Here is a 576,716-nt window from a genome sequence, read left to right on the forward strand (position 1 = left end):
ACTTGTAATTTTTTTATTAATAAAATAGAAAAATAATGCAAGCACTCATTGCAACACAACTCAGGCTGTTTACCGACGCTTTCTTGATTGTTAAGTATATAAAATAATTACACAAGCGCAAATCACCTAATAAACCCGAGCGGTTACCGCTTGCTTTCTTAATTAATAATTATTATTAGAATAACGCAAGTGCTAATCATTACACAATCTAAAGTGCTTACTGGTTGCTTTCTTAATTAATAAAATATAAAAAATAAAAACGCAAACACCAATCCCCAAAGAACCCAGGGGAGTTACCAATACGCAGAAAGATTACTTTAATAATTTTATAAGAATTCAAAAAGAATTCTTTTTTCCCAAAAGTAATCAAGAAGAATACTTATTAACTACTTAAGTAATCGCGAATGTCCACTGTATAAAATTCTTGAAGAATTCTTTTTGTTTAATGAAAAGAAACTTTATCAGGCTAAAAAAAATTTTTTTTTTTTGCAGTGATAAGATTACTTTCAATATTCTATAAGAAACGCATTAAATTTTATTTTTTTCCAAAAGACGTAAAAAAAAATTTTTTTTACTGATTTAAATAGCTGCGAAAAACTAAACTTTTTAGGTCCAGTTTGTTAATTATACCACTTTGTTCTTCTACAAATTGTTTAAAAATTCTGTTATTATTAAAAGCCTTCTACTAACGATTTGGTTGCTTTTTCATTGATTAAAATAAATAAAATAAATACACAAGTGCCAATCGCCAAACAACCCGAAGTGATTGTAGGTCATTTTCTTACTTAATCAAATAAATAAAACAACGCAAACACCAAATACCACATAACACAGGGTGCTTACTAGTGGCTGTCTTGATTTATAATATAAATAAAATATCGCAAGCGCCAATCATCATACAACCCTTGATGCCTACTGGTCACTTTCTAATTACTAAAATTAATGTAATAAAATTGCAATGGCAAATAATAACATAACCTTGTTTGCGAACTGCTTCGTTTTCTAATTGAAAACTCATAAAATTTATGCAAGCACCAATCACTACATCACAAGCAAGCAGAAGAAGAGCAGAAAGAGAAGAAGCAAGTGCAAGATAAAAATAATATTAGGTTAACAACATGGAACATAGCAGGGTTGAACAAGGTAAGGGAAGTATGCAAATTTTTGAAAGATTTTGATGTTATATATTATGCTGCAGGAAACATGGTTAGAGAAAAGCAGGGAAAAATTTGTAATAAGTTAACTAGACAGTAATAACAAGTGGTTCTGCAAGGCAGCAATCAGAGAAAACAGTACGAGGAGGGCAAAGGAAGGAGTTACGGTAGGAGTAAAAAGTGATATCGAAGGAACAGAGTTTGAAGAATGGGAATTTAGGGTTATGCTAAAAGGGATCCTGGTCAATAAAAATATATTAAATTTAATAATTGTGTATAACAAATCAGGGATCAAGTATGTAATAGAATGTTTAGAAAATATCCTTGAAAATTTTGCGCTTAAAGATGAAAACATTGTAATAGTAGGAGATTTTAACGCGAAAATAGGGGATCTACAGAGTACAAAGATAAATGATTGTAGAGAAATAAGAATGTCTGAGGATGAAACTGTAAGTAGCGAAGGTAAAAAGTTGATAAATTTATGTGATAAATATAGTCTGATAGTAAAAAATGGAGCTGCGAAAGGGGACTGGGAGAGAAAAACGACATATAGGAGATGAAAGTGACTTCGTACTAGATCTAGTTCTTGAGTTTGATAGAGGTAAAGAAAGTGATACATGAAAATTGGAAGTAGAACCCAGAATTGAATCAGATCACCTCCCAGTAGTATTTGAAATAGGGAGCGAAATAAAGAAAAATGGGGGGGGGGAGAAAAGAGAAGAATGGAACAAGAAATAATTAAATTAGAGTGGGATAAAAAAAAGCAAGACAGTACACGCTTAGTAAGTACCGCTGACAAAGCCGTCTGTCGGAAGCAAGTTTCAATATCTAGGTGGTACAAGTTGATAGGGTACAGCTTAACCATGTAAAAAGTGTAGTTTCGTGATGATGAGGTACTTCGAGGCTTATGAACTTTTGTAACGATGAAATGAGGTATTCAATAAGTAGAAGCAATAGTATTTTAAAACAAACGCTGAACAAGCAGCAGAAATCAATGGCTGAGCAAGCCTATTCAGGTCCGTGAGAGCGAGAGAGAGAGTAAAGAGGGTCAGTTCTGCTCGTCCCTCTCACCGTCTCACTTGCTCTCATGGGCTTTAACAGACCCTGCTCGGCCGTAGATTTCAGCTTTGTAAAGCAATGAATACTTCATTTCATTGATACGAATGCTTATGTGCCATCAAGTACCTAATAATCACGAAAAACTTGAAAATAAAACTGCACGTTTTTTATGGTTATGCTGTGTGACGTGGTAGCTGAAGCTATCACCTCACTATATACCTATATTTTTGGGCGAGTCATTGGCGGCTACCGAGTCCAATGATACAGTATATATTTTACATATGTATCGTTTTACAACACATTCTTAATATGTGTTCTCGGTGCCACGGACTACGAGCCAGAGGAGAGAGAAGGACCGAAGACCAGAGAAGGGATTGAAAGTGTGTGTGGTATGATTGGGTGAGCATGTGTGCAAGGTAGAGAAGGAGAGAGAGGCGAGGGCTCGCGACACGTCAGAGAGGTGTGAGCACCGAGGGGCCGCGTCAATTCCTTAGTTTTGGAAACCTCCAAAAATTTACCGGTTTTTAGGCGTGTTGGAGATTTTTCGTATAGACGGGAGGGGCGCGCGCATCTGTCGAAGTGCACTGCCATAACGAGTCAGTACTGCGAGAGCCATCAGAGAGAGCAGAGTCAAGCAGCCACGAGAGAGAGAGAAAATAGAATAGCGACGAGTATCCGCGAGACAACAACGCGAGAATCTTTAGAGCAGAGTAGACAAAACAGAAGTATTGGTGAGAGATAGGGAAGTGATAGGGCAGAGGAAGAGATCGACGAGAGTGGGGTCAAGATCGGGTGTAACGAGAGAGCAGCTGAGGCTAGGGAAAAGGAGTATTTTCGAGAGACCATCGGGCAAGAACAACGGAGGTCGCCCGAGGCCGAGAGCACGGCCGAGCCGTCACGACGAGTGAGACGAGTTCCAGGTAGTCGTACCCTGCAAGGATAACCAGGAGGTAAGTGTGCTGTAAATAGTGCACCGGGTGGTACACGGGATAGTGTTGGGACGATCCGAGCGGGCGCGGGTGAGTGTGTGTAGGCGTAAAAAGGGGGTGTAGTCGTGGGTAGTGGTGGTGTCAGGGTGTAGGGCACTAGAGAAAGGTCGAGAGATAAGAGGTGTGAGTGGGATTGTGTGCGAGCGTGTGCGTGTGAGGGAGAGATTTAGGTACGGGTCACCGCCAACCGGACAAAGGTTAAGGCCGGCGGAAGACGACCAGGAGTCGCTCAACCCAGGACATCTACCTCGAGGACATTGGAACTATATATATATTTTTATACAGAGAGAGAGAGAGAGAGAGTGAGAGGTGGGACTTGTACAGAGTAGAAAAGGGAGAATAAATAGCGCATGCGCTGTGAAAGTGAAACCAGGGAGTTATTGTTTTTTGTGTATTTGGTGCCCCAAAGTCCCCTTCTAGTTTCCTTTTCAGGAGTGTTCGGCGTTCCCGAGCCGAGCACTGGCGGCAGACCTCCCGGAGGAGAGGAATCCAGTGGAGAGGGACGAGAAGGAGTAAGTAAGCGAGTTTTGTGAGGGAATTTGGGACGGCGGTTTTTCCGGCCGAAAAATTCTTGTCACAGCTGTACCCTATCAACTTATACCACCTAGCTATTATAATTTTTACTCGTGAGATGGCATTAGCGCTCCGCGCCAGAGATACTTACTGAGCTTATAAGGAAGCAATAATCACAAGAGCAGGGAGGATAACAGGGGAGGGGAAAATCATACAAGATCGGTGGGACTTCTTAACTAAAAATATATGGAAAGCAGCCGATGAGTTAGGTATGAAGAAGGTTAGAGTAAAGAGAGCAGGGCAAGAAAATTACTGGGGAAAGAGTTTAAGGAACAAAAAAAGATAGTATGAAAGGCATTTAAAAAATGGCTTAAGACTAGGGTAGGAAGTGATAAAGAAGTATACAACAGGGAAAAGGAAAAGGCTTAGGAAACTAAAAAAAAAATAATGTAATAAAATGAAATATAAAAAAAAATAAAACAAGAAACGAAAAAAAAATAAATAAAACAAGAAATAAAGAAAAAAATAAAACAAGAAATTAAAAAAAAAAAAACAAATGAAAAAATTATAAAGGAAATTAAAACAACAAACCAGGGGTTATTAATGGGTCATGGGTCATGGGACCCACGGTAAGAACGAAGTTCTTTAAACATGAGATGAGTATAAACACAATTTCTCTGGTAACAAGGGGGTCGCCAGACCCACAGGAAGAACGAAGCTCTGTAAACGTTAGTACTGCATTCATGTTGTTTACTAAAACAAAAACTTGAAGAACGAATAAAATAAAAAAAAAAACAATAGTTAAGTACTCACGATGGTTGAACTTCGTGAGCACTGTATTTATGCACGACGTTCTCACGAAGTTCAACCATCGTGAGTACTAAACTATTGTTTTTTTTTTATTTTATTCGTTTTTCAAGTTTTTGTTTTGGTAAACAACATGAACGCAGTACAAACGTTTACAGAGCTTCGTTCTTACCGTGGGTCCCATGACCTATTAATACCCCCTGGTTTGTTGTTTTAATTTCTTTTATAATTTTTTTTTTGCTTTTTTTTTTTTTAATTTTTTGTTTTATTTTTTTCTTTATTTCTTGTTTTATTTTATTTTTTTCGTTTCTTGTTTTATTTTTTTTTATATTTCATTTTATTACATTTTTTTCATTTTTTTGTATTTCCTTTATTTAATTTTTTTTTTATTTTCATATTTAATTTTTTTTTTTCATTCCCTTTTTTTATTTTATTTTTTTTTATTCCATTGTATTTATTCAGGTCTTTTGAAATTTTGTTTCGTTTTATTTTCATATTTCATTTCATTAATTTGAAAAAAAAAATTTTTTTTTTCACTTATTTTTTAGCGATTTTATAGCTCATTAATACAATTTTTGTTTCATTTTTATATAATTATTCACTGACATTGTGCCATTATTTGTTTATCAAATTTAAAATAAGTGCCCTTAAAAAGAATTAAAATAATATGAAACTCGAAACATATTTACATAATTATCTTACATAATGCATTTATGATTGATTTAATGAATTACTTTATTTATGTAATTATGTGATATTGTAATATAATTTGTTACTGCCAACCACCACAAAACTCGAAAGTTAACTAGTTTTTATCCTTATTAATAAAATAAATAATGTATAAGCGCAAGCGCCAATTACCATACAACCTGGGGCATTTATAAATCACTATCTCAAATAATCAAATAAATAAAATAACGCAAGTACCGATCACCACACAACTCAGGGTACTCGCTAGTCTTTTTTTTAAGAAAAAAAACCAAATGAAATAACGCAAACACCAATTACCACACATCACAGGATAATCACTGGTCACCCTTTTAAATATTAAAATAAATAGAATAAATGTGCAAGCGCCATTTACCACACAACGCAGGTCGCTTACTGCTCGCTTTCTTAATTAATAAAATAAATAAAGTAAAAACGCAAGCACCCGCCACCACACATATTCCATGGTGCTTACTGAAACTTTATTCATTAAAAAAACAAGCAAAATAACGCCAGCACAAATCATCACACATTCTAGTTAGCTTACTGCTTCGTTTTTTAAATATGAAAATAAATTAATCACGTTAACATTAATCACCTTACAACTCAGGTGGCTATCGGGTCGCTTTCCTTATCAATAGAATAAATAAAGCAACGCAAGCACTCATTGGCACACAACATAGGTTGCTTACTGGTCGCTTTCTTAATTAATACAATAAAAGAAATAACGCAAGCGCCTACTATCACACAGTCCGTGGCGTTTACTCGTCGATTATTAATTCAAGGAATAAATAAAATAACGCAATCACCAATCACCATACCAATCAGGTCTCTCACAGGTTGCTTTGTTAATGAATAAGATGAATCAAATAATAACACAAGCACAAATCTCTAAGCAATTCAGGGGTTTTACAGATCTTTTTCGTAATAAAGAAAGTATATAAAATAACGCAACCCTGATCACCACACAACCTAGTACGCTTACGGGTCGCTTTCCTAATTAATGAAATTTATGAAATAATGCAAGCGCCAACCACCACACAACCCAGGGCAGTTACTGGACACTTTCTTGATTAATAAAAAAGAGAAAATAATACAAGCGCAAATCACCACACATCTTGGGACGCTAACTGCTTCAGTTATTATTGGTTAATTAATTATTAATCAAAAAAGCAAACAGCCTGGGTTAGGTTGCAATTGGTTGCTGCGTAATTATATTTATTTATTCAGCGAAAAAGTAACCAGTCAGTGCACTAGTTTTTTTTGTGATCGGATCTTAAGTTATTTTATTTATTTTGTTATTTGAGAAAGCGTTCTATAAGCGCCCTGGGTTAAATAGTGATTGGTGCTTGGGTCTTTCTTTCTCAAAGTCTTTTTACGTAGATAACTGTATTACCAGCATGAGATCAGAAATGGAATTGAATAATTTAATGGAAACCGCGGTAGAAGTGTTAGCTTTGGCGAATTTCGATTTACGAGGGTGGGAGTACACGTGTGACGCAGCCGAAAAAGAGACGTTATTGGTCCTCGGGCTTACGTATGATAAAGAGACCGATACGTTGTCGATTAATCCTGCACTCGTAAGTAAATAAGTTGATGAAAAAATCACTAAACTTACAATTTTATCGGTGGCTCATAAAATCTAAGATCCAATTAGTTTTACAGCTCCAGTAACTTTGATGCCTAAATTATTATTAAAAAACCTTTGGGAAAAAAAGTTGATTAGGACTCTGTGATGGAGGAAACCCAAGGAAAATTTTTACGCTGGAAAGAAGAACTTGAGTGTTTAAAGCAGATTGACATTCCTCGAAAGTTTAGCACGGATCATTTTTTCTTGCACACCTTTTGTGACGCTAATAAAGTAGCTTATGCAACTGTGAGTTTCTGACGTGTTGAAAAAGATAATGATGTTCACTTGGTTTTCCTTACTGCAAAGTCACAAATCGCTCCTAAAAAAATGACCATACCTCGGCTTGAATTAAATGGTGCTTGGATTGGAGTTTGACAGGCTAAAGAAATCGTCGATAGTTTAGGCTACGAGGATATTTCTAATTATTATTGGTCAGACTCAACGACGGTCTTGGCTTGGTTACAACGCGATATACAATGGAATATTTTTGTGTGGAATAGAGTTCGTCAAATCAGGCAGATCTCGAATATAGATTCTTGGAGACATGTGCCGGAAAAGCTGAATCCAGCTGATTTGCCTTAACGCGGTTGTCTGGTATGACAGTTGTTGCTTTCGTGATGGTGGGAAGGGCCCAACTGGGTGCGTCTTTAAAAGAGTGACTGGCCTTGCGAAACAGTAGGAATAAATGAGGAGGAGGTAAATGGTCAAATGCTAAAGACAGCTCCGATCTCTCTACTTGTTGTCGAAAAAACACAAAAATATGATATCGTGGAAAGGTTTTCTTCTTTTAACAAGCTGATTTGATTTTTGCTATAACGATAAAATTTAAAAATTTCAAGCCCGGTAAATCAATCGGAGAAAAGAGATTAACTCTAAAAGAAATAAGTGTGGCCGAGACTAAATTTTTAAAATTCTTGCAAAGTCAAATGTTCTAAGGAGAGAAAAAAGACAGACTTTCACACTTTGTTACTTTTATTGATAACAATGGTTTGATTCGGTTAAAGACAAAAATCGTCGAGCGTGACGACAGTTTTTTTTTTTGTATCCTATTATGTTAGCTCGTAAACACAAGGCAGTAAATTTGATTATTAGAGAGGCGCACAAGAATATGTGTCATGCAGGCGTACAAATGGTAAAATGTCACTTGCGCGAAAAACATTGGATTTTGTCTACTCGTAATGCGGTTACTGCTATTGTCAATGATTGTACGGTTTGCAAAAGATATATTGCGAAGCCTATGCAGGCACATCCTGCGCCTCTGCCTGTTCATCGTCTTGTAACATCGGTGTATCCACATTAATTTTTTTTTCCCCCTGCTTACTTCAAAACTTTCCGTGCCGATTTTAGAGCACTAAACGCAGGGGCCAACGTGCATCTGAAAAGAGGTGAATCACCTACAAGATTGCTCGTAGCTAAGGTACTACGCCCATGCATGACTCACATACATGTACGCTGGCTCATGTTGACCGGAAAAGAAATCAAATGAAATACTTTTCGAAGCGTAAAATAATAAAACAATTTTAAAGTTACTAACACATACAAAAGGTTAACGGGGAACAGCTGCGCTGAGGTTTAATATTAGATATTAGTACATATAGATTGAGTTTAAAAGACGCGATGTTAAAAACTAAGATAACTTAAAGTTAAGACCCTTAGGGTAAGTGAGAATATTGGCAGATGCTAGAATTATGACATATGGCTAATACAACCTGTAAACGCTACACCATTAGCCAGGAACAATATTACATAAATCTACGAAAGCAATCTTATTGACTTTCAAAGAATTATCCAATTTTTACCATTCATGTTCGCAGGCTCAGGGTTTACTGTACAACCCTTTTGTATCGCATTAACAATTTCATAAACATACTGCAATAGCCTAAATTGTAATTTTGTTAAAAACTGTTACTGTTTCAAATGTAAAGGAAAACGGGAAAGTCATGGCACTTCCCCCTTTTCCTGACACAGAGATGTCGAGAGAGAGTCCGCACTCTTGCCCCCAACATGGGTAACGGAATTTCTGATTCCCCAGGGCACCCTGAGCCGATTTCCTCTCCTACGACAAGCAGAGAAAACCATAGTTGACCAAATGCTACTAACATTTTGAAATACATTTACAACTAACAATGAATGGAAATTATCGGTAAATCTAAGTAAGTTAACAATATAATAGTTCGCGACGAGCACCCCACTACTGTTTCTATAGATGTACGTGTTTTAATCACAGAAACCGCTGTTGTTAATTAATCATTCATGATTATTTATTAGTCCGATCAATGCTCACGTGTACAGGTGTAACTAGCAGAAAATCTAGCAATGATTATAGTTATTAATATCCAAAATTAACTACTACTAAGACTATTATTAATACCACGAGGTACTGAACATCTATTCAATCAAACCTAAATATTAAGCGATTTTTGCCGCTCTTTTTGCATTGGGCTCGATTGAATAGGTGAACAATGTTTACTATTCGTTAATAATGATAATACCACATCGTAACGTTAATATTAAGTTATGATAAAATCTTGTAACTTTTTGATGTAAAAGAGAAAGGAAGGGCATGAGTAAGTGAATCACCTTCCCTTCTCTTGACGCATAAAGGAGAACAAGCCGAATGTGGGATGTGCCAATTTCTGAGTGGCTAAGCTAGAGCAGTTCTAGCCAATCAGATTTTCGGCTATTGTCTTTTCTTCAAAATTTTTCCGCGGCAAGTTTTCCTGCATTTTTCGAGCCAGCGTGTGACCGAGGTCCGCTTCTCGCAATAAAAAGCAGTTCGGCACACGACTTTCGACGATACCCTTCCAAGTAGACTAAGTAGTGAGAGTCCGACTCTGCTACAACCTAGTCTACTACGAAGTGAGGACACAGTCGAATTTCGTTTGTCACCCTCAAACGATCAACTGATAACCAGAGTCCGCCTCTACTGCCACTTAATCTTCTTCAAGCGCGGTTTCCGTTCTACGCTGGTTCACCGCCTGTACCGAGTTTTCCTTTTCAAATAAAAGTAAGTGGAAAGTTATCGAATTTCTAAAGTTTCTTTCTTCCTACTAAGTTGTTTTGCGCGAACACCATTACTCGCCATATTATTGGTACCCTTGGATCACCGGGAAATATTAAGTTGTTTTGCGCGAACACCATTACTCGCCATAGTATTGGTACCTGTAGATCACCGGGAATATTAATTTAGCCACGCGCATACCATTGCTCTCCGCAGTAGTAATACTATCAGAATAACAAGGACCGATCGGATTAAAGCAAATACTCACCACGATATTAGTGAGTCAAAGTCAGATCGCGAGTTAACCTATCTCTTCCCCACGTCAAACCGAGAAACGATACCCTTACTCATGACGGTGCTGACAGTTTTTAGATCGCAAACGGGATACCCTTCGACACGCCGCTCCTGGTAAAATCGACCAACCTTAAGCGAGCCACGAGCAAGTTCATCGGAATATTGCACAGCAGTTGGTCCCAGACACGTGAAATCAGTCGTAGCCCCTTTGCGAGTACCGCGTCGTTAAGTTGAACTACCCCTTCTAGCCCCGCGTCCCACCTACACGCCCAGTGCGAGTCCCGAGTTATTAAGAGAAAGCTTAGACTCAAATCATACGTCGCGCCAAAGTAACAATATCAAAGATGCAGCGGTTTTCGAAGTGATTGGAGTCGATTTTGCTGGCCCGCTTTATCAATGAGGACAGCAAAAAGCATGGATTTGCCTGTATACTTGTGCCATTTATCGTGCGATTCATTTGAAATCAGTGATGTCATCATCTACACAGGTTTTCTTCGATAGTATCACACGTTTTATTGGTCGTCATGGAAGACTTACGATCGTTTACAACGACAACGGCACTAACTTTGTAGGAGCTGATAATGCTTTTAAATCTATAATCTGGAATGTTGTTGCAAATTATAGTCAAGCTAAGCAAATCGAATAACGATTTAACCCACCAAGAGCCCCATGGTGGGGAGGTTGGTGGGAGCGTTTGATTGGGGTTATGACATCAGTGCTTCATAAGGTCTTAGGCAAAACATGCGTAAATTATAAAGAAATGTGTACTGTAATATGTGACTGTGAATTGTTGTTGAACTCATACCCTTGAACGTATGGGTGCAGTCCCATGGTACGAAATAGAGCTCCGCAATAGACTGTGTGCAATAAAAACAGCCAATCAGAGCTATTGCGGACGTTCGAGCTATTGCAGACGATCGAGCTGTTGCAGGTTGCGAACGTTCTTATATTTTAGCATGGAACTGTCAGAAAGCTTTGAGGTAATGTAAAGTATTTCTTTACTAAGAGAACGAGAACAAACCGAAAAAATAAACAAATCTAAAATAAAATGAGTGGAGCTCCTAACAACATTGCAGCAATATGTAAAAGCGTAAGTTGTATTCTTTTTGCCTTAAATTTTGATAACTTATTTTTCGTGTCGTTCACTTAAGTTTTCAGTGTAGTATTATAAATGCAAGTATTGTAATTGGATAATTCCCAAAGAAAATGTCAGACATTTCACACTGAGCTCCAAAACATACCAACAAAAACAAACAATCACCGTTGATCAGCTGGTTGTGTTATTCTATTTCGGAGAGACAAAGTTCGCTATGGTTACATGTGCAGGAACGACCGATGCGTAACTCATTTATGCCCGTGAGTGCGAGTGAGAAAAAGATACTTCGAACCTCTCACTCACTCTCACGAGCCTACATGGGTTACGCATCGGTCTTTCCTGCACATGGGACCATAGCTAACTTTGCCTCTCCGAAATAGAAACGTCCGCAATAGCCCTGATTGGCTGTTTCTATTGCGGAGCTCTACTGCGTACCATGAGACTGGACCCTATGTGTCTGAGGACCCCGAAGACCTTAAACCTCTGATCCCTGCTATGTTTTTACATGATTTGCGACAAAGTAAAGTACACCTTATCTTTATTTTTCATGTAAAGTCGATCTCGGCTCACGATATCAACGTAAACAAGAAATAATGGGATATTTGCGTAAACGTTCCTGTAAATAATAGCTTGCATTTTTAATTGTAAAAAATAATAATTCAACGTAGTGTCTATTCGCACCAAAACGTACCGTATATCCACGTAATTACGTGGATATAGTGTATACGCATGTGCAGTGGGCAACTCTACTGTCCGGTACTTGTAAGGTCCAAGTTTATTTTTTTTTCCGAGCGAGCGAGGCGCATGCGTGTATGAGATAAAAATAATCATAGTGGTAAAAATACAATTATAAACAATAATAATAATAATAATAATAATAAAATAAACTAATAATAATCGTAACAATAAAAATAATAAATATTTATATCAAAAATAATTAATTGATAAAATTAAGTGGCTATCAGGCTGTACTTAAGACGCACTTAAGTAACAATTGTGCAGCGGTACATCGGCCGCATTCGGGTGGCACGTAAACAGCTGTACTTGGGAGGCAGAACGTTGACAGCACTTGGATGGTTCTTGGTTAATCAGGGGCACTTGAGCGGCACTTTATTGGCACTTTGGTGGCATTAAGGTCCTATTTAAGCAGCGGCACTAGGGCGGTACTTGAGCAGTACTTCAACGGCACTTGGGTGGTACTTTGGCAGAATTTCGGCAGCTGTAATTTAGCAGTACCTGGACGGTACTCAAGCGGTACTTCGGCGGCACTTAAGCGGGATTTTGCGGCATTTTAACAGCGGCACTGGGGTGGTACTTGACCGGCACTTCAACGGTACTTGGGCAGTTCGTAGGCAGAAATAAGGCAGTGGTACTTTAGCAGCACTAGGGTGGTACATAAGAGGTACTTTGTAGGCACTTGGGCGGTACTTAGGTGGTACTTGGGCGGTACTCAGCGGCTTTCAAACAGTGTCACTTGAGCAATAGTTAAATGGTACTTTGGTTGCACTTGAGTCTTATTTGGGCAGCATTTAAGCACTTGCACTTGGGCGGCACTTTGGCTGTACTTTGGCTGCACGTAGGCAGTACTTGGGTGTAGTGGGGCTTGAGCGGTATTTACCCAGCTCAAAATTTGTCATAAGTTCTTACTTAAGTTCTTATGTAGTTTCTTATGTAATTTTTTACATATGTTCTTAAGTAAGTTCTTATATAAGGTCTTTTAAGGTGGCTCCAGTGTCCTCAACGTTAAAATTATAAATAACCCAACCTAGGTTAATAAAATTGAATTATATTCTTTGAACTCTCATCTTTCTATTCGTATAAAAAAAAATGAAGGTTGACGATGAAAGTTGTAAGAAATCATGCTTACAAAATCGTAGTTTTAAGACGGGTTAGATAGGCAATGCAAGCTCACGCGATATACAACCTACTGCTGCACTTATATAAATAACCCGTAAGGTGTAAAAAGCATACTATCTTGTATATATTATTACGCAGTTTTCGATGACATGAGAAAAGTGTCTTGTTATCGAACAAAATCTTTAAATAATCGGAGACTAAGTATACAGTTGCGAGTGCAAGTCAGCTCTCAGCTGTCTGCATACATATATATAGGTATAACTACTCTTGAACTTAGGAGCGTACCGTAACAGTTCATCAATTAGGGCACCATAAAACTTTTTTGTTTTTTTATATTGACTCACTAAAGTAATAGATAAAATGTAGAATATGGCTAACAACAGTCTCTACGATAATTTTATACCATATTTTAAAGAAAATAATGATTAATTTTAGTCTCCCCATTTTGATACGGCACTAGGCGCTGGAGCCACCTTAATAGAACTTATGTCAGAACTCGTACAAGATCTTACATTTGCTTATCAACCAAGAACTTACATAAGATCTTATGTACTTTCTTATGTAAGTTCTTATTTAAGTTCTTATAATAATTAGTGTATCAGTCGTTTAAACGTATTTAAATACTATATACATACATACATGGTGAGTTTTAAAATTTTTCCTGCATAAAAGCTATTAGAGTAGCTAATATAAATTAGTAAATACCAAAAAAGCTTCTCGTACCTCCACTAAGGGGATTTGAACCTGGTCCGGAGAATTTCTAGACCAGTGTCGTACCCACTAGGCCAGAGTAGATTTAATACATGGGAAAGAATAGACGTTCTCATAAGGTACTTCTAAACTAATGTTTATTTTTTTATCTTGTGGATAACATTTACCACGTTTGTTACCTCATTGGTTAATAAACATTTTATAAATATACATATAACATTGTTTTGAGTTTGATAATGCGTTTCTCGACAATAAATCTAGTAATTAATTTTTTTACTAGTTTTCGTTCACGGATTTTATTTGAACTATACTTATACTTTTTATTCTAAGGAAAAAATAATATGTTTTTAAAAGTGCAATAAATTTAACGTAATTGCTACTACAAAGTTGAGGATTAACTTTTTATCTTTAATACTTCAATGTCAGTATCGAAAACCAGCAGCAAAAATAATTTCCCTTATTTACATATTACCCAAAAAATTATAAAATTCCTAAAATGTAAGTTTATACATGACATAAAGTTTAAAAAAAAGTATTTTATTTAAATAAAAAGTGCAAAAATTTTTCTTAACTAGTATCAAAAATTGTAAAAAGCAATAGTTTGAAACCTAAATAACATCGATGTTAGTATCAGATGTACCTTATGAGGACGTCAATTCTGTCCCATGTACCGAAAATACTCCCGCCAACTGGGTAAGACGCTCGACTGGAGATTCTCCAGACCAGGTTCAGATACCTCTACAGGAGGTAAGAGACTCTTTTTTTTGTATTTACTAATTTATATTAGCTATTTTAACAGCTTTTATGCAGAAAAAGTTTTAAAAATTACCATGTATGTATCTAGATAGTATTTAAATACGTTTAAACGAGATAAACTCTTATGAGAACTTAAATAAGAACTTACATAAGAAATTCCCTCCTGACAAATCTTACCTGAGATCTCATCTGACATCTCATGTGATTTCTCACCTGAGATCTCAGGTGAGATCTCATGCCAAATTCTCATCTGAGATCTCAGGTGAGATTTTGGAAAAAAAATAAATAAAAAAATTTTGTGCAACAATTATAATTTATACATCAGTAGAATAATTACCTGAAATATAAACAGTTATGGGAAAAAAAAAAAAAAAATTTGACTATTATGGGACACGTACTCGAGCCTCCAGTTTAGCAGGCAAGCATCTTACCGCATGGCCAGAGAGGATGAGCTACCAGATCGACAATTTACGTCTGTATAAAGTGTATAAGTACCATGTGTTATTGTTTTTCTTATTCACAACTGAATCATACAATTATTAATAGATATAATTTTTCCCAATCTTAATTCTGATAGTTAACCAACTAGATAATATTCAGGAACATTATTTTCCTTACAAACAATATTTTTCTCTCTTAAAGTTACTCTTCAGGGAGCTTTATATCCAAGTAAGGCATAAGTTTTTAATAATAATTATAAATGTTCATTTAAATGTAATAATAAAGAAAAACTACAATGTCAAACAGGGGGATTTGATGTGTTGTGAATAAATGATTTTTAAAAAATCCAAATTGCTTGCGTGTATATTATTTTATTTTAAAAAAACACTTATAAAAGTTGGAAATGCATAAAGCTATTCATGTTATTCCAACTTTTCAAAGCTTAATTATTATACTCCGTAAGTTATTACAGATAAAGTTATCACTGGAAATTTGTTGATACAGTTCATGTTTAGTGAGTTAAATGTAATTGTTTTCCGAAAACGCAAAAAACGAAAGAAAACCTACAGTTTGGTATAAAAAATAGTACCTAACTCATTACTCATGTATTGTATCATAAAATTTACATTAATTACTCTGTATATGAAATTCTTTAAGAAATATAATTAGTTTGAAAAGTTGGAATAACATGAATAGCTTTAAGGATTTCTAACTTTAATAAGTGTTTTTTCAAAATGAGATAATATACTTGCAAGTAATTTTGATTTTTTAAAAATAATTTATTCACAACACATCAAATCCCCCTGTTTTATATTGTAGTTTTTCTTTATTATTTAAATACATTTAAATAAACATTTATAATAATTATTAAAAATGTATGCCTTACTTGGATATAAAACCCCCTTAAGAGTAACTTTAAGAGAGAAAATATTTTTTGTGAAGAAAATAATGTTCCTGAATATTATCTAGTTGGTTAACTATCAGAATTAAGATTGGGAAAAATTATATCTAATAATAATTGTATGATTTAGTTGTGAATAAGAAAAACAATAACATATGGTACTTACACTTTATATAGACGTAAATTGTTCGACTGGTATCTCATCCTCTCTGGCCAAGCGGTAATATGCTTGCCAGATAAACTGCCGGATAAACCGGCTCGAATTCGTGTCCGATATAAGCCGAATTTTTTTTTTTTTTTTCTATAACTGTTGATATTTTAGGTAATCATTCTATTGATGTATACATTATAATCGTTGCACAAAACTTTTTTATTTCTTTTTCTTTCAGAAATATCACCTGGGATCTCAGGTGAGATTCGTCAGGAGGGGTACATAAGATTTTATGTAAGTTCTTGGTTGATTAGCAAATGTAAGATCGTGTACAAGTTCTGACGTGAGATCTATTTAAAGAGCTTATATAAGAACTTACATACGAACATATGTAAGAAATTACATAAGAAATTACATAAGAACTTGCGTAAGAACTTATGACAAATTTTTAGCTGGGTATAGACACAACTTGCGCGGCACTTGAGCAGCGGTGCTTTGGCGGCACTTGGGTGATACTATATATAGCGTATAAACACTCTAATTTTGTTTGAAATAAAGTTATTTATAGAGATTCTGGAGTTCGCTATGCATACATCCAAGTACGACTGGCTGCTACGAAAAGTAGGTTTAAAGGGGGAGAAAAAGTTAAAATGGAAAGGGATTGATTTTTGTTGAATTCACTAAACAATGTAGCCCCCTCCAGAATTTATTTGGGAATCACCAAATTCGGTGTGCTTAGCGTTGAGATCGCCTCTGCTAGTAAAAATAAATTATTCAGATCCAGTAGGTTTCTTTGTTCGAAGAGGTGATTCAATTCTTCTAAGAACCATATGCTGTTATGACCATGGGTGTAAGCACTAATAATAATTAAATTGTGATGCGCGTTAAGTGGGATTTTAATAGCGTGTGTTTCTAGAGATTTTGCATGGTCAAGGTTGGTGAAGTAAATCGTACGAAATTTAATGGATTTTCTACTGACTATAGGGCACCAGTCCCACCACCTTGGGTAGAATTAGATCTATCACACCTTACATGATCGTAATCCTTGAACGACAACTGATGCTTATTGTTTAATTTAGTTTCGCTCACTAATAAAATGTACGGCTTATGTATATTTAAAAAATTTACATCCTCGTTTCTTTTAGGATTGGTTACGAGAGAATTCACATTAACGGCTATAATATTTAAGCATCGGGAAGCCATTGCAAATTAGTGCATAAAATAAAATTTTAAGTGCGCAAAAAGTCATGTATAATGTAAGTACTTTTAGTTGTCAACCTACATCGGTACAACAAAGCGCTGCAATTACCATATCCCCTTTCATCTTTTTTTTTCTCCGCCAAGAGAGAGAGACGGAGCGGTGTTAGAAAAAGACAGAGACCCTCCGGCTCTCTCCTCACTTCCGAGATGTTTGCTACAAGGTCTCCACTTGGATGCGCGGTCTATCTGTATAAGTCTATGGTTTTTGCAAACCACCGCTAAATGCAAAAAATGGTACTTTGGCAAAACGGTCTGAAAAAAGTTGTTTACAACGTTAGGTGCAATTTTTTTGCGGGACCATATTCTTTAATACTTACTCTACAAGTTACCAAAGTATCAAATTTTTGCAGTGTGAAAGTTAGTTATTCGATCGTTCCCGAATTTTCGTTATTTCTAAGAACGCTTATGGTTTGAATGTACTTGGTCGAGAACACCAGAGTCGAGATCCAGAGTTATGCACCGATGGCTGCGGTGGCTCATTATTACCTCTCACGCGCCGTGCCGCCGTGCGCAAAAAATACTCATGCGGTTTATCATTTCTCAAGCTACTCAGTAAAAAATTTATAGCTATATTTACCTATAAATAATAGCTAGATTATAGCTAGAATTATCTATGAAACAGCTATAAATATAGCTATAAATTATACCAGTACATCTTACTTGAATTTGTTTACATAAAGCTCGTCTAAAATCAGAATTTTAAAGGTTAATCAAAATGCTCATGCTATCATTCGTATGATAACATCAAAACTGAGGGCGCCAAGTATTTTTGAATAAGTGAAAAAAACCCAAAATCTTAAACAATATTTTAAGTTTCTTATAAACTGTTCAAAAATATGCCCCCAGTTTTGATGTTATCGTACGGATGATAGCATAAGGTATATTTTTACTAACCATTAAAAAATCTCACTTCAAACCAATTTTTATGTAAATAAATTAAAGCAAAATTTACAGCTGTCATTTGTAGCTATATTTATAGCTGTTTTATAGGTTATTATTATAGCTATAATATGGCTATAATTAATAGGTGTGATTATAGCTATAAATTTTTGACTGACCCTCCTGACAAACCCACCTGAGATCTCATGCCAAATTCTCATCTGAGATCTCAGGTGTGATTTTGGAAAGAAAAATAAATAAAAAAATTTTGTGCAACAATTATAATTTATACATCAGTAGAATGATTACCTAAAATATAAACAGTTATAGGAAAAAAAAAAAAATAATAATTTGACTATTATGGGACACGTACTCGGGCCTCCAGTTTCACAGGCAAGCATTTTGCCGCTTGGCCAGAGTGAATGAGATACCAGTCCGACAATTTACGTGTATATAAAGTGTAAGTACCATGTGTTATTGTTTTCCTTATTTAAAACTGAATCATACAGTTACTAATAGATGTAATTTTTCCCAATCTTAATTCTGATAGTTAACCAACTAGATATTCAGGAACATTATTTTTTTCACAAAAAATATTTTCTCTCTTAAAGTTACTCTTAAGGGGGTTTTATATCCAAGTAAGGCATACATTTTTAATAATTATTATTAATCCTTAAAGAATTTCATATAGAGTTATTACTGTAAATTTTATGATACAATACATGTGTATTATAATGAGTTAGGTTCCATTGTTTATACCAAACTGTAGGTTTTCACTTCTTTATTGGGTTTTCGGAAAACAATTACATTTAACTCACTAAACATGAATTGTATCAACAAATTTCCAGTGATGACTTTATCTGTAATTATTCACGGAGTATAGTAAGCTTCGAAAAGTTGGAATAACATGAATAGCTTTAAATATTTCCAACTTTTATAAGTGTTTTTTTTAAATAAAATAATGTACATGCAAGTAATTTGAATTTTTTTAAATAATTTATTCACAACACATTGAGTCCCCCTGCTTTTCATTGTAGTTTTTCTTTATAATTACATTTAAATAAACATTCATAATTCTTATTAAAAACTTATGCCCTACTTGAATATAAAGCTTCCTTAAGAGTAACTTTAAGAGAGAAAATATTTTTTGTGAAGAAAATAATGTTCCTGAATATTATCTAGTTGGTTAACTATCAGAATTAAGATTGGGAAAAATTATATCTAATAATAATTGTATGATTTAGTTGTGAATGAGAAAAACAATAACACATAGTACTTACACTTTATATAGACGTAAATTGTCAATATGGTATCCCATCCTCTCTGGCCAAGCGGTAAGATGCTTGCCTGTGAAACTGGGGGCTCAAGTTCGTGTCTCATATAAGCCAAATTTTTTTTTTTCCTATAACTGTTGATATTTTAGGTAATCATTTTATTGATGTAATTATAATTGTTGCAAATTGTTTTCTTTCCAAAATCTCACCTGAGATCTCAGATGAGAATTTGGCATGAGATCTCAGGTGAGATTTGTCAGGAGGGGAGTATTTCCACACTAAGCAAAAAAATTCCATACTTTGGTAAGTTGGGGAGTAAAAAGTAAAGAATACGATCCTGCAAAAAAATTGCATCTAACGTTGTAAACACCTTTTTTTAGGCCGTTTTGCCAAAGTACCTTTGTTTGCATTTAGCTGCGGTTTAATAAAACTATCGATCCAATCTTTGGTGTGATTGTTGAAGACTGCTATAAAGCTAAAACTCTGCCGAATTTCAGCTCTTAATGTAGGTAATGCAAAAGAGAGTTATTGATTTTTGAATATTGGCTCAAAAAACGAGATTTTTTGCATTTTGCGAGGAAACCCCTGGACCAATTGGTATCGACTAGAGCTTATTTTGTTCGTCTCTTTGTCCCGCATACTTTTATATTTTTTTAAATAATTTTATGGCTCATTGTTTGTTTCTAACGCTATAAACCATGTTTTTCCTATTTTGTCATAATTGTGGAAAAAATGGAAAATATTTTTTGTTTGATTTTATTACAGTCGATTGGCAATGTTTGCAAGATAATTTACAACATGTTTATTTCGAGCTAGTCTGAATTTCTATTTCCGAAAACTTAATTTGATCCGACTAGAGGACGCGAATAAAGATTAACAATGTTACGCTAAATGACTAAGCATGGAGAAATAAAAATGTGTCATAATCATTTAAATGTTTGATAAATTTTTGATATACTTAAAAATTTGCATGCTTTAAATATAATACCTGAATAATAACTGTACGAAAGTATGAAGTACGATGCGCGTATTTAATTTTTTTTTTTCAATATATGTTTTGTCTAGCTGGGAAATGGTGCGGGGGGTACAGCGCTAAAGTAGAAGGAGACACAACATCGAACGTGGGTATCTGTCTCTCTCGCACATTTCTATCTTTGGCAATGTGCAAGAGAGACAGATACCCACGTTCGATGTTAGGTCTCATTTTACTTGTGCTTCAGCACTGAGCATAAGAACGAGAAGTTCCTGCCGCTTCGCCTCCGCTGTTTGCTTCGTGGATTGATTGACTATTTCTCTATTTCCTTGACATAGTGAGTAGGAGGTGTGCCAAATTTTTGCCCCGTTGTCTGAGTCTGCAGCTTAGACACTAGGTCAGAAATGAGGCAGATACACCAGGCTGTTCTGGACCAGGTCTTTTCTACGGGAGATTTTCCGGGATTTTTCTGATCCACATGACAATTGACAATTGGGGTTGCGTTGGTGACTTCTAATGTTCTAATAATAAGTTTTATCGAGCCATCATTTACAAGTAAAAGTCGATTCTAGTCGACTTCAAGTGACGTCATCTAAAAAGTCAATTCCTTCTCTAAGGTCAATTCATTTAAGAGAGAGATCGACCTTCGACTAAAGTGACTTTAGTAAAGTCAGAGGTCAGAGGGCATGTTCCATTGCGCACGTTCGTTTGGTTCGTTCGTTTTGCTCGTAGAGTTCGCTTATATCTACTGAGTTAAGACATTTTGTATTCATTGGCTTGGGTCATCTACTTCTGGAAATAATAATAGTTGCCAACTGTCACAAAGGTTCTAAATTATTGTCTTTTATATAATATGTAAGCTTATTTTAAAATAGACACCACGTCTAACGAGCATAAGAAACGACTAAACAGCACAAACTGTACGAGCGAAACGAACGAATGAACGAAGAAAATCGAACGTGCCCAGCCCAGAGTTGACTTTTCTAACCCTCAAACCAAAAGGCTTGTTCGGAAGCCGAAATCCGACGATCCTGCGTGACCCAAGGCTGCCAGCGCTAACACAAGTTTGACTTAAGAATGAGCGTTCTTTGGGTAAACGCGGGCGATCCCCGTTGAGAATCAGCTGATCATCTGAGGGTCCTGATTGGGGTTTCTCCTCCTACAGTCCTACACCAACAAGAATGTGATCTAAAGGCTAAGACAATGGCTTAGCCAGGCAAGCCTCACGCGTTGCCTAGATTAATTATTAAATGTTATTTTTAAATCTCTCTATTTTTCTAACCCTGTCTTTTAAAGGTTAACTGGGATGCCAATATTGGCCCCACATAATCCCTCATCACACTGCGCCATCTACCTCTATGTATTTGCCCTAGTTGGACCTACATAGGTAACTAGGTAACCAATGTAGGCATAACTTTATAACATATAGCCCTCTTAAGCTTACTGACACGGTGTAAGACAAGACAGGTATTACGAAGTACGAAGTACCATCTAGTTAGAGCAATAATGCGTAATTATAGCATCTTTCTCATTTTTTATCTTTTTAAAGAATTTTTTAAAGAATGATTTAGTGTTTCGAATCAGCCAGTATGTTTCGGCTGGCAAAAATTGTGTTATGAACGTTAGGTGTAACCTTTCTGTTAATTATAGTTTGATTCGGTTAACAAGCAAAAAAATTTTTTTTTCATCGGCCCATATCTCGGTTCTCGATGAATGGGAAGCGTTAGTTTAATAGGACGAAAGGTTAGAAATCCCTTCTACTGCAATGTTACTAAGTGTCATCCGGTTATTTTTCTAATGCTATAATTATGCATCGTTGCTCTAACTAACCTCTATGCTTTGTGCGGTCTGTTGCAATTTTGTAGCAGTACCAAAGTTGACTACTCGGAACCTCGGAAGATCGGTGTCAAAAAGGCAGTGGCACTAGTCTAGTGGTCAGTGGCACACGCAAAAAGTGCACCAAAGTGTAAATACGAACTCTAACATGTCTTACAATATTGTTCACGACAAGTTGTATTACTTATTACGTCACTGGCTTTATTGTTCAAAAACTACGAAAGAAATTTAAAAAATGCACCACATGTCAAACTTCTTTAAATAGTGATCCCGGAAACTGTGTTAAACCAGAAGCATTATTAATAAACTTAAAAAATAGGGGAGGACTCATCCATGCAAATACTCTTTTTTACAAACTTTTTGATAAAATAGAAAAATATTTTACAGAAGCCATAAATAATCAGCTTGTCAATGTTTACAAATATGTTGGTGAAAATCTTTTGCGCAATTATAAGTTTCAGTTGCCTTGTAAATCTATTTATTATTACACTAGCATGAGAGTGAGACAGTTCGTTAACATACAAAATAAGGATGTCTTTAAAGAAAATAGAAAGAAAAAAAAATTATCGAAATTGGTTTCAACCTAATTTTTAATTCATTCATTTATTGCTCCCATTGTATCTTATTCTACGTAAAAGTAGTAGATTGTAAAATTTGTAAATAAATAGAGTTGCGATTATATCATATAGTTTTTATATCTACACATTGTGTCTTTCTTACTTATACGCCATCTGATGAGTGATCGGTACTGCTACAAAACTGCAACCAGTTGGAGGTGGTGGTGGTACTTCGTACTATATACCACCTGTCTTTTCATACACCGTGACCTTGGGTGTAATCCGCAATCACCGCCAGCAGTTACATATGTGTAAGACGTGACAACGTTGCGTGGTTGGGGGCGCTACTGTCGATTTACTTGTGATGTGATCCGCAATCCCGCCAGCAGTAAAGCAGATGACGTCAGTCTACTTGCTCTTTTTCGTGACATTTTCTGATTGTAAACAAAGTATATTGTGCTAGACGTAAACAAACACGCAGACCAAAAAAAACAGTTTCAAGTGCCAAAAAGAAAAATGAAAATAACAGCCTTACTGCTATCGGGATTGCGCGGGATCACAGCAAAAATGTCACGAAAAAGAGTAAGTAGACCGACGATGTCTGCTTTACTGCTGGACTGCTGGCGGGATTGCGGATCACATCACCAGCAAATCGACAGTAGCGCCCCCAACCACGCAACGTTGTCACGTCTTACATATGTAACTGCTGGCGGCGATGGCGGATTACACCCAAGGGTGTATTCCGCAAATGCTGCCAGCAGTTAAGTTACGTAGGTCGTGGTAACGCCGCATAGTCGGGCGGCGCTAGCGTCAACCTGTACTAACTGTCGGTGGGTTCCGCATGTCAACAATTTCCGAAATATCAGATGGCATGGGAGTGATGGGAGCGAAAACATAGTAAAAAATATCAAAGTTTGTTGCAGCGTTGGGATAGGTGGATTCAATATCGGAACTTTTTCCCTAGATCGTATATGTAGCTATACGATCTAGGGAGAATGTTCCGTCGAGCAGACAGCACAGCAGTAAAGGGGCACAGACACGCGGAAACTAAAAATTGTAATATTAATAACACAAGTGCCTATCTCCTAATGATCCGAGGCGCTAACTGGCCTCTCTATTAAATAATAAAGTATTAATTATTAACACAATCGCCTATCACCCGATGACCCGGGGTGCTTACTGGCTACTCTATTAAACAATAAAATATTAAGTATTAACAAAAACTCCTATCACCTAGTGACCCGGGGCGCTAACTGGCTACACTATTATATGATAAAATATTAATTATTAACACAAGTGCCTATCACCCGATGACCTAGGGCGCTCACTGGTCGCTTTATTAAACGATATATATTATTGATTAATAACACAAGTGCCTGTCACCCAATGATCCAGGGTGCTTACTTGCCACTGTATAAATTAATAAAAGGTTAATTAATAACCCAAGGGCCTATCACCAAATGACCCGGGGCGCTTACTGGTTGCTTTATTGAACAATATATATTATTAATTTATAATATGTATCGTTTAATAAAGTGACCAGTAAGTACCCCGGGTCATCGGGTGATAGGCGCTTGTGCAATTAAATTATGATATATATCGTTAAATAAAGCGACCAGTAAGCACCCTGGGTCATCGGGTGATAGGCGCTTGTGTTATTGAATAATACTTCATTATTTCATAAAGCGACCAGTAAGCGCCCCGGGAGATCGGGTGATAGGCGCTTGTGTTAATAATTAATACTTTATCATTAAATAGAGAGGCCAGTAAGTGCCCCAGGTTACTAGGTGATAGGCGTTTGCGTTGATAATTAATATTTTATTATTTAATAGAGTGGCCAGTAAGCGCCCCAGGTCATTGGGTGATAGGCGCTTGTGTTATTAGAAATTATTTATTTAACAGAGTGGCCAGTTAACGCCCCGGGTCATTGGGTGATAGGCACTTGTGTTATTAATATTACAATTTTTAATTTCCGCGTGTCTTTGGCAATGCCTCTTCACTGCTGTGTTGTCTGCTCGACGCAACATTCTCCCTAGATCGTATAGCTATATATACAATTTAGGGAAAAAGTTCCGATATTGAATCCACCTATCCCAACGCTGGTTTGTTGACATGCGGAACCCACCAACAGTTAGTACAGGTTGAAGCTAGCGCCGCCCGACCATGCGGCGTTACCACGACCTACGTAACTTAACTGCTGGCAGCATTTGCGGAATACACCCCAAATGTATTTTTTGCACCATGGGGTCGCCCATAGTCGCCGAATTTTGGCTTATGAACACACCTTATGAACGAAGCATGAAATTGCCCTAGGCTAGGGTGTATTCCGCAAATGCTGCCAGCAGTTAAGTTACGTAGGTCGTGGTAACGCCGCATGGTCGGGCGGCGCTAGCGTCAACCTGTACTAACTGTCGGTGGGTTCCGCATGTCAACAAACTCCGAAATATATCAGACGGCATAGGAGTGAAAACAGTAAAAAATATTGAAGTTTGTTGACATGCGGAACCCACCGACAGTTAGTACAGGTTGACGCTAGCGCCGCCTGACCATGCGGCGTTACCACGACCTACGTAACTTAACTGCTGGCAGCATTTGCGGAATACACCCCTAACGTCAGTAGTTTGCAACTGTTGTTTGGATAATTTGTTCAAGTAAATAAAGTAACAGACGATAGAGACATGCAAGTTCAGTGCACTGTAATTGTAACTAAATAATGTTTATTTGTGCTACAGTATAGCCTTTGAACCTCTTCTATAACACAGAACCATAAAAAACATTTCTTTATAAATAGTTAAAATGTTTAAAACAATTTCCTTGTTTGTTGACGTTGCTTGTACCATGAAAATTTTTGTTTTTTGTTGTATTAGTGACATAAAAAGACTGCTGTACTAGTTGCCTGAGTGATACATTATACATTGAATTAATAATGGTTTTTAAGCTTAAGTAAATTGTGCATTAGTGAGTGTTGACATGAAGCAGAATATTATTTTACAGTATGGAAACAAAATCAAGCTCTCAGAACTTTTGTAGTAAAAATGATATGAATTATTCCCATTATTCTAGTATGGTACATAGAAAAAAAGTTGTTAAGCATGCTCTTCGTCAACAAGTAAGAAGAAGGAGAAAAAATACAACATTAGCCTCAGGAAATCATCGTCTTCCATCCAAAGCTGTTCATCCACTACAACCACCAATTAATAATCTTCCGTTCAGTGTATTTCATGGTCAACAAAATCATATTGGTAACAACAAAAATCATATCTCTACGAAATTGATCTTCTGCATTTAATTATTTACTTTTTTATTTATGGACTTGCTTTGTACTTCTAAGCAGATTCTTCAAATCTTGCATTACTAAACTCGTTCTATTGTTAAAGAGTATATGCACTCCAAATTCCATCACCATAGACTGGTACTTTTTATTCTGCATTAACCAAAAGTGGTAAAAATGCCCCTTCTAAGGGTTATTATTTTATAAATTATCAAGATTTAGATATCCTTCTAAGAGGTTAAAAATATTTATTGTAGGAGTGTCAGTAATAAAAATTGGATGATTAACATCAGTGCACTGGTGAAATAGTGTAATAAGTTTACCTTATATGAAAAAAAATTCCTTTGCATTTCTACTTGTTGCGATTGGACAGTTTACTTCCATGCTTGTAATTGTAGGGTCAGTTTAGGAAAACGAATTAGTTCAAATCTAAAGTGATGGTAGCATAGTGAAATTACTGTTGTTGAGAATTATGTAATGCTGGTTTAATTAGATCAGATTGTAACTTAGGAACTACTATTAGGTTAGGAGCATGATGTAATAAAGAAGCTATATATTATTTCTTTGGTTTTTGAATGTCAGGTAAATAAGATGATAATTATTGTACATTTTGGCATGACATTAACCTAAACCCTACTTGACTTTTACGTAATCATCACTTGATTTCGAGGTGATCATCTCTAGGAGTAAACGGGGGTATTATTGCGGTTTTTTAGTGGTTAGCTGTAAACGTTTGTGTAAGAAATTTGTTCCTCAAATCGTTGTAATTTTTTTTTTTTTTTTATCAATGATAGACTCAAAAACTACTATTCCGCTTTTAGAAATGTATAAACTCATGGATATTGATTTAAAAAGAGGTTTTTAAGTTCAGTTGCCAATGCTGGTATTATTGCGGGCCTGTATATATTATTGTGCACATATTATTTAGGTTAATTTTAATGCGAAATCAACGGGGTACCCGCAATAATACCATCATAGTATAAGAGGTTATGTGTGCACCAGTTATTGTGGATGTGAATTTTTGTCATAGAGGTATAAGAATCGAGGGGAAAAGCGCTATACTAGCTCATTAGCGGCAGCGACAGCATAATTAAGTGTAACGTGGCATCTGTCCTTGTTGCCAAAGCCACGTTACTGGCTACTTCTTCGTCCTGAATCCTACAGTTGATTTGATCTCATGTATAGGACTTGACCAACAATATAACTGCCAGACAAAGATAGATGCCCCGTTACGTAGCGAATTCTGCTGTCGCATATCACGCCCCCTTTTCTCCTCTATTCTTATACCTCTATGATTTTTGTTATGCAAATGTAAAGTTTTTAAGGCTATTAGGGAACTGAAGTTCAATGGATTAGGTACTCTCTAACTTGTTTTAATGATTTCAAGTGTTTACCCACCATAACTCATCAGTTCAATTAAAATATACGCATTATTTGAGAGTACCGCAATAATTAGAGCAACCGCAATTATACCCTCATTGACCCCTAAATATTCAGTTAGATACTATCAAATAATTGATAAGTGGAAATCCTGCAAATATCAGGTGATAAGTAATATGTCAATATCATGTCAATAACAGTTGTGCTCTGTTCAGTAGATGTTAAGCAAGGATGATTAAGCGTTCACATGACGTTTACCTGGTTTTGATGTGATAATTAGATGATAATAACTATAGTTGTATATTAGGTGCTGATCATACGAATATCAGGTGACAATTAGTTGAAAATTATCAGAACATCATAGCAAATTGTTCCTGGTGTCCCAACCGTATTAAATTTGTGCCATCGATAATCGACACCTCTACCAGCAACAGAATTTAGTAAGATAGAGACAAAATTTTAAAGTGGTATCAGACCTCCAGGAAAATAAGAAATGCAGTTTAATCCAAGCTCTTTAGTGTACTGACCCGATAAACATACCCATAGTCTTGTAAACCTAGAGACTTAAATAACATAACGCAATCGATCCTAAATCACTTAGTTAATTAATAAAAAAAAAAAAAAACAATAACATAAGCCCCGTACTTCTGGTCATTGTCTTTAATTACCGTCATTGGTAGTTTATCGACTAAATCAATCACATCACCAAAACATTCTTCATTATCAATATGCACACTGATATAAACATTTTCGCGACTATCCCCATTGCAACTTTTACATATACGTGTACACAGCAGCCCATTTTTTTCACGCATATGCAATTTTGTGCGACAATCACAACGGCATGAGTAAAAAATCTTTTTAAAAAATGAAAAAAAATTCCATTTACTATTTCCAATAAAAACATACTAAAGAATATAATAATGCTGTATAATATAGTAAACACTATAATTCTTGTCTTTTGCCATCCCCAGTACGTAGGCTCTATGTCTTTCCCTAGCCATGCCTGGACTTGCAAGTAAACTCGTTTGGCGTGTTCTTCGAAAGCCTCTGTGGTTGGCGGGAGCGTCGCTAATGAAACTTGTTTTCTGGATGAAGTCGCCAATCTGCAGAAAAGTTTATACCGTAATTCATCACTGTTGCTACCAAGTTTATATGTCTTATCATACAAATACAAAATCTTTTTTTTTGCTTTTTCCAACTGAAGTTGAACAAATGTATCCCTCATTCTGTCTTCACTTACTTCGAATTCTGTTTGCATTGTTTCTTCGACAAAATCCTCAAACGTTTTATAGAAAATGTTGTTGATTTCAGATAAAATTGAATGTTTTTTGAATAGAGTTAGCATTTTTTTTTCCTTGTTGCAAATCTCACTATTGGTATCAGAACCACTTAATGCATGAGCAAAAAGCACGTAAGATTTGAGATGGGTATTATCTCTGACGGAATACAATACATTACCCCTCGATCCCAAAAAAACTTTGTGTAAGTATGCATTTGTGGTCGTTGGTGTTGAAGTAATTAAAAGAACTAATAAAACTGCATAGTTTTTCACAACCGATACAGGTATTGGTCTGGCAATCGCCGAATCACGTCTCGTATGTACGCTCAGTACCCCAGCGTCTTCTACTGCATACAACAGAATACAAACCTTTGTTTGAATACTGTTCTCATTCAAAAATTCAGCTAAATGAGCAACAAAATTATATTAATTCATAATGTTTGACAGATATTTCTGCTGGCTCATAAATCTCAATTCAATTATTTCTATTGCAGCAGATATTTTCTCTTTACGGCAATGTCTGAAAAGTAAGTTAAGACTTATAATAAATATTACCTATATGACAGAGCGTGGATATGAAAAATAATTACCTTTCATATCATAAAGTATTACATATGGACTAAAAATGAGTGTGTGAGCGTATGTAGGGATTGTCGATACTATTTGGTGTATTGATACTGCACCGATAATTTGTGCTAAGTATCGATTCTTTTCACGATACTTTTCAGTATCAAAACGTGTTGATTTTACGATACTTGATACTTAACTTACAAAGTATCAAGAGGTTATTCCATAATTCGTGCGCGCGCGGGGCGCACAGTCAATTAACATTATGGAGCGTTCCAAAAGCAAAAGTTCTCCGCGCGCGCAGTGGGCTAGTTAAAGGAGATTTTTATAGAAAAAACATGAAAATACCTCCTAATTTCTCACGCACCTCATGAATTATAACCTTAATATACACATCTAAGCAAGTCATTTCCATCTTTCCACTTTTAACAAAAGTCAGTATAAATTGAATCATGTATGAAAGCGAAGAAATTAATTTTGAACTCAAAGATGAAAAAGAATTAAGATTTTATGCGACCATATCGCCAAAGCCGTTGAAACAGGCTCTTAACAGTAAACGAACTATCATTAATAAGAGTTTAAAATAGAAGACTGTGTATACGTTAACGTATGGATCTAAACTACAACGCTTACTTGTCAAAGAAAGCTAAGAAAATTTATGGAGGAGAACCTTCAAAGAGCTGAAAGAAAAAAGAAGTGAAACAAGGGCCAGTTGTTGCAACTTCAACAGAATTTTAGAGTTCTCTGATGAGGACGAGGGTATTGAAAACGAAAGACTTTGAGAATTCATTACTTAATTAGGCAAAACGCGGTTTAAGCACTGATTCAAGACAAAATATATCAAAGCAACCATTACCTCTAATGGATGTTAATAATAGAACTTCCAAATTAACAAAATCATTCAGAAGATGATAATTGTAATTCTGTGAAAAATCAAAATCAAACTACAAAAAATGAGTTATCTGTTCATAAAAAATTTATGAAGTCTCCTTCGTCAGTTACAAAATTAAATGTTATGACTACAGATACCGTGATCTGGACGAAACCAATGATTTTGTTGTTGCTGCACACTTATAAAAAGAACAAATCAGAATTTTCTACATCTAACACTGAATCCTGAGAAAAATTTGCTAAAGCCATAGAAATCTACAACTATTTTTTGTCAGCCGAACAGTATCGAAAAAAATTTGATAGTCTAAAAGAAAAATACAAGAAAATAAAAGATAGTAATAATAGTTCTGGAAACGGTAAAATAAATTTTAATTTTTTTGAGGTACTGTATGTATTACATTATAGTTACTATTACTGATTACATTCTTTTTGAATTCCATGTTTAAAAATTTATATTAATTTAGGAATTCGACAATATGTTTTCTTCAGAGGTATGGGTAATTCCTAAATCTACTATGTCATCCGATAAACACTCGAGTGATTAAGATATTGGTAGCAAGATTACTCTAAAAGGGAAAAAACGTAAAGCTACATTAAACAACCTGTTTAGTCATTTTGTTGAAGAAAAAAAAGGGTAAAAATTTTAAGACTATCGGGATAGAACAGTGTTAAGAAATATATGATAAAGTGACAAATTTGTTAGAAAATTAATTCAAAATAGACTTGAATGAAAACTACAATACTCTTTTGTATAATGTTATGTATTTGTATAAGCTAAAATTTTTCAGTATTTAATGTTTTAGTCAATACACTATAGTGTCGAACGCGTGAACACATGTAATTTATTTAAATTAAGTTTATTGGATAAGCTTTTTAATTGTTATAATACTCAAATGTTATGTAAAAAGATTTAACGTCGTGTGTTACATTTATCAAATGTATGAAAATATTCAGATATTAATAGTGTTGTTTCAAAATAACAATACACCAGTAATACTTGGTTTTGTTTCATTATTATTATTTTGTATAAGTAGGAGTAATTTATTACAGAGAAAGAAATAAATCTATAAGCATATTTTACATTTGGTTTTATACGAATAATTGTATGTATAAGAAGAACTAATTTTGCATTATTCAAAACTACAACTCATCTATAATAGAGTCGCGTTTTGTTTTGCCAGCAATCCGTGATTCTTGAAAAATCGTGTTATTTTGTACAACTTTAATGATATTGCGTCTTAAATCACCCATTTCGTCCAAATCGTTTTATATCATGCAAATATTGTGTAGTACACAACATGATAGTACACGACTAATAAAAACAGGAATTAAGTTAATACTTAGTTCCTATTCAGTTTAAGAGAAATTTTTCTCCATCTATTATTTAAAAGTCCTACTGATCTTTCAACTAACATTCTTGCAGAAGAATGTTGAAAATTATATAGTTTTTGTGCATGTGTCAAATGTCAATTACTTTTAAATGCAACAAGTAAGTGTTTTTGGATAGGATGATGAGCTAAATCACCAATTAAATGACTATTCTCTCGAAAGAACTGATCATTATTACATATATCCTGTACCCTAGACAATTTACACGCCCTTGCATCCTGTACACTGTCCACTTGACCAGTGTATGCATTAATGATTTTCATATTCTGATTACAAACTGTTCGTACTTGAACTAAAGCTTTTTTTTCTATTTATGTAATGACCTGCATCAAAATACAGAAAAATGCTGATATGACTGCCGTCAATCGCACCAACAGTTCCAGGAAAACCGTACAAGTTGGAAAAAGCTTCACAATTTTCTTCAGTATTAGTTGACCAACATATAAATTCATTTTGTACCAAACACAACACATATGCTACTCTTCGAACACATCTGAATACAGTTCCCACGGTCATTTGAAATCGACTACGTATTTCTCTGAAATAAATATGATTTTTTTAAGTATAATTCTTTTAATTTATTTATTCTGCAGTAGACTGAGTCAAAATATTACCTGTATGAATCATTATTGGCAAAAAACCATGAAGTTACCAATAATTGCAGCTTTGAATCCTTTGTTTTCCTTCCAATTTTATTTGGTCTTAAAACAACGCAGCAATTTTATTAAGTCAAAAACCAAAAGTATTTTTATTAATTCGTAAGTTTTTTCAAAACTCTTCATCGGGCAAGAGATCTGCAATAATTCTAAAATCGATTAAAATTTCACGTTAGAGAGGCACTTGATTTTCATTACTTTTTTTTTTGTTTTTTTGTTTTTGCATATTTCAAGAATCATGTCATCCTTACTTTTATTATCACTAACTGGCATTTTGAATAAGAGTCGAAAATTTATTAGAGTCAATCTGATAATTTTGTTAAGCTCCATTGCTTATTACTACTTATTACCAATAAATTTTCTCAGCCTTCAAGAATTAACATCACTTTAATGCAATGTTCAGAGAATTTTCATGTTTTTTTAAATAAAATATCGCCTTAAACTAGTGCACCGCACACATAGCGAACTTTTGCTTTTGAAACGTTACATAATGCTAAGTTGACCATGCCCCTCGTGCGCGTGCGTTATGGAATATCCTCTGAAGAGGAAATAGAATTTATCGGTAAAATGTTAAGCGTGAAGCATACATTGTTTAGAAAATAAAAAACGTTGGTCGAAACACATGCTTCCCATCAAGATGTTTCATCCATCATACATATAAGAAATAACTATAGTCATTATTTGTCGTACTAATATTTTGTAAATTAATTCATTATCTCAAGAGTTATAGTCATGTTATTAATATAATATCAGCTTTTGCAGGCATATGATAATTTTATATTTACCACCGCTTTAAAGATGAATAGTGCTAACCTAAGAGTGCCTGTACGTAGGAGACCTGTACTTGCAGGTTCAATTCATATCGCCATAAACCCGTACGAGTGCGAGAGAGAGAATATATATTCTTGCACCTCTCTCGCACTCGCACGGGCTTATAGTGATTTGAATTGAACCTGCAAGTAGTGCAAGTGCAAGTCTTCTATGTATGCATAGACACCCTAATGATATGTATCCTGTTTACTGTTTGTACTAATAAAATTCTTAATATAGAGTTCTGATAAAGCAATTTTTTTTAAAAATATGCTCATACTACTTTTCTTGTATTCTTTCCAGAAAATGACTAGTTTAAAATTTTATAAAATATATCCTTAGTTTCGTATCTTAGTAATCAGTGGTAACAAAAATTATTTGAGCCTTTACAAAACGTAAACAGTGATGAAAAATTTATTCTTTTAATGAAAAAAATTTAATCACTACTATAAAAACAAAGTTAGGAATAAAATGTTTACAACAGCAGTTATAAATTCTGATCAAAGCAATTTGTGAAACGCGTTGTAAGGAAATAACAAATTCGTTTCATTTTTTCTGCTTTCTTTAGTAGAAGCATGCACGAATTTAACTTAAGTACAGAATCATCATTTTTAGTAACTTAAAAGTATGCGTAAAAAGTAACAGCGTAAAAACCCACTTGAAAACATAAAATATTAATAGTATAAATAAACGTTTTTGTTGTGTTAAGTGAGATTTGTGAAAGCGTAAATTTTGTGCTGTGTTCTCTGCATTGTACACATTTACACTTAAAGGTTATCAGCTATACGGATCTGATAATTAAACATAAAAAAAAAACATTTTACAAAGCAGGATTTTGTATGTGCATATTGCAGGTGCATATTTCTTTTCAAGGTAACTATTCTGGTTTTGTGTTTGATGTGGACTTTGATTAAAAAAAAAGTTTTCGTTGACTGTAACTTTATCCTATGAATCGAATTCTTTTAATACATTGATGCAACGCGTATCCTTGGTAACAAAAACCAACTGTAATTAAGATGTGATCATTATCACTGAATTTATACCAGCATCATTTAAAAAAAGTTTAGATGTATTCTGGATACATTCAGTCTCCATTCCAAACAAATATTTTGATTTGGTGTAGTATAACATATGGTAAGACACAAATCGTTACAAATAATTTAGTTATTTTTTTTTAAATTATGATGAATTTGCTGAGAGAATCTTGCTTTGGGTTAGCATAAATTATTTGTACACCTTATTTAGTTACTCTATATAATATTGTGTTTCTAAAGCTTAGCCACTGGCTAATCCATTATATTTAACAAATCGGAGGAATTGTTTCCATTTAATGTAACAAAACATCAAATATCAATCATGAGATGCAAAATAGTACCTTAAATAATAAAATATATGAAAATTTGTTGCCCAACTGTTTGCATGCTATAAATGTATTTCAGCATTCCTTAATTTTTTAGAACCATAACACACACTGATTCACATTCGACTGATTCATATGCAACAATAAAAATCATACGCCGCACCTTACTCACCTTGCTATGAGCAGCAAGGCATGGCATGCGTACTGTTTAATATGTCGTCCTACTATCAGACTATAATTAACTGAGTCCTTCTTCAACCCCAACGATGTGGGATCGGTAATTGTCGCTCGACACAGTGCTCAAGGCGTAAGATGTATTACAAGGAGAAAGCGTACCGTGTCCACGTAGCTTTTGCCGCACTGGTGAATTAGACAAGACGGGTACTGGGAGATCCGATGGGCAATTGTGCACTCAGGTGTAGAAGTCTTAGGTGATTCTCCGGCATAGGCAATCGTTGTTGCTGCTGCTGAAAGGCGTGATTTTGCTTTTCACAAACGTCATCCTACAAAGTCGTCCAGCACAACACGTTTGCATGGTACACAGACAAGTGTGAAAATGTATATCTTGCTGGCTCATATGTGTTCGCTGCCCTTGTACCCTCACTACGTATACATATATGTTGGTGCGTGAAAATATCTGCTATTATGCACGGCCGAGTTTTGACTGTACTCTCATAATGAGAGTAAACTCGGCCGCTACATAGGGGTAGCATAACGTAGGGCGACAGAGCATCATACTGCCTCTCCTTTTGTCTGTTGAATCATATATTATAACTGTGATGTTGCTTTCCTACGTCACAAATTCCCCGTCACAAACCTTAGCTCTACCGTGGGTAGTAGTACGCCCTGGAGAGTGAGCGTCTGGTTATAACTAAATGACTTATCAGAACAGATGCGTAAGGTGGTGTTGTGTATCTGTTTGCGGTTCATATAGTACATCGTTTTCTTCTTCAGGAACTCAGAAATACTGATCAGCCTAAATTAGTAGCCTTGTTCGCATACGAAACAGTGGATTGTCACAGTATTGTGTGAGGTGTTGGTTCATTGCCTTATGGTTGGAAAGCATGGTGCACTCGCACGCGCTTGTTCTGACAATAACAACATAACAATAGATCTTGGCAAAATGCATTATTAATTATGTTTCGATGAGAGCACGTCTTGTATTGTCGTTGGAAAGTTGTGAAAGCTGCCAAATGATAACAAATGCAAAATAATAATTTTACTGTAATAGAAATGCAAAAAAATACAAGAAGTTTAAGGTATGACAAAGAAAGAGTGCAGTAATTTCCTTTCCAGTAGAAGCAATGTTACTTGCTAGTCAAAAACCAGGCGTGGGTCTCGTGACCCCGGGCAGAAGTAAAACTTCAAACTTGTATGTTATTAAACTCAGTATTTAGAGAAAATGAGGGTTCACCTAAATTTAATAGGTCTTTAAGAATCAAATATTTAAATGGTGAAAATTTGAATAGTATAATATAAATAATATAACATATATATTCTATGCGCGCATGTGCTTAAATACTTAATATTATTTAAATTTTAACAATCTAAATATCTGATTCTTAAATACCTATTATATATATTGTGTGTATACTACAGTGTATATATATACATATCTATATATATGTATATATATAGAGCGCGCGATGGCTTTGTTGGCTAGGTCGTGGATTGGCATATGGGAGACCGTGGTTCGAATCCCGGCCAGTGCGACTTTTCGGGCAAGTACCTCTGTGATTTTTCACATGGGATTTTTCACCACGCAATACTCCTCGAGGAGGGTTTAGGCGACCTTCTCGCAGCAAAATTGCCTATTGACGACGGCTAATTGACGATGATGACGACGATGACGAATTTACAGAGATAACGTTCCTTTTCACAGCTTTTCTCGCCGTTAGTAATTCATAAAGTACTTTTTTCACTTATACATGTGATTACTTCAACGTTCTAGAATACGCTGACCAACGTACTTTGCATGACCTATATTTATAGCAAAATGTGAAAACTTTAGCTATACAAACCAATGTTTATAACTATATCTTTATCGATGAAAACACATGTCAGAGTTCATATTATCTTTATACACGTGCTTCGTATTTAGCTTGTCTTGACAAAATAAAACTTAAAGATTAATATTATCTCTTACAAGGTGTTTTAGTACTTTTGCGTATGACTGTCAAATATAGAAGCAGTCCACATTTTTATATCTCCCCGTGCAGTAGATAGCTTTCATATCATCCTGTTTTTCACCAGATATGTCATCAAAAATCATAAAAGAGTTAAGTAATGCATTATCTGGAGATGCTACTGCTTTATGCTTACTAAATGCTTATTGTACGTCGTCTATGGGCTCTAATAGCTCTTCCAAAAACTTTTACTTTGGCTAATTAAGTGACTTTGAGTACAAATACATCTTTTCAAACCTTAGTCTGTTAGGATCTATAACTAGTGTTACTAGACTGTTTGTTTTACCACAGTTAAGTGGACCTCATAATACGACTTGTATACTATTTAGGAGTAGTTCACCGTGCTGGTTCAAACGTTTTACCTGTATCAAAACAGCGTCAAAGTTTGGAATTTGCAATATTACCGTTTACTTTTGAGTTTTGTGTCTGAACAGCACTAATGCTACTAAAATACTATATATTATCTCTAATGACTGTAACATAAATTTAAAATAAGATGTTTATAATATTTGTCGTACCTGTAAAATTTTATTTTAGTCTGTACGCTTCTAGAAATTTGTACATGTTTGTAGAATGTCTTGTTTACGTGTAAGATAGTTAAACTGAAAAACCAGGTCTTTGTACTACGCAATTTTTATATGTTTTTATGTGCGTACCGATCTATAAATTCTATGTTGACACCTTTGTCAAGTTTGACTGATTGAGAAGGGGTTAGCTCACCAATCGACAAAACGTCCCTTGTACAAGAAACCCAGTGTTCATTATTTTATTTGCCCCAGTGGATCAACAAAATCAATAGTTATATTCACTATCATGTTAGGCACAACTAAGTTTGTTACAAAATCTGCATCATTGTTTGTCAAAAAAGTTGACATATGTAAAAAATCACAATTTCTTTACAAACTGCATTGCTCTGCTGTATTGCAATCCTTTTTCCAATACTATAGGCGTGATGTATAATAATAATATATGTAAATAATGTACTTCGTTTGTAACCTACATCATGTAGATGACCCATTGACTTTTTCGACGGTCTCACTATGTACGGTTTTCACATATGATTTTCTTTGTTCAAAAACATTTACAGATTTACACAGTCTTGAAAGAGCTCATAATAGATATGCTGAGTGCATTTGAATTTATAGTAGTGTATATTCATTTTTTCTAATTTACATTTCGTAATATAAATAAGCACTCAGTAATTAAATTTAATGCATGCACTATATCTAAAAATCCTAATGTGTCAATTCACAAACTCACTTATTTTAATATATGCCTTTTTAATAGTGCTTGAAGAATCTGCTGTTACAATGAAAGAAGTATTGGCTAGTTTACCAGGTTTTACTATTAAGTCGAACCGAAGACGTTCTAGTAAAAAGTTGTCTGTAGCAGCACAACTAGAAGCTGGCCTAGTTGATTTAGAATCTCCTGCAAGTATTTTAACTAATACAAGTCTTAGATCACTTCTCAATAGACACACGTTTCAAGGATTACCACCTCTTTATCAAAGAAAACTTGCTCAACTTCTACCAGTGGTAGATCGACAGGTAAGAACTTGGAATTTTTGATTTTAATCTTTATCCTGATCAAATTATAATTAAAAGAAAAAGATTTTTTTCCTGTAGTTTTAAATTAATGCTTATCCTTTTTAGTTAGCATTTGATTTAATTTAAGTGATAATTTGGAACTTTCTTTTCATGTACAAGTGCAGGTTTGTTCATTTGTAATTAAGTATTTGAATTTAAAATAATGCATAGCAGAAGTTTAAAACATTTGATACTTTGTTTTGATACTCGCAAGTTGAATCGGCAAAGGTAAATTCGCAGTCCAGCAATGTATGGTTTTTTTCATTCAAACCTCACCCTTAACGATCAAGAAAATAACATAGGGGAGACAGGCATTATGGGTTACCAATAGATTGACATCACTTGGAAATTAAAAATATAATTGTAAATAAAATCAACTAAAGTACTAAACGAGTTCTTTAACAACCGAGGAACAAAGTTCACTCACTTATAAAATAATTAGCTGAAGGCTTTAATCACGAAAAAACATAAAAGTCTGGTGTCTCAAAAAATTTAATGAATTAAAAACGTTAGTAATTACGTGATTACTGAAATTGAAGGTATTTTTAAAAAAATATACGATTAGAGTGACGTTTGTGCTCGTATAACCTCAAAAAAAATTTTGGTGCAAAACATGACATTGCATTATCAATAGAAAATAAAAATTGCCCCCTTGGTTTGTAAACAAATTCATCCTTGTCTCCCTGCTTGTTGAAACTACAAATCTGTCGTCTCTAAGTTTTATAAGGAACGATGAGCTTTTAAGCAACATTTCTAATTTTCTCGTCATTCATTACCAAATTAATTGCATTTTGCAAGTCTTCCGCAGACCACGATTGTCTTTTAGTCTTTTTAATAAATGTCCTAACCATAATATAGTAACTACAACAAATCATGTTTAAACTTAAAATAAACTTAAATCTAAGTTAGAATAAACGAGGTATTCTACTTTGACTACATGTCGTATCGTAGTCTTCATCAGTCGTCTGCTTTGCTTTTGACATCGACCCACACAGCTCCGTGAGACGGACCCACACGGCCTCATACGTCTTTTTTATTTACATCGGTTACTAATAGTTGATAGGGGCAAAAATAATTTGTTTAAGGCATTAAATTAAAATACACTAGTTCATCTATCGATATCAGTACTTATAAGTCACCGAATAATAACGTTTACTACTTTTCTCGCTCAATAAATTTGGTTAAATTTCTTTGTTTTTGTGATTTAAATTTCAATTGACAATAACAAATTTCTTATTTGATTACCTATGTGACTTTTATTGTCATGCATTATGATTGGTTAAAACGTAAAGAAAAAAAAAATTTAAGACTATAGTTAGTAAGTTTTACAAATATAGCCAAGACCCATATTCCCCAGTGACCCATACAGTCCCGGTCTCTCCTATATAATGGAATTAATTTTGATAAGACTGTCGGATCTTGATTATATCTTTCTCAATAATTTAAAAATCTTACCACCTTAACACAATTGTATCAAGCTTAATTTTGGAAGTCCAATTCCTCTGAAAATAACAAGAATTTTTTGTTAATGAAAGCGTATAAGTGATCGAAAGTATTTAAATTACAAAAAATGATGTTTAGTAGATGTCATATACATATGTTGTTTGAAGAAAAATTTACTATCAAGCTCTTCAGAATTGCTGACTAAGTAAAGTAAAATTTTACATGTGTACAATAGCTGATTAGTAATTAAGAAGATAAATAATTTACTCTCCGGAAAACATTGTGAATTACTTTTTATTATTTTTCCACTTCTGATTATCTAATCATCTAGTGTTCTTATTATTTATACTTTTCATTATCACTCTTATCACAATCGTTTAACAGTTTTAATTTATCGATGTCACATGCTGCAATATCATATTTGATACATTTATAAACAATTTTTATGTATAACTCAAGTTTAAAAATTTTTTAATATTAAGATAAAAAGTTCCAAGAATTTTCATGGTTATAAAACGATACAATGCAAAAATTTGTATTCCAAACACTTTTAAACCTATACCCATTCGTTAAAACAATCCTCGTTGTTTTCAGAGGACTTGGATTTCTGACATTGAGCTTTCTTACATTTAGCTTGATAAGGTTATGTCAAGTAAGTGAAATTTTTAAAATTAAAGAGAAAGTAATCATTGAGATTTTTCAGTCTTTAAAATTAGTTCCACATTTGTGAAACATACTATATATATATATATATATATATATATATATATATATATATATATATATATATACACATAAACAAGTGGGGCTAACGCCCCCCCTGTGCGCTCTGCGCGCCAACCCTCCACGAACAGATTAAGTAAACAAAAAAGAATTTTATGTTTGGATAAAGTACACATGGGCCAGAAAGAGATGGCCAATGTAAAAGTTCAATCAAGTTAAACAAGTTACGGTACTTTAGAGACATATAGTGAGTAAGGAAAAAAAAGAGACAGTGGGGGGCTTACGATCAGTGACTAGAAAAATCCTAAAAACGAGGTATGACTTGGGTAATAAATTACATATAATTTTTAACATTTCAGATGGTAAAATATTTTATAAATAAGTATTTTTTGGGGGGGAGGTGGAGGGGGTGCTGAGGAGGAGCGGGGGGGGGCTGAGACTCACTTTCGTCAATACAACTATATAATATAGGGAGGTATATGTTAGTGTAGATCCGTCCTCTATGTGCTCAGCGTGCCAACTCTCTCCAACATCATAACGACTTATTTATTTAGTTCTTACTTTACCACAACTTATTTTCAAGTTACTTATAACGAAAAATTTACAATTTAGTAAAATGATTATTTTATTTCCAGTAACACTTTTGATTTAACTTTATTTATGTAAAACTTAAATAATGATGATAATTTTTTTGTTGAAGTTAATTTTAAATGTCTGTTCTACGTAATGAAAAACTTTTTAAGCTTCTAAGATATTGATCAACCCATGTTTTAATTATTTTTTTATTTTATACTACAATATTATTATTTATTAAGTCATGTTGTCTATGACTTCTATCGATGACTAAGCATATTATTAACTATGATTACAAAAGGAGCTCATTTCCTGGGTTTTAATATAATTCTTCTATTGATTATATTTACATCATTTATTTAGTTAAATATACCTAAATTCTTGTGATAACCTTTTAACTTATACACATTTTTTTAAACAATAAAAATAATCTAAATTATTTAAATTATTTTAATTTAGAGATTATTGTTGATAGTAATAAAAATTATTATTAATTTCTATGACTTAAGGCATCATTGTTTATTAACTAATTTAGAGTTAGTTATATATTATTCAGCATTTTTTATTTATTAAAAGGCAAAATTAAAAAAAAAATTTTTTTCCTCTGATTCTCACAACTATAGCTTTGACAGGTATTGTTTCTCTTTTACTACCCAAAGAAAAGACAAGCTAAAAAGCTTTTACACTGCCTTTGGATTTAAGTTCTGTTAAAAATACGTTATTAAAATTTTAATCAGAAAAAAAAAAATATTATTATTTAAGACGAAGCTTTTATAATATCTAAAAAAAAGCATAAGAAATCTTAGACAGAATTTAAGTGACTTACGTGATAGCAATAAACTTTTTTAAAATGTAATGATAATTTTAGGAAGAGAATTTTGTCAAATTATTCCGGTAGTAAACAATTTGAACGAAATTTCTATTTTTTTTTAGTATTTTTAGTATTTTAAATTTCTATTTCTAAATTTTTAGTATTGCTTTTGATTACAAACTTTTGTTCTATTAATAAGAAATTTTTATCTTTGCTGTTAATGTTGAAGATTTAATCTTTTATAATACCAGAAAAATAGAAGCACAGTAGGTATGTTGAAAAATTTTAAAAGATGTTGACGATTCTTGGATTTATAATGTTGTATTACCCTTCCACAATGAATAAACATATTGTTAAAACGACAAAATTTTAAATAACATGAAAAAATAAGTCACAGTTTATCACAGCGCTAACTACTTAACTCATAATGAAGTAATTAAAACTCATAATAATATTTACAACAACTTTCCAATAAATCTCAAAATAATATTAGAGAAGGCTTTCCGCCACATAAACTACATTTGAAAATTAACTGTATTGTCACTTTCACAAGAAACTTAGGTATTGATTAAGGTCTTTGCAATGGTACACGTTTAAAAATAACTAAATTATTTAAGTAAAACATGAAAGCAGAAATTATTTCTGGTGCAAAAGGAGAAAACAAGGTTTTTGTTTCACAAATTACATGAAGCACAGGCAACTCATTATCATTACCTTCAATTTTGTATAGAAAACAATTTTCATTAAACTGAACTTTCTGTATGATTATTAATAAATCTCATAGTCAAAACTTTGATTTTGTAGGATTTCATTAAAAAAAAAACGCTGACTTTCTCATGATTTTGCTTCTTAACGTTAACTTTCTCACGTTGCACTATCTAGATGTATGAATAAGTCTATTGGAAATAAATCAGAAACAGAAAATATTGAATAAAAAGAATATTTCTAAACCACTTAATTTACAACAGAAATTCAACATAATATTTTTAATTTTTTTGTAAAATGATGATTATCTTTATTTTGCGTATTTCTTGAATTCTATGTCAAACATCTCTCTTCATCGTAGTTTTTCAAACTCCTCACTATGAATATCAAAATATTATTGTTGACATTATTCATATTTGAATTATAAGTGCTACGTTTAAGTTTTTATATTTAGACATGCTTTTTTTAGTATGTATAAAAATGATATCTAAAAAAATCACTTTAATCAAATTTTTATTGAATAAAAAAAAATCAATGATAATTTTATTATTCACAAATTATGCTACCAATTTTAAATGTTGTCCTTTACTTTTTATAAATGATTTCTTGTTAAATATTACAAACTTGTGTTAAAAAATAAAATACTCAACGTGCTTCAGCAGAACCTTGTAGGTGGTGTGAAAATGCAAAAATATGTTACAAAATAAACATTCCTTTGTTTTTTAGTAAGAATAAGATTATAAGACGTAGAATTATCATTAGAATTATCAAACTCAGGATTGACGAACACTTAAATAACATGATTCTCCTAATTACTGTTGAAATTTTTAATTTAAAATTTTATTTTAAAACATAATTGAGAAGCAAATGCAAGGTATGTTCACATATACTGCAATATTAGACCGAAAAAAGGAGTCAATTGGAGGGGTGTTATAAAAAAATGCCAACCGTACGTATTAATAATGGACCTAAAATGCAATAGCTGAACTACTGCAAGTTTTATTTTTATTCACAGGAATGGCTGTGAATTCCAGTTGCTCCAGAGGCTGTAGTAAAGAGTTTTTTAATAATTATTGTTCACAATGGAGGTACAGAGAAAAGTCACTCAACGCTCTCATGAAAACTTGGTGCCATGTGATGCTAATAGCACAGTTAATAATAAAAATGAAGTTCAGACTTGCTCAAAGTTAACAAGTGCGCAGCTCATCATATTCCAAACATATAGTACAGTTGTGGTAGATGGTCTTTACAATTATTCAAATGAAGTAAATTATGAAGGTTAAGAAATTTCATGAAGCTGTAGATGTGACCTGGTCACCTCCAGTCCAGCAGCCCACCAACTTTCCAATTTTGCTGGCTGCAGTAACAGTTGCTCAGCAGTTGGATATCAGTTTTAGTATTGTAATGCCAGTTTGGATTTGTATTCTCTCAACCTGGAGCAGCCAGGCTATATGATATGTACATCAAGATTAGTGTGCCAAGTGATCTAAGGTTTTGTCCTTTTTTTAATTCATGTGCACCTAAAATATTCGTAGTGTTAAGAAATTTATTACCATCAAGATTTTACAAAACAATTTGGGGAGCTGGTGGAACGAATCCAGCTGGCATTATTGTGAGTTGCTATGATTGTGGAAAAATAATGATTCACTTTGCTGACAAGATGTTTGAGAACGACAGCAACTGTTTGATTAGCAGTCCCGACAAACACAAAGGTCCTGTGAGAGCACTGGACTTTAATCCATTTCAGTCTCATTTTCTAGCTACTGGTGCGACAGATAGTGACATTTATACTTTGTATATTAATAGGACAAATGAGCCTATGTCTCCTAGTTCCAAAAAAATTTACCACCAGAGGATGTACTAGATAAATCATGGAATACACGAGGTACGTTACTTGGCAACATTTTTTTTTTACACATTAATAATTGACAGAGCATTTTGTTGTTTACAGTGCAACACATTCTTGCTTCAATATTTTCACAGCGTTGTGTCATTTGAAGAAGAATTAAGCCATGGTAATACTCACCGATGCCAATTCAAGAGCCTCTATAAGCATTATTATCAGGAATTTTAACACAATAATTCTTCATCATGATTAAAAATCAGTACACTGACATCCTGATATGTAGTCACACAGCTGTCTCTTGATTCAGAAAAGGATTAAACTCTAATTATTGAACTGTGGGATTTGAGATTTACAACTACACCGTAAAAATATTCCAAAACCATCGAAGGAAAGTAATATCAATTGCCTGGAATCCTTATAATTCTGATCTTCTCAGTTATGCAAAAGACAATAGAATTCTCTCTTGGAATCCTAATTTCGATATTCAAGTACGTAGCAGTTAAATTTTTCTCGCAACTCTGTTTTTTATTGTGTGATGCTTATTTTTTATTACAAATCTTATTTTAGGGTGGTGATATTGTTGGCTAATTGGCTCAAACAAATCATGGAAACTTAAATGTGTCTTAGTGTCCTAGATGAGCTTGCTTGGTTGTGAGTACTACTTCATATGGCCAGGCAATAGTATACTCTCTGTAAGGTGGAGCTGACCATGGATCTGCTGAAACGTTGAATAAAATGTTGATTTATTTCATGGCATGGACCCATTCCTACAAGTCTCACCGATGATGCAAACAGAAGTATATTATGAAAATAATGCTGTAGAGTCCCCAGTCTCTGGTTTAATGGTAGCTAACTATGCGAATAATACCATAGTTGAAGTTATACCTTTTATTCAACTAACAATGAGAGTTGGAAACAAAAATAAATTAGTACCCGAACCAAATAATATACCAATTAAGTCAGACTATACAGCTGAAATTGATAATCAAACTGCTCAATTCCAACCTCTTCAATATCTGTAATTAAAACGCTTCCAACTAGTGTTCTCGTAATTAATGTAGCTCCACAAGCTTCCAAAGTAATATTTTATAGCTTGCTATACATGCCAATATATTTTAAGTTCCAGCATTCAATACAGTTATTGCGCCAAAATTGTTAAATTACTTGAAAAAAGTAAACATTTGCAATTGACAAAATTGTTGAAAGAGATGCTACTTTTAAAAATTCAAGTATTAGTTACATTTCAACATTTTTACAAATTAAAGCTAATTTTCTTTAGAAATAACAAACACTTTATTACACCTGGATCTGTCCTTACTCTTTTTTTCCATTATCCTTTTTTCACGATACTCTTTATTGGATTAAATTTTTCTTTGAGCTCATCAATAGAGAAAACATTAATCATACACAACGTTAAATATCGAAAGAAAATTGCAAAATCAACACCTACAGAAATGATGTAAAGACAAAGACAAGATTATTTAAAGAGTAAATAAAAAATAGAGAGGTAAATATAGAGATGAATAAGAGGGTAAGTCGAGTGATTAAATTGTATATTCGTTTATTTACCATGAATCAGTTATTAATCAATTTTTTTTTTTTTTTTTTTTTTTTTTTTTTTTTTTTTCTATTTAACGATTTTAATTTAGTAAACGATTTTTTTTTTTCGTCACATTTTTCACACTAAATCTTTCTCTCTTAAAATTGCACCTGATAATGAATATGCAAAAGTTGGACTCAACAATAGCTTAATAAAAAATCAGGTAACTGTTAAATAAATATTATGTATACACCGGGTAAGATTTGTTCAAGATTTACATAAATATATTAATCTAAAATTACAAGAAAATTCTAAATAATAATTAAATTAATTACTGGGAAAGAAAGCGCCGGTTAAAAAATCCTTGCTATTTCGGAGATTTTAACAGTAAGTAGAATAATTCTTATGTAAGCAAGCGGTGGTGATAACTAGCCCAGTCATTTATTAATTCACTTAATGAATAAATTATTCCTTCGGCGAGCACGTGACGGCAATAAGTAGCTCTACCATTTATTAATTTACTTAATAAATATATTATTTCATTGGCAAGCAAGCGGTACCAACAATAAGTTTGGCGATTTATTAGTTTATTTGATAGATAAACTTTTTCTTTGACAAGTAAGCGACAACAACAAGTAGCTCAGCTTTTTGATGGATTACTGAGTTAATAAATTTATTCCTTGGTGTTTAGTTATATTTAATAATTTCATCATTAATTTCATCATTTGATCATTAATTTCAGCTGTATAGTCTGACTTAATTGATAAGTTTTTGTTGTTGTTTTGGTTGATTTGATTGCAGGAAAAGTAAATCACAACTTTATGACTGGAAACTTGTGGGAATTACTCATTTGTCAGCAATCCCATGTTAAAGTCCTGCTTGATTTATATACAAATTTAGGAGAGACAAAAAACTATACAAAAAGAGAATTAAAAAACAAGCACTGCAACTCACCAAATACTGTTGGGCTTATAACTGAAATATGCAGTTTACTTGTCAGATCTGCTCTTAGCAGCTACTTGTCAAACTGCTAGCACTAACAGTATAGTATCTTTGCTTACTTCATCGTTTGACTTGGTGAGAAAGGCCAGACTTGTCAGCTTGATCGCGATGTAGGAAAAAGGTCCAGACTTCTTCGATATCAGCACCGGCACAGGACAGGTCTGGGCACTAATGCAACGATCAGCTGATAAAATGCAATCACCGTGTGTCGACGGCCAAGTTATACCCGAGAGACGCGGCGACACTCATGCAATGCGCAATTTGAGAACTGTTGTCGTAGCAGACGACGCTACGGTACTGTCGGCAGCGAATACAGGCTCTGAAGTTAGCTTCGGGAAAAAGTAGGTCCCCCACTTTTCTTGTTCTGGTGTGAGAGTGGTGGGGGGCCCACTTTTTCGCCATGTTGAAATTTTCAGTGCCATCGCTGTACTCTGTATCTACTAATCATGTGCCGTGAGAGGTGAGTTTTTGGCGCGAACTTACAAAGGCTCTAGATACTGTACGTCACACGTCCAAGGCCATGCAGTTATCGTCCTCGATGGCCATACTGATTTGTGTCTGCGAGTATATTTGTGTTATGTTGTCTGTGAATTGTAAGTTATTTGTGTATACATAATTGTTTTTGTTTGCGCTGCTCTCTTGTCATTATTTTCGTATAATTATATTCTTTGTATAGTTATTATTTATTTAATTATTCTTTTTATTTATTTTTTATTTTTCTACCTCTTTTTTTTCTAAATCTGTACACATCTTATGTATAAGCCTTTTTATTACATCGTCGATCTCAATGATCATCACAGATTGGTTGTTAACTGAGCGTGTTGTCTTCTGCCTTCTGATCCTACCCACTCGCCCAGTAGCACTTGTACCCGTCGTGCGTTAACCATGGCCCTCTGGGTTGACAAGTCTTGTAGTACCAAGTTGGTGTTTTCTTGGTTCCTCTCCCGTCCGCCTGTAATCATTCTCAAACCTTGAAGTATTATTGGACCCCCCCATTTTAAAAATCCAAAAGATCCGGCTGCCACTCGTAGTGCTATTTCCGCTGCCATCAATGCGTATTCCTTCCAATTTGAGAATTCCTCCTTTGTTTGTACTAACTTGTGTGCCCGTTGGAGTATATCCACTAGCTTTGTACCTGTTTTTATCTTATCGTCAAGTCCATGCTCCTGGTTATCGAGTTCCCGTAGCCCGTCTCTTTTTATCACTGCTTCTATTAATTCCAATAACATACCTCTCTCAGTCCCTTTCACCTTTTGTATTGTATCCTTCAAGTTTAGATTTGCGCTGTCAAGCTTTATTATGCGATTTTCACCTTTCTTTTGTCCTGAATCCAGTCTTGTATCCGATGCTTGAGCTATACAGTCTCTTGCTAAGTTGACTACCCCAGAATCCACCACCTTAAGTGTCTTGTGTTCGATGTGTTCACACTGTATGTGGACTTTGTCCTTTCTCTTGGTGGTGAAGGCATGTTGTATTTTAGCATGGAGACGTTTCCAAAATGTGCATTAAACTTGGCGAATATTATCGGACATTCTACTGGTTTCTTCACTGCAATCCCCAATATAACACGTATTTCACAAGTATGCCACTAAATCCGTAGTATTTAGGCCTTTTTGTTCCACTGGCAATGATGATATTCTAAGAAGGTCCAAATTTTCTTTCGTAACCAGTGGTATCCGTATGTAATATACTATTCTGCCGTTAAATGCCATGGTCGTTATTTCTGAGATTTCTCCAATTTCTTCTTCTGTGGTTATATTTTCCTTTACTGGGAACTTTAGATCTGGTCTCGGCTGCTCTGCCAAAATTTTTGCTTCCAAAATCGCTTTCAATGCCGCATCTGGTATATGTGTCGTCCCCTGACTTGCCAAGTATATTATGTCCACCGTTGTTCCAAATTTTGTTATTAGTTTCTTGGCTAAGTGTTCAAATTCGCCCACCATTTTTGTAACTCTGTCATAATTGCTGAAGTATTCTGCAAACATTTGTAAACCTATCTCCGTTATTCTCTTAGCTCTATCTTTAAACATTTTTATATCTTGAAGGTATCGCTCATGGTTTCCATATGTTATGACTCTAATTTGTTCCGTCAAGTACTTAGTTGTTTCCATTGTGTTAGTCGGGATCGCCTCTATTAGTATTTGTATTTTCTTTTTTTTCGCGTCAGTCACATCCCACTAGAGCGCTTGCACCGTCTTGATTTGATCACCGATCTTTTGGCCTACTACTGTTCTACATACCTCTTTTACCCTATCCAAGGCTCTTAGGAGTTTTTCTGTTGTGTACTTGACTTGTTCTATACATTCATATTCCTTTTTCACCATCACCCTGCATTTTCATTTTGCGTCTTTAAACGAATTTACCTCCTCGACAACGTCATTCCAATCTACATACCATATCATTTTCCGAGTTGATGCGACTGCTTAGTCTGGGCCCAAGCTCTCCACCAAAATTCGAGGGTTTCTTTCAATTTTCTCTATCCTCCAGGTTGCTGTGTCACCGGCGTGGTTCTAGCCCTGAAACTGTATTTTGATTTGTATTCTTTTCATTTGTTTATACAGTTGAATGGCTGCTGATCTTGTAAGTCGTCCGAAGGCCACGCTTACGAGAGAAGTATTTTGGTCTTGTTGCCTCTGACATCTCGTTTTTTATTTGCTTCTTACTCTTATGTGATTTGTTTTTGTTACTCTGCTTTGTTCCTTAAGTTTCCTATTATCTAACAATTGAGTTTTTATAACGCATGCTTTCTTGATTTTATCCACGTGTGTAATTCGTGTTTCATCGCCACGTTTCAGTTTAATATTGTGGTTTTTGTAATTTATTCATACGATTTCATAAGGCCCTTCATAGTTTCTCATATTTCTTTCTTAAGGCTCTTTAAGAACATAGACCGTTTCCCTTTCTATGAAAAATCTTCTGTTCAATTTTTTGTTGTAATAATATTTGGACCTGTACTTCGCCTGAACTTGATTCATGGCTGCTATTGTCCTTAGCCGCGTCATTGTTTTTATTACGTCCTCTACATATTCATCATACGTTTGTTCATTCATTGTTTTCTTGAAGCTAGATGGGATTCTGGCTGGGTAGCCCATCAATACTTCTTGAGGCACTATGCCTATTGTTGAGTGTTTTGTAAAATTGTAAGCGCACATGCACATGCCCAAATGATCGTCCCAAAAGTCATCTTCATTTACGTATGCTTTTAAATATTCCGTTAACGTATGATGCATTCGTTTTATTGCGCCGTTACTCTGTGGATAGAAGGCTGTTGTTCCCATTTTGTCTATTTTAAATACTCTTGCGAACTCTTCCAACAGTTTGTTTTGGAAATGAGCACCTCTGTCTGACAGCATTTTTTCTGGGGTGCCAAAGTATGCAATTACTCTGTTTAAAAGTGCTTTTGCTATTTCTAAAGCCGTCGCTCTTTTTACTGGTACAAGAATTATATATATTTCGTGAGCCAGTCCTGAATTGACAATATGTGACTATTGCCATGTGCTGATGGTTTGTTTATCGGGCCATAAAAATCAATTGATATTTTTTTAAATGGCCTACCTGGTGTATCTGTTACAACTAGAGCCTGTTTTGTTTTTACTCTAATAAGTTTCTTAGATTGTCATGATTCACAACCTAACACGAACTGACGTACGTCCGGTTGCATATTTCACCAATAATAATCTTTTGCAATTTTGTTGTAAGTCTAGTTCATACCTCTGTGGCCTTCTACCGATGACTCATGATATTCTTCGAGTACATTAAATTTTTGCTCCACTGGTGGTACTACTAAATTGTTCAAGTACAATACCACCGATGTTTTTGTGTTTTCGAAGGTGTTTTTAAACTACTCTGCGAAATAGTTTCACTCTGATACGCTTAGTATTGCTAGATCTCGTATAATACCTACTGACGTCAACTTGTTAAACAAAATGAGCTGTTTAAAAGACGATTTGCATTTCTTACTATCAGATTATTATCCCGCACTGTCGAAGTGCTCTTTTACGTATAATTGCATTGCTGATACTTTTCTTGCTCTTGATAGAAAGGCCTCTCCAACCCTCCTATTTTCTTTATTCTTGGCTGTTGGATTTATATAACCTCTTTCGTGAAGCGCGTCTATGGCTTCTGTGTATGTTTTCTGTTATTGTACAGAAGGCTAAGTTGTCAATGTATCTAAATGGGTGTTCGTTAATTTTCTTAAGCCTTTGGAATGGTGGTATATCATTATCGTCCTCTGTCTTACAGGGTGGTTTTTGTACTGGTAGTCGTGTCTGGCAAGCTCTGTACCTATCTAAACCTGGTATACTTATATTGATTTTGCTATCATCCGTGCTTTTGGCATTATCATCTGCCACCATGTTCTCATTAAGTAACTCTATTCCATTTTTACTATCGCTAATTTCTTTTCGTGGCTTTCATTGTTTACGTCGTCATCCGATATTTTTGGTGTTTCTTGTTCCGCTATTGGGCTTGGCTCATCCGGTGGTTCCGGTGGATGTGGTGGCGGATCGCGCTTCTTTGGTATTCGTTTTTCTTTTGATTCAAAATCTGACTTATCATTCGTCTCGTGATCTGTTTTGTTGTCTTCCTTTATTTTCTTATTAACTCTACCCTTGATTTTCTGTCTCGTGTATGGGAACTTGTTTTCTTTCCTTTTCCTTAATGTTGCTCGGCTCGCTCCTCTTACTATCTTACGGTCTTCATCACTTGAATTTTTGTATAATTTATCTATCGATTCATAGTGTTCTTGTCCTTTTTCGCAGAGCGCCTGATAGTGCTTCGGCACATACCGCATGTGCTCGTATTCATCTCTTTTTATTTCCGTGTAGTGATGACACATTAGAGGTCCATCTCCATTTACGTAGTGCACACATATGTTCCTTTAGAACTGCTGAGAAAAGACAAAAATGCTTTTTCCATCTCAAAACTTATAATTCTTCCTCAAAATTTTCTTAGTGTTTTTCGGGTCGACGCAGTTTTTAATATGTTCAGAATGCAGTAAGATTTTTCTTAACTTTTTTGCTGTCAAGTCTAGATTGAACAGTACAATAAGACTATGAAACAGGCAATTACCATCGCCTTTTACATCTACTCAATCTCACTCTTTCCATGGCTCTGCACAATTTCCGTCTGATCCAAGTGTTTGCTCATTAAGTGCATTGTTTGGAATTAATTGGTTCTTTTTGCTTGATTCTTCATCATTCAAATTACCGAATGCCCCAGACGTCTCGCCATGATTTAAGCATAGCTTTTCTCCCTGATTATCCCACGAAAGATTTGCTCCTTCGCTGCTGGTTTTGCCCTTACTTTTCTCTTCCTCACTTTTATCTTCCGTACTTACCGTTCCCTCTTTTTCTTTGTTTTGATCACCCTATTTACTTAAATCACTGCTGCTATCTTCTACCTCCCATACATCTATTCTGACTCCTGGTTTTTCCTCTACCTCTCTTTTTCTGATATTGACTAAAACTTTTTTTCGGAGTCTATCTGCCTTTTTTTGTAACATGCTGGTAAGGTTGTTAATCTCTTTTGGATCCTTTTCTGCAAAATAATTAGACTCTTTCTGCCTTTCTTGTCGTGGATTTTCTGATCGTGTTTCTTTCCCGGACATTCGATTCTCCGAAGTACTACGACTTTTTAAGCTTTTCTCCATACTGTCGTCTCTCTCTTTCCCATGCTCTGATCCGTTCGAGCATATTTCAATTTCCTCCGAATCATTGTGTTTAACTTCTGGTCTTTTTTCCCAATTCACTATTACATTTTCTTCAGTCTGTGTGTTTTTTACAGGAGTAACAGGAAAATTCTGTCTAATTCTGTTCAGAGTGTCGAGCTGCCTTTGTTTTTTCTTCCCTTGCTTTTGCCTTGTTTTGTGGTCTATGATGACATAAGGTGTGCTCGTTTTTTGTACCCCTTTTGAGCAGCCCTTCTCTTTCTTCATGTGCTCCAATTTATTTTTTAGTAGCCCATGGGATAAGATTTTTTCTTCAATTTGATGTTTCTCCTTAGCTTCTTCCTTTGAACACAATTCTACTTCAGTCTTTTTCCTTTCGGGTTTTTTATGTGATAAATCTGAATCTGATTTCAATCCTACCTTCTTTAGCTAACCGTCGATCCGTTTTTTTGATTTTGCCCTAATTTTGAACATACGCGCTGGTGAGCCGTCACTTACTACACCCTCTTCCTTCTCTTGTTCATCTGCCATTTGATACAATTCTATTCGCGGTAGTTCTGGGTTCTTTTCGCCCTCTTTTACGACTGAGTTTCTTGAAAGAGCATCTGGTGCGTTGTTTATGATACCTGGGCGATAAATTATATCAAAATCGTAACCACGCAACTCTGCTTTTAATCTGTTGAACCGAATGTCGGGTTTTTTGGACGTGTTAAAATGTTTCAACGGCTCGTGATCCGTAACTACCGTGAACTTCCTGCCATACAGATAAGGTCTAAACTGTTCCTTTGCAAAAACTACTGCTAGCAACTCCTTATCATACGTTGGATATCTAAGTTCACTACCCTTGAGGCACCGTGACGCATATTCACATGGTCTATCCTTACCTATCTCTCCCTGACTAAGGATTGCTCCAATGGCATAATCCGACGCATCTGTTGTAACAATGAACGGTTTACTTAAGTCTGGTGCTGTTAATACAGGTTCCGAACATAGCGCATCCACTAGTTTTTTAAAGGCCTCCCCCTCTTTTTCGCCCCATTTAAACTCCGTATTCTTCTTTGTCATTGTAGAGAGTGGTCGCGCTATCTTTGCATAATCTTTTATGAATTTTCTGTAATATCCCGTGAATCCAAGAAACTGCTTAGTTTTCCTTGTATTTGTCGGTCTTGGATATTTTTTTGCGGTTTCGATCTTCTTCGGGTCTGTCTTTATTTTACCATTTCCAACCACGTGACCAAGGACTTTTGCCTTTTTTCTCCAAAAATTGACATTTTCTGGCTCTATGGTCATGTTTACTTTTGACAGTCTTTCTATCAATTTTTTGAAGCGTTTTTCATGTTCTTCGAGAGTTGCTGCGAACACCATGATGTCATCCATGTATACTTTAATTTCTTGCCCTTGTAGATCGGCTAGAGCTAACGTTATCGCCCTCAGGAATGTATTTGGTGACTCTAAGCACCCCATTGGCATACGTTTATATTGATAGTGCCCGTCGGGTTCCGAGAATGCAGTTTTATGCGCGTCCTCTTCTCAAATTTTAATCTGGTGGAATCCACTCTTCAAATTAACTACTGTGATGTACTTAGTAGCCGCTAAGTGCTCCAATATGTCGCTTTGAAAGAATAGTGGGTAACAGCTTCCAACAGTTATTTCGTTCAGCTGTTTGAAATCTGTGACCAGTCGCCACCTTTTCTCGCCGTTTTGTCCTGGCGGTTTAGGCACTATCCATATATTTGAGTTATATGGGGACGTTGACGGTTCTATAGTATCTAAATCTATCAATTTTTGAATTTCTCTCCTGATGTTTTCCTTCACCGCGGGCGGGTATCTATATCTTCTGACCACTACTGGCTTATTTGTTGTAGTCTCTATTTTGTGTTTAATTAAATGAGTTGTTTTTAACGGTTCTCCGTCCAACCCAAACACAAACGGATTCATCGATATTAATTATCTTACGCGCTGTAACTCTTCTTCGTTACAGCCCTCAGTGTCGATCAGTGTCATAATTTCTTCAATTCTTTTTTTAACACTTCTTATATCACAGTCTTTTTACGCGTACGTGTCGATTTCTTTATCTCCACATACGCCTTTGTATCTCAATCTGTATTTTTTTTCTATTTCTTTTTCTTTCAATTTGACTTTCTCGAGCAAGCCCACAAATGCAGTCTCTTCTTCTCTGGTGCCGTCCCCCACGTTACCAGTTATTTCTATTTTCTTCACTTCTTCGCACTCTATCAGATCCACTTCCGGTACTGTAATTCTCCTTTTTTTGTTTGAAAAATTCACGCATTCCGCATATATTTTACCTTTATTATTAGTGCCGTAAAAGTCTCCAAAATGCACATGTTCTCCCACATCTTGAAGTAGCACGAATCCAACTTGAATCTTTCCGAATTCTTTTTTGACTTTTGCATATATAACCTGCCTGGATCTCGCTGCTATCTCGAAATATTCTGCCATCTTCAGTGGGGTTTCTACACCACCTAGGCTAAGTGTATTTGTTTTTGCGCTCACCTCGCCATTGTATTTTTTAAACATATCCCATCTGAGGATTCCGTCTACTTTGATCGGAAAATCCTGTGGGACTACATAAAAAGTGCACTTCATACTGTGGATCATTGAGTACACCGTGCCTTTTGTTTTACGTTCTCCATGAGTTACTCCAATTATTTTGACTTTTACATTTTTATCCAATAGCGAATTTTCTTTTATATAATCTTCTATTAGTATCAAGATCTCAGCACCCGTGTCAGCATAGAAATCTGATCTTTTATTTCGGAAATCCTCACCTCCAGCGTTACTGTTGGCGGTCTGCTGCATAATTAATTAACACCATCGTGACTTCTTTCTTTCCCTGTTTTTCCATCGATATACTTTTATCTTTTAGATTTTTTTTTACATCTGGCTTGATTTGTTGACGAGTATTAATTTTGTTTTTGTTCATCTCCTTTCCCCACACCTTCGACTGCATAGGTTTTTCTTCTTTTTCTCTAATTTTTCCATCATTTACTTTTAGTCCTTTACAAAATGTAGCTACTTTTTCCCGATGCTTGATGTTGGGGGAGTACTCCAAGCATTGTTCTAAAAATTCGCCTTCTGTTAACTAGAGGTATCACCCTATCTGGGTTCAGCCTCCCTCGCGTCCTGTGTCCCGTTTGTATGTCTAGGTTCATAATGCTCGTTATTTCTCCAGCCATAATTATTTCGGCTATCATCCCTACCATTGTCTCTTAGGCCGTAATTTCTGCCATTCGGCTCATCATATCTATTATTACTATTGTTATTACTGTTATTATTTTCGCGATGAACATACCTTTTTCCGAAATCTCTCCCATATCTGCCGTAGTTGTATTTATTCTTTGCCTGAGCCATATTATTATGCCTGTAGTCTCCGGGTCTTCTTTCACTATCATTATACGATCTTACACCTCTTCTTTCTTCACCCCTATTCTGGTACCTTGTATAGTACGGTGCTCTGGTCTTCTCACCACCACCTTTCTTCACTAGCAGCCCCTTTTCTATGTCGTGCCACAATGAACGACACTCTTCTGCTTCGTGCCCAATTTGGCCGCAATAGTTACACTTACTTATTTCGCTTTCCCTTTTGTGAAATTCTTTTTCCCATCTCTTATATTTATTGCTGTCTACTCAAGGAGACTTCATAGCCATCATATCTTTGACTTTCAATGACTATGTAACGGCCTATTTTAGCGTTATGGGCCGATGCATTGAAACTTCGTGGTTGTACGGGGGATTAAGGCCTAATATATATTGGGTCGCTACCTCTTTTTAAACATTTTTCTTAAATTCCTGCCTTAACATTTCAGAACTTTTAAGGTTTGCTTTTTGAAGTCCCATGGACCTGTTGAACAACTTTTGCATGCGATCTGAGCATTCTTCCACAGATTCCTTATCCCTTTGCCGTTCCGACCTAATTTTGCCATAACTGTCTCTGTGCTACTGATGGCCCCGTACCTTTCTGTAACCTCCACGAGAAATTCTTCCATGGACTCAAACTGTGTGATTCTATCGTTTAAATGTGCTGCCGCTCGACTTTTTAGCCTGCTGGGCAGCGTTGCCGAAAAATATAGGACGTCTCTGTCGTCTACCTGTCGGCTTATTGCCCTTACTACCCATGTGAATGCTGTTAGATTTATTGGGTCCCCTGTAAATATTGGTATTGTGGGGATTATTGTACTCAATTCCTTAATTGAGTAATTTATATTCCTTTCATACTCCCGGTGATGCGGTGATCTGTGTACAGGTCCACGTGTTGTTTGCTTCCACCTCTCCTGGTTATTTTTTAAGTTTTGGAACTCTCGCATCGGTCTAGCTTTCCTTCAATCTCTGTTGTGAAATTCTTTCTCATTTTCTCCCCCCTTCCTTTTTGATCATCTCCGGAGCAACTCTGTCTCCCTTCTCCAATTGTCAAGCTGATTTCCAGCGGGCCTCCTATCTGCCTCATTTCCTTCCTCTCCACTGTCATCACTACGCAAGGGCTCTATATATGATTCTGAGGCTTCATTTCCTCCAATTATTTGCTTAGTTCCTTTTTTTTTCTTATCTCTTAGCACGACTGTTTTCATGCCCTTAAAGATTTTCCCAGTTAAGTTTTTTATTTTTTTTTTTGTTTGATTTTTCTAATTCTTTGACCACTTTGGGATCGTGGCAAAATTGCAATTATAAGCTGTCATCTGCTACGACCTCCACGTCTGCTAAGCGGTTCACCGCCCCAGCTACAACGTTATCAATTTTTCCCGACTGCATTTTGTTTTTTTTTGCTTGGTTGTTTTTTTTTGTTTGTTTGGTTGTATTTCCTTGTTTTGGGCCTATTTCATAAGACCTATTGCCCAGCAGTAATATTATTTGCCGTTTATATAAATTTTATCTACCTGGACAGTATTGTAAGCAGTACGATCCAAAGCATTTCCGTGCCTGTAAACAAAATGTCCAAAGAAAAATATTGCTACCAGAAGGTGCGTGGTGTAGTGTAGTTTTGTGTTTTAGCTATCCCTTGTCTTATTTCCTGACGGTTCCGGCCTCCTGGATGGCTGCTGTGCGCCCACGCTGGTATTTGACACGTTCTCGTTTCCCACGTGTCTCGCCACATGTGTCTTCTTAACACTGTATGTTTTTTTCTTGTTATTATTTACTGTTTCTTCTTTTGATTTCACTTTTCTTTTCACAATAATTCTTTTTATTTCCACTTACACTGCATTATGGGTGCTACTTGACGACTTAAGAAAACAAAAAGAAAATTTTCCTATCACTTTGTCGTACACAACTCGCCACACGTCGAGCGCAAACAATTAGGGGTTTGCGTTATCTACAACCTCCTGTTATGTGGAAATTGTGGAGCTTGGAGGTGTAAGGGGATTGAATACACATGGACGAAAGTACATGTCTGTTTATCAGTGTAACAAAGCGAGAGCAGTCGCGTGCGTAGTGTTATGTTCGGAAGCCGATCGGAGAGAGAGAGAGAGCGGGAGAGCTGATAACGCTCGGGTCCGCTGCTGAAAGGTGATCATCATACTCTGTATCTACTGCTAATGCGCCGTGACAGGTGAGTCTTGGGCGCGAACTTACGAAGGCTCTAGATACCGTACGTCACAAGAGTGCCTACGAAAATCTATTAATTCATAATTCTACTGAAATGAGACTTTTCTACATAAATTAAAAAATAAATTAACAAATACATGACATTGTCTGTCAAGCCGAAAGTATACCGCAAATTTGTGAAAAGAAAAAAAAAACATATTGATGGATATGCTTGAAAATCTTTTTTTTTCAATAAAGTTAAGATAAAACATAGACACAAGTATTATTAATTTCATTAATAATTTATAACTTTATAGCACTGCACAGTGTGGTCGAAGGCCGCTTTCTGCGGCCAAAACTCCAAAATAAAGGTTTTTAGTTAGTGTTTTTTTGTTATCATGTTGGCTAAAGGAGTTCCCTAAGAGACGAATAATGTTCGGAGCGAGGTCCCTTGCCTCGAATCCCTTCCATAATTTTAGTCTGAACGTGGCCGTTACGGCACGTGTAGCCACGCGTAGGGAAAATCGATTAATTAACGTTTGCATTCAACACGTGTAAAAGTTTTGACTGTCAAGGAAACCTTAAATAAAAAATTGGATTCTACATCTGAAGGTAAGTACAATACTTAAAAAAATCTCTGCTAATTGTTGAAAAGAGATATGCCCAAACTGTGTTTTATTATTATTATTTTTTTTGTTATCTACATAGTCGAGTGAAAGCTTTTTTATCTCTATAGATCCTGCTCTCTAAGTTATTGAAAGTAGTTAATAATATTATTATGTACCAAAAAAAAAAATAAGCTGCCCGATGCCGCCCGTTGAGTTTTTTTGTACATTTATTTACAAAATTGAGCAAGTGAGACTGCGCATATACGCACCTGGAGCTACCTAATATAACTGTGATGTGCGTGTGAACACGTGTGTATGTATAAGCCTTTCTGATTTCTCGTGCGCGCGCCACGCCAGGAACTTACACACACACACACACACACACAGCCTATGTACAGTTGCAATAACATAAAAGATCAGAAGTGCCTCATGTTTGAAACGAATTCATTTTGAATATTTATTGTGACTATTTAATGTAAAAGTTTTATTTGTTTTTTTGTGATCCAGTACTTCAACGGAAGATAAAATAACAAGATTAAAACTGTTCAATATAATAAATAAAGGAATTAAGAAAGACATCAAGGATACATTTAAATGATGATAGAAAATTTCATGTCTCAAACGCATAAATGTCAGTACATATTGTCAAATGACGAGCAAATGAAAATAGCACAATTAATACCCGAGATGAAAAAGAGGCAGAACGATAGTAATCGAAAAGAAGAAAATTTCCAAAGGAAAAATCAAGATTGGCTATCAAAACCAGTAGATTTACACAAACCAGAGAAAGAAAAATCTGTCTACTCCAGGTCGTCCAGGAGTAAGTTTTTCAGAGTCTTCTGATCGTAGAAAACGAAGAAAAACTGAAAATTTACGAGCAACAGTATCGACAGACGAACTTTTGCTGGCTGAAGGTAAAACAGATTTTGCTGTGGTAGTAGATGATGTAACAAAAAGTAGTCCTACGAAAGCTGAAAAATATAGAAAAAGTTTGGAATCTGTGGCTAATACAAATATACCTTTAACAAGTGACTCTGTTTATTGAACTTGGGTTATCACAAAGTAAATACCAACAGTTGCGCAATGCTAATTTGGAAAATAAATCTTACATAATACTTTCATAAAAAAAGCTACAAAATTCAAAATTGCAATGCTACGCAACTTCGGGACTCTCTTTTACTATAGATAAAGATGAAGTAAAAGTACAACCTCTATTAGATCATACATTGGATCGTATTCTTTCAATTCAAATGAAAGTAGTGAAAACCTTATCAGAGGATAAACTAAAAAATTTAACTTTATTTTGTAAATGTAGCTGCGATGGTAGTTTTGGATACTCTGCGTACAAATAAAAGCTTGACAAGAACAGCAATAGCGAAAAGAGTATTTTTTTTACATCTGTAGTTCCACTACAACATTTTCACACTTACACTTTGACAAAAGAAATAACTGTTGTATGGAAAAATCTAAGAACATTCTTAACAAGATATCGTCGGCCTGTTTTAATTAAATGTGCTAAAGAATCAGTAGATTTAACAAAAAAAACAATAAATAACGTTGAGCGGCAAATACGAGAGTTGATTTCATTAACTACTACCATTTCTAAGAAAGAAGTATCTATTAAATATGATTTAAGGTTGACGATGATAGATACTCAAGTTTGTAATTCAATAACTGATACAACATCCGTGATGTGTAGCTATTTATGTAATTGTTCATCTAGTCAATTTAACGATATATATAAAATGTTAGAATAGAAAATTGAAGAAGCTCATTTACAATTTGGCCTGTCAACTTTACATTGATAGATTCGATGCTTTGAGTTTTTATTACATTTATCTTACAAACTTGACATTAGAAAATGGCAAGCTCGAACAAGAAAAGAAAAAGAATCGCGTTAAAAAAAAGGTAATATCCAAGCAGCCTTCGAAAAAGAATTAGGCCTAATTGTTGACATACTAAAAGCCGGTAGTGGAACTTCAAACGACGGAAATACGGCTCGAGGCTTTTTTGAAAACCATCAAAAATCTGCAAAAATAACAGGAATTAATCAAGATATCATACATCGTTTTTATATTATTTTGCAAACTATCGCCTGTGGTCATGGTATACACGAAGAAAATTTCCGCGATTATGCTGTCAAATTAAAAAAAGACATTGTACAAAAATATGGTATTACATGCCCACATTAGTTCTTAAACTTTTGATTCATTGCCCAATAATAATAAAATATTGAGTGATTCCTATTGGTACAATATAAATTTTTTAAAATTTATCGCGTTAATTTCGCAAGAAAATATTATCGTCAAAAGACAATTGAGGATGTCTTCAAACGATTTCTGATTGCATCTAATCCACAATTATCTAGTTGCTGAAAATAACCTTCAAAACCAGTCAAATCTTTATCTAAAGATTGTATTAATTTTCTTCTGAAACAGATATGGATGAAGATAACTGCGACCGATATGAGATAGGCAATGAAAATTTTTCATGTTATATTTAACAAATTATACATATTTCATTATTTCAAATTGAATACTACACTTCTAAAACAAAATTTGTAAATTACTCTTTGATTGCAATAAAAATATATCAATAAATGAGAAACTATCAAATTCGTAATCAGTGACTACAAAAACCTAAAAATTTACATGCAGCTTGATTATGTTGAATAATATCCGCTATTTCACGCGAGGGGGCAGTCAATAGGGGAAGAAGGGGGTGGCTTTTTAAATTTTAAATATCAAATTCGTAATCAGCGACTACGAAAACCTAAAAATTTACATGCATCTTGATTATGTTGAATAATATACGCTATTTCATACGAGGCGGCAGTCAATAGGGGAGGAAGGGGGTGGTTTTTTAAATTTTGAATATCAAATTCGTAATCAGCGACCCCAAAACCGCCGAGTTAGAAATTTTAAATTAATCACTTGATTTTTCGACTTTTTGCTGCACAATCCGGCCTTCGGCCGCACTGTGCGCTGCAGTTCTTGTCACCGCATAAACATCTCGATGTAACTAAATGGAGTCAGTAGGTTTTGGCCGTATCTTATAATGTACCTATTACCTAAGTTTTAGCATCAACAAACAATTTTGTTGTTAACAAAGAATACATTTGAACGTCTCCTAACTTCACCAATTTGTAAGTTAAACATTTGCAATAAAGTGCATTTGACTGTGCTAATTTTTTTATGGATTTAGAAAAAAAAGTTAACTCTACGATTAACAGGAGCCGAGATATGAAAGTCTTACTTTTTTAACTGTAGCGGTTATCCTTATCAATCAACGCACTTGAAACTTCATCAGGTACATTCGTACACTTTTCTCTATGCGGTAATATAAAATTTTTTTATTGGATTATTTGTTAGAACTGTTTTTAATGAAGTACTATGCTTTTCATTAAATTTTCAATATTAACAAAGTTTTTTCTGATACGTTGTACGATGTCGTTAATAAATGTGAATATTAAATGCCACAATCCATGGATACACGTGAATAATTTGTGTTTCACGATACACATCCAAATATTTGAACTACTGCGAACAGTGCTTACCAAAATCTATGTATTCATTATTCTACTAAAGAAAAGCTTTTCTAGATAAATTGAAAAATGAAAAAATGAATGATTTGCGAGTGATAGTAACATAATTTTTGTAACACTAACAAATAATTCATCAAAATAATTTCATATACCGTGTAGAGAAAAGTGTACGAATATATCTGTTTAAGTTTCAAGGGCATAGGTTGGTTAGGATAATCTCTTCAGTTATATAAGTAAAACTCTCGTATCTTGGCTGAAGTTAGTCGTAAGATTAATTTTTAGAACGAAGTTTTTTACTACGGGTTACGATAGTATATATGCTTCTCGTGCATTTTCTGTATATAAGGACGGTTCGAAACGGGGACCAATCAGCCAAAAAGTGTAAGAAAAAAACGTGCACTTTTAGGTAGGAGGATACAGAGTAGCAGTAGTAACACAGAAAGAGGGGGGGAGAGAGCTGAGGGACCAATCAGGCAGAAAGTGCACTCCCGTTTTTGCTGGCCAAAAAAAAAAGAATTTGTAGAAACCAATGTTATTAAAATAAATGGGAGCAATTTTTTGGTCAACATGCATGCGCACATACTTCAGGGGATTGATTTTGGTAAACAATTTTGAGTTTGACCTACACACAACACGTGACTTGGTCGTTCTCGATAATGATCAAGTTTTTGAAGCGAGAACTTTGTGAGTCGCGCGTTGGTTGGGGATCAAAACGGTAGAAACGCACGCACATTCAGACGCACACATGCACATACACACAGACATCTCCCTATATTGTATAGTTATTTGTGTGGGGCATTCCACATGTACCCCCACAGCCCCTCCACATATAAGCTAAAATTCATGTTCACCGTTAATTTGACATTCTCATTTTTTTTCTAAAACCCCTCTTCAGCCCCCCACACCATTTTTCTTTCACCCCCACCGCCCCCCCCCCACACCATTTGTCTTGGTAAAGGTAAAAAAAATTGCCATCTACTTTTTTTCACCACCAAAGTAGCAAATAGATGGACTTTATACATATTATTGATATTTGGAACTTATGTTTAATTATGTATTCATGTTGATCAATAATATATTGTAATATAATTATCATACAATTGTTCTAATTCGTTAATAAGTACAAAGATTTCAGTGCATTAAACTTTTTTGTGTTACTATTATTTTAGAACAATGTAACATTCATCATTTTTTACATCTACATGTATGACATGATACAAATACGTATACAAATCAAAACGTTACATAATTATTAAATAATAATAACTGTGGAAGTATTGCCTAATTTAAAGAAGTCAAGTGAATAACCTATTAAATTCAGCTATATTATAACTACGAAGAGACAGAACTAGAGGCAGAACTCCCAGTTCTCAATTTTAAATTAGGAAAATAACTGACAATATGTATAAATATTATCAATTTATACATTTATTGTATTAATAATAATTGTTCTAAATAATTTTTTTTTTCAACATGAATACTAATCTATTATATTACAATAAATTTTGTTATAAAAATTACAGATTCTTTATTCTGAAAAATTAAAGATTAAATTTTTTTAACAAAGAAGTACCATAAAAAAAGAATACATCATATCGTGTATTATCGTTGGAAAAAGAAATATTCATAAGTATAACAACTTTTTATTAGTTGCCATAAATTTTGTCGATTTATTAAAAATTATTAATCATCTATAAGAATTATCACGTAAAGTTAATTAATTATTTAAAATTTCTTTTCGAAGAATATTTTTTATTTCTATATTTTTTTCTCTTTCTACTTAGATAAATAAATGATTTTCATTTTTGCATCTTGATAAAGCCACATATAATTGACCATGAGTACTTAAGGGTTTTTTTAAATACAAACCTACACTATCGGAACTTTGACCTAAAGATTTGTTTATTGTCATAGCAAATGCCACAATGATTGGAAATTGTTGACCGGTTTCCTGTGTCTAAAGTTATTTTTGGAATGAATACTCAATATCCAATTTTTTCTCCAGTTATTATTTCTCTTTCTATATTGTACTGTAATAATTTCGTGATTCGTAAACGTGTTTCATTACGTAGTCCATCTGATATACTTAAATTTCTAAGTAGCATCACTATTGCACCAATTTTTAAATTTAGTTTATGAGGTGGTAATCCTTCACGAATATTGTTCAACATTTCCACCGGAAAATTTAAGTAAATATATTCTTTATAAGTTGTGCTATCTATGCTATAGTAAGGTGTAATTTTTTTAGTTAATTTTTTAATTACTTTATTATTCAAATGACCGGTGTACTTTTTATGTGATGGTAGTGTATCATTATTTATCGAACAGTTATAGATATTGAAAATATTTGGAAACATACATCATTTGATATCCAATTTTAAGGAATGATAAAAGTTTTTATTTCCCCTTCCCCAATTTCCAATAATAATTTTAAAAATCCTTTATCGTTTGAACGAATATTGATGTCTAGTCTTAAAATTTGGAATGAGTTCCATAAAGGTGAAGATTTAATAGCTTCTTCAATTATAATTTTTCTATTACCGTTTTTTATCACTGAGAGAATCTGATTAAAATCACCACCTAAGATAATTAATTTATCTCCAAAAATTTTTCAGTATTACATAAATCTCTTAACGTTCTATCTACTATTTCCATTTTTTTTTTGGAATCATTAAAGCCTCGTCCCAAATAATTAAATCAATTCTCTTAAATTTTCTTTTATCAGACACAAATTCTAAAAAAGCCCTTTCTATATTACTGAGATTCAAAGGAAGTCTAAAAGTTCTATGACTTGTCATCCCCTTTGGAAGCAAAATTAATGTTATGCCAGTCCACGCCATTGACAAATTTTTTTTTATTTTGAGAAATAAAAAAATGAATTAACATTTTATATAAATAAGTTTTTCCTGATCCTACAGGACCATCTATAAAAAAAAAAATTATTTTTTTGTTCGCAAATAGTATGAAATAGTTTTTTTTGGTCATTATTTGAACTTTTACACATCGAGTTAATTGTTTCTTTACTGAAACGTATTTCTTTATTGATGTCTTTTTTTTTACTTTCCATTTTTTTGGTGTAGATAAATTAAAGCATTTACATGATTTATCTTCCGATTCTAAAATTTGTTCAATATGTAAAAGAGCTATATTATCTTTATTATCAGGCAAATTCTTCGTAAAAAATTTTTTGTATTTATTCCATATTTTATTATCTTGAACGTTTTCTCAAATTAAAAACAAAGCAAGAAATTGTCCTGATTTATATAGAAACATAACAGCAATTGCTTCTTTAAAAATGTCATCTATTTTTCAACCATTGTCTATTAAACCCATTGCGATTTTAGTATCTTCGAATGTTTCAAATGATATTCCTTTATATGTTCTTATATCTTTGAACAATGTCGAACCAGTTACTTTATTTATTATAAGTTAAAAAAAAAATCTTTAACGATTTTTCAGAGATACAATGTTTAATCTACCTATTGCAGTATTTTTTATTTTTCCAAATTTTCAATTTACTGTTAAAAATGCAGTATTCTGGAATGTTCACATAATTAATAGATTTTGCAAAGTCATCATGTTTATTTAATTTGAACCAAGTTGTTAACTGTGTTTCGTAGTTTTCTATGACAGTTTTGATATTATTATCTTCGAATATAAGTTTTTGTTTGTTTTCAAGGTGAACAGCTAAATTTACAACTGTACAACTTCCACCACAAATTGGAAATCCTTGCAATCTCTAAGATGCTTCTATTGGATCTACATATTTAGCATCAACGTAACTATTAATTTTATCAAGTATCCTTCGTCTTGGTATTTTAATTTTTGAATTTTGATGTATGCTCTGTCACTACCTTTATGTATGTAGTCGTTAATACATTTTCTATTTTGAATAGATGCACAGAATTTGACGTTGATATGACATTTATATTTCATCAACAAAAATTTATTGCACGGTACAACCATTGAATTATCTACTAAAATTTCATCTTTTCACCAAAGTTTATCAACATGTTATTCGGAAGTATTATTTTCTTTTTTATACAACGGTGAAATATAATTATTTCGTTTATTGCAGAATTTTAATAAAAGGGTTTTTTGTAGAAAAATGATACTATGAGAAGATTTTATGATATTTTAATGAGTATGTCAATATAAATATAGTATGTTCATAAACATTACAAATATTCATTTTTATACTTGGTAAGAATTACTGAAATAAATTAAATTTTTACATTTGTGGTTTTTTACTATTCCAAAAGAATGCAAAAAATTAATATAAATAAATTTTAAGTAACTCATAGTTTACGAAACTAAACTTTTAACTATTTAACTTTTTAAACTCATCAAAACTTTCAAAACGCTTTGAGACAAGATTATTGTTATAGCATAATCTGTGAGTGGAGGGTGGGCGTGCGGAGCGATACAGAGATAACTTGTTAGTTGTACTCGATTATATAACAAGTCCATTACTACGCAGAATCAGTAAATAAGTTAATATAATGCTGGGGGGGTTGGGGCGCAGAGCGTGCATTGGGGTGGAGCCCCACTATTGTATATATACTGCAGCTTGGTGGTGCTCTAGTTTGATGGTTCGCCTTTGGATTCCAATACATATATAAAGTCAGGATGTAGTGTTATGGATATTCCTATTGCCGTGTCGTAGTGTGATACTCTCTGCAGTGTCCACGTATACAATGTATACGTGCACGTCTGTATGTGTGTGTAACTTGTTTACAGAATTATGGATGCAACGATAAAAGTGTGCATGTATGATGAGTGTGTGTGTGTACTTTATACTTTTACTGTACATGTGTGTACACTCATTAATATTATTACTTTAATAAAGTAACTTAACAAATAATTTTGTTATGTATGGCAGATCGATGCAGATAGCCAGCATTGGTTAAACAGGTTTTTATAATATTGTATAACCTCTAAATATTATAAAATACGCCATATATTTAAAAGGAAGCAAGATAGAGCAAAAACAACAAGTTTAACAGGTTTCCTATAAGTAAACAAGTTAACTTATGTAAAGATATAACCTCAAATTCCAGTATTGTTAATATTTCTCGATAAATTTATGGTGGAAAATTTTTAGAAAAATTATAGCATATTTGTAAAATTATTACAAATGCGTTGGATATATTTCTCGTTTTTTGCCCGGAGTTTTGTATAGATAACTAATGTACAGCGATGACATAAATATACCGCCGTAAACCGCGAAAAAAATACAGATTGAACTCATATATATTAGCGAACCTTGTATTTTACAGTTCACATGTGATTTCTTCATACAATCTTCATTCTTACCAGGAAAATTTTTGAACAGGTACATTATAAGATACGGCCAGTACCTATCGATTCCAGTTGGTTGCATCAAGATATTTATGTGGTGACTAAGGCTGCAGTGAACCAAAGTTCTAAATGAAAATTTGTGCAATAGGCAACCATTTTGTCTTTGGGCAACTGTACTTAGCACATTTTGTTAATAGGACTTATGTCTATGTTATATCCGAACTTCATTCTACATTGAAAAAAAGTATGTTCTCGGCTTGACAAAAAATTTTATGTATTTGTTAACTTATTTTTTAATTTATGTAGAAAGCTCCTCCTTAAAAAAATTATAAATTAATATAGATCATAGTAGGCACTCTGAGTAGTAGTTCAAATATCTGAGTATGAATCGTAAAACACAAATAGTTTAATTGACGTGTATCTATGGATTATTACATTTAATTATTACGCTTATTAATCACAATGTACAACGTTTACGGCAGAGCTTTGATAATGCTAACAATGTAATAAAAAGCATAGCAATCGGTTAAAAACAATAGCAATATAAAGGAAAAGTAAAAGTTATGCGTACAAAATTATAAAATGATGTTTTGTGTAAAGCTAATGGTATAATTTATTTTATCTAGCCAAGCTACCTCAAATCGGTTAGTCATAACTTTCTGTGTGACTAAGGGTACCCCAGGTATCAATATTTTTTAAGCATGCCCGATTTAAAACGCCTGTACTCAGTTCTCGTAGCACCTAATTCCAGCTATTCCTATATTGCCGACAAAATGAATGTTGATTTTAATATTATTTTAGTAACAATATGTGGCACTGAAACAACATGAAATATTTTTCAACCAAAAATTTAACTGTTAAACTATAATCCCTAAAAATTTAAGCCTCTTTAGTTGTGAAATAAAGCGTCAGGAATTTTGTTTAAAAAAATTTATCTCTGCTTCCATTGGTCTTACGGCATTTTTTCTCTTTTTTATATTAAAAAAAACCCTGCAAATTAAACAGCAAAAGTTTTGAAATTTTTTTTTTTATATTTGTTAGGCTATTTCATTTTGCAACTTGGCACTTTTTTGTACTTCGATTTGCAAGACCCTGGTATATAAAAGGTTGTCGTATTTATATTATATCGGTTAAATTCTCATTTCATAACAAAAAATTATATTTGATTTTTAAAAGATTGTTAAACTTATAGATAAAAAATTTTTAGTACATCTATCAATTAAAACCTGGTTTGGCACGTTAAATGTTATATTTAAAGTAAAAAAACATCAAAAATACATCTCTACTTTTTGCATGTATTTGTTTAATATTGATTCAATCTTCTAGGGGCTAAGGTCGTAGTTATGGGGAGGCAAAACCCCCTAAAGTAAGTTTTATTATTTTAAGAATTCTTTTTCCAAGAAAAAGAAGATATAAGAAAAAATGTTTAATGTAATAATTTTTAATAAGCTTTAATTTAAAACTGCTTTGCCCTTTGTAGATAAATTGAATATTAGCAGTTTTTGAGTGACTTTATCGCTGGTATAACAAGCAAAATTTGTGATACTTATGTATCATCAAATTTAAAGGCTCGTATACAGATCGAAGTACTGTCGAGAAAACTGTACTTCTCGAGCAACAAAATCCGAGAGCCTCATCATTCTATTTTTTAGTTCTACAATGAATACAAATACATATTAGTGTATCTATTTGAATAGCTGGAAAGTTTGAATAATCAATGTCAGAGTTTTAATAAAAAGCTGATTTATCACTTGATGATGTATTTACTTGTCGATTTTGACGCTGCTATTTTAATTTCGATAAATATTCTGCGTTAATTTCTTGACCCCTTGAAGTGTATATCTTTGAACGTTTCGAAGTTTTCCTTCCAATTCGCCTATTTGCTGCTTTTAACATTGTTAAAATTTTTTTTGAGATCTAAAGCCTCTTTTTGTTTAACTTCAACGTTCTGAAGCATTAAAGCTATTATTTGTTGTGCTCTTTCCCAACTTCCATTGGTGTGATAACGGAGTCATTAGCATCTAAAGCATATTTTTTTTTACAATGGAGCTTAGTTGGTTTAGAGATCGAAAGGGAAGATTTGTTCGTTTACCCTTGAGATATTCGTTGTCAAGTTTAATGGATTCTCTATGCGTCTATGTTGATATTTAAATTGAAAAGTTTTAATAGATAAAAGAATAGTCACGGCTCACCTTGAATCTACTGTTTTTGGCAGACGACATCTTGAGAGCTTAGTATGAGAATTTCACTTGTCCTATTTCAATTTTTTTAAACATTTTTATGGCTGATAGTTTATTTTATGATAAGAATACATTTCTTATGCAAACTAACATAATTGTTGATGTTTTGCATATTCTATTATAATTAATAATAAAGAATTGATACGGGCTAGTAAAAAAAGTTACAGAGTAACCATGATTCCTTCCTGGGCACTTGGCAGACACTTGTCAGGTACTTTCCCGGCACTTGGCGGATACATAGTGAATACTTCCTGGGCTCTAGGCGGGTAGTTTTTAGGCACTTGGTGGGTACTTCATGGGCAATTGATAAGCACTTGGCAGCTTTCTAGTGGGTACTTGATGGAGACTTCCAAAGTACTTGGCAAGTGTTTTCCAGGCACTTGCGGGTTCTTAGTAGGTACTTCTCGGGCACTTGGCGAATTTCTCTAGAGTACTTGGCTGGCATTGAAAGTACTATTTAGAAACGCAAATGGAAAGACTATAAGTGCTTGTAACAACTAAACGAGCATAACTTCAAGTACCGCATGTTATAAACGTGTGCATGATTAACATGAACATATATTCAAAAAAAGACAAGAAATAATAAATCAGTCAACCAAGACAATCCAGCAAGCCGTTAAGTGCCCAAAAAGTAGACGCCAAGTACTCGGGAAGTACCCAGAAAGTACTGGCTAAGTACCTAGAAAGAGCACGGGAACTACCCGCCAAGTGCCCGGGATGTGCTCGCCAAGTGCCCGGAAAGTACCCGCTCAGTATCTGACAAGTTCTCTCCAAGTGCCCAGGAAGTACCTGCCAAGTGCCTGAAAAGTACCCGCCAAGCATCCACTAAGTACCCACCAAGTTCCCGGGAAGTATCTACCAAGTGCCTGCCAAGTACCCACCGAATACCCAACAATTGCCTGAGAAGTATCCGACAAGTGCCTGGGAAGTACTTGCTAAACATTCACCCAATGCTTGCCAAGTACCAGCCAAGTTCTCTGTTACAGTCCATCACTTAAGCTGTAAAGCATCCTTCAGGTTTAAGGAGGATTTATATCAATGAAATACTAACATGAAAGTAGTTTAATAAATAAGTCAATCAAGGGCTATGCTGTTCATATATTTATTACTATATAGGGGACGACGTTTCGACTACACAAGAGGTAGTTTTTTTCAAGTCCAAATTTGCTTAGAGTAACGTCAAAAAAAAAAGAAGTGTGAGTAGTTGTTTCAACACTTTGGCCCGTCACAACAAACACCCACCACCTACGTAGGAACTTTCCACGATAAGCAAAGACGAGGCATGCAGGGTGGGGGACATGACCCCACCACGGTTAGGTCCCCCTCCCAACTTTCAGCATGAAGAGAGGGCTCCCCCACTTTTGAGTTACTAGAGAGGTTAAAATTTCTCCTTCTCGTTTAGTATGGGTATTCTTTTTATAATAATAATAGATTTTTCCAATATAATGGGTCCAAAATATTTTTTAATTTTTTTCATGGCATCAAAATAAAATGTGATTTATAAGGATTTATTGTGAATTTTAGGTAAGTAACAACAGAGGTACATACGTTTTTTAATTTATTTTAGAATTTAAAGTCTCTACAAGTACAATTGTATGAAATGATGCAATGTGTATATAAAATCGTATACACATTCTTTTGTTAAACACTCGCATTTCGTCGTATCTACAGACACGACTTTTTCATACACATCCTCTAAATCTGAAGCATTCATATCTCTTACAATTTTCTTTACAATATCAGGTCTATAATAATCGATTTGCGCTTCATACATATTACTACCTTTTGCTGAAATATAATCTACAAATTTTTGCACAACAGTAGGCATCAAATCCGACGAATCACTCAATACACGTAAATTATAATCAATACATTTGACAATGAATTCGCTAAAATGATCAAATGTCACCTTTTTTTGAACTAAACTACGATGATATTGCTTCGCGACACTACCACTCACACCTTGTTTTCGTCCTTCTTCAAGCTCAACAGCCTTGTCGTTATAACTTACAGTAAACTTTAGGGACCAGTTGGAGCCATAAATTTTGATGTCCTGCAAGTTGATGACGTTCGTGGTAAAATACTTCTCAATGTCTGTAAACGCCAATTTGAATTCGTTCCAATCCGAAATTTTGAAAGGAATCCCTTTAAAATCTTTGCTTAATAAATGAACTACAGGTTCCCAATCGTTATCAAGTAATTTCTTGTATTCCAGACCAGCTACGACTTTTTTCCAAATGAATTATGCAACTCATAAAGCTTGCAAAAAATCTGCGGAGGTGACTGTTGATACTGCTTTACGCTTGAGAGATCGATTGCTACCGACGCCCCAACCCTCTTTTTTTGGAACTCCATTTTTCTATTTAATTTTATTGATGATATGACGAGCAGGCAGAGACTAACGACTAATCTGACTTTTTTATACTTGTTTTAGCTCGAAAGAGACAGTGTGAAAAACGTTTGGAGGTGGTAAGTCACGTTTCAGCATAAAAAATTGCGTCGACAGCACATTCAGGATAACGTTAATTAAAACAAGTATGATCTTGTATCGCGTGCGGATAAAAAAACGCTGCTTATAAAATTTTTTACAAACTATAAATATTATCTATCACTAGATGTTCAATAATGTGCAGACTGGCAAACTACAAGTATATTCATGGATAAACTTATATCAAAGACACTGCAACTTTTTTGTAAACATTTTACCAGACAACCGCTGCCGTCTGACACCGAGCTTCTCAAACTTTTTTTGCTACACCTCAATGACGTAAAACGTCTGGCAATTTCGTCATTCTTTTTTAAAATGGCTTGGTGCCTGTTAGCTATAAATTGAGTCGTATATTTATTGTTCCTTGGCCCTTATTGGCTCACAGCTCACGTGATATTAAACATCACAGTTTTATGTGATTTGTCTATGAGATGCTTAGAACGATTTTATCATAACAGAGGAAGCTTTAATGTTCCATTTTATATACATTACGCTGACGATATTCTAGTTTATTTTCCCATTGCTTCTATCCAAAAAATCACATTTTACAGGAAAATAGAGAGTTGCCAGCATATTGTTTGTTTGATTTGAGACTTATCATCCAAGACGTACTGGTGAAGAAAATCTTTTAAGATAAACTGGTAAAAAAAATCTTCCAGGATAAACTGGTAGAGAATTTTGAGTCACAACTTACTTTTTCACAAAAATAGCTACAGCTTACACTTTACTATATTATAGTGTTTAATCATCACGTAACAAATTTCATACAGAAAATCTAGGAATCACAAAAAAATGTTATTGGCTAATAGTTACCCAATTAACTTTATTAACAAATACAAATAAAAATGATTACACATTATAAATCATTCCTGGGTGTTAAATTAGGTAGTTAATTTCAATGATAATTAGTTGGTCTTACAGTTTTAAAAAAAAATTATTTCCATAATTAGCAAAGTTTCGAAAGGCAGTAACGAGCAGGTTATTTTGAAATGTATTGATAAAGTCTTGACGTTTATATGACTAGGGAAGAATAGAGTCGATGACGCCTATTGGTGTTTGATTGTAGACTTTTAACAACAATACCTTAATTATTTATCTCTGTAAAATGATTTAATAAGATTTTGCAAAATTTATAATTATAAGCATTAGGTTTGTTTTAAAATCAAAGTCAGAGTATAAAATTGTGGACTGTATTTTTGTTTGATAAACAAGGGGCAGTAAAATGTGTTGACGCTGCAGCTGGATAACTTTGAAGAGACGGACAGGAAGTGAAGAAAAGAAACAAGTACGTGTTACCTTAAATGAACAAGGTGTAAAGAGGTATTAAAAAAAAACAAATACGTTGAACCAGCTCGTGAATATGCGTTACAACAATTTATGGCCAGCAGTACAATGACATGCTAGAACAAATGTTGGGTGTGGACTGGCGCTTGGACCGCGAGCTGCTAATACTACTACATATGTATACTTGGAGCGCTACTATTGGCTGGTACGCAAGCTTGTGGGCGCACGCGATCGGCCTTTAATGACTCCAGAAGATTCTAGTGCGAACCCTTCAAATATTTTGGTCCGAATACAAATGTTGATCTTAAACAAACTCCTCGGGTTGATAGATTGGAGTTAAACGCAGATATATTAATAAAGCACATATGTCATTACAAATTTAAAAAATCGAAAATAAATCTCTGTAAATTTTTTTTTTTTTTTAGGCATAATTGAAATAGTTGAATAAAAATATATTCCAAAAAAAAAAACTTCGTTCTCCTCGGGTTAATAGACAACGACTACGGAGTTGAACATTCATGGAAAATATTGAAACATACGTTTTATAAAGGAGAGTTGAAATTGTGAATTGCATATTCGCTTACAATTCAAATTTTTAATTAAACCAAATTAGCAATAATTCAAACACCGTAGATTAATCTGAAACAGGTTCAATCTTGGATACCTTTCGCAGCAAAATTAGTTTAAGGATGAGTCTAACGAAAACTGTAGTTTGGGTTCTTATCTTTACAACTCGAACAAGCAATTCTGAATCTTAATAAGCCTCAATTACTCGACTTAAGGGCCATTTGTAAGGTAAAGTTTGTTGAGTGGTTATAAGCACGAGATCATCTACGAGTAAAGAGCGTTGTGGTGAAAACCAATTTGAACGAGTTTGCAGAGAAGCGAGGTATTCTGCAGACCATCTCCTCCAAGAGTCCTGAAGGGATTAAGACAGCAATTGTCATCTTTTTAAGGGAGATGGCCTTTCTGATGTGAAATCAGGCTCTAGGATTGCATAAGACGGCCGAAAAGACAAAAATTGGGCTGGCGTAAGAGGATCCAAATCTTGTGGGTCGTCGCTCAAAGGTGCCAAAGGTCTTGAGTTCAAACAAGCCTCAATACGAGCGAGAAGAGTTGAGTACTCGACGAATGTTGAGACTTGGTCCCCTATAACTCTTTTTAAATGGTGTTTTGTTGCCTTCACGGCCGCTTCCCAGAGGCCTTTAAAATGAAGAGCTGATGGAGGGTGGATTTGCCATTGTGTTCCGATAGAAGCCAATCCATTAATCAACGAATCATAATAACCTAACGAACGCTTCAATCTTTTCATCTCTAAGTCGGCCCCAACGAAATTAGTACCCTGATCGCTGTACAAGTCGGTACAGTGGCCACGTCGCAAAACGAACTGATGGAACGCAGCAATGAAGGAGTGAGAAGTATAATCCTCCACAATCTCCAAATAAACGGCCCTAGTTGCCATGCAAATAAAGACTGTAATGTAACCCTTGAGTGTGCCTTTTCCTCGACATTTGGATAATGTCACTGGGAATGGTCCAGTGCAATCGATGCCAGTCCTTTGAAAGTCATAATTGTAATGTAATCTCGTCCAAACAGAATTAAGGGGTGCTTAGAATCTTGTTCTAACAAGGAATTACTTAACCGACCACCTACTCTCAAAAGGTCGTTATCTAACTGAGGGGCCAACTTTCTTAATTGACTGCAGGAAGGCAAAGGCTATTGCCTGGAAGGAGGTTTATTCAAATTCTGTTTAATCACAACTAAGTTGGATGAGAAATGTGCCTGCTGATGTGTATAAACGATAAAGAGAGTGGTCATTTCTAACTCTCGAGAGGTGAGAGTATTAGAGGATGGATTCGAAAACGCGTTAATGTCTATAAATCTTAAACTAGGAACTAGGAAAATGCTTGGATGGACAATCAACGAACCCTTCCCTAGCATTATTTACCACTTTGCCGATTGCATCGGCTCAATCACTTCTACCTTAACCTCTGGATAGCTAGGACTCAATTCATGCAAAACTTTTGGTCCTTGGAACCACAATCGGTGCTCACCCAGTAAGTTTGGTGTTGTACCTCGTGAAGCAATATCGGCAGGGTTATGCTTGCCTGGAATGTGATGCCATATTGCATTGGGCATCAGATCGAGCACCTCTGAGCATCTGTTAGCTATAAAAACAGGCCATCTGGAGGGAGGAGATCTCAACCAATGTAGAACATCGAGCGAATTAGTCCATAAATTGACGGGAACCCCTTCAACCACGGAGCTATTGCTAATAAAATGTTAAGCAATTTTAGCAAGCAGTTGGGTCGCACAAAGTTCCAGTCTTGGAATAGACAACACCTTTAGTGAAGCCACCTTAGTTTTGGCTATCAGAAGGTTAACATGCACTTTATTATCGACGACTATTCTTAAATAGATCACAGCAGCATATGCTGATTTTCAGGCATTGGCAAAACCATGAACTACTTTAGAGCAGCATTCAGGGACATAAAAATTTTAACGAGGAAATCTAATCTTGTTTAAAAGTAGAATGTTGCGTAGCCAGATTTTTCACGGTTCCACGACGGTGTTGGTATCCAAAGCAATTGAAAGAGAATCATTGAAACCTCGATAACAGGTGATAGCCATTCCAATGGATCGAAAAATTTTCCTGCTTGAGCAAGAGGATGTCTCTTAGTCCTATAGGGGGGCTCGGGATCGATCAGGAAATTCAATTTAAACTCATCAACAGTAGGGTTCCAGGATTACCCAAGAACTGAAATGGTTTCTAAATGATCTTGAAAGATCTTAAGTTGGTTTTCTAATAATTCTTCGTGAACATTTTGTAGCAGAATTGGCCGACCATTTTCTGAGGGGTAAACACCCACGGCTAGTTAATTGCAGAAGTTCCTCTGCCTTTTCTAGAGTATCTTCAATCGTAAAGCCCTCTGATGAACAATAATCAACATAAAACTTAGTTTCAAGAACTTTAGGGGCACGCGGATGCCTGATAATATACTCAGCGGCTAATTGCTTCAATACGCGTGTGTTAAGAAAGGGAGAACAAGCTAGTCCATAAGTAACAGTTTCCACCATGTAGGGTTTGATCTCACTGGAAGCACTTTTCTCCATAAAATTGCTTAAAAAATCTGGTCAGCATGATGTACCAAAATCTGCCAGAACATCTTTTTAATGTCAGCAGTGAAAGAAAACTTGTAAAATCGCCACCAAAGAATTAAATCAAACAATTTAGTTAAGAGATTTGGGCTCGTGTAGAGCAACGAATTCAACGAATTTCCGTTGGAACATTTAGCCGAGCCATTGACAACAACACGCAATTTGAAGAAGGAAAGGAAGGGTAAGAGGAAGAAGGAATCACATAATTTGAAAACACCGTGATGTGGAAGAAAATAACAATCAACCTCTGGCACTACAGATTCCTTCATATGCTCCATTACTAGGTACTCTTGCATTAATCGATCATAGGCATCGAAAAACTTGGGGTTATTTACAAATTTCCTTTCCAAGCCTTTAAAAATGGCTAAAGCTGTACGATAGGACTCCAAGTGAAGCTGGTCCGGAAATAGAGTCTTGCTTAAACGGCAACCTGACCATAAATCTTCCCTCTGGAGTCCTGGAATGAGAGTCAACAAAATGTCATTCACATTCGGCATTCTCTTTACTAGGCGGAAGCTGACCATGGGTTTCTCTATTGTCCAAAATTTTTGAAGTTGATCTAAGAGATCGAATTCACAAGAAATTTGCACTACCCTTAAATGAGCTTGGTTGTTGTTGACTGGGTTATTGACTGGCCCCGATAGTAATCACACGATTGCAGAGGAAGAAGCAATTGGATTATTTGGAGGTCCCTTACGAATTTCACCCAAACTAATTTGGACACGGACCGTGGCATCTAGCTATACGTCAATTTTATCAGGGCGATAACATTCTGGGTCAGCCAATTGCAGTCCAGTTAAATACTTTGAATACATTATTTCCTTTTCGATTGGAGATTGGTAAGACGAAACCTTAGGGATCACCAATGCAGATACCTTTTAACTGAAATCCTACTGAAAATGAGGCTGAATAGAGAACTGAATAGAATTTTTAAGTTTTATCGTAGGACAATCACCAAAACCTGTGAGAAAAACATCTGCATTGAATGATTTGAATCGAAATAGATCGCATAAAGATCGAGAAATAAGGGAGCTCTCTGAGCCTTGATCATTTAATGCTCTCACTATAACGCGAGAGCCATTCGGGTGGCAAACATACACGCGAGCGATAGTTAGAGGCACGTTAGGGCTTCTGAAACAGCTAATTACATGGATGGTTTTAACATGGCTACTTAAAACATGCGAGGAGCGAGCACCTTTATTTTTATTGTCACCAGGCTGATTTGAATTAGAACTTGAATCGTTTCTAGGAGTCTCAAACTTATGAAAAAGTGTGTGGTGCTTCTAATGGCAAACAAAGCAAGTGAATTGAGATTTACACAGCCTTTTACGGTGCTGAATTAGGCAGTTTATGCAAAGTTGACGGTCATTTAAGAACTGCTTTCTCTCATTCCAACCCTTGCTCTTAAAATCCTCGCAGTTACCTAAACGATGGGATTGATTGCAAAGGAAGCACTTAATTGACTCAACCAATTTCTCGCTGGTTTAATGAACCGTGGAGGACGTGGCTTTCTTGCCCCTTGTTAACACACGATTCTAAAGAGACTGTTTTCTTTGCTTTCGATTAAAAGCTTCTAACGTGATAATTTGCGGTGAGACAAAATCTCGTAACTGCTTAATAGTGGGAGGAGTAATCGTAATACCCAAGACTCTCTGCCAATCCTTATGGATTTGTATGTTGAACTCACCAACAACTAGACCTATGAAGATGTCTTCGTCACCCTGCTTTCTTCCAAGCGTGATCAATGCTTCAAAAGGGACCGAACCTCTTCTTGGAAATGCGTTTCATTTCAGCACAAGTATTTTCCCTCATATTATTACAATTGAGAATACTGTCAACATAGGAAGAAACTAATCGACGCTGGTTATGATAAAACCTAATTAAGGTGTCCCAAGCTTGAGGATAAGTCTCCTTGGTGAGAGGAACGTTCTTGATGAGGTCCGCTGCCTCACCTGAAACGTGAGTTCGAAAATGCTGAAACTTTATTACACCTGGGACCTTAGCCTTTCGATGGATAACCGCCCCAAGCACATCCCGAAAATTCTCCCAATCCTCGTAACAACCTGAGAATTTAGGAATATTAACTGCAGGAAGGGAGGACGCGTTATGAAGAGCAATAGCAGCTTGAGAGGCAGGAGAAGTCACGATGGAAGAGTTGGGGTCGAGAGAAGATTTAAAGTCATCATATTCACCTGTCACTATATAATAAAGTTCTTCATTTTGATCAAACACAGATTTTTTAAAATAATCATGATTCGAAAGATCTTCCTCAAGGTCCATTATTGACGTGTTATTAGTTTTAACCGAATCAAATGAGTCTAACAGCTGTTAAAACCTAGATTTAGCTTGATCGCGAGTCATCTTTGCCTGACCAAGTTTTTTAAAATTGTTAAAAAAGTTTTCGATCTTATTGCATAAGCCTAGTTGTTAGTTGTAAAGGTGGTCCATAGTGATTTTTAATTGAACCTTATACGAAAAATAATTAGGGAATGCTCCGAGATTGATCTGCACAAATATTATCAATACCTAAAAAAAATATCCAGTGTCTGTAAACTTACATAAAGCAAGTATGGAATACAAATTTAAAATACAAATCTTGTAGAACGCAGTTATCTATACAATTAATGTGGAGTACAACACAAATTACAAAATGATCAAAATTTTGAAATTAAAGAATGACCTTGTGGCAAACGAAACGTAGAAACCTCTCCTTAATTCATCTGGTTGATGATGACAGTCAGGCTTCACAGAACCAGCAACAACTTGACAAGTGGACTGCCAGCTGCAACGCGGCCTTCAACAGAGGTGAGTAGATAAGCTGACAGCAACAGCGGTGTCAGCAGAGGCGAGCAGGATGGTCCGCAACAAAGATCCGCAGCAGCAACAGAAGCAGTGGCGGCGAGCACAGGGCGGCCCGCTCCAGAGGTCTGCAGCAGCAACAGCAACAGTGGCGGTGAGCACGAGGTGGCTCACTCCAGAGGTACGCAGCAGCAACAGCAGTAGTGGTGGCGAGCTCAAGGCGGCCCGCTTACAGGGTCCCGGAGCAACAACAATGGGGCGAGCACAAGATGGCCCGCAACAGAGATCCGCAGGAGCAACAGCAGCAGCAGCATGATTGTGATTACGAAAGGATAGAGAGAGACCGACAACGTGCTGACGCGTCGACAGCGTCTGCACCCACTCGCAACGAAGCCAAAATGGCCGATGAGACGTTGCTTGGCGGCTTTCCGCATCGCTGTTTTCTATCCAAGTTATGTAGCTCGAAGAACTTTGTTTTGAAATCAAAATTGGAGTATAAAATTGTGGACTGTATTTTTGTTTGATAAACAAGGGGTAGCAAAATGTGTTGACGCTGCAGCTGGATAACTTTGAAGAGACGGACAGGAAGTGAAGAAAAGAAACAAGTACGTGTTACCTTGAATGAACAAGGTGTAAAGAGGTATTGAAAAAAAACAAATACGTTGAACCAGCTCGTTAATATGCGTTACAACAATTTATGGCCAGCAGTACAATGACATCCTAGAGCAAATGGTGGGTGTGGACTGGCGCTTGGACCGCGAGCTGCTAATACTTCGCTACATATGTGTACTTGGAGCGCTACTATTGGCTGGTACGCAAGCTCGTGTGTGCATGCGATTGGCCTTTAATGACTTGAGAAAGTTCTAGTGTGAACCCTTCAAATATTTCGGTCTGTATACAAATGTTGATCTTGAACAATTAGGCTCCCCTCATCCGAAGAATAAAATTGTAGCACATTCACCAATGTTTGCGGTAAGTTTATTTTAACAACACAAGTTTAAGAAAGCATTTGTGTCAGTCGGAACAGCTAAGCAATCAGAAATATTTGTAACATGTATGAAGAACTTAACATTACCGGCAAATAAAAGTAGTTTAGAGTTTAAGATAACGCTTCTTAAGTCTGTAAATGTAAATTAAAAATAGAAAGGGACCCAGATAAGATCCCTGAAGGATGCCTAATTTATTAAAATATACTTAACATCTATATACAGACAAAACATGACCAACTACCTGATTGCGATTAAACGAACAAGATTTGAACCAGTCAAGCAAAGCCCTGACTAAGCAAACTTATTTCAGTTTTGCAGTAAGTATTTCTTGACTAATGGAATAAAATGGTTTTTTAAAATGTATATACATTTAGTCAGTCTAGTGAGTGCTATTAAGAACACCAGAAATAGTACTGCAATGTACCATCAGGTTTGTGACAGTCGAGCACCCCCTTCGGAATCAATGCTGCTCATCAACCAATTCACTACCAATTATTTGTGACAGCGTGTCAGTAATAATTATGCCAAAAAATTTAGCTTTAGTACCCTAGATGAAAATCAGTCTATAATTTTTCGTTTTGGATTCATCACCTTTTTCGTGGATGGGTATAACGTGTGACAACTTCCAGCACTGAGGCATATAGCCCGTTAATAATGACCGGTTGCAAAGCAGCAATAGTGGCCGAGTAACAACAGCTGCGCAGCTGTTCATAAATGACGCTGGGCAAAGATACGGGCCCTTATTGCTATCAACTCTTAAATAATTTATCACCTTCTGTATGTCATCAATCGTTAGCAAGATGAAATTGATCCACTCTAACTCTGGGGAGGCAATATTGCATGTAAAAAACCAATTGTTACATCTATTAGTAGAGCGTTCCGTATTCGAGGTTAGCCGTGACTACTAACTCCGAAAATCCCGTACAAAAGTGAATGAAGTGGCTAAAGTTAAAGTTAAAATCTTAACCATTTCACGTGTTCAAAAGAAAAGTGAAAAAATTTAGTGCCATTCTCTTATGTAAAAAAGCATCATGCGGCTGTAACTGGAACTAAAACCTTAGCCGCGGGTCTACCTCGAATAATTAATGGTCGTAGGCAACCTATCACCACTTTTTAGATTTTTGAAATGTTTTCAAAAGCATTTTATGTTCCTATTAATATTACACTGCATTTTATTAATACAATTTTTATAATATTCCTGAAAAAAGTCTTATACTCTCAGCTTAAATAAGCTTTAATTTCCAAAGTCACTCAATAAGCCAGATTGCAACCAGAATTAATGCATTATTTTTTTTGCAATTATAGGACGCTTCAAAACCTTCGAGTACCAAACAGGACATGCTCTGTACCTGACTGACTTCTTCGGCACGTAAAGATCAATAAATTTTTTTAATACTTTGTAATAATTGAACAGGCTAATATCAAAATTATCCTCCCTTATCGTGAAAGTCTACATTCTGCATGCTCTCAATAGTTTCCCTAATATCAGCCAAGCGGAAGTCATAATACTCAGATTCGACATCGATGGGAGGAGTTACACAAGCAGGAACTTTAGAGCAAGCCTGAGCATCGTGTGTATGAGCAGGAACAAATTCATCCATCACGGGAACATTAGATACACAGTTTGCAGATAAATTTGTGATTTGTGTGTAAACAGAAGATCCTATATATAATCCTCTTTTCAATGGATCGGAAGAAGCTGTCTCATTACTAAGAGCATCATGTAGCATCCAACCTTCACATCACACTCGCAAATATAAACATCTTTGCCTGATCAGACAGGAAAAAACACTGAGAACTCATTTATTTAATTTCTTGATAGAGATATGTTTCAGTAATCACAAAACATCAAGTGTAGGGACTATCAACTTAATATTATTCTGGAAAGCTAGCAACTTGATGTGCAGACCATTTGTTTTGGTAATATATAATTTAATGAGTATTTGGTACTTTAAGGACTTCGTAGTTTAAGGAGTCTGATTTTTGGTCTTCTTTATGTCAATTGTTACAAGTGTTGGTGTACCTTTAACCAGCCTAACTCTCTTTCTTTGATTAGCAAACGATTTATTAATTTAGCAACCGCAGTCTTTAATCTTTGAAACATTTCTCTCTGAGTAGGAGTCAGATCTGTAGCAGATAATGTACCAGCACACAGATCCTTCTATCCACCAAGAAAAGAATTTACATCTAATCTAGCTTTCATATGAACCACAATTAGCCTCATTTCACCACTTCAAGGCTTACTAATCCTGTATATTCTGTTTATAATAAATGTTCTCGAAGTGATAAATGTTGAATAATGATAAAAATAAAAAGCACTACATTTTTAACAAAACAACAACAACATAACAATTATTTGAAAGAATGCATTACTTGTCATAGAGTCTAGAGTGGCTTTACCTTGTGTGTATATCCATATGTGTATTTTTGTTCATAATAATCCTTACTATAAACTTTGTGCTCTGGACAAACTTGAAATTTCAGGGTACGTAAGTAACCTGCTCTCTTGATACATATGTAACTTACAGCATTATCTCCGTAACTTTCTCTCACACATCTATATTTAAGGGACTAACTGATGTTCTATAAAAGTCAACTCAATAGAACTTAACACATTTACTTACACAGCGTATTCGAGTCCTCGTGCTTCTGGTGCATTTGAACGATTATCATTTGTAATGAAGTAACTAATCATCTCCTTATCCAAAACTTTAAGATTCCTTGAGTAGACTTAAGAAAAATTGGCTTCTAATTTATAATCCACTTCAAAAATTTTTCCTAGTCATAGACAGTCGTATTATTTAGAATAATAATTGTGTAATGTATGTAGCTATAGAAAATAAGTTGAGCATCTATTATAATTCTTATTTTCACATTCAACGACTAATCAAAAAAAGTAAGCCACTTTCTATACTTAATTTAGACTCCCGATCACTTGTTTAGCAAACAAAAATCCGAAAATATAATAGATTTAAAAAAAAAACACTTTTTGCGTCCTCTTCAACTTAAGAAAACTCTGTTTATGTATTCATAACGTCATGATAGTCTCACCCAATATATGGCATCAGAAAATTTTGAAAAAAAATTATATTACAAATCAGGGATCTAGATTTCAAAAATAATTATAGCCTACATACAACTCCCAAAACTGTCATTAGAAATGGAAGATAAAAAAAAATACCTTATAAAGTTCTAGACAATTAGACAGCAAAGCGTAAGCTCGCAAAAATTTTGAAACAAGATTTTTTGTTGAAAAATTAAAATTAGATTATGTGACACGAAAAAGAGTGGATAAGTCTGACAGTTACATTTATGTCAATTTTTGAAGTTACATTCCAAAATTTTATTAGTAAAGGACCCCAGCTTTATGAACTTTATTTAATAGTTATTGTTACTTGAAAATCTTTAAATATCAGATGATTAGTGCAGCTGTGCAGAGTTCAAATTAACTAAATAATTTAAGTTTAATGTTGAAGGGCTAAAAGTTGGTGTAAAATCGTATCAACGTATTTTTCTAAAGTGTTAGTTATTTTAAATTCGAAAGATACAAAAATGGCTATTTTTATATATAAAAAAACGATTTAAAAATCAATATTGCTGATATCTTGGAGAGTATTGGCATGAAACAAAGATTGTTAGAGTTATAACTTATTTTGAGTTCAAGGAACTAATAAAAAAGTTTTCTATGGTTTAATGAACAATTTCTGGAATTTGTTTTAAAAAATTTCGAATTCCACTAAAAAAAATGCTGTTCAAGAAAATAATTTTTTTGTTTTTATTAAAATAACTGGCTTTATACGTAAATCTTACTTTACAGCTGTATATATAGCTGCCAGTTTTTATCGGGATATAAATATACAAAATACGTCACAAAAAGATGCATCGTATTTTTGGGTTGCGAGTGGTTAAGTACTTAGTTTTTTAATGAAGTATCAAAAATCTTTGTTTTTGAGTTACTTAAAAATTAAAGGACTGCCATGTACATTAACTAAAAATTCTAGTTTTATGCAGCCGCAGTATATGTTTGACAAGACGTCTATGCGTCCCTTAGACCTCGCAGTGTCAAAGAAAAGTATTTCTATCGCGAAGAATTGACTCACCTATGATATGCAAAGCAATGCATTCTAGATTTTGGCACCAAACAAAATTAGCTTCGCCCAGGGATATACAATATTTTCAAAAATTATCTATCAAAAGTTACAAATTTTTATTAGCAAACAAATGTAACGCTTAGACATTAAAGTTTGTTGCAAACTTAACGTCTTCAACAACTAAAATCAACAAAATTTTCTCTAATTTGACAGTGCTTATTATTACCATTCGACCACTTTCTTTTTATTGTGCTATAGACACAAGTCAGGAAACTGTTACATATTTCATACAGAAAAACGTATTTGATTGATCTGCAACGAAACGTGCTCAGTGAATTTTCAATAATTGTATCTACTTCAACAAGAGTTACCTTGTGATAAATTAAACATAAGCTAGTATGAATAAAACTGTGTAAACAGCAAAGGACTTCCCGTAGAAACTGTAAACAATGATAAAATGAAAAATGAAAAAATCAGTATTTCGTAAACATACGTACACTTAAGTTTCTACTTTTAAAAGATGCATATTCAGATGCGAATAAGAAAATGAGTTAAGCTAATTAGAAAATTCCAGACATTGGCAAATACTATGCAAACAATTGTTATATCATACATAAAAATATGTAAAACTCAATTGTTTTTGACATGATACGTTTAAAACACAATTCACTTGGTTCGTGTTAGTATAGTAAAGAAATAGTATTCGAAATATGTTTGCTGTAGGAGCGGTGTTGGTTCAATGGTAAGCATGAAGTTGTAATGCTAGTAACATATAGTAAAATTTTGTCGTACAAATATAACTACCATATTAATGTTGAATATTGCACATCTATTAAAAGTATAAAGTTTATTTTCGATTATATTCATAAAGGAGGTATATAGTAGTTTATAAACTAACTAAAATCGATATAAACGCTAATCAAAATGATGAAGAAATATTTCACGAAATATCAGAGTATCTGGATAGTCGTTATCTAAGCCCTATGGAAGCAGCACAGTGGTTACTACATTTTCCTCTTTCGGAACGAAGTCATTCGGTATTTAACTTACCAGTAAGTATTGCAAATAAACAAAAAATATTATTCGAAGAAAATAACATGTTAAAGCTATAAAAAAGATATTTTTGCAATAAAAATTTGCTTGGTTAATACTCCAAAATACTAAACTACTGTTTTAATTCAGTATCAAAAACTTTGGTGAATTGGAAAATACTCAACGTAATTTAACAATAGGTCAGCTTAACACAGTGTTGCCTAAAGACTCGGAGCTTTTTTTTTTTTTTTTAATAATAATTTTAAATCGCATTAATGGAGCAGAATCTTTTGAAATGTTAAAAACACTTGACGAAATAGTTTATAGTACATTCAAAGATGCTGCTATTGCTTAAGGTTTAGTGGAACACGATTTCCAGATTCCTAACAATTTGAAAGTAAAATGTAACGTTATGATGCCATGCCAATTAAAAAATTTTTTGCTTGGTCTCTTGTTGCAATAATTCATGGGAAAAATTTAAACAATTTTTTATTGAAGTTTTGAAAAAGATAAAAGAAATGCTTGCAGTTGGATGTTTAAGACAAAAATTAGCGGGGCCGGCTTGAAAGAGAATCGTTAATAATAATATCAATTACAATTGGATGTTAAAGATAAAATAATCTTGAAAAAAAAATTCTTCAAGACAAAAATAGCACGTCAAGCCTGTCAAGTACTGTTCACGTACAAAATGTATATCTATATACATTGTTTACATCATGATGACATACTGCAGTGCAGCACAACACAATGATTCATCATGGATTTTTTTCTCGAATATTTCTTTTTTCTTAAAATATATATGTAAAGAAATTTGTCGTACGTTTTGCTTATGTCTGAATACATGACAGTTACTCTATGTTATACCTGACGATAAGCAAACGAACGCGAACCAAATAACCAATACACATAAATAATAAAACGCGCCAACTGAAGTTACACATCAGAGGGCTCTCGTACCACATAGTCGTACCTTGGAATCTTTGTACATATTTATGGAGTGTGAAAATACTGTACCGTTTTATTCTTTCACTGTTGTATTGTGATGTATTTGTAATCGCTGCTGTAGCTGATTACATTGATTATTTTACTTGATGAATTATCACCATTGTTGTCATCCATGCTCAACACAATATTCGTTATGTAGCAAGTGTAACAAGCACGTGCACGAATTGAAAGGTTATACCTATATGAAGCACTATGTACAGTTACACTCAAACCTATTTGTCGAGTGTTGACACTGTTGACTGTCGACTACTGCACTGCACTACACGCGAGCACGTATACACACATACACGTACTTTTGCTCTCTCCCTCTATCTCTATAATCCTGCAGTAAGTTACTTCTGCTGTGCGCTGATATACATATATACGCCGTGCTCCCCAGCATTTACTTGTGTGAGATGTTGTCCCGCATAAGATTTTTTCACATCAAAAAATTACTTAAAGTAAATGTAGTTATTTTGAATGAAGCTTCAATAATTTTAGAAAAGCTTTGAAAATTTTCGTCAAAGCATTAAAAGACTTGAATAATAATTTCGTGTCCTTGGGTGGTAAGTTATTTATATTAGAAAGCGATCTCAGGCGAATACTTCCAAAGGTCAAGAATTAATGTAAAACCTTAATAATATAATAAATAATACTAAAGAATACTCATCATAGTGGAAAAAATTTCAAAAGTGAAAAGTCGCACAAATCAAAAATTTTCTCTTTTGTCGTCAAAGATTGGAAATGAAACAGTTAAATTATTTAGTATTCCTAAAAATGAAAAATTGATAACATTTGTGAAAGAGTTTATGAAGATAAAGGTAGTGTTAATGATGACCTTAACAAGTTAATTTTAACAACTTACAATAAATTGTCTTACATCTTAAAGAACAACAAAATTCTAAGTTCAATTAAAGGAATCGAACTTACGTACTAAAGTACAGATTATGCAAAATATAAAGGTAATAATCCCACAGATGATAATGCAGATATAAATTTTTCGATTAAAACTCTCAATATTTTACATAAAAGGCTTACCACCACATGTTTATAATGTTAGTGAAATTTTTATGTTAATAAGAAACTTAAGTCTATTTGATGGTTTGTGCGATGACACTAGACTTTGCATAGCTAGATTATTCAAAAATAATATTAAAGCAGAAACAATAACTGGAGAAACATCAGGCACTAAATTTTTCATACCTAGAGTCACATTAAATATGGGAAATAATTTATTTCTACCGTTTATATTAAACAAAAAACAATTGCATTCGTTAAAGCTTTTTCTATGACGATTAATAAGTCACTGGACTAAAGTTTTAATAAATTAGTATTTTGTTTAAAAAAATTGTTATTTTCTTACGGTCAACGTTATAAATTGCTCTCAATATTTAAGGATCCTAATAATGTATTTGTACAAAATGATTCCCAATATAAATTAACCATTAAACACGTAGTGTGAGAATAAATTTTTTATGTTTGAGAATTAAAAAATTTCTTTTTCTAGTAAACAGTGACAGACAACTCTTAAACTAATAAAATTGCTTTCTACAAACGATCTAATGGAATATTTTATTTTCTTTTTCTTTTTTTCATTACTTTCTTTAGAGTAGTGATTGCACCAAGTGTAACCATTACTAATCTAACTTATATATGTAATATGTCATTATTTATAAAAATAGTTTTAAAAAATTAATAACACTAACGTTAATTTTGAGAATGATCACAAATGTATAATGTTCATGATGTAGTCACATAAATGAAAATTTTACCATATATTGTTTGGTACTTTTATTACATTGTCATAAACTATGATAAATCTTTAAATTTTAACACCTACCATCAAGGGTATCGGAAGGCGACCAGAGGAAAGGCCACTTGAAATGTGATAGGAGCCTAAAGGTAGCGAAGGATGGGCCTTTATTTTTGCAGGATATTTTTCATTGAGTCAATTCAACGGATAAATTTTGAGTTTTTTTCTTATTTTAAATGGGCGCTTAGGGAAGAATCCAAAACTTTATTTTGCGGGGTGTGGTAGGGAGGTTCAGTTGGAGACTGAATTCGGTCCTACAACCATACATATGCATCTTAAGGGACAAGGAGTATCAGCAGAAAACGTCGCACTATATACATCCTTCTATATTCTATGGTTAAATGTGTGAGGCCACACAACCTCCCACTGCCCCCCCCCCCCAAAAGACACACCACAGCCCCCTACTGTCCCCCACAAATTAAAGGAAAATTCATCTTGTTTCTACGTTATTTTAACCCAATAAATATTAGGTCAAGTCCCCCCACTGCCCCCCACGCAATTTTTCCACTGTTTCTATGCACTTCCATTGTTTGAAGAAAATCTTTTTTATAATTTGACTATATAACATGACCTTAAGTCTTACTTTTTTATTTTTATTAAATTTTTCACACCGCACAGGAGGCACATAGACACGTACTTAATACATAATAACAATATACACAAAAGTACATAATTAATCTAATATCTATTACTATAATAAAAATAATAAAAAAATTTTATTAGTATATTTAAAGTTTTATAAATAACTGCATTATATAGTTTCATGTGTTATACTCGCCATATAACTCCTGACTGCCCCCTACAACCTACAAAAGGATCCTTACCTTCACTCTCCCCCATAATTTAATTTAATTTTATTTCTACGTTTTTTTAACCTTATCAAAAAAACGATTATGATAATAACGATGAATCAAATCAAATAAGAGAAAATGACACTTCAGATTTCTCACAAAAAAACTTTTCACAAGTTATCTATGAAAGTTCTAGCAATCGAATTAACAGTACATCAGACGAATTCTCCTCCTTTATACATGATTCTACGCATAAGACATCGCAATATACTGAATATGTTTCAAGTGAGGCTTATCCTGAGATAGATCTTTCTGGGGTGCAAGGTATTTCTTTTGTTTTGAATAATGACTTTTCTTTACAATCACATTTTATTATTTAAGAGAGTAACGGTAACTTTTGGCTAGTTCGTAGATCCAACACTCAGAAAGGATAGTACTAATTCTGAAATTTTTGATGACCCAACTAGCGATTATTATTATCAAGTAGAAAAAATTCACCTTATAATAGCCACACTATGACAAAAAAAATCAACCAAAAAGTAAGTACTATGACTAGAGTATCCATTGCATATTCTCACTAAAGTATAGCATTAAATTAGCTTTGAAAAAATTATTTTCACGTCAGAATTTCTCTTTTAATTCAGTTAATGACAGTCTCTAAATATTAAATATTTTCTAACTTATAGATAAGATCAATTTGATCTTATATATTTACATAATAAATTTAATAAATAGTTAAGTGTTATATAAGACAAACAAATACATGGACATCTTTAATACCTTCAAGAATAAATGAAGTTTAAATTAATCAATCCAAGAACTCAAATGTTAGACTAATAAGGTGTGATCAGAATTTTCATTTTTATTCTTCATATTACAACCTCTTGTTTTAAAATCTAGTTCTATTAATTTTTTTGGACGTTAAGAATGTATAAAAAGCCAATTTTCGCATATGATTATTCTAAATCACTATTTTTTGGAGACTGAATAAATAAGCTGTAAATCAGCAGGGTAATAAACTAATTTTATCACGGAATAAGTAGATGTGATTAATTTTTTAGATAATTTTACTCGTAGCATAAACCTTTTCAGCTCACCTCAATGAAAAAAAAAGTTTTTGTCCATCTATGATTATACAACAATAAACAGAGTATGATTTTGGTGAGAGTTATTTCAAATCATAGGAAAAATATGTAGAATCGAATAACACCTTATAAGTCTGACGTTAAATTTTTTAGTTTTCACTTTATATTATAAAATAATGATTGCATACAAGCTGACTCCATTTTTTTAGATATTAAAACCGTGCATTAATATCTTTTTTTTTTAAAAAAGCTATTTATTTATTTAATAACGTTACAAAGCTAAAAAAACAAAATTAAGTTAATGATAAAATGAGAAACTTTAATTGTCTCCAAAAATCTCAACAAGACTTTTGCTTACGTGACTTATTACAAAAGTAATTTAATAAACTGCCTGTATCAAAATCGTCTTCTTTCATAAAAAATGGCATAAAAGAGCAGAAAAATTCTTAAAATATTGCTATCCGCTATAGTGTAGCTTCTGTATATTTATCAGTTTCATACCGTATTTACCATACTGAAATTCATTTGTGTGGTATTTTGCGTATCTACTTCGGTAAACTACAATTATAATATCCTCTAATGAGCCTGCATAATGGGGTCAAAAATTGCGTGGTCAAAAAATTTAAACTGGTCTAACATTACAAAAACAGAATGATTCCTATTTTTTTTTATTAAAAAAGCTTGGTGTTAACATATGACTCATAAAAAATATTTTATTTTGTAAAATAATAGCTCTGTCTTTCTACGTAATCATGAGAGTAATAATAACATATTTAATATTAGTTTTGCAAATTATTTAATTGTTTTTGATAATGCAATTTTTGAAGACCTTTCTGAAAGCTACTTACAGCATTTATATTTGTTTTATAATCTTATTGTGACTATCCACCAAGATATTGCTTGATAGTAGGAAGTAAAAAGTAGTTACTGAGTGCTTAACTTATTAATTAATTTAAATACGCTACGGATAAGACTTACGGTAATTTAAATAAATCATTCCTTAAGGATCCCTTAGTTTGGTATTATACTTTGGAAAAAAATGTGCCAGAATCTTATTAGCTGATGAAATTAAGCTTGCTTTTTAACCTAACTAAGTAAAAAACATTTTTCTTTTACTATTTCGTATAAAAAATCTACAAATAAAGAACGTCCAATTCAAACTCCAGTTATATTTATGAACTTGAAATATTACTAAAAATACCATCGAAATACATGTAAAAATTTTTTATTTAATGTAACAACTAATGTCACTATAAACAACGTTATCTAGTAGTCTTTCAGCAAGGTTTAATACAGTTTTTTAATAGTCTTAAAGTTGTCATCTTCAAATAGTGTCATAAGTTGATTTTAATAGTTTTTTTTTGTATTATTTTTAATTCTCAACTCTATATCTTTTCCGTTGAATATTATCGTACAAAGTTTTCTAGCGTGTTACGCATTTTTTAAATTTTTTTATTTTATTTATTTATTAATTTTTTTTTAAATTTGTTATGACATTAACATCTCTAAACTTGATTACTAAAAAATCACTCGTTTGCTTGAATCTCCTGTTGCTACATTGATAACAATAAATTGAATAAAAATCAGCTCTTCAGAAAGTGTTATAAATTGCTAGCACATAACCACTCACATAGTGCTATTTCTGTGTCAGGTCTTTAAACTATTACTTGTTTCTTACACATAAAAACTACGTGAATTTTTTTCACGATTACATTTTTTATACCTTCCAAACTTTTTTCTTGCTTGTACGTGTAATTGTTAAAAAATATGACAATACCTATTTTAGCCACCTCTTAAGTGACACTACAATTTAATGCAAAAAAATCCACTTTTATCGTATAGTAAAAGAACATGTTTCGTCCTGCGTTATAAAAAATCATGCACTAATTTTTTGAAGTACTCATCCTTATGACTAAGCATAGTATAGTTGTTTTATAAGTCATGTATTTTTTTCAGGAATTGTTAAAAATTGTGATAAACAAAATTATGATGAAAGATTTGAATTTCAAGAATCAGTGGATTACTCAGACCATTAACCAGACCTTCATGATTGTGAAAGTGAAGAAGATTCTTCTGATGATGAATATTCACATGACAAAGAAGTTCATGGTAAAAATTCTAAAGTTAATGATACTTCTAAAGTTGTCAATAAAATAAAAAATCACAACATCCCTACTAATGGAACAAGAAAACAAAGCATATTAGCTAACAATAAAAATCAAAGTGACACAAATCAGCATCAATTGAAAAACATCGAAAAAACTTTAAAGAAAGCACGCATGCCAAAAAAAAAATGCAAGTGTCAACAAGAAACTGAAAATAATGCTCAAGAAATTTCACCTGACAAAAGAATTTTAACGGTAGCCTTATCAGATAAAGGTGGCAAATATTACTACAAAAAAAATTGCTGTCTATTTTGTCACGAATTATATGCCAGGGTGGACCACCATCTTGTTAACTCTCACTGTGATACGCCTGAAGTCGAGAAAATTATAGCAGCATCAAGTGATGAAAGCTTGAGGAAAAAAATATTTGCTGATCTAAGGTTACGTGGTAATGATTTTTATAACAAAAGCAAGTATCATAACCTCAGTGGTATTCTTATTACTAGTCGCTGCTTGCGAAAATTATCTAATAAAGCTAAAACACTAGTTGATAAATCTGAGAATACTGAGAATGTTGAGGTAATAAGCGTGTGCAACAATATGACTGATGACTCAACACACGAGCCCTCAACTTCCAATGTTGTGAAAAAATCTTCAGTAAAACAGTCTGGAAACCTAGAATGTGAAGCTAATAAGACTTATAAAAAACAAGACGGTGATATCCCAATGGTAAGATGCTTCATCTGTCCAATTTGGTGTAAGCCGAGCTACATTTGTGCTCACGTCAAGTCAAAGCATCCAGTATATGGGAACAGTCTTGTTAGTGAAAGAAATATCTTAAAAAACTCAAAAAAAGACTGAGGCCAGCAACATTACCGTGCCTCTCAAACTGTTATCAATGATATTTTACCAGAGCTCAACTGGAACAATATCGGTATAACAGCTAGAAATGATTTACTCATAATCCTTTTTGCCAACAAATTTGCAGATAAACATTTGCCTCAAGAGCAAGCTAAATACATTAGAGGCCACATGCGTTCACTAGCTAGAGTTACGACAGAGATTAAAAAATTAAACAACTCAATAAAAGATCTCATGTCAGCATTCGATCCAATTCATTGGCCAACAGTGCTCAATTCTATCCGTACAGTTTGTGTTTATAGTTCTATTACAAGAAACTTTCGAATACCTTACAATGGCAGAACAATTCTAATTTTGTTCCGAAAATGCTTCAAGATTTTATTTAATGAGTTAACTATTACTAAAAATACCAAAGCTAAAGAGAATCTTAAGGATTTTATCTATGTTTTTGACGACGAAATTGAAGCAAAAGTTTCTGCAGTTGCTGTACGATCTCGTAACGAAATGAACAGGCACAAACAAACTGAGAAGCTACCGAATCGCTGCGATATTGCTACTTTGAAAGAGTATTTGGAAGAAAAGAGAGATAAGAGTATTTTGTATTTTAAAACACAAACAAGCCTAAAAGAAGATCAAGAAACATATAAACACTACCTTAATCTTATTGAAACGTCTGGGTTGCTCATAGAAATATTTAATAGACGGAGACCAGGAGAAATCGCAAAGACCTATGTTTTGGATTATACAAACCACAAAATCGTTGATACTAACAGTGATTTTTTTACGGAGCTTGAAGTAGAAGAAAAAAATCAAAGACTAAAGTATTTGCGTAAAACGTTTTTCACAATTCATTACATATAAAATGAATTAAGAGCTTCGATGGCTTAGTGGTTAGCATGCTTGCCTCCTAGCCGAAGATACTCGACGGGTCGTGGGTTCGAATCCCGTCGAAAATTATCGAGATTTTTTCTCGGTCTTTTCCGATGGGAAGAGTATCCAGGATGCCGAAACGCTACTTATTCGAATTTTAAAATGAATAGTGGACTTTTTCTGGTGACGTCTGGATCTCCAGGGGCTTCCTTTGCGAAGGAAAGCCAACACCTGGCCAGCTCATCGGATAGTAACCAAGTCACTGTTGGTTATAAGAAGGTCGGTACAGCGAGTTAGATGGTTTATTGGAAAAATATCTTTCCATTAAACTTAATAATAGCTGAGGTGTGCTTGAGACAATCGCTGCGCCCTGTAAATAGTACCCAGTAGGATAGATGACCGAGTCGTCTGAGGGGAACTTTGCAAGGAGCCCGCACGAAAGACTCGCATACTTGGGGAAAATAGGATGGTAGTAACGACGGAAAAAAACTAGGAAGATATTGGGATATAAGATACGTGAAAAACCTGGAATAAGTATACGTTGAAATCATACAACTACTATAAAATGAATTGAGGCCCTATTTCTTGTTTCAAAAAAATATTTGCATGTACTTTTTAAAAAAAATTAGCTTTTTAAAACGAATTATTTATTATGTTAGAAAAATTCTTTTTAGAATCGAAAATTTGTTCATCTGTGGCCGAAAATTTACAAGAGCAACGCATTTATGGCGTCATTCAAACATATGTAACCCGGAGCACAATCAAATTTGTAAACATTGTGGAAGAAAATTGTCAAAAAAATGCATCAAAAAGGCATTACAAGAAACTTCATAAAAAAGTAATTAACCAATTTTAAGAGCATGTGAATGCTATCAATATAAAAATACCTATGTAAATAAACAAGAAAATAAATAAGAAATAGAACTAATTTACAATAAATAACAACATTTATTGTAAAAACATTTTCAGTACTGTGCTTGATTTTATTTTTTTTTTGTACATTGAATAATCATGTTTCATTTACGTCTATTATGAACCGCTCTTAACTATTTACCACAGACCCACTAAAGCTTTTATGACAACCGTAAGTTTTATGATAAGCCTTTTGCCTCCTACCTCAAAGCCGACATGAAAGATTGTAATTCACTAATATAGGGTAGTCGTGCTAAGCGTGCAATGGGTTGAAGTTCCACTAATATACATATATTAATGGAAACAATACCATTAGATATAATTTAGTAACATCAGCTAACCAAAATTTTTTAACTATTTATTTGAATTATGTTTAGGTATAACGCATCTTAATAATGCACGTTGCATTAAAATATTACAGTAGTCATCTGTTGTAATTTTTAAGCTTTATTGTACTTTTGTGACACGCTGTACACAGGCAACTATATAACATAGAAAGAAAGGTATAAGTGTATGTTTATAGTACATGAGTCTTTACAAACATATGGTTCAAAAGTTAGTATATGTATTGTATATTCTAACTAAAAATAAAAAGTCAATAAGTGTATCTGAATATTAAAAGTCTAACAAAAAAAACTCTCTTTTAAAGAATATACACCAAACGAGCACAATTCTCATGTTCAGAAAAAAGTTACAGTTTCATCAGCACCTACGTGGTCATCTTCTCTGTGGCAGGTATGCTATATCGATAGGATGATCAGCAACGCCCTGTCAAATAATCTGGTTTCTAACGTTGAAGGGCTTCGACCTGCATTGAAATACAGAATTCAAGACTAGCCTCTAGGTAGACTAATTATCGTTGTAGATGGTAAAATTTGCCAGGTTGCTGCATTTAAATTACTTGAAAAATCAAATAAGGAAGATAGTGTTTTTTAGTAGCTTCTATGAGACACATGTATTCAGCTCTCATAAAGAAAACCACCATTGTTTATTATTTTCCAAACAGCAGGGAAAGAAAGCAGCGCTAGACAAATATCCTGAGTATGATATCGTATTCAGAATACTATTACCCCAGCCTGCATTAGCAACGCCTATGACTCCTATGCAGTTGCTTAAGTACATCAGCCACCTACGGAATTTTATTTTTAATTTTTTTTTTTAATTCATTTATTTTTTTATTTTTAATTGAAATAACGTCCAATGGTGGTACTGTCAAATTTTGTATTCATTAAAAAACAAAACGACGTTTCGGCCGTTTGAACAATGTACCGGCCCTTATCAGGTACAAAAATCTATAAGTAATAGAAAAAAAAAATCTCTACAATACAAACTTTGATAAATACAATAAACGCAAATTAGGTAAAGTGTATAATATACTTCTCACTCTTGCGAAGGGGATGTGAAATTGTAATGGAGTCAGAGTTTCAAGTTTCGTTGATTTTATACCCTGCACATACACAATTTACACAGTATACGCACATAATACAATCAAAAAAGAATCGCGAGCAGCTCCTTGTGAGACATACGTAAACATATCATGTTTTTCTAATACCATAAATAAAAGGGGCCCTCAAATCATGTACATCAAGTTAGCCTCCTTTCTTCATTGACTTAACGAGAGACTTGTAACAATTTTTCAATTTTTATGAATCTTGTTATCTATTAATATTATTATTGAAATAATGTATACTTAACATTTTGGAAAACAAGCGCTTTTTGCAATTTTGTTCCGTGTCTAAAATTTTTATTATATCAGAATTAAAGTTGTGTGTTAATTCAATGCTATGTTGTGATAGTACAAATGTATCTTTCTTTTTCTATGCCTCTCTATGACAAGCATTACAATTTAAGGGTTGTTTTCACCCCTTCGAATACTTTTTACGATGGCGCGAACAAACACGTGAAGCGGCGTTGCCACGCCGTGTAAGCCGGTAAGCAGAATATCTACTATGCAATTTCATTCACCAGCAATTGACGTAAACATTTGTCGTAGCATAGCACTACGTCTGCTCGAGCTACTTTGTAGCTGTCGATACTGCCGTTACTGCCGTTTTGTGCATCGTAAAATCGTGAAGATCCGTGATATTTCCGGTACGCAGTCATGCTGTCAGCCCCTATGGCATGAGTTTGTGTGCGCGTGTAAATGTGTTTATTTACCTTGGTCGCGTAATGTGTTCGATAGTGTGCCATCGACCCAGCTCTTTTTTTCCCACTTATAGATGCAGGTACGAGTATGCATGCACCAGCTCTCATAAACTGACATATGCTTGTGGTGTTTACATGGTACAAGATACGCAATGCCGCGTGCTTATAAGTATGCCCTGGTGCCTACAACCTACATCTGGAGCGTTCGGTATTTGAGCTGTAGCAGATAGGGACGTAAAAGCAGCTGACTAGATGCTGTCACCAGTGGCGTACGCGCTTTTCATCACAACAACCGCGAGTATGTAGCTGGCTGAAATTTTTGCACACATACACTCACACATACACTTGTTTCTTGCTCTACTCCAAAACGGTAGATATGCGAGATGAGGTATTGCTGTCTATGAGATCCTAGCAGAAGACGGTGGAAAAGGTTAGATGACTGAAACAGACGTGCGTGACGTTTCTAATTAAGTAGCTTATAAGTGAAAAGTCATTAGAAAATGATATGTGGTTAGGAAAAGTAGTGTGTGAAAAGTTTTTCTGCTTTATTCGAGTCCTTTTAGAGAGGCTGCAGATACTCATATAATAGACTGTCGGAGGACAAAGTCATTGCTGCAGTTACGTCTTTGCCACTGCTGTAACGGTAAGCTTATGTGCTCATCTAAAAGCTTTTGTCAGATACATAATTTAGATATAGTTTATCTTCATAACCAAAAGTGTGTACATAAGAATTTTTTAGCACACGTTATAAGCTCTCTCTCTGTTAAAACTAATTTACCTTATTGCGTTCGTTTAGTTTCTACTGAAATTTGTTTTGTGTAATGTTTAGTCCAGCAAAAATAATTTTTAAATTACTAGGTTTTAAGAATTACTATATTTATTTTTAAATAACTGAAAAGTTAAAGCTAGAGTCACATGTTACGGTGGTGTAATTTTCCTCCGGACCACATAACCCTAACTTTACTTTTTTAGTTTGCTAAAAATTATCGTGGTCTAATTAGTGAAAAATATACTTAGTGATTGTTATTGCATTAAAATTATACTGAATCAATGGTTGATTGAAAAAATTATTATAATTCATACATCGTCACAATTTTACTGTAATAATTTTAGCAAAGACTCAGTAAGATTGTTAACAAATACGATAAGAAAAAGGCAAAATCAAACTTTATGCGAACGACTCATGAGTTAACTTTCCGTTTTTCCTACAATAACTACAACGATTTGTTTACACACCAAGATTACGCCAAGATGGTTCTTTTTTACGGACAATGCAATTGAAATGCAGCCGCAGCTGCTCGTGCATATACTTAGTATTTCCCTAACCGGTGACCTCCACCTCGAAATGTAATCCTGGCAGCAGTTGGGAGAATGTTCCATGACGGAAATTTACTGCCTGCTGCACAGCGTGGTCGTGGTCAAGGTCATTATAATTACATGTGATGACTCTGTTCTCACATTTGACTTAGATTTGTTCTCAGCATAATAAATTTTGCTCGTTATTATCACAAGTTCATTACATCGATAACTTTTACGTAGTCTTGTTAATTATACACAATGTATGTTGACTTATTATACGTTTACAATATCGAAAGTTTAAGTTACATATGAGGCATTCCACATGAAGTCAGTTAGTTAAAAGAAAATTTTTTTCAAAACATTTGCAGATCCATGGTCCTTCGTAATAAAGCTGTAACCATAATTAAGATATTTTGATTCATAACAAAGCTATTAGTGACAGTCACGAATTTGTTTTTCTTTTTCCATAAAAAATCATAACAAGTATTATGATTTTATAGACTTTTTTTAAGTAAAATTGTTGAGTTTAAAAGTTTTTGAGGTTATACTACCCCCTTTAACTTGTATTTCAGGTTTTAGAGTTTCAAAATTTTTTTTTTTAACAGTATGACACGTTTTAAACAAATTAATCTTTTATTCTTTTGATTAGATGCGGTTATCCAAAGTAATGAATTCATGAAATTTCAAATCTACAAATTCACGTTATATTTTATATTTACTTATATTCGCTTTGTGCAGAAATTTGAGACAACGTCACCTGCAGGGAAAAACATATCTAACTATCAAGAATACACAGCCCTTTATGGATAATAATCTTTTACAAGTCTTTATTATAACAATAATGTATCTTTCACAACCAAAATAAATAAAATAAATTTATTTCTTTATTTCAATCAAAAAAAGTAAACTTCTCGTGTGAAATAGATGTATTGTATAAATGAACATAATAAATACTACTTTTCAATATATTAGCTCAAAAGTACTCCACGAAATAAATTGATATTCGAGGAAAACTGCATTACTCACTCACAAAATACAAGTATGTGAGGGGAAAACAAATTTTTTGTATCAATGCACACTTAAATAGGTTTTCTTTTCAGCTTGGAAGTATGCTTATCACTTAAACAAATTACATAAGTTGAGTAAAATTCATTATTGTTGAAATAAACGCTTGTTACAGATCATTGTCCATATAAGGCTTTGTATTCTTGTTAGTGTCGACATATTTTTCCCTGAAGATGGCGCTATTTCAAATAGCTGTACGAAGTGAATTCTAAACTATTAACTCTCACATCAGCTGAAATGGATTACCGTACGAAAAACACATACCAAAATATTTGTTTAATAAATGATTAGGGAGAATTCCATCTAATTGATAAAAATTATGAAATTTCTTAACGTAGCCCAATACTATCGAATGTAAATAATTTATTTTTCTATAACCATCCAACTATTTTAGGATTGATCGAATGTGCTCCAAGAAGAGTAAGGAACGTGCAGAATGAAGAACTGAACCTTCAAATAATTAAGGAGAATCCGAACCGGAGTATCCGTGATACAGAGAGGAAAACTGATCTCTCATACGGTACTATCCAAAAGATTTTGAAGGACAACGATCTTCACGCATACGATTGTAAACGTGTACAGGAACTTCAAGAACATGATCATGCAGCAAGGTGACTTTCTAGATTCGGAGATGAAAATCAAATTTCAATCTTACAAATAATTATACTAGCGATGAAAGCTTTACTCTTGACCGGTAATAGGATAATTCGTGTTAACATTTGGAGTGATATTTTTTTTTACTCATGAATCGCTTTATTGGCTATGCACCTATCATTTGGCCCTACTTGTCATTTTAACACGTATTTTTATGTGAGTGTAAAAAACTTTTGTCGACGGCGGCTGTTTTAACTCCCTACGATTTAACACAGAAAATTAATGATAATGAGGATAGTACCGTAGAAGCGCATAGTGAATAAATAATTTTTGCGTTCTTGTTGGATAGTTTAAAATTCTTCTGACGGTAAAATTTACTTAATCCAGACAAATTACCAAGTGGAACATAAATATCAAACACTCAATCCTTATAGTTACGAAAACTAAATAGTACGACCCACAATTCAGAAACGGACTAAATAATACTTACCACAATTTAGTGATGCTGATAATTAAAAAATGTATCCAGTGCATATTTTAGCGTGAAAGTTTGTTCTCCTTCTTCTTTCTTGCAACTTTGATACATCAATAACTTTCCTTATTCAACTATTAGTCCGCAAAGACGGAAGTCACAATTTTCATATCAGTCGATCTCAGCATTCCTCATCATATTACCTGCTCTTTAACACTGTCTTTGTATATGTTAAAAACTAGGTAATTTTTTTTTCAAAAATATTTTACCATTAATTTATCATATAAAATTTTATAATAATATGTAGAGTTAAATTCTTCCCTGAAATGCAGCGAAGAATTGCTGCTGATGCTGATTTCGTGAAAACAATTCTGTTCACTGATGAGTCGAATTTTGGGCGGGACGGAATGTTTAATGTTCTCAATAACCACCATTGGTCGGATGTTAATCCAAATGTGGTAGTTGCGAACAAGCACCAGCATAGATTCTCTACTAATAAGTGGGTCGGCCTGATTAATGATAAAATGGTAAATTATGTTTTTGTTAATTACGATGTTGGTGTTGATTAGTAAAATACAAAGTTAAAATTTATAGATATTTTTCTCAAGTTAATAATGACAAGACAAAGAATGTGGTATCAACATGACGGCGCTCCAGCTCACGGGTCTAACGTTGTGATCAACTATTTAGATTTAGTTTTTCCCAACAGATGGATTGGTATCGGAGGTACACCGATCACATTTATTTCATACCTTTAAATCTATCCTTTTTTTCCTTACATTACATTACACTTTTCTTGTTAGCGAGTAAAGATATTTCACTTGACTGCTACTATCTGTAAATATACCACCTAATCTAATACTGAGGTGGCTGTTACTACTTATCAAAGTCCTGTTTACATATCCATCCTGCAATCCATCCTTACTATTACCTTAGGTGAAATCCATTGGCCCGCTCTATCGCCAGACCTTAATCCCCTTGACTTTTTTTTGTGGGGGGCTGTAAAAGATCATATTTATGAAAGAGAAATCCAAGACTTAAATCATCTAGAAGAATGCATAGCAGCTGCAATAGAAAATATCACTCCAAAAATGGTTCGTGCCGCACTCGGTAACTTTAAACGCCGGCTGCAGTGTTGCATTGAACATGAAGGGGGCCATTTTGAGCAATTTATGTAAATAATGAATTTTTTAGGATTAAATTTTACAGAACCATGCAATAAAGGTTATTAAAAAGCGTATTCTAACATTTTAATTGACGAAAAAAAAAATGTAAATAAAAGCATTTTGTCGCGAAGTGAGTGTTGTGACTTGTTGATACCTTCATATTTAAACAGTACTTCAAAAGTGTTAGGATGAGTTTATAGCATGACCAATTAAGCCAAAGTTCAAATAATGACTAACTTACGCAGGACTTAAGCCGTACTTAAGCAGTACTTGTGCCATATTCAAGCGGCACTCCAGCAGTACTTGGGTAGACTTAACCGTACTTTAGCGGTACTTGACAGACTAAACCATTATTCACTGGGACTTCCGCAGTACTTTAGTGGTACTTCAGCGTTACTTTATCGTACTTTAGCGGTATTGCTGCGGCACATTGGTGGTACTTCAGTGGTACTTAAATGTTATTTTAGTGGCACTTCAGCAGTACTTTAGCGGTACTTCAGCGGTACCTTAGCTGTAATTGGGCTGACTGAGCCGTACTTTAACGTTACTTTGTCCGTACTCTAGCGGTACCGTAGTGGTACTTTGGCGGTACTTCAGCGGTACTTAAGCGATACTTCAGCGATACTTCAGCAGTACTTCAGCAGTACTGTAGTGGTACTTCAGTGGTACCTTAGCTGTGATTGGGCTGACTGAGCCGTACTTTAACGTTACTTTGTCCGTACTCTAGCGGTACCGTAGTGGTACTTTGGCGGTACTTCAGCGGTACTTAAGCGATACTTCAGCGATACTTTAGCAGTACTTCAGCAGTACTGTAGTGGTACTTCAGTGGTACCTTAGCCGTAATTGGGCTGACTGAGCCGTACTTTAACGTTACTTTGTCCGTACTCTAGCGGTACCGTAGTGGTACTTTGGCGGTACTTCAGCAGTACTTAAGCGATACTTCAGCGATACTTTAGCAGTACTTCAGCAGTACTGTAGTGGTACTTTAGTGGTACCTTAGCCGTAATTGGGCTGACTGAGCCATACTTTAACGGTACTTCAGCGGTACTTTGTCTGTACTCTAGTGGTACCATGGTGGAACTTTAACGGTACTTCAGCAGTACTTTGACAGTACTTCAGTGGCACTTTGTCCTACTCTAGAGGTACTTAAGTGGTACCGCAGTGGTACTTTAGCGGTACCTTACGGTACTTTAGCAGTGCCTTAGCCGTACTTAGGCTGACTTAGTTGTACTTCAACAGTACTTCAGAAAAACTTAAGCGGTACTTTAGTGGTTCTTCGACTGTACTCTATCGATTCTTTGACAATGATTCAGTGGTACTTGGGCTGTACTTTAGTGGTACTTCAGCGGTACTTAAGTAGTAATTCAGTGGTACCGCAGAGGTACTTCAGCGGTACTTATCGGTACCTTAGCCGTACTTGAGCTGACTTAGGCGTACTTTAACAGTACTTCAGCGGTACTATAGAAGTACTTCAGTGGTACTTTAGAAGTACTTCAGCGGTACTTTAGAAGTACTGCAGTGGTACTTTAGGCAAACTTTAGCAGTATCGTAGTGGTACTATAGCGATACTTAAGCGGTACCTAATCGGTACTTCCGCGGTACCTTAGTGGTACTTTCGCGGTATCTTAATGGTACCTTGGCGGTAGTTCAGCGGTACTTTGGTGGTGCTTCAGCGGTACTTTAGCAGTAGTTCAGCGGTACTTTAGGCATACTTTAGCAATATCATAGTGGTACTTCAGTGGTACTTAAGCGGTACTTTAGCGGTACTTTAGTGGTACTTTGGCTGTACTCTATTAGTAATTTGACGATATTTTAGTGGTACTTGGACTGTACCTTAGCAGTACTTTAGCGGTACTTTTGCGATACTTCAGCGGTACCGCTGTAGTACTTTAATGGTACATCAGCCGTAGTTGAGCTGACTTAGCTGTACTTTAACAGTACGTTAGCGGTGCTTTAGCAGTACTTCAGTAATATTCTAGGCAAACTTTAGCGGTATTGTAGTGATATATTATCGTTACTTAAGTGGTACCTAATCGGTACTTTAGCGGTGCTGCAGTGGTACTTTACCGGTACTTTGCAAAACTACGGCTGTACTCTATTAGTATCTCGACGATACTTTGCGGTACATTGGCGGTACTTCAGTGGTACTTTAGCAGGACGTCAGTGGTACTTTAGGCATACTTTCGTGGTACTTTAGTGGTACCTCAGCTGTACTTTAGCGGTATTTCGGATGTACTCTATAGGTACCTTGACGATACTTCAGCGGTACTTTGGCTATACTTTGGTGGTACTTCAGTGGTACTTTAACAGTACTCAGCGATACTTTAGGCATACTTTAGTGGTATCTTAGTTGTAATTCAGCGGTACTTTAGGGATACTTCAGCGGTACTTTGACTGTACTTTATCGTTACATTCACAATACTTCAGTGGTACTTAGGCTGTACTTTAACGTTGTTTTAGTGGTACTTTAGCGGTACCTTAGCCGTACTCGAGCTGTACTTTAGTAGTGCTGTACCGGTACCTTAGCAGAATTTTAGTGGTATCGTAGTGATACTTCGGTGGTACTTCAACGGTACTTAAGAGTTACTTGGGCTGTACTTTCGTGGTACTTTCGTGGTATCTTAGTGGTTCTAAGGTGGTACTTTGGTGGTACTTTAATAGTACTAAGCGGTACTTTAGCAGTACTCCAGCGGTACTTTAGACATACTTTAGTAGTATCGAAGTAGTACTTTAGTGGTACTTTAGCGGTACTTTCGCAGTACTTTAGTGGTACTTCGGCTGTACTTTATCGGCACTTTGACGTTACTTTAGTGGTTATTGAGCTGTACTGTAATGGTACTTTAGCAGCACTTTGGTGGTACTTCAGCGTTACCTTGGCTGTACTATACCAGTACATCAGAGGTACTAAAGCTGTACTTAAGCGGTATCTCAACGGTACTTTTGCTGTACTTTAGTGGTCTCGTAGTGGTACTTTGGTGGTTTTTTTGGTACCTGGGCGGTACCTTAGCCATACTTAAACGGTACGCTAGTGATACTTTAGCGATACTGTAGCGGTATTTTATCAATGATTAGGTTTTACTCTATCAGTACTTGTACGTTACTGTAGCAGTACTTGGGTTGCTCTTTAGCGGTACTGCAGCAGTACCTTAGAGGTATCGTAGTAGTCTATGGCGGTACTTCATCGGTACTTTGGTGGTACTTCCGCAGTACTTGGATGTACTCTAGCAGTACTCCAGAGGTACTTGAGCTGTACTTCGGTGGTATCTCAACGGTACTTTGGCGGTACTTTAGCGGTACTTTACGTTACTTTAGTGGCACCTCAGCCGTACTTTAGCTGACTTAGCTGCACTTAAACGAAACTTCAGCAATACTTTAGCGGTACTTCGGCTGTACTCTATCGGCACTTTGACGATACTCGGGCTGTACTCTAGCGGTTCTTCAGATGTACTTGAGCTGCACTTAAGTAATCTTAATGGTACTTAAGCCATACTTAAGCAGTACCATAGTACTTAGGTGGTATTTCAGCGGTACTTAAGCGATACTTCAGCGGTACTGCAACGGTACTTCAGTGGAACATAGTGGTACCTTAGCCGTACTTTAGCTGACTCTGCCATACTTTAACGGTACGTTAGCAGTGACTTGGCTGTACTCTAGCGGTATTTCAGAGGTACTTGAGCTGCACTTATGTGGTATTTCAACGGTACTTAGGCCTTTCTTTAACGGTCCCATAGTAGTACTTTGGCGGTACTTCAGCGGTACTTTAGCGGTATTTTAATGGTCCTCCATTGATACTTTAGCGGTACGTTAGCCGTACTTTGGCTGTACTCTAGCAATACTCAGGTGGTACTTGGGATGGTTTTCAGCGGTACTTAAGCGGTACTTTGGCCTCACTTTAGCGGTATCGTAGTGATATTTCAGTAGTACTTGGACTGTTCCTAAGCGGTATCGTAGTAGTTCTTTGGTGTTTCTTCAGTGGTAGTTTAGCGATACTTAAAGCCTACTTTAGCGGTATTCAGGATGTACTTTAGTGATATTTAAGCTATACTTAAGCGGAACTTCAGAAGTTCTTGAGGTATTTGGGCGGTACTTTTGGTGGTTTTAAGTTGGTATCCAGCGTTTTTTATCAGTTTGTGAACTGTATTGAAGCACTACTTGATTACCTTAGTACTTCACTACAATTTTAGGGTATTTTAGCTGTGCTTTAGAAATGATATGGAACAATATTAATATTGATACTTTATTAAACAGAACTTTTAGATTAATAGTGAGCAGTATAAGTTTTTTTGTGTTGTACATAGCGTTGTTGTTTTGTTGTATAGTATAGTTGTATAGTTGGTATACATGTTTTTCGAAATTTCAGACTTATGTATTGTATCAAAATATTTTTTTATTTTCAAATATATTTTCATTTTATTTTTGAATTTCTCAATCCATTGCACATTGTTGTCAGAATAAGTATGTATTGATCCAATGGTAGTTGCTCGCTTTCTTGAACCCCATCATTAATATTATCTGCAAATTAATGAGAATTTCTATTAAGTATTTACATTTAACGTATTAAAAACTGATGTATAGGCTTGTAAAATTTTGTTACATAATGTATTAGTACATTAGATACTTAACTTACTACAAATGCTGTCATACACTTCATTTGGGATAGCATCGAAATTTCCTTTCCTAGTCGGCGTCATGGTTTTTAATGCTTCCTCTCCCACTACCAATTTTATGAGACGTCTTGCTAAATCTGCCTTGTCCTTTGCTTTTATTTTTTATTTTTAGAGGGAGGCTTTATTAACAGCAATTTCGTAATCGGCATGTAGAAGCACCTAGAAAATTTAGAGATTAAAATATAAAACATACTCATAATTTTTTCGAATCAAGCACTAAAAATGTAGTGTTGGAGGTATTAGAATTGGGCAAGTCAAAAGTCTGGTTCTCGGTTGTAAAAAAATGAAGCATTTTGGTTGATGGTCTTTTTATCTTGTAAAAGTACACTTGTCAGGTTCAGTGCATATACTATGTAATGCTTTCTCAAAAGTAGCTGTTGGTATTTACTGTTTTAAAAAAAGTTGCAATGGAGAAACGTTAGTGACTAATTTATGTTTACCTTCCTAGTCACTGCTCTGTCATCTGCCTTATGATTGTCCTTATCAGGTAAATCTTTATCTTCAGCTAAAGAATGTAAAGTTATAATGTATCATTAATAATTACTTGATACTAAAAAAAGTAATTTAATTGATTACAATTGAAGGGGACGTAGTGATTAGTATATAATTAAATTAGTTTGCGTCGATTGGTGGTTAGTCGTCATACAACATGAAGTAATAGCAGATGATGAGTAACCTAGATAATGACATGAAATTAAAACTATAACAAAAATCACTATAAACTTTAAAGGTTAGAACAAACATAGATTTACTAACAAATCTTAGAATGTTTGGCATTATGAATAATAGTACCACTGGATAAGACTTCCAGACTCTCTAGAAAACGCTTATCATCTGGGATTTTAGAAAAAAAATTTATGCATATTTTATAAAAATGAATATTGTTGTACATATTCTTTTTTTTTTTTTTTTATCATTATTCATCATCACCCGTAGGCTCAGACATGGCTTTTTTTTACTCAAGAGAACAATGTTTTTCAGCCATCGATGCATCTGAGTTATGACCAGATGTTTACACTTATGTAAGCACCAGAACCCACTCAGTCACACCTATGATCACGTTGGCAAAGCGACAGAGAAACAGTTAAGCGATCCTCGAGAATGAAGAGCATAGGCGAAACGGCGAGATTTGAACGGTCACTCATCCAAGTACTAACTGCGCCAAATGCTGCTTAACCTCGGAGATCGACGGAACTGCAACTCAACCGTTGTGCCACTGCGACCACTATATATATTCTTAACACGAAATAGATTAAAAGAAAGTGTTCGTTCTGATAAATAATTTAATGCATAGAAATTATACAGAGGAAAAACTTACTCGTCGTTTACTTGTTGTTTTGTCATATTAAAATTGGTTTTTTTACTTCGACATTAATTGTTTAAAAAGTTTACTGTTTGATTAAATAAATTTTATTTGCTGGTATAGTAGGTTAAAGGACCATGTGTGCATTTTAATTGTATGTTTTATGTGAAAAAAAATCAAAGAAATCGTAAAAGTTGAGACTAAAGCACGTAAAAAATATACAATTCTTAGGACAAACGTACACTTAACGAACATGATGAGCAAAAACAAATATTCAGACAAATCATGGCGTGAAAGTAAATTTTACTTACCACTCTTCATCAAAATTTTTGCCGAAAACCATTGATTTTCCCGTTTTGCCGAAGTTTCATTCCCATAGTCACGCACATCAGTCGATATAACCACATCATAAGTTGAAGGTGACGTATTTCACAGAACTAACGAAAACATTTTATTTATCTCCAATACCAAGTATAGAAAACCAACAGCAAAAGTTGTGTAGTACAACCAGTAGCAATTGCAAGAAAACAAAATTTTTGTAGCAGTAAATCAACAACTGAAGTTGCATATGACAATGACATAGCGCAATACTTTGGAACGAATTTAAAAGTTGTATCATTCAAATTAAAAAAAAATTTATGAATAAACACAAGGTAATACTATTTTTTTACAAAATATTGAATTTACAGTAAGTAATTAAACGTGCCATTTTGTTTATAAAATGTCATACTTTAAAGTGCATCCATGAATTCAATTTTTTAAACATATTTTTACAGCATCTAATAAATTGTCAACTGTAATAAATAAACAGACATGTCAATAATAAAAAAAAATTTTCAACGTTTGGTCCTACATTCTTTTAATTTAATAATGCTATGTAGGTTACGCTGCACCTCTATTCAGGTACGTATACAATAATGGTTTAAGTGCTTGTCTAAGTATAAATTATATGGGTTATATAAAACCAGTGCATGAAAATTCATTATACCATCATAAACATATCTTTAACATCATGTGCTTGCCACCGTCTTCTGCTAGGATCTCATAGACAGCAAATACCTCATCTCGCATATCTACCGTTTTGGAGTAGAGCAAGAAACAAGTGTATGTGTGAGTGTATGTGTGCATAAATTTCAGCCAGCTACATACTCGCGGTTGTTGTGATGAAAAGCGCGTACGCCACTGGTGACAGCATCTAGTCAGCTGCTTTTACGTCCCTATCTGCTACAGCTCAAATACTACACGCTCTAGATGTAGGTTATAGGCACCAGAGCATACATATAAGCACGCGGCATTGCATATCTTGTACCATGTAAACACCACTAGCATATGTCAGTTTATGAGAGCTGGTGCATGTATACTCGTACCTGCACCTATAAGTGGGAAAAAAAGAGCTGGGTCGATGGCACACTATCGAACACATTACGCGACCAAGGTAAATAAACACATTTACACGCGCACACAAACTCATGCCATAGGGGCTGACAGCATGACTGCGTACCGGAAATATCACGGATCTTCACGATTTTACGATGCACAAAACGGCAGTAACGGCAGTATCGACAGCTACAAAGTAGCTCGAGCAGACGTAGTGCTATGCTACGACAAATGTTTACGTCAATTGCTGGTGAATGAAATTGCATAGTAGATATTCTGCTTACCGGCTTACACGACGTGGCAACGCCGCTTCACGTGTTTGTTCGCGCCATTGTAAAAAGTATTCGAAGGGGTGAAAACAACCCTTAAATTGTAATGCTTGTCATAGAGAGGCATAGAGAAAAAGAAAGATACATCTGTACTATCACAACATAGCATTGAATTAACACACAACTTTAATTTTGATACAAAAAAAATTTTAGACACGGAACAAAATTGCAAAAAGCGCCTGTTTTCCAAAATGTTAAGTATACATTATTTCAACAATAATATTAATAGACAACAAGATTCATAAAAATTGAAAAATCGTTACAAGTCTCTCGTTAAGTCAATGAAGAAAGGAGGCTAACTTGATGTACATGATTTGAGGGCCCCTTTTATTTATGGTAGTAGGAAAACATGATATGTTTACGTATGTCTCACAAGGAACTGCTCGCGATTTCTTTTTGATTGTATTATGTGCGTATACTGTGTAATTTGTGTATGCGCAGGGTATAAAATCAACGAAACTTGAAACTCTGACTCCATTACGATTTTACATCCCCTTCGCAAGAGTGAGAGGTATATTATATACTTTACCTAATTTGCGTTTATTGTATTTATTAAAATGTGTATTGTAAAGATTTTTTTTTCTATTACTTATAGATTTTTGTACCTGATGAGGGCTGGTACATTGTTCAAACGGCCGAAACGTCGTTTCGTTTTTTAATAAATACAAAATCTGACAGTACCACCATTGGACGTTATTTTAGTTATCAACCAACTGTCATTGTACGTCTTTATGATTCTTTATTTCTTAGTTTTGAGTTACCACAGAACTCTTTTATCTTTTTTGTCCAATGTGTCAAGTCAAAGCATACATTGATCTGGCTCAATATGTTTACGACATAGGCTTTGTCAGGCCTTGTGCCAACTGCCAAGTACATGAAAGCACCAATTAATGCTCTGCGTAATTTTTTTCAGTTTTGAGGACTTGTTTAGTTCCAATTTCACCGTAGTCGCTAAGAACGTCCTAACTATCTTTTAGTCCGATTTTCCAAGTATTGATAAAATATCAGTTATTTATTGATTCATTCTCATACACTAAATTTGCTTTACTGTTTGCTTAATGTTAATCCCTAGCTAATAACTAGCAAGTCCTAGGTCTTATATCTCAGTTATTGGCTAGTTCTAAATTAATTTTCGTAATTGTTTTTATATTATGAAGAGCCATGATAACATCGTCAACGTAAACCAACAGGTAAGTACATAAGGATCTGAACTAGTTGGGGTAAGTTGGATTGCTCTGAAAGCTTTATTAAGCTTCTTGTGCTATTGAAAAACTGATTGTTTTAGCCCGTCGATTGACTTTTTAATCTTGCAGACTATCCACCAGTTCTTGAAAAATGGTGGATATACTGAGCCTGACGCACCAACTCATAATTTTTTAGACGACAATTCTGTTGAGCGTTTGGTTCATCAGCTTTAAAGACCTTATACCTACCGTGTTGTGTATTTTATATTAAATTACACACAAATTATTCAAAAATCGTAAACTTTGCAAATTACACACAAAATAGAACTACAATAAATTTTTACACTAAAATTGAATAAAATTGACAAAGAAAAACATGTATAATCATAGAAATATAGTATATGAGATCAAAATTTTGTTTTAATATTTCAAGAATATGTAAAGATTGAATCTGTTGAATAAAAAGAAGGAACAAAAGTATGTTTTTCTATATGTATTGAAGGAAAACTCTAAATAAAGTTGTGGGGCTAAGAAGGTTAAATAGAAAATCTAACCAAATACAAAAAAAAAATTGAAGAGGAAGCTAGAAACAATAAAAAGAAGCTGTGGAGGTATGTAGGGTAAGTTGAGAAGGCACTAAAATAATTAACTTAATTTAAATAATATAGAAATTGGAAGAAAATTACCTTTTTTTTATACAAGTAGAGAAATAATTATGGAATGGTCGTCAGAAAACACCATATAATAAATGTATACGTACATCTTTCTATATTATATAGTTTTTTTTTTTAAATATTATTCTGCTCTACGTCCAGCTCCTTTTTAATAAGGGCACTACTATCGGCACTTGGCACTTGGGAAAAAGGCAAGGAAAGTGATGGGAGGCCTCCCATTACAAGAGAGGGTTAGGAGAAAATTAGGCTATTGTGCTGCGAGGAAGTCGCCTAAATCCTCCTTGAGGAGCATTGTGTGGTGAATAAGTACGTGAGAAAATTCACATAGGTACTTGCCCGAAAAAGTCGCACTGGCCAGGTATCGAACCACGGTCTCCCGCGTGCCAATCCACGACCTCGCCGACTGAGCCACCACGTGCTCCGTTATATTATTTAGTTATTTAGGAGGCGTTGTCCAAACTCCCTTCTCTGGCCTCTCTTTGCCTTTCTGGAAATAATACACAATTTTTTTGGTTTTCCTGTGAAATGACTCGCTTAGATTTTATTCTAGCCCCCCCCCCCTTTGGCCTCCTGTACGTTTTTCTTCTACTTCCTTTGTCCCCCTTAGCATCCCTGAGAATAAGGCAAAATTCATTTTATTTCTCTTTAAAATCAACGCAATAAAATTTTAGACAATGCCTTCCTCTCAGGGCCCCTTGCCCCCTTTCATGTTAATTACATGCATCCTCCTGTACTGTCTTTCTCACAATTTCTACCTACTGCCTTAACCTCAATGTTTTTTCACAACAATTGGTTACAATTTTTTTTATCATGGTAAGTTGCTGAAGTAGGAAAACATTTAGTGACAATGAAACAAAAAACATTTTGTAGTTCACATAGCCAAAATAGTTTTATACACATTGATTGGAAAGATTTGTATTATTTTTATTTATATGTATTTGCTTTCAACTGTACTATTAAAATCCAAAGCGTTCTTACGTTTTTCCTATTAGTATTTTTTTTTTAAACAGTATTGCAATGAAAAAATAAAAGTGTCTACTTTTCTTGAGCTGTTGTAACATACATAAATAACGTGAAACAAATATCTTAAGGATTATAAATTTTGTCGATAAAGATCTCATTAGCTAGTTTGTAATTTTGAGACATGTTAAATAACATTCTTATAAATTCTGAGCAGCTCATACTATTAATAGATTACATTTTTTTCGATTAATCTGTGAAAGTAGCGATGAAACTGCATAATAATAATAATTATATTGATTCTAATGACAGTAGCAAAAATTATGAGCATTATAGTTATTATCATAATAATAATGATAATAATAAAAAAAAACATCGAGAAAATTAGGTTTATAATAACCCCTGGATTGTTTTCGTCAAGTTCTCAATAAATTCAAAGTTTTATTTTTGAAGACATTAAAGATAGATGAGGAAGGTATCATCCAAATAAGAAAAGTAAAAAAAAGCAAGGGTGCGTGAGGTTCAATGGCAAGGAGATGGAGAAGCCTGCTTAAATATAATTGGATTTAAAATCTTAAATATATTTAATGAACGCTGAAATGTAGCTGGTAAAAATCTGATTGCCTTTTGAAATGTTTTTATCAACGTTTTTTGTGTCTGAAAATGACATGTTTTTTTTGTCTACATATTTTATAAAAATATTAAGAAAATAACAATGTTGACTATAATCTTAGTCATTTTATTCTATTACACGATTGTAGATAACATAGGTGAGAAAGTAAATAGTTACTTGTGTTTCGTAATATTTAAATAAATATTTCTTTACTATCTTCATTTTTTGAAAAATTATTGCTGCAACTGTTTTATTTCAAGCCTAAAGACCTAAATGTTTTTGTGTTTATGCATAAAGTGTAAAAAACAGTATTAATCATTAGAGTTATAAAATTATAATGATCAATAGCATACTACTGTTGACTCAAAATTGGCATCTTTTGCATGATTCTTTTAGTACTTTTTAAGTAAGTATAGTATTTTCCAACCTGTATCAGTCAACAACAAGATAGTCTATTTATATTTGTTTGTATAGGGATGGTGACTGACAACTTTGAAACTCAAGAGAGCAGGAGGGAGCCAATACTTCAGCCAATATGAATCAACTTTCAGCTTCAAAATCAAGTCTTTTTTTATATAACGCCACTACCCGATTCGCAAGTTATAACGTGCATATTGACTGATTGTTTTTTTAACAGTTTTCGAAGGGAAGTCCAATACTTGGCCAGCTTATTGTGTAAAGTCACTAGCAGTTTGAGACAATCGTTGCGCCCTGTAAATATTACTCAATAGGATGGATGACCGTGTCGTCTGAGGGTAACTTTGCAAGTGGCCTGCACGAAAGTCTCGCATATTGTGAGAGAAAGGATAATAACTACGAAAAAAAAAAACAAGGAAGGTGGAGATTAGGAATATAGGATACGTAAAAACCCTGTGATAGGTAAACGTGGAATCTCAATACTAATACTGAAATACATATAATACTCAAATAAGTATTCGTGTAATACAGTGTGTGCTACATATTACAAAGATACGAACATTGCTTACCTTTAATTGTTTTAACAAAAAATAAAGCATCGCTCGTGCAAGTTTTATAATTACTTATGTTGTAATATAAACTTTATAAAGTCATCTGTTTGTAAAATAACTAACTTATAAAATACACTTTTCTGACTCCAAGCATTGCATCTATAAATTTTTCTTTTTAAACCACATTTATAAACATTATATTTGTTTATTGAGTTTATCGTAATCTCTTTGATATCATTACTAGTCAAAATTAATTTTATCTCATTAAATAATGATGTGCACCAAGATAATTGATTTTTACGAGTGATTTAGTGCTGACTTTTACACACACTAATATTTTATTTATTTTCTTTTGTTATTTAAAACTAAAATATTCTTTACGTCTTATTAAGTTTGATTAAATGATTGATTGAAGATAGATGATTATTTTTTTAAATTCTTTTTATATTATTGTAATTTGTTTAAGAATTATGTATCTCAATACACCTACAATAAATCATAGACATTTAATTATTGTAAAACATAGTCAATAGTTTTATTCGTAATCCAAAAAATCAATTTACTTGAATTTTTATTAGTAACCGTTAAATATCCACTGTCTTATCATGTGCCATTCTCAATTTTCGTTATCTTTTTCAGACCTCCACACCTAAATGACAACTTCATTTTTCTGGATTCGACTAATAATACCATTTTCACTCATAATAAAGTTCGTGTAGCAGTTTCATTCAACCTGGGTTGGTTTACCAGAGGTACAGGAAGGACCTACGACAATTTGTCTGTCTCAATTCTTCAAAAAAAAGTCTTATCGTACATAACTCTAAATAGAAAATGCAAAACTTGTGATAGTGGCCGTAAAGGAAAGCATCATGATTGCACAGTCAATTTTACATGATCAGCCAAAGCTATGGAGCCATATTCTGCTGTTGAACTTACCACTAACAACAGCATTTAAAAAAATGTAACCTGGATGTTGCATGTTCAATAGCTGACAATGATAGCAGCTCAATTTATGCTGTCAGAAATGCTTGCGATTTCGGGGTAGTTAAACACTCTGATAAAAACCATACAAGTAAGGGCGTTTCGAACGCTCTGTATAAAATAATTGGCAAGCACAAAGAGCTCCAATCAACACACGTCAATTTTTTACACAAGTGCTTCACTTATGCTGTTTCTCAAAACACAGGTAACAGTGCAGAAATTGCTTCTGCAATTAAAAATATTCCAGATCATTGCTTTAACATCCATGATAATTGCGGTTCATGGTGTCAATTTAAAAACAATCTTGATCCTTACACGCATTCTGTGACAGGCAATGATTTTACAAACCAGAACCTGTTTAACGACTTGAAAAACATTTTTTGTTTGCTTGCTAAAAATACAATTATGTTTGCTGCTGAAACGTCAAGTAATGGTAATAAAAGTTTAAAATCCACGATTGTTACTAAAGCCCTGAAAAATAGAGTTTACGGTATGTCTTCAGCAGGAGATGTAAGAGTAACTTGCGCTGTTAGCAAAAAAAATTTAAGAGAAAATTGATGACTTGAGGGTCAGTGCCTAAGCACACGATCAGTAAGAGCTAATTTTGGGAGTACGAATGAAAACTCCAAAAAATCATGTGTTAGTTTGAGCAAAGTTTCGTTGGTCTTAACGCCACCCTCATCAGGCTCACTTTATTAACAAAGAATTCTCAACAACATTTATAAAGTTCTTATAAGTAATCTCTTTTAAATACGTACACACGTTATCTATATTTGCAAGAAACGTACATTTATTGTTTATATGTATATATAGAAATACATACATGTTCGACACTTACGTTATTCGTTTAAGGTGACCAACAGTCTGTAACGATCGTCTTAACGATATAGACGTGAGTATTTATTATTAATATTTATACACAGTGGCCCTACAATGTAATTTACGAAAATTGTTGTGTTTTTTGTTTTTGTTTTCTTTGTTAATAAAGTGAGCCTGATGAGATTGGCATTAAGACCAACGAAACGTTGGTCAAACTAACACCTGATTTTTTGGAGTTTTCATTCCTACTCCCAAAATTAGCTCTTACTGATCGTGTGCTTAGGCACTGACCCTGAAATCGTTATGGAAACAACTGAGAGCAGAACGACATGTTTCAACAAATGACATATTCAAGAGAAAATTACTTGTTAGATGTGTCAAAAAAATTGTTACTTATTCCACGCAAATACACCAAAAAACATTGTATAAAAACTAATAATTTTGCCAAAAAAAGGTACACAAAGTCTTTGACAATTAAATTAAAAAAAAAAAAAACGTTTATTTCTTAAACGAAGGAAAGAAGATTGAAAACACAAAAAAGAGTCGTCAGAAGGTATCTTACTAATATATAAAGCAAAGTCGCTAAAACCGTTGTAATTGCTAACCGCGAAAACTACTGAACCGATTTTGCTGAAATTTTGCACACTAATTCATGATACTTCCTAGATGGTTTTAGTATAGGTTTTATCTTAAAAAATTTAATAACAATAGCAATAAATAAGCTCAAAGTTTTGCAAAAATACGCCAGCTTTTCACTTCAGTTTAGTAAAATCCGCTAGATGGCGTCGACATAAAATCGAGGCTACCTGCAACAGAATTAAATAAGTGTGATTATAATAAGCCGGAGCGTCTCAATTTCCATGCAGTTGTATTCTGGCAGTTCAACGAGCTGTACAGGGCATGCTGATAATAGTCTTGCAGCTGCGTATCCCGGTTACGGATGACACTCTTCTGTAAGGGGAAAGGGACTTAAGTGTCCATTCACCCTGAAACTCGACGAGAGCGATCAAAAAAAAGTTAAATCCAACCAATGACGTCTCTGGCATAATACCAGGAGACATATCTAGCCAGAGCACAATCTACACCAACTCTTCAGAGTTGTGTGGCAGTCCCACTATCCCACCTGGTGCAGTAAGAGAATTTTTGACTACAAATGTAAACCAGGGAAAAACAGCTCTGAGGGGCACGGGCAGCCACCACGGCTACCGTCTTGGTCGTCGCGTCCCCAACGCGCTTACCCATATGTTACTGTCTAACAATGAGCGGTTGGTTATCCGGAGAACGACCCGAAGACAAGATATTCTTTGGTCAGCGGCGTACCTCCCTCCATCATAGTCTCCGTACATCGAGACTCCCAGGGAAAGAATCAAGCAACCCGTAGCCATCTCTTTATCATCAGGGATAATAATAAAGAATAGCCTGGAAGTTTCACCACTGGCGCTTTTTAGGGCCATTATAAGTATTTACGTTCCCTACTTAACCATCAATTTCATCGGTTCTTTTTAGGATCCACCTAAGTGTAAACTACCTTGCCAACAAATACATTTTTACTATCATTTCCGGAAGCGATTCGTCGACTAAAAGACTATATTAACTAAAGATGGGTACTATTAAACAAAGTCAGTCATTCACTGTCAGACGTCACAAGCGGAGTTGTTCGCCGCAAGGCTGGAAAACCCAGTGACCGTCGACCCTATATTACCCTCTCGACTCTAAGCATTTAACCAGGAATCACTGATCCTCTCCAAGGTCTGCGCTGGGAAAACTATAACAGCTATAAAGGAAAAAAAACTTGAGCCAACGAAATAGCCTCCACTGGACAAGTATCACTAACCAATCTCCCCATCTAAGATCACCAAAACAACTGAATCTGCAAATAAAAAAGGTGCTTTAGACACCAACGTCTTCGACGTTATACCGGGAGACGTTGGGAAAGAGCACTACAACTAGCCCCAAAGCTTCGGACTTTGTAATTTTTCTCCCGATCTGTCTGGGTCTTCAACAGTAAGCCAGAGAAGATCACCCTGAGGTATCCAGGCAGTCATAATTGCTGTCAACTGCAGTCAAGAAAGAGTTATCTTAAGAAGCTCACCGCCTCACCGGTCTTTTTTAGGGCAATCGGACGTCAAACAACCTTGCCAACAAATATATTAGAACTTAACAAAGTTGACAAAAAACAGCTTTTAGGGGTCACAAAAATTTTAAGCATACCAAAAGTCGCAAGAGGATGAATTGGAAGAAAAACTTTAAGTGTATCTAATAAATACAATTTTACTTAGGCGTCAAGAAACTGACGTAGAAAATTTATCGAGATTGAAACAGCAGCGTCAAAATCGACAACTAAAGAGTCCATTACGTGAGAGATCAGCTTTTTATTGTACCCTCACAGCAATCTCTGAAATCTTTAAAGATCCTACTTCAGATTTTTTAATGAGTAGAAAATGTATTTGTGTTTTTGTGGCAATAAAAATATAGGGTTTAAGGTCCAGGACTTTGCAGCTCAGGTAATAAAGTTGTGAGATATGAGAAAAAAAATTTTTTTTTAATATACATTTGTTGGGGGTTTAAAATCTTAACAGCTTTAAAAAATAGCCCTTTTCGTGAATTACACTGGAGAAACTGTAAATCAACGGCTTCTTATGGCCACCGATTATCTTATGGCATAAAGAACGCACGGTACTCTTCAGCATGATTATTTTTTTGAATTTTTACACCTTATTATTTGACGAAACAAACTATATGGATTACGAAAAAATATGTTTTTAATAAAAAGATTTTTGTTCTGAGATGTATCAGGAATATGTGTAAAATTTCTAACTAAAAATGTTTCACATTACATGTCAACACACTACGGTGTTTTATTTAGTAAGTCTCGGGCGAAGCCGAGATGGGGGGCTGCTAGTAATGTATAAATCTGATTTAAATTTATTTGCAGAAGAAAATAAACTTAAAATAGCTACAATCAGTGACACTTTTCAACCTATCGTGGTATTTCTTGATTTAGAAACAGCAAGGTTCGGAAAACAAAAAGAAATTCTTTAGATTGGAGCTAAGTATCACACTATGAATTTTCTGTTAACATTACCCCTAGTCAACTAATTGATGAAGGAGCTAGTCAAACAAACAGCTTGAGGCTTTATAATGGAAAATTAAAACTCAATGAAAAACCTGTTGAATCTCTGAGATTGTTTGATGCTATGATCTCATTTCACCACTTATGTTTTTTTAAAAGAAAGTGCATCATAGTAGCCGACAATTATACATTTATACACAGCCAACAATTATAAATTTGATAGATCAAAATTCACATTAGCTGTATAAAAGACTTTGATGGAAAAATTCTTCCAGGCCATGATTTTGGTATTTGTAGATCGTTAACCTTTGATAAAAAAAAAGTAACTCAGAAGACAGGCAAAAGCGAAAAAATACTTGAAACTTTTGAAAAAAACTTGAAACTAGATGCTTGTCAAGCACACGATGCTTTAAAAGATGTAGTTCTATTAGAAAATATTGTACTCAAATTAAAAATAACGGATAAGTTTTTGGAGACCTTTGTAACTTGGGTTGATATTTATAACCAAGAAAATTTCGAAAAGAAGTTGCTTGAGGTTTTGAAATAATTGAGTGCTTTAAATGAGTACACGTCTCTTAGACACGATAAAAAATTATTGTCGCTGGCATTGCCTGCAATGACATTGTGGATATGCATTTAGAAAATAATTTAGAAGAAATAATTAGACTATTAGTTAAAAATAAAACGTACAAAGTACATGTAACAGATAGTATTAAAATCATTAACAAAATCAATAATTATTTTGAACTGTTCGTGCATTTTCTTAGCTGTGACCAAGTATTATTTGATTATTAAGTATTTACTTATTAGTTATAAGCGTAGGATACATATTATTCATGCTACACGCTAAAAATCTGTTGTTACTTCAATGATTAGAAAATTTTATGTTTTTGCAATAAATACTCTTTATAACACCAATATGGCTTAACCTATTGTTTCTATTTTAATAAAGTAATATTTTTGTAAATAAAAACTTGTTGGATACATATCATTATATTACAAACGAAATATAGAATATCATGCCTAATAGTGCGACGTTGTCACATCTTCAGAATGTTATATCGATACTACAGTTTTCTACAATGGATCAAATCAGTTAAATTAGATACTCCGTTAAGAAATCAGTACATCAGCATAAATAGATCAGATGAATTACTGCCACTTTTTCTTCAATACTTTTTTCCAGATTATATCGTGGATTTTCAACAACTTCAAGTAATCTTCTGTTGTTGTCTTAAGGAGCTAAAGTGTTGGCAAGCTCAGCTCACAGAGTACTAAGGAGAAACGCCTTCAAGTAAAAGGATGAGAACATTTAATACAAGAAAATTCTGTACAACACGCAGCACTATGTTTAGATAAATATACACAAATGTACGGTCTATTAAAAACTAGAGGTTCTTTCATCTAGTGCCCTCTAAGCTAAGCTTGCTAACCCGCCAACCCCTATGCAGTGGCTTTCTTTTCGTAAAAATAGAAAATAAAAAGTACAGTTAATTAAGTGTTTTAATATGACTAATGTAACCGAAAAGTAAAGATGTGTTACATTTTACATTGAAATCTTTTAATTTCAAACGTGTATTCTGATATGATGATACAAAATACGTATGATTTTAAGCATTAAGTCATATGATTTAACTTTAAATTTCTACAATTATTGTAAGGGCTTACAATTAAGATATTAGATTTTTAAAGAACTATGTATGTAAGAACTAGCTGTCCCCCCGTCTTGGCTTCGCCTGAGACTCACTAAATAAAGCACCGTAATGTGAAACATTTTTAGTTAAAAATCTTACATCTATTTCTGACACTTTTCAGAACAAAAATTTACTTAATAATAACATATTTGTTGAAAATCCATACAGTTTATTTGGTCAAATAACGAGCTGTAAAAAGTAAAGAAAAATGTAATTATGCTGAAGAGTTTGGTTCATGATGCTTGCCCGTTGGAGACTGTCCCGTTGGCTTAATTTTTTTTTTCTTTATAGCTGCTAGGTGCGCCCAGCGCAAAACTTAGAAAGGATCGCTGATTTTTGGTTGAATGCTTAGAGTCGCAAGGGTTATCTAGGGTCGTCGATCAGTGCGGCTCCCAGCCTTGCGACGAACAACTCCGCTCGTGACGTCTGCCAGTAAATGACTGACTTTGTTCAATAGTGGCTGGCTTTACATAGTCTTTTAGTCGACAAATCGTTTTCGAAATGGTACTATAAATGTTTTTGTTGGCTCGGTAGTTTGACCTTAGGTAGCCTTTAAAAGAACCGATGAGATTGATGGTTAAGTAGGAAACGTAAATACTTAAAATGGCCCTGAAAAAGGTAAGTGGTAAATCTTCCAGCTATTAAGAAGTACACTGGAGGAAAGTACGCCGCGTACCGCTGACCAAAGATTATCTCGTCTTCAAGTCGTTTCCTGGATAACAAACCACTTAATGTTAGTCGGGAAAGTGGGCCTGGATAATACCTTCTCTTTAGGTATGGTTGGGATGACCACTTAGAAGGAGGCCATTATGGCTGCCCGTACTCCTCAGGGCTGTCTTTTCTGGCTTGCATTTGAAATAGAAAATTCCCTGACGGTACCAGGCTGGATGGTTGAATGGCCACAAAACTCTGAAGTGCTAGAGCAGGTTGTGCTCTGGCTAGATATGTCTCCTGGTATTTTGCTCAAGACGTTATTGTTAAGAATATTTTTTTATTGGTAGCACTTCTTAATCCTGGTAGTTTAAGGTGGAATTAGACACACGACTAACCACTCTAATCTTCATGTACTGCCGGTAAACGACTATGCATATGGTGGAGACACTCGAGCCTACTATAACCACGCTCACTTAATTCTATTGAAGGTAGTTTCAATTTTAATTTTACGCCCCCTAGCGGATCCTCCTGAACTAACGTGAAAAGCTAGCGTATTTTGTAAAACTTTGAGCTTATTTATTGCTATTGCTATTAATTTTTTCAAAATCAAAACTATACTAAAACCGTCTAAGAAGAGTCAATAATTAGTATGAAAAATTCCAGCCACATTGATTGAGTAGTTCTCGTGGTTAGTGATTAAAACGGTTTTAGCGGATTTGTTTTATATATTAGTAAGATGTTAGTTAATGTAATTTTAAAGATAAGAACCAAACGTGAGGAGTCTTGTGACCCTTGACAGAAATGAAGCTGCCTCATGTATGTAGCAACGAAATATTGTCTGACATTAATTTTTACATAATACGTGTCCGCGCGTGCGCTTGTGTCTGTGTGTATAAGCGCTGGTGAGGCTTTACCCCCCTCCGCGCTTCGCGTGCTAATCCCCCCAGAATTAATTACGATTTTAAGTATTGGTAAACTTCATAAAAACTTTTCCTTTCTGTATTTTCATTATCTCACTCACTTCTAAGCTAGTATTTTTTTTATGATACTTATAAATTATACAATGCCAAAATTATAAGACAAAATTCATATGATACTGATTGTAACTTATGACATAAAACTTGATCACTGTATATACGATGTTTCTATCTAGTAAAACTTTGAAAATAGTAAATCTAGCCGTACATTTTGAACTTGAGCAAAAATTGATTTGCGAAAGTAAAAGCCCCATAAAAAATACCTTTTAACAAAACAAAGGATGTGTTGTTAAGTTAATATTTTAATGTAAGGAATTGCTGAAGCCCTTATGGTACTAGTACCGTTTAGAATTTTGAAAAAAATCATTTTTTTTTTTTTTACATTTTATGAATCCTTATACCTTCAAAATTCACCTCCTGAAAGGACCCCGCACCAATTAGATATTATTTTGGGTCCTGGTTAAATTAATTGAAGTTAATATATGTTGTAGATTATGATCTTCTGAACAAAAGTTTCCACAGGTGCAACTCCTGAAAATAAATAGTTTTTGAGTAAATAATTATTCAAGTCAATGATTCTGCAAAGGTTAGTTTAACAGCTAACGTAGTACAGCCACTGAACAAAGCTCGTTCGATGAACAGAAAAGTGATCGAAAATGGTTATGTCGAATGCATTTACCATTCTTGACTATCGTTAAGCGCAATATAAAATAGTTCTAGTTCAATCAATAGTAGCGTAGATCATTTACATTATTGTCTTGTACAAGAAATAGATAGCCTTTAGTATGAGAAAGCGCTTATCATAGTTAACCGATGAATAAGTCTTATTATTGTCGTATATTTATAAATAGCAGAGAAGTACTCAATCAAGATCGTTAATATAAATTGTCACAACTATTCTTATACAGATATATATGCTGACCCTCCTTTTTTACATATAAATTCTTGAACGACTCTTAATAATATTACTATAAGCGAAATCTATTTTGTAATTAATTATATCTAAATTGATCATTTACTGATAATGAATATTTTTCTCATTTCATGTCTTAATTATTTTATTTGCGCTATTGCTTACATGTATTCTCAGCTTGGATCTCGACGTTTCCAAAACCTACTACTTATAGATCCCACGTTATCTTGGACCTTTTCTTGTGGCAATGAATACTGACTTCCGTACACGAGATCAAGTTTTTCGAAAACAAATAACCAGTTTTTGCGATACGTAAAAGTACTTAGTTTACACAACTTATCTTTCCAAGAAAAATGAAAACATATTTTTTAAAGAAATTACAGGGACTTTGTTAATATGCATTAGTACTAAAGTTAAAGTAACGTATTGAAAAGTTATTGAAACTTTATACAAATTTCTGAAACCAATGAAACTATTCTCGTTTATTTTCGTTGTTCATAATTAAACTTTATTTTAATAACTGTTTTACTATTGCAAGCAAGTCAAATAATGCATAAAGCTTTATAAGTATGTGACTTTAAGTGTCAGCCCAAAGTGTATGCACGCATCGCCGGATTTGATGTGTGAATTTCGTTGCGATATATGTAACCAAAGATCGACAATGTCCTCAAGTTTTTACGTGTACCCGCAGCTAGGATATACAAACTCAGTGTTCACAGAGCGGGGGCAAAAGGATAAAAAAATTAAAAGGCGTCCCTGAATGAAAACGACTTGAAACTCTGACTTTCATTATTAAAATTTTGCACACCCCCACGGACAGTTTATTACTGCATTTCGACTATGTACGAGTATCTATCTGTACTCGATGCTTTTTCTAAGTCAATCACGACGAAATTATCCGTACTCATGTGTGCATACTTATGAAACCAATGTTTATTATTAACGTGCAAAAAAAAACTCATCTTTCATGTACAATACTCATCTTTATATACCTAACAACATTTGTTAATTAGCAGGGCCGATATACTTGGAGCTGTACCCTTAACCAGACTTGTAACTTTACTTTTATAGACATATTTTGAGCCATATTTTAAGCCATACTATTACCTACATATCATAATATATTTCAAGCCATACATTTTCTTTACTTTTAGCCATTCATTAAGCTATACTTTTAGCCAGACATTGAGCCATACTTTGGGCCATACTTCTAGCCATACGTTTGGCCATACTGTAAGCCATACATTAAGCCATACTTTAAGCCATACTTTTAGCCATACATTTAGCCATACTTTTACCTACCTATTAGGCTATGTTTTTATCCATACATTGAGCCATACTTTTAGCTATACATTAAGCTATACTTAACCCACATATTGTGCCATAGATTAAGCCATACTTTTAGCCATGCGTTTAGCCATACTTTGAGTTATACATTGAGCCATACGCTGAGCCATACTTTTAGCCATACTTGTAGCCATACACAAAGCCATACTTTGAGCCACACTTTTAGCCAAACGTTTAGTCATACTTTGAGCCCTACATTTAGCTATATTTTTACTTACCTATTAGGCTATATTTTAATCCATACATTGAGCCATACTTTTAGCCAGGCATTGTGCCCTACTCTGAGCTACACTTTTAGCCACACAGTGAGCTATTCTTTCAGCCATACTTCAAGCCATACTTTTAGCTATACCGTAAGCCATACTTTGATTCATACATTGAGCCATATACTTTGAGCCTTACATTATCTATACATTGAGCTATACTTTGAGCCATACTTAGGGCGATACTTCTAGCTATACGTTTAGCCATTCTGTAAGCCATACATTAAGCTATATTTTAAGGCAGATATTGTGCCATACATTAAACCATACTTTAAGCCATACTTTTACCTACCTATTATGCCATATTTTAATCCAGACATTATGCCATACTTTAAGCCATACTTTTAGCCATACGTTAGCCATATTTTGAGCCATACATTTAGCCATCCTTTGACTTACCTACTAGGCCTCATTTTAATCCATACATTGAGCCATACTTTTAGCCATACATTAAGATATACTTTTAGCCAGGCATTGTGCCCTACTTTGAGCCTTACTTTTAGCCATACGTTTAGCTATACTTTAAGCCATACATTTAGCCATCCTTTTACTTTCTCTACTAGGCCATATTTTACTCCATACATTGAGCCATACTTTTAGCCATACATTAAGCTATACTTTTAGACAGGCATTGTGCCCTACTCTGAGCTTTACTTTTAGCGACACAGTGAGCTGTTTTTTTAGCCATACTTTAAACCATACTTTTAGCCATACGTTTAGCCATATTTTGAGCCATACATTTAGCCATCCTTTTACTTATCTACTAGGCCATACTTTAATCCATACGTTGAGCAATACTTTTAGCCATACATTAAGCTATACTTTTAGCCAGGCATTGAGCCGTACTTTAAGCCATACTTTCTGCCATACTTTTAGCCATACTTTGAGCCATAGTTTTAGCCAGACATTGTGCCATATTTTAAGCCATACTTTGAGCCGTACTTTAAGCTATACATTAAGCCTTATATTTAGCCATTTTTTGAGCCATACCTCTAGCCATACTTTTATCTATAATTAAAGCCATACTTTGATTTATACACTGAGCCATACTTTGGGCCTTACAGTAATCCATACATTAAGCCATATATTAAGCTATATTTTAAGCCATACATTCAGTTATACTTTAAGCCATACCTTGAGCTATACTTTTAGCCATAATTTTAGTCATACTTTTAGCCATACTTTTAGCCATACTTTTAGCAATACAATTATTTTTGCCAGCTAAGCATGATTATCAAAGATGGGTTGAGATTTGGATGGACAATCATGGACGGAGTAGTTCTTAAATATTGACAAAAACTTTAAACGGTTCTTGACCATCGAGAGTACTTCCGAGTGGTTCTAGACCATCAGATGGGTTGAGATTTGGATGGACAATCATGGACGGAGTAGTTCTTAAATATTGACAAAAACTTTAAACGGTTCTTGACCATCGAGAGTACTTCCGAGTGGTTCTAGACCATCAAGAGTTTCTCTGATTCGATTTTGATCCTCGAAAATACCTAAGGGGAGTTTTCTATTATTAAAAATGCCCTTGAGCAGTCTGCGACCGTTAGGAACACCTTTAAACTGTTTTTAACGGTAGTTGTAGCCTCCAAGCAGATCTCAATCATCTAAAATATCCCCGAGCAGCTCTTGACAGTCAATAGTACCTCTTAGCTGTTAAAAATACCGAACAGTATTCGTACATCATTTGAAAGCATCTGAGTGATTCATATACTTCGAATATATCTCAGAGCGCTTCTCAATTTTCAAAATGACTTCTAAGCGAATCTTGACTATCAAAAATATCTCCGGGCAGCTCTCGACTTTCGATAGTACCTCTTAGCAGCATTCAATCATTAAAAATAACTCCAAGCAGTTTTCATAGGTCATTAAAGCCTCAGAGTAGGGTTCTCGACCAGCTTAAGTACCTTCGAGCGGATTTTGACGATCGAAAATACCTCCAAGCGGTTCTTGACCACTAAAAATATCTCCAAGCAGTTTTCATAGGTCATTGAAGCCTTCAAGTGGTTCTTAGATATCGAAAATACCTCTGGACGGTCTTTGACCATCAAAAATATCTTTGAGTAGATCTTGACCATCAAAAACACCTCCAAGCAGTTCTGTACCGTCAAAGTATGGTTAAAAGTATCGTTCAATGTATGGCTCAAAGTATGGCTAAACGTATGGCTAAAAGTATGGCTCAAAGTATGGCACAATATCTGGCTAAAAGTAAAGCTTAATGTATAGCTAAAAGTATATCTCAATGTATGGATTTAAATATGTCCTAATAGGCAGGTAAAAGTATCGCTAAATGTACAGCTAAAAGTATGGGTAAATGTATGGCTAAAAGTATGGCTCAAAGTATGGCTCAATGTAAAGGCGCAAAAAGACGCATACACGTATAAGCCAGCCTTAAATGCTGAGGTCCAAGAATATGTCAAACCTGTTCTTAGAAGGTTGTCCAATTAAGAATTATTAAACCGATGCCTGGAAAAGAATAACCAAACTAATAACGAATGTTATAATAAGACACTTTGTGCTATATTCCTAAACATACGATTGTTGGGTGTGAAGTTTCTAAATTAGCTGTTAATATATCATTGGCCATTTTTAACGAAGAAAGAATGACTCTCTTGAAAATGATGGAGGTGATGGGATGCATTATTGGAAGTTCCGCCTACCACTGAACGCAGGCGAAAGACAATGAGTGGATCTTGATGGCTGAAAGAGCAAGTACGGTAGCAACGAAGGAAGTACGTTTGGGAAAAAAATTTACTCAACAAGAACGAGTGCAAGGTTTCATAGACTCTGGCGTATTTCTCTATGGAGCAGGAGTCGTGGACTGACCAATTGTAAGGATTAAAATACGGTTATTCTTAAAATTTTTCTTCATAAACTTTAAACGCGTTTTACTCAAAATAGCATTTTTTAAAACGGTTCAGACTTATTCTTCTCAACTACTCAATGGATTTCTTTCATTTTGGATGAATTTGTTTACTTTTGATGTCCTTTACCGTAATCCACTAGAATATTTAAGAAAATTAAAAAAAAAAAAAAAAAAATTATTTGGCAAGTGAAAAAAAGGAAAAAAAACATTGATTTTTTATTTTTTTTGTTTACAAAGCCGCCGTTTTTTTCAATTTTTCTTAAATTTTCTAGTAAATTACGATGTTAACCACCTGTTTCTATAAAATGCTTCTTGAAATTTATGTTTCAGACTTACCATTTTGGAGATTAACCCCAAACTGTGCGAGGCTCTAATTTTCGAGGACTTGACCATGACGTCATATAGCAATAAATGTTCAATGGAAATAAAATTGAAAAAAATTTTTTTTATAACCATAGTGTGTATTTCCTACTGGAAAAATTTTTTACAATATTTTTAAATAAAGGTAACGAGAAAAAAAATGTTAAAAATTGGTCATTTTCTAGCCTTTTAAATGGTACTAGTACTTTATGCGCTGGCAATAAAAAGTATATTCTTCCTAATAAATCTGTAGCCTTGAAAAGTTCTGAAATCCTAAAATAAAAACAGTAGAGTTTTTTTTGCGCATTATACATTTTGTACGACACTCGTGTCATAATACTGTTAAGAACTCATAATTTAACGAAATCGAACTAAATAATGTTGACTTTTGACTAGTACTATACATAAACCTTTTTTTAAATAAATTAAAATTATGCCCTAATCTTTTTATGTACTTTCGAAATAGCAAGGCATTATTGTATTTAATGTGAGGTTTGCATGAAGTACCAATCAAAAGTCAATATTATTTAGTTTGATTTTGTTACCGTTTTTATGTTTGAATTTCAGAACTTTTCGAGGCTACAGATTCATCAGGAAGAATATACTATTTTTTGCCGGCGTATAAAGGCTTCAGCAATTCCTTACATTAAAATATTAACGCAACAACACATCAAATTTACCTATCCTTTTTGTTTTGTTAAAAGGTATTTTTGTGGGGATATTATAACTTTTGAGGAAAATACAATTTTTTTAATGTGTGTATTAAAAAATGATAACATTAGACATCTCTCATACTAGAAAGTACTGGATAGAAACGAGGTCTGTACAATACAGCTACGATGAACTACAATGGTTTCACTAAATTTTTACGTCATGTAACTCATATAAAGATATTTTTAATATATGAATGTCCCCAGAGGTTAATTTGTACAAATAATCCATAAATTTACTGAACAGAAATAATTTTCTAATTAATATCTCTTTTTAAACAAAATATTTTAGTAATTGTATGCATCAAAAATCCCGAATGTCTCATTTATTCAACTAGCTTTTATTCTTATATTTTTTTTATGTATCGATGAAGTCTAAGCTTTCCTAATTACAGTCATTCAATAACTTAGTGATTCTCACAATAAATATTTATTTATTACCCAAATCGCTGAATTAAATGAGACTGAGGCTTACAGCTTGTTATTTAGGGCGCTTTAAAAAATAACATGAGTTTCCTATTATCGATTATTTTGATATCACTACAACTGTGTTGCAAGATTGATTGTAGATAGCTGTTTTATTAAATTATATCTAAATCAGTTTCTCGATTGCATCTTTGACTCATGACACACGTTAAAAAAATTAAAAATAACGTTATGTTTTAATCGTTAAGGAACGGTAGAGTAAAGTGGCAATGTTTCTTTTTAAAATAAAATAGTTTTTTAGTAAGTTTTGTTGATTAACTTGTTACTTAAAAGGATCTTATTATTAAGGTATAAAATTCTAATTTTCCTACCTTGGGCGTTATTGAGAGGCTGGTGTGCCCTTAGTAGAAAAAATAGGATTCGCCACATGAGTGCCATTGCTCCGCGGCTATCTTACGCAAAATAGCCCCAGAGACGATGGCACTTATCTGACGAAAACTACCATTTCTTACCATGGGCCCAAAGAGCAACTGCCGCTTTGTGCCCTCGGGTCACACTTTGTCCTCTTCACTGAGAAGAAATTGGTGGGGATGCTCCTTGGAATATAGAAGAGACGCACCACCATAGCTTTAGTGGCACCTCTTTCCTACCTAGTAGAGCTGCTTTCCCAGTGTAGGCGAGCAGCTGTTCGATAGTGTCAAGGAACAGCTCTCCTTATCTATTAAAAGGAAGTAGCCTCCTCTGTGGCGGCTCTGTTTCTTGGGCTAGTGGCTCAGCGCTCCTGACTGAGAGAAAATAGCCTCCAGTCCAGCAGGAAGGCAGTCCTGCTGTAATCAGAGCAGAGCTACCGCTTTTAGTGACGAGTCATCTCCAGTCGGTAGAGTGGCTCCCCCAATTCCTTCTCAGTGTTGTAATCACCTTGAGCCCACGGGCAGAAAAATTTTTCGCGCCCTCTGGTCCCAAAGTATTTTTCTGCCCCAAGGCCCAAAGTGATTTACCGGGCGCAAAGTGTGCCCCTGGGCACAAAATTACACTTTGCGTCCTCGGTAAGAAAAACATACGTGACTCAGGCATCAACACACAAAAATCGCGTTTGTTGTGCCCTAGTGACGTAATGGACCGTTTCTTTTGATTATTCATTATTTAATATCTATAATTTATATTTATCATAAAAATCAAACTCTTTCTACGTTTAATTCGTCTACGAAAACCGTAAAAATGGTACGAATAATAACTTATTACTGTTATTAAAAAATTGTAAAGTTTATTTGCTAATTGTAAAATTGTAAAATTGTTAAATTGCTAATCATTTATTTATTTATTACAAATCTCTATTTGAATACTAAAATTAAGGTGTTTACGTTTAAAGCGCACAAAATTCAGGGTTAGAACGATAGTTTATTTATGTATTCGAGATATTTAAATTTCGTGCTTATTCAAATTTGCCGCTGTGTTAGTATCCTACCTTAGCAACGCAACGTCTTGCCTGTCTTTGTTTTATGGCTGTGAGAACACACATACAAAGATATACACGACTTTGATTCGCCACATATATTTCATTATTTGTATTTTACTGTGAGAGAGGCATTCACCCCCCCCCTCTCTTCTGAGGCATTGTTGTTCTCTCCTATTATTTGCAAATCTGCATGCCACGGTATATAGGAATCATATCACCAATTGTATACTAGTATGAAATCTTAGTGATTAGGCCACATTAGTGATTAAAAAATACCACAGAGTTACCCGGGAGGAAGTGACGAAGTGGAGTCTCGAACACGAGCCCTCTAGGTGGAAAGCGAGCACTCTACTATCTTAGCCACTGAGAACTCCCAATGCTGCACGCTGTCTATACTATCGTATTATAAGAAATGCCTGTAGCGAATTTTACACTGTTGGTAGATCTGCTTGATTTTACAAACACGCCTTTCCCAATTATACACCGGAAAAATTAGGCTTGCAGCCAACTTCATGGTAAAAAAATTTTCAGGCTGAAACTGAAACTTAAAAAATTTCAATCTTAATTTGAACGTTTTGAGATACACATGCCTCGTTTTCGTTGTCATAACGACTTTCTGACGTAAATTTTTCGGTAAAACTGTTAATTTTTGATACTTTAAAATTGAAGTATGCGTATCTGAAGTAAATAGTCGTTCGGTCACCGAGGTTTCGTCTGCTTACTCAAACTCATCTCGTCGCGCTCCCGCGCGACTTGATTCACAACATATAAAAAAATAGCTATAACTGTTAACCGTTTAGTTTGAATTTAATGAAATCGATGATCTTATAAAATCATTAAATTTAGTTTTTAAATTGAAAAAAATATCATGCAAAATGTATAAATCACCAGAACCAACTTAATTCAGAATTACCAAAAAACAAAGGAAACAAGACAATTTTGAAAGAAGAAACATATTTCTAAGGTCTTCTCGTTAAGCTCAACAGTATTGAAGAAGAAAAAATTTTAATGGAATAGTTGAAATTAAAACAAAATAATATGTTATTAACTGTCCAGAAAGTTCTAGAAAAGCATTTTTGTATAAAACATAAATTTATTATTATTTGTCAATGCAAAAAAAAAATTATTTCTATGGCTTGGACTGTAAAAGCTTCAATTTTATTACTAAAAAAAATGAATAGTTATAATACATTTCGATTGCCATTAGATGTTATTTGCAATAAAATTTTTTTTTTTTATATAAAAAAGTAATGAAACAATAAAATTATTTGATAGTTCTGAGGAATGGTGTTACTTGTCAGTGAAATGTATTCTTTGAGTCTTGGCTTGCGCTCAATAACATGGCATTCAAACAGGCTGTGCAGGTAAGTCGCAAGGTAAGGGAACCATAGAGGGGGGGGGGTGGCTCACGGCCAAGTTTCTCTTTGTATTATTACGTGGTTAGTTGGTGCCCTGGATGTCCTAAGCATGGGTATTCAACTACCTTGAGGCAGACGGGACAGGGTTTTTAGCTGTTTTGGAGTGGCCTAGAGGCTATCACTGCTGTCTTAAGCGGTGGTGAAGCCCTACAGTTAACGTCTGCATAATAATTATCTTTTATTTACTCGACTGTTACTTCAGCTGTCTGGAGCGTTAGAGAAGTTTGTACTTAAAAAAGGGAGAATTAATACAATCAAAATACAAAAATCTCACTACCATTAAAGAGTTAGATGTGGTTCGTACGAATCAGCCAGCAAGTGAGAGCGCCTGGCACTTAATGGCCAGGCACCTGGAGAAACTGTATAGTTTAGTGGAAAAGATACAATTTCCTGCTTATACGAATTCGTAACCTTTATTAGGTGTGCGGTTGGCACCACAGCTAGTAACCTAATTGGCTAAAACTAGACTAGATTAGTGACTCCTAGATTTTCTCTTTTCACTCTTAGCTTATTTTCTTTATGTACATCAGAGCAGAGGTCCATGCATTGAGCCCTGAGGCACACCTGAGTGTCTATTTAAAGGCTAAAAGCGCCTAATCTCTGAAAAGACGATAACCTGAGACTGACCAAGGAGATAGCACTCGAATCGTCCAAAAGCTTATTAGGAGAGGCCATCAGAAAGAAAGAGAGAGAGAGAGAGACAAAAGCCTTACGCGATGGTTTGCACATGGAAGATCTATGCCCTGTGCATAAAAGATTAATTATCAACGTTGCGTATGGCTATTCGCTGTGTGCAAGTGTATTGGTGCCAGAATAGCGTGGAGTTGCTGGACGAGTTGAGGCTCAGTGAGTTTTCAGCTGTAAATAACTCAAGATTACTGACTAATTATGATAGTATAATGATAATAGGCGTAAAAATTATGGTATCTCGATAACTAAGATTATTCCTAAGTATACATAGTGTAGAGTGTAACAGCAAAGAATAATACTAACATCTATGTTAGCAAAGTAAAGACGACACCGAATCTAGTAACATAACTTTTGTTTGTTGTAGTATCGAAGCAGACTAAACTAAGCTGGCCCGTAAAGTGACGTGAGTTTGACGTTAGTGACCGTAAATATGGTCATAATTGGTTCTGTTTCATAAACTCTAACTTAAATATAGAATTATGAATTTCAATTACTTTTAATAAAGAAAACTATGAAGCTTACGTTCACGATAGTCATCGTTATCACTATATCTGACAACAGTGGTTCAAAAACCTAATGATGTATGATCAATAGCTCATTGAATTCTCCAAAATCCAATCTGCAGTTTTCTCATATCATTGGCTCTGCTGTTGTTTTTTTTTATCCTCACTGACGGTTTAAACACAGCAAGAAGTCTGTTAATATTAGGATTAGAACCCCCAGAAATACGTACTTTTTTGGATATCATGTAAAGCTACAAGAGGAGGCTCTAACCAAATGAATTATTTAGTTAAGAAATTATAGTATGAAAAATTTAATTTCAATTTAACAAATATTAACAATTATAAAACAATAAAACAAATATTCAATATGCTAAAAATAAACGTTTATTATAAAAAGATTTTATTATCACTGTTAACCTTAGCAGTTTATAGTATAATTTAAATAGTATTGTCCATCATAAGTTGTATAATTAAAAACATATATTTAAAACTTGAGGAACATTATGCTTATTCGGAAGGTTTGACAGACCTTACGATAAAATTAAGTAATAATTTAATAGCAAAAAATGTTCAACTCCCAAATAGCTACTTGGTAACAGTCAATCAATACCCGAACATTTTCAAAGTTTTTAAAATATGATAGTATGTTCATTACAGAAGTTCTGGAAAAAATAGAAAATGTTAGGTAACTGACTAAAAATTGTTTAATTTTTAAGAACATCATACTACGTACGAATTTTTCAACTTTTTACTACGTGTGTTTTTGAAAAAGATCCCTTAGTTATACCATTTAATATAGGCTTTACTCAGGTCATCAATTGAATTTTGTTGAAGGTTAATTCTTTAAAAATTGTTCGTAAGATTTTTGTCCCATTAATTCTATTTTAATATGATTATTTTCAACTTGGAAACATTTTTAAACTGCTTCCAAAAACTATAACGGAGCCATTGTTCTCTTTCCCGTGCAACAGTAAGCATTGAAATGCGTCTTAAAGGGGAAATATCATAATTTATCAAGAACTGATAACGGCTTGGATCGTTATGCTGTTTGTTTTATGTGGAAATAATTGGAGAGGAGGGCAGTGCCGAAGAGAAAAGGGAACAGAAGAGACGCAGGAACATATGTGCATTATAACCACAATACACGAAGACACTTATGTAATGAAATAGTAAATCTTATATAATTACCGCGCTCATTGTAATGACGCTAAATGTACTGACTTCTGCACCATAAACTGCCGCAGCGTTGAGTGTGCATGTGTGTGTGAACAGATACATTGATGTTAAGCAATGACGCGCGAGACTGCACTAATTGGTAGACCTCACGCATCATTCGAGTCTGAGCCCGTGCTCGGTACAGATCAAAGAAGAGTTAAGCGTTTTCTTAAAGCGAATAAGGTTGAGACGAAAAAAAGCGGGAAGGAGAGAGTAAACAAGAGATTAAGAGGAAGGCTGCCAGTAATTTCTCCAGCCCACCAGCTCCATCCTCGTGTCGCCACCGTACCCGAGGCCACCTTCTGAACAACTCGAGCCAGACCCGCTGCATAAAGATCCCCTCAAGGACAACCACGACTGAGCTGACACTGAGACCACCCGGAGATCAAGCCCAGCAGTGATGACCGACGCTCACGTAACTGTTTCGTGATAAATAAAGTGATCGTTGTAATTCGAGAATTTCGCTTCACCGTGTTATTGTTTGCATGCCATTTTCGGACAGCGGTATTAACAGGTAGAGCCCATCGTTTCTCCCTAGGAGAGCAGCCTGCTTCCCAAGGGCCTTCCCTGGTGGAACCTCCTCTGCGAAGAGAGAGTCGAAGAGCCAAGCAGTGAGCACTGTAATCTAAGGGAATAAGTCTCGCATTTCAGGACCGTGTAGACATCGACGAGTGGAGATAACTTTCTTTAGTCATTGTTTCAAGACTGCCCTGGCCATGACATTTAAGTGTCTCAGGTCACGAAAACGCCACGTCACAAAAGTTTTTATTAATTTGAATGATAGTTTAGATACGATTCAATTACTGACCCCCATTAAAGCCTACGTTAAATTGTAGAATTTAATGAGCTTCTTTTTCGAAATAACGTTTGAAAAAAATATTAAATAAGTACACTCTGCTAAAATGCTCTTAAAAAGTACATAATTTTTTGAGCGTTTGAAATTTTTTATTCTTTGTCAGAACCTCCTTAAAACGTCTTCCTTACTTAATAACTAGACAGCACACTCTCAGCACGTTAATGCATTTTTTATTACCTAGAAAATCTTGAAATAACGAACTTCGATTATATAACAATGGAACCACTAATACAACGCCTGACTTAGCAAACATCCAGACTTTCCTAAGGGACCACACAGATTTTTTTAGTCAAAATTAAAGACTTTTGCCTGTATTAAGTTTATGCTTATCTTTTCTCAACCGTTAGCTATTTTTACTCTATTATTTCAAAGTATAGACCTATAATGCTTGAGAGATTAAAATTTAACTGTTCACCGCAATAGTCAGTGAGCTTATGGCCGCTGTTGAGACCGCTTCTCTCACAGTGAGCATTTATGATTAATTTATGTTAATGTATTTGTACATAGTTATTTGTATCCTGATAATCTGCTGATTTCGATTACTTTTTGTGGCAATTTTTGTCGCAGCATTACTTCCCGGCATAAACACAGTGGTGGCCCACACTTGCCAAAAATCTCTGATTTATTTTAAGAGCAAATTTGAAGAATTTCAAGGAGCCTAATTAACTAGATAAGTTTAAATAAAACGTATCATTAACCAAACCAGTTATTTTTAAATAAAACAATAATTTATGAATTTTACAACTATTTACGCTCAATTTTTATCTATTACAACAGGTTGATTCATAAAGTCTACAAAAGAGAATGAAGTCTTTTATTTTGAAGTGAAAGGTAAGGCCAGTTAAATGTGTTTGATATCTACTGAAAAAAAACATGACTACAAAAATAATGATAAAGTACAGTGGTATCTGGCACAGTATTCAGTTTAATGACAAAAACCGTGATAATATTAAGTGCCTTTTTAAAGATGTATTGTGTTTTTTATGGTACTTATTCAAAAGTATTCAACAAAATCAAAAATTTGAAAAATAGTAAGATTAATAAAAATATTCTAGTTTTTTGCAACATTTAATCTTTCTCACTTAAAATGATTTTACATTGAAAATAACATTTTTATAAAGTAGTGTAAGTTAATCAAAAATTTTAAAAAACGAAATTAAATATTATTTACAAAGTAATGAGATCAACAAAAATCAGTCAAGTTCTTAAAGATTATCCTAAATTTATGTTAGAATTATTGCATTAGTCAAGTCAGGTAAATATTTTATTGTATATACAGAAAAAGACGTGTCAACACTTTGCAAAATTATTAAATCTGTATAACTTGCTGGGCGGAATTTATACTGCTTTTGTCTTACAATTAAAAGTGAATTCAGAAAAAAATGTATGTTTAGAAATTATTTCTACAGCTTTTAAATATTTTTTTACAAAGCATTCATGCTTTAAGTTATGTACAGTACATAATTTTTTTATCCTTACAAAACAAGGTCATAGTTACACACATTACTACTACAGATTTTAAACAAGTTATTTTAAACTTCAACGCTTATAATTAATCGACAACATTAAAATTGTTGCATGTACTAAAGCTGATATCAATTTTGTTGTTTTTTTGTTTATTTGCAAGACTTGAGTTTAAATATTTTAGCTTGTGCAATAAAACATTTTCATAAAAGTCAACGAGATTTTTTACAATTTGTTTTATACATCAAAAACAGTATTAAGCTAGCCCTGAAAGTTATGCAGATGAAATAATTATGCAGAATATAATAAATACAATTAATTAAATAATTATGCAGAATACAAATTAATATGTTCTTTTCTGTAGTAAAATATCTACCTTATTTAAGTTTTGTAACAATTGTTATATAAATTTAGGACAATGTTTACGAATTTGACTATTTTTTGTTCATCTCGTTACTTTGTATATGCTTATTTGTGTTTAGTAAAACCTCTAATTTACTCACATAACTTAATAAAGATTTTCATTTTAACATTAAATCATTTCTGATGAGTAAAATTTTTTGATGAAGCAACAAACATGACTAGTTTTTATTTATTCCTTTTTGTTTATTACTTTCAAAAACTTTTATTTTGTTGAATACTTTTAACTAAGTCATATGAAAGATACTATAATTTTTCAAAACGGTACTTAATATTTTTATAGCTTCTGCTATTTATTTGCTCCATCAAATACCACTGTATGAGGTTATTATTCTTGCAGTTTTGCTTATTTTTTCAGTGGATACCAAACAAACTCGTTTAATATAATTAAACATCTCAACAATAGAAATTTTGCTTTTTTGTTTTATGCGATTTTTCCTGTGATAGACATTAAATTTTTTTCCTCTGATGTTACAAAAAATAAATGTCAAATCGACTGATGAAAATAAAATTTTTTTGTCTCTTTAAGGATCCGTGTTGTGATTATTGTTAACAAATAATGGAAGTTTTGCGACAAGATTTTTTTTGTCTCACTTTATTTAGAAAAGTTCATTACAATTAACATAAGATGATTCTTATGTTAATATTTTACATGGTATTTAAAAAGCAATAAAAAATTTCAGACAAGAGTTGTCTGTCAAATTTTATTTTGAAGTAGACGATTTTTATTCCAACCATCAACATTTCATTAAAATAACATTTTTTGCATAAATTTTGTTGTACCCTTAGGTACTGAATTTTAAAGATTACTCTACTATGTATTAAAGATACATCATTCAGTACAATTATTAAAAGATTAAACGGTTACTTTAGTCGAATCTCATCAACACTGCACTGGATATTTCAAGGCGATTTCTTGCATAAAAAGCTCGGTTTGGTCTGTCATGTGAATTATTTAATAATATTGGAAGTGTACTATTTTTTTTGTTTGCACATAACAAAAACTAATTAGGATAAAGCACATTCAATCAAGTATTTTTATTTGTGCATGGATGGTATGATAGGATATGTAGGTGTAATATGGACACGTTAAAATACTGGATACAAACGAAATACGTGTATCGAGTCAATATTTGTATATAATTTAAGTATAAGATTTCAATAGCTTATAAGAGTAACAATGAATTATTTACGTTAACAATTCGTTAACAGATTTTATCTTTATTTTTATCCTTCGCAAGTTTCATTCTTATAAATTTTTTTTTTTTTTCTAATGGTTTGGTTTTTCTGAAATAAACTAGTCTTCTTGTCAACTTACAATCTGGTTATAAGTATATTCGTATTTCTTAAAAACGGTTTTTTTAGTTTTGCATTTACTCGTTTGATACTTTTTACACAATATGTTAAGTGAACGTTACGTATCTTTAAATTTTACGTTCTAATAATTAACTGAAACTTTCCAAAACCCCATTTTTCAAGTTCTCACGAGAAAACAGTGAATCAATCAAAAAAATTGTAAGAAAGTATTCCTGCCTAAAATGAGCCAAAGTATGAGATAAATGTTTTTTTAACAAAATATGGAGCTTTTAGTTAATTCATTTAAATCATTGCAATGAAATCAACAGTCGTTTGGATTGAAAACTAAAATAATTTGTATTCTACCCACAAAATTATTTTTAAAAACTCGTGAATTTTTTTTTACACTTGTTGCACAGTACTTATCGAAGATATAAAAAATGCACCAGTCCCTTACGAATTAGCCACTATACTTTACAATGGATGCAAAGAAACTGTATTGATTCAAAACAACGATAATTATATTCGAATATTTCAATCATGATTAACTTGTGTTAATTCAACATTCTTAATATGTTCATATTTAACACATTCAATTATTTTTCAGGATGCAGCTGTTTCTGGACTTAATAATGAGTTTTTTGCAAGAGCGTGCCAAGAATGGAGAAAGCGCTTAGCTGAAGGAGAGTTTATGCCAGAAAATCAACAAAAATTGAAAATCGAAGCTGAAAAAGACAAAAACAAATTGGATCCATGGAAGGTAAAACATTTTGAGCCGATTTGGGGAGAAAAACGGGAAATGCATAAATTAAAAATAGGCCTGCACTGTCTTAATAAGGAGCACAGATTTACAATACCACCACGATCAAGTCTAAGATCACAAATTGAATTATCTTTAAATCCAGTATTGGACAATCACCAGTCGTCTCATCCGTCGTTATTGGGTGATAAATATGACCGAGATTCAAATATATTTGCTGAACACAAATCAAGTAAAATGCATTCTAAATTACTGGAAAATGATAGAATCATGCCAAAATATAATGTTAGTGTACGGATATTACATGATGAAGATGGTGATGACGAAAATGAAGACGATGAAGACGAAGATGATGGAGATGATGAAGATGATTATGAAGATGAAGAAGATGAGGAGGAAGAAAATGTAGATGATGAAGATGGAGATGATGAAATTGATTCACATGTTTCCTTAGCTTATCTGAAAGAAGAATCACAGCATTGCAGAGCAATCATTGTTACAAATACTAATAATGAAGACATATTTAGTCGAGAACTATCTTCAGAACTGCCTATAATAGAACAAAAAAAGTATTCAAAAGAAATGGTTTTAGATTTTGTGAACGACAAAAATATAGTTGAAGTTGATTTTAAATTAAAGGAACAGAAGTGCGATAAACGAGGGCGAAACATTGAAAGATGTTCGAAGACATCTCTAAAAGAATTGAAACATTTGACAGCAGATACTTGTAAAAGTATTTCAACGAAAGGTCTTGAAGTCTTTTCGGATAACAATGAAAAAAAAACAGGTTCAATGTCAGAAAAACTTTCTGCTGACCAACAAAATACTAAAACTTATCAGAATGCTGTTTCGAAATTAAAATTTTTCATGAAAGATGAATCATTTAGTGGTAATACCACTATAAGTATTAAAACAACAGAAAATGAGGTAATCAAACGTAGTTATTAATATGAAAAATATTTTTAATTGTTTTCATGGTCTTCTAAAAGAGTTGTATGAGAGAATTATAAACAATTAGGTGTCTCCCACTAAGCAAATTTGCAAAAATTGAACCACTATTATTGATGATTCCAGTGAATATTTATTTTTATCGTACATAGAGTTTTACTACATGTTTCATTGCATACTTTTCTAAACTTCTTGCACGAAAAAAACCACAGAGAAGCATTCTTCAACTTACCTCCAATTTTTTGTGTGCTGAGAAACTTTGCGTAAAAACTTAATATCATCGTTAAAAGTAATCTGAAAAATAACTAGTGAAACAACACTTCTACTAAATGATAGTTTTTCTGTAAATTTTTTTTTTTTATAATATAAAATACTTGTTTTTAACGCTTTGAGTCACTGGACTCAATTGGAATACAAGAAGTTTTACAATGAACGTTACATTTTTTAATTTTCGATTTTTAATATATTGTTCTACTACTAAACTATGTAACTTATTTATGAACACTCTTCATGATCTCTGTACACAGAATGTTGAAGTGTAGGGGTAAGTGTTAGGATATTTTTGTGGTTGCTCCAGTCATTGCGGAACTCTCGAATACTGCCTATTTTCCAATAGAACTCTTAAGGTATAGTGAGTAAACACTTGAAATCATTAAATAAAGTTATAAAGTATTTTATAACAGATTAAAGTATTATATAACAGAACATCCATTGTTCTGTTTATGTTTCTTAAATATACTGCTCAATTTTAAACAGTCATGTAGTGAACAGCCAGCTATAAGTTAAGTAACTAATTCCTGCCAGAAAAATATGAAAAATGTTCACTATATTCTTACCATAGGCACAGAGTGCAAATACCGCTTTGCGCCCTCAGATTACACTTTGCGCCTTTATAATTACTTTAGGCTTATGGCGAACCGTTTCACGTAGCATCTGTTACTGCCATTCAACTCAGTGTCATGTACGAAATACTCATATATATATGAGATCATTATAAAGAGCTCAATTCTAGGCCGTCAGTATTAAGGATAACATTAGTCGAATAACAGCTTGCTGATTCGTACAGCAGGGCTATCTGGGTGAAGAAAGTATCGTTCTCTCTATGTGGGGGACTCGGTACCTCAGATCAGCTGGTAAGTGGCGGATGCCCTTCGAAGTTACAGGTGGGCTGATTGTGTCTTACACACCCCAACATCTATCACCTAAAGACAAATTTTTTTGGCCTGAAAGTAAACGTGTGACACATTAAGAAGTCAACGCCCCATAGATAATAGCATGTATATAGTCATACATAATTTACTTTTGTTTATATAAATGAGCATGCTATCTACAGAAGACTTGAATGAAAAATTGTATCAGTTTAATTAGATTTCACTATTTAGTCTTTAAATGTAAGTAGTGTGGGGTGTATAGGAATCATTCCATCTATTAAGTTCAAGGTGATTATGAAAGATAAGCCAACGATTAATGTTCTAAGTTTTTTTTGCAGGATACAGTATTTGATTTAAAATATCTTGTTTAGCTGGCTATTAATTATGTTCAAAAAAAAGTGAGGTGTACTATTTAGACAAGGCGAAATCAGCAATCGACCAGAAAAATTAATTTATCCGCAAATTTTTGCACTATCTTGTTCAAAATGTGCTACTGTGTGGAAAAGTGAAGTTTGTCAAGCGGAAATATGGTCAGAAATCATTTAAACAATTTTTTTTAAACAAATTATGAAAATTAATTTTTTGAGAAACAATATTTGCTCCTTCTTCTTTGGCCTATTCCAAAAAAAATTATTTATTGGGATGTATATACCTATAATTTTTGTTGAATTCTTACAAAGTTTTATTTATGTACAATTATAGTTTCTTGATCCCGAAGAGACCGTCAGCATGACGGTGAACCATTGGTCATGTGTATTGATGATTACCTAAATAAATAGCCATGCTCCAAAGTATTGAGCTTTAGACCTTATTTTCATTTATAATAACAAAGGAGCAAGTAAAAGGAATGCATTGATATGTATTAATCTTGATAAAAGTTGATGACCGTCATCATTTGCATATAGTCTACATGTTTACATTTTCTCTGTAATCAAATTGTGCATATATTTCTTTAAAATAAAAGCGGTTTGTAGATTCACGGCAAATAACTACGTATCAATTTTTATGAACATTCCAGGTGTGAATAGAATGTTGGAAATTAAATTTGTCCATATAGACGGGGTAAAATCAGCAATCGACCAGGAAAATTGATTCGCCCGCAATTTTTTTGCACCATCTTGTTCAAAATGTGTTACTCTATAGGGAAGTAAAGTTTGTGAAGCGGAAATATGGTCAGAAAATGATTAAACAAATTTTTTTAAACAAACTATTAATAACAATTTTTTCGAGAAACAAAAAACTGCTCCTTGTTGTTTGGCCCATTTTGAACAAATAATCATATAATGATGTTTCTTGCCCTCCATTTTTGTATGAATTATTAATTTTCTTAAGTTGATCTTTTGCGGCCAACTTTAAAAATCAAAAACACACACACCGCATATTTTTTATATATAGCAACGTTTCGTCGACTTGAGTGTCGACTTCTTCAAGCTTTACTAACAAATTCAATAGAAAATCAGTACAAACTAACAAATAATAGTCATAAAGTACAAGCGATATAAATAACTTAATTACAAACACTGAAGGAAAAGATTTAACGTGACGATGTTCGTTCGCACGCAAGTCAAGTCAGCAAAAATTTCCATACTTCGCAAAGTTGTCAATTTATAGTAGAGTACACATATTTACACAGATATATCATGAGGTCAATGTATCAAACTGATAGACATGGTCAGCAACGTATATTTTTGAAAATACTTTTAGAAGTATGACTCAAAGTGTGTAGGTCCTCTTCCTTATTTATATTATTGTCGTCTGACGCTATATAAAGCATTTCATAAATCAGTCACAAATATGGCTCCTTGTCTATTATTCGATGTCGTCCCATTTTAAAGTATGATTATTGGAAGTTTGATGTACAGATACCACAGATTCAGTTTTATAACTGTTTTTGTGTTCTCTTCTGCTCTATTTTAGTGCTCTCTTTGTTTCACCTATGAGTCATTGCACGAAAGTCTTTTTCTTATATATTTGTTGATTAAATGTGTAAGATATTCATTTCCTTGAAACGTGTGTCTTGTAAGCCTGATATTTTTACTATGGAACTAATGATCTGACAGTCTTACGGCCCTCTTTACTAAGTTATGTATGATATTTATTTTTTGTTGTTTTGTATGGGCTGACGTGAAATTTATTTGCAGTAAGTCTATTTGCAGACGGTTCTTTATGGAACCACTTCATTTTAAATCTATTGTTTTGTATAAATAGTGTAACATCTCAAAAATTAATCTGGCTATTAATTTTCATTTAATGAGTAGATTGTAAATGTTTATTATAATTCTTGAACGTTTGGAGAACAGTTTTAGTAGTGTCTTTTGTTATACAGCTATTGAGTCATCTACATAAGTAAATAAAAATAGTAGCTCCATGCCATATTCATTTTTTAGATTTTTCCAACAAAACTCGACACAATCATCGAGCACCAAATTCGCAAAAAGAGGAGAAATTGGAGACCCCATGGGTGTGCCAAATATCTGACGGTACATTTTGTTATTGAAAGTAAAAACTATATTTTTAAATAAGAATTTGGGTACATTAATAATTTCAGTTAAAGGAATTTTTGAGCCCTGAAAAATATAGTGTGCACGTCTCGAGACTCTTAATTACAAGATCGCGTGGAACTTTTGGGAACAGAAACACATCATCTAACGACACCAACATATAATCTACAGAAATTTGTACTGCTTTAATTCTGTTCATCAAATTTGCACTATTGTTTAAATTGTATTTTGATTTTGGTATGCAGTGTTTTAAATTATCATAAAGTATTTTGGAAAGCTGATACGTTGGACTATTAGTTTAAAAGATAATTGGTCCTAATATAGTACCCTCTTTATGTATTTTTGAGAGGCCGTAAGCCTTCGCCAATTGTGTATCTGTTTATGTGATCTGAACATTCTTATATTTGTACTTTAAAAATTCGTTTTCATTTAGATACTGAAATTGTTTATAAACTTCTTTCTGCAATTGTTGTAAAGGATTTCTCTTTATTTGTGCGTATGTGGTGGTATCGCTAAGTAGCTAAGTCATTTTGTCCACAGAATCTTGCCTCTCCATACAAATAGAGGCATTAACTTTATCTCCGCTTAAAATAATCAACTATTGGTTATCTTTTAAAAACTGATTTGTCTGTTTTTATTTTGTTGATTTAAACTTTGTCTTTTTTCTGTATATGAGCCTTGATACGTATAGAAGACGACACTATTGTACCGACAGTTTTTCTGATAGATTCCCTCGCATTTTCAGTTATTTTTGAATTTTGTAAGCCGAATTCTAAATCCTTAAAAACTTTTATAGCATCTTTCTTATCGAGCTTTGACGTCGCTTCATTAAAATCTGGTCCGAGTGACAATATTTCAGACACGTTTAACGGTATCTGTGTTTGTGTTAGGTTACCAATGTTATTTTTTTCTAGAGTTATTTGTCTGTCGAGCCTAGTGTATAGCCTTATAAACTTGCATTTTAATAAATTTTTTAATCTATTTTTTATCTTAAAATACTTTTTATCTACATTCATGAAAAATTCTGTTAGTTGAGATTCATAGATTTTTAAATTCATTACACGTTCTTTGAGGTTTCTAACAGCGTTCTTGATAAACTTATTGTGCAAAACTATGTCTTTAACTTCGAGGTTAAGAACCCGCACACCCATTTATTGAAACATAGTTGAGGCTAGTTTATTGCACAAGTTACTTGCAAAAGTTAAATTATGAAAATTCTTACTTGCATTCTTTATATTTCCTGGAACGATGTCGTGGTGTCGATATCGAAAGAGAAAAAATGCAATGACTGCCCCACAAAATACACAAGTGAAACAAAGAGAGCACTAAAAAAGAGGATAAGAAAACACATAAACAATTATAAAACTAAATATATGGTATCTGTATATCAAACTTCTAATAATCATAATTTTAAATGGGACGACATCATAATAATAGACAAAGAGCCAAATTGTAGGAAACGACTGATTTCTGAAATGCTCCATATAGTGTCAGACGACAACAATATAAATAAGAAAGAGGACCTGTACACTTTGAGTCATACTTGAAAAAGTTTTTTCAAAAATATACGTTGCTGACCATGTCTATCAGTTTGATACATTAACCTCATGATACATCTGTGTAAATATGTGTGCTCTACTATAATTTGACAACTTTGCGAAATGTGAACGCTTTTGCCAACTTGACTTGTGTGAGAACGAACATCGCTACGTTAAATCTTTCCTTTGAGTGTTTGTAATTAAGGTATAATATCGCTTGTACTTCATGTCTATTATTCGTTAGTTTGTACTGAATTTCTATTGAATTTGTTAATAAAGCCTGACGACGTCGACACTCCAGTTGACGAAACGTTGCTGTGTATAAAAATTACGTGGTGTGTGTGTTTCTTATTTTCGAAGTTGGCCCCGAAAGATTAACTTGGAAAAATTATTAATTCAAACTTGAATTATACATAAGTATAACTATGTAAAAATTCAACAAAAAAGAACAATCAATTTATATAAACAACTTTTTTTGAAAAAATTAATTCATCATGCAGGTGACAAGACAGCACGTAGAAAGAACACTGATAGCGCTTAAAGATATAACAACATATTATAGAAATTTACTCAGCCATTATAAAAGTCAGGATAACAAATTAAATTATTTTAAAGTCATACAAATATGGCGCATACATGTAATAAGGAAAAATAAGTTAAGGCTAGAACACAAACTAAATATGTCTTAGAGGGAGCAGCGAACATTGAAAAAGATCCAATAGCAGAAATGTAAAAGAGACATGTAAAAACTGTGTGAAACTAATGTATGGTTAATATAGAATACTTAAATCTTGTTTATTGTGTTACTTAAATGTTTGTTGTTTATTGTGTTAACTTTAATGTTTTACATCTAATAACGTACATATGAGAACTATGATTTAATTTCAATGTTATTTTTAATTAAGAAATTCTTCTAAAAATTGTTGAGTTCTTGTGTACCTAATTATCTATCAATAATATTATTCGTTAATGTCATCAATTTGCGCTTGTACTTATGAGGTTCTTGATCAAAAAGCACTACTCTTTTAAAATTGAGACTCTGCGCACACTGTACGAAATGGTTATACAAGGCCGGCCTTTCGTCCTCGTTTTTAATGTAACAATTGTGCTCACGCAAACGCATGTATAAGTGTCTCTTACTTTGGCCAACGTAACTTAATCCACACCGACATAAAATCTTATAGACAATGCCACTTATGTCTAACTTATTTATTGAGTCTGTCTTCAACCTAATATTGTAAGTCGATGTCCCAGAGCCTGTGTAAACAACACGAATATTTTATTTAGACAATGCCCTGCGAAGAGTCGTCTCCATACTCTGGAAATAGGGAACAATAAGAAACACATCCTGTTCAGAACTGACGAATTGAAGGAACGAGAATCAACATTTGCATCACATTCCTGAAAGTTTAGAAAGCAAGATTCCTGGGAACACTTTTTTCGTCTGTTGAGAAAACTCATTCTAGCTTTTATGTATCTTTTAATAAAAAATAGAGAATAAGCATTATTGGCAAAAATCTGACGAGCTACTGCAATATTTTTTGATCCAAAAGATAGATCTGCAAGTTTTAAAGTTCTGTTGATCGAAGAGAAAACAATAGCGATCTGTTGGCATTTTGAATTATGTGAAAAAAAGTTAAGTCATCCACCTGAGGCTAAGGATTTTTTAAATTAATCTATTACGTTGATAGAATTTGAAAAACGTATAATATCAATATCTAAAAAAAAAGTTAAATTATTTATTTTATATTTAACTGTCAACTTTATAAAGGGGTTGAAACTATTAAAAAGGTCCAGAAAATTTTTTATTTGATCAGTTTTTAACACTACTAAACAATCATTAACATATCTCAAGTACAGTATGGTAGAATCCTGACATCCATTCAAGACTGAACTCTCCAAGAATTCTAAAATGACTTCCGCGAGCCAGGGAGAGCAACAACCACCCAGAGGAGTTCCACAGTATTTCCTGTAAACGTTGCCATCAAAAGAGAAATAGTTAGCTGATGAGAAATTTCACTCCATCTTAAAACTGATGCTTCATTTGCAGTGAGGAACAAGTGGACAAAGGTACTGCTGTCGCTATCAAAACTAGTAAGCATATGGTCCAGGCTGTGCAAAAGACTGCACTTAGTTGATCGCAACAGTCTTACTGGATTATTTATTACTTCGATGTGTACAGATAGAACTCTGCTGATAAATATACTCTGGTCGTAGCCCTAACAGAGAGTATCACAGACGCATTAGACATGCATACCCCACTTTAACCTTTAAAATTGGAGAACACATAAAATCATTAACTTATTGTGATATGCTTCGACTTATTATGAAGAGGGATATAGTGTGTATTGCAGGTTTCGATACTTTAGAATCCGCAACGCTTTAGACATGGCTCGATTGGTGCACTATGCCTAAAGACTTGGGGAGGCCTCAATATGATCCTCCTAATAGTAACACATTTTAGAAGCAGTTGCCCAAAATACCCAGAGCGCAATTCGTTATGCAGTTTTCATCAGTCTAGTAACCATCAGGGCTACAACTTCTAAACTACCGTGGTTAATATTAGAGTCTATAAGATGATCATTGTTCAGCAGTAAAGCTACAGTTCTCTTTCTGTTAGACTTTCTCAGAGCTTTCAATCGCGTTGAGAATGGTATCTTACTTGCAAAACTGAAGATCATTGGCTGCTCAGTTGTTACGCTGACGTATGCTTTGTACCTCGTTGGTCAGACTCTCATTGTTGCAGAAAGTATCAAAAATGCCGGCAGTTTCGATCCGGTGAAAGCCCGGGTAACTGTTTCAGGCCCCATAAATTCTGGTGGAAGGGGGGGGCCACAAACCCGTGTCTCATGGCTAACAGGTTCTGCTTAATGTTCCATGGGCCTTTTTCACAGACAAAGGACGAAGAGGAAACCTGCCGAGCATAGGCACCAACGACACCGAGGACAGCAACGTGTCAGTATTTAGCCACCAGATCCAGGAAGAACTTGCCTTTTTAGAAGAAAATGGTGCTAAGCTCAGAGTAAAGCGACAGCAAGTGACTGATAAAGTCTCATCAGCAACAAAAGATATTACAGAGACGCTAAAAGCAATCAATGATAAGTATGGTAACACAGCAAACGCTTTTGAGAATGGTTTCAAAGTCGCGCTTAAAACCTAACAAAAGGCAGAGGTGCTAAAAAAAGGCTTTCTCTCTGAAGAAGAAGTGTTTGCAAACTCTTATAAGGCGTTATTAAAATCCCTGAAATGGAGGGAACAAAGGCGAGATGATTTTCGACGGCGTGTACAGAAAAAAATCCTGAACATTGCCATAAAGTAAATATAACGAAGTAAAAGAAACAGGAGCCCATCGGACAGCCTTGAGAATCGCCAGCAAATCATGTCTTCGAAGAAAAAGAAAACAGGTGGTGGCAAACAAGACGAGATTTTTCTGAATGAAAAAACAAGCCAGAGAAAAAAAGTGGACGCGACAACAACAGTAGTAGTGAGGAGCGGCGTTGGCTCAGTGGTAAGCGTGCTTGCTACTGATACAACGCTGTTCTAGGGGTCGTGGGTTCGATTCCCGGTGAGTGCAGATTTTTTCAAAAAACTGTTTTCACCGGAAAAAAGTTCCTATGTAACCCCGGCTGTTTCGGGGCGGGTTTTTCCGTGGAATTTTCCTTCAGAGTAATTCCAGGGTTTTTTCCTTGCTCCACAGGTCTTCGGGCCTGGGTGAATGCGAAACAGTGTTAGGGCCTAGTAGCTAGGGATTAGCCGGCCCGATGCCAGGCAGGGATCGCCGGCCTTACCGGCGAGGAGTGGCCCCTGAAACATGGGGCTTCTCCGGGGATGCTAGTTAGCCTGGATCCGATGCTTCGGACCCAGGCTACACAGTGGCGAGTTGACCCGATGCACTTCCCCCCGGTGCAGAGAGTGTCAGCTTAACTGACAAGGTGTTTTACACCGGAGATACTTCCACTGTGCCCATGATATGATTTGTATGGTATCAATTAAAAAGAGAGGATTTAATGGGTGTGGCAATACACCCCCACACATAGGTGGTGAGTGGGTGGCCCCGGCGACTGGGCCAATAGGCTGTCGCGGTAACCCGATATAAAAAAAAAAAAAAAAAAAAAAAAAAAAAAAAAAAAAAAAAAAAAAAAAAAAAAAAACAACAGTAGTAGTGAAAATGGCCGAAGGGCAGACCTTTGCAAAGGTGCCGAAGACGATAAAGGCGAACTTTGATCCTGATAAGGCTAATGTGGCAGTCCAAAGTGTTGTCGCTGTAAAAAAAGGAGACATACTTATTAAGGCCAAAGGTGTAGAGAATGCTATTGCATTCTCACAGCACATTTAAAAGTCGGTAGCCGAACAGGGTATTGTCAAAATGAGCCAGAAAATAGTTACACTAGAGGTCCGAGACCTGGATGCTATTGTAGAGAAAGATGAGGTGAAAGAGACTTTCGCTAAGACTTTTGGACTTATAAGCCAGGAGCCAAAAATAGCTCTCTTAAAACCAAATGCCAGAGGAAACAGGTGTTGATAACGGCGGACGAAACAACTGCCAGACAAGCAGAGAAGAAAGCCATGTTACGAGTCGGCTTTGTAAGCTGCCGAATTTGGAGAAGAATTAAAGTAACAAGATGTTACAAATGCCTGAGATATGTACACGTCTCAGGCAACTGTAAAGAAGAAAATGGATCGCAGCTTTGCTTCCGGTGTGGAAGCTCAAACCATCTGAAAAAAGAGTGTCCAGGCCTAGCATGGTGCTTCCTTTGTTCACTAACGGACAGCAAGTACGAAGCAGGCAGTGGGAGCTGCCTTTTATTTAGAAGAGCTCTAGAAGAGGCCAGAAGGAAGGCCCAAGCAGGACGAAAGAAAAGCAGAGGGGCCTTGAGTTGGAGGGCAGGCTACTGTGGACCAACGCTGCACTAGGTACTTTTACTCATCAGCAAGAGAAAGCATCAAGCTTATAGTAGTTACTGCTAGATCAGCGGCCTACTATGGAGCGCGAGAAAGAGTGCTGGTCCTCAGGAACCCCAAGTCCTTTTCAGGCCTCAAGAGGATCAGCACCTCTAGCAAATGGTGGCGAGTAAGCTAATGAATGCTGTGAGACGCGATGGTCTCTATGTCGGCTCCACCCTGAAGTAATGTTTACGTGGTTTTAGGGTGAAACAAAAGCCACGTGGCATGGGAACAGTTTTAGTGGATATGGGTAGTCTAATAAAAAAAATCTACGGAGTCCCACTCTACCGCCGCACAGTGGGCAAAATCGGGGTTTTTTTTTTTCTAAATCGTAAATCTCCAGAACGGAGAAAAATAGAACGATAAAACTTCATGGAGCTTGTAGCTTATTGAACTAGGAATATATAAAAACTATAGTCAACACTGGCGAGTTATCTCCTAACCTACAAAAGCTGTTGAAATCACGTGAAAAAGAATTTTTTTTCAATTCAAAACGTAAATCTATTAGACAAATAAATATAGAACCATAGAACTTCTCGGAGCTAGTAGCTCTTCTATCAAGGAATACAGAAAAATTACTATAAACATTTGTCAGTGGTTTCCTAACCTATAAAACTGTTGGAATCACGTGAAAAGTTGTTATTTTTTCAATGAAAATCGTAAATCTCTCAAGCACACGAATATAGTACCATAAAACTTTCTGTAGCTAGTAAATCCTGTACATAAAAATACAGAAAAATCACTAGAAATATTTTCTAGAGGTTTACTAACCTATAAAACTGTTGGAATCACGTGGAAAATTGATATTTTTTCAATTAAAATCTCAAATCTCTCAAGCACATGAATATAGTACCATGAAACTTTCTGTAGCTAGTAAATCCTGTACATAGGAATACAGAAAAATTACTAGAAATATTTTCTAGAGGTTTACTAACCTATAAAACTGTTGGAATCACGTGGAAAATTGATATTTTTTCAATTAAAATCTCAAATCTCTCAAGCACATGAATATAGTACCATGAAACTTTCTGTAGCTAGTAAATCCTGTACATAGGAATACAGAAAAATTACTAGAAATATTTTCCAGAGGCTTCCTAACCTATAAAACTGTTGGAATCACGTGAAAAGTTGTTATTTTTGCAATTTAAAACGTAAATCTATTAGACAAATAAATATAGAACCATAAAACTTCTTGGAGCTAGTAGCTCCAGTATTAAGGAATAGAGAAAAATCATTAGAAATATTTTTCAGATATTTCTTAACCTACAAAACTGTTAGGATCCCTTGAAAAATGGCTTATTTTATGAAAAATCGGAGAAATCATGAACAAATGAATCTACAATGGAAATTTTTGGAGCATACTGTTTATATGATAAAAAAAGGAAGATTTGTGACATTTTTTTTTAGCTTTTCCCTAACCAAATATGTTCTCTAGAATGACGAGCAATAAAATATATTTTTTACTTAAAATTGAATATTCTTTAAATTACTTATGGTATGATAATAAAGTCTCTGGGAGCTTGTTGTTTATAAAAATAAACATCTAATAAAATTCTTACATGTACAAAAAATTCGTCATCTAAGATCCAATAACTGCAAGAAACAGAGACAAAGTCTTTCCTTCATTTTAAATTTTGCAACTCTAGAACGTAGAAAACGTTGGATTCAATAAAACTTATAAGAGCTTATAGCATATGTCATTGAAAATATATAAGACTTATACAGATTACTGTAAAGCCATTCCCTTACCTATAGAAACTTTTTGTTGTAAAATATAACCATTTGGTCTTTTCCAAATTGTAATTTTCAAAAAGAATTAAGATACGATGATAAAATCTTTGAAGCATGTCGTAAAAAGAGTTGGAAATTCCGAAAATCAATAGTTAATTTTAATAAATTATTTAATTATTTTCTCAAATTGCTAGATAGCAGTTTTCTTTTATACTCCTTATTTTTAAAATCTTCATTTCAATCGTTATTAATATATGACACCTTTTTACAATCGTATTTCTATGAATTGAGTATTAAATTGCACAGTTTCTTACTTTGTAGAAGTTAAAGAAGTTTAATTTAGCTTTTCTAGCCATTATGTCAGATTATCATGATCAAAGCCAAATCTTAAACTGTAATACTATACTATTTTTGGACTCATAATACTTTTCAGCGTTGCTCAAGTATTACAACTTGGTTTATCTATCAGTTCAAGCTATCAGCCTGTATATCAAGGGAGCCAAAAAAATAACACAATCACCATGTAATAAACACCATTATTTTTTTAGTGTACATCGACAACTAAAAAAAAAAATTAATGTATCTACATAAGTTAAAATTTTAGCATATTAAGTGCGTTTTTAAAATAATACAAGAAACAAATATTAATTTCATGCCCGTTAAGGTAATATAATAAATCATTCTTTAGTAAATGTCTTTAAAACCAAATGATTAAAAGTTACATAAAATAAATACACCGTTCAGGGTTGTTAAAATACCTGAAATTCTGGAACCAGACAATACGGTATTCATTCCTGTATACCTTTCAAACTTATTATTTAAAATGATCTGCAGAAACAATCTCATAAATGCAATAAACGTATTTCTCCATCTATTGTCTATTGAGAATCAAATGTAGTGCATCTCTATTTGTTGAATGATTATTAGTTTACAATTTGAAATTAACAAGTTATTTTGACGCTAGGGTTTTATAATTACTTAAAAGATAATCATATAAAGAATCATGGCCAATAAAAATATTCTATAACATTATAAAAAGAATTTTGGACGATTTTCCCATATTCCTCATTTCAAAAGCTACTAGCTAGGTAAAGTTATATCGTTTTATCAGTATTTGTTTAAGAGATTTACGATTTCGAATAAAACAATGCTAATTTTTTCTCGTGATTCCAACAGTTTTATAGGTTAGGAAACCTCTGAAAAATATTTCTAATGATTTTTCTTTATTCCTTGATACTGGAGCTACTAGCTTCAAGAAGTTTTATGGTTCTTTATATATTTGTCTAATAGATTTACGTTTTAAATTAAAAAATAACAACTTTTCACGTGATTCCAACAGTTTTATAGGTTAGGAGACCTCTGGATAATATTTCTAGTAATTTTTCTGTATTCCTTGATACAGGAGCTACTAGCTCCAAGAAGTTTTATGGATCTATATTTATTTGTCTAATAGATTTACGTTTTGAATTAAAAAAAAATTTTTTTCACGTGATTTCAACAGCTTTCGAAGGTTAGAAAATAACTCGCCAGTGTTGACTATAGTTTTTCTGTATTCCTAGTTTAATAAGCTACAAGCTCCAAAAAGTTTTATCGTTCTATCTTTCTCCGTTCTGGAGATTTACGATTTAGAGAAAAAAAAATCCGATTTTGCCCACTGTGCCCTGTGCGTACGGTGTGCCTCAGTGCATGATACTAATACTACTACTGCTGCTGCTACTTTTTTTTGTGGAGGAGAGGGAAATGCATTGAGGCATACTACAGGGACAGTAGTAGTGTAAGACTCAGTGGATTTTTTTTATTAGACTACCCATACCTACTAAAACTGTTCCCATACCGCATGGCTTTTGTTCCACCCCGAAACCGCGTTAGCATTACTTCAGGGCGAAGCCACCATGGAGACCATCGCGTCTCACAGCATTAATGAGCTTTCTCGCCACCATTTGCTAAAGGTGCCAATTCTCTCAAATCCTGGAAAGGACTTTGGATTCCTGAAGATTGGCACCCGTTTTCTAGTGCTACAATATTTGATACTTTCCTATGCTGCTGCCTAAAGGGCAGCCTCAGCGTCCGCGTGGTGGCTTTCTCCTCTTCCTTCATCGGTGCGAAACATCTCAGAAATGATGTTTTCGGGAGTAGGCGTCACGCCGAGCTTGTCCACCAGTTGCTGGCGATCACGGTGCCATCTCTCGCACACGAAAATTGTATGTCCAAGGGTATCATCCACTGCGGGGCAGTAAGCACATCTGGGGGATGCTTTCATCGCCACGCGATGGAGATAGGCATCGAACTGACCATGCCCAGAGTGGAACTAAGTGAGGTAATAATTCACCTCTTTGTGCCCTCTCTCTACCCATGGTTGCAGGTCCGGGATCAGCCGGGGCGTCCATCTATCCATACTAGCCTTATCCTAATCCTGTTGCCACATCGTCAACGTTCCCTTCCACATTTCGCCATTACTTTCGTCACTGGAGCCCAGGAATTTTCTTCGCTGTTCCAGTGCAAGCAACACGACGGGAATTTTTCGTGCTATCACCATAACAGCAGCAGAGGAAACCGTGTAATAGGCGCAAGTGATCCTTAAAGATCCGATACGCTGCACCAAAGTGAGGCCCTCTCGGACGTCCCGTTTTGCAACTGCCTCCGCCCATACCTCCGTGCCGTACAACCGTATCAAGTTGGAGACCGACGCCAGAAGCCGTCTTCTAGCTTCCCGCGGGTCCCCAACGTTCGGTATTAACCGTGCTAGCGCTCCTGCAACCTTGGCGGCTTTGTTGGCTGCTCTCTTGATGTGCTTTTAGAAGGTGAGCCGTGAGTCGACCCACACCCCCTGGTATTTTCAGACCTCTGGAGGCATTTCAAAGTGCAGAAGTTTATTATAGACTAGGTTCCATAAGTCAGGGCCAAGAGCAAAGCCCTGTGCGATTCCCGACGTCTGGCGCCTCTCTCTTGGTCCATCCTTCGTGTCGTACCGGAGTACACGATCCTGGAGGGAGCTATCCAGTATCTTTCAAGGTAGTCCTGTTCATTCTGGCGCATTAGCGCCCTCATTATGTCGGACCATTTAGCCGATTTAAAGGCGTTTTTAACATCGAGATTCACCAGGACACAAGGACTCCTCGTTTTATGTGAGGGTTTCCATACCTCCTTCATCGTTTCAAGAACCTCAGCCACAGCCATGACCGTTAAGCGTCCCCTTCAAAACCCGTACTGATCGTCCAAGATTCTGACTTTCCCTCTTAAAAGAGTTCGTATCAGCCTCTCCAACATTTTTACGGAATTATTCAGCATGTACAAAGATCGGAGTGACGACGGGACCAAGGAGGTTGGTTAACCCTTGACCAAAAAGATGAGCCTTTGGATCTTCCACCGCTCACTGAACAGTCCGTGGCGGAGAGATGCATTAAACACGTCCAGTAACACGTGTAGTTTTTCCACAGCTGTGACCTTGAGGACTTTAGACGGTACCCTGTCCGGACCGGGGGCCCTGCGGCCCAATGTCTCCGAGACCATTGACCTAAATTCATTGAGTGTAAAAAGAGGCACCTCGCCTACACTTGTGTCCTCCCGCCTCCTTTCAGGATGCTCTGGAAAGAGGCAGGAGACCATCCTCTCTTCAAAAAGGGCTCCATCCGTGCCAACGGGTCCGAGCCGCGCAGTCTTTTTAGCGTGATTCGGTAACCCAGGCCCCTCGTGTCCTCATCTACCTCAGCAATGAGCTCGTGCCAGCTTCGGTTCTGGCCCACCTTGATCTCCCGCATCAGGATACTTTTAACTTCCCTGTATGCGGTAACAAACACCTCCGCGTCTTCGCGATTTCTGTGTTGCTGTGCAAGACGGCGTAGGCGCTGCGCCTCCCCGCGCAGCTTGGCAATTTCTTCAGTCCACCAGTAGCACGAACGCCGGCCCTGCCTGGCGATCCTTTTGGGCATACATGCGTCACACCACTCCTTGACACGCCTCATGGTACCTCCTACAAGAGCCTCGACTTTTGCCGAATTAGTGATCTTGGTTAAATTAGCAGAAGGAGGCGCGTTTGTCATGGCTGTCCACAACAAATCTTGATTGATCTTCGCCACGTTCCACCGGGCTGCATGTCCTCGAAGTACTCCTCGCAAGTTTGCACCATGTTCCTCATTAACCACAAAGCTGACATATTGGTGATTACCAGCCGTGTAGTCCTCCAGAACCTGCCAGTTAAACACCCGTGCCGCCATTTGTAACGACGCTAGTGTTAGGTCGATTATCGTACACTGGTTTCTGGGTCACCTGAACGTTGCTGAACTACCAGAGTTTATGACGATGTGGTCTAGCCTTGCGGCCGTCTCTACTACCGCCCGCCCCCTGGAGTCGGTTCTTGGCTCCCCCCTAGTGATGGCCACGGAGTTAAAGTGGCCGGCCAGGACAATGTCGCCATTTTCCCCGCACACATGAATAACATCCTCGAGTTCGGCAAGCCACCCTCTGAAGACGCCGATTGAAATGTTAGAGGAAATATAGCAGCTCACATAGAATACACTTACACTCCTGATCCACACGAACCCATCCCCGCCTCTGGTATCGGATACAGGCAACTTGTCACTGCGAATCAGGATGGCCGCGCATCCAGTCCTGTCGCAGTATCAGCCCTGACCCGGTAACGTTCGGGATGTCTTATTTACGAAGAGCATGTTTACGCCCTGAACACGGGAGAACTGGTCCAGCAGATCATGCGCAAGCACTGTCCTATCAAGGTTTACTTGCAGGGTCACCGCCATTTCCGCTGAGCCGCTCCTGCAGAAGCCTGTGGCGCTTGACACCCGGCAGTTCCAGCGACGTGTATAGTGTCCGGTTCCGAATTTGGGACCACGCTTTCGCACAGAAAACAGCTCACTTCTTTTTTGGAGCAGCCTCGTGCCGCGTGGCTCTTTCACCACACCTCCAGCACGCCCCGGTCCCGTCAGGTCTACCACACCGCCTCGCAATGTGTCTGAAACCCAGCCACCTGAAGCAGTGCTCAACTGTTTGCCTCAGGCGCATCCTGCAGTTTACCCAACTTAACCTTTTGTGGTTCCTTTTATCAAGAATAGGAGCCGTCGTCGCAGGTTCCTCGACGTAGGCTATGTGGCTCCCTCTGTTGAATCCAGAGGATACTCAGTCATACCAGGGGCCGCTTTCATCGAAGCAGCCCTTTGTTGCCGCCTTGACGTCCTCCTTGGTCACCGTTGGGTCGACATCCCTGATCTCCCAGGTAAGGCTCGGGGAAAGGGTTTTTACACCACCCGCGTCTGCCACAGCTCCCCTTAGTGCCTCGGCGAACACATCGTGGCGCTCAGACGCAGTGTTTCACAGTTCAACGAGGACATCTCCCGTCTTTGTCTTCCTGACAGACCCCACGTCCGCCCCAAGTCTGGCCTTGTTGACCGTCTTCATCAGGGCCTGGACCTCGGCATACTTTTTGCCTTTTGCTGACACAACCAACATCGCCTTGGGCCTGACCCTGCAGCGCTTCTTGTCGGCGACTTTAGGGGGAGGGGGTAGCACCTTACCCCCAAGAGGCCTTACGTCCCCAGCCTTTCCTGTTCTTCTTACCGTTTCTTGGAAATTCGTCCACTCAGCTTGTTTGGCTGTATCATCAGCCGCATTACCCTTTGTATTTGGCTGAGGTCCAGACCCCTTTGCCTTTTTTGAGGCTGTCTCCGGCGTTTGTTTTGGGCTCGGGGTTTCTTCCCCTGAGGATGCCTATAGCAGTCACCGCCAGAACGACGTTGGCCTTTATGGTGCCCGCCGTGTTAGCGTGCTTCACTACAAACGTGCTCAGCCGAAGCCATGTGCGACTCCACTCGCTGGTCAGGTTTCTCCACACCGTTTTGGCCGGAAAATTCCCTCTCGTCACTCACTTCTTTGACTCCTTCCTTGGTTGTGTTGTTTAGTACCATATCTGTAGCATAAAAGCTTTATTTCAAGGTCCCCATTGATCCATCTGGATCCCCCAATCGGTGGAGGCTGCTGTCCGCCCCCAACGCGTGACTAAAGGGCGGTTTTGAACGCAAGCCCACCTCTACTTCTTCGATCATCACGCCCTAACCAAGAAGTGATCCACTCTCTGGAGAGTTTCCGGCAAACATCACGTGGCAGAATGCACTCACCACACTGGAAGAGCCGCGCAGCCAAAGCAAGCCAGCAGCGCCAGGTCAGCAATCCCACCAGCCCGGACAAAGGTCCGTCGAGCCGAAAAAGCGCAAGAGCCGAGCAGAAGCTGGACCACTTCCACACCATCCCAGCCCAACAGTTCCTTGCCAGGCCAGCAAGACCGCAGTAGCAGCATGACTAGCCCACCCCCGCCCCGTGGCCACCCCAGTATTAGCCGATCAACCAGACTTGGTTAAGAATCTGGCCTCCCGTCTTGCAGTCAGCAGGAGCCAAAGACAGCTCAGGTCACTTTGGCACACTCACTGGTCACTAGGCTCAAGACGATCACTGGTCACTAGGCTCAAAGCGGCGCTTAAGCATCTTCAAGAGGCAGAGGTGCTAAGAAAAGGCTGTCTTATTGAAGAAGGTTTGTATACCAACGCTTGGAAGTCGTCATTTGAATCCCTGCAGTGGAGGGAAAAAAGGCGAGATAATTTCCGACGGCATGTACAGAAACGAATCCTGAACACCGCCTTAAAGGAAATAGAACGAAGTAAAAGAAACCGGAGCCCATTCGACAGCCCTGAGAAACGCCAGCAGACTATGTCTTCAAAAAAAAATAATACAGGCAGTGGCAAACAAGAAGAAATTTCACTGAATGACAAAACCAGCCGGAAGAAAAAAGTGGACGTCACAACAACAGTAGTAGTGAAGATGGCTGAAGGACAGACCTTTGCAACGGTTCTGAAGACTATGAAGGCGAACTTTAATCCCGATAAGGCTAAACTGGCAGTCCAGAGTGTTGTCACTACAAAAAAAAGGGACATACTTATTAAGGCCAAAGGTGTAGAGAATGCTACTGCATTCTCACAGCAAATTAAAAAGTCAGTAGCCGGAAAGGGTACTGTCAAAATGAGTGACAGAAAAGTGACATTAGAGGTCCGAGATCTGGATGCCATTGTAGACGAAGATGAGGTCAAAGAGGCTTTCGCTAGGACTTTTGGACATCAGAGCCAGGAGCCGGAAGTTGCTCTCTTAAAGCCAAATGCCAGAGGACAGAGGCTGGCTTTAATAAAGGTGGACAAAGCATCTGCCAGACAAGTAGAAAAGGAAGGCAGGTTACGAGTTGGCTTTGTAAGCTGCCGAATTCGAAGAAGAATTGAAGTAACAAGATGTTACAAATGCCTGGGATTTGGACACGTCTCAGGCAACTGTGAGAACGGAAACAGATCCAAGCTTTGCTTCCGGTGAGGAAGCTCAAACCACCGGAAAAAAGAGTGTCCAGGCCCAGCACGGTGCTTCCTTTGCCTAACAACGGACAACAGGCACGAAGCAGGCAGCGGGAGCTGCCCTTTATTCAGAAGAGCCCTGATAGAGGCCAGGGGTAAGGCCCAAGCAGGATTAAAATAAGGCAAAAAGGCCTTGAGTTGAAAGACAGGCCTATGTGGACCCATGCTGCCCTGGGTACTTTTGACCTATCAGCAAGGGAAAGCATTAAGCTTATAGTGATGCTTGCTAGGTTAGCAGCCTACTACGGAGCGCTAGAAAGGGTGCTGGTCCTCAGAGACCCCGAGTCCTTTTCAGGACTCGAGAGCATCAGCACCTCTAGCAAATGGTGGTGAGGTAGCTCGTTAATGCTGTGAGACGCAATGGTCTTCCTGGTGGCTCTACCCTGAAGTAATGCTAACGCGGTTCCAAGGTGGATCAAAAGCCACGCGGCATGGGGGCGTTTTAGTGGGTATGAATGGTCTTATAAAAAAAATCCACCAAGTCCCACACTACCGCTGTCCCTGCGGTGTGCCTCAATGCATTTCCCCTCCCTCCTTAAAAAAAAAAAAAAAAACTACTTCTACTACTACTACTACTACTTTACTTCTACAATTGCTTCTGCTGATACAAGAGAAGCTTGATTCTATGGAAAGTGATAGTGTGGATCTCAGATTAAAGTGAAACCAAGAAATTTAAGAAGTTTAATCTGCTACAAGAGGGATTTAAAAGACACTTAGAGCCATCAACCAGAAGTTTAAGAATATCAAAATGGTCGACAAAGATGGTCTTAAATTTGCTCTTAGATACCTAAAATCAGTAGCAACTATAAGAGAAGCTGTTCTCATTAATAAAGAGTGGTACAGTAAATTATAAAAGGAGCATTTTCAATTCTGCAACCTTAGGAACACAGAAGAAATAATTACTGTCGGTTCTTTAAAAAAAAAAAAATTGAATCACTGCCCTTTAGAAAATAGATCGTGTCAAGAGAAACTTGTGTTCCTCAGACAGCCCCAAGAATAATTATAAATCTGTCATTTGAAAAAAAAAGAGATCAGATGAAGTTCAACAAGGTCGATGAAGAAGCAAAAACGTTTTACAGTAATAAAAGTGGCCAAAAGTAAAGCACTGATATAACAAAAGTCCTAGTAAAGGTTGGAGAAGGGTTACTATAGTCGATGAAGGCCACTTTTAACCTTGATAAGACAAGAGCTGTTGTGGAGATAGTTGTCACAACCAAAAAAGGAGATTTGCTTTTAAAAGAAGTTATGAATGCAGTTAAATTTTTACAAAGAATGTAAATGTCAGTAGCTGGTTAAGGAAATGTTATTACAGCACTGGAAACGACGTTTGAGGTTTGCGATTTATGTAGTCTTCTGAAAGAAGGAGAAATAAAGGAATTTTTTTTGAAAGTTATTAAAAGCCAAAGTTGAAATTTGAAGACCGTGACTAGATGCTTTTAATGTCCAGGGCACGTTTCGATCTTTTGAGAATGTAGTGGAATGGGTAGATCAAAGCTATGTTTCTGGTGTGGCAGCTGTAATTATTAGAAAAAAGACTGTGAGACTATAGCATATTGTCTTCTCTGTTAGATAGGAAATATGAACCGTGAAGCTGGCAGTAGGAGCTGCTTGACATTTAAACGTTCTCTACATAAGGCTAGATAAAAGGTTTAAGTGGGTCGTAGGTGGAGACGCAAATTTTTTTAGAATTGTAAAACCTAATGCAGACTCCTGCTGTGCTAAGTATATTCATTTATCAGCTTGGAAAAGCATTAAACAAATAGTGGTGCTTGCAAGTAATTTTAACAGCTTTGCTGCTATTTCACTTGAATATTTGTTATATCTTGTTTTCTTCATGCTGGAAACTTCAATATTTTTGTCTCAATGTATTAAGCCAAAAAAAAAATTTTTTAATAGGGTTTGTTTTGTTTTTTATTAAAGGTTACTGTGTTTGAAAGTGTATAATATTACAACAAAATCATTCTCTTTACAATGGAATTATTTTTTTTTTCAGACACCCTTTAGAGAACCACACCGTTGTTGTTCAAGAAATAATCAGAACTTTAACTATGATAGTAATAGTTTGCCTGCAGAAGTGCCCGAAATCCTCGATATTAATAATCAGAGTTTACAAGAGATTGATGGATTAGAGGTATAAATTTTTGCTTTTGTAATTTTTATATGTATAATTACAGTTCAAAAACACGGTTGTAAAATTTTTTTTCGTACAAGTGCAAAAACACAAAAATATTTTGGAATGGTAAAATTTGTGATGTATTAAGGTCAAAGAATAAATACCTTAGTATGGAGCACACGCTTATTGTTAGTCACAATAACAAATATATCCATTTACAAAGTAACAGCAAGACCACCACACCTACTTTGCATACAGTCGTACTAAGAATTCGACGAGACTTGCGCTTGTTTGCTTGTTATTGTGCCGATGCTGGCTTTTGGCCTTACATGGTTCTACTTATACATACTTAAATCCTTTCACCTTAAACAAAATCATTGTTTCAATCGACTGCAGTTATAATTTAATCTAGAGACTGTCTTGTGTTTGCGTTGAGAACGCTTTAGTGGCTTGAAATTGTCCGATTGTTTAATTTTTTTTTAACACGTTCCGTCCGCTGTCTCTAGGTGGTGCTTCGAAATTTACAACGATGTTTTTTCAAATTTTAACTTTTTAGTAATTATATAAGTTGCAACGGAGTCGTCAACAGCCGGTTAAACAAGGATGCTTGCGGTTGACACTTCTATTAAACAAGGCATAAGGGGTAAAAGATCAAGATGATTCACATGTCCTTTTTAAATTAAATTATTAACTGCTTTCAACGTTTAATAAAGTGGACTGCTTGTTTTTAATATCTCAGCTCTCACTCAATAACTATGCCTTACATTCTTCGCCATAACATTATCTTTTTTTTCAAAATTGACATGCTTATTCCCTAAAAATATTTTTTCAAGCCTCTTGTTTACTTGATACAAAATACGCTACATATTTTTGTTATTAAGCGAATCCATTCAAAAATTTCTTTCTGATTTTTAGCTCTACAGGAGATACTCATCTTGTAAGGCGTGAAGTGATAAAAAAAATTTCTAGTGATGGCTTTTTGTTTTTGTTACCTTCCAATAAAAATAACGAAAATTTTTATTACATATTAACTGCGTTCTTTACTATGACATTGCTCGCAGGATCATATGGAGTGACGAAACCACGAGAGTTTCAAACCTGCGTGACTCTATTTATTAAATGCATCGGCAAATAAATGGTCTGTAATTGTCCTACAACTTTTATTTATTGACTTTTATGTATTATTTTATTTTCAAACCCACAAAGACTCGTCATCAATCTTATAACTATTTTTCTATCTTCCTGTAATTACATACATTTCCAAACTATAAAATACTATCGATAGAGTAACGATGAAATTGTGGATCTCTTAAGGTCTCGACAGAATAAAAAAAATCAGGTGAGGGTCTCGGGACCCCTGGCAGAAGTGAAACATCCAACTCAAATGTTATTTAACTCGGTATAACAGAAACTGAGAAACGTAGATTACACCTAATTTCATTAGGTCTTTAAGAATCCGGTATTAAAATAGTAAATTTTTTTATTATTATTACGTATGTGAGCACACGCGTGCATAATGTACATATACTTATATACAATACTTATGTTCCACGTAATTCGCGCATTCTAAGTATTTCCATGTTTGATATGATATATCTATTAATACATGTACGAATTGTTGGGCATGTAATGCAGAACGAAAAGAAAATTCTCACCAAACTCGTAAAAATGATTATTTTGGGTATATCTTGCTTCCTTTTCGAAATATTACTGTTTTTTAAATTTTGAGAAGTTATGTTATGCCAAAAATTTATCAAAGATTTTTAAAATATCCATAATAATTTTTCAAACATGGCATAGACAAAAAAAATTTGTTTACTCGTTCTTTTCAAGATATAGTCGAAAAAGGAAATTACTTAGATTATGTTTGTGCATAATCCAACCTCTCTATATTTGTGCGCCTCAATAATGTGTTTAACCCTTAGGAATCCCGTAAAAATTGTTATTTCAAGCTAATTTTGCTTTCATTTCGAGATATAGCATTTTTTCTTGTTTTAAAAAGTTAGGTTTTCGTACTATACATATTTAATACTTTACGCTTGTTTTTTTTCATACATATAAACATCTATGTAATGTCCAGGACATGCAACATGTATATATGTATACAACATACATACGTATTCTTTGCCTCTAGTATAGGTATGTACAGATCTTTTTCTCTTCCTTTATCTTTTCTTCTTACCTACACCTCAGCTTGAGCAAGCGTATCGGTTTAGTATAATGTGTATGCATGTATGTGTTTGTTGTATTGTATCGTATTATACTTCATTGAGACCTTGTGGCTATGCCATATCTGACCCTCTAGTAATTTTACATCGAACAGATATCATAGAAGTATATAATAAGTCCAACAAATACAGAAAATGTAAAAACTAAATGTAATCGCAAATGTCAAACTAATTTCTATACAAAGTTGAGTAAGGAAGTTAATAATTGACATTAAAAACGGTGAAAGACTTAAAGTATAATTGAAAATAGGCGGGTATAATAGTATAATAATAAAGAAGCAAGTAAGCAATTAGAGATATTTGTAGAGATGTAAGTAATCGAACAGCAGCAAAATTTCAATTGATCATTTATAAACCAGGTATAATTAATACACCTAAGGTGGTAGAGTTTCGAACAGGCAACACATCACACTCTATAATTAACGGACGTAGCACTATTTAAAAAATCAGAGCGCTTACAAACAGACAAGACTTGTGCATTATACGGGTTTATAATTTAGAGCAACTAATGGAAAGCCGATATCATTTAAAAGGTTCCAATGAGTCTTTGTACTGTCAAAAAATACAATTAAACTTAATTATTATTGTCAGCACTACACAAATAAATTTTATAAGCTATACACATATATTACTATAATCGAAATGTAGGAAGGCGATGTATACAAACATAGTTAAATACTGGAGAAACCAAGAGTAAAGGGCACCAGTAGAGGTACATCAATTTTCTAGGATAGATATACATATACTTTTACAGTACAACTTTGAGTTATAAAGAGTAAATCGTGCTAAGGAAGATAAAGTTAACAAGAACGAAAAAAAAAAATTCCTAGTAATGTACAGGAAAAAAACCACAGGATCACTTACGCACGTAACAAAAAACACATACTAAATTTAAAAAATCAAGCAGCCGCAATGCAGAAGTTAATGCTTCGAGCGGTTGAAAAAAAATGTGTGTGCAACAGTTCTGCAATACAAGAACGCCCGAAGGAAGAAAAGTGGCAGAATACGTGTGTATATATAGGTATAGTACTAGCGTGAGGGGAACAGAACGCGTGGTGTACATGCGAGTGATGCGAGAGAGAGAGAGACTGAGTGAGAGGGAGTAAGTAAGAGATAAGATTAAGGAGAGGGCTTGGGCCGCAAAGTGGATGGCTACATTTTTTCGTTACGCATTTCATCTCACGTAGCTATTCACGACCCAACATACGTTTTATTTAAAAATTAGTATAATCTTATTGATGAAAACAATATAACTTTTTTTATAAATTTTTTTTTTTCATTTGTTCAACGTTGTGTTAGTTATGTGCTATTTTAACCTATATAATATTTTAAAACCTTTAAGACATTTTTAACAAATTTTATTTTCGCGCGTGTGCGTGTGCTCGCGCGTGTGTGTGCGTGCTCGCGCGCGTATGTGTGTGTGAAGATCTTCTGAACCTTTTCTTACATTCCATAGAATCAAATGATTTTTCGTTATAACTCTTTATTTCACGTAATTTTCACCTTGTTCTGAGGCTTACATGTTTTAAATATATTCATCTCAAGTACAGCAGTGAATGATTGCAGTGATACATTTGTACTATGATCTAATAGCTCTGGCTGTTAACGATAATTATCTTAAAAATATAAAAAGTTAGCCTTCTCTAAGCCTTCTCATTGTCATGTTACTCCGTGGCCCCTCTCAATATAAAGTGAATCCATATAAGTTTGTAAAATATGGAACCTAGCCATGAGCTCATAATAGAAATTGATATCTTGATAGCTCCGCTCGAGCCACCTTTAATACAGGGTGATACTATTCTAGTTTTTTTGTTATCGAATTCAGCTAAAGTTTCTATTCAATTCTGTTAGTCTTCTATGAATTCTACTTATCTTTTGTTTTATTAAATGTAAAATATAATTGTTTCGTCTCTTCGCTGTGTTAAACGGCTTAAATTTTCTTAATAGTACCTCTTAATCTTTTTCGAAATTTTAAAGCAGAATTGTATTTTTGTTCTCATTACTTAAATAACTATAAGTTTTTTGTTCCATTTTTTAACGTAAAAATTTATTATAATTCTCTTTTCTGTATAACTTGTTAGCAACTTTCCAAATCTTCATCTAGGTATTACTGCGGCACACTGTCTCTTTTCTGAATTGCTAATGAGATTGTGAGTTTAGTTATTAATTGTGTTTAAAAATGTGACATAATTGAATATGACAAAAATAATCGCATAATTAGTCAAAAAACAATGAATGAACTTACGGAATAGTTGTATAAGCAATTTCGGTGCCCTCCAATACATTGAGAAGTAAGGTGATTGGTAATCCGTTAGAGGAAGGGGGGGTTCAAAGAATAATTACACTTAAGGTATTTAAATTCCTTGTTTTAATACAGCGAAGTTTCGCTAACTATTTGTGTCAGCCTCATCAAGCCAAAAGAGATTTTAATATGGTTAGATATGCACAACGATACAATGTATAATATAATTTACATTACGCCCCAGTTATCTCACGTACGCAAGAGTTAATGAGTGTTACGACTCACTTTTCACTAGTCGAACGATGAACTAAGTTATGTAATAAGGCTTTGCGATGCTTATACAGCTGGCGCGAGAAAGGTAGATGTCCGACGGCATTATCCTCGCTCGGAACATTTAAACTTTCGTAATAACTGAAAGTATGATTTATTTAAGTATTGTATGTCTTCCTTCTTGTAGATATTACTATATAGAACATTTCAAAAATAATTCGTTTGCCACAGTTAGCTTTTTTGACAAGCACATTTATGTTATTTCAATTAAACTTATGGTTGCATGTAATTCAGTGTGTATAAACGACAGAATTAAGTTTTTTGTTCATTCTGTGTTCATTTATGCGTATTTTATTTGCTCGCTTTGTCTCACTGGCATAAGACACCAGACAGTTTTTACAATAAAACTTGTAAACAATGTCAGTCTTTTTGAGAAGGTTTATTCTATATATTCCCAAACGGTGGCACCATTGAGCTTATTATGTATAAGAGGGTACATCGTAAGAATGTGAGATTTCATATAATCTATACGCTAGGTAAAAGAAAACGTAAACTTATGTGATTGGAAAGTAATTTTTTTTGTTTAAATTCTAAATCACAATAATTTTACTTTAAAAAAAAAATTTATATATGCCAGAAGAACACAATAAAAATGATAAGTTTTGATTAGTTGTTGAAATAGGCAATATTTTCTGATTAGAAATTAGATCCTACCATGAGCGATGATAATAGTACTAAGCAAAGTTAAAAGATAATTAGTCAATAAAAACCATTCGTTGTGAATATTCTGTAACAATTAAAAGGAATAATAACAATTATACATGAATGAGTAAAATTCCAGGTATTGGCAGTCTTCTTGCTGAAAAAAGAAATAGAAATAAGTTAATTACAGAAAATTTAAGGTCATATACAGGAATGTGAAATCACATTGATGTTATTTTTTATAACGATAGTTTAATGTATGATAAAACTGATTTTTATATGGGTATTCATACTACCGGGTCAATTAATGTAATGTGTAAGTATCTATATACAGCGGCAATAGCGAGCATCTAACTGTCTGACTGTTAGATCGTAAGTCCCTTCGTAGGTCTATTATGAGTACAACGGTATGCAAAGCCAGGCGTAGTCATTTAGCCATAATTCTAGATCTAGATATATTTGCCATTGTAAGTAACCATAAACGTGTGCCTTAAACTACCGTGATTATTTTTTTACCTCAATATATTATATTGGTGACGAGGATTAATAGTATGGTTTGTATGATGGTGATCAGGGGTGGCGAGTGTAATAAGGGTGAGCTTAGCAGAAGATTGTTTCTTGACCTTTTACAAGAATTAAAGAGTATTAAAATAACGCTACATAAAACTTGCCAGTTTTTTTTACTAACTCCATGTTACTTTTTACATTTTCGTTATGTTTGTGTATTTCATTGTGTATGTCAATTTTTTTAAGATCCACATTATTTTATAAAATGTTTTATTGTAGGTTCTTTTGTGTATTTCATTATTTATATTAACTTTCTTAAGATCCACACTATTTTATAAAAGTTTTTGTAGTGGGTTCTTTTATTACTTATTAACACATTCTTATCTATTGTAATTTAACACACGTATGTATAAGAAATTCTACGTTGAATGTACACTTAGGAGTCCCCAGTTGAAAAAAAAGTAAAACTCAGGGCACCCCTACAGGATACGATTTTTTTTTCTTTCTCGTACATCTAGAAATACGAGAATACATAAACGTGCAAAAAGTAGAGAGAGACGAACTTTTTTCAGCTTTTTCGGAAAAATTGCACAAAAGTACCAAAAACTTTGATTAATTAAAAAAAGAGTCATCGCTTTCGCTCATTGTTTTTTTTCTGTAAGAGCTACAAAAAGTCTGCAAGAAGACTTTTAAAATGCTTGAAATAAGCTTTCGTTGAAGTACCGATTCAATTCAAAATGTTAACTCCGTTGGAAAGTACAGGCGATGATAGTTTAGGCTTTGGATTAAAAAAAGTAATTCTGGTCGACTTCTGCAAAAACCACCTTAACTTTTGACCAGATTAACATTTTTGACTTTTTCAGAGCTTAAATAAAATAATTTTTCACTAGATTTTAAGAAAATTTTTGTTTGCTTGGAATTATTCATTGGGTGAAAATTTCTGGCTGATTCAAGTTTGAGTTCCTTGAAAAAAGTATTGGTGTTGGTGATTCATGAATTAATTGAATATCATCCGTATCTTTTGATCTAATCATCATTTTTAACTTTATTGGAGCTTAAATTAAATTGCTTTGAACAACTATTAATTTTAGCTCTGTTTGAGTCTAAAGTATGATTTTATTAAAATTTTTCAGCTTATGTTAGTTGACATATTACACAATTAAAACAGGCTTCTGTCAATTTTTCTAAAACTACTCAATCTCACCGTGAATTTAAATTGTATCAAAATTCTTAATACTAATGTATGAATGTTCTTTGTTTGTTAGTGTATGTTAAAAAATACGCATACCGTTGCAAAGATATTTTATATATGTTCTTAGTCTATGCTACGCTTAAGCCTAAATTTTTAGCTTGACTATTAATATATATTATTTAAGAGGACTGACCGTTAACAAAAAAGAAGGATGGATGAAGCAATTTTAAGTCAAGAGTGTAAATAAAAAATAAGTATGTTAACACAAAGGGTCCGTCGGCTTTTTTGCTCTATTATAGATAACTTTTAGTAAGGCTTCTGCACATCAAATTTTTTATTATTATTATAAAAATTATGATAAAATTAAGATTTATGGTGAGGTTGAGTAGTTACAGAAAAATTGACAGAAGCCTGATTTAATTATGTGATGTGTCAGCTAACATTAGCTGTAAGTTTTGATAAGATCGTTACTTTAAACTCTAACGAAACTAAAATTAGTGCTTGTTTTGAGCTGTTTAATTTAAGCTCCAATAAAGTTAAAAATGATGATTTGATCAAAAGTTATGGATAATTTTCAATTATTTTATGAATCACCAAGATCAATACTTTTTTAAAGGAACTCAAACTTTATAGTCCGGTAGCTGAAGCAATCAATGAGGAACAAATCGGAGATAGCGTCCAAACTTTGCAAATCGCTTTGTATTATGGTCTGTAAACATGGAAAAATAGTTTTGTCCAACCAAACCACGGGCTTCAATTGTTATTAAACAATTAGTAAAAATTTACCATTTTTTTCTTAGTTTTTCTCATATAACTTTTTTTGTGGCTGTCGGATTGCAAAAATAGCTAAAGATATTTTGTTCGTTATTTAATTATCTACCGATCTGTGTAGGTTAGATCATTGGAAGACTTTTTTTCGCGAAGTTATATTGCAAAAAAGTGCAAAAATCGTCGTTATAAATTGTCATTTTGAAACATCCATAACTTTTATAATGTTTGATGAAAATGCTTCAAAATTTGGTATTCGATAGCTCTTATAGATATCTTAAGCCATGCTCAAGGCTTTTCTTGTATTATGAAAAATAACGTAAATAAACTATAATTAATTAAAAAATTTATTTGATTGTCCTGATCGTTAAAATTAAGCTAGACTGAAAATTTAAAATGGATTTTATTCAAAATACAAAGGACTTCAATATTGTAAAAAAAAAATTTTTTTTTTAACTTTTACCCCGATTTTTTACAAAATTTAATTTTGCAACATTAACAAATTAACATTACTCGATCGTTTTTTATTGTGGAGAAGTAGAACTAGTTCCATCTAATAGTGTATATTTTTACACAAATTTACAAAAAAAAATTTTTACGATACGATGTTTTTAACTATAGTTATTAACAATTTAGTGTTTTTTGCAATTGTTTAATTTCTATCGGTTTTTTTGATTTGAAAAAAATATAATAGTATCTACATAGCATCTGTTGTTGTAATATATGACTTACAGATTTTTTAACAAATAATTGACAGTTAGAAAAAATTACTTATTTATACAGTTTTACGTGCGATAACGGCCGGTGTACGGCGGATTGCATGTTTCAGGCGTCGACGCATGTGAACGATAATTTTCTTTTCGAACGTATTTGAGAATCCCTACCTTTCACTTTTACTGCGTACGAATAGAGAACTGCTGTTGACGGTGCTGTACCTTACGATGTATTAGTTTGAAAAGAGGTCAAAAACTGATTCAAGCTATCTATGGAGGTACAACTCAAGAAGAATGCCCTTTAAACGAGTTTCGTTTTAATATTTTCCGAAAAATATCCTGTCACAAAAATTTTAATATATCTTTGTTACCCCCAACTGAAGGGGCAGCCCGTGAGCACTCCTGCATAGTATATTATTAAATAAGGCAATGGTTGCAAACTGATAGCGGAGTGGACGTAGAAAAATGGGGATGGAAAAAATTTGAAAATGGACTGCTTCCGGTTATCACACTGCAGCCACTCATTCGTGAAAAAATATTAAAACAGATTGCGTGTAAATGCAAGAAAGGATGTGGAGGAAAATGTAGCTGCAAAAACAATGGAATCTATTGCTCAGCCGTGTGTAAATACTGTGAAGGTAAAAATTGTGCTAACATGGAAGACAGAATAGTGTCTCTTAGCGAAGATGAAGATGATAACGACATATACAGTACTCAGAACGTAGAGCATGAGCAAATTCAAATCCAGATGAGTGAATTAGTATTAGAAGACGATTCTGATGACATCTTGTTCGCCAAAATAGAAGATGACACCGAGAGTGATAGTGATCACACACCAGTAACAAAAAAACGTAAAATATAAGAAATTGTATTTTATAAAAAATGTATGCAACAAATATCATGTACTACGTATTTTCTTGCATTCACATAATAAATTTTGTATAAAAATGTATGTTTATGTATTTTTAGTTGTTACAAAACAATAATAAAAGTAAAAGATCAAATAACACGATTTTTCGAACTGGTATGGAATCGCCTGAAACATGCAATCCGCCGTACACAGGCCGTTATCGCACGTAAAACTCTATAAATAAGTAATTTTTTCTAATTGTCAATTATTTGTTAAAAAATCTGTAAGTCATATATTACAACAACAGATGCTATGTAGATACTATTATATTTTTTTCAAATCGAAAAAACCGATAGAAATTAAACAATTGCAAAAAACACTAAATTGTTAATAACTATAGTTAAAAACATCGTATCGTAAAAATTTTTTTTTGTAAACTTGTGTAAAAATATACACTATTAGATGGAACTAGTTCTACTTCTTCACAATAAAAAATGATCGAGTAATATTAATTTGTTAATGTTGCAAAATTAGATTTTGTAAAAAATCGGGGTAAAAATTGAAAAAAAAAATTTTTTTTTACAATATTGAAGTCCTTTGCATTCTGAATAAAATCCATTTTAAAGTTTCAGTCTAGCTTAATTTTAACGATCAGGACAATCAAATAAATTTTTTAATTAATTATAGTTTATTTACGTTATTTTTCATAATACAAAAAAGCCTTGAGCATGGCTTAAGATATCTATAAGAGCTATCGAATACCAAATTTTGAAGCATTTTCATCAAACTTTTTTAAAAGTTATGGATGTTTCACAATGACAATTTATAACGACGATTTTTGCACTTTTTTGCAATATAACTTCGCGAAAAAAAGTCTTCCAATGATCTAACCTACACAGATCGGTAGATAATTAAATAACAATCAAAATATCTCAAGCTATTTTTGCAATCCGACAGCCACAAAAAAAGTTATATGAGAAAAACTTAGAAAAAAAATGGTAAATTTTCACTAATTGTTTAATATCAATTGAAGCCCGTGGTTTGGTTGGACAAAACTATTTTTCCATGTTTACAGACCATAATACGAAGCGATCTGCAAAGTTTGGACGCTATCTCTGATTTGTTCCTTATTGGCTATTTTTTGATGCTTTAGCTACCGGACTATTAGTCAGCTACAACTTTTAACCCAATGAATACCTTTAAGCAAACTAAAATTTTCTTAAAAGCTATTAAAAAGTTATTATAGGTGAGCTCTGATAAAGTCAAATATGTTAATATGATTAAAAGTTAATGTGGTTTTTTCAAAAGTCGACCAGAATCTCTTTTTTCAATCCGAAGCCTGAACTTTCATCCCTTGTACTTTCCAACGGAGTTAACATTTTGAATCCAATCAGTGCTTCAACGAAACCTTATATTAAGCACTTTGAAAGTGTGATGTATGCGTGCCCCGCAATAATCGTAAGCCGAAGTGTAAGCGTGTGGGAGTGTCGCTCAAGCGAGCGCCTATGTGCCGCGCTATATCACATAGTCTGCCGAAGAGTGCTAAGCTAGTAGGATTTCTTAACGCGCTGTACTCCTCATAGAGGCATAATGTTTATACATATGTATTGTTATAATAAATTCTACTACTACTCATTTCAAGTGTCTACCGTCTACTCACTTAGTTATCCTGCCCTGCATGATACGAGATACACATATTTCACAGTGGCGACGAGGGAGCCAATTCATACGTGCATGGGTGGTGAGGTGAGATTCTCGTAAATCTTTGGTTTTTCGATCATAAAACCTCAATAAGTGACGACGATGTTGAAAAGAAGAGTAAACAAAGAGTGGTTGCAGTGAAAGTCAGCTGGATATACAAACTATTTAAAGAAGAATTAGTAAAAGAATTAGTAGCACGCGGACTACAAGCCGACGCAGCTACTACGATTGATGAACTGCGTAGACAACTAGTCACAGCAGTTAGAGAAGGCAAACGACCGACGATTGGGGAAGAACAAGGAAGTGAGACGGCTAGCGGTTCAAGTAACGATAACACGAAAGAGAATTGCGATTACCACAAACAGGAAGACGTGACAGACCCAACGAAACTGGCATTCGCGCTAGGCAAAGATGACTGGGAAGTCTTCGTCGAAAGGCTTGAAATACTGTTCACAGCCAAGAAGGTTGAGGAAGCAGACAAACCAGCGGCCTTACTTATGCGACTGAACGAAGACGCATATATGCTACTGAAGAATCTAAGTGCACCAGCAAAGCCAGCGACGAAAGCATACGAAAACTTGAAGAAGCTAATGGTCGAACAGTTGGCCCCTGCCCCATCGGAAGTCATGGAGCGCTGCAATTTTCATCAAGCATGACAAGGTGATCATGAAAGAATGGCCGAGTTCGCAGCAAGACTAAAAAAACTGTTGTTACATTGCAATTATCAAGATTACCTTACAACAGCATTGCGAGACCAATTCGTGTGTGGCATTCGAGATCAAGACACTCGAATAGCCTTGTTTAAAGTAGAGAAGTTGATTTACGACGCGGCCTTTAAAGAAGCCAAGGCACGCGAGAGCGCGGTTAGCAATGCGGCAAAGTCTAGCAAGACGCTCGAAGAAAAAAACAACAACACAGAAGTATATAGCCTAAATGCCTATAAATCAAGCAGAGGAAATTTAAAGACCAATCTCAAATGCTACAGGTGTAGCAAAAGTAATCACACAGCACAGGACTGTAAATTTAAGCAGGCAAAATGTAACTACTGTGGCAAGATTGGACACATCGCAGTAGCGTATAAAAGCAAAACGAAACCAGTCAAGTACATGAAGGACGACAATGTTTCCGAGGCTGCTTCATATCAGCACAAGTACCATAGCCAGTACGAAGATAACAAGGACGGAGCATCAAGCAGCATAGCAGAGACAGCATCAGAACGAGTACACTATTACATGGATTTCTTCGCCATGCGTGAAAAAGGTAGTATAAACAATAAATTCGAACCGACTGCGTGTGAGCGTGCCGATCCCGCGTTCCTTAGTGTAAACATTGATGACAAACTGATCGAAATGGAAATCAATACGGGTGCATACTATACGGTAATTTCCGAAAGTATTAAAAACAAATATTTTCCACAACATGATCTGTTGCCAACAAGCAATGCTCTACGCGGGTATGATGATAAAGTGTTCAAAATAACAGGCGAAATACGCGACGTAAAAGTAATACTATTTAACACCACGCGATATTTACATATTTATGTCATGCCAGGGAAAGGTCCACCGCTCATAGGTAGGCAGTGGCTCATATCTCTTGAGTGTTGGCCGTTGAATAAATTGACAAACAAAATTAGTTCGAATGAGTTGTTGTAAATAGAAGACGAAGTACGAATAAAAGATTACTTAGCAACTAAATATAAGTTACTTTTCGATCAAAGCCCAGGATACTACAATAAAAGCGAGGTAAAAATTTATTTAAAAAAAGATGCAACACCAATCGCACTCAAAACGAGACATGCGCCACATGCATTGAAACCTCTAATTGGAGAGGAGATAACTCGACTAATAGAGTTAGGTCATCTAGAGCGAGTAGAAACAAGCGAATGGGCGACACCGATCGTACCAATGGTAAAAGGGAATGGAAAAATTCGGATTTGCGGCAACTTCAAGCTTACGATGAATCCATACATCGTAATAAATAAATACCCTCTCCATCGAATAGATGACATATTTGCAACCTTGCAAGGAGGCGAATTATTCTTACAATTGGATTTATCGCATGCTTACATGCAATTTAATGTTCACAAAGACTGCCGCCAATATTTAACGATTACAACTCATTAAGGATTATTTCAATGTACTAAAATGGGAGAGGGAGTAGCGTCAGGCCCAGGAATTTTTCAGCAGAAAATAGATAAATGTTTGGTGAACATTCATGGAGTCATAGCGTACTTAGATAATATTTTTGTCACGGGTAGTAACACAGAAGAGCATGTCAACAGACTCGAGCGTGTTTGCGAAAGATTGTTAGATTGCAACTTGCGTTTAAACGTAGCTAAAAGCGAACTTTTGAAAGAACGAATAGAAATCCTAGGGTACATTATTGATAAAAATGGACTACACAAATCAAAGTCAAAAGTAAAATCTATAGTTAAAGCACCGAGGCCTACGTCAATGTAAGAACTCAACTCATTTTTAGGGCTTATCAATTTCTGCCTGAGATTTTTAAAAAATAGGTTATGCAACTTGCAACCGTTTTACGACTGTGCAAATAAAAAATCATTAGAGTGAAATAATGAGTGTGAGAAGGCGTTTAATTGGATAAAAAACGAACTAATATCACCACGCGTTTTAGCACACTATGACCCTACTGAACAATTAATCCTAGCTTGCGATGCGTTGGCATACGGACTTTCAGCTATTTTATCACACCGCTACGAAGACAGTACTGAAAGGCCGATAGCCTACGCATCCAAGAAAATTCCAATTAAAAAAATGAATCGCGCAATTATTGACAAGGAGGCAAGCGCAATTGTGTTTGGTTTCCAACGATTTTATGACTTCGTATACGGTCAAAAAATCATCTTACGCACCGACCATAAGCCGTTGCAATATATATTTGGTCCAAAAAAGGGCATACCCCTAAATGCAGCAAGCAGGTTGCAACGTTGAGCGTACTTATTATCCGGATTTTCATACGAAATTGAATACATTAAGTCATCGGAAAACGGTAATTGTGATGCACTATCGTGGTTACCCATTGAGGACGATACGGACTTATTTGATGACGACTTGACTCCTTTTCACTATAACGAGTGCGGTTTCGAATTGATTGATTGGAAAAGAATACAAACGGAAACGATTCGAGATGAAAAGCTTAAAAGAGTAATGATTTATGTAAAAGACGGATGGCCGAACGTAGCACCGGAATCATTAAAAGACTATTTCAATAAAAGAAATGAACTCTCTCTAGAAAATAATTGCCTGTTTAGGGGCATTAAGATCATAATTCCGGAAAGCGTCCGACGAACCGTCTTATGCAAACTTCACGCCTCTCACATGGGCATCGTGAAAATGAAAACGCTCGCGAGATCCTGGTCAACGCGTAATGGCTTCAAGCTATATTGTTGATAAAAAGAAACGCATATCTGGTGTCATTGAGAAGCAAGTGTCGTCCGTTACGTACCGAGTTAATGTCGCGCCAGGAGTCAGATGTAAGCGGCACCGCAATCAGCTTATCGATGCTTAAATCACGAAGCCCAGACGCTTAAAACGTCTGGCAGCGAGATTATAAAAAGGGGAGAAATTATGATGTGTGCGTGCCCCGCAATGATAGTAAGCCGAAGTGTAAGCGTGTGGGAGTGTCGCTCAAGCGAGCGCCTATGTGCCGCGCTATATCACATAGTCTGCCGAAGAGTGCTAAGCTAGTAGGATGTCTTCACGCGCTGTACTCATCATAGAGGCACAACGTTTATACATATGTATTGTTATAATAAATTCTACTACTACTTATTTTAAGTGTCTACCGTCTACTCGCTTAGTTATCCTGCCTTGCATGATACGAGATACACATATTTTACAGCTTACACAGAAAAAAAGTTATAAACAAAAGCGTTAACCCTTTTTCGAATTAATCAAATTTTTTAGTGTTTTTTGCAAATTTTCTAAAAAAGCTAAAAAAAATTCGTCTCCCTCTACTTTTTGCATATTTATGAATTTTTTTGTGTTTCTGGATGTATGAGGAAGAGACAAAAATTGTATCTCGTGTGTGTGCCTTAAATTTTTAATTTTTCTTTAAACTAGGGACTCCTAAATATGTTAGGCGTAGCGCTGCTTATGTACACGTAAATGACGGTTTAGCTCTAAACACTTCCGATTTTGTGATTATAAGAATACATGAGAAATCTTGTCAGAAAAGACAGGGCTTGTGCAGATCTACAAAGTACTAGAACGGCTTTTTCATTCTATACGTTGATACAAATTTTTTTTCGGATGTATAAACGTATTAGTATTATGTCATATAAATACATGTAGAAAGTTTGAATTTCATACATAGTTTAACAAATAGATTAGATGTTGAAGTTTTTATGACACTATTCTTGGTATAACCGCAAATTCGTGTGATACCTGTGAATTATCAAACTTATTGGCAAATGCAGATGGAGTTATTATTCTCAGAGCACTATTAGTCTATTTATGCCTTTTTATAATAATAAATAACTTTTCAATTAAATTTAGACATGTTGAAAACCACAAGCTTGGGGGAATTTTAAACTATTCGTAGGAACAAAAAAATCTTCACTGGGTGTGGACTGTCGGTTAGCGGGAAATTATTTTCTAAAATCATACGTTGTGACGATATTAAATTCGAGCTGTTCGTTGAGAACAGCTCAATTTCAAGAATAAAGTCTTATCAGAACCTTCAGTGTGTGTAGAGTGCACGACTCCTGGGTAGCTCAAATGGTAGCGCAACTGTCTAGAAAACAGGAGGTTAAGTGTTCGATCGAGACCCAGGAAAAACTTTTTCGTTCTTGCAAATAGTTTGAAATTTTTTAAAGCTTGTAGTCTTTGACTTTTCTAAATTTAATGGGAAAGTTATTTGTCATTATAAAAAGACACACGTGGACTGAGATTGCAGTGAACAGTGCCTTTATCTATATATGCCTATAAATTCAATGATACGTATGTATCACAAACTTCACTTGTAACATTAATGATAACGTTGCACAAAACATCTAATATTTATTATTCACTAGACAGGCAGAAAATTATTTTTTAAAATCATACCTTATTAGAACATAGTTAAACAATAATACTAATAATAAGAACTTAATGGCATCAAGAAATTAACACGCATGAATGATATGAAATAAAGTCGATGTTATTGATTCATTGTTATTCTATTGTGCAATAAATACAGTATAAGTACATATTCCATAACTATATATTATTCATATGTACGAAGTCTATCTATTTGACTCCTGCGTGATGAGAAAAATAGATGAAAATTACTTGATATTAAAATATTTAGTCAATTTAAATAGCATGGTAGGGTATCTCGAAAGTTTATGGGCGGGGCTGTTAAGGGTTTGCATGAAAAATGTTACAAACCATAATAACGAGAGGATTTACTAAAATCTTCTTTATTCTATTTTGAGCCAGTAGCAAAAGGCGATGAAGGAGAATTGCGTTGGCCGAAGGTTATGTAGAATGTCCTACAAATATTACTGAATAATACAAAAAAAAGATATTTTATAGTTAATAGGGGCAACATATACGACAGAGTTTTAGAGAAAGAATCACCGTGTCTCGTAAAGAAATTAAGAATGGTAAAAAACAAAGTTGATGCTTTGAGGGGATAGCAGTATTAAGCGGCAAAGATATTGATTACTTATTTCGCCAACATACACTTAGTTTTTTTTGCTAGGGTCTCATCATTATAAAATTTAATTGAAACATTAGGGAAAGAACGGTACATGCAAACCATGTATGCATAATAGCAGAACTTTCTTTAAACTGATATCTTAATCATACAGCCCTCGTAATGTATAAAAAACGTTCTATTTTAAAAGTTAAGCAATGTACACTAAAATAGAAGTAAAAAATTTTTACAGTTTTTTTACAGTAAAAGCAAAGTTTAAGGTCTAAAAATATAGAAATATTTGCTGACGTATAATGCATGGGTCAATTAAAGGGTTAATAAACATCAAAACTCATGAATACCCAAATAACTTTACGATAACGTTAAAATGTAATCTCGCTTTGTTATATTTTTTTTGTTATTGCCAGATAGATTTTAATTAAGTTAAAGTAAAAATTTATGCAAAATTGTAACATGATTGAAGTACTAATGTTTGTATAAAGAATTATCTTCATCACTCTCATCTATACTTAATTTAATCGGGTTTCTCGGTAAAACTTTTGCGTTAGTACTTAATTTACTTGGTTCTAATTTCACGCTTCTTCACAGGTCGTGGGACTAGCAGATTGTCTAACTACTTACTTGTATATTAAAAGAGAGAGAAAGTCTTGAGCTTATAAGGAATGCACCTTACCCCAAGTTTCAGTCGAAGTTTCTTTGTGTTACATACTATGTGACCGGCACTTGCTGACTTTATTAGTTAAGGCTTAGTGGCTCGCGTCGGTTGTCACTTGACAATTCTGAAAGCTATGAAGTGCATAGTTTGCTGTTTTAGGGGTGACTTTCGTTAGTCGCGACTCTTTAAAAGGACTCCAAAATTATATCATAGAGAAAAAATATAAATTTATAAATAAAAGTCGTCACCTAACAGTTATAACCTTAAAGTCTCGCTCTCCATCTATTTGACCCAATCATAGAGTCTTTGATAGATTTAATTTAAGTTAGAGCTTAAATTTGAAAGAATATTACGATAGTACTAAAAAAAGTCACCACTATATAAATCAAACACTGAATACTTATTTCCCACAAAAGATCTATGGTGGTCATACTAATAAAAAACCTTACTGATATTATTCTTAACACAACTTGATCCTGAAAACTAATTACAATTAGCACGAAAATAAAAAACTTTAAAAATACCCCTAAAGGAATAATCGTAGAAACCTCAACAATTGCAACTAACAAAATTTTAATATAAATTACTAAAACTACAATTTTTTAAAGTGTTAACAGCCAAGAGACAATTATTTTAACTCGCTGGTGGCTCACCCCAATTGTCGTTCAAAGGTTTGCCCTCGAAAACAGAAACAAGCAACTGTGCTGAATACATTGGCACGAATAATGCAAAAAAAGATAAAATTAAAACCATTAACATCAGGACATGTCAAAGATTATGTGTGCCTAATGGTAGAAATAAAAACATCACTTTTATACTCTATAATGGTACTGCAACAAACCTAATTAAAAACAATTATGTAGATAGATACGTTGCAGTAAATTTGTGTTATTTAATAAATTTGTCGACATTAGCACCCCATCTAGTATTAAAAAAGATAACAGTGCACATAAGGATACAAAAAAAAAATTTTCATCAAGTACAGTGAATTATTGAGCTGAATTTTTTGCATAGCAAGATGAGTTACACTATTATATTATCACGATGGTATAGCATTAAATAATGACCTGAAAAATTCCATGCCATTTTTTAAGATACTATAAGGGGTAAAATAATTAGAAAAACAGAAAAAAGGAAGGTCGAACCAAAAGTTTGATAACCAGAACCAAGTAGAGAATCAAAATGTTACCACTAAACACCAACATTTTCTCGATGAATATCGTAATATATCGCAATAATACATTGTTAGCCGTTATGAGTTAATAAATATACTTAAATACAACAAATTTTGTGATATACTATCTAACAAACTGTTTTAAAACGAGTATAATCGAATAGTTTAAACTAAAAGAGGGAATATTTCTCACTTGTCTGCTAACAGTAATAAGAACAGAAATAATAAGTTTGATGAGGATAGTGGTGTACCGAAAAATATATCCAAGTTCGAAAATACAAGAAAAAATAGAATTATCTCTAGTAAAAACAACAGGTGTCTTGTACAAAACAACAAAGTAACCACCCAATCAAGTACACCATTAAAGCTAAAACCCATGAAATAGCGCAAATCAATTCAATTCTTACGAATCTAACCGAGGGTTACCTACCACTTGTGAATAAAGAGGGATAATGATGTTTATGAAGCAAAAGAGATACTTTATAATTAAACTGTTAAGTATAATCTCATAACTGTAATTACTAAGATGGAAGATGTAACCATCGACGTAGATCCAAAAGAAATTTAACTATTGGAGTAGATGATACTCGAGTTGGATCTTGGTACTGAATGTGAATGTAAAAATAAAAATTTCGTAATAAATGTTATGAATTAATGAACCAGAAAAATAGACACACAATTATGATTTAAGAATTAAAGAATGCAAAAGAGTATGTAAATTAATGAGTAAATTTTTTGATGTTTTCCTACGGACAGAAGACCACTTGAGTTGCACGAAACTTATTGCACACAAAATACCGACGGAAAACAATTTTCCAACCAACATTAAGAAACATCATCATCGACCAAAACATGAAAAAGTTTTTGAAGAACATGCAACAAAAATTAAATTATGAAATTATCGAACCATCATCAAAAAGTGATAATCGATTTCCAAGATCTTGATGAACAAATCTTCGGTGGTTTAAAATAACTATGAGTTTTTTATCAAATAGCTACTATTATAACCCTTACTGATCATGTATGGGTATCCAAGGCTTTTACATGTTTGACTTAGCAAGCAGACTTAATAGGCTAGACGGTGAGGAGGTTAAAACATTAAAAAGTGTATTTTTCGGGCACAGGCGAGATTATTGTTGAAATCGCTTCGTTTTAGAGTGCAGTTGAACCCCCTAAGTTTGCGCTAAAATTGTTGGTGTGCTTCATTTTATAATTAACAATTAGTGACAAAAAAAGTGTTTTTTTCTCTATTTCCTTTAATATCTCCGTTCCTCTTAACTTTTAGTGTAGCATATGCAATTAGAAAGTTGTTCCTCATGAAATTTTCTAAAAAATGAGCTTTGATAGAGGTCGCTAAGTGCCATTGGTAACCTGCAAATAGCCTCAAAAGTTCAAAAAACGCCTTTTTTCACTAATTTTTTAATAAAAAATGACTGCTCGTAGACGACTAAAAATTCTCTAAAATGATGTCTGTATTGATCCAAACATGCATAAATTTTTTTAGCGTTATTGGTCAATTACTCTTCGAGTTATTAACGATCAATTTTTTTTAATTTCCTTAATTGCAAATTACACCATTTTTTTCACAAACGGTTTTAACCGATCGGACCAAACCAAAAAAATCATAAAACCTTTCAACTTTAGTATCCCGTTGAAATTTTTGGAAAAAGTTAATTCCAACCGATTTTATCACGATTTCTTTAGAGGTGCTAGTTTTAGACACACGTATAAAACTTTGTAACTTTAATAATAATCAATATTGGTTATTATCGATAACACAGCCGTCAAGCTGGTATTTTTTTATAAATTTAAAAAAAAAAGGTCGCCCTAGCACGCACAGGAGCCGAGATATATTTTTTTTTTATAAAAATTCCCGACGGCGTAATATACATCGCACGGCGTACAGGTTTATAGACGTTGCTGTTCAATACTTTTACTTTCAATAAAAAAATACCCCAGGCATTCATTACATGTAATAGTATAAACAAACAATCGTCAAAGTTGACCGTGCGAAAGCTGAGTGCGCCAGACCGTCTGTGGTGGCGGAGTGGGGGGAGAGACCAGCTGCCACTACTGAACTGCATTCGAGCGCTTCAAATCGTGCGCGCTTGCAAAACCGGCAATATCTCGGCTTCTACATTACTCACAAAAATTCTTTTGTAATGTATTTGTGGTAGCTCGACGAAACGAGTATGAATATCGTGTTTATTTATTTTCAATCATTTAAATAATGCCTCTACTGTACATACTAATGGCAAGCATTTTACGAACCTGAAGTAGGAAGTGAGTTCGCTGGGCAAAATATCATATAAATAATTGTAAGTGAAGTAAAAAAATATTTATTTCATTGCAGTAATACAAAATAAATAAAAAAGTACATAGTATATATATATATATATATATATATATATATATATATATATATACTTCTGGCGCGCTCAGCTTTCGCACGGTCAACTTTGACAATTGTTTGTTTATACTATTACATGGAATGAATGCCTGGGGTACTTTTTTATTGAAAGTAAAAGTATTGAACAGCAACGTCTAAAAAACCTGTACGCCGTGCGACGTATATTACGCCGTCAGGAACTTTAATAAAAAAAAATATATCTCGGCTCCTGTGCGTGCTAGGGCGACCTTTTTTTTTAAATTTATAAAAAAATACCAGCTTTACAGCTGTGTTATCGATAATAACCAATATTGATTATTATTAAAGTTACATAGTTTTATACGTGTGTCTAAAACTAGCACCCCCAAAGAAATCGTAATAAAATCGGTTAGAATTAACTCTTTCCAAAAATTTCAACGGGATACTAAAGTTAAAAGGTTTTATGATTTTTTTGGTTTGGTCCGATCAGTTAAAACCGTTTGTGAAAAAAATGGTGTAATTTGCAATTAAGGAAATTAAAAAAAATTGATCGTTAATAACTCGAAGAGTAATTGACCAATAACGCTAAAAAAATTCATGCATGTTTGGATCAATACAGACATCATTTTAGAAAATTTTCAGTCGTCTACGTGCAGTCATTTTTTATTAAAAAGTTAGTGAAAAAAAGGCGTTTTTTGAACTTTTGAGGCTATTTGCAGGTTACCAATGGCACTTAGCTACCTCTATCAGTGCTCATTTTTTAGCAAATTTCATAAGGAACAACTTTCTAATTGCATATCCTACACTCAAAGTTAAGAGGAACGAAGATATTAAAGGAAATAAAGAAAAAAACACTTTTTTTGTCACTAATTGTTAATTATAAAATGAAGCACACCATCAATTTTGGCGCAAACTTAGGGGGTTCAACTGCACCCTAAAACGAAGCGATTTTAACAATAATCTCGCCTGTGCCCGAAGAATACACTCAAAACTCCCTACCGTCTAGCCTATAAACGAATTATTTTGGTCCAGCGTGATAAATTTAAAATGGAAATTACTATACTACACGAATACTAACAGTATTATCGTATTCCAGAAGATTTGAATGGTTCACAAGCTACTTTTCAACGGTCAATAGATATAATATTAGGATTATTAATAAATGTTGGAATGTTAGTGTGCCTAGGACACATGTATTATATATGACATTAAATGTCATATTAAATATGACATTCCTATGTATGATAAGGATTTGATAGATCACGATCAAATCGTTAGGTTACTCCTTGACAGATAAAGAGCAAGCAATATACATTTTAAGTCAAACAAGATTGAGTGTTTGTAGAAACTAATCATCGTTCTAGAATATATTGTAAGTCAACGAGGAATCAAACCTGACCCACAAAGGCACAGGTTGTTAGGAAATATTCTTGCCAAAAAACCAGCGAAAATGAAGGTATAATAACTCGGGTGAGCAACGTTTTATCGTTAATTTAATGACTTCAAAAATTGTTAAGCCACTTTCGAATCTTTTGATAAAAAACGAAACAAATTAAGTAGATAGACATGCAAACAAAAAGTTTTGAGATACTAAAACGTTACTTATGAAAAGAACCTATACTTCAATTTTCTCAAATTAAGTAAAACATTTATGTTAACGACACAGGCATTTTACTATGCTATTAATTTGAAATAAAGTCAAGAAAAAATAATATAATCACCCTGAAGTTAACTTTCAAATTAGCAATTTCATATGAAATGAATTATTTTAATTAGTACTAACTACGAAACAAACTTATTGTCATAGCTGATCATGAACCCCTAAATCAGATGCACTGCAGAAAGGATCCAGCACAATATTTAATGTGACTTCATAAATCATAAATATAGTTTTAAATTTAAACCTAGAAAGTTCCACACCAGTAAAGATGCATTGTGTAAAAATCAGCACAAAAATCAACATCTAAAACTGCAACAGATTCAAATGTACCAACAACAAACAGAGGCCCTGAATGTCCCCTTCGTTAAACAAGTAAAAAACGACTAAAATTGGATCACAGTGTCATCTTTTAAGGAACTTGGTTGCAAAAACTGTTTCAATCAGAACTATTACTTTGGTTTTATAAAGTATATTAAAGAAAGTTCCTGGTTAAAAATTATAAGAAAGAAGCTTACGAGTTAATTTTTTAGATACTGATACAACTGTGAATAAAGAAACAGCCCCGTCAGCATAATACAACAGTGATACAAACATTAATTTGGCAAACAATAAAAACGAACGGCAGAAGGAACAGCAAAAATCAATTTTGCCATTAGGAAACATTATAGATGTTGATGCAAATTAGAAATCAAGCACATTCTCAAAAAAATGACTTAAGCAAAACCAAATTAGCCTGAGAAAAAAATTTATGTTAACCAGGGTATGACCCGTGAAGGAGCGTGATACGGAAAGGAATAACTGGAACAGACTTCACCATCGACACAAAAGTCTTCAACATACAAGTTGCAGTAACATGTACTTTGTGAAACAAAAATGTATATGAAGACGCATTTTACGATGAAATTAGCATTACAGAAAATAAAAATAAGAAAGTAAGAGATAAAGTTACCTTTCAAAAAGAACAATGCAAATAAGTAAGACCAAATTAATATTTATAAGAAAGAATAAGTAAGACTAAAAAAAAAGCAAACCTTAAAGATAATAGCAAATCTTAGATAGACCGGCCATCTGAAAATAGATTTAATAAACCTTGACTTGGCTCGATTAAAAAGTAAAAGTATATTATAAAAAATGTAATGAACACAATACTATAATAAAAATACCTATGCCATGTTCTATTAAAAAAATGCATAATTTAACAATTCTACGGCACACATCGGCCAATCTTATTATACTTATTCATATGTATGTATGTGTGTGTGTATGTATTAATATAGACTATTACGTGGTTGTTAGACTAAATTCAGTCACTAACACCCATCGTCCCACCTCGAAATTTGACATTGTACCTTTAGCCCCCCCCCCTCAAGCTAAGGAAAAAAACTAAAAATTTCTCCATTAAATTAACCCGATGAAAATCCCCTACAAAAATAAGGACCTCTCTTGCCCCCCACACTCAGGTCTCTCTCACATTTCAAGTGTCCCTCCTCTGACAATCTTCTGATACCCTTTATGGCAGTTGTTACAATCAAGTTGTTGATAATTCATGACAGCATCATAAAAATACCGAAAAATACACAGGGAAATTATCATATCACTTTATTGACATGATACAATTGTGTTAATTTTAAAAATTTATTCTGGTGTTAACAGTTTTTTTAAACATTTTTAAACACTTCGTGTGAAAGATACTCTTAAGAGAGTATTCTAAAAAAGAAAAAGAAGGAAAAATATTCTATTAAATCGTAAATAGAAAACAATTTTATTAGTTTAAGAGTTGTCTGTAACTGGCAACTGGAAAAAATAAATTTTCTAATTTTCAAGAGCTTAAAATTTCTTCCTTTACTATATTTTTAATATTTACTTTATTTATGGAATCATTTTGTATCAATGAATTAAGAGGATCCTTGAGACTTGAGAACAATACATAATGTTGACTGTGAGAAAATAGGAATATTTTATAATAAAATCCTAATTTATTAAAACTCTGGTCCTCTAATTTATTAAATGGCATAGAAGAAACTAGACTGAAAGAAAATTGTTTTCTGTATATAATAAGAATATGAATTCAATGTTAATCATATCTCATCGAAATTGTAATGTTGTATGACTTGTTATTCTTTTCAGTAATATAATTAGAGCTATTCTAGTTAAAGCCATACAGAATGATTTTTCCCTTTATTAACAAAGATAATAAATTAATGTTTGAAACAAAAAATCTATGCCTGTTTGGATTAACTCATTTTTTACTATGAAAAAGTCTCGTTGTAGTTGCGTGATCATCATTATAAGAAAAATCGTATCATGATGACGACGACGATGACGACGACGACGACGATGACGACGACGACGATGACGACGACGACGACGACGATGACGACGACGATGACGACGACGATGACGACGATGACGACAATGACGATGACGATGACGACAATGACGATGACGATGACGATGACGACGCCGATGATGATGATAATGGTTAACTCGACTTTTTTTTATGAACAAGTCTCGTTGTGGTTGCGTGATCATCATTATAAGAAAAATCATATCATGATGACGACGACGATGACGACGACGACGACGATGACGACGACGACGACGACGACGATGACGATGACGACAATGACGATGACGATGACGACGCCGATGATGATGATAATGGTTAACTCGACTTTTTTATATGAACAAGTCTCGTTGTGGTTGCGTGATCATCATTATAAGAAAAATCATATCATGATCACGACGACGACGACGACGACGACGACGATGACGACGATGACGACAATGACGATGACGATGACGACAATGACGATGACGATGACGACGCCGATGATGATGATAATGGTTAACTCGACTTTTTTTTATGAACAAGTCTCGTTGTGGTTGCGTGATCATCATTATAAGAAAAATCATATCATGATGACGACGACGATGACGACGATGACGACAATGACGATGACGATGACGACAATGACGATGACGATGACGATGACGACGCCGATGATGATGATAATGGTTAACTCGACTTTTTTTTATGAACAAATCTCGTTGTAGTTGCGTGATCATCATTATAATAAAAATCAAATCATGATGACGACTACGACGACAATGACGACAATGACGATGACGATGACGACGCCGATGATGATGACAATGTGGATAATAATCATGATGATTACCCTGCAAAGTATTGAAAAAGCAATAAAGTGTGAGCCTAACGTCAGTAAGGATGTCTAGGGTGGCTGTGTCTACCTCGAAGAAACCTGCAGACTCTTAAAGGACTTAAAAGGTTGCTGTCAGAAGGCTATGGAGGAGATGTTAGCTATAAAGACAGCTGGGCCAACCCCTGTCATCAGGCAGCCTCCCAAAAAGAAGAGTAGAGTCGATGGTTCTACTGACGATCGTGGCGCAACAAAGAAAAGCAAGAACGATAACGACGACAACGAACTATAGAAACAAGTCGTAAAAAAAAGCAAGCACTTGCAAACCGCAAGGAGCAAGCGACTACTAGAAAGGAGCTGGTTAGCAGACACTGATTTCAACAAAGAATAAACCAGAAAACGACAAAAAGAAGCGAAGTAAGGTCAAGTGAAGAAACGAGACCATTCTTGTGAAACCAGCAGAAGAAAAATTGTATGTGGAGGTACTGGGAACATTACGCAACGTGGTCAACCCGAGAGACTACGATGCGGAAGTTACTGGAATACGTAGCACAAAGGCTGATTGTATTCTAGTTAAGCTCGCCAAAAGTACAAAAGACAAGGATAAGGTAGTGCAGGCAATTTCACTGGCTATCGGAACAGCAGGAAAGGTACAATTGAGGAAACTTAGAGTGACCCTAGAGGTACTGGACTTACAGGCAGTAGCTAATAAACAGAAAGTTATAGCAGCTGTTCAAAAGGCTGCTAAAACCATAGAGGAGGAACCAGACGAAATCAATGTGGCTATGCTACCGCTAAACCAATAGCAAGAGAGAATGGCGCTGGCTGAAATGGACGAGGCTATGGCCCTGTCACGTTTGCACGTTTGAGAAAGGGGACAATTACAGTAGGACGGTTTAGGGGCTGGGTAAGGTGCGGGATCATTGTCCGACGATGCTACAAATGCCTAGGTCATGGGCACACGAGACACAACTGTAGAGGGCCGCACCGATCAGGGCACTGTTGGAGATGTGGGAAGGTTAAACACAGAGCTAAGAACTGCTAGGCCTTAACCAAAATGTGTTATATGCAGTGAATCTACATATGGAGGACAAGACACCAATCATGTGCCTAGATCTGAAGTGTGCAGGGCCTTTAGACAGGTCCTGGATAGAAGAAAAAGAAGCCAGACATAATGCCCAGAGTTCTTCAAGGTAACATAAACGGGGCAATTGATGTAGATGCCCTCCTGTCATAAATATTATGCTGAAGAATAGTAGATATAGTGCTCATGAGCGAGCATCATAGAAACTATAAACCACCTAAGTGGATCAACAACGTGGCTAATATGTGGGCTATCTTGGTTCCCAGAACAGACAAAATTCGATAAGATGCAAGTGGATTGGAAAGACACTTTGCCTGGTTAAGAAGTAGAGGCAAAACTTATGTTGGGTGCTACTTCTCACTAAACACAAGTATCGAGTAATACAGAAGAAGAATAGACTATCTCAAAAATACCATCAGAGATAGCATGGAAAGCTACCTTATAGTCGCTGGAAATTTCAATGCAACAGCAGTAGAACAGAATGGAGAACGCCTACAACGAATTCTAAATTCTGGGCAGTCCTAGATATGGTGACAAGGCTAGGACTAGTCGTTGTAAACGACGGAAGGACCATGACTTTCCGAAGGACGGGATTTGGTCAGTCAATATCAGACATCATACTTGCTTCGGAGAGCCGTACGCCACGAATGAAGGAATGGCTGAAGATGAGGACAAAAATAGTACCAATCACCAATACATCGTCTTCGAAATCACTGATACAATAGACAAAAGATATTTTGCACGCAAAACAGGATGTAATGTTAAGAAGTCGGATACAGAACAACTAGCGGAAAAAGTAGAGAATGGCCTCGCTGCTATTCAAAGCAATGAACCAAACCTGAACACAGTAGGTGTACAGAAACTCACCGAAGCAACCATGCAATTCTTAAAAACCGCCGAGGCTTCTATGCCCAAAAAAAAAAGAACGGCAAACGCTAAACTTACTGGTAGAACGTAAAAATTGCCAAATTGAGGCGCCAATCTCTCAAACACAGGCACCTCTATGGAAGGCCAAAAGCAGACCAGAGGCCATACAAACGTACGCGGAATACCAGCTTATAAGAAAGAACATGCGAGCTGCTATCAAGAAGCAGTGCTGGCAGTTTCTGTGCCAGAAAGTAAATAATGACTCCCAGGGCAGAGCATACCACACAGCAGTCAAATGGGAAAACTAGGAAAACTGGCGCCAACTGCAAATAAAAATGTGAATACCATGAGACTTATCGTTAATACGCTATTCCCAACGCATCCAGAACTTGAGAATCAAGTACACTTGGAGCTCATAGAAGATGTACGTCTATTTACCCAGAAAGAACTGAAGCTGGCAACAGGATTACTAAGAAACGGGCAGAGGCCGCCCAAGTCATAGATATATGGGATGGCTCTAGATACATATCTAGGCATAGATATATATATATATATATATATATATATATATGCATTTATCTTGTTGAGTTATTCGTATTTTTAAAAAAATATGTAATCAATTTAAAATGAGTAAAAAATACAATATGTATTATTAATTACTCTAAACCTACTTAGTGTATGAATATACATATTAACTATGCAACAACATGCATATAATGACCTTAATTGTCGATAGTTTTTCACGTATTTTAATTGAATCAATCAGCAGCTATGTGAAGATAAAATTAACTTATCATAATTGTAAATTATTAAAAAAATATTTTATGATATTTATCTCAAATACAAATAGATAATTAAAATAATTTTACATTTTTTGTGGCAATTCAAATGTTGCTTGTCTTTCAGCATTTTTTAATATAAATTCTCTTAGTAATGGATTTAGATCTATGTTTCGTGCTCTTGATTTGTGTACACATAATATAACTAGATAAGTCAAACGATTATATACACGAAGCGCTCAATGCTTCATAACCCAACTGATCAAGTACCTGCACTGATAAATAATTATTAAATAAATGAAAACCAAGTGCTCAATGCTTTGTAACCCAACTGATCGAGTGCCTGCACTGATAAATAATTATTAAATGAATAAATCCTAAGCGTTCAATGCTTCATAACCCAACTGATCGAGTACCTGCACTGATAAATAATTATTAAATAAATAAATCCCAAGAGCTCAATGATTTGTAACCCAACTGACTTGCACTATAAAATTATTTATTATTAAATTGATAAATCCCAAGCGCTCAATGCTTTGTAACCCAACGAATCAAGTGCCTGCACTATCAAATAATTTACTTTCACATAAATGCATTTCAAGCGCTTAATGCTTTGTAACCCGATTGATCAAAACTTTGAAAGCCAGGGATTTATTTAATCCATTATTATTCAATAGTTCAGGCACTCGATCTGACTAGTTTTATAGCATTGAGTGCTTGGGATTTATCTATTTAATAATAAATTATTTTATAGCGCAGGTACTCGATCAGTTAGGTAACAAAGCATTAAGCACTTGGGATTTATCTATTTAATAATAAATTATTTTATAGTGCAGGTACTCGATTAGTTGGGTTACAAATCATTGAGCTCTTGGGATTTATTTATTTATCAAGTGTTTAACAGTGCAGGCACTCGACCAGTTGTGTTACAAAGCATTGAGCGCTTGGGATTTATATGTACGATGCAAATTGAACGCACCCTTTGATTCGCTTTTTTTTTTTTATTTTATGCATAAAGTTTTAAACTAAAGCAAAATTTGAGCATGACTATCTGTCTTTTTTTGTCATTTTGCTCGCGAGCAATCAAACATTTTTGTGACATTTATGTCGGAAACTGAGCGCAGCCCCCCCAGTTTGAAAGTTGGGGGGGCTTGAGCCCTCCCTGCCCCCCCCCACCTGGGTGGCCCCTGGAAACGGGAAAGCCCATGTATCAGATGGTATACGGCAGAAGTCATCAAGATAGTAGTGGCAAAACACCCACAACTACTCTTAAATCAATACAATGCATGCTTGCAAAAGGGGTTGTTCCCAACTTCCTGAATCAATGCACGGCTGGTACTGATTGATAAAGGCAATTAACAGGCAGTTCGGATTCAAAAAAGCAAGGTCTACTATAGGAGTAGGAGAGGAAGTAGTGAAAACTGTCTACAGCACCACAGGCATATGCAATGGAGCGGGACCCCTCGACTTTCTGTTGATCCTGGACGTAAAGAACAATTTCAACTCAGTAAGTTGGAAGGACATGCTTTACACTCTAAAACACACATTTAGAATACCAGACTATCTCTTGAGAGTATTAAGAGATTATCTTAGGGAGCGCTTCTTGACCTATATAACAAACAAGAAAGAAGGCGAAACAAAAAAGAAAATCACTGCAGGGGCATTCCAGGAAATCATACTTGGACCTGATCTCTAAAACGTGTCACATGACAGACTATTCTGCCAGGAAATGCCAGAGGAGATGTTCTTGGTTCAGTATGCAGACAATGCTGCTCCAGCGATCGTTACGCGGATAGTAGTTCCATGTATGGAAAACCCTACAGGTTTGAAGTTGCAACAAAAAAAAAACAAAGATAGTAGTATTGACGAGAAAAGAGATAGGGACCATCCTATCGCTCAAGGTACAAAGAGAAGAAAAAATGACAAAGGATGCCGTAACATATCTAAGAGTGACGTTGAACAGAAAGCTCACGTTCTGGAATCATCTTAGAAAAGTGGTGGACAAACTGGTGACAAGGAAAGCGGCGTTAAGCCGAGTCATGTCAAACGTTAAGGGCCCAAAACCTGCAAAACGTAGGCTCCTAATGTCTACTACCCAGTCTATTATTCTTTACGGGGCTCAGATATAAAGGCTAGGAAAGGACCTGGTAACGCTGGCAACTAAGATTGCAAGAAGACACTAGTGGTAAATGGACGGCAAGCCTGACGAAAATATCAAGAAAAGAGTGGAGTGAAAACATGCATAATAATAACAACAATGATGATAATGATAATAATAATAATGATAAGGATAATAATGATGATGGTAGTAATGATAATGATAATTACGATTGTGTGAATAAAGACAATGATAAAAAAACTAACGATAGTAATAAGATTGATAATTATAATAATAATAGGAATAATAATGATAATATTAACAATAATAGTAACGATAATGATAGTACTGTTTCTAATAGTTATGGCTCTGATGGTAATAATAATGATAATAATGATAATAATAGTAATGCTTAGGATAGTTATGGTTATAATAATAACAGTAATGATAGTTATAATAATAGTGATCATAATAACAATAATAGTGATAATAATAATAAAGATATTAATAAGAATGAAAATAATAGTAATAATAATGAGAGTAATGATTATGATATAAATGATAGTAATAGTAAAGATAATAATTATAATGATAATGATAATAGTCATAATAATAACGGTCATAATAATATTAAAAATAATGATAATGATAATAATTATTTTGATAGTAATAACAATAATGATAATGATGCTGGGGCTGAGGTAGTTAGCCTATCGAGTGCGTGCTTTCCGGGTGGAAGATAAAGGCAGGCTTTCCGCGGATGTATGATTCCGAGGAGCTATGGCAGTTGGAGCTTGTACCCATGGGTGGCTGGAATGGATTGAAGTAATTCCCATTGACCAAAACGCTGAGAAGAACACTTCGTATAAAAATTCAGAGTTGTTTCCCGAAGAAACCTACAATGGACGACGCTAATGAAAACTTAGTACCCAAGGGGAAACCTCTCCGAGGGAATCTGCAGCCAGCTCCGACTTGGTGAAAGTCCGGTAGACTAGTGTTGGCCTCACGGATTCTAGGGAAAGCCACAAAGGTGTCCAGAACAAAAGTGAGAAAACAACCTTTGATTAAAAACACTCACATAAGGGCCTCTTATTCCTGCTCAGCTATGAACAAGACAGGCTGTTCAGCACTGGAAGCGGAGCGAGTGACGTCAGTGCTGCCAGCTTCTTCAGCAATGACACTGAGATGGATCTTGGATATACCAGGAATTGAAGATCAGAATTTACTATGAAGCAGACAAAGGAGGACACCATATTCACAAAACTCGAGAAAATAATCATAGATATGGTAGAAGCAGCCACAACGATGTACGCAAAAACAGCAATGCCGATTAAAGAAGGTATGGAAGTGGCGTTGAACCTCTTGCATAAGTTTAAGGATAGCCGTCAACGGACTAGAAAAAAGACAAAAAATTTTCGAAATCTAGTTTTGTAAATATAATCGATGAAAGTTAGAGATGATAACAGAGGCTCTTATGTAAATACTGTAAAATTTAGTCTTCATTACAAAATAATTTTCGAACGTGGCTTGCCATTTATACGAGACTTGGCATGTGTGTAGGGAAAGTTATAACGAATACAGAGAAAAAAATAATTATTACTGAATGGTTGTTACGTAAAACAACTTCTATGAACACAGAATTATGTTCTGCGTTCACATTCAGTAAATGTAGCAATGTCTTAACTCTCAAGCGCAGCAAATATGCGTCAATTGGCTGACTAAGCTTGGAGGTTAACGTAGCAATTGCTTCTGCTGGCTAAGTGCGATGTTGTCATGTTACCTTTACGTGTTCTCTGTCTTACTTGCATGAATCACTCTTTTTCTCTCTAGCCATAAGAACCACCTTAAAGTTAAAGGAGGACAGGGCAGAGGGGCCCTGGTGAACAGTATACCTAAGACCGTTAAAAGCAGATGAAAAAAGGGTAACCTTCGAAATCTGGGATATGGATCCGATTATCAAGAAGGTTGACGTTGAACTCGCATTGAGTAGTATCTCTGGTCTCTCACTACAGAAGAGAACAGTGACATTGCCAGGAGCGAATAAAAGAGGGCACAAGGTAGCTTTGGTAAATACCAGAGACACTGATGCCACATACATAGAAGAAGCGAAGAGGCTCTTAATAAGCTTCACAAGGTGCCAAATGAGCAGATGGGTTAAAGTCCTCAGATGCTAACGGTGTCTGGTGTTCGGGCACATAGCTCAGAACTGCAACAAGGAAGACTGGTCGAAGCTATGCTTTTGATGTGGCAGCTGCAATCACCGTAATGAAGATGCAAGGAGGCCTGATGTTTCGCTTGTGGAACAAAAAGAACCAAACACTATGCAGGTAGTGTCAGCTGATGAGCACTTAAAAATACACTAGAAGAGGCCAAGTGTAAGGTGTCTTTATGGTACAGATAGAGTTTTAGAGGACGGAAACTAGATGACTTTTGCTGACCCTAGCTGCGCTGACTTACCGAAGCCATCAGCAAGAGGAATCAACGGAAATTAATGTTCTCACAAAACAGCAGACGACCAGGTGGAATAAAGACAAGACACTATAGCGACGGTGATAACACCCCGATGAAAGGCTACGACAATGGTCAACACTCAGTGACCTTGGCTCGAATTATTAACGTGATAGTGAATTCCTAGTTGGGCGCCCCAGGAGATAGGACTTGCCAGTTTAGTGAGTATTTAGTCAATATCGCAAAGAACATTGTAGCGAGAAATAAACATTTTCAGACTAACTGCGAGTCCCACACAGGGAAAGGCTTATTACCCCCTTCTATTGCGTATCAAGGCATTTGCACAACCTTTATTAAGAAAAAAATAATAATAATAATAATTAACCTACAATTACATAAAAACAATTTTTTCCTATTTAGAAGGGATCAAAAAAAAGGATGAGAAACGATAGAGAAAAAATGTAAAAGAGCTTAGATCGGAGGTAGAGACAGGCTCAACTGAAATGAAATGTGTAATGAAAGGAGGCTCCCTCGTGCAGAAATGCTAACCCACGTCGTAGGTCACAAATTTTCTCGCAAACTCAAGTATAGTTTGCGTCACTGACGCAAGAGAACATAGGCTAACTTGTGGAAATACAATAACTTGATTAATTTTAAATAGAATATCTCGAAATTTTTCAGGGTAACACTCAATTTGCTAGGCGTCATTCAAAAGAGGAAATTTTTTTCTACAAAACGTGTGTGCTCTTATTACGAGAACTGTTGATTTATTCGAGTTTTTAAGTTGTTTTCATGACGTGTGCGAGCTCCACCATAAGAATACATGTTAAAAAGTGATACATTCAATTATTATCTCGAAATTTTGCATGGTGAGTGATATAAATAATTGTATCATTGGATTCAATAGATTTTCAACAATTAAATTCATCTGGTCTTGGTTCGGGAACTGTTATGATCAAGCCTCCTTAACAATTAGAAGAAAAAAAATTTTTCCTTAATTATAAAGGAGGGCTAGCAAAAGGACTATGATGGCTAGGTAGCTACTTGATATAGGAAGATGTATACTAGTGGGGATCCAGCTCCCTGTAAACTCTGCGTGCCAACCCTTACTTATGCATTGTATAAGTGTTATCTTTTTTCAATCAATTTGGCATTTTTGTTTCACGAGACCTTAAAAAATCGTCTTATTAGGTAATGAGTAGATGAAAAAATACGTTCAATTTAATACTACCAGATTGAGAAGATTACGACATTTTTTTTTAATACTTACAATAAATTTTTGTGAGGGGGGGCTAGGGAAAAGTTATGGGGCTGATTTCGGAAAGATATGAAGAATAGACTGCTAATTACGAATAAAGGCGGTAAAGCTCACGTTGAAAGAGTTGTCTACTCTTGTCTTACTTTTGGGAGATATTTAGTGCTAGGGATCTGCTGCTTTGTATTTCTAGTGTTTTCTTTGGCTGATAGACATTTTCATCATTTGTTTGTGAAGTAAGCACATCATAAAGTTTTTGACCATGGTTTACGTACTGTTCGTGTGTCAAACTATTAAACAAAACAGCAACGTAAATGTCGCTTTGTAATATGTTGTACATGAGAATGTATTATTGTAAAATATATCTGTTTATGTATGTAGCACAATGTATTTTCTGGCTTCATTAAATGTATTTTATGTTGTAGGATAAATACGTATTTATAAAATTTCTTAATGTACTTTGTTTGGTTTTTTTAAATCCTACTTGTAGTTAAAGTTCAACTTTTGCATTTTTAAACGGTACTTGCAGGAAATTTTTCGGTTGTAGTGGTGTCAATACTTACAATTCTAGCGGGATTTAATTGATTTTAGTAAAGAGACAAAAATAACAATAATTCCCGTATAATTATGTTATCAATGTTTGTAGTCATAAAAGAAGTGATAGAAACAAATTTTTCTATGGGCTGCCGCCATTTTGATCCTCATAAGGCAAGACTTACCGTAAAAAGAGGTTTAAGAAACTTGTATAACTTAAATCATACATTGATGGTGCTAAATGAGTGGAAGAGTTTGATATATATTGCGCTTTATATTTTAGATTAGCAAAGTGGAACATATTCTGATTACTTCTTTTAGGATCACTCATTAATGTTGACTGATAGTGCGCTTACATTAGTGGAACCAAGCAAAAATTAATAAGATGTAATGCTAGCATCTTCTAACTAAGAAATTTACTGCAGGTATTGTTTTTAAATGCTATTATATCTTTTAGTAGACATAAAATGAAAAGAACGAACTTTTAATCTGTGCAAACTATAAGGTTTTTTAACTCCTATGAGATTAATTTTTTTTTTACCACCTTTGGGCTGAGAAATCCACATGGCAGCGTTTGCGAAGTTCACTCTGTGCATGTCTCTCTAATACTTTTCTAAAGAACGGGAGAGGACTTACAGCCTTTTAGTGCCCTCAAATCCACCGGCACACGCTTAATTCTTCTTGACCCCCCCCCCTTTCTACACACACATCCCATTACACCATTTTTGTAAAATCTCACTGACACTCTTTTTACTTTAGTGGAGCCTGACACCTACTTATATATACATGTATACATATTATTTTGTTAACTAACTACAATGAGATAGACTCTGAAAATAAACTAACTTTATAAATACATGTATAAATATAAGTCATTATAATTTGCTGGTTACACATGTATAAATAACATTGTAAGTGTGTGCAAGTAACGTTATTGTTATTCTGACGTATATTTTTTTTTACCGTGATACCCTACCCCCCTTAACGGACCTGATAAATTTTTAAATATTTGATTTTTTATACATATTTTTATATATTTTCGCACTTTGCTCAAGGCTCAAAAAGATAGACTTCATGCATTGAGAAGTTTGAAATTCATCCATTTATATAATTAGGAGTAGGATGATAAATTGATTTATATTAATTTTATTTTAATTGACATACAAGTATAAGGTTTTTACTGCGCTAAAGCTTTTTTAGTGATATTAGTCATAATTAATGCAAGAATTTTTTGTTTTTTTTTTGTTTTTGTATGGTGTGATACTAAAACATACATAAATTCGAATAATACTTGATTATACAATTATGAAAACCATAGAATAACTGCCTCACTAGGAGGCCTATTGTTGAGTCAACTTATTAAACCAGCGAAGTTATTATATTGATATTTATTGTGTTGTTAGATGTTTACGTGATTACAATAAAGCTTTGTAATTATTATATTTTAAGTGAAATATAATAAAATAAAAATAGTCTTGTCTATTAAAGGTTAAAAAATTTATAATGCGTGTATGATGCTTGAAGCAGTTGGTTTATTAAAAAACTGTTTCCTGATACCTTTTGGAATTTCGTTAATGGGAAAGAATTTGGAAAAAATAAGTCAGAACAAAAAGTAAGCTAAGTCAAAATAAGGAAGAAAACTGAGGAGTCTTACTCTGTTTTGTGGGTGGGCATCGGAGGCCAACGGGGATTTGTGGGGCATTGCAGTGGATTGTGGCTAGTGAGGGGGAAAGAGGGCAGTGTTGCATCGTAGCAACGTTCGCGTAAAATAGTTAAAGTGTAAAAAAATATGGTTTCAATCTTGAAACTTCTAAAAAATTTTGATTTATATGTGTACCCTAAGAAATTACCAGATAAGTATTCTAAGGATACAATTTTAAGGGAGCCATCTAATTTTATTCATCGGATGGTGAGGCTACTATTTTTTTCTCTAGATTATTGAGGCTTGATTACTGGTTAAATTTATAATCACTTAACGGAAAATAGACCACTTACCATGTTTTAATATCACGAATGCAGACTGCCTTACAGATCAGATAACGAGAATTTCAGTCCATTTTGTTGTAGAGGAATATCAAATCAACAATTTTTCTTAATCTTTATTTAGTAATTAAAGACACCTGGTTCAATTATTTAAGATACAATCGAAAAAAGTTTTGAGAATGATTTTTATTGAGACTTATTAAATGCAATCACTCATAGAACATCTAGTATTTCTAAAAATTTTCAAACAAACAGAAAAAATTTGAATTTCTTTATACTGTTATCTAAATACATTGGAAGTTGAGGATATATGTAGAAGCACTATCAGGATGCGATAGCTGTGATGAGAAATCTGGTAGACCAAAATTATTCATGATAGAAACATTTTATCATAAAATAAAAATTAAAGTAAATTTTATCTAAATTTCCAAAAAAACATGACACTAAATAATGTTCCATTTGCAACAGTTAGTTTGTTTCATTGTATATTTATATCAATTTTAGATGATATAAAAATTATATTTTTGGTTTAGTGTTAGAATATGGTCATACTATTGAATTTTAGAAAAGTGGTCTACCTTATGCACACATTTCAATAACTTTTCATACTGTTAAAAAACTATTATGCCCAAACAAATTGATAAACATATTTCTGCTGAACTTTCTTCGGGCAATGTGGAACTGACAAAATTTTAATAAAGTTATTGAACACATGCCTCACAGTTCTCATACAGTACACAGTCTCCGTATGGTTTAGTTTAATTAAAAGTGTACAAAGCATTTCTTAAACCCCTTAACAAACTTACTACATTTAAAGCTACAATTTAAATAAATGGTTACCTGCAATACGAAATAAAATAATATATCTGATGCACATATTTACTAAACTTAGACATAAGATAAAATTTTAGTAGATAATTAAATGGTTGTACCTTATAATATATTTTTAATTCATTAAGTATAAATGTAATATTAACGTTTAATGTTGTGCATCAGTCTGGAGCATAAAATATACTTATGATTACATTCATAGGGGTAGTGACATAAAAGAATAAAAGAATTTTTTCAAAATTAACAAGGAAAACTAAAACCTCTCACAGCAAAGACAACGCAACTTATAAAAACATTGATAAGTCAGACAGTAATATTTCTATAAATTTACCAATAGGTATGTTAAAAAGTATCCCTAAAGATTTACTACTCTATGAACTTAGTTTAAAAAGAAAGTGCAATAGTCATGCCAATTCTAAATTGGAGCATATCAGGTGGATTGTGTGATGGTCCTTGGTTAGGAATTACTAAATCATTGAAATAAAACGTAGAATGAGAAATAATAACTAGACAAATAATTAGATTTACAGTTTTTTTCTTAAAAATAACTTTAAACACTTGAAACCCCTCTTCACTACCTTTTTTTCTACATCGTAAGCAGTTCTTAATACTTCCGGTTATTAGCTGTGACCATCCATAAATTTCAAAGTAAAAGTTGATGATATTGCTTTATATTTAAGAAAACCGTTATTTTCTTCTGGCCAATTATACATAGCTTTATCAAGTTGCATAAATAAAAATAATAAGCTTATTCATGTTGAAGGAGATAATTTGTAAATCCCAAATATTGTTTGGAAAGAAATTAAAAGAAAAAAATGTACTTCACGGGAAAATCCTAATGTATACACCATATGAACAAGACTTTTTACATGAACTTGAAGTTCAATCTTTTAACCATAATTCTATTATTTAATTATAAAACATGACATGATATGTTCTTATTTTAGAATGAATTTTGTTGTTAAAAAAATTATGTTTCAAACTATGATGGATCATCCATAATTACTTTTTTTAAACATAACTTAGTGTTTGTATAATAGCTGTGTATACATTGTTAAAACAGTGAAAAACTTAATTTAATTTTAGCAAAAATTGTTTATATACAACTGATTTACAACACTTATACGTCGAAAGATGAGAAAGTATAAAAAACATTCATTTCTGAGTTTTGTCAATAACTATTAAAGTACATAAAAAAATATTTAGTTTAATGTACAATATAATTATTAAAATAGTAGAACCTTATTAGTTAATAAACAGTTAATGAATATTAAAATTTATGAAAAGTTCCAAGCCACAATAGTATAAGGAGTAGGAGGTCGACCTACGATAGAGGTTGCTCGTAGCGAAGTAAATAGGATACTCAGCTACAGAAAAATGAGACGTAGAATAAAGATAAAAATTAAAAAATGTTCCTTATTTACATATGCGTTTTAGTGGTGTAGTGTAGTGCGTTAAGGTCGGCAAAATATAATGGAAAATTTACCACAATTCTGCATTTCGCTAAGATGATTTTTCTGAAACAGTCAGCTAAAAAAATCTTAAATTCTAATCTTACACATGCTTCTATTTTAAATATTAAATGGGAAGACTTTTTGCTCAAGCTAGAGTAGTGAGAGGCTTGTGTGCGCATTACACAAGACGCGATAAAACCCCAATATATATACACACATATATATATAGGCAGAATTTTCTCAACTAACCCAGTGCCACCGCAGACAGGCTGCGTGAGCGCAAAAGACGACTTTTTCATCTCGTCGTTGGGCCTGAGAAAAATGTTTTAAAAATCAACAAAGCATTAATTCTCATGCAGTTTTTTCTCAGCTTTCTGATGGTGCCATCAGTTTTCACAAAATTTTCACTTTATAACCTATAAAAATGCAAACGTTGGTAAAAATGCGTTAAATCTCATGATGTACAATTTTTAGGATTTTTTCGACTATCTAGATCTAAAGATGAGACAATTATACTAAAGAATAGTCAATAAAAAAAGAAGGGTTTTTTGATATTTTTATGAATTGGACCAATGAATGTATAGGTGTGAGTCACCGCGAGGCATGGGCAGCTGCCACGCGCCCGTTGCCGCTCCTAAAGCTGCTAACCGCTGCAAGATACTTTAAATTACTTTTTTTTTTCCTTCTTTTTAGCTATTTTAAATTTTTAAACTTTAATTATTTTTTCCTGTACTTTTCAGCATATTTACTTTATTTTATTATTATTATTTTTTTTTACTGACAGTAGTTGTTTTCAAAGCTATCTTACGCCCTTTTAACTTCGGGAATATTTCATATTTATTACTTCCAGAAAAATTTTTTAGTATAATTTTATTGTCACTAGTAGCTAAAACAGCGTGATAATTCAATGTTCCTGGAATCATTTTTGCGCTTAAAATTCGATCTTTTGATGTTTTGGCAGTATCTTCGTGGTCAGTTTTACTACTGAAAGAAACTGTCGTTTTCTAGCAATATCGTTCAGCCCAATGAAATAAATCTGCTGCCGTCAAAATATGGTTTCCTGCTGAGAGCTGCAAACTTGATCGTCGAGCACTATGTTTCAGATTTGCTCCTATTCCATCGCATGCTTTTTTTCCATGGTCTGTGGCATAAAATGCCACTCTGCTGAAATGTTGAAATCATTTTTATTATTTGAAAGAAGAGGAAAATTCGTTTTTTTTCTGAAGTGTTGTGCTGTGCCATCACTCACGTAGTGAATTTTTTTTGGGTTAAAGTGTTTTTTTTAATAATCAATTATAATCTTTTGATATACGTGTACATCTATCGTATTATGAGATGGATTATCTAATATTATTGCCAAACTCTTGTGCTTCAACTCATCATCTTTTCGATGATAAAAAATATGACGGTGGAAATTGTGACCTGGTTACTGTTCCAGTAAAATGACTTCACTGGCTTGTGAACCACGAACCCATAATTTTCCGCGAGATCAAAGCTAACTATAAACTCGCCATCGTCTAAATTATTTTTCGAATTCTTGATAAATTCAGATTATTTCTTCGCGAAAAAATTGTGTGTTTTCAACTTCATTAATTTGTCTCCTAATAAATCCAAGTATTCACTAATTCTCAATGAATTAGTAGTTATTGTGCATCGGTCAGTTTGAGTCCATGTTGAATAGCTCACCTCAAAAATATCTTCAGCTTCTAAGCTCTCCAGCAACATTAATCGAAGTCCTCTACAATTCACACAATCTAAACAATTTTCCTAAAAACCAATTTTCAGAAGGATCGCGAAATACAATAAGATTCAGACAGTTTCTGTAAGTTTTAATAGGTGATGCTGTGTGTTTTGTCAACTCTTCTTATTTTATTGCATCCAACATGAGTTTGACGTTCTCATGGTGCACGCACACACATACATTGTGAGTACCGCTACTACTTGCTAAAATACGATGCGGTTGGCTTAGTTAAACAAACTTCGTAAGGCTTACTTCAATATTTTCATTTTTCTCTTCAAATAAAATAAATAACTCGTTTAAGTTGCGAAGTAAAAGTCTTTTTTAAACGCTTATTCTATCACCGTTATCTTGCTTCAATGAAATGCAATCTTTTACACCTGCCATTAGACGACTTAAGTTATCTTGTTCGTAAAAACTTTTGATACGATTCTCACTGTTGGCTGAAAATACCTTACCTTTTTTTTGATCAGATGACGATAAAATTCCATATTTTCCATCTAAGTCCAAGGCTTTTTTAGCTTTTCTTTCAGTGCATTCAAACTCTTCCATCAGATTGCGTTGATTCCAAAATTTTGGGGCGAGTGTGAGCAGCGTAATTCTTTCCTTCTGATTATTTGACGATGCAAACTTTTCTTTAATTTCCTCTAACACTACGGTACTTGCTTTAAGGTATTTATCGTCATTGCATTTTTCCTTATTTTTGGGTTTGGAAGCCAAAATTTTGCACTGTAAGCATATCATAGCCTTATTTTGAACGAATGAAAATTGTTTTTTCAACAATTGCGGAAATTGCCCTAATCTTTCGTAAACGTGATGATTCTCTTTATTCAAGGGATTATAGCAGACAACCGTCTTAATTACTGATTGTAAAAAGTGAAATACAACAATCAAATATAAGCTGGTATTCAAGAATGCGTTACCATAGCTCTGTTTCAACTCCCTATAATAAGAATAATACGTATCATAGGCAAATTACTTTCTAAATAAAAGGAATTAAAAAAAAAGTGCAATTTACGGCAGAAAATAAAAAATGCCCTGATAATTTTAATCGAAGAGTATCGAAACAATACAAAAAGAAAACTCTTTTTATACAGTATTTAGGTTAGTCGTACTTGTTTACACTCGGATTAAATAAAAATTATTCCTCGCGGTGTGTGGCTGCTTTAGGAGCGGCAACGGGCGCGTTGCAGCCGCCTGTGCTGCGCAGTGACTCGCACTTATACATTCATCGGTCCAATACATAAAATTATCAAAAAACCTCTTTTTTTTTTTTGTCTATACTTTAGTAAAATTGTCTCATCTTTCGATCTAGATAGTCCAAAAAATTCTAAAAATTGTACATCATGAGATTTAACGCATTTTTACAAACAATGGCATATTTATAGGTTATAAAGTGAAAATTGTGAAAACTGATAGGATCATCAGAAAGTTGAGAAAAAAGTGCAAGAGAATTGATGCTTTGGTGATTTTTAAAACATTTTTCTCAGGCCCAAATGACGTGATAAAAAAATCGTCTTTTACGCTCACGTGGCCTGTCTGTGGTGGCACTGGGACAGTTGAGAAAATTCTTCCAATATACAGTTTTATATTTGGTTTGCATGCTACCCTACCCTCTGCCTCAGACATAGATTACGACTTCGTTTTTTTAACTTTTCTTATCGGTTTTCTGTTTGATGGTTGAAAATCTTACTGACTACTTTTAGTACTTGATTTCAATATCCTAAATCGAGTGAAATAAAATCTATTATATATTAAAATTATTGAAAACTGTCAACCTTGCAGGAACCAATACTTTAAGTTATAACCTTAGGATTTGAGGGGATAGTAAATGAGTGAGTAAAAATCCAGTAGTATCAAGGTAAGTTCAGTATAGTTTTCTTTAGGATCATAAACGATTCTTTGTTATAAGTTATTATTGAGTAAAAAGCATGGAGCAACATTTTTTAAAACCTAAAAAACTTACATCACAATGTTAAATTAAAAACGTTATTAGGTAGTGCAATCGCTGTAGGTTGATCGCTGATGGACGTAATACTCTAATCAGTATAACTTTCAAAGCTAGTGATTACGCTTTCTTTAAAAATACAATTATTTGATTTTTTTCTAATTTTAAACAACGTTTGAGTTGATTATATATGAAAAAATATTAAAAAATTTAACGAAGTATTTTGTTTATAATACAAAAATTGTGCTTTTACACATAATTTCAATTTTAAATGGTGAAATTAATTACGCTTATCTTTAAACTTTTTACTGTCATAAGGTAATAAAATAATAAAAGGTGTTTTTTAATGTAAAATAAAACCTTTGTTTGAAAAATCTTTAGAAGTAATATTTGTTCACAAATTTTCTGTAGAAATAGCAATTGTTTCAGAAAAAGCATGATATTACTTCTCCGAGTAAGGTAAATGTCCCGATTGTGAGACAACGTCCCAATTAATAGGATGTTTTGAAATTAATCAATATTTAAATAATGGAGAATATATAGGATTGTTAAAAAAATTTTGTAAAATTATACGTATAAACATTTATCGTATATCTTATTTTTAAGGCGATAGTACGCATAGACTATTACCAAAAAAAATATTTATTGCAACTCTGCCATTGTAGCACTATGAAGCATATGAATCTGTGCCTATTTTGAGTTTCACTTTACTGAGTTTTTTCTTAAATAGATTGAATTCTTTGTCAGAATATTTTTTTATTTATGAATTTAGGTATTCTTAAATATATTTCAAAACAAAGATCAGTTTTTTTAATACGGAATTTTTATTTACAACCATGTCTCGATATACGTACATCTAGAATTTGGAGGTCCCGGATAACGGTACAGCATAGTGCATGTACCATATTTACGTACACTTCATCTTTATGCCTTTGGCCCGATAAGTGAGACACAGCAAATTTGTATTGTTTTTACTTGCAAATCATTTATTCTGTTATGTTAAAGTGAATACAGAGTATATTAATCAATTTTGAACTTATTGTAATTGATATCCAGCTTCATAGTAAGTTAGTTATTGACATATAGTAATAAATCGTCCACATAATCTCAAAAGTGAGCAGTCCTAGAATTCTTTATTTTGTAATTACCTATTTAATTAACAATATTTATTGGTTTTAGCTAAAAATGAAAGAAAAAAAGAAAGAAAAGACTGACAGAAAAACAGCAAAAAAAGTAGCCTCTAAAGGTGTAAATGAAGCTAAATGTATAAAAAAGAATATAATCAAATCCAAAGTGAAAGTTGGAGCCTGAAATAAAAAGTGTTTGAAAAAGAATGAGGAGGAAAAAATCCAAAAAGCCATTGAGGCATACAGAACATCTGGCCTATCCTTGAGAAAAGTAGCCTCAGCATTTCGTGTGTCTTTAAGTACACTGGCACGCAGAAAGGATAAACCCGAAGTCAACAGACGTGGACCTGAAACTGTGTTGACAGATCAAGAAGAAAAAGAAATTGTTGACTGGGTTATGTACAAAGCTGTAAGAGGATATTCAGTCACAAAAACTGAACTCCTTGATTCCATCCAAAAGTATTTTGACAGACTACAGAGAGAGACTCCATTCATTAACAACCGTCCAGGTACTCACTTAGTATTATATTACAACTCTAACTTATAACTAATTGACTAGAATACTAATTGACTTATATGATTGACTAGAATATTTAATTGATTTAATATGACATAATGTAGGTCGACACTGGTATGAGGCGTTTCAAAGCTGCCGTCCAAACTTCTCTTTGAGAAAAGTTCAGCAGTTGAGTTTAACCAGAGCCAGTGTTACATCAGAGGATTTGAAACAGTGGTTTAATGAGCAGGAAAATTATTTGAAAAACAAAGGCCTACTGGACATCCCTGCTGAAAGAGTTTTTAATTGTGATAAAACCAGTGTTCAGCTGTGCCCTAACTCAGACGGGGCATTTTTTGAAAAAGGATCTCCCTTAGCTTACACAATCACTGATGCTAGTAAAGAATCTTTAACAGTTCTGATTATGTATAGTGCTGCAGGCATTAGAGATCCACCTCTACTCATGTTTCCTTACAAGAAAAAAGTACCCAAAAAGATTATTCAGAACACTGAGAGTGGCTGGGGAATCGGTGTTTCTGACAATGGCTGGATGACTACTGAATCCTTTTATGAATACTTCACGAATGTATTTTATACTTGGCCTTTAACTGAGGGAGTAGAATTTCCAATTATAGTTTACCTTGACAACCACTCATCCCACGTCAATCCACCAATTGTCAAATTTTGTCGCGAGAAAAATATAGAGATTATTGCACTATATCCCAATGATACTCACATTTATCAGCCATTAGACATTGGCTTCTTTCACCCATTTAAAGTTATGTGGAAAAAATGTGTACCAAAATGGATAAATAAAAAATCAGTCGGTCGAGTGACAAAAGAAAATTTTTATTTGGTTCTGAAGTAAACCCTTGATCAAATGGATGATACACAGACTATAAAAAATGCTTTTAGGGCATCAGGTCTAAAACCATTTGATATTAATAACGTGGATTGCTCTATCGTGAAGAAGGGAAAAAAAAGTAAAACGATTTTAGCAGTTAGTGAAGAAAATCTGAATACGGTTTCATCGAAAGTGGATACTAAACAGCTCTTGGACTTCTTTGAACAGACCTTACCTCCTAGATTACTTGATGAATTCAAGAAAGCTTATGAGTCTGGCCATTGGACAGGTGACATAGAAAAAAAAGCTCTCTACGAACATTGGATTTGAATGAAAGACGGTCTTCGGGGTATATTTTGTTAATTATTTATTTTATTAATTTTTTAGTTCGTGATTTTTTTTTTTTAAACAATTTTTTAATAACTACGATGTATTTTATTACAAAATAATTTGTTTATTGCACACTTCTTACGTGCAGACAATTAGACCATACAATCAATTTATTTACTCGAAATCAGTAATTCTATTATTTTATCGTAGCTATTATTTTATTTTATGACGTGTATTGATTTTATTTTATAATTTTTATTCCTGAATGTACATCATGGTAATGAGAAATTTAAAATGAAGCGTTATGAAAAAGTAAAAATTAATCTTAAGATAGTTAAAAAAAAAGTGAATAATGCTCAGTCTTGCGATGCTAATCAAAAAACAGATAATTTATTTAATACGAACAAAAACATAACATCCGAGGAGTCGAATGTTCGTCTCTTCAAAAAATGATTTAGCAATCGACAGCTTGGAAAAATTGCCTGCAGTTTGTTTAAACAATAAAATAGTATCCGAGGACCTAACAAATATTCCTATTATCTACTTGAACAATGTTGTCAAAGACGCAGATCATTTACCCACGATCTCTGTTAGATGTGACGCTAATGTACAACCAAATAATAACCAATTAAACTCTGAATCAACTACTTATATTACTGGAGATACAAACAAAAACATGCAGAATACATTAACAGTTCCAACAGAAAATGATCCAGTGGACTCTATGTATAGAAATCCAGTTGTCTTATCGAAGGGTACGGAAAACGATTCGAATGGAACAAACACTGTGAATGCGAGTTTTAATGATAGCTGTTTAAATACCACCTCAGCCAGCAGGGACAATGTAAACTCCAGTGAAACGGTTGGTGAAAGTAAGTGTGATCGTTATAATTATTCTCAAAGCATTTTAAATTACTTTTTTTTTACTAAAGAAATATCTTACACAGGTACTAGTTTTGTTTTATCAAAAATATTTACACTTCCAACTGAGTATTTACCTAAACGCAAAAGAGTAAAGGTAGAAGCTTCAGGAAAGCCTAAACTTCCCTCAGCTGTTTGTTCCGATGAATGGTGGAAACAGCAATTGAAAGAAGAGGAAGAGCAACAAAAATAAGAAGAGAAAAAATTTAAAAAAAAAACAATTGCAAGAGGGAAAAAAAAATTGAACAGGCTAAAAAAAAGTTACAAAAACAAAATAAAGATATTCAAAAAAAAAATTAAACAAGAAAAGTAGATTTAATAAGATTAATAGATTATGTTCTTTTAATATTTTGTTGTTTATCAAAATTCAAAGCTTATTGCATTGCATCATACTATTTATTTATTAAAATTCTAATGTAAAATATATGGATAAATAAACTAAGTTTAAATATAAATAGCAATTATTTTTCCCGACAATTATTTGAAATCTCTATTTTTATCTTCATTTAAGCTTATTTTGTTAAATTATATAAGATTGTGATTTTGTAAAATGAAATTTTTTATATTATTATACTATTTAATAATTTTCATAAGCTACAACATATTTTTTTTTATCGCGATAGGTTAAATCTTACAGTTTTCATATATCCCACAAACTGGGACTGACAGAGTGGGACAACTGGGCCATGCTATTTTTTGGTGTGCCATTAATCGGGACCTCATATTTTTCCCTATTATTTTAAATTAAATTATTATTGCAATCTTATTTAAACACTAAAATAAATTTTTTATTGCTTGAACACATAATTTAATATTATAATACAAAAAATTTCCCAGTAATATGTATTTTTTAGTTTTAAATAGCTTATGTTACTTATTAGTACGCTGATCCCTGTCTCACAATAGGGACATTTACCTTATGTCAAATTACTTCTTAAATGAAAAATTTTAAACCATTTAAAAGAAGGTGTTAAAACTTATTTCAACACTGATTGTAAAACTTATAAATGTATTAAAAGGTCTGATAAAAACGTTTCAATAATTTTTTTTATTAAATATCTTAATGGCAGAAGTGGTGGATTTGGTGAGAATGACAGGAAAACTTTTCACGCACGTTTGTTACGGTTGGAAAAATTCACACGCAGAAAGCTCATGTACACTCGTGGATAAAGATTCGTTCTTAATGTGGAGTCGTATTATAAGTTATTTTAACGTAAATTTAAAATAGGCAAGAGTGAGTTTAGGCTATATGATATTTTTGATGTCGCTTAATGGGTGCGTTAGAAACGAATCCGTTTTCGTAAATGTGTATGAACTAGCTGAAAAATTATCAACGCGCTTTCAAGGTAATGGTGATGTTGAGCTTCAAAACAAGGATGACACTTTTTTCAATTACTGCTTATGACAAACTTTCAACCATTCAGGTAAAATATCCATACTGAAGGTAACATATCATATTTACTCCTAATCTTTAGAAAACTTAAGTCTTAAACTTTCTACTCCTCTAACCCCGATTGAATTGGTAAAAAGAAAGTATTGAAAACGTCTTGATTAATGGGAACTTGATGAATTTTTTTTTGTATGAATTGTTTAAATCTACAGACCCTAATCATGCTATTCAATGTATTTATTGAAATTAAATCTTAAGTATTTCAATTACAATATACTTCTTTTATTATACTATTTTAGCATTTCAATAAGCGACTAGAAAAGAATGCTAGAAAAATCAAGTTTCTCTTTACAAATACAATTTTTAAGGATTTTGCTATTGCTGTGTTCTTTCATACAACAAACATAATTGTTTTTTGTCTTTACAATTGTGTTTCATACGTCAAGCTCAAAACATTTTTTATTTTATTTTTTATAAATCTTTAATGTTTTTTTATTGTCAAATACTAAATAATAGAACTTACATTTTAACAATGTGATTTTACTAAAATGTACATTTATAGAAATTATATGATAAATATGAACGCTTAAAGGATTGAAAACTGATTCCTTATGACGTCAAAATCTTCCATTATTGCGTTTGTTTACTGTCAAAGGTATTGATTTCCCTAGTCTTTGTCAGTAGCACTAACGTGACACCTAATTTTTATGCTACCAGACAATTTTTTGGGTGTATGACTTATGAGAACTATGTATGAGATAGACCATTTTAAAATTAGTTGGGGAGCTTTACAGGGGTTAAGGATGAATCATGAGAAACTTTCTGGTTGGCAGGGTGAAGTGTTTCGTTCTACATATAAGAAATTATGAAATATTGGAAGATATGATGTATAAGCAATGACTGAGTTGGCAATGAAATCAGTAAGGAAGTTGCAACTTGCACTGGGTGTTATCTACATAAGTCTAAGGGGTGTTGAGGAATGTCCCTAAATATTAAACGAATACATACGTCCAAGATATAGTGAAACCGCAGCTTACAGGACCGATGACCTGGTATACAATACTGTAGTAGTCAAACATCGAAAAGTCCAGTATCTCGATAAGATGCTTACGCACAGCGAACCCTAGCGAGCACCTGTAGAGGTGGAGGAGACGTAGTGTACCGTGGACTGGTTGGGTCAGATAGCTAACATGGAAAGACTACGGAGCGATGACTCTAACCACACCCTCACATCCATCGTCTTACTCCAGTAAGGCAACTCGAACCCACCAACCACTAACCGGAGAAGAGTAGCCATGTTAAGAGAGGATAGTGCGGCCTTATTTTCCATCAGAACTAAGTGTGTTCTATCCGACTTAATATAAAGACAGTTATCCATCGATTATGTCCTAGTAAAGGTTATGTCGTGATTGAAATGCCTGACTGCATCATTGATTTTTGATTTCAGGGAGGAAAGAAAAATCTGCGAGTCATCACCAAAGGGTGCGTGTGAAGCGTGAAATAAAGAGAGATAAAAGTCATTATTCTATATGGAAAAAGGGGCAAGCACACCACGCTAAGAAACACCAGATAAAATGGTAAGCCAGGACGGTGCTGCCCAGCTATCACTGGAGGTGACAATCTGACTACAATCTGTGAGGTTGGATGAAAACCAAAAAAGTGGGAGATCACCGCTCTCCACAGATCGGAGCTTCGACAGGAACATGTTATGATTAAGATAGTCGAAGGGGCTGAATAAGTCTAGTAAGACTAATATAGTTATTTGTCCTTTATCCATTGCCGCACCGACTGACTGATCGATTCTCGTTGAGTATAGAGTGCAACTAAAGATGTTGGGACAACAGGGTATAGACAAAGCGTTCTAAGGCCTTTGATAGTTTAGCAAGTGCGACAATGGGGTGGGTATTAGACGGGGATAAGGAAACCCTGCCCTTATCTAGTGGTGTGATCAGCACTTTCTTTCACTACTCCGAATAAACACTGCACGACAGTGGTAATGAAAAAAGGTTATGACATAGTATATATTGACTAACGATATTTATCAACCACAATGGTATCGGTACTACTAACATATCAATCATGAAAATATGGATGTCGATACCTTTTAACAACTATATGGTTTTACGCAAAATAAATGAAATGTATTAACAGCATTTTAACAGAGACAAATATTAATAAAATACGTTATTAATTTTTTTATTTACGTGTTATCCAAAATTTTAATACTTTATCTAGTTAGTTGAATAATATCGATTTTTTAGGGTTATACAAATAAAATTGTACTTGTTCATGAAAATATTTATAAAAAACTGACGTGAAACAAAAGTTATACGAAATGGCAGTATTCTTTTGGTAAAGTATTTAAAATAGTCCCTCAGCGAAGTTCTAAGGAGTAAGTTAAAACTTTACTCCTCTTAAAATAAGAGCTGCATAAGCGAATTGACTTTTTAGCGTTATTTAAGTAGCTATAGCCGTTAGGCATTTAAAAGCTAGTTAAGACAGTTGTGAATCTTGTATTTTTTAACAAAAAAGCTATTGGATTCTCTTTTAGCAAAACTTTAACGGATAAATAGTAACCGAGATCTATTGGTATTCCATTTTCATCATTTTCGTGAGCTGCATTAACGTTATCATTTTTTTATTCTATTTTTTAATTAATTATCCAGATTCTAAATATTTTAATCTTGGTCATTTATTTCACAGATTACATTACTGACACTTTCATATTCATGAAATTGCTCATTGCAAGATTGATTCTCTGAACTTTAGTTGCACTTGTTTTGAGTTTCATTGTGTTAAAATACAGCTATTACTTTTCTTGGAATTGTTAAGTAGGCTAGACAATCCGTGAAATAAAGTTTTTATATCTAAGATCCAAAAGACTTGCTGTAATAATAGGGTATAACTTTTAAGCATTTTTTAAGTGTACGTTGTATTCATTTATTATTAAATTTTTTAATTATCTACTTGCTTTAGTTCTAGTTTCAATATTATCTAAGCACTAGCTGTATAGTACGTCTCACCGCTGAGTATATCTGTAGCTCTTCAAAGGATGCAAAAGTTTCATTAATCCATTAGGGATACTTATATTTTTATCTATTAAAAGAACTGGAACTTCATCACCAGCTTGTCGAATCAGTATAGATGTAGCAAACTCAGATAATTCTAAGCAATTTTTAAGCATAAAATACTTGAAATTCCAACATCTCTAAGCAGACTGATGTAAACTTAGATCTGTAATTTTTTTAGCTCATTACTTGCAGCACGAGAACTTAAAAATTAATGAACTATTTTTTAACTTTTAATATTATCATTTCAACATGTTTATCTTACTTTAGTACATTCTCTTTTATGAGTTTCAATGTTGAAGCAAAACATGGAATACACTTTTCCAAACCAAAACAGTTTTTGATTGCTTTTTTCATGTTACAGGCGTTGTCTGTTTTTACAGATATAAGTTCTTCTTTGCTTGTATTCCAAATGGCTAATGTTTCATTTATTCATCCTTCGATGTTAGCATATGCGTGTCACTGATCTAATTCGTTTACACTGATCATTACAGATTTAAATTTATTTTTAGCTATGAAATGAGTTGTCATACCCAAATAATTTGAAGTATTATGTGTGTCAGTCTATACGTTAGTTGTTAAACCGATGTCTCTTCGATCTTAAAATTTTTGCTTAATATAGTTTAAAAAGCATTATACTCTCCCTGTAGATTTCGGTGTAGTTTTTTCTCTTTTAGTTAGGAAAAATCCTTTCATTTTATAATTTTCTGTGCATTGTTTTTTTGTTTTATTTTTCGAATCACTGTGTTCTTCAGGCCTTTTTATATCTTCAGATTGTTTTGTAATGATCACATTAGGATGTTGATATCTGAGACGGTAATGCACGTCCTTTATATTACTCGCATATTTGACTTGTTTGCTACTCAGTCTACTACCTACTACTTACGTTCTTACTACCATCAGCTGCTTTTATCTAGTATTTTTGGAATTCACTTCTCTGGTTTGACACTGAATGATAAAACAAAATTTAATTCAACTCACAAATATAGTATAAGCGTTTAATATAAATCACACCGCAGCAATATATGAGTATCGTAAGTTAGGATATTATTAATATCAATATTTAAAATAAGTTTGATTTAAGACAGTTCGTAGATTCGAATCTTTAGTCGTCTGAAGTAAGTTGAGGTAGAGGTCAAACGGATAATAATGTAGGATTAGCAACGCTTTCCGATGAAAACATCGCACAACAAAGAGCAGGTGGTAGAAGCCAAATGCCAAACAACGCTTTTCGATGAAAACGTATAAGTTGATAGTAAGCACGTGTTTGAATGTAATTTAGGCAGTCTATTTATTCAATTTTCTGCGAGTAGGATTATATCGATATTTTATCGATATTTTCCTTTCTGAATATTGATGTATTCATTGAACGGTATGTATATATATAGTGAACAGTTACTTGTGCAGATATTATTAGGTAAAAAAAGGTTATTATGAGGACAAAATCGTACTTATACGGACGGTCCGCATACCTTTATGATGTTACTTGTATACATTCTAAAAGTTTGTGGAGCCAGCATAAGTCATTTTGCATAAGTAAATGGATATATACATATCGCCCAACTCTACCATGACAGTAGTAGATGATCTCTTCTGGGAGACCCCACAGCATAGCAGCGGAGACGCTGTCGACCAGCCTCATGCTGCGTGAGGTTAAACCGGGAATAGTTTTAAAGACCTTGCGTCTAGAGATAGATAACGAATTCGCCATCAGGCTCCGGAGTGGGAACACCCCTACTGCTCAGAAGTAACACTGCTGCTCATTTGGAAGATAGATGAGCTCTAGAGTTAGTACCAATGCCAAGACTGCGCAACACACGCCTTTTGCTATCAATGTCTGGCTTCGTAACAAAGACAAAAAGTCATAAACCCACTTACAGGGTTTAAACTGTCTGTATGCACTATCTTGCTCAGCGCTTGCTGGATAAAAAGATAATGTCACCCACGGCTTTTTTTAGCACCAGAACGCACGTAGTGGCAGGGACCGCTTGATAATACGCAGCAACCACCGCAGCCGACAGCCAGTCACACATGCTACCTGTCGCTAAAGGTACCAGGAGATATATGTATGCCACCCACTGAAATTAATGAAATATGATGATAAAATGCTGCTAAAACGTTATTTATGTTAATACGATGCAGAAATTTAGTTAGGTGGTAGAATAATTCTAAGAGTTGAACTGGAAATAAAATAACAGCTTCGATTCAATCTGGCCAACAGCAAATCGGACATTAGATTTGGCATAATAGCGTACCAGATCGCTGTCACTGGTGATTATGAGGTCCAGCCAGGTGTGGGATGGCCTATCACTGTAAGTTAAATGATGAGAAAGAGAGAGAAAGAGAGACAGAGAGATGGAAGGTATGTGTATGTAATGTCGACAGCTGCTATGTTTTCCAGGGGCACCAATACCCAGAGCAATTAAAAGTACAAACGTATGCTTATAAGCTTAGCATTTCGCTGGAGGTGGAAAATATAGCGTATGATCAAATTTATTCGACGCTGTAGTTTCATATCTAGACAGCCTGAAAAGTATATGAGGCAACAATAATGAAAATACACCTACTAGCCAGAAGTTTACGCAATTTACAGGTAAGAGCCCCACCCTAATACCGCATCCGATGCAGCACACTTCGAACTCTGGTACTAATATCTCAGACGTGGCTATTCTATGAAGATTTTTACAGAAGGTAACTGTTTGGCTATTTTCTATAAAGATAGAGAAATAATGTGATTATCCGTTATTATCAGTAGTAAGAGGGTCTTGTCTATGTACAAATGCTGTTGTACTGCAGCGAATAGAACTGCTACAAACATTGTATAATTAAGTGCCAACCACCATTTTAATGCAACTAGCCAGCACCTTTATATACCACATAACCAATTTCATATACGTCTCCAATTCTATCGGTCTAATTAGACATATCTGCTGTATGCAACCTCCTGTGCTGCCACTTTCGTGGCCACCTGTGAAAATGACTTAATGTTAGTAAACAACGCTAAGTCGTTTTGCATAGGTAGATGCAAAATCATTTTTATTAAATTAATAACTGTTCATCAATATTAGGCTCATGGAATGGATATTTATACAAAAGAAAACGCATGGTCATTAAAGAAGAAGTATAATTGGGTTTAATTGTATCTTATAATCAAGATAAAATCGAAATTTTTTTCTTTAAGTTTTATCCTTTTAGTTTGAAGCTGAATAAAAGGAAGATAACCTCAAAAGTATGAGAAATATTGAGAAATGACTCCTTGCCTATGCGTACAGACCTTTTTTACATAATTAAGGTAGTTATAACTTTAGGATAGCGCAACACTGGAATACCAAGTTATTGAGATAATGGGATAGATTCAGGGAAAGACCCTTGCAGCAAATTGATAGAGAAGAACAGAAAGACAGTCCAGTAGATACAATAATTAAAAGCGAAAGAGTAAAAATATTAGATAAAGTAGAGTAGCATACACTAAAAAAACTCAAAAGAACTGTCTTCTTAATTTTGCTGTAATCAGCATCCTCATGTAATTAGTAATTGCTGTCATTTTTCATAAGCTGTTTACCTAAAGATATGGAGTAGTAGCTTTCAGCACTTAAGTGATCAATCTTAGAAAGCCTGACTCAAAAGAGCAGAATTTTTTAAGTTGGTATGACGATTCTCAGAGAGTACTTTTTTCATTTTTGCGAGATATTAAATGACAAAGTTGGGCACAATGACACAGTGGCAGCGGCTGGTTGACTCGTGCGATGGTATGCTATGTATGCATATCGCCAAGCGAACATGGTTAGGTTGCGCTGTTTTGATTCGACGTTTCGATGCACAGTTGGATCGCATACTTTTCTTGTTTAGTGTATTTGTAAATAAAGTTGTTTTTATTGACACATAAGTTAAGAGAAATCGACAAATTCATAGTTAATATTGAATGGAGCAGTATTTGAGATGTGTATTATTTTTATTGCTCGTTTACGAGGTTCCATCAACTGGTAACCAAATACGTCATTATGCACGCAGAAGATGAAATGTGAGTTAATGATTTTACTTGCCGGGCGTTACTTCGAGGCAACGCTTATGAAAGACATTTTTTAGATTGCTTATAATATTTTAATTCGATTCTTTTTATGTAGGTGAGTCCTAACTTAGGGTAAAATTAAAGTACGTCGTCGTGTCTACTGAATTAAAAAATCTTATGCTTCTTGCTTGCTTTGACAATGAATTTTTCGTCTCGGTGCTGTAATCCCTTGGGGTTGCCCAATCATGCAGTATATTCAAGAATTTGTTAAACTTTCCAACTGATTTTCGAGAGACATCCCCTGGTATTTTTGATGGATCAAAGATGTGTACAAAGTGCAGATTTCAAATTTCGCGGAGAACTACGCGTTTGTTGTGCAAAACTTGACCCAATCGTTCTATTAGAATAACAATCAGGCAACTGTATTTATGATGGTTATTTATCATAAAGAAGAAGATGAAGTAAAACATAAAAGTTTTGCCATTATTTCCTATATTTCAGCACATGATACCATAGCCGTGTATAAGTATCAAAAAATTATTGTCAATTATTTAAAAAAGAACTTTAATCCTCAAAAAATTTTTTAGCTTACCGATGGAGCTGTCCAACATTTTAAAAACAAAAGTAGTCTCCAAAATCTTTTATACCACGAAACAGATTTCGGTATAGCAGCTGAATGGCATTTCTTTGCCACTGCACATGGCAAAGGTGCTTGTTATGGCATTGGAGCAAACTTAAAACGAGGCGCGAGAAAAGCAAGTTTGCAATTGACGTCGGAAAAGCACATTACCTCTGCTAAAGCTTCATACGATTGGGCAGAAAGACACTGCAAAGAAACAAAATTTTTTTTTAGTGCGAAATCAGATTATGAAGCAACTTCTTTATGATTAAAAAGTAGGTTTGAAAAAGGCAAAGCTATCCCAGAGACATTAAATTATGGTGCCATCATTCCCATTGTTAACAAATATTTTATGCTTCAAAATACATCTTTAGCCACAAAATACCAAATTTTTCTAAAGTGAAGAAAGAAAATCTTAAAGCAACAAGTATTAAAAAGAAAAAATGTATATTACCGAAGAAAAAAAACTAAGTGACTATTGGAAACATTATGTGAGAAGTATAATGACAGAGTTATCGAACGGTGTAAATAATTTATTGCAATGTAATTATGAACGATGTAAATAGTTTATTTTATCTCTCTGTCAGTTTTGTATTGATAAATACATTTTCAATACTTTTGTTTCGTTAAATTCAATTTTGGTTTATTCTTTTTAATGGCAACTCATTAAAATAACATGATTATTTATTTAATTATTCACTTTGCTGTGTATTAAAAGTCGAATCAAAATAGCGCTACCTAACCATGTTCTCTTGGATATATATATGTATTATTTGTACATTGTATATATATATATGATATTTTTTTTAAATAAGGTTTGTATTAAAATTTTTTCAAGCCTAAAAAAATTAAAAAATTAATTGTTAGTATGAAAATATTATGTTGAAGTATATTTTACAGAATTCGGAAGACTATGGCATTTTTCGTAAATACTCGAGAATAATTTTTTTACATTGGGGAATGATTACTGGTCTGCTTTTAAGAAAATATAAAGAACAAGCTGCTAATTTCAAACAAAAGTGGTAAAGTTTATATAGACAGAGAGATGTGCCCTTGACTTTTTGTTGGTTAGCTTTATTATTTTTTCTAGTGGCTCCCTTTTTTTAATGAGCTGTCTATCCTGTATGTGTCAATAGATATTTCTAAGCTTTTATAACTATACATGCCCCTTGCGTGCTCTGCGCGCCAACCCCCGTAGTTGCAAATTAGATTTACGAAGTATAGTAAAAAACCCAAATTATATTCATTGTTACTTAAAATTTATATATGTAACAAATGTATATTGATCATAATTAATTACATGAATTTTCAACAATCACTTTTTATTTTCCCTCACTAATAACAGCTATTTCCATGGGATTAGAAGAACACGATTTTCAAAACGATATAATTTTTGAAGAAGCATGTAACGTGTTATGCTGCCTTTTTAACTACAAAAATTTTTCGCGTGGTTTAGTATGTCTAAAAATTTTTTTGGTTATGTCATTTGGAATAAATACAAAACATTTTTCATTGAAGATTGTAAAGATGATCAAAATAAAGCTCTTTTACATTAAAACGAAATTCCTAACTCTGAAAATATGTCTTGTAAAGATTTCAGTTTATCAGAACCAACAGAAACGATGAAAAAAAATATTGATTCTGACAATGATGAAAGAAAATTTTGTAAATATAAATTCCATAAAATTTTTTCACAACTCAGTCATGATCAACGTCGAATTTTGCAAGAAATAATAAAATTTAGAAAAAAATTTTTTTTTTTGATGGTCCTGGTGTATCTGAAGAAACTTTTCTATGCAAAAGATTAATTTATTATTTCATATTGATTGAAAAAAAATTCTTACGATGGCTTGGACAAGTATTGCTTCTATTCTGCTTCCAAAGGGAATGACCACTTACAGAACTTTCAGACTTCCTTTAGACTTAAGCACTATAGAAAGTGCATTCTTCCAGTTTGAGCCAGATTAAAAAAAATTATGTAATGTAAAAGTAATTATTTGGGATGAAGCTTCTGTGGTACCAAAAAAAGCGTTAAAAATCGTTGATAGGACTTTTGAAGATTTATCTAGTAGTGATAAACCTTTTGAAAATAAAATAATAATTTTAAGTGAAGACTTTCGTCAAATTCTCCCAGTAGTAAAAAACGGAAGCAAAATTACAATTGTTCAAGAAGTAATAAAATTTTCCAATTTTTGGCCTTTATTTAATATTTTTTATAAAAAAAATAAAATACGTTCAATTGATAAAAAATTTTCTTCATTGCTACTGGATATAGGAGAAGGCAAAATTATAACTTTTATAATTTCTCAGACATTGAAAACAAATGATATATCTTCTTAAATTTTTGATATGATGATGATTCTTTTATAAGTAAAGCTATATTAACATCTCACAATGAATACAATCACTTTTTGAACAAAAAAATTTTAAATAATATGGTAGGAACATTACTAACGTACTGTAGCATTGATAAAGCAACTCACAAAGAAGTAGACAAATTAGACGATGATATTTATACTTATTTCTCTACAGAATATTTAAATAGTAGTTAAGAAGGTCTTTTTTCACACGAATTAGATTTTAACATCAACGCTATTGTTATGTTAATACGAAACTCAAACATATCTGAAGGACTTTGCAATGGTACAAGATTACGAATTACAAAATTATTTTAATACAACATCGAAGCTGAAATAATCACAGGTGAAAAAAAAAAATGAAGTCTTTATTCCAAGAATAACACTACAAACAAACAATTTTTTTTCGCTACCATTTATATTGTACAGAAAACGATTTTCATTTATCTTAACTCTTCTTATGGCTATCAATAAATCTTAAGGTAAAAGTTTTGATGCCTTAGGGTTATACTTTGGAAAACCATTATTTTCTAATGGGCAATTATATGTTGCACTGTCTAGATGTTAAAACCAAAAAAAAATTTTTATCCCAATTGAATCAGAAAACAAATTTGAAATTAAAAATATTGTTTGGAAAGAATATTCAGAGTAACAAAAAAACTATTCTATAGTTCATTACTATTTTTATACTTTCTTGCAAATTTACCTTTCATTAAAAAAGCAAATTTCAGTACCGTCTAGTACCTAGATTTATGTAATCATAAACAATCCGTTTTTTGTAATATGTTTTCAGGTACACCATCATGAATGCAAAATTTTATCAGTGTGACAAATGTAACTTAAAATTTTTAAATCAAGAGTGTCTATCATCGCACAAAAAAATTTACAAAAAAAAATTGTTTGTACCTGATCTGTGTAGCATTATAATATTAGACAAGAAAAACTGTTTGCGTCATACAAGAGAATTTTAAAACATTGAAAAAAATTTTAAGTGTATTCAATGCGAAAAAAGTTTAAAAAGAAATTATCACTTACAGAGACATTTAAAAAGTCATGAAAAAAACGTTTAAAAAATATTTGTCAAAATTGTGGAAAAGGTTATGTAAGAGCAGAGCACCTAAAAAGACATTTTAGAGTATGTAATCGAAACAAACATCGTAAGTAAGATAATTGTAAGAAAATTTTTTGCTTAGGTCAAATAAAATTCTATGTGAAAATTAGACCACTTGTAACAGTTAATATATAAGGCTTTACGAATATATTTACATTATATATGGGAAAGCTGGGGGGGAGCGGGGAGGAGCTAGCAAAAAAGTAGGATTACTCGAAAAATGCAAGAAAATGAAAGAATAACTACCGTATTTGGGGTGAGCTGAGGGGGAGCTGGGGCGGAGCTGGGGGAGGTGGGGGGGAGCAAAACCTCGCTCTCACTCTTACGACTATATAATATAGAAAGATATATATATATGTAGCATACCATCGCGCGAGACGAGCAGCTGCTGCTGCTGTGTTGTTGCGTCCAACTTTGTCACTTAATATCCAGCTAAAATGAAAAAATTACTCTCTAGAAATCGCTATACCGACGTAAAAAGTCCTGCTCTTTCAATTGGTGACGGTTAAAAAAATATCAAAAATGCCGTTTTTGAGATATAACATATTTTGTGTTTTGTCTAGGTTAAATCGTCATTTTGTCAAAAAACCAATTGCATCACCGAAAAGCTAAGGGAAAAACACGTCGATCCTATGTTTTCTTTATTTTTTCTCAGTTACTTATAATACCGCAATTGCGAGTGGAAAAGTACACGTTTTGGTGCTCGCGGATCGCGCTAGAACATTTGACGTGAAATGCCTCGTATGCGTTTTTTATGTTATTAATCACGTATACAGTATACTGAAGGTATAACAGCGCTACTCCTATAATACAATATGTCGACACATAGAATGTATGGGCCTCTATGTATATATGTACATATGGATCTATGAAGAAATGTGTAAAGACGTCAATCCATGTATTAACATCTTGATTCTCAATATTGTTTTACTGATTTTTTTGTGAAACTCAAAACTGTGGAAATCATACTCATAAATTGTAATTCACATGTGTCGTTGTTATTAAATTTCACCATCGCTGAGTCTTCAAATCATCTAAAATGTGTGATACTAGTATATCAATCGACTTACTTAATGTATAATTGCAAAAAAAAGCTGCAAAGTTATGATGGGCCTCATTGTCATCCGTGCCTACCGTTTTTGCTACAAACATAGACTAAGAAGACAGGACCACAACTAAAAGTCAGGGTGCTTCTATCAAACCTAGCATACTCTCGGTTTATTAGGTCGCTAAAACCAAAACTAGTGTCAGAATTACCCCAGCACGTTAAGATTTTGTGAAATCTAACCTCAAAAAGTCGAATAATATTAGTTTTTTGACAAAATTCTGTAAATTTATGCAACCCATAGCCCCTGTAATCAAAAATTCTCAGCAGTCAAGTCCTAATATACAAATCAACAACACAGAAATTTCTTTCTGAACTATTAAAGTTTGTACAACATTACCTGAAAAGTTTGTACCTGAAACATCCAAAAATCCAGTAACTTGCGCTGTTTCACAAAATATTAGAAACTTTTGTCCTTATTAGTACTATAACCAAGGATTACAAAAAGCCCAAATAACCTAATTTCAATCCCCCAAAAATTTAAGTAACGCAAGTTTTTCTACGTAATTCTATGAAGTTGTGTAATCGTTGGCAACTATCATGATGTAAAAATATAAGGTGTTGCGTTGCGCATCTATTTTGATTGACCAATCAGGAATGCTTCCATCTTGTTGCCATGTCTGTTTGCAAATTTCAAAAGCTTTTAAAATATTAAGCATATCAACATCAAGAAACTCGTGATACAATATATATTTTTTCTTTTAATATTTTCATTCCAGTTGTTTCAGTGACCAAACGTACAATTCGTGAATATTTACACCGAAAAATCTGACTAAATAGGTAATCATTCATCAACTAACGTACATGTAAATTCATACGTATGTCTATATATATATATCACATCGAGGTGGATTTGGGGGATAGGTTTTAGTTTCAACTTTAGCCACTTCGTTTCATTGCACAGGCTTTTCAGCGCTGTAGTAGTCACATTTCCCTTAAATATGGCGTCGTGATGGAAGGCGCAGAACGGCACGAAAATGAGACCTTGAAACGCCACACCTTGTATTTTTACATCATGGGCAACTATAACCGAAAATGGTTAACAGCCTAGCTTTAAACTACAAGCCAACTATCTTAGAATTGTATTTTAAACCACGAAAGTAAACGAATTTTGAACAAAAAAATCCAATAACTCAAGCTTTTCAAGGAAATTTCATAAACTTATGCACTCCATCGCACTTATATCCAAAGATCTTGAAGACAACAGCCGTACTTGCAACAGCTGTATTATCCATCGTTTGAACCAAAGGTCTGAATTTTTTTTTAATAAAAAATGACTGAGGTACTTTAATCGTCTTTTAAAATAGTGTGTAAGCGACAGTAAATACTTTAAAAGTCAGTGTACGTTTTGCGACATACAAATTGTGCAACTTTACTTAGTGTGTCCTTTAATAATTCAATGCTTTTTTACATTACTCTACATTGTTATTTTTTCAGCATCATAAAATGCTAAATAAATATGTATTTTGTTATTATTATGTACATTACAAAGTCTTAACGTAAAAGTAACACGACTTATAAAGAAAGATGTGATATACTTTTAGTAATCGATAAAATGTATATTTAAATAATAAAAAATAATGTAAAAAATGTATGTACATAATTTTAATCAACACGATGCTGTTTTATTAAAATTTATTTTTTCTTGGAATCAATGTGTCTTCTTTTTTTTGAATGATCGACGGAAAGATTCTCGTTCATGCACAGCAGCTGTATCTCTCTTAAGACTTGAACAGTAGCCTGCCAACATGTTCTCATCCCAAACTCCTTGGTACCGGACCTTAAAGCTTTAAAGCTCCTGATGGAATCTTTCTCCGTGTTCTTCGCTAAAGCCTCATAAGTTTTAAGGAAAATATTTGAGATGAGAGTCCAAGAAGTGGAGTTTAAAGTTCATGAGGCATTCCAAATGTATCTATGTAACCAGAGTGTCTTTTTTACCCTGGCGTAATCTGAGCTAAGATCGATGTTAACAGACACAACATCAATTTCCATCATTTGTTTATTGTGAATCACGATGTATTTTTTTACATGCACCTGCAGTCCAGATGTAAGACCTAATCCATTCTCCTGTTCTCAATGTTAAAATTATAAATGTTAATGTAGTGTTTGTCTACGTCAAACTCTAATGTAAGGCTCTAGCGAGAACAGGTTATTCTAAGCTTACTATTTTTCTGTATAAAATAGGGATAGACCTAAAATAAGTAGAAAAAATCTAACTATTTTTCGAACTATAGATCCATCATAGTTATTGCTGATTCCTGCTTCCTTTTTGTATAGCCCTTACTATGTTTAAAAAGTATATCTGTACTTCATGTGGAATCTAGGGTAATTTTAGATAGAGCTGTTAGGCACATCAGTTTACAGAATTTCTTTTTTTAAGATATATAACTAGTCATGCTTTAACATTTGGTGAGTACTGAATTATTACGTAAAAAAATTCTCAATCATATTTAATTTTATTCTACTTGAGGTGTGAGCAAGGTTAGAATTTTTAAATAAAATTTTTGATAATTTTCAGGTACAAGAAGAAATGCAACATATTTACCAGCCTATTTCAACCAGTCATGAAAATAAAATTCATCCTATTTTAGAAGATATTAAAATAAGTTGTAGTGATATCAAAAGTACCTCAACAATTACTGATGTGGATGAAAATCGTGAAAGCTGTTCTATCGTAATAAATAAAACTCAAGATGAAGCTTTCCAAGAAGCAAATAATTATGTATGCTCCGAGATGTTGGATTGTACTTGGTCATCTAGTGCTAACGAAAATTCTGTTGAGCATAATGTAAGTCTAAAAAACTTATAAATTGTCTTGAATAGTTAATTTCTTATTTCTTAAATAATTTAATTTGATATTACACGTACAGTGGATCACGTTAGCAGATTGTTGAGAGGCTATGGACCGGATGTTATTTAGATAAAATATTATATATTTGCGAAACTTATTTAATACCGTTACCTGTGTTTATAATCTGATCATACTTAAAATTTTTAACAAACTACGACAATTGAACTTACTGGAAAAGAAAGTGACACTTATTTTACTAAAAAAGTACACTCACACTTTTGATTTGTGTTGAAATATTTACATTAAAACATTAGTTATAACAGTGAAGTGAAATAACATAACTGAGGGATTCCTTATTTCAGATTAAATATAGCTTAGTTCATTAATCCTAAATTAGCTAATTCTTTACATAAATTTATTGAGGGCTAAAAGTTATTTTTTTTTAAATAAATAAACAATGTCTGTACATGTTTTGCAGTAATCACTTGCATCTTGCAGTACTTTTACTTATCAGATATTCTCATTTTTTAAAGTTGATGCTTCTTTACTGTTATTACTTCTGTTACAAGAAAGGTTTAATGAAAAAAATCTAAGGCCTATACATGTACTTATTAACCTGGAATTGGATGAATCAAGTCGTTTTTTACTTTTGTAAACCGTTCTTGCAAAAGAGATTGTAGAGCTTCTCTCAATGCAACCAAAGAATAAGCCACGTTGCCCACATGAATGTATGTCATTCATACTTGATTTATATATATGTGTAGAGTAATGCGTTTATAAGTACTTAACCTCAATGTATTTGACTAACTTTTAAGTATTGCCAGAAAAGGTATAGTGCTGTAATGGATTCTACTTAACGAAAAACGCGTTCAGACGAAACGTTGTTACTAGATTTAGTTCTAACGAAAGGTTTTATTGCACACTAGGGGAGACTATAAATACGTGTATCTAGTATGATTCTTCAGCGGAATTCAATCATTTAGAAACCGTAACGTTTCGACAGAGCTGAAAAAGTTTAAATTCCAACGAGAGATCTCATCGTAAACACCAAGTAGAAGATCCGAGAGATGCCTAGGTCTAGTCTCGTCTGACCGTATTGGACATTTCTGAAACACCGTCTTTATCAAGCTAATTGAGAACCATTAGTTTAGAATAGAAACGGACAGTACTATGTATCTTATAGATGCATATACACTGTAATTACACACCATAAACAGCCATACACGAGCCAAAAATAAAATATTGTGCAATCCGTATCTCGAAGTTGTTTTGTTAAGGGCTTGCTTCTTGTAAAATGGAGGTTGTTTAAAAACTCACTTTATCCATTACTTATTGAAGTGGATGTGTTTGTTGCTAAATAGGTCATATTGCTGGAGTTTGCAAAAAAGCCATTAAAACAATAGATAAAAGAATTCGGAAAAATAAATTTAGGCTGAAAATTGCAACAGATTTTACATTTAATAAGAAATATTAATAAGTTTGATCCAATAATGTTACAGACCTTACCATGCAGTGGCTTTGAATGGATAAGTGATCTAAGTAGATTATGTCCTGAACATATGACACCACTCGTTACAAAGCAGAAGAAACTTATGACATTTTTCTACAATAAGGAACATGATATCATACACTATTGAGCTCTACAGCAAGCTTAAAAACATGTATTAGTCCTACGTAAAATGCATAAAGCATTAAAATCCGAAAGAATAATAATTAATATGAGTTGAAGAAACTCTTCTTCAAGCTGTTAATAAACGAGGTTTACGGAGTGACAATCGAAAATGAACGAAATAGAGTCGACGTAGAGCTTGTTGATAAATGACATAAGTGATACAGTGCAAAGACCCCTACTGCTAAACCGAACTTCCACAGTCGTACCATATTTGCTGAAAATCTTGTGGTCATACAACTCGCTTGATCAGATATTACAATTAGAAAGCCTATCTTCGTTAGTCTTAGTGTACTCAATGTATCGAAAAGCTTAATATTTGCTTTTCGTTATTTATATATAAAGCAGCGTTTTGGAAGTATGTACAAGTTATTATTCACAGACAGTGACAATTTTATCTAAAAAATTAAAGATACAGACATTCATAAAGTAATAGGTGAAGATATTGATAAGTTCGATTTATCAGATTATGTAGACAGCAATTATTTCAATTTACCTTGAAGGAATGAGAAAGTAATTGGGCTCATTAAGGATGAGTGTTGTAGTGAAATTATACTTAAACTGATCGCTATCTGTAGTGAAGTGTATTGTATCCGTGTGCAATATGATAAGATAATTCAAAATACAAAAGGTGTTGAAATAGCTGTTGTCAATACAAAAATAAGATTTAAAGACTATGTTGATTATTTGTTTAAGAAATCAAAAATTTTATGCGTGCAAAATTTCATTTGTTTCAAGCAACATGACATTAACACAGAAAAACACAAAAAACAGCTTTGAGTCTGAAAGGTGATAAGTGCCATCTGCTGCAAAAGTCTACAGGTACACTGCACCACTAGTTTGTGGTTGTAAAATCACAATGGAAAAAAAAGATAAAGCATTCCTAAAAATCCTACTGCAGGAAAAAAAAAGTAGAAGTAGACAAAGAGTTATAGCCAATAAAGATGAAAGACCTTGGAGTACGAAAAACTTCTGGAGAGAGAATATCTCTATATCAGGAGGTGCCTCAGCCTGTGCCTTTAGATTCACTACCAAACAAGGAAGTTATCAGAGTTGGAGAAGGATAGGAAATGTATAGTAACCGACCTCAGGAAGGCTATGACCTGCTTAGGTTGTAAGGGCATCATCACTATCCACGATAAGTACCAAGTCCTTGTTCCAGATCGTGTCTCCAAAGCTATAGAAAAAATAATTAATACTGATTAAGTACATTGAGATGAAAAGTTCAAAGTTATGCTCAATTCTTAGTTCATCATAGTCAGAATAAGTTTGAATTTGCAGATTTAAATCGTACGTATGTATGTATAAATAAATGTATCTGTATAAATAACTTTCTGTCTCTCCCCCTCTCTCTCTCTCTCTCTCTCTATATATATATATATATATATATATATATATATATATTTATATACATATATATTTATATATATATATGTATATGTATGTATATATGTATGTATGTATGAGGCATTTCATGTCAGCTTGGCCACCTCCTGCTGTCCAAAATACATTTGTTTTTTTTTTTTCAATCAAAAACCGTAGAAATTTTAGCTTATAATCTCTATTTTTTAATGCCAAATGGAACTTTGAGAAAATTTAAAATGGTGGTGCCAATATGGTGGCTACAAGTGAAAGACATCACTCCAAAAAAACAGTTTTACGTACTACACTTCAATTAAAGGTGTTTAAAATTAAAGGTTTTACATTATTTTTATGTGTTATTGACTGCTGAATACGACTGTGGTGATATCATATACCATTGACCCTTAGGTTTCTAGCTAACCTCTAAAAATATCTGAACAATGTAGAATTGCGTAACTAGAATCTACTGAGAGCATTTTAAAATGAGAAATTTAACTTTATAATATGCAATTTTTACCTACTTTCAAAACTATGGCTATGTGGAAGTCCATTGACCCAAAATTTTTTACCTAACCTCAAAATATACCTAAAAAATGCAAATTTTCGTAACTTATACCGACCGAGTGCTTTTTTAACTAAATAAATTCAATTTGTTAAATTGCATATCAGACCGCAATTCAGAATATTAGCTATATAAGAAATCGTCTATGCTAATTTTGGCACCTAACCTCAAAATAAATCCAAAAATCGCAGATTTTTGTAACGTACAGCGTTTGGAGGTCTTTTAGACTAAAAAATGTAGCTAGCGTTTACGTATTTTTTACTGTCAGTTACGTTAACAGCCATATCATACACTCTTTACACGAGAGCTTGCTCCTAACCTACAAAATCATCTTAAAAAATAAATTTTATCCTCATTTATAGTGACTGCGGCACCGAAAACTAAAAAGTTTACTGAAATTTTTGCCGTATCTCCTGATAATCATGATGACAGCACAGAAACCTAAACGTCGCCGGTTCGAGTCTTGCTTTGAACTTTTTATTACGCCATTTTTTGGCTAAAAAAATCGTCACGCCGCTGTCACTCCTCTTTGTTATTGCTGATGCTATCAGCGCCCCAACGGACGTTGGCTAGGTTACGAAATTTTTTCGCACACGCCTTGAAGCAATGAGCGAATGGTGTTCCTTGCGAACTCTATAAGTGCATGCAAAGTCGATCTTCGCACAAACTTTTTTAAAAATATATTTTTGCATTGTGTATAGCTAATTGAAATATTGTGATGATTGCAAGTTTGATTTTCTACTCACGTTTGACAAAAGTTCAACTCAAAAATTTTACTAGATAACGTCTTTGCCGCTTAAATATTAGCACTTGAAGTAATTTCAATACGATGTGTTCAAAATATTTGTTATGTAGTAGAGATATAACACAGAAATAAAACAAACTTTGAATTATTCAAATTTATTGATACTTAAACTGAATTCTGTTTTGAGCATTTGAATATTTTTTAAGGAGTATAGTTTTATTGGGTAGTACAACAAAGGAATGCTGTTTCTAAATTTCGGGAACCGCTGCTCTAGCTGCTTCACGTTTGAAGGTTCCTCCAATAGCATCACAAGCGCTCTTACCGTGTGCCGTAGCATAAAAGTGCCACTCTGCAGTCATATCAAAGTCATCTTTATGATTAACTAAATTATCAATTTGAAATCTGTTTTTGAAGAGTTGTTTTGCACCGTCTGTTACATAAATTATATGCTTAGCTGACTTGACACTTTTTTTCATGAATTCTAATAATAGATTTTGAACCGTGTAAACAGCAGCCGAATCGTGTTTGGTACTGTCAGACAAATATACAACACTTTTATGCTCTATTTTGGAATTACTTTTGTAGTAGTAAACAACAGGAAAAACCGCGCTCTGATCGTTGTTAAAGTGACATGCCTAAGCGGCACCTTGTACTATATACTTGTAATTTTAAGAAAAATCCATACACACCATCACTTCACTGTTACGTAAATTTTTTTTCCTGTTTTCCATGTATTCATTCTGCTGTTTTGCTATGTAAGAATGAGGTTTTAGTTTCATTAACTTGTTACATAAGTCCATAAAAAGTTCTAAAGTAGGAAGAATAAGTGTTTCTAGAGTACATCAGTTCCAGTCCAAGAACTAAATTGAACGTCAGAAATGTTATTGTCCTCTAAAAATGTCTGCATATTGTTAGCAATATCAATTGTTCCCGGACAATTCGAACATTCATCTTAGTAACAGGCGGGCGTTTCTTCTGGGCAAACCATTCGATGTAAACAATTCTTGTCTGAGCAAATGGAATTCTTCAACTGCTTTGATAAGTTCTGTATCTCAATGGAATCCTACATTAATTTACAATTTTGGTTAATTGTACACACACAAACAGAATGTGTACCATTAGCGCCTGCAAGTATACAAAATTTTGGTCCTAATTGTGCGAATTCACTAAAGCCTACTGCTATTTCAGCATTTTCTGATCTATATTTTATGTACAAATCCTTAAGAAAATGAAGTATAAGACGTTTTTTCACTAAAACGCGACCATAATCTGTCTTTACCGACACAACGTCTTTAATACCAGGCATAATCCTACTATTGCTGTCATTACTATAAAAATCAAGCATGCTACTACAGATCTCCATAGGTAGTGTTTTTAAGATTTTTTTTGTACAGGTAACTAAAAAACCCCTCACAGCCCGCAATTCTTTTGCTTTTTTTTATGACATGCCTTGAGCAGTAAAATTCTCTGGCAATTTTACGTTTACTCCAGGATAAAGTCACTATTGTAAAAATTCTAACTCTTTCTGGATGCCCATAAGGGAAACTAGAGAATTTCTGCTTTAAGCTATCACGCGTCTCTTCAAGATCTACCTCTCTTTGGGATCTTGCTTCAGGGGCAGGTTCCAGAGAATCAATTGACATTGTAGAATCGTTAGTAATACTTAATGATGTTTCATTATTATCGATTTCTTTTTCGTTCGTGACAGATTGAACACGTTCGGAAGATCTTTCAGTTTGTCTTGTGCTTTTTTTTCATGTCATCAATATATTGTGAACTATCGTGATCATTAGAACTTTCAATGTCATTTGCATATTTTCTGCATTTATGACAAATTCTAGTATTTTCTTGCAGATGTGGAAACTGTCTCTTTAATGATCTCCATACTTTTCTTAAATTTTTTCCTATAAGCCCATTATCCAAATAAAATGGATTACAATATTGGTCAGTGTGTTCTTTTGTTGACATAGTAGACTCCGACTCTTGATGACAAGGAAAAAAATTCTGTACCAAGTGAAATTCATCGACAAAATTTTAATACAACTCATAAAGAAACAAAAAACAGAGCGCTTGTTTATAACTGAAAAACTTACGTAAGATCTGGTTATGTACACTTCAAAATAACTTATTATTTATCTAAAGGATCAGCCCATACTACAGTTCGATGAATTACTATAATCAGATTTGTCTCTTCAATACGCTTCGATTTTCTAAAGTTTCTTTCCTCCTATCAGGTGTTCCTTTTTGCACGAACGCCATTACTTTCCATAGTATTGGTACCCGTGGATCACTGGGAAATATTTAGTACTTTTTTTCCGCGAACGCCATTACTCGCCATGGTATTGGTACCCGTCAGTCACGGAGAATAGTAATTTAGCTACGCGTGTGCCATTTCTCCCCACGGTAGTAATACTATCCGAATAACAAGGACTGATCGAATTAAAGCAAATATTCGCAACGATATTAAGGCATCAAAGTCAGATTGCGAGTTAACCCATCTCTTCCCCACGTAGAGCCGAGAAACAATACCCTTACTCGTGACGGTGCTGACAGTTTTTAGATCGCAAACGGGATATTCTTCGATACGCCGCTCCCGGTAAAATTGACCAACCTTAAGCGAGCTGTGAGTAAGTACATCGGAATATTGCACAGCAGTCGGTCTTGGTCGCGCGAAAGTAGCCGTAGCACCTTTGCGAGTACCGCGTTATCAAGTTAAACCACCCCTTTAGCCCCGCATTCCACCTACGCGCCTCCAAGTTACTAAGCGAAAGCTAAGGCTCAAAAAGTACGTTGCGCCTACGTAACAACGAGTTCCTTTAACCAAATAACTCAATAGACTTACTCTTACTACTCAGAAGACATTAATTAACATATTAAAAGATCGTTATTTCTGAATTATAATTATTATTTAATTATTAAATGAAAAAGTAATGTTAAAACAAGTAGCATTTTTAGTGAAATAATACAATAGACTTTAACCTAGCTAACCAGGGTCAGCAAATGGTTTAATTAAAAGTTATTTTTTGCTAAAAAAAAATTATAATTAGTTAATAAATCAACAGTAAAGAGCCCGAGTAGTGATCTCAAGCAACTTCAACCAGATGAACCCAACAGACTTTTACGTAAGACGTAGGGCACAACTAGTATTAAAAAAAACATTGCTCATTGCAAAGATGATAATAATACTTATAATAGTAATCAATTAATAAATAAATAAATAACGAACGAATCATAAAAAACTCCAACCAAACAACCCAATAGACTTTTACCTAGTAACCTATAGGACAAAAAGAAACAACTCTGTGTGGCAGACGGTATAGTGCCATTATGATTGGCTGCACCAAGCTTACAAAATTGTACTCTGTATCGTTATTGTAAAGTATGTTTACTTTGTTACGGTGAATAGTATATGATGTAAACAGGTTAATTTAAACCGAATAAAGTTAAGAACAAGTAACTCACTATTTTTATGACCTGGGCCTCGCTCATAGAGCACGAAAGCCTAGCTGGCGTTCTGAGCTGTCTGAATGGTTGTAGGTAGCAGGTCCGTTACCTAATTAGGTACTGAAGTGAAGGTTAAGTCCGAGAAGTCATTCAATTTTTTATAAATTTAATATTTGGCTGCGTTGGCTTTTCTTGTGCTCCCATTATTCCTATCATCAGGAGATACGGCAAAAATTTCAGTAAACTTTTTAGTTTTAGGTACCTCAGTCACTATAAATGAGGATAAAGTTTATTTTTTAAGGTATTTTTGGAGGTTAGGAGCAAGCTCTTATGTAAATAGTGTATGACAGTAAAAAATACGTAGACGCTAGCTACATTTTTTAGTTTTAATGACCTTCAGACGCTGTACGTTACAAAAATCGGAGATTTTTGGATTTATTTTGAGGATAGGTGCAAAAATTAGCATAGACGGTCAGACGGTTTCTGTAGAGGCACAAGATTAAAAATAACAAAATTATTAACGTATAATATAGAAGCAGAAATAATAACGGGGGAAAAAAAGAAAGCAAAGCTTATATTTCTATAATAATATTGAATACTGGCACCTCATCATCATAACCTTTTGTCTTCTATAGAAAACAGTTTTCCTTTGTATTAGCATGTTCTACGTTTATCATCAAATTACAAGAACAGAGTTTTTATTCCTTAGGATTGTATATTAAATTAATGGGTCATGGGACCCATGGTAAGAACGAAGTTCCTTAAACATAAGATGGGTATGGACACAATTTCTCAGGTAACAAGGGGGTCGCCAGATCCACAGGAAGAACGAAGCTCTGTAAACGTTAGTACTGCATTCGTGTTGTTTACTCAAACAAAACTTGAAAAACAAATGAAAAAAAAAATAAATAAGTAGTTTAGTACTCACGATGGTTGAACTTCGTGAGTACTGTATTTATGCACGACGTTCTCACGAAGTTCAACCATCGTGAGTACTAAACTACTTATTTATTTTTTTTCATTTGTTTTTCAAGTTTTTGTTTTAGTAAACAACATAAATGCAGTACTAACGTTTACAGAGCTTCGTTCTTTCTGTGGGTCTGGCGACCCCCTTGTTACCTGAGAAATTGTGTCCATACCCATCTCATGTTTAAAGAACTTCGTTCTTACCGTGGGTCCCATGACCCATTAATACTCCCTGGTTTGTTGTTTTAATTTCCTTTATAATTTTTTCATTTTTTTTTCCTTTTAGTTTCTTGTTTTATTTTTTTCTTAATTTCTTGTTGTATTCTTTTTTTTTCATTTCTTGTTTTTTTTTTTTCATATTTCATTTTATTACATTTTTTTCATTTTTTTGTATTTCCTTTATTTAATTTCTTTCTTTATTTTCATATTTAATTTTTTTTTTTCATTCCCTTTTTTATTTCATTTTTTTCTTATTCCATTGTATTTATTTATGTCTTTTGTAATTTTATTTTATGTTATATTTATATTTCATTTCATCAATTTAAAAAAAAATTTTTTTTTTACTTTTTTTTTGCCATTTTATAGCCCATTATTACAATTTTAGTTTTATTTTTATATAATTACTCAATGACATTGTGCCATTATTTAACTATCAAATTAAAAATAAGTGCCCATGAAAACCATTAAAATGATATGAAACTCAAAATATATTTATATAATGATCTTTCATAATTCATTTATAATTGATTTGATTAATTACTTTGTTTATGTAATTATGTGATAATGTAACAGAATTCGTTTGTCGAATTCAAAATAAGCGCCTTTAAAAACTGTTGATACGTTCTTCAATTGATACGTTCTTCAACTCTATTCTACATGTTTATTTTTTTTTTATTTTTTATTTATTTATTATTTTTTTTTAAGAATTGTCAAAGAAAAAATTTCAAAGTCAAAGAAAAATTACTTATTGTGGGAAAATAAAATTAAAATTTTTTTAAAAATTAATTGCTTGGGAGTGTGAGGGGGAATGGTGGGTAAAGGTGTGCAGAAGAGTAACACGGCACGGTTGGCAGATATACAGATAAACACATATAGTGGGGAGAGGGGAAGTGTATGGAGAACAGTTGGTGAGGGGGGGAGGAACTTAAGAGGAAGAGACTCTGGGTAAACGACTTTCGTTTAAAAAAAAAAAAAATCTATTGGTTTTATAATTCCAGCCCCCCGAGTAACGCGACATGAAGAACTTCGTTCTAAAAACCTTTATTCTCTTACGGACAATTATACGTTGCTTTATTAGGATGTAAGAATCTAAAAAGAATTTTTATTCAATTTAAATCTGAAAATAAATCAGAAATTAAAAATATTGTTCAGCAAGAAGTTTTTAGTTATTCAGAAATATGTAACTTTTAAGATCGTCACATTAAAACCGAAGTATGTCTATTCATAAAAACTACGAAAATCAAATGTGTAAAAAATGTGGAAAGGGTTTTATAAGACCAGATGGGTTAAAACGACCCGTGAAATGTTACAACATCAAGCTAACATAATGAATTTATATTTTAAAAGCTTAATTGTGTTTGTCTATTTAATTATACCTTTTCCTGAATTCTGTCTTTTTGTTAATTAAGTCCTAAGGTCATCAAAAATTTTATATTTGGGTAAAGTAAACATGGACCAGAAAGAGTTTTGAAATGTAAAAGTTCAATCAAGTTAAACAAATAATGGTACTTTAGAGACATATAGTGAGTAAGGAGGAGCAAATAGACAGAGAGAGACCTATGATTAGTGACTTGAAAAACCCTGAAAACGAGGTATGACTTGGGTACTAAATTATGTTTATTTTTAAACATTTATGATGGTAAAACATTTTATAAATAAGTATTTGTCGTGGGGACGGTGGAGGGCGAGCAAGGGGGTAGTGTGGGGCAGCGGAAGGAGCGCACTAAATTATAGTTTAATCAAAAATGACGAGAAAACAAGCAAATAACTACGTAAATTGAGGGTTAGTGGGGGGGCTGAGACTTCAATACAACTGTATAATAGAGTGATATATATATATATATACATATACACATGTATTTACACATATAAAAAAAGAAAAAAGAAAGGTAGAAAGTAAATAATGAATAGGTTGTTATCTACAGAAGGGAGCGTTGATCTGGGCCCTCTATACTTTTTCTTTCTTATTTTATTTTTTTTTCATTGAATATCAGATTTATTAATGTAACTATAATAAGAATTATTAAACTCTAACTATTCAACGTGAATCTGAAAACCGTGTTTCAAAGAACTTTCTCCGCAAGATAGACATCAGAATACTTGGCCTATAAACGTTTTTGATTGCAAAAGTCCTCACGTCCTTCTGTTTTGTAAATTATACTGATCATCAGCAGTGACCTTATGTCCAATACCAGGAGAACCTTGACTGCTGCCTTTAGTTTTACTTAGCTTACGTCCTAAAACGTCGATGCTCATAGCGATACTGACTCGAATTCAATATTGATTCAGTATATTCACCCTCCTTTTCGTAACTACGTAATAATTAATATTATCTTATTGTCATGGCTTGGATTTCCTGCCGATTTTTCAGCCATGAGTAAGCTTGATCCACTAGCTCATTTAGATCGTCCGAGTGTACATATTCCACTTGCTGCTGCTACTGCTGCGTCGGTTTAGCGATATCATAGTGAGGTAATAATAATCCTACCTCATTATTTATTTGAATTAGTCTACTTTTGCTTAATCCCTTTGGTTGTGCACTTGAAGTTTTTAGAAGCATATAATATTTCTCAGAATTATTTTGATTGGTGCAAAGTGTATCAGAATGTTTTCTCACGAGTAGCTTTATCAATCTAACATTTACAGAAAATCTTATTTATAATAACATTGGTATCTAAATTCATTGGTAAATTTCCGAACTTATAGTTTTCATCTTCTTTTCGAAGCTCATACATACAATTTGAAAAATTATTCTTGTTTTCATTAACTATTTAAGTATGAGTTGTAAAAAGTGTTTTGATTATCATTATCCGTCTGATTTCAAATGGTGACATTTATATTATTACTATCGATATAATTATTATTGTCAATTTGACTGTCATTAGACTCAAATATCATATCTTCATTATCGCTGTATTTTTTCTCTTTTTCATTCGTTTGCTGGGCAACTTTAATGTAGGAGTATTACCGAAACAACTATTTATTACAGAATTACTCCTTTCATTCTCTTTCCATGTTTGCATCACGATTTGCTGTAAAAGATAGGTAATTGGCTTCAAAGTCTTGTAAAGTACTTTTTTAACCTTAACTTTTCCAAATTTAAAAAATTTATAATTCATTTTGACAGCTTCTCTTGCTCTTACTAGCTAATAAAGAACGTCTTTTTTTTTCTCTTGTACATGTTGACTCTTTGACGTCTCAGTACTGATTAGTTCGTGCTATATACATTTTATGTTCATAGCAAAACTATCGAAACCTTTGTGGTATCGTAAGTTGTTCATCTACTTACGCTTGTCAATAACAACGAAACCATACTTATCATCATTCCAATAGTTCAACCATAGATCTCTAAACTGACTATAAGACATATTTGAGTTAACGGAATCATAGTCCACATTTTTTAAATTAATTTCATTTAGACGACATAAAGCTGAAAGAGACACTACCGCTTCATCTTCACTAAAAGGAAAGTATTGCACACCTCTAACAGCTCTTTCAATATCTCATGTTTTGGTTGATTAAGCAACTTACAAACAGAATACAGATAAATTTTTTAAAATCTTATCTTATTAGGATATATAAGTAGCGATAATACACTGTTTATCTTACCACAATTTAATGGACCGCAAAACACAGCTAAAATACTGCCAGGCAGTAGGTCAACATGTCGATTGGGGCGCTTTTCTTGTTTTAAAACAGCATTGAAACTAAGAACTCTCAACTTTATGGATTGCTCTTTAAGTCCTATGTCTGCACTGTATGACGGTATGACTACGACTGAGGTATAGTCCATGAAATCACTGCTTATATACTTTCGTGGTTGCAGATTTTCAGACTTTCAGACTATACGTACAATAATTTTCTTTTCTCTAGTTTAGTCATGATCTAACCTCCGATGAGTGATTATTATACATGATTGGAAAGAACGTGGTTTTTTTTAACAAGGTTATAAACACTTAACACGTTAACCTTACATGACAGGCTATCAGTACTGCTGTCCAGGTACTAGACTTGTAAAACGTTTTTCCAGAGGTGGCCTAGAAATAAATCCACGAAACGAAGCGTGCACAGAGCACATTGTAAATTTTGACGATAAGGATGGACCTGGAATTTCTTGTGTAGCATTTTAAATATGTGGTTATAATTTTACTTGCTTCGACAGCTTTAGCAGTATGAAGCTACCTTTTTATTTAATGCTATACTTGGGAGTTGATAAGGTTAATTATAACTATGAAAATTATTAAGACTTAGATTCTTTTACTTGTAGTCATTGGTGCTTTTAATTTGTATCGAGGAAATTGTCGAAAGGTATAAAAGGTAGTGTCATTATTAAAAATCATTCATTTGCTCTTGAGCAGTCATAGAAGAAACATTGACACTTAGTCTGTGTGGTACTTTTTTTGTATTAGAAGTGCAGTACTTTCTGCCTATCGAATCCTAACATTCAATTAAAATTCTAATATTAGCGAAGGAAATTACAAACTTTACTTAGGTGATCAACTGGTTATTTTTCCAATAGGCAGGTACGAAATTTGTTATGTCGAGTCATTTTTAGTGGACGTATTACAGCCAAAAAATATAGCTATTGATGTAAAACTTTACAATAATACACTTTGTAGTGTCCTAACGTGTAATTATACTGTTGATTCAAGACTGGAAGATTCTATAGGAATACATTCAGGTTTTACCAAACGAGTTTTAGAAGATAACGTCACTTATAACTCAGACTCAACTGTTGCTATTCTCCAAGTAAACGCATAACAAGTTAAGTGCAACATCACTGTTTGAGCCTATATAAAAAAAAAAAAAAGTTTCATACAATTTACGATTTTTTTCACCACGATAAAAAATTATTAAAGTTCTGTCAAAGACAATTTATTTGCTGATTATTGGGCGCGCTTTTAATCACATTTCACGACGTATACTTGACAACGATGGAGAATCAGTTAATTTTGGTGGAGAAGTCATAACGATAAGATTGCACTTGCGAGTAGTTGAATTTATCGACATTTTCCATCCAATACGATATTGCTACGGCAACTCAACTTTTATAGTTGAAACTACCGTTTGTAGAAAATTGTCATACGTTGCACGATAATTTTTCCTAACACACATTAACCTATTGCTTGTTTTCCAATCGATCGCATTGCTTAATACAATGCGATGAGAAGAGATGTCAAGAAACTCATGTTAAATAGTAGTAGGGGTAGATGGTAGTCGTGAAATTAAAACGTAATATTACTGTCAATGTCCTGTTATTTTATATTTTCATTCACCATATGTATTTCTTCTATCGATAACGATTGAACAAAAACTATGATGCAATAGTGATTTTATCATTATATGATAGTTTATCGGTGAAATATTGTACAATATTGTTGCCTAATTTGTATTTATTTGTGCCCAAGGACTACAAACTATGACGCGTACAGAAGGTGATTAAGTGTTTCCTACCATGTAATGCTTGTACGTGTTTATGTAAGCATACAACAGACAAGCTATAGAACAAGAAAGAGAGTGAACCTTTTTGGTTTTTTGTAATTATAATACTACTTTTGTCTAAAAGTATAAATTTTCTGATATGCCTGGCCTTTTCTCATTCAAATCTAAGTAAGCGTTTCATTTTATTTTCAGCTGTGGACTATTTATTCATAGGATAAAATTAGCTTTTCGGTTTGGGAAATTGCTATTAGCGCGAAAAAAATCTGGGTAGTAGTTAAAAAATTTCAGAACAAATCCAAATAGTTTTAGACTCCAAATTGTGTCAGCTCACGGCCCAAAAAAAAATGGTAATTGTTGCCAAAAATGGTTTTTCGCGTCTAGAAAAAAACTGGAGAGTTGGACCATAAAAGTTTTGTGGGTGAGAAAAATGCGCAATTTCAAGACGAAGAAAATGAACTCTGATAGAATAAAATCGGTCCAGCCATTTTTTTGCAATTTATAAAAAATTTCTACGTAGGACCGTTTTTTAAAAACTCTATAACTCGCTTTACTTTAAATATTAAGTATCCACGGAAAATAGCCGGGTTTCAACATCGATTTTCGCGTACTTCTGGAATGTTGAACGGAACGACGTTTTGGAAGTATATAGAATAACTCTTGACGAGTACAATGCCATTTGAAAAATGGCAATATGTTGGAAAACCAGCCACGTCCAACTTATTTGCAGAGGGACCATTTTTTGCTTGTTCCAGTGGTTGAGAAAAATTTAACAACCGATCGTCTTGAAGTTGGGTGTAGGTGTTAAGGGATACAAGATACGAATACCTTGCTTTCAATTTTTAAGTCTTAATATTTAAAGTAACGCGAGTTATAGAGTTTTAAAAAAACGGTCCTACGTAGCACTTTTTTATGAATTGCAAAAAAATGGCTGGACCGATTTTATTCTATCACAGCTCATTTTTTTTGTCTTGAAATTGCGCATTTTTTTCTTCCGCACAACTTTTATGTCCGACTCTCCAGTTTTTTTCTAGACGAGAAAAACCATTTTTGGCCACTATTACCATTTTTTTTTTGGGCCGTTAGCTGTCACAATTTGGAGTCTAAGACTATTTAGATTTATTCTGAAACCGTTTAACTTCCACCCAGATTTTCTCGCGATAACAGCAATTTCCTCAAGATAACCATGCTTTTTTTATTAATTTGATCTTGCAATACGCACTGTTTTAGAATCTTGTACTTTTCGTATTCGCTAGTGCCCTTTTTTGTAAGGGCGTTTTTCAAATTTAAAATTATTTTAAATTTGGAGCAAAATGTTTATCTTATTAGCTTGTTGTTCTAAGCTATTGTACATACTATTGATAAATTTAATTCATCGTCTATTTCAAAATTGCAAGAAGCCTTATTTTCTTTTGAACGTACGAGTTTAAATTGGATCCTTATTTTAGAAAGCCATGCACCAACCGACACTTGATCGTTTTTAACTTATCAGTTGAATGGTAAAACAAATAGTGGTATTGTCGTTCAATTGTATCACAACTTTCTGTTCAAATAATCTTGAAACTCTCTTTGCTGTTATTATTTTCGTATCTTTTTTCAAACGTTCGTTTTGTATGGCTGATGTGTATGTATTTACCAATAGTATGTTTAGCTTTTTTACACCACATCTTCCTCCTTCTAAAGAACTTTTTTTATAGCACAGGTTTTTTCATACTCTTTCACGCTATTTTGGCATCGTGTAAGTTAACTTTTGGCTGTCACATTTTTGTACTAATATAAAGCGTATGTTCGTTAGCGTGATTAATATTTCTTATCACATAGATTTAACGCCTGGAGTTCGTATGCGCCAAATATCGCCGTACTTACTCTCTTATCGTTACATAAAGTTTCTCAACAACTACAGTCTGGATACTAAGGGTTTGCATGAGTCTGAATAGGATATCATGTCGCTTTAATACAGTCTTAAAATTCCAGTCTTAGAATAACAGTTTACAGTCTTAAAATAACAGTTTCACAACAATCTATGAGTCGAGAAACTCAATATATTTTAATGTTTATTATAAACGATTATTTTGTATACTCAAATGGTGAAGAATAAGATAACAAAACTCAACTTTTTGAGTACTGTGCTACAAGTATTCGTTTCGTCGTAGGTTAAAACTTTTTACTTTTTTGTTCGCCAAATAGACTTAAACTTAGGACGTATATTTTTTTTTTTTTTTTTTGCTTTATTACTTTTCATTTCATAGTCGTTATATAAGAAGGCATCAAAATAAACATTATTTAAGCTAAAGTTGTTAATTTGTTAACCACCAAAGTAATGAAATACAACTTTTAAAAATTCTATTTATACATCGGTCGTGTTGTCTAGCTTTGAACTAATTGTAGATTACATTCTTTCGGATGATTCGTCAAGCGTAATACGTATCTATATGAATTATCATTAAAATATATAGTGCTATGAGATATTTTCCTTAAGTCCTCGTAAAGCGTTGGCTGAGCATTTTGTACGCAGCAATGACTACATTACTGTACAGTTGAATAATGTAGCTTTATCTCTGTATTGACAATTGGCGTACAGAACATTATTATTCGGTAAAAATTTAAAAAATCTCTTTGTTGGAACTTGTCAATTACTTAAAAAACTCTTCTTGCTATTTGACAACTACGTAGTTTAAAATACTTTTTAATCAATTTTACCTTAGAACAAATGTAAGCAAAGCTTTGCCATCAATTACAACTCCTAATTTTTTTTATTTTGTTGTAACCTTATTTATTATCTTAGTGATCCCACACTCATAAATAGTCCTGGCACTAAGAGAAGTTAAGCATGTAATCTTAAGTGCTTTTAAGTACCTAACGTATTTATATGTTTACGAGGTCACTGATTCTGAATTTCGAGGGTATTAGGCTCAATCTTTGTCCCATTTTAACTAGAGCCCATTTTTAGCTTAGAATTGTTGTTTAATTACTTTATACAGGAAAACTTGCAAAATTCTATTTTAACATTAACAAAATGTTTTAAAAAATATATTATACTTATACATTTTCTCCGAGTTGAAATTAAGGTTGTAAAAAAATCATACACTTAGGCCTTTTATTGCTTCATTGTGATGCATTATAGAAATAAACTAAGAACTTAAGTTAGGAAATCGATTAATTTTTTTATGTATTTAGGCTTTTAGAAAATATTTAGGCTCTTAAAGTAATACTTTTATTGATTGTTACTTAAAAAAATCATGTAATTGTCAAAAAAATGTCTTTATTGCTCACGAAGTATATAAAAAATGCAAACAATTAAATGAACAAGAAAAATCATATAGTTCTTATTAGCATCGCAATGAAATTTTCTCTGTTTTCTGTTGGGCTTGTCAATCGTGCTTTCTTAACTCATATTAAGTGTTTTAACTTGTCAGTCGCCACGTGAGTGCTGGCGAACCGCAGACAAGTGTTACTTATTGGCATTTAAATTGTGTTAACTTAGTTTCATACTTTTAAAGATGTTGCGAGTTTCCACTTTTATTGAGAACGTTGTGAATGTCGGGGTGGACTCAGGTGTCCCAACTTATCTCATATGCCTAGTGATAGTTGAATTTCATCTTGATAAGCTGATGTTTTATCCAACTCAACAGGTCAGTATTGGATATTTGAGAGAAAAATGGTCTCATAAGGACTTTGTAAATCCGGCGTTGTAAAGTGATCCAGTGACCACTGCGTGAGTATGAAAGAGAGCGATTATACGCGTAAACGTGTGAGTATGTATGTGTGTGCGTTCTTGATTATTCTGGGCTGCTGCGTAGCGCTGAGCCACCAGTCTACGTCTGTCTGCTACGCGCTATTCACACTGCTTTGTTAAACTGCTTATAATTAACTTACCTATTGTAAAGTCTATATGCGAGGGAACTCTGCTTGTAGAATTTAGAAATATTAATCTTGTTTCATAAATTTTCAAATCATACTTAAGTTACAATATAGTCTTGTCGAATGAAAATTTTGTGTTGGTGTTTCATTGTTTAATAAGTGTTAACTCGTGTTGTACACCTGAATCTGACTTCTTTTGCCCCTCTTTCTCTCCTTTTTCTACGTATTCGCCTACTCATATAAGTTACACAGACCACTTTATATTTAAGCTTAAATTAGCTCAATTATTCAACGGTCAGGAAATTTGGAAAGTAAATAAAGACAAGAATAGCAATAAGATAATTTAAAAAAAGTTGTTTTATAAAAAAAACAAAATTCATTCACTCAAGAAATTCGTATTATGCATACAATAATTTTAATTGTCAACGTAATTCTATGTCGATTAATATAAGGTTTTATCTCAATGCTCGGAACTATAAACCTTAGCAGTAACGCCAATAACAGTAAATTAATCCAGAATAATGAGGTTAACAACTTATAAAAGTCCGCGTGAAATTCTATTAATCTAAAGTTAATGTTAGCACTGTCATCTCTATTCAAATAAAGGCGAGGGTGAGAACCATATTTTTTAGTGACTTGACGAGTCGTGCTTGTTTTGATCGATGGCTGCAGTTTTTAGGAATACGTTGTAATTGATACCACCTCCGCAACGAGTGATCAATAATATATTTTTAAACAAAAGACTTAAAGCAAATCTTAGGGTTGATGATTATAACAAGAATTTGACTATGGTCTGAGTACTCAACTATGTTTAAAGAGCTTGGACTAATAACATGACCTTTGAACTTTTTATCTGCGTTTATAAATTATATCACGAACAAAAGAAAGCACTTCATCGATGTGCATGAAAATATACTGTTTCGATAAGAAATTATGAGCTCTGAGACTTATTCGAGTGACAGCATACAGCAATTACAGCAACTAAACTGAACAATATGATTGATTTAGTCAACCCGCAAAAAATAACGCTGCTTGCCTATCTTCTTAGTCACGCACAATTTTAAGCGATTTGGAACTGCCTGCCAATAGAGCAATCAGTGGATTTTAGGTCCTCATTCTTAAGTGCACAATGCGCAAGGTCTTCTTCGGATTTTCAGGAACTTACTTAAACAAGTAGTGATCTTCGACCTAAATTTTTCTTACGCTCAAGAAAAACTGTCTAGCTTTTTTCTAAAACTTGACTCGAGTCCTTGGCAGACCCTCGAGCCCGTGATACCGCCGACGCCGAAAACCTGCGCGTATCCCATTTTAATTAAGAAAATACATGCCTCCGGATAACAGTGGTGCTTATCTGGTACTGATTTGCCAATTTCCTTTCCTGGTGCATAAAAAAAACCTTATCAATACATGTAAGTACTAAGTACTCACCTGTAGTGTGTGTATTATTTTTTTGAAAAGTGGAAACCTAACAATTACTAGTAATGGCTGTGAAATTATTTTACGGGCTGCACGTAAAAAAAATCCTTATTGTTAAAAACACTGAAAAGTTCAAAAGCTAAAATTTATTTAAAATCACGTGACAATTTAGTGTTACAAAACATATTCAAATTCAGCAAAAGTTAAAAAGAGTTAAAAATTCAGTTAACTGAATTAATTTAACGAAGCGTGTGGCCAAAATAACTAAGAAATTCTTGGGACACTATTTAAATACTTGATAAAATTTTATTATTATTTAGTATTTTATATAATTTCACAAGAAATGATTTTTATTTAATAACAGATTCGTATAGTAAAAGCAAAAAAGTAAGAATATTTGAAAATCAAAAAATTTAAACTGAAGTCGTTACTTCAGATAATATTTTACGTTTTCAAAACTCCTTTACATACATTGAATAGTTTAGCTATACATTTAACATACAACCAATTTACATCAAAATCTATGAATAATTTTGTCCATAATGAAGACACACAGTCTGGTTTAAATAGTACTCATGACACTGTTTTAGTACTTTTTAATACAGTTTTCAAAAACATTCGCAATAGCATAAGTTTCCTTCTACAACAATTCAAAAATCTAAAAAATCTCTTGACTAAAATTTAGTGGGTCCAACTTTGAAAGATTGTATCTAACCAGTTCAAATTTTGCCGATTTTTAAGTCGTATAGTTGTATTATGAGCTTCTAATTATATATCAGGTACTCTGGACAATGTAGGCGTTCAAACGATACCAAATTTGTCAATTTTTAATTTTATTGTAAGCGATAAAGGTCATAAACCAACACATAAAGTTATAGTTTTACTCATACTGCCGTATCCTATTACAAAATATTTTACGATTAATGCATCTATGTATAGTTTTAAAAAAATTTTGTGTTTATGACGTAGCTCAATTTATTTAATACTATACTCATAAGATTTTAAAAATCTGACCATAATGCTAGGGAGCTTTCACATGGCATATCTTGTACAGGCGAATATTTAAAATATAGTGAAGCAGTTCATATTTTTATAGAAACTAAAATATTTAAAGTTAATGTAGTAGATCAAGTATTAAATGGCTCACACAATGCAAGATCTGTAAAAGTATTTTTCTTACTTGCAGAAGCCCTACACTGAAAAAAAGCCAGTATGGCTTGGCTGTAAGGTTACTATACCTTGTCGACTCGTGCAGCTACTTATCAGGCTAGGTTAGTCTGAGAGTCAAGCAGAAACTTGTGTCCAACGTACCGAAGTTTACAGAGCGCTCAGTTTGTAGCCGTTCACATTTGCCTCAGTTGCGAAGCAGTTTCTGCTTGGCTCCCAACCTTACCTAGCCTGACAGTAGCTGCTTAGGTTGGTAACCCATACTGGCCTTTTTTTTGTTTGTAACGATTGCAATTAAATGCTTTTTCAAGTCAATATAATTTAAGTGCTACGATGATCAACTTACTTCTATAAGTGCTTTACAGGCAGCTTTTTTCAAAGAGTCTTTTTAGGTATGTAAATTACTTTTCAAATAATATAATAAACACTCGAAAAAATTTTAAATAATTATAAAATTATCAAGGAAAAACAAAGTAACGGGTCATCTACGTTTAAATCAGGTAACGATGTCCTAACACTTGTTGCGACATATGATTCAAGCGAATCGTTCTGGAGATTGCCTTATGTACATAAATGAATGACAAAAAATACTTCTAACTTTAAATATTCTAAATCGCGCTAATAACTTATGTAAGTGCATTCTTGACGTTATATTCGAGTTTCGTGGGAGCACGATAAGGCAAGTTTGAGGAAGCAGACAAAGCTTCAGCAATAGTGCAGTTTCTTAGTTGCTATTTGCATACTCGAATTTTATAACAGCAAAAAATAGTTATCTGAATCGGAGTACCTCATGTCTTTTGGTTTCACTTAAACTCTTAAATCCTACTCTACAGCTTTACCGAAAAATATGGACCAGAAAGTCGTTGAAATAACGAAAATGAGACATGTGTATCTCAAACTGCTCAAAACAAGATTTTTTCAGGTTCAGTCTTTGCGAAATAGTCTTATCGCTCAGTAAGCTGCGAGTCTAATTGTTGAAAGATATTCATAAAAAACATTGTACACAATTTCGACAGCAACCTAACGTGGCCTCCTTAAATGCAACATTATAAATACTTCTTGCACTTACCAATATTTGCTTTTTTTCTTTCATCAAGTGCTTGAAAGTAACCATAAAGGTTGGAGAGTCAGTTCTGTTGCGTCGTTTAAGCGAATATAAGACTTAATTCGGTGATTCAGCTACGTTTTAGAAGCGTGCATATGAAGCAAATGTAATGCTAAGCTTGGTGACTAAGCTGTTTGAGAAATGCTCAAGCAAACAAGATCAAGGACCTTTGACTTAGGTTACGACGTTAAAAGCAGCTACCTAATCATCATTATCGCCACGAGTTCTCTCATATAAGCTTAGAATCATCGTTGCGCTCAACCTTGTAAGATCTTGTGAGTGCATTCGCGCAGGCAGTGGCTAACCAACGATCATAGAAGTAAAATAAGTTAAGAAAAACTACAAATTGAAACTTTATAATTTGAATTATTTGTAAAAATCGACTATTTCTGGCTTAAATTACTATTCATTGTTTTTTCACAATAATTTATGTTACAAACGAGGTTTGTAGAAATTTTTAGATTCAATGAAAGAAATAAATGACTTTTCTTTTGTCAAAATTAAAAAATTTCACCTAAAACCGCATAGAGAAACTATTTATTCTCTATTCATTTAGCTTAGTCATATCAGGTATATATTTTTTGCGGTTGGCAATGCTTATATTCTGACGTAACTAGTTATTGTATGACTACATAACGAAAAAGTGGTGGCAGGTATTATTTCTTTGTCTTATATGTACCGTAGCTTTTGGTCTAAAATGCATTCCACCCCCTGTTTGGAACATGGTAAAGCACGTCAAGGCGTTCAAGAATAATGTCTTTTTTTCATTATTATCAATGTATGTAGAAATTATTAAATTACATAAATCAACAAGTAATACCCTGCCAAAGTGAAAGAAATTTTTAAGTTAAAACAACAGTTAAAATTTAATTAGCTGCAGTAAGCACTTAAATGTTAAGAGCTATCGTTAGAAAAACCTTATCGCAAAAAGTTTTTTTTTTATTGAATTCTTGTAAAAATTTAGTTTGCTAAGTAAAAACTGTTGTATTATAGTAAAATATAAAGTATGAGAATTATATCAATTTGTTTATGTTGAAAAATCAAATTCTCTACAGAATTCGAAGTCAAAATTGAAAATACAAAATTTTTTTCACTGTAATATTATATTTTTTAGCGTTCTTAACAAAATCTATTTTAAAAAGTGGATCTAGCCATACTGTAAAGATCAGTAAAGCCAAATGAAGTTCTAAATTCATGAGTGTTTGATGAAATCATTTTGAACGTCGGAAGAAATCGTTGCGCGTAGTTGAAGATTCCCACAAACGGTATCGGTTTTTAAATTTAGAAGAATTTCGATTGAAAAATATAAAAATTATTATTGTTGTGAAATTGAAATACTAAATGTTGATTTTCGCATTTTTTGCTGTATACCTATGTGAAAAATAGGTTACAAATGATCTTACTACCACTGATCAGTAGATAATTAAGTAACTGACAAATTGTTTTGGCTATTTTTCAAATATGATATCCCGTATGGAAGTCATAAGTGAAACTTGAAGAAAAAATTCGGTTGATAAAAGGTTACGCCAATTTAATAAGTTATAATTAGTTACATAAACTATTTGTTCCTACCAATAGTAACGATAAAAAATTTGTCGAGCTTATACAGTTTATTTGAAAAAAACAATTAAATAATATTTACTTATTTAATCACGCATTTTTTTTTTGCACCCATGTCGTCTTTTAATAAGAATTGCCACTGTACCTATGCACCAATATTTATCATAATATAAAATATTAAATAAGTTGCAAAACGTTTACCCATCGAGAATGTAAAATCACGATGTCCTTTTTTTTAAATGTTATACAACAGCTTTTCGCAGTAACTATTACTATTATACAATAAAAAAAAAAAAAACTAGTTGTCGGTCTCGGAACCCTTGACAGATGTGAAACATTGAAGAATATGTTATTGAACTCGGTGGTATTTGACTGTCTATGATGAAAAAGTATATATTTTTGTTTCTCTAAATAATCTTTGTTTTATATTTTTATATTAAACATACAGCTTATTTACCAACATATTGTCTTATCAGTGAATATAATAGATAAAGAAAAAGCAAATTTTAAGTTATTTTTATATTTTTTTGTTCAATAACGTATCAACAACAAGAACGAGAAAAAACAATAATACATCGTGAAGAGTATCTATACTACCCACCTACACATAGGTACATACATATGTTTAACAATAGGTTCGTATGTATTACTTTCTATGTCTTTCTGTCTCTTTCGGATACCTGTGCGTAGTCGGATATGTGTGCAAATTTCTTTGGCTCTTTACTTCAGATGGATTACCATAGAGTTTAAGTAAACACAATTGGAAGACCCCGCGAAAACTTTGCATTATGATCAATAATTCATATTTTAGAATAATCATGTTCACAAAAAAGAAATTAAAAAAATAAAAGGAAAAAATTATACTAATTCTAATGTTAATCCATCATTTTCTACAAGCGAAAATTCTTAAAAAAGCATTAAAAAATGGCCTAGTCGTATGAGTACAACAGAGAGAGAGAGAGAGAGAGAGAGAGAGAGAGAGAGAGAGAGAGAGAGAAAAAGAGAGATCGAGCGCAGACGATTTATGACTTTCTCTATCACAGTTACTCTTACAGGTACTGCCAAATTGCCTTTTTCTATTTTTTCTCAATATTTTGCGCTTGTCGAAACAAAATAAAAGTGGTTATTGATAAAACATTTTTTGCCCTACATGCTAGTTTTTTTTATTTTTTCTGTCTCTCAAACCGTTACAAGATATTAGATAATCATACTTTGAAACCTGATTTTCATTTTATTAGACCACTTAAAAATAATTATAACTACTTTATTTAAAATTAATGAGCTGAACTACACACATCTTATATGAAAAACGCTTAGCTATCAATCAATTTTCTAACTTAGAAGTTTTTCGGTTGGCATTCATGAGAAATAAGAACAAATATCAAATTGGCGTGCTGCATCGGTCTATCGATAAGGTTTCCGACTAACATTCCGAAGTATGTGGGTTCGATTATCGAAGTCAGTAAAATTAAAAAAAATTTTACAAGACACATCTATATAATATTATGTACAATATTATACATAATATATTTAATTTCACATACGTATGCATATGCTATTTAAACAATACATATGTTGTACATGTTATTTAATTATATTACATAAAATATAAAAATAACGTACAACATAGAAAAAAGCTGTATAAAGGCATACACGACAATATAGTTATAACTACCGTACATACGTATCTTACTAATATATAAAGCAGAAGCGCTAAAACCGTTGTAATCGCTAACCGCGAAAACTACTGAACCGATTTCGTTGAAATTTTGCACACTGATTCATGATACTTCCTAGATGGTTTTAGCATAGTTTTTATCTTAAGAAATTTAATAACAATAGCAATAAATGAGCTCAAAGTTTTGCAAAAATACGTCAGCTTTTCACTTTAGTTCAGTGAAATCCGCTAGGTGGCGTCGACATAAAATCGAAGCTACCTGCAACATAATTAAAAAAGTGTGGTTATAATAGGCCGGAGCGTCTCCATAGTGTTGTAGTCGAGTTTTCGGCAATTCAACGAGCTGCATAGAGAATGCTCATGATAGTCTTGCAGCTGGGTATCCCGGTTACGGACGACACTCTTCTCTAAGGGAGAAGGGACCTAGGTGTCCATTTACCCTGAATCTCGATGAGTGCGATCAAAAAAAAAAAAACTAATTCCAACCGATGCCATCTCTGCCACAATACCAGGAGACATGTAGCCAGAGCACAATCTGGTTCAACTCATCAGAGTTGTGAGGAAGTCCCACCATCCCACCTGGTGCAGTTAGAGAATTTGTGGCTACAAATGTAAGCAAGGGAAAACAGCTCTGAGCTCTGATGGGCATGAGCAGCCACAACGGCTACCTTCTTGGTCGTCGCGTCCCCAATGCGCTTACCCACATGTTCCCGTCTAACGATGAGTGGTTGGTCATCCGGGGAACGACCCGAAGACGAGATATTCTTTGGTCAGCTGCGTACCTTCCTCCATCACAGTCTCCGTACATCGAGACTCCCAGGGTAAGAATCAAGCAACCGTGGCCAGCTCTTCATCATCAGGAATAAGAATAGCCTGGAAGTTTCACCACTGGCGCTTTTTAGCACCCTTATAAGTATTTACGTTCCCTACTTAACCATCAATTTCATCGGTTTTTTTTAGGATCCACTTAAGTGTAAACTACCTTGCCAACAAACACATTTTTATTACCATTTCCGGAAGCGATTCGTCAACTAAAAGACTATATTAACTAACGACGGGCACTATTAAACCAAGTCAGCCATTCACTAGCAGACGTCACCTGCGGAGTTGTTCTTCGCAAGGCTGGAAAACCCGGTGACCGACGAATCTATACTACCCTCTCGACTCTATGCATTCAACCAGGAATCACTGATCCTCTCCAATGTCTGCGTTGGGCAAACCTATAACAGCTATGTAGGAAAAAAAACTTGAGCCAACAGGACAGCCTTCACTGGACAAGTATCACTAACCAATCTCCCCATATAAGATCACCAAAACAACTGAATCTGCAACTAAAAAAGGTGCTTTAGACACCAACGTCTTTGACGTTATACTGGGAGACGTTGGGAAAGAGCACTACAACTAGCCCCAAAGCTTCGGACTTTGTAATTTTTCTCCCAATCAGTCTGGGTCTTCAACAGCAAGCCAGAGAAGATCACCCTGAGGTATCTAGGCAGTCACAATTGCTGTTAACTGCAGTCAAGAAAGAGTTAACTTAAAAATCTCACCGGTCTTTTTTAGGGCCATTGGACGTCGAACTACCTTGCCAACAAATATATTAGAACTTAACAAAGTTGACAGAAAACACACTTTAGGGGTCACACAAATTTTAAGCATGCCAAAAGTCGCAAGAGGGTGAATTGGAAAAAAAACTTCAAGTGTATCTAATAAATACAATTTCACTTAGGCGTCAAGAAACTGACGCAGAAAATTTATCGAGATTGAAACAGCAGCGTCAAAATCGACAACTAAAGAGTCCATTACGTGAGAGATCAGCATTTCATTGTACCCTCACAGCAATCTCTGAAATCTTTAAAGATCCTACTTCAGATTTTTTTAATGAGTAGAAAATGTATTTGTGTTTTTGTGGCAATAAAAATGTAGATTTTAAGGTCCAGGACTTTGTTGCTCTGGTAATAAAGTTGTGAGATATGAGAAAAAAATTTTTTTTTAATATAAATGTTTTGGGGGTTTAAAATCTTAACAGCTTTAAAACTTTAAAAAATAGCCTTTTTTGTGAATTACACGGAAGGAACTGTAAATCAACGGCTTCTTATAGCCACTGATTACTTTATGGTATAAAGAACGCACGGTACTTTTCAGCATAATAATTTTTTTGAATTCTTACACCGAATAAACTATATGGATTCCGAAAAAATATGTTTTTAATAAGAAGATTTTTGTTCTGAGGTGTATCAGGAATATGTGTAAAATTTCCAACTGAAAATGTTTAACATTACATGTCAACACACTACGGTGTTTTATTCAGTAAGTCTCGGGCGAAGCCGAGACGGGGGGCTGCTAGTATATAGATATACAAGTTTCACCGCGTGTACGTGTAGAGAGAGAGTGAGAAGGAGGCCTCTAGTGGTAAGGTGAACAGCAACGGAGGAGCGGATTAGACTTTTCGTTGCATATTTCCCCTCATGCGGCTAATCACTGCCCGCCATAAGATGTTTCACATTAAAAAGTTTTAAATGATATAACTTCTGACTTGCAAAGGTTCACGAAAAAACGCTTCAAGGATTATCTTCACAGAGGCCGTGGAGCAGCAGAGCGATCTAAGTTGAGTGGCAACAACTTGGGATTCAAGTAGAGGGACTCTAAGTGGGTGAGGAGCAGTTACCTTGTCCATCCAGTAGCAGCTACTTGACGCTTCGAGAAAAAATATATGAAATAGACAGTTATAGTGAATTTATATTTTAACGATATATTTTTTTTTTTTTCAGGCACAGTAATCTGCAATCTACTCGTTAAATATCCCAGTCGGTACAGTAACTCCAAACTATACAAATATTTTTTGTACAGGTGAACCTGACGTACAATTCTTACCATCTCAATTTATTTTTTATAAAGTATTACTAACGTTGAGTTTTGTATACACTTACCACAAACAGAATTTATACAGTAGGCAGTATTTAGCAGATACAGGTTACGGTATACGTTAGAGGCAGCTTTGCTCTTTGACTTATCACAATACACAGTGATCACTTGGTAAAAAAAGTAACTGCTTCTCTACACTTATCTTGCTGCTGTTATTCCCCTTAAGTAGCTGCTCTTCTCCATCGAGTGACTGCTACTCGATGGTATCGAGAGACTGCAGTATAAAATGTCAAGTCTTGTGTTTCATAGTGGGATTTAATGTACAAAAACTTTTGGAAAAGTTTTAACTTTTCCAACATACTGACTATACCATAACTACATTTTTTTTTATTAATTATTACTTCTGCAAAGAGTGGTGATTGATATAAACACTAAAAAGTTATTCTTGAATTATTATGTCGATAAGGTGAAATTGATTTTATGAGTTTAAATGAGTCATCAGATAACTCTTACATAATTATTGTAGTTCTTACATTATAAATATTGTACAAATTTTAAAAGAGCTTCTTCATTTAAAGCATTTTAAGTCGGAGTGGTTGTTTAATGTAGATGCTCGCTGCATTATGTCAATGGCATAAAGTGCTTCATTATTTTATGACTACTGATAAAAAACATAACGTATGATAAATAAAAGGATATGCTGTAGCTTTGTTATATGCACTGATGACGTTACTTGTCAGGTTCTATTGTTGTGGAATCCTAATCACCACAAACTGTCATCGATATGTTACTTTACAGAAAAGTGACGAACGTTAAATGAGAGAATCAAAAGTTACAGCTCCATCACGATGTTAGTACACTGAATACTTAGCACATGGAACCTGAAATTCATAAAATTATGTATATGACAGTTTCTTATGTCAATCCTTCTGACAATAGCTGCAAACAGCTAAAAAATTTAGCTTCTCAAGAATCGATAACGTGAGAGTGCAGCGAAGCTCTTTTAAATATTTTTTTACAAGTTCCGTTTTTTATTCCAAGTTTTTTAAAAGAAAGATCTGTTGAAAAATCGAATAAGTAATTTAATATAATTTCCAAAGTTGACTCTCTTAATGTTAAAAGTACTAAAAAAGTTAAAAACTCGTACAATGGTCTTTGAATACTCCAACACAATAAAATGGCTCAGAAAATAATAAAATTAGCTAAAGAGTAAAATTTTAGTTCACCTTAGTTCATTACATTTCAGTCAACAGTAAACAACAATTATTTATTTGCTAACAGTGATAGTATATAAAAAAAAAGTAAAAGCTACTTTACAAAAAAGTTAGTCAAAGGCAGAAATTTAATTTATTGTAAATATCTATGACCTTACAAGTTTTACCATAGTTGTAGACATTATGTTTGTATGCTGAACATTCCAATGGAAACATATGACAACGTTTACAGATTTTTAAGTTGCATTCTGCAACTCTGTTTCTTCACAACAAACAAAGGAGCCAGTATAATTAACTTTGTTTCCCACTCATATCTTGGAAATTCTAAAAAATTTGGAGAGAGATCACGAAGCTTCAACAATGAAACAATAGACGTGCAAGGTATTTATGAAAATGTACCTATGCTAAAACAGAAAAAGCTATTTTAAGGATATAATAAAAATATAAAATTATCACAAGACCTGACCTAAGAATACGTATTAAAAAGCAGTCCAGAATGTTACCCAGGAATAGAAATAATATGTAGTACAAGCAATAAGAAACCTTATAAAACTAATATTTCTTACAACCCTAATAAATTAGAATCATTACAAAGATATGATGTTGAAAAAGCTTATTCCAAAATTATTTTTGATGTATACCAAGCGTGCGTGGATGGAAATTGCACAATATAAATAATGTTGTCAGATATGTAATTAGTGTATTGTTGTATTGTCAGATAAAATTCAAAAAAAAGCTTGTAGCTTCAAATGTTTGTATTTTAAAAATATTAAATTTTTTTGTTATACATTTTATACGTGTAAATATGTGTGTTCGTTAGAAATTTAAGATTCGTTTGTGTGCTGCTGCAAAAAAAAAGATTCTTACTTCCTCACACTTTGGCTACAGAAGCTAGATATAGAAAGTGCTCAGTACTTTCAACTTTGTATCATCTTACTAGTTTGAATTATACTAGCTAAGTTGGTATTAAATACGGTGCTTTACAAGTTCATCCTGAAATTTTTCTTACAACTTTAGCTCAAGGCTCTTTATCATTTGCATTTTCAAATTATGCAGAAAAATTTTAAAACTACATTATATTTTTAAACCATTACGTTATTTTCTTGTAAATTTATCTGATTTGAGAATAAACTTCTCCATCTATGAGGCAAAAAAATATCTTTTACAAGTTGTTAGAAAAGAAATGTATTTATAAAGTTTGACGATTTAAGAAATCAGATGTATCACTTTGCAATACAGCTTATATTTATTAAATCCCATTAATTAGTCAATCAATGAGGCTGCAAATTTTGAGAGCTCTGTCCATAATACACCATAAAATTAATTTATTACAATCTGATGTTACGAATTTAGTAGTTACATTATCAAACAAAGTAATTTAGTATCAGGTAAATAAATAAATTATACTTATCCATCGAAAAATTGCCATCGCTATGTAGTTCAAAAAAATTCCTTACAGAGTTATGCACTTGTAGATCATCTGAAATTTCTTGTATTTTATTGTGTATATTTAAATCAACAAATACTTGGAAAAAATACATTCACGAGTATGTTGTGATGGTTTAACCTATCACATATTCTCAAATTATTATGTATTTAAACTTTCAATTTTTTGGTATATCTTATTTAAGTATTACATCACTAGGATATAGTTAAACTTACATTGATTTTTTTGCTTCGGAGCCTGTATATTGACTTGACAAATATTTTATGAGTAATAGAACTATTTCAACAAACATTTCATTGACGTAAAAATAAAGTTTCAGTGGAAAAATTAATACATTTTTCCATGAATTATCAAAAAACAGAAATTTTGGGCTTACAATGAGTCCTACCTTAAAATAAAAAAGGAGGGAATACAATCAGAATCAAGTAACTTTTGAAATTAGTAATCAGCGACTCTAAAACATGTAAATACATTCGGTACTTTAGAGTATCTAAAAATACATGCTTAACTTCTCATAACGCCAAGACTAGAAAGCACAGAAATTGTTTCATTCTTTTACTCTGTTATTCTGTACCTAAGTCAATACTTTTTATTTTCAAAAATATTTTAATCATTTTCAATGTTAATTTCAAGAAGCTTTTAAGAAAACTCATCGTTTTTATTTACACAAGAGTACAACGATCGGACGTTAGTATATTTTAATTTTTCCCCAGAACCAAAATTATATTTATGTACTAAATTTTCTATCCTCCTTCCAAAGAAAGCGTTGCAAAAATCGATGTTTATTGGGTTCATTAAAAGGTAATTTTTCACGTATTCGTTCGCTACAGTCTTTAAATTTTTTTTTTTTTTTTTACGAAATGTGCAGTTCCACATTTTTATAATTTAGTATCTGAATGATTTCATCTTGTCCATTTTTTTTAGTATTTTTGTAAATTTCGTCAAGTGATCGTAACACTACTTCTCATCACGATTCTCACGGAAGCATTCTTGACAGCCGTATGAGTAGCACCCTTGAGATTCGAATACTACTTTTTTTTTTTTGCGAATATAATGGTGCCAAAAACCCACAACTTAAACATTTTTTTGGTAAACAACTTTTTGTTATCTTTTTACGTAAATTATTTTGCAACCTATTTGACGCTCTCACTGAATCAACTATTGCAGTAATTTTTGTAAATGCCTATCGATTTGTCGATATCTATTGCTAGATATTATATCAATGGTAATTTCTATTAAAAATTTTTTCTGAAACTGTTGTACATTAAAAAACTATCATGAGTGTATCTCTACACTGGTATGTATCTCCACACAGTATTATTATGTTTAATGTTCAGTATTTCATGATTTTTTATGTTAAAGCCAAAAAGGTAATTCGGGCAAGTTTCATCGTACCAAGAATGAAACTTATTGTTTTCTTCGTGCGTCATTAAATTAGGTGCCTAGATTTATTTATCTTGATAGTTTTCCAGTATAATTTCTATTTTTTAACGTACTGAACAAGTGTGAAAAACACCTCTTTTTTATGGCGAAAGGCCGAAAGTGTTGGGCAATGTGCTTTGTTTTATTCAAACATTACTCAAGCTATTTATAAATTTTGTACGACCTCAATAAAGTAAAACAATATTTTGATCGCTTAAAATTACGTTTAGTTCACAATTCTGTTTTTTTGACAATTTTTCAGAAAATCAATTGACTATCAAATTTGCATCAGTCGTGAGCGATAAAAATTATTTGTCAAAAACTGTATTATTTTTTAAAACTCAATTTGTCAACCGATCGAAACACATCAAATTCTTTAATTCTCGTCTACCGCTAGTGGCACAAGATTACATGGCACATCATATTCTATCAAAGTTTTGCAAAATTGTTGTGCCACGCACAGATTTGGTGCATGCGGGTTTTTTCTTCCTTTTTTTGTTATATTATCTTTTACATATGCGTATAGCAATTTTACTTGATGCTGTGTATTTTTGACATAAATTACACCAGTTTCATCTACATTGATGTTTTGATTTATATACATTATATTAACGCGCTTGCAACGTATCTTTCACTTTTTTGTGCATCAAACAGTTTCTTATTTCCCTTTTCGTAACTCTTATTCTTTTTTTCATTTTTATGACACTCAAGAGCATTAAAGTTGCGATTTCATTCAATACCATGTACAAACTGGGTGCTGCTAAAAGAGCTCGCTGGAGATGTGAAGCACATATCGCACATGCGGAATAGTGATGGTCATTGATGTATTTATATTTCTTATGAAGTAATTTTTTTTAAACTTTTGAACCCGCAACACTTGCTATGTTTGTAAATAAATTAAAATATTGTTCTCTAGAGTTGAACAGTATTTTTAGATCATCAGCTATTTCATACTTATTTTTATTTATATCATCGTAACCATCGTATAATGGTGGCTTCCTACTTCTAAGTAAATTTCCTCCATAAACCCATTAACATATTGTGTATAGAGGAGCCGATGAAGCTAAGAAGCAATCCAGCCATGATTTCGTATTTAGAAAGAAATTTTTTACTCTCAAGTTCCAGAAGTATGGTTAGAGAGAGAGATACCACAAATTAATTTCTTCTGTTTCTACGGACTGTAAACTACCATATGATAGCAGTTATCATGTGTTGAATTTAATGTTAAGAGTAGACGATCTAACGCATTTTGCTTCTTACTGTCATTTGTTAAAACTAACTTGTTTATTGTTGTGCTTGAGGAGGTATTTTTAGACTGCTACAAGTACTCACGCTCCCCTTTGCTATCACTTACTGAGAGCATAAAATACGAGCGCTCTTCTACCGAGCCAAGGAGTCTCATTGCCTGCTATTCAGTTAAGTTTTATCCTGTTCTTATTTCTATGACTTCTGTATTAACTTGCACGGCCTTGATTACTCCTATACCCCTACTTTTTGGCTGTTATTGGGCCTTCTATTCAATCAACTTTCACTTTTCCACTATAGTTGAATCTGTGGATCGAGTAAGTGTTATCAAAAGACTTTAGTATTGTTAAGTATGTGTTCTAACCTTGGTATTAATTACTTTATCAGTGAAGTTTCAAGATTTTCTTTGCATTTCATTCTGGTTGCGTAATGCATTAATGTATTTACTTCATTGACTCATACTTTGGTGTGTACACTTAAAACTGAAAATTTGTGAATTAAGAGTAAGTCATGCGTCGTCACGATCATGTTTCGAAAATCATACATTTAATATCAAGCGCACTTTTTTTTGTTCACCATTTGGTGTACAGTATATTTGTGTTATTAGTTTTAGTTTTCTTGCTGCAGTTTATACTTTGTCTGCTGTAGTTAAAGATTCATCACTACATAAGTTAATAAGCGTGTACGATTTACAGCATACCATAATTCTACAATTTTAATTGGACGCATAGTAGTTTAACTTAAAACTGTACTTCCAAAACCTTAAAGTTATACTTAAAAAAATTTAAGCTCGTGATCTTTATAAAATTATTCTCACTAAATAAAATTCATAACTTCCAAAGGCTCGTACTATTACAAATTTATCGTAAGTTTAACGTATTATATGTGGCTGCTTCTTATCTTAATTATTTAGTTTTTAAGTTCTCAAACACTGTTATATATTTCTTCGATCGTTATGCTCCCGTTAAATCGATGAGCGTTGAATCTACAGAAAACCTTGGATCTTGAGAGAAATACTCAGACTTATGGAATGTATAGACACTATCTACAAGCTCACCATTAGACAGGGTTTACTGTTCTGACTGGCAAAGAGTGAAAAGCGCAATCTTTGGTATTCTTTTAGAAATATGTATATTTCCTTACAGTTGAATAATAATACATACGCTAAAGAAAAATGCTTAATGTTACACAAAGTGGACCATCTAAAATTAAAAAAATCCTCCCCATTAAGAAGTTTTTTTACCAAATGATCTTGACATGTTTTACTCCAAAGTTTCAGCCATAGGTTACAAGCTATTATTTCTAACTTCTAGCTGCGCTACAAACTTTATTAACTGTATTTTTTTTTATCTTGCTTTATCTGATTCTATGTTTCTTAGTTATTTTTGTTTAATTTTTGGAACCACATCATGGTTGTACCACTTGGTTTAATAAAGACTTGACTTACTTACTTACTGACTTATTGATAGGCAAACATATACTGTGAGAAAGTGAGCTATGTCTCTATAAGTAAACCTCGATGGTTACTCTTTGCTTGCTATAAAAATTTCAAAATTATTAGATTTCTTAAAAGGCGCAACTGTTATCTGAAATCATGACACTTTTCCGTACCATAATAGGACTAGCCCATTGCATATGCATTTGACTTCTTCCGTCATGCATTATTGCACAAAAATGTAGCTGCAGAGGATATGCGCTTCTACTCAATAGAGGTTAAAGAAATCGTTAATTAGTTTTTAGAAACTTGATTAAAATAATAACCCTTGATAGAATTAAAAGCATTAGATGAATTCAGTTCTTTCTCAATAATTTTGGTTCAATCTGTTTTTTTTATAAGAATCTAGGAACACTTTTTTTGTATTTGTCTGTCTGTAAAAATAAAGCTTTTCTTTAAGCAAATCAGTAGTGTTAGTAGTTTTATATGTACAAAATATTGTAGTTTGTTGTTAAATTATTGAAAGGACTTGAAAAAAGATATTTTATTCTATCATCTAAAGTGTCCTTACATTTTTTTAGAATTTTATCAATAGTATAAAACACCACTCATCGCTTTTTGTCTGCTTTTTTGTAGCCCCGTTAGAAACCTCCCTATATTTTTGAAGCCAACGGTGAGTTGTTGCTATTTAGTTGTTTTAAAACGAATTTTCAAATTGTAGTGTCAGCTGTACATTCATTTTTATTTGAGTGGCAAAGTTTTGCTTCAGCTATTTTGACTGAAGCTAAGAATTCTTCATTTGAATTATGAGATAAAGATTTATTCAGTTGTTCTAGTTTGTCCAAGTCTATAAATGCTTTTTGAATGCAAACTCTTAAAGTAGTGTAAAAATTCTGTCACCTAGTTTAACAATTAACCAATAAACTAAGCTATTTGTTATGTTTTTTCCATACGTACACATGTTGTGGGATATCTGGTAGCCTTCGCAGTATTTGTACAAACACCTCTTGAATTCCAAGTCACATTTCTCTTTATCAGAATTGCAAGTATCATGACACACGTCGTGATCATTGCAGCATATTTTGACTACACACTGGTAATCAAAGAGTGCGGTTGCGCTACACGTAAGTTTGAGCAGAAGAAGCATAGCACTGTATTATGTATGTCTAAATTTGGCTCCCCAATTTTCAAAATTTAAGAAAAACTATTAACCATCACTGTAACGTTGATGTTTTGCATTTATAAAAAAAGCTTGTTAATATCGTTATTAAAAGAATTGTAGACGTAATATACTCATTTTCAAGATTCTCAAAGTCTTTCCGACTGCCCTAAACTTTCTAACTCTGAAGTTAGCCGCGAGAAAATGAGTATGATAAGAGACACAGCACACAAAAAAGGGAAGAGACACAGACCGAAATTGAATATCGGAATTTGAACTCAACGCAGTGTTGTTTGCTTTATGTGTATGCATATTGCCGTTTGCGTAGTGTTTGGTGTGTGCAACTGTGCAGTCGTGCACGTATGCATGCATACACGTATGTGTAGATGTATAACTTGTGTATAATGGAAGTATACATGTATGTGTGTGCTATCTACTTGTCTACTTTTATACAGCCTCTACTGCAGATTCTACTGTGTACATATGCAAAATGAAGGTAGAATACTGTAGAAAAAAGTCATAGCGTGTTGGTAAAGAAATTACTAACGTGTAAATATAATTTTCATTTTTGTGCCAAACATAACTTTGAAAAATTTTTAAAACGCACAACCGCTAAGAGGATGATAGATAAATAAACCGATAATTTTTACATGTGCGCGTACACTGAAAAAGATTCAGTGCGCTGGCTTTACTTTAATATGAGTGACAGCAGCGCCCCTCTTTATGAGTGGATAATCCGCTGAAACGGAGTAACAGAGGCGCTTTTTACGCGTAGCGCTACTGTGTCGACCACTATGCATAACCACTATACGTATGATCGGAGTAGAGGCTACTCCGATTTGGAGTAATAGTTAGGCTGTGTTACACATGCTAAGGGTCCAGAACAGCACCTGCCGAAGTATAAGAAACCGTGAGAGAGAGAGAGAGAGAGAGAGAGAGAGAGAGACAGAGGTCTGCCGAAAAGCAATTCCACAGACCTCTTTCTCACTCCCACGGTCTCTTACGCATTCGGCAAGCTTTATTCTACACCATGTAATTGATTTAATTTAATTTTTTTTTAACCTCGCAAATAAATCGAAACAATATAATAACGGTAAAGTCGGCAGATATTTTTTTTTATATGGATGTGAGTTGATTAATAATTCAAGCATAATAAAGAAAAAACTAACAATCTATATTGATAAAACAGTAAAACCATTTATTAAAAATAAAGTTATAATTTATTACAGTTTGTATCTTGGAATGATCCAATAATTATTTTCTTTTTTTATTGCCACTACTGATGGCATAGCTGGAATGTCATCTTGATTTAATATTTCTTGTTTACGTTTTTTTTCCACTATATAAACCATCAAATGTTTATCAAAATAAATTTCTTAATACACGTTAACTGTAAACTGTGCATTGTACTGAATAATTTTTTTTTAGATGCTTCTTCAGTTTCTATTTTTGGTACTTTTTTTATACCTACTATCTTTTCAAATCGTATTTCTGGTTCCACCATACTTATAACTATAAAACTATCCAAACTATATAAAGTCCCATTTATGTGAACTTTTGTAAAATTGATACCATTTTTAGTACGATTGCGATTAAATTTAATTTTTGACTCATTTTCAAGAACATTAAACACCTCGCACATTTTTAACACTTGTTTTAATGCAATAGTTTGTAACAAATTTTTTTTCGAACTAGTAGATATCGCATTAGCTTTTAGTTCTCTATGTCTCGATTCAAATCGCATACTCCAAAAATGTATACTAGGACCAAAATATTCTAGAATTGAGATATAGTGAGTTAAAAAGTGAAATTTTGGTTTTGATTTACCATAAAACTTTAAATAAAGTGAATTTAATTCTTTCACGAAATTCTTGGAAACATAGAATCATATTTTATAAAGAACGCATCCATTGTCAAATTTAATTACAAAACTAAAAAACTAACACTGAACTAAAGTGATAAGCTCACGTGTTCATGATGGATGCCGAACAAATAGAGTAACGGCTACTCAGTTGCAAACATACTCGACAAACCCGATTGACTAATGTGGTCGGTACACTTAGTCGGAGCGTATATTACGTCGATCGGAGTAGCTGGTACTCCGATGAAAAGTATAGGTGCTGCCATGTCAAATATGAATAGCCTCTAAACTTGAAGAGTAGGGGGCGCGCCGAATCTTTTTCAGTGTATGTGCAATTTTACTCAGCAATTTTTTTTCAATGAGCATAATATCAGTGTACTTAGCACAATACTATACCTCTATGGCCAGTATGAAAACCATACAGTTTGTAGACACCCACATCAATAAATATGTTTATAAATATCTATAACTTATAACCCCTTACATTTTTATCCACAACTTTTCGCTCTCTTTCTCTGTTAATTCATATTTAGATTGTTTTCAAAGTTTTCACTTCTGCGATATGTCATATGTCGTGCACCCCGTTTTTTATCATACATTTTTTATGTCATGTTTCCAAATATTTAATGTAATTTTCTTTTTATGATGTTTAATGCATGGTTTAAGAAAGAATATTGATAATCGGTACCCTAGCTTTATATTCATTCGGGTATCAGCCAAAAAAGTATTGAAATATATATATTAAAAAATTAATAAATAATTTTAATTCAGGAATCAATCATTTTTAATCACTGGTTTTCGTAAGTTTCATTTAATCCTTAATTGTAAAATGAATTATCGTACTAAACAATTAAAAATACACATTAGATCTAGTTGTACGATGTAATAGCAAGATTCTCTATAAGTTTTTAGTTTAAAGTGACAACGACAGCTTTGGCAGGTGTGAAAATGCATTTTTCTGTCCTGCCGAAGTACTCTGAACTTTGTAGTCATCTATGTTTTGCATTTGAAGTATACCAGATCTACACCGATAAACTAATTTTTTCGTTTGGAACTGTAGCTTGATTTCATACCCAAAGATTAAATGACTGATGTGAGTGAGTATCATTCCATTGTTTAATTTTCCAGTGTAAAATCAAACTACACTACCAAGCATCAAGAAATGATTTTGTTACTGAGTATCCACTGATTGCTGCAATCGAAAACTGATCTCGAATTTCATCTGTATCTAAATATCAAAAAGCAAGATTACTTATTAAGTCAGTACATTGAAATATACCTAGTAAGTCCATGTACACTTACGAAAGCTTTTAGTGCAAAGTGCACTTAACCTAAAATTGATTCTACAGCTCAGTATAAGATGGAAGATGACTGAGTGGTGACTCTAAAAAGTAGTTAATTTGCAACTATTGAGATTGGGGAAACTACAAATTTTGATGCTCGGAGTTTTAGCAAGTGTAAACATAGATTTAGCAGACGTATTCAGATCTTCTGAGTTTAAACGTTATCTTGCATTTTTTTTCTTTATTTCAAAAATCTGATAAAATTTTAGATGATAATTTTTGAGCTGCTAAAATCATTGAATCTTCAGTGATATAGTGATTTCTTACTGTTTAGTACTGTAGCTTGATTTAACACTTTATTAGAATCAGTCATTTTGAAATAATTCATAATTGTTACTTATACTTGCCAAGTCTTTCTAGCTATAGAAACCTACGGACGTACCCAGTGTACATAAATTCTACTAAAAAACATAGTGGCACTAACGTGCAAACGTAGACTTATTTCCACAAGAGATATAATGTTCTGACGGTTTTACAGATAGTTGTGATAACTAAACAAAAGATTGTTACCGGAATAAGACATAGAGTGAAAAACAACTAATATTTAAATATTAGGTAATTCATTACTTTTGAAGTACAACACATCTGGTATAAATACTAGTTGTATAAATGACAATTTATTTTTAATATAGTCCTTAAAAAAAAAATGAGTATTTTTCCACGAAAATCATGAAATCTATAGAAATATCTACCTTTCACAAAAGTGAAACTTATGCAAGTTTAAGCTCATTATCTTAGTTAAATAATTTTTTAATGACCGAATCACAAAATTTTAGAAGTAGTCTTATAATGACACGTGTATCTTAGTTGCTGTTGGTTATAAATTTATGTACATGCATGTACGTAATAAATTTGGTATAGAAACATAATTCTATAACAAAGATGATTCATACGCAAATGACTAAAACAATTTTTATTCTTTTAAAGTTATGAGATCAATAGAAAATATTAAAATTTTTTAAAATATTGACTAAGAATCTATATTAATTATGTAAAAACTATATTTTAAGATAATACAGAGGTCGGCTAAAGTATACGCAATATTAATCAATACATCACAAAACTACTTCCCTTTTAATTTACTTGTATTTATATTAAGTAAGTCATGAATGTTCTGTTAAATAAAAAACTCAAGTGATGTAAAACATTTTTTAACTAACATCATAATTTAAGAATTTAACAATGATTTTTAAAATACATATTGCATAATTTGCTGGATTGCTATAACATTTTTTGGGATCACTACGATACAATTTTTCTACATAACTAGAGGATACAAACCAAAACCAAAAAGTGTATTATATAGATTTATGTATATACATTTATACTTAAAAGCAACAAAATTATGTGTAATGTTATTAAGCTACTCTTAGTCTCTTATGATATCTATATAAAAACCGTTTTTTAATGGCATTAAAGGTATTTTTATATTCAAACATTGAATTTTTTTTAATTTCTAATTTGAATAGTAGCTAATAATCCTACTTCTTTGTGATGACAAAGTTTAGTGTTGATGTATAATAAAGAAATTGAAGTATTGATTACTTGTAATTAAATCAGTTCAGTTATCATGTAGATATGATTTACTTTTAAAAAAATATTTGACATAATTAGGCTGTACATATAATATTCGTGCTAACAATAACCTGAAACTAGCACTAGCTTTACTTTTATTGAATGATTTTGTGTGTTGTTATTAAACTACTCTTAGTCTTTTATGATATTTGTATGAAAACCTTTTTTTAATGGCATTGAAGATATTTTTATATTCAAACATTGAATTTTTTTTCAATTTCTAATTTGAATAGTAGCTATTGATCCTTCTTCTTTGTGATGACAAAGTTGAGTGTTTATGTATAATAAAGAAATTGAAGTATTAATTACTTGTTATTAAATCGGTTCAGTTATCATGCAGATATGATTTACTTTTAAAAAAATATTTGACATAATTAGGCTGTACATATAATATTCGTGCTAACAATAACCTGAAACTAGCTTTACTTTTATTGAATGATAGTGTTTTATGTTGCTATATCCCAACATTTACATGTAAGAAGATGTAAGAGAACATCGTTTAGTAAGATCCAGTTTAGGAGGCTTTTTTTCAATATGACGTTGTAGCTTATCGAGTTAACGTCACCAGATTTCAAAAATACTTAAGTTACCGAAATAATTAGTGCAGATCAGGGAAAGAAGCTCGGGAGCTCATCAGTGAATGAAAAAGGTAAAGGTTCTTAATTATTTCCAAAAAGCTGAAAGACACTCACCATCTCAACCCCCTCATCACTTTGTCAAGTGAGTAGATTTCCCATCTAGGCCATGAAGATTTTAGATTCAGTCATGGAATTCATCAAGGCGTGTAGGTGATAAAGCCCTAGTTGTCGTATATGCCAATGGTGTGGGGGCCTTATTCTTGGCTGAGTGGTGTAGACGGCATTTTATTTTTATGAAATTTTACGAAATTATGAATTTCTCCTTTGAGTCTGAATGTGCACATCTGTATAGTTTTTGGGGAGTTTTGATTTACCCGCATAATCAATAATTTATTATTCATTTCCAAAAACTAAGGTAATACCCATTATTCTTCTTCAAACGTAGAGGAAGAACTATCGACAATTGAAGTGATTTTTGAAAAAAGGGAATGATAAAGATATCGGGAGGTTAATGCGTGACTTAAGTTCGTTATATTAGAACAAAAGTAAATTCAATTAGACATCCTTCATCCATGAGATCTAAATTTTAATAGAAAGGGAAGAAAATTAAATAGTCATGATGTTTTCAAGCTTATTCACTACAATTTGTTTTTTTCTTACAATTTTGCATAAATGTCGTTCTACTTAATACAGCACGTTTCTGCTAACTTTTACCGCAATATTATTGGGTACAGAATTTAAATGTACTCAGTGTTCATTGTATTAAAAAAGCCTTATTTCAGAAGCTTTCTTTTTACCAACTGGGGATAGCTACCGTGACTGGTGAAAGTACGTAAAAAGTAAACAACTTTCTTTAACTTCTATTTTATTGCGATATCTATTCACAATTTACGTAGTAACTCTTGATGTTCTGGTCATACTTCATACATTTCGTCAATAAATAACAGTTTTTACCCGATATCTTGTCAAGGATGGTGGATGGTAAGTTAAAATTCTAAATATTGACCACTTTTTCCTTACTTCTGAGGGATAAAGCGTTTGTTATGTAATAGAATATTACTTTTTGACTATAAGAACCACTTATACAATTTTTTTTATCGCTGTTAACGTGATTGTCGTTCGTTCAATTTAAAATGGAATCTATCTAGGAAACTATTCCTAATCCTAGATTTTCATTACTATCATCGTCGTTATCTAAGTCAATATATATATATATATATATATATATATATATATATATATATATATATATATATTTACGTGTGTGTGTGTGTGTGTGAGCGCGTAAGGACGTATTGAATATAAAGTGGCATTGTTTTCAAATTTTAATGCAAGTCTCAGCTTTCAATACATTACTACAAATAAGACTCAGTCTGAAAAACTATGTATTTAAATAAATATTAACATAAATGTAGCTTACATAACAACTGGTTGTTCATTCATAAAGAGCTGAACTAATTCTTAATTTGCTTGTTTTTCTTTCTTTTTTTCATAGCTTCATTTCATAACGCGATTGTGGAATGTTAAGTAAGCTTCTAGTAGATCTTAATCACTTTTTGATAACCATAACAAACACAAATTATTTGTTGTTATCAAGTCTATCATTCGAGCAAGAACATTGGCTGAAGCATCAAGTTTTTAGAAATAATCAACAACTGTACTTATGTATTTCAATAGTGGTTCTTTGGCATACTTTTGTTGATGATTACAGTTTAAGAGCTACTCCTCCCGAATTATATTCTTAAGTTGAATGGTATGTAATCCGTTGGCGGATCCTTTTAAGATTTTCAGTATAGCCTAAAAATCTTTATGTTGTGCTGTAATACTATCAGTAGTATACTACAAAAGTTTTTTATAAGGCGAAAATAATATCTATCTAGCCTGGCAATTGATACATTCTTCGCATTAGTTGGTTTTAGTATTTCTCTACAGCTTATATACTTTTTAAATTAATTTTGATTTGATTATTACCTACCATAGGCCCAAGTACTTGAGCTTCTCATCTAAAAAAATAGCACTTTTTTTGTTCAGTTACAAGATTTGCGTCAACAAGCTGTTTTAAGAGTCTTTTCAAACTTACTTTATGTAGCCCTTAGTTTCTTAAGAGAACTATAACGATTTGTGTCTACCTATATTCTGTGTCCCTGCAGGCCAGTCAGTGCAAGTGTTATGACTTACATAAACGTATTTGATGAATCTATGCAGCTTACAAGCATCCACTTGTATTATAATGTCTCTTCAGGATACTTCTGTTTTATGTGCATGGTTTTCATCAATTTTAACTTGGAAAAATTGATTCCTGAAGTCCAGACCATAAATATATCTTGTACTCAAAAAATATTTTCAAATTTCGTTTTGAAATGGTGATAGGTATCTGCACGTGCATATATCATGAATATTTATATAGATGGTAGACACCCACATTGTATAGTTGTTTGTGTGGGTCATTCCACAGACCCCCAACCAATCCCCCATCGACCCCTCCACAGATTCCCCCTGGATCCCCCATAAAAAAGGTAAAATCGCTTGGTTTGTCCGTTATTTTAATCTATATAATTTATTATTCAACCACCCCCACTAACCCCTCACCGACCCCCACAGATCTCCCACCCATCAGTATAAAGAATGATTCTTTCTAAGTTGACATATATTCTCTTTTTAAATGATTTTTATCTCTTTATGTAGTATGTAGAAAAATTAATAAATTATTATAGTAATTGTTAGAATATAACTAAATACCTAATTACGCGCGCGACGCTGGGATGCTAAGGCATTGAGCATGCGCAGAAGCTTTCGAGTTTTGTGATCGATACATGTTTGATGACAATACGTATATTCAGTGTAAAGATAACCGTTGCTGAGGAAAGATGCCTTATGTAATACATGGAGTATTAATATTAATAAATTGAAGTCTATTCTAGAAGATGTTATTAAGTATTTCTTTTCTCTGGCTCGTTCATTTTTAACATGGTAGCAATCCGTGGTTCGAGTTACCTGTTTCGTTTTTGTTTTTTTGATTTTTCACGTATGTCTTCGGAGGCACGTGACAATCACTTGTAAGTTTAAGTGTAAAATCAAAAATGGATAAAAAAATATGTAAAGTATTAAAAAAATTAGTATAAAACGTATGCAGTGATATATTCTACATGTAATTTAGTAAAAAATTTATTGATATGCAAAAGGATTAAAAAGCTTAATGAGAGAGGAAGTTTGGCATATGTTTAGTAGGAAGAAGTGTATATGCGATGTTCGAGTATAGGTAAATGGAAAATATACAAGGAACAGAAAAAACTGAATAGGTTGACAACGAAAAAATTTCAAAAGAGATAAACAGTGCAAATTTTAGTTAAATAAGGAAGACAAAGACTGTGTAAGAAAGAGTTTTTTGAAAATTTTGAAAAACGTGCTGTGTATATTAAAAGTATTTGAAAGCGAAAAAGAAGAAGACAAAATGGCGTATGATATTAAGTTTATGTTACCAATTTTTAATGGTAGTAATTATAGTTTGTGGAAAAAGAGAATGTCGATGTATTTAAGTTTGAGAAAATGTGAAGATGTAACTAAACGAGGAACAAGAAATCAAAACGAAACAGAATCAGCTTGAGAAGGAAAAGGTTTAAAAGCGATGAATTACATATGTCGTGCATTGACTGTAGATCAATTCGAATCAATACATGAGGAATCAAGCTCGTATACGATTATAAAAAAATTAGATAAGTTATACTTAAAAGAATCAACAGCATTGCAAATATGTGTGAAAAATAAATTAGATAAAATCCTAGTGACTTTTTTAATGAATTTGAAAAGATGATAATTGAATTAAAAATTGCAAAAACAGCTGTTGAAAAAAAAAGGTTAATTATTTACTATGAACATTACCTCTCGCATTGGGACATATTGGTGATTTAATAGATGTTTTAGGAGGAAAAAACAGGTAAATGTGTTAAAAAAAAAAATTGAAATGTACGAAATAAAGGATTAAATATACAAAAATAAATATAATAGTGGAAATTCAAGTGTGTTCGAAGTGGAAAAGAAAAAAAATGAAAACTGATATAAGTGTGGTAAACCAAGACATTTTAAAAATCAATGTTCTGATCACAACTATTATCAACGACAAAATACGTCAAGAGGATCGTGGACTGGTGTTCCGAATGTAGACAGAGGAGGAAGTACAGTGACAGAATCAAGATTGGCAACAGGAACATTATCAAGATAACAGTGCCAATTATGGTAGGAGCGATAGCGAAAATCAAACTACTAACAAAGACTTATTTTGTACACTTTTAGATAACAGTGTAAGTCTTAATAAGAATCAAAATCTTGCCAATTGCGAAGCGAATAGTTAAAGTAATGAAATCGAATGGATTTTGGATAGTGGTTGTACTGATCATATCATTAACAACAAATTATGATTCTGAATGTATAAATTTACTAAATCCAATCAATGTTAAAATAGGCAATGGAAAAACTTCGAAAGTGACAAAAATAAGAAATATAAATCTATTATTGAAACTAAATAATAAGATTCCAGCAGTCCATATGAGAAACGCTTACAATGGGGAAAAAATGGATAAAAATCTAATGAGTGTTGGTAAAATAACAAATTATTATAAAACTACTATGAAAATGATACTGCAAAAATATTTAATAAAAAGAATTAATTGCTTACAACAGCATATAAAATGAATGATATGTACAAGATTTACAGCATAGTAGATGAAAAACTGGCATACGGTGTAACATGTAATATGAGTCAAAAAGAAAAATTTCAGAGAATGCTACGACATGTTAATTTTGATTATTTAAATATTTTATGTAAAAAAAGTTAGTTAAAGGGCTGCCTAATAATTTAAAAAATGATTATTTGAAATGTGGCACTTGTATAAAATGCATAGTATTAAATTTCATAACGATAGACGTAGAGCAAATAATGTATTAGAAAACTTACATATGGATTTGAATGGGCCTCATAAAGATAGTTGTAATGGGGATTAATATTTTTTAATTATTGTTGACGATTACAGTATAATTGCTAACGGATTCATAATAAAGTTGAAGAATAAAACTTGTGATTGTTTAGTAGATTATATAAATAAATTAAAGAAATAATATAATAGAAATAATAAATAAATTAAAAGAATAAATAGGTTGAGATGTGATAATGGGATAGAATTCCTAAACAAAAGTATTTATGAATTTGCAAAGCATAAAGGTATTTTAATGGATCCATGACCTCCATATGTGCCTCAAGTAAGTAGAACTGCAAAAACATACAATCGATCAGAAACGCATATAGCAAAGTGTTTGTTATCTGATGCAAATTAGATGAAAAATTTTGGTCGGAAATAGTAAAAACGTTAGTTTACTTAGAAAACAGAACCCATGCCAAAACTTTTGAATGGAAGGCTCCATATAAAATTTTGATAAGAGTTTGGCCAAACTTAAATAATATAAAATTGCTTGGAAGTAAAATATTCGTAAGCGTGCCGGTGGATAAACAAAATAACAAATGGGATAAAAAGGCATAAGTAGGAATATTAATAGGGTATGAAAGTGTTGGTTATAGACTTCTTATTATTAATACAATTACAACTGCTAGACTTGTTGATATTATAGAGGAGGATATTAAATTAGTAGGTTTTAATACTGAAGAAAATAAAAATTCTTATAGTTAAGAAAATGATAGTAGCGATAATGCTTGGGTTTTCGATAAAAATATTTAAAACTGTACGGAGTAACAAAACTTCAAATAAAAATAACAGCCCAATAAGAAGGTCTAGTAGAACGCGTAAAAAACCAGAAAGGCATAAACCAGAAAATTATGCAACATGTATTGACGTAAATTATGTTAGTGCCAACACTCCACAAAATTGTAATAAAGCAATAAGCGATGAAGAGTGCGTTAATTAAAAAGAAGCTATGGACAAGGAAATAAATTGCATTATGAAAATAAGACTTATGAATTAGTAGATAGACCAAAAAATAAGAAAACTATTGATTATAAATGGGTGTATACCAAGAAATCAGATATTGGATATAAATATAGATTAGTTGTAAAAAGTTTTCAACAAAAAGAAAAAATTGACAACATATATTCACCTGTAGCCAAAACACAAACTTGAAAAATTTTATTGGCTTATTATTTACAAAATAATCTAATTATTATGCAAATGAATGTAGAATCAGCTTTTTCAAAGGGAAATGTAAAATCTGAAGTGTGTGTTAAATTTTTAAATATTTATAATTGAATAGTTTTTATTATCATTTATAATCATGATTAATGTTATTAAACAAATAATTGGTATGGCCTGGCATAGGTTACACTTTGGCTAAGTTATACCATGCATCCATGGTAAGAATACTATTTTTTACCTCGAAGCGTTTTTCGAGACCATTTGACGTTGACTGTGCCATCTTTAAAAATAATCATGATTTGCCATATAAGCGCCATTTAACCAGGGCTAGCTTACTGATCTTTGGGTCCCTCGGGCCACACTACAGTTCAGATGGTTATGGCGCTTACATAACGAAAACTACTATTTATTAGGATTTTGCATGTATTTATAATATGTAACCTGCACCTGTTTCCATTATTGCTCCTAAACCACTATATTCATCAGCTGAAACAATATAAAAATATTAGATAAAGTAAATGATATAATTCATATTAACATATGTACAAACAATTATTACTTTGTGTTAATTGAGTAGCCTGCGTTATTTTTTTGGTCAGTTCTGCGTAATTATATTGTTCAGCTATAAAAATGCAATGTATAATTACACAATACGGTATATAATATTAGTTGCATTAGAATTAGTAAAGAAATATACTTTGCGTCGATTGATCTATCGTTGAATTTGTTTTTCTCGACCCCTCTTGTGACGACAATTTATCTAAAAAAAATTGTTCATTTTATAATACGTAGAACATTACTTTACTTTGCTTCGGACGCGATGTTTGTACCTTGCATCCTTGTGTTAAAATGTACTGTAATTGCAAAAAGTATAGATTTTCTTACCTGGTGCAGAGCCATCTGGATGAGCAAAAGTTCCATTAGGCAAGACAACCAGCTGTTGCAAATATCGTTTATCATCTATAAATAAATGTAAAAAATCATATTGAATAACATTATAAGAAACAACTTACTAGAAATGGGCATTTTGTCAGAGTATATTCTAGTCCCTACAGTAAAACTACAATTGAACAATTCAGTTCTTGTCTCGGGGCCCACAAGATTAAGAGAACTAGACCGAGTAGAACAGGCAGCACAAATAGGCTTGAATTGTAAAAAATCTCTCAAGTATGATGTCGAGGCTGTGCGCAGGACGGAGGTAAGTAAGCAGATGACCATATAGTTTATTCTACAATCCAAACTTAAGACAGAATACTTCTTGTAGACTGGAGATATGTGCTCCCATTTACATGGCCCCCTAATGAAGCGCGAGGCAGCATTCTAGCATTGCATGAGCTTCAAGTTCATCTTAGCTGGTAGTTCCAAAAGGAGAGGATAACAATAATCAAAAGGCAAGAAGACCAAAGCTTTTACTAGTAGTAGCTCAACAGCAACTTGCTGTCACAACGGCCAAGAGGAAAAGGTCACCCCCCCGGATGTCCACCAACCAGTAAAATGGCTGACTGTGACCGAAAATGTCAGAAAAAAGGCTATTTTCTTGAATTTGTTGACATTTTGCACGGTGAGGTTAGGTTTCCTAATTCTAAAAAAAATGGGGGCAACTAGTTTTAGTACCTTGTAAAGATATTTATACGTTTTACAATTATCGCAGCCCCTAATGGACGTAGGTAGCGTAAAAACGTCTTTTTTTCGCATTTTTTCTACCATTGAGATCACATAACCAAACGAGGTTATGTTTCCGATAGATAAAAATGACTGTAAGTACCAAATGTAATACAAATACAGTAATAAAAATTATTCAAACCGTTTACGGGCCCCTAATGGCTGACTGTGACCGAAAATGGCAGAAAAAAGGCTATTTTCTTGAATTTGTTGACATTTTGCACGGTGAGGTTAGGTTTCCTAATTCCGAAAAAAATCAGGGCAACTAGATTTAGTACCTTGTAAAGATATTTATACGTTTTACAATTATCGCAGCCCCTAATGGACGTAGGTAGCGTAAAAACGTCTTTTTTTCGAATTTTTTCTAACATTGAGATCACATAACCAAACGAGGTTATGTTTCCGAGAGCTAAAAATAACTGTAAGTACCAAATGTGATACAAATACAGTAATAAAAACTATTTAGACCCTTTACGGGCCCCTACTGACTGACTGTGACCGAAAATGGCAGAAAAAAGGCTATTTTCTTGAATTTGTTGACATTTTGCACGGTGAGGTTAGGTTTCCTAATTCTAAAAAAAATGGGGGCAACTAGTTTTAGTACCTTGTCAAGATATTTATACGTTTTACAATTATGGCAGCCCCTAATGGACGTAGGTAGCGTAAAAACGTCTTTTTTTCGAATTTTTTCTAACATTGAGATCACATAACCAAACGAGGTTATGTTTCCGAGAGCTAAAAATAACTGTAAGTACCAAATGTGACACAAATACAGTAATAAAAACTATTCAGACCCTTTACGGGCCCCTAATGGCTGACTGTGACCGAAAATGGCAGAAAAAAGGCTAATTTTTTGAATTTCTTGACATTTTGCACGGTGAGGTTAGGTTTCCCAATTCTAAAAAAAATCGGGGCAACTAGTTTTAGTACCTTGTAAAGATATTTATACGTTTTACAATTATCGGAGCCCGTAATGGACGTAGGTAGCGTAAAAACATCTGTTTTCCGACTTTTTTTTAATTTCAGGAGTTTATTTCCCTTTGAGGTTATGTTTCCGAGGCCTATAAAGTTCTTAATTTATTTTTTACAACCATGGGTATGCAGAAATATTTATTTTGGATTTTTTTCACCATGTATTACTGAGAGGTGCTTAATGTTCGTTTTATACGTATGTTACTCTGATTGTTAATAATTATGTTTGAAATGGTTAGATGTTGATTTTTTTTTTTTTAAAGTTATTATACACCTCTTGCCGTTGGGTTATTGGGTTATTTACGACAAAAACAAAAATTTTTTTTTTTGGATTTTCGTTGGGCTCCAACGTTTGAAACTTCAAACACATGCCCAAGAACAGATGAAAGGCAGGGGGAGTATGTAAACAGGGCACACCAAAACTACGACTATTACGCTAATTACGGGCGAAAAAGATAGAGAAAGGACAACTAGAATAGATAGAGAACGAGAGGAAGAGAGCGCAGGAATGACTTGACGAGCAGGAGAAAAGTGTAAGAGAGAGAATATAATCTTTGAGAGAGAGAGATATATAGGGACAGGGTAATAAAAGAGAGAGAACACATCTGTAGAGTATCATGGGAATGTTGTTAAAGTACGTATAATATGTGCACATATAAGTATTTGACAAGAACCGGTATGCATTAGAGAAAAAGCCCCTTGTGGTACAGGACGAGCAGGACGTAGTGGACGCTCGCTCGTGGCTTGCTTGGTGCAAGGTTTAGGCACTGCTATGATGTTAAGCGTAGTGTAGTGTATATAATAAAGAAAGATACTGTGTATTAGGGATATCTGTTTGAAATAAACATAGTCAAAGAGATCTGCTGATGTTAAATTGTTAGTTTCCCCCGTAAAACGAGAGAACTCCTACGCAAATCCTCCTTATTAGGAGCCGAAGTTCAGACTAACGAGGGACACAAAACAGATGTACGAGAGAGACAACTTTCAACACTACATCAGCCCCCCTTTTTATTTTCACGTGTACAAGCAGCGTTAAATAATGATTTACGTATGTTATTTTCCCGTTGAGAAAAAAAATCAAGTAGCGAAGGTGAAACTTTATGGTTAGAAGACAGCGAAGGTATATTCACTATTTACCACTAGTCGTCAACACTTTTGCAGGATACCATCGTTTCCCCCATTTAGCGATTGTCTCTGCTGGGTTGACTTTCACATCCGTGGTCTTGAGCACATTCCACGTAATTTTCTTGTCATCCCATAGTACCAACGAAAACATCTTGTCACTACCTTTTTTTTTCTTTATTTACTTTTTTCTAAAAAAAATTACTAACTAAATTCTTATTAAACAATCACAATATCCTCAACTATGTTCTTATTTCGTACTTCGATATTTTTTTTCTAATTGCTTACTTTTTTTTACTGTCAACAGACTTATATTTTAATATAAGAATGTAAATCAAAATATATGTATATTGCCATGACAACAACGTTCTATCCTTTCACATTATTTATAATAATCTCTTATTACCTCTCACATAAATAGAATATAATGTGGCAACCTATTTAATACGCACTGAACATTAAATCAAGTTATAATGTAAAATGAAGTCATAGATTTAAACAGAAATAGTCGTGTAAAATTTTTCAAATAGCTACTACAATATTTTTTCCAATTTTTCCTTTATTCTACTGCGTTTAAAAGGCCAATCCAAATTGTTTGACGTACGCATTTACAAACTTTTATTATTGAAAATGTAAAATACTAGCGACCGAAATTTTATAAATTTAACATTTCAAAGAAAAATTCTTTTACAAACGCACGCAATGGAAATTGGGCATTTCAATTAGAGAGTTTTATATTCTACAAAAGTCAACGATGTTGCAGAAATTTTTTCTGAATTTCCTATTCCAATAAGCCAGCTCTACAGACTCGTGAATTTGAAGATTTTGTCTCCTCAAAATAAGAACTAAGAGCCCGTAACGCTAAGGAATTTCATGTATCTTGGAGAGGTGTTACATTATCGACTCGGAAGGTGCCGGTTTAAATATATCTGTTGTTTTGTATATGATAAATAGATGCAGTAGCGAAGTTTTATTTGGTGCGTTACAATCTAGATTTTATATATTTATAAGAGCCCCTAACGCTCCTTTTTTTAAAACCCATAACGCTACAAAATGTCACGTATAATTTGGTTATCGACTCGGAAGGTGGCATCACAATATCGATTTAACGAATTTATAAGAGCCCGTAACGTTTCTATTTTTCAAAAATAAAATAAAGTCGAAAAAACGTTTTACGTGCGGATCTAGCAGAGTCCAAAAATTTTAGCTGATTATGGTCATGGACAGTTTGAAAAATATATTTTAAGAATTAAAAATTCATTTTAAGCGTTTGTCTATTCCAGCCCTAAAATATGCCGGTTTTAGTAGAATGACCCATATATGTATCGATGTGTGCGCATATATAGATAGGTGCGGTCGATAAACGCGTGACTTACACTTATACCGCACACCTTAACGCGAGCCAAAAAAAAGAAGATAGTGCATACAAGGACAAAAAGCGACTTAAAACAAAACACGCGCAAGAGCTTGGGAGGTCTCTCCTGTTATTTTTTTTGTTTGTTTTCCTGGGCCACTCCTGATTGATATTTTGGCGATAAATCTTCGTTGAGTAGCCACATTTTTTAGTATTCCGCAGCCGCAACGACCATTTCGAGGTGTTAGGAGATAGCAGAAATGAACATCATAAAATCTTCAAACTTAAAAATAAGTAGGTATAATTTCAAAAAGACAGCTATTAAGGTGGCTCCAGCGCCTAGTGCCGTATCAAAGTGGGGAGACTAGAAATTAATCATTATTTTTTCAAAAATATGGTATAAAATTATCGTAGAGACTGTTGTAAGCCATATTCTACATTTTATCTGTTACTTTAGTGAGTAAATATAAAAAAACAAAAAAGTTTTATGGTGCCCTAATTGATGAATTGTTACGGTACGCTCCTAAGTTCAAGAGTAGTTATACCTATATATATGTACTCTGCAAAATGCAGACAGCTGAGAGCTGACTTGCACTCGCAACTGTATACTTAGTCTCCGATTATTTAAAGATTTTGTTCGATAACAAGACACTTTTCTCATGTCATCGAAAACTGCGTAATAATATAACAAGATAGTATGTTTCTTACACCTTACGGGTTATTTATATAAGTGCAGCAGTAGGTTGCATATTGCGTAAGCTTGCATTTCCTATCTAACCCGTCTTAAAACTACGATTTTGTAATCATGATTTCTTACAATTTTCATCGTCAACCTTAATTTTTTTTTATACGAATAGAAAGATAGGAATTCAAATAATATAATTCAATTTTATTATCCTCGGTTGGGTTATTTATAATTTTAACATTGAGGCCACTGGAGCCACCTTAAAATTTGCTATTATATTTAATTTCACTGTTTATTAACTCATTATACCATGTACGATTCTTGTAAATTTTTTACGTTTTGCCACGAAAAATTTTATTTTGCAAATTAAACAATTGCCAATATCTCAAACAATTTTGTATATTGTTCCAAAAAAACGGTATTGTATTTGTTATAAAAAAAACACATTTGAATAAAAATGAACGCTCAAGCTTACTTTGAAGCCAAGATAAAAGAAATTAATATTTTTTGCAATAACAATCTAATAACTAAACTATATTGCATAAAAATGTGTATATCATCTTCATGTACTTGTGCATCACACTGACAGCACTTTATCAATTTCATTCAAAATAAAGCTAAAAAAAATCGAGAAAGTCGCATTGCAACAACCGGCGGAAGCTATGTGTTCCCATTTGTACCCCTCCCTTGCGACTAGGGGTGTGTTCCAGTAACGCTCTCCGACAACTTACCGACAACTTAATTATGTCTTACGATATCTTGCGTCATGTTGAAGTTGTCGGTAAGTTGTCGGAGAGCGCTACTGTAACACACGGTAGGTGGCCGACGTTGCTGTGTGCATGGGGCAAAACATGGGCTGCGGCTGGCGTTAGAGTTTAAATAAGCTGTACAAGATTGTTCTGTTACTAACATAGCATTATACGTTGGACATGCTTATTTTACAAATTAAATATAAAAATTAATTCCAGTAAAAATAACTTTATTTAAATTTTATTGTAAGATAAAGAACCTAGTAGTCGATAACGACCCATCAGTCGATCATCAACGCATTTTGAATTACTATATATGTAAGTTAGGTTGGATTTTCAATGCATAATCATAGGACTGATCGAATACTGGGTCGTTATTAACTACTAGGTCCTTTACTACTCCTTAAAATCATAATTCAGGGATAAAATGCTTAAACTACATAACGACAATTTTTTAATACAGTATACTGTGTATGTAACGCTACAAATATGTACAACAACTTATTTAAACTCAAACGCCAGCCGCAGCCCGTATTTTGCTTCATGTGCACCGCAACGCGACCACCTTTAGTCGCAAGGGACGGGTACAGATGGGAGCGCATGGCTGATGCTGGCTGTAACAATGCGACTTTCTCGATTTTTTAAGATTTATTTTCAACAAAATTGATAAAGTGCTCTGTCAGTGTGATGCACAAGTACATGAAGATGATATACAAATTTTTTACAATAAAGTTTTTCTGAAAAAGTCAATTTCTTGTATCTCGGCTTCAGAGTCAGCTAGAACATTCTTTTTATAATGTGTTTTTTAATGACAAATTCTATGCCGTTTGTTTGGAAAAAAAATATGTAAAGTTTTTAATAACACTTCAAAGTTTCGCTCTAAAATATTAATTAACTAAAAAATAATAATTATTTGGCAATTTTACAAATAGCTTTTTGTTGTGCAACTCATATCTGTATTTTCTCGTAGTTACGTTCAAATTGATAAAATTTTGTTTTCTACGTCGATCGAAAATTTTTATTATCAGTAATGGATTCGAAAAAGTATCTATTTTGTAGGAAATTTGATGACGAAGATATTCATGGTCGTGAAATTTCTCTTAAAATAATAAAAGCGGAGATATAAGCTAACAAGCGGCTGAATTTAAGCAAAAACACAGTAAGGCACGACTGATATGAGAGAGTATATATTACTGTTATTGCCACACTGTGTCAAAAGTCGATACTTTTCTGTACAGGGTTTTTGAAAAATGTGTACATCCCATGGGATAAAAGTCTTCGTTTTTTTCTATTTTCGTTTTTTAAATAGTTTGCAATGCAATTTTTAGCCTCCTACAAGATAAAGTCAGGACCACACTCCATACTCAAACACTACGCGGCGCTGAGCTCATTAAACAAAGCAAATTTGCTCTGGAGCAGTGGTTTGTCCTTAAACATCGTACATGTTAAAGAAAAAAATCTAATTACTTGGGTATTATGGCGCTATATTAGCCATATTAACCATATTTGCACCCAACAAATTCATTGTTTATCGAATATAGGAATAGCTGGCATTCGTGCAGGTGGAGCGCAGGCATACATTTATCGCGAGTACATGGATATGGTGCTTATGTATGGTTGGTGCCATTTTAACGCTGAAGGTGCTGCGCGCATGTATGCTCAAAGGTTTCCAGAACGCCGTCGACCAGCTCCAAACACCATTCTTGCTGCTGTCAACCGTGGTTATAATGACGGAAACCTTCTTCCTGCGGCTCAACGAGGCCGAGGTCAAGGTATACACACAATATATAAATTTTGATATTACAAAAGCATGAAATATGCCAAAATGCGCACGCAGCTACTCCACGTCAGTATAGAAATTAAATGTGAACAAAGTGTAGTGCGTCAAAGTTAGATGGCATGCGGCAAGTCAGCTGAATTAAGTACTTAGCTACACTCTGTTTCGTAGAAAAACGGGGGCTTGGGGCGCACGCAAGATAAGAACCAGTGAACAGTGGGTACTTGGATATCCAAGAAAGAAATTATACTTCTATAAAATTATATAGCAAATAATACAACTATAAACATAAATTTTTTTTTTATATTATAGTGCACTACGTCCTTCTCTGGGCACTCGGCATATAAATATAAATATTATGGCACAATACAATATAAACAATATGAAGGCTTGCCAGTATAAGACTATGTAGTTTCATCTGTTTCATCGAATCTTCGATGATTTAAAAATAATTTCCTACCGCCTACACTGATTACATCTTTAACGTCACACTCACATACTTATTCCTACTCCATATGTAATACCCGAAATATGATTGTGTCTCAAATATTAAGACAAACCATCCTGTAGTACCACTTTCTTGAATATCATAGACTACTATGCGAGTACATGCACACTTTTTCCCCACTAACTGTGATAAACGTCCTTAATTCAAAAAATCACCTCTATCACACATAAAAAAAGAAACCACAATAAAAATAAATTATTGTACTTATACAAAATAAAAAATTTTCTTTTTAATTATAAAAATTTTTAAAAATGTTGAGAAATTGTATAAACAATAGATTATTTTAAAAGTAGCAAATTAACGATAAGTGAATCAATGTTTATTAATACGTAGGAAACCTGCTCTGCTAAAATACAATAATTTCTATGTTTTTGAAAAAAAGATTTAACTAAAAAATTTAGTTTATAAAATAAATTATTTGTTTATTATCAGACTAAATCAATAAATAAACAGTGAATTAAAATTTACTCTGAAAATAAGTTCTGAACCACAAGATAAGTACCAAAAACCGAGATTCTACTGTCGGGAGCGTTCGTAGTAGAGTGGGTAAAGTGCTCGGCTAGTATGCAAAGGGTTTGGTGAACGGAAGTACGTCACGGAAGTACGTCACAGGAGGTGGAGCGAAGGGGGGAGATTCGAACAAAATCGACTTCCGTTACACTTTTTCTCAAGGTCACCAATCTGAAATCGTGCATTTACTCTGTAGGGCAAAACGCGCCTATAGAAGTATAATTTCAAAAAAGTTTTATATTCGAAAATCGTTTATTATGTATAATAGTGAGGGAAGAGTGTATTATTGACCAACTTGTCTTAACTCTCACGACAGACTCCCTTGCTTAATATTCTCTGACTCGCTTATCTTCCCTGCTCTTCTATCCTTTGGGGCCCAAACTAGAAGGGGCGCACGGACGCATAGCTATATGTTATCATACATAACAATTTTGTGTAAATAAGTACACGTAAGAAAATTAAATTTACTTGAATACTCAAATTTTTTGTAATTTCATTTTACCGAACCCCGCTTGCCGCGAATCACTTACCCGTTCCCCTGACTCACTTCCACCTCAGTATTCTATTACACTTTATCATTGTTAGGTCTCATCGTCGGAGCGCCTAAAAACGCGAGAACTGTTCAAAATGAGGAGCGAGTACTTGCTTGCATAGAAGAGGATCCGACAAGGAGTATTCGTAACGTCGCTGAAATGTGTGATTTATCTTGGTCGACAGTACAAAGAATTCTCAAGGGGAATCGATTGCACGCGTATCACTATGCACGGGTTCAGGAGCTTCAGGAACAGGATTTTGCTGCAAGGTCTTATGAAATATAGTGTTTATATTAAGTACATATAAGTATTATAGTTCAAACAATGTCCTGGACAACCTTATCATAGTATTTTTATAATCATGTCAATGCCAGCATGTTAGACATGTACGATGATAACTTGCAAAGTGTTAGATAAAAAATACTTCTCCTACCTCGGGCGATTTTGAGAGGCTGGTGTGCCCTCGTTAGGAAAAATAGCATTCGTCACATAAGCGCCATCGCTCCGGGGCTACCTTACGTCCCTCAGGCCCTGCTTCGCAGGTTCCTCGAGCCGCAAAATAGCCACAGAGACGACGGCACTTATCCGACAAAAACTACCATTTTACAATGATCAACTGATATATAAAAAATTTTTTTAATTGTTAGATTGGAGTTTTGTCAAGAAATTCTAAGAAGAATACAAGAGGATCAGAATTTCCTGCAAAGAATACTCTTCTCCGACGAATCAACGTTCGGTCGGGACGGAACATTTAATATTCACAACAATCACTTTTACGCGGACGTTAATCCAAACGTGATTGTTGTGAATAAGCACCAGCAAAGGTTTAGTCTAAACAAGTGGGCAGGCATACTTGGTGATCGCGTGGTAAAATTTATCTTTCTTTCCATCCCAAGAAAATATATTTACGTCTAAATACGTGTATATGAATATGCGTATGCATTCAAATAAAGATCGGACCAGTACAGCTCCACAACCGTATGACTGCTGCACATTACCGCCAATTTTTACGAGATGATTTGCCGAGACTGTTGCAACACATACCAGACGAAGAAAGATTACGTATATGGTACCAACATGATGGCGCTCCGATTCACTCGGCTCGGCAAGTCCAGGAAGAGTTGAACATACAGTTTCCGAATTCTTGGATAGGTCCCGGAGGTATAGAAAAATCATAAAACCAATATTTAAATGTATCGAATGCTCTCTGTTTTACTAAATAATTATGAAATTACCAATAATTTCAGAAAAATACACTTAATCCTTGACACTCAATAACTTAATCCTATTTAAGCCCAATCCACATTCCAATCCAATCACTCCTATTTAGGTACCATAACGTGGCCTCCACGTTCACCAGACCTGAATCCACTGGATTTTTTTCTGTGGGGTGCAATAAAGGACCGTATCTATGCAGCTGAGATAAACGATGAGGAACAGTTAGAGTTATGCATAAATAAGGCTACAGACCATATAACCCCTGAGATGGTGCAAGCAGCTTTACAAAATTTCGTACGAAGACTGCACTGTTGTATAGAGCATGAAGGAGGACACATCGAGCAGTACTTGTAGATAAAGTGATCAAAGTAAATACAGATTATACAACAATTAACAAACTTAAGAATTGCATATTATTAAAAATTTTATAATTATTATAGTGCAGCTTAAACCTCGCCAAAGTCCCGCTTAAATCCTGCTTCATACCTGCTCAAGAGCCATCAAATAACCACTGTTCGAAAATAAAAATATCTTATAATTGCTTATAATATTAAATAATGTATTGTTATACTTTTGGGAAACAGAGAATACTAAAAATAACTATGAATTGAATTCAATAAAGACTTTATGGCAAATAATACTAATCAATAAGAAAAATTATTCGAATTAAGTAAGGTACAAAAATAATACTATCCAAGTACCACCCGAGTGCCTCTACTAAAAATGCACCAAAGTGTCAAGCAAGTGCCATCAAAATACCACCAAAGTACAGCCCAAGTACCGTCCAATTGCCGCTGCTCAAATTCTGTCTAAGTGCCGCCAAAGTACCGTACAAGTACCGCCATGTGCCACCCAAAAACAGCTTAAGTACCACCCAAATGCCGCTGCTCACATTCTGCCTTAGTGCCGAAAAAGTACCGCCAAAGTACGGCCCAAGTACCGCCAAAGTACGGCCTAAGTGCCGCCGAAGTGCCGCCCAAGTACCACCCAAGTGCCGCCCAAGTGCCGCTGCTCAAATTCTGCCCAAGTACCGCCCAAGTGCCGCTTTTCACATTGTGCCCAAGTACCGCCAAAGAACCGCCCAAATACCGCCCAAGTGCCGCTTTTACCTTCTGCCCAAGTACCGCCCAAGTACCAATAAAGTACGGCCCAAGTACCATTCAAGTGCCGCCCAAGTGCCGCTGCTCAAATTCTGCCCAAGTACCGCTTTTCACAATCTGCCCAAGTACCACCAAAGTACGGCCCAAGAGCCGCCCAAGTACCGCCCAAGTGCCGCCTAAGTACCGCTGCTCAAATTGTGACCAAGTACCGCCCAAGTGCCGCTTTTCACATTGTGCTCAAGTACCGCCAAAGTACGGCCCAAGTGCCGCCCAAGTACCGCCCAAGTGCCGCTTTTCACATTCTGCCCAAGTGCCGCCCAAGTACCGTCTAAGTACCCATAAAGTACGGTCCAAGTGCCACCCAAGTACTACGAAAGTGCCGCCCAAGTACCATCCAAGTGCCGCCCAAGTGCCGCTGCTCAAATTCTGCCCAAGTAACGTCGAAGTGCCGCTTTTCACATTGTGCCCAAGTACCGCCAAAGTACGGCCCAAGTTCAGCTCAAGTACCGCCCAAGTGCCGCTTTAACATTTTGATAAAGTACCGCTAAAGTACGGCCCAAGTGCCGGCCAAGTGCCGCCTAAGTACCGCCCAAGTGCTGCTTTTACCTTCTGCCCAAGTACCGCCCAAGTACCAATAAAGTACGGTCCAAGTGGCACCCAAGTACTACTAAAGTGCCGCCCAAGTACCACCCAAGTGCCGCTTTTCACATTCTGCCCAAGTACCGTCTAAGTACCAATAAAGTACAGTCCAAGTGCCACCCAAGTACTACCAAAGTGCCGCCCAAGTACCACCCAAGTGCCGCTGCTCAAATTCTGCCCAAGTACTGCCCAAGTGCCGCTTTTCACATTGTGCCCAAGTACCGCCAAAGTACGGCCCAAGTGCTGCTAAAGTACCGCCCAAGTACCGCCCAAGTGCCGCTTTTTCATTCGGCCCAAGTACCGCCCAAGTGCCGCTTTACACATTGTGCCCAAGTACGGCCAAAGTACGGCCTAAGTGCTGCCCAAGTACCGCCCAAGTGCCGCTTTTACATTCTGATCAAGTACCGCTAAAGTACGGCCCAAGTGCCAGCCTAGTACCGCCTAAGTACCGCCTAAGTACCGCCTAAGGGCCGCTTTTACCTTCTGCCCAAGTACCGCCAAAGTACGGCCCAAGTGCCGGCCAAGTACCGCCCAAGTGCTTTATTACATCCTGCCCAAGTACTGCCAAAGTACGGCCAAAGTGCCGCCCAAGTGTCGCCCAAGTACCGCCAAAGTGCCGCTTTAACATTCTGATCAAGTACCGCTAAAGTACGGCCCAAATGCCGGACAAGTGCCGCCAAAGTACTGCCCAAATACCGCCCAAGTGCCGCTTTTCACATTGTGCCCAAGTACCGTCAAAGTACGGCCCAAGTGCTGCCAAAGTACCGCCCAAGTACCGCCCAAGTGCCGCTTTTACATTCTGCCCAAGTACCGCCCAAGTGCCACTTTTCACATTCAGCCCAAGTACTGCCAAAGTACGGCCCAAGTGCTGCTCAAGTACCGCCCAAGTACCAGTGCTCAAAATCTGCCCAAGTACCGCTCGAGTGCCGCTTTACACATTGTGCCCAAGTACGGCCAAAGTACGGCCCAAGTGCTGCCCAAGTACCGCCCAAGTGCCGCTTTTACATTCTGATTAAGTACCGCTAAAGTACGGCCCAAGTGCCGGCCAAGTGCCGCCTAAGTACCGCCCAAGTACCGCCCAAGTGCCGCTTTTACCTTCTGCCCAAGTACCGCCAAAGTACGGCCCAAGTGGCGCCCAAGTACCGCCCAAGTGCTCTTTTACTTCCTGCCCAAGTACCGCCAAAGTACGGCCCAAGTGCCGCCCAAGTGTCGCCCAAGTATCGCCCAAGTGCCGCTTTAACATTCTGCTTAAGTACCAGCAAAGTACGGCCCAAGTGCCGCCCAAGTACCACCCAAATGCTGCCCAAGTGCCGCTGCTCAAATTCTGCCCAAGTACCGCCCAAGTGCCGCTTTTCGCATTGTGCCCAAGTCCCACCAAAGTACGGCCCAAGTGCCGCTCAAGTACCGTTAAAGTGAGGCCCAAGTGCTGCCAAAGTACCGCCCAAGTGCCGCTTTTTACATTCTGCTCAAGTGCCGCTAAAGTGCCGTCCAAGTGCCTCCCAAGCGCCACTGCCCAAGTACTACCCAAGCGCTGCCCAAGTTTTACCTGATAGCTGCTAAAGTTAAACATTTTCTTTATTATTATTATTAATATTGTTTACAATTGTATCTTCTTTATTTTATTACATTAATTATCATGTTTATTATCTTCATTATTATCATCATCATCTTTATCGTCATTGTCAATTTCATCGTATGTAGAATGATCTCATAATAATATCTCTGGTTAACTAAATAACCTTTTCGTACGCTTATTTATTTGTTTTTACGTTTCTGATACTCAGCCATTCATCTCCTTCTAATAATTTTATAGCTACACGTTTTTACTATTTTAATCACATTTGAGCGCCATCTCCTGCCCGCTAGGGGATCTATTCAGACTTTGTTTACCGACCTAGAGGTTTGTTGCTGTGTTGTTGCGATCCATGACACTGCACTTTATGGCAGCCCGCGCCATTGAAATTTGCGTTCTAAACACGCTGAAATTGAGCACTTTTGTAAATCTATTTACCTAATGAATAATTGTTAGAAAATTATTCTGTTAACGGAATTTGACTTAGGGGAAGCTGATCCACCCGCTGGTCCCCGCTTCTCAAGTACTTAAGAATATTCCTGTATATATATATATATATATATACATCTAAAAATTGTCTCAAATTTAGTTCTGAAATAAAAAGAGATGGCAGTTTGAAGTTACTCAAAAATTCCCAGCGAGCTTCTTCGTTCGTCCTTGCATGTTTTGACAAATTCTTATTTAATCCACTCTTTACACTTTATTAATTTCTGTAGAGCTCTTTACACTTGTGTAGAAAGTTAATTGACATTTTTTTTGGTATTTTTCATTATACTATATTTTATGCAGTTGTTACGTGGGTATTGTGGAGTTTCGGGGTGTAAGGGGATTGAATACACGTGGAAGAAAGTATATGTTCGTTTATTAGAGTCTCAAGGCGAGAGCAGTCGCGTGCGTGGCGTTAGGTTCGGAGGCTGATCGGAGAGAGAGGACGCGGGAGAGCTGATAACGCTCGGGCCCGCCGCTGAAAGGTGATCATCATACTCTGTATCTACTGCTCATGCGCCGTGAGAGGTGAGTCTTGGGCGCGAACTTACAAAGGTTTCAGATACTGTACGTCACACGTCCGAGGCCACGCGGTCATCGTCCTTGATGGCCATACTGTTCGTGTGTGCGAGTATATTTGTGTTATGTTGTCTGTGAATTATTTGTGTATACATAATTGTTCTTGTTTGCGCTGCTCTCTTTACATTACTTTTGTATATTTATTATTTATTTAATTATTCTTTTTATTTTTATTTTTATTTATTTATATATTTTTTTTTTTTTAAATCTGTACACATCTTATGTATAACCCTTTTTATTTCGTCGTCGATCTTAGTGATCATCGCGGATTGGTTGTTAACTGAGCCGGTAGTCTTCTGCCTTCTGATCCTACCCGCTCGCCCAGTAGCACTTGTATCTCTCGTGCATTAACCATGGCCCTCTAGGTTGACAAGTCTTGTAGTACTGAGTTGGTGTTTCCGCGATTCCTCTCCCGTCCGCCTGTAATCATTCTTAAACCTTTAAGTATTTTTGGACCCCCCCATTTTAAAAATCCAAAAGATCCGGCATGGTTCCAGCCCTGAAACCAAAGATTTGTATTTTTTTTTGTTCATACCGTTTTGATTGCTGATCTCGTAAGTCGTCCGAAGGCCACGCTTACGAGAGAAGTATACTATTTTGGTCTTGTTGTTTCTGATATCTCGTTTTTTTTTTTTTTTTGCTTTTTACTCTTATGCGATTTGTTTTTGTTATCCTGCTTTATTCCCCGAGTTCCCTATTATCTAATAATTGGGTTTTCATAACGCATGCTTTCTTGATTTTGTCCACGTGTGTAATTCTTGTTTCATTGCCACGTTTCAGTTTTATATTGTGGTTTTTGTAATTTATTCCTACGATTTCGTATGGTCCTTCGTAGTGATCCTCATATTTCTTTCTCGGCTCTTTAAGAACATAGACCATTTCCCCTTCCATGAAAAATCTTGTGTTCAATTTTTTGTCATAATAATATTTGGACCTGTACTTCGCTTGAACTTAATTTATGGCTGCTATTGTCCTTAGCCGCGTCATTGTTTTTATTACGTCTTCTACATATTCATCATACGTTTGTTCATTCATTGTTTTCTCGAAGCTAGATGGAATTCTGGCTGGGTAGCCCAGCAATACTTCTTGAGGCGCTATCCCCGTTGCTGAGTGTTTTGTCGAATTGTAAGCGCACATGCACATGCCCAAATGATCGTCCCAAAAGTCATCTTCATTTACGTACGCCTTTAAATATTCCGTTAATGTATGATGCATTCGTTCTATTGCGCCGTTACTCTGTGGATGGAAGGCTGTTGTTCCCATTTTGTCTATTTTAAATACCCTTGCGAACTCTTCCATCAGTTTGTTTTGGAAATGTGCCCCTCTGTCTGACAGCATTTTCTCTGGGGCGCCAAAGTATGCAATTACTCTGTTTAAAAGTGCTTTTGCTGTTTTTAACGCCGTCGCTCTCTTTACTGGTACAAGAATTATATATTCCGTGAGCCAGTCCTGAATTGACAATATGTGACTATTGCCATGAGCCGATGGTTTGTTTATCGGGCCATACAAATCAATTGATATTTTTTCAAATGGCCTAGCTGGTGTATCTGTTACGACTAGAGCCTGTTTTGTTCTTACTCTAACAAGTTTTTTAGATTGGCATGATTCACAACCTAACACGAACTGACGTACGTCCGGTCGCATATTTCGCCAGTAATAGTCTTTCGCAATTTTGTTGTAAGTCTGGTTCATACCTCTGTGGCCTCCTACCGATGACTCGTGGTATTCTTTGAGTACATCAAATCGTTGCTCCACAGGTGGTACTACTAAATTATTCAAGTACAACACTGCCGATATTTTTGTGTTTTCGAAGGTGTTTTCAAATTGCTCTGCGAAATAGTCCCACTGTGATACGCTTAGTATTGCTAGATCTCGTATAATACCTACTGACGTCAACTTGTTAAACAACATGAGCTGTTTTAAAGACGATATGCATTTCTTAATATCCGATTTTAATCCCGCACTGTCAAAGTGCTCTTTTACGTATAACTGCATTACTGATACTTTTCTTGCTCTAGATAGGAAGACCTCTCCAACCCTTCTATTTTCTTTATTCATGGCTGTTGGATTTATATAACCTCTCTCGTGAAGCGCGGCTATGGCCTTTGTGTCTCCCTTCTCCAATTGCCAAGCTGATTCCTAGCGGGCCCCCTATCTTACTCATCCCCTTCCTCTCCACTATCATCACTACGCAAGGGCTCTATATATGATTCTGTGGCTTCGTTTCCTCCAATGATTTGCTTAGGGCCCTCTTTTTTTTTATCTCTTAGTACGACCGTCTTCATGCCCTTTAAAATTTTTCCGATTAAGTCTTTTGTTTTTTTGTTCGACTTTTCTAACTCTTTGACCGCCTCGGGATCGTGGCAAAATTGTAACCATAAACTGTCGTCTGTTACGACCTCCGCGTCTGCTAAGCGGTCCACCGCCCTACCTACAACGTTATCAATTTTTCCCGACTGCATTTTGTTTTATTCGCTTGATTATTTTTTTTGTGTTTTTTTTTTTTGTTTGTTTGGTTGTATTTGTTTGTTATGGGTCAATTTAATAAAACTTATCGCCCAGCAGTAATATTATTTACCGTTTATATACATTTTATCTACCTGGACAGTATTGTAAGCAGTATGATCCAAAGCATTTCCGTGTCCGTAAACAAAGTGTCCAAAGAAAAATATTGCTACCAGAGGGTGCGTGGTGTGATGTAGTTTCGTGTTTTGGCTCTCCCTTGTTTTATTTCCTGACGATGCCGGCCTCCTGGATGGCTGCTGAGCGCCCACGCTGGTACTTAACACCTGCTCGTTTCTCACGTGTCTTGCCGCGTGTGTCTTCTTAACACTTTTTTTTTTTTCTTTTCTTGTTATTATTCACTGTTTCTTCTTTAAATTCTTTTTTTTTTTATTTCACTTTTCTTTTCACGATAATTCTTTTTATTTCCACTTTTACTGCACTGTGGGTGCTTCCCGACGACGAAAGAAAACCAAAAAAAAATTTTCTATTACTTTGTCGTACACAACTCGCCACACGTCGAGCGCCAAAAAGTGGGGGTCGGGTTATCTACAACCTCCTGTTACGTGGTAATTGTGGAGTTTCGGGGTGTAAGGGGATTGAATACACGTGGAAGAAAGTATATGTTCGTTTATTAGAGTCTCAAGGCGAGAGCAGTCGCGTGCGTGGCGTTAGGTTCGGAGGCTGATCGGAGAGAGAGGGCGCGGGAGAGCTGATAACGCTCGGGCCCGCCGCCGAAAGGTGATCATCATACTCTGTATCTACTGCTCATGCGCCGTGAGAGGTGAGTCTTGGGCGCGAACTTACAAAGGTTTCAGATACTGTACGTCACACAGTAACGTTGATATAAATAATGTTTTTTTTTTTTTTTTTTTTGACATAATGATTTAATTATAATAGTAAGACACACTTAACAAATTTCCGTTTGATTGAGGGTTTAACGTACAAGGTGCTATCTAAGTAATCTCTGAGTGTCTTGTTTAACAAAACTTTTTTGTGTATTAATTAAAAGTGCATAAAAATGCTCGCTTAATATAATCTCCTTACTAGTTTTTACAAAAAATTAAACATAGTTATAATATTCTTAAATTTTCAAAATCATACCAAACACGTTTTTTCACTTTGCGGCATATCCAATGTGACAATATTACCTACTGTAAACTGTATAATATCAATATCAATATATTTAAGAGCTACTGATTACTCTAAAAAGTTCTTGATATTAGTTATGATTGGTATTTTAATTACAGACTTATTGACATGACTTAAAGTTATTTTTTCATTGTATTTAACGTAATTAAAAATTTGGCATACATTATTAACCTGTTTTGTGGCTGTCGCAATAAATAGATTCTTACTACTGTTGGTTAAACAAGCATTGGCTTTAATTACCTGATTAAATGAGTCTTATTGTCCAGTAATGTAAGGGTTCAATTCTTTTAAAATACTATGATAGTAGCTAAGAATGTGAAACATAAATTTAAGAGGGCTAACAAGCTTAATGTATTTACTATTGAATTATCTTATTAGCTATTTTAACACTAGACAATCTGATGAAAGGATTTCCAGAGAAAGAAGGATATTAACTATTTTACATAAAGGTGAAACTGGCAGAGTAACCGTAAAATTGTAAATTCTACTTTGGGTACTCTTAAAATAAGACAAGGTACCCTTTTAATTTACTAGATCATTAGATCTCACCTAGACATGCATAATAAAACTTTTACTAACTTTGCTCTTCAGAATTCTCCAGTTATTTACTTTTTTTGGAACAGTCATGCACAGGGGTGACAGCAATAAAGCTAAGATCTCATCATGAGTACCTCGAAAAATTGACGATTATGTATAAAAATATGTACGGGATAACGCTTAATCAGATCAATGTTACAATTCACAAAACTGCAGTAAAAAATGTACCTGCGTTTATAAGGATCTTTTATTTATCAAAATATGATCGTACCTCTAGTATGCGAAATTTGTTGAAAATCTTTAAAATTTTAGAGTCTATAAGCGGCTACGTCGTACTTAGTTATGGTGGAAAAAGCTTTGCTAGATTGTCGTTAATTATCTTATTTTGTTGTAACACAATTGTGTGTGCGTCAAAATTTAGTTGTAACTAAAAAATGTGTCAAATATCATTGAGTGACTACAAATTATATAAGTGAGAATCACAGAAGTAAAATTAAACTGTGTACCAGTGGAGTTTCAAGTGCAGAAGTCAGGCAACCAAACGAGTGGAAATATTTTTGCAACGAATCTTCTTTATTAATTAAAACATCTGAGCGCTCTGCAAAACTATTTTTCTACTGCTTAATTACTTTATATGGATTAGCTCGTCTTATGCTTGTGTCTTTTAAATAACCATCTATTTATGCTTGACCGCCTGAAAAAGTTTTTTTTTTCAATACAGGAAAAATAATCAATAGACACCTTCTGATTATGATAAGAAATTTTTTGTTTATAATTTTACCTTTTCTTGGAACTTCAGAATCTTCATTATCATCATGCAGTATATCACCTTCGAGTAAACATTTACTCTAATATGTGTAGCTTTGATAAAGTAAATCTCTAGCACTAACGGTTTGGTTTTGTTCACTTACTTAATAGAGCTCATAAAAATATCCTTTATTTTTTACCAAAAAAAAGTCTAAAATTTAATCCCTCAAGTTGAGAAAGCCACCTGCCACTTATATGAAATACAAAATAAAAAAATTTAATAACAACGTAATTTAATATAATTTTGTCCTTCAAAGATGTATACTCTGAATTTCTTGTTTGTTTTATAAGTTATATCAAGTAACGCATATAAGTGTTACTATGTAATGACCAAAGCATAATGATAAGACTACAAACTTAAAATATTTAATTCTCAGAAGCTATTGATACGGGAGATCTTTGATAATGTTATAATTAGGAGTAACAGTAGAAAAATGTATTGTGTTAAAATAGTAGTTTTCCTACGAGTTTGAAAAGTCTCTGTTTGCGAACAGAGAGGTTTGCGGCCCGAGCCGAAGGCGAGGTCCGTAACGAGGTTCGTAAAGGAGACTTTTCGAACGAGTTCCAGAAAACTGCTTTTTCGCCCGAGGAAGTACCAGCCTCCCAAAACCACCCGAGGGCGGAAAAGAATATAATAATTCATGTGTAGTCCTAGGATATAAATTTTTAAGCATTCAAGTAACATTTTTTTGATATAAGTTGTATGCCTGTAAAATATTTTTATTCATTACTTTTCTAGTAGAGTTAAAACGGGAAAAAGTAGGAACAATGTTTTTTAATTATTACAATGTTATACTATAATCAATACAGTTCTCTGACTTATACGATTGATTTTTGTCAAATTGAAAAATGATACACTTATCCTTCAAACGGCCCTCATTAATTTCTTTCGAATGTTTCTACCTTTCTAATATAACGTTGCCTATTTAATTACCTGGTGTGCTTAGGTATTTATACAAGTTATTTGTTACGAAAGAATTCTAGTCTAAAGAAAACTATTATTTGACATATCTAAGTGAGTTAAAAAAAATTTGTTTTTTTACATTTACTTTTCAATACACCTTAAGCTTCTAAAAACTGTCATTTTAAATTGTTGTCGTAATTAATGGTTCAAAACTGAATAATTAGTGTACAACGTTGACTTACTAATTTGTTTATGAAATGAAATAGTGTCATTTATACCTTTAGGAGAAGCAGTAGTACTAGGATATAAAGCTACTATATGCAGAGATAAATGATCATGAATTCTGGATACGTTTAAGGACGTCACTATCGTTATAAAGTTAGTTGATAGATCAAATTATAGTTGAAAATCATCAAGTGGTTGATTACATATTGATTTAATTGAATAATTATCGACATTCATCTTAAAATTTTCTTAAAACTCTGAACTATAGCCTTATTTTTAGTACATATATTTTCATTACTATTTTCTAAACTGCCACAATTAGTAAAACTTACTACTATGACACCATTAAATACATGTCTCTTTTCAAAATCGTAGTGACTCATAAACTACAACAAGATTTCAATGTCAAACTTCGTTTTTAAAACATGTATGAACTCATTAAAATCAACAGCACAAACGTTACTATCCGATGTATTTTTACCTATACAAAACAAACAATACAACACTAACTCTTACACAGCATGCTTATACCCATGAAATATCATATTACGTCACGAGGCCGTGAAGTGGCTGATCTACAGCTGCGTGGAGGGTGTCGTACATTAAGTGGCCGTCCGTAGGCACGTACTGCTAAGTTATGTATACTTTTTTTGTCATCCCGTGAACAAAAGTTTGTTTAATTTCAATTTTAATATATTGATATAATTCAATAGTAAAAGCCACGAGAAAACATTTTTCTTACCATGGGCCCAAAGTGCAACTGCCGCTTTGCGCCCTCGGGTCACATTTTGCGCCCTTGTAATCACTTTGGGCTCACAGGCAGAAAAGTTTTTAGCGCCCTCCGGGATCCAAAGTACTTTTCTGCCCTAGGGCCCAAAGTGATTTACTGGGCGCAAAGTGTGCCCATGAGTGCAAAATTGCACTTTGCGCCCTCGGTAAGAAAAACATTATATGCGACTCGGACACCAACCTACAACAAGCGCGCCTTTCGGGCGCTCATGTTTTTACTTTGTGCCCTAGTGACGTAATGAACCATTTTTTGATAGTTCTTCAAATTGCACTTAAAAATGACTTTTATCAAATGATGCTTTATTCTTGGTCTTCCTGTCCATGTATTAAATGTATGCTTTTTCATATAAAGCACGAAACTTTTGAGGTAGAAGTCTACTAATAATAGACTTTTTTTTTTCTTCCAAGTTTCTGACAACTGTATCTTTGTCAAACTCAGAGTCACTCGAATCATCTGACGACATTTTTAATAACTATGTTAAAGTAGTTGTGTTGATGATACAATGTTATAAAAACCCGTTACTTCAGCTCCTTACTCTTTTTGTGGGTAAACAAGAATTTCAAATAACCATAAAAATTTGCTCATTAGTACCTATTAGTAACTCTGAACTTAAAATAAAGTTATTATGGTATGAATTACAAAAGCATGTAGTGGTAATTTTAAGTATACGTACCTCACTCAACGGATGTAAAGACATCCCACGATCTAATATTTGTCACATTATGTCTTACGAAGCGGATGTAAACGAAAAATTTCACTGCCGTGGATGACGAAAAATACGTTTTAAGTAAGGTATACTTACATGACTTCAACTATTGGTGTATATTATCAAATTTATACTTGAAAAAATCAAGTGTAAGTCTCAGTATCCTTGGCAGAAGCAAAACTTCCAAATCGTATGCTATAAAACTTGATATAAGACAGGCTGAAATAATTAGAGTACATATAATTTTAATACGTCTTTGAAAATCAGGTATTAAGATGATGACAATTTTAATAATATTACATATTGGAGCACGCACGCGCATCGCATATATTACTCGCATATATATACTCGCATATATATACTCTAATATACTACTTATTATACACGTGATTCGTGCATTCTACGTACTTCGATATTAAATACAAATTTTGCTATGATACATGTATGAATACATGTGCGGATTGTTGGTCATATAATGCATAACACAACAAAAATTTCTACCATACTGTGCCAAAAAAAGGTACTTTCGCCTCATTGCGCAGGATAAAAGTTCCTTCTATCTGTGCAGCATAAGTGAAAAATCGTATCTACCCTATGGAATGAAGTAAAGGAGCCTCAGATTTTACGTTAATTGTCACCCTTAGCTATGCTTCTAGCGACTATTTACGCAAGATCTGAGCCCTGTAGGTGTGCATTCGATGTGACATCAAATATATGTACAATCATTTTTTGTTAGAATCTTTGTAACAGACGATCTAAAATTTTTCTTTAATTATGGCTACCATATAACTAAAATGATTCACTTTATCAGATTAAGATAAGAAAAACAACAAATAGCCATTCTTCATGGTATACTAATAATTTTTTATTTAATTTTTTCACATAAATATTCATGATTTAATTTTTAAATCAACTCGTGCTTTACGAGTTTTTACGAATATCAAAACTACTAATAAGCAAATAGGTTTCAGTCACTTAAGAATCACTCTTATAATACATGATGAAAAATAGAAAATAAATTAATTTATTGGTAGAATAGGTAGGATGTAGCTGTGACATCCCATGTCATGTACTTAATATTTATCACTCCGAAACACCGTAATTCGTTCGAAAGTTATAAAAAGCCAATGCTCAACGATCATTTAACATCGAGCTGCATACCTGCTTCTGCAATCACTTGACGTATAACTTACTTGTTTTAAAACAAGCTACTGTCGCAAATTTCGAACTACACGTGCAACCTCCAAACAATCTTATGAAGTGATCATCTTACAACATCAATTTGGAACTAATTTATCCAAGAATGTAAATAATCAACAACTTGAACATTCTTTACTGCGTATATCCACAATTAACATCATACAATTTCAACAGCAACTTGTAATTAACGTAGAACTCAAGAGATCAGCAGTTTTAACCATCAATTACTGTGTAATTAATGCGCCACGACTGTGCTCGTGTCAACTGAGAGTAATTAGGTTAAGCTCTAAATGGTCGTTTATATAGAGTATATATGCAAGAGCGTAAGAACTCCTTTCAAAAAAATGCTTTAAAGTTTAAAAATTTTGCAATTAATCTTTTTGGAGATTTCACAATCAGTTTTTAATATAAAAAAATTAATTTGTTCATTACAAATTTTAAATTGGTAAACATTATTAGAAATGGACATTTAATGCGCTAGTTAACTATTCAATAATACATGCAATACAATGTATGTATACATACATACATATAACCTACAATTTTAATACAGACATGCATTCTTACAACGTGGGGCTCGCTGCATTATTTGTCAGCATTTAAAAATGTTTACTTTAAAGCTAATGCACACACATGCATACAAGTGACGTATAAGCTTCACTCGTCATATGAGCTTGTGGTTGTTCATATTACGTCTTGTATGAATTTGACGGATAAATTGCGTTTTTACTTATAATATGATTCGTTTGTATTAACTTGGATGTAACAAGCTCACTGTGACTAGCCATAGCCATATAAATTAAAAAGTGTCAAAAAAAATTGGAAAGTGTCAAAAGTCTGCTTAACAGGTTAAACTCTGAGTACTTTTAAACATTTTTTTTTCTTTTAAATCAAGACAATTTAAAGAAAAAAGCTTATGACATCTCAGATTCTTAGATCCTACATAATATTCAAAATAACTTAATCGAAAATTTTTAAGTAGGGATTTTAAAAATATTACAGATTTAGTGAACTGACACAAATAAAAATATCAAATACGAATGTATTATCCAGAATTCATGTAAAATTGTACGAATAATTTAAAAAAAAAAAAAAAAAAAAAAAAAAAGAGTATCTCTTATAATTTTTTCATTTATTGTTTTATTTGTTGTTTTCTTTTTTTTACTTATTTTCAATAAATTTTTAAAGTATAATTTGGGTGCTATTAATATTTTGCTGGGTACTATTTACTTGGCGCAGCTATTGTCCGAAGCATGCCCCAGCTGTTGTCAAGTTGAATGGAAGAATCTTTTCTAGTAAACCATTTAACTAACTGTACTGACCTTTTTAAAAACAGTATTGTGACTTTACCTGATGAGTAGGCCAGGTTTTGGCATTTCTTCGAAAAGGAAGCCTCTGAAAATCCAAATATTACTAGATCAATCTACTATTCGTTTTTGAAAATCAAGTAAGTGGTGTTTAGTATCCTGGGTTCTTACCCCGTTAAAAAGCCTGAGAAAAAAATATCAATAATTTTTTATGGGATTTTAACATACGACCTCTTGACTTTCTTTAACTAGGAGGCTATCAAGCTTACCACTGAGTCATTGAAGGTTGGATTTGAAAAAAAGTATTTTATTATCATAGGTGTTTAATATTTTTGAGCAAACAGTGTTAAGAAGGAAACAATTCTCTTGTTGCAACATGTTGTGGAAGTACTAAAAATTTTGAGCATGAAAAGGCCGCAGCCATGTTTTGGCTTATCATTATTTAATGACTTATGTATTTTTCTAAGTCATGGAAAAGAAATATGTTATTATAAATATATGTAATATTGGCACAGTCCTTATGCCCCTGTAGCTTATATAAGAAGTGCAAATAGTTACAAAAAATATGTGCTGACTGTGTATGCCTCAGTCAGTACAAAAGGTTGACTGAAAAAATGGAGCCTGAATAAGAAGTTGCTGGATGTGGAAGACAGGCTTATAAGCCAGTAGTATATATGTAGATTGCTAAAGTTGTCTGTGTATTGATGTTAGTAGCTGCAAAATTGCTCTACATCATGTTTTTTATTGCTCTTCTGTCAAACTTCCCGCTAAAATGTATACTTCAGAAAAAAATCCAGGACTGCTAATTAGTACAAAGGTTTAACTAGAGAGATATTATTTTACAAATATATACATTGAAATGTTCAAGAGCTATTAACTTTTGAGAATCGAGCTTGAAGAAAAAAAAAACCTTGCAATATTGTGCACTATCATTTAGTTAAAAGTACAGTATTAGTCTGTGTAGGTATATTTTTATTTTCTCTTTCTTTCAACCCTCCAAGCTATGCAATTTTTTTGTGTCTTATGTCACAGAGTATTTGCGTATTATTTAAAAAAATTTATTTCAAGTTCTAAAACTAAAACAAGAAAATTTTTTAATATTGACTGTTAAGGCGAAAGCTACTTAATTTAAAATTAGATCATATGATAAGCTAAAGAAAAGTGCTTACAAAATTATTCAAAATTTAAAGGCTATCAGGTAATACTAGCCGTAAAAGACAGTTAATATTTTGAAAATTCGGCTTCAACAAAAAATTGTCAAGAGACTGAAACCCAGAAAATTATTATCAGTTGACTGAGAATTTCAAACCAACTTTTTGAATTTTTATCAAGCCAGCTTTGTCTAGTTATTAGTGTATATATTTTTTTTCTAGTACTTTAATATTCTTACCTGACTTGTAAGTTTTGTGAAATTTCATGATGATAATCACCCTATTCATATATGTTGGTTACTTTTGTCTAGCAATTTTTTTGTTGTTGAGTAATTTCTTTTCTAATTATAATAATTTTCTAACTATTTTAAAATTTAATATTTCTTAGAGAATAATTTGAATAAATCCCTTTAAAGTTTTATTACAAGGCTTATGTATATGCATTTAAATATTTTGTTATAGGTAAAAGATTCAATCCCATGGCCTCCAAATCCGAACGAAAACATGGAGGTATCTGACGTTACTATTACCAACATAAGTGATTCCACTGACTCAGAAAATTTTACTAGTCTTAACATCTCTCAACAGGATTCATTGCCTACTGCCAGTGAAGACTCTAGTTCCTTTAGCTGTATTCAGCTACCTGTAACAAGTTTTACCTCTGACACTTTAAGAATAGCTCCGGTTACTTCCTGTTTAATGAAAAATGTACATACTACGCAAAGTTCATCAGTCATTACTTTTCCACAATTACAGTCCATACGCTTTTTACAAACAAATTTTCAAACTACCATAGAACACAGTTCAACTGATAGTATTTCAAACTCAGCTGCGTTATGTGCCCAAATTAAAAGTTCTCGAAGTATAACTCAGCAATCACTCGAAAATACAAGTAACACCTGCCAAGGTGTTTCCAAAACTCATAAAGATACTTTATCAGCCATTCCACCAGATAATCAATTCATAAGTCGAACTCAAAATATTTTGTCAGGCCATCCTTTGCATCAAAATTTACAAACACAAAGTACTGTAGTTTTACAACAACAAACATTGTTACCACTATCATCTCGGCCAATTATAACAGTGCAACCACATCAGAAACCTCATTATCCCATGGTCATGAGTATGCCATGTAAAAGTAATCGCATTTCAGGGATACATACGACTTTTCACCGCTCATCACGAAATAGTAACAGTAAAGATCAAATTAATAGTCGCCCTCGGAATCTCACAAAAGAGCCACCTGGAGCTGTTAATTTTGAAAGAAGTTATCAAATTTGCCAAGCAGTAAGTACCTTTCAAAACTTATTTTGGATCCAAATCATATACATTTTACAAGTAGACATAAAATTTCAAAATAAAAAAAAAAGTTGAACAACAGACTACACTCTTCGCCTGTTTCTATAGTACAGAGTTATGCCTCATGTAGTAAAACATTATTTTAAGGCTCTAGCTCTTATAAAAGAAAAAAAAACTCACTCCATTTCTGATTTTCGAAATTGTAATAATAATCTTACAAAAATTGGAGATATTATATATTTTAAGTTAAATCAAAATACGTGAGAGCGTATTTGATGAAGCAGTTGAAGCCTCGTCGACCACGCTACTATTTACTTCTGATTTGCATACTTGAATTCTTAAATAACGAAAATGAATGATTTTTATCGGTATGCCTCATATATTTTGGTTTAATTTAGTCTTTCAAGAGCTATTCTATAGCCTTACTGACAAAAATGGGGCAACAAGTCGCTACAATACAGGAAAAAGAATGTGTGTACCGTAAAATGCTCCAAACAAGATTTTATAACGCACAGTTAACACAAATTGGTCTTACCGTTAAGTTAGCTACAAGGTAAACTTCTGCTATGTATGGTTGGCATAGAGTCTATGCTTGATCTTAAAATCAAACAGTAATATCGATTGTGTGATATTGACTATAGATATTTGCTTAGTTCACACTGTTTACAGCAGACTATATATATCGTTGCCTAACTAGATGCCTACTTAGTGAAAAATTTGAATGTATAGAAAAATTATGCATCTTAAATACAATTTACATCTTATAACTCTACACTCCGTACGTCTTAAATCAAAACATTCAAGGTCAATATCGAAGGTAAGGGTGTAAATGATTGGATTAATTTTAAGCAATATACAAAATAATTATTTCTTAACTGTGCAAATCACTTGTACTATTTCTATAGTCTTCATCGGTGATAAACAAGAACTAACCGTGAAAAATATTCGATTTTTTAATAAATAAAAATTATCAATAATTAATCATGGGCAATCTGAAATTGATTAAAATTTTATACATCATCAACAAAAATCCTTTTAATTTTTTAGCTAGTTCATCCATACTATTGATTGGATAGCTGTATCATCAGGAAAAAAGTACGGTCAGTAAAATTAACTGTTTCCAATAATTAATCAAGCCCACGTTTGACAACATCATTTGGAGCTTGCAGAGAAAAATAAAAAATAAGATGGCAAATAAGATAAATAATTTTTAATAACATTTTTCCTACTGTGTGTTATGAGTTAGAGAAGCAGTAATTGGATTCAGTGATTTACACAATGTTTAATTAGACAGCCATTTATACAATCAACTTAATAACGTAGGTAATTTAAATCTTTTTCAAACTGCCATTAATAAAAATCTGTAGACCCAAGTAAACTAAACAATCTGGGTCATTCAAAAATAATTATACATGTATAATCAATAATTTCAATAATAGTAAATTACAGAGTTGTTGAACAAAAATACGAGAAACTTACACATGGCTTCGAAAATTTTCGTAAGCAATAAGTAATAATTAAGTTTAGAAATTATGCGAAATTAGGTAGTTATTTAGTAAATGTCATTAAGATTATATGTAAACTTTGTTAATGTATAAAAAACAACGATGATTAAAACTAGTAAAAAAATGATACTGGGGTATTATGTGGGAATTGCAGAGCTTGGGGGTGTAAGAGGATAGAATACACGTGAAAGAAAGTTATGTATCCGTTTATTCGAGGTTCGAAGCAAGAGCAGTTGCGTGCGAGGTGTTAGGTTCGGGGGCCGATCGAAGAGAGAGAGCGGGAGAGTTGTTAACGTTCGGACCCGCCGCTGACAGGTGCTCTCTGTGTCTGCTGCTCATGCGCCGCGAGAGCTTATAAAGGTTCTAGACACTGTACGTCACGGGGTGCTTCAGTGCGTTACTTCAAAAATAATTCAAAGGCTATATAGGCCTGTTACTACGGAGAATTGTCCCTGTCTAAGAATGACTTTATCTTTGGTAGTATTCGATAGAAAATGTCAAAAAAAACTTAAACCCAAATTTTCAGCTTCCTACTGGGTGTGTATGCGCAGTAATGTCAAACGTCTTATTTTTTTTCTTACTTATATTTCTCTACATCAGTTTGTACTCGAAAAATTGAAAAACAAATTTATAGAAGTAACTTTTTACATGGCCAACAGTAAAAAAAAATTTTCAACATCAAATGGCGTATAAAAAAACTTTTTAACAAACGCATCATATTTAGGTCATATTGATTTTTTAAAAAGTACCATATTTCATGGACTAAAGTATCTTCTTATATGTTTTGTTGTTCTTCCTGCTATCTTGCAATGCCTTTAGCTATGTTTTCGGTAAAACATGAAAAAAAAAACTGAAACCTTATTTATTAAAGTAAAATGTGATCTAATTTAAGAAATATTGTACTAATTTACCTTGAAACTGTTGCCCTTAAGGTAGTTTATTTTGCCCATTGCGATACAAATCTTAGTTTTGTGAGATCTCTGGCAAGATATCATGTAAAATGCCAAAAGCTGGTATTATATATTCCCATTGACTACCTTACGTAAGTACGTAAAAAGTTTGCAGCCTTATGATTTGAAAATTTAAATTGCTTAAAATATTGAAAGAAAACATTGTCTGTGTAGTGTATGCAAGATTGTATATAGGAGCAAAAGTATTGTAAGTGTTTAACACGATTAGTAACCGTAAGAGCTCTACTCTGATAGTAGTTGTCTTGTAAGCTACAGAATTATTAAAATATTCAAAAGACAAAATTGACGTTTGATGAAGCTTTAAAAAACGCTCTGGCTTGTGAAAGCGCAGTGAAAAATGCAGACAGATTGACGAGTGTTTGTAGTAAGTCTCCAAGTCACGAACAAATGTATAGTTTAAACTCATCAAAAAGCAAGTAGAAGGGCAAATGGATATAAGGGTGCTTGCTCAAGATTGCAACAAACGAACAAAGGGACAAATCAATCAAATTTAACTTATTTCTGCTGTGGGTAAAAAAATCACAAGGCTTCAGAGTACAGATAGCGGTTCAAGGAGTGTAATTTTTGCCATCGTAAGGGCCACCTAGAAGTAATATGCAGAAAAAAGGGGGTGCAGCTGTTTAATTTTTCGAGCAAAGCGTATCGTCGGCCGAAGAAGAAAAAAAAAGCGAGGTCACATGTAGTGTTAACGATTTTTTTGTATTACGCGAAGATAAAAATATTCATTTTTGCAGTTCAAAAAACTTATGCAATACAATAGGAGCAGGGCCAATGTGGCTGCAATTAAAAATAAGCGGAAAAATAATTAATTTTGAAATTGATACGGGAACTTCCATTTGGATTTTCTAGGACCTTTTTTTAGTCATATGCTTCTGGTAGTTGTGGACGTGCACTCTAAATGACCAGAAATCATTGATTTCAAATCCGACACTACAGCACAAAAAATCAAAATGATAAGCATGTTGTTTACTCAACACGGTTTGCCTCAGCATGTAATAACAGACAACGGTAGGCAGTTTGCTAGCGAAAAATTAAAAATTTTTTTATTAAAATTAGGAATTGAACAATCGTTTTCGCTTCCATACGACCCCTTAACGAACGTTGCAGCCAAGAATTTTGTGGGAGTCTTCAAAGATAAAATCAAGAAAATTGTGAAGAGGGGGAGAAGATTGTAGGAAGCTATTGATATTTTTCTTTTCGATTATCGCTGTATACTACATTGTACGACTAACAAAAGCCCCGCGTTTTTAAGTACAAGCGAAAGCTTCACACGCGTTTTGACAAGTTACGCCCAAGCGCAGAAGCGAATGTTTTGACTAAACAAGAGGTGCAAATTTTATGTAGTAGTGGCCCTCGCAATCCATCTTTTGAAGGAGTCGACATAGTCATGGCTGACGATCATAGGGCAGGTAGTTTTAAGCGTGTCAAGGCAGAAATTGTTAAATGCCTTACACCATTAACATTTAACGTTAAAGTAGCGCCTGATACAATTTGGAAACATCACCGCAATCAGCTGATACAATGCGAAAAAAAAATGTAGCTCCACGCGCGTCCGAGCGTCTAAAACAGTAAGCGTTAAAAAAACTACCTTGAACGGGAGGAATTGTAGTGTATGCGAGATTCTACATAAGAGCAAAAGTATTGTAAGTGTGTAACATGATGAGTAACCGTAAGAGAGCTACTTTGATAGTAGTTGTCGTGGGAGCGTATTCAATCTCCGTTTTAAACCTCTCTAGGTTTACCTTTACTTTAGCGTAGTAGCTCGAGCTATTAACAAGTCAATCTAGAGCGTATTCTCCCTATAATCATTGTCACCTTTCAATATATTAAAGTTGTTATTCAAGTGTCTCTTTTTTGTGTTTTCTCACCTGACCATTTCATCCTCATTGCTATCCCCACGCATTATGTTACAGTCTGTATTTACTATTTGAAGCCTTTTACTAGAAAAGCAAAAACGTTTTTTCTTATTTATTTCAAAATTAGCAATTTACATAATGAGGCATAATAATAATTGAACTTTAATATTATATTTACTTTACAAAAGTAAAAAAAAGTAACAAAAATAGTTTTGTTAATTTATCGTTATCACTGTCTTTGACCATGCAAACTTCTATTTTATCACAAAGAAGCAATTTAAGAACAATCTCTAATGGTTTTATTATTTGACAGAAATCTTTTAATCTTCTTTTGCTGATGTATTTTTTATTTTGTTCTCTGGCTCCATGGTATTTAATATTTCTTCTTTTGTATCTTTATTAGACTCTCAGCGCTTACTTAATTTATTATTCGAGAAGCATACAATTCGACATAGAAATCCCAAGTCAGTTAAAATTTTATCATCTAGTTTCTGATCTAATAGTATTTTTGCTTAAAACAGCATGTGCTGCTTCTACTACCCATTTTAATTTTGTTATGAATGTCGTATTGTTACGTAGGAATTGTGGAGTTTGGGGGTATAAGGGGATTGAATACACGTGAAAGAAAGTAAATGTCCGTTTATTAGTGTCTCAAAGCGAGAGCAGTCGCGTGCGTGGCGTTAGGTTCGGAGGCTGATCGGAGAGAGAGAGAGAGCGGGAGAGCTGATAACGCTCGGGCCTGCCGCCGAAAGGTGATCATCATACTCTGTATCCGCTGCTCATGCGCCGTGAGAGGTGAGTCTTGGGCGCGAACTTACAAAGGTTCTAGATACTGTACGTCACACGTCCGAGGCCACGTGGTCATCGTCCTCGATGGCCATACTGGTTTGTGTGTGCAAGTATATTTGTGTTATGTTGTCTGTGAATTATTTGTGTATACATGATTGTTATTGTTTGCGCTGCTCTCTTTACATTATTTTGTATAATTACATTCTTTGTACATTTATTATTTATTTAATTATTCTTTTTTATTTTTTTATTTTATTTATTTATTTATTTATTTATTATTTTTTTTTTTTAATCTGTACACATCTTATGTATGACCCTTTTTATTACATTGTCGATCTCAATGATCATCGTGGATTAGTTGTGAACTGAGCTGGTAGTCTTCTGCCTTCTGATCCTACCCGCTCGCCCAGTAGCACTTGTACCTCTCGAGCATTAACCATGGCCCTCTGGGTTGACAAGTCTTGTAGTACTGAGATGGTGTTTTCGCGGTTCCTCTCCCGTCCGCCTGTAATCATTCTCAAACCTTTAAGTATTATTGGACCCCCCCATTTTAAAAATCCAAAAGATCCGGCTGCCACTCCTAGTGCTATTTCCGCTGTCAACAATGCGTATTCTTTCCAATTTAAGAATTCCTCCTTTGTTTGAACTAACTCGTGTGCCCGTTGGAGTATATCTGCTAGCTTAGTACCTGTTTTTATCCTATTGTCAAGTCCGTGCTCCTGGATATCGAGTTCCTGTAGTCCGTCTCTTTTTATCACTGCTTTCATTGATTCCAATAATATATCTCCTTCAGTCCCTTTCACCTTTTGTAGTATATCCTTCAAGTTTAGATTTGCGCTTTCAAGCTTCATTATGCGACTTTCACCTTCGTCTTGTCCTGGATCTAGTCTTGTATTCGATGCTTGAGCTATACAGTCTCTTGCTAAGCTGACTACCCCAGAATCCACCACCTTCAGTGTCTTATGTTCAGAGTGTTCACACTGTACATGGACTTTGTCCTTTCTCGTGGTGGAAAAGGCATGTTGGTTTTTAGCATGGAGACGTGTCCAAAATGTGCCCTTTAACTTGGCTAATATTATCGGACATTCTTCTGGTTTCTTCACTGCAATCCCCAATATGATACGTATCTCACAGGGGTGGTCCTCTTCGACTTCCTGTGTTGGGTCCATTTGTGTGCATATTCGTGTTTTTCCTAGTCTTTTACATAGTCTTATCACCTCTTGCAGTATTGGCGTTGATCTTTTCTCACTAACACTGCTCGCTATGTATTCGTATGTTGGCTGCAAGTATGCCACTAAATCCGTAGTATTTAAGCCTTTTTGTTCTACTGGCAATGATGATATCCCAAGAAGGTCCAAATTTTCTTTTGTAACTAGTGGTATCCGTATGTAATATATTATTCTGCCGTTGAATGCTATGGTCGTTATTTTTGAGATTTCTCCAATTTCTTCTTCTGTGATTATATTTTTCTTTACTGGGAACTGTAGATCTGGTCTCGGCTGCTCTGCCAAAATTTTTGCTTCCAAAATCGCTTTTAATGCCGCATCTGGTATATGTGTCGTTCCCTGACTTGCCAAGTATATTATGTCCACCGTTGTTCCAAATTTTGTTATAAGTTTCTCGGCTAAGTGTTCAAATTCGCCCACCATTTCTGTAACTCTGTCATAATTGCCGAAGTACTCTGCGAACATTTTTAAACCTTCCTTCGTTGTTCTTCCAGCTTCATCTTTTAAACGTTCTTATATCTTGAAGGTATTGTTTATGGTTTCCATATGTTATGACTCTAATTTGTTACATTAAGTACTTAGTTGTTTCCATTGAGTTAGTCGGGATCGCCTCTACTAGCTTTTGTATTTTCTCTTTTTCCGCGTCAGGCACACCCCTTTGCAGCGCTTGCACCGTCTTGCTTCGAGCATCGATCTTTTGGCCTACTACTGTTCTATATGCCTCTTTTACCCTATCCAAGGCCCTTAGGACTTTTTCTGCCGTGTACTCTACTTGTTCTATACATTCGTGTTCCTTTTTTACCGTCACCCTGCACTTCCATTTTGCTTGCTTTTTCGCGTCTAAAAACGAATTAACCTCCTCGACAACGTCATTCCAATCTACATACCATATTATTTTCCAAGTTGATACGACTGCTTGGACTGGGCCCAAGCTCTCCACCAATATTCCAGGGTTTCTTTTAATTTCCTCTATCTCTCCAGGTTGCTGTGTCACCGGCATGGTTCCAGCCCTGAAACACAAGATTTGTATTTTTTTTTTCATACTGTTTTTGATTGCTGATCTCGTAAGTCGTCCGAAGGCCAGGCTTACGAGAGGAGTATACTATTTTGGACTTGTTGTTCCTGATATCTCGTTTTTCTTTTTCTTTTTTTTTTAATTTGCTTCTTACTCTTTACGATTTAGTTTTGTTATCCTGCATTATTCTCCGAGTTCTCTATTATCTAACAATTGGGTTTTTATAATGCATGCTTTCTTGATTTTATCCACGTGTGTAATTCTTGTTTCATTGCCACGTTTCAGTTTTATATTGTGGTTTTTGTAATTTATTCCTACGATTTCGTATGGTCCTTCGTAGTGATCCTCATATTTTTTTCTCGGCTCTTTAAGAACATAGACTATTTCCCCTTTCATGAAAAGTCTTGTGTTCAATTTTTCGTCGTAATAATATTTGGACCTGTATTTCGCCTGAACTTGATTTATGGCTGCTATTGTTCTTAGTTGCGTCATTGTTTTTATTACGTCTTCTACATATTCATCATGCGTTTGTTTATTCATTGTTTTCTTAAAGCTAGATGGGATTCTGGCTGGGTAGCCCAGCAATACTTCTTGAGGCGCTATCCCCGTTGCTGAGTGTTTTGTCGAATTGTAAGCGCACATGCACATGCCTAAATGATCGCCCCAAAAGTCATCTTCATTTACGTATGCCTTTAAATATTCCGTTAATGTATGATGCATTCGTTCTATTGTGCCGTTACTCCGTGGATGGAGGGCTGTTGTTCCCATTTTTTTTTTTTAAATACCCTTGCGAACTCTTTTAACAGTTTGTTTTAGAAATGTGCACCTCTGTCTGACAGCATTTTTTCTGGGGCGCCAAAGTATGCAATTACTCTGTTTAAAAGTGCTTTTGCTGTTTCTAACGCCGTCGCCCTTTTTACTGGTACAAGAATTATATATTTCGTGAGCCAGTCCTGAATTCACAATATGTGACTATTGCCATGAGCCGATAGTTTGTTTATCGGGTTCTAAAAATCAATTGATATTTTTTCAAATGGCTTAGCTGGTGTATCTGTTACAACTAAAGCCTGTTTTGTTTTTACTCCAATAAGTTTCTTAGATTGGCATGATTCACAACCTAACACAAACTGACGTACGTCCGGTCGCATATTTCGCCTGTAATAGTCTTTCGCAATTTTGTTGTAAGTCTGGTTTATACCTCTGTGGCCTCCTACCGATGACTCGTGGTATTTTTTGAGTACATCAAATCGTTGCTCAACTGGTGGTACTACTAAATTGTTCAAGTACAACACTGCCGATATTTTTGTGTTTTCAAAGGTGTTTTCAAATTGCTCTGCGAAATAGTCCCACTGTCATATGCTAAGTATTGATAAATCTCGTATAATACCTATTGACGTCAACTTGTTGAACAACATGAGCTGTTTTAAAGATGATATACATTTCTTAATATTCGATTTTAATCCCGCACTGTCAAGGTGCTCTTTTACGTATAATTGCATTGCTGATACTTTTCTTGCTCTAGATAGGAAGACCTCTTTAACCCTTCTATTTTCTTTATTCATGGCTGTTGGATTTATATAACCTCTCTCGTGAAGTGCGTCTATGGCTTCTGTGTCCGGTATGTTTTCTGTTATTGTACAGAAGGCTAAGTTGTCAATGTATCTAAATGGGTGTTTGTTTATTTTCTTAAGCCTTTAAAATGGTGGTATATCCTTATCTTCCTCTGGCGGCCAGGGTGGTATTTGTACTGGTAGTCGTGTCTGGCAAGCTCTGTACCTTTTTAAACCTGGTATACTTATATTGATTTTGCCATAATATGTGCTCTCGGCATTTTCATCTGCCAGCATGTTCGCATTAAGTAACTCCTTTCTTTTTTCATTATCGCTAACTTCTTTTTCGTGACTTTCATTGTTTACGTCGTCATCCGATATTTTTGGTGTTTCTTGTTCCGCTATTGGGCTAGGCTCATCTGGCGGTTCCGGTGTTGGTGGTGGCGGATCGCGCTTCTTTGGTATTCGTTTTTCTTTTGTTTCAAAGTCTGACTCATCACTCGTCTCGTGATCTGTTTTGTTGTCTTCCTTTATTTTCTTATTAACTCTTCCCTTGACTTCCTGTCTCGTATTTGGGAACTTGTTTTCATTCCTTTTCCTCAATGTTGCTCGTCTCTCCCCTCGTACTATCTCACTGTCTTCATTACTTAAATTTTTGTATAATTCATACATTGATTTATAGCGTTTTTGTCTTTTTTCGCAAAGCGCCTGATAGTGCTCCGGCTCATACCGCATGGGCGCATATTCATTTCCTTTGATTCCTGTGTAGTGTTGACAGATTGGAGATCCATCTTTTTTTACGTAGTGCACACATATGTTCTTTTTGAACTACTGAGAAAAGACAAAAATGAACTCTCCATCGCCAAACTCTTAATCCTTCCTCAAATTTCTCTGAGTATTTTCCGGGTTGACGCAGTTTTTAATATGTTCAGAATGCAGTAAGATTTTTCTTAGCTGCTTTGCTGTCAAGTCCAGATCGAACAGTACAATAAGACTATATAACAGGCAATTACAATCGCCCTTAACATCTACTAAATCCCACTCTTTCCATGGCTCTGCACAATTTCCGTCTGATCCGAGTTTTTGCTCATTAAGTGCATTGTTTGGAATTAATTGGTTCTTTTTGCTCGATTCTTCATCATTCAAATTACCGAACGCCCCAGAGGTCTCGCCATGATTTAAGCATAGCTTTTCTCCCTGATTATCCTACGAAAGATTTGCTCCTTCGCTGCTAGTTTTGCCCTTACTTTTCTCTTCCTCACTTTTATCTTCCGTACTTACTGTTCCCTCTTTTTCTTTGTTTCGATCACCTTATTGACTTAAATCACTGCTGCTATCTTCTACCTCCCATACATCTATTCTGACTCCTGGTTTTCCCTCTACCTCTCTTTTTCTGATATTGACTAAAACTTTTTTTTGGAGTCTATCTGCCTTTTTTTGTAACATGCTGGTAAGGTCGTTAATCTTTTTTGGATCCTTTTCCGCAAAATAATTAGACTCTTTCTGCCTTTCTTGTCGTGGATTTTCTGATCGTGTTTCTTCCCCGGACATTCGATTCTCCGAAGTACTACGACTTTTTAAGCTTCTCTCCATACTGTCGTCTCTCTCTTTCCCATGCTCTGATCCGTTCGAGCATATTTCAATTTCCTCCGAATTATTGTGTTTAACTTCTGGTCTTTTTTCCCAATTCCCTATTACATTTTCTTCAGTCTGTGTGTTTTTTACAGGAGTAACAGGAAAATTCTGTCTAATTCTGTTCAGAGTGTCGAGCTGCCTTTGTTTTTTCTTCCCTTGCTTTTGCCTTGTTTTGTGGTCTATGATGACATAAGGTGTGCTTGTTTTTTGTACCCCTTTTATCCAGCCCTTCTCTTCCTTCGTGTGCTCTTATTTATACTTAAGTGGCCCCTGCGATAAGATTTTCTCTCCAGTTTGTTGTTTCTCCTCAACTTCTCCTTCCGAACACAATTTCACTTGAGTCTTTTTCTTCCTGGGTTTTTTATGTGATGAATCTAAGTCTGATTCAACTACTACCTTCTTTAACTTACCGTCGATCCGTATTTTTGATTTTGCCCTAATTTTGAACATACGGGCTGGTGGGCCGTCACTTACTACACCCTCTTCCTTCTCTTGTTCATCTGCCATTTGATACAGTTCTATTCGCGGTAGTTCTGGGTTCTTTTCGCCCTCTTTTACGACTGAGTTTCTTGAAAGAGCATCTGGTGCGTTGTTTGAGATACCTGGGCGATAAATTACATCAAAATCGTAACCACGCAACTCTGCCTTTAATCTGTTGAAATGAATGTCAGGTTTTTTGGACGTGTTAAAATGTTTCAATGGCTCGTGATCCGTAACCACCGTGAACTTCCTGCCATACAGATAAGGTCTAAACTGTTCCTTTGCAAAAACTACTGCTAGCAACTCCTTATCATATGTTGGATATCTAAGTTCACTACCCTTGAGGCACCGTGACGCATATTCACATGGTCTATCCTTACCTATCTCACCCTGACTAAGGATTGTCCCGATGGCATAATCCGATGCATCTGTTGTAACAATAAACGGTTTACTTAAGTCCAGTGCTGTTAATACAGGTTCCGAACATAGCGCATCCACTAGTTTTTTAAAGGCCTCTTCCTCTTTTTCACCCCATTTAAACTTTGTATTCTTCTTTGTCATTGTAGAGAGTGGTCGCGCTATCTTTGCATAATCTTTTATGAATTTTCTGTAATATCCCGCGAATCCAAGAAACTGCTTAATTTTCCTTGTATTTGTCGGTCTTGTATTTTTTTTTGCGGCTCCGATCTTTTTGGGGTCTGTCTTTATCTTACCATTTCCAACCACGTGACCAAGGACTTTTGCTTTTTTCTTCAAAAATTGATATTTTCTGGCTCTATGGTCATGTTCGCTTTTGCCAGTCTTTCTATCAATTTTTTGAAGCGTTTTTCATGTTCTTCGAGAGTTGCTGCGAACACCATGATGTCATCCATGTATACTTTAATTTCTTGCCCTTGTAGATTGGCTAGAGCTAACGTTATCGCCCTCAGGAATGTATTTGGTGACCCTAAGCATCCCATTAGCATACGTTTATATTGATAGTGCCCGTCGGGTCCCAAAAATGCAGTTTTATGCGCGTCCTCTTCTTAAATTTTAATCTGGTGGAATCCACTCTTCAAATTAACTACTGTGATGTACTTAGCAGCCGCTAAGTGCTCCAATATGTCGCTTTGAAAGAATAGTGGGTAACAGCTTCCAACAGTTATTTCGTTCAGCTGTTTGAAATCTGTGACCAGTCGCCACCTTTTCTCGCCGTTTTGTCCTGGCGGTTTAGGCACTATCCATATATTTGAGTTATATGGGGACGTTGACGGTTCTATAGTATCTAAATCTATCAATTTTTGAATTTCTCTCCTGATGTTTTCCTTCACCGCGGGCGGGTATCTATATCTTCTGACCACTACTGGCTTATTTGTTGTAGTCTCTATTTTGTGTTTAATTAAATGAGTTGTTTTTAACGGTTCTCCGTCCAACCCAAACACAAATGGATTCATCGATATTAATTATCCTACGCGCTGTAACTCTTCTTCGTTACAGCCCTCAGTGTCGATCAGTGTCATAATTTTTTCAATTCTTATTTTGACACTTCTTATATCACAGTCTTTTTACGCGTACGTGTCGATTTCTTTATCTCCACGTACGCTTTTATATCTCAATCTGTATTTTTTTTCTATTTCTTTTTCTTTTAATTTGACTTCCTCGAGCAAGCCCACAAATGCAGTCTTTTCTTCTCTGGCGCCGTCCCCCACGTAACCAGTTATTTCTATTTTCTTCACTTTTTTGCACTCTATCAGATCCACTTCCGGTACTGTAATTCTCCTTTTTTTGTTTGAAAAATTCACGCATTCCGCATATATTTTACCTTTATTATTAGTGCTGTAAAAGTCTCCAAAATGCACATGTTCTCCCACATCTTGAAGTAGCACGAATCCAACTTGAATCTTTCCGAATTCTTCTTTGACTCTTGCATATATAACCTGCCTGGATCTCGCTGCTATCTCGAAATATTCTGCCATCTTCAGTGGGGTTTCTACACCACCTAGGCTAAGTGTATTTGTTTTTGCGCTCACCTCGCCATTGTATTTCTTAAACACATCCTATCCAAGGATTCCGTCTACTTCGATCGAAAAATCCTGCGGGACTACATGGAAAGTGCACTTCATACCATGGATCATTGTGTCCACCGTGCCTTTTGTTTTACGTTCTCAATAAGTTAATTCAATTATTTTTACTCTTACATTCTCATCCAATGGCTAATTTTCTTTTATTTTATCTTCTTTTAGTATCGAGATCTCAGCACCCGTGTCAGCATAGAAATCTGATCTTTTATTTTGGAAATCCTCACTCTTCAGCGTTACTGTTGTCGGTCTGCGTCCTACTGCTGCATAGTTAATTAGTTTCGTCGTGACTTCTTTCTTGTCCTCTTTTCCCATCGATATATTTTTTATCTTTTAAATTTTTTTTAAATTTGGTTCGATTTGTTGACGAGTATTAATTTTGTTTTAGTTTACATCCTTTCTTCACACCTCCAACTGTATGAGTTTTTTCTCTTTCTCTCCAATTTTTACATCGTTTACTTTTGGTTCTTCACAATACGTAGCCACTCTTTCCCGATGCTCAATGTTTGGGGAGTACTTCGAGCATCGTTCTAAAATTTCGGCTTCTGTTTACTAGAGATATCACCCCGTCTAGGTTCAGCCTCCCTTGCGTCTTGTGTCCTGTTTGTGTGTCTAGGCTTATAACGCTCGTTACATTTCCAATCATAATTATTTCGGCTATCATCTCTACCACTGTCTCCTTGGCCGTAATTTCTGCCATTTGGCTCATAATATCTGTTATTACTATTGTTATTGTTATTATTTTCGCGATAAGCATACTCTTTTTCTAAATCTCTCCCATATCTGCCGTAGTTGTCTTTATTTTATGCCTGAGCCATATTACTATGTCTGTAGTCTTCTGGTCTTCTTCCACTATCATTGTATGATCTTGCACTTCTTCTTTTTTCACCCCTATCCTGGTACCTTGTATAGTACGGTGCTCTGGTCTCCTCACCGCGACTTTTCGTCACTAGCAGCCCTTTTTCTATGTCGTTCCACAATGAACGACACTCTTTTGCTTTGTGCCTAATTCGGCCACAATAGTTACACTTGTTTACCTCGTCTTCTTTTTTGTTAAATATTTTTTTTCATCTCTCATATTTATTGCTGTCTACTCGAGGTAATTTCATAGCCATCATATCCTCGACTTTCAATGCCAATGTAATGGTCTTTGTTAGCGTTATGGGCCTATGCATTGAAACTTCGTGGTTGCACGGGGGATTAAGGCCTAATATATATTGGGTCACTACTTCTTTTTGAATATTTTCCTTGAATTCCTGCCTTAACATTTCAGAAACTCCAAGGTTTGCTTCTTAAAGCCCCATAGCCCTGTTAAACAATTTTTGCATGCGATCTTAGTATTCTTCTACAGATTCCCTATCCCTTTGTCGTTCCGACCTAATTTTTGCCATAACTGTCTGTGTGATACTGATGGCCCCGTACCTTTCCGTAACCTCCTCGAGAAATTCTTCAATAGACTCAAACTGTGTGATTCTATCATTTAAATGTGCTGCTGCTCAAACTTTTAGCCTGCTGGATAGCGTTGCCAAAAAATATAGGACGTCTCTGTTGTCCACCTGTCGGCCTATTGCCCTTACTACCCTTGTGAACGCTGTTAGATTTGTTGGATCCCCTGTAAATATTGGTATTGTGGGGATTATTGGGCTCAATTCTTTAATCGAGTATTTTAAATTCCTTTCATACTCCCGGTGATGCGGCGATCTGTGTGTAGCTCCTTCTGTTGTTTGCTCCCACTTTTCCTGGTTATTTTTAAAATTTTTGAACTCCCGCATCGGTCTAGCTTTCCTTCTATCTCTGTTGTGGAATTCTCTTTCATTTTCTCTCCCCTCCCTTTTTGGCCATCTCCGGAGCAACTCTGTCTCCCTTCTCCAGTTGCCAAGCTGATTCCTAGCGGGCCCTCTATCTGACTCATCCCCTTCCTCTTCACTATCATCACTACCCAGGGGCTCTATATATGATTCTGAGGCTTCGTTTCCTCCAATTATTTGCTTAGGGCCCTCTTTTTTCTTGTCTCTTAGCACGACCGTTTTCATGCCCTTAAACATTTTTCCAATTAAGTCTTTTGTTTTTTTGTTCGACTTTTCTAACTCTTTGACCGCTTCGGGATCGTGGCAAAATTGTAACCATAAACCGTCATCTGTTACGACCTCCGCGTCTGCTAAGCGGTCCACCGCCCCACCTACAACGTTATTTATTTTTTCCGACTGCATTTTGTTTTTTTTAGCTTGGTTGTTTTTTTTGTTTGTTTGGTTGTATTTGTTTGTTTTGGGCCTATTTGATAAAACTTATCGCCCAGCAGTAATATTATTTACCGTTTAAATAATTTTTGTCTACCTGGACAGTATTGTAAGCAGTACGATCCAAAGCATTTTCGTGTCCGTACACAAAGTTTCCAAAGAAAAATATTGCTACCAGAGAGTGCGTAGTGCTGTGTAGTTTCGTGTTTTGGCTCTCCCTTATCTTATTTCCTGACGGTGCCGGCCTCCTGGATGGCTGCTGTGCGCCTACGCTGGTACTTGACACCTGCTCGTTTTTCACGTGTCTCGTTACGTGTGTCCTCTTAACACTGTTTTTTTTTTCTTGTTATTATTTTCAGTTTCTTCTTTAAAATCTTTTTTTTTTTTTTTTTTTTTTCTCTTTTCTTTTCACAATAATTCTTTTTATTTTTACTTACACTGCACTGTGGGTGCTTCCCGACGACAAAAGAAAACTAAAAAAAAATTTTTCTATCACTTTGTCGTACACAACTTGCCCCACGTCGAGCACCAAAAATTGGGGGTTGGGTTATCTACAACCTCCTGTTACGTGGGAATTGTTGAGTTTGGGGACGTAAGGGGATTGAATACACGTGGAAGAAAGTATATGTTCGTTTATTAGAGTCTCAAGGCGAGAGCAGTCGCGTGCGTGGCGTTAGGTTCGGAGGCTGATCGGAGAGAGATAGCGGGAGAGCTGATAATGCTCTGGCCCGCCGCCGAAAGGTGATCATCATACTCTGTATCCGCTGCTCATGCGCCGTGAGAGGTGAGTCTTGGGCGCGAACTTACAAAGGTTCTAGATACTGTACGTCACAGTATTATTTGATTCCTGAGTAGTAAGTTGAAATTTTTTTCATTAGGCTTAGTCATTAAAACAATGTATCCTCATTTTTTCTGATTTATTTTTATTATCTTGTAAGCCTCTATCTAAGACAAAAATGGTACTTTTTTCGAAAATTCTCATTAAAATTTCGGTATTATTAGCATTGGAAGTATAAGAACCTTTCACATCAACAATATAGCCATTAGCGGTACATATCATAAATGTCTTGACCAGAAGTACACTCTTTTGTCCTGAAGATATTTTTAATATCTAATACTAAAGCAATAACTGCGTTTGAATCACCAATTCGCAGTTTAAATGAAAAACAACAATTGCGTTAGTTGTTGTTCTTATCGAAGAATATCTAAGAGAAGTCAGCTGCCCTCAAAGTCTTACACTATTTTTTTAAGATAATTCTTCCAATACTTTTAATATTTTTTTTTTAAATGACGAAGTCAACAATTGTTTCTAACATACTTTAATGTACTTTTACTGATAATATATTTAGAAATTTAGATATTTTTTCTACGGCTATTTTACTTGTCGAAGAAAATATACTTATTTTGTGCAACTCATTGTCATAAAATCTTTTTTTGATCTTATGGTAACGGCAGCATCGATTACCATTAGGAATAAATACATCGATTTTGCTAAGTACTTGAACTCTAGATTTAATAGGTACAATAAGTATGTCTTTTTTTCTTAATAACCACAAATAAAGCAGTAGCAATGAGTTGATGTAGTTCTTGAAATAGGTAACTCTATTGTTTTTGCTTCTTCTTTTTGAACGACGGTGTAACCTGAAGGTTTTGCATTTGTTGGGAACTCATAATCCGTCAAACTAACCTGTTAAAAGCTCTCAGAAATATTCGATTCTTCAGAACTAATAGTTTCTAAAACATGTACAGAGTTGTCAGATGTTGATTGTGTCACAACTTTTGTTAAATAAGGTCTACATAAGTTATGTAACAGATCCTTATTTTTATGTTTTCTGAGCCTGCAAGTTTTTTTGCATGTTCTAATCCGACGTTAGTCTCTAAAATTTTTGTTAGACCATTTACTTTTTTCAAAAAAAGTAAAAGAAAATTTTTGCTCATCGCATTATGTATCTTGTTTAAGAGATTTTTCATTTGTGAACGTCATAGCTGTAAGGGAGATAGAGCTGATTACGAACATTAAAAATTAGATGACTAATGCATTATTTCTGTAATAAGAAAAAGTTATGTTTCAACTGAAGAATTACATTATTTATATATAAATAGTATTCATAAAACAAAATACTTATTGAAAAACATTTTGATCAGACTCAAGGTAGGAAACTAGTGTTAAAAACAAAGTCATCAGCCTTAGTACATAAAATATTTTTAAATTTAAGATACACTGTAAATATAAAAGATGGACAAAATTTTGCTATCTTACCTCTATAAACATTGGCTCTTTTACGTCAAAATGCTCAGAATTGGTGGCTTTAAAATAGTGTTGAATGTCAATCCTTGGATTGTTTACGACTCAAAAAATCTTGAATAATAACTTGGGCTTAAACAAATCAAAGTTTTTTTTTTAAATAAAAGTTCTAGAGGCAATTGATTCTGCAATGTAAACATGTACCTTTTTTAAAAACTGAAAAATTAAGAGTCTGAGACAATTAGGTTTACGTAAATTAGTAAATACTAATCACATACATTTTTTATGGTCACATAAAAAAATTCAGTTTCACATATTACACTTTTAAAAATGTTAATGTGTAGTTATGGGTTTTGTTGTAAAAATATCAATAATGCTCACCAGGTAAGTATAATATACAGCTTTATACTAATTGAATTGAAGGTTAAATAGTTTTTTAGTTCGGTTTTAAATAGTGTTAAAACAATACCTTAATTTATAATTACATATTTTAATGATTATTATTGTAACATTTTAGCTTAGGACGTAGAACGTAAGGAACGTTTGTCAGCATTGAAAAAATGGTCGAGTTATAGTAAAAAAACATTAGATAAAGTAAGTTTAGAGAGTTGCATATTTATTACAACAAGTGTATTATTAATTAAACATTATGAGCAAAAGCTTGTTGATCATTAAAATTTCAGCACCCATCAGCTCGTTGCACACTGTCTGTGGCCAACTTCACGATAAATGGACAAATGTTATGTAAGCAGGTGAGTTATTAATTCCTATAACAATTGTTTTAATTTGCAACAAAATGGACTGAAATAGTTTTTGAGCAAGGTGCTAGTTTTAAAAGACATATAGATATTAAAAGACGTGGAAAAATGTATGATGGTTAACTGTGGTTTACATAAATAAAACTATTCTATAGTTTTAAAGTCTATTTAATAAAAATTAAAAATATTGTTCAATGAGTAAATAAACCATCAACATCTTACATACAAAGTTAAAAAAGTTATTAGTTTATGTAACTTATAAAAAAACTGTCCAGCTAGTATCATTTTCATGTTTCATACATTTTATTTTCTCTGCCTTTTCAAATGCAAATTCAATTAAGATTAACGTTACCAAAGCAGAATAGAAATGATAGCTTTCTTAAAATAATCCTATTAAAATGCACTACTCAGAATCGTTTGAAAACAATATTGACCAGAAAAAATTGTACATAACCCTAAAAATTGATTATTGGCTAACTTTAGGTAAATCATCATAAAAATTGAAAAACTTTAAGCAAAATCATTCATATCATCACTAAATACATTGGAAAAAGCTACTCAAACATAATAAAAATGTATGTAACTAATTAAAAACCCAATATAACTTAAAAAATTAGACATCTTGAGTTTTTCGTACGTGCCACCTGAAACATTGCAAAAACAACTACGGAATCATACAGAGCACCGAAAGTACGGATGAATAAGCTACAAAAGATTGTTAACAATGTATATCAGCTATAAAAAACTGCAAATAACCTCAAAAATAACAAGTTTTTGGTCATTTTCAGTACATGTCACTACTAATCATATCGCAAAAAAGTTAGTAACATTGCGAAAAAAATCTAGAAGTACTAAATCAAATGTGTAACCTTTTTTATGTAACGTGTTGAAAAACCGATTGTTAAGTTGAAAGAAATTTTGAAACTCTTTTCTGGAGGTTACACTCTTGAAAAATAGTTTTGATTGTAAACTGTATGAAAAAACTGTGTCCATGAATTTTCAAAAAATTTTTTAAGTACGAATTAAAAAAAAATTAAATTAAGTAAAACACAATTTTCGACATTCCTGCGCATGTGCGATGAGTAGGAAGCTGAAAACTTGGCTTCCAGAGTTTTATTTTCATTCTCCATCAAATGGGATGAAAGACCAAGCTATTCTCAGTCAGGACAGATTTATGATAGTAACCGGTCAATAGCCTTAGTGTTTAAAAAAACTTTTTTTCATAAGCCTAAAGTAGAGTGCGCACAAAATACAATTAAGGTAATTTATTTTTAGAAATCAGTCACGAAACTGTTGGTAGAAGCTATGCTTACTTGCCATAATAAAAACATTGGTTGAAAGATAAGCAAATCATGGATCAGTGTCGGTCCAAGGCAAATACATATGTATTCGCACATATATATATGTATTCGTTGGACTCCGCTCCCCTGTGCGCTTCGCGCGTCAGCTCCCTTAATGCGTTATAATCCTTCAAGTAGGCTTTGAGGTAGATAGTAAAAGGTCTCAAATAAAAATATTTCATTCAATAAAAAAACACGAATTGTGTAAGTTATGATACTAATGACAAAGATAGAGTAAATACCTCTCACATAAGGAAAGTATAGCTGTTATTAAAACTCAGCTCCAGTTGGTTGGTGGTAAACAATAAGGAACGGTTTATAATAAAAGTAAACGAACCATCATTATATAAGCTTATAAAAAATAAAATCCTAGCATACTACTTGAGATATTTTTAAAACAAATATTATTACTTATCAGTTTTATTTTCTATATACTTTCTCTTGAATTTACATAAATATTTGATCATATTGATGGATATATATATATATATATATATATATATTGACATTGCATCTTCCGTTCAAAATAGTTAAATCTATGTTGTGTAACAAAACTTACTGTTTTAAGTTTTGTATGCTGTATGTAGTTAAAAAAAACAATATGTCATCGCAACATGCATATAACTAAAGTGCATTAAAAAATTTTTTTTTCAACAGTGATTGAAGGACTAGCGTGAAATCTAGGTATCAATCTTTACACATCAATTTTTTTATAATCCCCACGATATTGGCTGTTATTGACTATAATGAATTTTTTATTCAGGCCAAGCAATAAAACAACGATTGCAAAATTATAGTTTTATGCAGAATGCTAGTGAACATCTACTAGTCATAAAAATTTTGATGATATTGAGATCCCTGGCGAGTTTGAGTTTTTTAAGGAAAATTGACTAAAGCGTCATTTAATCATATGATGCGTTAGCATACGTTAGCCGTAAATTTTAATAAGATCATTATTTCAGACATTAACTAGGCTAAAATTTTGAAAATATTCCAGCTTCAATCCGCCACAATTTTCCACCCAACGAATGTTTTGGACCAAACTAGTAATTTACTTGAAGATTATTGGAAATCCCTTTATTGAAGCTCTGATAAACTTAAAAATATTGATCTGGTTAAAAGTTAAGCTGGTTTAAAGTAATTCTTAAAGAATTCGACCAAAATTGATTTTTTTGATCTGAAGCCAAAACTTGAACCACCTGTATTATTCAAGGAAGTTGATTATTTAAACTCAATCAATACTTTAATGAAAGCTCATTTTGAACCGTTAAAAAATGTTTTTGCAGAATTTAGATAGCTTACACAGAATAAAAGTTATGAGCAAAAGAGTTTCCCTTTTTTTTTAATTAATTATTTTTTTTCGTATTTTTTCGCGATTTATCAAAAAAAGCTAAAAAAAAGTTAGTCCCCCTCTACTTTATGCATGTTCAAGAATTTTCTCAAGTTTCTGGATGTGTACAGAAGGAAAAAAACTGTATGTGGTAGGTGTGCCTTAAATATTACTTTTTTTAAAAACTAGAGACTCCTAAGTGTACTTTTAACGTAGAATTGCTTTTATATGAAACCTTTAGATTAAACCAAAAGTTCTGAAAAGATTATGGATTACCAGACCAAATGAAAAATTAACATTTGAAGATATTGAGTACAGTAAAACTGTGATTGATTTAGAGAAAAATTTCAAGGATTTATTTGTTAAATCATGTTTTTTCATGAGTCATAGAACATTTTTATTACTGTTAGATCTAAATAAGATCGAAAGTTCTGTTTTAGAATACAAAGCTGATGAAAAAAAATACGAAAAATAAATGTAATTATTTTGGGACAATGCTTAAATAATTTCTTAAAAAAGCTTTAGAAATAGTGCATAAATTTCAAAAAGAATAATATGATCATAGTATTCCAATCGGTGAAAAACAATTTATTGTAGAAGGTGATTTTGGGGAAATACCTTCAGTGATAAAGCACGGATGTATGATTTCCATAATTAGTAAAACTATATAGTATTTATCTTTATGGAAACACTTTAAAATTATAAAATTGAATATTAATACGCATTGTACAGATTTTCGATTTTTACTATTATAAATGGATATTAGAAACGGAACCATGAAGTCTTTTATATTTTTTCTCAGGAATGAAAAATTGATAACGTTTGTAAGCAAATATATGGAGATGGTATAATAAGCTGCCTAAACATTATAATTTTAACAACTCATAACGAACTTACGTATATTTCAAATAATAAAATATTGAATTAAATGAAAGGGAAAAAACATACTTATTACAGCATTGATTATGCCAAATTTAAATGTAGTGATTGCACTTATGAAAATATGAACAGAAATTTTTTCATAGATACTTGAAATAATACATATAAAGCATGACCGCCACATATTTTGACTTTAAAAGTACATGCTATTGTTATGTTGATAAGAAGCTTATATTTGATGGCTTGTGTAATGGCTATAGACTACGTATAACAAGATTATTACAATATAATTTAGAAGCAAAAATAATAATAAGTAGAAAATTTAGTAGTAAAGGTTTAATACAAAAAATCACGTTTACTACCGGTAATAATTTATCTTTACGACTTATTATACACTTATATACGGACAACAGTTTCCATTAGTTATAACTTTTTCCATGACAATCAATAAATCACAAGGTCAAACTTTTGCTGATTTAGGATTCTACTACAAAATATCTTTGTTTTTTCCCGGTCAACTATCCTTTTTTTTTTAAATTTATTTATTAACTTGTTTATTTTATTTATTATTATTATTTTTTAACCGAGTTACTGTGACAGCCTACTGGCCTGGTTGTTGAGGTCACTCACTCACCACCTATGTGTAGGGGTGTATTGCATCCCCTATTTTTAATCCTTTTACTGATCTCATACCTAATTCATGGGCACAGTGCGAGTATCTCCGGTGAAACACCTTGCCAGTTAAGCTGACAATCTCCGCACCAATGGTGCATCAGGTCCACTCGCCACTGTGTATCCTTACCCAGAGAGGACCGTTAAGGCTGACGATCGCTACCTGGCACATCAGATCCGCTAACCCTTACCCATAGTCCTAACACTATTTCCCAAGCCGAAAGATCTATGGGGTAAGGAGAAAATTATGAAATTACTCTGAAGGAAAATTCCACGGAAAAACCCGCCCCGAAACAGCCGGGTTTACATAGGAACTTTTACCGATGAAAACAGTTTTTGAAAAAATCTGGATTCACTAAAAATTAAATCCACAATTCTTAGAACAGCGTTGTATCAGTAACAAGCACGCTTACCACTGAGCCAACGCCGCTCCTCTGTACGTATTGGTATTAAGATATAAGAATCCTAAAAATGTATTTATACAAAATGATTCGAAGAATCAAGAATATATTAAATAAAATTTATGGCCAAAAATTTTTGATCGTTAACAAATTTATTATTTCTTTGCCAAAGCTGATTCTTTATGATTTTTGATTTTTTCTCTAAGAAATTTAGTTCTTAAAATATATAAAATGCATCTTAAAAATTCGACTTTTAACAAGTGAAAACACAAAATAAATTACATTTTTATTTAAACACTGTATTTTTAAATTTTCAAATAATAAAAAAAAAAAAAAATAGGAACTCTAACATTACAAAATTTTCCATGTATATTATAACTTTGACTTTTATGTTGAAATCTTCAATTTCAGTAAAAAATAAGTTTTACAAAATGTAAGAACAGGACCGCCTTTAATTGCTTACATCAAACTTTATCATTACAAAATCGTCTAATGTTTTGAAAATGCAAGTTTTGAAATGATAAAAATTTCATAATTTTGTTGTCTGTGCCAAGTACTACATTGCTGCTATATCATTATAATATTCAATTTTGATTAATAAATATTTTTAATCATACTCTCATACGGATGTGTATATTTTGTTATTTAATTAGGCTTTTATGATAAAATCTCCATCTCTGGATACTACATATCCCAAGCATACGATACAATCCCAAACATATGTTATATTTACCGTACAATAAAATAATATCATACGAAACTATGTAATATATGTATATTTACTAAGTATAATGAGATAGTAAAAACATCATTAGAAAAAGTAGAACAAACTAAGTAATACTTATTAGAACTTAATTATGTAACCAACAAGTCTATTATTTTGTAGATGTATGGTTATTAAATTTTTAAGTTTTAAATATTTCTTGGAGAATTTGGCGCGTGAAAAGCGCAGGTGATCGAAGCCATAGTAGCGTGTGTGCGCGCGTGTATGTGTGTGTATGTGGGCACGCGCGCGCGCGCGTGTGTGCTTAGAAAAGGCGACTTACGCAAACTCTACGTGCTTTAAAGACATATGTCAATAACATGGTAGAATTACGCGGACATCGGCATAGTTCCTAATTTGTTCGCATAATTACCCTTTTATGCACATAATTGTCCGCATAAATCACCTTTTCTAAACATATGTGTGTGCGTGCGTGCATGCGCTCGTTTTCGTGAGTAAATGAGAGAGAGAGTGAGTGTGTGTGTATGTGTGTGTGTGTGTGTGTGTGTGTGTGTGTGTGTGGGAAAGAAGAGAAGTGATAAATAATACGTATAAATACATATATTTGTACGTTAACATACGTAACAATTACATACACGAGTAGTTAAACTATGGGGGTTCTGGACCCACCCTAGCTCCCCCTAGGGTGGTGCTGTTGGGGGGGAGCGATATTGCACTAGTGGTGGAGGGGGTTCAGACGAGCTATTAGGTGGAGTCTGAACGTTATATGTATATCTTGCTGCTCTCTCCTTTCTTCTTATGCTATTAGGCATGGGTCTATGCGTTATCTCTCTCTTACTTGCAGCATGGTGGTGGGAACGGGAAGTGGTAGTGATAGTTCGGTTCTCCGCCAGGGGGAAGGGAGTACTACTATAAGACGAGCTATAAGACGGGGTCCAAGTAATATTTATGTATATATATATTTCGTATGCCGAAGTGCTCTCCTTCTGCTATTAGGCAAGGCTCTATGCGTTATATTTCTTTCTGTCTTTCTCTTTTTCTAACACTCCCAGCATGGTAGTGGGGATAGTGGAATACTACGCCAGTGGTGGAGCCTTGTGATGTAAGATGTGACCTATGGGTTAAATATATATGAGGCATTCTTTGTGAACGAATGACCCCCCCTTCTCCAAAATTGGTTTGATTTATGTAGGTTCTGTAGGTAGTCAAATGAAAGGTCTGAGCATCTAGTTTTTAATGCCGAGTAGCATGTATTTTGAGTCAACATTTCTGATCCAATATAGCTGCCTGAACCACGTGACCTACAGATTTTCTTCAATAAAACTACTTTAAATCTTGTGGAATTCATTCCGTAGGGGTAAAAAAAACTTAAATTCGAAGTCCTAAGCTCCTTATTCGAAATAAAAATAAAAAAATTTTTTGTATGCTATAAAATCCAAAATAGCAGCAACAACACTTAACCTACAGCTTTTTTTCTAGGAAACTACTATAAACCCTGCATCATAAGCCTTATAGAGGTCTACAAACGCTTTAATCAAAGGTTGTATAAAAAAATCTCTTGTCTGCTATAAAATCTAAAATGGTGGCAAGAACACGTGACCCATAGCTTTTAAATCCTATAGGGGTCCAAAAAGGCTTGACTAAAAAGTCTTGAATAAAAAGTCTTGAGCTCTTCTATTAAAAGATGTATAAAAAAGATTATTTGTTTGCTATAAAATTCAAAATGGCCATTAAAACACTTGACCTTCAGATTTTTTAAAAAAATACCACTATAAATCTCGCAGCATTAATTCTACAACCGTCTAAAAAAGATTTAATTAAAAGTCTTTAGCTCTTCTTTAAGAAAAAGTGTAAAGAAAATTTTTTGTCTGTTATAAAATTTAAAATAGTCGTAAAAATACGTGACTTGCGGGTTGCTTTTAATGAAACTACTAAGAATTTCACGGTATAAGCTCTACAGGGGTGTAAAAAGGCTTGTTTGAAAAGTACTGAGCTCTTGTATCAAAAAATATATAAAAAAATTTTCTGTTTGGTATAAAATGCAAAATGGCTGCAGAAAGGCGTGACCTAGAGATTTCTTTCAATAAAGCTACTTTAAGTCTTGCGGCATAAACCCTCCAGGGATCTACAAAGGCTTGAATGAAAGGTCTTGAGCATATCTATCCATCATCGTATAGAAAAATTGTTTTGTCTAATATGAAATCTAAAATGATGCCAAAACACGTGACTTGAATTTTTTTTTCAGTGTACTGTAAATCTTAGGACGTGAACCCTACAGGGGTTTACAAAAATTTTTTATAAAGCATGCTTTTATTCTTAAACAAAATAAATTGATTATTCAAATATGTTTGGATGCGCGTGAAAGCACCGAACTGTAGCATAACTAAAATAGTATTTCTTAAAATTTACTGATTATTATTTACAAACTGTCCCTAATTTCATAACTTAAAACATAAGCTCTGTTTTTTACTATTATAAAAATATCTGACAACAGTTATTGGGTTGTTCAAGGAATTTCAAATATAACTTGTTTTTGGCTACGATTTTTTCAAAAGACTATTAAATAATACTTTTTATTTTAAATAATATTGTATATCTCTCTCCTGCTACTATACATCATAATTAACCTTGAAAAAAAATTGTTGGAATGCGTTTCAGACGGGAAATACTAGTATAACGTGGTTAATGCTGCCATATTGACAATGAATAATACATAAAATCATAAAACTACACTTTACTCGGAGGATACACCTATTTGTTCATATTATAGCTTTAATACATCAGTGCAGAACTAATAATGACATGTCAGGTTTAAAACCTCAGCAATTGTATATTTTTAAAGCTTATTATATTATCATCATATGTAATGGATGATTATTGCAGCTTTATTAGAATGTGAGTAGAATACAGAAAAATTTTTATCCTAAAATTTTTTAAAAAGACGCATATGTCACATGTTTTTGATGCCGTTTTTAATTCTAAGTTTAACGAATACTTTTTTCAGACTAATTTCTGAGAATGAAACTAAGAACTGTCATTCAAATCTCCTTAGACCCCAGTTGGGTAAATGCAGCACATTCATGATAGTTTTATTAAAAATCAGGTGTGGTTTCCGTGTTTCGCCACCATTTTAAATTGTATAGCTAACAAAAAATATACAGCTTTTGATATAAGAGCTCAAGATCTTTTATTTAAGCATTTGTAGACTCATGTAGGGCTTAGGTCACGAGATTTATAGTAGCTTATATGTAAAGAAGCTGTAAGTCACGTGTTTTTACGGCCATTTTTTATTTTATAGCAGACAAAAAATTTTCTTTATACAGTTTTTGATAGCAAAGCTTAGGACCTTACATTAAAACCTTTCTAGACAAATGTAGGGCTTATGCCACGAGACTTATAGTAGTTTGATTGGAGAAAAATCTGTAGATCACGTGTTATTACTGCCATTTTGGATTTTATAGCAGACAAAAAAATTTCTTTTATACATCTTTTGACAAAAAAGAATAAGACTTTTTATTCAAGTCTTTTGAGACCCCTGTAGAGCTCATGCTGCGAGGTTTATAGTAGTTTTCTTAAAAAAAAATTGTAGGTCACGTGATGTTCCGCCATTTCAAATTTTATAGCAGACGAAAAAAATTGTCCACACTTATTTTGATAGAAGAAATTAATACTTTCCATTCTAGCCTTTTATGACCCCTGTAAAGTCTATGCTACGAGATTTAAAGTAGTTTTATTGAAGAAAATCCTTAAGGACTTAAGTCACGTGGTTAAGGCAGCCATATTTAATCTGGAGTGTTGATGAAAGAATACCTCATATATATAGCACAAGGCTCCACCACTGGCGTAGTATTCCACTATCCCCACTACCATGCTGGGAGTGTGTGTATATATATATTGCTCTGCAGAGTGCTCTCTCTTTCTTTCTCTTGCTAATAGACAAGGGTCCAAGCGCTCTAGGTATGTGTGTATGTTTGGGTGATTCTGCTGTAACTTGATCAGATTAACTTGAAAAATTTTTTAAAATAAAGTTGGTTAAAAAAAATTTGTTTCATGGTATTTCTACTGTACTCATCAGTAATGAATATTTAAAGCGATGCATCTATGAAATTTTCTGGTCAAAAGTTAAACGAAATTTTATAAAAGTCAGCTTTCATCGATTTTTTTAAAATTGTGTCAGTTTCTAGCACGTGTAGCTTAGCTCTTCTAACAATTCGAGTGCCTTAAATAGGCTTAAATGAAAGCTGGAATCAAGACCTATTGATTAAAAAAAAAAAATTTTGTTTGATTTTGTGCCTCCATTCAAAAGTTACAGCTATTTCAATTAGAACATAAATATCGCTAATAATGTGATTTTGGCTAAAATTCAGTATCTTTCATAAAATCACTATAACTTTTCATTTGGGACATAAAATTCAAAGATTTTTATTTTCATCATAAGGACAATGTTTTAATTTTCATTGAAGTCTATGTAAAGCCACCTAATGGAGTGTACCACTTGGCTACCAACGTTGGAAGCAGCACCACCGTTTTTGCATTTATGTAGCAAATAAAAGCCAATTGGACAAAACCCCCGAGACATATGTCTCGTCTTTCAGCCTAACAGTGGTGAAAAAAAGTTTGGCTGGAATCGATTGCTCTGAGAATAAAAAAAACGGCACTTTGAGGTGAGGCAGGGTCGGAATGGAATTTTCAATGTTTGTAGTGCTCGTACGACTTACAGACGTATTACAATAACTTGTCCACCCATACTTTATTTACTAGCCTCAAATTCAATGAGAAGCTGTAGTTTGCGTACCTGCACACGAACACCAAGTGGTTGTTCCATGGGGGTTAGAATGGAATGAAATATTTGTATACGCGAAATACGCGAAAAGAAAAGCTTGCCTATTTGAAATATAACAACTTCAGGTACTACTGTCGTAAGGATGCATTTATGTTAGTCCTGTACTTTAAAAAGTGATCATTGGCTAACATTTCCAATCAAAAAGTTACTAGTTTGAACTGATTTTTGTTAAAACTGCGATTATGGTGCAAATACAGTTGAACTGAAAATGATACGATAGTATACATCCTTTTAACTGTGGTCCTGAGAAGGGTGGAGCGGGGCTAAACAAAAATTTAGCCCAAAAAAATTAAGGTAAAAACCGATAGAGTTTTACCTTATTTAGAGAGTAGGCTATTGGCAGTCTAAGGGGGAGGGTGAAGGTTGTTTGGAATGACCCTTGAAAATTACTATATAAGTAAGAATATATATATATATATATATATATATATATATATATATATATACGTGTAGATATTGATATTTATATTCACATTTATGGGGATACATACAATATATACATTGGATATATAACATACCTACATCACTGAGAAAAATATGTAGTACAGTCTACGTGAATGTACCCCTTTTTATTTCCCCTTTTCCGTCTTACCTTCCGTGACCTAGCCTACTTATGTGGCCGAACGGTGGGACACCATTATACCTCCTATCTAGACGTTGGATACCGGGGTATCCTACTCTATTTCCCTAGGCGCTATTCAGAAAAGCTATGGAGATGATACCTGAGGGAGGGGAAAAAGAAAAAACAACAAGTATAAAGAAGGGGCACACTTTGTTACCTTTGGTGGTCTGCCTTAGGCTGCTGACCCTGGCTCGGTTGATGTTTGTTGGGGTCACTTGCGGGTCCAAAGTCCGTTTACCCGCTTTTAATGGTGATGCTCTAGGCGCGTCTGGCGCTTTGTAGAGCATTTCAACCCTTAGATCTCTCACATAACAGCAGAAGTTGTGGCCCGCTCGACCCCCGGTCGGAGTCTAAGGCCCAAGCTTTTATCAAGAGGCGTTCTGCCTTTTTGTTAAGCTGATGGACTTGCTACTGCAGTTAAGCTTTCTGGGCACGTTGACGCTCCTTCTCTTTGAGTTGCTTCCACGTCTCCACTCATGTTTGGTGGAAGGTCGCGAAGCTTTTACGGTCTATGATGGCCGCCTTTTAGCCTTGGCTGTCTCAGCCGTGGAGCCGTGCTTGTAGACAAAGGCCTTAACCTTCACGAACATGGCGATCGCTTCATCGCTATTCGACACGACCTGTTCACGGACCTGGTCAAGTTGCTTCTGGATACTTTCCCAGGTGTTGGCCCGACCTTGTGGGGCTTCCGGTTCATCCCGTTCTTCCTTGGGTGGCTATGGATTATCCCACAGGTGGTGGAGCCGGCTGGTGGTACCCTGGAAGCTCTATAGCCAGGAGCTGTGCCTTGACGTGGACAGGTGGTCGGGCTTTAGAGGCTTCTTGAAGCTGCAGTGACTTAAGCTCAACCCGAGCGTGGTTTAAGCGCTTCATAGATGCGCCTGGGCTTGTTCGCGTTGTCTCTATCTACAACAGATCAACCCAAAAAAAAACAAAAATAACAAAAACTGTGGAAGAAGAAAATATCAGGATTAGTTAAGAAGGAGGGGCTTTTAAAACTAAAATCTCGCTAGATTTCGAGGTCTCAAACATTGTGAGTCGTTTGGCGTATGACCCGTTGCTTGGTCGTATGCTTAGGCATTATCGTGTGGTCTGCCATCACTCACAGGCGTCTCAGCCGCAGCACATTTTTTCGATACCACGGTCGCTTTTTGTGGGCAGCCTTGCTTTGGCCTGGCTGTTCTGGCAGCCGCGCTTACATCAGATAAGCTCGCATTAGGTGGGTCGCGCTTCGCCTGTTTGCCGCTTTCCGACGGTGGTTGAGGAGCGCTGACCACTTCTTCTTGGGACCCCTAGTCGTTAGAAGGGGAGTATTCTTCTGCCGTCGCTGAAGCTCTACTCACGTAGGATTTTAACTGCCTCACGTGTATAAAGCCTGAGTGCTTCTTTGGATTCCAACTCGTTTGTATTTGAACCCAACGCCCTCATGACGGTAAAGGGGCCGACACATCTTGGAGCCAATTTTGCCGCCATGCCCTGCGTTGCTAAGAACAAGACTTGATTCTCCCGCCATACCTGGTAACTGGGGACGTAAACCACGTCACGATGTTTGGGATTGTAATACCGGATGGCATTGGTCTGTACGTTATCGTTTCGCTGGGCTGTATCCATGTGCAGTATCAACAAACGCTCCTTGTATTTTGTTTCCAGCTCTCCAGTGCCTTTTTCTCTCAGCGCTGCTGAGCCGTCGAATGGACCTGTCGCCGCATCGTACTTGGGGCGTATGGTTCCCTACTTCTGTTAAGCATTGTGGGCGAAAAAACTGTAGAAGCGTGCCTCTCCATGTTATAGGCGAACACATGTTCAGGCAGCTTCCCGTCCCGTGACCTATGATTGGCTTCGACAAAAGCTCGAATCATGGTCTTAATCGTGTGGTTCAGGCGTTCGACTGGATTTGCCTGCGGGAGATACGATTGCGTAAGCATGTGTCGTAAATCCAGGTTCTCCAAGAACCCATTGACGTCCTTGTTTTGGAGCTCGGTGCCGTTATCCGTCAGCAGTGATTCCGGGGTATCATGGTGACAGATGACGTGCTCTCTCACAACAGCCTTTTCATTAGATCGTCGTAGTGACACAACTTCGTCCAACCTAGTGAATAAATCCTCAATCATGAGGATATGTTCATGGCTGTTCGTCGTCTTCGATAGAGAGCCCATCATGTCAGCTGCCACTATCTGCCATGGAGCGGTGATGACTCTATGCCCCAGAAGTCCTGGGAATAGCCTCTTGTCTACCTTGGATTGTTGGCAAACCAAGTAGCTCTGCACGTAACGGGCAACATCCTAGTAGTACTCCAGCCAGTAGTACAACTGGGACACACGAGCGAACGTCTTCTTGTGACCAAGATAGTTGGCAGATGACGTGTCATGACACTCCTGGAGCACTTTATCGTGCTGGCTTTTAGGTACTACCAGCTTCCAGGCTTCGATGTCACTGAGAGTCTTGTCAACCGTGGAGTCGGGGCGATACGAGTATAGTTATCCTGACAACTTTCTATCTCGATTGTCCCCGTGGGTCATCCCATACCATTTTTACCATCTCTTAGTACCACGAATCTCCATCAGGGGGTTTCCACACCAGCGCCACCATAGCACCACTCTCGTCCTTCTTGTGCATTCGCGACAGGGCGTCAGGCACGCAGTTTTGCATCCCTTTCCGGTGTTCTACCCCGAAGCTATGGCTTTGAAGCTCCATGGCCCACCTTGACTGTCGGCTGGTAGGGTTAATGTTCACTAAGTACCGGAGACAGCTGTGGTCGATCACGACCTTGAAGCGTGTCCCTTCTCCAGTACCTTTTCCCGTCCGTTGACTCTCTGCGAGAGTACGATGCCTAATTCGGAGTCACTGGCGTCCGTTTGCATTACGTACTGACTTTTAAGGTCGGGCTGTTGCAGCAAAACTGAAGACGTCAGAAAGGCCTTTGTCTGTTCGAAGGATCGTTGTTGTTCGTCTTTCTAGTCGAACGGCTGGTCCTTGCGTAACAGCTTATTAATAGGCTCTACTACCGTGGAGTGATTCGAGAGGAACTCTATGTACCATGAAACAATGCCTAGTAACCGCCTGAGCTGTTTCAGGTTCTTCGGAGCCGTAAATGCTGTAATTGGCTCTAGCTTAGGCGGATCCGGTCGTAACCATTTCGGTTCACGGGAACACTGAGGTATCTCACTTCTGACTGGCAGAACTGGCTTTTCTCTCGGTTGAGGGTAAGTCCTGAATCACGGACGCGTTTCAGTACGTGCGCTTGCCATTTGAGATGCTCCTCGAATGTATCTGTGATAATTATTATGTCATCGAGGTAGGCATAGGTATAGGACTCAAGCTATGGCCCAATGACGCTGTCGATTAGCTGCTGCAATGTAGCCGGCGCATTACTCAGGCCAGAGGGTAATCGTGGAAACTGAAAGAGTTCTTTGCCTGGTACCGTGAACGTCAATATTGGCTTAGCCTTCTCGGATAATGGTATCTGGTGATACGCGCTGCTGAGCTCAAGGATAAAGATGAAATACGCTTCCCTCAGCTTGCGCAAGATGGTAGCTATATGTGGCAGTGGTTACGCGTCAGACGCTGTCACAGCGTTCATCTTTCGATAGTCAACGCAAAATCTGTATTTGCCATTTTTTTGCATATTATAACGGGACTTGTCCAGCCACTATTAGATAGCTCGATCATACCACTTTCAAGCATCTCACTCGCGTGGGCGTGTATGACCTCCATGATCTTATCTGATACGGGCTAGCACTTCTTCTTGATAGGCCGCAAGGTCGTGATCTCTATCTTGTGCTTGACCCACGTAGTGCACCCTAGGGGAGCTTCATGCTCCCCGTAGCAGTCCATGAGAATCTGCAACTCCTTTTGCTGATTAGGCGAGATCTTGTTCACCCCTATGGCAGCAAGTCGGATCTCACCCGTCGCTTACAGGCCCGCTACCTCTAGAGAGACCTTGGTCCCTTGTCCTTTCAACACCAGGACTCTATCCACGGGGTCATGGTTAGTCCCGAAAGCGTTAATAAAGTTAGCGCCGTCGTAGCAATCAGCATCTAACTCAGTCAGTATTATGCCGTCCACGTCCCGTTTCATCTCTCCAAGTTCGAAGAGTAGGGTGACGAGGCCTAAGATGCGTGACTGTCGTCCATCGGCCATCTCCGCGCTTCCCAGCATGGGACGTAGCTGACGATTGCAGGCATTCGCTATCTGGATTCCGACTGCTCGCATGACAGTGTGCGTAGCACCAAGGTTGTATAGCGCTTGCAACTTGTACCCGGCTACTTCAAGCTGTAGCCACCACCGGCGCGCGTCCTCCGATGTAACTGCGGCCTGAGAGGGTTGGGTAAAGAGAGGCGGCGTAAGACCTTTGTTTACGTCTACCTCCTCTCGATTCCCTGGGGTCTTATTTAGAGTCTTTAACGCAAGCGTTAATGTGCTGTAACGTTCAAAATATCAGGAAATAATAACTCTGCGCATGCTCACAAATCATTTTCGTTATTTTCAAACGATTACGCATTGCGTTATTATAATAACGCTGGCGTATTCGATCTTTACGCGTCAATTGTCGGCGTAATCTGGAGTTTAACGAATAATTTACGTACTGTCTTTGAATAGTCTTTAATCAAGTGTTAGTTAGTATTTTAATGCTAATTTTTAAGATTTTCAGTATAATTAAATAAATAACATTTTGTAACGTAATATGAATGTATTTTAATGCATGTTTACTTAAACGAGTTATAGGTTGATCAATTAGAATATTTATTAGAAAACTTAAACATGACTCTGAGAGGTATACAAGCAATGTTGATATGTTTATCATCGTATCTATTAGTGTATATGTAGATGGTGGCACTTTTATATAAGAACCCTTAGAACCATCCATGCCCTTTTTGATAACAAATACGCTAAAGATTCATAATTAAATATTTATTCCCAACAATATCTATTAGTGATGTTTCGTTGTTCTTCATTTCCTGTATTGTAATCACCTTCGAAATGCTCATCATTATGAATATTCATCATTTCGATATCCTGAACAGGACTTATTCTGAAAAAAGTACATCGCTCATTATTGTATTATAGTAAAAATTATTTATTTATGATTGAATAAAAAGCTTACAAACCCATTCATTAGGCGAAAATTATGTAATACGGAGCATGCAGTAATGATTCTCGCTACTTCTACTGGGTCATAATATAATTTTCGGACCCTTTTTATACCCAACCATGTATTAGTTAAAATTCCAATTATCTGCTCCACTTTCGAACGACGCGATGTATGTTCGCTTGTATATCCGGCTTCTAGTAAATCTTCGATCGATTTGATGATTGGCTTCAATAAAATAAGAGAGGGTGTATAACCATAGTCACCTACTTATATTGTGTGATTGAAGATTGTATTTGTTTTCAAGACATAAATAAAAAAAACAATCACTTGAATTTGGTTTGGACGTGACTTCAAACTTTGAAAAATACTCTCTATAAGAGCCAATATTACGACAGCAAATTGAAAAAGCTTTTTTAGCGCTTCTTTTCAAGAAACTTGTATTAAATTTTAAGGGATAGTTCAATGTGCTTTAATTCGTTCTTAAAAATACTAATAATTTTAAATAATGCCATGTATTCATGATGTGATTGGTTAGAGTTGAGAGAACATGATTTTAATTCAAACAAGTTTATTTTAATTAAATGTCGAGGGTTGGCTCTCGGAATGTGCAGAGGTTGAAGTCGCTAAGTAAAACAGCAACACACTAAATTTTTTTTTATGTACCCTTAGAAATAGACCTGGTACCGTCAGAGTTTACAGAAGTAAAGGGGTAACTGACCTATTTTTAAGAGTACGTTAAGTAGAATTACATATTTTTTGGTTCCACTGTTACAGTTCAGCTGCCAGAGTAAGCTTTGAATAAGCGTTTGTTAATACTTTTTTTCGTTTGTCTTATAAGTATTTTTGGTTCAAACGACACCAAACTTAAAAAAAAACGTTTTGTACTTTACCTAGTAAATAATATTGACTTCTTGAGCAAGTACATCATTATTAATTCTTAGATTTTAAAGGTGTTCTTTAGTGTCACTGAAATTCCAAACAAATCCATCACTATTCTGACCAGGACAAATTTGAATGTTCTGAACGACATACTTAGAATCCACAATCTATAAAAAATTTTTAAAAATAATGTTTTTTAAATTCAATTTTGAAATATAACTGTATATACGTATAATTATGTCAATAACTCTGCTTAACCAGATGCAATAAACTTTGAAGTGACTCTAAATCAGTTAAATATTATTTAAGTAAGTACGTGTAATGGTGATTTAATACTGTATCGAAAGTAGAAATTTTTCTCTTACTCCGCGAGAAAAAAATTTCTACTCTCAGTGCAGGATTGGCCAAAAATTGTATAAAATTAACGGAAATACAGAGAGGAAGCCTTAGATCACAATCTTCGGCCTCACAATGGGTATCGAATGCCTGTGATCTGATACATTATTGGTATTTTTTTCGTGACTAATGAAGTATATAATTAACTTATGACCATTATTACTATTTGTACGATGACGGATGAGCCGTAACAAAAATTCACGAAAGCTTCCTCGTTTTCTTGAGGTTGAATGCACGTTACAATGAATCAATCAATAAGGCCTAAGATATTTAGAATTCTAACGAATCTTCTGAAACTAAGAAAAAATGAAATCAATTATATTGTATACAAGTTTACGAAAAAATGTTTTTAATAAACATGATAATTGTGTACTCTTACTGATTTAAAGCTACTTTTTTTTCTTGTCTTGTACTTGGAAAATGTATGTATTCTCCTTGTAGTGCAAGAACCGCATTTACAACTTGTTTAATACATCGACTCATTGATGATTGGCTCATTGGATGATTCAAATCACTAGCTGCACCTTTTTGAAATGAGCCCTCTGCAAACAATCGTAAAACTGCCTATATCTGAAGTTGATGTGGTATAGAGGAAGCTTGCTGGGAAGGCATGTGATGATTGGCTCATTGGATGATTCAAATCACTAGCTGCACCTTTTTGAAATGAGCCCTCTGCAAACAATCGTAAAACTGCCTATATCTGAAGTTGATGTGGTATAGAGGAAGCTTGCTGGGAAGGCATGTGTTCTCTCAAAATTTTTTGATGATGATTTTATAATTTAAGTTTTCAAAAATTTCAAAATTTATCTGTTAATTAGCTATAAAAAATCAGATTTTATATAAGATGTAGGAAAATTAGTACAAACGGTAGAAAGCTACATAATGAACATTATAAAAAGCATTCTTAATGATTTATTTTATTTAATTACCTGTAGTCTTTTTTAAAATATTCTTCTTAAAGTCTAAATGGATCAGAATTATCTCGTAACGTACTTTTTTTGAATACGTAACTCTTGTACAGCATCTTGTTTTTTTTATTCTTCTGCAATCCGTACGGCAGCATAAGCAAACATCACTAAATACTGTTATTCACAGTAAAAAACAACATATTTCAAACTGTTTCTTGTTTACATTAAGAAAATTAATATTTTCTTCACAAACACATCAAAGTTTTAAATTATTTGGTAAAACTATGTAATCTAATGTTGGCATAGAGAAGCTAGTAGAAAGAAAAAAGTGTATATACAATGTTTGAAGAGAATAGGTTAGAACGAATCATACAATATGTAAATACGTAGGTAAAAGGTAGAAGCAATTAGAAAAACAATAGAGAGAGAACGAGAGAGAGGGAGAGATAAAAGTGTCAGGAATATATATCTACATGAGCACGCATAGAATCATGCGTGGGTTTTGATACTTAGTCATTATCGGCCTAAGTAGTAAAAGTTATATCGAAAAAAAATTTGTAACATAATCAAAATGACTGCATAAGTGCCATAGAAAGTATATTTAACATGAAAAAAAAAAACTTTAAATTTAGTGAAAGGTAATAGTTAAGCAAATTTAAGTATCTTAGGAAAAAAAAACATATGAATAAGTGTCAAGAGCAAATGTTAGTGGATTTCATGGAGAGCAATCCTTTATTTGCTCGAGAACAACGTACTTTTTTGAGACCACGAAGAAATGAAGTGTATAAAAAGTTGTGGTTGCAGTTAAAAGATAAATTTAAAGAAAGTGGGTCAAAAAAATCTGATATCAAAGGTAAGAAACAGGTAATTTTATAATTTTAAAAAATCAAAATTAAATATCTCCTTCTATATAAAAATCGATGTTAACATGTTTTTATACTCACAAAATTATTTAAATATTTTTACATACATTAAAATAAGCTATAAAAATTTGTACTTTCATTTTTTTTCCTCATTTTTTTTTATTTTTTAAATATCTCATAGTCTTGGAACAAGATACGTCAAAAAAACATCAAAGCAAAAGCTGAAGTAATTAAATTTTACCACAAAACTGATAATAATGACATTAAATTTTAGCTCAAATGAACTTTACGATCGCGTATCAAATATATACGGAAACTTTGGGTTAGGATTGGAAATCATACCAGAAGCTAGTATTTCTATCAGAAAAGATATTGAAATGCCACATGAGCTGAAGTTACTTGAGTAAGTGCTTGCATTAATGGTAGTTCGTTATTTTAATGTTGATTATGTATACCTTAACACATTCAGTGCACGAGAAAACAAATAAATTGTGTAAGAAATTTGATCAAAAATTTATTTAAATTACTTTTTTTTTTATGTTTCTATATAATTCAAGATCAGTATTTTATTTCATACATAAATGTACATTAGAAACACACTGTTTACTTCATATCCTTAGCTTTATGACTCGATAAGTTTACTTTTTAACTGTATATCGAACTACCACTTAAGGAAGTAAAACAAATAAATTTTCTAATCTCTTATCGATAGCATGAGAAATACTAGAAATAAACTAAGAAACCTTATAGCAGTCTCACTATCAACATTTGTTGTATTCTTTCTTCAAATTTCCTTAATAGTATCAGGCTTATATCAGTTGGATTCATAAGAATTTTATAAGTCCAGACGATAGAAGGCTGTTACTTGTAAAAATAAATAGAATGTGATACATTTAATAGTTTCGTATATTACCCATGTCATATGCGTGATTTATTTTGATTTGCTGTAGCTGCTGCTACAACTCCTACTTTACTATTACTGTACGTATAGTAATAGTAAATGTCATCTACCTTGTAGATGACGTCGCGCAATATCTAGCCGTGGATTTTTGTGTTGGCTACCAATGTTACGGGGTGCATGCGACGTGGATAAATGAGGCGGAATACGTGACCACGACCAGGCCTGTGTTGCCCAGATACCCTTGGTGATACTTCCTGTAACATGTTTGTATACGCGGATCTCGTCCGTCGAGACACTGCTGGGGCTAAGTACCGTGGCGACCTTTGTTATCTTTGCTTCTCGTGACTTTCTCGTCCCAACACAAGGGGACAAATAAAACACACAAACGAAATAAACACTCGCGGATATTATGGAAAAGAAATATATCTTCAAAAAAATATATGAAAAAATTACAAAGGCACTTGCGGGTGTGGGTGTGTGTCTGTGTGTGTGATCGCACGTCGAGCAATTGCTCTCGACGTGCTCGTGGCGCAAAATTGCGAACTGGGCAGACCTACGTAGGCTACTTAAGGGCCGCTGCCTTTTACAAGAATCTACCTGCTGGCAGGTACTTACGGCAATCCTGCTACGCCTTCGCTGTCGCTGAGACGTTCCCCTTTGTGTGGTGTGGCGTCGTCGAGGAGCACCCGCTCGAGTCAACAGGCGTTCCTGTTGATGAAGACCAAGAGCCGGTGTTTGTAGCTCGTGGGTTCGCTGATTTTCAGTGGGCTCATTAAAACCGGATCACAGCGCCAACACTGCACCCGGGCATTGAATCAAAAACAAATGCCAAGGACCGCCAAAAAACAAGAGGATGCACAAAAAACTCTCAAGACGCTTCTCGCGTAAGAAACCAAAAAATCTTGCTTTGCGCTCTTCCAAAGCCCAAGCTAATCTGGGCTCTCCTCGTTTTTTTCTTGCTTTCCTCCTTCTTCTTCTATCCTGGCCTACATATGCCCTATACTCCTTTTTGTTTCCCCTTTCCCCTCTTACCTTACCTGACCTAGCCTACCTATGTGGCTTAACGGTTGGGCACCGTTGTAATGTATACTTATACATGTTTATCAATGGTGTATAATGCGGATAATTATAAGTATAGGAGGGGAAAGGTTATGATGCGGACAAATTAGAAGTTATGCGGACGTCTGCATCATCCTGCCATGTTACTAACATACATCTTAAAAGCACGTATAACCTGCGTAAGTCTCTTTCACTATGTATACATACTTACGTATAATATATCAATCTTACGGCATCCGTTATTAACTAAATTTTTTTTTTAGACAAACACTCCCTTGAATCTTTTTGTTACAATTTTTCTGACTATTTTATGAATATAATTAAAAATAGATGCTTTTATGTATGATAATAATAAAAAACAATAATACTATAGTGTTATTTAAACCGTTTACTTGTAAGATCCTACTTTTCCAGATTATAAAAGCACTCAGTATGGTAAAAACTTTACTTTATTTTGGCTTCCGTCTTGAACAAAACGTAACAATAAGATGTCTTGGTTTCGACGAACGTATGGTTCCATATGGATGAACATTCTGGTTTTCATAATAAAACATCTATTTATATTGTAACACTTTTTTTGCCAGAAAATTTTGAAAGCTGTACACTTCAAGCAATAACAGATTAGAATATTAGAAAATGTGCGAGACATATAATGTTATCGTGATGGTAGATGTGAATCAAAAAATGTTTTAAAAGTATACTTAACAATCGATAATATTATAGCAGTAACAAAATTAATAGTACATGAAAAAACCAATAAAGGTATTTGTAAAATGATCAGCTCGAAAAGCCTCGACATGTAAAAAAAATATCAATGATAAAAAGTATTAGTTCGTTTAAGGAGTTTTCCACCACGGTAGTGTTTCAAAAGGTCATGATAAAAATATGTTACGTCAACAAAGCCAGTGGTTTCATGTTACCGATAAATATTTCGTCAAGAAACAATGACAAAATGCGCTAAAGATCTTAAAATTTAATTTTAAAAGTAAATGAAAGGTATTTCAAGAAGTTTAATAAAAAAAAAAAAAAATTTTAATACAAAATTTTATAAACTAAATATTGTTTTAAAAATAACACAATGATTTAACTTTATTTGAAAATGAAAAGTTAGGAGATTTTGATGTTTTGGGTATCCATGACAAAAATAATCAAGGCTACAAAAATAATAATCGTATACAATGGTCTCTGATGTAGTAGTTACTTTAATAGCAGAAAGCACAATAATATCAAGTGCCTTTTTAAAGATACATTATAATTCAAATGCTAAATGTATTTAACGAGTTGAAAGATTTCAAAGGTAATAAAATCATCAAAAACAGTCAGTTTTTTTGCTTCATTAGTTAGTTTTTACTCACAAAAAACGATTTTTTATTAAATGAAATATCTCTATTAGGATTCCTGGGTTGATAAAAAATTTTACAATACGAAATTAAATATTCACAAAGTGATAAGATGAGAAAAATTAGTCAAGTTTCTAAACACTATTCTAAATTTAATGTACAATTAGTACAATACTTTAATACGGTCAACATTTCATTACTAAGAAAAATGTCAATATTTTGCAAAACTATTAAATCTGTATAACTTGCCGGGTCAGCTTTGTATTGTTTTCTGGTAAATATTTGAATTTTTGATTAGAAAAAAAATTTGTGTTATGATTTCTCACGTTAAGTGAATCACAAACAGATTTTCGTGCTATTTTTCTTATTTATTTACTTAGTTTTTTTAGTACAAATAATTTTTAGAGCCTACAAGTATTTTTTTATGCCTGTATTAAGCGCTTATGCTTCAGGCAATGCACAGTGCATAATATTTCTATTTTGACGAATAATTTAAGTACTCTAGCTAGTACAATTGAACAATTTATAAATTCTTTTAGAAAGTGAACGTGATTTTTCACAATTTATATTACACGTCAAAAACAGTTTACAGCTGGCCTGGGAAGTTATACAGACCTAATAATTTTTCAGAATATTGACATGTTTTTCTCTGTTATAAATATTTTGATAAGAATATTTTTTTAACATCGAATTATTTTTAATGAATATGAACTATTTAATGTAGCAACAAACTTGACTATTTATTGTTGATTTTATTACTATTAAAAACCTTTTATTTCGCTGAATACTTTAAAAAATGTAAAATTAGAAATATTGTACATCTTTAAAAAGATACTTAATATTGTCATAGTTTTTGCGATATCAAAATGACTACTGTATTACATATTATAGTATAAGATTATTGCATATGCATAGATGACTACATTTGTATGTTTTTTTTTGTAATATAGTGTCATGCGTCCAAGTACACGAAGGTTCTCTGCTCAGGACACTTGACACGTTGGAAAAGTACAAGAAAAGGGATGAGAGTCTTCTTATTAATGGCAGAGAGGGAGGGTGAAATGAGGCAATTTTGTTGCAAGAACATCGCCTACTCCCTTTACGAGGAGCATTGAGCAGTAAAAAATCACATTTGAAAATTCACAGAGATGTTTTTCCGAATAAGTTGTACTGCCAGGAAACGAACTGTGATCTCCCCGTGTAGACCTACGACTTAGCCAACAGAGGTACCGCGCTCTCTCACACTTGTATGTTAACATATCCGTGCACAAATACGAATACGAATACATGTATTTATAAATTAATTTGCTTTGTGCAAGTGTATTAGCGCCATCTGACACCAATAACTAAGATTATTCTGGTTATACATAGTATAAAGTGCAGAAGCAAAGAATAACACCAAAGTCCATATTATAGACTAAGTGGATACGACATTAAATCTGTGAACATAACCGTTGTTTTAAAGTATCGAAGCAGAACAAAGTAGAACGCACTTATCTGGCCCGTAAAGTGATGCAAGTATAACGTTATTGATCGTAAATATAGTCTTCACTCACTTTGTTTCATTGAATATTACGTAAATGAAGCACTATTACTTTTAATTTTTTTTTTTTAATAAAAAAAACAGCGAAGCTTATTTTTATGGCAGTTATCGTAACAACTATGTCTCACAACCTCGAGTGGTAAAAAAACCCAGTAATGTATGATCAATACTGCATCGAGTCTTCAAATGTTCAGCAAATTCGCACTTTTCTCTCACCATGGGCTTGGCTGTCGCTTCATTTTGCAAACGGCGATAAATAAATACATGTAGATTACTTGAATACATGTAGATTGATATACACACGCATACACTACAGTAAACGTCGTTATATATATATATATATATATATATATATATATATATATATATATATATAAATATATATATATACGCGTACTCGTGCAGACCCGCTCAATCGACAGCTGTCTCTATCGCTCTGTTTTACTCACTTAGAATATGTGTGGAGTGGGGGATTTAACGGGTATTCGTAACGTCAGTTTTTCCGTATTAGGTCTATCTGCCTAAGCTTGGCGTAAGAGGCGTAGCTTGAAAAATAGAATCATAAACTATGATTCCTAAGATTAATGCATTTTTTGGGATAAGTGTTTTTTGTTTGACTCTATTTCGAACTGTATGTCCCAATTTTTCCGTATAAATTTACTGGGATTATTCATTTTGTGCAGCAGTTTTAAATAGTATTACCAGTATAAAAAAAATTGCAATACGTACTCTTAAGAACACAGCCTGATATGGGACCATTACTTTTTATTTATTTTTATCTATTCTTATAAATCTTCGACAATTCAGGTAACTATTTTTAGTGTTACGTGTTACTTTGAAATTAATAAGTACTTTTTGTGGCTTTACACTTAGTAAAGAAAAAACTCTTCCCATTAAAAGTACTTGTATTTTGTAAATGAGAGAGTATCAAGAAACTGGCCGTCAGAATGTGGGCTTGTGATCAGCTTACCTCGGAATGTGGCATGGTTCTAGGGTGTAGCTATGCATAAGACTATATCGCAGACTATATATTGTTACATCGGCGTGACGTACTATTTGAGTCTAAGCTAAGGAACACGGGGCTAAAGAGGTAGTTCAATCTAATGACACGGTATTCACAAAGGGGCTACGACTGCTTTTACACGACTAAAACTGACTGTTATGCAATTTTCGAATGCACTTGTTCGCGACTCGTCTAAGGTTGGTCGATTTCACCTGAAGCGTCGTACCGAAGGGTATCCCGATCGCAATCTAGATACTACCAGCACCGTTATGGGTAAAAATATGGTCTCTAGGGGTTACGTGGGGGTAGATAATAATTCAACTCGCGACCTGACTAGGATGTACCAATACCATCGCGAGTACTGGTATTCGCGTTAATCCGATTAGTTCTTGTTGCTCTGATGGTACTACTACCTAAGCGAGTAGTGGTGTGCGTGTAAAGGAAAAACAAAATTTAGTATTTTCCGGTGATCCATGGATACCAATACCGTAGCGAGTAATGATGTACGCGTGAAAAAAAACAAAACTTAGTATTTCCCAGTGATCCACGGGTACCAATTCCGTGGCGAGTAATGGTGTGCGCATAAAAGAAAAACAAAACTTTGTATTCCCTGGTGATCCACGGGTGCCAATACCGTGGCAAGTATTGGTGTGCGTGTCAAAGTTAAGTGGAAGAAAAGAAAGTCGAGAAGTTTAATAAATGCACACTTACTTTTATTTCAAAGAAAAACTCGCATACAAGCGGCGAACCAGCGTGAGTCCAGAGACCACGCTCGTAGAAGATCAAATGGTAGCAGACTTGCAGCTTCGTGGTAGACTGGGTTGTAGCAGAGACGGACTCTTACTACTCAGTCTACTTTGAAGGGCTATCGTCGAGTGTGTACTTCTCGGGGCCTTCGAGCCTTTTTATTGGGAGTAGCGGACCTCGGTCGCGCGGTGGCTTGAAACGACGCAGGAAAACTTGCCGGGCGAAAATTTTGAAGAAAAGACAATAGCCGAAAATCTAATTAGCTAAAACCGCTCTAGTTTAGCCACTCAGACGTTGGCACATCCCACATCCGGCTCGCTCTCCTTTATGCGTCAAAAGAAGGGAAGGTGATTCACTTTCTCATACCCTTCCTCTCTCTTTTATATCGAAATGTTACAAAATTTCATCATGACTCAATGTTAATGTTAAGGTAGAATATTATGATTATTAACCAAAACTAACCAGTGATCGTCCACTTAATCGAACCCCATGCAAAAAGACCGGTAAAAATCACTTAATATTTAATGACTTGAGGGTCAGTGCCTAAGCGCACGATCAGTAAGAGCTAATTTTGGGAGTACGAATGAAAACTCCAAAGAATCAGGTGTTAGTTTGAGCAACGTTTCGTTGGTCTTAACGCCAATCTCATCAGGCTCAGTCTATATCGTTACGATCGTTACAGACCAAGCCATCATGGAAACAACTGAGAGCAGAACGACATGTTCAACAAACGACATAATGAAACACCTAATATTTAGGTTCGATTAAATAGGCTTTCCATACATCGTGGTATTAACAATAGTTTTAGTAGTAGTTAATTTTAGATTGTAATTACTATAATAATTGCTAGATTTTCCGCTGGTTACACCTGTACCTGTATGTATCAATCAGACGAATGAATAATCATGAAAGGTTAATTAGCAACATCGGTTTCTGGGCTTCCAACATGTATATCTATAGTAACAGTAGTGGGATGTTCAGCGCGAGCTATTATATTGTTAACCTACTTAGAATTACTGACAGTTTCCATTTATTGTTAGTTGTAAATGTATTTTAAAATGTCAGTAGCATTTGGTCAACTCTGGTTTTCACTGCTTATTGTAGGAGAGGAAGTTGGCTCAGGGTGCCTTGGGGAATCGGAAATTCCGTTATCCGTGGTAGGGGTAGAAGTGCTGACTCTCTCTCTTTCGGTATCTGTGTGTCAGGAATAGGGGAAAGTGGTATGACTTTCCCGTTTTCCTTCACATATAAAACAGTGACTTTTTTCAACAAGATTACCAATTAGGCTGTTGCAGTATATTTATGGAATTGTTAATGTATTACAGAAGGGTTGTACAGTAAATCATGATACTGCGAGCATGAATGGTGAAAATTGGATAGTTCTTTAAAAGTGGATAAGGTTGATTTTCTAGGTTTATGTAATGTTCTTGTTAGTTAATGGTGCTGCGTGTACAGATTTTTTTTAGCTATATGTAGTAATTCCAGCGTTTACTATTATTCTTGCTTGGTCTATATGTCTTAACTCTGAGTTATTCAAGTTTTTAACATCGTGTCTTTTAAACTTCATCGATTTATTCTAGTATTTAACACTATTCCTCAGTGCAGCTGTTCCTAGTTAAACTTTTACATCAGTTGGTTTTTGTATTTATTTCATTTTTCTTTTGCTTATCGTTTACGGCCAGCATAGATCTGCGTGCATGAATCATAGTTGGTCGTTGTGCTGCAGCTACGAGTAACTTGCAGGTAATTCACCTCTTCTCAGATGCACTTGGATCCTTGCTCTAATTGCTTTCAAATTTACATGAAAAATTCTTGAAGAATGAGCGGCGAAAAATTATTGGTAAAATTTTGTTTACCAACATTACAATATCTACGTACATATACATATATATAGCTATATTTAACAACCGTATCAGGCATGTTGTAAAGGAGTAGAAAGGATAGAAAGAAAAACACAGATTTACACCCATACACACACACTTCAATGCTTAGGTTGTTATTTTTACAGTTAGTCCTGAAAATGGCAGAGCTGTTTTAGATACTTTAGCCACGCTCTTCTTTGTGCTCTCTAGAGTCTCTGTCAAGCTGATCTCAAGCCTGCCCTGACGGCAAATGTTTTGATACTCTCTAAGTGCTACAACTATTTTTCTCGACCTGATGGTGCTCATTTAAATTGTAGTTAGGATGCCTTAGACTCAACTTGGAAAAAGTGGTGGTTGTTCCTAACAAACCTTATTTATACTTGCAATTAAAAAAAAAATTTGAGGTCCAATATCTGAAAGTCTCTACATAAAGCTGCATACGCGTGATAAGTTCTGTAATGAAAATCAAAATAAATTCCTACTTTTGTGTTTGGTTTTCTTTTTTAATATCTTAAAAAGTATTAATTGTAGAAGAAAATTTTAAGTACAAAACTTGTTTAAGAGCTAATTTTGCGTAAGAATTCAGTCCTATAGAATGAACCTTTTAGCAACAGTATAAGGTTAGGAAAGTCTTATATGTTACCATCAATTTTGTGAAATATTAATTTTAATTAGTAATAACTAATCTGTTGTGATGACAGTTTACGTATAAAAAAAAAAACAGTTGAATAATGTTTTTTACCTAAATAATTCATGTTGTCTTTCAAAAATAAGTATAAATATATCTGTACATTGAAACTTGTAATACAAAATTCATACCATCAAATAAATTGGGAATAATTTACACATTTACGATGCAATATCACGAAGTTTTTTTTATGTTTCCTACAACAGCTGTTTGTATTAGTTCTGACTAAACATCACTTCTGCAAAAAATTGTGACTAATATTAACACAAAAAATTTTTTTTATTATGAGGCCAATATGAAAAAATGGATCTTACGAGTTAAAATAAGTATACTGCCACATATTATGTACAGTGAATGTGATGAAATGCGGTAGCCTTATTATTTACTTATGACATAACTTGGCAGGCCCTATTTTTTAATTTTCTAGTGAGCTACTACTTTAAACTCTTACATGTGCAGAACTTGCAATCGATATGTTTTGTGACGTGGTAGCTAAAGCTATCACGTCACTGTATACCTATATTTCGGGGCAAGTCATCGGCGGCTACCGAGTCCTAGAGTAACATATATATTTTCTATATGTAAATCTATAACACATTCTTAATGTGTGTTCTCGGTGCCGCGAACTACGAGCCAGAGGAGAGAGAAGGACCGAAGACCAGAGAAGGGATTGAAAGTGTGTGTGGTATGATTGGGTGAGCATGTGTGTAAGAGAGAGAAGGAAAGAGAGGCGAGGGCTCGCGACACGTCAGAGAGGTGTGAGCACCGAGCGGCCGCGTCAATTCCCTAGTTTTAGAAACCTCCAAAAATTTACCGGTTTTTAGGCGTGTTGGACATTTTTCGTATACACGGGAAGGGCGCGCGCATCTGTTCAAGTGTACTGCCATAATGCAGGCAGTACCGCGAGAGCCATCAGAGAGAGCAGAGTCAAGCAGCCACGAGAGAGAGAGAAAATAGAATAGTGACGAGTATCTGCGAGACAACAACGCGAGAATCTCCAGAGCAGAGTAGACAAAACAGAAGTATTGGTAAGAGATAGGGAAGTGATAGGGCAGAGGAAGAGATCGACGAGAGCGGGGTCAAGATCGGGTGTAACGAGAGAGCAGCTGAGGCTAGGGAAAACGAGAATTTTCGAGAGACCATCGGGCAAGAACAACGGAGGTCGCCCGAGGCCGAGAGCACGGCCGAGCCGTCACGACGAGTGAGACGAGTTCCAGGTAGTCGTACCCTGCAAGGATAACCAGGAGGTAAGTGTGCTGTAAATAGTGCACCGGGTGGTATACGGGATAGTGTTGGGACGATCCGAGCGGGCGCGGGTGAGAGTGTGTAGGCGTAAAAAGGGGGTGTAGTCGTGGGTAGTGGTGGTGTCAGGGTGTAGGGCACTAGAGAAAGGTCGAGAGATAAGAGGTGTGAGTGGGATTGTGTGCGAGCGTGTGCGTGTGAGGGAGAGATTTAGGTACGGGTCACCGCCAACCGGACAAAGGTTAAGGTCGGCGGAAGACGACCAGGAGTCGCTCAACCCAGGACATCTACCTCGAGGACATTGGAACTATATATATATATTTTTATACAGAGAGAGAGAGAGAGAGAGAGTGAGAGGTGGGACTTGTACAGAGTAGAGAAGGGAGAATAAATAGCGCATGCGCTGTGAAAGTGAAACCAGGGAGTTATTGTTTTTGTGTATTTGGTGCCCCAAAGTCCCCTTCTAGTTTCCTTTTCAGGAGTGTTCGGCGTTCCCGAGCCGAGCACCGGCGGCAGACCTCCCGGAGGAGAGGAATCCAGTGGAGAGGGACGAGAAGGAGTAAGTAAGCGAGTTTTGTGAGGGAATTCGGGACGGCGGTTTTTCCGGCCGAAAAATTCTTGTCACAGTTTAATATTAACATTCTGGCGGAGAACTACTGATGTAAAATGTTCTCATTTAATTGAGATAGTTTCTGTGTATATTTGAAAATATGCGCTGAATTTTGTAAAGTGGTTCACATTTTTTTTACTTTTAATTAAGATTAAAATTGTTTTAATAAGCTGGCCTACATTTTCTTTCAAATTTAAATTACTGATCAGACCATAAAACTATTAAAATGTGCAAATAAAGAGTATAAAACAGATTCTTTTTTGTTTACAGTTTACATTATCGTCACCTTCAAGATAAATTATGAACACTATATTTGTAATCTGTACCTAATCGCGTGTAGTTTTTAAGACTATATTAAAAAATTTGAAGATTTTAAAACGAGTGTTTTGCTTAGTTTAACGTAGAAGAACCTTTTTACTGCGTAGTCAATAAAGGTTTAAAGGTTGATTACCAAATTTAAATAAGTAAGCCTGGCAAATTATATTATAAGTAAATAATAAAGCTGTCGCGTATTATTTACTTCACTATCTATAATATTCGGTGGTGTACTTATTTTCACTTGTAAGATTGATTTTTTTTTTATTGGTGTAACAATATAAGAATCATTTTATGTATTTATATTAATGACAACCATTTGTAGAAGTGATCTGACGTTTGAAAAAAAGGTGTGGAATAGCTTATGTGTTAGAGAAGTTGAGGTTATTTTAAAAGTTTTTGTACACAAAACCCCACTATAATAATTAAAACTTGACGTCAAGTCAGTTTTACTTTTTCTCGTCAGAAGTTGTACCTGTTTCGTTTACATTTACATATTTACGTGTAAATACAATATATTAATTTGTTTCTGTTTTCCTTGTATAAAAATAATAAGTAATACAAAAAGCTCATGAAAGAAATATGAAAAAGTACATAGTAATATTGCATTCTAACTATGTAAGTGATTTGTAATTTATTTAATAATATAACTTTTATATAACAATAAGGAATACCACAATATTAAAGTTACAATTTTTCTGAAAAGATAACCTGAGTACAGAAAGAGAAAATGAATAAGTAAAGTAAAAAATATTACTATAAAATAACATAATATGGTATAACTCTATTTTTCGAACAGGTGGTATAACCACATATAGCCGGTAAATCATTGCAATGCAAAATTACAGTATTAAATAAATTGAAAAAAAAATTACAAAAATACATAGTCGGCTTTATAAATCTAGTTAAAATGCAAATGTGATTTTAGTAAAATAAAAATAATATCAATATAAATAAAATAAAGAAAAAAATACAAAAATAAAATAATAGAATTGATAATAAAGCAACTGATGAAGTTTAAAGTAAAAGTAAGAATACTTATAAGGAGATTCATAAAAAATGTTAGAAATATATCATATAAAGAAGTATAGACTTATAAAGGTTTCTGACAAACGAGGTGATAAAGTAAGCCCAGTATCCGAACTCTGAACTCGTGCTGCTCAGAACTCGTAATAAAACAAGTAGAAAAGCTTTGAAGAAACTATTTTCAATATTGCATAGTTCGTCCGCACCGGAATCTACGAGAAGATCATGTGTTTCGAGCGCCTGATGAAATGTTTATCAGAGGACCTAATCACCATAGAGATAAGAGACATCATCATCATAGCTGTGGAGGAGTGTTTATATAGCATCATCAAGCTATCTCTACTCAAATCTTTCATAGGAAGCAGTGAACAAAAGGACCGGAGGTTCATCTCAGGACTTCAATTCGGCGATGGCTGCCTTCTCAGCTGTTGACGCAGATGCAATTCAGATGTCTAGTGGGCAACCTCGTTGGCCCAGCTTTCCTTCGACAGAATTGTCCCATTCGGCTACCCATAGACATCTGAGTTGCTCTGGCTGTGACTAAGGACCAGACCAATGGAACACTAGTGGCACTTGCCGACTGCATCTTGGGGATTCTGTTGTAGCACCAAGGACAAATCTTCGCCGTTTCATTCAAAGCTGCTAGTGACAATTCGCTTGACGATCTCAAGAAGCGGCTTGAGAAGCTGGTAACTTGTGTGAAGAAGATGTCGCAACGACACCTCCGCAGCAGATCCCAGAGTTGCAGAAGCATCCGGCATCGCCGAGAGGAACCGAACATTGAGTGCGATCCCTTGTCAGTGGGGGAATGATGCTAGTATTACCAAGAGTTTGCTGAAGAGGCCTGCAGTTGCAAGGTATAATGCTTTTGGCAAAAAACTGACAACCTTGCCCAAGGGTGCGAGTTCCTCGGGAAGTGCAATAAGCGTCTACATCGTCGCCTTTTACGGGCATGACAAGCTGAGCCTCTACGCAGCCAACAGAACCCCCAAAGTGATTTACGGCTCGAGACAACTCACCATCGACATTGGCTTGCGGAGACCTTTCACGGGCAGTTCGTGGTCGCAGACGTCCCTTACGGCATCCTCAACGTAGACTTTCTGTCGCAGCATGCCATCACCGTTAACCCGTCTTCGTCAATGCTCACGCACAACACTACCGAGAATCGCTGTGAGGCAGGTACGGACGCTGTACAACTGTTCAGCATCACAATTCCCAACACCGTGGCCAAACTGCTAAACGCATGTCCGCAGATCACGGAAAAGGCATCCCCGCAGCCGTACGAGGGTTCGACCGTCTTCCACTATATCACCACCATGGGCCCCTCAGTCGCTTAGCCATCCAGGTGGCTTGCACTGGACTGGCTGAGGGAGGCTCGACGTATCTTTGATGAGCTGATCGCTCAGGGCGTCTGTCGCCCCAGCTCAAGCCCTTGGGTCAGCCCACTGCTAATGTGACCCAAAATGGACAGATCCCTCTGTCCGTACGCTGAATACTAATACCATAACGCACGGACCGTGCCAGACAAGCAGCCAATATTTCGGCTGGAGGACTACTCAGCCAACCATTATGGTAAAGAAATCTTTTCAAAGATAGACCTGTTGAAGGCTTTCAATCAAATACCGCTAGTCGAGGAAGATGTACGAAAAACAATAATCATTACGCCTGTCAAGCTGTTCGAATTTACAGTCATGATGTCCGAATTAAAAAACGCCACCGAGACATTCAAACAAAAAATTAACGGCGTTCTGCGTGTACTGAACGCGTTTCCGTACCTTGTCGACATCCTCTTCACATCCATAAATTGTGAGCAGCACATGGAGGATCTAAAAAAAGTATTCCAGTTCCTCTAAGAGCATGGCTTATGTATGAACGTAGACAAGTGTGTCTTCACCGTAAAAAAAATCATCTTTCTAAGATAAGAAGTTTCAGCACAGGGTTTTAAACTCCTATCTGACAAACTGCAAACTGCCCTGGATTTTGCCCAGACCACAACGCATGTCAGTCTACGGCGTTTTATCGGCACGGTTAACGCCTACAGATGCTGCCTCAAGTACGCCGCAGTTTATCTCAGTCCACTGCACGTGCTTCTCAAGGTCGCTAAAAAAAGGATATGCGGCCAGTACCATGGGACAACGTCTCCGTCGCAGCATTTCAGGTGTTCAAGTCTTACCTGGCAGAAGCAGCCATACTGGCCCATCCTCACCCCTACGCACAGCTCCGCATGTATGCAGACGCTTCTAAGACGAAGATAAGGGCTGTTCTGGAACAGCTTGATGGAAGAGATGGAAGCTAGCTACCACTTGGTTTTTTCTCCAAGCCGTTCTCCGCATCAACCTACGATCGCAAGCTGACAGTACTTTTCGCAGCGATCTAACTCTTCAAGGGGATGGTAGAAAATTATCGCTTACTCGACGCACAGATCGTAAGCCGCTCATTCACACCTTCAACCAAAATACGGAGCGCATCACCTCGTCAACTACGGCATCTCAACTACATCGCGCAATTTTCCACCAACATCAAACACATCAGTGGCACGGAGAATATTATGGCAGACAGGCCCTCATGCGTCGATGCCTTACGTCTCCCCATAGTCATAAATTTCAAGCAACTAGCACCAGAGCAGGAGATGGACCAGGAGCTTGAACACTTGCTCACCAGCTCAGCCACGTCAATGAGGCTTTGCAAACTCACCCTCTGTTTCAGTGACAAATAAGTATACTGTGAGAATGGCATACGCCCGTACGTTTCTTCCAAATTTAGGAGACCTATCTACGAGGCAATACACAACCTCTCTCACCCATCTGACCGAGCTTCGATCAAAATGATATGTTAGTGTTATGTTTGGCCGTCAAGGTCTGAGGACATCGTTCGCTAGGCCTAAGCGTGCGGACAATGCCAGAAATCAAAAGTCAGCAGGCATGTCCACCTGCAGCCCAAGGCCTTTCTCGATTCAGACCAGCAGTTTGACCACATCCACATCGACCTTGTGGGCCCGCTGTGTATGCCGTAGCTTTTCATACCTACTGACAATGGTGGACCGCTTCTCACGCTGGCTGGAGGAAATTCCGCTGACCAACATTACAGCCGCCAACGTAGCGTCAAACTTATCGACACTGTATTATCTGCTACGGATGCCCGAAGCAAATTATGACCGATTGTGGAAGCCTATTCGAGTCTGAACTCTTCTGGGTCTGAAAAATAGTTTTCTCAGCATCTAAGTTAGTTAGAGCAACTTATTTTTTCGAATTTGTAGAAAAATAGCACCTACAATATGCACCTACTCCAAACGTTGTACGACTGAAAATGTGAAAGTTATTTCAGTTATTCCTGTTTTTAGAATACGTTTTTCAATAATGTAATTTGCGAAAATCAACAAAATAAAAATTGTAGTTACTCAAGTAACACTTTAAGAAGAGAATTCAAATCAAAATCATTGGTGTAACTAACTTGTTTAAAAAAATGACAGCGGCTTTATGAAAGCACCTTTGTTATAAACAAATGACTTTTCCCAATAACTATTTATTATATCAATTTGAAATTTTAAGCGTTTATTATTACAACTAAAAAACACAGCTTTTATTTGCTGTGGAAATATTTGGTTAAAGGGGTTATTTTTAATCAACAATTGAAAAATAAGTTTTTTTAGGGATTTTTTCAACTTTATAAATAAAATGACCGATTACAATTTTTTTTCCGTTTTGTAGATCTTTTAAAGAGCTCCATTTTACATGCGAACCAATTTTTTGTACAATCTATACTTTTTGTCCTATTTCAAAAAAACGAATTTTTTTCGCTTAACGAATTTTTTTAACAATGTCTTGTGAAGCAAATTCTGTTATAATCATCTGTTTCATATTGAAGTATAGTTTATTATTACTCTACACTATACATACTAAGTATATTTTTCATGCCCATGGTAGCACAGTGGTTCACAGGCTTATATGTTGACGAGTTCAATTTTCGTTCTTTAATTATTTGGCTTGTACCTTTGAAAAAGTCATTAATCATATACACATATACAATTTTTGTCTGATGATTTAGAAGCTACATAAAATAAAATAACCCTATTAGTGTGTAAGTAATTTACTCACAATCAATGTAAAATAGGTTTCACTACTTCAGTAACGATAGTACTTTTTTGTGCACTGTACCACAGCAGTGCAGAGCCGTTATAAGTCTAGATTTTTTTAACAGCTGTAAAATAATAATGAAGAAAAAAAAAAATTGAAACCATAAGGTCTAAAAGTCTCCCGTTTTCTGGAGTAACAAAATATTATTAATATAATTTCTAACTAGTGAAAACGTTAATCCATCATTTTTAAGTGAAAGATATCTATCTAAATTTTTTAAGATGTTGTTACTATATTTATTCACTGTTATTTTCTTACAGTTATGAACTTAGAGGTTAAAACATGTTTGTTTTCATAATATTTTTGCATAGAATATAGGAACATTTCGTTTAAAACTTATCCCTCATTCAAGTTAGTTCTGTAAGTTTGGCATTTTAGTATTTCCATAATCAGTTATCAACTCAATTATTATTTCTATTTCTTCTGTTCTAATAAGTAATGTAGTACACTTAATATTTATACGAAAGCGTTCAAGCCTTATGATATTCAGAAAATTGTACAATTGTTGTGTTAATGGTTATACTTACATTAAAACTTATATTAAGCCAACTCAAGTAATATTTGTGAGACTGTTATAAAAGTCATGACTTTATTATTTTGTTAATAAGTATAACCTATTTTCTTACATATGGTTCTTAACTTTTTTATGTGGTAATGTTTTTAAAGAGGTTCCAGCGTGCTAGTGTCGCCATATTACATATATGTCATTAAATAGTTTAGATTAAGCTGAATCTAAGGATATCCTTTGTTATATCTTGAACCGGACAAAATCTCAAGAAATTCGTGCTTGAAGTTCGCTTTTATCTAGAGGGCTTATGGCAGGTATACTAAGATTAATAATTTGCAACCCGAATCGAAAGTGTCATATATTATTAGTACACACGTGTTGTAGGTTATAACCTCATTTTTCAGATGTCGTCGTGAAAAATATAGATAACCGGAAAAATTTGCGAATTCTATTTGTAATTGATCGAAAAATCGCATTTCCGTAAGTTTACCTATGTTTTTTTTGCGGCAGTGGTGCCAACTATAATAGTTTTTTAGGCTAATTAGGGCTCCAAGATGTGGGTTGGTATGGTACAACTGTAATCGATTTTTTTTTTTTTTCTACAAATACCTGGCAAAGCTTGATTTTTTTTGTTTAGTATCTTTCTTTTGTACTAAAGTATTTATGAAAATGTTTTTTTTATTTCAACACATTTATAATACACCCTAATTTCGATTAAAAGGCAACTGACCTTGTTTTTCGACCGTGTTAAACTATTAATATTTTACAATTTTTTTCTCGAAAACTTTTCTGGTAAAAAATCTGAAAAAATGAATGTACACTCCAGACATCTGACACGCTTTAAACAATTATACAATTTTTTTGGCAAGATTCTATGTTTTTTAAATTTTTTACTAAGTTTTCTCAAGTTCCCTCTCTGCCTGAAGGAGTAATTGACAAATTTATACTAGGTAGGGTCCGTTATTATCAAGATAGATGTATTTGCATTTATTAAAGTAGATACATGCGCAGGTTAATGCATGTTGATGGTGTCAAAATCGGCTATCACTACTTATTAAAAATATGTACATTAGTATGTAGCAGAGACTTTGGTAAGTAACTAGGACGTTGGATAAGTAGCGTTACTTTTCGTGGAGTTTACTGATTCTTCAGTTTATTGAGTCCTAGGTCCCGGTGTTCACTTCATCCCAACTTTTTATTGGTGGATGAGTCACAAAATTACAATTTAATCATTTAAAAAAATTTTATTTTATCCTTTAATTGCAACTTTTAGATATTGGAGTGACATTTCACCAAAAAGATACCGTTTGATGAAGTAAACCTGTGTTTCATGTTTAACTAAGTTCTTGAATAATAATTGCATAGAGTTTGGCTCTTGATCCCCTTTGTGGCGCATTTTGATAAAGATTTCTTATGACATTGTGTCAGTGTGTGAAGATCATTGATTTTTTTTTACTTAGTTACCGTAGCAGCCTATTGGCCTAGTTACTAGAGCTACCCACTCGCCATCTATGTGTGAGGGTGTATTGTCGGACCTATTTTACCAATCTCCTAACTGATATTATACCTTATCGTACCATGGACACAGTGGAAATATCTTCGGTGAAACACCTTGCCAGTTAAGCTGATACTCTCCACACCAATGGTGCATCAGGTCCACTCACCACTATGTAATCTTCCTCTGAAAAGAATCCATATTTCAGACCATCCAATGCCCCGTAGCCAGTAAGCGCCCCGGATCATGAGGTAATAGGCGCTTGTGTTATTAATAATTATTTACTTAAAAGTGACCAGTGAGCGCCCTGGGTCATTGAGTGAGAGGCGCTTGTGTTATGAATAATTATTTATTTAACAGAGTTGCCAGTAAGCGCTCCAAGTCATTAGGTGATAGGCGCTTATGTTATTAATAACTATTTATTTAACACTGTGTCCAGTTAGCGCCCCGGGTCATTGGGTGATAGACGCTTGTGTTATTTAAAATTATTTATTTAACAGAGTGGCCAGTTAGCGCCCCGGGTCATTGGGTGATAGGCGCTTGTGTTATTAAAAATTATTTATTTAACTGAGCTGCCAGTTAGCGTCCCGGGTCATTGGGTGATAGGCGCTTGTGTTATCAAAAATTATTTATTTAACAGAGTTGCCAGTAAGCGCTCCAAGTCATTAGGTGATAGGCGCTTATGTTATTAATAACTATTTATTTAACAGTGTGTCCAGTTAGCGCCCCGGGTCATTGGGTAATGCCGGCGGTTCCTGCCTGGTGCCTGGAATCTGATCCGCTACACGGAAAATTGTTGTTACCATAATCAGCTATACTAAAAGTGATGAGCATAGAAAAATAACGTACAGGTCCTAAGATTTTTGTAACTAGTCTCATATTTTGACATACTTTTCTGCATCCCCGAAGAACCTGTGACGAGTCAGTTTTATAACTATACTAGAACAAGTTTTTCAATAGCGTCGGTACAGGATTTTCCTGTACCATGGATAGTCTATTCTTTATATACTGCGCACGGCTTTCTACTATACCGCGCATAGTGCGCTTGCTGATATAGTGAAGAGATGTATTATATGCATGCATGTATGGAATTGTCACTGTGTCATTTTTTTTATATGTTGCGTGTAATGGTTGGCTCAATGACTTTTGCTTGCGAGTGAAAAACAGTTATGCAACACGAAAGTGACCATAAGTGCTTACTGCTCTAATCACTACATTTCATTTACTTATACTCGTATCTATATATTTTATAATATGTTGTGGTGGATGCTGAAATTCCGACCCCTTGAATTTTTGGCCCATCACTACTGACAGGATGAATGAATTTTACTATTTTTTTTTAATGTGAAATGTTGAAGCTCGGAGGATGTTGGTCATTTCTCATTTTTGTAGGTTATTCGTTGATAAAGCTAAGTTTAATGGATTAGTACCATACACGTATAAAGAATAGACCGTTAATTAGATGCTGGGGCAGTAAAGCTCTCGCACATTCACGGAGTAGGGTCGTGGGAGTACAGGCAGGAGTATGCATAAGTGCCTCTGTTCCGTCCTCCTGTCTGTGCCCCTACTACCCCACTCCGTAATTGTGCAAGACAGAAAAACTCACTGCCCTCGTCTTCTCTCTCTTTCTACGCGAGCCTCGCTGCCTCAGCTGTTAATAAGCAGTCTATTCTTTATATGTCGATGATCGGTATACACGTTAAGGTTGATTTTCTCAACATGACATAGTGGTTTTTTAATTTCAATGTTAAAACTATTGAGTTACTAACATTTTTACCTCTTCATATTAATTCCCTTATTTACATTGAAAATAAGTTGTGCGTTAGGTTTGTGGACTTTTATCTTTAAAATACACGGTGAACATATTTGACATAGGAATGTATTAAAATTACAATAAATACACACACACATACACGCTTATGCATGTATGTGAAATAATGTACATGAATAATATGCATGCATATATATCCGTACATTTTGGTGAATATCTGTTACAAGTAGGTACAGCTATAGACATTCTCCATTGGCCAATTGCATTTCTGTACTGGTACGGAGAAAATCTGTACCACGCATCCGATTCTACGTACTAAGCATAAGGAATAGTTACACTCAGTAGGGTAGTTTGAAGTCTACTACCGCTACAAATATACCTACATATTTTTAAAGTACGTACTAGTACATATTTTTTTTGTAAGGAGTATCGAAAGTACTTGTACTAATATATAGAACCTGTTTTTTTGGTAGCAGCAGTTTTCCGTGTAATCCCTACCTGTAGCCCTAATACTGTTTTGCCTTCATCCAGGCCCTAAGACCTGTGCTGCAAGGGAAAAACCCTAGAATCGTTGTGAAGCAAAAATTTGCACCAAAACAGCTAGGCTGCTCAGGTACTTTTTCTGGTGAAAACAGTTTTTTGAAAAAATCTGCGCTCACCTGGAATCGAACCAACGACCCCTAAAACATCGTTGTATCAGTAACAAGCACGCTTACCACTGAGCCAACGCCGCTCCTGCAAGGATCTTTGGTTGGGCGTATATTGATTAAGTTATTTGCATTTTTCAATTTATTTACTGTTGTACTATCAATTGTGTGAGTCTCAAAGCTCATGCTTTTTTATTAATACACTTTCATAAGAAATTTTTGTTTGTTTGCGATATTATGTATTATTTTACGACATGAGATAAAAAACTGAGGGTAATATAATTACTCAAGACTTGCTGCACGTGTGTAGCCTATTAAGATAATATTGACATTCTTAGTTACAGTATCATCCTCAGAATTTACTAGAAGTCTTTCGTTTACTAATATATTATTAAGCCATTCGTTGTTTAAGTGGCATTGGTTACGTCATATTCCTAGAAACTTCGGGCATTTACCGTATGTTAGGTCGGGTGATGAAAAACAAGCGTGATTAGTCAGCTTATTGAGGAAATATTGCCTTTGGCCGCACTTATTATTTAAAAAGTGATGGTAATACTAAGGTGGACTAAAAATTAATGAAATTTTTTGCAAAATGTCAGAACTCTAACTTTTTCTAAGCAAAATTCTTGTTTTTGTGTAACTGCTAAGGTTTAAACTACATTAATTAACCAACTTAAATTACGTGAATGCTTGAAATATTTTGTGTGTGTAATACGAAATGTCCTGAATAACTAGTTTTTTTTGGCAATAACTAATTTTCTTATATGGCTACTTTTGTCATTATTGTAATCCTGAATGTTCTTACTTGATAATTGAAATAATGATCATCTTGTCTTAAATAAATCGAATAATTCTCTATCAAAAAAGGTCAGTTGGGATACGTAGATCTATTTTAACACTTAGCTTGTTTGTACTAAAAACGGGAACTGGTACTTTCAAAGTCAAACACATACCATATTGAAACTAAACGTCACTACTTTTACGTCATCTCACATCTAACTACCTTTAAAAACAGGAAATGAAGAAATGTCTACAACAAATAATAAGAGAGACATAACTTTTCAAGACACTTCAATAATTATGAAAAAAATGTATCATGTTGATGAATAATCATTTGTACATAAATTTTAAATGGATTTTGTGGACTTCCTAAAATGGAAAGTAGTCTTTTATTCCTTAAATTTGGCCAATAGTTATAAGTATAAGCATATTAAAACTTAAGCAGCTAATGTACTAGTATATGCATACTGTACGTTTGTACACATGTAAGTATGTATGTCTGTAAGTCTTAAAGCATGAATATCTTTGTGCATCCAGAAGTCGCTCATTCTTTTCAAGACCTAATAAATGGACTTCAACGAGAAATTACCTGTTATTGCAAGATTACTGTTTTAAATTGCTGTAATTAATCATATTACTCTTAAGAGTTCACTGCAATTAAGAACGTACTTATACATATATATACAACTGGGGCCTTGCCTGCCTGTGTGCTCTGCGCGCCCATCACATATAGTAAAATATACCAGATGATGATAAAATATAAAAATATTGTACTTGAATGACGATATCGAAAAATTGTAGGATGTTCATAAAAAATTTTAAAAAAAGCTTAACTTCGACATTTAGAACTTATTTAAAAAATAAATTTGTATTTTTTATAGATTTTAATAATAGATACGATTTATTGAATAAATCTTTTTACTAATTTGTATACGTATTTTTTAAAGTTTTGATTCTGTCTTTCTCTCTAATATAATTGTTAAAATTTTTAATTATCCGTCATATAAATGCTTGAAAAGTCTCGTAGTTTTTTTTATTCTATTCTTTTTCAAGTAATAGTGAAAGTTTTAGTGGCCATGACTTTATTAGGCATTGTAATCAATTAACTCTAAAGATGCTTACAGCATAGCTTCAATTTAGTTAAAGAAGACTTTGCAAAACCATTGAGTTACGTCAATATTATTAAAAATGTCATTTGCAATGACAATTTGAAAATTTGTTTTTCAAATTTGTTGCAACAAAAAAAACATTTTTTTTAATGATCAGTTTTTAATTTTAATTCACAGAAAATAAGGCACGTTGAGTAACATTATTTGGAAGTTAGAGGACGCATAACAATACTTCTCCCAGAACTTTTAAAGAACCTTTTACTGCATCGGGTTTTATAGGAATCGATTGAAAATTTAATAATACTTTCACATAGGCTCTTGCCATAATGTTACTTTTTTTAAAACAATGAATTTTTTTTTTTATTTTTTAAGAAAATAAAATGTACCTATGACTTAGACTAGCACTGCATCTGTTGAACGTACAAAAAGTGTGACTAAGTATTCCTTAAAAGTTCCTTAACGGTAGTTAAAAAATTTATTCATAACTAATTGAATAAAATTGTCCAAACAAAACTATTCCGCTAGTACATAGTGCAAGAAAAAAATCAGTTTTTGTTATAATATTTTTTTTTTAAAGGTCAAGATACACTAAACAAAATATTTAAACCGTTTATTACAGTAAAAAAACGTGAAATTTTTATTTTACGTTAGTTACAATAAAAGTTAAAAAGGTGTTGTAGAGTTAAAGAGATCCAAAGTTAAAAATTAAAAAAATCAAAAAACAAACCAATAGTCTTACCTTATATAAAAAAAATCTTAAGTGGGGCCAAGAGGGTATCAGAGAGCATTGGAGAGTAGGAGATAAGGTAAAAATTTGTTTCAATGACATAATACCAAGCTTAATATAGTTTATCTAATATTAAGAAGGCTGAGAGTAGCCAAATAGTAAATAAAAATTAAGAAAGGTTGAAGGAAAGCCAAGGAGTGTTAAAAAATAAGGTGGGCAGCTGAAGGAAGCTATTAAAAAAAAACGTTACCTCATTAAATTACAAAAAAACTTAATTAATTTTACCATATACTCAGGGGGCTTGAGAGGGACTAAGAAGGGCAAACGAAGATTTAACTTTATAAAAATGAAGGAAAAATAGAAAGAATTTTACATTATTTTGAAGGGGGCTGTTGAGGGAGAAAGGGACGTAAGAGAAAAATGTAAGGGATGGCTAAAGTGGGTAAAGAAGTTTCAGGTGGAGCCTGAAATAAAATTTTTAAGAGTTAATTTTACAGGAAACTAAAGAGAAATTTTTCTTTCTTTGAGAGGGGCTAAGAGAATTTTAGAGGAAGGATAAAGGGGAGAGATGCACAGTCTTGCCTTAATCACTGCATAAACTAATGCGATGAATATGTATGCATACTGGTATACTGGTAAGGCTCCGTCCCTTGTGTGCTTAGCGTGCAACCACCCCCTTCTATTATTATTATTTGTTTCATGCTTTTTTTAGATGACAAAATCTATATTTGCATATAAAATTGTTTGTCAATAAAACGCATCGTAAAACTTTTTATACGATAATGTAGGTTATTATATACTTAAAAATTATTAATATTAGTAAAAAAACATTAAATCAATAGTAAGCTAGGCAAGTTTAATTCAGCTTCTCTGAAAATCACTTGTATGCAAAATGATAACCTCGAGCTATTCGTTGTAAGGCAGATCATTGTATGAGGTCAAGTTTCTGTAAGCCGTCATACTCAGTTAAGATTGACCACTTTGTTCTGCTGCTTTATTTTGGAATGGACCTTGATAAAGCGTACTTTAACTTCTTATGAATCTTAAACACATGCTTATGTAAGTAGCCGTCCTTTTTTTTTTTTTTTTTTTCAATGAACTCATCACAGTCTATGTGGTAGGTAAACGAACCGTAAAAACGATATTGCAGTACGGGCCTGTACAAGCCTTCATTTCTGTGAAATAAAGAAAAAATGGTTGCCCAAATGTTGCACCTGTACACAATCTGCATTGTCAACGTACTTTTCTGGTATGTTTTAGTAGTGAATTTGAGATACAACAACTAGGATACTGCATGATATATTTTATTTAGTAAGTGGATTTTGTTACAACAAAGTTTAAAACGAACTATTGAAAACTACGTAGATTTCATAGACTATGTGGATTTAGATGAATAAACTTAATTGAATACACGAAAACTAAAAACACCATAGATTTAAAAATAGATTATTTGTTTATTTAGGTAGATTTCTTTATGAAAAATAATGCTTATCGTTCACGCCAATACTTATATGTAATCAGATCACAGTGATAATCGTTGTTCTACGACAGGTATTTAATTATTTGCTTATCTCTATTAGAAAATTTGGTTATAAAAAGAAAATTTTGATTTGTTTGTTCTAGTTCACTACTTTCCTAAGCCTCATTTAATATTCCTTTTAACTTCGTTCAAATCTTTCTGTAAAGTTCTTTACTCTTCTTTGGGTAACTTTATCCTCTCCTTCATTATTTATATTTTTTGTAATGCTGGATCCATCATGAAATACATCATCATTCATGGCTTCAGTTAGTGGAGCAGGTGTTACTGCAACTTCTGTGTTTGATTTTTTTGTGTCAAAGTCTATATAAATGGGTCGGTATATTCCAGTTACACCTTGTCGTCTTGCAATTTTTCGTCGGTTGTACACTGGTAAATATAAATCTTTCCCTCAAGCTAATGTAGTGTCGCTTGAGTTGTTTTCTTGTTTTTAAAGTTGCACCAACATCCATTATTTCTCTTAATAGAAAAATTATGTCCTGCAATGCATTCTGCAGTTCATTTCCATTGTTTACATTATTTATGTTTATGTTCTTGTTTTATAATGTTAACGAATCCGTTTCTTGGTTAGCAGTTGTCTCAGTATCTATACTTATACATCTTTGTCTAAAATTGACTTTCAGTGAGCTTGGATTTTGTAATTTTTTAACGGGAACTTTCTTCTATACACTTGATGTAATCTGTGGTGATGGCTTTAATGGGACACAGTTCGTAACCGGATTTCTTAAGCGATGATACTATGATCGAACTTCAGTCGTTCTTTACTTATTTTTAAATCGAAAAGACATTCAATGACCCTGATTGTTATTGGTATATTTTAACATGTTGTTGTTTTTCATCTTGACTTGGTTACTCGTTCTTTCTTTTTTTAAAAAGATTCTATTCTCGTTAGTTTCAAATAAGTTGGTTTGGATGTGACTCACCTTTTTCTTTTTGGTTGTGTTTCTTGATGCATTTTATATAAAGCTGTTAGACATACTTTTTTAGTTATAAAGTGATATTTTGTCTTTATTTGAAATTTTTGGAAGGTAACCTACAGCATAATCGAATCCTTTTTTTTCTTAATACGGCATTAATAGCATAATCTGATGTATCTCATGCTAACTCAAATGTTGTACTGGAGTCAGAAGATTAAAGTATTAGTTCTTTGCAAAATTAATGTTTTGATATTACGGACATTTTTATTTGTATGTCGGTCGATTAGAATTTTTTCTTTTTTTTTCTACAAAAATTTGAAAAAGACTTAGTGATTTAAAGAAAGTTCCTAGTAAGCCGACCATAACAGCATGCTAGCCTAAAAAATCATCTTATATTTTTCTGTTTTCCAAATGGAGGAATTCTTGACAGTTTTGTATTTTTGAAAAGTCACGTTCGATTTATTGTTGCCTTACGATTTGTCCAAAAAAGATGATTTCCACGAAAACTTGACCTTATCCAGCTGAAGTAGCATTTTGGCAGATCTTAATCTATAAAGAGTAACCTAATTTTTTTAGTAATTTGTTGGCTTATAATAGTTACTAATCCTTTAACAAATTCTCCAGTCCCATATCCTTGATAGGCGTCATCATATGTGGATTGTTTCCATTTTGGTTATCTTCCACGAATGCTGTCTAAGCTCTACTCAACAAAAGATTGCCATGGTCATAATACTCTCAAATTGGTCTCTGTAATTGTGCCGTATTATATGCTATCTTTTCCTGTTGCGTATTTTTTCTTTTAGTGATTAATAAATTCATTAATATTATCAAAATCTTAACCACTGAAGCTAAGACACAGAGGCCCTTGCAAATTTTAAAGAATAGCTTTTTCATACAAGTTTTTCTTGTCAACTCGCTTTGAGCTTTCACTTTTTTTTATGTGCTGAATATAACCTTTAAAGTGGCTTGGGCAATTTTGAGCGGCTTGATGAACACTTCTGATATTTTGGAATTATATAAATAAAGTATGCCAAATTCACTTGCGATAAGAAAATACTGGGGTTAACGACTTAATTTTTTCGCAAATGGTTACTGAAAGTTCACATATTTAACACCTATTCTTATGGGAAGTAGTTACAAAATCGACTATATCTTCAGAAATCTTTGATTAATCTCGAAAATTTTTAATAGTTTTTGTGTATTTTTTTACAAAAAACCCATTGAATTCTTAAAAATATAGAGTCAACGACGTAACTTGAGAAAAAATCAGAAGAAAAGTATGAAATATTAATATGACTTGCCTCGCAAAATCTCCCAATTTTAACAATTATAATTTCGCGGTACTTTTCTGGAAATTTCTTGATCTTGTACTTTGGTTTTGTTGAAATATCTATGTTTATTAAAAAATTTACCGTCGACAAGCATCAATTTTCTAGGGGCTCTTATGGAACCCTACCCTAGGTACGGTACCAACTGCCCAAGCCACCTTAAGGGGAATTTTTCTGCCATTGAATATAAAGAACAGTTATGAATAAATTTAACAGGGACATATTTATTTTTCATGAAAAGTCTAGTATAACTTTACCCAGCATTATTTTTAACTTATAGAATTTGACTTCCCACTCTTACAATGCTTAATTAGAAATAAAGGTTGTTGCTTACATCAGTGAAAAATTATTAATAAAAGTAACAAACAAATCAATTGAAAAACCTATTAATTTTTCAAAAAAAATCGCTTATCGGTTATCTAAGAGAACCAAAATTTAGCATCCATACTTGTTTCTTGGTAAATCATAAGTCTGTATTATTGCCTGCACAGGTTAAGAGCTATTCAAGTTATAAATACATGGAACAGGCAAAAAACTTATTTTTTGATTAAAAAATTGTTCATTACTTGGACCTGCGGAATCGACATATTGAATTGAAGTTTTTGTTTGTTTTTCAGGTGGACAGAATTTACACTGCCTAACATCCAGGATATACTGAAAATTCTTATAGTCTATAAGCTGCTTCCATTAGACCCACGTATCTGGTATTAATGTAACTACTTATTTAGTTGAATTCTTAAGTTTCTTTGTCTTTTAGTTTTTGAATTTTAGTGGATGGTCTATCACAACTTCTATGAATATAGTCATAAATATATTATATGCATTGAATTGATGCACTACATTTAATGTTTATTTAACATTTACATTTCATTAATAGAATTTTATTATGAGGTACAACAATTCAATTATCTACGTAAGTTTGATTTTTTGTCCAAGTTTTGTAAATATGCTTCAGATATATGTTGTTTGTTTTGTCATATGTGGGTAACCGGATGTAGAGTTCATAAAATGTGTGCATGAGGTTGATCACGTTCCTGGAATTCAGTTTTGTAGACGCATACAAAAAAATTACAAAATTTAAAAAAAAGGGTTCAAACAAAAATAGGGATTTATTGATCATGAAATTATATTAACTAAGATTATTTACTTTTTAAATTTGTGCTTTAGTTAAAAATATTCAATCTAATTCGAATTAGCTATAAGAAAATTTCTTGTTTCATTGAATACTAAAATAGATTAAAAATAAAATGAAATGTATACGTATGTAAATAAAACATAATTTCTATACATAAGTTTATACATATACGATACGCACTTAAATGTATCCATATTATGGTCTGTGAACATTGGTAGAGCTGCCGTCAGGTTGTCCAAAAGTTATGGGAGATGCGGTAGGGGCAAGAATAAATATGTGGGGGCAGTGGGGGTTCTGTGTAAAGGTGGTAGGGGGCTTAGACGAAAATCATCATGTGTAAAAATAAAGAAGAAAATGACGCAATTTTACCTTATTTTGTTGGGGGGGTAGAGACGTCATGGGGTGAGTCAAGACTTGTGAGGAGGCTGTGAGGGGTTGATAGAGTATTGTGTGGAAGGCTTTACCCACTTATCTATGTAATACAGAAATGTACATGTAGTTACAGATATGTATAGTACATAGTTACGTCTAGATTTTAAGTATTGATAATAAACACTATAAACCGTTAATAAGTGTGTCTGCTTACATTTTTACTTAAGACAAAAATTTTTTTACAGTTAACTTTAAACCGTTTTTTCTTACCATGGGCCCAAAGCACAACTGCCGCTTTGCGCCCTCGGGTCACACTTTGCACCCTTGTAATCACTTTGGGCCCACGGGCAGAAAAGTTGTTAGCGCCCTCCGGGCCCAAAGTGATTTACTGGGCACAATGTGTGCCCACGGGCGCAAAATTGCACAAGAAAAACATTATACGCAACTCGGGCACCATCCTACAACAAGAGCGCCCTTCGGGCGCTCATATTTGTACTTTGTGCTCTAGTGACGTAATTTACCATTTATTAATTCTTCCACTTTTTTTTTTTTTTTTTTTTATTCATCATATGCGTCCTTTATTTCTTCTTGATTTTTCTATCTTGTTTTTCTTGGATTTTTTGAATTTTTTTTACGTTCTTAGATATTTGCTTTTCTGTTTTAAAGGCTTCTTTATATTTTCTTCCTTCGAACTACTCTCTTTCAAATCTCTCATACTTTTGCGCTTTGATCGAGGATTTATCCTATTTTTTTCACTCTTTGTTCTATTACACATATTTAATGTATATGTACGGTTCTTATCCTCTTCCTTGTATTATCTTCATATCTAATCTTCTTCTTTATCTCAGTACTCTTTGCTTTTACATTTATTACTAAATTTTAATCTTGAAATTTCTTTTTTATCTTTTATTAGCAATTCCTCCTCCAGGTACTTTGGTTTATCTTCTGTTATCATGTTTTCTAATCTTGTTATGTCTTTAATTTTTTAGTTTTAAGAATCCTTTTTTTTTCTTCTTTCGCTTACTAGTAACTTGAACCTTACTTGCTCTTCAAATTCTGTCCCTTCAAGTTCTCACCCTTATTTCTTGTAATCTTCCCTGTAATAAATTTATGTCTACTTTGTCGAGTGTCTTCTTAAAAACAATACAGCATGCTATCATTTGTCTTATTATTTTACTCAATTCATATTCTATTATGTGCTTTAATGTATACGTTGCTTCTATTAATCCTGTTTTTTCTCTGAGACCCAATGAACTCTCTTTAACCTTTTTGATAAGCAATTCATTTAGCATATTTGCACATATTTTACATGCAGTGAATATTAATTTTATATCTCTGAAGTTATCTAGCTGCTCTTTGTCATTTACTTTATAACATATGTATTGGTGTTTTCGAGTAGAATTTCGCTATTAGCTTCAGAATTATCATGTAGTTGCCATTATGAATTAAGCTAAAATTTTCGTAACTCTCCTTAAAGGCAAACTACGAGATGCTAATAACTTGATGACTGATGCTGCACCTTTTAAAATATTTCTTTAATACTCTACCTTGCTGTTAATTGGCTTTTCCAATTTTAAATCAACACATCTCACATCTTTCGATTTAGTTGAAAACGTGATACGTTAGCCTTATGAGCGATGGATTCTTCATGCTCCTTAAGTCTTTGGTGAACCTTGCTCCATTCACTGTATCCTGTTGTTAATACTTGAAATTCACCAAAGAGCTTGCGTATCCTGCAGAATATTGCTTTAATGCTTGTCTAGTACATTAGCCATGCACGATGTTGTTTTTCACTATTTGGAGGGAAGCGATACAAAAAATTCTTAGTCATGTAACGTTGCCGTTCAGCAATGAAATGCTTAGACTGTAAAAAATCAGCATCCATATTTTGCTGAAGACCTCTTTTCAAAATGAAGTTGATGTTTTTATCATTAATTTATTTATCTATTTCGCTGGATCGACACTCATATTAACTTTTGAAACTTCAGTCACTTTAGAAGTAGTTTTAATACGTGTAGTAATAGTTTTATTACTTACGCTTATTATATTATCTTGTACGCAAAAATGTACTTGCGCACAAGAATACAAACTTACTTATCATACATATAAATGGTGTGAAGATTCAAAATTAAAAAAAAACACTATTGGTGAGGTGTAGGATTCATCACATGAAAAACATACTCTTTTTATTTATAAAAATATCATGAGTTAAATAATTAAAAATTGTATATTTATCAAAAACAATTATTTTTTCACACAATCAGAAAACTCCGCCTTATAGAAACCACAAATTGTTTTTCTATTTAGTTACATTAAATGAAAAAGGTGACTCAAATTCAAATGAAAATAAGTCAAGTACTGAGGACGTGTTTGTTTACTTTATTAACAAAAAATTATGGTTACATAATAATTTTAATATCTAACTTTAAGAACTTTTTGAAAAAAAGAAGAAATATACACTTTTTATTTTATTTTGAATATAATGCTATTAATTTTACCTTAATTTTTATAAACAAACTGATTGTTAGAAAACTATAGTGTCAATTTATGCAATCAGTTAGGGGATTGATTGAAAAACTATTTGTGTTAAAAATAAATCAATTTTAATATTCATGCCTCAATAAGTACAGTTTATAATTAAAAAACTTTTACTCTAAAAATCAGTAATTAACTGGGAAAAATTATGTGTAGTTTCTTAAGACAGCTCGGATTTTTTGCTGTGTCAAGAGTTTTACTAGTAGACCTATGTTTTTATACTTAAAATTTATTATTTTTCAAATGTTAAAAAATGCATTTATATGATGAAGGTGTGCTGTCTATTTATCAAAGACGAAGGGTGCATGGATAAGGTTCTGGAAAAAAAATGTTAAATTACCCTAACACAAAATTACCTACGTTGTTTGTGAGAACATTTTATGAACGTATACATTTTTTAAATATATTTTTCCGGACAAATATTTGAAGAAAAATCTCTTCAATTTCACAATTCAACGTAGGCTCTTAAAGTCATCAATTGAATTGCATTCAAACTATTATTTGAATAAATTAAAACTTTTTAAAAGCAGCTTAAAAATGTCTTCTAGTTGAAAATAAGCTTTAAAAAAAGAATAAATAAAGAAAAAACTTCCAAGAACAACCTTAAAAAAATCTGTATTTGAATAAACAGAACTAATAGTCTCCATACAAGCCTTAAGTAAAAAATCTTAAATTAAAGTATGAAACAATTTTTTTTTTTAATACGTCTGGTACAAACTTTGATAATGTTTATACGCACATGTAACGTTTAAAAAAAAAAAAATTTGTTCAGTTTCACCTCACATTCTTTATTTTTGCCTGAACCTTCTAAGAAAACGCACTATTTTTTTTTTTTAATTTTAAAACGTGAGGGCATTGATTAACTCAAAGTTGCTATTTATAGACCGAGAAATATATTCTATCAAATTGTTACTTGGACCAAAACTAAAAAATAATAGAAAATATTTGTTTAAAAAGTATTTCCTAATTAATAATATTCATAGTTAACTTGAGCATGGCGCGCGTTCAGATGGCTGAACGTCTACTCTTTGGTATTGTTTTACTAGAATTTTTCAGTGAGAGCACATTGTGCAAAAAGACATTTTCAATGAAAAAAATCTCAGCATTCCATCTAGCCTTTAAAAAAATTAAAAAAATGCCTTTTTCGAGACAGAGCATGTTTTGAGTTTTTTCCAGTGAGAATGAAATTATTTTGGAAAACTAACCATATCATCGGAAAGCTGATTAAAAAATACATCGAAAATGCTATTTGCAATATCCTTTAGGATAGGAATAAGGCCAACAAAATGAGCTAAGAACAGTGACATTAGGTGATCACGTGGTGGGCCTGGGTCGTTTCGCGTGAAACGTCCCATGTATAGACTGAGCACATATTGCGCCCACGGTAGTATGCATACACTGTGTATGTGGGGGGTGGATGTGTGTGTGTGTGCAGCGCAATCTGGAGGTGAATGATGAGAATTGTTTCAGATTACTTACTTATTTTTTTAACAAACTGATTCCTCTGGTTCTTAATGTACTAATACCCTTATCAATGTATAGATTCATTGCCATAACTTTTTGTATATATATAGAGATTGAGAGGTCGTCTATAAGAAAGAGAAAAAGGTGTTTCGTCCCAAGAGCACGCCAGGACTCATCAGTAAGGCTGATGACGTGCTCCCTGCCTTAGACACAGAAGAGATGTGGGCTTAGACTGACTCGATTGTGCTTATATATGAATCGTGCGGGAATTTTGCTGCTTGACGGGAGCGAACTATTAGGGGCTTGGCCACCTGGTGAGTATAGCCTGAAGTGCGAGGGATGTGAGACGCCACATCACTCCCCGCCTAGTCACGACGAAGGTGTAACGGGAGGAAGTGACGATATGAAAGTCGAGGGTGTGAAGGCATGAGAGGGAGAGAGAAGTTAAGAAAGAAAGTTGAGGGTCTCGTTGGATCTCCGGGTTTTCCACGCTCCGTTGCGAGAGATGCGGGGCGCGTTGCCGTGCGTGAGCGAGTTGTGCGATGTGCGAAATGTGTGCATCGTTAAGAGGTTCGAGCGAATTGCGTGGGATTAGCAACGTTGGCGTGTACCTGGCGTGGATGATGCGGAGATCTGTGAGAGTATCAGAAAGTTGCGCGTTTGTTCGTTGTCGGGGTCACCAATGTAGAAGTATAGGTTCGAAGGGTAGGATCGCCAAGATAAAGATCGAGAGGTCTTCTATAAGAGGGAGAAAAAGGTGTTTCGTCCCGAGAGCACGCCAGGACTCATCAGTAAGGCTGATGACGTGCTCCCTGCCTTAGACACAGAAGAGGTGTGGGCTTAGACTGACTCGATCGCGCTTATACATGAATCGTGCGCGAATTTCGCCGCTTGATGGGAGCGAGCTAATAGGGGCTTGGCCACCTGGCGAGTAGAGCCTGAAGCGCGAGAGATGTGAGACGCCACATATATTGCAACGGTTCACCTTTAAGGGTATGGATTGTAGGGAGCTACCAAAGTGGGCTGCACAATAAAATGAAACTAAGGCGGGCGGAGGAGTTGAGGACACAGGCAAATCAATAGAAAGACAAGTTAAAATCGAAATTATTAATCTTCTCAACGTTTATTCAACACTTGTCAAATTAAACGACTGGAATTTATTATTCCGCTTACTCAATTATTTTTTATCACGTGTGTTTTTTTTTTCTTTTTTTTTCAGAAAAGTAAACTTAAGTTTCTATCCTTTTTAGCAGATAACGATTTTTTTAAAGAACAAAAATTTCTAAGAAATTTTTGTTTATTTATAAAGCGGAATAATACACAAAAATACAACGAATTCTGAAAATCAAAAATCATTTGAGAATTACGTGTGTCAAAAATTTGACTTGTTAAAATGAAAAAAATCAGATCGCAAAAATAAGAGAACAGTGAGAATAAAAATTTATAGTTCTGAATGAATTGTTTAACACAGGAAAAGTTTTGTAAAAACCCCTCTATATATCAGCTATCCTAACTCATTAACCTCCGACGGACGAACTTGTTTTTTTTTACACTCAAAGGTCTCCCGCTCAACCGTAAGATCCCTGAATATACTCGAAATCCGCCTTGTTTCTTCTAGTTTTAAGCTTATACACTAATCAAATATCATAGTCAACAATGTCAACTCAGCTTACAATATAGATAATTAGATGGAGCCATATAAAATCAAGACTGTTATGAATAAAAAAAATGATTGTACGAAAAACCGGAGTACAATTGCGTTGAGTCTCTCAGTTATAAATCAAAAATCAAATCAATCTGACCAACGTAGATAAATTACATACGGACAGGTTGTACCACTGTACAAACCACAACATGAATAACGTCGAACCTGAATGAATATCCGTTAAAAAAAGAACTCGCAACAAACAACACTCCATGAATGACAAACAAAGCGGTCGGCACATCACTTTTTGGTTGATAATTTAACAACCGGAGATTTTCATCCACCAACTGAATGATTTCAGGAAATGAAGTCAACACTTGTCACTGACCCTAAAATAATTCTCATAAGACAGATACCACTGCACCAAGTTGAGTAAAAATTCTCAATCGTGACCTCAAATCGCACCAGGAAATACCAAAAATCCTTCCGCAAAGCCAAACAACTGCTTACCAGAAAAAGACACAACATAAATAAAATAGTCCACCTTTGCTACTGGTCGCTGATTCGAGACCACCACTAGGTTAGATCTATTATCTGTTTTAGTGTGTTGACTCTTCCATGGGTTTTTTTTCTTTTGCCTACTCCTGTCTATTTTTTATCCACCAATTTTTTTTTTGCTGCATTTTTTTTTTTTTTTAATTGCTCCGTTGTTTTTGACAAGCTATCTGTTTTTTTTTCCTATCTCGCTCATCCAATCTCTTAGTTTGTTGCTATCCTTACTTTAGTTTTTTTTTCTTTCTGGAAGTAAAGGATAGTTTTAATTTTTTATTTCTGAAGTTGTGTTTATATTATTTCTCGTTTGTGTTTATCATATTTGCGTTTTTTCCCGTTCTTTCCGAAAATTTCTTAGAAAGAATGTGGATGTCTTTTTTACCGCCTTTTAAATGTAAATGATATAGGAATCTTCTTCATAGGCAGTGGGACTTAATATACCTGTAGTTGAAAATGACAAGAAACAAGTCTGTTAATAATAAAAATATCACTTGTTGTATCTTCGTCCGTATCTTTCTCTCTTACTAACTTCCGTAATCTTACTCTTTTTCTTTACATTACTGTTTTTTTATTTCTCACTGTTAACTGTTAACTGTTGAGTGTTCACTGTCTACTTTTCACTAATTACTATCTCTAGTTACTTTTTCACTGTATCACATGTACATCACTTTTTTTTTTAGTGAACTGCACGCTCTATTTTTAGTGTACCTCGTGAAGGCGTCTTTCTAACCTCTTACTTGCTCTATTCTACATGTTTTCAATCCTTCTTAGTTATTATGTTCCACTTTATTTTTTTACTTTTTCGTCAGTTACATTATTTTTAAGCTTCGTTTTAATTTTTTTGACTTTTTATTTATTTATTGCTTTTGTTGCAGCATCTCTCTTAAACACGTTCTTTCTTTTACGTGTTTTCAATATAAGTCAAAAATTATACTTGTATTTGTTTTAATTAATTGAAATCTTACGAAGAAAAATGGGAACTCGTCTATTACATAATTTATTGAAAATATAGAGTGACTTTATCTTAAAAAAATAATACAAGTTTAAAAGTGTGGTCGGTAAGATGGACAGAGTTTTTTTAATACAAGTAGACATTTTTTTTCATTAACCAAAGCTTCGCATCAAAGGTTGTATGGGGTCCAGGAGGTAAAGCCTTTGGCTAAGAAAGCGAAGCCACTTTACTAAAAAAAAAAAAAAACGAAACGATTGTTCTTTATAAAAAAATTTTGCGATCATTTCTCTAACAAAAAAAAACTTAATGGAATGAGAGTATCAGTATCAAAAAAAGGATTACTGTAGAGCAAAATTGTTCTTGGCTGTTTCCTCTTTTACCTATTAAGGATAACTGTGTAATAATGTAGTTATCTTTCATACTTATAATTTAATGTACGTAGCTATTAATGAATGATAAAAGAGGTAAACCGAGCACAATGCTGCCCTTGGTGGTCGATTTCTTGAAAGCCTCGATTAAAATTTGAGAGCCCGATTAAAAGCCAACACTATTGATACTCTTTCATTAAACTATTACAATTTTTTGTTGAATATTTTATACAAAATATATAATAAATTTTTATATTTTAATCAAATCTTCTTTTGAAGGTGTTTTAAAGGAAGATATTTGAAAGATAGCGCTGATGAAGGTTTTATAAAACTTGACTATTTTAAATGCTTGTCATATACGGCACCAGTTACAAAATTTAATTTTTTACTTTTTTGTGGGGAAAAGAATTATTATTTTGTCAATATCATAGGCACTAAAAGAACAGAAGGGGCAAAATTATGGCATTATTTTCCAAGCCGAAGGCGGAGGAGGCAAGCACGTGGGAGTCAATGCCGTACTTACGTCTTGTGTAGTGGATACGATTTTTCACCTATCTTATTCGAAGTATGACGTTTTTCCTATGATTTCATAGTGTAGGGTAAAATTTAATCTCCCAGATAAAGCTAAGATTATTTACCTACTAAAAAACTTTTTTTTGACTCATCTGTATAGAAATTGCCTCTTGAGTCATAGGCAAACGTGGGAAACATGCAGATTATGGCAAAGTACTTTTCTATAAGCAAAGAATGAGAGTTTTTATCTAGGAGAATTGTTATGATTTTGTCTCTGAAATCAGCAAAGAAACGTTTTTAGACGAAGATATAGTATAAACTGTTGATTTACGAGAAATTACAATTTTTGATACCAGAAAAAACAGTACATCTTGCACCTAAAATTATTAGAATAATATGTATTTTAAGAAACTCAATATTGAAAACATGCAATTATCCTTTTTTTAATTAAAAAGCTGGATAGTAATGAAAAATATGATCCTTAGTTGTTTATTGAAAATTAAAAACTGAAACATACGAAATTCACTACTTATCTTATAGTAACAAAATAGTACTCATTAGGAGGAAATAATTTATTTAATTTTTTATAACCCTTCATCTAAAACATTTCTCTTTAAGCTATTTTTGTTGTAGGTGATCGCCAGCTCTCCAAATCGAGATCAATTGAAAGGCCACTTGAAACCACCACCAAGCTTATTGGTCAAAACAGAAAATGGTTGTAACAATGTCAAATTTAATTCTCGCGTGTCAAGTATAACCAAACCGCAAAAAAATTTTCATTTTAACCAAAGAGGAGTAATTTCTTCTAATAAATCCCATGGTGCCACAGTGAAACATATTTTCACAGCAAGCCGTCACAATTACATAACAGAGGTAATATTTATTGGCTACTACATATATTTATAAACGATGTTCTTTAATTATACATGTACTTAGAGCTGTAAAAGCCTTGAATATCATGTTTTTATACTAGCACTTTTAAAAATAATTCCAGTTGAAAAATAGCATTTTGAAAATGTATATTTACCGTAAAAAGTAGACTAAAAATTAACTGTTTTCAAAACATGGTCCCAAAATGTTACGAAAACCCTATTAAAAATTTGTCTGAACAAACTCACTGGCAAAACACGTTAAAACATATGGAAAAATTTTCAGAGTTTATTACTCTAGTATTTTCTCAATGGCAATAAACAACAGTGCCCCAAATATTGCTTAACGATTTGAAAATGAAGAGAAGACTAAAAATATGTTGATATTGTTGTTATTATATGTGGAAAATCCCAGATAAATATAATAAGAAAATTTTGAATTATTTCCAAATGCGTAAAATAACTATGTTCACAAAATTTCTGGACGGTGTTACAAACTAAATACAAAAATCCCATTAATCCTACTGCACCAATTTAAGCGTATTTGGCCTAATTTTTAGATTTATTACTTTAACTTATGTACACATCTGATAAAGTAATCTAAACAATAAAAGACTAGAGAATTTATTAATAAAAATTTGACTTATGGACCTTAAAATCGGTGAAAGTTTTTCCAGATATTTAGCTAACGTAAGAATGATGAAGAAAAAACAATCGTTATGGGAAAAATAAATAACAATAATACGTCTAAAAATCATCTTAACAGAACAAAAAATGAAAACTTGATCATGATTAATAAGTTAGGAAGTTGTATCAGTTTGTTAGTTGTATTTCATGAAACACATGTCACGCGAAAGTTGTGTACTGTGCATCTATTCGAAGCATAAAGTACATTTAATACTTTATATCTAATGTTAGATGCACAGCATATGTTCAAATTAAAAAATGTGATGTTTACAACGAATATTTAGATAAAAAATTTGAAACAATAATGAGAGAATATGTATAAATTTCAGGGAAGCAGCATGACGCTGACGAGAATACCTACTTTACGGTTAAAGTTATAAACTCGTAAGGATATCTTGTAAATAAAAAAAAGGATTATTTGAGAAACCATCAATTCATACTATTATAGAATATTGGCAAATGCCACCTACTTCTTGGTTAAAATTGAATAGATTGGAAATTTTCGCAAAAATTACTCAACTTAAAGATAAAACACAGTTCCGTCTTGATATAAAAAACAATTTCACTCAAAATTTATACTTAATCAAGTAAGAGATGCAACGTTATTCCAAAATTCGAGAAAAAAGAAAAAAAAGCTTTCTTCTGTAAAGTTTTTATTAAAGTTTTTTACCGAACAGATTCCATAGGTTCGATTTTTTACTTTAATTTCACGCATTTTAAAATTATTATGTTAATCCTGTTGATTATCATCCGGTAAACATAAGAAAATTTAGAAATGATAAGTAGTTATCTTCTGTCAAGTTGGGAAGACTGGATTACAAATTTCTAAAATGTTTGTACACATGTTATCAAATAATTATTCTAACGTAACAGTAAGATAAGAAATTTTTTAAGGATTATTCTGTTTCGTAGGATTCTATGGCTTTGGGGTGCGCATGAAGTAAAAAGCCGAGGAACTAGTATCAACTTCTTTTATTTATCTTAAACAAGAGAAGAGCGCGTCACGTGTGTGAGACCTTCGTCCTTGTTGGTTCTAACTAGAGAGAGAGAGCTCCTTCCAGTATCCTATCTACTTATCTCTCTGCTCTCTTCCACTACAATCGTCTTTAGTAGCCCCTAGGAAGAGGGGGTGCACGCACGTGTAGCTGTGATACAGTATGTGACACGTCCGAGGCCGCGATGCCGACGTCCTCGGTGGTAATTTCCTTCTTGATTTGTATGTTTGTGATAGAGTAGTGTTCGTGTTATGTTTATTGTGTTGTATGTACCTGGAAGGTAATTTACTCGAATATGACGTGACCCATGCATTATACCTTTCAAGAACCGTGTGCTTATTTTCAGCTGAAATTGTCGCACTCTCTTTACTGATGTTTATTTCTTATCTTATGTTGTGGCATACGCTATTCAGTATACATATATTTATTCCTCGCTCTCCTTCTACGGCTACGTTTCCTTGATGCCGTGTGCTTCATTTTTTTTTCACTTTGTTGTTACTTTTTTTTTTTAATTCATTGTTTTTTTTCTAATTTGTTGTTTTTCTTTTATATTTCTTTATTCTCTTCGGTAATTCAATAAGTACACTTCATCAATATATCAAATTATTATAATATTCCATCAAACGCGAGTCCGGAAAGATTGTCAATCTTGTGCCAGAAGCTCAATTGGCTTACATTAGTCAGTCCAATTTCTTGTTCATAAAATTCTCCCCCTCCCTTCATGCGCGGAAAGGGAATTATGATTTAGCCTTATTGGTTTCAATAATACGATGGTACTAGTGCCTATTGCTTTCCACTTTCTTCTCTCCATTTTTGCTAGCTTGTATTGCGGCTTTTTGTCGATTCGTACACTTTACTTTGCGTGCCGTAGCCACTATGTTTGCCCCAGTGGGTGACTATTTAACTACCTTTCTGATTCTTTTTTTTTTTTTTTTTTTTGCTACATTACTCTGGTAGTTGGCAGCCACCGCAATTTCCCCGGATCTTTGTTGTGTCCCACGCCCTGAGGTGCTAGGTGAGTTTATTTCAGCAGAAGTTGTTGGTGTTGTTTTTAGCAGCGTTGCTGGTTACTTCTCTATCGTCATCTTAGCGTCCGGATAATCCGTTACGTTGGTTTTTTTGTAGATTCCAATCCGTTGATTGCTTTATATTTTCCCGGATAGCGCCAGCTAAGGGAGTTCACTTCGCAGTCCGTGGGCTTCAATCAGGATACGAGAATCGCTTTCGATTGCTCGAGGTCCATGCCGGCATGATTATCATGGAATTTTTGAGAGTAGTAAGGTGTTTTTAAGTTATCTTCGAGAAAGGAAGTGGTGGTCTTTAAACGCCGTGGATGTAATTGCTTTAGGGGATCAGGGTATCCAGCAATAACGACAATAAGTTGGCGATACCTAAAATCTAATCGACTTTTTTTTTGGACTCTTTTCTTCCTTTTGATTTATTTCATTCTTTTTTTCATCTATTTGACCCTGCATATTCCATTCTTGCAGCTTAATTTTTGTGATGTTTGTACGTGTTATTTTATTTCTCGTAGATTGCAGCGCTTCGTTCTTGTTTTGGTACCACAACCTGTTTATTATATTACTGTTACTGTTATCATTATTGTTACATAATTCTTATTATTATTATTTTTATTATACATTTTTTTGTTACATTTTTCGTTCATTAATTTTGTGACAAATTTTAGCAACGTTGAGTCTGTTTCTTTTGTTTTCGTTGGGCTCTCACACGTCAATCCTCATTACCAGCCTTCCCTCTACATCTCGCCTGCCTACGTCGATCATAACTTGCGCCCACAGTTCGTCTGATCTTCTCTCCAGCAAATCGTGTACATCCGGTTCCTGGCCCACCTCTGTTGTTGGAGTGAAGTTTGTTTCTATGCTTCCTGAGGACTTTGCTGATCTGCGTTCTTCTTCTTCTGTATTTTGTGCCGTTGTACTATTCGATGTTTGTGGTGTGTCACAATTAGCTATTACTACTTTTTTCGACGGGCTCGTTATTAGCGGCATAATCAAAAAATTCGGCTTTCATCTGTTTAATGTATTCAGCTGTCTCCTGCTTAACTTTCGCTTTCTTTCCTCGATTAGTACTGCTGCAAGTGTACTTGTCGTTTTTACTTTCCTTCTAAATCCTGGTTCTTTTATAATGTAACCTAATTTTCCGTCCGTTATTCCTTAGGCATTAGGATCATTTCCTGCAGTAGTGATCGGTCTTGCCATTTTTTCTTTATCATCTGATGTATTTGGACCTATACATTCTATTCCTATGTCGTGCTTACTTTCATTCTGTCCCTTCAATAATTGCTTTTTCCTTGCACCCTTTTATTATATTTATTAGTACCGCAAGTGAGCGGCTTATTTGCTGTATGCTCGTACTGTGGTCGTTCTCCTTCACTCTATTTTTCCTTCGATCTCTCTCGTGCTTGATCGGCTCTCTCCGATACTTTGACGCCTATGCCTTCGAAAACACCTTTTCTCGCGTTACCTAGTCTGCTTCTGTTAATTCTCGGGTATCCATCATTTTTTCATTACCTTTCTCTTTCTTCGCTTCTTCAGGCGCCAAGCTTGCTTGTATCAGCTACCAGCCCTAATCATTGAGTCCCGTACCGTGATTTCCTTATTCACTATTTATTATTACTGGTGTTTTGCAATTTGCAACAATTATATCCTTTAACGGTCTCTCGTTGCGTTCTGTAATAAAAAACGGTGCTTACTTTCTCGTAAGTGTATCTAACTGACGCTTACGAGTTTTTCGTCTCTTTGGTATGACCACATTCTTCTCGATCTCTGGTGTGTTTGTTGATTTTATCATGTGTTGCATTCGGTCCTCCCTTCGTATGTAAGCTAATCCATCGTTCATCGGCCCCTGTGAAATGATTTAATCCGTTGCATCCGTGTCTGTTTCTGTTTTTAAATTGCTTACTATAATATTCATTTTGGGGTGACCGTGTTTTTTTAGTGTTTTTCTTATTTTTTTGCGTAATTTTTGGTTTATTTCTACTTTTTTCTCGGATTCAGATTCCTGTACCAATAGCCTTGCCGTTTGTTCTCATATCACGTTTATTTCTATTCCATCCATCAAAATTTTGTTTTTTCTTCTGTACTTTCTTTTCTGAATCCTCTGAGTTAAAGTAAATAATTTTTTTTGTTTTGTTATTTTTCTGAATACGCCGTTTATGGATTGCTCGTATTTTAAAAATGCACGCCGGAGACCCATCGCTATCGGCTAGTTCTTCTTTCTCCTGTTTGTCCGCCAGCTGATACAGTTCTTGGCGTGGTCGCTTAGGGTTCACTTCGCCCTTTCCTATGACTGGATTTCGAGAGAGTGAGTCAGGTGTTTTGTTTGAAATGCCTGGCCGATATACTGCGTCAAACTCGTAGCCTCGTAGTTTCACTTTCAGCCTGTTAAATCTTATGTCGGGCTTCTTTGACGTTTGATAATGTGGTTAGTGGTTTATGATCAGTGACCACTGTAAATTTGCATCAAAATAAGTACGGCTGAAACGGTTCTTTTGCGAACACTATGGCTATTAGCTCCTTTTCATACGTTGGGTAGCGTAACTCGCTCCCTCAGAGGCATCGTGAAGCATTCACGCAGTCTATCTTTCCTTAATTCGCCTTAGCTTAATATTGCCTCTATTGCGTAATCTGACGCGTCCGTTGTAACTATTGGCATTATGCCTCTACCTCGTGACCTCAGTATATATATGACTAATATAGAGGCGAAATAACACAGGTCTTATGGGAGGAATCTTGTTTTTATTTTTTTTCGCATTGAAAAAGATATTGAGCTTAAAAAGATTGTTAATTCCATGTTACTGACATAATGAGAGTTACGTAGTTATTTTTTTCCTTTGGTGAATTCATTCATGAAGGTTGAAACAGCGTTTTGAACGTATACGGAGTGCCGTTTAACCCTACTTTGAGCTGTTTGTTTCAGCTGTTGCTGCTGCTGCGCCACTGCTGCTGATGCTCAGAGGTAAACAAACAGCTCAAAGTAGGGTTAAACGGCACTCCGTATACGTTCAAAACGCTGTTTCAACCTTCATGAACGAATTCACCAAAGGAAAAAAATAACTACGTAACTCTCATTATGTCAGTAACATGGAATTAACAATCTTTTTAAGCTCAATATCTTTTTCAATGCGAAAAAAAATAAAAACAAGATTCCTCTCATAAGACCTGTGTTATTTCGCCTCTATATTAGTCATATATATACTGAGGTCACGTGGTAGAGGCATAATCCCAATAAAAGGCTTGTCTAGATACTTTTATACAACTTAAAATGCAGAAAATTCTCGTTTTAAATTCCTTTCGTTGAGTGAACAGTGGTGTGTTGGCCCTAAAATGAGCCGTTTTTTTTTGAATACTTATTTTTTATTAGTTAGTATACATTTCGTTCCGAGTTGAGGAAACCATTTTGAGAAACATTTTTTTGAATTTTTTTGTATGATTCTTCTTATAGTGAATTTCGACGATAGTCAATATCACAGCTGTAAAAAGAAAATTTTGATATAGTTGGATTTACAATTAGATGCAATGTACTATATAACTTGGAAAAAGGGTCAAGCAGAGTCATTCTATATCCTGGAGCTATATTGATATTCTGTAGCTACAACGGAAAAACATAAATGTGATATTTTACAATACTGTATGGAAATAAGTTTTGTGATTGTCAGGACGACAATCTGAAAGAAGAAGGGTAATGTTGAGTACACGGTTAAAAATATTCGTGGAAAGTATGAGCTTCCATGCGATCAACAATATTACTATGCATTGCTAAGTGTTATTGTTTATAAAAAAATAGTAGTTAGTCTAGATTGTTACCCCGAGCTGATTACGTCTGTTCACTTCTACTAATAAAGTTTAGTTAAGTTTTGTTAAGTAACATGTTTTAATTGTTGCTGGTAAGTGTATTAATTCTGCGGGCTCGTCCAGGATCCGAAAGTCATGAGTTTCGAGGTTAAAGGAACCCTGCATCAGATACACACTAACAGAAAAGACTGAAGCAATGAAGCGACAGCTGGAATAATCCAAATAGCGGTGTCTGGATTTAGAAAACCAGCTAAAAAATAAAAGGCAAATAGTGAAAACTCGGGATAAACAATAGTGAAATTCAAAAGTGAGCTATTTTAGCTGCAGAAAAATCGTGACGATATGCAGGTTCAGCTCGACAACGAACTGCAGGAAATGAAGGACACACTATGCAAACAACAGGAGATTCATAAGGGAACACTCCAGTGGTTGAGATCAACTCTTTCTGATGTTTGCCAGATGAGTGTGAGTCTACTAACTAAGCGAAATACACTTTTGGCCGAACAGTACTACCTTTTAAATGAAAGATAGTTACGACACAGGAAAAACATGACTTCTCATGGTCAACATATCCGTGGCATAAGCCGGGTAAGTATTGCTGAAAAATTTTTGCCACAACCACTATAATCATCACAGTCAACACAAGCTTTACCGACTTAACATGCATCATTTAAGCAATCTCTTTCGAATGGTTTAGTGACAGGCTCATTCCCACCTTTTAATATCCAGGTGGACAATTATGACGGTAGTTATCTGTTTGGAGATTTCTATAATTAATTTAGTCTGATGGCTTAGTTAAATGGTTAGAATGATAACAGGAAAGAGGTTGCTTTAATTTAATTCTTACGTGGAAAGGCAAGATAAGTGCTTAATAATTTTTCAGAGTTAGAGGAACTGTTGGGTTTAACTTTCAAACTTAAGGTTCGTTTTGGGGAAAAATATTTAGCAGTGACATATTATTCTTTACTACAGAATAGAAAACATAAGTTCGATGAAGATTTTTTTAAGTTTGGTTGCTGATTTACAAAAGCAAAGTTTAGTAGTTCACCTTGAGGGTCCGTTTACTACTCAAAATAAAATTACTTCTTCATAGATGATTTTTGAGATTGCTTATAATTTAGTAAAGGAAATGCTTTAATTAAACAGAATTGAATTTTTGACAGTTGCTCTTCGGCAATTAAGGTGAATGAAATTTTTGAAGAAGATATAAGACTCCAGGGGAATAAAGTTGTTACAGTACAATCGAATTTTAATCCAGGAATAAGTCAAGAAAGAAAACCCTCGAATTTCACCAATGTTTAGTGCTAAAATTGTGGTAAGAAGAGCCACGTGAAGTGCAGTTGTCCTAACCTGCATGCGTTCAATCGACAGAAAAACTAAGTTTCGTTGCACTTCCAGGAGCAAGTTTAACAGTAAGCAAGCCAGCTCTTTTACATTCAGACTTCAAAAACAGAACGATTAATGAGAATTCCGGTAAATTTATGTTTTAAAGTACATTAAGTAATGAAATTTGTAATTTTGTATTGGATTCTGGTGTTGACATATTTTTTTTGAATTTAATATTTGTGAATTAAGTGGATATAAAAATTTCCATTAATACTGTGACACTAAAGTATCCAACAGGTGAGGATATTCCTGTAACGTTGGAGGCTTAAGCATTTGTAGTTCTAGGAAAACGCAAGGTTTAAATGTTCATGTATGTAGTGGATATGGTTGATGATTCTATTGTTGGAAGTGATTTCTTTCATAGGATAGGTTTAACAAAAAAAATTCATAAATTAATATTTAAGAACATATATACTCGCTAGATAAAAATGTTGCTTTTATTCGACGGATTATCAACCCACATGACATCGCTCCAGTTAATTTACAGGGTTTTTTTAGCAAAATTCTGAAGAATAAGATTATTCCCTGGAGTCAAAGTTTGCTGATTTTTTAATTAAATATGTAGATATTTTTAAAGATGACAATGTCTTAAGAAAATACGATTTGGTCGAGCATGAGATACTCTTGGAGAAAGGAACAAGACCAAAGAACAGCTACTAAAAAGACTCCCTACTCATAAACAAAAAGAAGTTGACACTTTTATAACACAAATGAAGAAAGGAGTTATCGAAAGATCATAAAATTTCTGGTGTTCTCTAGTCGTTTTAAAATAAAAGAAAAATGGTTCTACAAGATTTTGTGTTGAGTCTTAAAAATTAAATGCAAGAACGACTAAAGATTCATATTTTCTACCACAATCTGATGATACATTAAATAAATTATCAGGGAAATCGTAATTCTCTACTCAAGATTTGAAGAGTGGCTACTGGCAAGTAAAAACCAAGAATGACAATAGAGTAATCAAAGCTGTCTTGGTTAAACAAAGGTTGTGGTAATTCAAAGTCATGCCATTTGGATTATGTATTGCACCAGTGACTTTTAAACGACTTATGGTAGAAAAACTTAAAGAATTGTTGGACAAAATCTGCTTAGTTTATTTAGATGACATCATAGTATTAGCAGACCTCTTTAAAGAAGTGTTAGTTAAGCTAGAGACGGTGTTTCTTCAATTTCGAAAAGCTAATCTACGAATGAACAAAAATAAGTGTAATTTGTTAAAAAGAGAAATAAATTTTTAGTTCATATTGTATCAATAGAAAAAAAGAAGACTGATCCAGAAAAGATTAAAACTGTTTTGAAATGGCCGATTTCAAGAATAAAAAGAAATGTACGTCAGTTTTTAGGATTTTGCTCGCATTATAGACAGTTTATCAAATGCTTTTTAGATATTGTTAGACCTCTCCATAGTTTGCCTTGAAAAAACGAGCAGTTTTAATGGTCTAAAAAAAGTCAGAAAGTATTTCTAACATTGAATAACGTTCTTACATCTCCTCTCATGTTGGCTTGTCTTAAATTAGATTGTACGTTTATTTCAGATATCGACGCATCAAATCATAGTATTGGTTCAGTTTGATCTCATAATCAAGAGGGTAAGAAAAGAGTTATAGTTTATTATAGTTGAGTGTACAGTTCATCGGAAAAAAATTTTTGTATTATTTGTAGGAAGTTGTAGGCAATTGTTGAATCAGTAAAACATTCTTGTTGTTACTTAAACGAAGAGGAATTTGTCATTAGAACAGATTATGTCACTTTATCTTGGTTGTTTTCATTTAAAGAACTAGATGGCTAGCTAGCTAGATGGGTTCAATTGCCGGGTCAGTATAAGTTCAAGATTTTTCATAGGACTTATTTACCTGCCATATGCATGCACCTTCGTGCGCTTTGTTGTCTACACGTATGCCTACTGCCCCTCTACCACTGAGCGAGTTTATCACCTTATTGTCCAATGCTGAATGCTCGATGTCTGGGAAGCATATCGAGCATGGTTGGAGTTTAAATTTCCCTCACTTATTTTTGCGTCTTGAGACTCTTTCCTAGAATGCGTTGTGGCCTCGTATTCTCGTTGTTGGCCCTAGTTATTATAACCTGTTTGATATTGATTCTGCCCTCTATAACCATTACCCACATTTGCATTATTATGACTGTTTTTATTATTTAAATTTTGATTCGCTCCGTTTTGCCCATTATAATTACCTGCATAACCATGTTATGGCCGTTGGCTGAAGTAAGGGTGGTTATCATTGTTGTTATTATGGTTATTATTTAATATTTTTTTAGTTATTATTATTATAGTTATTATTATTGGGTTGCCTGTAGCCATCATCCTCATACTTTTTTTACTGTTGATAATATTTATTATTCCCATTGAAGTTGACGCTATTTTACCGCGTAACTTGAGATGAGTTATTATACGCAGTTCCGCTCTTGTTTCCCGCTACGGCAGACTCCTCGCACTGTTCGTCATGTGATTTATCGGGGTGTGGTTATTTTCCAGTAAGTGCATTTTCATACAGCTTTTTGCGTTCTTTAGTAGAGTGTCTGTAGTGTACTCTACAATATGAACACCATTTATCGTCTTCGTCAAACCCACTCACTACGTACTCTGTGTCAGTGCTTTCCATTGGTGCATCATGGATTGCTAATGCACCCATTTTTTAATACCTTTTATCTCGGTGATAACTTTACTGTGATGCATAGGAATTGTACGGTCTTTGTCCCGTATTACGCAAACCTATCTCATTGTCGTCGCTTGTGGCTGCTTCTATAGTTTCCTCTATCGTTGCCGGCCTAAGTCTAGCTACATTACAACTCCATGGTGCCCCGAGGCCGTACACAAATTGCTTAGCCGCTTCCTTATCCGAATTTTTTTCCGTATTGTCTTCTCCATTCCCCCTAGGCGTGGATTTGAATCATGGGTCATCATGATTCTATTACATTATCTTTGTGCCCGACTGCAGTATTGTGCAATCGATTAACTTAGGTATGTGTTAACATTTTCAACTCTGCTAATAGCGTCTCCGTGCCCCCCATGCTTTCAAATCGTCGTGAGAGTGCTAGTAAAAATTCATTGACTTTATTAAATAGTGAAAGTTGCGCATGAAACTACTCTGCAGCTATACCCTTTAATTTATTTTCTAATGTTCCTATAAAATATTTTTTATATGGCCGCAGAATTGTTGTTTTCGCTATCTTTTTTAATAGCGGGAAGTAAATTAGGCCCCCTTAAAATATTGGGATGCCTCCCGATGCGCTATTTACACGAGCTAGTATGTTGTGTGCATTCGAATTATTAGGCTTGCTGGTGTACTATGGGGCTAGTACGTACCATACCTGGTTGAACTGAATAGTGTTCGTGTAAAAGAAATTCCCCATTTATATTATTGCTCTGTAAGAGAAAATTAAATAATGGTGCCATTTGTTGGCATCCTGCACTTTGGTTTCGTACCTTTGCCAGTTTATCGAAAGTTTCGAATCACCTCATTGCTGGATACGTGCAAATTTCCCGTATCCTTCTGCCAAGCACTTCAGAAATCTGTGGTGAGTTTTGTTGTGCTTTTTGTTGAGTATTGAAATTTCTGAGTGTGTTTCTCGCGTGTACTGCCCTGTCCCTCGTATGAACGCTTATTATCTTTCTGGACCCACATCTCGCGTCTTTTTAAAACGACTCACCTCCCACGGTATTACCCATATTAAAATATTTTCCGAACTCGGCCCTGCTGTTAATACAGTCGTTGAGGTGACTTTTTCATTAACAATACTTGGTTATATTTTTTTAAAAAATTTTAACATTAAAAGGTACTGCTTTTTGCTCATTTTTCACTTATCGTTTTGGATTTTTGGGCTATGCTCCAAAATTACGGTCAACATTTCTGACTCTGACTCGTTTTCCGGATACAAGAGAATTTCGTCCTTCCTAACACTTATTGCGTTTCTTTGTACTCCGTCGAAATTTTTCATCGTAGGTACTCTACTATGCTTTTCCTTTATCCTTTCTTTCCTGCCTGTATGGGAGTGCTTAAATACTAATAAATTTCTGTACAATTCTTTGCGTTACTTTACGATGGTGAGCCCGTTTTATTTTAACTTTTATTACGGGACTAATTTCATTATGATTTATTCATTTTTTATTTTCTCGCTTTCAACCCGATCAATTTTCTTCACGATCCAAAATCTTTCTGATACACGATAAATTACTCTAGTGACGTGCCGCCGATGTTATGAGGAGGATACCGAACGCAAAATGAATTCAACAACAAAAATAAACTTTTATCGCACTAAAATTTTAACAGAAGCCCTGGGACAGCATAAATATATTCGTTTATTTATAATCTTAAGTAGTTACCTTTTGTTTCTGGGTAGAACTATGGCAACATTAACCCTTTACATCCTTGTTTTCTCAATCTACTATTGTAGTCCTGGGTATTCTTGTGCCTTGGTTCTTCATATAAAGTTGCTTTTCTCTGTACTTTGGCAACTCCTTATTTTCCCGATCCCTCTCGTAGCATTTTCTCATTCACTTCGCAGCACGACACTATGTGTGTTTCCCAAAAATCGCGAGATTCGATACTTTACCGTTGACAAAGACCGAAAAAAAATTCACTTTTATTTTACTTAATCGTGATAACCATATTACTTCTGACACTAAAACTGTTATGTGGGATTCTATGGCCTTGGAGTGCACACGAAAGAAAAAGCCGAGTAACTAGTATTAACTTCTTTATTTATCCAAAACGAGAGAAGATCGCGTCGCGTGTGTAAGACTTTCGTCTTTGTTGGTTTCGACCAGAGAGAGAAAGAGCTTTGTTCAGCATCCTCTCTACTTATCCCTTTGCTCTCTCCCACTACAATTGTCTTCAGAAGACCCAAAGAAGAGGGGGTGCACATACAAATAGCTATGATACCGTGCGTAACAATCCAAACGCTGGAGAAAATCATCAAAATTTATTGAGCTGCAGCTCTAACATACATCTAAACTACGTTGATGCACATGTAGTACATGACATCTGATAGTCTATAAACTTTTACTTATTAACGTAACATCACAAAATTAAAAGTGCAGATCACGCGACGTGAAATAAAACGAACAAACGCAACCACTCGACTTCTGGTGGTCGAAAGCCAAACGCCCTGCAAAGATATTTTGTAATAAGTTTTTTGTGAGCTGAAGAAAAAGCTCATTCGTTTGAGTAACTGTTAATTTTAATAATCTTTGAGATTTAAAATAATTTAACAAATTTCCTGATAAATTTAAAATTGATTCGTTCGTTAGTTTTCAAGACTTTTGTGAACATGCAAACAAAAACTTTTCCCTTATTTAATAATACATCTTAATAGTGAATACATTTCCCTATATTATATAGTTGTATTGACAAAAGTGAGTCTCAGCCCCCCCTGCTCCCCCTTAGCTCCCCCTCGATTCACATAGTTATTTGCATGTTTTTACGTCATTTTTGATCAAATTATATTTTAGTGACCTCCCCCCCTCCCGCTCCCTCTCAGCTCCCCCTCCCCCCAAAAAATATTTATTTCTAGAATATTTTACCATCTAAAATGTTACAAAATGTATATAATTTAGTACCCAAGTCATACCTCGTTTTTAGGGTTTTTCAAGTCACTGTTCATAGGTTCCCCTCTGTCTATTATCTCCCCCTTCCTCACTATATGATTCTGAACGACCATTATTTGTTTAACTTGGTTGAACTTTTACGATTGGAATCTCTTTCTGGTCCATGTGTACTTTACCCGATTATAAAATTCTTGATTAACTAAGGACTTTATTTACAAAAAGACAGAATTCAGGAGCAGGTATAATTAAATAGACAAACACAATCAAGCTTTTAAGACAATAATTCATTCTATTAATTTATTGTTGTGACATTTAATGTGTCGTTTTAATCTATCTGTTCTTTTAAAACCCTTTCCCTATTTTTCACATATTTTTTTCTCATAGTTCTTATAAATTAACATATGTCTGTTTAAATGTGACGATCTTTAAAGTTACATATTTTTGAATTACTGAACTATTTCTTGCTAAACAATATTTTTAATTTCTGATTTATTCTTGGATTCAATTTGAATAAAAATTCTTTTTGGATTCTTACATCTTAATTAAGCAACGTATAATTGTCCGTAAGAGAATAAAGGTTTTTTAATATACAATTTTAAGGAAGCAAAACTCTGTCCATGTAATTTGTTGATAGTCATAGAAAATGCTAATACTAAAGAAAACTGTTTTCTGTATAAGACAAAAGGTAATTATTATTAGGTGCCAGTATATAATGTTATTCTAGGAATAGAAACTTAGCTTCCTTTTTTTTCTTCCGTTATTATTTCTGCTTTTATATTATACTTAAATAATTTTGTTATTTTTAATCTTGTGTTATTACAAAGACCGTCTGATTTTCTTATTAACATTACTATAGCATTTATTTTTAATTTTCATTCGTGTAGTGGAAGACCTTCTCTGATATTATTTAAAAATTCTATTGGAAAATTAATGTTTATGTTATCATCTGTTTTATCAACTTCTTTGTGAGTCGCGTATTCTGCTGTTGTGAACTCATTCTCAGCTTTCATTGATAATTACACGAGTAATGTTGTTATTTTGTCTACTCAATCTGTGAGTGGGGGATAAGTGCGTGGAGCGCGCAGGGGGGGTGTCACTCCTACTAGCATATATATATATATATATATATATATATATATATATATATATATATATATATATACTAGTATATATATTCCTATTTTATATAGTTGTTTTTACTGTTCTCTAAGATTTACTTCCCTATCCTGCCCCACCCTTTCCCACGCTGCCCAACCCTTCCCCACGCTGTCCCACCCTTTCTCACGCTGCCCCACCCCTTTTTCAAGCTTCCTCACCCGTTTCCCACGCTGCCCCACCCTTTTTCTTTTGCCCAGTTCCTTCTCTACCCCTTCTTAACTTTTTATACATTACACTTATTAGTAACAAAACTTTTGTAACACGTTATAAATTTGCTTTTTAACACTTTGTAAAATGACTTTAAAATTAAGACAATGTTATCTGAAAATGAAACAGTATATAAATTAATAAGATTTTAAGTAATACATGTATGTTGAGATTTCAAAACAGTTCAATGCATCCATTAAATTGACTACCTATTTATTTTTGTATTATTTTAAACGTTTTTGTAGAGCATCTTTTCTTAAAAATCGTCTTCCACATTGTCGAAAAATATTTTTGTTGGTGACTGTTTTGTGCGTTAAGCGGTGCCTTTTAAGTGATGAACTCTTTTGTAACTGTTGTTACAAATATCTCATAAACAGATTTTTTTTAATTTGCGCTCGTTTAAGTGTTTCGTATAATTTTTTCTATGTTTGATTACTTTCCCGAAATGTTGACATGTATAACTTTCTTTTGTATGAATTTTCATATGTTCGGTTACTAAAGAGTAATCTTTTAATCTTAAAATACAATAGTTACATTCAAAATATTTATTTCTAAAAATAAAATAGTTTTTAATATTTTGAAGCTATAATGTGCTTTATAATACATATTTTTATGTCAATAATTTTTTTTTGAATCCATTGATGTTTAATACGAAGGTATAATGACGACGTTGGAATTGATCACGAATATATTGTTACGCGTGAAAAATTTCCTACCAGACAATACTTTTTATTTTCAGTTCATTTCCAGAATCATTTGGAATGAAAATTTTCTTTGGATTTGTGCATCGGAATAAAGCTACTTATAATTGGCCATGAGAAAATAAAGTTTTTTTAAAGTAAAATCCTACATAACCTAAAGTTTGGCCCTGTGATTTATTTATTGTCATAGATAAAGCCAAAATCAATAGGATTGTTTTCTATGTAAAATAAACGATAAACAAGAACGATTCTCAACATTTAAAGTAATTCGTGGTACAAATACTATTTGTCCTTAGTTTTCGCGTGTTATGACTTGACTAAAGTCAGCTTCAATATTATACTTAAATAATTTTTTTATGCTTAGACAAGTTCCATTACATAATCCGACTGTTATACTTAAATTTCTGATCAACATAACTACTGAATTTATTTTTAGTTTTAGCTTATGAGGTGGTCAGCCTTCATGAATTGCATTTAAAACCTCTACTTGAAAATTTAACTTTATGTTTTCGTCAGATTCATCTGTTTCTTTTGCTGTTGCGTAATCAATACGGTAGAATGACGTGGCAGTTCCTTCCATAATGTTTAGTATTTTATTGTTTAATAGTTAAGTGTATTCGTTATGTGATGTTAAACTAACTCGGTTTATGAGAAAAAATATTTTGTTTATCAAAAATTTTACTGCAAATGTCTTTTATTTTCCATTCATATGGTATTGTAAACGAATTAATTTTACCTTCTCTTATACCTAATAAAAACAAAGAAAATGTTTTATCCACTGATTTTGGTTTTTTTAATTTCAAAATGTTTTCACAAACAAAAGTATTTTATTGTTTCTTTTATAGTAGCTGATCTAAAGCTATTTCTTAAAACCGGTAAAATTTGTCCGAACTCTGCGCCTCATAATATAGTTTTTTCTCCAAAAGATAAATCATTGTCACACAAATCTTTTAACGTTTTATCTAATATTTCTAAAGCTTTCTTTGGAATCATTGATGCTTTATCCCATATTATAACATCTACTTTCCTCAATCTTTTTTGTCTGATTTACGTTCTAAAAATACTGTTTCAATGTTACTTAAATATAAAGGTAGGCTAAAAGTTTTGTGACTTGTTATACCTTTCGGTAATAAAATAGAAGCAATTCTTGTCCGAGCTATAAAATTCTTTTTTTTTCTAAAAAGTACAGAAATAAATTATGGTTTTACATAAAAACGTTTTACCAAAACCTCCTGGACCATCTATAAAGATAATTTGTTTGGAATTTTGACGAATTGTTTTAAAAGAGTGCTATGGTAAAGCCTTAAAAGAGTGTTAAGGTCCAATCCAGGTACCCCAATAAAAACAATCAGCAATACTATTTGGTTTACAAATCATCATACTTTATTTGAGTATCCGTAAGTTAGAGTACTACGTGGCTTATTTTAGGGAAGTGACAAATGTTAAAATTTTGAATGTATTCAGTTTTGGATAATGTTTATTGTGCTGCATTTAGCAGCCATAAGTCTATTTTGTGTATATTTTTTAATTTTTCAATCAAAAGAATTAATATGACAAACTTGACATTCTTATGTTAAATTATGAATTTTTTCGTTTTTTTCTTGCAATATATTTGCATTACATATTATAAATCAAAACAAATTATTATAGAATGTAGTCTATCATAAAATGAAAGCTACTTAATGAGATTATTGTGTTGACCTAAAGTGTTAACATCGTTTCATCTATACGACAACAATTGTGTTCAATTTTTTATTGACTCTGATAAACTGCTGAACAATAAAAATATTTATGGATAGTGAAATAAACAAAAAAGAACATTTATAATTTATATCGAAAAAATAATTTGAAACACGTTAATTAGAACAATTTGTATGAATGTTTTGTACATATGTATATTTTTTTTTAACTTTATCATCTGAATTTGAATCATTTTTTTGTTTTTTTGAATAGTATTCGCTTCTGTAACTAGTAAAAGCATAAAAATATTAAAGCATCAACTTTTCTTGAACCATACGGATTTAAAGTTACACAACTGTACACAAATGACTCAAAACAAATATTGTAAGGGAGCATACGAACTTTTATAAGTTGGCATGAGGAAGATCCTGGTTCACGTCCTCACCAGTTCGACGTTTTAAAGCAAGTACCTCTATTAATATTCACATGTGCTTTTTTACTGCGCAATGCTCCTTGTAAAGGTGATAAGTAATCATCTCGCAGCGAAATTGCCTATTCATGTCCCTACCTCTCTTTGTGTAATAAAAGGCCGCCCATCTTCTTACTTGTCCCTTTTTAAAAAGTCGAGTACCCCGAGTAGTAAACTTATGTTCACCTGAACTGACAACACTATAATAAAAAAAGAAAGGTATATTCACCCTGATGACAACAATAATGGTGAAGATGAGCATTGTTATTGTGATGAGAGCAAAAATAATGATAATAGTTATAATAATTGTAATAATTATAAAAATTACACGCATTATAATGATAATAAGGATAACGCTTATTATAATAATGATTAAAATAATCATGATGATTATGATGGTAACTGTGATGATAATAATGATGATAATTTCAAAATTATCTTAAAAAGATTTTGTACATTAACAAATACAGTTTTCGTCATTCTTCTCTCGATATACATGTTTTTGGATTTTTTTTGTTAATTTTTTTTATCCTTGGACGTTTATCGCATTAAAAATATTATCAACATCGTATTTCTCTGGAAATTATTATTGAATATTTATCTTCACAAGTCATAAGACATTGTAACATTAAGATGTTACTGCCCTGCCACGAAAAAAAAGCCGTAAATAACATTTTTATCAAAAATGAGTTACTTATACCGATCGATTCGTCAGGAAATGCCAAATTTAATGGCATTTATAAAAATTTAATGTCTTTTTTCATTTATTAACAATAATTAATTGAAAGTTCATAGAAATTCGCCTTCCCATGAAAAAAAGCCGTAAGTAACAAAAATATGAGAATTTGACGTGTGGTTAACGGGAGAAAAAGCCGTAACAGCACTTACGCTTTTTTACTTGGTATAAGTCAGCGAAAAAGGCTACACAATAAAAAAACCTCTTGCTCTTACGCTTTTCTGACCTTGGAGCTAGCGTAAGGCAGATCTCTTCGTACAAGAAAAAAAAGCGTAACTACAAAGCAGTAGCAAATTTTATAAATATACATATAAATACGCTGGCTCTGCAGCAGCTAATACGAGCGACGGATAGTAACGTCATAATACATAATCATAAGAGTTATAAAAAAAAAGTAAAACTTGTAAATTTTTTAAATAAAATTTTCATAAATTATTTTAAATGAATACGTCTCACTCTTTATATAACAGTCCAACCTTTATTATTATTAGCATTTTTTAAGTGTAAAATTGTTTTACATTAAAAAACTTCCAACAATGTATTTGTCACTTTAAGAAAATGAAATTAATAATAATACTGAAATAATGTCATAGAACATTTAAATAGCAAGAGAAAAAGTCGATTAAAACGATTTACATTCATTAAGGTAGCTCCCTTGTCTGCTGCTCTAGTAAAGTAGGAAAGTTTCAGTTGTGTATGTTGACGTAAATGAAGCTGATTTTTACTTCTTCCTTGGCAAATATCTTTGGAAAATGCCCCATGACCAGCATTTTACATGGCAGGTTTGAGAAAAACGGAGATTTTTCTACAAGTTTCTCATAATTCGTCTGCTCAGGTTTTTCATTATTAGTTAGAAAATTCCTGTAAAGCTAATATTTTGATGCTCTGGCATATAAGCTCGTGTCATAAGTACAACTTTGAGCTGAAATATCTCAAGATTTTTCTTCACTTTGGGTATAAACAAGGATACTGTTCGATTTAGTGGATCAAATTCTGTTGAATGAAACATATTATTCCGAAGGTTTTCGCAAGGGAGCTACCGTAAATAAATTAGTAATGCATGCATAGTTGTTCACCTATTAGAAACTGTTTTTAAGGTAAACAAGGTATGATATTTTTATTTTCGGCATAATAAAGTTGATTTTCATGCAGGAAATATGAACATTTTGACTTACAGTTTTGATTCTTGTATACTTTTCCTCTAAAAAAAGTTGTAACTGCATTTGTATGTATTCTAATGAGACTTACGGCTTTTTAACGTTAGATCGCGTAACAGTGCTCATTGACTTTACCTAGTAAAAAAAACATAAGTGCAGTTTCGGTTTTTTTTAAAGAAAAGTGTGTGAGTGAAAAGCCGTAAGTGCTGGCTTTGTTTTTTTTTCGGGAAATCTTTTTTTCTTCTCGTGCAGTGATTATATCATGTCCTAATTGCTCTAGAAACAGTTTTTTGGCTGTTGAGAAATTCGATTTTTATCATGTTGTAACATAAATAATTTTTGTCAATTTTCTCAATTTGACACTAGCTGCACTTACGCTTTTTTTTCGTGGCACGGCAGAATAGATCTCAGATCAAGTTGTATGAGATTGTTAACTTCCCATTTTTAATAAACAACATTCTGAAAAGAATGGATCATTTTAATTCATAGTCTGAAAAATTTTAATTTGAATACTAATTTTTCTATATTGTAAATATTAGTATATAATTAAATATTTATTAACTTTTTTTTTATCGTTAATAAATTAAAGTACTTGTTTTTCTACTAACTTTGATCCATTGGTTAAATTACTTTATAAATCTACCGTTCCACGGAAAAAAAGGCGTAAGTACAGCCAGTGTCAAATTGAGCAAATTGACAAAAATTATTTATGTTAAAAACATGATGAAAATCGAGATTCTCAACAGCAAAAAAACTGTTTGTAGGGTAATTAGGACATGATATAATCACTGCACGCGAAGAAAAAACGATATTCCGGGAAAAAAACAAAGCCAGCACTTACGGCTTTTCACTCGCACACTTTTCTTTGAAAAAAAGCCGTTACTGCACTTATGTTTTTTTACTACGTAAAGTTAATGAGCACAGTTTTGCGATCCAACGTTAAAAAGCCGTAAGTCTCATTAGGATACGTACAAATGCAGTTACGGCTTTTTTCAGAGGGAAAGTATGCGAGAGTCAAAACCGTTAGTACCAATTTTTATATTTCCTGTATGAAAATCAACTTTATAATGCAGAAAAAAGAATATGATACTTTGTTCACTTAAAAAATACTTTTTAATAAGTAAAAAACTATGCATTCATTACTTATTTATGTAAGGTAGCTTCCTTGCGAAATCATACGGAATAAAATATGTTTTATTCAATAGATTTCGATCTACTAAATCAAACGATGTCCTTGTTTGTTCCCCAAGTGGAGAAAAATCTCGAGATATTTTAGTTTAAAGTTGTACATTTGACTCGAGCTTATATGGCAGAGTATCAAAATATCAGCTATACAGGCGTTTTCCAACTCACAATAAGAAACCTGAGCAGATAAATTGATGAACTTGTAGAAAAATCTTTGCTCTTCTGAATTATGTCATTTAAAATGCTGGTAATGGGGAATTTTCCAAAGATATTTGCCAAGAATGACCTGAAAATCAGCTTCTTGGTTATAAATGACAGACGGTAGGAGAATAGCAACACTAATGTACGTTTACACATATGCATACACAAGTGAAACTCTCCTACTTGACTAGAGCAGTAGACAAGGGAGCTACCTTCATGAATGTAAATTGTTTGCGTCGATTTTTTCTCTTGCTATTTACATGTTTCATGACATTATTTCAGTATTATTATTAATTTCATTTTTTAAAAGTTAAAAATACATTGTTAGAAGTTTTTTAATGTGAAACAATTTCATATTAAAAAAATGCTAATAATAATGAAGGTTAGACTGTTATATAAAGAGTAAGTATTCATTTAAAATGATTTTTAAAAATTTTATCAAAAAATATACAAGTTTTCTTTCATTTCACAACCCTAATAATTATATAGTATGACGTTACTATCCGTTGGTCGTATTAGCTGCGACAGAACCATCATAAATATATATGTAATCGCGTGAAATTTGCTGCTGCTTTGTAGTTACACTTTTTTTTTTCTTGTACGAAGAGATCTGTGCTACGATAGCTCCAAGGAAAGATAAGCGTAAGTGCAAGAGGTTTTTTAGTGTGACATCAGTAGCCTTTCTCGCTGACTAATACCGAGTAAGAAAAGCGTAATTGCTGTTACGGCTTTTTCTCCCATTTACGACATGTCGAATTCCAATATTTTTGTTACTTACGGCTTTTTTTCATGGGAAGGCAGATTCTATGGACTTTCAATTAATTATTATTAATTAATGAAAAAAGACATTAAATTTTTACAAATGCCATTAAGCGTGGCATTCCCTAACGAAACGATCGGTATACATTTTTGATAAATATGTCATTTACGGTTATTTTCCGTGGCACGGCAGAAATGTTGTAATGGAGCTTGTATCAACATGAGTCATGTTTGATGAATGTTAATTCGTAGTATTTAAAATTGAAGTAATTAAAACTTAATAATTTACTTTATTATTTAAACAAATTCAAGCCACAATTTTAGAAATAAGCTAGAAAAATAAGTGAATAATTGAAGCGCTAAAACAAATTTCTTTCATCCCCCCCCCCCAAAATAAATTATATTTAGAATGATCTCCTTAATTTACTATGTTACATAGATGCATGCGTATACACATGGTATTTGTTCCAAAAGCTTTTTTGTCTTTTTTACTTGAATAATATCATTTTTTTAATTTAGTTTAGTCCTCAATAAATTGAAAATTTTATTTCTGGAGACGATAGAGATGAATTATAGAGAGATTAGTCAATAGTGGGAGCTGCAGAGAAACGTGTAAAGAGTGGGGAAAGTGAGAGAAACTTGCTCAAGTGGATCAAAAATCATGTGAAAATTAGTAAATAACTACATGAACTAAAGAAGCAATAAGGTGAAGCGTGTGCGAGCAGAGGAAAGCTCACTCTTGTCTATACAACTGAGCAAATATGAAACTTGGTTGCCTCTCTAGTTCGTGAGGTCCTACTTAGGCAGCATCTACTGAGGGCGCACGTATGTGCGTCAGGGGGCGTCCGTGAGGTACTCATTAGGCAGCCCACATAACCTTTCTTTATCTTACCTTACGAAGTGTGTATACAGTTAAATCAGCTTCAGTTGTGTAAACTGTAGCTTGAAATTGTATAGGTGCACAAGTCACATGTGTTCTCTATTAAGTCTTGTTTAAATAATTTGAATTTGTTGTCAACGAAACAAAGTTTCTTAACGTATTGGTCTTACATACGATTGTTATTGTTTCAAAAAAATGCGACAAAAATTATTTAAAGACCATAAAATATAAAAATTTTCGTATGCATCAGTGTCTATACTGTTATTCAGCTATCGGCCATCAAGTCAACTTTATCTGTAATTCAACTGAGCCACTTTGTTTTTGTTAAAAAAGTAAGTAAACTTCAGTGAAAGCAATTACTTTGTATTCATTATTTTATAATCACTTAAAATTTCGTAATCAACAACCCTATGATAAAAAATTTGTATAAAAAAATAAAATATTCTTCGTTCGAAATGAAGTCTGACTTTTATTTAATTATAAGACGATAAGTATTCTCGCGTATAAAATGCTTACGTATCTGTATTATAAGCTGAAAGGTGCTTAGGGTAAGTCAGTTAAGGCAGTCTACTTTATCAAATGCCCTCTAAAGCCGCCAATGAAAAATCTCACTAGGCTAGAGAGGCAGTCTAAGTAGGCCCTACTGACTACCTACTTACAATTTTTGCTCATTCAACTATATAGTAAGAGTGCGCGGTGGCTCGGTCGGCTAGGTCGTGGATTGGCACACAGGAGACCGTGGTTTGATTCCCGGCCAGTGCGACTTTATAGGCAAGTACCTCTGTGATTTTTCACATGTGCTTTTTCACCACGCAATGCTCCTCGAGGAGGGCTTAACGGACCTCCTTGCAGCAAAATTGCCTAACTTTCCCCTACCCCCCCTCCTGTAATGGGAGGCCTCCCATCCCTTTCCTTGTCCCTCTCCCAAGTGCTAAGTGCCCTTAGTAGTGCCCTTATTAAAGGAGCCGGACGTAAAGCACTATAATATAAAAAAAAAAAAAAAAAAAAAACTATATAGTATTGAGGTATATATATCTTTCTATATTATTGGTTGTTTGTCTGAGGCATTTACTCCCCCCCCCTCTTATTCTTACACCATTTTTTTTAGAACTTAACTGACACCTTACTAACCGTCACAAATCCTGACATTTACCACATATATGTATGTATACATATTATTAAATTTTGAAATTCATTTTATTAGTAAACTACGATGAGACATAATTTTTTTTTTTTTTTTTTTTTTTTTGCCACCCATGAGGCAAATAAAAGTACTTAATACATAAAAATTAGTAATTTATGTATTTATATAAATATGAGCGACCTAATAAATAAATTTCTGTTATTTCCGTCTCAATTTATACGTAAAAGTAAAGTTTTTTATACCCTAAGCTTTTTTGTGTCAATATTGGTAATAAACTGCATAAAAAAATTTTTATTTTATTTATCTCTTAGTAATATAATGCTAATCATTTCATTAATTAAAATTTTACTTAACGATGCAATATTACATACAGCGATCTATTTAGACGGCACATTATTACGAGTCAACTTACAGAACCAGACAAGTAATTTAATAATTGTTTTTTGTGCTGTTAGATGTATACATGTTCGTAAAAAAATTTTGTAATCATTTGTGTTAAAAGTAGAGTATAATATAGTTGAAATGAATTTTTCTTTTCATGTTTAAAAATTAAATTGAAAGCATAATAATTAAAGATGTAGGTTTATTTGAAATCAGTTCGATAATCTCCATCGAAATTTCTCGAGGAAAAGAGGACCATCGGGTGCATCATTAAATGTGGTAAATTTTTGTTCAAAACTATCTAGAGACCACAAATCCTAATCGATTCTCAATTTTTTTGTTTGTTTTTATTTTACAGCCTAGGAGATTTCGAAGTGATTTGTGGCCGCCGATTGACAAAAAAAAATTTTTTTTAATTACAATTAAAGTGCATTACAAGCATTTTTCACATGTTTTCTTTTATTTTGCTTTTCATTATTCACTAAGTACTTATCCGTGAGTTAAAATAAATATTTGATAAGGTTAAAATAGAACATAACCTCAAATTAAAAAACTTTACATACTTGATGGTGAAAATCCGTTTTTTTTTATATATATAAGTAGAGGCTTTTAAAGCACTGCAAGAGTCAGATTCCGTTTCCTATATCCTCAGAAACTCAAAGCATCTCATTTTCACAATGTAACCAAATTAGTGCTTATAATGTGCTCACTTGATTTTGACTTAATTATCGGAAACCTGTTATAGTTTTACAAGGTCAAAATAATTTATTTCTAAGAACTATGCATTTTTTTGCACATCAATTGTTATTTAAAAATAAAACAAATTATTAATCAAAACAACAAACCTCATTAAAATGTATTTGAACTCGCGGACGAGTACTTAGTGTATAAAGAAAATGATAATTTCTACGAAATTGCTGACAACAAAATTTTTGTAATTTTCCTTATCTTTAAAATATAATTAAAAATTTAAAATTAGTTTCGATTTGTGGTCTATTGACAGTTTTAAGCAAAAAAAGTCCGTGTAGGCCTTCTGTGCTACCCTTTTCTCACAGCTCATGCTATAGCTATAATTTTTATTAAACAAAGTTTGCATTTTTATTTTACGAAGCCTAAAGAAATCATGCCATCGATTGTTTTGCAGGCAATAATAATTTGTTGGAGTGAATCAGATCAGATTTAAAGAATTAAAGTATTTCTTGAAAGAGATAATTTCGATAGGGATTGAAGGAAGATTATAAGTGGCCTTTGCATGAAGGATAGACTGCTCATTGTAAGTACAGGTTAGAAAGCTTTTGTAGACAAATAGATCTGCCCTCTACTTTGCTTTATTTTTGGGTAAGCCTGTTATGTTAGGTAAATCGTAAGATTTGTTAAGTAAGTACATCAATTTTTTAACCATGTATTACGTTCTGTGCGTGGGTCAAATTATTTTACAATAAATTCATCTGAATAGTGCCTTATTGTGTGTACTCTCTAAAAGTAAAATTAAGTAAAGGGGACTGTTCATATATCATTAGTTATTTTTGCACTGCGTTCAATTTTTAAAATTTTTTATCATTAGAATGTATTGAATTGCATATTTCAATTTCATGTTAGTTGTCTACTTTGTTACGTTTTAATTTGTTCGTTTTAATTGTAACTTTTTTTTTTTTTTTTTTTTTTTTTTAATTTCTTACTTCTAGTTTTAATTCAACTTTTACATTTTAAAATGATACCAACAGTAAGTTTTCTAGTTAAATGTGCTGTTGTCACCACTCAGTGATCGTAGTTGGTGTCTATTGATTTAAATAAGCAGATAAAAATTACAACAATATTCGTATTATTGTAAATACAGGCTGAGAGTGCATTTACATTATTGGAACCAAGTAACAATAATAGGTGGTGACACCAGCACTCTTTAAATTAAAAATCTACTGCCGTAGCGATTTTCATTTTGCAAAAAAAACTTCGTGGAAATAAAACATAAGGAAAATACTTTCGATATCTACAAATCACGATATTTATTACTTCCTGTAAAAGTTAAAACAGTTCTTTTTCTTTTTCTTCTTTTTTTTTCTTTTCAGCCTTTGAGATAAGAAACTAACTGCTAGCAGCGTTAGCAAAATACTGCTTATGCAGGTTGCCTGATTATCCCTACTCTACAAAAGTAGGAAAGAGAAAGACTTGTTGGCCATTTGACTTTACATGGTCCCTGCTTATAGTAAACAGCCCATCTTGTACATGTCTATAGACATTCCTAAAATAAGTTTATTAAGTGAGCACTTATTGACACAATCATATTTCTGCGCTTATCGACCCATGAGGTGCACATAACTAGGTCACTAACAATATATCAGTTTTTTATGTTTTTTTCGTTGCCACACAACAAGTTGCTCGTGTTTTTGTTGTAAGTTTGTTACTATGTGCACTTCTAGTGCCTGTTGAAGACAACGAATATATATATATATATATATATATATATATATATATATATATATATATATATATATATAGATAACTTTGTGAATTTTTTTTTTTGATATCTGTAGATGCAATCCTGTTCAAACTCAGTGCGCACATGTACGAGATCTTAAACTATAACAAATATTTTTTTAAAGATATTCTTATCGTTAAGTGATTTCCGCCTCAATGCCTTTTAACTATGCTATAACATATTCATGTGGCTACAGCCACAGCGTATGTAGTATATGGGGATAACATTTCACAAAGTGCGTTTGTGTATTTATCGTTATTTATTTAACTCTTTATCCAACATCGTTAACGTTTAAGGATAATAATGTATTTATTAGTTTGAATTGCAGTCCGTACATTTTTCACTTGTAATTTTAATTTAATTATTAAAATTTAACATGGTACCAGCTTAAAGTTTCTCACTTAGAGGTGCTTGTGTCACTACTAACCAATGCAGGACGTATCAACTATATTATAGATTGGTTAAATTTTATTAGTAAAAAATAAAATTCACTTTACTCTGAAGAAGAGCTAGTTAACGCCTTAAAATCACGCAACTATGTATGAAATCACTCGTTACAAAGCTATACTATACAAAATTACCGTATTTTAGGGGGAGTCAAGTGGGAATTCAGGGGAAGCTAGGTGGAGTGGATGGATTGAGAAGTGACAGAAGTTGATCAACTAAATTTTTGTTTTATGGGTTCAACAACAAAAAATTACCTTATGTAGGTGGTACTCGGGAGAGGAGGAAGGTAACACAGGCTTTCGAGTTTGTTTACTAACTTGGCTCGCACCTCTGAGAAACCGATTGCTCATGTGCGTATTCAAAACCGTAGTTCAATTGTTTGAAAGCCATGTAAAATAAGGTCACCATTGGTGTATAAGTGATTGATCTCATTAAATCTGCGGCGGTTTTTCACTATGCCAATGACTGTAGAACATATATTCGTAGTAACAGCGATTTAGAGCCTTTCAGATATAGTTCTCAGAAATGGATGTAAATATATTTAAAAGAAAAAGAAAAAAAAGTGAATAAAATTCAAGTGAAGGTGTAGTGATAACTGAGAGACAAATTTGATTTCCAATCGCATCATTATTTTTTCGACGATTAAATACGAAACTGAATTTTTCATAAGATTCAATTAATATATATTTTTATGGTAGCACATTAATTTTGTGAAGGTATCAGAAATATTTTGTTTATTTGAATAAATGAATAAATAAAAAGTTTCACTGTAAATAAAAACACTTTAATTTACTCTTACTATTTTTATGAAATGAAATATTTCTATTTCCAATGATTTTTTAATCATTGGTATAAAATAATTTGAATAATTTTTAGTGTAATTATTTGAATAGCTATTTATTTGAGTATACTTCTTAGTAGAGTCAACACTTATGTACGATAATCTATAAAATAATTGTTAAAAAAGCATGTGTTGCTTAAGACAACATGGTATATTGATCTAAATGGTTAAAAAGTAAAACTGTTTAACAATTTATTTTAAAGGAAATAAATACTTAATTATATAATACTATTCTAAAATGATTAAAAAACATTTTCTTATGAATTAAAATTTATTATAGGATATGAAAAGTTCCCTTTCCAATATTTTACTTATTTAGACCGCCAATGTTTTTCTTATTCAAGTTACAAATTTTTAATGGAATATGATGAATACTTTTTCCCACTAATAATTAAATTCTTATAATTAAAAAAAAAATTTTTTATCGAAACAAATCAAATTATTAACCAAACGATGCTCTTTTTTAACAAAATATGGTTGTTTTATTGAAGTAAGATAATGCATTCAACAAAAAAGTTTTGTAGTTTGATTAAATAAGTATAATTTGTTGGTCAAACACTAATTTTATTGTTGTGATTTTAGACACTTATTCTTATATCTTGGTATTTCTCTTTCTTGTACATACTGTAAGCTTTTATACAAAGAGGAATTTTTCTGTATTATTAATTTTTAAAATTTTGACAATACACACTAATCAAAAATAGGCGTTATTACGCATACAGCTTTTGTCTTCATTGCTATTATGTTTTTATCTTATACTTAATTTTAAATATTATGTGATGTTACTTGCGCTAACGTAATATTGTTTTTTTAATTATTGATCCAAACAATAATAATAAAGTATTTCACAAATAGATTCATAAATACATTATCATTGAAGACGTACTATTTTCGTCTTATTATATCTGTTTTCGTATGATTTTTAAGTTCAGTAACATTTGATATGAAATATCTGCTGATATTGATATAAATAATATTGACATTTTGGGGTTCGGAAAAGAACAAAGTCTTATCATAACTCGGAAGTATAAAATATTGTATTATGACATATAATAGTTGTAGTTGCAGCACACGAACATTTTCATACTTGACAGCCCGTGAAGTTAATACAATAATTATGTTAATATTTTTTCTAACTCCTATTACCAAGAAAAAGCCTTGATGAAATAATTTTTTTTCTTATAAGATGATAATTTTATCTGTGGTTTTTGTACTACAGTAATAAAAATAACGATTTTTAATTATTTTCGAATCACTTACAAAATTAAGAAAATAATGTTATTATAATTATTTATTGAAATAAAAATGAATTCACACTTAAAGTATCAAGTGTATGTACTGCTTAAAAAAAATCATATGTATCAAGTACTGTTACTGTTGCACCGTGAACGCTCGCTTTCATCACATGCATGGAAGTAAGGCTGGAGAGAGAGAGAGGTGGGGATGAGACAGCACAATTGTACGTGTTTTTGTGTGTGTGAGAGAAAGAGAGAGAGAGAGGAAGTAAAGATAAGCGACTTGATATTGGTATTTGCGCCAGTCGCCCTTGGCTTTAAAGCCAGAAGAGATTAGGTGTAGGTAGAATAGATATGCGCATTCTTTGCCTGCTGAGCACATGCTGAATCACCGAAAAATGGCCTCGCCGTGGCGCGTGGCCTTGTTGACACCTTCTCCCACCTATAACTGAATGATCTGTTAGCGAGATATTGGGCCAAGAGTCTTTGTCGGTAGACCATTCGTGCAAGTTTGCCTAATCAAGATTATGCACGAAGCTACAAGAAGCTAAGTAAACGCAATGCGTACGTGAAAAGTATATTACCTGCTTAAATTCTATTCTTTTTGTGGGTTATTAGCTTTGAAAGAAAGGTAATCCCCAGCCGTACATGCCTTATCGTTTGTGCGATCGAGCAGAATACACACTCATAAGCACTTTTTCACATGCACACACACACAGACACGCGCGCGCGCATGGACACAAGTGGAAAAAAGACTGTCACGGCAGCGCTCCCTGCAGGAGCAACATACTGAACGTGGCACGCCTATTGCCTGAGTGCGCCGCTCGCCACTTCAGGGCTTACAGCGAGCCCTGACAAGGCGATCTGACTGGCTCAGCTGACTACCAAGTCTGCCACTACTAATATATGTGGTGTATACATGTATACATACATCAGCTCCCGCTCATCTATTCAGGGCTTGCTGCAAGCTCTGAGCTTGGATGAGCAGTGATTCAAGCTATAGGGCGCGCTGTCTCCTTTCTCAGTGGCGAGCCGTCCGGACTTTTTTCCGTACACATATATGCTTTTGTGCCAGTGTAATTGATTAATATTTCATTCTTGTGGTTTTCAAATACCTGTGTTCTGCCTTTCTGGCTATTATTTGTTCATTGGCGTAGGAATCGTGTCATTTGAGAAGAAGTTGTAAGCAGAGCACTGCCCTCATCCTCCTGCCTCCACAGGCTCACATGTAAAAACTGATGCGTGAGCGTTCTGAGTTAACCTGGAGTTGAGTTGGCATCTCAGTGAGCAGACGTAAATCACTCAAAACGGACTTGCTATCTGCATTGTAACGTGAGCGTATCGCCGTGAGTAGCTGAGAAGCACAGTTCTAGTTTAGATGTCTTCTGCATTACTTAGTGGCTTGAGTGTGGGAGCGCCACCTTGCCAACTACCATAGAGCTTACTATATGGGTTGATTTATCCGGGTACTTGCTTGCTGTAAGCATATCGTAAGCACATATACATAGTAGACCAGGCACAGAACGAAGGATAATTTGCGTTTGATTTTTTTTTTTTTGTTAACTTTATTCTTATTGTATGAAGTACTTGCTGGAGGAATTATGTTAGATGTCAACAAATTGAGGTTTCCAATGGCGAGAGTGAAAGACAAGTTAATAAATGTATGAGTACTTCATAACTCTCTTTTTTCCTCGGTCAAGTACACCTATACCATATATAAACCTTAGTTTCAATTTCGTTTCTCAAACATGCATGTTGTATAAGGTATGTAGAGTATAAAAATGTTTAAATAGTTTTTGACTAAAAAAAAATTCAAATCAGAGCACAAAATGTAAGAATAAGCAAAAACACTCTCAGTGAGTATTTTCCAGAAGGAGGAAAATTTACATGCAAACATGGTAAAGATACGTACGTGTTGAATCCAGAAAATGATTCTTTTAGTCTTGAACCTCGTATTGACACTTACCATTGAAGACTATCTCATAACAACTCTTTACAAGCAATTAAGTAATAACAGTAACAGGCAATTAATATTGACATAACTCGCTGCCTAAAGTAATTGCTTAAATATTTTTATGTTAAGTACCAAATCTGAGAACAAAATGACGAGCAAGATTTAAAGAGCTGGTTCAACTATTTTCGAAGTCTAATCAAAAGGATTATGAAAACATTGGGAAAGAAGTAAAGGTAACAAGTGTAGCTAGTTAAATTTTTTACTAATGTGTCCAGTAATGAATAAAATTATTTTGTACAGTACACCCAAGAAAGAGTTACGAACAAAAATCAAGTGTTTTTGAAGAAAAATAAATTTAAAAGATGAGTGGTGTTCGTTGCCTGGAAGTATAATAAAGCTTCTGATACAAAATATAAAATATACTCTACCAAGGAAAAAAGAAATTAAATGGGAATAGTGAGTATAAGTTGGGTAAATTAAAATAAATGTTCATAAGTTTTTTTGGTGATGAAAATGAAGATAATTCTACGAGTATTAATATAGTTCTCTTTGTGCCGTTGGAAGGCACGATGAACGAGTAATATTCGATTTCGAAATTGAGGGTAAAAAATACGGATTTTAGCAGTTCGTAAGAAAATACAGAAACAACGGTCACCCTACGGTTTTTTACTTACTGTAAACTGCCCAAATCAACAAGAAGACATCAGCATCCTTTCAGGTAGAACAAGATATTTTATTAGTTCTAAAACTGCAACAACAACAACAACAACTAAGTAGTTAGTCTGAGAAATCATTTTTGTAAGTAACGATTCAGGTATAAAGTCTTTATTATATTGGAAAAATTTAACGAATGTAACAGGCCTACCTCAAAAAACTGCTGATATCACGTTGGACAAAAAGTTTAGTGTAATACATGACAAAAGCAGGTAAGGTGTGATGTCACAGCTTTTTGAAGCGAAGATGTCAGTGCAGATTTTACAAATAATATAGAGGTACCAGTAGCTAGAGTACCCGAAGCCCAACACAATCAAGTCATGTCAATTTCAATGAGTGATCTCCCAGACTGCAAAAAAATACTGCAAGAGGCTCCAAGGAACGTTGAAAAATCATGTGGAAAACAGCAAACTGACCATAATATAGAAAATATAGTGAAACAGTCTGACAATTCTCTAGTTAAGTTCACACACTAACGATTGTCCAGATTTGACCAATTTTATGGATCAGAAATCGTAAGCCACAGCGATGATAGATGGTATGAATACTGAAGAGTCTTCAAATTATTCTCGAATTAAAATTTTGACTCCTTCAATTTTTTTAATTCCTATGATTGGTACTTTCAATAAAAAGATTTAATAATTAAGACTGTTAGTCCCCGTGGTTGAAGAAAAAAATCTTAAAATATCCAATGGCAAAATAGGTAATGGTACTCAAGGCATTGTAAGACGAGCTAAATTTATAGAAACAAATGTTACTATTAAATCCTTAGTAGTTTCATGTAATGATCAAGGAGTACTTCGAGTCTGAAAGTATAGTACAATTCATGATCTTCAAGTAAGACAAAAATTTAATTTAAGTGTGAAGAATACCATTAAAGTTACTTGTAGATTATACTGAGCAGTAGCTGTTAACATTTCCGATCACCGTCTTGTATCCTAATCTTGCACAGAAATTTCAAGTAGGGAATGTACTTTTACATGAATGCATCAAATTGTATAATATGGGCCTTGGTATATCTAATGAACTAAAGTTGAGTTTGCAATCAACCAGTGGGAGCGCTTGAGAAATATTGATAGATGCCTCTTGGATATATAATCGATACAGAAGAATCAACAGCTTTTGCAAATATTTGGAGCTTAGGATGCACTTTGTTAAAGCTTTTTACTCGAAGGCAAGTTTGGCCTATTAAATATTACTATGATATTTTGGATGAAATAACTGATATTATAACAAGAAAAAACCTGTAATGGATGGAGTACCAGAATTTATTAAGTCAATATTACGTCGCTGTTTTAATTATAAATATAAAGAACGCCCATACATCAAGGATTTATAAGAAGCTTTTAAGAACAGTTTAGTTAAACTAACTATTACATGGCTTTGAATAATAGCATCCACATCCTACAATTTTTTTTGTACGTAGCTTTGAAGTAATGTTTTTTAGTCACCTTAAACGTTAGTTGAAAGTACGATTTTATATTTAGATTAAGAAATAAAACAAAACAAATTTTTTTTCATAATTGAAAGATGATTATAGTATGATATCAACTACACGTACATATTGAAAGTCGTTATTCTAATAAATCTATAGTGTTTTATTAAATGTTATCAAATATACGGCACCAGAACAATGCGCGAAAATTGTAGAAAATTCAAAGATTTTAAGTTTTTTAAGTTGAAAGTTTTAAAGTTAATACTTTATTTAATGAATCTTTAGTTAACTACTGTGAGTTAAATAATTGGAGAAAATAAGAATACCAAACAAGCAGTATTTTAGAAAAGAGTTTGTATAAGTAAAATAAGGAAAATATAGATTATCCTAATATAATTAAATGAATGTTATGTATCACAAAAAAATGTTAAAAACTTATTAAAATTTTATGCACTTCTTGAGAATGTGAAATAATCAAGAGTATGCTGGGTAAGTGTTCAAAATATCTAATTTTAAATTAAAAGCTTCTTTAGTCGTTGTCTGCGTTTCTGTTTTCTTGATAAGCTCTACCAACTCTTTAGTCTCTTCAAAGTATAATTAAGGTTCTTTACAATATACGAGGTCTGTCGGGAAAGTATCGGGCCTACCTCTACAACTCTGCACTGGCGTTATTCCTCATCATCCGGTGCATGGGATTCTTTAAAGCAATCCCCATTTGATTAAGAAACACGGTTCCAGCGATATTTTCACTTCTTGAAACAGTCTTGGAACTCACTTTTAGGGATGGCTATGAGTTCTTTCGTCGCATTATTCTCAACCGTCGTTTTGACAATATATCGCTGTCCTTCAAGTGGTTTTTTTAGTTTTGAAAACGGCCAAAAGTCACAGGGGGTTATGTTGGGACTGTACAAAGGATGTCACAGTAATGCGAAACTGTGTTTAGTCAAAGTCTGTTGCACTAGATTCGATGAAAGCGCTGGCGCATTATCATGAAGAAGAAGACCACTTGACCAAAAGTTCGGGCGTTTTCTTCTCACTGCTTGACGCAAACGTTTTAAAACTTCACCGTAAAATTTTTTACTGATTGTCTGACCTGTTAGTACATATTTGTGATGTACAGCACCTTTTCATTAAAAAATAACAATCAACAACGGGGATCACTATCAACAAAAGTACGGCCTTCTTTGAAACGATTAAACCACTATTTTATCTGTGTTTTGTTCATACACTTATTCTCAAAAGTCTTCTACATCATCTGAATAGTTTGTAAACAAAGACGCGCTGCGTATAAACTATACGTCCAGAAGGTATCAACGAGCAACCACTGAGTTCGTAAGGCTCAACTGTTTACGTTTATGCACCACAGAGGTCGCTCGAACACTGCGGATACATTCTGGACAGATCTCGTATACTTATCAAGTTTAAAATTTTAGTTTTATTTACTTCTTTCTTATATTTTTCTTTACCATGCATATCTGAGCACTTAAATATCTGATTCGATATTGCACCTGGAGCATTACTATGATACCAGATTCTGTGTTCGTTTCACTCTTTTGGAGTTATGCCTATCTCACTTTCAATTAATTATGCAAAGCAATATCTTAAACACTCAATGTTGAGTTTGTTGTTCGAAATAATTTAACTGAAAGTCGACTCGCCATAGTGTCTTTAAAGGATTTGGAGCGTGTTTTTAAAAGTAATTTCAAATCGCATTAATGCAGTAGAAGCTTTTTAAATTTTGAAAAAATTTGATGGGATACATTACAGGACATTTAAAGACGCTACTATTGATTTAGATTAAGTAATACATGATTCCCAATTTGATAATATTTTAGAAAAAGCATGTAACATTATGCTGTAACGTTACTAGAGAAAATTTTTTGCATGGATTTGAATGTTTAAAGATATTTGGGGCAAAAATGTATGAAAAAAATTTAAACAGTTTTTTATTGCAGATTTTTGAAAAGAAAGGGAAAACGATGCGTTATTAAAGCTATATTCAATTTTCTAATTGAAAGAAACTTTCAAAACGTTTCAAAGAAGGCGTTAGAAGCACTTGAAAGATCTTAATATGATTTATGTGAAACAAATATACATTTTCACAATAAATTGATTGTCTTAAGAGGAAATTTTAATCAGATTCTTCCCCTTTAAAAAATAAAAATAAAAGCATTATTATGCAAGAAAGTATTAAACAAGTATTAAATCATTATGTTTTTAGTCATTGTTTTGTATTCCGAAACTTGATATTCATATTCGTTCAACTAAAAAATTATTCTTAGAATTATTATGAGGCATTAAGGGACGAACAATAGAAATACTGCAAGTGCCGAATAAACACGTCTTTGCTGCCATTCATTTTATAAAAATATAATTTTAATCAACTCTGACATTTTCAATAACAATAAATAAATCACAAGGTCAAAGTTTCAGTAAAGTTAGTTTAAATTAGTAAAAACTATTGTTTTCTCTTGGCCAGTTTGTATGTAGGTGTGTCTTGATGTATGAATCCAAAGAACAGATCAATTAAAATAAATTAAAAAAGTAACGAAAAAGTAGAGAATGTTGTCTGGGAAGAAATATTTTAATATAAATCATGTACTGTATTATTTTTGAGTGAAAGAGTTTGTGTAATATTATAATTTTGAAACATTTAGAGTGGTTACACATTATTGTGGCTATACAACTGATTCTTGTTAACTTACAAATCTCGTAGTTTTGAAATCTGCTCTATAAAATTAAATCTATCAGTAAATTGTCATGTGTTTATATACTCATGACGCTTTGTATGACAAGATGAGTGGAGAAGCTGGCAGAGAAGCCGAATAGATTTGGTGGATAACAAAAGGATAAGCGGGGAGAGGAGCAGAAGGGTGCGTTGGAGAGCAAAAATCAGTGAGTCAGAGCTAACCCAAGAAGTTTTAGGGTAAAAACTACGTAAAAACTAGTAAAAAACTATGTGATTCAGAAGAGCGTTGTAGGAGGGGGGCGTAGAGGAGCAGGAAGGCATTAGACAGAGCGGAAAAAACGTGGGGGAAAAACTGACAGCCCCTCACAATTCAACTATATAGCAAATACTATCATGACACAAACAACAGTAGAATTCATAGAATAAGGAATAGCCACAGTGTGTTAATTTTAAAATTTAAATTAGCAAATCAATAATGGCCAGTTTTTGAATTACAATTCTCACAGTTCGGTTTTTTATAAAATTGGTACGATTTATAATATGGTTGATAAGGAAATCATGTTGTCAGACAAATATTTTCACTGAAGATGATTTGAAATTATGTATAAACTGTTACTTGCTTATGACCTAATAAGATTTATACATATATTTAATAATAAAAGGAAAAAAAAAGTTTTCAACAATGCTGATACAAGTAATAATAAAAATTAATAAACTAATTGACAAAAAGACCACTTTATAGTATTACCATACTCAGAAAATTATTATTATTATCATTATATTGAAAGATTACCAAGTAAGTACAACATTCATATAATATTTAAAAATACTAATAAAATTAGAATTAATTTCCAATCAGGTAAAGACATAATACATAAGAAGTATAAACCTAACATAGTTTATAAAATACAATGTAATGACTGTTCTTTGTTTATGTTGGACAATCAAGTAGGGCTTTAGAAACTATAATTAAGGAATATACAAGAGCAGTTAATGAAACAGATTAGAAGTCAGCTCTATATAACCATATTGATGAAACTGGACATACTGTAGATCTCGGTATAAGTAATGTAAGGATTCTGGATGTCGAAACCAATCAAAGATGAAGAGACTCATCAGAAATGATACATATCTACGTAAATAGTAATAATATAAATAGACAAAAATGCTTGCGGTGATTAAAACTGTGTACTTGTTTAAGAATTCGTCCGAGTAACCAACAGTCACAACTTTACTTTAAAAACTGCTGATGAAACGCTGTAAACCACTTCCAAAGTAATTGCCTGTAGAAGAAAACGCCAAAGTGCTCTCACCTAATACACTCTTTCACACTGTTGCTTGGCTCAACTTTGCTCTAACAATAAAAACTTCTTACCTAGAGAAGGCTCAGCCGCGGACTGTCCGTATAAGGTATTTTCACTTGTGACGTCATTCCAAGATGGCGCGATCACTGGATTTTTTTTTCAAATTTGCACCAAATGTGCAAAACCAGCTGTGAAATTCACGAGGACGTCCCAACTAATGATAATGCGTTTAAAAACTTCAGGTTTTAATAAGCTATCGAATGAACACTGAACTTTTTACATCTTCACTTGGTAAGCAATGCAAAAAAATGAATGAAATTATTGCGGGCATAAAGTTAATAAGAAAAACATTTTATTTTTTGTGCTTACCATGATCTAGTTATGAGGAATTTGAAATATAGTCAATAGCGATTCCCGATGCATTAGAGGAAATTTTTCGTTTGTTTGCCAAAAGTGTAGATTTAATGAAAATCAGTACAAAAAAAAGTACTGCATTCAGGCGGATTGTACTCGTCTACTAAACATATATGTATGGTTGCAAGCTTCCTCGCCTCCGCGATCATAACAAAGTCCCGTAACCTCTGACGAGCTGTCAAAATTGAAGCAGTGTGTGGCAAAAACATGAATAAAAGTTGTTGTATAAGTGGTTGTCACGATAAATCTGCGAAATGTTGTTGTTTTTTCATAGATAAAGAAATGATTTCATTTCGTTCCTCTGCACTGATACTTTTGTATTTTTTATTATCCGGAGGAATCACAGATGCTCGCATACACCCAATGATTGTTATTTTTTTTTATATCTCCCATAAAGTATTGACCTAAATTCATAAAAAGTAAAGGAACAATTACGTATAAAGTTGAACGTGCGAGTAGATCAAGTCATTCAAGGTCATGGATCGACCAATACAGGGAACCTTGCTCGCAGATGTTTTGAAGAATCATTAATTTTTGCTGAAATAATTGGTGTTGACAACACATTAGTGTCAAGTATAGCAACTATTCTTCATGGATTTGAATGAATTTGAAAGATTTTGAATACAAACATATAATCTAAGCCATACGCTTTATCTCTGGTCGAATCTCAGTCCTACAAAACACAAATTTTTGACGCATGGATGTGAAATAGCTAGGCAATTAGGTATGCCAATGGCATATTATTCCGAGGATACATGCGGATCTTGGCACAAATATTACAGGTACATGACCACATAAAAGTAGATAATTATTAGAAATTCTGTAAAGATTTTGTTCAGAAGAGGCTATTCCATGTATAATTGATTTACAAGTCATTTTTAAAAAAACTCTTTGAAGATTAACGGTCTCATCGAATTTTAGATACTTCCAACAGGGCAGTATATTTATCAGATCCAAAAATATCCATGGTTTGTGTGGAAAAAAGATTGAAAGAGCATGAATCACGTGATTTACTAGAAAGTTTATTAAAATATGTAAAGACATAATAGAAATTTTTTTTTCATCATTTATAAATAAAGTTTTTATTCAAAATTTATGTAAACATTAAAATTCACAAGGCTAACAGAAAGTTTTTAAGATTAGAAAACACTGTATCGTGAGATTCTCCGTAGCATTTTGACATCGTTTATTCAGTGAAAAAATCAGCTTAAACAACTTTGATGCTAGCTTAAGTAAATGTAGAACTACACGTTTACGAATTAAACGAAATTGTGTATTCCATTTTTTGTTTGTTTAAGGTTATATAAAGCAACTGGAACTGCGTGATTACGTAAAATATATTGTGTTCAGTGCCAAATTAAATGAAGTATATTTTTCTAGTCGAAATTTTAGTATTTATATGTGTTTGACTACTTTTTCGATTTTTAGTAAAAAAATCCAAACTTTCAGAACATTTTGAGATATGGGAGCTGCTTAACATAAGTAGTCTTAACCATTTATTACACTCCAATAAGTAACCATAAGGTAAAAAGAAATTCAATGATGTATAAACATGTTTTACGTATTAGCAAAACAAACAAAATAGCATATTTGGGATTTTTAAGTTGTTTGAGGTTATGTCGAGTAGCTATAAGAAAAAAGTATATGGTCGTAAGTGCAAACATCTAAAAAAATACCTGAATTATATCTGACGTTAATTATTTATAATTTTCGTTATCGTTCTTTCATTTTTTTGCGGAATAAACTGTGTTCGAGCAAGTTTTTGAGGTTAAACAAGAGCCGTACATACATCTTTATATTTTTTTGTAGTCTGTATCAAATGAAAAAGTTACTCTATAAAGAATTTTTGGGCTATCTGGGTTTCTGGCCATCCTGAATATCTAATAATACAATGAAGTAGCGTATTTCCACATTTTGGAAAATTTGAAGTTATGTTAAGCATTTTCAGGGGTTCAAATAATTTAAAAATATCATGTTAGGCACAAATATATTAAAAAACTCCCTTTCTACTTAGGACTATTTTTCAATTTTTTTTTTTTCCGAGCCATATTCTGATTTTTCGTGAAAAAATGTATCTTTTATGCAAATTTTGTAGATTGGAAAACCATTTAAGACGATTCTCCATAATTTCGCGCGACACCGGAGTCAACGAATCAGCTTCAGCCACATCAGGATACCAAGCTTAGCAGGACGTGTTGAGGTTAGGAAACCACAGCTTCTTTATAAACGTAACTACCAGGTCTCAGGTGGCAAAAGGCACAATTTAAGCATAGTGAAAGGCAACCTGGCTCCCGGAAGAGGCTCACCTGAAATAGAGAACTGTCACAGGAGATATCAGCTAGGTATGGAACCAGGAAAGTGCGGACCACAGTTGAACACGTCTAGCAAACACTCACCGTGGAGAGAGAGAGAGAGAGAGAGAGAGAGAGAGGGAGTAAGTGTGTGTATGTGTGTGTATACGTGCGCGCTTGTAGTGCAATGCAGCAGTTGACAGTCGACAGTGTCAACACTTAACTTATAAGTTCGAGTACAACTGTACATAGTGCTTTATATAGGTCCAACCTCTCAATTTGTGCACGTGCTTGTTACTTTCGCTACATAATTATTATTGTGTTAAGCACAGATGACAACAATGGTGATAATTCCTCGAGCGAAATAACAGCTACAGTAGTGATTACAAATACACCGCAATGTAACAGTGAAAGATTATTTTGGGTTAAACACGTAGTTATAATTGATATAATTATTAACGATTCTCTTTTAAGTCGGTCCCACTAATATTGCTACAGCACTTTCTTTAAAATTAGAATACAAGCTAATAGTTATGCGTAAAATATGTATCGTGCTTCGAGTATGTGTTCACATCTTTCGAGAGTCGCACGCGACACTTCTGACTGGTTTTAATCTATTGTCTAATGTATTAGCTAATTTATGATGCTGGAATAAATTTCTATTATAATGAGCCTGTTCTGTGGTGCAATATGCTGTATTGTGGTGGAATTAATAACCTGTAATGCAGCAATATATCCTATATTGTAATCCTGACTGCATAAATAGTGTTCATATTTTTTAACTCATGATGTATCTTGTAGTTACAGAACATGATACGTATACTTGTATATGTACTGCTGGTCGGAATACGGACTGAAAGTACTTGGTATGAATAAATACAATATCAATCAGTCACTCTCTCTCTATCTTAGCGATCTTGTCCCACCGCTTTCACTCATTACTCTTATATTCAACAACAAGGTAATTTACAGCATTCCTCAATCACATACGATCATCTACGCCTGCTTTTTACCTTTATCCTCCACAAAAATATCACACACGAGCAATTTCACTCTGGTACCACCTGTGAAGTTCCTCTTTCGCTCTTTCCTACCAGTCATCAACCTTACCTCTCAACACGCTACTACACCTCCAGACAAGCCATCTCCATGGTAGATCCCTACGTCTTGCCCCCGTAGTGTTGTCCAGTAACCTCGAACCTCTCGTGACTGTAAATTCTTTAACCGTGTTACAAATAATACTTCTCGAAGGTCGCCATGAGCTGATGGACAGAAGGAGATCGTATGACTTCTTGATTGCGCACACGGTCTACAACCTCCCCTTTTAGTCGGGTACAATAAGCTGATTCGAGGCCTAAAAAGACGTAAAATTGTGAACTCGAACTTAAAAGTTTTTTTATGTTAGATAAAAATAATACGAATGACATATTAATTTTTGACGCCGATCGCAATAGGGCAAGATCGTTAAAAAAATGGCAAAAAACGTCATAGTCACTTTTTTGCGATTTACAGAAAAACTATGCATTTGACAAATGAAGTGTTCAAAATAAAAAATGCAAGATAGAAAAACAAATTAAATGATTTTTTTAGCTCTAATCGGTCCAATAGTTATTCAGTAAATTGCAAACAACCACTCTTTTGACCATTTTCTTAAATTTCATAACTCCTGTTCTATTAAATAAAAAGACTTAAAACTTTGACAACATATGTGTTTTATAGGACTCAATGTCTATACAAAATTTTTGTGAGATTAATGTGATACTATTTGAGAAACCTTAAAAAAAAGGAAAAAAGGTCCTTCCTAAAAATGGCCATAAGAAAGTTTCCGGCCAACGTAAACCAATTTTTCAAACGTGCTTCTATTGATTGAGAGTTGTTCTACAACAATTAGCAATGCTGTACTACTTAACATAGCCAAAGTGTGAAAAAAGTAGATCTTATGAAAGAAGCTTTCGTGGCTCAGTGGCGGGATGCCGCTGAGCTCGAATGCGACTATGGGGAAAATTCCATAAAATTTTGACTGAAAATTTTTTTTGATGTTGTGTATGTATAACATTGCTCTTTAAACTGGATGGCTGTTAATATACAAAATCCTATAAAGATTTAAAACTGTTTGTACATTTAAACTGAGGCCCTCAAATTTCGGTTTTCAAAAATTACTTTTGTCGCTATTACTAATTTTATTCTTCGTTTATTCCGATTTATTTCGAACTACCTAAAACACTAAATTTAAAAAATAATGTCTTATTAAACGTGTTATTTGTACGCATGTAACGTATATGCACGATTATAAGTAAATATATTATTTTTTCATTGTTATGATTACCTTTTTCGCTTTTGAACGTGAAAAAATGAAAGAAAAAAAATTACTTTAAATTTCATGAATTTTTTTTTATAGATGTATTTCGAGCTTGATGGCCTCTGCCGCTGGCTGCGAAGCTTCCTTTTTCAAAGTCCATTTTTGTCACACTTTGGCTGTGTATAATGGTATGGCATTGCTAAATAACTCTCAATCAATAGAAGCATGTTTGGAAAACTGGTCTAAGTTGGCTAAAAACTTTCTTATGGCCATTTTTTGGAAGGACCTTTTTTCAATTTTTTTTTTAAAGTTTCTCAAAAAGTATAACCTGGGTCTTAATAAAATCCTATATGAATATTGAGGCTTATATAATACATACTATGTCAAAGTTTTAAGTCTTTATCTTTAATAGAACAAGACTTATGAAATTTAAAAAAAAAAATAGTCAAAAAAGTAGTTTTTTGCAATTGACTGAGAAACTACTTGACCGATGAGAGCTTAAAAAGACTCACTGATGCGTAAGCTAAAATAGTTCTAGCTCAACTCCCCTCCCCCTCTCCCCAGGAAAAGATGTAGCATAAGGGTATGGGGCTCCGTGCTCGAAGTGGGTAGCTGTTGCCGCTCCGAGTAAAGAAGAGAGAGCCGCGAGAAGCGCACATGTGTACGATAATACGATAACTTCTAGTTTTCATGATAGCGGGAAATGTAATGTTACCTCTATGACTGACTCGTCGTCTAGCGCAAATGATGTAATAAAAAAATAAGTAACATAGAAGAACTAACGGGTGATGAAAACAGGCAAGAAGTAACTTGTCAAAAAGTAAGGAGTGGGAGGGAGATAACTTTAGTAGAACTACCTCATGTGGTCGTAGAATCCTTATATAAATACTGCAGCAACAACTGCAGGCCAGTTTGATGAAGTTGCCAGACAGCGACATAAAGTCATCGACCGTTTTAGATTTAAAGCAAGGGGTATCGACCATCAACAACTTCACAAGAGATCAAGTATAAAGACAGACAATTTTGAAGAACTCTGATCAAGAAAAAGGGCAAAACACAATTTTAAGATAATTATAAATTTGTTTTTTTCATACCCATGTTTCTTTTACCTATTTTATCTTTTTTTTATGAATATTAAAACTAATAAAAATTTTGTGTTTCTTTGTTACAGATATCTGATCTGGCAGCTTTAAATAAAGTCGCTTTTGAAGGCTTCTTTCCATGCAAGAAAATCTCCGAGATTACAGTAAACCACAGCTATATGGTTACGGAATTCGAGAAAGTTAACCTAAACACAAAAAAAAGCAGTTGTAGAACTAAATGATGAGTTTCAAATATTTTTACCTAGTGCAGTGTCAAAGAATATTCTTGATAGTGAAGTGTTGTATAATAATTTATTAGATTCCGTATAGAAAATGAAGCTCGTTATAACTTATAATAGTTGTCACATTCAATTTATAAGTACATAGGTCAAATAGTTTTTGTGGAAATAACTAAGAAACATCCATGTATTGTAGTTTTTATTCATAAAAAACTTAATTAATGAATCAATTTCTTCACATTTCAAATATTTTTATTAACTTCATTTTTTTCTATGCATTTGCTATACATCTTTAAAACATTATATTTTTTTTAATAACAGTTGATTGTTTTAGATTCAAACATTGTGGGTATTATCAAAACCCAACCATTTAACACAAAATAAAATTTTTTAGTCGGCGTAGAATTTTCTCAACAAGATAAGTATTAGGATACTTCGTTTTCTACAGTTCTTGCTCGTCAAAGCCACCATAAATTGGCTGCTGCTGCTAATAATCCTCCGGATAATAAGTGAATGACTTTGTTGGTGCTACTCGGGTTATAGTAAAAATTTATGTTGACCAGTTAGGCGTATAACCTTTTTCAAAGACTTGTTAAGTATTACTCACACGTACTTTATAACCAACTTTAAACTTTGATTTCGTTACTTTTTTCGAATGTATGAATTTTTGTAAAATATTTTTTTCATTAACTACTAAAACATCTTTTAGCTTTACACCAATCGTTCAGGGTTTTTGATTATTGTAAGAAGTTACCAGCTGTTAAAATATGGAGCCACTTGTAATTACCTCTTACACTAAACTTTTTCCACATAGCCTGTTTGAGGGTATAATTGAATTGTTCATTTACAGACGCCTTAAGATTACTGTACGTGGAGTATAGGTTAATTTTTTAACATTTCATGAGATCTTAAAAATTTCCGTTGTAAGACTTTCTACTATGATCGGTTTGCAAACTAGTTGGAACTCTTCCTTTCTTTCATATAGTTTTCATAGCTGCAGTCACATATAAACCAGTTTTTTTTTTTTTTTTTTACGGGGACGGCCTGAGCATGCTTGAAAAAAACATCTATAACTGTCAGCAAGTATCTGTAACCTTTAGTTCCACGAGCATTAGGAATCATCTTCACAAGATTCGCTTGCCATGTTTTATCTAAGCTCCGGACATCAATTTTTCGGTGAAGACAGTTGCTTCTCGCAGGTTTATCAAGCTTTTTTACTACGGCTTCCACCCTCCCTTACTATCTTCTAGAGTTCGAGTTATACAAGATATTTGGGTTAAAATCTTCTCAACTTTATTAATTTTACGCTGCAAATTTTGTATTATTTCTACGAGTACATCACTCAAATTTCTCACTAGTCGATTTATTTTTCTTTGCCTATCAAAAATGAAACTTTTTCTCTTTCTGTAATGTAGTAAGATTTAAAGCATCCTTATGTTAAATAGCTGTCGCAACATTGCACAATATTTTATTTTACAAGTTAAATTTACTATTTGAGGTGAGATTATGTCTGATTCTAGGAGGATCTTGACTACCACCTTTAGACTTAGCTGATCCTTGTGTGAATACATCAATGCCCATTGTAATACTGAAGTTAAATTGAATAATCAAGCTTAATACATAATATTAGCTTCATGAAGATTTTCAACGGTTTAGTTTGTTTTATTAGTGTCTGAAATTACCCGCAGTTCTTTCTGCCACTAGCAATCTTAGTAAATCAACTAGTTCGTTAAAATTTTCATATTAATCATAGTCCATTTACGTATGTAGTTTATCAATTTTGAATGAAGGTATGGATCCACTTTTTTTCTTTACATGTGTTAGATTAAACAGTGGAGCAATAACATCAGTAAATTGTTAACTGTTGTACGGAGAAATAGCTTTCTTTTTCATCAAGTTTTTTTTTATTTGCACCTTAGGTTTCTAAAATTTGTTTGTATTAAACTGAATTATCTGGTGTCGTGTGCTTTTTATCAGGATGCTTTTTAATAAGTTACTCTATTAGGAGCGGCGTTGGCTCAGTGGTAAGCGTGCTTGTTACTGATACAACGCAGTTCTAGGGGTCGTGGGTTCGATTGCACATTTCGGTGAATGCACATTTTTTCAAAAACTGTTTTCATCGGGAAAAGTTCCTATGTAACCTCAGCTGTTTCGGGGCGGGTTTTTCCGTGAAATTTTCCTTCAGAGTAATTCCAGGGTTTTTTCCTTGCCCCACAGGTTTTCGGGCCTGGGTGAATGTTAAACAGTGTTAGGGCTATAGGTAGGGATTAGCGGACCCGATGCCAGGCGTCGGGCAGGGATCGCCGGCCTTACCAGCGAGGAGTGGCCCCTGAAACACGGGACTTCTCCGAGGATGCTAATTAGTCTGGATCCGATGCTTTGGCAGAGAGCGCCAGCTCAACTGGCGAAGAGTGGACGTCCTAGAATAATGGAGTCTTCTCCGGGGAAAGGCTACACAGTGTTAAGTGTACCCAATGCACCATTAACTGGCAAGGTGTTCCACTGGAGATACTCACACTGTGCTCATGGATTCAGGTAGGATGCGAGGAAAAATGTTTAGAGATGGGTGTGGCAATGCACCCCCATACATAGGTGGTAAGTGGGTGGCCCCCGCGACTAGGCCAAGTAGGCTGTCGTGGTAACCCGGTATAAAAAAAAAAAATAAGTTACTCGATTAATCTATCGGTCATTAGATATCTTAGATTTTTTATTTAAATTTGATTGTTCAAGAAATATATTGGTGAATCATCAAGTATGTGTTGTAACGGCGATTTTTGTTTATTAGTATTATTTTAATTTTATTTGTGCTTTATGTACGCATAGAAAGCCGCCGCGGGCAAACGTGCCTTTATTATTGTATGCCTCTAGATAAAGTGCGCTGGTTTGAAAAATCGCGCCTTTATGCTAGATGGCGGACAAAAAATAAAATAATAATTTTGGGTGCCCTCTATGCTAAGTGCCCTATGAGTGCACAGAGGTGAGTCAGTCTGCGCAGCTCAACGGAAGGATAGACTTCTCGTTGTTTTGTTTTTAAAAGAGCATTTTCGTTCTTTGTATTTTAAAAAAGACGCGTGCACGTGCCCAAGTATTTAATACTTCGGTAACCGATTCTTACGAGGATTGTATCTCGAAAGATCACCTCATTTTTTGTTTCCAGACCCATTGTGGTCGAAGGCAGGTCTTGCGACCGATTTATTTTATCAAAAGTGGACGCGCCTATTAAATTTTATCCGTTCAGTTTGTTTTGCGTGCGGTAGCTCTGTGAGCGATTTAAATGTGCGTTTTTCTATTGTATCATTTAGTTTAAAAATAAAGTGTTGGTTTATTCTCATAAGTATTTAGTTTACACAACGTAGGGTAGTTTATTTATTTAAGTATAAGAGGAAGGGAAAGCCCCCCTCAAAGACTTTTCCATCGGCCTAACTGCGAGGCCCAACCAGCAGGAAGGCTTTTTCGTCATACGTTTTTGGTGCCGTGACCAGGATCGAGGGTCGCCTACATCATCTTCAACATCGGTTCATCCATGACCACGACCACTCGACCCATTCACCAGTTGCGGCCCGGGGCGCTTCGTTAAGCATAAAAGATAAGTAGCCTTGGACCATTTTGCGTTTTGTGCATATTGCATTGTTCTATACAAGTGTGTTGCACTTCGAGAAAATTCTCGATAAATCTGTGAACGTGCAAGACAGAGAGAGAATAGACTTGTCGAGACTTGTCCTCGCAAGAGCGAGAGGAGACAACGTTTCTCGTTTGAGTAAACAAAACAAAGCCGGTGCAGCGTTGACAACGCTTGCGTCATTAGTAGGCTTGACCTTGTATGGTCTATGAACAAAGCAATTTTGCTGTTAACTGTTCTCTCTCTCTCTCTTGCCTTGTTATTCTTTGCTGGTGATTATTGGAAAGTTTCTATCGTAAAAAATATATTACTGTTTTCATTTACTTATATGCCGTTGAGTGAGTGCTAAAGGACAGTCGAGAAGTTTGCCAAGGGTATAAATGTAAACAAAGAAAGATAGAAGCGATAGTTCATAGTTTGTTCGTTTAGAAGCCGCGTGTACTTATTTAAGTTTTTCTCGTGTCGTTGTTTGTCGTTTGTCGTCGGTCAATGGGGGAGCCGCGTATAAGATGTCGAAGGGCCAAATAAAATTAATCACGCAAAAGCGTGCGTCGCTTAAAACCGAGATAAGCTACTTCAAGAATCTTATCGCAGGAGGGGAGGCTGAACTTCCCCGTACCGCGGACCCGGGGGCTGCTCGCGCGCGTATAAAGAGGCTCAAGGAGTTATTTGCTGCGTACCAAGACGTCCACGATGAGCTCTGCATACTCGTCGAGGAAGACGACGAGGCTCACGCAGATTTTCATGCTTTGCAAGATCGTTTTTATGCGCTGATGGGAAAATATCCCATTTATTATCCCGATCCGGTGGCTAACGAAACGCTCAATCATACAATCATTCATGAAAGGCCGTGCGGAGTAAAGCTACCTATTGCCGATTTGCCCAAATTCGACGGAGATTTGTTGAACTGGCTTGCGCTTAGGAAAGCGTTTGAATCATTGGTCAATGCCTCAGATATTAGCAACTTACAGAAATTCATGCACTTGCGTTCGTGTTTAACCGGTGACGCTCTAAAAAAAATCGAGCTTATGAAATTGAGCGAAGATCATTATAGCACAGCTTGGGAAATATTGTGCGACACTTTCGATAATAAGGGCGTGCTACGAAATAAACATTTGGATAGCATGCTTTTTATTGCTAAGGTCACTAATGTATCGTACAAGGGCCTGACGTGTCTTACGGATGAGATGAAACAGCATGTTAGCATGCTGAAGGCCATTAATGTTGATCCCGGGGAGCCCTGCGTCATTCACCTATTAGAGCACGCGCTTCCGCCTTCCATTCACGATGATTGGGAAAAAACCCTAAATTTACAGCGGGACCCAACGTTGGACGAGTTATATAGATTCATCGCTGAGGCCGCATACAGGTTGTCTAACACCGAAGAAGAGTGGCGTGCTAGCGAAAATAAAAATAATGAGAAGAGGCTATCCAACTCGAATAACGGGCAGAACAATGCCAAATATAGACGCTCGGACGGAGGCGCTCGCGTTTTAACGGCATCCTTAAGCATTGCCTGCTCAGCCTGCCACAGGCATCAACTTTTTAAATGCGAGAAGTTTTTAACGATGGGGATTCAAGATCGATGGCAATTGTTGAAAGGTACCGCGATGTGCAAAAATTGTTTGAAGAGACATGACGGACAATGCTCTTTTAATAAATGCAAAAAATTTTCGCGTTTCCATAATGTTCTGCTCCATGACGATGGCTTCAAACACCGCAGCCGTGGCGGTAAAACGGTCGGGCTTGAGGATAAAAAATGACTATCGGCGGCGGCGTGCGGTCAAGTGGAGTCCCCCGTTTCTACCGGTTTATTATTGACTGCACGCGTGCGTTTTAAGGACTCGGTGGGGGAGTTTATCGCATGTAGAGCGCTACTGGATACCGGGGCTTCAGCGCATTTCATAAGCGAAAGACTAACAAGGCAATTGAAGTTAAAACCAAAGCCGTGTCTTTTTTTTGTCAGAATGATCGATAATAAGAGCACAACGAGTCGAGGAATCGTTGAGTGCGCGTTTTATTCTAGTAGCAATAACTTTAGGAAAACTCTCAGCTTTTTGGTTATACCACAAATCTCAGGCGCAGTGCCTAGTGAAGTTTTCCCGCGTGAAAAAATTAAAAAACCTCGCAACATAAAGTTCGCCAGAAAACACTTTTGGGCTGGGCTTTGGCTGGAAACGCGAAGGTCTCCACTGCTTTCTTTAGTGCTAAATGCCAAGCAAGTAGCTTAACGAATTTGATAAAGCGTTTTTGGGAAATAAATGAGACTGAATTCAAGGGAAACGATTCGATTGTTAGGCACGATTGCGAAGCCCATTACGTGCAGAACATCAAGCGCGAAAGCTCAGGTCGTTATATGGTGCGATTACCTTTCCGTGTGCTAGAGCCGGAGCTTGGAAATTTGAGAGATGCCGCGCTAAAACGTTTTCAAACCTTGAAAAGAAAATTAGATTCTAATCCAACGTTAACACGCGATTATACACAGATTATTGAGGAGTATTTGAGTCTAGGGCATTTGGTCGAAGCAAAGGATGAGTCCTTGCCTGGTTTTTATTTGTCGCATCGAGCGGTGATAAAGGCTTCGAGCGAGACGACAAAGACGCGGGTGGTGTTCGACGCTTCCGCTAAAACCGAGCATAAAATATCGCTAAACGACGTGTTATTGGTAGGTCCGGTCATACAAGCGAGGCTTTTTGCGCACATATTAAAATTTCGCATACATGAATATGTGATTACGGCTGATATTACGCAGATGTACCGGCAAATTTGGGTGCATCCGGATGACAGGCGATTTTTGCGCGTTTTTTGGGAGCGAGAAGGCAAACTTACCGTTTTTGAGCTTACTACAGTGCCCTTCGGTTTATCACCTTCGTTATTTTTAGCAATTTGGACGTTGCACCAGCTCGTGGATGACGAAAGCTCGCGTTTTCCCGTTGGCGCCGAGGCCGTGAAAAACAATTTCTACGTGGACGATTTCATTTTAGGTGCAAGCACCCTTTCCGAGCTGATTGAAAAGCGCGACCAAGTTATAGCCCTTTTTGCCCGAGGAGGTTTTGAGTTGCGAAAATTCGCTTCGAACGATGCCAGAGCTTTGCGCGGCTTGGATAAAAAAGTAGGTAATATCGAATTCGCGGATGAAGAGAGCGCGGCGCGTAAAATGCTCGGGGTATCCTGGGATGCAAAACGCGATAATTTATTATTAACGGTGAGTCCGTGTGGCACCGGCCAAAAGGTCACAAAACGTTTAATCTGCTCCGAGGTTGCCAGAATCTTTGACCCTTTGGGTCTCGTTGAGCAGGTAACATTAATAGGTAAAGATTTTATTCGTCGATGCTGGCAGGAAAAATTAGATTGGGACGAGTCGGTCTCCAGCGCTTTGTGTACTTCCTGGTTAGCTTTCGTAGAGCAGTTACCGCTTCTCGCTGAATTAAAAATTCCGCGTTTTGTTTTAATTAGAGAGCCAGCCGACGTACAAGTACACGGTTTCGCACACGCGAGTAAGAAGGGATACGGCGCGTGTTTATATGTGAGAACCGTGAATGAGCAAGGAGAAGTACAGGTTCATTTTTTATGCGCCAGGAGTCGCGTGTCGCCGCTTAAAGAGCAAACCATTTCGCGGCTAGAGTTGTGCGGCGCGCTCGTTCTGGCAAAATTATACAGTGAGGTCAGCTCGGCGATTACGTTTCGCGCGGACAAAGTAATTTTTTGGTCTGACTCTTCGATAGTTTTACAATGGCTGCAAAAACACCCGAGTACGCTAAAAATTTTTGAGTCGAATCGGGTTGCGAAAATTCAAGAGCTTTGCGGTTGTATAGAATGGAGGCACGTGCGTACAAAGGACAATCTGGCCGATGCTCTGTCACGGGGACAATCGCCGCGCGAATATCTTCAAAATGGGCTCTGGTTTAGTGGACCGTGTTGGCTAAAAGAGTAAAAGAATTGTTGGTCCGAATCGAATTCAGCGTTAAGAAACGAGCTGCCGGGTTTGAGAAAGATGTATTGCTTAATGGCTCGTGACTACGGTAAAAATTTTTTGCAAAGGCTGCTGGAATCGGTATCTACGTTTCAATGTTTGATTCGTAGAGTTGCGCTTTATTTGAGATGGCTTCGTTATCTTCGCGAAAGTGGCAAGTTCGGTCAGGCGCGCATGAATGAGGTGGCTGTAACAAAAGGCAATGATTGTAAAACGCTGAGCGTGGCCGAAATTGAGGTCACGGAAATACGCTTAATCGGTTTGGTGCTGCGTGTATATTTCGCGAAAGAGCTTGAACGATTATTGGAGCGCGGGGAATCACGTAATCCGAAAATTGGTGCGCTCAACCCATTCCTAGACGCCGAAGGCTTGATACGCGTGGGCGATCGTTCGAGACGCACAAATATTCCATTTTGCCAAAAGCATCCTTTGCTGTTGCCGTCGCGCAATGTTTTTACCGATCTTTTAATCCACGATTGTCATGAAAGATTTAATCATACGGCAGCGTTATCTACACAATATCACTTGCGTCAAAAATATTGGCTCACCGATGCAAAGGGTCAAATACGCAAAATTATTCGTGGATGTGTAAGGTGTGTAAAAACGGATGCTGTACCGTTAAAATATTTAATGGGGGACCAGCCTAAAAAGCGAGTTAATTTGACGCGGCCATTCGACACGACGGGTATAGATTTTTTCAGACTGGTATACGCGAAGGAAAAGAGAAAGAGAAATAGAACAAAAATCAAAGCGTACGGTTGTATTTTTATTTGCATGGCAACAAAGGCCGTTCATATCGAGATGGCGGGTGATTTGAGTATTGATTGTTTTTTGGGCACTCTGAAGCGTTTCGTCGGTCGCCGCGGTGTGCCCTCCGAAATATACTCGAATAATGGCTCTAATTTTGTAGGCGCTAATAACAAGCTGTAAGAATTATATGTCCTGATGCAGGATGATGAATTTCAAAGGCGCGTTTATGCTGAAGCTTTAGTAAAAAAAATAACTTGGAAATTTATTCCGCCTCTCTCACCTCATTTTGGAGGTCTGTGGGAATCGGCGGTTAAATCCTGCAAATTTCATATAAAGAGAGCAATGGGAAATAGTTTATATACGTTCGAGGAATTAAGCACTCTTGCTGTTGAAATCGAAGCCTTTATGAACTCTCGCCCTTTATTCGCGATCTCGACTGACCCCAATGACTCGATAGCGCTTACTCCCGGAAATTTTTTGATTGGGCGCGCTCTTACAACATTACCTCCTTACAATCACCGTTCTGTTGCAGCTAATCGCCTTAATGACTGGCAGGCCTTGGAAAAAATCCGGCAAGGGATATGGGATCGTTGGTCCGTAGAATATATGTCTGAGTTGCAAACGCGACAAAAAGGATACTATTGTTATTCTGATTGACAAGAATGCGCCAACGCTGCACTGAAGTTTGGGTCGAGTGGTGGAATTACATCCGGGAGAAGACGGCGTAGTTCGCGTCGCGTCGTGACTGTTAAAACTCTAAGTGGCCTGTACAAACGCAATTTGCGAACGCTATGTTTGTTGCCAACAGAAGACGAGTTCAAAAAACAGAATTGAACACTTAAGAATTTTTAGCACAATGTTTTTAAAGCGTTTTTTTTTTTTTTTTTTTTTTTTTAGGATATAATTGAAAGAAAAAGAGATAATCTAAGTTATTCGGATTGTTTCGTTGGTTCAAAAAGAAAACTTGATTATAAATGTAAATCTTTGCTCGCTCACCTCGCAACGGGGGAGTGTGTAACGGCGATTTTTGTTTATTAGTATTATTTTAATTTTATTTGTGCTTTATGCACGCATAGAAAGCCGCCGCGGGCAAACGTGCCTTTATTATTGTATGCCTCTAGATAAAGTGCGCTGGTTTGAAAAATCGCGCCTTTATGCTAGATGGCGGACAAAAAATAAAATAATAATTTTGGGCGCCCTCTATGCTAAGTGCCCTATGAGTGCATAGAGGTAAGTCAGTCTGCGCAGCTCAACGGAAGGATAGACTTCTCGTTGTTTTGTTTTTAAAAGAGCATTTTCGTTCTTTGTATTTTAAAAAAGACGCGTACACGTGCCCAAGTATTTAATACTTCGGTAACCGATTCTTACGAGGATTGTATCTCGAAAGATCACCTCATTTTTTGTTTCCAGACCCATTGTGGTCGAAGGCAGGTCTTGCGACCGATTTATTTTATCAAAAGCGGACGCGCCTATTAAATTTTATCCGTTCAGTTTGTTTTGCGTGCGGTAGCTCTGTGAGCGATTTAAATGTGCGTTTTTCTATTGTATCCTTTAAATAAAAAATTAAGTGTTGGTTTATTCTCATAACTATTGAGTTTACACAACGTATGGTAGTTCATTCATTTAAGTATAAGAGGAAGGGAAAGCCCCCCTCAAAGACTTTTCCATCGGCCTAACTGCGAGCCCCAACCAGCAGGAAGGGTTCTTCGTCATACATGTGTTGTCCGTTGTTTTTTTTCATCCCATGAATTTCATATAATTTTGGCTTATTTTAGTCGAGTTTTTTTTTAATATGAATTTATACATAAAGTTTTATCAATATTATGCTCTGAATCATTATTATGATCACTTTTTTCAACATCAGTATCGTAGTCTTTGATAACATCATTGGATAAATACGTATTTTCATAATCACTGTTAGTATTCGCTGGTTGAAACATTGATGTGTCGATATTTTTTTTCTTAAAAGGCTAAAAAGACTTCGTAGGCTCTTTAAATAAGGATTTAAAGTTTTGTGATACTTTTTTGTCCTCAAATTTTTTTAGAGATGATTTCATGAAGTGGATTAGGAATAGGCTTAAAAGTATTACTAATTTGTTTTTAAAAATCTTCTTTTCCTTACTTCAACAATCAATCCTTACGTTTAACAACTTCTCTCGCTTCTTGAATTTGTTGAAGGAGGTGTTTTTCTGATAAGATGCGTCCATGTTTACTGCTTCATAGTTAACAAAAGACTGATGTATACTTAACGAAAATGAGTAATATTTATTGCGAAGGAGTAAAATCCACTCCTACATCTACTCTTATTTACATCTCTTTCCTTGTCTATTACGACAAATTCATGTTTCCGAACTCCCCAAAAATTTACACAATATTTAATATTATTAAAATTGACGGTGGGAAGTTTATCATAGTGTTTGATGTAGCTCATGTTAACCGTACGCTGACTGAATTAAGACAGAGAGTAATAGTTTAATGAGCATGATCTTAAACGTTTATTCCTTTTTTTTTTTTTTTTTTTTTTTTTAACAAAAATAACGTGCCACTGATGTCTACAAGCTTAGTTAACGTTTCACACTCGAGAAGTGATGATCATTCATCGACGAAAATCTCGTGATCTTATAAATACAGCCTTTAACAAACTGCTAGTAGAACTGCACGTACCAGGATATCAGTATTGCGGACCGGGCCCTAAACTAGCTCAAATATCAGCTCGTAGAGATTTGGGTGTTAACAGATTGATGAAAGGGCTTGGCAACAATTTAAAGCTAAAGATTCAAGTATTGGTGAAAAAACTACCACTGTTTGCTGAGTGCTGCGCAACAAAAGTAGAATCAAAATTAAGAATAAGTTCATCAAAGTACTCATTAGGTTGCATACAAAAAAAAGATGATGATAATGTTACAAATTTCGATAGTTTTGATGATCTACAACCACCGTTAGATTTGATGTTTCACCTTGGTGTTGGTATTGTTAAGTATAATTGTAAAAGATATTCAGAATTCAGTACTCGTAACTGTGGTCATCTCTTTTCAAGATTTTTAAGCAAAAACCTTAACTGTTAGCCTTCGTAAGCAAATGATTAAAAAAAAAAATATCATATATTGATAAACCGTCGTGGCAGACTCATTTACTTTTAGTTTATTTAGTACATCATTCGTTCTTAAAGCACAAGTTTTTTTCGATTGAGCTCTCATCTAACGTTGTCAAGAGGAAAATAAATTTTACATGAGTAAAGAAGTGGTTACTTTACTAACGGGCAGCTATGAAATTCAAGATATAGAAAATTTTTCCATTAACATATTAACACCTTTAATTTAATATTAATTGATTTTCGACCAGTTAACTCGTTTGGATCAGTTTTAGGTTTTACAAAACGTATACTCGCACAAAATTAGTTATTATGAGTCAGATAAATCTGTATCGCTTCTTAAAATAAATGCACTTCAAGTTGAGTGTAACATTACTACTTAAGCATGTATGAATAAACGTAAAGTTTATACAATTCATGAATTTTTCACTGCAGTTACTCCTAGGTACAAAATTATTGAAGTTCCAACACAAATAGTTTACATGTCGTGAAGAAAAAAAAAAGCACTTGATCGAGGATATATAAATAAACCAACATGGCATAGACCAATCAGTTATTAACAAGTAACCAATGCATTGATACGTCAAAACGTACAGTTTTTAAAAAACTTAGGCTTAAAAGCGAACGCTGGCTGAAGTTTATTTACACATTTTCCTGCTGTTTTAAAGATGAAAGAAATTCTCAACATTTTGTCAGAAGTCACATTAGACGAATCATTTGTGCACTATAAAATTCATGCACATCAGTCTTACGTTTTATCAGCATTCAACAAGAATAATGAGATTCACATCTCAATTTAACATCAAGATTTATGTCTCACCCTCACAAAAGGCTCTACATGTTTGTGGACGTATTACATTAAACAACAATACTGGAGTAACGCGAACTGAGTTAGTGAATAATGCTATTCATCATTTGTTTCAAGAAATTCGCTACAAACTCAATGCCGTTTAAATAGAGAAGTGCAAAAATGTTGGTATAACAACTTAAATGAAAGGTTGGATATCGTACTATCTAGGTCAAAGTTAAATGCTAGAAAACGCAGGATGGCTAGATATTACAGAAACAAACACATTGGTAAACAATGAAGGTTATTTTGATGCTTCTATTCCTTTAAACACGATACTTGGCTTTGCTGAGGACTATGGTAAAGTTGTAGTAAATGCAAAGCATGAATTAATCCTAACGATATCGAGAAATGACTTAAATTTAGTCGCACAAACAGTTGCTAATAATACTTACGAAGACTTAAAAATTACATTGACTTGAATAGAACGGCTTATGCTTTACGTAAGTGCGTCAGACAGACTCAAAATTTGTCAGCTTAATGTTATTGCAAAAGATAAGCCAATTTCCATGAGTTTTTGCACTTAGGAGTTGTATGAATATCCCTTTCTTGTAACCACTATGAACCATTTTTTGACCGTAAAAATATTAAATCAACTTGGAAGTGCCAAGCTTTGTTGTTTCAGGCTTTTAAGCAAACTGTAAAGGTCAGAAAGTTGCTGATGCTAGTCGCTTTAATCATTGTAATATAACTGGTGTTAAGTTATAACTTAACCCTCAGTACTACCCCTATGGCGATCTTACCCACAATATTAATTTTAACCAATTTTTTTACTCTACTATATCCATACAAATTTTTAAAATGTTAATCATGGTGAGGTAACAGAACCTGTGATTTATAAGAACGATTCGGTTTCATACATGCCACTCTTCGTTGTCAACTGTTTTATACAAATTGAAGCTTGAAAAGCGCACCAGCTGATGTGCGTTTAGAATTTGTGTCAAGAGATAATTTTTCCGAAAAGAACAGCCGCTTATTGTCTAATTCTACATGATCGCATAATTGAGTATAATTCCGTGAGTGGGAATGTAAGAAAACTTTCCTTAACTTGCTCCCAAAAGATGAAACAGAATTATTTATTCAAGTCAGTCTATGTTATGCTGTGATGAAGTATGTCGTGAACTTGCAAGGCTTACAAAAGCCTGGTAATGATAATGTGGTAAAAGAATTAGCAATTCTTTCATTAAGTAAGAGCGTTGAACCTTATGTGTTTCTTTTTAAACCACCTTTTCCTTGGCTCAAGTGGAGTCAAAAGTATAAACGTAAAAATTTATAGCTTAAGCTTTACCATCATGAATTAAATTAGAAATCTTGTAATATTAACTATACAGAAGTTGGTAATGTACTACTAAAAAATCTTGAAGATGCCAAGAAGAATTTTGTAATTGGAGAACTGAAGAAAAGGTAATTTCAAAAGTTAAATTTTTAAGTGAATAACATGGTTGATTATCCAGATTTTTTTTCGAGCTTCACCCAGATGCGTAAGTGCCCCTCCTCTCATCCCTTTGAGAGCGAGCTGGCCTCCGAAATCCTCCGTTATTTTTCTTCTTCTTTCTCCTCTTACGCTTTTTTTTCTTCTAGGGAAGTGGTCCTCATGGACCTGCCCCATACGAGGAGGTTAGTTCTTAGTCGGTAGGCACACTAAGTGAATCTGACACTACCACCGGATTAGCTGGGGTATCTATGAAGATTTTCTTCTCTCCGCTCCATCAAAAAAAATAAAAAAATACCCAGAGTTTGAACTCCCAACAATAGCAACTGCATGTTTTTATCATAACGGTGCGTAAAAATCCAAACGTGCCACCTAGAATATCAAACAATTGGAAAAACTCTGTTCTGCTACGGAGTGAAAACATGTCGCTAATTCTGAAGATGATATATAATAAAAAATCGATAAAACTGTATTTTTTTAAAAATTATTATCACCTATAAATGTATTGAATTTATTTTACTGTTATAATTTATTTAATTTTTCCCTAAAACTACCGTGAGATTCATACATTAATAACCAATGATTAATTTTTATGAAACATGAATTTATGATATAATAGAATTTTGTTGCAGAGTGTTGCTTAGTTTATCAGGCAGCATTAAACGGGATGGATACGCGCTTATGTCGTACTAAGTACGACGTTTTTAAGCTAAAAAATAAAAAAAAATGAAAGTATAAACGAATTTTGTTATAGCGATTAAAGTTTTTTTCGGCGCTTCTCGACAGTTTTTACCAAAAGAAGTGGCTGTTGCATCTCTTATGACACCTGCGATAAGTTATTGGACTGTGGCCCCCGTACTATTTTTTTACTTTGTTTAAAGATGTGCGCCAAAATAATGATCGTCATTAAAAAAAAAAGATGAAAGATAAAAGAGCTAACGGAAATATGAGAGATTTGTGTAAAGTATCGCTGTGAAAAAAAGAAGAGGACAGTAGCAAGGCGAGAAACCACGTGGTAGATGAAGTTAAGGGAGCTTCTACCAGAGAAACTGGAGTGTTCTAGCTTTAATTTTACTGACTACTACTTTTCGGATTATTTGTGCAATCCGGGAAACCCACACTTAGGGGCGTATGCAAGAAAATGACGCTCCCAAAGATTATGCAGTTCTCATTGTCAGGTGTACCCTACGCCTCACCACTCCGCTCTCCTTACTTGCTCAGGAAGAATGTCTCAATAAAAGACTGTGAGGAAAAAGGGCCGGTATGGGCTTCTACTTACACTGCAAAGGTTTAAATTTCGAGCCCTTGTAGATATTAATGCAAGGTACATGGTGATGGGCAAGATTGACCTACGATTAGCCAGCGCATAGAGCCGGACCCTAAGTTCTAGCGATAAGAAAGAAGTCGAGCTGGTGGGCATATGTGTGGCTTCATGCGTGGGTTATGTAATTATCCTAATAGAGTTCGTTAGACAAACGAGGAACATTATAGTTGCAATCATACCCGGAATGAAGGACGACTGCTAGAACTTAAAGATGACCTTCATAAGATTTTTTCGAGTGACCTTCAATGTATATGTGTATCAACTTTTACAGGGAGAAGAAAAGTCTGACCTTAAGATCGCTGCAGTTAAGTCGACGAGACAGACTCAGCTTACTTCTATCGGCCTTACCGTTACGACGCCTTTTGTAAAAGAGCAAGTTCGCTGGCCATTAGATGGCTAATAAGCCACAATCGATGAGATAGATGTAACTCGTTGACGTGTGACCTTCAGAGAAAGAGCAAGTCCGTTGGCTAGTCTATGGCTTACTTAGTAAAGAAGCGCTTATTAGCTGTCTTTATGGATTGAGTACGAACTTGGGCTCACTACGAAAAAGCTCTTACAGTGCTTTTATGTGTTGTGGGAGAAGTTGCGGAAGAAGATGCATGATAAGATAAATGAAGTGCTTATGAATGAAATAGTGAAGCTATCAAACAGTAGCTAGTCTAGCCCTGTCACGATGATGAAAAAGTTGAATGGGAAACATCACTTCTGCGTCGATTATAGGAAGGCAAATTCTATACCAGAATTAGACACATACCCCTTGTCGTACATGGAAACTGCAAGCTTCGCAAAGTACTATTTACTTCCGTACTTGATTTGAGCATCTTCAGATTCTTCCGCAAGATCACAGGTTTTAACATGCTGGGAAAGGACCTGTTTCATTTTTGCTGAGTGCCCTAGGGTTGAAACTAAGCCTTAGCCACGTTCCAGCTATCGATCAAGATAGTGATTGGTCCTGAACTTGAGCCCTCCCCCTACGCTTATCTTAACGACGTCATTATTGTCACTAAGACTTCTAAGGTGCATTTGAAGTGACTTGAACACGTGCTTACAAGGATGAAAGCTGCGGGTCTTAGAATATATAAGGAAAAGAGTAAGTTCTGTCTCGAGAGTGTCCGCTATCTTTGGATCCTTATTAACCGTGAAGGTTTTCGCCTCGATCCAACGAATATTAAGCTGATAGTTACTTATCTGTTGCCCTGGAATTTAAGGCAGCTACGTCATTTTTTAAGCACGGTTTCCTGGTACTAAAAGTTTTTTCCTAATTATGCCTGTCACTTACCATCTGACTCAACTTCTGCGGAAAGATCATATATTCGAGTTGACCGAAAAACAACAGAGTGTTTTTGACCACACAAAAGCCCTTACTGCCCTCACTGACGTCGTAGAGGATTCTAGTGAATGCCCTGTTCACCATCCAAATAGACGCCAGAGATGGTAGGCTTAGCGCGATGAGCATGCAAAAGGGAAGGAGACCCTTCTGAAAATACAGACCAAGAAATTGCTGAGTTGCCCCTACCACCGTTACCGAAGATAATACTCGGTGAAGTGCGATCTGTCGCTAGGAAGCGCAACTTTAGAAGATGGCAGTGATAACAGGATTGTAAAAATGATTTGAACTGTCAGTGTAAAGTGTCTTAAAAGCCAAGATTAATTATTAATATCAAAGGGCTATATTATTATAAATAATTAATCGATTTGTTCGAACAAAATTTTTTCTTGATTGAGCCACACTATATGTTTGTAATACATTAACGATGTTATCGTTAAGTATTTAGAAGACTTGTTAAAAAATTTCATTTGAAACGTGCACTCTAGCGTAAAAGTGGTGTCCTATACAACTTTAAAAAACTTAATAGTCACGTGAACAGTAACTCAGTGCAAATTACTCGGCACGTAAAGAAAAATGCAGAACTTTGTGCAAAGCTTAAGCAAACAGCAAAATTCAAAGTTTTTGTGTGAGCTTAAAATTTTGGTCTGGAAATATTAATGTTAGTGATTTTTAAAACAGTATATTTTTACTGCTTTTTTTACGGACTCTTTTTCCAGATGTTACTAGCTCTAGACTAACTATTTACAAGCAGCCTGATGGCATAGCCAGTCTAAGTAGGAATGCATCTGACTCTTCAATTGTTACCTTTAAATGGAGCATAGCACGCGATCTCTTTCTGTGAACAAAAAAGTCCTGTGGTGACACGAAATCAAAGGATCTCTATCTGAATTCACTTTACAGATTTTTATATCAATTTTGACGTCTTTTTTAGTTGGTCTTTCTCAGGCTGTGATCATCTGGTTACATAAAACGTTCGATTTTAGTCCCTTTGGGTAAGGTATCAAACCCCCAGAGCCCCAATGACTTTTGTCTGGTTGTAAACCAAGTTTACTTTGTGGAAGTATTTGACACTTTGATAACACATAGAGTAACAGAATTTCAGGACGAGAGGAAGTTGCTTTCACCCATGCAGTCAGGTTTTCGCAGAAATAGAGGCACAGGCAAATGGAGGCTGAGAGGATCACCATTATTGTACTGTACGGTTTCCATTCACCACACAATGCTGCTTAACACAATGAGTCCTCTGAGCTTCGTGAAGGTTTCACTGCGTTGTTTTTATGACTGTCTTTTAGGCCATTCTCAGTCAGCTGTCAGCGCGCTTGGTGCTCGGTCTAAGTTTCTTGCAACGACGTTAAAAATACCGCAGGAATCATCTACCGGGCCACCACTATTTCTTCTTTTGATTAACAGTATTTTGTCCGTTCTTTTTTACGCTTCAGGTGTTTTGTTTGCCAATGATTCACAGCTCTACCTTACATGCAGATCTTTGGAGCTTGGTTTATTTGTTCCGCGGTTTTATGACGACATTGGCAGAGTTCTAGGCTGGGGCGAATATCATGGGCTGCAATTTAATTTTAATAAGTTGTACGCTATTTTGGTGGGCACCAACCAAAATATTATGCGCATAGATATGACTGAATTACTGCTGCTCATGGCCGGTGGTCATGCGATACCCTTTACCAAGTAAGTTAAGACTCTTGGTGCCATGCTCTTAGACGATTTGAGTTGCAATGCTCACGTAGCGGCCATTTGTTCGTGGGTTCATGAAGTACTCTATCGTCTACGCTACCAAACTGGACTGTTGACTAGCTGATTTGAGGTAGTGCTAGCGTCCAGCCTTGTCATACCCCCCTTCGACTATACATGCGTGGTCTATGAGGCTCTGTTAGATTACATTTCTATCAAATTAAATAGGCTTTGTGATACTATATTCAAATTTATTTTTAATCTCAGACGGGATGCATCAATAGACCGATACTACACGAGACTAGCATGGTTGCGTTCGAGTCTTGGACAGGACTACTTTTGAGCAATAACAATATGCAAAATCTCTAGCACGCAAGAGCCGCAGTACTTATGGTCAATGGGGAGTTGCGTGGCTTGGAGCATCTTCCTTTGTCTGATTTTAATGTGCCACGTGCAGTTTTAAATTTTTGTGCCGCATATTTTTATTTCTCTTTTTCAGAGTTTCTCCATTTATCTAAGCAAAGTGCTTCTAGTTAATACAAGTACTAAAAAAACGTTCTGGACGGAGCGAGCAGTGGCCGCTCAACGAGTTAAAGAAGAACCTGCGTACTTCTACATACCCTTAAACGAAATCTGTTTATGTGTGTTCTTATACTTCAGTCGTTGTATCGTATTGCTCATTAATAAATGCCATCTAGAATTTCTACTGCTTACATGGATATTATAAAGTACTTTAAATGTTATTAGTTCATTGTGTGGAATTATTGCACATGTACATTTTACATTTTTTAACTTAATATTTCTTATTACTGTTCTAAAACCTTGTGCCGTATTAATACGTATAACCCTTGGCATTAACAAACTATGTTAAAATCAAATAACACTCTATCTCTCTCGCACATGACTGCTTCCTCGTCCCAACCTCTCTCTTCCTGGCCTAACTTTTCCGCGTGTAGTATAAGCGAGCGCTCATGGTGCATCATGCTTGATTTTCATTACTATATATATATATACTAGTGCGGCTTACGCCCTTCTGCGTGCTATGCGCGCCAACCCCACACTAACAGATTGTGTCATAGCTATAATATTTCCGGAATAAGTTTTGATTTTTTATTTAATGAAACCCAAGAAAATGATATAATTTATTGTTTATTCATAATTATTAATAAGTAAGAAAAAATAAATCCTTTTTTAAGTCTTGTAATTTCAATTTTTGTATTTATACCTGGGACAAGTTGTGTATTATTTATTTAATAGTGCTTCTGTCGCCACTCACTGATTGTAGCTGGGCTCTACTGATATACTTAAGTAGACAAAAATTACAACATTACTCGTGTAATCATAAATGCTGGCTGAGAGTAAGTTTACATTAGCAGAATCAAGCAACAATTGAAAGATGTATAGTGCCTCCCTATCCAAGTTATTCACTGCTAGTAGCGATTTTTTACATACCAACAAAACTCATTGTGAAAATCAAATACAATGAAACATTAGCACGAGCATTAGTGCTCTGCGCGCCAATCTCCAACTTGATGGGGATGAAATGTATGCACATTTACTAAAGTGCCACACCATTCTGTATATAATAGCCTATCGATGTACTATAAACTGAGCTGCTACAAATCTGTAGAATTATTCCTTATATTGCAAGGGGTGTTGGATCGGTAACATATAGCGGAGGGTCGCAGGGGGGGGGGGGTTACAAAATATAAGGGAGATTTTTAATGAGTTAAAATAACGGTGAAATTAACGAAATTTTCCTTCATTTTGTTGGAGAACTACGGGGAGCGGGGGTCTGTGGAGGGATCGTAGAAGGGCTTTGAAAATTAAGGGCTGGGCTCAGTGGGTCTTCGCCTATTATTTTGTTGGGTTAAAATATTATTGACAGTAATTGAATTTTTCCTTATTTTGCGAGAGGGTTAAGGGGGTTGCTGGGGTGATGGTAGAGGAGTTGTGGACGGGCGTGGAGGATTAGTGTGGGATTCCCCGCCCTAGCAATTATATAATATAGGAATATATATATATGATTTTCTACTTAAAGTGAGGGAAAATATTAATTTTCCTTTAAACTTTCGAAATTGATAGTTGTTCATGAGCATATACTACTTGAAACTTTTTAGACCGATATTTATGCAGTCAGTGACAGTTACAAACTAAAAGTTGTTACTTACAGCGAAAAAAATCTACTTTTTGTAGATAAAACCTTAAGTATAAGAAAAAGAATTAATAGTATTCTTAGACAATAGTCTGTACGAATACACACGGATTGTTAGTGAGGTTTAGGAGAAAAGTTTGAGATGTAGAATCGTCCAAAGTATACTATATTTGAGGGTATATGACTGCAAGTATTGTTAGTTTATCATGGTCTCTTATGACAAAACAAGGTTAAGTTGCCTTTTAATTAAAAATGAGGGCACATTATAAATGTGTTGAATTAAAAAAAAGTTTTTATAAATACTCAAGTACAAAAAGAAAATGCTCAACAAAAATGATCACGACTTTCAAGGCATTTTTTAAAATAAAATCAATTACAGTCGTACATTTCGAAGTTCGTTGAGTGCAAGAGGAGGTGCGCGGTAAAGAGGGAACATCTGCGTGGGCAGGGGGATCCCGCGTTCCTCGCCTCTCTGAATGATACTCCCAAACCTCCTTAAGAACTGTTTATTACACATGAATGAAATTTATACACGTCTAGGTGTTGAGCCGTTTCATTGGTGTAACGGCGTTATCAACCAAATTTCAAAAATGTTTTATTTTCGAGAAAAATTTTTATAACAGTTTAAAATTATATTTGGTATTGTGGTGTTGGGCCAAAGAATTTTGAGACTCAAGATGACGATTCGAAGTACAATTTCAAATTGTTACAGTACTTTTTCTCGAACTTGATGCTACTTTAAAAGCTGTTAAATTATAACTAATTTTGGATGAAAGCTATACTTTATTGTTTTTAATATTTCTCAGTTTAAAAACGGTAACTACTATTTTGTATCTATCCTTTTAAATTTCAATAAGTTAATTATGGATTCCTTATTACTTTAAATAATTAAATGTAAGCTTAACAATTTTTTTGTTTTGTGGAACTTGATATAACGCATAAACCACACTTTTTGAAATTGGAGCATCTCTGTAGAGCTCACATCGTTATTTCTTACACGTGATAAAAATTGTTAGAAAATACGTATATTATACATACTTTTAAAAAAAGGTTTTTATTTTGAATAAAGTGAACTGAGCTTTCGTGATAAATATTAGAGAAAGATCGATCCACCTAACAATTGAAAAATAAAAAAGAATTTCACATCAATGATTTAGAAAATCATAAATATATTCCAGTCACTTCACTCGGTGAGATTTTTAGGATTTCAAATGAAAATTTCAATTAATTTATAGCGATAAAAATATACATACCAAAAGAAGACGGATCTTCAGACCTTAGATGCATACAAATATAACCCCACTATACTGTAAAACAGCAATTCTATACAAATTTCCAGTGACTAGGAAAAAAATTCTATGTAGATGAACTCCATTTAGACGTATGGACTTGACTAACAAGAGCCCGAATGCAATGATGACAATATGGCTGCGCTCTTTAAGCCATTTTTATTTTAAGACATCACAACGACTGCGCAATAGGGGAGTTGCTGGGGCATCTAGATTCAGTCATATCTTCTTAAGAGACGGTCGGAAATAGACGTAATGTTAATAAAAAGGTGTTTTACTGCTTCACATTTCCACTCTTCTATGTTAAATATTTTCAATTGAATCGAAAAGTTAAGCGTCCTTCATTTATTTATAGTCCACTTGCAAAATTCCATTTCATTCTATGAGATAAAAAAGAGTTAAATGTGAAATGGTCAAACACCTTCAGATTGTCATTAGCTCGACCCGTGACCTCCTCTTAACTGATTTTGATTTAACACAGCTAATATTTTGTTTTCAAATACTTATCAACGTTACAGAAAAAAAGTTTTGGTCTTTTCGTTGGCTTATTCTCATATTAATTTTATTGATTTCTGAAAATCGACTTTTTTTATCTTCAAGTTTTTTTGTAATTTTATTATTACAATATTTTAATAAAACTACAACATTTTTATATTTTCATGAAAAGTAACAAAACAAACTGAACTTTGACAGTAAGAATTCACAACTTAGTAAAGTTTTTATAGCTTATTATTTTAACGAGTAGGTTAACCTTGTTTTTATTAAAAAATTATAATTTTGTTTATTTGAATGTTGTTTGAATAAAAAAAAACTGTTTTACAATATACTCTTACTTGTTTTGAACATTAATTTTTAAACGATTAAAAGGAGCAACATCATTTAAAACATAGAGCACGCATAACAATGTAACTAACGAAACTTTTATAGAAAATGATGTTGCAGTAGGTTTTCTTTTTTTAGTTTAAACAATTTGTGTTTTGTTTTAAATTAAAAAAGTTATAAAAACTGTTTGACACAAGCTTTTGACATTAAAAAACAAAGGTCGTTAGAATTTTTGTATAAATAGAATTCTTAAATTAAAAGATAAATTTTGTGACATATTTAATGTCTAAAAGCCAAAAAAAATGCCTTAAAACAACATAAAAACACTATAGATGTAACATTTTATCAATGAATTCTGTATACATGGTTTATTTGATGCAAAGGTAAAAACCAGGTGTGGGTCTTGGGATCCCCTGGCAGAAGTAAAACTTCCAACGTGTATGTTATTAAACTCGATGTTATACTCGATTGAAATTGAGAAAATTCGACCACACCTAATTTCAATAGGTCATTAGGAATCAGATAGTTAAAAAAGTAAAAATTTCAGTATTACTCTGTATTTGAGCACACGAATGCATAGAATATATAAAATATATGTTATACGTGATTCGCACATTCTATATACTTTTATATTTGCTATGATATATGTATAAATACACGTACGAATTGTTGGTTGTGTAATGTAGAGCAAAACCAAAAATTTTCACCACACTGCGCTGAAATAAAGTACTTTCGTCCCGTTACGTGGGACAAAAATTGCTTCTATCGGTGCAGCATTGGTAAAAATCGAATCTACCATATGGCATTAAGTAAAGAATCCTCATATTTCAATTAATTGTCACCTTTACTCAATTAGAAGTCAGTAGGCGGCTACCCAACAAAATCATTCGGCCCGACCGCTGTGTGCCGAACAATATTACTGTCGGCCCGAATGGAGGCGCATGCATAAATTCGACATGTGTCCTTCAGAAACCGAACAGTATGGCAGCCGAAGGTGGCCCTACCTCTGCATAACACAATTTGCTGTCAAGCAGCTGCATATATTGTCATGTAAATCTATACCTATAAATTGCCAGCAGATAACGATCGTGTGGATACACTGCAGCTTCTTTTTCACGCGCTTTCTATCTCGCTCACTCTCATGGCATCGGGAAAAATACCCTTATTAATTCTTATCTCAAAATTTTTTGCTGTTCCAAACAAAAATAAAAGACCAAATTGATCGAAAATTTTTCGCTTTACAAGCTAGTATTTTTTTACCCTATTCTTTATTTTTACCCTATTTTCTACAGTTAACAAGATACTTGCGAAATAAAGTTTAAGGACTATTTTAAGGGCGCTCAACAGAGCTTTGGCGTGTTGAATTCTGAATTTCAAAATTGATTTCTAAAGGGTGGTTTTTGATAGTAAACTCATTTAAACTTGTCGATTTCTAGAAAAATAGTCAGATTCCGAGGATTTTCTTTCGGTCTACTATGTTTTCATGAACCACTTCTTGACACACTGCGTTCAGGCAGTCTTCGGGCCTCCTTCAGCTGCCGAGTCTGTCGGCCACATGTCAAATTTGGACATAAGCTGAATTGGAACCGAATCGGCTAACACATTCGGCCCGTTGATGGGTGTGGCAAGTGGCAACAGCCCGAACGTTTGCCAACCGACTTATTTCTTATCGGGTAGAGACAGGTGGTATATCATATATTTAGATAAAATAACTGTGACGCACGATTGTGCGCATGCGAGAGAGAGAGGGAGACTCCCGTGCACTGCTCCCCGCTCTTCATTCTCCCATTGCCACCAAGAACCGGTTGAACACTTTTTACGTTACATCAGCCGGTTTTACTCACGACTAATTTTTTCAATACATGCCTATAAAAGTTTCACTTCAATATTTTTAAAAAAATACGCGAACTGAATAATAAGACTTTAATCAGAGACGTACCTAAGTAATTAGACAAAAGTATTTTTATATGAAACCTTAAAATTTTTTTTTTTAAAGAATACATTGTGTTACATCCCGAGTTGATACAAACGAATCATGTTATAAGTAAATACGCAATTTATCCGTCAAACTAATACAAAATGTATTCTGTATATACACAAGCTCATGTGACAAGTAGAACTCATACATCACTTATATGCATGTGTATATATTAGATTTAAGGTGAATATTTCATACTATGCTCACATATAATACGACCAGCCTCGTTGTAAGAATGCATGTACGTATTGAAATTGTACGTTACATGTATAAATGCATAAATTGTATTGTATGTATGAATAAATAGTTTACTTGCTAAGTGATAGCTTATTTCTAATAATGTATACTAATTTATGAATTGTAAATTAACACATTATTTCATTATATTTACGATTGATTGTAAAATCCCCAATAGGATTAATTGCGAAATTCGGAAACTTATTCGTCACACTTAAACTTGTATTTGGTGTTTATTTTATTGCTGATGCGAGCTTTCATCATAACTGATCCAAAAAACTCCATCGCACATGTCAGAAAAATGCGATTGGCATTGTGAAATTGTGATTTCATTATATATGAAATCATAACATAAAAACATTATCTTGCAAACCTACTATTTTGCTTCCAATTCAGTCTGCTAGAACATCGCTCATTGGTTGACCTATTTCAACCAAAGGCCTATTTTACTTGCTCTGATACCGTAAAAACGCATTATTTAGAGGAAAAATCGCTTTTTTACGTCTGTCACTTGTCCTCTAAAGTTTTAGTCTACTCTTGACTCCCGTAACTCGTAAGTACCTTATACACGTATGGCAAAACGTTTTGGCTGAGGCAACTTGGGTGCTTTTCGTGAACATCAACAGTATTAAACTACGCTAAGGAGCAAAGTACAATAAGGAGCTGAAATAAAAGTTTTACCAGATTTAATGACGGGCAATCTAAAAAAGTTGTTTGTACTTTGTTTGGGTATCATAAAAAATGATAAGATGATAGGAAGCAGTGGGGGGTGAAAGGGTATTTGAAGAATGAAGAGGGCTGAAGGGGGTCAAGTATCATTTTAATAATAAGGGTTGTTAAGAACGCTAAGGGGCATAATCAAATTAAGTAGATAAGAGGGAGGCTGAGAGGGGGTTTTTTAAAACATGAAACGCAACAAAATTACGGACGACATAGTGAACAAATTTTATCTCATGTTGAAGAAGTCCGAGGAAAAAGACATATAGAAATGATAAGGGTGCCTTAGAGGCAATCATATTTTTAACTCTATTGAAATAACGGAGAAAATTTTCTAAAAAAATTTATTCTTTCCATTCCCACTTATTTATATACAAAAATTGTTATGAGTATTAATTCAAGGTCAAAAATTTTTTGAATTAATTTTGTTTTGTTAAAACATGCAATTCATAGTTGACTAAATTTCACACAGTAATACTTATCTTAATGTAAACAAGTAAAAATTATTGAGTGCATGCGTAGGTTCTTGATATGGAATTTTATTGATTCCTAATAGTCAGTTTTCCAAATAAAATAAAGATTTTTGCTTTATCCCTTCGTTTTAAATAGTTGTATATTCAACAGAAAAATTTGATTCATAGCCGAATAGAATTCATACCATTTTATGTAGGTGGATTTATTTTCTTATATTTTATATTATTTTAATTTTATTAATATCAAAAAAATCTATGTATGAAATGAATGGTCACCAAGCGATTTCTCACTGTTTTAGCACGTTTCTTGTTAAAAAATCTGGAAGACTAATATAGTTATTAAAATTGTCGAGAGTGGTTTGTAAGCTTGAAAGCCTTTGCAAAACAACGTCCAAGGGGTTGGTAATACCACCTTTGCTGGGTGCACATTAGTGTTAAACACGTTTTTTATGTGCTAGAGCTTATGTCTACGTAATTATATACATAGATATCACATGATAGTTTAAACAGGGTTTATATTTCTTATTGTACTATTTATATTACTGCTGTTGAAAATGAGAGCGACCGACAGTAGACCCGGCTTTTGTGTACATTGTGTACATTTGTAGTCTCTGTCGGCTCAACGCTCTGTGCGTGTGCGCTTGGTCGACTTGGCGCGCTGCAGGTGTGTGTGTGCGTATTCACGCGGCAAGCTTTGTATACTGTAAGCGCCAGATTATACTCAGCTCTCGTCGAAGAAAGACTCTCTTAATTTACGTTGCCAAACTCTAGCATTCAAAGGTGCATACATCACCTTAAATGCTAGTGTAAATCTTCTGAATAACTCTCGCTATACAGTGGACAAAACTCAGTTGTGCAGTGCAGTGCACTTAGTGCTTTGTTTAAGTTGCTCATTGCATGATTTGCAGACCAGCTCAAATAGTTAATCTCATCGAACTACCAGTGATTATCAACAGCAAGACTCAGTGAAACTCTTGTGTATTTTCACAGACAGTAATTGTGCATTTTTCAACAGACAGTGGTTTATAGTTAATCAATATTTCAATCAGTTATACTCTATCAGTGCTTTCATTTTCACATTTATTTCGTGCAACTTTCAAACTCTCTTGCGAGCTCAAGGCCAGTGCGTGTTAACATATTGTGTTATTCAACTTGACTCTTTTCCTTCTACATTCTTCACCTTTATATATTTCAATAGTTCGTCGCTTTAAGACTATAGACAGTATTTATTTTCTCCTGTATAATTTTGACCTTTACAATTTTTGTGAATATTAACTGTGTTTTCTTGGCCTTTGAGTGACATTAAAAGTTGTTATTTTTATGCTGTTTAATTTTATTGTGTTTTATTGTGTCTTTCCAATCACCCAATCCGAGCCTAGTGTGTGCTAACGCACACGCCTCGTACAACTGCTAAAATTAGAACTTTTGATATAATCTTATGTTTTATTGATAGTTAAACGTTAATAACATAAAGTAAAAGTGGATTTTTTCTTATTTATAAGTGTCTTGACATGTTTTATGTTAGATAGTATCAAAGATAGTGAACTTTTTGTATGTTACCTCTGTATACAGAAAAAACCGTTTATTAAGTAAATTTTTGACTACTAAAAAAGCCTTGTACTCATTTTCTGGTACTAAACAAATACTTTGATTACAGTTAATTACAGCAAATCCGTTTTATACGCTATGCAGATGTCCTAAGTATTATTTGTTGACTGCATTCATGTGGTTTACGAATTTGCAATACAAATTACTCTCAAAATAAAAAAATAAGATGAAAATCCGCAGTGCGAAAGCTGACAGTTTTTTCAAGGAGTGAGAGTGGTATTTCTGGGGAAGAGAAAAAATATTTCTTGGTGTTACAATTAATTTTGCTAGTAAGCCTTTCAAATAATCGTGGTTTACTACGCTAGCAGCACCCAACCCCCTGCCACTAGCAGAACCACCTCACTATAAGGCACTACTGGTAATTTCAGGAGGATCGCTTTGTGCCATTTAAAAAAAAAAACGTTTATTATTTTTATTGATTTTTATTAAATGAGCTCGTGCTATGATAAGTAAAGTTTTTGTTCTCTACGAATCAATTTTTTAATTTATCTAACTCAAATACTTAAGCTACAATTAGCCATTAAAAAAAAGGTATCACTCATTCTCTAGTTTTCCCTAATTAACTGCAATTCTTTTATAAAAATAATTCTATAATTGTTCTAGTTATTTATCTTCTCTCCTTAATTATTAATGACTCATTCGATTATAATGATAATAATACTCTCTTGTGAAAACAAAGTTAATTCTGGAACACATAGTAAGTACACATTTCATTGAAAAAACTGGAACTTAAAAACACACTATTGAAGACGACTTATGTTAGTTTTAATGAATCATATAATAGTTGTAGAAATCAATTCAAGGACTATGATAGTAAATTGGATAATTTTCTACCGGGAGGCAACTTCACAGTAATTTATTAAGTATTACATTATACTATTTTCAAATACTGCTTTTTTGTGCAAAGTAAAAACTTGTAGTAGTTTACCTGCCTAATTGATATAAGTGTGCCAATATATTACTTAGCAAATAAATTTAAATCATATTATTTTTAAAAGATAATTTACAAACTTACTTAAATGTTTTTTAATATTGTACTACATATATGAATTCCACATTTCAGATGATAGAGAATGATAAGAAGGATGTACATAGTTTTTTGGAAATTGATCAAAATTCATGCCTTAATAAGGCAGCGTTACAAAAAAATATACCTCGCTCATCTTCTGCACCACCTATGCCACCACGAATGTCTATCATTAATATGTATCCTCAAATCATAAATGGAAGACCTGCGAGTGCTGATGAACGATCATACCAAGCTGTTACGTGTAAAAGTAAAAATCATAAGATTAATTTACACTTGGAAAACAAACCTGAATCTTTTAATGAAGTATTGAAAGGAAATACGACTAGTTCTTGTGAATGCAGCATACAGGAAGCTATGATAGTATGTCGCCGATGCGGGGCTTTTTGTCATGATAATTGTATTAGCTCTCAATATGTTTGCGCTATCTGTCTGATAGGTTAAACTTGTTAATTATTCTTCTTTACGTAATTAATTTGCTTCAGACAATACAGAAAACTAATACATCTTAGAAATTTTCTAAGTAAATATGAAATTTCAGACTTATACACTAATTATTTAACGAATAAACGTAAGGACAAAGGTTTGACGACGTAAAATGATACGTGCGTTATGTTACGTTGACTGGAAATGTTTGAAAATGTATACAGCTATTATTCTTTTGTTAACTAAAAAACAAAATGCAAAAAAATAGGTGACCACTGTTAAAGTTAACATAAACACAGCAATCGAAAAATCTTAGCCAGATATCCAGTACTGTTTCAGGCAAACTTGAAAGTTAAAATGAAAACCATGAAGGGTAAAAATATTAAAGGACCTTTTTCAAATGTAGTTGTTCTAAATGCAGTAATGGCAGTGAACACAAAAGATTTTATCCGAAAGAGCAAAGCTTGAAAAAGTATTTTGGTAACATATTGCTGACTCCTAATTTATATGACTATTTGTAACTTAGTTTGCATTTATTATTTCGTAGTAATAACTATTCGAATGAATGTATACTATTCATACAAAAACGAGCTTTATCAGGCATGCTTTGTCATTAGTACTAAGTAACTGTATGTGGTTAATTTTCATGTTCAATAACATGAACACTCAAACATAACTATTAAGGTAGTAAGGTACGTGTAAGTGTACAATTCACTTATTAACCGGCTTATTCACCCAGAAATAAAACTAAGTTTACATAGATTTTGTGCAAAATAAATTACTTAACAGATCCCTGATATTTAAATTGCATCTTATAAAATTACTCTCACGCAATCCAACATATTCATAAAACTAATGTCAACTACTTGGCTCTGTAACTCAATACAATCATTATCACTGCAATCAAAATCATTTCAGTACTTTTAGTTTTTCATATTTTTCATTTTACCTTAAGAATATTTTTTTTACTTCATTTTTTTTTTTTTTTTAATTAATTAATTACTTTCATATTCTGTTCTTATACCAATTGACACATATCTACCACCTATTTCTTATGCTTTGTAGTGTTGCCAATTCTCTTTTACACAACAAAGCATGTTCTTCGCATTAACTCAATATCCATGACACGGTCTAAACCTTTAGGTACCACGTTTCATTTTGGTAACAGTACGAATATAACTAGCCTATTTACATCTTGGCAAGTACTTCGGTACTTTTCAGACCATAAAGAACGCTCATTAGGCCTTTTATCTAGAATCCCTAATTTTACAATCTTATACTTGATTTTTCATATCTTTCTTCCTTCAACAATTTTTAAGATAATATTATTGGCTAGTGGCTATTAGGCTAGTAATAGCTAGATTTTTTTCTCGATCAATAACCGTTTTACTAAGACCTACGTAATAAGCAAAATTATTTCTTTCCGCAAAATGTATATGAAACTTGTCCAGCCACTCTTTTTTTCTCCGAAGAACTCATAAAAGATCTATTTCAATCTAAACATCAGGTCTTTAGCCCATATTTCAACGCTCTACTGAGCCAGGCATTACACAATTGCTTTATACGGAACTACCCATTAATTATAAATCTTTGTATATAAAATGACAGCGATAGTTATAGTATAACTGTACCTTTTTTATTTGTATGGGACGTCCCTTAAGGCAAAGTATACTATAGTAAAACTCGTAAATATTGGCTGGTGCGACTATCATACAGTTCGAAAGAGTCTGACAGAAACCCCAGGTTCTCCAACTTGAAGTTTTTTTTCTGCTGTGTCACATACATGAACTGAACCTACACTTACCTCACAGATAATATATAACATCAATGCCCTTTGATCATGAACCGGTAGCCAAGTGGACTCAGCACTATTATGGTTTTGCTAGTCATTTCTTTAAATCTTAGCGGCAATTTTCTGCACTCTGTACTAGAGAAAGCGATCTCAGATCGATTCATCGGAAAACTTGTTCCTTAGGATAAAAAATTAATATGAAGATTGATCTGAAATACTTGATCGATTCAGAAAATCGATCCAAGTACCCTCATTTTGGACTAGTTAATTTTAAACTTGTAGGATATGTTACTGGAGCTAGCGTGTAAAAAGTGCGGTCGAATTTAACGAAGTAATGTTCCTCTAATTGTACATATCTACTTTAATCTTTTAAATTGGACATGAATATATATTAATTCATCATATTTAAAACTTGTGCAGATATTCAGCATAAGTCAGGAAAAGTCTGCGTAAATAAGCTGTTTGTTTGTAGAGTGTCAGCGTACGTCAAAATACACGTACGTATGTGAATATATGTATTTTTACATTAAGTTATAATTAAGGAGAAGCTTATTACAATTCAGTACCATAAAAGGTTTACTTTTTCGTTCAACTCCCGACAGCCCCCAAAGACCTACCTTTGGTCGTTTTACTTAATTTTGTTACACCCCCCCCCTCCACACATCCCCACATAAAGTCTATTATTTACACACTGTCTATGAGGCAGATAGATCAACTTTATAATTATAAATGATGATAAGAAACTTTTTTTGAATGAGTACTCAGAGCTTATTTACTATGTAAAATGTTTTGAAAACAAGTTATAATGCTATTTTTAATCATTACATTTTTAGTGCGTTGATTTTTATGATTATCGTTATTATTATTTTTATTATTTTTATTAATATTGTTAAATAAATATAAAAAACTACACGTAAAGTAAAAAGTTTTACAATTAGATAAATTATCGATAATCATTATAGTTGTCACCGGTCGCTCCACACAAGGACAAGGAAATTAGTTTTCTACATCCCTAACTTTTTATAAATCTATAAAAATTAACATTACAACTATTGTATTTTTGTCAAATAATTTTTAAAACATTTTTTGTATTGACCATTATTTATTAAAAAAAAACCTATGACTTTTTAGTGTTTCAATTGTTATTTTTCTTTGTATTTGTAAATCAAACGATAAGCATAATTCATATTTAGTTATAAAAATTTCATTTATGCGTAAAAAAACCCAAAGTTTTCTAAAAACAAAAAATTTTCTGTTAGATAACTTTTTTTTAAAAATAAACTCTTAAATGAAAAATATCATTCTATTAAAATAACGTCCAATGGTAGTACTGTCAAATTTTGTATTTATTATTAAATAAAAAGACGTTTCGGCCGTTTGTACAATGTCCCGGCCCTCATCAAGTATAAAAATCTATGAGTAACGAAAAAAATTCTTTACAATACAAATTTCGGTAAATACAATAAACGGAAATTAAGTAAAGTGTATATAATATACCTCTGACTCTTACGAAGGGGATGTAAAATCGTAAAGTAGTCAAAGTTTCAAGTTTCGTTACTTTTATACCTTTCACATACACAAATTACACAGTATACGCACATAATACAATCAAATAAGAATCGCAAGCAGTTCCTTGTGAGACATACCTAAACATATCATGTTTTCCTAATACCATAAATAAAAGGGGCCCTCAAATCATGTACATCAAGTTAGCTTCCTTTTTTAATTGACTTAACGAGAGACTTGTAACAATTTTTAAATTTTTCTGTATCTTGTTGTCTACTAATATTATTATTGAAATAATGCATATTTAACATTTTGGAAAACAGGCGCTTTTTGCAATTTTGTTCTGCGTCTAAACTTTTTATTTTATCAAAATTAAAGTTGTGTGTGAATTCAATGCTATGTTGTGATACTACAGACGTATCTTTTTTTTTCTTTATGTCTCTTTTATGTTTTGCCATTTTTAATTTTACAGCTCTTGATGTTTGATCGACATAACGGCAGTTGCAATTCGCACATGGTATGTGGTAAACGACATCATTTTTATCGAGTGGCTTGGTTACATCTTTTCCAAGTGAAAAGTTCGAATTTAATTTATTGTTTAAACTGTATACAAGACGCATTTGAAGCTTCTTACAAAAATATTTTATAGAACCGTGCGTGCAAGTAGGGAATATACGATAATGATAACATGAATTGAGAATTATTACTGTTTCTATTGCAAATTTCAATCGTGTTCGTGTTTTTAAAGGTATATATTCTTTCGTATAAAAATTAAATTATAAATTTTTGAGGATGGTTTTTAGCTAGTAAAAATTTATTGAGTAATTTTAAATAATCGTTATGAAATAAGTGTCTGCTAATTTAATGGAAAAGTCTACTTATGTGTAAATGATACCTATTTCATGTTGTATTAGATGGTAGGAGAGAAAATTTAAGTATCGGCCTGAATGTGTAAGTTTTTGGCACCAATAAGTTAGCACTGTGTTATCTTGTTAAACTATAATTTTTTAATCTAAGAAACTAATGCTGTTGTTGTTGCTGAATTTGACTACTTATAAATTTTAAAAGTTTCTTTCTAATTTTTTGATTAAGAATATTTCGTCGGCAAAATCGCACGTAAAAAATAGTTATAAGTTGAAAAATGAATTGATATGTATTATCATTTCACCTGATTACACTTTTATTGATCTACATGTTGTCAGTTTATTTACTTATACTAGTGAAGCCTTTATTATAAATGCAACAAGACATTTTCGGAAATTCTTGAATAGTAAAATCAATGTTTCTATTAATGAATTTTGCACAGGTGTATCTTTAATTTTAAATTTAACTTTTTTCCATTTTAACAACAAATTTTATAAACAAATTTTTGGCTCTTACATGGGCAGTCCTTGTAGTCCAGTACTGTATGATCTTGTAATACGTTTGCTTGAAATTTCGTGCTCAGAGAAGATACGTTTTGATGTTCCACTGTATGTGCGGTATGTAGATGATATTCTTATGTGTGTGCCTACTAAATATATTAACTATACTAAAAACATTTTCAATAGCTATTGTCTGAAATTACGATTCACTGTTTAAGACACGTTATAACGACAGCATTAGGTTCTGAGATTTAGAAATTATCATTCAACAAAACAACATATTACTAACTAATTGGTAACAAAACCTACACACTCAAGCCGATACTTTAATTTTCTCTTCCACCATCCAATACAACATAAAATAGGTATCATTCACACATCAGTAGACTTTTCCATTAAACTAGTAGACACTCAAAATTAATCAATAAATTTTACCTAACTAACAACTATCCTCAAAAATGTATTGATAAATTTTCAAGCAAAAGAACAAATACCTCAAAAAACATGAATATGATTAACAATTGCAATAGAAATGATAATGATTATAAACTAATCTTACCTTTACCGTATATTTTCACTTTCACGGTCTTATTAAATATTATTGTAAGAAGCTTCGCATTAGTCTTGTATACAGTTCAAACAATAAATTTAATTCGATATCTTTATTTGGAAAAGACGTAACCAAACCACTCAATAAAAATAGTGTCGTTTACCACATGCCACGTGTGAATTGCAACTGCCGCTATGTTGGTCAAACATCGAGAGCTGTAAAATTAAGAATGGCAGAACACAAAAGAGACATAGAGAAAAAAAAGACTACATCTGTACTATCACAACATAGCATTGAATCGACACATAACTTTAATTTTGATAAAATAAAACGTTTAGACACAGAACAAAATTACAAAAAGCGCATTTTTTCCGAAATGTTAAATGTACATTATTTGAATAATAATATTAATAGACAACAAGATACAGAAAAACTGAAAAATTTTACAAGTCTCTCGTTAAGTCAATTAAGAAAGGAGGCTTACTTGATGTACATGATTTGAGGGCCCCATTCCTTTATGGTATTAGGAAAACATGATCTGTTTACGTGTATCTCACAAGGAACTGCTTGTGATTCTTATTTGATTGTATTATGTGCGTTTACTGTGTCATTTGTGTATGTGCAGGGTATAAAAGTAATGAAACTTGAAAGTCTGACCACATTACGATTTTCCATTCCCTTCGTAAGAGTCAGAGGTATATTATACTCCTTACTTCATTTGCGTTTATTGTATTTATCAAAATTTGTATTGTAAAAAATTTTTTTATATTACTCACAGATTTTTGTACCTGATAAAGGCCAGGATATTGTCCAAACGGCCGAAACGTCATTCTGTTTTTTAATAAATACAAAATTTGACAGTACCACCATTGAACGATATTTTAGTTATTAATTAACTGTCATTGGACAGCTTATATTGTTGAAAAATATTATTATTTGATGGTTGGCGCGCGAACAGTACAAAGCGTGAAATCTTACATATAGTGTGATCCGATTAGCCAAAATGTCCGTAATTTTTTATGAAATTCAGACTAGCCTGAAAAAATATATTGTAGAGAGTTCAACAAAGCCAGTCAATCGTAACAAAATTAAAGAAAAAATATTTCCCTTCAAGGCCTAAAAAAAATGATAAAAATAGTAAAACACGGTTCTTAGCTTGAGAAACTAACAGTAAAACTTAAACATATACATAGGAGTATGCGTGGCAAGAAGACAAAAAAAATCAGCTCCGGTTGGTCGTAATTAGTCCAGTAGTTTCCCTGCAAAATGCAAGAAACCTCGTGTTTTGAGCTAATACTTAAAAATTAATAACTTTTTTTTGCATAAACATTAAGGGCTTAAATTTGGCAGAGTTGTAGCGTAAATGATCTTCAACAAATGTACCAAATTGTAGCAAGATCAGACAGCTTCTGCAAACTGCAGCTAAATGCAAACAAAGGTACTTTAGCAAAACGTCCTAAAAAAATTTCTTTGCAACGTTAGATGCAATTTTTGCGTGGGATCATATTTTCAAATACTTACTTCACAATTTTTCGAAGTATTGAATTTTTTTACCGTATGGAAGATGGTTATTTATTCCCGAGATATCATTATTTTAAAGATCGCCTGCAGTTGCAACGTACTCAGTCAATCACACTAGAGTCGAGCTTCAAAGAGCTGACATGGCCTATGTATCAGTGGCTACAGCGGCTCATGGCCCCTCATGTGCCATACCGCCGTGCGCAAAAAATACCCATGTGGTTTATCGTTTTGTAAGCTGTTTTCACTCTGCAAACTAAATTCCATGCTTTTATAAGTTGTAGAGTAAGTATTAAATATTACAATCTCGCGGAAAAATTGCATCTAACGTTGTAAACGAATTTTTTTATGCTGTTTTGCCAGAGTACCTTTTTTGCATTAAGCTGCGGTTTGCAAGAGCTATGGATCTTATCTTGCTGAAACTTGGTGTAGTTATTGAAAATCATTTAAGCTATAATTCTGCTAAATTTTAGCCCTTAGTGTTTATGCAAAAAAGAGTTATTAATTTTTAAATATTTTCTCAAAAAACAAGATTTTTTTGCATTTTGTGGGGAAACCACTTGACGAATTGAAATCAACTGTACCTTATTTTGTTTATCTTCATCCATTCTATGTATTATTCATTCTACTGAAAATGACATATTTCATGTCCCAGTCAGTTACGAAGCCGTTTGAGGAGATATTGATCTGGAAATTTTTAATTATTCAAGGGGTACTTTTAGAGGTACAACAGAATTCAGACCATAAAAAAATTCCTTGGGTTTAAGATGTAAAAAGGGGCTGAATTGGCGTTACGGGCTCATGTCTCATTCGAAAATTTGCATTTTTGACGACATCTGGAATCAAAACACTGAGATTTTAATTTTTTTACGATATGGGATCTTAAATTTAGTAACGCAAATAACATTTTTAGCATTTTAGACAGCCAAACAAATTTGTATCCAAGAATTAATTGTTATTAAAGCTGCGGGACTGACATCTTATAAATTTAAAATTTCAACCGAAAATACTCTCACAAACGCACGCAATTAAATATGGGTATTTCAATTAGGGTGTTTTGTATTCTATAAAGGTTGAGGATATTGCTGGAATATACTTTGACTTTTCCTCTCCATTAAAACAGTCCTACAGGCTTGCGAATTGAAAGATTGTGTCTCTCCAAAATCAAAACGGAGAGCCCGTAACGCTAAGAAATTTTATGTAACTTTTTAAAGCGTTCGTATATCGACTCGGAATGTGGTGGGTTTAATTCAAGCTATTTTTTATACAATATAAGTGCAGTGGCAAAGCTCAATTTACGTTTGGCGCGTTACAGTCTCGATTTTTGGACAATTTTAAAAGAGCCCGCAACGATCCTTTTTTTGCTAAGGGCCCGTAACGCTATCCCATAACGATACAAAATTCATTGTATCTTTACTGAGTCTTAGCTTATCGGCTGAAATAGTGTAGTACATATTATTAGGGACTTAGTACATCGTACAAGACAATAATAAAGTTAAATTTTCACTGTGAGTGGTATCATCATGATTTTAAGATGTATTTTCGAACCCGTAACGCTCCTTTTTTTGAACGAATCGCATCATATCTTTCTGCACTGTTTTATTATCGACTTAGATATTGTAAAATATAATAGTAGGGACTCAGTACATCGTACAAGTGCAAGGATACAGATAAAGTCTTACTGTGAGTGGTATAGTCATTATCTTAAGATGATTTTTCCAATCCGTAACGCTACTATTTTTTAAAAATACCATAAAAAAGGCTTAAAAAATGTTTTTGTACAGATCCAGGAGGGCATAAAAAATTTTAGCTTATTTTGATCACGGTCAATACAAAGTTTTTTTAGAAAAATTATAAACTCGTTTGAAATGTTTGTCCATTCCCTCAAAATATGCCGTTTTCAGTAGAATGACCCATGTATATGTATGTATATGTATATTTTTTCATCTTTTTTTTTTAGCTTCCTGTTAGTTTCCAACGATAAGAACCGTGTTTTACTACTTTTACCATTTTTGCAGGCCTTACAAGAAAATATTTTTTGTTTAATTTAATTACAACCAATTGATTATGAAAAATTGTCTAAAGTATATTTTTTTTCGAGCTCGTCTGATTTTTCACTGCTGAAAACTTCATTTGATCCTACTATTACATTATGTATACATGCATACGCACATATATGTGTACATATATATATATATATATATATATATATATATATATATATATATATGGGTGATTCTGCCGAAACTGACTCAGATTAAATGTAAAATTTCCAATTTTTCAAGTTTTATTTAAAAAATTTTTTATTTTTTATGATTACTTGTAATTACAAGTACTATGAGTATCTATAACGAATTCGCTACAAAATGTTCCGTTAAAGAGTTATGCATCATGAATGATTTTTAGGGGGGGTTGGAATGAAACTTAAATAGAAAAAAGTAAACGTGATGTATAATTTGAATAAAATTATTATTGAAACAATGACACAAGATTTTCTATATTTATACATGTAAAATAACATAAGAATTGTTTTCTTAAAAAAGAATTAATTTGAGAAGTGATGTTAAAATAAGGACCTTAATTTTTCGGATATTTGAAAATAGTTAATTGTTGTATTAACAATTTTTTTCAAGAAAACGTAAATTAAGTTATCATATTTAATTAATCTTAGTAATAACCAACATTTGATAAAAACATTTTTAACATTAGTGTAACGTTTGAACAATTTTTTATAAATAATTAAAAATTATTTCATTTTGTACTTAATTAAAATAGATACTATAATAAAACAAATACCATAACAAATCAACTAATTTTTGTTTTGCTTTAAACGTCAATTCAAATAAAATAATTATTTTCCCTAGTATACATAATCAGTTCTAATCTTAGTAGACTTAGAAGCCCCACCACTCCGTCTCAAAACCACAGCTTTGGATCTACTTTCCATTTCTTCGTTGAAGGCTTCATCTTTTTGATTTTCTTAATGATGTGTTTTTTTCAAGGCTATCATAGAATCATTTTTATAATTTAAAGTACCTGTATGATAATGACAACATTCTGTACCAAGGTCGCAATGAAAACATCTGAGAGAATTGAAATAGATTACTAAAGAATTATGTACATTCCAAGTAAACTGAAAAATTTTTCTTGTTCCAAGGAAAGAACTAATATTTTTGGGCATGTTTAATTCGATTTTTATTATATCTTCTGGAGTTACAAATTCAATCATAATATTTTTGACATAACTTTTGATTACTGATGTGAAAGCCTCATAGTCTGGAATATCTGTGTCGAATCGAACTCTATTATCCGCCATTCTCTTGATCGTTGCCCCAATTTCGTTTACGGGACTTTTACCGTGTCCACTTTTGCTTAAATTATAAGATATTTTTTTTAATTGTGAAAAATATTTTGGGAGAATTTGAGTTATTAAGAAAAATAGGTTTTTATTTTTGTATTGATTTGTAGCACCATCGCTTCTAAAGAGTTTTGTCCCAATTAAAGGAAATTTTACGAACAATGGATTTAAAATTTGACAAATATGAGCTAGTACAGCTGAAGCATCGTTCTGAAGGCTGTTAAAGACTCTTACAAAGCCTTTTGTATTATTTTTCGAGTAAAATAACCCAGTGTGTATAGTTATTTGTTTTCGACTGGCACCGTAGTGTACAGACTGAATTTATGTGTCATATATTGTTAAATAATTTTCACTAAAATCAATCCAAACCCCACATTCTTCTTTATTTAAAGACTTGCATAAATTTTTTTTGTGACAAATTCGCTGCGTATGAATTAAAAAAATTGGAAGTTCAATATTTAATATCTCTAAAAGCTTCTTCAATGTTACAGAAATGTTTGTTTTTCGTGAGTAACTTATAACAATACTTTTTGTTGTCTTTGCACTTAGTCGAGTTTCTTTTGTACTAATCCATTTCGAATATGTAACCTTGTCATTAAATTTTTCTTCTGGTAAATGAAAATTTAAGGATCTATTTTTACAAAGTAAACATTTTTTTGAATAGCAAGCATTTGTGTCTTCACAACAAATTAAAGTTTTTATCACTTGATAAGATGTCTTTTCACTAATGACATTGTTAGAATAAAGACAATTAATAAGAAACTGGAAGTTCAAGTGAATTACACAGGCACACGTATCTTGAGCATCTAATTTTGGAGGTACGATGTACACCGGCCTATATTTACTAAATGTAGAGTAGTCAATTTTGATAGACCTTTCACTTAAACATTTCAAATGAAGATCTTACAAATTTGCATTAACATATCGTACTTGGATTTTTGTACCGCTAAGACGTTTATAATTTTTTTGCCCGGGTCAATGCAACTATTTTCTTAAAAAAAAATATTCAGGTCTTATTTTAGTTTTTGTACTTTTGTTTTAATTTTTATATTTTATTGAAGTTCGTTAAAATTAATCAGCTTTCTATTCTGTGGTATAAATTTGTGTATTTGTGTCAATAATCTATACATTCAACATTTTTACCTGCAATAACACTTCGTACAAGTTGTTTGAACTTTTTTTTTCTTAAGGATACGTATGAGTCTCTAATTTGTAGACGTGTAACTTCAGCAATTAATAATTTTTGCTCGATATCTTTAGATAAAGTTTTTATTGAGTTTACCTTCTAACGGTTGCTTTTGGCGAGTTACTCAATAATTGTTTATTCTCTAATCGAACACATTTTTTTTCAAGTGCATTTTTTTTTTTTTTCAAGAGTTTTAACCTTGGATTTTAAAATACTGTTTTGTACGTGACACATACGTCTTTGTCGACCTCATCTCTTATCGCTATTTATTTTTTGCTTACTTTTTTTTGAGGAGTTACAGTCGTACAGATCACACCTGCAGTCTGTTGTTGTTGTTGTTGTTGTTGTTGTTGTTGTTATTGTTGTTGTTGTTGTTGCCGCTGCCTTGCCTTTTGTCCTTTTTTCCACTCTCGTTTTTTTTTCCTTCTTGCTCGTTGTTCTCTTGCCGACAAATCCGCAATAAGCTTGATTTTACCTTCTGCTTTTGCTTTTCTTTTCCTTTCTCTTTTTTTTCGACAATATTCTTGGTACGCTTGTGGATCACTTGTAATCCTGACACGTTTGGATTTTAATTTCTGGCTTGTTTCGTCAGCATTCTTCAATTTTAATATATTCTGCTTCCATGCATTTTTTCCTTTTTTGGCTTTTTTCAAACGCAATTGCATTTCGATTTTCTTCTCAGTCTGATTTTTATTTTTGGTAGTAACAAAATTTCTTGTCGTTAGAGCCATTGTGCTTAATTTGCTATGTGGTCAAGCAGAACAAGATGTTTAAATAAAGATGGTAATATCAAGTGGTAAACATTTCAATTTAAACCATTCAACTTATTTAGATAGGTACTTACTTGATGACAAGGCTCAAAAATCAAGTTAACTGGACGCTATAGGTTATATTTTGACGTAAACATTACACTACCGCTACCTACTGTTTTATCTCTCTCTTTCTGGTGTCGTTATATAGTCTCTTATGTTGCCTCTGTAACAGTTATGGAGTAAAAGATAAGTTATTTGAAAACTCAAAATGCTCGGGCGTAGGAAAAGTTATTTGAATGTATTGTCTATTATGTAGGTTCGGAATGGAAAATTTGCGAATAGAGTTTCGAGCTTTTTAGTAGTCGTACGACTCGTAGACAAAACTTTAAAACTTTTCCGCTGATAACATATCCACTGTTGTACAATACTACTACAATGTATAGTTTACGTACCTGCACACGTAAACCAAGATGATATCCCAGGGGGGGGGGGTTGGAATGGATCAACTTTTTGTTAAGCACGGAATACGAACAATTGAGAGCTTCTCTATGCAACAGAAGAAAATTTTTTGCAGAACAGTACGTGCGTTTCTTTACTTCAAGTATGTAGCTCATGAAATGACCAGTAGATGGCATATTACAACTCATTGGCGTATTTTTAAATTGATTTACGCTTAGAACACAATTTTGGTGCAATTTGTTGGACAAAATATATGCAGTGAAAACTCATTCTCATTTGTCGATATTTGGTGTGACTATGGTACAAATCTAATCCCTAATAGCTATATTTCAAAATGCGTATACGCCCAAGTGGCAGATAAGCCCTATTTTTTACTGGTAAAAGCTTTTATCAGTGAAATTGAGTTGTGGACATGGGTAGGGATGGAAAATTCGACTCTAAATGATCGATTATCTCAATAAAGGGGGCAGAATGTTGGTATAACACAATATGTCAAGTAAAGTCGACAACATTTAACACAATTTAACGTTTTTAAGGTTTTGGATTTCATCACGGCCCGCGAGTACGAGCACTGGACACGATCTGAGCAAGTTTCGGCAGAATCACCCATATACATGTATAGACAGTTGTTTTTGTGACTATGCGCTCTAGTTGTTAAATCACATATTTCATTTCAACTTGAAATAGTTACCGTATTCGGTTATTTCAGTTATCTTCAGAAATATATACTGCCCTAGTGCAGTCATAAAACTGTATAGTAATAAAAACAGTCATCAAAAATAGCTGTTGACCCTTAATACTTCTGCTTTAACGAATCACTTGTAAGAATATGAAGGTTTTTCACTATTTCAACAAACTTATTCACTTAAGAGTGAACGAGAAATTATGCAGAAAATACTATGTTTTTCCTACCTTGCTAATTTAGTGATTGTGCTCGATCTAGATACGAATACTTTAAATCGATTGTTATTATTTAGTTTTATAGGTAGTGTGGGAGGACACTTAGCGTGCAGATCGTGCAGGGTGCAAAGCCTGACCAGTATATATACTTTGCAGCTGACATTTGAAGTAATAATAAGCAATAGCGTGATACTGGTTATTCTACTAAGCTACTACGCAACATGTTTTTCAAGGAGTATCGATCGCATATATTATCTATGAGGTTCACTTAGGTTACATACATATGTATGAAATGGCAGATAAGAGTTAAAGTTTGGAACCTAGGGTTTCTGGTAAACTCTTTTAAAAGCTACGAGTTTCTATTGTAATGAACTTTGCTTTGAGTAATTTTACCGTACCGTCTGGCATTACTACCCACGATCCGTTATTTATACCTTATTTGACGTTGGACTTTGAACCAGAGAATTAAACTACGTACTTCCTTTAAAAATATTAAACATCTCTTTTTTATACTCATACCCTTTTGTCCTCAATAATCATATTTTTATAAACTATTTTGGGTGACCTTTGAAGCTAGCAGTTTATTTAAATTGAATTCCAAGTATTTGACATATTACAACATGTCATACTTATTGTATCTGTTTTATGCTTTAATGGCTAGATCGTCAGTATAGGCTAACAATAACACTTTTATTTTGCGAATTATCACCCCACTGATCTTGGTATTTTTATTTTTATTTTTATTTTTTTTCTAAGGCTGCTATATACATGAAAAACAGCATTTGAGTGAAAGTACGCTTTTGCCTTATGCCTTTTTAAATCCAAAGTTTTTCTTAGCGGGTATTATTTTTTTTGACTGTTATAACTGTCTTTTCCTTAAATTGTTTTATAAATATCTTCTTATGCCTTTTTTAATACTTTCCACAGCGTATCTCTTTCAACTGTATAAAATGCCATAGTCAAAAACTTTCTATTTCTTTACTTTTACCATATGTTTCATACGATTTGAAATGCTCATGCTGTCTATAGTTAAAGTCTACTGCTGCCTTTAAATTTTTGGAACATTCTTCATTCCATGTCTTGCTAAAGATGAATATCAGCTTATTAATTAACTTTTTCTGATGCTTTTTCATAATTAGCTCAGACTGTCATTACAACTCCCGACATTATTTTTTTAGAAATAAAATATTTATGTCTTTCTCATTTAAATAGTTAGCATCCTTTGGCTCTGATGGTCTTTTTGCTTTAACAGCTCTTTTAAAACTTCCCTCAATAAGATCTTTAAAGTATTTGTTCTAACTATGAAATGATGTTATTCTAAATGTAATTTCTCTTTTCACTGACATTTATGAACTTTAATACCACTTTTTATATATAATGCTTTTTAAATGTGCTGTTTTTATTTTAAGACTTACTGTTTCTCGTCATTACCACAGCTTCCTTTTTTTAAAAAACATCTAATTTTATATTACGCTTTTTTCCCAATCATAATACGTGGTCTTTTATTACTTTTTTATATGCTACATTTCTACACGTATCATCACGTCGCTTTCTCTCATCTAACTTTCATGTTTCGTATCAAATAATCTTCTTAACAATAGCAATGCCGACAGTATTCTTAACTAAATTTCATATTTTCTGTACAGAACTGTGCCTTATTACTTGATTTTTCCCACAGAACTGTTTACTGAAACATTACATCACTATCGTATAACAGTAAATAGATAATTTTTTTTATTGCTAATTTATAGACGTGCCTTCAAGTTTCTTCAACAGCAGAAAACCCGAGCCAGCATAATGGTAAGTCATCCATGTCCGTCCTTCTTCTTTTATCAACTCTAGCGCATAAATATCAACGAACATGTCGTCAAAGACTAAGGCTCCTTTTGTTCCTGTTCATGTCGATTCATCCTTCTCATTCTCCTTGAACCACTTATTTAACATGAAAAATCCCTTTTTTCTGCTTTTTTCATTTACTGCCTATTTTTAGTTTTGATCACCAAGTTTTTTCTTTTTCTTTCTGTCACTTTTTCCGAATTATTTTCCGTGAAACTACTTAAATTATTTTTTTTTATGTTGAAGTCACCCTTAGTAATCTTATAACTTTCTCTCTTTTTGCAAACACATAGATCTCTAAATAACTTATGCTTCCTTAAATAAATGGAGTCGTGTTGCAAGTATGTGACTGCAATATTGTTATTTATTTAAAAGGTACTTACTGTTAGATTAAAAACATTTATGTTTCCTTTCAAAGTTTTTTAAACTTTTTATTTTCTTACCTTATTTCGTAAAACATGTAATCATTTATAGTAATAAGACTCCAAACATCCTTACTTTTATTTGCGATTCCCACGCAATTCCAAACAAAGAACTTTTATTACCAATACCATTTTCATTTCTGCTTATCATCCTTTTCTTTTATACTGCTCAGCATTCAACCCTTTTTCTGGGTCCTCATAAAAAAGCTGTTTCATGCTCTCGGTAAACTCTGCTGCATATCATTTTGCTTCTTCAGCCAATCTGCTTTATCCTTTTCTTTTTCATTTCATCTTGTCTTATGTTTAAGCGTCTTACTGTTGCTGCTATTTGTACGCACGACTCTCTCACATTTATTCTTTATGACTTTCTTGACTATCCCTCTAACCATCTTTTATTCACGAAAAATTTGCTTAAGCTACTACTTAATTAATAACCTATTTCATTTTTACTCTTCACCTACTTGACCGGATTCTCGTGTCTCTTCATATTTATAGCCGAAATCATACTCAGTAAAAAATTTCCATTCACTTAACTAATGTTTATTTTTCCAAACTAAATTTGAATCCTTTTTATTCTTCTTATTTTCGCTTTAAACACACTCTTTTTTTATCACATGCTTCAGATCAACATCAACATTTAGTTGTTCTTTTGATAATCAATGCATTCCGATATGCCACTCCCCATAAAAATGCATACTGTTGAAATCTTATTGCGTATCTTTCATTGATTTCTAAAAAGCAGCTTGTACATTTCCATCAAACTAACACTGCCATGCTTCCCCTCTGTTTTTAGTGCAACAAAACAATTTAATCATCTAGTCTGCATTCCGTCTGATTCCTACAATTATGTCACTCACTTTTCAATTTTTCAATTATTTTAATCAAATCATTTTTAACTGCATTTTTATTAACTTTATATTTCTTGCCCACAACATTTTCCTATTTTACTTTTTTTCGCTCTACCTTTATTATCTCTCTTACCCTGGTCTCTCTTTATGACATACGTCCTTTGTTTGTATATACTTCTAACTAAAACACTATTTTCCTTAGTACTTCCTAGCCTTCGTATTCTAACACTTTAAAAAGAAAACTAATTTTCACTGATTTTGTCAACTATTTCGTGATCGCTGGCTATTTGCTCAGAGCGCGATTGGCTCTGTTATTTCTTATTATTATTCATTATTCCTTGCTTCATTAGGCGTCAATACTCTTCCGCCCTCGTAACGGTTTTTCTACTCCCAATTCTCGCATTAGCGATACTTTTTTAACTTTTTTTTTTTTGAAAAAAATTTTTTTGTTATTTCTTTACACCGCTTTCTTCTTCATTAATGAGCAGGTGATTGTAAAATATTCTGAGCTCATGTACCAACCAATTCTGAGTACCGTATCATAATATAACTGACAGAGGTATAAAAACGTATTACTTAATGCAACAAGTTGAAGACTATTTAATGTCTCTATAGAAATGCTCGAAGCATAGAAAACCAATATAAATACCGTCACGTATCAGTGCATTAAACGCTTCTTTTATTTTCATGTTTAAAATAAAGCAAAAATTTTAACACTTCCTTTATTTGTTAAAATAATTGTTAAAACTATTTAATAACTATAAACGAAAACTATTATTTCAAAAAAAGTCACTTCTGCTGAAACATTGAAAAAAAAAATTTTTTTCAAGAACATGGCCTGCTTAATCTTTATAGAGTTTCACAGGTTGTACATGTTAGTCTTATGCCATTTTTCGTAAACTGTTAAGCCTTAACATTTTTTCTACATTTCTTACTTTTCTTACTTTTACTTTTTTTATCATGGGTGTAAGGGTTTGGGACTAAAGGCTACACCTTGATTCATTCAATAACTTTGCACTCACGGTGGATGAAGTATTTTTCTACTCTTAGACGCAAATTGTGCTCACTGGTGCTATACAGCTCCTTGCAACTTCAGTAAAAAGGATATTAGTCATGACTTGGACATAAAAGTACAACAATCTCCTACTTCGAGTGTGAAAACTGTTCTCTGCGCCCATGCCATGATGCAAAATATACGATATTGTATCTACTACTTAAGTCAGTTTATTACGGAATGAAAAAATTCAATTTTTAAACTACATTATTTGTCAAACTCTTTACATTTTTTTTACTTGTACCCCATATTTATTCTTATTTATCTAACTTGCTCACAGAGTTGAAACTCTTAATTATTTTTATGTTAACAGTCAACATTGAATTGTATAAAATAGAATTTATGTATATAAACGTATTTATTTGTTTATTCGCAGAAATATGTGTATATGATTGTGTAAATAAATGTTTTTTTCAAATTCTAATTCACGCTGTTTGTTACGATTTCTTGTGACATACACGAACAGGTATAGAAATTGTTACTTTACATAAATAAAAGCTACAATTTTTTTCTTATGACCTTTAAAAAATTGTATGTGACTGCTAAAAAAACATTGAAACTTACTTCATTATATAAAAAAAACTTTACTCGATAAAAGTTAACAAAATATACCAATAAAAAAATTTTACTTCATCTATCTTGAGGATACACTACATTTTCTTCAGTGATAATTTTTATTGAGCTGTTACATCTAATCATGAAATATTTTTAAATCTTCCTTGCACTATTCATTTTAGCACTTTCCAGTACGGCTGAAACGATATCCATCCTAGCCATTTCTCCTTTCTGATTACTCACTTTCGATGCAACACATCACGCTCTAGCCAATAGTTTTTGTACTTTCTACCCTCGGAATTTAATTTTGAAATCAATAAATTGCCGCAAACGACTTATAGGTGGTCATATGACAAAGTTATACATTATACTTTTGTTTTGCCAACCCTAACTAACACTTTAGTATAAGCTCTGTATATTTATGTGAAGCTGACGCTACATGAATAATTATAACACCATATGGATACGATTATAACACAAATAAAATACCGTACTTATTATTGTTTATCGACAACTTATGTACCCCTCTGCGTTTGAGTTATTCCAACCCAGACAATTGTTTCATTATTAAACCTCTTACTTTATATGTAAGCTACTGAAACACATGTACCCTTTTATTTATATAAATTGTTCTGGCTTAACTGCAGAAATCATCACATTATCCTGACTACTTATATTCTAACCATAAATCCTATTATTTAAATTATTGTTATTATTATTAAAATTATAGTTTACTCAAATTATACATTATCAGCGTTATTAACAAACTAACAATTAATCTTAAAAATGGAAATTTCTACTATTGTTTGTAGTTGCTCTTCTGCTACGCGCCATTTCTCCCCAACAATTTTGTAACACGCTGTGAATGCAGTGGCACTAACGTTATCAACTGTTTATTTTCCGTAAAATAATTCGGTAACACGTTGCGAGTGCAGCGGCACTTGCGTTATAAGCCGTTCATTCCCCTTAAAACAATTTCGTAACACGTTGCGAGTGCAACAGCTCTCGCGTTACCAGCCGTTCTTTCCCCGTAAAACAATTTTGTAACACGCTGTGAATCTAGTGGCACTTGCGTTGTCAGTTATGTACCCCCAAAATACGTCACTCTCATACCTCATTAGCCGCCATTAAGATCCTCGCATGCGTGACATAAAATTAAACCAAAGAAACTTTTAGATTTCTAGATTTTTCCAGTATACACCTAGCCACTTACTCCTTTATTCTCCAACAGTATATAGGCTGGTCTTATCACCAGACCCAGCAGTCTTGAGCCTCAAATTATCGCAACTCATCACGCACGTCACTTGTGCTGGTAGGTTTCATTCGCTCTGTGTAACTCAACCCACCGTACCCAGACTGGACAAGCCCGATACTACCGATCCCGTACTCCCTAATCTCGTTCACTCGTCTTTGCTGACCACCCCACTCGACACCAGGTCCAACCCACTCCACCAGGACGTGAGTAGTTTCATCAGACGTCGCCCACTTTTGTAAGCTTACGGACACATGGCTCACTCGCTCTACCCCTCTCATTCTCACATACACTCATTCATTCGCTCTCGATACTCGGCAGCAGAAACGACACTAGTAAGTTTAATTACCTTACTGTTTCAGTTTTATAATAAAATAACCCTCAAACGTAGTACACAACCATTCTCACCATTGACTAACTCCTTTTGTCGAAAACAGCTCTGAACGTTGACGAGCGGTGCTTCGCAGTAGTAATATATATATTTCGGGTAATGACGATCTGGTAGTAATACCAGACTGGATCGCTCGCCCTTTTCCCCGGATTTAGCAATACCAAGTGAGATCTGCGACCCCTTCTTTAACGGGTGGTGTTAGGTCGTTTGTCAGGAGCTGAGTTTCTTTTGAATTGAAGGAGTTCGACACCCAAGTTGGATAAACAGTAGGCTTCATCCCGCTTCCGACCATCAACCATATCCAAATCTTGGAGAAAGATGCGTGATCCTGCCATAGGACGTTAATTCGTCAAAGCTACAATTCGAAAAGGAACTGCTGTTACGTCCACACGTAAGAGAGCTATGGAAATTCAATAACTTAGAACTTTCTGCGTAGAGATGCTACAAACTTATGAGAAGCGGCTTTTTTATCGTGTTTCTTAGATCAAGAGGCTATTAGCTACAGGCGATAGTATTGTTGATAATGTATGTATCAGTCTTACATATCAGATGATTGAGTAAACATAAAAACAAAGTTACCGAAAGACATTTTTAGGATAAAAAGTGTAATGCGTTGTCGAAGTAAAGATACTCGCATTTCAGTAAAATAAAAAACATAGTGATTTAATAAGTCTTCTACACTGTGAAGAAAAGTTTGGTCCATAGCAGTCGATTGCATAGAATAAAACTATTAACAGAAAATAAAATAAAGTGTTTTTCTGTATAAAATGTGGTAGAAAAAAGCTTTATATGGTAGTTAGGTTTTACAGATAAAATATAACTTTTATTTACAGAATTTCAACCGCTCGAATCATCGATACCTATTTACGAACGAAGCAGCTTACCAAGTACAGCTCTGTTTCGGGACCATGGAAATTATTTATAAGTAGTTGGTTAATTGAAAAATACACTGTTCTTTCATAGTTAGTCACAGTTCGGTTGTGAGGCTAAGACCAACCGTTGAATAACTTATTCAAGACATTCATTGGGTCAAGTTACATGGATAAGTACAACTAAAATTTCCTCCTTCCTTTCAATTTGTTTGGATCACATAAGCGCATCATGTCGCTACTGCCATGTTTTGACGCTGCGTCAAATGCACAATATATAACGCTAAAGTAGGGTGCAATAAAGGAAAATCTTCAAATTTCTCAACGACAATGCTTTCTTCTAATTGGATTATCATTTATTCCAACACACTATTTGGAGTATTTTACTTTTCTTCCAATTGTTTATCTATATCTGGTCACCACACAACTGACTGCTGCGATTTCAAACATTTTTTTTACAGTAATCTCATGTTTTCATTATGTATACCCTTAATGTGATTCGTCGGTGTTTTAGTTTGCACTATTTTTCCGTAAGCCAGATAAAATATTTTGTTAGTTATTTCCTCTCAAGCAATAACACGTGAAATACTTCAGGGAGTTGTATTATACAGCATGGTGAACGTCAGTTGCCGCTCCGTTGGTGGATGGATAAGTGATAGCCTCTTAATCACGTAAACAAATTTTTTTTACAATTATTTCCTCCCAACTAAAAATATGTTGAATAATACTGAACGCAATTATTTAAACATAAAAAAAGTCAGCTTGCCATACCATAGTGGATTAAACGTCAGCTGGTAACACGAATATACAAAAAAAAAACTTTCATTAAGTAATGTCCTATCACTTGATAATACGTCAAAAGATGGTTTACGTGCTATTTTGAATAAATAAAACCTCGATCTGGCTCTATGTTGGTGGAAAGATCATCAACTGATGCAGTGAAAGGTGGAGCATGGGAGCCAGGCGTGAGTGCTGATTGCTTATTTAAACACATCAGCTAACGGATTTTTCAACAGCATAGCTGACGTTTTTATTTACTCGAAATTGCATGTAAACTATCTAAAATTTGCATAACGCTTTATGCATGGGTTCTCATATGTACGAATCAAATTTATACTCTTATTAATCATTTCGCAATATTTAAATGGGCGCACTTTAGATGGAAATTGATAACGTTAAAATTAAGCATTAATAAAGTGGATAAAATAAAGTTGTATATTCATTAATTAACCAACTTTCCAACGAAACTCTCATCTGATATATTTTTAAGTGATAGGATATCACTAAACGAAAATTTTTTTTTGCATGTTCGTTATACCAGCTGACATGTAATCCACGACGGTATGACTAGCTGACTTTTTAAAAATCGAATAATTGTGGTAAGTATCATTTAACAAATTTTTAGTTGGGTAGAAGTTATAAAAAAGCAATTTTTTTTTTTATGTGGTTGAAAGGCTGCCGCTGAACCACCCACCCACCCACGCAACGGCAGCTGACGTTCACTATGCTGCTGAACACAACTCTCTAAAGCATTTCACGAGTTACAGCTTGAGAGAATATTGGTTCGAAAAACCTGTTGCTAGCTCAAGGACTATATGGCCGTCTATTCATTACTATACGCTTTACAAGAGATAACTGTTCATCTTTATGTGTTTCTCGTAGAGGCTACGGTAATACGGTGGTTAACGCTGCAGATCTCGTAGTCTGGCGTACCTAATAACACAGCTTCATCGAGTTTAAGTCTTAGTTTTGACTCACTTAGCTCGCACCTCTGAGAAGCTATTTTCTTATGTGCGTATTCCATATATGGTTTGATAGTTCGAAAACTATGGAAAGCAAGGTTTTCTTTGATGTGTAGTGATTACTATCACAATTAGATCCTAGGCAATAAAGTGAAATTCTGTCAGTTCTTACCTTACTTTTATTGATCCGAGGCAATACGGTAAAATTCTGTCAGTTCTTACCTAATTTTTATTGTGTTAAATTTCTGTTTACTTCGCCAAACAAACGCTCACCAAAATAGCTTGTTCTTATGAATTTTTGTTTTTTTTTGTAAAAAATTTTTATTTATAAATGTTTTTTTAGGCCAAAAAGAATAAATCGATTTACAACTTAATATAAGTGTACTGCCTAATATCATGTGTGGTATTCACAAAAAATATTTTTCGTTCATTTAAAATATATTTGACTTCAACTTGTAAGATCGATTTATTATAATTATCGGCTTAATAATACAAGAACAATTTTTTGTGTTTATACTAATCATGATAGTTTGCTAAAGTAAAATTAAGTTACACTTTTTTTTAAATGCATTAGTATTGGGATTTATAGTTGAGAATATTTTTTTTTTTTAATAAATTACTTTGTAGCATCTTAAGTGCTTTTTTCTACAAGCATATATAAATTCTATCACTCTATTTTTGATGTAATGTTTGAATAAAACATTCAGTCACGAAATTCATTTAAACAGCCCATGTGTCATTTATTAAACTACTTTTATCATTCTCTTTTTATTAATCAAGTCCAAATTTTCAAAATGACATTTATTAAACATCGTAGTTTGGCTTAACTTTCACGATCAGTTATTACTTATTGCTTATAAAAATCATCGAAGTGATGTGCAACTTACATGTATTTTTATTTTACAGTTATCTAATTAATCATAGTCAAAATAATTTGTTATTTATGTATAAATAATTATCACACAAAACGTTGAGTTGGCTTAGGTCTTCAGATTGTTATCAAGAGGAGTCTGAAAACGATTGAAGTAATCTACTGTATTAATTATATTATATTTATATATTGATTATATGAACAGCTGTTATACTTATCATCATGTTAATTCCTAAATTTAATAACTGCCTTTTTTATCCATAACATACTGTAAAAAAATGCCAAATCATGTCATATATTAATTGTCTGCATTCTCATTACTTGTTTTTATCTATTAAAACTCTAAATTATGTAACCAAATGTAGGCTTAATTAATTATTGGAAATGATGAAGCAGCAGTACTTATGTCTTTAATAAAATAGCTATTGATTGATTAACTAGCTAATTAATTAAAAGCATGCGATTGTGCATGTGGAAAATTTGAATCATCCATGGATTACCTATAGTTACTTATCCATACGTTATGCATAGAAAATAAAAAATGGGTTGCATCACATGTGACACACCACAGAAGTAAGAACTTTGAAAATAATCGAAATGCGTATGAGTTAACTAAGATCGAGAGTTTAGGAATGAAAAAGTCAGGAGTTGTAAGTTCTGGATGATCATAAGTATTTTAATTATTATATGTTCCAGATACTTGTACTATGGCAATAATTGTTTAGTACTTTGTGCTTAGTGCACTGACAACGCTCATTAAAAAAAAAAATTGCTTATGCAGGATGCTAACCCACTAGTAGCTCCACCTGCTGTATGACGCATGTCCTTGACATGGATGCAGAGGTAGTATTCAAACATGTACTTAGTAGTCTTTTTTTTAAACAATTTTAAAAATCCTAATATTAAGGGGAGATAGCGATTAGTATCGAATTAAAAGTTTGGTTATATCGAATTGAACCTGAGATGTTAGAAAATGTAATGGAGTAAGGTATAAAATTAGTTATAAAACTAAACTTTGGCGTGCATCACGTGCCCTTTTAGGCTAGTGATTATAAAATATGAATGGTAAGTATGAACGAATCAAGAAATGTAGTTTGGAGAACTGCGATAGGAAATTATGCATATATATATGGATAGAAACATATTTTTTTAACATAGAATTGTATATAAAACTGGAAAAAAAGTTAAAAAAAAGTATATTATGAATAAAGTAGCAACAAGTAACATTAGTCTCCACGCCCATAAGCAGAGTATTAATTTGAAGAACATTTTTACCCTTAATAAATTTACGTTTTACATCACTAACATACTCTAATAAATCTGTAAAAATAATTAGATACTCAATTTTCAATTTTGTTGCAGTTAAGTACTTCAAATATTTTAGGCAAAGGAAAAAATTTTAACGTAAGTCTTGCACCTATTCTCCAACAGGTGGCGCTACTGGTTTGTTTATATTCTTAATCCTAATTGCACTCATGTGTGCATGCATAAAAATTGTTTTTGGTCTATCTATGTATCTTTCTATTATTAATTTTGCGTTTTTAAATAATTTTTGATGTTACATTTGGGCAAAAAAAAAAAAAATATTTGATGTATCTATAATAGTTTTGCAAACAGTGCTTAGTTTTTCATGAAAATTTCCATTCAGATATCATTGAGAAATATCTAAAACATTGTAATTTGAGGTTATGTTCTTACGTAACTCAACACCTCTCTAAATTTGTGCCGCTATTGTTTTTTTCCTGTTTAATAGCCTTTAAAATCGTTATTTTAAGTGAATGTTGCTTCCTTTTCAAAATATGGCGTATTTTTCAATATTTGGAGGTTATTGGTAGACATGCATGAAAAATTGTTGCTAGATTAGTGTGATTTTGTTATAAACATCATTTAATCCATCCTAAGCTTTCCTTCTTTATTTATGAAGGTAAATCGAAAACATTGAAAATTAAGGTTATGTTTCGACATAACTTAGGGCCTCTATATTTCTCTGCGGTAAAGCTTCTTTACCCCTCAGGACACTCGTAAAAATCATCATTTTTTCTTTTTTCTACTTCCTTTTCAAGATACTGCGTATTTTTAAATATTTAGAGGTTACGTCATGTTACAAAAACCCATCGAATCAATAGCGGCTGTCTGTGACTATCTTTGATTTGTGCAAAATCTTTTTTGGTTATTGACTATTAAAATAATAATATTCATTAGTCTCTTTGTGTATTGTATATACACGCGTGCACATACACAGAAAAAACTTTTAAACGTACAGAGCCCAGTTACGCAGGCTAGAGAAGTTCAAGTCGCTCTGAACTCCTACTGGACAAGTGTACAGGCCGCCTTGACTCGAAGATCGAGTCACACGAGTTCAAAATAGCGTTCAACTGAGACTGCACAACCATGTGCGCCGCGTAGCCTGTAGTACGGCATAGCATTGAACTGCAGAAGCTCGAGGGGGCGAGGCTACGTGAGCGCGACGGTTGTGTTCTCACAGCACAATGTCCAGGCTCAGCGAGCTCAGTGCTTCTCCGCTCTCTGTCTCACCGAATTTCAAGCTATCAGCAGACAACTTTTGGGTTTCAATGAATACAGCCGTTCATTATACAGAACGCGTACAGGTAAATGAGTTAAAATTAATATTTTATATACATACATGTCTGTGAATAATTTCATTAAACTTATTTAACCTTTATGTAACTCATTACTATATTCGTTTTCACTTAGCTCAGATACTGGAAAAAGTTGTGTTACTCATTTTTAAAATGACCATTCTTAGTTTGTACGGTCAAAATATTATAATTGACCCTAAAAATTTCATAGTATATTAATGAGTTACATAAAGGTAAAATAAGTTTAATGAAATTATTCACAGGCATGTATGTATATCAAATATTAATTTTAACTCATTTACCTGTACGCGTTTTGTATAATGAACGGCTGTATTCATTGAAGCCCAAAAGTTGTCTGCTGATAGCTCGAAATTCGGTGAGACAGAGAGCAGAGAAGCACTGAGCTCGCTGAGCCTGGACATTGTGCTGTGAGAGCACAACCGTCGGGCTCACGTAGCCTCGCCCCCTCGAGCTTCTGCAGTTCAATGCTATGCCGTACTGTACAAGCCCAAACTACAGGCTACGCGGTGCACATGGTTGTGCAGTCTCAGTTGAACGCTATTTTGAACTCGTGTGACTCGATCTTCGAGTCAAGGCGGTCTGTACACTTGTCCAGTAGGAGTTCAAAGCGACTTGAACTTCTCTAGCCTGCGTAACTGGGCTCTGTACGTTCAAAAATTTTTTCCGTGATACACACACTTCACAGTAGAATGCTAACAGTTTGCACAAGGTCATGAGTAAGCTAATTTTTTTGTCTAATAAAGGGCTAGTATTAACCCTAGACATTTTTGAAATGTCCGTTGTTTAATGATAATCAGCCCATGTCACTTCTACTAGCCTCCAAGCTGAACAGAGATAGAAAATTTTTAAATAAAAAGGGTTTCTTTGATTCTGTAGGTAATTGCATATTTATTATTGACCTGTTAGCTTAATTTTTGTTTATATCTTGCCGTATGATGATTTCTTGAGTTTTATTTTTCTAGTCAAGTTTTTGGGCACTTTTATAATAAGTAGTTTTCATTTTTTGGAATCCTTTTCTAACTCAACCAACAATTGTAGGTAATACGCTGGTTTTTTTTATGATCGCATCTCTTATTGGGTTCTACAAAGTAGGTTTACATGATTATTTTTAGTTTCAGTGTTCCAGCAAATTAAGGCCTTAGGCTTAATTCGTACTTTGAAGTCAAATAAACGTTTGTGTAATATAATTTAAGGAATTCCGGCTGTGAGATAAAAAATATTTTTTTCAACGAGTTTTACTTACTCCTTGCTTTGAAACTAATACATTTGCTGGTAATATGTAAGTTGGATCTGCCAGCAATATTGCTTAAGTTAGGAGTAAAATTTGAAAGCTATGATTTGGCTTGGATTTTTTGGCATACAAAAAGAATATCCTGTGTGTAAGGTAAGCAACGCCCGTATCTATGTTGCAAGCTTGGTCTCTCCTCTCTCGTGTCCCTTATTTGACTCTCTGGCCATTTGTTTGTGCTGAACAAAAGCTTTTAATACAACCAGATATCAAAAACTATTACAAATAAACGTACGTGTACTTACTAAAGTTTTCGAAAAGTATAGTTAGCGATCTTAAGTAGTGGGCTATTTATTAAACTACAGAGAAATAAATCAAAATTAAACTTTCATTATCAGAAACAAGTAATAATCAACCAACATTCCCTGAAAATGGTTACAAATGACCATTGCAGATCTTAAAATTTTTCTTTAAAAGTAAATAAGAAGAAAAATATGTAACTCTTTAACTGTTGATGGATATTTAAAGCGTTTTTATAAAAGACTTTTAATTGGAAATTTAATTCTATTTTTTTGTAATATTTCTTTTTATACTTCTAAAAATGTACAATACTGTGTTAATAAATTTGTAATGGCATTTGATGATCTGCAAAAAATTAATTTGAATGGAGTTAAATAAATAAGCCTGTTAGTACTTGTAGATGTACAAGAACAAAAAAGTGTAGTTGGTTGAATAGAAATATTTTTTGTATGATTATACTGAACATTATTACTATTATTATAATTATTATTATTATTTTTTTATTTATTTATTTTTTTTTGTCAATCCAAGGTTGAACAGAATGTTTTGATGCACGATAAAAAGGGATACGAACTCCTTTCCTGTATGGGACTTGCAGTAAGCCTATAATTGCTTATTTCTCGCTATGATATTCTTCGCGATAATGACTAAATACCGACTAATCTGGCAAGACCTATCTTCTAGGACACACAGCTCAGATTCCACTTTCGCATCAACACTTTGAGCCAAGGCCACCGGGTGTTGACCATTGACGTGTCCTTTCATCAAAGTGTCGTTTTCATCGTAATGTTGCCTTCTCTTTATTTCGTCTGATCATCTGCTGTTTTGCGCAAACTTCGATTTTCGTTACTTCCCCTTGCTGATGGCTCAGGTTCTGCGCAGCTTAGTTCTGTAATGGTCATCTAGCTTTTATTTTCCTAAGTCTTATCTGCATTAAGTAGGTACCTTACTGTTGGCCTTTTCTAGTGCCTTCCTAAGTGCTGGGCAGCTGCCGCTACCTGCTTTGTGTTTGGCACTTTCTGTTCCACAAGCGAAACATTGGGCCTTCTCCTTGCAATCTTTCTTACAGTGATCTACAGCTGCCACATCGAAAGCATACCTGTGACCGGTCCTCCTTGTTGCAGTTTCGAGCTATGTGTTCATATCCCGGACACCAGTGGCACCTGAGGACTTAACCCGTCGGCTCACTGGGCAGCTTGTAAATCCTATTGATAGCCTCTTTGTTTTTTCTATATATCTGGCATCAGTCTCTTCAGTATTTACCAAGGCTACCTTCTGCTTTCTTTTATTCGCTCCTAGTAGTGACGCTGTTCTCATCTGTAGTGAGCAACTAGAGATTCTACTCAATGCGAGTTCGACGTCAACCTTCTTGGTAATCGGATTCAGATCCCAGATTTCGAAGGTTAACCTTTTTTCGTCTGTCGTTAACGGTCTTAGCTATACTGTCAACCAGGGCCTCTCTGTCTTTTACTCCTTAAACTTTATGAATAATGTCTTCCTTTTTAGTCGTAGTTACTTCTTTGACTGTAATCTTGTCCTCTTCCAGCTTAAAATCAGTCCTCATCTTCTATAGGACCTCGACCTCCACGAGAATTTTCTGTTCCTTTTTTCTGGCATTATCACGTTTGCTGCTGTCACAACCATTGATTTTTATATTGGGGATAGCTGTTAATTTTCGCGGATCTTTTTCAATCTTTAGAAGGGGGGTTGGAGGTCTCCTTCATAGTTTTTTTTAAAGTTTTATGAATAATAATAGCATTTTATGATTATTGCTTATTGATAGCTTCTTAATTCTGTTGACATACTATCTTGAATAATATCAAGAGTTTTATTGTGCATTTAATGTATGAAGAAAACTACTTTTATGGGTTGTTACTGCAATTTTATTCGTTATCAAAGTATTCAGTTCTAATAACATTCAAAGTAAGGTTATACTGCTAACCTAGTTATTACCTTTATTTGAATACATTTTTGTATGATTTCGCATTATTTAAAGTAACCTCTATATCCATACAACGAATTAAATGTGTTTTAATGGAATAACAGATATTTCGTAGAGAATCAGAAGACAATCTGCGTGAAGTTTATTTTACTGATCACAAACAGTGACGTTTGATTGTTAAAAATAATTTCACTCGTAGATTTGAGGTACGGTTCTAGATAACTTGATCAGTATGGTTAAGCTGTTGCATGAGAGCTGGAAGCTCGGATATCGTTCAGTTCAAAATCAAGCTCAGGTTATTGTGAGTGCTAAGTGTCAAATCTGCGGAAAATCGCTGATAAAATTCAGTAAAGTACGATTATTTTCCCATAGATATTGTTTAATTTTTTATCATAACAAGTATCTCATATATGCTTATAACATTTACAAAACACTTAAAATTCTTACAGGAACAAATGCAGTGCTCTAGAAAACGTCGATCCCATGGCCACAACTGGCGTTGACGAAGCAGTTCTTACTCTCGATCAAACATCACCTGTTACTCGAGCTAGAGTATCAGATCTTCTTGCAGAGGTAATGAATAACGTGAAAAATAATCTTTTTCCACCAACACCTTCTGTAAGTAGAGAGGTTTAACCAGCAGTAGATGCAACAAAAAGAAATGTGAGTGAATTGAATGACGTAGCTGGAATGATTCCTGGATTTTGTTAATTAAAAAAACCTCTGTTTTAAAATTACTAGCTTAGAGTTAGTAAATATTATTTATTTATTGAAATACATTTTGAAATATGAAAATTATAAATGAGAAGGTAGACATCTATTTTTCATGGCACGTATTAGTGTTGCATTATAATTACATATACGTATATCGAAATAATACATTTTAAACTTAATTGCATTAAGGTAAATGTCCCTATTATAACTATAAATTTTGACATGATTGTTTTATACGTTTTTTAATTAATATGGAACATTGAATGAGGTAAATTTTTTATTTTTTTCGTTCCTCTGGAACGTTTTTGAATTAGTAAACTGTTGACCATAAATATTTCACATGCCGTTTTTTGATTTTGCGATGGATTTTGTTCAGTTAACAATTAAATTTTACTTACACTCATTGATGATACATAAAAAGAATTCAATTTTCTTATGTTTCAGAAACGAAGCAGTGCTTCAATGGATATGACCAGGAGTTCTTCAGTGGATGAAGTAAAAAAATCGAGCTCTTCTGAAACTGGCTCTGTTTGCTAACCTTCCATACAATTTTTCATTCAATCTTTTTTTTGTGATAGGATGCACGTTTTTGACGGGTCTTATGAAGTGCCACGTAAAGAAGACTTTAGAGAGTTAATTATCCATGACGTTTTTAACGAAATGTATGGTGAAAATACAAAAATTGGTTCTTCAATACTCCTTGGTGTTTGGACAGTATTTGATGAATTGTCGTATCTTGCTATTAGTTTTATCATGAAAAACAATGAGTACTTCTCTATAGATATACGGGAATAACCTTCAGCTGGCAACAAGACTAAATCGTTAAAAACATTTATTCGTACCAGTATAGAATCTGCTGTCCGTATATATTCTCCAAGTATAAAATTTATTTTACTTGATAGCTCTATTGCCATCAATCATTTTGTTACGGTTGATGACAAAGAATACGAAACTATTTATACTGCATCATCAACCGTCTCTTCTTGGCTACAGCACACAGATACTTTGGCAGAAAATTACCATGACATTCGTGGATATATATCAACAATTAAGAAAAAGTGTGAGGCCAGAGGTTATAGTTTGGTTGAAAGTACTGAGGATATCTTATGCCTTATTAAAAAAGGATTTACTGATGCTTTAATGAGTGACTGTAACTACAGCCTGTTATTATTTCTAAATCCCGTAGCACTTGCAGCAAATTTCTTAAGCCACAAATTCATGGGACAAAAGTTTTCATATAAAAGTGAACTGAACCAAAGTATGTGTTTTTACTTGTATAAATCATTCAATTTTGACTCTGACAGTTTTGATGACGATGATCCTTATGAAGGTTGGACAAATTATAAAGAAAAAAAGGGTATATTCGAAACTCTTTTTGAACAAGATTATAGTGTTATTTAGTTTTGGTGTGCTGCTAAAAAAGATGGAGTAAATACAAAACAACTAGCGAGAAACGCGATAGAGTTACAGCGTATACCAGGTGTTATAAGACCCGCATCTCTAACGTCTATGAAACAATATTTGAACTTTGAAAAGTAAACAGAAGATTACTTGAGCAAATCTGTTTTAGAATTTTTTTCTTCTCAATCCATAATTTTCGAATTACTATCGAAAGACTAGTTATGTATAGTTAATTATATGTTTTTGAAACGTTCATGTCCCAAGGAAATTGTAACTGGATATTTTCAAGTAGGACAAAAATTAGTGGATTTTATGCAAAACTTATCAGTAACAATGTAAATGGCTCTATTTCTACTCACTTAGTTTCTACTTATGCTCGTTATATTAAACAAATGATTGAACTTTTCTAAGCAAACTTTTTTTTCATGTATCCAAATACATTTGTGTACAATGTGTTAATTTGTTAACTTACATATTTTACAATATTTACAAAACAACGAGATATATATAGAAATGAGTGGGAATAGGGCAGTGATCAAAAATACGGTTATCAACCTTAGAGCAAAAATGGTTTTGATGCAAGAAAAAATCGGAAATGTTGATTTATCTAATTATTTCACACAAAATTTATCTACACATGCATTGATTAAAATTTTTTCTATGGTTTTTTGCTCACACATTAACTTCTACATCTTCTGAGTAACGTTCTCGTCGAACTACTGTTTTGTCAAAATATTGTCAACAAAGAGATCTTTCTGCAAATTAATTCGGATGTTTGCTATTAACAAATTATTTGCAAATTACTTTTTCTCACTCATGCGGTTACATCGTATTTTTTGTAACTATAGAACATTAACGATCGAAATCAATCGACTAATATTTATCTGCTTCACATTACGGGATTTTAGGGCTTAGACACTTTATTTATCTGAATGGCATTTAATTTGGTGTCTGAATAATGGTAAGAATTCTTTAAGTGTTCAAAAATGAAAATGTTTAATTTATACGCTAGTCAAGAAGTATAGTATATACGATTACCGTGATACTTCGTTAAAGTCAGTAAAACTAGCTGTAAAGGTACTACAATGTAAAAAATGTACATTACTTTTTGTTTTTCGAATCATAACCTTAAGTTGCTACATTGGATGATGTCATTCGAATGTTAATTGAAGAAATTGTGTATAATATTTATTACATTTACTCATAGGATGAGGTTGCTACGTCCGTCCATGTAATTCTTATAATAATAAAAGAAACTGTATCGATCATGTATTTAATACACTTTGTACAGAATGTCGTAGAATATGGAGTATTTGTAAATTTTGTAAGACAAATCATAGAAATGTTAATTAATACATTATAACATTTATTAAATCAGTTTAAAAAACAATGTTGCAAATTTACTTAATCTAACCACTTTAAGATACTGTACCCGCATCTCCCAAAACTATTTGTAATCTATAACATTAATTTTTTTTCAACGTGATATAAAGAGTCTTGCTTTCTCCCAAGGGTTTAAAGTTCCAAACATTGGAGCCTAACGAAAATCCAAAAAAAATTTTTTTTTTTTGTTTACGATAACCTAACAAAACAAAAGTTAAAGGCTTACAATGACGTAAAAAATGTAACTAATGACTTCTAACTAATTTAAGAGCAAATTATATCAATAATAGTGCCATGTATAAGAAAATAATAATAATTAAACCTCAAAGCTTTCAGTAATATTCAGCAAATAGACTGTAGGTAAGAGCCTACAAAGACTTCTCTTAACATCTACTATCATACAACATCCATTTAGTCATCTAAGGCTCTAGAAAACGTAACCTTAATTGGTTATGTACTCCTCAAGTTAAGAAAAATTTGATAAAAGATTTTTCCATTAGATAAATCCATTAGGTGCTGTTATTGCTAGAAGACATAGATAAATACAACTAGGGGACTAAAACAGACTGCTCTAATTAAATTCAAACTAAGGAAACCTAACCTCAACTGAAAAACAACTATCAATCCAAAAAATCGTCTGTTTTCTGACATTTTCATAAGTACTAAGCCGATAGCTGGCCCTAGACATTCACACTAATTTTTATTGCATCTCAATGCGTCAATGCAGAAAACTTTTGCTTTAAAAAATATGACCGCAATGGGTTATGTAATCCTGAGGACGAAAAAAGATAGAAATGAGACTATTTCCTGTTACATAAATGGAGTAGGTGCTGTCAGTGCTAAAAAACATGACTTCATTTATAAAAGGAACTGAAATAAACTGTATTAACTAGTTTTAGACTCAGGAAACCTAACCTACGTCTGAAAAACCACAATTAATCCAAAAAATAGCCTAGTTTCAAATATTTTATACAATAATAAGCCATACGCTGATCCCAGATTTCCCTAAAATTTTTTTACTATAGCCTTAGCATCTCACTACGTCAATTTAGTATTTTTCAGTTTAAGAAAATATAACCTTAATTGGTTATGTAGTCCTTAACTTAAAAAAAGGTGAATAATAAGAAAATGATATGTTACATACATCCATTAAATGCTGTTATTACTGCAAAACATAGTTTAATATGTTAAGGCACCTGAAAACATTACAATCATTATATTTTAAAATAAGGAACCATAACCTCTCCCCACAAAACGGAAATTTCTTCAAGAAAATCGCCTATTATCTAGCATTTTTAGTAGTCACAAGCCATAAAGTTGCCCCGGATGGTCACAATGATTCTTTTTACTGCCATTGCATCACACAATGTTCATTCAGTAACTTCGAGCTATAGAAAACATAATCTCATTTGTTATATACTGCGTAAGTTAAGAAAAACAATTATAAAAGACGTTTTTATATAAAATAAATCCATTAGGTAATGTTATTACTGCAGAACAAGGTTTAATACATTATGAGCACTAAAACAGATCACACCAATTTTTTTTAGACATAAAAAACCTAACCTGGTTTCGCAAACGACTGTTACTCTGGAGGAATCAACTATTTTCGAACACTTTCGTTACAAAAATGAGCCAATATATGTCCTCAAATGGGTTTGCCAGTTTGTACTATGGCCTTTGCATCCCACTTCGTTGATCTAGTAGGTGGTGGCGTTAGAAAACATAACTTTAATTGGTTATGTGCTGCGTAATTGAAAAAAAAAATTAAATAAAAGACTTTTCTATAAAATGAATCCAATAGATGCTGTTATGTCTGCTAAACATGATTTTATATATTAAGAGTACTAAAACATACTACCTTTTTTTCAGACTTAGAAAACCTAACCTCATTCCGTAAAACTACTATCAGTACGAAAAAATCGTTTGTTTTTGAATATTTTTGTTAATAACAGAATATCACGTGGCCCTAGATGGTCTGAATGATTTTGTCTATAGTTTTTGCATCACAATACCTCAATCTTGTAATTTCTAGTTTTAGGAAACATAACCTTAATTAGTTATGCAATCCTTATGTTAAAAAAGTGAGAAATAAGAAAAATTCTTCTTACATAAATCCATTAAGTGATGTTATTGCTAAAAAATAGGACTTTATATATTATAGGCACAAAATCAGACTACTCTTATTTTTTCCTTATTCTTAGGTTACCGTCTCTTATTCTACAAAACACAAGTTCCCCGATGAAATCTCCTATTTTCTAGAATTCTTTTTAAGGTGGTTTGTTGCCTGTGGGTTTTTTCATAGTAGTAGCAACTTGATGAATATACATACATCGAGGTCTTACGCTCTCGTTGTGCGCATGCGGGAGAAACGTTACGTATGCAGGGCCGTATAACTATAAATAGTTAAAAAGATGGCAAAATCAACCAATAATCCACTTCTCCATTAAATATCTCAGTAAAATCTACGCTAAGCCTCAACTTTTTAAGTACGAAGAGAAAGCTCGTGATCTTAGCTAGAACTCTGTATTTTTATGTTACTGTCGTGAATGTTTATTGTTATATTTATCTGGTTCGGTTACAGTCGACTACAATTCGAATGTCAACCAACTTGTGAGCATAATTTTTTTGGAAATTTCACGCAAAATTGTCCACGCTAAGCGAGCCTGAAATTTTGAGTCTAGGTACATTAGAACTTCAGTAATAATATCTGAAAATTTCATCCAGTTCATTAGACATTTAGGTTCACTGGCAAACCACCTTAATAAGAAGCCATTTGGTGGCTTCAGATTGTCCCAACAATTCTTCATGAACCCTCAGTATGACACTACGTTAATTAATTTGTTATGCACTGCGTAAGTCAAAAAAAAGAAAAATTAGACGTTTCCCTGCAAAATGAGTTTATTACATGCCATTATTGCTGCAAAACGTGACTTTATATATTAAGGATACTAAAACAAACCATCGTAATTCTTTTAAGATTTAGGAAACCTAACCTAATCCTGAATAATGACAATTACTTTGAAGAAATAGCCTTTTCTCTTGGAGTTTTAAAAATAATAAGCCATTGGGTGGCCTTTAATGGTCCTACTAGTTTGTAAAACAAGTTCATTCAGCATCCGGTTTCCCACGGAAGTTCTTATCGAAAGCGATAAAGGTACACTAGATTCATTGCCTGCTGGTAATACTTCTTTGAATAGTTACTTCTTGAAGACAATAAGGAGATGCCAAATACCTTTCACCTTTGGCTGCCGTTTGTGCGTATGGATAGGAATAGTAGAGAGCGAGGACAGTGCAGAGGAGTGGGTGCGTTAGGCAATTAGAAATTTTTGGGACATTCGACTGCTCACGTTACACTGCAAAACAAAATACATTGTAATTGAGGCTCTCAATCACACTACCCTGATTTTTTTAGACTTTGGAATCCCATGCTTGGCCCGCGATATGATAACCACTCCAAAAGAATCGCCCGTAATCTGTAATTACTTTAAATAAGTTACATGAATTAGATGGCTATAAATTATCCCAATAATTATTTTTTAATCTTTTGTATCACACCTTTTCCGTCCAGCAGTTTTAGGCTTTTGGAATCATGACTTCAAAACGTTATGCATTCATAATGTTGGGAAAACGCTTAAAATAAGAGATTTTTTGTGAAATAAATTAGCCAAGTTGTATAACTGTCTACAAACTTAATAAATTACATTTGAAGCACTAAAATGGACAACCGTAATTTTTTTTGCTCCTCTCCCCCGAAAGTACGAGCCTTCGTAGTATCCTTATGCTCCAGAAAGCGTTATTTTTTTGGTTTATCACTGCTCAATCGTCGGTAAGAGGTGCTCAGGCTTTTCGTAATGACGTTCGACAATCTTTGTCGTCGTTTGACCGGAACCTAACCGCACCCGCTATCGTTGTGCGTGCAAGTAGACAACATTATTTGGATTTTGAGAGTGACATTTTTCTTCACGCTAATTTTTGTTGTGTTTGGTTAGATTTTTTGAAAACAAAAATCAAGAGATTTATAGTACAAGCAATAAAAGTAAATGTAACTATTATAAATATTTTTTTTTTTCTTTACTTAATTTAATTGATTTTCTTAAAATTTGTTTTTGATACCTGGACGGGTTTCACAACATAACCTCTCGAGTCGTTGCCGTAAGTAGCTTAGCAGCAGAAGCCAAGTACTGCGTACCGTTTTCACGTATGTTTGGGGGAAGATCAAGAAAACTAGTATACAACACACGTCTAGAATAATGGATATCCTTGCGTCCGTGGCGTGATGTCCTCGGCTTCGCCTAGGACATTCGCTATGCGTGACCAAAATACTTACGTTAGGATCTTGTGTTCTAATATACTATTTCAGAACTTTGAGACTTTATTTCACCATGTAATTGGATTTTACAAGGCAAAATCCAGAACTCAGGTCCCATTGCAAATGATCCTCATTGTTTATAATTATACAAATAATACATTAAAATTTAAAAATAAAAACAAAAACTGATGGGGTGGGTACGTTTACGGCAACTTTTTACGATTTGCACAAGCTGAGCACACCCAAGTTCTGACTTTTTTCTATTATATAACAAAATCGAGATCGAAGTCCCCACAAAAAATGATGTACGTTGTTTATTAATATATGAGAAATGTATCAAAATGAAAATTTTAAAAGAAAAGCGATGGGGTAAATTATTTTCTAGCTATTTTTTATCGTTCTTTTACGTAAGAAATAATCAAGTTCTGTCTTTTCGCTTTTATAATTTAAGGTAGATTAAACCTTCAGTTAGAGATGCACATTAAAAAGTTGTCCTCTTAAAAAAGATGTCATAATTCAAGACAAAGAAAACGTGCTTTAGTGGGATAAAATTTGCCCAGCCTTTTTTTTTGCAATTTGCCAAAAAGTGCTCTTTTGGACCGTTTTTTAAGAATCTGTGACTCACGCTCATTTAAGTATTAAGACTTGAAATTGAATACAAGGTAAATGTTGTTCCCCTTAATATCCACACTTAATAAAAGCCGTTCGCAAAAAAAAACTCTTGTGGAACCCAGAGCTATGATGTGGAGAAGGGGCAGGCACCGCATCCACGGAAATAGCCGGTTTTTGACATCAATTTTTCGCGTACTTCCGAAATGTCAAACGATTCAACGTTTTCGTAGGTTGTGAAGTAATTCTCTACGAGTAAAATATCGTTTGAAAAATGGCAATATATTGAAAAATCAGCCACGTCCAACTTTTTTGCGAAGGGACTAAACTTGGCTTCTTGCAGTGGTTTGCAAAAAATTTACAACCGATCTTCTTGAAATTTAATGTGGATGTTGATGAGCACAATATCTGCCTTATATTCAATTTTTAAGTCTTAGTATTGAAATGAACGTGAGTTACAGATTTTTTTAAAATGGTCCAAAAGAGAATTTTTTGGCAAATTGCCAAAAAACAGCTGGGCCAATTTTATCTCACCAGAGCTCATTTTTTCCGTCTTGAAATTGGGTACCTTTTTTAACAGCACAACTTTTTTGTCCGACTCCAGTTTTTTTCTAGACGCGAAAAACCATTTTAGACCATATTTATCATTTTTTTGGTCCGTTAGCTGACACAAATTGGAGTCTAAAACTATTTAGATTTGTTAAGAAACTGAATAACTACTACCATGATTTTTTTCGCGCTAATAGCAACTTTTTTTTCAAAAAGCTAATTTTATCCTACTACTGCCCGTGTGTCCAATTTTAATGTTTGTTAAAATGGAATAGCAGAGTCAAAGATCAAAATAAAATAAAAATATGTACGTCCATTTTCATCAGTATTATTTGATTTTACTTCATCATTTATTATTTAATAAATAAGTAAATGAATAACTCTCATTTCTATCTTATATTAATAATAAAGTTTTTTAGCAAAGTAGTTTGAAATACAACATTAAGTCAAGTAAGATTATTAAAATTACTAAATTGTAACAGTATTCGTCAAAATTTTTTTTTTCTTTTCGAAAAATCTTAATTGGGACCATAGACAATCAATAGGAAATCATCAATAATACAATAAAACACTATTCCTCAAATACAAATTTTTTTCCCACTATAAATAGGTTGCGGGACTTGTAGTATTTTTGCAGACGCATAATGCCAAGGAAAACTCAAGCTTCTGCTATAATCGGCTAAAACTACTTACATTTCCTTTCATTGCTCAGACACACCGGGGTCTCCCGAGCCACCAGAGGGACAGAAGAACGTGCGCGCGTAGTAGGCAAACTGCTGTGTGCTGCATGGTATATATATCCTCCGCCTCTTAAAATTTTGTATAAACTTTTTCACAGCCGTTTTACTTGTGATTTTAAGTTAGTCATAATCAACTTATCAATTTATTTCAACGAATTTTCGGCTCTTTTGAATGGCGTAAACTGTTTCTCGGTCCAACTTATCGTTCGAGAAATATAAACATCCTTATAACATTACGGTGTTTGTTGAACGTGCCGTTCTGCTCCCAATTGTTTCCATGATTTCTTGAGGTTTTGTGCATAAGCACACGATCAGTAAGAGCTAATTTAGGAGTGAGAATAAAAACTCCAAAGTCAGGTGTTAGTTTGAGCAACGTTTCGTTGGTCTTAACGCCAACCTCATCAGGCTCACTTTATTAACATAAAAAACACAACAAATTTCATTAATTACATTGCAGAGCCAATGTTTACAAATATCTACATTAATGCAATATTAATTATAAGTAAGTAGTCACAAATAAAATAGTAATGTAAATAATTTTAAAAAAATTAAACAATTACTCACGTCTATATCGTTCAGACGATCGTTACAGACTGTTGGGCGCTTCGAACGAATAACGTAAATGTCAAACATGTATTTATTTACGCATATACATATAAACAGTAAATGTACATTTCTTACGAATGTAGATAACAGCAGTACATCACTACATTGTATTATTTAGAAAGATTACTTATAAAATCTTTATATATGTTATTGAGAAATAAGGTATCTTCTTTCTTATTAATAGTGTGCTTAGTAAAGTGTATGTATAGCATTTCAGATATTAATCTTTTTTGTTTATTAGGTTCACGATCTAGAATCTTTGTTTGAGAAAAATTAAAATTATGGTTGAATTTTTTCATGTGTGAAGCGACAACAAGTTCATCTTTCTTGGTACTTTTATGTTCATACAGGCGTTTTTTCAATGCTCTCTTTGTTTCACCTACATATGATGCAGAGCAAGAATCACATGCAAAATGATACACAACATTGGTTTGATCGAGCCTATCAATCTTGTCTTTTCCAAGAATGATAACACTGTCCAATTTATTTTGAATAATAGGGTAAATTTGTATATTTAATTTTTTCAAAATTTTTGAACAAAATTTAAAGAATAATGGGTTATATGGAATAGAAATTTTTATTTTATCACGTAGATTGTCATTTAGTAAGTTGTTATTATCATTATTAGTATTTTTTATTTGGTGAAGTCTTTTCTTGATATATTTTTGTATGAAAAGTTCAGTATAATCATTATCACGTAAAATTCTTTTTGCCATGAGAATATTCTTCCTGTGGTATGATTTATCAGACAAAAGAATAGCTCGATCAACCAAACTGTACACTGCATTGACTTTTAAAGATTGGGGGTGGTTAGAATTGAAATTAATTAATCTATTCGATGAAATTGGCTTGACGTACCAATTCGTGATTATTTTTAAGTTTTTATGTGTAATTGTCATGTCTAAGAAATTTATACAATTGTTTTTCTCTACTTCGCAGGTGAATTTTAAGTGATTGTCCTGTTTGTTAAAAATCTGTAAAAATAATTGTGCCTGATCTTTATGTACACATATGAGAGTGTCGTCGACGTATCTTTTATATATGAAGGGAACGCAATTATGTTTTTCTTTTAACAGAAGACTTTCTTTCAAAAACGAATTTACTCTTTTACCTGCAGTTTGCTCAATATTGAGATTGACGATTGTTATGCACATGTGTCCGTTCTTAAGAGAAATATTTTTACTGTTAGACAAATAATAAATAATCTACATCCTAACAATTCATTAGTTCAAAGTTTCATAAGTAGTATATATTTTAACAATAGACAAAAAAGGCAGAAACTCAATCGTACATATAATAAAAAATTTTTATCAATACAAAAGTCATGTAACCAGAACCCCTACAATAATAACAACAAAAAAAAAAAAATGTTCCGAAATCTAACAGATCTTGATGTACCGAAAAACGTAAAAAATTGCGTAGTTTTAGGACCACAATTTGCGTTAAAACCACAATCTTTGTCAAATAGTGAAATTATTCAAACAATTAAGAATGTAGAATATAGCTTGCGGAAAATCAACGATCTTAATAGTGAATTAAAAAGTAAAATAAGAACAAAAATCACACAAGCCATGAAAATTTATAATAACAAAAAATTAAAACTTGACAACGTTGAACATTCAAATACTTTTAATTTAAAATGTACAAAAGCGTTCCTTAGAGAGAACAAAAATATTATGTTTACTCGTTCTGATAAGGGAAATGTGACTGTTTGCCTTGACAGAAACGTATATGTGCAGAACATGGAGTTGATGTTGAGTAACAACACTACTTACATAATGATAAATAAGAATCCATTACACTATTTACAATCAGATGTCCACAAAATTTTAATGAAACTGAATGACAACGAATTTTTAAATTTTAAATATCATAACAATCAATTAACGCAAACTAATACAAATTTACCTAGATGTTATGGGTTGCCAAAAATACATAAACCTTCCCTTTCATTTAGACCAATTATTTCATCCACTAATTCTCCTACACACACACTCGCCTCAATTCTCTATAATTCTCTTTCTAAAGTATTTGAAAAACTTTCGTCACATTTGAATAATAGCGTTGAACTTATAAAACAAATTAAAAATCTTAAAATACCGGAAAATCATATTTTTATTTCTTTGGATGTGATTTCTCTATTTACCAATATTTCGTTAGAATCAGTCATAAATAGTTTGGAAAAAAGATACATGCAAATCCACAGATTATCAAAAATTCCTTTTCATGAAATTGTAGAATGCACAAAATTTTTGTTCAATAATGTTTACTTCACCTTTCATAAAAAAAAAAAATTTTATAAACAGATTTTTGGTAGCCCTATGGGCTCTCCTGTCTCTCCACTATTCGCTGACTTAGTTTTAGAAGATCTTGAGACGGAAGCCCTACGCGTGTTAAAAGAAAAACATAATTGCGTTCCCTTCATATATAAAAGATACGTCGACGACACTCTCATATGTGTACATAAAGATCAGGCACAATTATTTTTACAGATTTTTAACAAACAGGACAATCACTTAAAATTCACCTGCGAAGTAGAGAAAAACAATTGTATAAATTTCTTAGACATAACAATTACACATAAAAACTTAAAAATAATCACGAATTGGTACGTCAAGCCAATTTCATCGAATAGATTAATTAATTTCAATTCTAACCACCCCCAATCTTTAAAAGTCAATGCAGTGTACAGTTTGGTTGATCGAGCTATTCTTTTGTCTGATAAATCATACCACAGGAAGAATATTCTCATGGCAAAAAGAATTTTACGTGATAATGATTATACTGAACTTTTCATACAAAAATATATCAAGAAAAGACTTCACCAAATAAAAAATACTAATAATGATAATAACAACTTACTAAATGACAATCTACGTGATAAAATAAAAATTTCTATTCCATATAACCCATTATTCTTTAAATTTTGTTCAAAAATTTTGAAAAAATTAAATATACAAATTTACCCTATTATTCAAAATAAATTGGACAGTGTTATCATTCTTGGAAAAGACAAGATTGATAGGCTCGATCAAACCAATGTTGTGTATCATTTTGCATGTGATTCTTGCTCTGCATCATATGTAGGTGAAACAAAGAGAGCATTGAAAAAACGCCTGTATGAACATAAAAGTACCAAGAAAGATGAACTTGTTGTCGCTTCACACATGAAAAAATTCAACCATAATTTTAATTTTTCTCAAACAAAGATTCTAGATCGTGAACCTAATAAACAAAAAAGATTAATATCTGAAATGCTATACATACACTTTACTAAGCACACTATTAATAAGAAAGAAGATACCTTATTTCTCAATAACATATATAAAGATTTTATAAGTAATCTTTCTAAATAATACAATGTAGTGATGTACTGCTGTTATCTACATTCGTAAGAAATGTACATTTACTGTTTATATGTATATGCGTAAATAAATACATGTTTGACATTTACGTTATTCGTTCGAAGCGCCCAACAGTCTGTAACGATCGTCTGAACGATATAGACGTGAGTAATTGTTTAATTTTTTTAAAATTATTTACATTACTATTTTATTTGTGACTACTTACTTATAATTAATATTGCATTAATGTAGATATTTGTAAACATTGGCCCTGCAATGTAATTAATGAAATTTGTTGTGTTTTTATGTTAATAAAGTGAGCCTGATGAGGTTGGCGTTAAGACCAACGAAACGTTGCTCAAACTAACACCTGACTTTGGAGTTTTTATTCTCACTCCTAAATTAGCTCTTACTGATCGTGTGCTTATGCACAAAACCTCAAGACATCCTTATAACATGTTGGCAAAAAACAAAATTTTTGCATTGAAGCAGAAATGGAGAAATTTTTTCTGATTATACTTCTTGATGGAATGATAGTAAATAAAATTTCATAAAAATATACATACACAATGCGACGAAGTCGCAGCGTCGAGCGCGCACACAGCGTCCTGGCTGTGGTAAATCCCTAAGTTACATATGCGCGTGCCTGTGTGTGTGCTCGACGTGATCGGATATTGCCTCTCAGGCCATGGGTCGTGCGCGCGCGCTTGGTGAGCGGCGCTGACGTGACTTAGGCATGATAGGTGTGGCTTATTGGTTAGTGGCGGGTAAATGGTTCGTGACGGCGCCTCCACTTTTGAAGGGGTGGAACGGCCTGAAACATACGGACGAGACCGGTGGATGCGCCGGCACGACTCACCGGTCAAAATATTATGCGGGTAAGGAATAAGGGATGTTTAATTTAATAAAAGAGGGCGCTGTTAATTAATTAGCCAATCCGAAATCGTTGATCGACGGTAGGCGATCGATCAAAGGGCTGGTAGGGATTCTTTCCGAGGTTTTGAGCTAGAGAAAGGAAGCGGGGCGAGTTAGTATTCGATTGGTTTTGTTACGTCGCGCTGGTACGGAAGTTTCCTTAACTAACGTGAGATCATCGCAAATTTCGAGTTTGGGTTATTGGATAGCTCTCCCGAGTGTCTTGTTGACCGGGAAATCTGTCTTTGGGTTTTGGCTGGCTGGTGCGTTCGGTGGCTTGAGGGTGGTGAAGGACCGGGGCCGACGCCAACATCAGGTACAGGAGACCGCAAAGAAGCTAGGGGTCAAAGGCATCATCTGTGAGTATTGTCTGTTTACGTTAGTGGCTGCGCGATCTAGTGATTTGAGTCGCGAGGTGCACTCCGTGCCCTCCTCGATCAAAACAGGTAGTGGTTGGGGTTCGCGGATAGTGCCTTTTAGGGGGCAAACTAGTGGCTCCTAAAGAAACTGAAAGAGAGGAAAGAGGAATCTACAGCTGTGCGGGGTACTTTGGGTTACGACACCGGGGTACGGGGGTCATACCAAAGAGGCCGGAGCTGCACAGTTGTCCTGTAGCGTTGTTCCCGGAGTAGAGGTGTGAGTGCGCCAAGCTAACCGGGTACAACGTTACAACACTTAAACAAAATTATTTTTAAAATTACTGAACAATCCTGGATTCAGTATGTTGTGTAAGATAGTAAGATTAATGCGATAACACACAAAAATAATTCATGAACAAGTGGCTAAATTTATGCAAAACTGCGTTTTTGCATTTAAGGCACGACTGATGCCATTAGGGAATATATTACTGTTATTACTACACTGTGTAAAAAGTTGGTACTGTTCGGTGTAGAGCTGGTAAATAAATGTACCTATTCCCATAGGATGAAAAAAAAGCCTTAGAACACAATGATTATCGACCTCAACTTTGCATTGAGTGTCAATCGTATGTATTCTGAATAAGCTAGTATTATATCGTTTTTGCGATTTATAGAGTTAATTTTATCTCACAGACATAAATTTTAGTTAAAAAAAAGTAACATTTTTTCAAGACTTATGAGTTTTACGTGCACTTTGTAGTCTGAAATGTAAATAAAAAAAACGAGTAAGTTAGATAGGGGAAAACGATAAATTTACAATTTTTCAGCATTTTGGCGATTTAGAGCTAAAATTTAATATTATAACTAAATACGTTGAGTACAAAAAAGTTGTATTCTTACGAGACCTTCAACCATCACGTTTAATTTATTATCTCAAGTGCAAAACAAAAAAGTTAGATAGGGGGCAACGACTTTTTATTCATTTTACAAGCACTTTTCAGCTCATAGAACGTGTGCGTTACGTCCTAACTAAAAATGTTTTACACAAAAAAGTTGTATTTCAATAAGATCTACAACTTTAATGTTCAGTATCATAATTTAAATTACAAAACAAATAAGTTAAATAGGAAAAAACTACGTTTTTGCAATTTTTGAGCACTTTTTGGCTTACAGAACGATTGGATCACATCCTGGACGAACATTTTGAATAGAAAAAAGTTGTATTTCAAGTATATCTACAACTTTGTCTGTAACAGCAAACCTCGAAAATATCACATTGTAAAGTTATAGCTTAACAACAATTTTTTTCACTGAAAATACCATCTTAAAACGACTGCCATTTTTTTCTAAAAGAGGAAACTTCATGAATTTTAAACCATCATGTAAGACATAAAAGACAAAGCTTTTTGTTAAATTTCAGCCCAATTCGACTAAAACTGCATGAGTTACTTAAAAAACTTGATTACGCCCATACATGCATACTTGCACCCCTGACGCTGAGGTCTTCGATCTCAATTTTTTTGGTACCAAAACTTTTTTTTACACAAAAACAATTAGTTTTAAAGGTACTTACTTTTTGCTTCGGTTAAAATATAAGATCACTCCTGAGTATCAATCGTGCCTTAAAACACTTCAACGATCCCTTAATATATCCTACACGGAAAATTGTTGTTACCAAAAAAACAGGTTTTATATGTTAGTATTTCGATACTTCTTACAAGAAAAATATGTACTATAGTACATTTATGTTCGTAGCGGTAGCATACTTTAAAGATTCCATAACTAATCAAGATTATGTTTCCTGAAGCTAGAAATTAATATATGGACGTAGTGTGATAGAAAGGCTTTAAAAAATCAATAGGATCATCTACCTTATGGCCTATGATTAATAAAAATGTTAAAAACAAGTAACTTCTTAGAATTAATTGTCATTATTCGGGGTAAGGTTAGGTTTTTTAAGCCTGAAACCAGTAGTTGTAGTCTGTTCAAGTGCTATGGAATTATTTGTTTAAGTTTTACAGCAATAATAGCAAATAATAGATTCATCAAATGGAAAAATGTGTGATTTTAATTTTTTTTCGTAGTTTCAGCAGCACATAAGTAAGGAGGTTATGCTTTCTAGAGCCTTAAATGACTAAATAGAGGTTTTCCGATAAAAGATGTAGAAAAAAACTTATTTAGGTACTTACCTACAATCTTGTTGCTAAATATTTTTAAAAGCTTGAATGGTTAACGTTATTTTTTTCTATATTTTGCTATTATTGATATTATTTTCGTTTAAATTTGTTAGAAGTCAATGTTAACACACTTTTACGTTATTCAAAACTTGTAACTGACGTTTTATTGTTTTATTATCAACAAAAACCAAAATTTGTTTTCAGATGTTCGCTGGGCTCTATCTTTTGAAACTTTAAACACGTGTCATTTCACAGGCAGTGGTCTTTTATTTCTTACTTAAAACGCTTGTAACTGTTGTTTTATGCTTGAATGAAACAAAAAATCAAACTTTACATTATACAAAGAGAGATAAGATATACACATAAACGTTAGATCGGTATCCCAAAAATCTTTTACAAGTTATAGTAGCTATTATTACACACAGTTAGTATTATTTTAAAAAGCATTACAAGTAGTAAAATATGACTTAAACATATCAGGTTATCACACTTATACTCATGTCTTTTATCACGTATATTATAGATTTTATTCCCGTAACAATGAATATGAATACACGTCTACCAGTTTAGCAGAAGTATCTTTGGTTAATCTATTTCGATACAGGTTATGCACATACGTCCAGCATAAAAAAAGATTCTAACTGTGCCGTAGAGACAGGTATAAGGAGCAACTCGAGGGCGTACTTAGACAGATTTGGAAAAAAAGCTTTACTCAACTTCCAAAAAACAATGGGCTTACGACATTTGACTTGTAAAGGATGCAGTTCTTCTTTGTTACCCAAAAATTCATGTAATTCCTGTATTGTCTTACAATCCATAGTTTCTGTAAAAAATTCGTGAGCCATTTAGTTCTGCTCAAAGCTTAAGGATTTTTAGCATACCTATGGTGCCAGACATTTGCTGCAAAGTCTACGGGTTTTAAGGCTCTTTCAATTCTATTTTGTAAAAGATTTTGATGTTCAACATTGTCAATTTTTAAAGAGAGCCAAATCTGTACTACGTCCGCAGTACTACAAACTGGATCTTGCGCTGTATTAATAAGCTTGCAAACTGGCTCTAAGAAATGTGTAAGATCGGTTAGTTGGTTAATAAAATCATCATTATAAATAATACCAATGACGTAATTTTTTATATTGATACTGTCAGGGATCGATATTTCTCTTAATATTTTGATATTGTTTAGTATACTTCGTGCACCATCGCGAATGTAGCAAAAACGAGTGTCTGGATAGTTCCGGAGCAATGTACCACCATACACAATCACCAAGGAATCAAGCTTTAGGTCTCTGTAGGCTCGAATAATTTCTCTCATTTTGTCTACAACATTCTGAGGGACTAAATTTTTTATAAGTAAATTCGCTCTGTTACTAGTACAAGTAGAGTGCCATAGAAAGTCTGCAAAATAATTTTCCGCTAATCGACCTCCTTTCAAAACTTTTGCATCATTGTCTGATTTAATTACAAAAACGTTTGTTTAATAAAAGTCTCTAGCGTAATCAATTGCATCTGTGATTACATTACAAAGATATTCTCCATTTTCATACTCTAATGAAACATCATAATATTTTAAAAACGAATGAAAAATGAATTCATTGCGCAAACTGCACACAACTATTTTTCGATTTACTGTAGAATTTTGCCATCCGTCAAATAATAGAATGATGTCAGTCCCTTTCAACAACTTTTTTCTATTTGAAACAATCTTTTAATGTACTTTATTTAAACACGTACCAGTAAAAGTTTGACGACATGGAGGTTTGTATTTTTCTATTTTGGTTTTGCGCAATGCTTCGACGAAATCTAAAAAGTACGTATTTTCCATTACTTTATAACAAATATTGCATGCGCAGAAAAACTTTGTTAATTTTTCATCTTAATCCTCTTTTGTCACTTCTTCATCTTTTTTCAGAACAAGTTATTCCTGAAAAATTAAGAGAAAATTATATAGTGAAACGATGAAACAAAATATAAGATTTGTTCTGTTGCATACAAAAACTTTAAACTTTTACAGAATATGTGTTTTTTAAGCCTTAAACCCCAAAAAAATTTAGCAAGATCGATGTTTTACTTTTTAAGAAACTTTGAAAAAACTAAAAAAAAAGTCCTTTCGAAAAATGACCATAAAAACATTTTGGGCCAACGTAGATCAATTTTTCAAACGTGTTCTATTAATTAATAGTTGTTCTACAATATCCTGCAATGTCGTACTATTACGTCAGCCAACGTATAAAAAAAAGGGATTTCAAAAAATTGAGCTTCTACGGTCTGGTGGTGGGGGGCCACTGAGCTTGACATGTGACTATAAGAAAAATTCCGCAAAATTTCGGTCAGAATTTTTTTTTTATTTCCTTATATTTTACAACGAAAAAAGCCATTACGATAACGACATAATAATATATTAACTTTCGATGAAGCATACGTCTGTTATGCATACAAATAACAATAACAAGACATTATTTTTAAATTTCAACATTTTAGGGACTTCTTAATAAATGTATGCATGTAAGACATATCCTCAATTGTAAATAAATATATTATTATATCATTATTGTAATTGCCTTTTTCGTTGTAAGACATACGGAAAGAAGAAAAAATTTTAAGTCGGTATTTTGCGGATTTTTTATTAATAGCCGCGTTTGGAGCTCGGTGACCCCCACCACCGGACCGGAAGCACAATTTTTTGAAATCAATTTTTTTCACACATTGGCTGCGTTTAATATTACGGCATTGCAGGATGTTGTAGAGCAACTCTTTATTAATAGAAACACGTTTGAAAATTTGATCTGCGTTTGCTAAAAACATTTTTATGGTCATTTTTCGAAAGGCCCTTTTTTTTAGTTTTGTCAAAGTTTTTCAAAAAGTAAAACATTGATCTTGCTAAATTGTTTAAAAGTATTGAGGCTTATAAAACAGATTCTGTCAAAGTTTCAAGTTTTTCTATGCAACAGAACAAAAGTTATGAAATTTTCAAAAATAGCACAAAAACTAACTTGATTCATAACTTCAATGTGCATTTTTTATTTTATTACATTTTATTCGCTAAATGCACAATTTTTCCGTAAATCCCAAAAAAGTAACTGACGATATTCACCATTTTTTAAAGCCATCTTGCCCTGTAGGGACTGGCGGTCAAACTTAATATATTATTCCTATTATTATTATGTATCAAAAATAACGTTAAAAAAGAAATTGGAAATTTTATATCCTAGACCTGCTGAGTTTTTCCAAATACGAAAAAATATAACCCTGATTTTAAATTTATTGTACAACTTGAAGCTTACGATGTACAAAAAGAAGGCAGTAAAAATAATGTCACAGTATCACGAAAAATACAAATAAGAATTATAATAATAGTAACCAAAACAACGGATAGTCATGATAATAATAATGATACTACTGATAATTAAAAAAAAAATTATTATTATAATAATATTAATAATAATTACAACAATAAGAATAAAAGTAAAAACAATATCAATAATGATAATAGTAGTAATTATAATAATACCTAAGATAGCATTAATAATAAAAACAACAGTTACAATGTAATAATGATAATAAGAATAGTAATAAAAACAATCCTAACAATAATAATAATCATAATAATAATAATAATTTGTTTAGCAATAAAGATAACCATAACAACAATAATAATAATAATGACAATAACAGTCATAAAAGTAATAATTGTAAGAATGGTATGAATAATAATAATAATAATATAAATAATAATAATAATAATGATAATAATAATAATAATGACAATATTATTCACACTGAAAATAATAATGGTAGTTATAAAAATATAAATGCTAATAATAAAAATAATTATACTGATAACAACAATAATATTAACAATAATATGAACAATAATTATAAAGATAAAAATAACAATACAATAGTAATAGTTATAATAATACTCAGAATAACAGTAATAATAGTTTTTAAAAAACAATTTTACCAGAACACCAAGAAAAATAACAATCATTATAATAATTTTATAAATAATAACAAAAATTATAATAATAGCAATGATAACCATAATAATAATGTGTTCAATAATGAAAACAATAATAATAGTCATGATAATAATAGTAATCAGAATGAAAATAACAACGATTATGATGAAAATTCTTATGATTATAATAATGATAATGATAATGATGATGATAATATTAATGATAATAATCATGATTATAATAATAATAACGGTAATGCTAAGGATAATAATAACAATTATAATAATAATAGTAATAATAATAATAATGATGAAAACAATAAAAGTAATTAAAATAGTGATAATAATACTACTGAGAATTTAGTTGATGATAATAATAATAAGAATAATTTTTTATATACCGGGTTACCACAGCAGCCTACTTGGCCTAGTCGCGGGGGCCACCCACTCACCACCTATGTGTGGGGGTGCATTGCCACACCCATCTCTAAACCTTTTTCTCGTATCCTACCTGAGTCCATGGGCACAGTGTGAGTATCTCCGGTGGAACACCTTGCCAGTTAAGCTGACACTCTCTGCACCGATGGTGCATTGGGTCCACTCACCACTGTGTAGCCCTTCCCCGGAGAAAACTCCATTATTCCAGGTCGTCCACTCCTTGCCGGTTAAGCTGGCGCTCTCTGCCGAAGCATCGGATCCAGGCTAATTAGCATCCCCGGAGAAGCCCCGTGTTTCAGGGGCCACTCCTCGCCGGTAAGGCCGGCGATCCTTGCCCAATGCCTGGCATTGGGTCCGCTAATTCCTACCTATAGCCCTAACACTGTTTCACATTTACCCAGGCCCGAAAACCTGTGGGGCAAGGAAAAAATCCTGGAATTACTCTGAAGGAAAATTCCACGGAAAAACCCGCCCCAAAACAGCCGGGGTTACATAGGAACTTTTACCGATGAAAACAGTTTTTGAAAAAGTCTGCATTCACCGGGAATCGATCCCAGGACCCCTAGAACTGCGTTGTATCAGTAACAAGCACGCTTACCACTGAGCCAACGCAGCTCATAATAATAAGAATAATTATAACAACAACAACGATAGTAAGAATAGTAATAATAACAATAATAATAATATTAACAATACTAAAAATAATAATTATAATCATAAAAACCGGTGGACAGTGGGTGCTTGTGTACTGAATTAAGAATTAATTAGGTGGCAGATAATACAATTATAAGTATGAATTTACGTTCTTAAAACGTGTGTACAAAGGTGGTGCAATTATCGCCGAAAAGAGTATACCTATGTTAGTTGGGTGTGGTTTCAATAAATATTTTAATATTTAATGAGTTAAAGATCATAAATAATTTATTACGGCACAATACAATAAAAATAATACATTGGCTGTCCAGTACAAGACTGTACACTCTCATTGAATCTTCTGGTGATTTCAGATCAACTTCCCACTGCTTACGCTAATAACGACTGTAATGTCACCTTTACATCTATCACATACGATTCTACATTTATTCCTTGTTCATATTTAATACCCATAATACTATACTATACAAAAAATTAAGGAAAACAATCCAGTGATATAGTTTTCTTCAATAAGGTAGTATTACATGCCAGTAAATGTCTTTTTAGGACGTTCATCACACATAGGTTTTTTTGACAGATGTTATTCAAACCGCCAACGTACATTAAAATAGCATAAAAAATACCCTACAAAACGGCAGTTCGTTTGACTGTACCTTTATTTTATTAATGCTATATTTAAAAACATCGAATTTGAACACGCAACCTTACGAAAAAATCGTGTTAAATGGCATTTATATGATTTGTAAGAATCTCCCAATTTTTTGGGTACAAAAGATTACTTTGAGATAAATCTATCGAATTTTAAATAGACCTACAAGCTGGTTTTCAAATAAATTTAGAAAGGGGGGATAAAGTGTACGAAATCTTATGTTTGTGAGTACATCCATATGAAAAAAACAATTTGCTAGCTTTACTGCACACATTAGCGTTCCTCTCACTTCTCTGAACTTTTCTCTCGGTAACTATGTAAAGAGCGTCCTTAAGTTAAAAAATCACTTTAATTACGAACAGAAAAATTGTAAGAGAGTAAAATATAATGATAATTAATTATTTTATTTCTACAGTACGAAAAGATTTTTTTTTAATATTTAAAATCTTTGAAAAATTATGAACAACTGTGTTATTAATAATTTATTGATTTTAAAAGTAACAAACAATTAATAAGTAAAAACCAAATAAAATTATGAACAGTAAATAGAAATTTACAGTAAAAATAAGGAATGAACTGTACGACAAAATGAAGTAATCGAATTTCTCATATCGCTTCGACTAGATGTGCAGAAGATCCGAAGTTTGAATCGCTTTGAAACCTTTTTTCTTTCTTTTTTTTTAGATTTAGTTGAAAAAAAAAAAAAAAATTCGTAAAATTTAAAATATGTGGCGTGGTGATGTCATGTAGCGTCATGTGTGTTAGGGGAAATCTGAAGTACGTTACGGGGGGCAAGGCAAACGGGGAGAAATCCACTTTCGTCACACTTATACCCAAGGTCAAAATCTAAAATCGTTGATTTACCCTCGGGCATAACGCGCCTATAGAAGTATAACTTTAACAATAATTATACTACAATAATAATAACGATAAAAACAATTATCATCATAATCACAACAATAATAATAGTAATCACGACAATAACAATCATAATGATAATAATCACAAAAACAATAATAACAATACTAATAAAAAAAATTCTGCAAAAAATATTAGTAATAGTAAAAACAAAATTTATGATGTAATAATAATTATAATAACAATAATAATGACAGTACCAATAAGAATAGTGATAACAATAGTCATAATAACGACCATAACAGTAATAATAATAGTAATACTAATAACAATACTAAGAATAGTAATTATAATAACAAAAATAATAATTATCATACAATAATAACAATAACAATAATAATTAAAACAATAATAATAATAACAATAATAATTATAATAATAACAATAGTTATGAAAACAATAATAATAACAACAGTAAGAATAATAATACAAGTAATAATAATTATTATTATTATTATTTGATTCGAGTGTGATCATACCGTTGACCCCTATAACCAGACAGTGATACCAGTATATATTTAAAAATTTTTTTTTTTAGAAAATGGCTCGATATGTGGCCAACAGTGTATTAGAGGCCGTTTCTGTTACGATATTTGTCTCAACGATTCTCTAAACCCCTGAGTGACAAATATGACTGATTGTAATTGATTTCATTAACACTCTCGAAGAAGATAGGGATACCGTTTACTCTGGGCAGTAGTTACTATAAAACCGGTTGTTGTCGTCGTTTTATTAGTTCAGCGATCCTTAAAACTACTGAGTAACCATTTTGTACTATTTACATTACGAATTTTAGTAAAACTCAAAGAGCAAGCAAAGATACCATTTTCTCTGGGTATCAGGTACTTCTATGAGAGTGTCTATTGCGATATTCTTATTAACGATTTTGTACTAAATTTATTACAATTTTCTTTAAAATAACATAAGAAGACAATAGTACTGTCCACCCAGGGCACAGGGTACTCTAGAGACCATTTATGATTTTTTCTTTAGAGACCCTCACAACCCCTAGTCAAGATTGTGGACCAACTAATATATTAAGAATTTTAGTGAAACTCCAGGAAAAGACGTGTATACCACGCACCCTGAGCACCGTGTTTTTTTGATAACTTTAATATGCCCTGGTTTATTAAAGAAAAAAAAATTTTTTTTTACTAAGCGAGTTCAATAATAAGTTATCATGCTTGATTAACTATAAATTTCGTTGACGAAGAACCGTAAAGTACTCAAACACTAAAGATACGGAAATTTTTTGAACTTAGACGTTTTTTAGGGGTAACAATACTGGATAAGGATATTTCACACGCATAAATAAAATGCTTACACCTTGTTGAGATTGATAAAAAAAGCATTAGATGTGTCCTCAAAAACTAACATAATAATCATATTCTAGTGATCAGTCGATTCTCACAAGGCTTTTTGTCTCTCCAACTGTTGGTTGGACCCCACTACTCTCAGATGGTATTTGCATTGGTGAATTAGCTATCACATTAACTGATACTTCTTCCAATGGATCTCACAGTCTAGCACGACAAATAGGAGATGTTTGACAAAGACAAGATTGAATTGTCATCTTCACTGATGGCCATGGAATGGACGTTTTCAAGTGCCTTGCATTTAATCCTAAATTTTTTTAGTTATTATAAAATCTAATAAGGTTAGACATAATGTTTGAAATGCTTATGAATATTGTCATACCTGTGTTGGAACAACTTCTCACTACAGAGCTGTCTTAGGACAATATTGCAAACTGTGCATCGTGCAGCTATTATAGAACGTGATTTGTCTTGAAGCGGTAGAAATCCAAGCTTCCAGCTATCATGCAAAGGTTGGGCTCGTTTGATACGCTTTATATGTGTTAATTATGCATAAGCATGCAAAAACGAACTTGAATAAAGAAAATAACTAAGTTAGCAGTATAACCTTACTTTAAATACTATTAGAACTGAATACTTAGACAACCAATAATGTTGCTGTAACAATGTATAAAAGTAGATTTCTTCAAACATTTCATTCACAAAAACTCTTGATATTATTCTAGATAGTATATCAACAGAATTAAGAAGCTATCAATAAGCAATATTAATAAAATGAGACGCTGGAAAATAAATTAATTTTCATATTTAGAGGAAACAACAGTAGGTAGTGTTACCTACTATTTGTAGAAACCTGAAAAGCACTGATGTTTACATTATCCACAAATTTAACTACTACCATCGACGATAACACTCAAGAAGCAGCTGTTACGTCCATTTCACACTGCTACACATCCACTCGTCCCGTCCAGTTCTTCGGTTCAGTCCATTGGCCGGGATTCACCAACGTCTATTTTAGACTTTGGGCGTTTATTCGTTTCATCCAGTCCTTTAGTCCAGTACATTAACAACCCTGCCTTGAGGACGCGCCTAAAGGCTAACTGCCTTAGCCTGGGGATCATTTGTATCATTATTATTATTAATATTATTATTTATTACTATAATTTTTATCATTATTTTTATTATGATTATTATATCAATAATTGTGTCTCCTGCATTTATTAATTCCATGTGTTATAACACAAAAATGATTGAAAAATACGGAAATTTAGAAAAGATTTATTATTACAGTCTGCACATCAATTTTAATCATTGACATTTATTTAGTCACCTCTTCAATTTTCTGTATACAGACCTTAATGTTATTATTCAGAATCCTTTCAAGTTAAAGTCAATATCTTGTGTTTTAGATGGTTTGAGTCTTAGCTTCTCTATATCTGTCTTTGAGAATAATTTTATACAAAAATGTGTATTTATTAAGATCCATACTCTTTTTTCACATGAGAGTTGATCTTATGGGCTCCTGACATACATTATTAAAGTAATTAAAGCTAACCTGTTAACATGTATAAATTATACTACTAATGAGTATTAACTATATATACAGGTACTATAGTCAAAGACTTTTGTCTTTTTATTGTAATTAACTAATCATCCTTTCAATTTATCTTTCTAATATGTTTTTACATTATTTGCAGTCTACGATTCATTTTAAAAAATGCCTTACTCTTTGACATGTCTTGGCTGTGAGCATAAAAATAATTCAAAGGATGAAAAATTTTTTTGCGTCAACAATCTGAATTTATCGGCTATCAATAATTTGGAAACTATTTATAATACTAGAAAACGAGAACTTGAAGCTATAGAAACAATTCCTGTGGACAGCAAAATATGCAGACTGTGCTACGACTGTGTTCAAAGAAATCTTGGCATTCAAACTTACTCGACGTTGCCAGATCTGTCCATTTATAGAAAAGGCTTAAGCTCACATAATCGATGTACATTCGGGTGTAAGAACCTATCAAAATTAATTGCTGTTCCTAGCAATAAACGTGAGCTCCTTTTAATGAATTATAAGTTCTTTGTTGAGCCTAAAGCCCGTATGTGCTCTGAATATTTCAATGATGTCGATTATTGGCCTTTAGTGAAACAAGTATTTGAAGAAGTATCACCGATGGAGCAAAAGTTTGTAAGCGATATCATGTTTGAATACTATCATAACCAAAATAAAAATGTGGGTAGTACGTTCGATGTCAATACACTTGAGACTATGGCAGATGGGCCTTTTAAGTCTTTTTCCGGATTTGAAAAAAATAAATTCAATATAATATGTGAATCCACTAAGAACTGTGAATTAAAAGATGTAGCTATTCTTTTGTGTAAAATTCGTTCTGCACTTTTACATGAACAATTGGCTTATCTCTTTGGATACCAAGGTATTTCATCAATTTCTAACCATTTAGAAAAAGCAAGAAATGATTTAATTTAAAATTTGGTTCCTTACTTTCTTAACATTCCCAATCGTGAGACCATAATAGTTAATAATAATCCATTGGCAAAAGAATTGTTCAATATGCCTGAAGATAAGGGCTGTATTATTTTTGATGCCACTTATCGGATAGCTCAAAAATCAAAAAACTTCGTTGGTCAAAAGCAGTTGTGGAGTGAGCAAAAGAAATTGCCACTTGTAAACCCATGGTGGGATGCACGCCAAACAGATTTATACTCTTTGTCTTGGGTCCTTTTAATGCGAACCATAACGATGCACAGATTTTGAATGATTGCTTTCAAAGATATGATGAGCTATTATCCATGCTTCATAAAAGTGATGTTGTCTTGGTCGATAACGGATTTAGAGATGTAATAGACTTTTTAAAAGATGAAAAAAAGCTTAGAGCATATATTCCTGGAACTGGAGAACGCGATATGAATGAAGCTTATCTAGCCAAGTTTGTTACCAAGGTGCGATGGATAATTGAGCAAGTATTTGGACGACTTAAAAAAAATTCAAGTTGCTTGCTGTATCAGCTCATAATGTCACACTGTCCTATGACTTTGATTACCTGTTAATTGCTTGCGCATTACTTAATTTATTCTACAAACCAATTCTATCTGATGATGAATATGAAAATGTTAGGGAAACTATGAAATCAAGATTGACTGTACCGAATAAATTGAAAGTAGTTGTCACTGATCTTAATCTTTCTCAACAAAGAGTTCCATTCGATGACACTGCTTTCACTTTTTTAGATAATGAAGAAAATAATTCACTAATGCAGTTTCCACAGCTTTCATTGGACGATTTGTATGAAGTTTGCCTAGGCCCTTATCAATTAAAAAATGCTATGTCACACTACGCTGAACATGTGGCGGAAGATATATTTTTAGTACAGAAATTCAATCCTAATGCAAGACATAGAACCGCAGGCTTGGATTTTTTTAAGTATGGCATTAACGTTATCGAGCCACTGCTCGTGAAAGCACATATGAAATCTCGCAATTGAAGTGGAACAAGCCATTATATTTTTGTACTTGTTGATCAAGCTAAGAGAGGTAGACTGGTTATCATCGAATATTTTTGCACATGAGAGAGTGGTTCACGGACAGTTGGATGCTGCAGCCACATTGCTACCATTATATGGTACTTGGGATACGGTCAATATAATGTCATAAGGGTTCCTAACCCAGATATATTGAATGTCTTTATAACTACAGAAAAATAAAGCTTTGTAGTTTATGACGTTAAAACAATATTTTGTTCTGATTATTTCCTAATGAAATTATTAATAAGGCATATTGAATTTTGCACATCTGACTTCAGATGCGTGATCAGCGACTATAAAAACTTATCTCGAGGTGATTTCAGAGTTTTTTTACGATTCATTCAGATTTGACCTTCAAATGACCTTGAACCATCCGTTAAGAAGATCATCTGACCTCGGATTCAGAATCAGCGACCCAAAAACATTATTATATGGGGGTTTGGTAAGCTACGCAAAAACACTTTTTATTTTGTGAGACTCACTGTAAACCTGATTTATACGGTCATTAGTAATATTTCAATATCTTATACCTCCTATATTTAAGAAACCAAAGCTGATTCCCTCTTGAAAATTTACCAGGTGAATGTTGAAACAATAAACAATGATTTGATAAACAATTTGGGATGATTCTCGAGGTTGCAAAAACGGGCTAATTTCGAGCTATTTTTGGAGTCACTCTTTAGGAAAAGCTTATGGTCACAGGCTGCAGGCCAATGATAGCGCATGGATATTAATCAACGCACCTTGATATGCAAAGTTATGATAAGTTCTAATAGTTTTCGTCTTTTGAAATTATCAATTTTAAGTGTTACATCGCAAAAATGACTGTAAAATACGGAAATTTGAGAAAAGTTTCTTATCACAGGCTGCACGCCACTGATAATGTATAGACGTTTATTGATATTACTTGATACATAAAAGAGTAACAAGTGTCTTCATGTATGTCTTCTAAATTATTATTTTAAAGTGTCATGAAGTGCAAATGACTGAAAAGTACGGAAATTTAGGGATATTTTATTGCAACAAGCTGACCGCCATTGATAAAGCATGGAAATTTATCGATCTTACTTAGTGCGTATGAGAATAATAAGTTTAAACGATTTTTGTCATTCATGTTGTAGTTTACAGACGGTAAGTACAGGTTGGCAGTAGCACCTCCTGACCATGCGGCGTTACGTCAACCTACATAACTTGCTGGCAGCATTTGCGGAATATAGCTCCAATTTACTGTAACTTTTTCTGTTGAGTATTTTTGATTGCAGCTTCTTTAGTATATATATATATATATATATATATATATATATATTTATATTATAGTGCACTGACCATATGTGGGTATGTTTAAATTTCTGTCCTTTATTTAATAAACATTTCACATAGTCTTTTACATAAAAGGTATATTCGTGGTATTACATTATTTTTTTTCTTATATATTCAAATCTCATATTTTCCGCTTGTAATTAATATTGTCTGTGTTTGGTACATATTTTTTTTTTCTTACATCTTATCTCCCTGCTCACGCATGGACGGATATCGAGAACTCATTACAACTCTGTTTAATTTTTATTTTCATTTTAAAATTAAATTCTTATCCTAAGTTGGTCTTCTGAATTCGATACCTAGCAAGAACCATTAAAAAAAAATCCGAGTGCCTCAACCGGGAATCGAACCCACGACCCCTTGAGCTGTGTCGTTTTTGTGCTAGCACGCTAACCACTGAGTCAACGACGAGCTCTCTCTCTCTCTCTCTCTCTCTCTCTCTCTTGGTGTGCGCGTGTATGTGTATATGAATAGTTTCAGTCACGATACTGAAGCCCCAGTGTCCAGCCGAGTATAGCTAAGGGAGCCTAACTTCAGCTGCAGCTGAGCTCACATACTTACAGCTAAATGTGAGGCGTTTCATGCGAAACGACCCGGGCCCGCCACGCGAGTGCTAAAAGTCAATAATTTCAGCTCATTTTCTCGACCTCATTCCGATAATTAATAAATGTTGCAAATAGCAGTTTTGATATATTTTTCAGTCAGCTTTCCGATGGTAAGATTGGTTTTGCGAAATAGAATTCACATAAGGAGTTAAATGCAAAATACCTGTCTGCTTACCATGTCTTCATTTATATATACATGACCGACACGATGGGTCAGCGGTAGAATTGTTGTCTCGTCGATCACCGAGGTTAAGCAGCATTTGGTGCGGTTAGTACTTAAATGGGTGAATGTTTAAGTCATGCCGTTTCACCTCTGCTGTTTGGCTCGTTGATCAATTGATTGTTTCTCTGTCCCTTAAACATCGTGAGCGGGAGGTGTGCCGAATTTCTGTCCTGTTATCTAAGTCTGCAGCTTAGACAGCAGGTTAAAAATAAGGCAGATATACCGGGGTGTTCTGAATCAGGTTTTTCCTACGGGAGATTTCCCAGAGTTTTCCTAATCCACATGACGAACGTCATGGGCGAATGTTGGGCAGTTGTTAGGGCTCCCCCCCTTTCAATCCCATCCTGATTCTTTCCCAATTCAAATCTAAGTGCTAAGTGCCCTTACTAGTGTATCTACAAGAAAGCCGGATATTGAACACTGAAAAAAAAAAGATAATAAATGTATATATCTTCCTATATCATATAGTCGTAAAAGTTAGAGCAAGGTTTTGCTCCCCTTCCCACCTCCCCCCGCTCCCCCCCAAATAAGGTGATTATTCTTTCATTTTCTTGCATTTTTCGAGTAATCCTACTTTTTGGCTAGCTCCCCCCCTCTCCCCCACCTCCCCCTCGATCCCCCCCAGATCCCCTCTCTACTCCCCCCCAGCTTCCCCATGTATAACGTAAATGTATTCGTAAAGCCTTATATATTAACTGTTACAAGTGGTCTAATTTTCACATATAATTTTATTTGACCATAACAAAAAATTTTGTTACAATTTAGTAGCCAAAACACTTAAAATTTTTTTCAATATTTTGGCATTCCTTTGTGTGACGCAAATAGTTTTTCTTGTCTAATATTATAATGCTACACAGATCACATACAAAAAATTTTTCTTTGTGAATTATTTCGTGCGATGATAGACACTCTTGATTTAAAAATTTTGAGTTACATTTGTCACACTGATAAAATTTTGCATCAATGATGGTATATCTGAAAACATATTACAAAAAACGGATTGTTTATGATTACATAAATCTGGGTACTAGACGGTACTGAAATTTGCTTTTTTGATGAAAGAGAGAATTTGCAAGAAAGTATAAAAATAGTAATGAACTATAGAATAGTTTTTTTGTTACTCTAAAATTTCGTTCCAAACGATATTTTTAATTTTAAATTTGTTTTCTGATTGAATTTGGATAAAATTTTTTTTTAGGTTTCTACATCTAGACAATGCAATATATAATTGCCCATAAAAAAATAATGGTTTTCTAAGGTTAAATCCTAAGGCATCAAAACTTTGACCTTGAGATTTATTGATAGTCTTAGAAAAAGCTAAGGTTAATGAAAATTGTTTGCTGTACAATATAAATGGTAGCGAAGAAGAATTGTTTGTTTGTAGTGTTATTCTTGGAATAAAGACTTTATTTTTTTTTTTTCACCTGTGATTATTTCAGCTTCGACGTTGTATTTTAAATATATAAAGTACGTTACTAATGTTCCTACCATATTATTTAAAATTTCTTTGTTCAAAAAATGAGTGTATTCATTGTGAGATGTTAATATAGCTTTACTTATAAAAGAATTATCATCATTATTAAAAATTCTAGAACACACATCATTTGTTTCCCATGTCTGAGGAATTATAAAAGTTTTAATTTTGCCTTCTCCTATATCCAGTAACAAAAAGAAAATTTCTCATCAATTAAACGTATATTATTTTTTAAATGAAAAAAAAATTAAATAAAGGCCAAAAATTGGAAAATTTTATGGTTTCTTGAACAATAGTAATTTTGCTTCTGTTTTTTACGACTGGGAGAATGTGATGAAAGTCTTGACCTAAAGTTATTATTTTAGTTCCAAAAGGTTTATTACTACTAGATAAATCTTTTAAAGTCCTATCAACGATTTCTAATGCTTTTTTTGGTATCATAGAAGCTTCATCCCAAATAATTACTTCTACATTACGTAATTTTTGTTTATCTGGCTCAAACTGGAAGAATGCACTTTCTATAGTGCTTAAGTCTAAAGGAAGTCTGAAAGTTCTGTGAGTGGTCATTCCCTTTGGGAGCAGAATAGAAGAATACCTTTGGGCCAAAATTTTGGTAATAAAAAATTAAAAAAAAAAAAAAAAAATCAACTAACGATACGGTTAAAACAAAATCAATTTCTAATTCTAGCAATATCGTAATTTTGTAATTTTTGACGACATTTAAAATCTTTCAATACGTTGTCGTTTTAAATATTTAAAAATTAGGCATTAGTCAGGGAAAATAAAAAGTGATTGTTCAAAATTCACGTGAATAATTATGATCAATATACATTTATTACATATATAAGTTTTAAGTAACAATTAATATAATTCGTGTTTTTTTCTTTACTTCGTAAATCTAATTTGCAATTACAGGGGTTGGTGCACAGAGCGCGCAGGGGGCATATATAGTTATAAGAGCCTAGAAATATCTATTGACACATACAGGATAGACAGCTCATTTAAAAAAGAGAGCCACTAGAAGAAATAATAAAGCTCACCAAGAAAAAGTCAAGGGCACATCTCTCTGTCTATATAAACTTTACCACTTTCATTTGAAATTAGCAGCTTGTTCTTCATATTTCCTTAAAAGCAGACCAGTAATCATTCCCCAGCGTAGAAAATTTATTCTCAAGTATTTTCGAAAAATGCCATAGTTTTCTGAATTCTGTAAAATATACTTCAATATATTATTTTCATACTAACAATTAATTTTATTATTTTTTAAGGCTTACAAAAATATTAATACAAACCTTATTTAAAAAAAAATAACACTTATAACACAATAAAAGGGGGGGTTGGCGCGTGGAGCGCGCAGGGCGGCGGAGCCCCACTAGTATATATATATGTATATATATATATGGTGACATAATAATAACTTATCCCGACATTATTACGTAAAAAAAAGTTATTATGAGGACAAAATCGTACTTATACGGACTGTCCTCATAATTTTTCAATATTATTAGTATATATTCCAAAAGCACGTTAAGTCCTTATAAGTCACCTCACATAAACATATGTGTATGTATATATATATATGTGTATATATATATATATATGTACATATTGTGCACCATTAAAACAAAGTTTAGCAATCTTAGCAGCTGGCTATATTAACCATGATCTGCTAAAACGGCTGATGGCTTCTCAAATTGGTCGGTCCGTGTGCGTAAGAGCACAGCGCATCAATCGCACGTTTGGACTGTTTGGAGGATCTGAAGAATCCTAAGTCACACTGTATCTGAACGGTGATGTTAAAAATGTTAGCTCGTTGGAGGATTCCAGGAAAAATATTAAAAGATCTTTAAACTGGTGGGTCAATGTTAAAGTTGTAATCAAAAGTTTATTTAACTTACATCTCGTAAACGGTAGCAAAGATTTTTTTAAGTTCCTTATAAGGCGAAAAAACTAACTAATTGGACTAATTTCAGTAATATTAAAAAAAAATCCCTCTTTTTAAACTATGTCTAATAGACAGAAAATTCTGCAAAACGAAAAAATTCCTTGTTCCTCAAATACTTTTATTTAACCTTTAAAAGTTTAATTTGGACTTAAAAAAAATCTTGAGCTCTGCCCGTAAGCTGAAAAACAAAAATCTGATCCAGCAGTGCCTGCTTGGCTATTGTATCTCCTCTTCCCTTTCTTCACGCACCACTTTATATACTTTGACTACCTGGTTCTGCATGTGGTAGAGCATGGAGAAGGTATGGCTTGGCTTCGAAGCCATGCACAGCTCGCAGAGACTAATCTCTCCTTTTAACTTACTCTTACAGTAAATGCTAAGAATGCCTTTATTAATTTTTTTCACAAAATTTTGTGCTTGTCGAAAAGTAAGTAAAAAAACCCGATTGATAGAAAATTTTTCGCCCTACACTCTTGTACTTTCATTTTTTTGCTACTTTTGCTATCGTTTACAGTATATCGACGCCCCGGGCGAAGACTATTTCCTAATTGGCCCTGGACGAAAACTATGCCCTTTTGACGTCCCGGGCGAAGACTATGCCCTTTTTTCTAGTTTGGACAAAAAATATGCCCTTTTTTTGGTCCCGGACGAAGACTATACCCTTTTTTTCGAGCCTGGGCGAAGACTATGCACTTTTTTTAAACCCGGACGAAAACTATGCCCTTTTTTTGGTCCCAGAAAAAAACTATGCCCTTTTTTTGGTTCCGGACGAAGACTATACCCTTTTTTCGAGCCCGGGCGAAGACTATGCACTTTTCTCAAACCCGGACGACAACTATGCCCTTTTTTCGGTCCCGGACGAAGACTATACCCTTTTTTTCGAGTTCAGACGGAAACTAAGTTAAAAAACACCCCAATGTTAATTACTAACCCCTCTTATGTTTTACTTTTCCTAAACAAAAAAACCCTCCAGATTTGCTGATTTATGCTTTTGGTGGGTGGGTAACAGTTACTAGTACGCTGGAAGAAGCTCACGAATACGAAGCATTTGAAAACGATTAAACATTTTAAGATTTTGCGATACTTGTGTCAAAACGTTTGTTATAAGTTTTATTTTCACATTGAGATTCACATGCACGTGAATCTACAGACGTCTTTGTAAAAAAACAACACGTTATCATTATTCTTAGCAGGTCTAACGGCTTCAGTATTTGGAGTTTTGGTAAGTGTCTGAAAAAAGGAGTTTTTGAGCTTTTTTGAAACGATTCCGTGAATTGTATATAACAATAACTGTAATCAATTTAAACTTGCTGATTTATTCTTGTGTTAAAAAATACTTTGTAATCTAAATATTCATGTCTTGCAAACATTAATTAATGAAAAAAAGTTTACTTTTTTCTTAATTTTCTTACGAATATTATATTTTATTATATCAAGAATTGTACAAATATTATTAATTTTTTAACTTCAAGTTACAATAATTATATTAGTTACTTAGTATAATCAACAAAAATGTAGAAAAGAAATTTAATTCGAAAATAAAACATAAAAGAGTTTTTCATATTCATTAATTGCAAATTACCATGCTTATAAAACGATTCCTGAGTTTGTATTATTATTTACAATTATTTATGTAAATGTAAACAACAACCACTATATAAGTATATTTGACTATATATCTAATTACAAAAACAAATGTACGGTGAGCTTAAATGAATTGTACTTCATCCCGGCTCCAGAAAAAGTCAATATCTTCGTCCAGACTCGGAAAAAACGGGTAAAGTTTCCATCTGGACTCGAAAAAAGGGCATAGTTTTCGTCCGAGCGCGAGAAAAGGGCATAGTCTTCGTCCGAACTCCGGAAAAAGGCATAGTCTTCGTCCGAACTCCGGAAAAGGGCATAGTTTTGATTTGAATTTGGAAGGAATCAGGATGGGATTAAAAGGGGGGAGAGCCCTAACAACTGCCCTGCATTTGCCCGTGACGTTTGTCATGTGGATCAGATAAACTCCGGGAAATCGTCCGTAGGAAAAACCTGATCCGGAACACCCTGGTGTATCTGCTTTATTTTTGTAGCTTTGACAACGGGGCAGAAATTTATCATCCCTTTCGCTCACGATGTTAAAGGGACAGAGAAACAGTCAATTTATCAACGAAGCAAATAGCAGAGGCAAAATGGCAAGACTTAAAAAGTCACCCATCCAAGTACTAACCGCGCTACATGCTGCTTAACCTTAGTGATCGATGAGACTACAACTCTACCGCTGAGCCGTTGTGTTGATCATGTATATATAAATGAAGACGTGGTAAGCAGAAAGGTATTTTTGAAGATATACTTCTATAGTCACGTTCTGCCCCACAGAGTAAATCAACGATTTCAGATTGATGACCTTGCGAAAAAGTGTAACGGAAGTAAATTTTGCTTAATTTTTCCTCTTTACCCCGCCTTTCTTGACGTACTTCCGATCCCCTTACACCGCCTAGAATCATCCCACCACACCACACCACGCAACATTATCGCACCACACTCTTTGAATTTCACTTATTTTTCCTTTTACCTAATTTATAAAAAAAAAAGAAAAACCATCCTCGGACTTTTTTCTTCGTTTTTGATAATTTCCTGTCGATGAAACATAAGTTCCGTATAAAATTTTTAAATGAAAATCCATTTTTCTTAATATTAACTGCTTTAATTGACTACACACTTATTTGAAAATTGCACATAAGATTAGGTTCAAATGGACAAAGGTATCTTTTTATGAAAAAAACGTTCGAAACGTAACGGAGAATTAAAACAATTTGAATCAGGTAAGACTAGTACATTCGTATAAAATCTTAAAAGACGCACAGCTTGAAATATTTTAAAATTTCGAATACCTTATACTCAAGATCACGTAAATACAAAAAGTCCACGATACAATAAATTATTACGCATACAACATCTCTTATAACGACTATGTATCAATAAATAATATTCCAGCGTTCGATAAACATTTATCCATTTTCTTGATCGAAAATTTGTAACTCTGCAAAATAATTCAGATAAGTAAAAATCTTTTTTATCTTTACAGGATATTAAAGAGCATTGATTTTTGCTGACTTCGCAATAGCACCCATGCGGCCAGCCAATGATGAGCAGCGTTCATTCACAGGGTAGTGCAAAATTCTAAAATAAATGAAGCTTTGCATCTTTTAAAATTCAATATGAACATTCTACGTTTACCTGTTTCAAATTATTTTGATTCTCAGTTATGTTTCATGAGTTTTTTTCATAACAAGATACCTTTGTCCATTTAAACTCAATTTTATGTGCAATTTTTAAAATAAGAAGTAGTCAATAAAAAAAGTGTTCAATCAAAAAAATGAATTTTCATTAGAAAAATTATTTACTGAGCTTATGCTTCATTGACAGGAAATTATCAAAAACATAAAACAATCCATGAATAAAAAAGAAACAGTTTCTAGTATGAACGTTTCGGTAATACTTTAAAAACGTTTGAGTTGGTTGTCGTTTCTTTTTTTTTAAGTAATTCTAAAAAAAAAAAAACAGAAAAAAAAAAAGAAATCGAACCCCTGACCTTCTGCAGACTTGTAAAGGCCCTTACCCATTCTGCTACTAGCGAGTCCGATGTGACATACTCAATTACTTCATTTTGTCGTACAATTCGTTGTTTATTTTTAATATAAATTTTTAATTACTGTGTATTCATTCATTTGGTTTGATTATACGGTAATAAATAAATAATTTATTGAATTAAATTTGTTTTTTAGGTACATGTTTCGAAAACTTCGAAATTAGTATACATTAGCAGAGCAGCTTTCATAATATGTAACAATGAACATTTTTTTACTTATCATTAATTTGTTACTTTTGAAATAAAAAAATAATTATTTAAACATTTTTTCTTATTTTTGCAAAATTTTCAAAAATAGAGAAAAATGTTTTTGTACTGTTCAAATACAATAGTTTTTATTGCGTTTTCTTTTTTCACAATTTTTCCTTTATGTTTACTGTGATTTTTGGACTTAAGGACGTTTATCACATAGTTAATAAGGGGAAAAGTGTAGGTCAAAATTTAGAAAGATGAAGGGAGCGCAAATGTATGCAGCAACAATTGAAATTATTTTTCTGATATGTATGTACTTGCATACACGCTCTTACGAATACTTGGCCCCTTTTTTTGTATTTATAAAATAAAAAATTATAGATCTGTTCGAAAATAAAATTGGTTTATCTAATAGTAATCTTTCATACAAACAAAATTTGGGAGGCTAATACAGATCTTATAAATGCTATTTTAAGTGATTTTTCCGAAAGGTTACATGTTAAATTGCAATATTTTTAAATTGAATGTGTGAAAAATAGTACAGATAAATGATCTGAAATTTTTTAAGGGTACTTCTTATTTTCTTAGGAAGTTAGTTTAAAACCATCGTAAGGTTCGATAAAAGTGCAAAGTCTTGTACTGTCCAGCCCCCATATTGTTTATATTGTATTGTGCCATTAAACACTGTTTATAATTAATCTGTTATGAGATATAGAAATATTTCTTAAAACCACACCTAATTAACGCAGGTATACTCATCCCTCTACAGTAATTGCACCACCTTTGTACATAATATCGTTTTATAGGGAGTGTATTAACATTTATAATTATATTATCTGCCAAATAATTTCATGGAAGTATAACTCCTTTCTTGAAAACCCAAATACCATTTGTCCACTGGATAATTGAATTCCTAAATTAAATTTTATTTCGCAAAACTAACCTCACCATCGTAAAGCTGGCTGAAAAATATATCAAAAATGCTACTTGCAACATTTATTAGGCATAGGAATAAGTTCGAGAGAACGAGCTAAACATATTGTTTTTTAACGCTCGCGCGGCAGGCCTGGGTCAATTCACATAAAACGCCTCATAAATATCTGTGAGTATATTAGCTCAGGTGCAGCTGAACTTAGACTTCTCTAAATTTCAGTATTTTTCGGTCATTTTTGCGATATAGCACTTGAAATTGATAATGTTGAAAGACGAAAACTGTTAGAACTTATCATAACTGTACGCATCAAGGTATTTTAACTAATATCTATGCAATATTAGTGGCATGCAGCCTGTGATACTAAACTTTTCCTAAATTTCCGTATTTTTTGGTCACTTTTGCGATATTACACTTAAAATTAGTATTCCAAAATGAAAAAATAAATAAAAATTATTACTCTTCTACGAACCAAGTAATATCAATCATTTTCTATTCATTATTAGTAGGGTGCAGCCTGTGATAACAAACTTTTTCTAAATTAATGTATTTTTTGGTCATTTTTGCACTATAAGATTGGAAATTAATAGTTCCGGAAGAAGAATGATAAAAGGACTTATTACAAATATGCGGCTTAAGTAATATTTATCAATATCTAGGCATTATCAGTGGCGTGCATGTGAAACTAATGTTTTCCTTATTTGTATTTTTCAGTCAATTTCTTGTTATAACACTTCAAATTCATGATTCTGACAAACGAAAATCGTTAAAACTCACATCTTTTATTTGTACCAAGTTATATTAATAATTTTCCAGGCGTTATCCGTGGCGTGCAACGTGTGATAATAAATTTTTCCCTAAATATTCGTATTTTTTGATCATTTTTGCGTTATAACGCTTGAAATTAATAACTCTGGAAGACAAGTAATAGGAGGACTTATTATAACAATAAGTATGAGGTAATATTGAATAATATCCAGGCACTATCAGTGGCGAGCAGCCTGTGAAAATGAGTTCATCATAAGTTTCCGTATTCTTCAGTCATTTTCTTGTTATAGCACTAGAAAAATTATAACTCCATAAGACGAATAATAATCGGACTTATTACAACTATACGTATTAAGTAATATATATTATTATCTAGACATTATCAGTGGCGTGCAGCTTGTAAAAATAAGTTTATTCTACATTTCCGTTTTTTTTGTCATTTTCGCGTTATAACACTTGAAATTAAGAGTTCCGGAAGAAGAAACCTAATGAAACTCATCATCTATATATGTCCTAAAGGATATTGATTAATTATTTAGCATTATCAGTGGTGTGCAGCATTAAATGATGAATCTTTCCTGAATTTGCGTATTGTTCAGTTATTTTTGCTTTTGAAAACGTAAAGATTAGAACTCAAAAAGATGAAAATTTCTGAAACTTATTTTTTATTTATGCACTAAGTTATATCAATAAATGCCTATGCATTATCAGTTGCGTGCAGCATGTAATAATAACATTTTCCGAAATTTTCATATTTTCTGGTCATTTTTGCACCATAACACTCAGTATTAATAAATCCAAAAGTCTGGAGTTGTTGAGACTTACCACATTCATAAGTATTAAGTTATATTAATCGATGTCTAGGTACTGTTAGTGGCGTGCAGCCTGTGATGTTAAGTTTTTCCTAAACTTCCGTATTTTCTGGTCATCTTTGCGTTATAACACTTAAAATTAAGAGATCTAGAAGACGAAAAATATTTAAACTTATGAGTTTCATATAGACTAAGTAATAACACTTATTTTTAAGGTAATATCAGTGGCGTTTTTTCCAAAATTTTCGTATTTTTTGGTTATTTTTGCGATGTGACACTTGAAATTAATAACTTTGGAAGTTGAAAATTGGTAGAACCTATTACTACTACATGTGCTTAGTAATGTTTATAATTTTTCATTTAATATCAGTGGCTTGCAGCCTGTGATAACATAATTTTCTAAAATTTTGTAATTTTCAGTCAATTTTGCTACTATAAAACTTTAAATTAAAAATTTCGGATGACAAAAAATAATAAGACTTATTACAACTATACGTCTTAAGTAATATTATTCAATATCTTTGCATTAGCAGTTGCGTGCAGCCTATGATTATAATTTTTTCCTTAATTTTTCGTATTTTTCGGTCATTTTTGCGTTATAACACTTAAAATTCCTAATTCTCTACGTTGAAAAATAATAGTACTTATAACATTTTTATTTTCCCAAGTAAATATAATTGATATCTATGTATTATCAGATGCATGCAGCCTGTGAATATAATTTTTTCGTGAATTCTCGTATTTTTCGGTAATTTTTGCGTTTTAACACTTGAAATTTAGATCTTCGGAAGACGACAAGTACTAAAACTTATTTTCTATTTATGCACCTAGTTATATCAATAAATGCCTATTCATTACTAGTCACGGGTGGCCTGTAATAATGAATTTTTTCCTAAATTTTTGTATTTTTCGGTTGTTTTTGCACCATAACACTCGATATTATGAATTCCAGAAGACCAAAATTGTTGAAACTTTTCACATTCATACGTATTAAAATATATTAATGGATGTCCAGGTACTATTAGTAGCATGCAGTCTGTGATGTTAAGTTTTTCCTAAACTTCCGTATTTTCTAGTCATCTTTGCTTTATAACACTTAGAATCAAAAGATCCAGAAGCAAAATATATTTAAAGTCATTAGTCTTATATAAACCAAGTAATAACACTAATTTTTCGGGTAATATCAGCGTCGTGCCGCCTGTGATAATAAATTTTTCTTAAGTTTCCGTAATTTTTGACCATTTATGCGTTATAACACCTGAATTTCAGAATTTCAAAAGAGGGAAAAAAGTGTAACTTATTTTTTATGTTTGCTCTGAATAATATCAATTAGTTTTTACGTATTATCGGTGGTGTGCAGCCCATAATGATAAATCTTTTTTAAATTTTTATATTTTTCGGTGATTCTTGCGTTATAACACTCGAAATTATGAATTCCAGAAAACGAAAATTGTTACAACTTGTTATTCTTATATAACGTAGGTAATATCAATAATTCATCATTCATTATTAGTGACGAGCAGCCACGAAAATATGTTTTTCCTAAGTTTCCGTATTTTTCGGTCATTTTTGCGTTTTAACACTTAAATCCTATAATTTTCGAAGTTGAAAAACGATAGGTCTTACCACAACTATTAGTAATCATATTGTATTATATTATATTTATGCATTATCGGTGGGGTGCAGTCTGTAATAATGAATTATTTTTACATTTCCGTATTTTTCAGTCATTTTTGCGTTAAAACACTTGAAATAAAGAGTTCCAAAAGACGAAAATTACTTAAACTCACTACTGATTTATGCACCAAGTAACATCAATAAATGGTTATGCATTCTCAGCGGCATGCAGCCTGTAATATTAGTCTTTTCTAAAATTTTCGTATTTTTTGGCAACTTTCGCACTATAACACTCCATATTAATAATTCAGAAGGACCAAAATTGTTGAAACTTATCACAACTATACGTATTAAGTAATATTCATATAATCTACGTGTTACATTCCGAGTTGAGACGAATTATTTTATAACTAAAAGCTATCCGTATGTCAAATTCAGACAAGACGTATTTTGAATATAAAGCAAGCTCATACGACAATCGTAGCTCGTACGTCGCACAGATGAATGCTTCATAATATGCTGACATAGAATACGGTCAGCTTCGTTATAAAATTTCATGTTTGTGTCAATGAATAGTTACTTGCTCATTGATTGTTCAATTCTAATAATGTATACTGATTTTAAATTTGTAATTCATAGTTCATTATCTTCAAAATTGACTGTAGTATCCTCAGAAAAATTAATTTCGAAATTTGTGTACTTACTGTCACGATTGAACTTGTCTTTGGCGTTCTTATATTGCTGATGCGAGCTTTCATCATCACTGACCCAAGAACTCAGCAAGTAAAACGCGATTGGTACTGTTGTATTGTTATTTCCTAATATATGAAATCATGACACGTAACATTATCGTGCAAGCCTACTGTTTTGCTGTCAACGCAGTCTGCAAGAACATCGCTTACTGGTTAATCTAATTCAACCAGAGACCTCTTTTACTTGCTCTGATGCTATAAAAACGCACCATTAAGAGGAAAAATTGCTCTTTTTACGTCTGTCACCTGTCCTCTAAGGTTTTAGTCAACTCTTGACTTTCGCGACTCGTGAGTACCTCTTACACGTAAGCCATAACGTGTTGGCTAAGGCTACGCTAAGGAGCGAGGTACAGCAAAGGAGGCCCGCCAAAAGTGGTTATGGCGATAGCAAAGAAAGCAGAAACGGCAACATTCTACTGGCTACAAACTCATTTGTGTATTTAAAGAAAACCCTGAAGGTTATCGCACGAAGCATTAGGGAACTCCGAAGCAGCAGTAACTACAATCAGTGATAAATGTAAGTTATTCATCAGTAATACAATTAACGCTAAACCTTGTTAAAGTGACCCGACTAAATTGTATTTAAAAGAACAAATCAATATTAAATTGCTTCAATAAAGAAATACATTTATTAAAATTACGCATATTATTCAAATGTAGATTATTATTTAATACAAAAAGAACAAATAAAGCTCATGAGCTGAATCCTAAGAGACCCACGAAAGACACTTAAATAAAACAGTTAAGACTATACTCTAAACAAGTCTGGTCATAACAAATTGGCATTCCTTGTGGGTTCTTTAAATCTCAGTTTTGTTAAAAAAAAAGAAAAAAAAAGAAATAACTATCATTGATTTAATAATTAATATATGAATGAATACGAAAAAAAAGAATAAATAAATAAAAATTCCCGGAAAAAGTGGATATGACTCTTCAGTGGACGACTCTCTTATACAACAGTATTCAAATGTTTTAAGAGGATTAAGTACGACTAATCCATCAATGTGCATGAATTAAGCATCTCAACACATATCTATTTACGACGGATACTTGACTCCCTTAAAAGACTTTTTACAAGATGTAGAAAATGGATGAACTCCAATAAAAGCCGCTCAAGAACCTATGTACATTTGCACAGTTATTTCTGGACTCGAAGGCAAAGCTCGAGAGAGTTAAGTAGGTTTTACTTTTGCATTAATTGATCGGTTAAAAAAAAACATCTAAAACAAGAACTTTTACCAACCAAATCATATCATGAATACATGGCAGAACTTTTATAAGCTACAATGAAACAAAACGAAACAGTTTGAAATTTTTATTATAGAATAATTTCTCTTACAAAAACTACCTTAACAGCCCTTTTAACTGAATTGAATGATGACAAACTCAAGACAACACAAAAACCACAACTTGAAAAATTAGCACTACAAACGTTTATTAATTTTTTACCTGACTAGTGGAAATTAAGTATAGCACTTTCGAAACCCAGAGATATCCATGAAGCTTTAGAAGCTGCTTTACTTACTGAACGGACTTATCCACCAGTAAACAATCGGGTCAGGTACGTTAACAAGGCTGTACCTACGACCTCTACTTTCATAACTCCTCAATCTATGTTACCAAACGTTACCGAATTTTCTGGTCCTGTCTCTACTTAGTTCGACCACAAAAAAAAAATACGTAAGTTTTAATGACTTACTGACCCACAATAGAAATTCTTTCTTGCATACCTACGATAAAAATGATGTCGAGATGACTCAATCAAAATTTGACGAGTATGGTCGAAAAATTTTACATCCGGCACTTAGCTATGCACCTCAACGACGATAAGTACTCAGCCATTAAGCCGTACACCACGGCCACCCTGGATTAATCAACCTAATCAGTATTATTATCCTCCAAATTTCTAAGAATTTCCATGTTTGTAACTACTACCCACAAATGTTATATCCCTATCCTTATACTCAAGGCCATGCTTACCATTAACAATCTCAGTTTCAATACTACAACCAAAAACAATACCAAAATTATAATCAAGAACGATACTGAGACTCTCACCTTAACTCTCCAAAAAACGAGAACGAGACAAGTTTTTAATCTAGCCAGTGGATTCCATCAATTAGAAGTTTATTCTGCAGATAGACATAAAACTGCTTTTAGCACATATAACGGTCATTATGAATACGTAGAAATGTCATTTGGACTATGCTGTGCACCTGCAACATTTCAACGAATAATGAACTTAATTTTATCAGGACTGCAAGGCATAGAGCGATTTATATTTCTTGATGACATAATTGTATGTTAAAAAACTTTAAAAGATCATGTGAAAAAAATTACTCATTTATTTGATAAAACTTTCAGAATTAAAATTATAATTTTAACTTGACAAATGTTAATTATTAATGCCCAAAATAACTTATTTAGGACATAAAATAGGAAACTACGGAGTAAAACCAGATTTAAAAAAATTAGAAGCTGTTAAAAAATTTCTGAAACCAAAAAATCAAACGAATGTTAGACAGTTTTTAGGATTAGCAAACTATTACCGTCGTTTTGTCAAAAATTTTGCAGAAATTCCAGAGCCTTCAACGTCTTTGTTAAGAAAAGGAAAAAAATTTGAGTGAACATATATTCAACAAAAAAGCTTTGAAGACTTAAATAGAATATTATGCAAAGCACCTGTGTTAGCTTGCGCAGATTTGAATAAGCCAGTCATATTAACAACATACGCATCTAATATAGCTATTGGGGCAGTATTGAGCCAAGGAAAACCAGGAAAAGACCGCCCAATTGCGTATATGTCAAAAACTCTAAATAAGGCTAAAAGAAATTATTCTACAACGGAAAAAGAATGCTTAGCAATAGTTGTAGCAGTCAAATATTTTCAACATTACTTATACGGCAGGAAATTTACGTTTTACGGAGATCATGAATCACTATCCTGGATTGAGTATATCAAACATCCTATGAGTAGGCTTAATAGATGGAGAGTAAGACTTTAAAGTTATAACTATACTTATAAGTACAAACCTGGTAGACTAAATACAAACGCGGACGCCTTATCAAGAAATCAAATAGAATGGAATGAAGACTAAAGCGATAAAGACAATTTTTCGGGTGAAGAAATATTATTAAAAGCTCGTTTGCTACCTATAAAACCTAAACAAACTAAAATTTCGATAGCTCGCCAAAATATGTCAAAAACCAGTCAATCTCATTCCGATACCATTAAAAGCTTACACTCAGCACCTTAAGTAAAAAATAATAAACCTAAAGATACACTATTAAAAGGACCTTGGTGTATGAAAGGTGGACGAGGTGAATTAAATGTACCTACAATAGCGGAGATTGAAAGCGTGACGAAGAAAAGAAACACCAAGAGCTCAAATAAAAGACTCGTCATCCAAACCCGACACCGCGTCTACTTCACAGTTTAGTGACCCACAATCCAACGCGCCAATACCATTATAAGAACGATCATTAATGCCAAGCCTCATAAATGTACTTGAAGAGAGACCCCTCAGAATATAATGGAAAACTCAAGGGACGAAAATTTAAAAATCAGTGAAATTGAAAAGATGATCGAAAAAAATGTAGGTTTTTTAGTAAGACGAACTGATATTCCAATCAAACCTAGTAGATCCTAAGACAATGAGATAAATCAAAAATCTATAAAGTTTCAACAAGATGGAGACTCTATTTCTCCTGATAAAAAAAATTGAAATTTAACGACAAAAAAAAAAATAATTTAAATCTACTTTTCAATGCTCCGTACAAGACCAAGTAAACAAAACAAATAAAAATAAAGAGCAGTTATCCGATTCAAGAAATAACACTTACTGTAATAAAAATTGCGACAGAAAAATATTTATTGAAAAATGGAATCAAAACTTATTATGGTGGGATAGTTACGACAAAAAAAATGAAATACTAAGTTACAGCATTCTTGGAAAAATACAATCTTTACCTACATTTCCTACTGAACGTTATGATGGTAATTACTTTAATCAAAAACAAATAAATCCAGTTCCATCTTCGACTCAAAATTTAATTTCTCCTACTATAGTAAATAAATGGATCGATAAAACAATGAACTAATTTATTGCAAACGGAGGACCCATAAGTGCAAAATCTCTAATTAACACTCTAAGTTAGTCCTACCAAAAATAAATTGCAAACTCTAATGATGAACTATACAGAAGAAGTTTATCACTTATAGAACAAAATAGTAATAAAGAAAGAGACAGCAACCTTTCACAGTTGGAGAACATAGAAAACAAAACTGATTACGATACCAGGAGAACTTCCAATCAAAATATTTTACTGCAAGCAAGCCATACAGCAGCGTTAGAACCCATACAACAAATTTGGAACTTAGCTCGGAGCGAAAAAGTAACAAGAAATATAAGTCCCGTCGGAAATCCCTCTAATATAACTTATAAAATAAATAAATTAACAGTTTTAAGTACTTGTGAAAATTTAACTTACACAAAGGATAACTGCATCCATTTTATTTCTGAAACTATAGATTTAAAATTAATAAACAATAAACTACTGTCAGATATAGAAGCTATATCAAAAGAAGAATTATTAGATTTTTAAACAAAATTGGGAGACGTTATTACTACGAAAAACGTAAATCGCTACATATTCTCACTAGTTGTGAACAAAAACTTTTCTGATAAAATAAAACCTAGCATTTCACATACCTGCTTTAAAAATCTTGCATATGCAACATAAGTAAAGGAAGTTAGTACCGCTCGTATATCTAGGAAAACTGAACTCACTGATAATACCGATAGAGGAGAAATGCCATCAATTTTATACGAAGAATTACGTCACTTTCCCCTTACCGTAAAAATTTGTTTTAGCGCATGTTCTTATCTAACCCTAGAAAATAGAAAGGAAAAATTAGCTGAAAGTCATACTAGCTTATTTGGAGGCCATAGAGAAGTAGTTGAAACATGTAAACGAATGAGAGAAGAATATTATTGAAAAGGAATGCGCAACGACATTGCTGAATACATACAACAATTTAAAATTTGCCAGAAACAAAAATTAGTCCACGCAAAAACCAGAGAACCTATGATAATAACAGACACACCATCTGAAGTATTTTAAAAAGTCGCAATAGATATGGTAAGCCCTTTTTCACAAAGTACATCTGGAAACAAGCACATTCTAACAATGCAATGCTTACTTACAAAATTTTTATTGCAGTTCCTGTTCCCAATATACAAGCAATAACTATTGCCGATGTGTTATCAAGATATTTTATTTCAACTTTCGATATTCCTAGAATTATTCTCCTTGACAGATCAAAAACTTTCATTAATCAAGTATTGATAGAAGTATCCAAAATTTATGGATTCCGTTTAGCTTTCACTAGTGCACATCACCAACAATCAAATGGTTCATTAGAGAGAAGCCACGCTATGTTAAACAATTTCTTGAGAACTAATGCTAAAAACAAACATGATTGGGATAACATGGTTTCTTTTGCAATGCATAAGTGTAATACTTTAGTTAATTCAGCAACAGGCTTTACACTTGTCGAACTTGTCTTTGGTAGACAGGCACGTTTCCTCAATTCAGGTCCAGACGAATTCAAACAAGAAACATACAGCATTTATGCTAGTGACCTTGCTCGCTGTTTACGTACAATACAAGAAATAGCTCGTAACAGACTCATGAAATATCAAAACAAAATACAAAAACACGTTATAACAATAAGTCAAAGCCACAGAACTTAGAAGTTGGAATGACTGTCTATGTGCTCAAAGAACCCCGAAAAGAAAATTAAGATGGATTTTATGACGGAATTTTCAAAATTAAAAAAATACATAATAATAATAACGTCACATTAGAATCCGAAAATGAAAGAATAATTAACGCATACATTAACAAAGTAAATCGTCACTACCTACAAAAAAAAGGAAAAAAAAATTTATTTGTAAATAACATATTTAACTCACAAATTCAGTAATCATACATCATTAATATCATATTTAATTTCCAGAAAAACTCTAAATGTTCACCTTCCCTTCTGTAATTCTGAACCACAAATCTACAGTATTAGCAAACGTTGTCACCACTATTTTCACTGTATGTCACTGGAAAACATTCTGCCTATACCACAAATTTAATACTTTAATCATTAAACTAACAAAACAAAAATATATAGAAAATATACACAGCATAATTAATACCTAACGTACGCATGTTTATTTAACAACGTGATACCAACACTGCTTAACCATAAAAGCAAGAATGTAGAATTATTGATCAATCATTGGAAAAAAAAAAAAGAGAAATTTACGTCTACAGTAATAATTCGTCTCATCAGCTTGTGTGGATTCTCGATCTGTAGTTGCCGAGGGTGGCAACATTCTAAAGAAGAAAGTGTTACATCCCGAGTTGCTACAAATTATATTATAACTAGAAGCTATCCCTCCGTCAAATTCGGATTAGACGTATTTTGAATATATAGCAAGCTCATATGACAAGAGAAGCTCGTACATCACTTACGTGTGCGCGTGTGTGAATTACCTTTAAGGTAAATGCTTTATAATATGCTGACATAGGATACGGCCAGCCTTGTTGTAAAAGTGCATGTACGTATTAATGAACAGTTACATGCTCATTAATTGTTCAAATCTGATAATGTATGCTAATTTAAAATTTGTAATTCACACATTACTTTATTATATTCAGAATTATTTGTCAAAACGTTAGAATGATTAATTTCAAAATTTCTAAACTCACTGTCACAATTGAACTTGTATTCGGTGTTCTTATATTGTTGATGCGAGTTTTTATCATCGCTGACCCAAAAACTCAATCGCAATTGTCAGAAAAATGCGACTGGTACTATTGTATTGTTATTTCTTAATAAATGAAATTATAACATGTAACATAATCATGCAAGCCAACAGTTTTGCTGTCAACGCAGTCTGCGAGAGCATCGCTCATTGGCTGACTTAATTCAACCAAAGGCCTCTTTTACTCGCTCTGATGCTATAAAGAGGCACCATCAAAAAAAAAAATCGCTCTCTTTACAACTGTCACCTGTCCTTTAATCCTTTAAAGTTTAAGTCAACTCTTGACTCTCGCGACTCGTTAGTACCTTATACACGTAAGCCATAACGTGTTGGCTGAGGCAACTCGAGTGCGTATCGAGAACATCAACAGTATCGGACTACGCTGAGGAGCGAGGTACAGCAAAGGAAGCCCGCCGAAAGAGGTTCCGGTGATAGCAAAGAAAGCAGAAACGGCAACATTCTACTGGCCACGAACGCATTTGTGTATTTAAAGAAAACACCGAAGGTCATCGCACGAAGCATAAGAGAACTCCAGAGCAGCAGTAACTACAATCAGTGATAAATGTTAGTTATTCATCAGTAATACAATTAATGCTAAACCTTGTTAAAGTGACCCGACTAAATTGTATTTAAAAGAACAAATCAATATTAAATTGCTTTAATAAAGAAATTCATTTATTAAAATTACCCATATTATTTAAATAAAAATTATTATTTAATACAAAAAGAATAAATAACGCTCACGAGCTGAATCCTAAAAGACCCACGAATGACACTTAAATAAAACAGTTAAGACTATACTCGAAACAAGTCTGATCATAACAAATTGGCATTCCTTGTGGGTTCTTTAAATCTCAGTTTCGTGTAAAAAAAAGGAAAAGAAATAACTATCATTGATTTAAAAATTTATATATAAATGAATACGAAAAAAAAGAATAAATAAATAAAAATTCCCGGAAATAGTGGAGATAACTCTTCAGTGGACGACTCTCTTATACAACAGTATTTAAATGTTTTAAGAGGATCAAGTACGATTAATTTGTTAATGTGCATAAATTAAGCATCTCAACACATACCTATTTACTCTGATCAAGTCTTGTCATAACATATGCATTTTTAGTAGAAAGCAGCCTGAGATACTGATATATTTCTACATTTTCATATTTTTCGGTCATTTTTGCGTTATAGCACTTGCCATTTATTATTTAGGAAGTTTAAAAATCATACGAATTATAACAACTGTACGTATTAGGTGATAATAAACAATATCTATGCATTATTAGTGGCGTGCAGCTTGTGATAATAAATTATTTCTACATTTCCGTATTTTTTGGTCATTTTTGCGATGTAACACTTGAAATTAATATTTCCGGAAGACGAAAATTTTTAAAACTGTTTACTTCTATATGTACCAAGTAATATCTATAATTTTCTATGCCTTATAAGTGGCGTACCGCGTGTGATGAGAAATTTTTTTTTATTTAATATTTTTAGGTCATTTTTGTGTTATAACACTTAAAACTAAGAATTCTGGAAGATTAAAAGTACTAGAACTCAGTACTTATCCATTCACTGAGTTGTATTAATAAATGTCTACGCATTATCAGTGGTGTGCAGCCTGAAACACTACATTTTTTCTCAATTTTCATAGTTTTTGTCTATTTTTGCAGTATATCACTTAAAGTTCAAAATTCTGAACAAAAAAATTTATTCAAACTTATCACTTTTATATAAACCAAGTTATATCGATAAATGCCTATGCGCAATCGGTGGCGTGCAGCCTGTGATAATGAATTATTTCAATATTTTCGTAGTTTTCGGTCATTTTTGCGTTATAATACTTGAAATTAAAAAGTTTGAAAGACGAAAATAACTTAAACTCGTATCCTATTCATCCACTATGTTACATCAACAAATGACAATGCATTATCAATGCCGAGCAGCCTGTGACAATAAATTTTTCCGAAATTTCCATATTATTTAGCTATTTTTGCACTATAATTTTTGATGATAATAATTCCAAAAGACTAAAATTTTTAGGACTTATCTTAACTATACGTATCAAATAATATTAATCAATATCGATGCATTATTAGTGGCGAGCAGCCTGCGATAATGAATTATCGTTAGACTTCCGTATTTTTCGGTCAGACTTACGTTATAACACTCAAAATTCATAATTTACAAACTTAATAAACAATAAAAATCATCAGAACCATTTATATTATGTAATAATAAACAATATTTCTGCCATATTAGTGGCGTTTAGACTGTGATACTGAACTTTTCCTAAATTTCCGTATTTTTTGGTCATTTTTGTGTTACAATACGTGAAATTACAAATTGTTGAAGACGAAAATCAGTGGATCTTATTACATATATGTATACGTCCCGAGGAATATTTATTAATTTGTTTGTATTGTCAGCTGCGTGCAGCCTGTAATAATAAATCTTTTTTAAATTTCTGTATTTTTTGGTGATTCTTGCGTTATAACACTTGAAATAGAGGATTCCCGAAATGGCAAATTACTGAATCTCATTTGTGATTTATGCCAAAAGTAATATTTGTAAATGTTTATGCATTATCAGTGGCGTGCAGCCTGTGATGATAAATTTGTTCTAAATTTTTGTATTTTTTTGTTATTTTTACACTTTAACACTCAATATTATTAATTCTGGGAGACCAAAATTAATCAGACTTAGCACAACTACACGTGTTTGGTTATATTGATTAAAATCTAGGCATTATTAGTGGCGTGCAGCCTGTGATACTAAGTTCTTCCTAAACTTCCGTATTTTTCTTTGCGTACTAACACTTGAAATATGGAGATCCGGAAAAAAAAATTAGTGGAACTTATTACTTACATATCGGAAGAATTTTCTTAACTGCCCCAGTGCCACCGCGGACAGGCTGCGTGAGTGCAAAAGACAACTTTGTCATCTTGTCTTTTGGTCCTGAGGAAGATGTTTTAAAATAAGAAAAGCATAAATCACTATGCCCTTTTTTCTCAGCCGTCTTATGGCGCTTTCGGTTTTCACAAATTTCTACTTTATAACCTTTAAAATCGCAAATGTTGGTAAAAATGCGTTAAATCTCAATGATCAATGTTTAGATTTTTTTTGATCACCTAGATCGAAAGATGAGACGATTTTACTAAAGTACAGTCAATAAAAAAGAGGGTTTTTTTGATTGACCGATGAATGTATAAGTTCGAGTTACCGCGTGGCATGGGTGGCTGCTACGTGCCTGCCGCCGCTTCTAACGCCATCACACACTGCGAGGCATTATTTTCATTTATTTTGAGTACAAACAAGTACGCCTAACTTAAATACGGTTTTAAAGAAGTTTTGTCTTTGTACTTTGTTGATACCCTTTGATTATAGTTATTAGGACATTTTTAATTTTTGTCGTAAGTTGCATTAAATTTTGTCTACTTAGATATAGTGATTTGCCCGTATCACGTATTATTGTTATTATCATAGTGATGTCAAACAGAGCTATGGTAACACATCCTTGAATGCCAGCTATTTGATTGTTATATTTCACTTTTTACAATCAGTATTTAAGATGATTATCTACTGTAATTCCTTGAATCAAGAGAATCATCAAGTTAAAAAAAATTATAGTAAAATTTCCGCAATCGTTGAAAGAAAAATTTTCATTTGTTTAAGATAAGGCTATGCATACAGTGCAAAATTTTGGCTCCCAAACTCAAAAATGAGAAAAATGCCACGGCGATAAATACCTTAAAGCAGGTATCGCAGTGTAGAGCAAATTAAAGAAAAGTTTGCATCGTCAAATAATCAGAAGGAAAGAATTACGCTGCTCACACTCGCCCCAAAATTTTGGAATCAACGCAATCTGATGGAAGAGTTTGAATGCACTGAAAGAAAAGCTAAAAAAGCCTTGGACTTAGATGGAAAATATGGAATTTTATCGTCACCTGATCAAAAAAAAGGTAAGGTATTTTCAGCCGATAATGAGAACCGTATAAAAAATTTTAAGAACAAGATAACGTAAGTCGTCTAATGCCAGGTGTAAAATATTGTATTTCATTGAAGTAAGATAACGGTAATCGAGTAAGCGTTCAAAAAAGACTTCTACTTGGCAACTTGAATGAGTTATTTGTTTAATTTAAAGAAAAAAATGAAAGTATCAAAGTAAGCCTTACAAAGTTTGTTTAACTAAGACCACCACATTACATTTTAGCAGGCAGTAGGGGTACTTACAATATTTGTGTTTGCGTGTACCATGAGAACGTCAAACTTTTGTTGGATGCAATAAAATTAGAAGAGTTGACAAAACACCCAGCGTCATCTCTGATAACTTATGGAGACTGTCTGAATCTAATTGTATGTCGCGATCCTTCTAAAAATTGTTTTTTAGGAAACTGTTTAGATTGTTCGAATTGTAGAGGACTTAGATCAATGTTATTCGAGAGCTTAGAAGCTGAAGATATTTTTTAGGTGAACTATTCAACATGGTCTAAAACTGACTGACGCTCAATTACTTCAAATTCATTGAGAATTTGTGAATACTTAGATTTATTGAGAGACACATTAATAAAGTTAAAATTAATAAAGTTAAAAAAACACTTTAATCCAAAAAATTTACCACGTGAGTGACGGCGCAGATTTTCTTTTTTTTTCAAATCATGAAAATGATTTCAACACTTTAGCAGAGTGGCATTTTCACACCACAGCCAATGGAAAAGACGCATGTGATGAAATAGGAGCAAATCTGAAATGTGGTGCTCGACGATTGAGTTTGCAGCTCTCGGTAAGAAACCATATTTTGACGGCAGCAAAATTATTTAATTGGGCTTAACTATATTGGCAAGAAAACAACAGTTTTTTCCAGTAGTAAAACTGACCACGAAGATACTGCCAAAACATTAAAAGATCGAATTTCAAACTTTTGCCAAAAATTGCGTTGTTACCTTTGAAAGTAATAATTTTGGATGATGAAAATGGTTGAAACTTATAACTTTAGTATGTTGCAAGTAATATTTATTTACTTTTCATTGTCAGTGGCTCGCAGCCTGTGATAATATATTTTTCCTGAATTCCCGTGTTTTTCGGTCATTTTTGCGTTAGATTCCTTAAGATTAATAATTCTGGAAAACGAAAATCATTGAAACTCATTACTTTAATATTTACTAACTTATATCAATAATTGTCTATCGATTTTTAGTGGGATGCAGCCAGTGATAATAAATTTTTCCTAAATTTCCGTATTTTTTGGTCATTCTTGCGTTTTAGCACTCGAAATAATGAATTTCGTGTGACAAAATTCGTTATACATTAGTTCTTTCATAAGACCTAAGTAACATTAATAATTTATTATGCATTATCAGTGACATGCAGCCTGTGGTAATGAGTTTTTCTAAAATTTTCCTATTTTTCGGTCGTTTTGCGATGTTACACTTGAAATTAATAATTCCGGACGACGAAAATTTTTAAAACTCATTACTCTAATACGTATTAAGTGATATTTATAATTTTCTATTTAGTATAAGTGGCTCGCAGCCTGTGATAATATAGTTTTGCTTAATTTCCGTATTTATTAGTCATTTTTGCACTATAAACCTTGAAATTAGAAATTCTCGAAGATGAATAATGTTAGGCCTTATCACAACTATACGTAATATGTAATATTATTTAGTGCCTTTGCATTATCAGTGGTGTGCAGCCTGTGATGATAAATCTTTTCTAAATTTCCGTATTTTTCGACCATTTTTGCGTTACAACACTCGAATTTATTAATTTCGATGGACAAAAATTCTCTGAACATATTACTTTTATATGACCTAAGTAGTATTAATAGTTTATCATTAATTATTAATAATATTGAAAGCTTATTTTTGAAAGTGAAATCTGAAAAAAATCAAAGGAAACGTAATTTAATAATTTGAGATGAAGTGTCTATGATTCCAAAAAAAGCTCTTCAATTAGCGGACAGAACTTTAAAAGATTCATTTCATGCAAGAAATTATTTTGGAAAGAAACTAATAGTATGTGCAGGAGATTATTGATAAATTTAACTAGTCTTAAAAATTAGTAATAAAAGCTAAATAATTGCTTTAACTATAAAATCTTTATTTTCTCGGTCAATGTTTAAACTCCCAACATGAAACATTAATGTTTTTTTAACTGATTAAAAGTTTAAAAAATTACTGCTAGAAGTAGGAGAAGAAAAAATTGAAACATTTATTCTATAGAAAAGTGAAAACCTAGTGACGTACGTTTAAAAATTTTCGGTAAGGATGTACATTTTTTAACAAACAGCTTAATACTGACTTTTCACTATGAGAATACATTTTTGTTCAGTAATAAAATATTGAATTATATGAACAGCATTTTGGTAACATGTACTAGCGTAGATCATGCTACGTGCATAGGTGTTAATAAATTAGACACTAAAATATAAATAGATGTTCCTCAAAAATTATAAATAGTGTCTATAAAGGTTTACTACTACATAAATTAAGTTTTAAAATTAGAGCCATAGTTATGTTTATGAGAAATTAAAGTGTAATAGATGGCTTATGTATTGGTACGAGATTAAAAATCATGAGGTCATTAAAGCTTCATATTCAGGGTAGAATCATGTAAATAATATGCTTCGTCAAGATGCAAAAAAAAAATAGTATTTTTATACATTTAGAAAGTGAAATTAATAAGGAAATGAAAACATAGCATCGGAAGAAATTTTTTTGGCTATGTTTTTGAAAATTGAATTTTTTTTAGCATTTGACTGAAACTGTATATTTTGGATTCCGAAGATTAAAAAAAAATAAGTTATCATATAAACCAATATTGCTTTTTTCACGTATGACATATAACATGATACATAGATTATAAAATTTTTATTGGTTAACGTAAATAAATAATTTTTGTTCGTAAATTAAAACTCAGTAAATTGCTTTTATGGAAAAAAATGTACACATTTTTATCAAAATTTTGATTTTTGTTGATACCTCATTATACGTATTAAAAACAATTATTACGGATAGCGTTAATAATTATATTTTATCTTCGTAAATTATTAGTTAAATAGAATAATAAATATTATAGTGTTCTAAGGACGTTGTCAAAGTTTTTTGAATTTCAGTATTCACTTTACTTGATTTTAGTGCGTATATATGTATGAACAAAATAAAAAACTATTTTTGAAAAAATGATAATTTATTTTGATAAGTGCATACTATTATGTTTCTTAAAAATTGGGTGTAGGGGAGTTCGATCTAATAATGGGAACATAGGGCTGATGTCAAAAGCCTTTTGATCAAAATATTTACTACAACTGAAACATAAATGTAATTTTTTTAAATGGTATAGAGAATCTAATGTAATTTATTAAGTATTTGGTTTGGTTAACAATAAATTTGGAAATATCCCAGAATTTAAGTAAATATTTCTTTATAATATTGAATACTCAGAAGTATATTATTTTGTAAAAAGTTTGGTAAAAAATCTTGACATCCGAGAACTTCCACGGTTTATATTATTATTGCAATATGTCTATTTTTGGTAATGCATTTATAATAATACATGTTGTGATTCTAAGGAGTTACATAGCACATGGAATAAAATAAACGAAAAAAAGTAACTTTTCCTAAATTTTACACTTACAAAATATAAATTGCTAACTAAATATTTTTTGACTGTAAAGTCTTTCCATTTGCCCAATGAGTGGCCAGGAAAAATAGATAAAATACTCAGATTGTAGGTGACATATGATAAGCGTGAGGGCTGTACGGAGGGGGCAAAAAAATTTTATGGAAGGGCTGTGAAAACGTTAGAGGACTAATTGTGGGACTAACATATTTTTGAGCTTTTTAAAGGTAATGTAAAAAGCAAGTGAATTTCACCTTACTTCGTGAGGGGTAAAGTACTATCAGCTTTTTTTTGTGGATGAGTTGTGAGAGATTCTGGAAGAGATTGTGATAACCCAGTAAAAACCATGATAACATAACGAGCTCTTTAAGATATTTTTTAATTACATTTCATTATTGTAGAGACTTATTACGAGGCAAAAAGTCTGCTTTAAAGCTAAGCAATTACTATCTCAAAGAGCTTTCCTGGATATCATTAATACAACTTCAAAAGTTAAATAGTATGTGAATAAGATGTCGTCAAAGATCTCTTTGTGAATATGGAGGTTTGAAGGTTAGTTTTGTTTTTGTTAATAATAAATCTATCAATAAAAATATTAAAATACAATCATATCGTAATATTTTAATTAACCATAAAATTTTTTTTATTATTCTATAATATCTACTAAAATAAGTGCAATATTAATAAATGTGATGAACTTATAGTCAATCTCTCATTCTCTGAAATTGTTCTATCTTTACTATCTCGATTTATTTGTTTTTAAAACTATAATGACCATGTAACGATACAATTTGTTAGTACTTATCACGTAGGTATAAAGAATTTAAGAGAAATTTCGAATGTTTAATGTTTAATTTGAAATAAGTATGAAGTGATTCATATTTAAAAAAAAAAATTTTTTATTTCTGAAAACTGTAAATTTATCATGTCTCTATTTTTTATCATTATTATTTATTTTGTTGGACGACTTTTAAATCCATTACTGCAGATTTTTTTATTTGGCATATGTACATCCAGAGAACCGCATTTCCATAATATCTGCAAGCATTCAAGTGTGATATGTATTTAAGTAAAATGTTTAAAATAATAAAATGTCACTTTTGGTGATGATAAGAATTTTTAAACTCACCCAGTACATCCATATTGTTATTCATCTTTGAAATTCTGATCTTATTTACAATGTTTGCCACCCACGTTAATGTTTGTGCACACTTATCGGTAATTACAGCACTCATGGTGTTTCCGGATGTTTTTTGCATGGCATTACCTCTGCAAAGACATATTTTCATTTTCTGAAAAGAAACGTATTATATGTCAAGAATATTGTTACAGGGTTGCTTACAACGTCATTACTACTGATGGGTACAAGGTTACATAAATTTTCATCTACGTAATAATTGTTGATTGACATACTTCTACTTATTTTGTTTAATTTTTGTTAGTATAATTATATCATTCAAATTCTTGTTTAACCTGTATACAAGTCGTAAAAATAAAAAAAATTTGACATTGATCGATTTCTTAAGGGATGGTGCATGTGTAATAATAAACTTGTATATGTATGTAGAAAAATGTAATACATAATTGTCTTTTTTATCTTAAACGAAATTGATCAAAAAGATAAATATTTGAAACTGTCTGAAAAAAGTCTGGTAAAAAATGTCATTATTCCATCGAAATTACTTTTTTTTAAATACATCTTTTCAGTCTCACTTGAAGAGATCTTAGAGACGTATTTTTATGCATCTTAAAAATATCCCTGACAGTTTGATTTACGAGATCTCACATACATTATTTGGAAGACCTCTTTGTTAATACAACATAAATGCATCTTAAAAATCATAAATATTTAATTTAAATTTCAATGTCTGCATGAGTATTTATAATAGAGAAATTAAAAGAAACAAATTATAAAATAATTAGTACGACCACTGAAACAAAATAAGTCATCGTCCATATTAAAATTCAAATTTGAAATTTATAAACTTTTTTTTTAGAAATGAATAAGCTGTTATGAGTGAAAAAACTGTTATTTAACATCACATGCGAGCTATAGTTAAATCCTTACAGCAAGTAGCTTGACTTTTTCAATTTTTAAATATTTCATAATATTTTTAATTATAAATTTAAAAAAATCAAAGCTTAATATTTTATAGCTGTAAGCACATAAAAATGTAAAAATAGTTTTAATACTTAATGACTTAATCAAAAGGTACTGTTTAAACTAATAAAAACATCAAAGATCATATCAAGATGATTACTAAGAAGGTCTTACAAAATTATGTGTACGTATTAGTGTGGGCGTGCGTGAGAGTATCAAATCAGCCTTATCGAAACAACAAAAAGCCATCGTCCACACTAAGATTTGAGCCCGAGAATGCAAAAACAAAATGAAAGATATGCGTGCAAGCCATCTGTGCTATGAAAGCTCTGTGTATCTTATACTCAGAAGTTAATTATGTTTATGGTGAAGCTCCGAATCTTGTACTGAATATCAAGGCTCGCTATAATTATTATATTTACTTTACAATCTTAATTTAGCATTTAGCAATAGTTTTTATTACGCGTTCCAAGACTTTATTATATAATTTGCGTTGTTTGATTATGTACTTACAATTATACATGATTCAGATTGTATGACATTAGTATAATATGTATAGATAAGAGTGCATGTAACAAAAAGTTATAAGATAACGTTGTCAAGAAGCGAGAAGAGCAGAGAGATTTACCATACAATTTTTTAATCATATAAGCTAATAAAAAAAACAAATATCATAGTGTTTGTTGTATACAAATACTATGATCTTAACTGTATGTTAATGTAAGCGTTAAATGTTTCCGTACTTCTGAATCCTCGATAGTCGAGTTCTAAAGTGTGTTTGTGTCGCACGCAGGCTCTGGCTAGCTTAAGGAGGTTCAGTAGTGTTAGCGGGGGGAAATCTTAGAGAGGCAAGGGGTGGGAGAGCGTCTGGCAACGTTGTGAATTTTTTCGGCTGCTGGCACGTCGTCTACTGTTGTTGTCGTCTACTGCTGTTGTCGTCGTCTACTGATGACAGTGTACTTATTTATTCGGTTGAATTTTTTTTAACTAAATTTTCAATTGCAAAAGGAGTTTTTACTATTCATTACATTTCAAAGCGCGCGCTAAAAGCAGCGTTGCCAAGTCGTCTGCTGCGAGCACATTTTTTGCTGTTTTTTAATAAAAATTTGTGGTAGGGCTATCTCAAACTTTGACAAAATATTATTTTGACAATATTCTTTCATTTTAAAAAAAAAAGCAAGTTCATTTAGCCGTTTTTTTTTATGTGAAATTTAAGTGATTTCTCCATAAGCCTACATGTTAAAATATTGTTTTTTCAGGTCAATATATCTTGAAAACGGTGTGGTTAAACCCTTCCAAAATTAAGCTGTAATTTGATACTATTATCCCAAACAACATATCGAAATTTCAAAAATTTTCATCATAAAAAATTATCACTACCGAACCTCCTTAAGTTTGACTCCACTTGTCTGCAGACTTTTTTTTTCACATAAGTGTACATTAGAATTCGAAGTAAGGTAACTGTGGGTATTACTGTCACTGCTCTAATTACTGGCAGTTAATAGAAATTAATACATACAAAATTATTTTATAATGATGAATATGCAAAAAAAATTTTGTCGTAAAGTAGATACCTGCAGAAATATTATTCAATCGCGTATCAGTATGAAACATAAATTTGAATTGTTTTATCAATGATAACACAGACAGATGTGTGGTTCTCTCTTAAAAAATTAAATTTTACAGCAAAAAGCGACTTTCTTTCAATGGTATTTTTACTAATAAATATGGCAAAATCACACAAGAAACAATTTATTGAATTAGAAAAAAACTAGATTTTTCGATAAATGCAATGAAAATTAATTTTGAATTTTTTTTTTTTAATTTTGATCTTAGTATTTAGTGCAATATTTGTCGTTACTGTCCAATTACTGGCAGTGATTCGATAAGGGACAGCCATCTAATCAAAAAAAGTCATCAACCACTTAAGCCTCTTGCTCAGTATTTGTCTTGGCCTTCTGAAGATATTCTTCAATCAGTAAATAAAAAGAAGAGTATAACTAAAACTCCATCAGTTACATCAGGTCTTCTGTTGCGAAAGATCAGTGAAGAAGAAAAAAAGATAAAATAGTTAAATTGGAAACAGCAGCAGAAAAAGAAAATGATTTCAGAGAAAATAAAAATGTTACAAATAAAAAGAGAAAACGACAAATTTACTAAACAAGACAAAAATTTTATAAAACAGCAAACTAGAATCGAAAAAGAAAAGGCCAACCTTGTTGCACAACCAAAAAAAAATTAATGAAATTGAACAAACAAATGAATCCCAAAAAGAAATTTTAGTGAAGATAAAATTAGAAAAAGGTTTGAAGAACCAAAAAGCAAATAGCAAACAAAATTTAAACACATTGATAAATAAATCTTTTTTTTTTTTTTCAATTATCATAGATTTTATTAGATTAGGTAGATTTTGTTGTGATTTTACGTAATAAGGGTCAAAAAATTATATCTGCCAGCATTACACGGCCAGTAATTTAAATTTAGACAGTATTGGGGTGCCAGTAATACGTGCATGGTGTCAGTAATAGGAGAATGTTGACTATTCGCAAAAATATTTATTATTAAGAATATGATCTTATTTATGTTCACTTAAAAAATCATTATCGTTTTTTAATAAATAGAGTTAATAATAAAAAAAAGTGTATTAGATCGATAAATTCTTCTTTTTCATACCATACATTAAAGTAGCCTCAATCAAAAAAGTGCCAGTAATACCCACAGTTATCCTAAGTATTTACAATAGGAAACCTTTTTCTCAACGAAATTGGTTTTTTATTTGATATTCAGTTTTAAGTACTGTGAGATTAAAATAAATACTTTTGGAACTCTTTATAAATTAAAATTGTAGAAAAAAGAAGTTTTGGTGAACTCTCGAAGAACTCAAAAATGGGGATATAATTATATATTATAACATAAAACGCAATTATATATAAGCTCTGAAACAGGCTTGGGTTAACCATATATCTATCACATAGACACGATTAATATTTGTACTCGATGAGGGCTTTGTTATCTTTATATCTGTAGGGGCTAAAACGTCAAACATTATTTATTTAAATAAATACTTGATAGCATTAAAACTCAAGTCATTATTTTCAACATTTATCATCAGCTATCACTGAAATCTGATAACAATTTAAATTTGTACATTGATTAAAAAAATTACACCCGGAGACAACAATACATTTGTTTAGGGATTATACATCGATTGTACAAGCTGGAAAACATGAAAGAATTGGGATTTGCCACGGCTTGACTGATTCATACTCTTCAAACAAGGGAAGGCTGCTCGATCTTCTCGATCTTATGCTCAAAAGAACATCTTTTAGGCTGTCATGTAAACATATTGTTTTTTTAACTTTACACTATTCGACGCAAACTGAAAAAAACCAGCTCACAGTGTAAATTTCTCGTTAAATGTAGAAATTACAACATATTCCCAAAACATATTGAGCACGGACTAAAATTTATAAATAATTTACAATTCAAAAGTCATTTCGCTATAACCAGAAATTCCAAAATCAAACTTATTACCATAAAAGTTATTCTTAATAATGAAATCGCTGGTGCAAACGCTCATATACCTAAATTAACTTATACAACCACGAAAATGAAAAATATACTTATTGAAAGTTATGTTGATAGCAACATAATTATTACTTTCAAAAATTCCGTTTTTCTGAAGTAACAGTAGATTTAACAACGGTCGATCTTAAATCGAATAGAAAATTCAACAACTTACTGCATTGGAAATATAACTTCATCGTTTATAACAACAAATCTATTATATACAATAAGGCACTAACTAGTGATCAGCTGACAGGTCAACGCACCCAAAGTGTAACATCATAGCCTTCTCCGCCGTACATAACGACTTAAACATGAAATGGCTCTATAATCTTACTAATGGAAATATTTCAAAACCAGTTATCGATGTCTTAAAACTCGGTGAACTATATAATCTTACAAGTAGCATTGACACCAAATCAAAGCTTAAGTTTTTCGGACTACTAGAAGTAGGTGTGACATCCCGTATCATATACTTTAAATTTATTACTTCAAAGCACTGAGTTTCGTTTTTAAACTATAAAAAGCAAAAGCTCAGCGATCTTCAAACATCGAGCGGTACACCTGATTCTAAAATCGCGTGACATGTAACTTACTTCTTTTAAAACAAACTATCATCGCAAAACTTGAACTACGCGTGCAACCTTTGACAATCTTATTAAGCGCTCATCTTACAAAATCAATTCGTAGTGGTAGATCCAAGAATGTGAATAATCAAAAATTTTAACATTATTTTCTGCGTATGTCCACAAGAAATATCATACACAATTTCGACAGCAACTTGTACTTAATGTAAAATCCGAGAGATCAGCACTTTTAACCATAAATTACTGTGTAATTATTGCATTATGACTAAGCTCGTGTTAATCAAGAGTAATCAGGTTAAGCCCTGATTGGTCGTTCTGAGGCCCAACCTGACGTGTCCTCCTTAATTGCAATAGTACAAAAACTCCTTGCACATAACAATATTGGCCTCTTCTCTTTCATCAAGTGCTCCAAAGTAACTATAAAGGTTGAATAGTGAGGTCGGTTGCGTCTTTCAAGTGGATGTAAGACTTAGTTCGGTGACTAAGCTGTGTGAGAAAAGCTTGAGCAAGCCAGGCCACTGTAAGCTCGCCTAAAAAGTGAATCAAGGAGGAACAAGAAAGAAAGTACCGTCGACCTGGGTCCTGATGTTAAAAGCAGCAGCCTAATTATTGTCATCGCCACAAGTACTCTTGTGTAAGATTAGGATCATCGTTGCAGTCAACTTTGTAAGATCTTGCTACTGCGTGCATGCAAACAACGGCTAACCAATGATCATAGAAGTAAGTTAAGTTAAGAAAAACTAAAAATTGTATAAACGTTGTAAACGCGAATCTGGACTTCATGATTTATATTAATTGTAAAATTAACTATTCCCGGCTTTCCTGAATTTATTAAATTATCAGATAAGACATAACTTGGTTGTTGATTGTTATTTATTTTCAAAATTAATATATTTTAATTATTAAATTACATGAAATATTCCGAGATTTAAAATTCTAAAAACATAACATCAACTTTGACGAATAAATTGAATATCAAGGAAAATTTAAATATACAACATATAACAAAGATTTCTACAAGGATGTGAGATAAACAAAAGACGAATAAGATACGCCACTACTGTATGACGTAAGACATGAATTTAAACAGTAGGCCAACATCAGCTTGGCGTACACCACTTCATACATATCGCTCGGTGAAACCTAACACTACAACGTCGAGTGAATGATTTAAAAGAAAAGTATACTGTGAGTAAAAGCAATTAAGGCCTCTGGGACGATGGCTGGTTTTCGGCGAACAAAAATTAAATTTATTTGTCTGTAGAATGGATTTACGAGTTCCGCGATTCCCTTATAGAAGTTCGGATGTAACACAAGACTAAATTTTATTGTTTCAACGCTGATAAAATTCAAAATGGCATGTTAAAAACCTTTGAAAAAATTTTTTAATCTACATACAAATAGAAATTTGATGACTTGAAAATGACAAACAAGATACCATTAACTCAAGAATTTTTCCAGCAAAACCGAAATTTATTAGTGACAAAAGCAAACAAAGGCAATACCACAGTCATCATCGACAAATCAGAATACATTGACAATGTTGGCAAACAACTAAATAACTATAAATATTACATACAAATAGAGAAAAATCTGTTGAATGAACTAACTAAAAATATTAAAACATTTGTTCAGCGTTTGTATGATTTGGGAATTTTTTACTATTGTAAATATAATTTAAAACCTTCAGACGTTGGCAAAATGAACTTGGCACGATTTGTAGCTTAGTTAAGATACACATGAAATGACATCTGTTGCACATTATATTTTCCTCCGTAAATTCTCCAACATATATTTTTTCAAAATTTTCAACCAACTTTCTTAATACCAATATTCCTAAAACCCATTCATTTGTTAAAAGTAGCTTTCATTTAAAAAAAAAAATTGATTCGTTTATTATACTATTCGGTTTCACCTTCATAAGCTTAGATGTAGTTAGTTTGTTTATCAATACGAGTGTAGAGTCAATTTTAAAGTCCATAAAGAACAATTGGAAATATTTATGTGATAAAATTAATTTGTTTTGGAATGAGTTTTACAATGGCATAAAAAATGTAACTAATTCCACGTTTTTTTAATTTAATGAAAATTTTTTTAAAGAACCATTCGTCTCACCACTGGGGAGTCTTGTAAGTCCTGTTTTGTGTGACTTAGCTATAAGACTTATGGAAGAGTCTTGCCTTCAAACGCTAATGTTTAACTTTTTTTTAAATGTGTGATATGTCGACGATATACTGATGTGCGTACCTATAAATTTGACTGACGAAACGGTGGGAATTTTTATTAGTTACGACAAAAGCTTGGAATTAACGATTAAAAAAGCAAATAACTAACAAATTAACTTTCTTGATTTGAGACTCATTATCCAAGATAACAATTCCATAATAAGTAACTGGTACAGAAAATCTACTCATTCTCGGAGGTATTCGAATTTTAATCAACACCACCCGTTATGTCAAATTATAGCCATAATATACACTTAGCAGATTACAGAATTTACACATCTCACAATAAATTTCACTATGAAAATTTAGAAATCACAAAGAAATTTTTATTAGATAACAACTATCCATCTAATTTTATAAGAAGATACATCAATAAAAGACTTCATAAAATTAACAATAAACATCACTCAAATCAAGTAACTATAAATAAAAATTTAATCGCTTTGCCGTATTTCAAAATATTTGATCATGTCAAAAGAATTGCATGTAAAAATAATTTTATGACCGTTTTTAAATTTATAGACAAATTCTCTGCCTTTGTTAAACTGGGAAATGATCGAGTAGTCAATAATGACAAATGCAATATTATATACAAAATTAAATTTTATAATTGTAGTTTTTTTTACACGGGAGAAAATTGCAGACATCTAAAACTTGCATAAGTAAACATCAAAGTGATTGTAAATATCTGAGAGAAAGATTAGTATTAGCAGATGATACTGAAACAACCAACCACTCATTCAATTTTGATAGTATAAAACATCAGATACAGAAAGTAATATATTTAAACAGCTTTTCTTTGAAATGTTACACATCCATGCTAACCCTAACAACATCAACAGAGTGCTAGATTTAACGAATAATTAAAAAATTTTTCATAAAGACCTAATTAATAAAATCGTTGAGGATGTTTGGATTATCACTGTGTGATCACATATTTTAACTTTTAAATTTCAAAGTGAGTTGTGGTATTGTTGTAACCTTTACTCATATGTTAATTGACGCATACTTAGATATAGCATATATGTATGAGTTGCGCCTATACAAGGACTAGCAACATATCAAAGTGTTATATTCCCTGCCTTACCATCTTGCGTGCTACACATAGTTACCTGTATGACGATTGTAAGTGTTACTCTTAGTACAAATTTTAAATACAATTTTTTGTTCTTGAAATGTTGTTACATTGCAGTTTGCATTTTTTTTTGTGTTTATAGAATATTTGTACCTGATAAGGGCTTTGTTATCTTAATAACTGTATGGGCCCAAACGTCGAATGTTATTTATTTCAATAAATACTTAATAGTATTACCACTCAAGTAATTATTTTCAACATTTATCATCAGCTATCACTTGAGTCTGATAACAACGTATGATAATAACAGAAACACCATCAGAAGTATTTTACAAAGTTGCTATAGATATAGTAAGCTATATTTCTTAAAGTACATCTGAAAATGAGCACATACAGGCAATAACTGCTGCTGATGCTTTGTCATGATATTTTATTTAAACTTTTGACATTTCTAGAATTATTCTCAGCAACAGATCGAACAGTTTAATAAATTAAGTATTGACAGAAGCATTACAAATTTCTATATACCGTTTAGCTCTCACTAGTGCATATCACACACAATCAAATGGTTTGTTAGAGAGGAGCCACGATATGTTAAACGATTTTTTGAGAACTGACGCTGAATATAAACATAATTGGGATAACATGGTTTCGTTTGCAATGCATGACTACAACACTTTAGTGCATTTAGCAACACCTTTTACACTTTTACACCTTTTAAACTTGTTTTTGATAAACAGTCCTATTTTCCAAATTCACATCTAGACGAATTTCTACTAGAAACACTAGAAACCTACAGCTCGTATGCTGGGGATTTTGCCCACTGTCGACGTACTGTCCAAGAAGTAGTTTGGCGTAGACTTAAAGTATTAAATAAAATACAAAATCAAGTCTCAACAATTAGTCAAAGCTACAGAACTTGGAAGTTAAAATTACAATCTATGTACTCAAAGAACCCAATTAGATACGTGTAATAACAGAATTTTCAAAATTAAAAAAGTACAAAGCAACAATACCGTCATATTAGGATAAGAAATTCAAAGAATAATTAACGACCATATCAATGAAGTCAAACGCTGCTACCTACGTATGAAAAAAAAGTAATCAACGAAATGTAACCCCTTAGTAATTAGCCTGCGAAAACACTGCGAAACACTCACCTTTGTCTTATACGAGTTAAAAAAATACCGTAGCAGAAAAATTCGTACTATATAAAAAAAAAATTATTTTTTTGTGATTGCAGATTGACCCAATCAATATGTTGACTGAAAACATTTATAAGACACAGATCATCAAGATAAAATAAATGCAGATATAAATAATCTTTACAACTCTATGCACATAGTATCATATTTAACAGAAAAACAGAATCATATTGTACGCTTAAATCTGAAAATAATACATGTAGATTCAGAAAAAGCTGAACTTTTTGTTATGGAGTTCTTGCAAAACACTTATCAGTGAAATTGAAAGAACGCCACAAGGACACCTGCATCTGCTAACGGTATAAAACAATCATCTATTAAAAATTTGTAATGAAATTGTTTTAAGCAAAATGATCACTTTCCTCAAATAATTCAACTGTACTACTTAAACGTCTGTACGAACTATCCGAAACAAACGCAGTAGTAATAGAAGGTAGATTAGCAGTTGAACTTAGTTTCTAACCAACAGGTAAAGAACACTTTAGTAACTATGCTGTGCACTCGATTCCAGTTCCGAGGAATGTACATTCAGATTTAAAAGAGTAAGTCAGCGTAGAGCCCCGAAATAGTAACCTAATCGTAAGCAATACTCTTCAAAACTATTTTTTTGCCGATGAAAAATTTTTGAATAATTCCATTAAAGATATTAAGATTTTGTATCGCTCATCAGGTAAGCCTATTTTTTTAAATAATATAAATAATCCTTGCTAATGCTCATTATTTATGAACCCATCAACAAAAGTAATACAAATTTGTCAGATTACATTACATAAATTAAAAGAAATTTATTGTATAAGATTCAAAACCACCAAACAATGGTTAGACTCCACATAAAATACAACCTTGTTACAAATTTTGTGCTAAGATAATTTTTTAACCACTTAATCAACTGAATTATAATTATAAGGTATGATAATACTAACGATTATCAGTAATTGTTTTGCTCATGCTCCTGTCTACACCCCTGTATGGAGTAATAACACTAGAATGAACAGCAACTTACTACTATATATAAGAGCAGTCCTATAGTTAAGCAAATTTATTGAACCTTCCCAATATTGAAACAATTAAAATAAGAAATCATAACTTTACTCTCGACCTGAAAGAGGAAGAAAAAGCTGAAATAAATAAATGGGCAGAATCAAATGACGCAATAGCGTTAACTAGAATGGAGGAAACCTTAGAAGACATCGAAGTAGAAAAACAAGCAAATCATCGAGATATAGCAATATCTTTTGGAAGCCTTATAGTTATTTTAGCTATTACAATAGTCATTGCTTATATTTCATTAATATGTATTTTAAAATAAAAATAAAAAATTTACTAATTTACTACGATTTATATAAAGAGCTCAACCAAGTCGATCAAATGAGCCTATTTTTATAACGCAATATAGCACACCAAAAGGAGTGCGATAATCTGTGAAAAATCCAGCAGCACCAATTCCGGACATAACAACAGATGACTAGTTAATGGTACAATGTCACTACTAATTTATCCAATATACAAAAAATAGTTAATAAATAACAGCCACCAAGAAAATAAACACCCTAGATAGAAGTACTACATCAATTTTCGTATATTTATCTATTTTTGTGGAAAAACAACGGAACCGTGCTCGTTAACGACTTCATCGCAAGTGTATCAAGATGTACTAAATTGCCCTTCATAAAAATGAACCTAATTTGGGCATAGTTATTGTTACTAAATCCCTATAAAAACAGAAAAAAAAGTTTTTACACACATTCAGTAGTTGTATAAATGATTAAGATAACTCTTAATTTCCAGGGCTACTTTAAATATTTGATCTCAAGCCAGAAAAATGTACAAGGAAGTAAGCATAAAAAACCTAATTACATCGTTCCTCTTCTCTTCCCTTACCTTTTCTTTGGTAGTGCCTGAGCCACTATCTTATAGTATTATCAAAAGTTATTACCGCTTTACTTACTAAATGTCACTAAAACAGATTCTAGTACAAGGTAATTATTACCTAACGCACGTATTTTTACCTGACAGCTTGATACCTATACGCTATTTCTCAACTATACTGCTCTACGATGGAAGTAGGAGTGTGAAATGATAAATCAATAATTTTCTAAAAAAAAAGAAAAAAAAACTTACATCTTAAATAATCTCATAATAATTTATCTTATCAACTAACATGAATTCTCAATTGATCCATATTTACCAAGGGCGGCCAAAATCTTAGAAGGGGGTGTTACATTCCAAGTTAATGTATACGAATCATACTATAAGTAAAACGCAATTCATACAAGACGTATTGTGTACGTACGTATGAGCTTATATGAAAAGTGGAGCTTGTATGTATATATGTGTATTAGCTTTAAGGTGCATCTTTTATAATATGCTGACATATAGTACGACCAACCTCGTTATAAGAATGCATGTATGTATTGAAATTCTACGTTATATGTATGTATGCATAAATTGTAGTGTATGTACAAATGAATGAGTAGATTATTTAGGAATCATTTGTCCATTTCTAATAATGTATACCAATTTAATAACTGTAATTGACAAATTTTTAATGCGAGCTTGCTGTTGTAGGTAACTGAAGGTAGGCTGTAGGCGGCTGGTGGTAGCGTGAGGGGAAACATGAGCGGTTCAAATTTGGCTGCCGATAAAATCAAAGTATCCTATCCTTATCCCGTATAAAAATATAAAAACTTTAAAAGTATATTTAAATATACACATTTTTACATACATGATGTGTGGCTATGAATACACTTCTAACATTTTTTTTTATAAGAGAGAAATATAAGCAAGCATTTCATTTATTCATTTATAAATAAGTGATAAAATTAAATAATATCGTTTATTAAATCAAATAAGCAGCAAAAAATACTAAAGACAAATTTATATTCATGCACTAAATCTAAACAATTCATGGTTTCTATCCAACTCTTATTTAAAAGTCTTTACATTAACATTTTTTTAAATCCTTTTGTACACTCATATGCTACATTCTTGGGCTCTAAGTGTAATGAAATACTATTACACTTGGAATTTTAAAAATTCTAAAGAATAGAAAGGAGGGAGGGTAGCCAGAATATATAACGAGAACGTTAAACTTATTAAATTATTAAATGAGAAATGTATGCTTTTAATAAAAAAAACATTCACTATGAGTATTCACAGATATGTCAATATATGTAATTTTTTTATTGCGTCAAAGTGAGAAAAATTATGTATTTCATTAAAAAATAAAAAAAAATTTTAAAATAAAACATTTAAAAATATTTATTTTGCTTCATTTTTTGTTACTGACTTAAATTATTAATCTCATTTTTAATAGTATATGCTTTTTTACTCCTATGTATATGGCTTCGTGTTTGGTTAGGTCTTCACTGTTTTTGCAGCCGACTTCAAACCTACCGTTTGCCCCCTCGCGCTGCCACCGTAGGCCCACCTTCAGTACTTCGACAACAGAATGGAGACCTTCAGTCTGCTAAACTACAATTTCTGATTGTGTAATCATAAATTTTTGTAAAAGTTTGGAGAAAAGAAATATCCAAAAAAGTGTTCAGTTAAAAAAATATAGATATTTTGAAAAAGTGTGCGTCATTAATCTTGCAACGATACATAAACTTTTTCTTCTATACACATCATCGTATCATGGAATGGTAAAAGAAGAATATATTTTTTCCCCGTGTAAGAAAGATTGTACTCGATCCTGTAATTATCGTGCTGCAATTCTTGATAGAAAGTTTGTTAAAATTATTGAGTTCTTAGTTGATATCAAAAATATGAATGAAAAAACGATTACTCAAGAATTACTCGCTTAACCAATGCAATATTGTAGTTCTATATTGATATTAACTGGTTTAAATAATAAAGTAAAAGCAATTAAGATAGTCTTCACTAACTGTGGTTGTTTGCTCAAAGATTAGAATCAAAACCTGTATTACATTTATTTTTAATTCATATCATATAAGTTAAGTAAAGATTGTAATAATGAAAATATTAAATGTATATAGAAACGTCATTCATTTGCATGTACTGCAATTAAAATTGCAATGCTCATATTTCTGTAAATTTTTTTTTTGTCTATTCTACGAGATGACAAAAAGCCGTTCACGAATAATTGGCGCAACAAAGCTATAATTGGTTTTATAAGTTTGATCATATTAATTATGATCAAAATTTTTGGTATAATCCAAATGTGCACAAATTGGCTATAGAACCTTCGATTTTGTGGAGAATTCATGTAGATTTTATTTCAACGCACTTTGAATTCTGCATAGCTTTTATGTTAATTTTATATAGTTTCCTTTACGTATTTGTATATTTTCTTGAGATTCTACGTCCATTAAACATAGACCGGGAACGAAATTCAACATGCTTATGGGTCATTTCATAAAAAACTGCGATATTTTCCCGCCCTAATTAAGATTTTTTAAATTAAATGTTTACAGTTTTTTAATTGTTTGCAAGTAATATAAGGTCCAAACAAGTTAGAACTTTTGAGCCTAACTCTACCATCATCTATTAAAAATCTGTATTAGTTTAAATGCATTTTTTTTAAATTAAAAAATAGCGTTATGGTAAAGACAAGTATGTCATTACCGTAATTATACTTTTTTGCGACTGTGAAGCTGCAAGATCAAATTTTCCAATAAAATTTAGTTTGTCGCGTCTGCACTTTATACCTCTTCGTACACTATAGTTATCTAATCGATGATTTCAAATCCCTCACAGATTCAGAACATTACTTCACTTAACTAGATTAAAATTTGGTGCTGCAAAAAAATTGACAGTAATCTTTGTACACTCTGGAATATAAAACGTTTAATTCCAAGTATCTGAAAACTAATCACTTGGCCAAATTAAATCATTTGTGGTGCGCAAGTGAAAAGTGGTAAAAGTAGTCTCCACAAACAAAACTTTCCGTAATTAAAAAAAAATTTTTTTTTGTTTTAAACTTTTAAATGAGATACTCAACACCTTAAACTCTTAGATAATACTAGTACATTCTTAAAAAATTAAAAAATCAACGTCTAGGCGCTAGGAGCTGCAAAAAACGACATTTTTTAATGCTTCGCGTTACGGTGATGACATTTTGGCCTGTTTTTTCAATCTTACGGCCACGCAAAAAAATTTTTCGACATGATTTCAAAAATGCATGTAGGAAAAATGGGTTTACAACGTTTAAAAATAAGATCTGACTCGAAATAATTCGATCCATCGTTTTTAAACAGATGTTATAAAATATCGCATTTCTTGTGAAATGACCTACGTATACAGAATATGACATTTTGACGTGAATTTACAATGAAACTTATGCAGAATCTATGCAGAATCTACAAATATTGTATAAGACACTGTTTAGATTCTGCGAAGATTCTACATAAATTTTACGTAGAATTTCTTGAATATACACAGATTATATGCAGTTTCTACTTATTTTTTTCAATAGAATCCATGCTGATTTAACTTAAAATCCATGAAAATCTTTGCATAAGTTACAAAGAAGCAACATAGAATGTATGTATAATCTGCTTGGAATGTACGTATAAACAGATTCTGCGTAAACTCTACGTAGACAATTTCGGCAGATTATTCATAGATTCCATGGAGATATATACGTAGATTCCATGGAGATATATACGTAGATTCCATGTAAAATATACGTGTACTATATTAAAAAAGATCTATTTAAAATCTCCATGTAATCGACATTTCTTTTAATAAGGGTACAGTTGCCTATATACTTTACACATTTAAATGAATGTATAACATAAGTTTGTACGTATAAGGTAAATAGATAAGGTTCACATGGTTCCTTTAAAACTAAAGTCCTGTTATTTGTAACGCTACAAACATTTTTTAATATGAGTGCAAAAAGATTACGGCAAAATAAAAATGCAATAATCAATTTTGGAATCTTCTTTAAATATTTAAATTAAACTTAGAAACAATGTTATGAAAGCAAAAGAAATCTCAAATCATTTCAAATGCTAACATTTTTTTATACGAAAAAAAATTCTTAAAACTTGCTATTTAAAAAATTTCTATCATCTGCAATAAATTTACTAGAAAATTAATAAGTTAGCAATCAAACAAAAAATAATTTACAAATCCTGTAGCAGTAACACCGTGATTTCGAATTCAATGCATAAATACTTTGAATTCCTTATTTTTAAGGAAGAAGACCTTTCTTAGCCTGTGTTGTATTCAAATGATAAAATACAATACGTATTAAGATGGACACGGACCACGAGAATTCGGCCGAGGGGCCAATGCCTGTTTGGTTGCAAAAGTGTTGATCCAGGATAAAGATGATGTAATACACATTGACATCGCGCTTGAAAGAAGTACTTTAGTTGCTGCTGAAGAGTATTCAGATACTCTCGACTCCATCTCGTCCAAAACTGGTTGAATCGATCAAGTCAGTTAGATGGAGGCCTGGCAAAAATTATTGAGTTGAGGGGGCTTCCTCTGAGATAGTGCCCTGGCGTGAGTACGTCAATATTATCAGGGCCCTCCGTCAAGGGAGTCAAGGGATAGCTGTTAAGCACGAACTCGATGCTGGCCAGGATGGTCGTTAATTCTTCGTAAGTCAGGTGCTTGGGACCGACGGCACGCTGAAGTTGACTGTTTACCGGCTTAACGCCAACCTCCTAAAGGCCATCAAAGTCGGGAGCGTGGGCTAGAATAGAGTGCCAATTGCCATCAAAACAGGTCTCGTTGTCACTCAACAGATCCGTTGGACGTCTTCAGCGGGTTAAGGCTCACGTCGCTAAAGCATATCAGCCTGAACCTTTTGGCAGATGAATCGTCGGGCCCTGACAGGTTGGCAATTTCTGTTGGCTAATATTCTGGAGGCCCACTGAGCTAGCTTGGACCGTCCCACCGCATATGATGAAGAGCTAGGGTTGATAAGTAGCCCCGTCGGGACGAAACATCTGCTGGATTGATGGCAGTTGTCACATGTTGCCAGATGCGAGCTGAAAGAGTCTCCTGAATATGAGTGACATAATAGTCCACCAGTGCATTATTTACAGGTTCAGCTGTACGGATCCAATGCAGTACGATTTGAGAGTCACTCTGAGTATAGCAGTCGTTAATCGGTACTGAGAGTTCCTCAGCTGCTGAACGTAGTAGCCGTGCAGTGATTAAGGCAGCCCTGAGTTTCAGTTGAGGAACCGCGGCTGGGTGAAAGCTCTTGATCGAAGTTAACTTTGTCTTTACTTGCGATTGCAAACACTGGCATCACTGGATGAGCTCTGGGTCTAGAAGTATACGATGGCAGCCATGGCTTGACGACTAGCATTAGCAAAGATGTTCAGCTACATTGAGGATGATGGTTCACTAGCGATCCAGCGTGAAATTGCCAAGTACTGGATATACCGTAATTGCGCTATGAAAGTATTCTATTGACGAATCATCAACGAAGAAACAGGTTCATCACAATCGCAATGAGCGTGCCACATATCCTGTTCACACAAAATTAATTTTACATTGATTGTACAGCTTAATAGCATTATGTATTCAACAGCTAGCTATTTTATCGAACAAATGAAAGGAGTTGCACTTTTTGCACCGGGAAGTAATGATGGGATGGAAATTGTCACAAGAGAGAATCGGGATCAGCGGGTTAACAAATTATGACGTTGCTTAAAACTATGCAGAAATTAATGAACAAAAATTTAATTATAAATGATCACTGTATGTGAGAGAAGCGTTCTCAACTGCAGCCGTGAGCTGACTTACGGTTGCGCAGAACAGTTCAATTTAAATGTCTTAAGAATTTTGGGCATATACTTCAAAATAATAGAGTGAAAATAGCTAGTGGTTAAGAAAAGACAAACACAAGCTTGATACAAGAGAGGGTTTTTGTTTTGATCTTGCACGTAAAGAGATAGTAGAGGTAAGAAAAGTGTTACTATTTTTAGAGAAAGAATGTTGATGTAAATGTAGCGCAATAAGTATAACGTTTAAACTGAACATCTTGCCTGTCTATTACGTGAGTAAGTAAAACGGAATATAAATGCATAACTAATATGAACAAGAAAAAATAAAAAAGGTCTGTATCTAATTCACTGAAAAAGAAACTAGCACGATCGATGTTTATTCATGTACAGGAGCAGAGAGTGCCCAGCCAAAGATAGTGCATTTGGCTAGAGATGTTCCTGCCGGTCTGTTTTTAAGCCTTCAGGCTCTCACAAAAGTCGTCGGCCAACTCTAGGCCCAGCAGATAGTTCCAATCGCTGAAAAGTTTGAGTGTGCTAAGTCTGTATTTGCTGATCAGTGAAAGGACCAATGCGTCGATCGTTAAGTTGCTCCAAGAAGTAATGCTCGGATGGCAATTGTCGTGAGTAGGATTGGGAATCAGTGGGTTAATAAACTATCACGTTACTTAAAACTATGCACGAATTTAATTATAAATGCTCGCTGTGAGAAAAGCGTTTTCAACAGGGGCCGTGAGCTGACTGACTGTTGCGCGCAACAGTTGAATTTGAATGTCTTCAGAATTTTTGGGCTTATACTTCAAAATAATAAAGTGAAAATAGCTAGCAGATAAGAAATGATAAATGTAAGCTTGATGCAGGCCAAAGTCTTTGTTTTGATCTTGCATTTAAAGAGATAGTAGAGATAAGAAAAGCATTACTATAGTAAAAGAAGCAATGTTAATGTAAATGAAGCCCAATAAATACAACGTTTAAATTAAATATGCGCCTTCTTGACAATTCAAAGAATGAATCGAGCCTAAACTTGGGAGGATTGTTACTGCATGTCGTGGCCAGAACTATGTAAAGTACATTTGTAATGCAAAACATGTCCTAACACAATTTGGCATAAGAAATTACTTTGCATGATATAATGTCCTACCTGACCGATCATTAAATATCTTACTTAGAAAGTAATAATTGACTGATTTATAACATTTGCAGAAAATGAGTAGACGCACATTCCTAAATCTACAGGGAATAAATTTAACTTGATTTCGGGGAAACTCATAGAAATATGTAAATGGAAAGTGAAGAATCTGACAAGACCCTATTAATACAACATCTAATTTTTTACGGTTCACCTAGAATTTTCAATTAATCTTGCCAAAGTTAAGCTTGATTTATTCTCTAAAATGTCCAAAATGAGCATCTATTCTTATTTTTTCGACAACATAGCTAGCTGTAAAAAAATGTTATAAAGCTAAATAATAAACCTTATCTTACGAATAAGGTAAGAAGACGAAGGTAGAAACTTCAACTATCTTTAGACTGTCCTTAATGTAATTCGTGAAATGTTTGCTAAATACGTAAATACTTATGAGTCTCTTCTAGAATAGAAATTTTATCTAAATTTTTTGAAACTGGATGAATTTGATATAATTTTGTGTATAAAATTTCTTTTTTATTTTAGTGATACAAAATTACTATATGCTTTTTTTTAACACTGTTATTTAATTGAGAAAATCAACTACTAAAAAACTATGAATAATAAAAAGAGTTGTGAAAATTAGAGAGAAAAGGTTAGATACAATTTTTTATCTTTTAATAAACAAAAAATAGTAAATGATATTCAACAAATTTTAATTTAGTTGACAAGCAATGTTTCTCTTAGTCATAGTAATTGATAATATTTTCTTTTGATTGGAATTCATAAGAATCTCTAATTTTTCTCATTGAAACAACTGAGATAATTTTCTATCAAAAAAATGTACAAGATCAATGGTTTTAATAAAGAATTTGGTTACATTAATGAAATGTATTATACATGTTTATGATTACTGATAAGAGATCGTAGATAATAGATTTTCTTAAAAATCAAAGTTAATTATCAGCTCAGTCTTCAACAAACTCATGCATAATATATGTAAATAAGTAAAATAAGTCATACTATATTAAAAATGAGTACGTTTTTTTCCATTAGGCGTAGACTAAGATAAGATAAAAAGTGTACACACGTTATTACTTTTATATCTAAAAATTATCTAAAAGACTGATATATCTAACTCAAAAACATTAACAAAATTATGGCTGGTAAATAAATATTTATAGTATTAAAGTAAAGAATTAGCGGAAAATTATAAAGATAGATTCAAACTGATTTAGCAGTAGAAGCAAGTCCAGTCAAAAAGTGCTTATCTAAAAAGAGTGGTTTAATTTTTTAAAACTCAAAGTTATTTTTCTTAAGATTGGTGAGCAAAGAATTTTAAATTAAAGTATTACATCCAACAAACTTTCAAAAATTATAAGAAAGATTTGAAAAATGATGATTTTAACAGACAATACAAATAATAAATATTAAATTATGAATACCTACAAATAGGTGAAGATAAAAGTAAACATTGAGCTGAATAATTAGGTAATTATAGTAGAAACTAGAAAATAATAAGAACTAAAAGTAAAAACCATCATAGTTGTAGAAAGGGTTGGTGCATGGAGCCCACAAGGATAAAGTCACACCATATTACATTTATAATCCATTACTCCTCCAGAGGTACTAATACAGTTACATTATTCTTATTACCTTAGACTTTGTGGAGCTTATTTAATTAGTAGCAAAACTGAAGTTAAGCTTTAACTTATCATACCTATTTGCAATAGTTGACAAAAATTAACTTTGACAAAAAGTGGAATGCAAAAAAGGCGATGAGGAACGACACTTGAAATCCGTTTAAAAATACAAAAGCATTTGACAAAGCGTTATTGTCACATGTAGACGCTTCTGTATAGGTAGTCCCACTGTTGACTGCTTATAACCAGCAGGAGGAGTGCGAAGTCTACATAGATGGTAAGGGCAGCATCTTTCTTAAGGTAACAGTATCAATTTGCCAAAAAAAGACACAGAGTTATATATTCATATATTGTGGCCCCCACAGCCATCCTCCAAATAAAATAAAACTCTAACAGTTTTTACATAAATTTTATTGGGTTAAATTATTGGTTAGCCCCCCTCAATCCCTCCTCAGCCTTTCCGCTCGATTTTAGTAAACCCCCTTGGCCCTCCTCTATGTCCCTCAGCCTTCCTCTGAATAAGGTAAAGTTGTATCAGTTTTAACTAAATTTTTATCAGGTTAAATTTTTGTTTAGCGAATTGAGCATGCAAAAACACTGATTTTTTCAAGTAAAATTCAATATTATCAAAACTTTGACCCTTAGATTTATTGGTAGTTATTGAAAACGCTAAGACTAAAGGAAAATGTTATTTGTATAAAATAAAAGGTTATGATTATAATTTTATCTTCAATATTGTACTTAAGTACTTTTGTCATTTGTAATCTTATACCATTACATACGCCATCAACTATACTTAAGTTTCGCATCAACATAACAATTTCTCCAATGTTTAAGGTAAGCTCATGCAGTGGCAAGCTTTTACGAATATTTTTTAGAAATTTGATTAAAAACTTTACATAAATACCATTATCAGATTTATTGATGCTTGTAAGTAACATGATCTATGCTTTAATATGTTTTTCTTCCTCCTTTTACATGATTTAAAATTTTATTATTCAAAAAATAAGTATATTCATTATACAAAGTAAGTTGAACGCTATTCATTGAGAAGTTAATATCTTTACCAAAAATATCGGAACAAATATCAGTTGTTTTAATTTATTAGGTAATTGGAACGATTTAATTTTTCCTTCTCCAATACCTAAAAATAATTTTGAAAATGTTTTTTCACATAAACGAATATAGATGATGTTAAGTTTCAGGATACGAAACAACGACCGAAGATATGACGATGTAATACTTTCTTGTATAATCATGCTTCTAATATTATTTATTAAAACTGGAAGAATCTGTCTGAACTCGCCTTCTAAGACAATTGATTTATTACCAAAGTAGATATTTGTATCACATAAATCACGTAATGTTCTTTCAACTATTTCTAAGGCTTTTTTTGGGATCGTAGAAGCCTTGCGCCATATGATTGAATCTATTTCATTCAATTTTTTTCATTTCTTATTAAAATTTCAAGAGCAAACTTTCTACATTGTATAATTCTAATGGTAAGTACTTCTTAAACGAAATAATCTATGACTGGTCATTAATTTTGGAAGTAATATTGATGCTATACCAGTCTACGCCATAGATAAAAAATCTTCTTCCACGAGAAAAGAAATAATGAATCAACGTTTTACATAGAAATGTTTTCTCTGAACCTCTTGGGCCATCAATAAAGAAAACTTTATCTGTTTGCTTACATATAATTTTGAAAATCGTGATTTACAATTAGAGAGGTTTATTACGGCCAGAGAGTAGAACCACCATTTTTTCATTTTCATTATTTCTTTGAATATCCTTATCTGTACTTAATATAAGGCCTAATTAGAATCTTACATTAAGATATTAACTTGAAATTATAAGATCCTATTAATTTTTTGTCTGAAAACACGATATAATTAATAAAATGTTAAAAAATGTTTTTCAAATTTTATCTCCTTGGATATTTTGTGTGATGAGAAACGAGGCAAAACATTGTCTTAAAAATTCATAATAAGGTATTTATTTAATTAACACTACTTTTGTTGTGACTCTTTAAGTACTTTATAAATCATTTTTTATTTTTTTTATTGCAAAAAGTATAACTAAACAGATGAAATATTGAACTGATTCAAAAATTTAGGGGTAGGCGCATGAAGTGCACAGGTAGCGGATCCCGATGTGTGTGTGTACTCGCGTGCGTGAGTGTGTATGTGTGTGTGTTTAGGAAAGGTGACTCATTCAGACTCTACATATTCCAAAGAAATATTCTCATAACATGGTAGAATTATGCGGACTTCTGCATAATTTCTAATGTGTCCGCATAACTACCCCCCCCCTCATGCATATGATTATCTGTATAAGTCACCTTTTCTAAACACACACACACACTCACACACACATTTGTTTTTACGTCCATGCCCACTAGCCACTCAACCCCGACCGGGATGATGTATGTTGACAAAAAAATATTTAAAAATACCTTTGATACTTGGGTCTGACTATTCTGGTAAGCCTGTTAGAAATACCAGAAGTATCATCATAACATATCGTATAATTCATTTAAAAAAACAGCAATAAGCTTAGGATTATTTGATTTTCAAGTGCTTAAAATTTTCGAAAAAGCATGTAACGTCTTTCTGCCTTCCCAAATGCAAAACTTTTTTGCGTTGTTTATTCTGTCTGAAAATTTATAGAGTCTCACATTTTAAAACTCATTTTAAAATTATACTATAGAAGACTTTCATGTGGACAAAGAAAAAAGAGCTTTAACAATATTAATTAAAGATTTATAATTAAGTGATAGGTCTTATGAAGATTTAGGTTTACTAAAATTAATAAGTGACAGTTTTGAAATGGATTCTGAAATAAATGAAAAAACTATAATTTTATGAAAAAGAATTTAACTCAATGATTCCGACATTAAATAAAAATTAAAAAGAGATATTCAAAAGACTAACGACAACAGAAAAAACAGTATACTTCTTTAATGGATCAGGAGGTTCTGGAAAAACGTATTTGTACAAGACATTAATTTACTATTTCATTTCAATAAAGAAAAGTTTGATCCATGGTGTGGACAGGTATAGCTTTAATATTATTACTAGAAGAAACGACGAGTCATGCAACGTTTAGACTGCCTTTAGATTTCAGTAGTATTGAAATTCCTTTTTGATAGAGCATCTGATAAAATAACGTAAAGTAGATGTAATCATTTGGGATAAAGCATCTGCAATGTTTTGAGTTGGAAATTCAACATGTATTCCTAACACTTCTTAAAACAAAAAACTTCTGGTTAAAAACGTTTTTGATCGGAATCCGTACAGTTTCTTGAGTCAAATAATAAGTTGTAAAAAGTAAAAAAAATATAGTTATGCAGAAAAGTAACTTGCGTTTCTCACGCCATGAAATAAATTTTGTCCCTAAAAAGTTGTTAATTTGCACTTTCTCACGTTATAATAAACAAAAAGAGCTATTATTTTAGGCAGTAAAGATTTAAAACTTCCAAAAAATGTATAATTAAAAAATTTTCTCTCTTATCTCACAACTTTATTACCAGACCAACTAAGTCTGGGAGCTTAATCTCTACATTTATTATTGCCAGAAAAATACAAATACATATTCTACCTATTTTAAAAATCTAAAATATTTAAGAGATTACTTCAAGGGTAATAATAAAAAGACCATGTCTCACTTAATAAATTCTTTATTTGTCAATTTTTTTGCTGCTGCTTCAAACTCGATATGTCTTACGTCGGTTTCTTGATGCCTAAAGTTGCATACATTAAATGCATTTAAAGTTTTCCTTCCAATTAGCCGTCTTACAATTTTTGGCATGGTTAAAACTTTTGTACGCCCTAGAGGCTGTTTTTGTCAATTTTGTTAAGTTCATATATATTTGTCAGCAAGGTAGTTCGACGTTTGATAGCCCTGAAAAGGACTGGTGAGCTTTTTGAGTAAACTTTTTCTTGACTAAAGTTTCCAGCAAATGTGATTGTTTCTATACCTTAGGGTGATCTTCACTAGCTTGTTATTGTAGCACCAGACTGATCGGGAGGACGATTACAACGTCTAAAGCGTTCGAGCTAGTTGTAGAGGTCTTTTTTAATGTTTTCTGGTATTCCGCCAAAGACGTTGGTGACGTAAAGCATCTTCTTTTTTATGCAGACTCAGTTGTTCCGGTGATTGAAGGTAGGGAGATTGGTTCGTAAAGCTTGCCCTTTGGAGACTGTCCCATTTTCTCAAGCTTATTTTTTCTTTATAGCTGTTAAGTTTGGCCATTTCTAACCTCGAAGAGGATCGGTGATTCCTGATTGAATGCTTAGATTTGAGAGGGTAATATAGGTTCGTTGGTCGCTGGGAATCCCAGCCTGGCGACGAACAACTCTGCTCGTGACGTTTGACAGTGTTCGACTGACTTGGTTTTAAAGTGGCCGGCTTTATATAGCCTTTTAGTCAACGAATCGTTACCAGAAATAGTAGTACAAATGTATTCGTTGGCAAGGTATAGGTGGCCTTTAATAGAACTGATGAGATTGATGGTTAAATAGGGAATGTAAATACTCATAATGGCCATGAAAAGGGGCAGTAGTAAAACTTCCAGCTATTCCGTATTATTATTCTTGATAATGTAGAGCTGGCTATGGGTAGCTTGACTCTTACTCTCGGAGTTTTTGTGTGCAATGACCGTGGTCGAGGAAGGAAAGCCACTGATAAAAGAATATCTCGTCATCGGGTCGTTCCCTGGATAACTAACTGCTTATTGTTAGTCCGAAAAGTGGGCCTGAAGAATACCTTTTCTGTAGCCAACATACTGTGAATATGCCGTTGAGACGAACCACTGAAAAAGAGACCATCATGGCTTTAGAAACACCTCAGGGTTATTTTCCCTGGCTTGCTGTTGTAGCAAAATCTATTCTGGTTGGAAGGTAGCCATGGAACAGCTAGAAAATAGCCAAGAGACTCTAAAATGCAAGAGCAGATAGTGCTCTGGCTAAAAACGTCTCCTGGTATTTGGCCGGAGACGTTAGCATTAGAAACACCTTTTTATTGGTGGCACTCGTCAGTCTTTTTGGTTCGAGAAGGAGTTCGACGTACCTAAGTCACTTGTCCGTTAGAGACCAGTATCGGTAGCCAGAATACTCAGCTGTAAGACTGTCAGCTCTATGCTTCATGCACTGCCGATGATTGACTGTGGAATTCACTTCTTTACTCGGGGTAAAATAACCAGAGTTTTTTTATTCGATTGCAGTTAGCTTCGATTTTACTTCTACGCTACCTGGCAGTTCCTACTAAATTGAGTAAAAAGCGAGTGTATTCTAACAAACTTTTAAGCTCATTTTTTTGCTATTGTTATTAATTTTTTCAAGATAAAAAGTATACCAAGACCATCTATATAATGTCAGTATACAAAATTTTAGCCAGATCGGTTGCGTAGTTTTCGCAATTAGCGATTATAACGGTTTTAACAACTTTGCTTTATGTATTAGTAAGATACGAAAGTTTTAAATAATATGACTGGTATTTCTGTAACGTATTATAGTACAAACTATGCTCCTTATAAAAGTTTACATCACACAGATGATAATATAAATTTTAATTTTCAAGTAGAAATTTTGAATAGTTTAAATAAAGGGCTTGTACCTCACGAACTAAAGTTAAAAAGTCTGAGCGATTGATATGTTAATCCGAAATATAAGTAGATCACATGGCTTATGTAATGGTGCAAGGCTACGTATTAATAAGCTACTTAAATACAATATTGAGACAGACATAATAAAAGGAGACAAAGTAGAAGACAAAGTACCAAGAATATTTTTGAACACAGGAAATTCTTTTTTACTACCATTTATACTTTACCAAAAATAATTCCCATTGGTACCTGCATTTTCCATAACAATTTATAAGGCTTAGGTTCGAAGTTAACGTAATGTTAGTATGTATTTCAAAAATAATTTTTTTCATACGGTCAAGTATATGTAGTTTTTCCAAAAGTTTAAAATTCGAACATTATTTTTATTAAAAATGTATGAGATAACAAATTTAAGGTTCTAAGTGTAGTTTAAAAAAAAATATTCAATTTATGAAGAAACTGTCATTAATCTAGCTTATACGCAAAATGTAAATAGCATTGAACCAATATGTTTCTTTAAATACTAATTCTTAGTTAAATCAAGTGGTAGAGTTATAAAGGTTCATATTAATATTTGAGACGAAAAATTATATTCTCTAACTAGTTTTTCTTGAACATAGTAAATTATTGCTTAGGTTATCTAATTTATTAAAAGCTTTAATTTCATTATAAGTACATTTCATACGATCAAATGGAATTGTCTTCCTCTCAACCATCTAATTAATAATGTTATAACACGTAATGATAATTTTTATTGATACAGTTGCTTGGTATTTTACGGTAGTATTAACACTTAACATAAAAGTTGAAGGACTTTTTTTTAAATTATATTTGAATGATTTAAAAAATGCCAAAATGAGCTAAGCTCACCATACCTTTTTTGTATAAACATAGCGAAGGGTCCAAAAAAAAAACCTCAACACGCCACAGTAGTACCTCCTGGGTGGTGTAGAAATTTACTAATAAATAAATAAGTAATGCTTAACAATGTAAATTAAATATGTAGAAAACTTTAATTCCTCATAAAATTACGGGCACTAATCGCTGCGCACTAACAGATTAAATTTAAAGACTTTTCTTTTAAGTAAGAGTAATGGAGATTGACGCGCGAAGTGTAAAGAAGGGGTTGTCCCACTGATATGTACATATATAGACTAGTGGGCTTTGCCCCTTACGTACTCTGTACGCAAGCCCCCCCAAAATACTGATTCATTTTAGAAATAACATTAAATTAATCAATATTTGAAAATGTTTAATGAAAATCAATTTATCCTTTTAATTAATTTAGATAAATATAGTATCATTATCATTAATTGTTATTAATATCATTATAATCATTGTTATTATTCTTATTTTTATTGTTATTACTTATATTATCATTATTATTATTATTATTTTTATTATTATTATTATTATTATAACTATTATTAATATTATCGATATGAAAAAATAAAGGGATACATAACATAATGTAAAACTTTTTTTAAAAGCATTCCACTTTCTGAAAAATTTATTTAATAGTTTCATTATTCTCTACTGGCAAAATGCTAACAAATTGATATCTTTTCCCATGTTTCAATAGTTTTAATAACATAATATATTATTAATAATCTTGTCCATACAGGATGAATTTTCATTGATCCACAAAAAGACTGATTTGCGATGATTGCCACTGTTGTTATTATTTTACCACAATATAAGATATTATAAACACGCGTACGTATATCATGTCGTACAAAAATTTACGTGATGAGAGGAAGTAATCAATAATTTTATTGGGTTGATTTGACATAAAAATAAAATAATTTTTTTTTGAGGTGGACGAGAGGGGGCTGAAGGAGCTAAGAAAAGCATAAAAATCAAGAGGATGGAGGGCAAGCATAAGCAAGATAAAATTGAGTGTTTGTGGTTGAGCAAAGGAGGGGGGGATAATCAAAAATTTTATCGGGTTAATTTTACATTAAAATAAAAACTATTTTGTCTTTTTAAGGAGGGCTTGGGGGCAGCTGAGGAGGGAGGAAAAAGTGCAAGGGGGCCTGAGAATGATTAAAGTGTAACATTAAGGTCCTATATTAAGCTAACTTCTCATTGAAATGATAACATTTGTCCTTGTTTTAAGAGGAGATTGGGAAGCTAGGAGGGTCCAATTTGATTGAGGAGGGCCGAGGAGGAGGAATATGGACAGACCTGTCAATTTTACTATAAAATACGAGAAGATATAAATATATATATGTATATATATATATATACATACATACAAATACTAGTGGGGCCTCGAAACCCTACACGTCCCACCTCACCAATCTCTTTATTGTTAAATATTAGTCGATTAATTTTTTTTCTTCTTTTGCCTTTTAAAGTCGAATAAATACCGATAACGTGCACTTTCATGTATCAATGAAATTTCACAAGTAAAAGACAAATGCGTGGAAACTTAAATCTACTTACTTCAGAAAAATTTATGTATAAAAAAAAAAACAGTACCATGGCAAACATTTTATTCAATGTATGGTGAACTGAATCTTAAACCACGATTTTTAAAGTAGTATGTGATCAAGAACATAAATTTTTTTTTATTAATGCCCTAGGTGGTTCAGAAAAACTATTTAAAACATTATATTATTTTATTTTTAGAAAAAAAATGTTCCATGTGTGTCACATACTTGTATAACATCAATATACTATGTGTCTATTCGCACCTTAAATCCACGTAAACGCATGCGCTTCGTTCGCTTCGGTCGCTCGGAAAAAAAAATAAACGTGGACCCTATGAGTACTGGGCAGTAGAGATTCCCATCGTGCATGCGTATCCACTATATCCACGTAATTACGTTGACATACGATGCGAATAGACACTACGATCAATATAACAAAAGCAATTGACCAGTCATAAGACACTTCGTTTAGCATTAGAATTAAAAAATGTAAAAAGTTGGTTCATGGAATTGGAATCTGGAAAAAAGGTTAAACGAAGTAGATTTGATCATATGAGACTAGGATTCTATGATTCGAAACAAGCTTAAGAAATAGTTAAAAGAACATTACGGGATTTATTGATACTGACGTCGATTTTAATGATAAATTAATTATTTTATGAGGAGATTTTAGACGAATTCTTCCAGTTTCAAAAACAAAGTAATAGAAGCATAGGCGTAGAAAAAGTATTAATCATCATATCTTGGGCATTGTTTCATATTTCTAAACGTAATATCAATATTTATTTAATTAATACAAAATTTTCTAATTCATCACCATTATTTTTTATTCCATACAAAAAGCAATTTTCTTTAGTCCAAGCGTTTTCCACGACTACAAATGAATCCCGGAGTCAAAGTTCTGATAATATTAAATTATATTTAAGAAAACCACTATTTTTACACGGTTTCTTGTACGTCACGTTAATAAGACGTAAATATGAAAATGGAATTTATATTTGAATAGAACAAGATAATAATTTATGTTTTAAAAATATTGTTTAAAAAAAAAGATTTTGACCTTAACTATTTTGAGATTGATAAAAAATTTTTATTTGTATACTGTTACAAAAGTATGAGAGTTTACATCGTATTATTGCACAGTTTATTGAAACAGTTATTAAATGTATGAAATCAATATAAATATTATTTGAATTTCTTTTTATTACATAATAAGTCAAACTTCGATAATTATTTTACACTGTGAGATTTTATAAAGAAACAAAGTTATACAGTATTATTACACGTAGATAATACTTTTACGTATATTACTATATTTACAAAATTTATGGAAAAAATTTAATTTGTCACATAAAAATATTAAATTGGAGCACGAATACATATTTATTTTAGAAGTATGTACATCAAGTTCTTAAATGGTATAAAGGTCCTATTGCACATATTCTTTCTTTTTTAGACGTAATGCATTACCTAGATTAGAGATAAAATGGTTAAGTTTTTTGAAATATTTAAAATATTTCACAAAGAGAAAGAAATGATTTTTACCTTATTTATGGTAAATAGGGAAACCAGCGAGTTCCACGATTTGAATGTTCTATAGTGATTCGTCTGTTTTTGATTTAGTATGAAAATGTCATGTTATGGCTTTCTATGTGTCTCCAATTATGCAACTATTTAATGTATTGGGAATTGAATAAAAAAAAATATCATTGATAAATAGCACTACCTTAAGGGTAGTATAGAAATGTATTAACAAAATATATTGAAAAAATAATTGTGAGGGAAGTGGTGGGAAGTTTCTAAAGAGGGTGTAAACAAATATTGGAATATTGCTTAGACTATGCTAATAATAAATTATAATTTTTACTATAGGCTTTGAAGTAACAAGTAAAAGATTTTACTCAAATGTTATACTCTGTTTCAAAATGAAAAACTGTGTTATTTAACATAGCTATTTTATTTTCAGTCCTAAATTATAATTGATTAATCATAATTATAAAAGTGTTAAGATATGGTCACTAGCAAATGCAGATGACATAGTGCTACAAGCCTTGAATAAGAAAGCAATGATGGATATGGTAGATACTTCGAGAAGATTTTGCAAAAAAAAAAGGTTTATTTATAAGCTGTGAGAAGATTAAGATTCTGATTTTTAATAATAAAGGTAAACAAAACAGGGAAAGTTGAATTTTTAAGGAAGAGAGTATTAAAGAAGATGAGACTTTTCAGATCACATTCAAGAATTAACAAGGAAAGGATTAATAGCAGTTGGAAAAACGTGGGATCTAAATGAAAAAGTGTACAAAGACCATTTTATGAGAAGGTTAATGTTGTTTAATTATCTGGTTAACAATGTAATGAGTTAGGGGGCGAAAATCTTTGGACGGAATGAAGTAAAAGATTTTGAGGAAATTCAAATAGATGACTTGTGTTGGGTATTAAGGCTGTACTTCTGCACACCGAGGTACATAATTATAAAAGAAACGGGAATTGAGAGAATAAGGGTTCATTTTGGCTAAAGAGCTTTGAAGTTTAATCATAAAATTGCTAGTCAGAGGAAGGATAGGCTTACAAGGTTGTGCTACCATGAGACTTTTAAGGAGGAATTGAAAGTGGAGGAAGGCTTATATATCTATTAAATGAGTGTGTGATAGTTAAACAAAAAATGTTAAGGGAGACCAATGATAGAAAACTAGACATTATAAAAACTTTAAAAGACTTCTTTTATAAAATGCAAAAATTTTAAAGAAATGAGAGTTTACTCGAAGCTGAAATAAATAGATTAATAATAAATAGTCTAACTGATCGTGATAGTTTACACTTGATATGGATGTAATCTGATGTTTTATTGAAATAATATAAAAACAATATAATGTTTGAATTTTTAAAAAATGGAAAAATATTGTTAAATAGTTTAATTATAAATGAAAAAATCGTCCAGTATCTTATTTTGTGTTGAGAAAGCGTGTCGTAAATTGTAAGGTAAAGCAATGTATTGTAAGAATTGAACGTTCCAACAATATTAGTATGTACGATAAACGAAACAAATGTAATTTTTTTTTTTTTTTGTAGTACTTATACGTAAAAAAAAAAAAACTAGAATAACTATTTAGTAATAAGACAACGATCACTGTAAAGAGTCTGTTTTCTGGATCGTTTGGTTGAAAACCAATAAAGTTACATACATATATTATTTCTTTTAAATCACGTAATTACTGACTTAGCTAAATTATATCATTAAGGTACTTTCTTTCTAATCTACTTCTTCCTTCTCTAAAGATAAAACTTTTGAGCATTTGAAATAATGTAGAAACCGGTATAATTTAACTGACAAAAACAATCCAGCTTCAGGAACAAGAATTGTATATATGAGGAAATCCACAAATAATATCTCGTTTTTTCCCTTATTGTAATAAAAAATTTTTTTAGGGAGTACACCCTTGAAACCAAGCTCATTGTATTCCTTGTCATGTACCATGATAAAAAAATTTTGAACAAGGTTTTAGTTTTGATAATACCATTTTGCTGCGAGAAACATGTTAAAATTACATTTATTCATATTGTATGTACATAGCAGCATATAGAAGGGCCTATCGAGAATACAAATACCCTTAGTAGTAGGACTTCACCCCAATGTACTTTGCGTGTCAACTTCCCAATAATACATTAATGGCTTTAAGTTTTTAAAAACTTTTTAGAATTTTTTTCTTTTGGATTTTGATCACTATACTAATTACTATTCTAGTTTTGTAAAGATAGTTACAATAATTATTACAATACAAACACGGTATTTAAAGAAAATTTTCTTAAGTTTTTGTTTGTTGTCATTATTTATAACCATATTACTTTATTCACGCTGTATTATTCTGGTAAATGTATTAAAGTATTTAATGTAGCAGGAACACCTAAAAATTAAACAATAGTTGATTTTAAACAGAAATAAAATTAAAAACACGATAAAAAAATAAAGCAAACCCTGAACAGTTTAGTTTGAGTTAAATAAGTTCCTTGAATTTTCAAATTTATTAAAGTACTCTCATATTTTTAAAAGTGACATTTTGAATGAAGAACTTAGTGTTTCAGAAACAAATGCAAAAACAAAAAAAAACAAAGAAAGTATAGCACTAGTAGATCGAGTATTAAATCTTCTAAGGAACGTAAACTTTTTTTTTTAATTTTTACTGAGTACAAAAAAATTTGTGTTTAAAAATACTGTACTAACATTTTCAATTCTAAAACATATTTATTGCAATAATATAAGAAAAAAAATATGAAAATCATTTCACAGATAATTTATAAAGTCGTGATTCCTACACATAAATAAACATTCCTAATTTTACGGTAAATCATGCTTATGGTATAGTTGACTCATCCCCAAAAAATTGATTTAAACTAAAATTATTACAGTGAAGATTTGAATTTCTATAAACACATGATTAATTCAATGGATCTTAGTCAAAAGATGATCAGAACGATCTGGAAAAACTTTTCTGTATAAGACACTAAATAATTACAGAATAAGTCAAGGTAAGAACTTTTTATCGATAGCTTTGAGCTTTTTGTGTATCTTTTAGGTTGAACAATAAAGAAGATATATTTTTAGAGGTAGAATTTAGAAAATTAAAAATACGTAAAGTTGGTTCGATAATTTGTGATGAGTACTTCCTAATGCCAAAAAAGTCTAAAAAATAGTAAAATTTGGTGTTCACGATCTTTGTAGTACAAAAATACTCTTGAAGACAAGTCTTAAAGTGTTTTAGTGAGAAAGTTTTGCCAAATCCTCTTTGTCATGAAAAAGTAATTAAAGTATGGAAATAGGTAAAACTAAATTATCGTTTTAATGAAAAATTTTTTGTGAAAGTATGAAGAGATGTAAATTTTTGTAAACTGTTGTTAGTGATTAAGAATGGAACAATTAAAAAATTTCAAGTTTTTTGATATTACAAAGCTATTAGAAGTATTTATTTATGAAATCAACCCATCTTCTCATAACAAATACACTTATTTTCGAAAAAAGAGATTTTGTAACAACTGAATAGAAATATATCATTTTACTATGGTAGAGATCGTGCAACTCACGAAGGTTATGATATTACTATCAATAGTATTGATGGGTCATTCTACTCAAACCAGCATATTTTAAGAGTCGGAGTGGATGAACACTCAAAAAGAGTTTTGAATTTTTCTAAAAATTTTTTTGTATTACCCGTGACCAAAATAATCTAAAATTTTTTGGGCCCTGCTGGATCTGCACGAGAACATTTTTCAGGCCAATTTTCTTATTTTATTTTAGAAAAAAAGGAGCGTTACGGGTTTTTAAAATTATTTAAAAATCATGATTATACCACTCACAATGGAAATTTAGCTTGAAATTGCACTTGTAGAATAAACTGAGTCCATAGTATTATATACAGCACTATCCGAGTCAATGATCAAATACTTCACAAAGGTACAATACGATTCGTTAAAAAAAAAGACCGTTGTTGGTTCGAAAAATCATATTAAAATCATTATTATATTACTCACAGTGAAAATTTAACTTTATTCTTGCACTTGTACGATACGATGTATCCATCCTATTATATACTGCACTATTCCAGCCAATAAGCTAATACTCAGTGAACATACAATGCGCTTTGTATAGTTACGGGATAGCATTACGGGCTCTTAGAAGAAAAAAGAGCGTTACGGGCTCTGATTAAATTGTCAAAAAATTGAGATTGTAATGTACCTAACGCAAATTGAACTTTTCCACTGCACTTATATGATATATAAAACACCTAAATTTTGAACCCGCCACCCTCCAAGTTGATAACCGAATTCTTCAAAAAAAAGATAACATTCCTTAGCGTTACAGGCTTTTAGTTTTTATTTTGGGGAGAAAGAATCTTCAAATTCGCGAGCCTGTATGGCTGGCTTGTTAGGGATGGAAAAATCGGAAATTTTTTTGCAATATCCTTGGCATTTGTATAATATAAGACGCCCTAATTAAAATACACAAATTTGATTGCGTGCGATTGTGAGAGTATTTTCTGTTGAAATTTTAAGTTTATAAGATTTCAGTCCCACAACTTTAACGGCATGCAACTCTCTAATGAAATTTTTTCGGCTGTCCGAAATGCGTGAAAATATTGTTTGCATTACCAACTTTATGATCCCGTACCGTGAAAAAATCTACGTTTTGATTCCAGGTATCGTCAAAACTATAAATTTTCGAATGAGACATGAGCCCGTAACGCTCATTTAGCCCTTTTTTTAAATCTCTAATTAAAAAAATACTCTTTTATGGCCTGAATTTTGTTTTGTCTTTAGCAGTAAACATCCCTTGAATAATTACAATAATTTCCGGGTCGATATCACCTTTAGTGACTATGTAATCGACTGGGATATGAAATATGACATTTTAAGTAAAATGACCCATATAAAAAATTTAAAGTTAAAGTTTTCGATCATATTCGCAGAAGTCTCCAACTCCATGAACTTCATTTAAAAGTTGGAGTTATAGTTATGTTAAAAAAAAATTTAAGCATATATCACGATTTTTGCAATGGTACACAACTGCTGATAACTAAATTATTTCAATATAATATAAAGTAGAAACGATAACCAAATGAGAACTAAGAAATAAAGTTTTCATGCTAAAAAAAACTTTAAATACATGTAATCAATTTATCACTTCAAACTTTCATACCGTACATAAATCATTGTTTTCTTTTTTTTAGTTTTAGCGTTTGCCATAACATTGATGTATCACAAGGACAATGTTTTGACAGTATTGGTTTGTATTTGAACAAAACCTTTATATAACCACAGAAAATTTTATGTAGCGTTATTATAAACAGTTATAAAGTGTTAGTAAAGAAAAATGACAAACTGCAGAGCCTACGATTGAAAATACATGTAACTTTCATGTATAGTAAATAGCAACTAATGTTAAATAAGTGCCAGTAATGTTTTTCTAAATTTTATTATGATAGTAAGAGGTATATATCTTTGTGACCCAAACTTAATTATGCTTCAGCCTTTTTTTAGGCTTACCTATAGACTTTTCTCCATACATCCTACATACTTCCTGTATTTATATTGTGTCAAAATCCTACAGAATGAGCTGTTGCCACTCCTGCATACTCCCCTGAAAACTAGGCTGTTTTAAATTTTCAAGAAAAAAAGTTGTGTCAGGATATAACTAATTAAAGGTATTAGCCATGGAAAGTGTTGTCATCAGCCGGATGATAGCTTCCAAACTGGAGAGTTAAATTACTTTTGAACAATTTTAAAAATAAAATTTTTTGCCTAATTTTCAGTTTTTCAAAAATTGTACAAACTTTGACTTTAGAACACTTTGACTCTTCAGTTTTAGTGTTATTATGCAGATGATAACATCGCATGTGGCTGAATCCCCTTCAATAAATTGGATCTGAAATCTGGATATGACTTTTCCTCTTGAAAATTTAAGACAACTCAGTTTGCAGGGGAGTCTGCGGAAATGGCTTCAGCTCAACCAGGCTGCAGATAAGGCTGTAAGATAATCAGGTACAAGGAGTCATGAATGTTTTAGCAATCATTCATTAGGGGTGACCACAGCACCCTCACAAAAACTGAGAATTTTTTTGTGAAAATATTTTATAGAAGGGTACATATGGGGTTATTTTTCCACCCCACATCCCCCACAAAAACTTAGAATGTATCGTAAAAATAGTTTTCCATAGAGTCAGTATAGATTACTTACCTACACAGCCACAGCCCTATCTGATTTTCAATCAAAAATGGCTTAACCAAGCCTAGAGCTGCAACTATTTTCATTTAACTTAACTTTTGAACATCATTTGTAGAATTATAAAACTTTTATTTGTTCATCATCATATTTACTTTAATGTAGCTATCACATATGAATGTTTTTGACAATTTGATTTTAATGATGATGGATTTTGAACAGTTGGTTAAATGATTAAAGTTTTTATATTGATTAAAAATAATATTGTAAAATAGTAGAAATTTTATGTAATCTTGAAAATTTAATATCCTGTTTCTGTAATGTATTCTTAATATCAAACGAGAGTCTTCTTTCCAATATCTTGATTACTATCCTGGACTTAAGGTGGTTTTTTCATGAAATGATTATGAACAGAATGGCATGAAATCTTGAGGAATCATTTATTCTGTTACAATACACTACCCCTCAAAATTTGAGAGTAGGCTGACGAATATAAACACAAGAACATTATAAATGAAAATTTAATTCTAAACATGTACTCCTATGGCAAGCATCCACTGCTGGTATTTTGAGGTTAAGCGTAAATTTTAGATAGTCATTCCTACGAGCTTTTGTATCGTATATTATGATCTAAAATTTTGAATCAGTAATTAATTTACCTTAATAAACAAAAGTAACAAACAATCGTTTAAAATTTAAGCAGCATTAATGAATATCAACTTGATAGTCGCACCTTTGACACGGGAGTCATGAAAGAACCACCTTAAGGCGAAAACGTTGGTTTTGTCTGACTTGACCCAGTTTCTCTGCAGAAGTCGGTTTATTTATGTGCAAATAGTAATGCCCCAGCTTTGCTAAAAAATTAACGTTCAGCTTCGCTTCTTTCATTAACGATGAAGTAAAAAAATTAGGTCATTTTTCAGTTTTTTTGTAATATTTAATCTCTGGTGCATAAATAGGTACATACTGTTAACAGAAAAATAGTAAAAAATTAAATTTTCTATGAAATAAGAAGTTTCGCAATATTTAATACACCATTATTTACCGGCAAATAGTGTTCAAAGTTTAAAATTTTCAGAAAATGATTCTAATACTGATGTAAATAATTATATCATATTTCAAGATGATCGCTTTTCAACTTCTAGAGCTTAAGGTAATAAAATCTTTTTTCTAAGCTTAATTGTACGATGCATTAAAATTTTTTGTGATCGACCATTTTACATCCTACTAGTTTCAAAAATTTAAATATTTTTTAACTCCAACTAACCTTAGAATTTTTCCAAAAAACTAAATAGAATTAATTTTATAACAATTTACTTAACGATCGTAGTTTTCTCCATACGTATATAAATATATGCATTTTCATTTTTCAAAAAAAAAGCTTCAACTTATTATAGAATTAAAAAGCTGCTATTACCCTACAAATGAAAAAAATTGTAATTGCAGGATGCTCAAGAGTCAAGATATTTGTTTGCTAACTTTTTAAATTTTACTGCACTTGTTTATGAATCAATTTAGCTGCAGTTTACACATATTGTAGCAAAGATCTTTAAGCTTTAATAAAAAATTTTTCGTTCTTATTTTCTAGCCTTTACCTATCATCAAAACGTGGTTAGTTTAAAGCAGTTGGTCACGGTGAGCTAAAACTAATGATAGCCCCGAGTTTTGACAAAAGCTTACGCCATATTTACCAATAACTCAATTTGAATTTTTTTTTTCAAACATCAAATGCTAATTCTATTGTGTTATATTTTAAAGTCAGATTTTCAAAAATTAAAGCGGTTCTTGTGGTTAAGAGAATGGTTCAGGATTATTATCAAAAATCAAATAACTGATGCTGTATAATATTCTGAGCGCAACTGAATTTTTTCAGATTTTTTGACCGTCCAGTTTTGTAAATGTAATAATTCAAAGTTACAGATGGTAAGATGGACTCTTTTGTGAATACCATAAGTTTTAATCTTTATCACTAAATAACTCAAAACGTGATTCACCAATCATACGAGACTTGGCATGTGTGTAGTAAAAGTTCTAATTAGCACGGGGAAAAAAATTGAATATCCACCGAATGGTGTTTATGTAAATTCATTTTTATTCACACAAAGTTATGTTCAGCATGCACATTCAGTTAATGTGATAACGTCTCAACTCTCAAATGCAGCAAGCATGCTGACTCAGATTGGAGATTAATCTACCAATTGCTCAGTGCCGGATTGGTAAGCGGAGAGGCCCTAGGCAAACTTTTGGTGGGGGCCTATGTAAGGAGAGCAATTTTCAAACTATTTTGTTACATACTACTATATTTTAAAAATTAACAAATATTTATGTAAATTGTTAAACAAAATTGAGATACATTTTTTTTACATAATGGCTATGGGGCTTTTGTGAAGCAAAATTGAAAAACGGAGAATTTTGTATTAAATATATTTTAATATTTACTTAAAGATTTACCATGTTTACATTTATTAAAAAAGTAATTTATATTTTTGTTTGAAAATTATGTTTTATTTATAATAATATCTTTCGTGATTTTCTTTCAGCGAATTCTTCTATGATATCATCATAACTTATTACTTTTAATAAATCAGACTCAATACTTATAAGTGACAGGTTATTAAGTTGATCTTGATTAATGGATGATCGTAAGCGACTCTTAATCAGCTTGAGTTTTGAGAAAGATCTTTCTCCAGTGCAATTCCTTGTCATCAAAACAAGATATATTTTTAATAGAGTATACACATTAGGAAAAATGTCTATCAATTTTTTTTCAGCGATTAATTTGAACAATTTAAGTTCATAACTGATTTTGTCTTTACTATTTTCGTCGGAATCATTAATAAAATCTTTAGCAAATTATTTGAATTGTACTAGTTCATTCGCTAAGTTACTATCTAAGTCATTTTCATAGAACTCTACTAATTCCATAGCATGCTTTTGGATTTTTTCAGTAGAAAGATTTTGAAGCCTTCTTAAGAAACCGAACTTGTTGTCAACATCTTTATAAGCATCAATTCTTTGATTTGATGATGCAAGTATTTGATCAATAACAGGAATGTAAGACTCAACTCTAAATTGTTCTGAACCACTTAACTGAATGCCTTCAGATCTTCCGTAATCAAGAAGACTTTTTCTTACGTTTTGTTTGCGTACTCTTTTTTGTTTTGACTCATACTCATTATTTTCATACATTTTTTTTCCCAATCCTTCGTAATTATCGAAATTGTCTCTTGAGGATTCTATAAAAGATTTCAGAGATTTTAAAAGAGCTATGGACGTGTTTAAATCTGTATCACAGCTTTGTAACTTGAGACTAGTCGCTTGAACTCGCTCCAGAATGTCATTCCAAAAAAAGATATATATGCTAGTTTCTAATCTCGTAAGATATTTATACAATCCTTTCGCTTCAACGTTATCCTGTGAGAGTTCTTGTAAAATAGTCCTGTATGCATCAAAACCCTTAGAAAGCGATCATACTGCTTTAGTTCAAGATTCCCATCTTGTCGTACTTACTCTTTTAGGAATTAGCACTCGATCTTTACCTTTTGAACTTTTTTTTAACTTTTCAGGTAAAATATGATAGCGGTCGGAAGAGTCCGTAAAAAAAGTATAAATACTTTCCAAAATATTAAAAAATTTTGTTACCTCTAAACAACACGTCATAGCAGCTGTACCGATTAAATTCAAAGAATGAGAAAAACAAGGTATCCACAAAGCTAATTGATTTTCACGATTTACCAACGCTTGTAAACCATTATACTGTCCGCTCATAACAGATGCGTTGTCGTACGACTGTCCACAACAATTCGTTACAAAGTCAACTGTAATTTATTTTGTTTATAAATTAGAATTAGGTGTTATAGTTAAATAATTTTTTTGAATTTTGTAATGAATAGAATCTTGATTTGATGATCACAGAATATTTTTCCAGCTGATTTAATTTTTAAGTCATCAAATATCGCAAAACCGCACTTTTTAAACTTTTAACTCTATTTGCGAGAGTACAATAGCATATCATACATCATTCAGTTTCTTATTTTATATATCATTTAATTATCGACAGTTTTTCATTGTTTTTACATATCTAATTATGCACCATAGAGGAGATATTACAAAAAAACTAAAAATAATATAATGTTCTTACATTATTTTTAATATTAAAAATAAAGCCAAAGATTAGTTTACTACAAAACTTGGAACAGTGTTATATGCACGTAAGCGAATTCATTTTGGCAGTGAAATACGATCCAGTAAGAGAAAGCCATTTTACGTACTATGTGCTGTTTGACGTCTAGGCTATACCACATTTACCCTTTATACGTTAGGTAAATACCGCCGACAGCGACATCAGTTGTCAAAATGCCTTAAAAGGGGGGTGAGAAAAGCTAAGCAGGTATGTGATAACCATGTACAAAGGGTTACTTTGTTTTCAAATTTTACGTGATTATGGGATGCTGAAAGGGGTACGAATGTTTGTGATGGTTGAATTTGGTATCCGAGTAGTAACAACAAATGTGTTTTTACAAAACAAGTAATCTACAAAGCTAAAATCTTATAGAATAAACTGACAGTACGGAATCAATTTAAGTGTATAAGAGCAAAAGAGAGGTCAGGTCTACTTGTCTCGCTCTCTCGCTCTCACGTGCTCAAATAGATCCTTACAGCTCATAAAATCTCATAGTCTTTTTAAAATGCTCTCGTTTTGAATTTTGGGGTGACTCATTTCGCTGTCACCAATATTTCTACAACTTGCAACGTCCTATAAGCACGTAAAACTCATTAACAAAATTGCTCTATTTACATGGTTATCACATACATATTCAGCTTTTCTTACCTCTCTATTAAAAAATACATCCGTGAGATGGCACGGGCGTTTTACACCATAGGTAGTTACTTAGCGTCTAATCTTTTTTACTTCTTTTTCGTTCTCTGTACCCAGTACTTTTTGGTACTCTTTCATCCACACAGACATTACAGTCGACTAAAAGATTTTATCCATACAAGTCTACTTAACTAGTCACTTGGTGTATGTGTACGCAGTCAAGTTTTTTGATTAACTCAAGAAGTGATCAATTAAAAAGGTTCTATTTTTGTAGATAACTTTGAGTTTAAAGTGAAAGTTGAAAGTTTGAATTCCAACAGTTTTTCTACGAGAGAAAAACTTTTACTGCATTTTTACGACAATACTCTAAGAAGAAAAATGTTACATTACGTCACTAGGGCATAAAGTACAAACATGAGCGCCCGAAGGGCGCACTTGTTGTAGGTTGGTGCCCGAGTCGCGTATAATGTTTTTCTTACCGAGAGCGCAAAGTGCAATTTTGCGCCCGTCGGCGCACTTTGCGACCAGTAAATCACTTTGGGTCCTAGGGTAAAAAAGTACTTTGGGCCCGGAGGGTGCAAAAAACTTTTCTTTCCGTGGGCCCAAAGTAATTCCAAGGGTGAAAAGTGTGACCCAACAGCGCAAAGCGGCAGTTTCACCTTGGGCCCATGGTAAGAAAATAGTTTTTTTACGAGTTTGAAAAGTCTTTGTTTGCGAACCGAGAGGTTTGCAGCCCGAGCCGAAGGCGAGGTCCGTAACGAGGTTCGTAAAGGAGACTTTTCGAACGAGTATCAGAAAACTGCTTTTTTGCTCGAGGAAGTACCAGCCTTCCAAAACCACCCGAGGGCGAAAAATTAATTTTCCTACCTCGGGCGTTTTTGAGAGGTTGGTGCCCTTGGTAAGAAAAATAGGATTCTCCACATAAGCGCCATTGCTCCGAGGCTATAATAAATAATCATATTATCTCATATAACAATAAATAGCCCCAGAGATGACGACATTTATCCGACCAAAACTACTATTAATGTACTGAAAAAACCTGATCCTTATCTACTCAAGAATCCCCAAATCTACTTTCATTACAGTATACACACACACACACACACA

At 33.6% G+C, this 576,716-nt stretch overlaps 1 protein-coding gene and 1 pseudogene across 4 annotated transcripts; both read left to right on the top strand.

Annotated features, from left to right (window-relative positions):
* The first annotated feature begins 25,464 nt into the window (after positions 1 to 25,464).
* Positions 25,465 to 448,147, top strand: Asx (transcriptional regulator additional sex combs). Of its 4 annotated transcripts, none has more exons than XM_089589205.1 (8): positions 25,465 to 26,089; positions 37,927 to 38,186; positions 138,861 to 139,940; positions 161,217 to 161,354; positions 224,106 to 224,375; positions 299,060 to 299,884; positions 374,627 to 374,866; positions 446,786 to 448,147. In XM_089589205.1, exons 1-8 carry the CDS (start codon positions 25,843 to 25,845, stop codon positions 447,191 to 447,193), a joined length of 3,468 nt encoding a protein of 1,155 aa, XP_089445331.1. In that variant the 5' UTR covers positions 25,465 to 25,842; the 3' UTR covers positions 447,194 to 448,147. The 4 variants fall into 4 exon arrangements, with proteins under 4 accessions (XP_089445331.1, XP_089445334.1, XP_089445332.1 ...); XM_089589208.1 differs by lacking the exon at positions 446,786 to 448,147 and having other exon boundaries at positions 299,060 to 299,107; positions 299,751 to 299,884; positions 374,627 to 374,713; XM_089589206.1 differs by lacking the exon at positions 161,217 to 161,354.
* On the top strand, positions 109,231 to 115,385 carry LOC149375283 (uncharacterized; annotated as a pseudogene).
* Positions 448,148 to 576,716: the final 128,569 nt, after the last annotated feature.

Source organism: Copidosoma floridanum, unplaced genomic scaffold (genome assembly GCF_036245765.1).
Source record: "Copidosoma floridanum isolate Cflo_tuat_1 unplaced genomic scaffold, Cflo_Japanese_pri ptg000008l, whole genome shotgun sequence".
NCBI lineage: Eukaryota > Metazoa > Arthropoda > Insecta > Hymenoptera > Encyrtidae > Copidosoma > Copidosoma floridanum.

Coding starts and splice junctions, on each gene's coding strand:
- Asx (XM_089589205.1), top strand. CDS start 25,843: ATGGAAACAAAATCAAGCTCTCAGAACTTTTGTAGTAAAAATGATATG. Junction 26,090..37,926: donor TGGTCAACAAAATCATATTG/GTAACAACAAAA, acceptor CCTTTTTAATAG/TGCTTGAAGAATCTGCTGTT. Junction 139,941..161,216: donor TTAAAACAACAGAAAATGAG/GTAATCAAACGT, acceptor TTTTTTTTTCAG/ACACCCTTTAGAGAACCACA.